At 47.1% G+C, this 550942-nt stretch overlaps 1 protein-coding gene across 1 annotated transcript; it reads left to right on the forward strand.

The window, feature by feature from the left end:
* Window positions 1-40780: 40780 nt before the first annotated feature.
* Window positions 40781-414784, forward strand: EIF4E (eukaryotic translation initiation factor 4E). The gene is made up of 7 exons (XM_069238309.1): window positions 40781-40934; window positions 110482-110579; window positions 119077-119172; window positions 172966-173029; window positions 233790-233903; window positions 365627-365766; window positions 414001-414784. Exons 1-7 carry the CDS (start codon window positions 40869-40871, stop codon window positions 414113-414115), a joined length of 693 nt encoding a protein of 230 aa, XP_069094410.1. The 5' UTR covers window positions 40781-40868; the 3' UTR covers window positions 414116-414784.
* The last annotated feature ends 136158 nt before the right edge of the window (window positions 414785-550942 follow it).

A 550942-nucleotide genomic window follows, 5' to 3' on the forward strand; every position in this document is an offset into this window, starting at 1 on the left:
TTGAAAGGCGTGTATGTGTGGCAATGCAAGGCCTAGGCCTGTGTGACGCAGTACAAATTATGCCATGTGGGCCCTTGAAATGGCGGCTGCCAGACCTGTGAAGTGGGACTATGGGATGTGAGGTCAATGCGCTGGCGTGGCACACCGTGGCGGTAGGCGGTCGAAGACCGCTATACGAAGCCGCATTGGCTAACATTGAAGCCTATGGGTTTCAGGAGCCAATAATGAGGTGCGCCGGCGGTCGCGGTACGCCCCACCGCGGTACGCACCGCCGCGGGCGTGACCGCCATTTTCTATCTGCTTAATCACTCGAGACCTGATCTTCCACAGGAGAGGACCTATACTGCAAGTGCTGCTGTGACCTCGGTCTGGAAGTGACAATGGCTGCTGCGACTGGGGAAAGGGCCCCCGCCTTCAGTTCCGAAGAGTTGGAGAAGCTCGTGGACGGGGTCCTCCCCCAGTATGCGTTACTCTACGGTCCTCCAGACCAACAGGTAAGTACTCTGGGTGCACATTGAATGGGCTATGCCTGTGTGGAGTGGGGTGGATGCTAAGTTGGTGGGGTGGGGGGCGAATGAGGAATGCAACGCACGACAGATGAGAGCATGTGCCATATGGCAAGGTTGGGGAGGGGGGGGCCAATCGCATCTAACATGCAGGAATATGATGATTTCTCCTTCCCACCCTGTACATGTCAAATAGGTCAGCGCCCATCAGAAAGTGGACATATGGCGTGCCATCGCCAAGGAAGTCCGGGCCCTGGGGGTCCACGTCAGACGGGGCACCCACTGCCACAAGAGGTGGGAGGACATCCGCCGCGGGACCAGGAAGACCGCTGAGTCACTGCTGGGGATGGCCTCCCAACCTAGGAGGGGTGCCAGTCGTACCCTGACCCCCCTGATGTCCCGGATCCTGGCGGTGGCCTACCCTGATTTGGATGGGCGCTTGAGGACATCACAGCAGACACAAGGGGGTGAGTATCAGCACATTCTGCTATCTCTCTGCGCAGTGGAGGCGTCTGGGTGGGGGAGGAGGGTTGGGGGTGACATTAGGCCAGGGCGCTTTCTGTAGTGTAGTCCTCTCCTTTAGGCATGGCCCTGTGCTCCCGGCCCCCACCTCTGTAGGGTGACAAGTACAGCTATTGATGGTCCAGCATCACACATGTGCGCCTTTGTCGTCTCTAGCCCTGTTGTCCTAGTCAGAAGTACTGAGTAGTGTACCCCGAATGCGCGGCTTAGTGCATGAGGCTCCTGTGTCTGTCCTCTCCGCCAACGGTGTTGACATTGCATGCACTCAACCTGGTCTTCGTTTTCTCCCCCCACCCTTCTTCTTCGTCTTCTTGTGCATCTGTGCATTAGCATCATCAGGCGGAGGAGAATTGGCATCGGAGCACGAGGGAGCTGCAAGTCACAAGGCCCCGGTGGGACCAGGAACAGACACCGAGGGCACCAGTGAGACGGAGGGCGAGGGGAGCACCACAACGGGGACCGGTGGTGACACCAGCGACAGCGACACGTCCTCGGGTGGGAGCTCCCTAGCGGTGGCGGCAACATCCGGGCCCCCCGCCTCTACAGGTACAGCCGCCACCCAGCGCACCAGCCCCGCCCTCCCAGCAGCCCCTCAGCCTACGCTTCGTGCCCGCTCGCCCAGGAAGGCGGGCGTCTCCTTCGCCCCAGGCACCTCAGCCCCTGCCCCTGTTACCCCTGCTGCCCTCAGTGAGGAGGTCATTGATCTCCTCAGGACACTCATTGTTGGGCAGACTACCCTTTTGAATGCCATCCAGGGGGTAGAAAGGGAGGTGCATCGGAGCAATGCCTACCTGGAGGGCATTCATTCGGGTCAGGCTGCCCATCAACGATCGTTCAATGCTCTGGCCTCAGCACTGACGGCAGCCATTGTCTCTGTTTCCAGCCTCCCTCTTCTGACTGCCTCCAGCCTGTCTCTGTCTCCTGTTCCTCAGCCTATCCCATCCACACCATCAGACCAGCCTGCACACACCTCAACACCCAAGGGCAGCTCATCCAGACACAAGCACCACAGAACCCACAAGCATTCACACAAGCAACACCCAGATGCAGACATTCCAACAGTCACTACCACCTCTGTGTCCCCCTCCTCCTCGTCTCCCTCCTCCCTCCCTGTGACGTCTACACTCACACCTGCATGCACACCACCATCAGCCAGTGCTTCCATCGCCAGCACACCCTCCAGTCCAGTCCGCACACGTGCAGTCACCACCCCCACTGCCATTTACATGTCCCCTGTGTCCTCTCCCACTGTGTCTGTCACCCCCTCTTCCAAGACACACAAACGCAGGCAGACACCCACCCAACAGCCATCCACCTCACGACAGCCTCCAGCACATGCACCTGCACCCAAAGACAGCACACCTGACTCTCCTACAACCACATCCTCTTCCTCCACTTCCATCTCCACTTCTCCTACCTTTTACCTTGGTCCTAAGAAAGTTTTCCTTGCTAATCTTGACCTCTTTCCCTCCACTGACCCACCCCCTCCATCTGCAAAGAGTCCCAAGAGCACCTCAGCCACCACCAGCCCAGCTTCGAGTGTCACTGTGGTGCATGGGTTCTGGAGCCCACCCTTTGCCAGCAGTGACACCTCAATCAGCAGCAAGGGGACAGCCAGCCCCCCACCAGGCAAGAAGACCAGGAAGCTGAAGGGCCGCCGTGAGAGGACTGACACGGCTGCCCCCAAGGAGCCAAGTTCGCCCACTTCACCAGCCACAACAGCTAGGAGAGGCAAGGGCCCGAGAGCCCCATCTAAGGAGCGAAAGGGCAGCAGGGCGGAAAAGTCAGCCAGCAGGAGCGCGGAGCAGGAGGGGCCCACAAGCCCCATCCCGGGTGTTAGGAAAGACACCAAAGGGCCCAGGACTCCGTCACCGAAGGGTCCAGCAACAGCACGGTCGGAGGGCGAGTGAGCAGGGAGTCCAGGCCAGGTCTGGCTCCCTTGACCTACTGGACGAGCACCGCTGAAGAGGGCCCCGCCGTGCAGAAGAGCACTGCTGAACGGGGCCCCGCCGTGCAGAAGAGCACCGCTGAAGAGGGCCCCGCCGTGCAGAAGAGCACCGCTGAAGAGGGCCCCGCCGTGCAGAAGAGCACCGCTGAAGAGAGCCCTGCTGTGCAGAAGAGCACCGCTGAACAGGGCCCTGCCGTGCAGAACAGCACCGCTGAAGAGGGCCCCGCCGTGCAGAAGAGCACCGCTGAACAGGGCCCCCCCGTGCAGAAGGGCACCGCTCAACATGGCCCCGCCATCTCAAGCACCGCTCCGCTGGGCACCGCCGTCTCAAGCACCGCTCCGCTGGGCAATTCATCCCAAGCACCGCTCCGCTGGGCCCTTCATCCCAAGCACCGCTCCGCTGGGCACCGCCGTCCCAAGCACCGCTCCGCTGGGCCCTTCATCCCAAGCACCGCTCCGCTGGGGACCCGCCATCTCAAGCACCGCTCTGTGGGCCCTTCATCTCAAGCACAGCTCCGCTGGGCCCTTCCTGTCAAGCACCGCTCCGCTGGGCCCCGCCATCTCAAGCACCGCTCCGCTGGGCCCTTCATCCCAAGCACCGCTCCGCTGGGCACCGCCGTCTCAAGCACCGCTCTGCTGGGCACCGCCGTCTCAAGCACCGCTTCGCTGGGCCCTTCATCCCAAGCACCGCTCCGCTGGGCCCTTCCTGTCAAGCACCGCTCCGCTGGGCCCCGCCATCTCAAGTACCGCTCCGCTGGGCCCTTCATCTGAAGCACCGCTCCGCTGGGCCCTTCCTGTCAAGCACTGTTAACGGTTCACTGTGCCCACCATGCCTCCTCCTTGACCAGTGGAGACTGTAATCCACCTGATGGACTGTGGCTTTGCACTCCCCAGGATTGATCAGTGGGCAAGCCATCCACTGTAGAGACTTGTGAGACTGTGGCTTTGCACTCCCCAGGATTGATCAGTGGGCAAGCCACCCACTGTAGAGACTTGTGAGACTGTGGCTTTGCACTCCCCAGGATTGATCAGTGGGCAAGCCACCCACTGTAGAGACTTGAGAGACTGTGGCTTTGCACTCCCCAGGATGGCCGAGTGGGCAACCCACCCACTGTAGAGACTTGAGGGACTGTGGCTTTGCACTCCCCAGGATGGCCGAGTGGGCATGGTGGCCCCTTCGTGGATCTGGCGTCGTGGAATCATGTGGCTGTGGTGCCCCCCCCCTTCTCTTCCCCCTGAGGTGCCTGTAGTTTTTTCATCAGATGCCCCTGCAGTGTTCTCTCCAAAGGACTCAGGTCTCCTGTGTGGGCTTTGCCCTTGTGTTGCTACACTTTGGCCCACGGACACTTTGAATCTCGTTAGTTGTGCAGGACTTATTGCCTCGGTTTTTCGTATGCACTGGATATTGAATTTGGATTTTTGAGTTGTTATAGCTATTTGACCGTGACTTATCAGTGTTTTTTTTTTCCCATAAATTTCGAGTCACTATTTAATTATGTCCTTGTTTTCTTTACGGGGGTTTGGGTGGTTTCACTGTGACTTGTTGCTCTGCAATGGTGTGTACATGGTTTGGGGGGGTGGGTGTATCGCGTATGTGTGTGCACGTGACCTTTCGTCCTCCCCCCTCCCGTGTGTCGTAGGTGCAGTACTCACCGTTGTCGGGTGCGCCGGCGTTCGTACTCGTGGTAGATGAGCAGGTAGACGAGAGCAGGTAGGATGTTTAATTCGGGTTCCATGCTGTCCTCCTTCCTCGTGGAGTGCGTAGAGGTGCGCATTTTCCCGTTCGTAGTCTGTTTCCGCCGTGTTTTTATCGGCGGTGCTCCCACCCCGGAAAAGGTGGCGGATTGGCCGGTCATGATAGTGTGGGCGGAACATTGTCTGCCGCCTGGCTGTTGGCGGTGACCGCCGCGCTGTTTGTCGGTCCCGTGTGTTAATGTGGCGGGCTGTGTTGGGGGTTCCCGCCAGGGTCAGAATTCCATTTTTTGGACCGCTGGCCTGTTGGCGGGTTGGCCGCCGCTTTATCACCGACTGCCAGGGTTAGAATCACCCCCATAATGTACATCTAGTAGGGGTACCGGAGAGGCCGGAGGGCCCATCATTGGACCTATACATAGAGACCTGGCTGAGTGATGTAGTACTGGGGGAATGCCCTACAAGATCTTCTCGGTGGAGCGGGGCCACAGGATCCTGGCAAACTCTCCGCCGCCGAGGGCTACTCCAAGGACAATAGTAGTGAGGCTAATGAAAATCCGAAAATCGAGATGTGACCCTTCAGACGGCACGGAAGAGGGGCCCTTGGAAGGTTGAGGGACAGGAGATCAATATGTATCCAGCTACACAAACCTGGTCCAGAGGCGAAGGGGAGACTGTGTCCCAGTTAAAAGGGCCTTGCCACAACTAACCCTAAAATACGCACTGATATACCCAGCAAAACTCAGGACTGAACGTGAGGGAAAAACGCACTTCCTAATTTCAGTGCAGAAGGCATGGGACTGGTTGGAAATGCATGGACTTCACCACGAAGGCCGGCCAGGAGAGGAGGGCAACAAATGGTGGACAAGGTAAATGATGAAAACAGTTCAGAGCTGTACAGGCGAAGACACTTACAAGATCTCAAAATGAAACATGGGACCCCGACAAGCCTGCCCCCACACGAGCGGCTATGGTAGAGAACAATCAGGATCCGAGTGGGGGGTGGAGGAGGAACAGCTCCCAAAGGTGCCCCTGATGACAGCCGACCTGCTGGCTGAGAAATGGAGGATCAATAATGTTTTAACTGAACTTGGACGCCCGGACCCGGCTTGGAGCCTGACGGGGCTCTAAATAGGATTCCACCCCTTTGAAGGGACATGGCAGAGGAACTTGACTATAGGTACCTGGGAGGTCTTTCACAGTGATGGCCTCTGTCATGCCTCCGAGATGTTTATCACATGGAGGGATGCTCTCCCTTCTGGGTTTGAGATTGATACACGCCGTGAATTGGGGGGGGGTTGGTTTGTTCGAAAATCACTACATGGTAAATAGGGATGGGGGTATCTGGGGGGCTATGTTGATTGTTTTGAATTTAACAGTTAAGTGGACAATCTAGAACGGTACAACTGACAATGGGGGTCTAAGAATGGAGAGTACTAAGCGCAAAGAGACAATTGATCTTTGAGTTACTGCAATGCCTTCTGAGAAGGTGTCCCTTCTAACATGGAATGTGAACTGGTTGGGACCAAAATTAAAAGAGGATTATTATACAAGGCCTTCTCTAGGTGTCAGCACGACATAATTTACTTACAAGAGACCAACCTCATTTACATGCAACATAGGGCCATGGAAAGGGAGAAATAAAAGGTATTGGGTCAAGCACAATACATGTCGGGCTCTAGGGAGGTCATGGTGCTTATATGAATATCCCTCCCCTTCCACACAAACCACATGTGGACCCACATGGCTGTAACATAGTGATACTGGGAGAATATGACAACATCTCCCTATTACTGTATTTATTACATACCTACCCCAGGGACTACAGGGAGAGGTGCGCCGAAAGAAAGCTGTACTCATGGAAACTCCACAAGCACATGCACTAATAGGTGAGATTTTAATCTGGTGATGGACTACGGGTTGGACAGGACTAGTAAAACGCAGAAAGGACACCCCACACTGGTAAACTGGAGGGGTTCATGCATGCAATGGGCCTCTGTGATGCGTAAAGAACCCTGCATGGGCAGAAAAGAGGATATTCATATTATTCAGCTGCCCACAATGTCCAATCGAGAATAGATTATTTTTACCACTGCAGACATGTTACCTAGAATCACAGAGGCAACCTACTTGGTATGCAGAGTCAATGACCATGTCCCACTGCAGGAAACCATGTCTTTGGGAACCTGACCACCAGGCGGGTGGAGGTGTTTAGAGGAGGAAAAATTGGCAACCAAAAATGCAAAAGTTGTGGGAGGTCTAGGGAAAGCATCCCAACAATATTTCACTGAAAGCATAGGTTCAGTGCAGAGCCCGGTGACCTTATGGAGGCGTACAAGGTCACCCTCAGAGAGATGGCTTTGGAGTGGGAGGTGGGGGAGGCGAGGGAGACGCAGAAGGGACTGCTCACCCTGGAAAGAGTATTAACAGTACTAGAGACCAGGTATGGAGTTTCACCAGATCAGGAGACAAAGAGAGAAGTGGTGCAGAAAAGGTAGGAATACAACGCAATGGCCAGAGAAAAAGTAAAATGCCAACACCTTTTGAAAAGTAAATGCCTCTATGAGGCGGGTAATAAAACAGGCAAATTATTAGTCTGGATAGGTAAAAGAGAACGAAGAAACTCATTTATTAGAGAATTAAGGACAACTGAGGGGGAGACAATTAGGGAGTCCAAAAGTATAGTGAAGGAATTGGCTACCCAACTAGCGGACTTCTACGAATCCTCATAGATATCCCAGAGGAGGAAATAGACAGCTTCATCACTGTCTGCCCCAAGGCACAGTTATTCCCTATCCGGAGTGCAGAACTAGAGCAGGATATCACTGATGAAGAATTTACGGAGGCAATGGGGCAACTGCAGGCAGGGAAAATCCCGGGACCCAATGGGTTCCCAGTAGAGTTCTTCTGAAAGCTCTGTAAGTGGACAATACCACACTTACATGCAGCTTTCCTAAAGGCTTTTAAAACCGGGAAACTCTCTAGGGATATGCGATTGAAAACTATAGTTCTGATTCCCAAACTGGGCAAGCCTAGAGACCGTAGCGATTCCTAATGCCCGATCTCACTGCTACATGTTGATATCAAAATCCTATCTAAAGCATTGGTGACCAGACTCAGAAAAGTAATGATGACCCTAGTCCATCTGGACCAGAGTGGTTTTATACCTGGCCATTCCACTGCACTGAATCTCAGGAGGCTTTATAATAACCTGGCCCTGATGACAAACTCAGCCAAAGGGAGAGCAATACTCTCCCCGGATGCTAACAAGGCCTTCGACTCCATGGTATGGAGGTACATATTTGGAGTCCTGGGAAAAATGGGCTTCGGCCTGAAATTCAGGAGGTGACTTAGGCTTCTATATGACAACCCCACCTCAAAAGTGAAGGCCAACGGATACCTCTCACGAGGATTTAGATTACATAGGGGGACTAGACAGGGCTGCCCTCTGTTGCCCAATGCTATTTGCTCTGGCGATTGAGGGCCTGGTCAACTGGATTAGGATGGACGTGCTGATCTGGGGATGGTTGACTAACAGCGGCAGCGAGGAACACATCTCTCTGTACGCCGATGATATCCTGATATATTTGACACAGGTACTCTCTTCGGTCAGACGTCTGTGAGACATCATCCGGGCGTTTGGTGAAGTCTCTCGGTTTGGGATTAACTGGGACAAGTCATTGCTGTTCCAGGTGGGCACACGGATGCCAAGTCAAACACTGAAATTACCTTTGAGGATTGAGATAGACAGGTTCAAATATTTAGGAATTTGCATTACTAGCCAACCCACCCATTACTATGATGCCAAGCTGTCCCACCTTCTAAAAAGGTTGGGAAAGGATATTAAACACTGGCGGTTTCTCCTTGTCTCTTTGATGGGAAGGGCTGCGCTATTTCCCCACTTCCTTTATGTCCTCCAGAACTTCCCTTACCCTATTCCAGATTCATTCTTCACCAGAGTCGGCGCCCTAGTTTGCACACTTATTTAGTTGGATGGACAGCCTACAGTAGCCCTTCGTACACTGCAGAAGTCAAAATATGATGGGGCATTGCCCTCCCAAATATTCTGAAATACTATGAAGCGGCACAAGTGAGTATAGTCAACCACTGGGCCTTTGCCCCATGGGAGGACCCGGCGTTTCAGGTGGACAGGGAATCTTTGCATAACAATAGCTACCTACAGGGGAAAACTGGAACCTGCATTCTGCCCGGCAACAGGGAAGGCATCCAGACATGGCGGATGCTTACCAGAGAAATTGGATGGGCTGATCGTCTGACCCCTAAAACACCTATCTAGGAGGGCACACGACTGCCCAAGGTGACTGTTATGCCTGGGTTTCGGGGCTGGGATGCCACAGGGATATCATCTCTGGCTGAGGTGTGGGACGCAAACGGGGTGGTGCCATTCTTATACCTGAAAAAAGAATACCAAATGTCAGATACACAATGGCGGAAGTACGCCCCGGTTGAGAGCGACTTTACGCCTCAGCATCCCTGCAGAGTCTGAGACACAGGAGGATGCTCCCCGAGAGCTGAGACTCTTAGAGAGCTTTACACCAGGGAAACTAATCTCTCTCCCATACAGCATTATAATGAGAAATAAGCAAACCCCCACTAAACACATTATGGGGGAGGTAGAGGAGGGCTTGTGGGGAGCTGGAGGAAGCAGACTGGGTGGAGGCGCTTATGTTTCCAGTGGAGGTAGCCATTCCTGTATTGCTCAAATTAATACAATTCATAATACTGCATCATGTGTACTACACAAGATCCTTGCTGCACAAAATAGTTAGGGCCGTGACTGCGGATTGCTTGTAGGGATGTGGGGAAATTGAAGTGTTCTATCACACCCTATTGAGCTGCCCTAAGATTGTAGGGTTTTGGAGGGAAGTGGGACAGGCCTTGGAGGATGCCATGGAACTGAAACCAGAAACCGCACTCCTGGGAATATAGGAACAAACTGATCACACCAGGTACCTGAATCTATTGATCAATCTTGGCCTCATGGTGGCTAAAAGAGACATAGCCAGAAAATGGGGATCGTGGATACCAACAGGATACAATGAATGGTGGGAAGGTATGGACAGATGCTGAATCTTGGAAAGAGAAGTCTACTGGGGTAGAGGCGAGGAAAAGAAGTATTAGAAAATATGGGGCAAATGGGAGGTGGGCAGATAAATCAGTGGATGGACTCCGGGACTTGTTGGAAGATCCCCAGATATGGAGGGAGAGATAATGGCCCACGGGGCACCCAAAGGACACTGAAGGGCCTGCGGAGGGAGCTAAATCCCCATATGTACGAAACTGCACTGACAAGGAGATGTACGGAAGAGGGAGGGAAGGGGAGGTACTGTTGTTCTTTATCAATGTTTTCAGATATTTATTTCAATTTCTCTTCACACTGCAAATATTAAAAATCAAGAAACAAAAACAAAAAAACATTTCATAGGCAGAGAGACATCTTTCGGGAGTCTTGACATAGCCCAGGGCAGGTACTACATCTGAATCCTCAGCGTGGCATTGTATGGCCCCAAAGCAAAAGCATAACCCGGTTTTATCTCCCCAGAAGCAATGAGAAGTCCACTTATCAGCCCCAAGGCAAAGTGGAAAAAAGGCCTGACTCCAACTAAAACTGCCATTTTTCTAAAGAGTCTAAATGGCACCACCCCGTTGCTACCAGGCTCGGCTAATTTCAGTGTCCCCTTGTGTAAAGAGTTATCTTGAGAGCACCCTAAGACAATTGGGCAAAGAAATTGTGGATATGTTACAATCTAAGTTAACAGGAATGTTTGACTGCTTGGGGCGCACACAGAACAAATTAGCTTATATAGCCTGTGATAGTTGTTGTAACAAGGAGGGGACGGAGGAGGGTCAGGGTCTCACATGCTTCCATGCAGGAGTCCTCTCGCCCAGCTAGTTCTGAGTCTGGTACCGCATCTCTATCTGGTTGGGTCGTACTGGCAGAGAATGGACAATTACAGGGCCACCTGTCCAATAAATCCCCATGCTCTGCTGTATCTGCCCCCCACTCAGGCAATTTGCAGGATGAAGGCCCATGCATGCCCCCAAGGAGCTCCCCTATTGCATTAGCCCTGGCTATGGGTAATATAAGCCACCACCCAGCGAGGCAACTAGGTTGCCATCTGCCCACCCCCTTCAGATGTGATCTACCCCCGGCTGCCAGCCCGTATATGGCCATATTAGTTGATGTTCCTGAAATTTCAACCTGGTGTTAGTGAGTCTACACTTGGGCTGATTAATAAAGTACCCCACTGGGTTAAGGGGACCACCACGCTACATGGTTGCCCTTCATCTCAGATACTTATGGCTAGGAGGGTAGATTGGGTGGGGAAAATGCAGGAGTTGGGGGTGATTGTATTATTATTTACTTTAGGAACCAAGGTGGGCTAGGAACCTTATTGAGTACCCAAGGAATACCTTTTTACCCAGAAGTAAGATTCTGGCTCTACCACTAGGTTATTTTTTAGGGACGTCACTAGTAGAGTGAATTCCCTCACCCATACTGTGTCACCACCCAACTTTGCTGTACCAGTTTCTAATCACTATTCTCTGTTGAGTGAATTAGATGTCACTGACTGACTCACCTCTTGCTTTGCTCAAAGTTCCTGCCCTGGTAGGGAGCCTGGGGATCCCCCAACTATTTCCCACACCCTGGCTCAGAAATCAGCTCAGTCAAGTCTAGTAGGTATTGTGGTATCAAGTGAGTCTGATTTTTGTTTAGATAAGCTCAGAAATGGTAGGGTAAAGATTATTTTCTGGAATGCGGCAGGCCTATTGGGTAAATTGGCACTTGATGATTGGGTTCTTTACATATGTAACTATGATATAGTTTTGTTCCAGGAGACATGGGCCACTGAGGAAATTGTCTTGGATGGGTATCATTCCTGTTCTGCCTCTGCTGTTCGCTCTGTCTCCGGCATGGCCTTACTATCTGGTTCAAAGTTACCTTAGACTGTAAAGATTCTCAATTTCCCTGCGATAACCCTCTCATCCGAACCTTCCCAACAATCTGGCCTTTTGTTATGTGTATAGTCATTATAATTGTTTACAATGGCTAATTTGACTCTAGCCATATTGACAATCTTAAACTACTGTCTGATTTCATCTTAGGCCTGGAAGAATTGCTAGCACCTTCATTTCAGGATTAGAACATCATTCTAGCGGGGGTTAATATTAAATTGGGGCCTATGCAGATGGCAAGTGAACAGTGTATGTTTAATTGCCTGTCTATTGGCTGTGATGTACTACCATGGGAGCAGGGGGGGCAGGCTCTTCTCCAGTTTGCCAGGCTACACCATTTAGTGAATCTGCCTGAAGTTTATGATCCCCAGTATTATCTGAAAGTCGCTTTTGAAAGGGGGGATGTGTTTCAGTAATTGATTAGGTTTTTACTAACTTAGAATGTTGTGCCTGGGTTAAAGAAGCCAAAATTGTGATGAGTGTGCACAGCGATCATGATCCCCTATGTGTTGTGCTCTGCATTCTAAGGAGTTTGGGGTGTCCATCGACATTGCCTGCACAGTCCCTCTAAACTAAGACCCAAGGTCTCTGCCTGGTGCGGAGAAACATGGATATGGCATCCATCTTAAAGAAGCTTTGTTCTAGCCATCTTCCCATGGTACTTTATTTTATTTTTTTAAACAGCTTTTTATTAGTTGGAATTATGATACATTCCAATTGAAACATCCTTTAACAATACCACAACAGTTAAATCATACTTATTAAGAAGACTCCCAATATTTGGCAGCCCTGATATATACATGCCCCCAACATATCCTAAAGCTTGTGAATAGCCCTATCCTCAGTACTCCTCCTCTTCTCACATATTCATTTTCAAATGCTAATGGCTGAAATTGTGAGCTAGGATGGTGGGGTGCTGCCTTGTGTTAGTTATGGCTGTCGTGTCCCTTATCTACATCCCCCCCCTTTTCCTCCCTGTCTTCCCCTTCCCGCGCCTGACCAAGTATAATTTGCAATCCCTCCTCTATCTTCCCCGCTGTCTCATCTGTCCCCCATGGTAGAACAATCTGGTGTATCTCTTGTTTTGATCAGTGACCCTCTCAGGGCCATTGGTGGGCCACTTCCTATCAATCAATGGGTGTGTGAACTCGTCCCGCCTCTCCTGTTGACGTGGGGTCCGGCTCCCCCCGTAGCTTGTTGAGAAGCCGATCCCACGCCTCCTTCAATTCTGGGGACCCCCCACTCCTCCTGAGGTCTATGTGTATGGCCATATTCTCACTCTCCGACCACCTCTGAAGCTCCTTCCTCCAGCTAGGAAGGCGGGGTCCAGCCCCGCTCTACCAGTTCTTTGTCAATTCCCGTTTGGCCAATATGAATGCTAGATCTTGGAACCTACTTGTTGCTCGATTTTTTTGGGGTATGGGGGAACCAGTGCAATAAGCAGTACGTGGCGTCGACGGGGATCTCACGGTCTATGACCGCTGCTACTTCGTTCACCACTGAACTCCAGTATGTCCCCAACTTGGGGCAAGACCAAAGCATATGGAAGAATTCAGCTGCCTCTGCCCCGCAGCGAGGACACCTTGCATCTAAGATCTGAAAGTGGTCTCTGAGTCTTCTCGGGTGAGGTACGCTCTGTGTATGATGTAAAATTGGATACGTTGAAATCGTGAGTTCCTAGATATCTTCGGGACCCTCCCCAGGACCCGCTCCCAATCGTCATCAGAGATCTAGGTCTCAAGGTCAGTCTCACATTTCTGCTTCAGTTCCATTAGGGGCCCCCGTGTCCCAGTGACAATCACTCTGTATAGGGTAGTAATCGCCCTTTGTGCACCATTCGATGTTATAATGTAGGTGCTCGGGCGATGGAGAGCTACCTCATTTGCTCCCATCCGCCAATACGCCTGAACCCCTTGGATGATCGCACTATGCAATAAGAACTGGCCCCGCGATAATCCGTGATCCTGACGAAAGTCCTCGAAGGGCAATAGGGTGCCCTCACTATAGAGGCCACCCATTTCCAGGGCCCCCGCCTTTTCCCATGCCAATAGTCCTCTCCAGTCCCCTGCCTTAGGCAGCCATCGAAGCCAGGTCATCGGAATCTCCGGCGCATAAGGCACCGCCAATCTGGAGCGTCCAAGACAACGTCTCCAGCATCGAGCCAACACCTCAGCCTCAGAGGAGAGTCCCAGTCCAGGATAGTGCGACCCAGAAACATCTTCGTCAGCGATGATTCAGGAGGCGCAACAATATCCTCACCTCCCTCCTCGGCCCTTCTCGCTGCTATCCATCTGGCCAGCCATTGCAGCTGGGCTGCCAGGTAATAAGATTCGAAATCGGGTACCGCCAGGCCACCTTCCTCTCAGGGTCTCTTAAGCTTAGCAAGCGCCACTCTGCGTCTCCCCTTCCCCCAGATAAATGCTGTAAGCATGTAATCCAGCTCCCTAAACATTCCCACCGGGATCCAGACCGGCAGGGACGCAAAATAATAGAGCAGGCGGGGGAGTCTTCCCATGGTACTTGCTTGTCTTTGGGATACTGATTCCCCATGTGGTGGAGTTAGGCTTAGCAGTGACTGGTCTGTTGTCTAAGACTGGCAAACAGAAACCTGACGGCCTCAAATGGTTTAACCAGACGTGTTGGGAGGCATCTACTAACTTGAAGATTGCACTTAGGTCAGCTCCTAGAGGTGTCTTAAGGGTGGGCCATTGTATGCAGGTACATAAAATGTGATCAAGGCCAGGCGGATAAAGTTACAGGACCTGTCTTGAGGTGATATTGTGAGGGCTTGCAGGTTGAACAATACTAGAGCCTTTTGGCAGGCCAGAGGAGACATCAAGACTGTTTCGGTTCTTTCAAATTCTGTTGTTACCACAATAAAACAGGAATCATGGGAAGAGCATTTTAAAGGGGTCTACTGCCCCTCTAACATTAGTGGGGTCCCTTAGGAGGAGGTTGCCATCCCTTTGTTAATAGATTTATCTGTGGAGAAAGTTAGGGAGATGATCTCCAAGAGCCCTTTGAGAAAGACCCCGAGCCCTGACAGGGTACCAATGGATTTATATATCTGCCCCTAACCTCTGGGCCCCATTGTTCTGCCGTTTGTAAGACTGGTCTTCCGCAATCAAGGTGTTCTGCTATTATTGTCCCATTTTTTTAAAAAGGGCATCCCCTAGTCTCCTGCATGCTGTCGCCCTATCTCGCTTCTGGATTCTGCTATGAAACTGGTGGGCAGAATTGTTCTGGCTTGTTTCCAGGAACAGGTGGGGCTGGTAGTATCCTGTCAGAGGTGCACTACCAGATTCCGGGAGGGGTTAGGCATGATGAAGCAATGTCTAAATTTACATGTACTGATTAGTAAATATACTATAGTTAGGCAGGGCTCTGTGTGCCCGGCATTCATAGATCTGTCTTGTGCTTTCAACAGTGTTTTGAGGTCTACACTCTGGGAGATCAAGAATAATCTGGGTATTGACCATGGCCTAGTGCAATTTTTGAGAGCCCTTCATCATGATCTCTCAGCTTCTGTATGGTATGGTCCCTTAGCCGAAAAGGACTGGGAGCTTCAGCATTTTTGGTAGTGTCCGCCAGGGGTTCATTTTAGTCCTGCTGTTATTTTTATTATATATCAATGGTCTTGGCTCAGCTTTGTCTGTGATAGCCTCTGACACCCTCATAATAGCTGAGGTAAAAGTCCCCATATTGCTCTACGCTGTTCTGATTTCTAGGCCCTCTAATGGTCCCGTAAGATGCAGTCTCCTAGCAAACTTTGTTGCACTTTGTTTTTATTTGTGAATTTTATTGGGACCTCTCTAGCTTTTATTACTTCTGATTAATAGGAAGCAAGGTATCTGCTCCTCCTCAGCTGCTTTGGAATGTCTTTGGTCTCTAGAGCCTCTATTGATTTGTGTAAAAGTATGCTCATTTTTAAAAGGTGCTGTTAAGAGAAGAAAGTTGATGACTTTTAGTGCTGCTTATTTGTACAAGTTGTTTTAACTTGTTTTAGTCATATTTTATTCTTAATATTATATGGAAATGTAATGAAATATTTTTACTGGGATATTTTGGAGATTTTGGGGGTCATTCTGACCCTGGCGGTCATGGACCGCCAGGGCCAACGACCGCGGAAGCACCGCCAACAGGCTGGCCGTGCTTCCGGGGGCATTCTGACCGCGGCGGTAAGGGCGCGGTCAGAAAAGGGAAGCCGGCGGTTTCCCGCCGGCTTCCCGCTGCCCCAGGGAATCCTCCACGGCGGCACTGCAAGCAGCGCCGCCATGGGGATTCCGACCCCCTTCCCGCCAGCCTGGTTCTGGCGGTTCTCACCGCCAGAACCTGGCTGGCGGGAACGGGTGTTGTGGGGCCCCTGGGGCACTGGCATGGGCACTGCAGGGGCCCCCTAACAGGGCCCCACATTGATTTTCAGTGTCTGCATGGCAGACACTGAAAATCGCGACGGGTGCAACTGCACCCGTCGCACACCAGCAACTCCGCCGGCTCCATTCGGAGCCGGCTTCCTCGTTGCTGGTGCTTTCCCGCTGGGTGGGCGGGCGGCCTTTTGGCGGTCGCCCGCCAGCCCAGCGGGAAAGTCAGAATGACCGCCGCGGTCTTTTGACCGCGGTACGGTCTTCTGGCGGTTCCCGCCAGGCCGCCGGCTTCCGCCGCCGGCAGGGGTCAGAATGACCCCCTTTTTCTCTTTTTATCTACATATAGTTTGTAACATGTTATTTTCCTTTTGATGTACTTTTATGGTCACTGTTGTGCCTGAAATAAAGGTTTTCAACTAAACCGAACTACCTGACAATAGTAAGGAGATAAGGAAGTTTATCTCTAACATCACACATTTGAAAAATGACCTGAAAAGACTGACAGCCACTAGTGCATGAGAAGCAATAGGTAATGTTTTTTTAACCATTGGAAAGTGGTTTTGAAATTTGGAAAAGGGAGTAGTAGGAATGATCTTGAAACATATGTTGAGTGTGGCTTTGTGTGCCTCAGTTGCACTAGCATTTTACAAACTATAAAATTTGTGGAAAGAGAAAAGAGCTAAGAGTAAACAGAGGAGGGAAGAAATTGAAATGGAGTAGATGAAGAGAGTTTATTACAAAAACTTGAAAAGATTTGACAATTACAGTAGACCAAAATGTTATCAAACTACAAGGCTTTGACTTGTGTCATTGAAATGAGAGAGTCCTTTTGTGATGGCATACATTACCGGCAGAGGAGGGACTATTGGAGCCTAAAATCTGTAATGCTTTTAGTGACCTAGGTGTCAGCTGAAAGGGTTCATGTTAAAAGCTTAATGTAGAGAAAAGCTGCACTGACACGTATTTTAAAAGTGCTCATTTTTTATTTGTGATGGACACCGTTGTGCCTACCAGGATTGACAATGTGCTAGTGAGAGAGCATATCTTATATAATCTATATTAACATGAAATGTTTATGAATTAAGGTGTGATGATGCCGCATAGAAACTGTAGTAATAGCAATTTTGTTAAACGTGCACTTGAATTGTGACCACGAAGAGTGGCCACCAATGTATACGCAAACTAATAATGATGACCAAAATGTTTATGTTACGTTTAAATGAGCTTATATTAACATTTGCGTTAATATATCTGTATTGAAAACCTCATAGGCCTTAAGTTAGCATGAGCCGGAGTTTAGCTGCCTGGCTCTCATATTAAATGCATTTTTCTATTTTTCAGTGTGCTGACTCACTAGGGGCCATGACCCCGCTCGTTCTTTTCCTTCGAACTTGGAAGATGAATGTAGCCATGTAGATCTGTTTCTCCCTGTTTCCCATCCCATCGCCTTGAAAACTAGAATGTTATAAATGAATTGAAACAGTGTAGATTAATATAATGTACAAGGTCATTCAAACCAAGGAAGACAATGTAACTGCTGACCAAAAGATGTGCAAAGAATTACAAGGGGATGAAGTCACCGGATGTGCCACCTCTGAAGACGTCAATTATGAAGACCAATCAAAAACTTGTAAATCAATATGGGGTGAAGATTAGGATTACCTAATGTCTAATTTGATAGGTTAAAGATATTGAGGTATAGTAAATGTCCAATAGAATTTTTGGGGAATGTACTACGAAAAGGGATAAAAACCCATGTCACAGAGAGGTCAGAGAGGAGGTAGGGGAATGCTATTGATTTTATCCAGAAACGTTGTCACTCTGTTTGGTGACTTGGTGGGTTACTTAAAAGCATCCTCACCCTTTTACTGCCCATTTACACATTCCTCCTTATGAAGGAAGTGCCCCTTTTGTCCCTTAGCTGAGTTCTGACTGATGGTGATTTGACTGATGTCCTGAAGACGAAGACTGAACCTGTGCTCTGACCTAATCTTTGGAGGGTAATTATGACAATGCATTTGTAATTTGTCTGTTTGCTTTTCCTTTCTAGGTACCAACTGTTTGCTTTTGACAGAGACCTTAGCTAGATGTTCCAAATTGGTGTTCTAAATTGTTTTGCATGAAGCCCAACATGCTAATGCTAATCAGTGGTTAGGACAGGTGTTCACCTAAACTGAGGCAAATAGACAAACGACCAAGACTATGCTTTGTTGAACTGACGCGATATTGATACTCTGCAAATCTTGATCTATGTTCACGCCGTGTTATATTCTGATGTTTGTGACTCTTGCTTTAATGAAATCTTATCAAAGTTGCCATATTGTGACTATGCAATAATGTTTCTTGGTTTTGAGATTAACACATTTACTGCTAGATTGTAATTAATAGGGAATAAAATTCATAAGATTCTACTAAACAAGGTGTGGTTATTCATGGCTGAAAGGTCATTGTAGCGTCATTTGAATTGATTAATGACTTTGACTAAAGTGAAATGCATTGTCGTGCTAAATATTGATGACATTATTGATGTATTAATTGATATATTGATTAGCTATCTCGTCCTACGGTGTCTCTCAACCGGGTCAAAAGATTCATTGGCCTAAAACGAGTCCTGATGTGAAATAAATTATCATAAAGGGACGCGTTAGCAGTTCTGGTAGCAGAGCGACGGTTTGGCCCTTTGGGGCCCTAGGACGGAGAATCATTGTTTAAATTGTTTTTCTGTGATAATGCAAATTGGAGGTATGATGTGTTTCTAAATTCACCATGACTTTCCCGGGATCCCGGAGCCTGCCTAAGTGAGTTGGGAATGTTCTCGGCTTCATAGTGTGTGTGGAATAGGGTTTTTGCGCTTGCTCAGCTGATGCCTTTTTGCAGGTGATTGTGAAAATTGTGTGTATTTAGGCCAGGTAAATGTTGTTTTAGTAGGAGTGGGCGTACTCCGCAGTATGAGAGTAGGGAAGTCGGCGTACTTCATGTGAGTGTGGTGCTTTTGTGCTCAAAATGATCTACGTGGTTGGTTGTTCATGTACGGACCCGTTGTGGTCTAAGATTTTGGAGTATATTGACAAGTGTAGGAGACACTTGGGTTTATTTTGTAATCTGTACGGTTTAGTAGGTCAATCGGGCGTGGTTGACAAGTCGAGTTCGAGTCAAATTGTATGTGTGAAACCTTCGATGGAGATTTGGCAAGTTCTAAAGTGCACTAGGACGAACCATTGACAAGTCGAGAGTAGGATTTGCGGGTCGAATTCTGCTTGCGTATGCGGGAACTGAGAAGGAGAGAGTAGCGGCCGAGGCTTCAAGTGAAATCTCTGTAAAGTTCTGAAGCGAATGTGTTACCCTTTCTGTAGTAAATCGGCAGATTTGTGTTGTTGTTTAAAGGTGCTTGCAGTAATTTTGCATTAGTTTAGTGTGAATCCAGTGAGGGGCGGACGAGCCGCAAGACTTTGTCAGCTGCAGTGTGGGAGTGTGACGTCAGTGGTGCCGCACTGAGATAGGTCAGTTGTTGAGAGGGGTCGCGCACGGATTGGCCACCGTCCGTGAGAGGCAATAGGTTGAGAAAGGTGGGTTAAGAGTGTCCTGGGAACTATGTCACTTTCTGATTAAATATAAATAAGAGAAAACGCAAAGATGAATTTTGTCAAGGCTTTTAAGAGTGCTCCGAAAGGAGATACATACATTATGGCAAGTGAAGGGGAGCCTACACCGCCTGAGAGTACTCCAGCTTACATAGTTATGGAAGAAAAAGGTGTCGCGCCTTGTTTATGGATGAAACAGTGGCGAAAATTAACAGAGAAAGAGGGATGTTTAGTGTTCCCAGAACATGGGACGTTCAATACAAAGGTGCTAGAGAATCTAAGGTGGATGTTAGGTACACAAAAACCACCTCCGAGGCCAGCTCAGTATGAGGCTTTAGCGATTTGAGACTTAATGGCCCTTAAACATAGACAAGAGAAATTCCAAAGAAGAATAAAAAGAGCAGAAAAGACTTATGCAGAAGCTAGGTGGGATAATGAGAACAAAATGTGGAGACGGGGAATAGTTGATGGACTGAAATTGTTCCCAGCAATGACACAGGGAGACGAGACGCAGGGAAAGAAAGCCACCTGTAAAATAGACAAAGACTCTAGTAAGCCTAAGGAAACTAAGAGACCTTGGGAAGAGGAAGACGATTCAGACGATGAAGAATTTATGGATCGTATATTACATGATCGCCCGCCACCTTATGCGGCGAGCAACAATGTCCCGAGCACTAGTACAGATCCTGGGAACCAGACGCAGGAGAAGGGAGTTACTGATACAGCACAGACTAGTGATACGGGTATGATACAAAATGGTGTCAGTGTACCCACTGTGCCAGACATACAGACACAGTTGCAACCTCCACCGCAGATACAGAGAATCTATCCAGATGTCCCAGTACTAGAGACTAATACAAATCTGATAGTGCCGCCAGACCCAATATATACAAAATCGCGGTTAGTGCAGATTGAGTCAACTCCGCAATTGCTGCCCCACCCACGGCCACAACTGATACCGGGATATAACCCAGTAGCGGGTCCTCCATTAATACCTGCCCCGGCTTCGCTAGATCAGACCTTTGGAGTCGCTGCTCCACAAAGTTTGGGACCGGGTCAGACACCTGCCGCAAAATCATTGCCGATTACTGTTGGTCCACCTATACCATTGTATGCACAAGGTAAGCCTGGTGTATGTAATCAGGGAGTAATAGCCCAAGATGTGCTAAGAGGAGGGTCCATAGGAACCCCTCCAGAGGAGAAAAAGCGATTGAAAAACCAGGGTCTTTGATAGACCTTAGCCCAGTTGAAGCACCCTTGGGGGCAATGAGACAGGCAGGGTCAGGGGTGTTAACCCCACAGACAATAAGCACGAACGCTTCACAATCGCCAATGATGCATGCAGGGAACATTTCACTGCAAGGTTTTACAGTACAACAGTTGAATGAATGGTTAGAGAAGACCTATGCTTCGCAGAAGTCTACGGTGACTGCAATAGAACCGGAAAGGATAGGGAGAGATGAGTACCTGAACTTTGTGAGACTGGGTGTGGAAGCTGCTGAACTAGTGGACGGAACAATGGGAGTAAACAGATTAGAGTCATACACAGAAGCAGAATTGAGGTATCTTTGTCCTAAGATTACTAAAGAGGTAGGCAAGGTACATCAGAGATTAGCGAACCTGGCAGACAAATATAACATTGATATTGAGAACACTAAACATTTGAAAAGAAGTTACAGGTTAGACTTTGATTCAAAAGACTTTGAGCATATGAGGTCTGCCGCAATGAAAGCACATTTAAAAGAAATACTGCAAAGTGCGCAAATCTGGGGAGCGTTAGAAATGTGGGAAGGCAGATGGGTAAAGAAAAGAGATGAGGAGAAAGGTGACAGTCCGGGGTTGAGTCAGGCTAAAGCTTCACCCGATACAGGATCGGTAAAAATACTACCAATGAGAGAAACAGCTGGTGGAGTTTTAATTCATGTGCCGTGGTCCAGAGGAGACATCCTATCTTTTACTAATGATTATCCCAGGTTGAGGGAGAAACCGATTGAGTGGTACCAACAAATAGATAGGTTTGTGAAGTTTGCAAAGTGTCTCTGGGAAAACTTGAATACTTTGTTTGAGATCATTGTTCTGCCTGATTTGTGGCTCGAGTGCAAGAGAGGGGTAGACTGGCCGATGAAGGAGCCGGCAAGGGATATGGTGACCGGAGCTCCCTCTGAGGAGGTGATGAAGTACTATCATAAGGTGATTGAGTTTTTGAAGCAGAAAGTGTTGCCGAAGGTGACTGATTGGCAGAAAATCGACCGGACCTCACAGGAGGTTAAGGAATCAATACATGCTTACTATGAGAGGTTGTTGAAGGCATTTAAACATTACAGTGGTACTGAGACCATTGAACCAAAAGACATGAACCATCTTGTGTTCAGATATGTTGAAGGACTGAGACCAGAGGTTAGCCAGATGATTAAGAATCATTTGATTTGTTGGCAAGCAAAGCCGATCGACGAGGTGTTGCAGTATGCGAAATAATGTAGTGACGAAATTGAACTGAAGCAGAAAAAGTTAAAGGAGAAAGTGATGGTGATGCAGATAAGGGCTGCACAGGCAGGAATACAGGGAAATGGAGTTCAACAGATGATACAGCAGCAACCGCAAGTGAATGGTGTGTTTCAGGCACAACCGAGAGATCGAGGTTTTGTGAGTCGTGGTCCAGACTTGAATACTGTTGTGGTTCAAAATGATGCACAAGGGATGAAAAGGATGTCACCATGTCACGCGTGCGGGGGCGTGGGTCATTTGAAGTGGGAATGCCCGAATGTGGTGCAGGATTGTGTCATTCAACAAAGTACTAATGTCGGTACATTGCAAAATGTGAGAGGTCCAAAATTGAGAAATCAAAATTCGAACTTCCAAAATAACATGATTCAGATGCAAGGGTTACAGCCCATGCAGCAAATGCAAATGCCGCGCGTTCAACCAGCGCAAATGGAGCAAGTACAACAGCAGGTTCCCATGGTACCTAGACAGCAAATGCAATTACCAATGGCTCCAATGGGACAGCAGCAGGTGATGCTTCCTCAGCAGGTCACCGGTCAGGTGATGAGTCAAAATAATACAGTACAGCAATTCCCATTGCGTGGTGAAGATTGAATGAATGAGGAGTGGTCAGATGACAGCTCAGATAGTGAAGAGTGCAGGCTTGCAGCGTCCTTAGAAGTAGATCAGAGGGGACCCTATGTAGAAGGAAAAGTAATGGGTCACAAAGTTTCATTCTTGGTTGATACCGGAGCTACACGCTCAACAGTCAGAAGTGCAGAGGTTCCAAAATTACCACTTTTGGGGCGAACCATAAGGGTGGTTGGAGTAGCAAACCAGTACCTGACAAATCCGATTACAGATCCAGTACAAGTTGGGATCTGCAACTTCCAGGGACTGCATAAGTTTGTAGTCTGTGATTCAAGTCCGGTATCCCTACTGGGAAGAGACTTACTGTGCAAGACAAAATGTTCGATTACCTGTTACAATGATGGAATCGAAGTACAAACAAACAGTGATGATGAAGGGGACGATGGTCAGTTCTCAGAGATATAAACAGGAACTGCAAATGAAGATTACCCTTTGATAACCTTGTTCCCGATGCTTACAGTGATTGACTTACCTGCGAGTTACAGGGAACGGTGACAGAGAAAGTGTGGGATTTGACAGGAAAAGAAGTGGGATTGATAAAAGGAGTAGAACCAGTTAAAGTACAAGTGAAACCAAATGCAGTGTTTTCCCAGGTGCCACAATATCATATGGCACAAGATGTTCTTATTCAAGTGTCGCAAATAATTGCAGATTTTGTGAAACAGGGAGTCCTGAAGGAAGTGTTGAGTAGCCCATGTAATTCACTGATAATGGGACTGAAGAAGTCTTGTGGGAAGGTTCAAATTGTGCAGGATTTGAGGAAAATAAATGAGATTGTGGTAAAATGTTGCACCATAGTGCCCAATCCAGCAGTGATCATGTTTCAGGTTCCATGTGATGCTAAGTGGTTCACCGTTGTAGATCTGTCACAAGCCTTCTTTTCCATACCTCTTCACGAGGACAGCCAGTTTTTATTCAGTTTCAAATTCCTGGATAAGGTGTACAGTTGGTGCAGAATTCCTCAAGGGTTTTCTGAGTCACCCAGTCTGGGCTGAGTCCATCTTTAATCAGATATTGATAAAGGACTTAGAATCCTTAGTACTGCCTTTTAATTCAACTCTAGTGCAGTACATTGACGATTTGCTGATTGCATCCAAGACTAGGGATGACTGTAAGTATGACACAATTGCATTACTGAATCATTTGGGAAAAAATGGACATAAAGTGTCACCCAAGAAGCTGCAGTACTGTCAGAAAGAAGTGAAGTATTTAGGACACTTAATTGAAAGAGGGTCTAGGAGAATATCGAAAGAAAGAATAACAGCCATTTTGCAAATGAACCCCCCAACAACAAAGAGAGATGTCAGGATGTTTTTGGGAATGGTGGGCTACTGCCGCCAGTGGATACCCAACTTCTCGATTATCTCAAAACCTTTGATAAAGCTGACAGGCAAAGAGATTAAGGATGAACCATATACCATAGCTTTATCGAAGGAAGAGCTTGAGTCATTCATGGAATTGAGAGAGTGCATGTGCAGGGCACCAGCCTTGAGTATGCCTGATTACACGAAGCATTTTCTATTGTTTTGTCATGAACGTGATGCTTGTTCTTTGTCTGTCTTGACACAGGTCCATGGAGGTGCAAATCGCCCTGTACCATATTTTTCAGCTACCTTGGACCCCGTCGCAGCAGCCTTACCGGGTTGTTTGCGCGCAGTTGCAGCAGTTGGTCAGAGCCTCACGCAGTGTGAAGGCATAGTGATGGGATATCCCCTAACAGTAATGGTTCCGCATTCAGTTGAAATTTTGTTGACTTGAACCAAAACTCAGCACATGACAAATGCTCGTCTTACGAAATATGAGACAATTATACTGGGGTCACCTAATGTTTCGCTGAAACGATGTACTGTGTTGAACCCGGCAACTCTACTTCCTGCTGAAAATTCTGAGGTTAAAAATGAAGAGGAAATCGAGCATGATTGTCTTGAGGTAACAGAACTATGTACCAAGCCACGACCTGATATTCAAGATACACAGTTAAAGGAAAATGACTGTATTATGTTTGTTGATGGATCATGGAGACTCAGTCGGAATGCTGAGAGCCGGTTACGCTGTATGTACCATAGCTGGTATCATTGAAGCTTCCTGGCTCGAGAAAGTGTATTCCGCACAAGTGGCAGAGTTAATTGCCCTTAGTAAGGCATGCCACGTAGCTGAAAATCTGAGTGTCACTATTTATACTGACAGCAGGTACGGATTTGGAATTGTACATGATTTTGGCCAATTGTGGTCGCAGAGAGGTTTCATGACCTCTTCTGGTTCTCCTGTGAAAAATGGTGAACAAATTAAGGATTTGTTACATGCGATTCAGTTACCTCTGGAAATTACCGTGGTAAAATGCAATGCTCACATTAAGTCACAAGACTTTGTGTCCATGGGAAACGGTTATGCAGATCAAGTCGCAAGGTTTTGCGCATTGAACTGTATATCGTTTAAGGATCAGTGGGAATTGATGCCACAAACTGAAAATGACACATGCTTAAACCTTGCATTAAGGGTGGTTGATACCCTAGATGAATTAAAGACACTGCAGGGTCGTGCTAGCAAAGAGGAAAAACGCTCTTGGCAAAGAATGCAATGTGTACAGAGGGCTGATGACTTGTGGGTCTCAGAGGAGGGGAAATTCGTTTTGCCCAACAGCCTTCTGTCACAATTTGCTAGGCTCTATCACGGACAGGCTCATCTTGGAAGAGATGCAATGATCAGGTCATTCAAAATCGATTGGTTTAACCCAAAGTTCAGACATGCCGCAGAGGTTACCTATCACAGGTGCATCATCTGTCAACAGATGAATGCCGTAAAAGGGACTGTGGTAACTTTGAGCCACATAGGGAGAGCTGGTGGTACATTTAGCAAGCTGCAAATGGATTTCATTGAAATGCCTGTTTGCGGAGGATTGAAGTACGTGTTGGTGATTGTGTGTGTTTTCAGTCACTGGATTGAAGCTTACCCCACACGTAGAAATGATAGTCTTACAGTTGCAAAGCTGTTGCTTAGGGAACTAATACCCAGGTTCGAGTTTCCGGTCTCTATAGAATCAGATAGGGGCAGGCACTTTGACAATGAGGTGATCAAACTCCTGTGTGCCACATTAGACATTGAACAGAAGCTGCACTGTAGCTATTGCCCTGAAGTATCAGGATTAGTAGAGCAAATGAATGGTACCCTGAAATCAAGAATGGCAAAAATGTGCGCAGCTACTAATATGAAATGGCCAGATGCATTGCCCTTAGTGCTGATGTCAATGAGGAACACCCCTGATTAGAAGACAGGACTATCACCCCATGAGATCCTCATGGACAGAGCTATGAGGTTACCCGCAGTACCTGCAAATGCTCTAGTGAATATCACGGATGATATGGTGTTGGACTACTGCAAAGGCTTGGCTGATGTGATTTGCTCTTTCGCTCACCAGATAGAAGCCAACACATTGCCACCGATCGGTGATCCAGGTCACACCCTACAAGCTGGTGACTGGGTGGTTGTCAAGAAGCACGTGAGAAAATTGTGTTTGGAGCCGCGCTGGAAGGGACCATATCAAGTAATTTTGACAACAACCACTGCTGTGAAATTTACAGGCATTCCAAATTGGATACATGCCAGTCACACAAAGAAGGTAACGTGTCCAAATGATGAGGAACTTGAAGTTTCCGGCACAACAGTTCCAGAGAGGGAAGTCTCAGGGCTAGAAAACAGCCAAGTAGGAACTGAGACTGCAGAAGAGCCCACTGAGAACAGCCTAGTCCCTCAAACAATGAATGAGTTTGAGAGAGGTGACAGTGTGCCTATCTCAGTAGAGGCAGCAGGAGAACTAAATCAAGGAGAAGTTCTCCCAGAAATAGACAGATACGGGTTAGAACTTGAACCCGTTACAGATCCAGAAGAAGAAGAAGAAGAAGGGGAAATAATAGAGAGAGACCAAAGTACTCCGGTATCCCCTGAGCCAGTTGCAGGTCCATCAGGAGAAAACGCCATATTACAAGAGGAGGGTGCTGTTCAGCGTCCTGAAAAGACAAACCGGAAGAAGACGCATAAGGGAGATAACTGGCCAGAGAAAGAGGCTGCAAAAACAAGAAGCGTACCAGGTGAAACAATAACAGAAGAGACTGATACATCCTGAGTAGAAGATCTGAGTGAAGGAGAATTGCAAGGTGAACGCAGACTGAAAAGAAAGAGAACCGCAAATAGAAGGTACGCAGGTCCTGAATAGGCATATGCAACAACATCTGAATGGCAACAAGAATTCTTAGCGTTCTGTTTTGATCGAGTAGTACCAGGTCAATACTACTGTACCTGAAGTAACTCAAAGAAAAAGACTATGTTAAAATTTGAAAACTGAAAAAAAAACTAAAGAAAAGAAACTTATAAATTACCGGATGAGACACTGATAACCTGATTTGACTTTGAGAAACCTGATTATGACAAGCTGCTAACCTGATTTGACAAAAGGGGTCCTGGAGTGAGTGAAACGCTGTAAATATACGCAGAGAGAAAGAGACTTTTGCATCAAAGAAAAAAGAAAAGAGTTTTATATCGTCCTCAAGTTGATTGCTATTCTGCTATCTGATTCTTTACAGACATGGCTTATAATAGAGGTAGTAACAAAAAGGGTAAGGTGTGTGGTTGGTTGAGTCTTATAATAGGTATTGTGTGTTCAATAATAATTGTGGGAGTGATTGTGGGAATGCCGTGGTTGGATAAGAAAGTGACTAACAATGCTTCAAAACCTGACACTACAACATTAACACCGTGGGAAAAGTTTGAGCAGGATACAAAACACCTGCATGAGGGAACTAATTCAAAGGGGGAACTTTCCACTAATGTCTTCTATCGCTTGCTGAATGAATATGTTGAGAAGATGGATGCGAGAAACTGTTATGTGTGTACAAAGATTCCTTCGTCAGTGCAAGAAGGGGTCACCTACCATAGCTTGCCGTTAACTTACGGGATAAGCTGTAGCTTGCTATTAACAAGATTCTATAATCAAGAGCATGTGCAATACTTTTATTCAAATTTGGATATTGTGTTTTCTTTTGTGCCTTTGATTGAGTTTCTGAATAGACTAGCTAAAGAGCATAGTATAAAAATAGTTAGAGGTTTCTTTGAACCAACGCTTACATTTGGGACAGCTTATGCACACTGCAACAATCTGACCTGCCTATTGACACCTGTAGAGAAAAGCTTCTTAGATCACACCGATGATAGAAGCAAAGCACTGAAGGAGAGATTAGAAAAGGGGTTAGAGAAACGCACATATGCAAATGATTATGCTTACACTGCAATAAAAACGCAAGGCAAACTAGCTATAGGTGCACTACATGTAGGGAGACTTTGTATATATAAGCCAAAATCTGAGCATGACACTTTATTTGTGGGAATGAGTGAGTGCAAACACGTGTTTTTGTTTCAGAGTAAATGGACATTTATGTTAAATGGACAGGATCCAGCGATCCCTGGGATCTATTATATTTGTGGACTTAATGCTTATTACCGTCTTCCTAAGGGATGGTATGGGACATGTTATTTGGGAATTGTTCTCCCAAAGATTTACCAGATTGATGACTTAAAGCAAATACCTAAAACGCCTGAATTACAACATGCTAGACAAAAACGAGAGACAGCGGCTGCTGTCATTGGAGACATATTTGGAGCCATAATTCCTTCAGTAGGGGTTATCTTAAACTCCATAAAGATTCAAAGGTTGTCTACTATTGTGGATAACATGCTGACAAATTTTACGGGGGCCATACTCCTGATGGATACTGAACTTACTGCAGAAAGAGCTATGACTCTTCAAAATCGGCTTGCTTTAGACATTCTTTTAGCAAAGAGTGGCGGAGTCTGCAAGATGCTCAATGAGCGTCATTGTTGCTCATTTATACCGGACAATAGCAAAAAGATTAGAGGTATGCTTACTAACCTAACTAAAGATAGTGCAGATTTGAAAGATTTGAAGGAACTTGGAGTGTGAGAGAAATTTGGAAAAGGAATTGCCAGAGGAGGGAGCTGGTTTAGCAACATTTGGAATGGGGTACTTGCAAAGATTTTAGGGGGTCTATTAATAGTTCTGGCCTGTCTATTAGGATTATGGGGAGCATCCAAAATTAATGATAAAATTAAAAGAAATTGGACAAAAAGAACCAGGAAGAATGAAGAAAGTGAAAGGGAGAAATTGTTTAATGAAATTTGGGAAAGTTCACATAAGGGACAAGATGTTGAAATGCGCATTATGCGTAAGGTGAAAAATTAAAGTGAAAGGTCAAAGGGAAAGGTTTGTGTGATGACGAACGTCATCAGAGGAGGGACTGAGAGAGCGTAGCTTATATAATCTATATTAACATGAAATGTTTATGAATTAAGGTGTGATGATGCCGCATAGAAACTGTAGTAATAGCAATTTTGCTTAAACGTGCACTTGAATTGTGACCACGAAGAGTGGCCACCAATATATACGCAAACTAATATATATATATTTTTTTTAAATATATTTTTATTAACATTTTGTTGTTTTACATTTGTATGTCTATTCAAGTTAATCTCTTGCACTCGTTATACATGATCATTAAACAAACCGCATTTGTGGTATACATTACTTGTGCTTCATTGCATATTTCTTTGGTACTCCCATTATCATTTATGCGTTCGTCGGCCCTTAACTCTCATAATCTAATCCTATTGACAAACTGTGCTGTGTTCTCCGCTGTTCTACAGTATTGATTTGTGTCATGCATATAAACAACAAGCCTAAACCCGTTCTAAGCTATAACTAGGAGGAGAAACATAAGGAAGGGAAGAACGAGAAAAAGGAAAAGAAAAGAAGAAAAAAGAAAGAAAGGGAAAGGGGGGGAAGGGTATATAAACTAAACAGAAGGTCAACTTTACAGCATTGTGTGGGTGAGATTTGTGGCTGATAACATTTAAGGAACTAAGGCATAGCAACATAAATGAAAAGGCCATGCCTGGGGCGCACCAGTACATGATGGGGACAGCAGTCCACTCACTCCACCCCCCATCCCTTGTGGTATTGTGGCAGATGGCGGCTCGTTCGTCTCTATTTCGCGTTCCTCTATGCAGACCATATATCAGTTCGGACAACTTAGGGCACCACTTGGGAAACTTCCTCCTCGGGGCTACCTCCTAGAATGTGCTAACCCTCTCCCACTCCTACATCGGTGTTTGCTGCTCTCTTGGATAGCCCATCTCAACTCGTCACTAGGTCTTCCCAGGCCGGGGCAATAGGAACCTGTCAGATGCCCTTGGCCTCCTCAGCCTTCAGAACCTGCAGTTCAGCCCTGGACCATTTCGTAACATCCCTTTTCCAGTCAGCCAGCGAGGGGTGGACTGAGGCTTTCCAGCCCTTTGAGATCAGTCTTTTATAAAGGGCCAGGGTTAGGTCCAGGAAACGCCCTGTTACTTTCCCCATCAACACCGTCGGCCTGAGACCCAATAAGCACAGGTCCGGTGTGGGCCGCATCTCTGCTCCGAATAACTGAGATAGGACAGCCAGTACCTCCTTCCAACCAACCTGGAGTACTAGGCACCCCCACACCATATGGTCAAAGTCCGCTTCTCCCCCCCAGCATCTCGGGCATGTCCTGGGGGCCCCCCCGTATATTCGGAATAGTCGTGTGGTGTGAGGTACGTCCTGTGTAGGTAAATGTATTGGATGTATCTTAACCGCGCGTTACGAGAAATCACCCGGGGGTAAGCCAATGCTTTGTTCCATTCTGGGTCAGACAGTTCCCGCCCGACCGTGCCTCCCCACCGATCCCTCAAGGATTTCAAAGGATCTAATACGGCCTGGGCCTGGGCCCGGTAAATTTTGGCTCTCAGATGAGGTTCCTCCCCCAATGACAGCAGGAGGTGCAGTACCCCGTGGGCTGTGGGCTCCGCATTTATCGTGCACCAGTGGTCCTTCAGAGTGTAAACCAGCCTCCTGAAGAGCAGGAACTGTCCCCGGGGAACACCCACTCCCGATAGGTCAGCGAATCCCCTCAGTACTCCCCCCTCAAAGAGCCCACCCACCGTCTCAATCCCTGCTCTCGTCCATGGGACAAGCCCCAGACTTCCCGATCCCTTCCCCCCAGACTCCAGAGCCAGTGCCGAAAGCGGTAAAGCCGGAGAATATGGTGGAACCACTCCTACTCTTTTCGTACACCTCTTCCAGCATGCCAATGCGACACTCGACATTATGTTGTTTCCAGGTAGGGCTATTTTCCTGTCTGTCATACGTGCCACAATCCATGCCGTATCCATTATCCCCTGGGCTGTCCATAGGTCCAGGTGTCCTCTGTCCACCAGCCAGCCGGATACCCACTGTAATTGGGATGCCAAGTAATAAGCCTCAAAGTCAGGGGCACCCAGTCCTCCCATATGGGTCGGTCTACAGAGGGTCGTAAGTGCAGTGTGTCTACGACCATCGTCCCAAATTAGTTCCCTTAGCAGCATGTTCAAGTCACGGAACCATGATGGGGGATCAGCAGTGGTAAGTTAACAAAGTAGTAGAGGAGTCGGGGAAGCATAATCATTTTGGACAGCGCCACTCTGGCCATAACTGATAACTTCAGAGAGCGCCAGAACCCAACTGAGGACCTGCCAAGATTACCCTCTCTGAGATCCCCCAACTCGTGGAATATCTGAATACCCAGGTATTTGAAGGTCCGTGGGGCCCAGTTCACGTGTAACGGGCATGTTGCTGGGCGTGCGCAACCAGGTGTCAAGGGAAACACATATGTTTTGCTGCGGTTAAGGTGCAGTCCAGAAACTTCACCGAAGTCCTCTAAAACCCTTAGGGCCCAGGGGAGACCATTAGCACCGTCCTTAAGATAAATTAGTATGTCGTCAGCGTACAGGGAGACAATGGGGGTCATTCCTCATAGACCGCCAGGGTAGGTGACGGAGGAAGCACCGCCAACAGGCTGGCGGTGCTTCCGGGGGCATTCTGACCCCAGGGAATCCTCCACCTCCTGCAAGCAGCGCCGCCATGGGGATTCCGACCCCCTTCCCGCCAGCCTGGTTCTGGCGGTTTTCACCGCCAGAACCTGGCTGGTGGGAACGGGTGTCGTGGGGCCCCTGGGGGCCCCTGCAGTGCCCATGCCAGCGGCATTGGCACTGCAGGGGTCCCCTAACAGGGCCCCACATAGATTTTCAGTGTCTGCGTGGCAGACACTGAAAATCACAACGGGTGCAACTGCACCCGTCGCACCCCCTTCGACTCCGCCGGCTCCATTCGGAGCCGGCATCCTCGTGGAAGGGGGTTTCCCGCTGGGCGGGCGGCCTTCTGGCGGTCGCCCACTAGCCCAGCGGGAAACTCAGAATGACCGCCGCGGTCTTTTGACCGCGGTACGGTCTTCTGGCGGTTCCTGCTTGGCGGGCGGCGACCGCCGCCCGCCAATCTAGGAATGAGGGCCAATATGTTCAGTTGGCCCCCATACCACCCCCCTTCCCACTCCCTCCCCCCTCAATCGGGCCGCAAGGGGCTCAATCGCCAGGGAAAACAGAAGTGGGGAAAGGGGGCACCCCTGTCTGGTTCCGCGAAACACCGGGTATGTTCTGGAGATTGTTCTACCCGTCTTCACTCTTGCCAGTGGGGACGAGTACAGTAGGTCCACCCATCTCACCCAGTTCTCCCCCAGGCCCATTTTTAACATCACCGACCTCAGGTAGTCCCACCTAATCGAATCAAAAGCCTTCTCGAAATCCACCGCCAACAGGAACCCCGCCGGCGGTTTCAATTCTTTGGGCATGTGTAAGATGGAGAAAATACGTCTAAGATTCAAGGAGGTGCTGCGACCAGGAATGAAGCCATTTTGGTCAGCATGTATCAGCATGGGCATATGGGGAAGCAGTTGGTCGGCTAAGATCCTGCTGAGGATCTTGAAGTCGCTGTTCAGCATTGATAACGGGCGGAAGTCGGCCACCGAGGCTTCCCTGTTGGTAGTCTTAGGGAGTGGCACTACCAGTGCCTCGCGCAGCGTGCCTGGCAACTCTCCACTCTGTACTGCCTCCGCGTACATCTCCGCCAAACTGGGAACTAGCAAGGATTTATATTTTTTGTAAAAATCCATAGGAAGACCGTCAGTACCAGGGGTCTTCCCGGGGGCCAGCTGTGCTATGGCATCATTAATCTCTTCCGCGGTCACCGACCCCCCTAGGTTGTCCCTGTCCTCTAGTCTCAGCACCTGGAGCGGGGTCTGCAGCAATTAATTGTCAAATATCACCGGCTCCAGGTTGCTAGGTCTCCTATACAGGTGCGTGTAATAATCTCTGAATGCGTCATTGATGAGGCCTGGGCTAAGTCTGCGATTTCCCCCTCTGTCTAATACACTTGTGATGGGTTCGCTGTCCCCACCCGGGCGCACCAGCCATGCTAGAAGCTTACCCGACCTCCCTTCCTCTGATTGTAGGGATGCCAGGTATTTTTGCGTGTTATGACATCTGAGCTTTTCTTCGGCCTGGGAGTGTTCCCTGCGGGCACGGCTATATTCTTCATCCCCTTGTGCTACAAGGCCCTGTCTTAGTTCCCCCTCGTGTATGACCTTCTCTAGGGCAGTAAGCTCCCTTTCTAGCGTTTTCCTCACCCCCGCCGACTGCCCGAGGCAGAAACCCCTTGTCACCACCTTGAGTGTCTCCCACTCCACAGCCCTGGAGGGGGTGGATCCCTTGTTAATTTCGATGTGTTCTGACAGATGGCTACGCAGCGCCTCTCTGTACGCCTGATCTTCAAACGCCGCGGAGGCCAGCCACCATGATGGTATGGGGGTCTGTCCTGTGACACCCTCAAGGTCAACAATAATGGATTATGATCCGAAATTGTGCGGGTGAGGTATTCAGAATGTGTCCCACCTCGAGCCAGACCCGGGGTGCAGGCCACCCTGTCAATTCTGGTATGCACCCGGTGGAGGCCCGAGTAATACGAGTAGTCCCTGACGGTCGGGTGCTGCACCCGCCAGACATCCACTAATCCCCATGCGTTCAGCCACTCGGCCAGGCTTTGTGCTATCTTAATTGATGTTGCTCCTAGTAGTGGCGGGGTGGACCTATCCATGTTTATATCTAGTACTGCGTTGAAGTCCCCTCCTATTAGTACCTCCCCTGTGTGTTGGTGGGTGAGGTGTCGTGATAGGCCAGTCATGAATTAAACCTGGTCTTGATTAGGGGCATAGATGCAACGCATGACTAATGGAGTCCCATGCAGCTTCCCTTCTAGTATCACAAACCTGCCCTCTTTGTCTATGTTTGAGGCTTCAATTGTCAGGGGGACTACCGCTCTGATCCATATCAGTGCGCCCCTTGCATAAGCTGAATACTCCGTAGCAAATACCTGCCCCCTCCACCTCCGCCTTAGTTTCTCTCCCTCTCCCGGAGCCAGGTGGGTCTCCTGTAACATTGCTACCTGCACCCCCCTTCTCTTTAGGAATTATGGTATTCTATGTTTTTTGGCCGGAGTGCCCATCCCCCTGACATTCCAGGTTATGAAATTGTAGTCTGCCATTTTGTTCTTAGAGCCTGACAATTGGGGGCCTGGTCCGCCCGGGATTCTAATTGACCCCCTCCTGTGCTCGTTCCTGTTTTGTGGTCAGATTTCACTACCCATGCTGTCGATTTAACTCGTAACTGTAAACCCCAACTCCCCAACCCCAGGGCACCTCCAGAACTATAGGTCGCCCAATAAACTGTGCAACAATGCAACTTTTCCAAACACATAACTGCAGTACTCGCCAGCCAAGCCAGACAGGCGAGAGATAAGGTCAGGGGGAGCGGCCAGGTCCGGAGGGGCCTCTCATTCATTCAGCGTGCCATGTCTCCGGGTGCCACCACACGGCCGGGCTATCCGAGTTCGTCAGCTGTTTGCGGGGTCACCTTCGGTGCTCGAGACGGACTCCCCGAGTCTCCGGCTGAGGACACCATTGTGTCGTCGGACTCTTCTTCTGAGCCCTCACGGGGGGACACCTCACCCCCCACTCGGGCCGCCGCCTCCAGGGCCGCCCTTCTGCCCGTTTCTCTCTGCGTTTGCGTTGGCGCCAGCCGTGGACGATCTCTGGACCTCTTCCCCCTCGGGATACGGCGGGTCCCACTCGCTCCAGTGTTCACGTGCGCAGGTCGCACCATTTGGGACCCGTGCCTCTCGAGCCAATCCCATGCCTCCTCCGGGGATTGGAAGAATGTGGTCTTTCCCTCTATGATCACTCTCAGCCTTGCTGGGTATAGGAGCGAGTACTGAATCCCTTCATCTCGTAATGCTCTTTTTACCGCTAGGAATGAGGCTCGCCTGTTCTGGACCTCCAGAGTGAAGTCCAGGAATAGTGTCACTTCCCCATTTGCTACTTTAAATGGGCCCATCTCTCTGGCTTTCTGTAGGAGAATGTCCCTGTCCTTGTAGTGCAAGAGTTTAGCGATTACAGCACGGGAGGTCTGCCAGGAGCAAGAGGTCTCGACGGTACACGGTGGGCCCGTTCCAGCGTGTAGTAGGGGGTCAGGCACCCCGGTGCAACCACCGTGCTCATCCATTTCTCCAGGAATTCCACCATGTTCGCCCCTTAGGTCACTTCGGGGAGGCCCACCACGCGCACGTTGTTCCTCCTGTTTCTCCCCTCCGCATCTTCGGCACGTTGTTCAAGTCTTGCAACTCTGTCGGCCAGGGAGGTTACTTCTGCCGCCATGTCTTTCTGCCTCGATGTGATGTCCGCCAGCGTGGTTTCGGTTTCTTTGACTCTGTCAGCCAGTTTATGATGTTCAGCTCTCAGGAGTTCCACCTCAATCGCGACTTGGTTGATGTCTCGTTGCAATGTTGACTTTGTGTCCTCTATGGCCCCCAGTATCTTGTCTAGGGTGTCTTGAACTTTGGTATGTGATTGGTTTAACGAGTCCACTTCACCATCCCCGGGCGGTGTCAGGGGGTCCATGGCTCTGCTCTTGTGTCGGCCCTTGAGGGGCATCGGTCCAACAAGGGGGTGTACCACGGGGGGGCTCCGGCAAACGACCCGTGTGTTATTGTATGAATCGCCACTGAGTCTGCCCCCTCGTTTCGGTCTCCGCAGCTTTGACTTCCGCTCACGGGCGCCACAGGCCGAGCTCCAGGCGCTCCACCGGCCGCGCCCGGTGTTCAGTTCCAGGGGCAGGGGGCTCTACTGTAGCCAATTGTGGCCGATTGCCACCTGTGGCTGTACTGGCTCCTCCGCCAGCTCCGGCTATCAGGGCTCGCCCCGCCAGCCGGAATCAGGTGTGCGCCGCAGCCGAGGTCAGGCCGTCCCCCCGCACGGGGCACCCACCCCTTCTCCAGAGGTTCTTCTGCGCCCGTGGCTGCTCTCCCGCACTTGCCCAATGCCCACACTCAGTGGCCGGTGGTGCCCCAGGAAGCCCGGGAAATCCATGGTTCCCCCATGTTGGCCACCGATCAGGAGCTCCTAGCCGACTGCGCCTCTCCTGAGGCGTGAAATAGGGGGTCTTGCACCCCCTCCCAGTGACCCAACAGGTGATCTCCTTTGGGTGGCCCGCCGGCCGCAGCGGCTCCCCGGTGCTCCACTCGGGCCCAAGTCAGCGTTCCCGGGCCGGCCCCAGTGAAGACAGGGCCGCGCCCGCTCCTCCGGTTTTAATTAAATAAAGCGCCCGCTGGGGAGAGGTACCACCAGGACCCCTAGTGCCTCACAGGCTCACTGGGTCCCACAGTCAGGCCGCTGGATCTGGCCGCTGCCGTCGCCGCACGCGGGCTGCTCTCTCTGCTCCCGCCGCGGCCTGCCTTCCCACGCGACGCTGCGGCTTTAAGGAAGAGGAGGGGCCGCAAGCCTCCTCTCGCTCCGGACGGCTCAGCGCAGCCCGCAGCACGACTCGGGTCCGCAGCGGGGGCCCAGCCGCACCGCCCGCTGGTCAGTTGCACGGCGCTCGGACTCTGTGCGTGGACGGCCCGGGCTGGCGCGTTTGTCCGGAGTTTTCCAGCTGGCCCCTCCGGAGCTGATTCTCTAGGCGTCCGCCATGATCCGGACCCTGGCCACGCCCCCATACGCAAACTAATAATGATGACCAAAATGTTTATCTTATGTTTAAATGAGCTTATATTAACATTTGCGTTATTAAATCTGTATTGAAAACCTCATAGGCCTTAAGTTAGCATGAGCCGGAGTTTAGCTGCCTGGCTCTCATATTAAATGCATTTTTCTATTTTTCAGTGTGCTGACTCACTAGGGGCCATGACCCCGCTCGTTCTTTTCCTTCGAACTTGGAAGATGAATGTAGCCATGTAGATCTGTTTCTCCCTGTTTCCCATCGCCTTGAAAACTAGAATGTTATAAATTAATTGAAACAGTGTAGATTAATGTAATGTACAAGGTCATTCAAACCGAGGACGACAATGGAGCTGCTGACCAAAAGATGTGCAAAGAATTACAAGGGGATGAAGTCACCAGATGTGCCACCTCTGAAGACGTCAATTATGAAGACCAATCAAAAACTTGTAAATCAATATGGGGTGAAGATTAGGATTACCTAATGTCTAATTTGATAGGTTAAAGATAGTGGGGTATAGTAAATGCCCAATAAAATGTTGGGGGAATGTACTATGAAAAAGGATAAAAACCCATGTCACAGAGAGGTCAGAGAGGAGGTAGGGGAATGCTATTGATTTTATCCAGAAACTCTGTCACTCTGTTTGGTGACTTGGTGGGTTACTTAAAACCATCCTCACCCTTATACTGCCCATTTACACTTTCCTCCTTATGAGGGAAGTGCCCCTTTTGTCCCTTAGCTGAGTTCTGACTGATGGTGATTTGACTGATGTCCTGAAGATGAAGACTGAACCTGTGCGCTGACCTAATCTTTGGAGGGTAATTATGACAATGCATTTGTAATTTGTCTGTTTGCTTTTCCTTTCTAGGTACCAACTGTTTGCTTTTGACAGAGACCTTAGCTAGATGTTTTTCCAAATTGGTGTTCTAAATTGTTTTGCATGAAGCCCAACATGCTAATGCTAATCAGTGGTTAGGACAGGTGTTCACCTAAACTGACGCAAATAGACAAACGACCAAGACTATGTTTTGTTGAACTGACGCGATATTGATACGCTGCAAATCTTGATCTATGTACACGCCGTGTTATATTCTGATGTTTGTGATTCTTGCTTTGATGAAATCTTAGCAAAGTTGCCATATCGTGATTATGCTATTATGTTTCTTGGTTTTGAGATTAACACATTTGCTGCTAGATTGTAATTAATAGGGACTAAAATTCATAAGATTCTACTAAACAAGGTGTGGTTATTCATGGCTGAAAGGTCATGGTAGCGTCATTTGAATTGATTAATGACTTTGACTAAAGTGAAATGCATTGTCGTGATAAATATTGATGACATTATTGATGTATTAATTGATATATTGATTAGTTATCTCGTCCTACGGTGTATCTCAACCGGGTCAAAAGATTAATTGGCCTAAAATAAGTCCTGATGTGAATAAATTATCATAAAGGGACGCGTTAGCACTAGCAAGATTTTAAAAAATGTTGAAGTATATTTTAAACATTAGAGTAACTGCTAGTAGTTAAACTAAATTACTTTTACAATGTTTAATGTGTGATTTGTGAGTATAAAGTTATGTGCACACAAAAATAAATGCACTTCTCCGCCGTACCTGATGGGATGCTTTGACAAAGATTGCAATTTGTAATTAAATGTTTCACATATTCTGATGATATATTATCAATGCTGAAATTACAAGTTTTCATATTACGTGTGTTTCATTAATAACTATATTAATGCATTACATTTCTTGTGTTAGCATAACTAGACATGAGGAGTTTGCATTTGCAGTCATGTAAAAGTAATGAATAATTATTTTTCTCTAACATGAATTTTTCCATTAGGTTGTTCTTATGAATAGTAAAGGGTCCCATTGTTTAATTCTCACAAGACTGTTTCTAAGTGACCTTGATTCCGGAACATTTAGGCCTGTAGACTAAATGTGAAATACAATTGTTTCTTTTAACATGGACTTTCACATGAGAAGAAGATGGTTCCATTGTGCACCCTGGGAAGAATTCCTTGTTGCAAAGTGCTAGAAAATTGTCATAGACTTTTGGATTCACAGGAAGGAGGAGATGACTTCAGACCAAACCTGAGAAAACTTGGCCATGTTACAAATTTGATTTGTGCCTAGACAATGATTGGATATTGCCCCTTTTGCATGATGTGGAACCACTGAACTGTTGAATCAGAGACATCCGTCAACTTTACTATAGAGATGGACTTCGTAAGTTTCAGTTAGTTGTTTTCCTCAAGTTGTCTTCTGGTTGTTTTCTGTGCAGCTTGTGTTCTGCACTTGTCCTGATGGTGCTTCTAACGGACATTGCTGATGATTTTCATGCTTTGCTGACGAAGACATCTCTTGGATGCTGTCTTTAGGAGAGGCATATCTCCTTATTAATAATTTCCTTTGACATGCCCTTTTTCTAATAGAAGTTAGCATCGTGACACCTGTCTATTTTATTTTTCTAGTTAGTTTCTTTTAACCGAAGATAGATTATTTCCAAATTATTTTTGCTTTCTTTTGTAACTTGTCAGCATATGTGAGTCTGCTCCCACACATAAATGTCCTAATTTTGTTAGTTATAGGAATAATCCATGTCCAACTATCATTCTTAATCTCTGAATTTATTTGTCAAATTTCAACGCAGTCTGATTTGAGACATGTTTCTATTGCTCAAATAATAACTTTACTGATATGTATTATTCTGCTTGAATGCTTAATGGTGCTGGTGTTAAGTAGATTAAATGTGTTTCACAGTTTAGGGCAATCAGTAGTTGTGATTTATCTTCACAATTTGATTCTGCGCACAATTTATGAAACTTTAGCTTTGTGGATGTGAAATAAAACCTTAAAACTTTTACTGATTGGAGTTTTCTTTCTGTGACCACATTGGTCATGGTGTTTAAACTTGCTGGGGTAAGTTTGAAATGATTGTGTATGGTTAACTACACTCTTCACTGGGTCCAAAGATCTGTTGACCTTGGTGAAGCGTTTCTGATTCCTGTGAAGGAGGATGAAAATGTGTTTGCAATTCCAGTGTTAACTTTGTTCACCGCAGATATTTATGTTGCATCTATTTAGCTGGGTATTAATACAGTCTAACTTTCCTGCAGCTGCTAGAAGGAATCTCATTGCTGTGTATCCGTTACATTTAGGTGAACATGACATTGTGTTGTTGACTGTAAACTTGATTTTTAATCGTGTGGTATGCAGGAGGAAGTTTTTGGGCTTCTGGCGTGACTCTGCCTTCATTTTGCACTTCCCATGGCATAGGTTTATATGACATCTAAACCTGTAACACTGATCATGCTTTGATTGCATTTTTATGAATTTAAATAAGATTTGCTTCACCTGATATATTGAAGTTAATAATAGAAAATGTTCAAATAGGGCCACTCAAATACTAATTAGGGCCTTGATTAAGTTGCAAGAAAGTGTCACACATTTAGCAGCAGAGTGTCCCTCATATGCACACTAAAACCATAGAAATGTCACACATAAGGAATCTGAAAACTTAACAGCTATGCTGACGGAGGGACTGTCTTGTCTCGGGATTCAAGATCCGTGTGCGCGGCGGCCATCTTGAAACTGTACTACAAATGAGATGGCCTTGGTACACCTTTTAGAGAGTAACCAGCCCGCTCATTGGCATCTTTCACGACATAGCATAAACTGTATCAGGGCGATGGCTATTTTCGTTTTTTTATGGTGTTGGCTTTCACTTATTACGCCACAAGTTTCCTTGGGACATGTGTTTTATTAATTTAATTGCGTGCTTTACTGCGTTGCTGAGCACGACGAATTCGTAACGTCAGCCCCTTGAGATCCCCCTCTAAATTAAACTATCTCAAGTCCATTTTTTTAAAAGATATAATGCATCCTTTCAATTCAACAGCCACACCAAAGTCCCTGACGTCTCTGCCACCCCCCCGTTCAACGTCATGGCGCAGGGATCACGCGCCAGGTCACCCTTCCCTGAGAAGCGCGTGGAAGTGGAACGCAACAGGAGGGGAAGTCGATAGCGTTGGGCACTACACTACCCAGCAGACTACGCGCTGCGCACGCGCCCCAGCCATCGGCTGCAACGGCCTTGTATGTCACGTGGGTATCTTCAAACCAACCGGGTTTGAATGCTGTGGTGTCCCGGTCCGCAGTGTGCGCGAGCAGATCGATGTAAGATGGCGGCCGTGGAACCGGTGAGTCTTCGTTAGCTGATGGGAGGAGGGGGTAGCACGCGCGATTCGGGGACGGGGCGAACTGGAATTGTCATCCAACCCCCGTCGCCCGGTATTATTACGGGGAAGCATATACTGGGAGAAGTAGGAGTGCAAGGAGTGTGGGTTTTCGTGGAACGTTTTTAAACTAAATCAGGAGTCGGGCAGTCCTACACTGACTCCGCCTTAGGCCTGTTTCTTTTACACCCTGTAGAGATGGTCCTTGTACCTGATGTAACCGAACCTCCCTCTACCGATCAGGTCTTTTCTTGCTGTTCGTGTTCATCTATTTTCTTAAAGTATTGCTGCATGCCTTCCATTACCCCGCCCCCGCTCAAGCCGGTGCCAGCGGCCCTCTTGGGTCAGAGTGAACACTGGCTTGCCTGCTGTGGCTGAGGTCACCATTTATGTCATCTCTAAATTGGGTTTCTTCCGCTGGCCCTGTTGTGGCTTCGGTTTGGGAAAGCATTTTGTTTCCTATTTGATCAAGTGAACTTTTTTTTTTTTTTTTTTTTTTATTAAGGCTGAGTGAAACACGCTTTTGAATGAAAATAATCATTTTTAACATCTACCTAAATTTGGTTTCAAGTTAAGTCCACCCGGTTTGTTTTACTCGTATGGAACTTTGTTACACACGTGGCCGTCCTTTCTCTTTCAGCATCTGGAACAGGAAACCGTAGTCTTTAAAACTTTGTCAGACTTATCTGGTGTCTTTGGATGGTGCTCCTTTATAGCCCGCTTAAGGATACAGGAATCTCGTAAACGTGCGATCACCACGTTTCCTATTGATTTTCGTTAAGTACAGAGGAAGTCTGTAGCAGGGGCCCGCAGTATCCAGTTTTGACCTTTCTGGGCAGTGCCCGGGACTTGCTTCAGCATGGCTATTTAAATCTCTTGCTGGGCCCTAGCTTATACTCCCTTGCTGCTCACCTTGGGAGCTGACATTTTGCAATTAGGAGTATGGGGTGGAGTGGAGGTGCCGGGGTCTTGATCACCACAGGCTACCTATTAGCTTACTAGTACTGTGGATACCCTTGATTCTTGAGCCGGGTGTAAAGCGCGTGGCCAGCCTTTTGTGATTTTTAATTATGGAATTCATGTTGGTGACACCATTCTCTGACTGGTCAACCACTTTACTTAATAATAGGTGGTGTTAAGTTTGCCTCAGTTGACCTAGTAGTTGTTTCCTGAAATACCTTTTTTAAGGTGTTAATTTAGTTGTCATTTAATGTAATGTAAATTTACAAATGTGCGGGAAGCGCTTTAATGCATCCCACCTCAGTCAACGTCCTGAATGGCACTGTTTCTTCTACTTAAGTTGGTATGTAGTAAAGTATAATTATAGATGGTCACATTGTAGCTGCCGTTTTCCTAAGTACCCAATTCCTGTCACATAGCAATCATTTCCAGCATATTTTTAGTAGTACCCAATTCCTGTCACATAGCAATCATTTCCAGCATATTTTTAGTGTGTGATTCATTATAAACATTTCATGTCTAGATGTCAACATCCTTTCATGGTTCTAATTTTGTTTCTTGCATGCCAGCTAATTGTTCAGTGTCTAATAATCGCTTCTATTCTGACTCATGAAATGTTGGGGTTTGAAGGGGACAGTTGGATAGATTAGTGTTAAACAGCATTTGGAACCTGTGCATTTATACTGTAGAACTACAAATATCGGATATATATATATTCTCATCTTCATTACTTTGGTGTAACAAAGATGGAATGGCGTGGTGTGAATTTTAGGCAACCAGTGGCTTCCCAGCAGATGACAGACTGTAGAGCTTGGTGTCGTCACTGCTGATGTTACCACATTTGTGTGAGGGTGCCACAACAGGCAGATAGCATAGATAATAAGATCACTTTTCCCTGTGGTCAACTGTGACTCTTGAGCATTCTGAAAGCAGTAAATAATGCAGAGTTGCATACCTCACGCTGCCCTCCATCCCTGGTAGTCTGTTAGCCACAGTGAGCAATCTGTCAGTACAAGGGTTTAAAAAAAAAATAAAAAAAAAATAACGAGTTTGTTCTGTCAGGTAATCATCAAAATAAGTCCAAAAAAGAAATGACACACACAAAGGTTATAAAGTAATGTAGCTCTTAAGTTTACTCAATGAACCATGTGCAAAAACTATACTGTTGCCATATGTATAAAAAAAAGTCGATATGAAATGTTCTCAAATAGCATTTATTAAAAAAAGTATATACTGATACTCATTCCAAGACATAAGTTAACGTAAATAAGTAAATCACAGGAAGAATTAAACATCAGACAAATTAATCTGTTTTTAAAAATATCACATCTGCTAAATTGCGTCTTTGTCCATTTATGAATCAGTTTTGTCACATGCAATTGATCCATGCATAAAGATTGTAAAATTAAAAATGAGTTGTTTTGGACGAAAGGTCTTATTGTTCACCTTCTTCTGGACATTCAATCTATTCTTCTACCTACGATTTTTACTTTGAAACCAGACGAATTGGTAACTATACTTGGAGAAGCAGAGGTTGTTGCTTGTTAATTGACTGCATTTTTATTGTCTATGTGAAGTAAATTCTTCTCTCTTTCAAATAGAGCTTCCAAAAACAGTTACAACATAGAAAATGTATGCATACGCAAAGATTTTAACATAATACGCTTATACAAAATGTGAGATACAGGTCCCATATGTATATGAATTGATAAGTATTTACAAACTCAGTCTTTAGATTTGGCTGTAAATTAGTTTTTTTTTATGAATAAAATATATAATATATATCTTCTGCAATATTCCAATAGTGAAGCACTTGGTTACAAGTGCTATAATCATTTACACATTGACAGGTAGGTATTTTTTAGGAAAACAAGTTTGTAAACATACTTTCTTTTATTTTATTCATATACACAAAATATTGCGGAAGATGAACAATATATATTAATACTGAATGGTCGTCCTGGCACATCTTCATTCTTTAACTTAGCTTAAATATGGGTGTTGTTACTTAATGTTTTCAATCTCTTATTATCCTTCCATTAATCTACCCTTTTTGGACCCAGAGAAATATTTTTATAGTGAAATGTTTCTCAAAACATCATCATATTGGAACTAGAAACCCAATCTGCAATATGTTGGCAGTAAATGCTCCTAGCCATAGATTGATGTGATTTTTGGTTTTGTGTAGTTTTGATCTTAAGCAAAGTTACAATAAAATAACATTCTGATAAATGAAACTAATTGTTAGTGTTGATTTAAATAGGTATAGTACTACATTGTCTTGCATGGAACAAATAACTAATAATTTAGTTAACAATTTTACCTATGAATAATTCACACACCAAAGGACGTGATAAATATCAGTTACACTGTTAAAAATAAACATCATTAGCCTGGGCCCAGTTATTTAAGCACGTTTCCACATGTTTCTGCCTTTAAAACTGTATTTCTGGTAAATAAGCTATATCGTACCTTGCATAAAACCGAGAGATCCAATCAACTAACCTGTTTTCTTGCTGGGTGTAACATGAAATATATTTGCTACACTGATTTTGCTTTAACCTGTGGACTAGCTCTGTCTTAAACAGCGTTCAGCCCTTAAAGACGAGGCTTTAAGTTAGATTTGTTTCACAACAAACAATATTATGTTTGCAAAATGTATGCAGGAAATAAAGTGAAATTGTTTGTAGCCTTTGTTGATTATTAGTAGCACATTTGATGGTGTGAATGTTAGTCTTCTTAAGCATTCCTTATCACTCACTTTTACCATGAATGAATCTTCACTTTAACTCCTGGGTTCACATACTACTGGGATGAACAAATTAGTTTTCTTCTGGAATCCCTTTCCAGGATGCCCTTATGACAAGCTGTTAATTATCACAATTACTTTTTCACATTATGTATCAGATCTGCCCAATTATATCACATCATTCTGTCCCTCTTTTCCAAATTGGGAGATTAGGATATATCCACCTTTAGGATGCAGATGATTTTGTTATAATCAATCTCATTTTAGTGGGGTTGCAAAGACAGGTGCATCTGGCAAATATGCAGATGCACAATTTTTTGGTAAGCGTGAATAAGATAATTGATGCTTATGATGGCTCATGGACTGTCAGCTTGGGATAATGGTATTTTTAATCATAAATGGATTAAAATTGCTAAGCATTCGTATTTATCTGGGAGTCATTATGACTACTAATATTTTTGTCCAGCCCTTGTAAATTCCAACTAGCATAAGTTAGTTGCTGGGATGAGCTTGCTACAATATTATGGTGAAATATGTTCCTTCTCCAATGAAATTTTGTACTTCTAAATTATCTGCAATCGCACTTATTGAAGCACAACCTTTTACTTAATTTTTTTTTTTTTTTTAAAAAGCTGCAGTAGTGGAAGGCATATTTTGACATTGTTTTTCGACTAAGTCAACAGTTTGGCTGGGAATGGGTTTGACCACAGTACGCTTTCAAGCATTATCTCAAGTGATCCTTATTTTAATCCCTTTTTAAAGTTCCAAGTGTAATTTTTAAAAAGCTAATATTCAAAGAAATCTGAAATGATACTGAGGGAATCTTTGTACACCAAACTCGCATCTTTGTTTGTTTAAATCTTAACTAAGACTTTAAGTCTAAATTGGTCAGTTATGGTTCAGAAAATTGCTAAACAAAACATTTAAACATTTTGTACAGTGTTAATACAAATCCTGCACTCTTACATTTGGGAGCATGGGAGGAATGCAGTTGTATTAAAAAAAAAATTGTCTCAGGTGTGAATTTAGAGTATTTTATATTAATTTTAAATTTAGAAATCTTCCTCTGTGAGGAATATTTGAGTACTTGGTAAGGACAGAAAGGTGGGTCCAGGAGCCCAGTCTTGTAGTGCTGGAAAATCAAGATTTATTTATTTTTGTTTTGGTAACGTTTAATATACGGAAGTACTAGTTGCGCTGTCTTAATTAAAATCAGTAAACATTTATTATAGATTATATACTTCGTTTTTGTTTAACCTCTTGCATTCAGTTGTAATCCGGTTTTATGAATTTATAAAATGTACGTGGAAACGTTCTAATAAGCTCAAGTAGTGTAAGAAAACTTGGGTTAATGTGTGAAACTGAAACCGGTGAATACATATTTGTTGGCTATGAAGGAAACCAATGAAGAACATGTTGAATAAATTGTGCACTATGGCTGTGAGCTGATAAAAGATACTAAATGACTGTCCTGATTCCTAAAAACGCAATGTAGTCTCTATTTAGATCTTAGTACCCATTATTGTGCCAAGCATTTGATTTGCTCTTGACTTAATCTTCTATAGCCCTAAGATGAAATATGTTGTGTGTTCATTTGTCCAATTCCATTGTGGCATCCAAAGAAATTGACAGGCAGTGAATTGCTTCTAACTGTGAAGGAAATTACTCTTTGTGGTGTTATTGAATGCTAGTGCTGGCTCCTGACTGGGTGTTCCTCAGCTGCTGCTTTAGCCAGTCAGATTTCTATTAATGCTTATAGAGCTGTTGCGAAAAACGTAAGTTTTCAAGTTGTCACTGATTGGTGCAAAATCTTATGAAAATAGGAGACAAATGTATGGGAAGAATTAGTCATAAAAAAAACAGAGTTACCTGTAACTCTCCTGGCAAGCTTACAATCTGGGATTCCAGTGTCCTAGTGGACTCGCTGTCCCGGGCTCCATCTGTGTGTTCTGATTTTCTGCAGCTGCTTACGACGGGTGCTTTATATAGTGCTCAAGCACTACACCCCCCCCCCCCCCCCCACACACACACACACTTTTTTCAGCTGAAGAAAAGCCCGTCAGACTAAAAAAGGGGGGAAAAGTTCCTGAAATATTTAGGAAAAGTGCCACAGTCCTTAAAAACACAAAACCTGCTGAACTATCTCAATTTATAAAAAAAAAACAAAAAAAAAAAAACAAATCTTCTTCTTTGGACCTACAAACGAACACTGTTCTTTCTGAACCCTTCCCCTGACCTTCCTCCACAGAAAATGTTTCTAGTTCCACATCCACTGTTCTTTCTCATTGTCCATCCTCCCACTTTTGAGGAAATGGTGGACCTGATTCATGATTTAAAGACCAAAGTTACCAATTTGAAACAATTTTTCTTGGGGGTGGTGAACACTCTCAGTAAACTATCAGGACCTCAAATTTCACCCACATGGCTGTGTGGGCCCTTCTATCTGCAATGTGTACAGTATGGAGATCCATCAGGAGTCCATCTCATGATGGAAGATACATCCAGTACTCTAATAATGGAAGCAGTACCTTACCCCTTTATTACCACTTCCGCATCAACAATTAGAGTCCCCTCCTCTTATGGCCGAGAGTCACTGCTCAACCCAGCCATCCTCAATTTGCTTGGTCGGTGAATAACAGGGGAACTCAACTACCAAATTTCTGATATTCCCCATACCAACCGTAACCTGAGGCACTCTTATCCTAGAGTTAGTTCTCAGTATTTATTGCGAAGGTTCTGAGGTTAACTTCGGGGTCCATTGAAAGCAATGATTTGTTGAAGAACAAAGTCCTGTATTGGAGAAGACATACCAGCCAGAGTTGTTCAATCATCTGCTCAGACGCTGTACATCTAAAATGCCTCACAGGGCCAAATTGGCACTCAATTTAACTGAATTTAGCCACTGCCGATTTGGTTGATGGTTTATCATCAGTGGACCAACCACCTTTCTTCTCTCAGTGGGTCCGAAATTCGTTTCAAGCTTAAACCCTTGGACCCTAGCTCATCCAAGATAAAGGTTGGGAGTGGTGGTTTGGCCACTAAGAAGAAATCAGATGGTCATTGGCTGGTTGACTATCCCCTAGATTAACCTCGCTACTCCCTATGTCTTCTTTTTCTCTTGGTGAAGATGTTAGGCAGTACAGTTTTGGCGTAGGGACATTTGTTTCAATTTCAGGTAACCAGAGTGACTACTTGTAGGAAGTTGGCTCTGTATGTGCTATTTCAAAGTAAGGAATAGCATGCACAGAGTCCAAGGGTTCCCCTTAGAGGTAAAATAGTGGTAAAAAGAGATAATACTAATGCTCTATTTTGTGGTAGTGTGGTCGAGCAGTAGGCTTATCCAAGGAGTAGTGTTAAGCATTTGTTGTACATACACATAGACAATAAATGAGGTACACACACTCCGAGACAAATCCAGCCAATAGGTTTTGTTATAGAAAAATATCTTTTCTTAGTTTATTTTAAGAACCACAGGTTCAAATTTTACATGTAATAGCTCTTTTGAAAGGTATTGCAGGTAAGTACTCTAGGAACTTTGAATCATTACTTTAGCATGTATACTTTTTACATAAAACACAATAAGCTGTTTTAAAAGTGGACACAGTGCAATTTTCACAGTTCCTGGGGGAGGTAAGTTATTGTTAGTTTTCACAGGTAAGTAAGTCACTTACAGGTTTGAGTTTTTGGTCCAAGGTAGCCCACCGTTGGGGGTTCAGAGCAACCCCAAAGTTATCACACCAGCAGCTCAGGGCCGGTCAGGTGCAAAGGTCAAAGAGGTGCCCAAAACACATAGGCTATAATGGAGAGAAGGGGGTGCCCCGGGTCCAGTCTGCCAGCAGGTAAGTACCCGCGTCTTCGGAGGGCAGACCAGGGGGGGTTTTGTAGGGCACCGGGGGGGACACAAAGTAGCACAGAAAGTACACCCTCAGAAGCGCTGGGGCGGCCGGGTGCAGTGTGCAAACACGCGTCGGGTTTCCTTCAGTTTTCAATGGGAGACCAAGGGGTCTCTTCAGCGATGCAGGCAAGGGGGGGGCTCCTCGGGGTAGCCACCACCTGGGCAAGGGAGAGGGCCTCCTGGGGGTCACTCCTGCACAGAAGTTCCGTTTCTTTAGGGGCTGGGGGCTGCGGGTGCAGGGTCTTTTCCAGCCGTCGGGAAATGGAGTTCAGACAGTCGCGGTCAGGGGGATCCTGGGGATTCCCTCTGCAGGCGTCGCTGTGGGGGCTCAGGGGGGACAACTTTGGTTACTCACAGTCGTAGAGTCGCCGGAGGGTCCTCCCTGAGTTGGTTGTTCTCCACCAGTCGAGTCGGGGTCGCCGGGTGCAGTGTTGCAAGTCTCACGCTTCTTGCGGGGAGTTGCAGGGGTCTTTAAAGCTGCTCCTTGTAACAAAGTTGCAGTTCTTTTGGAGCAGTGCCGCTGTCCTCGGGAGTTTCTTGTCTTTTTCGAAGCAGGGCAGTCCTCGGAGGATTCAGAGGTCGCTGGTCCCTTGGAAAGCGTCGCTGGAGCAGGGTTCTTTGGAAGGCAGGAGACATGCCGGTAAGTCTGGGGCCAAGGCAGTTGGTGTCTTCTGTTCTTCCTCTGCAGGGGTTTGTCAGCTCGGCAGTCCTTCTTCTTGTAGTTGCAGGAATCTAGTTTCTTAGGTTCAGGGAGAGCCCTTAAATACTAAATTTAAGGGCGTGTTTAGGTCTGGGGGGTTAGTAGCCAATGGCTACTAGCCCTGAGGGTGAGTACACCCTCTTTGTGCCTCCTCCCAAGGGGAGGGGGTCACATCCCTCATCCTATTGGGGGAATCCTCCATCTGCAAGATGGAGTATTTCTAAAAGTTAGTCACTTCAGCTCAGGACACCTTAGGGGCTGTCCTGACTGGCCAGTGACTTCTCCTTGTTGCTTTCTTTGTTTCCTCCAGCCTTGCCGCCAAAAGTGGGGGCCGTGGCCGGAGGGGGCGGGCAACTCCACTAAGCTGGAGTGTCCTGCGGTGCTGTGACAAAGGGGTGAGCCTTTGAGGCTCACCGCCAGGTGTTACAGCTCCTGCCTGGGGGAGGTGTTAGCATCTCCACCCAGTGCAGGCTTTGTTACTGGCCTCAGAGTGACAAAGGCACTCTCCCCATGGGGCCAGCAACATGTCTCTAGTGTGGCAGGCTGCTGGAACCAGTCAGCCTACACAGATAGTCGGTTAAGTTTCAGGGGGCACCTCTAAGGTGCCCTCTGTGGTGTATTTTACAATAAAATGTACACTGGCATCAGTGTGCATTTATTGTGCTGAGAAGTTTGATACCAAACTTCCCAGTTTTCAGTGTAGCCATTATGGTGCTGTGGAGTTCGTGTAAAACAGACTCCCAGACCATATAGTCTTATGGCTACCCTGCACTTACAATGTCTAAGGTATTGCTTAGACACTGTAGGGGCACAGTGCTCATGCACTGGTGCCCTCACCTATGGTATAGTGCACCCTGCCTTAGGGCTGTAAGGCCTGCTAGAGGGGTGTCTTACCTATACTGCATAGGCAGTGAGAGGCTGGCATGGCACCCTGAGGGGAGTGCCATGTCGACTTACTCATTTTGTTCTCACTAGCACACACAAGCTGGCAAGCAGTGTGTCTGTGCTGAGTGAGGGGTCTCCAGGGTGGCATAATACATGCTGCAGCCCTTAGAGACCTTCCCTGGCATCAGGGCCCTTGGTACCAGAGGTACCAGTTACAAGGGACTTATCTGGATGCCAGGGTGTGCCAATTGTGGAATCAAAAGTACAGGTTAGGGAAAGAACACTGGTGCTGGGGCCTGGTTAGCAGGCCTCAGCACACTTCCAATTCAAAACATAGCATCAGCAAAGGCAAAAAGTCAGGGGGTAACCATGCCAAGGAGGCATTTCCTTACACTACTACAATTCCTTAGTGCCAAGAGACAACAGCCCTAGCATGCCTAGATTGATGGCAGCAACAAATACCCCCTCATAATAAAACATCCCAAAAATCCTGACTTATCTTCATCCCTAGTTAGCTGAAACATAGCAGGCATTCTATCTAAACTGGAAGAGGAGGATTGAGGCTTATTTATAGACCAGTTTAATATTTTTACCTTTCAGGAGACCTGGGCTATTACAAAGATCTACTGACAGGCCTTCCTAACATAGTATAGAAGTATTGTCTTTGAAAGCAGGCAGACCCTCAGGAGTGCTAACTATACTGATAAAAGTATCTCTTGTTTGATCAAGGTAATCTATACTTATTCCCTAGATTTACTTGTGTTTAAGTCTATCCTCCAAGGCTGGGACCCTATTTTTATTATAAACATCTTCAATAGATCATCCCCCTTTACAAAAACATGACAGACCATGATAACCTTAAACTCCTTTGGTGGATCTAGCTTGAGTCACCATGTGATTATAGCAGGGAACCTTTAATGCAAGTTTTGAGCCCTATGGGGTCTTCTGCAATTGACCAAGGAAAAAGATAAACATTAGGGAGTCCCTGTATATTCTGAATTAAGGAAGACCCCAAAATGAGTTTAGCTGCTGTCCATATAGTAGATTTAATGCTGCCAAATGATTTAAGAACATGTAATGTGCGATTATCCCCCTACAGTAGGGCCAAATCCACCTTTGAAAGGGGTACTTGTAAAAGCAACATTGACAACGTATTATTGGGTTTAGAGATGTTGCATAAAATGGTAGACACGGTGGTCAGACTGCCATGGCAGTGACCACATCCCTATTACCCTGGATTAGAAGGGATCTTGAGTAAGGGATCTATCAGATCAAGAGTTCACTGCAGTTCCTAAATCTATTAAATTGACAAACGGATAATGAGGTCGGAAGTTTATATCTAAATCAGTTGAGGATATGAAAGATTTATAGAATTGTCTTAGAGGAATTTCATATCCAAAAAGAAAGTTAGTATTTGGAAAGATCAACTAACTGAAATAAAAGCAAAGGATACTAGTTGCTCAGGATAGGCTTCAAAACTATGCCTGCCCTGGATGTTATAAGGGCTTGGGAAGAGCATTTCTTAACTCTTTAAGCAGATACACCTTCCTGCGACCACAAATTAGACATTGTTTCTCCTACTAGTAAGAAACTGCATAACAGAGAATTGGTTTCCTTCACTTAAGAAGCCGCCATAGCACTAATACAGGCCCAAAAGTTAGGGAAAGTCCAAGGGTTGGACAACATTCCGGCAGACTTGTTCTGCTCTGAACCTCGGATTTGGGGGTTGTACATCAACTATTTCTAATGCCATAGCTGTAGGTTCGCATTTCCAAGTTCTTGGAAGTTTGATTCCAGTTCAAAAAGGGAGATAAATTAATTCTAGTAAATTACCGCCCCCAGATGTTTGATAGATAATCTGCAAAAAGTTTATAGTATGCAGATTTTACCAAGGCTCTGAGGCTGGATATCCACAGAGCAGGTACTAACATATTTACAGGCAGGATTTCGACCTAGTATAAGCACAATCAATAAAGTCTTAGGATTCTTGGCCATAAAATGGAAGTCAGTGGATGTAGAACGAGCATCGTTATTTGTGGACCTCTGTGCTGCTTTAGATCTTGTCTCAAGAGTCAAATTCTTGGGGGGAGGGAGGTCTCGGGAAAGCTGGGAGTCCCAGTTAGTCTCCTGTTTTTAATTCAGGCACTGTATGTGTTAACATTTTGTTGAGTTAGGTGGGAAACAGACCCATTAGAAGAGGGGTCCATCAAAGGTGCATGTTGGCCCCCTACTCTTTTACTATCATACATAAGTGGGTATATCTGTTACCTCCTAGATTGCAAAACGTAATCTCCCAAAATGTCTGGTAAAAAAAACAAACAAAAAAAAAAAAGCCCTGGTCTGCTTTTCACAGACTATATTTTGTTTCTCTCTCAAACTGACAAAGGCCACTGCTTGGAGATCCATAGCAACACTACAAATTGTATGATATGTAGTGCCTGTTAAAAAAAAAAAAAAAAAAAAAATGAATGGGAAGGTTATTCTAGAAGGAGAGGCACTAGGGAGTCCTTGAATTCATCCGTCTAGGAGTACGGCTTAACTCCACAAATAGTTATCCCCAGATAGAGAAACGCACATTGGCATTAAAGTATAGAGCAGGGACTATTGTAAGATTTCAAAGGGGGTGTCACTGTATTGGCGGATCTATGGGGTCATTGTAATCTAGCGAAATATCAGAAAATGTTATCATAAAGTCACTTCTGGAACTCCCTACGAGTGCTCCAACTTTTTCACTGAGATTTGATCGGTATCTCAGGTCGATTTCTGATATTACTGCGTTGAAAGCTTTCCTATAGTGGATTAGGCTGTTGACAACCAAAGACCTGGCCCCATGCAGGGACTGTCTTACAGAGCTATTGGTTGGGCAAGCAGGCAGGATGATCTCTTGGCTCTCATATACAAATATGGTTATCTAAGCTAGGCCTGAGTGACTATTGGTTTCACCTGGCCGGAGTAGCCAGAGGTGTCCATGGAAAAATTCAAAACACGCAACTGGAATTACATTTTTGGAGCCAAAGCATCTGTTGTAATACCAGGTAGCCTTACAGTTTTTTTTATTTATCTTTTAAATGTGCACCAGATTTTGAACCTTTTATTGTTAGTAAACTATTTGATGGATGTGTTTGTGAATGAAAGTCCATCGATTTCTGGCGGCTTGTCGGCATAGTCTTACATATTGAAATACAAATGTACAGCTAGAAATGTTGCCTTAGAAACCTTACTAACAGTTCTAAGAATGTTTTGAGAAAACTGTTGCTGTCATTCAGCTTTGGTGCCGACAGCTGAACCTCCACTTCATATTTATGTGGCTGGATTAATATTCAGTTTTTAATAAAAATGTTTTCCAATTTGATAAGCTATTATCCACAATAGTGTATCCTTCGGCATGAAGAGAAGCCCAGTCTTTAATTGAGGGTGCACATAAAAGCAACCGAGTCTTCACTGTGACTGGAAATATGTTGTCTTGTTGGAAATTAAGTGTGGGTTTGGCGACAGTGAAGAAGCTAGATGTGTAGTGTTTTTTTTTATTTTATTTTTTTAAGCCTATTTAATTATATCTAGTATCTCTTATCTACTTTATCTCTGTGCTGAGGCAATAAATTGTTTACATAGAAGTCATTACAAAATTCTTTGACCTTTTGGCTTGGTTTTTAAATGGAATTCCTCATAAGATGGTGGCAGATTAGGTTGTGATGGTGAATAATTACATAAATCAGGAGTGTAGGTTACTAGTGCAGAATAGGTCATTTTATTTTTTTTACTTGAGTTTTAAGGTAGTTAAATTGCCTAAAGGAAAATAATTGCTTGTTCTAAAAGGGCTTGTCTTTGAAACATGAATGGGATAAAACGTTATTGGACATATTAGTGATTTCCAGGTGCTGTAGTAATAATCTAGAGGAATAAGATGAAACTCTCCCCGTGCATTATGATGATCTTAGGGACCTTTTGCTGAACTCAGTTTCTTTTAGGTGGAACTGACAAATGGATATTTTATCTGAGTTTCCAAAGTAAAGTTTATAAAACATATGCTGACATGGAATAAATAAAAATCTTGATAAGTTCCTTCTCTTTTAAAAGTCCAAAGATTAAGACACCAGGCTGGTGGCCATGTTGGCAGTTGTGAGCTAGAGGAGCTCTTGATCAGCCACTTTGATGCAGCACAATCCTGACTCTCTACAGAGTCCCGACACCAAATATTTTCAGGGCTGATGGGAGTGAGAGGCTGGCAGTCCCGGGACCCCATTCTTGGTCTTTTTGAGCTGTCCTAATTGCTGTGTATGGCATTTGGGGGGGGGGAAGGTCCACGGCCTGCAAGTTTTTTTTTTTTTTTTTTTTTTTTTTTTTGATGCAGGTTTTGGCTGCCTCATGGTCTGTCGCAAGAGGTTTTGGTGTCTGAAGAGACCTTAAGAAGGCACGGTAAGGTCCTGTGATTGCTTCATCTAGGGCCCCTTCCCTTTCTCCTCACTCATTTGCCAAACTCCACCATCCTTCAACAGGGGTGTGGGATTTAATAAAATATCTACTTGTCCATGGGATGGGTTGCTTCTGAAATCTACTTGTCAGATTTTATTTAAAAAAAAAAAAAAACTCTACTTGTCCCGTTGGTGACAAATTATGTCAGCAATCTCATTATGTAAGAGCTCCGATAATAGCATCTGATTATGCCAGGGATGCTACTATACTGGGGCTTGAATGCTTGCAATTTCCTTATTTTGCCACTTTTCCGCAGATCTACACACTGAGGCTGGAGGAAGCAGTAGGCAATAGTTCCAAGGCTGGAATGCCTTTGAGTCTGCCAATCTACTAAATTGCATATTTTAAGGATTTTCACCACCTCTTCTCTCATCCTTTCCTATGAGAAAGGTTGGAAATTTACTCCTGACAAGGGCTGAAGTAGTTCTTCCAGGGTTGGGGGTGGGGGGTGGGGGGGGAGTGGTTGGAGGGAAAGTCAACTTGTAAAACACTCAGTAGATTTTCACATGAGCAAATATACACATGCAGGGGTGTGGAATTTATTAAAATATCTACTGTTCCAGGGGACAGGTTGCTTCTCAAATCTACTTGTCCTGTAAAAAGATCTACTTGTCCCTTTGGTGCCATGTAGTGTGGCGACAAATTATGGCAGCAATTAATAGCCTCTCTGATTATGCCAGGGCTACTACCATAGTAGGGCTTGAATACTTGGAGTTTCAATCGCTACTGTAGCAATTTCCTTATTTTGCCACCTTTCTGCAGATCTGCATACTGGGGCTGGAGGAAGCAGTAAGCAATAGTTTCAGGGCTGGAATGCCTTTGAGTCTGCAAACCTACTAACCTGCATGTTTTAAAGATTTTTACCAGCTTCTCTCTAACATTTTCCCATAATAAGAAAGGTTGGACATTTACTCCTGACAATGGCAGAATTAGAACTTCTTCCAGGGTTGGGAAGAAAGTGGCTGGAGGGAAAATGAACTTGCAAATGCTCAATAGATTTTCACATGAGCAAATCTACACATCGTATTTACCCATGCTAAAATACAGTTCACAAATATTTTATAGGGGTACGACATATACCATGGGTGCACTTTTGTGACTTTCTTTAAGAATTTGGGGCCACATGTAGGTAGGTTCAGATTTGTGACCTGCAAATTGCGAGTCGCAAATCCGAATGTAGGATGGTGTCCTTGACACCATCTGTGATTCGCAAGGGCTTCGCAAATGCCCACCTCATGAATAATCATGAGGTGGGTCGCAATTTGCGACCCCCTCGCGAATGGTGGCCTGCTGGAGACAGCAGACCACCATGTCTGTGACTGCTTTTCAATAAAGCAGTTTTTTTTGTTTGTTTTTGTAATGCAGCCCGTTTTCCTTAAAGGAAAACGAGATGCATAACAAAAACGAAAAATGAAACGTTTTCGTTTCATTTTTTCAGAGCAAATGTTTACAGTGACATTCACAATGGGGAAGGGGTCCCATGGGGATCCCTTCCCTTTTGCGAAAGTGTTAGCACCCATTTGAAATGGGTGCAAACTGCGATTGGTTTGCGCCCGCGGTCACAAAACAATCCTACATTGCACTGCGAGTTGCAATTAGGAAGGGAATACCCCTTACCAATTGCGAGTCGCAAACCCGTTTTGTGATTCGGTAACCAGGTTACTGAATCGCAAAACTGGGTTTGTGTATCGCAATGTGCTTTTTGCATGACGCAAACAGCGAAAGTCGCTGTTTGCGACATGCAAAAAGCTACCTACATGTGGGTCTTGGTCCCTAATTAGGTCTGGTGTTAACAAAGACATTTTGTTTTTATTAAACTTCTATTTCTCTCTCTTTCGGCTGGCTTTACTGTGAGCGATCGCATTCTGCTCTTCCACAAGGAGCATATTGCCACACAAAGTAGTTTTGTTCAGTGTCAGGAACTACAGTGGCAATCAGTGACATAACAAAACTGGAGGGTGCCCCTTTGCAAAGAACATGAAGGAGCCCCCTCTCCAGACTCACTCAGGGCAGGTGCTGTGCTGGAGGGGCCCCCTGGAGGGCGGCTGCGGGGCCTTTGTTATGCCGCTGGTGGCAACGTGTGCTTTAAGAGTTCAAAAACTTTTTGGGGGGGTTTTGCCAATGTTTTTTACAATGTTGAGGGCCTGGTAGCTCCCACAAGAATAAAGTGTTACAAAAGCCATGTCAAAACAAGACACGCATTGATGAAACTAAAAGACTTATAAAAATATGTCAGATCAGTTGGCTTTGTCAGTGTTTGTTTATTTTCATGCTTCCCATAATCGTGTTGAAAATGGTTACACTGATTTTCCATTAGAAATATTTTTGGGAAATACTAGCATGCATCAACACATTTTACTAAATGACACTTCATTTGCATATAATCAGAGAGCATTCTGGGAGCATTATACTTAGCCTCTTAGCCTAAACTTTTCAAACGTGTGTGCATGTTTTTTTTTTGTTTGTACTGGAACCAACGTCAGTAGTGAAGTGTGACCTTAAAACATTTATTTACAGCACTCACCCTAATAATGAAGGCTTTCAAATAATGAACCATATATACAAGTTCGAACAGCATTATCTTTTGGAAACACATTACCTCAACTGCAGAGAATTCCACTCTCTGTAAACAAGCAACCAAAGGGTTTGTGCTGCAGGGGGTTGGGCCTACTTGTCCCAAGGACAAAGTAAACATAAAAACTTGTTGCCCTTGACCCCAAACAAGATGTCCCGGGCGTCAGGCGATAGGAATTCCACATCCCTGACATGCATACTTGCTTGTGCTAATATACAGTTCACAAACATTTTCTAGTAGTACGAGTTCCGGGTCTGCTTCTTTAAGTTCTTGAGAATTCACAAAAGCCAATTATTCAAAGACACTTTGGTGATTTCTTTTTTTTTAATGTAATTTTTTCCCCCCCAAAGAATCAGGTCCCTAATTAGGTCTGGCGTTAACAAAGACATTTTGTTTTTATTCAACTTCTAGTTCTCTCTCCATTGGCCCACTTTACTGGGAGTGATCGCATTCTGCTCTTCCACAAGGAGCATATTGGCACACAAAGTAGTTATGTTTAGTGTCAGGAACCCCTGTGGCAATCAGTGGCATAACAAAACTGATGGAGAGCGGGGGGCCCTGCAAAGAACATGAAGCGCCTACCCTCAAGACTAACTCAGGGCAGGTGCTTTGTTGGGAGGGGCACCTGGAGGCGGATGAGGGGCCTTTGTTACGCCACTGTTGGCAATGTGTGCTTTTTGAGACCACATTTTTTTTTCTTTTTGCCAGCGTTTTAGAATGGAGAGGGCCTGGCAGCTCCAACAAAAATAAAGTATTAAAAAAGCCATATCAAAACAAGACATACATTGATGAAACCAAAGGACTCACAAAAAACGTCAGATCAGTTGGCTTTGCCAGTGCTTGTTTATTTTCATGCTTCCCGTTATCTTGTCAAAATGGTTACACTGAATTTATACTAGGAATTGAATTCTAGCATGTGTCCAGACATTTTACTAAGTGGCGCCTCAAAGAAATAGCACCTAAAATTCCATAGTAGTGAAACATTTTTTTTCTACTTGCAATTTTTAAAACTTTTTATTCTGAAAGTAAAGAATCATCACTCTTGCTTAAGAGCTTCTGCAAACATTAGCATCTAATCGGAGAGCATTACACCAAACCTCATATTAAACTTTTCAAACGTGCGCACTTTTTTTTTTTTACTGGTACCACTGTCAAGTAGTGCAGTGTGACCTTAAAATGTTTATTTACAGCACTCACCCTAATAATTAAGTTTTTTAAATTAATGATCCATAAATTCAATTTCAGACAGAATTAACATATGGACACACATTACCTCAACTGCAGACCGTTCCCTTCTCTGTGAACTGGGAGCCAAAGGGTTTGTGCTTCAGGGGTGGGCCTACTTGTCCTAAGGACAAAATAAACATCAAAACTTGTTGACCTTGATCCCCAAACATTATGTTCAGGGTGTCGGGCAATAGGAATTTCACATCCCTGCTTCCAAGGTGCCTCTCAATAGATTGGGGGTAGTCACTGGCGTTTGAAATCCTGGAGACTCCTTGATGATCACTGTTTGGAGTGGATCCAGGAGGGAATATAGGACTATCTAGAACTAAACCATCTGTAGCTTTGGCTGACACACTTTGAGAGGCCCCGAAGGTAATGGTAAGCAATACCTCACACAAGTATGTTTGTATAGAGGGAAAGAACAAAAGTGCAGAGACCTACAGATGTTGTTAGTACACCCGAAAGATCACATGATGAGAGAGGAAACTCTGAGGTGTTATGGCATCTGGAAGTGGTGTGGCTGTCACTAAAAGAGATGTTGCTTTCCATGTCTAAAAAGTCATGGGTTAAGTCACAAGATAGGCTATAGGATATGGGGTATAAGACTAGCAAAGTGTTGAATCAGTTACCTAACCGAGACATGGAGCTTTGAATAATAGCCAACATTTGTGATCTGATGAAGACAGAATGATTTATGGCCAGAGGTTTATTGCTTAGGAACGCCTACTTTACTCTTCCCTTTGGGCTAGGATCTGCATCAACAAAACAATGTCTAGGTGTTGTCCAAAAGGATGAGTGACAACACGGGTAACTTTTGTTCACCCCTGCTCTGCACCCTAGTTATAGAACCTTTGGCGAATGGGTAGGCCAGGATGCATAGATGTGGGGCCTTGACTGTGGTGAAGGACTGAGTGGCCTTGAATGCGAACCATAGGTAATTACATCTTCACAAGCCACAGATGTCTGTGCCACAATAATGAAAGTACTAAGTGTGTGGCAACACTTTGAAGCTTGGAATACATTGGCACAAGTCTGGCCTGCTACCCTTGGAGGGTGTTGAGCCAGAGACACATTTAGACACACCTTGGCTGCACATATCAGTGACTCATTTTAAATACTTGGGTACATACATCACATTTGACCAGGAGAGGTGCTGGAGAAGTATTGTTTTTTCCTATGTTGCATCAACTGGCACTTGAGACACTCTCAATCTAAAATATGTTAAGTGGGCCTTTATTTAAAATGAATTCACTGCCACAGATAGTATATTTTACAAAATGACCTGTATCATTTGCCCTTAATCATTTTTAAAATACTTCAACCAGACCTCGCTTGCCTACCTGTGGAGGTAGTCCACAATGTGTGGTGTTTAAGAAATGTCCGGTTACCATATGGTATTGGTTTGGGTGTAGCAGCTGTATTATGAGGTCAAGATGCTCCCCTTCAATAATTGTCTGTTTTTGAGAGAAAACAACCTGGATTTCAGACTATAGCCACAGTACTTGGAAGAGCTACTGCCACTGTTAAGAAGCCATCTGGATACAATTTTCCTATTTTCAGTGTATATATTATAGCTGGATAGGCTCTGGAGGATTGAGGGCATGTGTTTCCTTGGCTGCACACGATATGGCGACCCCCGTGGTATCCTTCTATCATGTTATCCGGTCCTGCCCAGCAGTAAAACTTGCTGGGTCTCAGTTCATGCACAGATTATATACATGCCTCGAGTAGTGGCGGAGCCGAACCTTAAAGTGTCACTAATTGGGACAATGGGTGGTTGGCTAAACTAAACACTATGCACCACAGGCTGTTAGCTGGCATTGGGTACCTGATAGCTAAACAAGATCGTGCTTCGCACTGACGGTCACCAAATCTGCCCCTACTGGCTACCAGAAAGAAAGGTATGTACTTCTGTAGTAATTCCCAAAAGGAGACACATAAGTGGAGAGGCTGTGCTAGGAAGCATGCAAACGTTTTGGTACATGGTCCTCATACAATGGGGACACTGCCCCCCCGCCCCCCCCACCCAGTATGTTTCTGTTCACTGGGACTGCGAAGACAGCACTTACTGAATACATGGATGTTAGAAATTGGATTTCTAGTTGGCAGAGGTAATCGCCCTATCCAAGTACGGTCTACAATCCTAGTCAGCTAGGTCAGATACACACCCTAAATTAACCTGTGCTCACTCTGTTAGCTTGGCACCGAGCAGTCAGGCTTAATTTAAGAGACACTATGTAAAGTATTTCAGCAACACACTTTAAGCATAGTATCTCAATGAAAACACCACAAAAAGACTTCACGTAAGTTTAAAAAAAATATATATATATATTTATTTATCTGATTAAAACAAGACTAAAACAACAAAAATCCAATAAAAAGTAGTAGAGATTAATTTTTGAACATTAAATGTGAAAACAGTGCTTAGAAGTCACTGGCGGTTAGGTTACTTTAGGTTGTGTGGGACCGGTGCAAAATCAAAATCCAGGCTGACTGAGCTGGAGGGAAGGTTGCTACAGAACCCATGCAGGGTCAGCTCAACAGTACCCTTGGAGAACATTTTTGTCGGCGGGAGCATGGTGTTAGATATTATGTCTGACTCGGGGCACTGCGTTATCTACAGGCTTCAGGAAAGTGAATGCGGTGTGCCATTGGCAGGCTGCGCAGAGCATAGTCGTTGGGCAGCACAGCCTGTGACTCTGCTGTCGTTAGGCAGATACTGGAATGTATTTTAAGTAATTCCCAATGCTGTCCTATGAGGGATCAGGCCTCACAGTAATGAAAAACGACTTTGGGGGGTTTTCACTGCCAGGACATGTAGATCTTACCAGTACATGTCCTGCCTTTTACTTACATGGCACTCTGCCCTAGGCTACCCAGGGCATACCTTAGGACGACTTTTATGTAAGATAAGTGGAATTTAAGGCTGGACAAGAGGTTTTGAATGGCAAGTCGAAGGTGTAGTGAAACTGCACGCATAGGCTCTGCAGTGGCAGACCTGATGCATTTTTACACGGCTACTTAAGTGGGTGGCACAATCAGTGCTGCAGGCCCACTAGTAACTTTAATTTACAGGACCTGGGTGTATAGTGTACAAATTTACATGGAACTTACAAATAAATGAATATGCCAATTGTGTGTACACCAGTATTACCATATTTAGGGGAGAAGCACATGCAGTATGGCACTGGACAGCAGTGGTAAAGTGCTTGGGGTCCTAAAGGTAAGCAAAAAGATACAGCTATAAACAGGAGGTATCTGCCCCCTACCAGCTTGTACTGTTGGTTTCTAACTGTTTTAAAAAAAGATAAAACATTTTAATTTTTTTTAATGGAGGGAGTAGGGAATAAAGTTAACAAACTGACGTTGTTCTGGACTGGAGCCCATCAGTTCAAAGTTGATGTGTTTTGTTCCTCGGAACAGGATAGGAATCTCGTACCTTGGGGATGTTTTGATGTCCCCTTACATCAAGTCTTTTGCGGTCTCACTCTTGAGACTGGCTTGCGTGGAACCCAGTTTTTTTTTTTTTTGGGGGTCAAAGCCTGCCAAACATCTGTGCTGTCTGGTTTGCTTACTGTTTCTTGTGGGCAGTGTGAAAACTTCTCTGGTAATGCATTCCTTCCATTGCGAACCATTGGTTTCATAACTCACATTTTCTGGCTTTCCTTTTGATGGCGTTATTTGTTTTAGGCTTCTAGCTTGAGTTTGTCCGTCCCGTTGCCCAAACCTTGTTTACTGTATTCTTCCTCTAACTTGCTTTCTGTAAACAGGACTTTAAATCTTGTTCTTATTTTGTCACATTGGCTGTGCGTTCACAGATGAATGAAATGTGAACCTATGTCTTCAGGGATGCTGGGATTTACTTTACTTTCTCTGACTTGAAGTGAGGGAATTAGACAATTCTGCTGAGTAGCCATGTGAGAGAAAATGGTGTAGAATGTTTTTTTTTTTCTTGCACACAAAAAAGATAAACTGTGCTGAAGTTTCATAATATATCAGAATGAGTACAAATGAAGCACACTTTTTCGTAATTTATTTGAATACAATCAAAACATATCAATACACGAAGGGCTAGATGTGTCAAGATTGGTAACCGCGAATTACTATATATAAATATATATAATTTGGTGAATCGTTATTTGGTAATTGCTACTACCACTGTATATGTGATATCTGTCCCATTAGTGATTCACAGTGGACGCAAATTGACCAACCTCATGAATATTATTACAAACAAAAATAGATTACAAACGGAGATCAGAGGAATGATCAATGAGGCCATTAGCAATTCTTGGATTTCGCAAAAAGAAGCAGACTTCCTAGATACTGCTAATCCGAGGATACCATACTTCTACGGTCTGCCTAAAATTCACAAAGGGAAAAATCCACCGCCAGGTCGCCCTATTGTGTCAGGGATAGGATCTATCCTTGAGCCGTTGTCCACATTCTGTGACCACTTTTTACAACCCCTTGTGCAGCAGTCCTCTACATATCTACGGGACACTAAAGATGTCCTTAACCTCATAGAATCTATCAATTCTGAAGGTGATGTCCAGGCATTGATCACCATGGATGTTGAAGCATTATATACTAACATCCCACAACAAGCTACCTTGACAGTAGTAGAATCAGCTCTTCTATCGACCACTCTTGATTTGACTACTCCGGTGCATTTCATTATGCATTGTGCTAATTTAGCGATGAAAGAGAATTTCTTTCAGTTCGAAGATTTGTTGTTCCACCAGACTCGAGGTACATCAATGGGAAGTACATTTGCTCCTAGTTTAGCATGTCTCTACATGTATGATTTCGAGAAACGATTCATACTACCCACCTCTAATCCATATTTTTGCAACATCAAATTGTGGCGTCGATATATTGATGACATTTTGGTCGTCTGGCAGGGTCCCATTGAGAAGGTGAAGGACTTTGACATGGGTTAACAATCTTGACCCTTTTTTTAACTTTACCTCCTCGGTCTCTACCACCACGATCACCTTCCTGGATCTGGTTATCAGTATTGATAGAGGCACACTAACGACCTGCACACATCAAAAAAACTACAGACCGCAATAGTTTATTACTCTACGACAGCTATCACCCAAAAGCACTTAGAGATAACCTGCCCCCGCCGTAATTGTAGTAATATTCACTCTTTTGACACACAAGCTACAGAATTGAAACACAAACTATATGACCGTCCCTATCCCACAAGAGTGGTCAATATCGCCTACAAATGTGCTAAATATAGTGATAGGGAGCTATTACTACAAACGGTACCTAGACATGGAGATAATAAACTAACTTGTGTCTCAACTTTCACACCACTGTCTAATACAGTCAAGAAAATCATCAACAAAAGATGGGAGATCCTCCTTAGTGGGGGTGAGCATATCCCCAAACCACTGTTTGCCTTTAGAAGACTACCAATTTGAGAAACCTTTTGATTCATACTAGACCCAGACCCCGGGAGACATCAAGCAGACAAGGCACCTTATGGGAGTTACCACCAGTGACAGGACATTTCCCATGTGGAAATTGCAATGTGTGCTCCCTAACTAAACGAACAGACTCATTGGAACTTGATCCGATTGGGCACTGGCGACTACTTAGACATACCAATTGTAACACCCGAAGCTGCGTGTATTTGATAACGTGCCCATGTGGTCTACAATATGTGGGGATGACCACAAGAGCGGTCAAATTAAGAATCAATGAACACCGCAGTAATATTCGCTGTGGACGAACTTCGACTAAACTAAGTATTCACTACATCGAAGTACAACATAGTCCGGATGACATGTGGTGGATTGTACTACAGACATGCCCACAGAGAGGCGTTGAGTCTCTCTTTGAGCTAGAACAACGGTGGGTATTTAAACTTGGGACCCACCGTAAGGGTTTAAATGATGATATCCCATGGATTAATTTTTCTCCTTGATTTAACACTATTGAGAAATCTACAAGGTAGCCGTTTTACTCATATGAGTATAGATGCCATCTTTTGGTCTCACACCCTCTAAAGAAATATACTGGATATTTAATAACTGTTTCCTGATATCCAGCGCTACCTTGGGCCCCTAGGTGACCTGAACCCATCTTTACTCGACAACAGAAGGAGTGCACTTAAACCAACTTATGCTGTTGATGAACAGCTATTAACCTAAACATTGGAATATCCAAGATTTATGACTGGATCTGCCAGCTCCACTTCATTATACTATGAAGTCAGATTTTTTGAGAACTGATACTTTACTGGACGCATCCTTTCCCCCATTAGGCATAACACAAATGTAGATGTTTCATCATGGCCACCGCGTTACTGACCGACGTTACCAATAGAGCCCGCCGCTCATGTATAATTGACGATGAGCTCACTTCCCGAGACGCGCACCCGTTGCTTAGCAACGCGCAAATGAGCCGACTTCCGGGTCTGACTCCATTTATTTTCCCGTGACCGCGTCTCCCTTGTCATTACGGGAGCGCGACCCTGGGTAGGTGGAAGTACCGTCTGCCGGTCCTGATTATGTAAGTGCTCTGAATGACTGTTTTTACCATTGTTTGACAGGGGAATAGATTTTCGAGTATCAGCCGCACTGCGAGGCCGTTTTTCTTACTTGGCTGAATGGGCATTATTTGGACTACCGCACAATAACTTTGACCTTTGGCTAACTACGAGGCAACTTAGGGTAGCCACTGGGATTGTATAAGCCAATTAATTCACCAACCAGACAGTTCTCTTTCTTTCTTTTTTCTTTTTGTCTCCTCTAATAAGGTGGATGTTTTACTTGACTATTAGGGACGTAAACTACTTGTATTAGAGCGACATCAGTTATGCTTCTGACTATTGCCCCTTAGTCTGTTATCATCCATTTCAATTGAGACACTCACTACAGAATGATGAGAGAGTACTCAAAAATGTGGAGCAACTCTTTGTTTGATTGTTGACCTATATATGCTGGGCACCGGACTTATCTGCACCAACTTTAGGGTGTTGAAGTGTGTTATGATGACTCTCATGTTTATTCTGTTATTTTGTGTTTTCCCATAAGACAATTAGTGTGTTATGGGGACCAGGTCTATAGTCCGCGTGATCCCATGAAGCCCTATCTCAAAGTGGGAGGGTAAGCACATTTTGTTTGTTATACTGGCATGTGTGTGTTACCTTTATCAGGATCACCGTGTGCCACACATATTGAATGCACATTCATTTAAATAAAATTCAAGATACATTGACTAGAGCATTAACCAATGTTGTGATTTTCATACATTTCCAGGGCGACGAATAGGAACGACGTACTGGGTCATAAAGGACTCATGTAAGTGACTGACGACACTAAACTCCCTTTCTGTTGATTGTCAGTTGGTATAGGCAAGAGCCATTTAAGTTTGTATTTGGAGAAGCGCTATTTCATTAGGTCCTGAAGAAGCGTTGTTGGATCCTTTTGGACCATATAGGCGCGAAACATGTCGACCTATTTTTGAGGTGGGTCTTGTAGTTTCTTGACCACCCCGCTACGTGCAATACAGTTTGAGAGTGGTCGAACATTACTTTGATCCCACTCTCCTGGTTACAGTTTTAATCTTGGCCTGGACCCCGCATTAATAAAGATAGCTCTTGGCAAGGGTCGCTGAGCCAATTTTATCTCTCTATTTCTTTTTGTTCTCTCCTTTCTCCCTCTCTCCCTACTTACCTGCGGGGAAAGGGTGGCATCATCAAAAAGAACTCCGGCAAAGAGCCCCCCGAAAGGGTGGTGCCCGTCAGACATTGCAGCGCCAGTCTGACGAGGAGCTGGTCCGATGATGAAGCATGACACCCATTTGGGTGTGTGAGGACTCTTGCTCCTACTAAATAGGACCCCCTAGTACTCACCGTGTCTTCCTCTTGCTCTTTAGGAACAGTGTATTATTACATTATTAGTAACTGTTATTGGAGGGTATACACTGGACCTTTAAATCCTCTGACTCCCCTTAGTTTTTGATGTTCTAATTGTGACACCCTAGGATTTGCTGCCAACAAAGGACTAGGTTTGTGATTGCTTTTAAATAAAGCAATATTTTTTTCTTTTAAATGCAGCCTGTTTTCCTTGCACATGAAAACATTTTTTTTTTAAATGAAGTTTCATTATTTATATATATATATATATTTTAAAAGTGCAGGCAGTGGACCATGGGACCCACTGCCTGCTCTTAAAAAATATTTTGGAATGTACATAAGAAAAGGCATAATTGGGCCATTTGCTGACGCAAACAATGTTGTTATATCTAGCCCTAGGTGATTACGTTTGCGTACATTATCGTGTGTCCAGTAAAACCGTATTTCAGTGCAATTATAAGGGTCATTTCAATAAAAGTGTTGTCCGTAATGGCAGTGAGCTACCACACGATGATTCTACACTACTTAACTCTGTGCGATGCAACTACGTTCTACAACACTGCAGTCCACTGTACATGTCACTTCACTCTTAACCCAAGCTCTAGTGTACCTCATTTCACTCCAATGTACCCCACTCCAATCTGCCCACTTAAACCGACCCTACTTCATTTTACCCCACTCTCCCATTCTGCTCCACTACATTCCGGTCTTCAGCACTACAACTTACCCTACTCCACTTCAGACTTAACACCCCAATCTAGCCACCCCCACCCCACCAGTTTACTCAACTCTTTGTCTCCAGTTGACCTCACTCCATCCCACTTTAATCTAACCCCGGCTCTCAGCTTCCTGGGTTGTCCAACCCCCTCCCACTTCCATGGCTCTCTGCTTACAGACTGAGCCCGGCTTCAGCTCTGCGCTTCAAGTTTGCCCCACTGTACCCCACTCCAAAACCTGGAGTATCTATCCCTCCTCCTCAAAATAAAGTCTCAGCTTCCTGTCTACACCGCAGCTCTCTGCTTCCAGTCTGCTCCCCCATCTCAGCATCCAGTCACACACCACCCCATTGCAGTTCATTCCACCCCCACTCCAGCTCACTCTACTCCCCTAACTTTTATCCATGCTAAACAGCAACCTAACTGGTGTACAGCATAGCAAAAACACATTGCCAAAGACAATATCTGTTTTTATAAGCGAGAACTATTGGCTTTGCCAAAGCTTGTTAGATTGCCAAGCTTAAGGAAGGTGTGTGGCAGCAATTGCAGTTTACTCAGACAAAGTAACTGTTATATCTAGGGCCTTGATCAGCACTCTTTGTATGTGCTGTCATGCTTGCCTAACAAATTACTTCATTGGGATATTCGGGCTAAGGTGTGTGTGTTTTTTTTTTTTTTTTTCTTTTTTTTTCCTTTCTTTTCTTTCCTTCGGGTTCTTCATTGTCCCCAAAATGACTCGCTCATAGAGCCTCTTCTAGACCTGTGTATTTTGAACCATTCCCTCACAGGTTCAATATGGTGATTATGGTACAATTTCAGTTATCTTGCACCAAGGGACTGAATCATCTGTAGACCATAAGAATTTTCCATCCATAAGCAGTATCCACAGAATCTTCTGTTCTCCATTGTAGGTTTTTATTTTCTCTTTAAGTGTCTTCTGTAGTGGCTTTTGCTTTTCATCTCAGGCTATTAAACTATACTTAACTCAACAACTGGTTGATAGTGGCTCAGTCTCTGCAGGGATCAACAAGTTGCAGTCAATGTTGAGCACCCCTTGTTGAATACCTTTCTCAGTAGCTATAAAGAAGTCTTGATTTCTTCCCTTGGCAAAGACTTAAGTTTGTAAGCAGTTAAGAGACATTTTGTATGTTTCTTTAATTATCTTCCAATGTGCAATCATGTTTTTGAGTGGGCATCAGTTTGGGCAGTGCTGTGGTGATCCACAGGGCTTCATCTTGGCCTTTGTGCTCTTCAACCTGTGTAATGAACCCCAAAGCAAAGTACGTAGTGGAAGAGGTGTTGTGATGTGTGTGTTTGCAGATGCCATGCAAATCTGTGTAAAGTCCTTCTGTACAAGATATTTTTACTTGGCACATTTATCATATACTTGAAGTCCTGTATGGTTATGTTCGTCCTCAAACTCAATGCCGAAATATTGAATTAATTCTGCTCTTCTCAATGAAGGGATTTTTCCTTATTTGTCTCAAAAGCCCGGGAAATATATTCTGACCAAATACTACAAATAAAACTAGAGATTGATCCTGTCTGGAGAATGGAAGGACTTGTAGGTAAAGTTATCAAGAATAACAGTGGTTATATATGTGATTTTTTTTCTTTTCTTTTTTCCTTTTTGGTAAAAGTAAAATCCTCATGTTTAGGAATTATTGAATAATAAAATGATTTGAAGCGCTAGCCACTTTGTGTGAAGTGAACTAAATTGCCCTTGTAAGATATATTAAACTGTTAGAGGAAAAATGTTTTATTGCTTAATTGTCTGTGAAGCTCTCGCTATACTGTTATGTATGGACTGGTTTATGTGTACATTTGGTTTAGGTTTAAGGTATAAAACATCGCTGTGATGTGTTGATGGGCAAAACTCTCAACCTGGTGATATTGTCTATGTATATTGATTTATATATCTGAAAACATGTTTTTATACTCTTTGTAAGTATTGTTTTAGATTTAAGACCACATACCTTGGACATAAATATTTTGAATAGAGAGTTCTGTATTCGAAACATAAACAGTTTTGAGCCGATTCTTTTGAGGGGGATAGAACCACAAACGCATTGTCTTCTAAGCACACACACACAGCTGATTCCCTTTATTCTGATGGATACAACTTCTTGTGGATTCCTCACCTTATGAATCCTCGCATGTGCCAGCATCCGATGTAAAATCTTCTTCCCAGCTCTCCATGTTGACGAGGACATCACAATTGCATGGCTCCATGTGCCGGCGTGCTGACGTAAGTTCCCTTTTTTCCGTGCCTTCGACGCTAACTTTTCTCCTAGGTCTCGCTACTGTTGAAGGTGTTCCATCTTGTTTCTGGTTACAATGTCTCCTCCTAGGAAGACGGAGGTAAGCCTTGTTGAGAGTTTGGGGGTCGCATGTCGGTCACTAACCCTCATGATAATTGCCTTTGGTGTTTAAGCTCCGAGCATGACGTCGAGGAGTGTGTATCCTGCCAGAGCATGAATCCAAAGGCTCTAAAGGAGAGAGAAGCCAAACTCTTTTTGGCTAAGGTGAAAAAAAAGGACATAAGACCCATCACTGGTCATCTTCTCAAATTTCGTCTAAGAAGCACAAGAGGCGACGTCGTCATGACACTCTGCGTTGTACTGCTCGGAGCCATTCACGGTCCAGGTCTCCATCTAGATGGCACAGTGGGAGGTTAGTCCGACTGACTCCACAACCTCAAAGCCCTCCGGCTTCTCTGGCAGCGTTGGTCTTCGAGGTGGTCACGCCTCCAGAGAGTCCTCGCTTTTCACCTGTGGCGCAGGATTCGGATGCTCAACTGGCGCAGTTGCAGCATGGAGACAGTGGTATCCTGCCTCCCCAGCTCCGGGAGCAGATCCGGTGCCATTTTTAAATGCCATGTTTTCTATGTTTAATGCTATGGCCCCTGCTGGTGCACCGGCTGGTCCCACGGGTCCTTTAGCATTTGTGTTGGGCTCCCCGGCACCTTACAAGGCGGCACCGTTTAAGCCCTTCTATCCGGCTGAGGGTGCCGGTTCAGCTCCGATGACATCACCTCAAAGACCGACAGGTACCCCTTTAAGGTCCTTTCAGAGGTTCAGGGGGTTTGAGCGTGGAGCCGTTTACCATGGGAGACCTCCGTCCACAGTCCAACAGCCTGCCAGCCTCCCTCATGGGTCCTTTAGAGGGTGGGGGAGGGTTTGGACAAAAGGGGCCACCCAGCAGCGCTCTGCATTATCCTCTTCCCTGGAGGACAACAACAACCTGTTTTTTTGCCTATTTTCAGCCATACTTCTCCTGTAGGGGGAAGATTGTCTTTTTCTCTGCGAGTGGGAGTTAATCACATCAGACTCCTGGGTTCTGAACATTGTGAGGAAAGGATATGCTCTTCTTTTTCAGGAGTTTTCCCCCTCCCATCCCTCCCTGTCCCTCATTTTGTTCAGAAGACCATCTCCTATTGTTGCAGCAGGAGGTTTAAATCCTGTAATCAAAAGGTGCAGTGGAGTTGGTTCCAGAGCAGGAAAGGGGTTAGGGTTGTTATTCGAGATATTTCCTGATTCCCAAGAAGAATGGGCACTTGAGACCAATCCTGTATCTGAGGATTTTGAATTGGTTCCTCAAACAGGAGAAATTCAAGATGCTGACTCTAGCGCAGGTACTTCTGGCGTTGAACAGAGAGGATTGGATGGTGTCTCACTTGCAGGATGCTTACTTTTATATACTTGTGATGGGGTCGCAACACTACCAGTTTGCGGTCTTTCCGTTTGGTCTTACTTCAGCACCTCAAGCCTTCTCAAAGGTGATGGCGGTGGTTGCAGCAAGTCTCAGAAGAAAGGGAATATCGGTATTCCCTTATCTTGATGACTTGTTGATCAAAGCCAAGTCTCCAGAGCTGCTGCTGCATCACTTGAAGATGACAACTCAGCTGTTGTTCAGTCTGGGTTTTTTGGTAAATGTGCCCAAGTCTCTCTTGGAGCCCTCTCACCGCCTCCTGTTCATAGGGGCAGTACTGGATACAATATTGAATCGGGCCTCCTCTCCGCCTCGGTGGATTCAGGACATCCAGGAGTTGATTCCAATGTTTCAAAATGGAGCGGTTGTTCCAGTCCTCACGGCCCTAAGCCTGCTCGGTCTGTTTGCTTCTTGCATACTGTTGGTCACTCATGCACGTTGGCACATGAGGACTCTCCAATGGTGCCTCCGCAAGCAGTAGTTTCAACACAAAGGGGATCTCGAGGAGTCGATAACTATCTCCAGAGACGCTGCATCAGATCTACGATGGTGGGCTGTTTTCACTGCCGCTTCCGGTGGCCACGGTCATGACGGATGCTTCCTCTCTAGGGTGGGGAACTCATCTGGGGGACCTGGAGATCAAGGATAGTCGGCCTCCAGTGGAACAGACTTTTCATATCAATATGTTGGTTGTGAGTGATATGGTTGGCTCTCAAGGCCTTCCTCTCGTCCTTTCACGGTCAGTCAGTTCAGGTCTTGACGGACAACACTACCGCGATGTGGTATATAAACAAGCAGCGAGGAGTGGGGTCGTACCCTCTGCAGAGAGGCTCAGCGGCTCTAGTCCTGGCTTCAGGACCATCAGATTTGCTTGGTAGTGAATCTTCTAGCCAGAGTGCTCAACGTACGTGCGGACACTGTCGACATTTGTCGGCCACTCACGAGTGGTGTCTCCATCCGGATCAGGTCCTTCACATCTTTCAGATGTGGGGTTCTCAAAGGATAGATCTGTTTGCCACTTGGGAGAACGCTCACTGTCTGTCATTCTGCAGTCTCCAGTATCTGGTGCAAGGAGCTTTGGGGGATGCGTTTCAGATCTCTTGGTGCAACCAGTTGCTTTACGGTCTCCCCCCACCCACCCCCCAATACCCTTGATTTCTCAGATTCTGAGGAAGATTCGCCAAGATCGGGCTCAGGTCATTTTAATAGCCCCGGATTGGCCAAGAAGGGTGTGGTACACCGACCTTCTCCAACTGTCATTGTGCCCTCCGCCTCCCTCTCCCTCTCGGGGCAGATCTCCTCGCAGTTGCAGGGGGCAGGTTCTACACCCCCAACTCCAGAGCCTGCACCTTCATGCCTGGAGATGAAACAGGGCAATCTGAGTTCTTTCTCTCTCCCACCAGAGGAGACTGTTTATGCCAGCAGGTGGACAAAATTCGTGGCTTGGTGTGGAGAGAAGCAAATTGATCCTTTCAGGGCTCATCTGTCCGATGTTCTGTTGTTTGCATTAGCTTTAGCACAGAAGGGTTGTGCAGTTGCTACTGTTAAGGGCTATTTGGGGGCACTGTCAGCCTTTCTTTGCCTTCTGGATCAGCCCTTCTTGTTTAAATCGCCTATTATTAGGTTCTTAAAGGGTTTAACTAATGCATTTCCTCCTACTCCTTTTCTTATGCCTCAGTGGGATCTGAATCTCATTTTAACTTTTTTAATGGGTTCACTGTTCGAACCTGTGCATTCTTGTCAGCTAAGATTTCTAATTCTTAAGATGGTTTTTTCTGATAGCTATACCTCTGGCTAGGCGTTTTGGTGAGCTTCAGGCTCTTTGTGTTAAACCTCCCTTTACTTTATTCTTTCCTGATAAAGTGGTGGTGAAAACCAGGGTGGCTTTCCTACCTAAAGTTGTCACTTCTTTTCATATGGGGCAGACCATTACCCCTCCATCTTTCTACCCTCCTCCTCACACCTTGAAGGAGGAAGAGAGGCTCCATCGTTTGGACCCCAGAAGGGCTCTCAGTTTTTATCTTGAAAGGGCAAAAGACTTTTGCTTGGAAGACCAGCTATTCGTGGGATATGTTAGAAAGAGGAAGGGCAGAGCAGTCCAAAAAAGAATGATATCCAGGTGGGTCATTCTTTGTATCAAGGTTTGCTACTCGTTGGCAAAGAAGGTTCCCCCCTGAGGGCATTAGAGCCCATTCCACCAGGGCCAAGTCCGCCACTTCGGCCCTGGCTAGAGGGGTTCCGTGGTGGATATTTACAAGGCAGCAACTTGGGCGTCCCTCCACACCTTCGCAAAGCATTATTGCTTGGACTCGGAGGCTAGGAGGGACGGCCATTTTCCACAATCTGTATTGCTGGATTTCTCGGTGTAAGCAGTCCGGCACCCACCTCCGAGTGCGATACTGCTTTGGTTCTCTATTCATAAGGTGAGGAATCCACAGGTATTTGTATCCATCAGAAAAACAAGCTAATTACCTTCGGTAAAGCTTTTTTCGGTGGATACATTAGTTACCTGTGGATTCCTCACAGTCCCACCCGCCTCTCTGTTGCTTATCTGGTCATACCAAGATTTTTGTTTTATAAGTGTATATAGGTTTTGATAATATGTATAAATATGTGTGTGTGTGTGTGTGTGTGTGTGTATATATATATATGTGTGTATATATGTATGTATGTGTATATATATATATATATGTTATAATTCTATTCCATCATTATGGTTTATGTATATATTTATTCGTTTGAGCTATTGTGAAGTCGGCTTTCATCTGTTCGCCTCAAAGGCACGTAAAAAATAGGTGAAATTGACATCAGATATTGTCGCGTGGAGCCGTGCAGTTGTGATATCCTCGTCGACGTGGAGAGCTGGCAAGAAGATTTTCCGTCTGATGCTGGCACATGGGAGAATTCATAAGGTGAGGAATCTACAGGTAGCTTGTGTATCCACCAGAAAAAGCGTTACGGAAGGTAAGAACCTTGTTCTGATGGATACAACTACCTGTGGATTCCTCACCTAATGAATACTCCCATTGCGCCAGCATTCGACGGAAATCTTCTTCCTAGCTTCTGCACGTCGACTAGGACGTCACATTTGCCCACGCGACGCCGTCTGACGTCATACAGGCAATAAGAGGTCCGTGCCGACGTCAGTTCCCTTTTTTCCGTGCCATTCGAAACGGTTATCTTCGAGGGAGCTACTGTTGCTGTTCGGCAGTTAGTGTGTTTTTGGCTGTGTTTTTTCTCTGAGGTTACTATGTCTCAGAGGAAATCAGGTTTTAAGCTCTGTCGAGAGTGTGGGGGCAAAATGTCGGTTACTGACCCACATTAGGACTGTTTGTGGTGTTTGAGTTCCGACCATGATGTGGCCAGGTGTGATTCATGTCAGCACATAAATCCGAAAGCCCTGAAGGAGCGAGAGGCCAAACTTTTTATGGCGAAGTCGAAGAAAAAGGAGAAGAGGCACCATAGAAAATCCTCCTCGACGAAGTCTCATCGACGTCATCGAGACTCCCGGCGCCGTCGGGAATCACGGCGCCGGTCGAGTAAGGAGAGGTCTCAGTCGAGGTCGCCATCCACTCCGCGTCGGAAGACTTGGAGGTCAGTCCCACAGTCACTCCTAATCCATCAACGCCGTCGCCTTCTCCAGCCTCGCCGGCTTCGCCCGGGTCTTCAGGCCAGCCGCCTTCAGTATTTGAGGTGCCACAGCCTCAAGTGTTCTCTCTGACGTTGCAGATGTCGAGGCCGGCGTTGGTGTCACCTTTGATCCAGGCACCCCAGTATCCAGTTTTTCCGGCCCCTGGAGCCCATAATACCGCATTTTTAAATGCAATGTTTTCCATCTTTCAGCAGATGGCTCCAGGTGGCGCACCGGCTGGGCCTTCGGGTCCTTTGGCTTTCAGTTTGGGTGCTCCGGCTCCGCTGCAACCAGCACCATTCATGCCCTTTCTCCCCCTGGGGAATGTGGGCTCGGCGCCGGTGTCGGCTCCAGAGACTTCGGCTCCGGAGGTTTCGACTCCAGCGGCTTCGGTGTTTCGGCCAGTGACGCCGTCTGGGCCTTCTGCGACTCCGAAGCAATCTTCTCTTCATCCGACTCCTGGTTCGGTGCCAAAGCTACCTGTGGCGCCTGTTGACCTGGCGTCGGATGGATCCGGTGATGGGCGTCGTTCTTCGACATCTGCTGATGCCATGCCGACGCCGAGGATCGAGGAGAGGCTGCATTCGAGGAGACGTGCTCTCCGTCTCTTGGAAGAACAAGAGTATCAGCAGGTCCTGGAGGAAGGAGAAGTTGAGGACTCTGGCGAGGGTCTTTATGTGCTGGACACCGCTAGTGGCCTTGATACTTCCCCTGAGTGGCTCTTGTCATCTCCAGGGGAGTATACTGAAGAGGCGGACACTTTTCATGCTGTGATAAAGAAGGCAGCTAACTTCCTGGAACTGCCTTTGCCGGTAACTGAGGCGAAGCAAAATCTGCTGACTGAGGTTTTACATCCGGCCTCTACATCAGCAGAACCTCTTTTGCCGTTTAATGAGGCGCTGCTGGAGCCTGTGTTGGAGGTCTGGAAGAAGCCGGTATCTTCCTCGGCTGTCACTAGGTCTGTGGCCAGGAGGTATCGGGCTGCACCAACTGACCCTGGCTTTCTTACCAGTCACCCTATGCCTGAAAGCTTGGTGGTCCAGGCTTCCTGCTCGGCAAGATCTGCGCCTGGGTCTTTTCCATCAGTGCCAGCGGCTAGGGACTCCAAAAAGATGGACATGCAATCCAAGAAAGTGTTCTCGTCTTGTAAAATGGCGTTAAAGTCCACCAGTGCTATGTGTATTTTGGGGAGGTACATTTATGCTCTGATGGACGAAATAACATCTACGGATGCAGAGGTTCCTCAAGGGCTGTTAAATCTCATGTCAGATGCTCAAGCTGCGACAACCCAGGTTTTCCAATCTGGGTTGGATACAACTGACTTGGTGGCCAGAGCGATGGGCACGGCTGTGGTTGCGACAAGACAAGCTTGGCTTCGCAACTCAGGGTTCTCTTCAGATGTGCAGTCGACCCTGTTGGACCTCCCTTTTGATGGAGACAAGCTCTTTGGTGCCAAGGCAGATTCGGCCATGAAGAGGTTTAAGGAGAGCAGGGCCACGGCCAAGTCGTTAGGATTACAAGCCACTTCTTCTGCCTCCTCCAGATTTTTTAGGAGGTTTCGAGGATTTGGTCGTGGCTCATCCTCCCCCTCCTTTCGGGGGAAATTCCAGCAGCCTACCTCTTCTCTCACCTATAGATCTTTTAGAGGGAGGGGTAGGGTCTGTACCAGGGGAGCCTCTCAGCAGCACTCTTCCTCTTCCTCTGGAGGGGTGCAGCAGGGGAAGCAGCCTTAGGCTTCCACCAATTCCCACTCACTCCTCTCCTGTAGGGGGAAGGTTACTGTATTTTCTTCACAAGTGGGAGGTCATCACATCAGACGCCTGAGTTACCAGCATTGTGAGAAAAGGCTACACCCTTCCCTTTCAGGAGTTTTCCGCCCCCACCCCGCCCCGCCCATCTTATTGTTCAGAAGATCACCTCCTGTTAAAACAGGAGGTTCAAGTCCTCCTTTTAAAGGGCGCGGTGGAGTTGGTTCCAGAGCAGGAAAAGGGTCAAGGTTGTTATTCAAGGTACTTCCTGATTCCCAAGAAGGATGGTCGGTTGAGACCAATCCTGGACCTGAGGATTTTGAATTGGTTCCTCAAACAGGAAAAGTTCAAGATGCTGACCCTAGCTCAGGTGCTTTTGGCATTGAACAAGGGAGATTGGATGGTGTCTGTCGACTTGCAGGATGCTTATTTTCAGATCCTGATACTCAAGTCGCACAGGAAGTATCTCCGGTTTGTGGTAGGGTCGCAGCACTATCAGTTTGCGGTCCTCCCGTTTGGTCTTACTTCAGCACCTCGAGTCTTCACGAAGGTGATGTCGGTGGTTGCGGCAGAGCTCAGAAGGAAGGGGATAGCAGTATTCCCTTACCTGGACGACTGGTTGATCAAAGCCAAGTCCCCGGAGCTTGTGTTGCATCATCTGCAGTGGACAACCCAGTTGTTGTTCGACCTGGGCTTTTCGGTGAACGTGCCCAAATCTCACCTAGAGCCTTCTCAACGCCTCCTGTTCATAGGGGCAGTACTGGATACAACATTGAATCGAGCCTTTCCTCCGCCTCAGCGGATTCAAGACATTCAGGCGTCGGTTCTAATGTTTCAAAGTGGAGCGGTCATTCCAGTCCTCAAGGTCCTACGTCTGCTCGGTCTGTTTGCCTCCTGCATACTGTTTGTCACGCATGCTCGCTGGCACATGAGGGCTCTTCAGTGGTGCCTCCGAAGGCAGTGGTCTCAACACTAAGGAGATCTCGAAGGTTCTGTCAAGATCTCCAGGGATGCTGCCACGGATTTGAAGTGGTGGATTGCGGACGACAATCTTTCCCGGGGAAGGCCGTTCACGCAGCCTCCACCAGTGACCACGGTCATAATGGATGCTTCCACTCTAGGGTGGGGAGCTCATCTGGGGGACCTGGAGATCAAAGGGCTTTGGTCTCCAGAGGAACAGATGTTTCATATCAATCTGTTAGTTACGGGCTGTACGTCTGGCTCGCGAGGTCTTCCTCCCATCCCTTTGCGGTCAGTCGGTTCAGGTCCTCACGGAAAATACTACCGCGATGTGGTATATAAACAAACAGGGAGGAGTGGGGTCATACCTCCTCTGCAGAGAAGCTCTTCGGCTATGGTCCTGGGCAAAGGACCGTCAGATTTGCTTGGTAGCAAATCATCTGGCTGGAGTCTTGAATGTACGTGCGGACAGTCTCCATTTCTCGGCCGACCACGAGTGGCGTCTCCATCCAGATCAAGTCCGTCTAATCTTCCAGATGTGGAGGTTTCCTTGGATAGATCTGTTTGCCACCCGGGAGAACTCGCACTGCCCGTTATTCTGCAGCCTCCAGTATCCGGTGCAAGGAGCGTTGGGGGACGCGTTTCAGAGAACCTGGTGCGACCTGTTGCTTTACGCATTTCCCCCCATACCCTTGATTCCTCGAGTGTTGAGGAAAATTCGCCAGGACCGGGCCCAAGTAATCTTAATTGCTCCGGATTCGCCAAGGTGGGTGTGGTATTCCGATCTTCTCCAACTCTCACTGTGCCCTCCGCTCCGTCTCCCTCTCAGGGCAGACCTCCTCTCGCAGTCGCAGGGGCAGGTTTTATACCCCAACCTCCAGAGCCTGCACCTTCATGGCTGAAGATTGAGCGGGGCAACCTGAGTTCCTTTTCTCTCCCGCCTGATGTAGTGGATGTTATCTTAGCGGCCAGGCGACACTCCACTAAATCTATCTATGCTAATAGGTGGTCTAAATTTGTGGTATGGTGTGGAGAGAGACAGATTGATCCCTTACGTGCTCATTTGTCAGATGTTTTATCTTTTGCTTTGTCTTTAGCACAGGGGAGTTGTGCAGTGGCTACTGTTAAGGGTTACTTTCGTTATGCCTCAATGGGATTTGTCCTTGGTCCTAACTTTCCTTATGGGGTCCCCTTTTGAGCCTATGCATTCTTGCCCCTTAAGATTGTTAGTTCTTAAAACAGTTTTCCTGGTTGCTATCACATCTGCAAGGAGAGTGAGTGAGTTGCAGGCTTTGTCGGTAAAACCCCCTTATACAACTTTTTACGGGGATAAGGTGGTGTTGAGGACCAAGGCTGCCTTCCTTCCGAAGGTTGTTTCACCCTTTCATTTGGCCCAAACAATTACTCTGTCCACGTTTTATCCTCCGCCTCATCCTTCAAAAGAAGAAGAGAGACTACACCGCTTGGACCCAAAGAGAGCGTTAAGCTTTTACATAGACAGGACAAAGCATTTCAGGCTGGAGGATCAGCTTTTCATCGGATACGTGGGAAAGAGGAGAGGAAAGGCAGTCCACAAGAGAACACTCTTCAGGTGGGTTGTTCTTTGCATTAAAATGTGTTACTATTTAGCAAAGAAGGATCCTCCTGATGGTATTAGAGCTCATTCCACAAGAGCTAAGTCGGCCACATCGGCCTTGGCCAGGGGTGTTCCGGTGGTCGACATCTGCAAGGCCGCAACTTGGTCGTCCCTTCACACTTTTGCGAAACATTACTGTTTGGACTCTGAGGTCAGAAGGGACGGCCATTTTGCATGGTCAGTGCTGCAGGATTTCTTGGTTTGACCATTCAGGCACCCACCACCGACTGCGGTATTGCTTTGGGACTCCATTCATTAGGTGAGGAATCCACAGGTAGTTGTATCCATCAGAAGAACGAGTTACTTACCTTCGGTAACGACTTTTCTGGTGGATACATTAGCTACCTGTGGATTCCTCACGGTCCCACCCGCCTCCCCGTTGCCTGTTTGGTCTAACCAAGTAATTCTTGAGTGTGCTCCTCTTGGTTTTGAGGATTGGCATAGATCATGTGTATATATGTATGTATGTGTGTGTATATATATATATATATATATATATATATATATATGGTTTTATATATTTATTTACTTGTTTAAAAAAAAAAAAAAACATTTAAATTAGTAATCCATCTTCTCACAATGATGTGTTGTTTACAATGTCATTAAATATGGCTATTGTCTTTTATCTCAATGAATCCTTGTTCTCAGGCACGTAAAAAATGTTGGTACTGACGTCGGCGAGGACCTCTTATTGCCTGCACGGCGTCGCATGGGCAAATGTGACGTCCTTGTCTACGTGCAGAAGCTAGGAAGAAGATTTCTGTCGAATTCTGGTGCAATGTGAGTATTCATTAGGTGAGGAATCCACAGGTAGCTAATGTATCCACCAGAAAAGTCGTTACCGACGGTAAGTAACTCGTTCTTTTGGCTTGATCACTTCAGTTGAACTCACATTTTGTGTCTGATTTGGAGTTTGGCAGAGGGGGTTACTCTGTCGCAAATGTGACAGAAATGCTGTCTGCTCTATTACAATTCCATTGTAGCCTACGGAACTTGTAATACGGCGGACAAGATATCTGTTTCATTTGTGACTGTGACGAAGTAACCTCTTGGCCAAACTCCCAAGTCAGGCCCTTAGTCACTTAAGCAGTTGATGTTCATTTACTGGCTCTCAAAAAGATCAGTACTGCTACAGTAGTCAAGGGGAAAAAAGGAATGTCTCAAAACTGCCACATACCTTTCTTATGTGAAGTGGATGAGCCTTAAACACCATTTTTGTATCCAAATACGGGACAAGCAGGCTACTCATTAGCATGCAAAGTCCTCACATATCTAAGGATGTTGTGATTTATCGACCTCCTCCTTCACCTGTTTTGTGACGTTTAAGCAATTTTTTTGCTCTCACCTGTAAATATGGGGGGAGCTCTTTTGTAGTCGATTTGCTTTAATGCAGTAGTAAATACAATGTTTTCTTAAGTAAGGAGCTAGCTTCAAATACTTTAAGCTAAACCCATCATGCTTGATTAGTCCTCTATAGCTAGAGAACAATTTGAGGGGAGTAATTCTACCCTACATGTGTGTCGACGTGTTTGTCTAAAACTAACACTTTGCAATGAGTTTAGGGCTTTTTCCAGGACCAATGGTCCATATGCACTGCCTACAAAGACTCCCAAGACTAATTAGAGATGTTGGTGTGACTAGAGATGTGTAAGAGATAAGTGGAAAAAGATGAGTGATAAGATACTTTCGCCTTGTCTACCTAAGCTGATGCGGCTAAAGAGCACATTAAACTAAGGGAGGGGTCCTGTGTAGGAAAGTACCTTCTTTTGGCTTAGTTAGTCCTACTTTTTTGCCTGCTGTCAGTGTTTTGACTGGGTTCAATGGGATCCTGCTAACCAGGACCCCAGTGACTGTGCTCTCTCCCCCTAAATGTAGTTACTTAGGACTTAGCACACCCCACAGTTGAAAAACTGGTACACCCCCTATGTAAGTCCTCAGTATGTGGTACTTAGACACCCAGGGCATTGATACACAAGGGGCCATGGGCTGTAGCATGTATTGTGCCACCCATGGCAGCCTATGCAAAATGTCTGCATGCCGGCAATTGCAGCCTTTGTGAAAAAGTGCATCCACACTTTCACCACAAGTCACTGCAAGTCACCCCCAGGGCAGGGCCTCCTAGGCCAGAATGCCAGTACTGGTGTGTGATGGCACCCCTAAATGAGCAGAGATGTCCCTACAAACTCCAACTCAATTGCGCTGGAAGTGCGGGGAAGCCATTTTACCCATGTACTGGACACAGGTCACCTGTGTGCAGCTGCATAATGGTAACTCCAAACCTGGGCATGTTTGGTATCAAACATGTTGGAATCGTACCCCGGTACTGTTGCCAGTATCAGTTGAATGATTCTATGCACTCTGGGGGCTCCTTAGAGGACCCCCAGCATTGCTCCTACCAGGCTTCTGTGGTTTTCTGGGCAGTTAACGCTGCTGCCTCCCCACAGACAGGTTTCTGCCTTCGTGCTGCTTAGCCTCCTCAAGCAGAGGAAGGCAGAACAAAGGATTTCCTTTGGGAGTGGAAGGCAACACTGTCTCTTTGGAAATAGGTCCTTCGTGGCTTGGGAGGGGTAGCCTCCTGAAGCCACTGGTATGCTTTGAAGGACTCATTTGGTGCCCTCCTTGCGTAAACTGTTATGCACCAGTCCAAGGACCCCCGGTCCCTGCTCTGGTGTGGAACTGGACAACGGAAAGGGAAGTGACACCCCCCTGTCTATCACCACCCCAGGGGTGGTGCCCAGAGCTCCTCCAGGTGGCCACTTGATTCTGCCATCTTGAATCCAAGGTGGCTAGAGGCCCCCTCCTGCTAGGTGGTCACTCTGCTAGGTGACCAATCCCTTTTCCTGGGCTATTTAGGGTCTTGTTCCATGGTGGGTCTCCAGATTTGACATGCAAGATTTCAGCAGGACTCCTCTGCATCGTTTACTTCATCTTCTGGCCACCAGGACTGCAACTGAAAACACTCCATTTTCCCCAGACAATCTGCAACTCCAGGTACTACTCCGCTTTGCAACATTGTTTCTCTGGCCCCTTCCAGCAGCTGCAACATTTCCCTAACTGTGCATCCTCTGAGGGCGACAGGTTTTCAGCCTGCGCAAGAAGGAATCTCCCTTGGAGTGAAGGAGACACACCCCTGCTTCCACAGGCACCAATGTGCAATGATGACTGACTGCATGAATCCTCTCGCCTCTGGAACTGCATGGATTCTGCATCACAGGTGGTGGTCTGGAGTGGTCCACTTGGTTCTTTACCAGCTGCCCAACTTGGGAGGTGGTAGGCCCTTGCATCTCTCTGCAAGATGGTACCCCTATACACTGCAACTCTCGCAGCTACCAAGGCTTGTTTGTTCCTCCTCCAAGGGATCTTTAGGCTCTGAGTAGCCCCGGCCTCCAGCACTCTTCCCTGTAAAGCAGTCTCCTGCCTTCTGCTCCAGCGACGTGATACTCCTCTCCAGGTGTGCTGAGGGGGCCTTACTACGAATCCTGTGCCTGCTGCCTGTGAGTTGCTTGTAGGGGCTGCATCCTTGTCTTCCCACTCTACTCACTCCTGAGGGTCACCTGGGACTTCCCTCCTTTTGTTGAGTCCACCTGACCTTGCTGGTCCCCAGCAGCTCTGCAACTCTTCATCTGCGAATTCTGCCTTTGCAAGGCTTTTGGTGGTTTCCCAACACCACTGACTGACTGCAGCTCTTCTTCCGTTGTGGAACATTGCCTGCATCACTTCTGTAACTCCTCTCCTGCTCCAGTGCTGCACAGCTGACTTTGTCTCCACTATCCCATCTTGCTTGGGTCTTGTCAGGATCCACCTTTGGTTTCTTCCAGTCTTGCACAGTCCTATTCAAAAGTTTACCTGTGGGTTTGGGGGAAAAACAGGTGCCTACCTCTTCTCTCTTGTTCCCTGGGGGGCACCCTATACTTACCTTTTGGGTTTCCTAGTTCCCATCCCCTCTACAGATTCCACTTCCTTGAATGGAGGACTGACTTTCGCATTCCACTTACGTAGAATGTGGTTTGGTCTCCCCCTAGGGTCTATACTATTTTCTATTGTTTTACTGTTCGTTATTGCTTTCTATGCTAATCACTGACTTCTGATGTGTATATATTAGTATGCTTACGCACATCCTAGTTGGAGTATTGCCTATACAATATTTTAGTATTTGTGTTACCATAATAAAATACTTTTTTTTTTTTTTGTAACACTGTGTGGTTCTTTCATGTGTGTAAGTGCTGTTACTGTAGTGATATTGCATATGCTTTGCATGTCTTCTAGATAAGTCTTGGCTGCTCATCCACAGCAACCTGTAGAGAGCCCTAGCTTCTTAGACACTGTCTACACCTCACTAATGGGGGATACCTGGACCTGGTATAAGGTGATAACACCGTAGTTGCTCATTACACACCAGGCCAGCTTCCTACATCCTAGATGATTGTCTGGACTGGTAAAGACCATCGCAAATAGCATCTCCACAGTGCCTCCACACTTATCACCTGAAGGTACCCTGACACAAAAAAGTGAGGTAACAGGGAATTGACACACTTGTACACTGAATGTATACCTAAGAATAGACCCTCTAAAACGTGAAAACAAAGTTCACACACAACCGTGCTGTCATATCATCAGTGTCTCTATTATCGGATTTCTTCACGAACCGCATACCAGGTAGTGCGTGGCAGTATGCCCCTTGTGGGGTACGGGTGGAATTGTAGGATTCTAAAGTTGGCAGTGAGAAGACAGATGTGAATGAGAGCACATTAAGTACATACCAACTAATATTCCAGGTTGTGAAATCATTGATGCATGGTTAAACAACTTACTTTAGCATTACAGGTTTCCAGCCTGTGTTGTTAAAACTGCACAAGACGGATAAGGAGTGGTCAGGTGATGTAGCATGAAACCTCTTGTCTTAGAGTTGTCCCTTATTAGGGGTCCATAGGTATATTGGATACCTTGTATAGCTTAGTTTGGGCATGGTATCTGTGTTTTTTATTTTAATTTTATTTTTTACAGTATGAAACAAAAAGCATCCACATTAACATAACATATGACCCATCTGCATCCCATTTAACATAGTTCACAACCCCTTCAGTGCGCTCTCTTCAGTGACAATACATCTTCGCTGCGTTAAAACATTTTCTCCCACTGTAGTGATTGTTCTGGTTAGTAATGATATTGGTGGATGATCTACTTTTGGGTTTCTCTCGCTCCTCATTTCATTAGTACTATTCTCAAAAATATCACAGTTCCAGCCCCTATTCGTTTTAAGGCTGCTCCTCATAAGTTGGTCCTGTCACGATAGGGCTCAGGAAGTGGCGTTTTGCCTGTACTGTTGCACCATGCACTACATCTTCTTAGTAACCCTTTGTTCCACTTGTAGGCTTACTTTGTCAAGGTTTTATTTATATATATCTATATATGATCATATTGTTCTTGCACTCTCAAAATTACTCTGGCTTCCAGTGAGAGGCAGAGTTAAGCTCTAATTGCGTTTTATTAAGGTATAGCTGTTTTTTTTTTTTTTTTTGGGCCAATGTTAACTCTGCGGTGATATGACGTGGATACATTTTTTTTCGTCTGAATTGAAGTTTTGGGTCCTGGGCCCACAAATTTACAAAACTGATACTGATGTAAATCTAGTTAAGTGATTTGTTTGTAAGGCCAACATTTTTTTTTGTCCTCGTTTTTTTGGCTGCTGCATGCGCCTTTGTTGTATGAAGGTGATGCCCGGTTATTGCTGCGAGACTGTACTTGACCCTGATTGCAAAAGAAACTATGTATTCAGCACTTTGACTTGAATAGCATTTCTTTGGACTGCTGTTTAAAAGGACAATCTCAGTGAATGACCAGTCATGCCTTTGGACTATGGTTTCTCTATGGGCGCTGAATAGATTCATCAAATGCCAATGGCTCCAGTGCTCTCCAGCAAAAAAAAGTTGAGTAAACTCGTGGCGCCTCTGCCACGGCCCAGTTCATGCCTGAAATGTGCAAATATTTTGTAGTGCACTACCTATTTACTACATTTAACGACTCTACCGTGCGATGCCATTCATTCTCTAATTTCGAAAGAGTAATTAATTATCTGGAGCACTTTATGTTCTTTGGAAAAAATAAATATATATATATATATATATACACACACGCACGCATTTGTTTCCTATTGAAGTTTGTCCTCTTTGCAGTGAACCCGAGAAACGAAACTTGAGCTGCTGTCGGGAAAGCGAAAGGGGCGTTCTCTCTTCAGTTTGTTTCAATCTGTCCCAATCGTTTGAATAGGCTAGTCACTTCAATACGATTTTTGTAGCATTTCAGTTTTGAGCATTTTTAGCAGGATTGGTTTTAGGAGTATGTGGCATTATCTTTGAAATCGGATCTTGTTACATGATAAACATTTGATTTATTGAAGATACATAGACAATTGTACCTGTTAATTTGCAGTTCTGAAATCCGTAGAGGCATATAAAATAAAAACGCAGAATAAGCTCCGTTTTTCTGAATCACTAGGGAGGGAAGTGAATTTACTGTTTTTGAGCAGACTACTTCCATCTCCAGTAGCATTGTTTATGTAGTTTTAGAAGGCATTTTTCGCTTTATGCGATCATTTAGCCCTAAGTGTTTGAGGTGACAATCGATAAAGCTTTCTGCAGCTCAGCAGACTATAAGGCTTTATTACTGAGTGAACTGGGTGGTTCTCCACCTCGCAGTTACACTTTTTAGGGTCTAGCTTGCATCGCATACGCTTGCGCATGCGTTTCGCTAAACGAGACGCTTTAGAAATTAAAAAGGGCTCGTAGCCCTGTCCACGTCACGTCAGTGTCTTTTATTGGCTCGTGGGCTTGCCTGTTAGAATCTGCTTGATTTCATTAGTGGAAGGCATGCATACGTCATGCCTTTTCTGGTGGATAGCCCTCCTCGAGCGCATCGACCAAGTACAGAAAAACATGCGAGGCTCGCTGTTTTCCGTCCGGCTCGTGGGCTACTTTTTCTCTATTTTCCCAGCGCGATCTCACATGGCAGAAGTCGAGCGTTTTACATAATATGGACCCTGTTACAGTTAATTGCTCCTTTTCCGGTTACGTACATAATTGCACTTTTGCCGATAGGTTTCATTACCAGTGAAAAGTCCGGTTAGGAGTTTACTACGCTATCAGCTGTAACACAAGCAAACGCAAGACCCGTTGCATTGCAAATGCTTGTTGTTTTTAGGTTTCGGCTCGATGGCTCATGTGCTGTCTCTTCAAGACTATTATGATCTTACAGTGGTCTTAGAGCCAGCCTGTTGCTTACAGTTTGTTGTCTTGAGTGGCACATAGCTCTTTACTGCCTCATAATTGATCACTACAGCCTAGCAGCATGTCCGTTCCTGTCTGTGGAGCCAATATTTGTTTTTAACTTCTAGGGCCCTGCCTGGCAAAAAAAGTACCTAGCAAGACAATCGCAAACGTTTATTTTCTATAGTTAACTTTTATTTTATTTTGCCAAGTCTTCTTTTCTCACTTTGCACTGTTATTGTTTTTTGCACATGAGCCCTCTCGAAAGCTTGACTTAATCTGTTTTAAATATTGCAAAACAACATTGTTTCCTTCTTTTTGTTATTTTCGAAATGATGCTTTAACACATAATCACGCAGTACACCCCAATCCATCCCATTCTAATCCACGCCAGTCTGTCCTTCACCAATCTGCTCTGCTCCAGTCCAGTGTAGCAGATGGGGCAAGTGTTAAGTGGGTGAGGAACACTGTCTCTTTAGTCTAAACGGCTATGATGAACACTGCTGCTCCGGGTGTACACTCCCACTTCTGGCTTGGAACAAGATGCCAAAGACCTCCGCATTGGTGACTTACTCATCCGTGCCCGATGTTTTCAACCCTAACCGTACCAGCCGCTTAAAGTGCTGATTAATACCGCTGTCTCCATGTAGTTCGTTTAGAGACTAATGTGGCTTGCCATACATGTGGCTCACAGCGAGCTTTTGTTAGAGCTGGGTTATAGCTTTGATGTTTCGGGGTATGCTTAGAGCTGGTACTGCAGGGGTACCTCTGTTTTCCTAGTTGCTGATATCTTAAATATTAAGTAAATATTGCTGTCCAACGTAATGTGATCAACCTTGAGAGTCTGCCAGGATGTCATCAACATGTGCTTTTGCAAGTTGTGAGCAAATCTCGACACCACGTGTGTGAAAACATGAATCCCTGCTTTTCTCTGACTGAAACGTGTTCCAGTTGCCTGCATACAGTCTTCATAATATATTGTGTATTTACATCTACGCCATGCAAGCCAAAATAAAGGTCGTACTAGTTAATGTACGTTCTCTAGTTAATTTCCTCGTCAGTTACACGTATTTCCATAGCACAGGCTTAATGAGGAACACTGCCTACTGCCTCAGTTTGCATGTGGAGATAACTTTACGGATGAAGATTTCTCATTAGCCTGTTTCATGATTACTTATGTTTTTTATATTCAGGCAGTTAAAATTACACAGAGTAACCCATAGATGTAGTGCTATGCCGTTGTTCACCAAGGTTCATCATGACAGACACTATTTCGTCTCTCCTACCTCCCCCACCACACCAATCAACACCGGTATTATATAGCACTTAGCCATATACATATCTGCTTATATAAGCATGTTTGTCCCTGCTCCCTGACTTTTGGAGCAAAGTATCAAGTGCTACGATTCCCTAACTCCAGACATTCATCTAAGGCAATGGTAATTTAAGTACTTGATGCTGCTAATATTTGTTTCCAGTCAGCAAGTTAGGATGCGTCTTGGCAGACTCTTTATTACAAGCATTGTGCTAGGCAATACATGCTGTTAGTGTGACACAATGCAAATGCATCAATGTTAAACTAGTCCCCTCCCCTTAAACATAAAAAGGCTGAGTTGGCTGTACAAGTCTGTCTCTGGACCAGCAGACTGCATATAACTTGAACAAGTGCATTAACGGACCAGACTGTGTTTTCCAGGGCCTTTTAAGTAAGGATGTGACCTAGAATTTGTATCCAAATCCGTGAGTTGATAGTTGCTTAGTGTCTGTTCTGCAGTTTGGAAACAAGTTCCCAGCTTGCATTTCCATTGTGAAAAATGTGTCCCTGCTGCTACATTTTTTAGGTCAAGCACAGCGGCGTGCAAGCGCTGCTTTTAGTATGTTGTAATCTATTCTGTTGGCTTTTATCAAGCCCATCTATGCCAATCACTTTCATTCGTTCCTGGGCTTGCCTTTCAAAAATCCCTTGATGTCATTGGTAAACTCTTTTCGTTTGTCCACCTTGAGTCTATTTTGTTATGCGTTGCACACAGGCCCTGTTTCATGGAATTATTGCATGATTGCCGATATACTTAAGTGTGGGCGAACTTCTTTTTTCTTTTCTCTCTCTGTCGTACTTCTTGGCTGCCATGACACTCTATTCACAAAACATTTTTGCTCGTAACTCAGCCTGTGCTGGTCTTACGACAATGGGACCACCTTCAAAATATTCAACATGCGGTGTGCTTTCTAACTACATATCTCGGGGTCCCTTACACTAGGTTAGTTGGGGTCCCTTACACTAGGTTAGTTGGGGTCCCCACATAACTCCTCCCATCATTCAGTGCCTTTTTAATCTCTCTCATGGCTGGAACTATTGTTTTACAGCTTGGAGCAGTTTGTGTTTTAAGGGCCTTGTTTGTAATATCATTGCAGTCGGTCTACTAGCCCTGAAGTTGTGGAATACACTATGGCCTCTAGGGGCTAAATACATGGTTATACTGTTACTTTCTTCCATTCTCCTCTTGGGGTTACAAATGCTACTTTTTATTGGGTTGTCCTCTAGGTGCTGTTCTGACCATTACAGTCAACATACTACAATAGTTGGGGTACTCAGAAATTCACCCCATAATGATTTGCAGGGCATTACTTTCAGCAAAATTTATTTGCTCATAACTCTGCCTGTGGTGGTCCTGGGACGATGTGACCACCTTTAAAACGTTCACCATGTAATCTTTCTTTCAATTTCATCCCTGGGTCCCTACACTAAGTTAGGCTCTCTTATGGCTGGAACTTTTGTTTTATAGCTGTGAGTAGTTTGTATTCTAAGGACCTTGTTTGAAATAATATTCCAGTAGGCCTGCTAGCCCTTAAGTTATATGCAGGGCCAATGGAATTATGTGGGAGAGAGGAACAAATTATGCCTCAGTTGACCATTTTGTGGCAAGAAAAGTCCAGTTATGTATTTACAACGCCACCAGTAAATCTGAGATCTATTGCATTGCAAATGCTTGTGTTTTTTTTTTTTTCTTCTTCTTTTTAAATCATGACCAATTGCTATATGGTTTGAGGAGTTGGCCACATTATTTACTTCTGTGCAACTCGGTCTCCTCGAGTACAGCATGTCAAGTGCATTCCAGTTCAACATTGAAACACTCATTCATGGTTAATTCCAGTAGCTTGATTTTAAAGTACCGTTTGACCAGGCGCACCTGTGTCTGCATAGAAAACAACTACAAAGGAATACGAATATCTTTGTATCTGTCAAGTAAAATATCACTTGTAAGCCTGTTTCTCTGCCAACCCAAATTGATTATAAGGGGTTAAGTGCTGATGTAGGAGTCCTGACACATATGCTAATGTATCGTCTTGGAAGTCAAAAACGGATAGTGAATTTACAGGAAATTATACATGAGTGAATACCGGTCTTAAAGTATGATGGGCAAGTGACAAAGCTCACCCAGTACTAAACCGAGCAGTTTCCAGTGAGTGAGGGCCTGTCTTTTAATGAAACGTTCAGCAGTAATGTAAGTGGCAGTCCTTACTCTCAAAATCTATATGTTGAAGATGGGCTGTGCCATTTCAGTTCTTTAACTAACATCCTGTGTTCTTTGCTGGAGCTCCAGGAAGATTCTAGCGATCCTGCTTACGTTTCCCTTGGCAAAATTGTACTTATCTACATTAGAGTGGAAAATATTTAAATATTGACTTTGACACGCTGCCTCACCCTAGCCCTGCACTTGAGGTCCTTACATAATTTATTACACACTGAGACTGCTGCATTTTTCTGTAATTTTAATGTGAAGAAAATAGCAGTTTGAGAGGAGCACGAAAGTGATGCTTTTTAGCTGTTCACTAACCAACCTGTGTAGCAACCTAGCAGGATATGCTTAGGCCAGGCTACCAAGAGTAAAGCATTTATCATCGATTTTTAATGTGTTTTTTTTAATTTGGAAAATGCAGAGACTGCTAAAGTGGTCAACACAGAGGGAGGGCTAAGCCATTTTTCTTATGTATTCGTTTGAAGCTGAGTTTTTACCTTTTGGTTGTTGTAGCAGCTTTGCAAGTGCTTGTCCAACCTTCAGAGTTTGTCGTTTCCAGAAAGTTCAGACTGGTTTCTGATATTGTTAACTGTTGTGTTCATTACCATACAGTGATCTGTGGACAGCCTTGCCAAATTTCAGAACCTGCTTCTGGGATGTTTTTCTAGTTGAGGCTATTTTGGGCGTACCCAATGTATACCATCGTCTGTATTGTTATATCTTGTTCCGATCTTCAGCTATTGGTGTCTCCAGAGATGACATCCTTTGGCCTTTTTTCACTCCATTTTCCCCAGCAAGATTGTCTCATATTTCACTTTTATTTCTCTGACTGCAAAGTGATAGGAGATTGTAAACATCACTCCCTGTGCGTTTTAAAAAAAGGCAGCAGAAGAGGCAGCATGACATTTGACCTTTGTCTTTGACGTGCACCAGATGTGACGAGATAAATACAAAATTTAAAGGCATTTTTATTGCTTGGACTTCCACAACTCACCAAAAAATCGACTTGCGACCCACAGTTTCTGAAGCACTGGTGTAGGGTACGGTCTCCATGGAAAAAAAGCATTTGCAAAGCCAAAAGATGTCACCCGTATGCAAGCTGTTGGCTTTGCCAATACCTAATAGCCATGTTGTACAGCAGCATAGCTAAAAGTTAGTAAAGTCGCATAAACGAGTGGTGTGGAGTAGCAGAGTAGTACAGCTGTGAATGGTAACTAACTAAAGATAACAGGGTGAAAGCAACATAAAAAAGCTGTATTAAAAGTAGTAAACCACATTGAACTTCTATAAATAATACTGAAACGCTTCTAAAAAAAAAAGAATAGTGTGTTGTAAAACAGACACAGAAAAACACTTTTTGTGGTCCATGCTCCAAAGAGGATCTAACACAGTAAAGCAAGGGAAGCCTATGGGTGCTAAGCAGTCTAAAGACAATGAATGACAACTGAAACTACTAATGGTATGCTGTGGGTGGATTCTAAGCCCACTGAATTGTAAACAGTATCTTGTAGCGTAGCACAGCGCATGTGCCGTGTAGGTGAGACCTATAAAGGAAGCAACTATGTCCTTTCTAGGCTTCATTGTCTTCACTGACATCTGTTAAGCTTTGAAATGGCCTAATAGCCCAGGTTTACAAAGCACGTATAGATATCAGTGCCTGACAAGATGAGGAGGTTTTGGACTAACACTACTTAAAATGTTGTTCCAGAGGTGTCGTGACATGGGTACGGCTCCAGTCAGCGCACACCATGTGATCTGCACATGCGTCAATTGGAAAAGTTAACTTCCCTGTATGAGTTTTTTGGAGCTTGTGGTGTTGATTCATATGCTCCAGCTTACTTAATCAATGTGATAGTCCAACGCTTACCAATCGTATTAATATTCTTCTACATGTACAAATTTCATTTAATTACATCTGTTTTACTTGCATTACAACCTCATCCTGGGATTCACAGCATGATTCAGCTTGGTTGCATGAGTTGAGGCATGAAACTTGGAGTCCTGTTTTTTCATAGTTGAAGTTCTGCGCTTCAGTAACGCAGTCGTATACTGCAACACTTTGACACATCTGAATTTTTTGGCAGAAAAAAAAATTGTAGATAAAGTTTGTGTCCTGGTGCAACTGGGTTTCTGGAGAGGTATTGAGTCATCTCAAAATCAAAACCTCTTTCCTAAGGTCTGAATTGAACTCGATGACAGTGTGCACAGCATATGATGTACACCACCACAAGAAGATACAAACAGGTTTTTACACGTGAGCAGCGTTTTTTTAAAATATAAAAGCTGAGGATTTGATAAACTGTGGGATGCTTAATATTTCCATTCCAGCTTACACTGTAAAAGTAGAATCATGATTCATAATGCTGAAAGACCCAATGTATGTTTCACACTATGAGAACTGTAATATTAAACAAGCATTTGCAGTGCAATGGGTCTCGTTTGCTAAAGCAATTAGCATTGTAAACTCCTAACCGGACTTCTCTTGCCACATAAATTGAAAATGAAAACTAAAACAGTTTCACTTAACTAACCGGAGTTTTCTTGCCATATAAACTGAAAAGTAAAAGTTTCACACACAAGAGCTGACAGCTCAAAGCAGACACAAAAAGGGAAATAAAAGTTCACTCACAGTGGAACGTATCGGCAAAAGTGCACTTATCCATGTAATCGGCAAAAGTGCAATTACTTAAGTAACAAGATCCATGTCATGCAAAGTGCTTGACTTCTGCCCAGCGAGATCACGCTGCGAAAAAAGAGAAAAAGTAGCCCAGACACCGAACGGAAAACATGGAGCCCCATATGTTTTTAGTACTTGGTCGGTGTGCTAAACACTGGAAAAGGCATGACATATGCTTGCCTTTCACTTATGAAAGCAAGCAGATTTTAAAAGGCAAGCCCATGAACCAGTGAAAGAGACTGACTTGACATGGGGTGGTTTGAAGCCCAAAGAGAGATTACAACATGGGACTAAGCGCTTTGTGCTTGCCCCTAAAAACGGATGTTTAAATTCATGTCAGTGGTGACAGTTTGTGAGTATGAAAATGTGTTACGTACAGATAAACATGTCCTAACAATTTCTTTCCAGGAATATGTAGCAGCATGTAAGTAGTTAGCGTACTGGAGGACAAAAATTTCAGTTTGTGAATACAGTGTTAGGCGTGTACATGGAGGGCATGGACCTGCCAAATTTGGAGCTCTCTATGCCAGACAATGCTGTCAGCAATAGATCTAACTCCCAAATAAACCTCATAACCTCGGGTAATCTCAAACTTTGGATGAGAACCACCAAATTTATGTAACAGGTATTTTGGAGAACCAACGCATGGTCCGGATTTATGTAGAGAATGACCCCTTAGTAGGCCAGCTGATTTTATGTATCATGAAGCTTAGGTGCTCAACATTGGACTCAAAACTTGACTCTCAAATAGAGCTCACCAAGATCGTATTGTCCCGCAAATCAAAAAAGGTTCCAGGTATCCTGTCTTTAACAATTGGCCAATTTCTCAGCTTGATGGTGTGGGAAAGATTTTTTTTTTTAAACTATTGATATCCTTCCTGGACCAGTGGCTGGAAGAAAAATTTGATATCCCCATTTCAAGCTGGTTTCAGGAGGGGCTGGAGTACAGTAGATCAAGTATTTAGGCAAAAGCTAATCTGCTCAAAATGTTTAATAATAAAAAAAAAAAAGTAATTGTTATCCCTGGTATTCGTTGATTTACAAACAGCTTTTGATAATGTTGACCACGCCACATTATGACAAGGTCGAAGGGAAATGGGAGTTCCAGAAAAGATTTTGAAGCAGCTAATCCAACTGCACTCTGGCAATACCACTAGGGTCAGATACAGCACTAGAGGCGAATATACAATGGAAATCCCGATCTGGTGAGGTGTCAAACAAGGTTGCGTCTTGGCAACGACCCTCTTCAACTGCTACATAAATGATGTTGTAAATACCTTAAATGATCTTGAAATGCCAAAGCTGAGCAACAAAAGTATACAAATACTCCTGTTCCCTGATGCTCATTGTTAGATTTCATCCTTACAGTGTACATGTTCAGAGCTCACAAGACATCTACAATGTGAACAGTTTATCTGATAGAGACTTCTAGCTACAGATTCTTACCTTAGAATTCCCTGGCATCTGCTTCGAATCTGGAATTTTTCTGCTGAGCAGTACCCTGTGTGCGGTGTCGTTTGGATCTGCGTGCGTTGTCCAGCTCCTCATGGCATCGCTTGGTGCTGTCCGACGTCACGGTCTTCTACATAGGCACCACCCCGGCGCATGCACGTCAGTTCTTTTCCTTCTGTGCCGGAAAGAGCTACCTATTTTTTCGACTGTTTTGAGAGAGAGGGAGATATATATATATCTCTTAAGCTTCTAACGGTCTGGAAGCTGTCTTCGGTTAGCGCAACTCTGAGGAGGTCACAGTCCCACTCTAGGAGGAGGTTGTGACACCGCTCCAGGAGCCCAAAGTCATCTTCCTTGTATTCGAGGTCTTCGAGCCCTAAGTAAGAGGCACAAGAAGAAGTCCAAGTGGACTTCGATTTCCCACGCCCGTCAGCTGACGAGGGGTCTCAGGGAACAAATGCGTTCCGAGCTCTGTTCTGCGGTGCATTCGCCAGGGCCGACTGCGTCTTCCCCCTTTTCCGGGGACCGGAGTGACCCGTGCTCAAATTAAAGAATTTTATGAGGCTATGCGCCTTGTTTTTGAGCAGGCTGCACCCTCGGGTGGGCCTTCAGGCCCCATGGGGGCAGCAGTGGCCCCATCAGATTCGACGTCTGCAGCTGCAGCCTCAACGCCGTTGAGGACACTGGGATCTGATAGTAGATCTGGACTGACGCTGGTCTCTCAGTCTACCTCTGTCGACATTCCCTCCACCACTGGTGGTAGTAGCCCTATCCTCATTCCGGATAATCCAGAGCCGGAATGACGATGTATGGCGCAGATTCTGACTTCGATGGTGCCGATTAGGCTCAGATCAGTGCCCGAGGCTTATTCAGAACAGCCAGGCACAGGGGAGGAATGGAAGGGGTGTGAGGACCATTTAGAGTATACATTGGAGCACGAACGGGACTGGTATGAAGATCTAGGGGAATCCAGTGGACTGGCTACTTCTCCAGATGCTGGCATGCTCTCCTGCCTCTGTGGCTACTGAGGAGGGTGCATCTTATGCCATGGTGGTACGTAGGGTAGCTGAGATCTTGAATCTAGATTTGCCTACGGTGCCAGTCAGGACTAATCTCCTGACGGAGGTGTTTCAGCTGGGGGTTGTTACATCGGAGCTGATGTTAACCTTCAATGAGGCCCTCACAGATGTCCTTCTGGGAACATGGTCCAAACCCAGCACGGGGGTTCCTATGAATAGGACAATTAGCCACCGCCATAGACCTGCTCCAAATGACCCTAGTTTCCTCACCCAACATCCCACCCTGGAAAGCTTAGTGGTCCAAGCCTCCACTTCCCGTGGTGCCTTTCCTTCCGCCCCTCTGGATACGGAATCCAAGAGGCTAGACCAACTTAGAAAGAAATTGTTTTGTTCCTCCAGCCTGGCTTTGAGGCCAGTAAATACCTCTTGCCCACTGGGCCGGTTTTCCAATACTTTATGGGATACTGTGGCACATGTGCTGCCCCAGGTCCCAGAGGGCGTACGGGACACTCACCCAGGCTGTCAAGGATGGGAGAGATGCAGCCAAGTTTAATATCGGGTGTGGCTTCGACACTACCAACTCGCTAGCAGGGAGATTTCTTTGGTGGCCCTCTGTTGCCACGGCTGGCTCTGTTCTGCTGGCTTTTCAGGGGATGTCCAGTAGAGTTTGATGGATATGCCCTTTGATGGCTCTCGCGCTTGAGATTTTCAAGGATTCTCGAGCAAGGGCCAGATCCTTGGGCCCTTCAGCGCCAGCTCGCCAGCAGTCTGTCTTTTGTCCCTTTTGAGGCTTTGGAAGGGATGCAATACCACGCCAGCCACAAGTTAGCCACTGTCCACCGGCTTCCCAACATCCCGTGCGAGGACGTGGTTGTGGTACCGTCCGACCCAGAGGGTCTAGCCAGAGGTCGGCCACCACACACTCCCCTCTTCTACAGCACCCAAGCCCTCCTAGTATGGTCCTGCAAGACCATGTCCGTCCAGTTGGAGGGAGGATTCAATTTCATCTCCCTCACTGGCAGTCCATCACGTCAGACAAATGGGTCTTGCAGATCGTATAGGAGGGCTATTCCCTCCCCTTCCAGTATTTCCCTCTCTCTATTCCTCTGGTAAAAGAATGGCTGACTGGGGGATCATTTGGTTTTGTTCTGCGAGGAAGTTATGGCTCTCTTGGCCAAGGGAGCCATAGAATCCCATTGTCAGAAGTAGCCAGTGGTTGTTATTCCTGCTAATTTCTGATTCCCAAAAAGAGCAAGGGCCTTTGCCCTCTCCTAGATTCAAGGAACGTCAATCTCTTCCTCAAAAAGGAGAAATGCTCACTCTTGCTCAGGTCGTGTCTGCCCTAGACTAAGAAGACTGGATGGTAGTGTTGGACTTACAGGATGCATATTTTCACATCCCCATCCTGCCCGCCCACAGGCGTTACTTGTGGTTTAAGGTAGGCCACGAGCACTTTCAGTTTACCCTTTCGGTCTCATCAGTGCCCCTTGGGTTTTCATGAAGGTGATGGTGCTGGTGGCAGCTCATCTTCGCAGGTTAGGGATCTCAGTCTTCCCCTACCTAGACAATTGGCTGTTGAAGGCTCCGACACCCGAGGCTCTTGTCACCCACCTCCACACAACGGCGAACCTCCTGCACTCGCTGGAGTTCACCATAAACGTGCCAAAGTCACACCTCACTCCATCTCAGAAGCTCACTTTCATCTGAGCTGTTCTGGACAAAGTGCAGTATCGGGCTTATCCTCCCGAGTAGCAAGTCCAAGATATTCAAGTTATGATACTGATGATTTGGTCCCTATCCTGGATTTCGGTGAGACCCACTGAGGTTGTTGGGACTCATGGCCTCCTGCATCCTGTTGGTCAAGCATGCCAGATGGCATATGAGGGCTCTGCAGTGGGACCTGAAGTTCCAATGGGCACAGCGTCAGGGAAATCTTAACGATGTGGTTCAGATCTCTGAGGGAACTGCAGGTCTCTGGCGGAATCCAGACTCTATATCAACTGTGGAGCTTCGGGTGATCCGGCTAGCATTAAAGGCATTTCTTCCTGTTGTGAAAGAGAAGGTAGTGCAGTTGTTCATGGACAACACTGCCGCAATGTGGTACTGCAACAATCAGGGCGGTGTGGGCTTGTGGGCCCTTTGTCAAGAGGCTTTACATCTCTGGACATGGCTGGAGCATCAGGGCATAACCCTGGTGCTTCAACACCTGGCAGGTTATCTGAACGCCAGAGTGTACAAACTCAGCCGGTGATGCTTAGCAGATCATGAATGGTGTCCATTCGGAGGTGGCGCAGGGACTCTTTAAGCAGTGGGGAGAGCCTTGGTAAGATCTCTTCGCCTCCGAAAAGAACATGCAATGTCAGCAGTATTGCGTGTTGGAGTTTCCAAGGTGGCTATTGCTAGGCGACTCTTCATCGTGAGTGGAATTCAGGCCTCCTGTATGCCTTTCCGCCCATACCACTTCTGCCCAGAGTTCTCAAGAAAATCAAGAATGACCGGGCCAAAGTAATCCTAGTGGCTCCGGATTGGGTACGAAGAGTCTGGTATCCAGAGCTTCTCCAAATGAGCATCAGTCCTCCAATCAGGTTGCCTTTTGGAAGGATCTTCTGCCGCAGCAGCAGGGGAAAGTTCTCCACACGAACCTGTCAACTCTGCAGCTTCGTGCATGGAGATTGAGCAGTGACATTTGATGGTTTATGACCTCCCTCCCGAGGTCTGTGATGTCATTCTGGCAGCCAGGCGTCCCTCTACTAAGTCGATTTATGCCTGCTGTTGGAAACGTTTTGTATCATATTGTACAGAGGTCTATTGATCCCATTTTTTTCTTCTTTTTCTAATAACCTTGTGTTGATTCTGTCATTAGCCCAACAGGGTTACCTTAGGGACTCTTAAGAGCGATCTTTCTGCCTTATCGGCTTTCCTTCATTTGTCTGATCAACAGTCTTTGTTTAAGTCTTGTATTGTACAGAGATTCTTAAAAGGGCTTGTAGATATGTTTACACCTACGCCTTTTGTTATGCCCCAGTGGGACCTTAATCTAGTGCTTACTTTTCTGATGTGTGCTCCTTTTTGATCCTTTACATAATTGTTCTCTCCGGCTGCTCACTATTAAAACAGCTTTCTTCTGATGTATACAACTGCCTGTGGATTCCTCACCTCATGAATTCGATCCTTGCGCCGGCATCCGACGCAAAGTCTTCTTCCTAGCTGTCTACGTCGACGAGGACGTCATAATGGTACGGCTCCACGTGACTCCGTCTGACGTCAGCGTGCCAATAAGAGGTCCCCGTCGGCATACTAATGTCAGTTTTTCCTTTTTCCGTGCATTCGACATCAACGGTTTTCTTCCTGGCCCGTTGGTTACTGTAGCGATCTTGTGAAGTTACAATGTCGCCTCCGAAGAAGTCCGGTTTTAAGCCGTGTAGGGAATGCTGGGGTCGGATGTCAGTGACCGACCCCCATTTGGATTGTATTTGGTGTTTGAGCTCTGAGCATGATGTGGAAGGCTGTTCTTCGTGCCAGAGCATGAATCCGAAAGCTCTGAAGGAACGAGAATCGAAACTCTTCTTGGCCAAGGCAAAGAAGGAACACAAGAAGGTCTCTTCCCATGCTTCTCCCAAAAAACATAAGAAGCGGCGTCATCATGACTCTCGGCGCCGTCATGACTCTCGGCGCCGTTCGGAGCGGAGCCGATCGAGAAGTCGTTTGAGGTCGAGGTCTCGTTCGTCACGGCGCCAGAAGACGTGGGAGATGAGTCCTACGGTCACGCCTCAGCCGGAAAGTCTGAGGTTGTCACCGGCGCCTTCAGTCTGAGGTCACTCAAGATAGTCCTCGTTTCTCACCAGTGCCGAGGGATCCTGAAGTTCACCAGACGTCTACACAGCAGTACCCAGCGTTCCCGACTCCAGGGACGGATCCGGCCGCATTTTTGAATGCGATGTATGCTGTGTTTCAAGCCATGGCCCCTGCTGGTGCACCGGCGGGTCCCACGGGGCCATTGGCATTCAATTTGGGCTCACCGGCGTCGTACAGGGCTGCTCCATTCATGCCCTTCAGAGCCTGGTGGTCCGGCGCCAGGGGTTTCCCCTGGCAGGAGTCCTTCGCCTGGGACTGTGGATCTGTTGGCTTCTCGTCCGACTCCTTCTCCGCGCCATCCGGCGTCTTTGGTGGCCTCATCCAGACCGGCTCCATCTCCTTCTGCGCATTCGGCGGTGAGGAGGTCATCGGCCGACTTCGGGCCGGCGCCGGTGCCGGTTGAATCCGGGGGTCTTCCGGAACCAACTCAAGGTTTGAGGTCATCGGCGTCGATGGAGTCCTTTTCGACGCCGGCTCTGGAGACCCATTTAAGATCTCGGAGGAAGGCGTTGAGGCTTTTGGAGGAAGAGGAGTACAGAAGGCTTGAGGAAGGTGAGATAGAGCCCGCTGATGATTTTCAAGGACTTGCCACTGCAAGTGGCTTGGATACTTCCCCGGAGTGGGACATTGCTTCTCCGGGGGAGTTTACTGAGGAGGCGTCCTCTTTCCATGCTGTGGTGCGGAAGGCGGCTGACTATCTAGATTTGCCTTTGTCCTCGGCAGAAGTCAAGACTAACTTGCTCACGGAGGTTCTTCATCCTTCTTCCTCCAGTGCGGACCCCTTGTTGCCTTTTAATGAGGCGTTGACTGAGCCTATTATGGACCTGTGGAGAAAGCCGGTGACATCTCCTGCAGTGAACAGGGCAGTGGCGAGAAGGCATAGGAGTGCCCCAGGAGATCAATCATTCCTATCTCGTCACCCGACTCCGGAGAGTTTGGTGGTTCAGGCATCATGTTCTGCGAAATCTGCCCCTGGTACATTCCCTGGTGTTCCAACAGACAGAGAATCCAAGAGGATGGAGCAATCCTCGAAGAAAAGTTTCTCTTCTTGTAGCATGGCCCTGAAAGCTACCAATTCCACTTGTGTGCTAGGCAGATACATTCATGCCCTGATGGACTCTGCGAAGGAGATGGCAAAAGATCTGCCACAGGAAGTGCAAAAATCTTTTGGGGCCCTTTTCTTGGACGCGCAAGCGGCTGCACAGCAGATTATTCAATCTGGCCTGGATACTACGGATTCTATAGCCAGGGCCATGGGAACATCGATGGCTACGAGAAGGCATGCCTGGCTAAGGTCTTCGGGTTTCTCGTTGGATGTACAGTCCACGTTAATAGACCTTCCATTTGATGGGGGAAAACTGTTTGGGGACGAGGCAGATTCTGCCCTTGAATGGTTTAAGGACTGTCGGGCTACAGCTAAGTCCCTGGGTTTGCAGACCCCTTCTGCTACTTTGTACAGGCCTTTTCGTAGGTTTCGAGGGTTTGCTAAAGGCTCTGCCTTTCGTAGGTCTCAATTGTATGCCCAACAACCTGCCAACCCGCCCTATCGTGCCTTCAGGGGGCGAGGTAGGGGCAAGGCTAGAGGTCCAGCCCAGCAGCTCTCTTCTTCTTCTTCATCCTCCTCGTGTGGACAGCAGCAGAAGCAGCCCTAGTTTTCCCCACTTTATCAGTCACGCCTCTCCTGTAGGAGGAAGATTGAGTCTCTTTCTGCAGCAATGGAGGTCAATTACAATAGACTTGTGGGTGCTAGGAATTGTGGAAAAGGGCTATGCTCTCCCCTTTCAGGAGTTTCCTCCTCCCTTCCCTCCCCGTCCCTCCTTTTGTTCAGAAGAACATCTTCTGTTGTTGCAACAGGAGGTTGTAGTCATGTTGGCAAAGGGTGCTATAGAGTTGGTACCGTTGCAGGAAAGGGGTCAGGGGTGTTATTCAAGGTATTTCCTGATTCCCAAGGTGGACGGTCGTCTAAGGCCGATCCTAGACTTGAGGATTTTGAATTTGTTCCTCAAGCAGGAAAAATTCAAAATGCTGACCCTAGCGCAGGTGCTATTGGCGTTGAACGAAGCAGACTGGATGGTGTCTGTCGACTTGCAGGACGCGTACTTTCATGTTCCCATAGTCAAGTCGCACAGGAAGTATCTCCGTTTTGTGGTCGGATCGCAGCATTACCAGTTCGCGGTCCTTCCGTTTGGTCTTACTTCAGCACCCCGGGTTTTCACAAAGGTGATGGCAGTTGCTGCAGCACATCTCAGAAAGAGGGAGGTAGCGGTTTTTCCCTACCTGGACGATTGGTTGGTCAAAGCCAAGTCTCCAGAGATTGTGTTCTCATCTGCGAATGACAACACAGTTGTTGTTCGATCTGGGTTTTTCAGTGAACGTACCCAAATCTCACCTGGAGCCCTCTCAACGCCTCCTGTTCATAGGGGCAGTATTGGACACGACAAGGTGTCGGGCCTACCCCCCGCCTCAGCGGGTGCGGGACATTCATGCACTGATTCCTTTGTTTCAAAGAGGAGCGGCAGTTCCAGTCCTCAAAGTCTTACGCCTGCTAGGTCTGTTTGCTTCTTGCATTCTGTTGGTCACTCATGCTCGCTGGCATATGAGGGCTCTTCAGTGGTGTCTCCGCAGACAGTGGTTCCAGCACAAAGGGGATCTCAGGGATTCAATAAAGATCTCCAGGGACGCTGTAGCGGATCTTCATTGGTGGTCAGTGGACGGCAACCTTTCCCAAGGGAAACCGTTTTCACTACCACCTCCGGTGGCCACAGTGATATCGGATGCTTCCACTCTAGGGTGGGGAGCTCATCTGGGGGACCTGGAGATCAAGGGTCGTTGGTCTCCAGTGGAACAGATGTTGCATATCAATCTGTTGAAATTGCGGGCTGTACGTTTGGCGCTCAAGGCCTTCCTCCCTTCCCTTTGCGGTCAGTCAGTTCAGATACTGACGGACAACACTACCGCGATGTGGTATATAAACCAGCAAGGAGGAGTGGGGTCGTATCTTTGCCGAGAAGCCCTACGACTCTGGTCCTGGGCTCAGGGCCATCAGATTTGCTTGATAGCAAATCATTTGGCCGGAGTGTTGAATGTATGTGCGGACGTTCTCAGTCGTCACTTATCATTAGATCACGAGTGGCGTCTCCATCCGGATGTAGTCCTCCACATCTTCGAGATGTGGGGTACTCCTCAGGTGGATTTATTTGCCACTCGGGAGAACGCGCATTGCCCGTTATTCGGCAGCCTCCAGTATCCGATGCAGGGGACGTTGGGGGATGCGTTTCAGATGTCCTGGAACGGCCAGTTGCTTTACGCGTCCCCCCCCCCCCCCCAATACCCTTGATTTCACGGGTTTTGACACAGGTTCGTCAAGACCGGGCCCAAATCATATTGGTGGCACCGGACTGGCCGAGAAGGGTATGATATACAGACCTACTTCAACTCTCTGTGCCCTCCGCTCCGTCTCCCGCTCAGGGCAGATCTCCTCTCTCAATCACAGGGGCAGGTTCTACACCCCCACCTCCAGAGCCTGCACCTTCATGCCTGGAGATTGAACGGGGCAACCCGAGTTCTTTTTCTCTCCCACCGGATGTAGTGGATGTTAAACTATCGTCCAGGCGACACTCCACTAAGTCTATTTATGCCAGAAGGTGGGAAAAATTTGTGTTGTGGTGTGGAGAGAACCAAAAAGATCCTTTAAAGGCCCATCTTTCAGATGTACTTTTGTTTGTTCTAAGTTTGGCGAAGAAAGGCTGTGCTATAGCTACAGTTAAGGGTTATTTGGCAGCTCTGTCGGCGTTTCTTTGCCTTCCGGATCAGCCATCTTTATTCAAGTCTCCCATTGTACATAGGTTCCTTAAGGGTTTGGTGAATAGATTTCCTCCTACTCCTTTTCACATGCCTCAGTGGGACTTAAATCTTGTTTTAACATTTTTAATGGGTGCGCCTTTCGAGCCCATGCATTCATGTTCATTGAGATATTTAGCCTTCAAGACTGTTTTCTTGATCGCGATTACTTCTGCTAGAAGGATTGGTGCGCTTCAGGCGCTCTCCGTTAAGCCTCCTTTCACTCTGTTTTTCCCTGATAAAGTGGTTCTAAAAACCAGGGCTGCTTTTCTGCCGAAAGTTGTCACCCCTTTTCATTTAGGGCAGAATATCACTCTTCCTGCTTTTTACCCTCCTCCCCACCCGTCTAAAGAAGAGGAGAGACTCCATAGGTTGGATCCTAGGAGGGCCCTGAGTTTTTATCTCGAAAGAACTAAAGACTTTCGTTTGGATGAGCAACTATTTGTTGGGTATGCTGGTCAACAGAAAGGCAGAGCTGTACAGAAAAGGACACTCTCCAGGTGGGTCATCTTGTGTATCAAGATCTGTTACTCTTTGGCAAAAAAGGACCCTCCTGAAGGTATCAGGGCCCACTCTACTAGAGCTAAATCTGCATCCTCTGCTCTGGCGAGGGGAGTTCCATTGGTAGACATATGTAAAGCGGCAACTTGGGCGTCCCTCCATACTTTCGTGAAACATTACTGTTTAGACTCCGAGATGAGGAGGGACGGTCACTTTGCTCGCTCGGTATTGCAGAATTTCTTAGTGTAATCAGGTGGGCACCCACCACCGAGTGCGGTACTGCTTGGGACTCTATTCATAAGGTGAGGAATCCACAGGTAGTCAGTGTATCCACCAGAAAAAGCATTACCGAAGGTAAGTAACTTGTTCTTAGTGGCAATCACATCTGCCAGAAGAGTGAGTGAGATGCAGGCTTTATCATGGAAACTGCTCTATCTGACGATATATTCTGATAAGGTAGTTCTCAGAACTCGTGCCTCTTTCCTCCCCAAGGTGGTGACCCTGTTCCATCTGGGTCAAAATATCACCCTGCCCACTTTCTTTACTCCAGCTCATCCCTCTAAAGAAGAGGAGCATCTCCATTGGCTGGATCCCAAAAAAGTGTCATCGTTCTACCTTGACCGCACAAGAGATTCCTTGGTGGACGACCAGCTCTGTGTCCGGTACATTGGTGCAAAGAAGGGACGGGCAGTCCACCAATTAACCATTTCGCGCTGGGTTGTGCTCTGCATTTAAAATATGCTGCGCTTTGGCCAAGAAGCAGCCTCCTGAGGGCTTCAGAGCTCACACTACCAGAGGGAAAGCTGCTACCACTGTTAGCTTGAGGTGTGCCAGTGCTGGACATTTGCCAGGCGGCAATGTGGGCTTCCTTGTACACATTTGCAAGACACTACTGCCTGGGTAGCCAGGTTAGAAGAGAGGGGCATTTTGCTTGCTCAGTCCTGAAGGACTTCCTTGTGTGAAGTATATCTTCGCAACCCACCACCAGGAGTTATAGCTTGGGTATCTATTATATTGGAAGGAATCTGCAACTAGAAGTCTATCAGATGAACAAGCTACTTACAAATTATCTGGTAGCAACTCTATCTAGCTGCAGATTCCTTACACCAACCCAAAAGTTGGTTTTTCCATGACTCTGCGCTTCTGGTGTAGGAAGATGTGGAAAAGAACTGACGTACGTGTGCCGGGTGGTGCCTATATAGAAGATGGTGACGTCACAGACAGCGCCAACGACGTTGATGCTGCCACGTGGAGCCGGGCGATGCCACCTGACTGCACGTGAAGGGTACTAGGCAGAAAAATTGTTTTCGAAGCTGACGCCAGGGAATTCTAATGTAGGGAATCTGCAGCTAGATAGTCTCTAGCAGATAATTTGTTACCAAAGGTAAGTAACTTGTTCATCCAGCAGCTCAAAGGCTCAGAAGAATTTCTGGAGAAACCTTCTGTGTGGATGATGAATGAACATCCGAAGAATGAACTTGTCCTTGTGAAAACCATTTAAGGCTCTAGAGATGAAAGACCTTGATGGGCAATGATGCCCCAGTGGTGTTAATCACCAAGAAAGCAGGCCTTCCAAGTTGGCAGGTCTACCTAACATGAGGCTCAAAAGAACCGAACACAATAAAGGCTGAAACTAAATTCAAGTCCTTCTGTAGCAGTGCCTGACAGCCTCCTCTCCAGGCTACATTTAAATGGGCTCCAAAGGGAGAAAGATAATGTGAAATGCTATCAGCAAAAAAGAAAAACACAGTACTAATTCAAAGCGTAATTTAAAGATGCCATGCAAGGCTTTCATCTTCTATCCAAGTACTTATGACGACATTTCATCCATTCACTCTAATAGCATTTCCTCACAGAATTTGGCTGGCTATGTATTAAGGGAATAGGAGAAGGAAGAGCCACAGAATGAAGAGCCTTTCGCAAGGTATTAACTCTGGATCAGAAGCTGGATTCAGTCAACAAAGTGTTTTTTTTTTTTCATCATGAGCACAAAACAGAAGGCAAAAAACAACTTTTCAAATTGATTCCTAACATCTAAGGCACAAGCAATGTGCTCAAGTCTGCCCATAATTTTCTTCTGCTGAAAATGGCAGACAGTTGGAAAACAATCACTTTGAGGGACCAATTACAGATATTAAGCTATAGCAGGCAGAGAATAAAATAAACCCGTCCCATGCATGTCAAGATAAAACACAGACTATAAACATGACCATGGGTCTCAACCTAGAATGATCCATCAAACATTTAAGGCAGACCCAAAGTACATTGTCATGAAAAAGTTTTGCTCTACTGTGGCCAGACCTGAAAAGGGATCTCTGTACTAATCCCTTTCCCGTTGCATCTGTCATAGTTCACCAGAGAAAACGCTTACCTATTTTATTTGTTGAATAGTTAATTAGATAAAGCCATTTCCTATGGTTTTCGTCATGGCATTCAGGTTGTAAAACCAATATCTTTTGCATCTGTCAGAGAATTCAAAACGTAGAGCTCTAATTTTTGGTGAGTGACAACAAGTTTAAGATTTAAAACTTCGCTTGTAGTGTATTTTAGAAACCTTATTAGGGGAGTTCTAGGGCAGTCAGAAGTTGCTAGGCCCAACTGTGTCAATGGTAGTTTTTCTCTTGTGGCATTATAGGGCTTACTTATCCCAGACCTTGAAAGTGAAACTTCTTTAATGCACATACAAGTAAATACTATAATCAGAACGACACATTTACAACATTTCAGATGTCATTAAAATGTTGATGCCCTTCTACAGGGGTCGTGCATGGTTTTGTCAGGTCATTCACAATGTAAAACGAGGTTCCACTGCCTTTGTTTCAATATTTTAAAATTAATTAAGGAAGCCTACTGACTTGATTATGAACATGTCCATGCAGTATTTGCATACAAAGACCATTCAGACGTTTTAGGCACACCCCAAACATAAGTGGACAAACATTTTGTACATACCCACAAAGCATTTACTGCGGTCACACTTTGAAAAAGTCTTTTGGTTTTAAAATATGCTTCTCATAAATAATTCAGGCCTACTGCCTTTCATAACTTTTCATAATAAACTGATGAGAACTACAGCATCTGGCTTAACTCTTCCCAGTAAACCAATACGACCCGCGTGGTATCATTGAACTGGTACCATAACCAATTCAAATCTCCCCTTTTGAGCATATTCTCTGGTGTACAAGCACTTATTCAACTTCGGCCGAATCAAATCCAGAAGCGGGGAACATGTACATGGAGACCTGCGCCTCTCATCTTGAAGCTGTTCTTCTGATAATCACATAAGAAAAGCAATCTCTGTGCTGTCAAACCAGATCTTAAAATAAAGCGTGACCCTACCGTGCAGGGCATTGATTGTGGGTGAAACTGCATATTCCCCCCCCCCCCCCAGGGGATACCACAAGTAGAGGGCACCAGATTTATTGAGAACTTATAACATCATGATAGTGACTGGTGTCAATAGAAAATGTAACGCACAAAAGGCAATAGGAGGAACACTTGCAAAAGTTCTAACACAATGGCAATCTCTCGGGGTAGAAGTCAAACCCATCGTTCTTTTGCCCACCATGCCACCTCAGGTTGGACTGAGCAATACGTACATCAGTCTTGACCCTTCTTCAAAAGTAACAGCCCACATTTGACCAACCTAGCTTGACATATAAAAACATTTGGGACGAATTGGGCAAATAGATCTTGGCTAATACAATCAGTTCTTATACAAATAGCCTGGCACGCAATTGAGGCTGACAAAATGTTTGGCAAGCATTAAATAACTAAAAACAATGGTTGTATGATGGAAACACGAATGCTGGAACAATGCATGCCTTAACAACACGGCCGGAACCACGACCGCGTCGTTTCCATGCATGGCTTTACAACAAATCTGCATTGTAAAAGCATGCCTAGTAAAGGCATATGTGGAAACGGCAAGCAAAAAAGGTGTGTGGTTCTGTCATACAAACCACCCACCCATCCTGAGGCCGAAAACTACCCCATCCCTTTTACCGAAACAACCCTGACCCTCCTCCCGCCCTGAGCACAAAAAACTAACCAACCCCACAGCCATTTAAAAAAATTAATAAATACCCGACCCCCTCCCCCAACAACGAAACTCCCGACACCCCTCACCTGCCCTGAGCCCTAAAACCATCCCTTTAAGTAACCTAATTACCCCAAACCTCCCATCCACCCTTGGGGGGGGGGGGGGGGGATAACTCTACTCACCGCCCCTTGCAACTACCCCAACCTGCCTGCCCTGAGCCCCCCCAAAAAACTACCAACCCCTCCACCCCTAAAAACCAAACTACCCCAACACTACTCACCCACCACACTAACTACCCACCAACCCTACTTACCTCACCACGTTCTATCCCGATCCTTCCTCCTCTTCTCTCCCCGCCCCTTTAAAAATAAACTACCCTGCCCCCCCAAAAAATAACTCACCTCTTACCCCCACACCCCCACCCGCCCCAATCCCTTAATCAACCCCCACCTCTGCACACTTACATCACCTTGTCCTCTGTGTCCTCTCCTGAACAACGCATGGCTTTTTCTGTGCCTTAACCACATATCTGTGAAATTAATTTAAAGAATTGAAGAAAATTGTATTGACTTTGCCTTAATTTGGGCGTGTGCCTTGGATTTCAGATTACAGATTGTATAGTGTTTTGTATTCCTTTTGGTTATTAAAGGTTTAGACGTGTCAGGTTCTTGGACCTCACCCCAGTGCACAGCCGAAAAGGTGCTGTCTTCATCCTAGTTCTAATGTGGGAATGTTAGGTGGGTCACATAAAGATCAAAACAACTTGGTAGGATCATGGGGGGTGGGGCAGAAGCACAGCGGGCCCCTGTTGAGGCAGTTACTCAGTAACTCACCCATTCAAAGTGTAGATCATATTTGAAAGAGCATGCAAATCTTTATCCCACAGCTGTGTCTGTGACTCCGGTTAAACTAACATTTGTCGGAATGTTCGATGACAGACATTACAACTTGATGAACCATTACAATCTACATTATAAAATGTTGACTTGAAGTAATTAATGAGCTGCCTGATTACGGCTTGTATCAAACTTTTTTGTATCTCACAAAGACGAAAGAGTTGTAAGAATGGTCAGTTAACAGGAGCACAATTTACCACCAGCTTATGATTCGGTGGAAAAAAATCAAATACAATCCTTGTTTATCCAGGTGCAGAGTATGTAGTTGCACTTGTTGTTACTGGACTAGAGATCTTGATGAAGACTGGAGAACAGGGGGTGGTTCTTTGAAGGAGGAGTTATGAGGACTTTTGCACCAGGTCACCAAGGTTTGCAATTTGATTTCCGGCGGGACTCTATTACTTTTCTTTCTTCAGTTAAATTTTCGATTTTGTGAATTCTATTTTATGAACTCTTGTGTAACAATCCAGAGATACGTTTTTGCAACATCTATGCATTTTAAGTGATATGAAGAGTAAAAAGAAGTACGGGCTTGACTATTTTCAAACTTGGTCTTCCGCAGGTTCGTTAAGCCTTCAAATCATAGATTGTCTTGGTGCTTTGGGTGAACAATATGATAAGACGAACTTAAGATCAGACCGGAAGATCTTCTGTGTCTCCCAGGGTGTTTTTGAAAAAAAAAAAAAAAAAAAACAATCCTGGTCGTGACCCGCACCAGGGAGGTATTGTGGACATCGGCCAGTGGCCGACGCCCGCACTCGAGGTTAATTTATTTTAAATGTAGTTAAATATATCAGGCCGGGGATTTGTGAGGTCCTCGGCTGGTATATAGGACGCTTGATTGGTAATCTTCTGAGTAAAGATATGAGGTAATATTTCCACTTAAACCATTTTACTTTCTTAAAGAGAAAAAATGAAAAACTGTGGCAATCAGAATGACCCTTCCATAGAGAGCAGGCTCCACTTCCCAGTTCCAGTATGTAGCAAAGTAGCAGCTATTTTACTCAAGTTTTGTGCTTTCTTTGGTTAGGATCCCTCAACACTTAACTATGCCCTTAATCTGTCATAAAATCATTAGGAACATATTTTGGGAGGCAGTGTTTGCTAATTGGAATTGTGAGCTTATTTTGTTCACAATTGGTCAAGAAAATTGGCACTCTAAACAATTCTTCATAAAAATTGAATCAAATACATGTCATCTTGCAGTGGGCAGTCTGGTCAAGTGTGAAAGTGGCCAAAGTATTATCCTTTTGTAAGAAATGAGGGAAGAGGTTGTCTTTGAGGGTTATTAACAATTTCCCCTTTTGACACCTACTCCCTGCTAGGACAAAGACTGTGTTTTACCCCAAAGACTCCCTGGAAACGCAGAGCATAATGAGTCAATTTGCTTATAGACCTGAGGGGGTTTAAGTATCTGGGCATTTGTCACGAGGAATCGAGAAGATTTCTTGGGGGGGAGGGGGGAGATGGGAGGGAGGGGGGGAAGAGAAACACCTACACTGTATTCTGACTCATGTTGCCACTTTCACGACTAGGAAGGTCGGCCTTGTTTAAAAAGTTATGGTGCTCCCCAAATATACATATGTTCTACAACAGTCCTCTTAATCTGTGGTCCGCGGACATGTGGTTGTCTGCAATGCCTACTCAAAGGGGCTGCAACTAGTTGGAGAATAGGACATAAAGTATACAATAAACAAACAAAAAGTAAAATTTACTTTTTAAAAACCTTCTGTAAACAAGAAGGAATTTGACATTGGGGTGCCATACATTAAGTTGCCATCCTCAGATTAATTTGTGGGAACAGTGCAAGTGCACCAAACAGGATACTCTATGGACAGCAGGTGACATCAGTTGAATTTTGAAGCACTCCTACCTGCTTCCCATTGAAATGTAAAAATTTGTTTGGTTACATTTGTGAATTAAATATAGAATCATTTGTGTATGTGTTATAAATGTTTGTATTTATGTGTATCGTTTAGCCGTTTGATTCTTTGAAATTGCTTAGGTTTGTGTCCCCAGATTATACTGATGATACACTTGGGGGTCCCCGGATTCCAGTATCAATTAGGATAGGGTCCACAGAAGTCAGAAGGTTAGGAACGACTGCTCGACAAAATACACCATAATTATTCCCAGAGATTTTCTCCAAGAAAACGGAAGCTGAGGCACTTTCTGTGGAATGAATGGCCTCCATGGATTCTATTTAAACTTAATGGAGGAGTCTATGCGGAGGGTATTGCCTACCAGATGTGAAGAAATAAATTTGGTAACACAGTTGGTGGTGGTTAATGTCTGAGCTTATCCTCCAAGGAGATACCCTCTATAGGATCAGATAGGTATTTATTGGGATATGGAGGATACACCGCCACTGACAGTAACTTTCCAGTATAATGAAAATGCAGTAAAGTAACCTTGGAACACCAGTGGTAAATAGTGTCCTTCCATCAATCTCCCCAGTGACCTCTGAATGAACTGATACACCCTGTAAGGACCCCTTAAACATTTCTCAACATTGACAATGCCCATATATAAATCCTTCTATGAAAGTCTTTGGAATGGAAATTGAACGTAAAAGCGAATATAGAGACAGCATTGAAGGTGCTCTTCTATTGTCTTTCTTTAACGGTTCTGGGATTTTGAATCTGTCATACTTTCACTTGACTGTCCAACTTCAACACAATTATCTTTGTTTTGATTGTCTCTGCAGGACACCACTGCCAACACCACAGCTTCAGAAGAAGAGAAGAGCGAATCTCTTGAGGTAGCCAACCCTGAAAACTACATTAAGCATCCACTACAAAACAGGTGAGATTTTGTGTACCCACTAGGTGCTTCAGTATGCACCAATGACACATGTTTAATTGTTTGCACAAGATACCCAAACAAGTTTGATGCAAGATGGCTGGAATTGATGCGGTTTGTTATGGGTCTTAATGAAGATAAAGCATTTCAGAATATGCGTCCGAACTGTCATTTTCCACAAATTTGGGCTAGAATGTTATCTGGCTTTAGAGCAATGTTTGTCTTTTGGGAGCCCTTTACATCTTATTGGATTCAATTGATGTGTAAATTGTTTGCTGGGCCCCACCACTTTGCTTCTTCAAGTCTATTGTTAAGGACTTATAAAAACTTTTCTAGTCGCTTAATTGGGGTCTGGAGGCCATGGACCATGTACACCAGCTCACACAGCTTCCTGATTATCAGGGCCTCTGCAGTTGTGTGTCAGGGCAGCACCAAATTTTGCTGAAGGGTTAACTAAATTGTGTGGCAAGAAAAACGAAATTATATTATTTTGTTGACCGTTTTACTTCATTATTTTGTCTGTTATTTTACTCATAGTAACTGTTTGGGCAAAGATTTAATCTCAGTACAACTGTTTCAACCAGTTACAGTAATATCTCGGAGGCTACTGACCTGCTCCTCGACCAGGAGCATTTGTTTTGTTTTACTTCTTTTGTTTTGATTTTCTCGCTTCTTTGCTGATTACCCCCTTTGTAGATCACTCCTGTTGAGTGATGGGATAATCTGACAAAGCACCATGAACTGAAGCGATTAGCTGAGAGTGGACTCGGAGACCACAAGAACAATGGCCTCCGCCAAACCCAAGAAGGACTCTGCTATAAAAGATTTTCTCAGAAGAGCTGGCTCACAATGAGCGGATTCACTGACCTGACTGACTTACGCAGGGTTGGGAGGGGACGAGTTGATTCCCAGAGAGAGTGGAGATCTGATGCCTCCAGTCACCTGATCCTTTATGGAGGAACTATGCAGAAGTCTCTGGGACAACATTACACACCTCTGCAAAGATGTTGCAATGACTGGCACATAATTAAACTAGATGTGCCATTCCTAGGACACACAGCGGAGTCACTTAAGAAAACCAAAGCTAAAGAAAGCAATATCCAGGCCATAGGACAAAAGATCCCAAACAACATGACACAACCTCGATTTGCAATTACATTGTGAAGACCTAGAGAACCGGTCCTGGTAAAAATATCAGGATTAGGGTTGTCAGATACGGAGGTAGCAGACATGGAATCATATTTTAAGAAACGCTTACACATCTTACCAGAACTGTCTAATAATCTTGGACTGAGCGCACAAGACTGGTCCGACAACACTCATAAATACTAACCCACCAGACAATCTTTGTACACTATCACCTGCAAATGGTTGCTGCACATGAAAGAAAGGTATTTACTTTTTAAGAGAATACAAAAAACATCTAGCAAGATTTCTCTTCAATTATCCTCCAGTAGAGTCAAATATTTCTTATGGTTACAGCCTTTCTGAGATCCAAAGGACAAAAGTACCGTGTGGGCTACCCATTCAGAATAAATCTCCTCACATTGACACCATAGACTTTAGACCCGTAGTAAACTCCCATGTGAACAATGCTGGGTCTTAAGTGGGGTCCGTAAGGAAAGCCAAAAGTATTGCAGGGCACAGTCCTCACTTGGTCTGGTGGTTCCTGTGGTAATTGGGACTTGAGGGGAATTACACTTTTAGGGCTGCATCTGTTAATGCCCCCAGTGAAAGACTGGGTAAGGTAGCAAAAACAACCATACTGTACATAAAAGAGCAAGACATGTCTAGTGTCAGAAGGAGCCTGTGCACATTTAAAAGTACTTGATACAGACTGGTGATATTCAAATTTTTGGGGGTAGTGTGACCAGGGATGGGGCAGGGACTGTGAGGTTACACATTAAACAATAGCCCAAGCAAGCTCATTAGATAAACACTTAGAAACAGCCGAAGTTATAGCTGGAAATGCCAACTTCAAACTGTACAAAGTACCTAGTCCTGATGGCTTCATTGGTTAAAAAATAAAATTCCTGCCCCATACTAGTTTCCCCTTCCCACATGCATTCCTTTTGGTATTGATGCCCAATAACCAACTCTATGAGGGAAGTACCTCCTAAACTGGGCATAGATCAGACATTGTGCTCCTCCTTTCGCCTGAATTCTCTGTTAAATATTGATGCCCGTTTTTTAGGTCTCAGCCTACCAGACAAAGCTGTCTGGTTTGCAGCCCTACTAAAGACATCTTGGGGACAGTCAAAGGTGGCCATAGGAATGCCTTCTGCCCGTTGCTGTAATTGGCTTTGTGGTTTGTAACTCAAATGTTCTTGCTTTCCATTTGCTGTCTGTATTTGTTTTAGGCTGGCCAGCTTGAGTTCGATCCTTCCCTTGCCAAAACCTTATTCACAGAATCCTTCCGAGTTGCCCTTTTCTGTAAACAGGGCTGTAAATCTTGTTCTTATCCAGTCACATTTGGTGTGTATTCAAAGACTCTGTCAAATGCCTAGTTTTCCGAGGGTGCTCTTTTACCCTTCTTTCTCTGACTTCAAAGTATTTGTGACAGTCTTGCTGGATAGTGTGGGTAGGAAAGTTTTCTTCTATTACACAGCAACATTTAAATGAACTGTGGAAATATTTCAGAATATATCAAAATTATAAAAGCACAAATGATGCACTTTATTATTTTTGAAGTGTTTTGGAAACAATTTAATATGATCGAAATGAATCTTTAAACTAGGTGATGCAAATGCAATTTGCACACATTTTCATAAACTGTATAGTTTTGTTAATCTGTAGGTCTGTACAAATGTAATGATCATTTCAATTAAAGATGTGTTGTCTGCAATGGCATTGTGTTACCACACCATGAATACTCCCCTCTACGGCACTGCACCACTCTACACCACTGCACTCTGCACCTCTCTGCTTTATGCCACTGTACTCTACTTAATGCTAATCCTCTCTGTTCTACCCTGTACCACTACTCTATTGTAGAACACTCTTCACCACTGCACTTTTCGCCACTGCGCTCCAGTCTAGGTCACACCCATCTTCTTCACAATTCCACTCTGTGCCACTGTACTCTGCGACACTCTGCAACACTGCACTCTATGCCAATACCCTTGATGCCTGTGCACTTTAATCTGTAAAACTCAGTTCTAGGCCAGTTCGTGTGCACTGTAATCTACTTTGCACCACTCAACTCTATACAACTTTACTCTGAAATAGTCTACTGTACGACACTACGGTCTACGTAACTACCCCACTCTGTACCACTCAATGCCACTGCACTCTCAGTGCACTCTCCACAGCTGCACTGTCACTGTACTCTAAGCCACTGCACTCTGCTTCCCGACCAGTATGCATGTTGTAAAGAAATGGCTCCCTGTTGCAGTTACCCCCCACTTTTTGCCTGATACTGGTGCTGACTTGACTGAGAAGTGTGCTGGGACCCTGCTAACAGGCCCCAGCACCAGTGTTCTTTCACCTAAAATGTACCATTGTCTCCACAATTGGCACAACCCTGGCACCCAGGTAAGTCCCTTGTAACTGGTACCCCTGGTACCAAGGGCCCTGATGCCAGGGAAGGTCTCTAAGGGCTGCAGCATGTCTTATGCCACCCTAGGGACCCCTCACTCAGCACAGACACACTGCTTGCCAGCTTGTGTGTGCTGATGGGAGAAAATGACTAAGTCGACATGGCACTCCCCTCAGGGTGCCATGCCAACCTCACACTGCCTGTGGCATAGGTAAGTCACCCCTCTAGCAGGCCTCACAGCCCTAAGGCAGGGTGCACTATACCACAGGTGGGGGCATAGGTGAATGAGCACTGTGCCCCTACAGTGTCTAAGCAAAACCTTAGACATTGTAAGTGTAGGGTAGCCATAAGAGTATATGGTCTGAGAGTCTGTCAAAAACGAACTCCACAGTTCCATAATGGCTACACTGAAAACTGGGAAGTTTGGTATCCAACTTCTCAGAATAATAAACCCACACTGATGCCAGTGTTGGATTTATTAAAAAATGTACACAGAGTGCATCTTAGAGATGCCCACTGTATTTTACCCAATTGTTCAGTGCAGGACTGACTGGTCTGTGCCCGCCTGCTGCTGAGAGACGAGTTTCTGACCTCATGCGGTGAGAGCCTTTGTGCTCTCTGAGGACAGAAACAAAGCCTGCTCTGGGTGGAGGTGCTTCACACCTCCCCCCTGCAGGAACTGTAACACCTAGCAGTGAGCTTCAAAGGCTCAAGCTTCGTGTTACAATGCCCCAGGGCACTCCAGCTAGTGGAGATGCCCGCCTCCTGGACCCAGCCCCCACTTTTGGCGGCAAGTCCAGGAGAGATAATGAGAAAAACAAGGAGGAGTCACTGGCCAGTCAGGACAGCCCCTAAGGTGTCCTGAGCTGAGGTGACTCTGACTTTTAGAAATCCTCCATCTTGTAGAAGGAGGATTCCCCCAATAGGATTAGGGATGTGACCCCCTCCCCTTGGGAGGGGGCACAAAGAGGGTGTACTCACCCTCAGGGCTAGTAGCCATTGGCTATTAACCCCCCAGACCTAAACACGCCCTTAAATTCTGTATTTAAGGGCTCTCCCTGAACCTAGAAACTAGATTCCTGCAACAACAAGAAGGACTGCCTAGCTGAAAACCCCTGCAGAGGAAGACCAGAAGACAAAAACTGCCTTGGCTCCAGAAACTCACTGGCCTGTCTCCTGTCTTCCAAAGAACTCTGCTCCAGCGACGCCTTCCAAAGGGACCAGCGACCTCTGAATCCTCTGAGGACTGCCCTGCTTCGACGACGACAAGGAACTCCCGAGGACAGCGGACCTGCTCCAAAAAGACTGCAACTTTATCCAAAGGAGCAGCTTTAAAGAACCCTGCAATCTCCCCGCAAGAAGCGTGAGACTTGCAACACTGCACCCGGCGACCCCGACTCGGCTGGTGGAGAACCAACACCTCAGGGAGGACCCCCGGACTACTCTACGACTGAGTACCAAAACCTGTCCCCCCTGAGCCCCCACAGCGCCGCCTGCAGAGGGAATCCCGAGGCTTCCCCTGACCGCGACTCTCTGAAACCTAAGTCCCGACGCCTGGAAAAGACTCTGCACCCGCAGCCCCCAGGACCTGAAGGACCGGACTTTCACTGCAGAAGTGACCCCCAGGAGTCCCTCTCCCTTGCCCAAGTGGAGGTTTCCCCGAGGAAGCCCCCCCTTGCCTGCCTGCAGCGCTGAAGAGATCCCTTGATCTCTCATTGACTTCCATTGCGAACCCGACGCTTGTTCTAACACTGCACCCGGCCGCCCCCGCGCCGCTGAGGGTGAAATTTCTGTGTGGGCTTGTGTCCCCCCCCCCCCCCCCCCCCCCCCCCCCCCCCCGGTGCCCTACAAAACCCCCCTGGTCTGCCCCCCGAAGACGCGGGTACTTACCTGCTGGCAGACTGGAACCGGGGCACCCCCTTCTCTCCATTGGAGCCTATGCGTTTTGGGCACCACTTTGAACTCTGCACCTGACCGGCCCTGAGCTGCTGGTGTGGTAACTTTGGGGTTGTTCTGAACCCCCAACGGTGGGCTACCTTGGACCAAGAACTGAACCCTGTAAGTGTCTTACTTACCTGGTAATACTAACAAAAACTTACCTCCCCCAGGAACTGTGAAAATTGCACGAAGTGTCCACTTTTGAAATAGCTATTTGTGAATAACTTGAAAAGTATACATGCAATTGAAATGATTCAAAGTTCCTAATGTACTTACCTGCAATACCTTTCAAACAAGATATTACATGTTAAATTTGAACCTGTGGTTCTTAAAATAAACTAAGAAAAGATATTTTTCTATAACAAAACCTATTGGCTGGATTTTTCTCTGAGTGTGTGTACCTCATTTATTGTCTGTGTATGTACAACAAATGCTTAACACTACTCCTTGGATAAGCCTACTGCTCGACCACACTACCACAAAATAGAGCATTAGTATTATCTCTTTTTACCGTTATTTTACCTCTAAGGGGAACCCTTGGACTCTGTGCATGCTATTCCTTACTTTGAAATAGCACATACAGAGCCAACTTCCTACAGTGATACTGAGACTCAAACTGGGCTTGGAGGAACCCCCCTCTGTACTGCTGGTGGTATGCATTGATTGCGATGTGAATAGATATCGGAAGCCATTTGTCAATTTGGCATTAGTAGCAGAAAAAGAGAGAATATAATGATAGGGTAGCCCCAATTCTTAGGTATTTGGGGAATGGAATTGTTCCGTACATCAGTGTATGACTGCGTTGAGTGATAAATACCTGAAAGGCTTATCACAAAAAATTGGAAAACATCTAGAGAATAGATAGATTAATTATGGATTCAAGTGAAATTTACCTGAATGCCAGATTTTATTCTGGCTTGACCACATACAAATGGCAAGTGCCAGATTTTCTATAAGACTACTTATTTTGTTATTGGTACTTATCCAGGATGTATTACTGTACACTGTGCTGCAGAGTTTTTTTGTATGTTGCTGCTGACCATGTATGGTGTGACTCAAAACCACCTACATGCCAAGCTTTTCTGGTACTGTTTGTTAGTTCTCATGAAAAACATAAAACCAATGCTTAAAAGAGATAAATAGTACTAGATTAGAATACTAGGCTTTTTACTGCAGAATTATTGGGATACTCTTACTTCTCTGACTTCTCAAGTTGGAAGAAGGACTTCTTAAAACAATTACTTCCCAGCAACCCCACAGTGCCTTTGCTCCTGGAGCTAGGAATTATGGATATTCTGTTGCCAATCTAAGGCAGATTTTTAACTTGGTCTGTCATCTGGGTTTCAGGGGACGCAGGGGTGGGCAGGGGCGGCACCCAAATTGAGCAATCCCAGGGAGGCACTGGAAGATGTTCTTGTCTCTTGGTGTGTCCTCCGGCATGTCATTGAGTTCTTAAGAAAGGCTGGCTTATCTGAGCTCTCACCCTTTCCTCAGTCTGTTGTCTCAGGCCTGGCACTATAGGTTGTGTGTTAAGTGACTCTAGGGTATAATAGACCCTTTCCTGAGTCTGTTGTCCCAGGCCTGGCGCTATAGGTCGGATGTGTTAAGTGGGTCTATGGTATTACAGTTGCAAACACGTCCAATGGAATATTTACCCAAGGACTTCCTTATTAGAAATACAAACACCTAAATATGAACATTTTATTAAAGTCGAACACACAGCACCTAAAGGTTTGATCTTAAAATGTAGGTTCTGCATTCTCTTCTTAAACGTCATTACACACAACTAGGCACTAGAACAATCCACACTTTTCCCTTCCTGCCCAGTTCCGGACCCAACCACTAGATGGCAGAATAATACACAGCATGTGAATCCAGAAAACTCTTCAGGCTGCAAAACAACTTCTAAAGGTAAGTAACCATTTCGTTGTTTGTTGCTGAACACAAGAAGTTGCTGTCTTTGTGCTGGGCCTCTGCTCCTGCTCCCAGTTATAGTCCCTTTTCCACAACCACTCTGACTCCAAGGAGGAGACAATAAGATGTAAGTTTAACTTCTATGAGGTCACTGGTCACAGAACCACTGCCTTTAGTCAGGCATAAAAAGTAGTATTTGATAATTGCTGGGAAAAGTGAAAGCAGTGTCTGTGCAAAAGGATTCTTCAGGCCGAGATTTTGTGATTGTTTTGTCAGAGGAGATCCACTTGAAAGGTGTAGGACCGGTGCATCCTTACCAGCAAAACTTGTTGGTGCTGATGCGGCCTGACACTCAAGGACATCAGCAGAAATTGGAAGTAGGAGCAGAAGACTAATGACTTCAGAACGCATTTGAGAAAAGAAGTAGTGTAATGGTGCAGGATGTTAGAAGTAACTTGTCTGACTTGAAAGTGAGCCAGTACTTTTGAATCTGACAAATGCCTAAGCAAACAAATGATTGGCAGAGAGCCAGGAAAGTGGTGCATCAGGCATTGGCAATGGTCCTTGAGAGTACTAAGATAAGGTTGACTATTAAATTAGATAAGAGGAGTGTGGCAGTGAGCAGTATGGTATTGACATGTACAAGATGAGAAGCATGAAAACGAGGATGTATTAAGAGAAATGAAGGACATGAGGAATGTGCAAAAAGTGGTACAGAAGCAAAGGATGATGGAAATATAAACTGGGATGCACAAACTAAAATAAATCAACAAGGCAAGCTTTAACAAACGGCCTGGAAATGTATATTAAAGGAACAAGCATATCTTCTGAACTAGGGCCCGTTCTCTAACGATACTGCACAGTGGTTGTAGAGAGATGCTGCACGAGCCCTGAATAGGGGACTGCAGACTGTCCGGAAGGAAGACCGAACATGAATATTAGAATTTAGGGTTTTTTTGCAGAAATTTGCATATGGTGGTAGATGTCTTCCAGGCTTCTTTCCTACATGCTTTGTTGTTATTTTTCCATCAACTGTTGAAATCTGCACAGATAAAGCATCACCTCTGGTATAACTCTTTGCCTTATTCAATGTTTTCTGTTTTTCTTTAGATGGGCACTCTGGTTCTTTAAAAATGATAAAAGCAAAACTTGGCAAGCCAATCTTCGCCTGATCTCAAAGTTCGATACAGTTGAGGATTTTTGGGCGTAAGTATGTTACATGGCTACATCAACCTACATGTAGGCATCTGCCAGCAGCAACTGCTTAAAGTTCTCTGGCAATATCAAGCTTCGGAAACTCTGCTGCTTCATGTTTATTAAGTAGTTAGATAGATTTGGAAATCTTTTTGTTGTCTTTATGTTGTAAAGTACCTTCTTTGCTGCTAGTCAATAAATATTTTTTTAAAAAGTGTGTTAAATGTGATCCGCTTCTTGAATTATAATGATAAATCAAGACATCGTATTGAGAACATAAAAACAGATACATTTTTAATGATTCCTGTCCTCGCCATCCCACTTTGCACATTACATTGGTGGTGTATGTTAGTCCTGTAGCAAAAATAAGTATTCATAATTCTCTAATTTTAGTTGTCTAAAGTGAAAGTTATTGTGAGCCGCTGCCTTCCAATTCTTTGGTTTAATTTGACATGTCTGCTAGTGATTCTGTAACTGGCACATCACACCTTTTCATATTGTTTTTTTTTTTTTTTAGTTCTCAGGACTCTTTTTATGCTTCTAGTCAGTCATTTAAAGTATTTGATGAATGCATTTGCCTTGTATATGCTTGTCATGTGTTTGTGTTGGTGTGCTTATCTCAAGGCGATCTAGCCTGAGGACAGTCAGTGAGTTTTAGCAAGTTTATTTTCCTCTTCTCTAGGTCTTCAGTAAATTTAACATCTTTTCTGATTTTTGTTTATTTAATAAATCTTTCCTGTGCTGTCGCCCGCCGTCCTGCCTTTCACCATCTGTTCATTTTATGTGGCTGTGAGTTTAACCAGCATGACTATTAAGCATTGATTCAGTTTTTTAAAGCACTAATAGCGTGTTTTTTTAAATTTATTTTTTTATTTTTATTTCTCATTACCCAGTGATCGCCATTGTCCCAGTCTGTCAGTGAAAAGTTCCTCATATCCTGTCAACAATGTAGCTTTAGCTGTTGTGGAGTGCCCCTCCTTTGTCTAGCCTAAGAGTTTTGTTTATATTTGACACTAGTCTTGTACACACTGCCAATGCCTATATTGTGGCCATAGTTTGTATAATGTTGAGAGTCTAGCAGTTTGTACAGTTTTTACATACTTCAAGAATTGGCCCACATCTATTCTCAAGCACTCTTGTGCTTAAGCAAATGCATATTTGTAGCATATGTTGGCTGCAGATACACATGCTATGCACACTCCTGGAATCTAGTGTTGGGCCTGAACTCTGCAACTTGTTTTTCTCGAGGAAGTATTTGTATGGTTGATGTTGTGCGTCGTTTCACCTCCTCCTCGAGGCATTGCGCATGTTTAACGATTCCTTTTAGATTATTGTTTCCCACTATTGGACCGTCTGAGCTCTGTAGTTTTGACACCGTACAGCCTACAAGCAGATCCAGAAGATCAGTGATGGAGAACAACGCATGGCTTCTGCAAACTTTGGAACCATGTAAATTTGGAGTGAAAGCAATCGACTTCAACATACACCTGTCGAATGTTTGTATCCATGTACTGAAGGCTAAAAAAAGTCAACTTATTTAGGAAATGTCCTCTGTGCGGGGAGAAATACACTTTCTGACACCCACGAAGTCTGTACCCTGTGTCAGTCGCTGAAGCACAGGGAGCAGGACTGTGACTCGTGTGATCTCGTTTAAAAACAAGATGCTGAGAAACCGACAAGATTGGAGACTAGCATATAATAAGCAGATGACGACGGAGGCAGAGTGCTTCCAAGAAGAACAACATGGCAAGGTCGAGCTGGACACCAGGGTAATTAGCGGAGAGAGATGTTGTTGCCAGCCCGCACTCCTTTGCCTCCAATGGTTCTAGCGAAGGGGGAAGAGTTTGAGGTGCAGGTCAAGGCTATCAAGCACACACACTGGAACCAGGGTTGGTGGTCCGAATGAAGAATCCTTCAAGGGCTGTGAGTACAGTTGACCCACCCCATGCGGTTATACACAAACCTCTCCCTCCATTCCATAGTGCACCACAGCACTCAAGGTCTGATCAACACTTGGAGTATGCCTCAAAGGTGACCCAGGACGAACATTCATGATTGGGTGGCAAAGTCTGCAGGGAGGGATGGAGCGGACGCCAGGTCGGCATCGAGTCATTAATCAGCATTGACCAAACACCCACACCAGGCCTTGGATCTGGACTAAATGTCAGATCAGAATAAATGCTTGGCGTCGAGCCATTTGGACTTGATAAGCGCTTTGACCTAAACACTCTGTGCTGAAGACGACCTTTTTGCCAACACCTCAAAAGGCAAAAACGCAGTCTGCAGTAACAACGCCATTGCCAGAGAAATAGGGAAAAAAAAACACATCACAAGCCTGTAATGCAAGAGGAAAAAAGGAAATGTATTTGAAGCCTTCATGAACTCCTGAAAAAGAAACATCAGGAAGCATCCAGAAGACAAGCACAACATAAGGATATGCCACAACCACAAAAAGGTAGCTTTTGAGCATAGGGTCACAGGCCCCATCACATTAGGTCAACAGTTATCACCATACAGAAGATTACCATTGCAGGAGGTATAGGGAGGAGGTAGCGAGAGAACATATGTCTGCTTACATCACACAGCCCTGACCCTTGGGATGACTGAGGTGATCCTCCCAAACACTGACATTGAACCGCCTGTCCCCAACTAAGACATCTCTACCAAATGATGCCTCTTTGTATCAGAGAGAGAGAGAGAGAGAGTTCCACATGGTGACATTACAGGATGTAATACCACCACTACAGGAAGGCAATTTCATGACACTAGATCTGAAGGATGCATACTTCCACATACTAATCCATCCGTTGCATTGCCGGTACCTACGGTTTGTGGTAAGTCATTATCAATTCAAAGTACTACCATTCGGTGTAACCTTGGAGCCATACTCCGTTCGATCAGAGCAAAAGCTTATCCCAATCCAGAGTCCTCAATCTCCAACTGCAATTGGCTCTTTTTCCACCACATGGTGGTATCAATGAAAATGGTGATGCTAGGGATAATGGCATCTTTCATATCAGTAGTACCATGTGGAAGACTATATATATGAAACCACCCCACCAACCCAAATGTCTATCAGGCACTACAGTGGTGAATGCACAAAACACACAGAAGGAAAGAGACTTCAAAGGCCCAGTCCCGCAGTTGACAATAATATATGCATCACTCATGGGTTGGGGTGCTCACGTGGATGACAGTGCAGGGTCACACAACAAATATTCTGTATCAGTGTGCTGGAACTAATAGCCATACAATTAGCTCTTAAAGCATTCTTACCCATCTTTAGAGGGAAAAAATGTTCTGTGCAAAGACATGACTTCAATGTACTACATTCAGAAACAAGGAGGGACCCATTCATTACAGCTATCTCATCCAGCACAAATCGTATAGAAACAGGCCATCAATCACCACATTCAACTACTGGCACAGTACATACCAGGGTGGACAATTCCTTAGCAGACCTACTGAGCAGGATTTAACAAGAAGTACACAAGTGGGAAGTTCACACACTAATCCTACAAACATACTTCCAAAAGAGGGGTACTCTGACAATAGATGTCTTTGCTACCATAGAAAACTCAAAATGCCAACACTTTGCTACCAGACACCCTCAATCCAAGGGCAATGCAGTGTTGTTGAGTTAGTTAGGGATATTAGCTTGTGCTTTCACCTCTCCTACTTACTCCCTATGTGGTCAGGAAACTCAGACTTCACTAATGATGATACTTGTAGCACCAACATGGGCATGTCAACCATGGTACACAACCCTGTTGGAACTGTCCCTGGTACATAACGAGACACTTCTTAACATTCCAGATTTACTAACTCACAGTGGCGGCAGAGTTAGGCACTCCAGTGTAGCACAACTCAATCATGTGACCTGGCTCCTGAGGTCTTAGAATTTGGGAACCTACAATTACCTCAAGAATGTATGGACATTCTAAAGGAAGCCAGGAGACCAAACACAATGGCATGTTATGCAGCCAAATGGAAGCTTCCTGTGCAATGCTGCGCTGCAAACAGCATAAACCCTTCCTCATCATCTGAACACCAACTAGTATGTTAGTTATTACATTTTCAGAAAGCACATTTGGCATACACATCTATAAGACTACATCTAGCTGCAACTGCTGCATACCTATGAAACGGGAACACCAATGTTTTTTGTATACCTGTCTTTAAGGCAATCATGAAGAGACTCCAGACATTTCACCGAGTAAACCTCTACCAGCGTGGAATTTAAACATTGTATTAACATGGTTCATATCCACAACATTTGAAGCAAAGCAAAAATGCCAAATTTATTTTCCAACGTGGAAAGTCGCATTTCACGTTGCTGTGAAATCACTTACAAGAGTCTGAGAAATATGCACTCACAATTTTCCTCTATAAAGTGGAAGACCACTCTTCTACCTGCGACTCTTAGCTCAGTTTCAGAGGCAGGTGCATGACGGGTTAATACAGCAGGTTGCTCAGCTGCATGCCTCATTAAGATGACTTATGTTATCACCTTCTCTACTATCAGCCAGGTTATTCCCTGCATTAGCTCACTAAAGCTCCATGTAATATTTTTATTTTGAATACCATTGTGCCTTTCTCCTAAGCAAACTCTGCCACACTGTAGCTTTGTAATTGTTATTGAGCAAACAATTCACTGCATTCATTCTTAAACTCCCATCCCTATTGTTAGATTTTGTCTTCCAGTATACTTCAGTTAGACTTCATGTCGAATTTGTTTCTGATGGATACAACTACCTGTGGATTCCTCACCTAATGAATACTCCCATGGCGCCAGCATTCGACGGAAATCTTCTTACTAGTCTCTGCACGTCGACGAGGACGTCACTCTTGCCCACGCGACGCCGTCTGACGTCATACAGGCCATAAGAGGTCCTCGCCGACGTGCCGATGACAGTTCCCTTTTTTCCGTGCATTCGAAACGGTTATCTTCGAGGGAGCTACTGTTACCTTCGTGGTTACAGTGTATTGTCTGCTGCGTAGTCTTCTCTGCGGTAACAATGTCTCAGAGGAAGTCGGGTTTCAAGCCCTGTCGAGAGTGTGGGGGCAAGATGTCGGTTACAGATCCTCACTCCGACTGTCTATGGTGTTTGAGCTCCGACCACGACGTTTCAACTTGCGATTCATGTCAACACATGAATCCGAAGGCCCTCAAAGAACGTGAGGCCAAGTTATTCATGGCAAAGTCAAAGAAGAAGGAGAAACATCATAAGAAGTCTTCTTCGCCAAGGTCTCATCGGCGTCATCGAGATTCCCGGCGCCGTAGAGACTCACGACGTCATTCCAGCAAGGAGTCTCGTTCGAGGTCACCTTCGGCTCGGCGTCGGAAGACTTGGGAGGTCAGCCCCACGGTCACGCCGCATCCTTCGACGCCGTTGCCCTCTCCGGCGTCACCGACTTCGCCTGGTCAGGCGTCGGTGTTTGAGGTGGTGCAGCCTCTTGTGTTTTCTCCGGCGTCGCAGACGTCGAGGCCGGCGTCGGGGTCGCCCTCTATCCAGGCACCCCAGTATCCGGCTTTTCCCACTCCTGGAGCCGATAGTACCGCGTTTCTTAATGCGATGTATACCATCTTTCAGCAGATGGCTCCAGGAGCTGCTCCGGCTGGTCCTTCGGGGCCCTTGGCCTTTTCGTTGGGTGATCCTGCGCCTCTTCGGCCGGCACCCTTTATGCCCTTTCTCCCTTTTGGGAATGTGGGCTCGGCGCCGGTGCCGGCGTCGGTGGCCGCTCCGGTGGCTTCGGATGTTTCGGCCCCGGAGGTTGCCCTTCCGTCGAAGTCAGGATTTTGCCCTGTGACTCCGGTTGGTCCATCGGCTCCAAGACCTCGTCCTCCGGCTCCTGCCTCGGCGCCGAAGCTGCCTGTGGCGCCGGACGCGGCGTCGGATGCTTCTGGAGATCGGTGCCGTTCTTCGACGTCGGCGGAGGCCATGTCGACTCCGCGTATCGAGGAGAGACTTCATTCGAGGAGGCGTGCTCTCCGTCTTTTAGAAGAGCAAGAGTACCAGCGAGTCCTAGAGGAGGGAGAGATTGAGGACTCTGGAGACGGACTGCAGGGTCTGGATACAGCCAGTGGGCTGGACACTTCCCCTGAGTGGGACCTTTCATCTCCAGGGGAATATACGGAGGAGGCTGCTTCCTTTCATGCTGTGGTGAGGAAGGCAGCGAGCTTTTTTGACCTGCCTTTGCCGGTGGCAGAGGCAAAGCAGAATTTGCTGACGGAGGTATTGCATCCGGCCTCTGCTGCAGCTGAGCCTCTCTTGCCATTTAATGAGGCTTTGCTGGATCTGGTGTTGGAGGTGTGGAAGAAGCCGGTGTCTTCCTCGGCCGTTCATAGGGCTGTGGCCAGGAGGTATCGAGCTGCACCATCTGACCCTGGCTTTCTCTCTAGACACCCTACGCCGGAGAGCTTGGTGGTGCAAGCCTCCTGTTCCTCAAAGTCAGCGCCTGGTTCCTTCCCGACGGTGCCTGGAGACAGAGACTCCAAGAAACTGGATGCGCAGTCCAAGAAAATATTTTCGTCATGCAGTTTGGCGTTGAAGGCCACCAACGCAACGTGCATTCTGGGGAGGTACATCCATGCGCTGATGGATGATGTTTCGTCTTCATTTACGGAGCTTCCCCAGGGTCTCTTGGATGTGGTCTCGGACGCCCAGGCTGCCGCGACCCAGATTATCCAGTCTGGGCTGGACACGACCGACTCGGTAGCCAGGGCGATGGGCACGGCTGTGGTGGCAAGAAGACAGGCCTGGCTCCGAAACTCAGGGTTCTCTGCGGATGTGCAGTCGACCCTGCTGGACCTCCCGTTTGATGGGGACAGACTGTTTGGAGCCAAGGCAGATTCAGCCTTGGAACGATTTAAGGAGAGCAGAGCCACAGCCAAATCGTTAGGACTGCAAGCTCCTATCTATCACAACGGACACTTGGGTTCTCGGCATTGTGGGAAAAGGCTACGCCCTTCCCTTTCGGGAGTTCCCGCCCCTCATCCCGCCCCGCCCATCTTATTGTTCAGAAGAACACCTCCTGTTGCTAGAACAGGAGGTTCAAGTCCTCCTTTTAAAGGGCGTGGTAGAGTTGGTCCCAGAGCAGGAAAAGGGTCGAGGTTGTTACTCAAGATACTTCCTGATTCCCAAAAAGGATGGTCAGTTGAGACCAATCCTGGATCTGAGGATCTTGAATTGGTTCCTCAAACAGGAAAAGTTCAAGATGCTGACCCTAGCACAGGTGCTTTTGGCGTTGAACAAGGAAGATTGGATGGTGTCTGTCGACTTGCAGGATGCTTACTTTCATATCCCGATACTCAAGTCGCACAGGAAGTATCTCCGGTTTGTGGTAGGGTCGCAGCACTATCAGTTTGCGGTCCTCCCGTTTGGTCTTACTTCAGCACCTCGAGTCTTCACAAAGGTGATGTCAGTGGTTGCGGCGGAGCTCAGAAGGAAGGGGATAGCAGTATTCCCTTACTTGGACGACTGGTTGATCAAAGCCAAGTCCCCGGAGCTTGTGTCGCATCATCTGCAGTCAACAACCCAGTTGTTGTTCGACCTGGGCTTTTCGGTGAACGTGCCCAAATCTCACCTGGAGCCCTCTCAGCGCCTCCTGTTCATAGGGGCAGTACTGGATACAACATTGAGTCGAGCCTTTCCTCCGCCTCAGCGGATTCAAGACATTCAGGAATTGGTTCCAATGTTTCGAAATGGAGCGGTAGTTCCAGTCCTCAAGGTCCTTCGTCTGCTCGGTCTGTTCGCCTCCTGCATTCTGTTGGTCACGCATGCTCGCTGGCACATGAGGGCTCTTCAGTGGTGCCTCCGAAGGCAGTGGTCTCAACACAAGGGAGATTTAGAAGGTACTGTCAAGATCTCCAGAGATGCTGCTGTGGAATTGAAGTGGTGGATTGCGGGCAACAATCTTTCACAGGGAAAGCCGTTCGCGCAGTCGCCACCAGTGGCCACGGTAATAACGGATGCCTCCACCCTAGGATGGGGAGCTCATCTGGGGGATCTGGAGATCAAAGGGCTTTGGTCTCCAGAGGAACAGGTGTTTCATATCAATCTGTTGGAGTTACGGGCTGTACGTCTGGCTCTCAAGGCCTTCCTCCCATCCCTTCGTGGTCAGTCGGTACAGGTCCTGACGGACAATACTACCACGATGTGGTACATAAACAAACAGGGAGGAGTAGGGTCGTACCTTCTCTGCAGAGAAGCTCTTCGGCTATGGTCCTGGGCAAAGGACCATCAGATTTGCTTGGTGGCAAATCATCTGGCCGGGGTCTTGAATGTACGTGCGGACAGTCTCAGTCGCCAATTCTCGGCAGACCACGAGTGGCGTCTCCATCCAGATCAAGTCTGTTTAATCTTCCAGATGTGGGGGTTTCCTCGGATAGATCTGTTTGCCACTCGGGAGAACGCGCATTGCCCGTTATTCTGCAGCCTCCAGTATCCGATGCAGGGAGCGTTGGGGGACGCGTTTCAGATAACCTGGTGCGACCAGTTGCTTTACGCGTTTCCCCCCATACCCTTGATTCCTCGAGTGTTGAGGAAAATTCGCCAAGACCGGGCCCAAGTCATCTTAATAGCTCCGGATTGGCCAAGGAGGGTATGGTACTCCGACCTTCTCCAACTCTCACTGTGCCCTCCGCTCCGTCTCCCTCTCAGGGCAGACCTCCTCTCGCAGTCGCAGGGGCAGGTTTTACACCCCAACCTCCAGAGTCTGCACCTACATGCTTGGAGATTGAACGGGGCAACCTGAGTTCCTTCTCTCTCCCGCCTGATGTAGTGGATGTTATCTTAGCGGCCAGGCGACACTCCACTAAATCTATCTACGCTAATAGGTGGTCTAAATTTGTTATGTGGTGTGGAGAGACACAGATTGATCCCTTACATGCTCATCTGTCACATGTTTTGTCTTTTACACTGTCTCTAGCGCAGAAAGGTTGTGCAGTGGCTACCATTAAGGGTTATTTGTCGGCCTTGTCAGCCTTCATTTGTCTTCCAGACCAACCGTCGTTATTTAAATCCCCTATTGTTCTCAGATTCTTGAAAGGTCTTCTGAATCAATATCCTCCAAAACCATTCATTATGCCTCAATGGGATTTGTCCTTGGTCCTGACTTTCCTTATGGGGTCCCCTTTTGAGCCTATGCATTCTTGCCCTTTAAGGTATTTGGTTATTAAAACAGTATTCCTGGTAGCTATAACATCTGCAAGGAGAGTGAGTGAGTTGCAGGCCTTATCGGTTAAACCCCCTCATATAACGTTTTATGGGGATAAGGTGGTGTTGAGGACCAAGGCTGCTTTCCTTCCGAAGGTTGTTTCACCCTTTCATTTGGCTCAGACAATCACTTTGCCCACGTTTTATCCTCCGCCTCATCCTTCAAAGGAGGAAGAAAGACTACATCGCCTGGACCCAAAAGGGGCGTTGAGCTTCTATATCGACAGAATGAAGGATATCAGGCTGGAGGATCAGCTGTTTATTGGATACGTGGGCAAGAGGAGAGGAAAGGCAGTCCACAAGAGAACACTATCCAGGTGGGTTGTTCTTTGCATTAAAATCTGTTACTCTTTGGCAATGAAGGATCCTCCTGAGGGCATTAGAGCTCATTCCACCAGAGCTAAGTCGGCCACTTCGGCCTTGGCCAGAGGTGTTCCTGTGGTCGACATCTGCAAGGCCGCAACTTGGTCGTCCCTTCACACTTTTGTGAAACATTACTGTTTGGACTCTGAAGTCAGAAGGGACGGTCATTTTGCACGGTCAGTGCTGCAGGATTTCTTGGTTTGACCATTTAGGCACCCACCGCCGGGCGTGGTACTGCTTTGGGACTCTATTCATTAGGTGAGGAATCCACAGGTAGTTGTATCCATCAGAAGAACGAGTTACTTACCTTCGGTAACGACTTTTCTGGTGGATACATTAGCTACCTGTGGATTCCTCACGGTCCCACCCGCCTCCCCGTTGCCTTTTTGGTCTCTCCAAGCAATCCTTGAGTGTGCTCCTTTTGGTTTTCAAAGTTGCAATACATTTTGCATATATGATATTTGTATATATGTGTATATTTATATATAAATCTGTATATATTGTGTATATACATGATTCGTATGTATATATATATATTTATTTGTTTAAAAAAAAAAAAAAAAAAAAAGGTTATATTAAATCTACAGCTATTTTATTGCTATGTTGTGTGATTTACAATATTAAGAGATGTTGCTTTGCTCTTTCATTACATTGGGTTATTATTATTATTCTCATGCACGTAAAAAATTTTGGTACTGTCATCGGCACGTCGGCGAGGACCTCTTATGGCCTGTATGACGTCAGACGGCGTCGCGTGGGCAAGAGTGACATCCTCGTCGACGTGCAGAGACTAGTAAGAAGATTTCCGTCGAATGCTGGCGCCATGGGAGTATTCATTAGGTGAGGAATCCACAGGTAGCTAATGTATCCACCAGAAAAGTCGTTACCGAAGGTAAGTAACTCGTTCTTCAGGGAACTCTTAATTTATAAAAATTTTTAGTGCACTTCCTGGCTCACCCTTCCTACACGATTGAGCTTGGGCTGTCCTCCAAGCTTGCTCATTGTGTTTGCCATATATTCAACTCTATTGGACTTCTTTTTTTTTCTTTTTTTCACAGTGCCGGACTGTGTGACTTGCAGCTTATTTTAACTCCTTGACTACTCCTTAGCTGTCCTGTCTAGATTTTTGTTTACTGTTGTGAAGAACGTTGAGTTTTTCAAACCACTATTGTCCTGTTTCTCACACACACACGTGTTTCAAGTTTGCCGTTTGTTCCTAATCTTGCTGGTTGAATATAACACAGCAATATTGCTTTCCTCACTTTAAAATGGGGCAAATCTCTTAAACCTTGGATCAGTATTGTGCCTGTGCAGTACAGAAGTATAATTCAAAGTCTGAGGCAGACAACTCTGCACTTACACATGGAACCATGAGTGAGACAGCTTAAACTTTTTAAATATTATATTTGATTTTGAAACAAAGAAATCAAAGAGTAGCACATCATCCTTCACATGTCTACACTGGTACTTGTCACCTTACAGAAGCCTTTAAACACCTGTTACATGAACTTCATTTCAAAGTCACATTCCCCAACGTTCTCCTTTTCTTCCCCTCACCACCCATCACATCATGGTATAGCTCACTCCTTATCTATTTATAGCCACCACCCAGTCATAATTTGGGGGCATGCACCTGCTACAACGAAACTCCCTTCTCGGGCGCAAGATTTTTTGAATTTCTGCAGGCACCTCCATGCTACATTTACAGACTTTTTGGCTCATATTTACTAGTCCATATTTATGGCCCTTTGGTCTAGTGTTAAGGGCTGAGGAGACAGCCATTGCAGTCTTCCAATACAACAGCTAGTTGTGCGTCACAGAACAACTATGTATTTTTGGTAATAATATACAGTCTCTCTATATCACGGTACCGTTAAGTGAGCATGTAGGTTAGTTTTCTCTCCACTCTGTTTTGCTGGCTAAAATCTGGCCAAAATCATTGTAGTAGTTGACATTTGTGTGAGGTATTTTACCAGCCTGTTCATACCCACACTCTGACATCTATCATCCATCGTCCTGCCCGTTTTTAGCAGCCAGGTTCTAGTATGTACTCTGTATAGTATCTTTAACTGCACTTGACGAAAGCGCACTCTAATTGCCGTCTCTGTGTGCATCTACATTCCTCATCAAGTTGTTCCCCTTCAAAATCTGTTATCCTGTTTTCATTTGTTTTTGCGGGCACCAGGTGGCCCCAGGCAGTTTCTTGCATGCTCTCTATATGAGAGATGAAACATGCTTATAAAGGGGTGGCTGCCAACACGCTGTATTAGCGTCAGTGTCTCTTTAACCTAAAGAGTGCCTTTAAATGTAATTAGTGCATGCTAGGCCTTAATTCATTTATATCCCCGAATGCCTGTTAGGTTGATCTGTCTTTGTAGCTCCTCAAATGGTAAAAGTACTTGTGCTCCCCATACACCCCTTAGCTTTGAGATGCCTTGTAGGTCCCATTTCCTGTATCCTTGAAGTCCATTTAGATCTCCAGTACCCTATAGCTCCATACTGGTGTCTCTTGAGTGAGCTTCCTGTTCCTCTGCCAGTAACAGGGATTACAATTCCCCAGTCTTCTCTTACCACTTATTACCATTGGGTTACCACCTTTGCTCTATTGACCTAGCTCTTCTCTGCATGAACCCCATGTTTATTTTGCCTGGTGTAGGAAGGTAGCCTCTTTCTAGCCCTGTTACCCCCACTTTTGGCCTGTTTGTGAGTATATCTCAGGGTGTTTTCACTGTCTCACTGGGATCCTGCTAGCCAGGACCCCAGTGCGCATATGTTTGTGGCCTATATTTGTTCCCTGTGTGGTGCCTAACTGTATCACTGAGGCTCTGCTAACCAGAACCACAGTGTTTATGCGCTCTCTGCTTTCTACATTAGTCACTGCAGGCTAGTGACTAAATTTACCAATCCTTCATTGGCACACTGGTACACCCATATAATTCCCTTGTATATGGTACTGAGGTACCCAGGGTATTGGGGTTCCAGGAGATCCCTATGGGCTGCAGCATTTCTTTTGCCACCCATACGGAGCTCAGACAATTCTTACACAGGGCTGCCACTGCAGCCTGCGTGAAATAACGTCCACGTTATTTCACAGCCATTTTCCACTGCACATACTTAACTTATAAGTCACCTGTATGTCTAACCTTCACCTAGTGAAGGCTGGGTGCCAAGTTACTTAGTGTGTGGGCACCCTGGCTCTAGTCAAGGTGCCCCCACATCGTTCAGGGCAAATTCCCCGGAGTTTGTATGTGCGGGGACACCATTACACGTGTGCACTATACATAGGTCACTACCTATGTATAGCTTAACAATGGTAATTCCGAACATGGCCATGTAACATGTCTAAGATCATGGAATTGTCACCCCAATACCATTCTGGTATTGAGGTGACAATTCCATGATCCCCTGGGTCTCTAGCACAGAACCCGGGTACTGCTAAACTGCCTTTCCGGGGTTTCCACAGCAGCTGCTGCTGCTGCCAACCCCTCAGACAGGTTTCTGACCTCCTGGGGTCCAGGCAGCCCTGGCCCAGGAAGGCAGAACCAAGGACTTCCTCAGAGAGAGGGTGTTAAACCCTCTCCCTTTGGAAATAGGTGTGAAGGGCTGGGGAGGAGTAGCCTCCCCCAGCCTCTGGAAATGCTTTGATGGGCACAGATGGTGCCCATCTCTGCATAAGCCAGTCTACACCCTACACCCAGCCCTGCTCTGGCGCGAAACTGGACAAAGGAAAGGGGAGTGACCACTCCCCTGACCAGTACCTCCCAGGGGAGGTGCCCAGAGCTCCTCCAGTGTGTCCCAGACCTCTGCCATCTTGGAAACAGAGGTGTTGGGGGCACACTGGACTGCTCTGAGTGGCCAGTGCCAGCAGGTGACGTCAGAGACCCCGGTCTCTGATAGGCTCTTACCTTTCTTGGTAGCCAGTCCTCCTTTTCTGGCTATTTAGGATCTCTGCTTTGGGGAATTCTTCAGATAACGAATGCAAGAGCTCACCAGAGTTCCTCTGCATCTCCCTCTTCGACTTCTACCACGGATTGACCGCTGACTGCTCCAGGACGCCTGCAAAACCGCAACAACGTAGCAAGACGACTGTAGGAAGTTGGCTCTGTATGTGCTATTTCAAAGTAAGGAATAGCATGCACAGAGTCCAAGGGTTCCCCTTAGAGGTAAAATAGTGGTAAAAATAGATAATACTAATGCTCTATTTTGTGGTAGTGTGGTCGAGCAGTAGGCTTATCCAAGGAGTAGTGTTAAGCATTTGTTGTACATACACATAGACAATAAATGAGGTACACACACTCAGAGACAAATCCAGCCAATAGGTTTTGTTATAGAAAAATATATTTTCTTAGTTTATTTTAAGAACCACAGGTTCAAATTTAACATGTAATATCTTGTTTGAAAGGTATTGCATGTAAGTACATTAGGAACTTTGAATCATTTCAATTGCATGTATACTTTTCAAGTTATTCACAAATAGCTATTTCAAAAGTGGACACTTAGTGCAATTTTCACAGTTCCTGGGGGAGGTAAGTTTTTGTTAGTTTTACCAGGTAAGTAAGACACTTACAGGGTTCAGTTCTTGGTCCAAGGTAGCCCACCGTTGGGGGTTCAGAGCAACCCCGAAGTCACCACACCAGCAGCTCAGGGCCGGTCAGGTGCAGAGTTCAAAGTGATGCCCAAAACGCATAGGCTAGAATGGAGAGAAGGGGGTGCCCCGGTTCCGGTCTGCTTGCAGGTAAGTACCCACGTCTTCGGAGGGCAGACCAGGGGGGTTTTGTAGGGCACCGGGGGGGACACAAGCCCACACAGAAATTTCACCCTCAGCGGCGCGGGGGCGGCCGGGTGCAGTGATAGAACAAGCGTCGGGTTCGCAATGTTAGTCAATGAGAGATCAAGGGATCTCTTCAGCGCTGCAGGCAGGCAAGGGGGGGGGTTCCTCGGGGAAACCTCCACTTGGGCAAGGGAGAGGGACTCCTGGGGGTCACTTCTGCAGTGAAAGTCCGGTCCTTCAGGTCCTGGGGGCTGCGGGTGCAGAGTCTTTTCCAGGCGTCGGGACTTAGGTTTCAAAGAGTCGCGGTCAGGGGAAGCCTCGGGATTCCCTCTGCAGGCGGCGCTGTGGGGGCTCAGGGGGGACAGGTTTTGGTACTCAGTGTCGTAGAGTAGTCCGGGGGTCCTCCCTGAGGTGTTGGTTCTCCACCAGCCGAGTCGGGGTCGCCGGGTGCAGTGTTGCAAGTCTCACGCTTCTGGCGGGGAGATTGCAGGGTCTTTAAAGCTGCTCCTTTGGATAAAGTTGCAGTCTTTTTGGAGCAGGTCCGCTGTCCTCGGGAGTTTCTTGTCTTTTTCGAAGCAGGGCAGTCCTCAGAGGATTCAGAGGTCGCTGGTCCCTTGGAAGGCGTCGCTGGAGCAGAGTTCTTTGGAAGGCAGGAGACAGGCCGGTGAGTTTCTGGAGCCAAGGCAGTTGTCGTCTTCTGGTCTTCCTCTGCAGGGGTTTTCAGCTAGGCAGTCCTTCTTCTTGTAGTTTGCAGGAATCTAATTTTCTAGGGTTCAGGGTAGCCCTTAAATACTAAATTTAAGGGCGTGTTTAGGTCTGGGGGGTTAGTAGCCAATGGCTACTAGCCCTGAGGGTGGGTACACCCTCTTTGTGCCTCCTCCCAAGGGGAGGGGGTCACATTCCTATCCCTATTGGGGGAATCCTCCTTCTACAAGATGGAGGATTTCTAAAAGTCAGAGTCACCTCAGCTCAGGACACCTTAGGGGCTGTCCTGACTGGCCAGTGACTCCTCCTTGTTTTTCTCATTATCTCTCCTGGACTTGCCGCCAAAAGTGGGGGCTGGGTCCAGGAGGCGGGCATCTCCACTAGCTGGAGTGCCCTGGGGCATTGTAACACGAAGCTTGAGCCTTTGAAGCTCACTGCTAGGTGTTACAGTTCCTGCAGGGGGGAGGTGTGAAGCACCTCCACCCAGAGCAGGCTTTGTTTCTGTCCTCAGAGAGCACAAAGGCTCTCACCGCATGAGGTCAGACACTCGTCTCTCAGCAGCAGGCTGGCACAGACCAGTCAGTCCTGCACTGAACAATTGGGTAAAATACAGGGGGTATCTCTAAGATGCCCTCTGTGTGCATTTTTTAATAAATCCAACACTGGCATCAGTGTGGGTTTATTATTCTGAGAAGTTTGATACTAAACTTCCCAGTATTCAGTGTAGCCATTATGGAGCTGTGGAGTTCGTTTTTGACAGACTCCCAGCCCATATACTCTTATGGCTACCCTGCACTTACAATGTCTAAGGTTTTGCTTAGACACTGTAGGGGCATAGTGCTCATGCACATATGCCCTCACCTGTGTTATAGTGCACCCTGCCTTAGGGCTGTAAGGCCTACTAGAGGGGTGACTTACCTATGCCACAGGCAGTGGGAGGTTGGCATGGCACCCTGAGGGGAGTGCCATGTCGACTTAGTCATTTTCTCCACATCAGCACACACAAGCTGGCAAGCAGTTTGTCTGTGCTGAGTGAGGGGTCCCTAGGGTGGCATAAGACATGCTGCAGCCCTTAGAGACCTTCCCTGGCATCAGGGCCCTTGGTACCAGGGGTACCAGTTACAAGGGACTTACCTAGGTGCCAGGGTTGTGCCAATTGTGGAAACAATGGTACATTTTAGGTGAAAGAACACTGGTGTTGGGGCCTGGTTAGCAGGGTCCCAGCACACTTCTCAGTCAAGTCAGCATCAGTATCAGGCAAAAAGTGGGGGGTAACTGCAACAGGGAGCCATTTCTTTACAACGACTACCAGCAACATTGTAGCGCCTCATCCTGCCGGCTTTCTCGACTGTTTCCTGGTGGTGCATGCTCTGGGGGTCGCCTGCCTTCACCCTGCACCAGAAGCTCAGAAGAAATCTCCCGTGGGACGATGGAATCTTCCCCCTGCTAAAGCAGGCACCAAAAGACTGCATCACCGGTCCTCTGGGTCCCCCCTCATCCCGACGAGCGTGGTCCCAGGAACACAGGAACTCTACCCAAGTGACTCCCACAGTCCAGTGGCCCTGCAGTCCAAGTTTGGTGGAGGTAAGTCCTTGCCTCCCCACGCTAGACTGCGAACCTGTGTACTGCGTGATTTGCAGCTGCTCCGGCTTCTGTGAACTCTTCCAGGATTTCCTTTGTGCACAGCCTAGCCTGGGTCCCCAGCACTCCGCCCTGCAGTGCTCAACCCACTGAGTTGGCCTCCGACATCGTGGGACCCTCTTTTGTAACTTTGCGTGGACTCCGGTTCACAAATCTTCCAAGTGCCTGTTCAGGTACTTCTGCGGGTGCTGCCTGCTTCTGTGAGGGCTCTCTGAGTTGCTGAGCACCCCCTCTGTCTCCTCCTCCTAGAGGCGACATCCTGGTCCTTCCTGGTCCTCAGCTGCACCCAAAAACCTCTACCGCGACCCTTGCAGCTAGCAAGGCTTGTTTGCGGTATTTCTGCGTGAGAACACTTCTCCAACCTTCATCGCGACGTGGGACATCTTCCTTCCAAAGTAGAAGTTCCTAGTCCTCTTTGTTCTTGCAGAATTCCAAGCTTCTTCCATCCGGAGGCAGCTTCCTTGCACCTTCATCCGGGGTTTCCTGGGCTCCTGCCCCTCCGGACACTGTCGCAACAATTTGACTTGGTCCCCTTGCAGGTCCTCAGGTCCAGAATTCCGTTGTCAGTGCACTGCTGGTGTTTGTTGTTCTTGCAGAATTCCCCCTATCACAACTATTGTGCTCTTTTGGGGTAGTAGGTGTACTTTACTCCTACTTTTCAGGGTTTTGGGGTGGGGTATCTTGGACACCCTGACTGTTTTCTTACAGTCCCAGCGACCCTCTACAAGCTCCCATAGTTCTGGGGTCCATTCGTGATTTGCATTCCATTTTTGGAGTATATGGTTTGTGTTGCCCCTAGACCTATGCCTGCCTATTGCAACCTATTGTAATTCTACACTGTTAGCATTACTTTTCTGACTCTTACTTACCTGTTTGTGTACATATAACTTGTGTATAGTACTTACCTTCTTACTGAGGGTACTCACTGAGATACTTGTGGCATATTGTCATAAAAATAAAGTACCTTTATTTTTTAGTAACTCTGTGTATTGTGTTTTCTTATGATATTGTGCATATGATATAAGTGGTATAGTAGGAGCTTTGCATGTCTCCTAGTTCAGCCTAAGCTACTTTGCCATAGCTATCTTCTATCAGCCTACGCTGCTAGAAACACCTCTATTCTACTAATAAGGGATAACTGGACCTGGCACATGGTGTAAGTACCTTTGGTACCCACTACAAGCCAGGTCAGCCTTCTATACCTGGCATACATCGTCATTAACTACCAAGAATTGGGTGGCCCAGTCATATAGTTTCAGGTCTGGAAGGGCAATTTTATCATTGTACGAGCTACTTGTCAGCATTGATAATTTTACCCTGTTGGCCCAGCCTTCCTACAAGAGCAATCTGGGCACACTGTCTAGTCTCAAAGAATATTTCTGGAACTACAATATGAAGTGTTTTGGATCATAGACATCAATTTGGGTGGTTTAATCAACGTTTACAATGCAGTTCTGTCTAGTTGGGAGTTTAATCAAGTGTTGTGCTCCTACTTTATTTCTTCAGAATTCTTTCCAAGTAATGTTTTCAGGATTTATGGTAAAGTATATCCCTAAGTATTTGACCCCATCTTGTGCCCAGTTTAGGGGACAGTTCTAGTTTGTTGGAAGCTACCAACAAGTCCAGGGAGATTCAACCAATTTGTGCAAGTTCATATATTCATAATGAGGTAGCCCTCAAACCTGATCTGTATTTCCAGAGTTCTTGGTATTGATCTTTCAGGGTCTGCTAGGAAGTCGGGCAGATCTGTATATTAGGAGATCACATCTTATCAATTTGGTTCCCAAAGAGTCTTTAGATCACTTTTCCAGCCCAGAAGGTATGCCAACATTACCAGGAGAGGGGAGATGAGACGGCCATTTCTTGTGCTGTGGCCAAGCTGAATCTACATCAGCATGATACCACTATCTCAGACCCTTGCAATTTCTTTATTATATAATAGCTTGACCTGCGACGGGAGTTCAGGGTCAAACCCCATCTTAATCAGCACCGCCTAGTGGTTTGCTCATTCTGTTGAATCGGATAACTCCTCAGCATCCATTGGCCATAACACTGCCGATTCTCGTATTCTGTCCCCTTCTCGCCGGGCATCCGTACTGGCACCAGAGAATGTGGCACATAGAATTTATACCCCACAAATCAAAGTGATCTGTGATTGTTACTTTAGCAGTTACTTTGAGAAGATAGCTGGGAAGAAGCTGTGTCTATATTTTGGTCTCTATATGGAGCATAGTGATAGGCCTATTAGTGGCACATTCTTCACAGGTTTTCCATTCTTCTGGATTAGCACTATGATGGCTGTTGTAAGGTCTCTTGGCGAACTCCCTTTTATTGTTTGTTCTAAGCTCTACTTATCTTCCAAGGATATGTAAACAGGATGTCTGTTACTAATGTTCCTATCTCTGTGAGGGAACCTCTCATTCTGGGTTGGTCCAACTCTTCAAGGTAGTCTGCAAAACCTTGTGCAATTGTCCCTGCCTTGTTTATTACCTAGCCTGAACTTTTTTGACCCAAGTGATCCATCTGACTCTCCTCATTTTGCTAACCAAATGAACAGTGTCCCTGCTTTATTTTGTGACTTCATAGCCTATGCTTCTTCACCTGAAATAGTGCTCATGCCTCTCCCTTCACTAACTGCCTTTAAACATCCTTAGCCAGCGTTATATGATAAGACAGGTTTTCCTCTGGATACGCTCCTTTCTTTACAGTTCACATGCTTCCTTTTCCTTCTCTCATATCTGCCCACGAGGGTAGATATGACCTGTCCTTTAGTGACTGATTGTAGGCATCCCACGACATGACTTATGAAGCCACCTCCCCCTCATTTTGCTTGAGGTAAAAGTCAGTCTGTTGTACCAGATGCTCGCTGGTCCCCTGATGTTTAAGAATGCAGCTTTCTGTATATTTCCCCCTTGGGTCTCAGTCAGCCATATTAGACAAGCTGGAAAGCTAGACAGTCTAGTCTCCTGACATCCTAGTGGTTGTGAGGGGGAAGTGAACCAAACACAATGAGATGAACTAGAGTCCCTACAAACTTGCAGAAGTGTAGGGAGGACAGGTGCCTACACAATTTAACAAGAGCAATGGTTCTGATGGACTTATGGAGGGAGGTTCACCTCACTACACAACAATATTCATACATTTGTAATTGTATGAAATCTCTTGCCAGACTGAATTTTATCCTTGTGCAGTTTGCACAAGGGTTGGGGGAGTGGGTGACAAAGGGATGCACACTTCCTACTGTGAGTGATCTCGGATCATTCCCTACTATACACCGTTCTGGAGACTGAGCTGGGAGACCAACAGGATGGAGACCAATTCCTTGAGTTTTCTTCTCTCCTTTCTATTCCCCCACTTACAGCAACATAACATGCTCCTTGGTATATCTGGATATGACACTTTGAGAATGGGAGTGCTTGCCTAGCCATGATCACTTCTACCCAAGAGACAAACGTAAACCTTGAATTTGCCAATATCTTCTATTTCCGCCAGGGGTCTCCTTCAGGAGCAAAATATTAGGGCTATGCCTGTTCAATAATTTAATTACACTCCCCTGACAAATACAAACCTTCCTGTGTCTACAACAGAATTACATACAGCCTTTTCATCCCCCTGGAGAAGAAAACCACTCTTGAGTGTGGCATAGTGGTGTCCCCTAGACTCCAACTTCCCACAGCATTACCTTAGCGTCATGCCAAAGAATTTCTATTCTTGGTGCAAAAGAGTTCTTTGCACTGACATGGTGCTGCTTAAATAGTGTCCTCCACGTCCCTTAGCATCATGTGATGCCCTGTTTCATTCTAGGTGCCTTCTCATACGACTTGTGCTGTCTGCGATTTCTTTCGCCATTCCTCATGTGGGCATTCTGTCTAGCCCACTCTTTTGTTGGGCTCATATCCTCCACTGTTGTAAAATAGCTGAATTTCCCCTCCATCAAGACTGTTTTGCTTGCATTTCTTGGGTGTAAATTGGGAATATCATCATTGTTTTGCTTTCAAAGGGATAGGTCCACCTTGTCTTCCGCGCTTGGATTCAGAGTGGTCTTTCACTGTCGTCCAGGGCAAGATTCAGTTTGTTGAAAAAGGAAATTCAATGCCATTGTGTAATTCCTCTGCTCCAGGGCATTTCTGAACTCTGTGACCACCAGCAGCACTTCCCTCACTGATGGTTTTTGTGCTACTTGGTCTTTGCCCGCCTCTAAGGCAGTTGTCTAGTTTACCTTGTATAAATTAGTTATTAGGTTCATGTTGACTCTGTCTGGCTGTACATTTTGAATGCTCTAGTCATATTCACTCTAAAAGTACTGCCCTGGTGCCCAGTCCCTTTCACCATACTCCTTTCGGTTTAGCTGTGTTAGCGTACAGAAAAGCATAGGTAATTTGTAAGCAGTGGAACTGCCGGACATAAAGCCAGACTGCTATGCCAGCGCAAGTCCCAGCAATTAAGGAAGTCTGTTTGCTATAATTCTAGTCAATATATTTTTCAGAAGAGACCATGGTCTGTACGAGATACAGGATTACTGAATTAGGAATTCTTAGAAAGCATTCTCCCAAGAACCTTCTAGGTCATTGGAAAAGAAAAAACAAAAAAAGTTGGCACACTATGAAATGTTGTAACCAAAACAAATTTCCCTGAAAAAACTGGGTATCAGATGACAATGACCTATTAGCCGAGGCAGTAGATGCCTAGTGACAGTGAGGTTCAGATACTGAGGCTTGTACGTCAGTAGGTTTGAGAACCAGACAAACAGCGCTAGGAAACAGATATGCTGATGCCTGTAGAAAGGACAGTTCCTCTCTAGTGTTCGACGTTGAGAGGTAAAACAGCCATAGGCTGAAAGGGCAGGATTACTGCAAGTGAAGAAAAAGCTATACAGGTCTCTAAAATCATACAAAATACCTTAAAAATAGCAGAAATGAGGCCTAGAGACAAGATATACATAAACGTTCGGGCATCTTCCCACTCATGCCCCACAACACGATTCACAGTTGGAGCAACATAAGTTTTCTCTGAGGAATAATAACTCACATGGTGAGGAAGCTATATGGCAGAAAGTAGGGAACTGGAATCCTATCCATGGCAGCCACCGCCTACAGACAGTCTTTCATTGTACAATTAATTGGTTAAACAAGCATTAAAAACCTATGGGGGTGCAGCTTGGGGGAGAACAGCCAGGGGTCTGCTTCCAACTGTCACTTTTCTGATCTCAGAAGAGGAACTGGGTCCTGCCCATGCTTCTTGGCAATCTAGATGAGGGCATAGAAGCCTCTAAAGAACAGGCTTCTTTAAAGTCACACCAAAAGTGGATAAGAAACACAGGCCTTGAAACCAAGACCCAATTGTACTTAAACACACACAAGACTCCTTATAGTGTCAACAGTTAGAGGGCTAACACAGCTGCATATACAGGACCACCTCCAGACAGGAGTAGTAAAATGCGGGAGTCAGTAGAAGAGGGAGCAGCAACCTTGATGGCCTTTTGTCAAATAAAGTCCTGCCCAGCAGATGTGGCAATCAGCAGTGGGTCTGGTTCACGGATCTATTACAATATCGGTCTGACTAATATAAAGAGGGCTAGAGCTGACATCTAGGAGGAAAATATTTGCAAACAGATGCCTAAATTACTTTCCGGCTGCCTTGTACGGGGACCAGGGGTGTTATCTACCTGTTCTTGTGGTGGATAACCCTTTTAGCAAGTGAAAAAAAGTATAATGGAGCAATTGCAGCACGGCAGGCTATTTGGGGGGGGGGGGGGGGGGGTTGTAGTGGCATTGTTGCAACAAAGTTATACCTGTCAAGAGACAACACCTCGGGGAGACCCTCCTTTGGAACCAGAGCATGTGTCAAAAGTCAGTCAGCAGAGGGTGACTGCCACCTTGAGCAAATGATTGTCTGGTTTCCCCAGCACTTAATCAGTAGGAGGCAGATTAGAATGGTCCCCACCCCCCACAACAACCAAAAATGGAGGAAAATCACCTCCGACGATTGGGTTTTATACATTATAAGACCAGGAAAGGGCATTGAATTGGATTATGTACCCTCCACCTTCACGCCAAAAAGAAGTGCCTTCAAAAAGGGTGGCGCAGGGTACTTGTTCTTGTGGTGGATAACCCTTTTAGCAAGTGAAAAAAAGTATAATGGAGCAATTGCAGCACGGCAGGCTATTTGGGGGGGGGGGGGGTTGTAGTGGCATTGTTGCAACAAAGTTATACCTGTCAAGAGACAACACCTCGGGGAGACCCTCCTTTGGAACCAGAGCATGTGTCAAAAGTCAGGGGACCAGGGGTGTTATCTACCTGTTCTTGTGGTGGATAACCCTTTTAGCAAGTGAAAAAAAGTATTGGATTATGTACCCTCCACCTTCACGCCAAAAAGAAGTGCCTTCAAAAAGGGTGGCGCAGGGTAGAGCGGCATAGGATGGTTGTTAGACGTGACAACCTGAGGGTGATCATCCCCCAACTTTTTGCCTGCCTCCCTCATCTTTTCTGACACTGTTTTTGATGGTTTTAGGACTCTGCACACTTTACCACAGCTAACCAGTGCTAAAGTGCATATGCACTCTCCCTTAAACATGGTAACATTTGTTCATCCCCATATTGGCCTATCTAATTTACTTGTAAGTCCCTAGTAAAGTGCACTACATGTGCCCAGGGCCTGTAAATTAAATGCTATTAGTGGGCCTGCAGCACTGATTGTGCCCCCCACATAACCATGTCTCAGGCCTGCCATCGCAAGGCCTGTGTGTGCAGTTTCACTGCCACTTCGACTTTGCATCTAAAAGTACTCGCCAAGCCTTAAACTGTCCTTCGTTTTAAAAATGTCACCCCTAAGATAGGCCCTAGGTAACCCATGGAGCACGGTGCTATGTAGCTAAAAAGCAGGATATGTACATATGTGTTTCATATATCCTGATAGTGGAAAACTCCTAAATTCCTTTTCTACTACTGTGAGGCCTGCTCCTTTCATAGACTAGCATTAGGACTGCCCGCATATACTTTGAGCAGTAGATTCTGATCTTAAAGGGGTAACCAGGTCATATTTCGTATGGCCAGAATGATAATAGAAAACCCTCCTTGTTGGTGAGGCTGGAATTAATATTACCATTTTTAGAAAATGCCTATTTCTCTGCACTTAAAACCCTCAGTGCCTTACAGCTTGTCTCTAATCAATGTCTGGTCTGTGCTGGTTGACAGCTTCCTTGTGCATTTCACCCAGACAACCACACACAGGACACTCAGTCACATCTGCATACTGAATGGGACTTCAGGGCTGGAAGGGTGGAGGGCATGACACTTAAATTTCAAAGGCCAGTGGCCTGCCTTAGCAGACAGGACTCGGCTGAAAGGAGAAGTTGTGCACTTCAAAGTCATTTTTAGGTATATAAACCAAGTCTCTGACCTCACCAACTCAGACACTTCTGGACCTGCACCTGAACTCAGAAGACCTGCCTGGCTGCCCAAAGGACTCTCTGGACTGCTTTGCTGAGAAGGAATGCTGCCCTGCTGGCCTCTGACTGTGCTGGAAGGGCTCTGCCTTCCCCTAAAAGTACTCTCCAAGGGCTTGGATTGAGCGTGCTTCCTGATCTGAATTCTCAGGGACATCAAAGACTTCAACTACTTGCTTATTGCTAGTACCGGACTCTAGCGACTCCGGAACGGCTTCAGCGACGGCGCACCCTGCTCTTGCTCTGTGGACCTTGCTGCTTGCAGCGCAAGTCCGCTGGTGTCTCTTAGGGAAAACGCAACACTGCGAAGTCGACACATCACGATCTGACGGACCAGCACCAGCCAACCAGCTGGGTCACAAGGAATAGACGCATTGCGGATGATGACGCATCATCTCCCACTGCATTGAAACAGAACAGATGTCTCCCGTCCACCTGCTTCGCAGCACGGAACCGACCCCTCTTTCCTCTGAAGAGATTGACTCCGCACTGACTCCAGTGACTTCTCTTTCCGACTCGGTTTTCAAAAGGTACTGTACCTGGCGGGCCGTGTGACTCTGTGATAGGCACCGGTGGTGTTGGATTGTTGGGAACGACTCCGTCAAGGACACCGTGATAGCCCCAGTCAGAGCTATTGTGTTTTTAGGCTCTTTAGTTGGAGTTAATCTTTAAAAGTTCATAACTTAGTGTAGGAAGTTGGCTCTGTATGTGCTATTTCAAAGTAAGGAATAGCATGCACAGAGTCCAAGGGTTCCCCTTAGAGGTAAAATAGTGGTAAAAATAGATAATACTAATGCTCTATTTTGTGGTAGTGTGGTCGAGCAGTAGGCTTATCCAAGGAGTAGTGTTAAGCATTTGTTGTACATACACATAGACAATAAATGAGGTACACACACTCGGAGACAAATCCAGCCAATAGGTTTTGTTATAGAAAAATATCTTTTCTTAGTTTATTTTAAGAACCACAGGTTCAAATTTAACATGTAATATCTTGTTTGAAAGGTATTGCAGGTAAGTACATTAGGAACTTTGAATAATTTCAATTGCATGTATACTTTTCAAGTTATTCACAAATAGCTATTTCAAAAGTGGACACTTAGTGCAATTTTCACAGTTCCTGGGGGAGGTAAGTTTTTGTTAGTTTTACCAGGTAAGTAAGACACTTACAGGGTTCAGTTCTTGGTCCAAGGTAGCCCACCGTTGGGGGTTCAGAGCAACCCCAAAGTTACCACACCAGCAGCTCAGGGCCGGTCAGGTGCAGAGTTCAAAGTGGTGCCCAAAACGCATAGGCTTCAATGGAGAGAAGGGGGTGCCCCGGTTCCGGTCTGCTTGCAGGTAAGTACCCGCGTCTTCGGAGGGCAGACCCCCTGGGGGGGACACAAGCCCACACAGAAATTTCACCCTCAGCGGCGCGGGGGCGGCCGGGTGCAGTGTTAGAACAAGCGTCAGGTTCGCAATGGAAGTCAATGAGAGATCAAGGGATCTCTTCAGCGCTGCAGGCAGGCAAGGGGGGGCTTCCTCGGGGAAACCTCCACTTGGGCAAGGGAGAGGGACTCCTGGGGGTCACTTCTGCAGTGAAAGTCCGGTCCTTCAGGTCCTGGGGGCTGCGGGTGCAGGGTCTTTTCCAGGCGTCGGGACTTAGGTTTCAGAGAGTCGCGGTCAGGGGAAGCCTCGGGATTCCCTCTGCAGGCGGTGCTGTGGGGGCTCAGGGGGGACAGGTTTTGGTACTCAGTCGTAGAGTAGTCCGGGGGTCCTCCCTGAGGTGTTGGTTCTCCACCAGCCGAGTCGGGGTCGCCGGGTGCAGTGTTGCAAGTCTCACGCTTCTTGCGGGGAGATTGCAGGGTTCTTTAAAGCTGCTCCTTTGGATAAAGTTGCAGTCTTTTTGGAGCAGGTCCGCTGTCCTCGGGAGTTTCTTGTCGTCGTCGAAGCAGGGCAGTCCTCAGAGGATTCAGAGGTCGCTGGTCCCTTTGGAAGGCGTCGCTGGAGCAGAGTTCTTTGGAAGGCAGGAGACAGGCCGGTGAGTTTCTGGAGCCAAGGCAGTTGTTGTCTTCTGGTCTTCCTCTGCAGGGGTTTTCAGCTAGGCAGTCCTTCTTCTTGTTGTTGCAGGAATCTAATTTTCTAGGGTTCAGGGTAGCCCTTAAATACTAAATTTAAGGGCGTGTTTAGGTCTGGGGGGTTAGTAGCCAATGGCTACTAGCCCTGAGGGTGGGTACACCCTCTTTGTGCCTCCTCCCAAGGGGAGGGGGTCACAATCCTAACCCTATTGGGGGAATCCTCCATCTGCAAGATGGAGGATTTCTAAAAGTTAGTCACCTCAGCTCAGGACACCTTAGGGGCTGTCCTGACTGGCCAGTGACTCCTCCTTTTTATTCTCATTATTTTCTCCGGCCTTGCCGCCAAAAGTGGGGGCCGGAGGGGGCGGGCAACTCCACTAGCTGGAGTGTGCTGCGGTGCTGTGACAAAGGGGTGAGCCTTTGAGGCTCACCGCCAGGTGTGACAGCTCCTGCCTGGGGGAGGTGTTAGCATCTCCACCCAGTGCAGGCTTTGTTACTGGCCTCAGAGTGACAAAGGCACTCTCCCCATGGGGCCAGCAACATGTCTCTAGTGTGGCAGGCTGCTGGAACTAGTCAGCCTACACAGACAGTCGGTTAAGTTTCAGGGGGAACCTCTAAGGTGCCCTCTGGGGTGTATTTTGCAATAAAATGTACACTGGCATCAGTGTGCATTTATTGTGCTGAGGAGTTTGATACCAAACTTCTCAGTTTTCAGTGTAGCCATTATGGTGCTGTGGAGTTCGTGCAAAACAGACTCCCAGACCATATACTCCTATGGCTACCCTGCACTTACAATGTCTAAGGTTTTGTTTAGACACTGTAGGGGTACCATGCTCATGCACTGGTACCCTCACCTATGGTATAGTGCACCCTGCCTTAGGGCTGTAAGGCCTGCTAGAGGGGTGGCTGACCTATACTTGCATAGGCAGTGAGAGGCTGGCATGGCACCCTGAGGGGAGTGCCATGTCGACTTACTCGTTTTGTTCTCACTAGCACACACAAGCTGGCAAGCAGTGTGTCTGTGCTGAGTGAGAGGTCTCCAGGGTGGCATAAGACATGCTGCAGCCCTTAGAGACCTTCCTTGGCATCAGGGCCCTTGGTACTAGAAGTACCAGTTACAAGGGACTTATCTGGATGCCAGGGTCTGCCAATTGTGGATACAAAAGTACAGGTTAGGGAAAGAACACTGGTGCTGGGGCCTGGTTAGCAGGCCTCAGCACACTTTCAATTGTAAACATAGCATCAGCAAAGGCAAAAAGTCAGGGGGCCGTGGCCGGAGGGGGCGGGCAACTCCACTAAGCTGGAGTGCCCTGCTGGGCTGTGACAAAGGGGTGAGCCTTTGAGGCTCACCGCCAGGTGTTACAGCTCCTGCCTGGGGGAGGTGTTAGCATCTCCACCCAGTGCAGGCTTTGTTACTGGCCTCAGAGTGACAAAGGCACTCTCCCCATGGGGCCAGCAACATGTCTCTGGTGTGGCAGGCTGCTGGAACCAGTCAGCCTACACAGATAGTTGGTTAAGTTTCAGGGGGCACCTCTAAGGTGCCCTCTGTGGTGTATTTTTACAATAAAATGTACACTGGCATCAGTGTGCATTTATTGTGCTGAGAAGTTTGATACCAAACTTCCCAGTTTTCAGTGTAGCCATCATGGTGCTGTGGAGTTCGTGTTTGACAGACTCCCAGACCATATACTCTTATGGCTACCCTGCACTTACAATGTCTAAGGTTTTGTTTAGACACTGTAGGGGTACCATGCTCATGCACTGGTACCCTCACCTATGGTATAGTGCACCCTGCCTTAGGGCTGTAAGGCCTGCTAGAGGGGTGTCTTACCTATACTGCATAGGCAGTGAGAGGCTGGCATGGCACCCTGAGGGGAGTGCCATGTCGACTTACTCAGTTTGTTCTCACTAGCACACACAGGCTTGTAAGCAGTGTGTCTGTGCTGAGTGAGGGGTCTCTAGGGTGGCATAAGACATGCTGCAGCCCTTAGAGACCTTCCTTGGCATCAGGGCCCTTGGTACTAGAAGTACCAGTTACAAGGGACTTATCTGAATGCCAGGGTGTGCCAATTGTGGATACAATGGTACATTTTAGGTGAAGGAACACTGGTGCTGGGGCCTGGTTAGCAGGGTCCCAGCACTCTTCTCAGTCAAGTCAGCATCAGTATCAGGCAAAAAGTGGGGGGTAACTGCAACAGGGAGCCATTTCTTTACAATACCCAACCAAGAGCTACCGGAACGAGAGGAAACACATCCAAACCAGACAGTGGGGGGAAAAAAAAATTACAGTTGCTGTAAGGAAATGCCTCCTTGGCATGGTTACCCCCTGACTTTTTGCCTTTGCTGATGCTATGTTTTGAATTGAAAGTGTGCTAAGGCCTGCTAACCAGGCCCCAGCACCAGTGTTCTTTCCCTAACCTGTACTTTTGCTTTCACAATTGGCACACCCTGGCATCCAGGTAAGTCCCTTGTAACTGGTACCCCTGGTACCAAGGGCCCTGATGCCAGGGAAGGTCTCTAAGGGCTGCAGCATATCTTATGCCACCCTGGGAGTCCCTCACTCAGCACAGACACACTGCTTGCCAGCTTGTGTGTGCTGGTGAGGACAAAACGAGTAAGTCGACATGGCACTCCCCTCAGGGTGCCATGCCAACCTCACACTGCTTATGCAGCATGGATAAGTCACCCCTCTAGCAGGCCTTAGAGCCCTAAGGCAGGGTGCACTATACCATAGGTGAGGGCACCAGTGCATGAGCACTGTGCCCTTTCAGTGTCTAAGCAAAACCTTAGACATTGTAAGTGCAGGATAGCCATAAGAGTATATGGTCTGGGAGTCTGTCAAACACGAACTCCACAGCACCATAATGGCTACACTGAAAACTGGGAAGTTTGGTATCAAACTTCTCAGCACAATAAATGCACACTGATGCCAGTGTACATTTTATTGTGAAATACACCCCAGAGGGCACCTTAGAGATGCCCCCTGAAACCTTAACCGACAATCTGTGTAGGCTGACTGGTTTTAGCAGCCTGCCACACTCGAGACATGTTGCTGGCCACATGGGGAGAGTACCTTTGTCACTCTGGCTAGTAACAAAGCCTGCACTGGGTGGAGATGCTATCACCTCCCCCAGGCAGGAGCTGTAACACCTGGCGGTGAGCCTCAAAGGCTCACCCCCTTTGTTCCAGCACCACAGGGCACTCCAGCTAGTGGAGTTGCCCGCCCCCTCCGGCCACGGCCCCACTTTTGGCGGCAAGGCTGGAGGGAACAAAGAAAGCAACAAGGAGGAGTCACTGACCAGTCAGGACAGCCCCTAAGGTGTCCTGAGCTGAGGTGACTCTGACTTTTAGAAATCCTCCATCTTGCAGATGGAGGATTCCCCCAATAGGGTTAGGATTGTGACCCCCTCCCCTTGGGAGGAGGCACAAAGAGGGTGTACCCACCCTCAGGGCTAGTAGCCATTGGCTACTAACCCCCCAGACCTAAACACGCCCTTAAATTTAGTATTTAAGGGCTACCCTGAACCCTAGAAAATTAGATTCCTGCAACTACAAGAAGAAGGACTGCCTAGCTGAAACCCCTGCAGAGGAAGACCAGAAGACGACAACTGCCTTGGCTCCAGAAACTCACCGGCCTGTCTCCTGCCTTCCAAAGATCCTGCTCCAGCGACGCCTTCCAAAGGGACCAGCGACCTCGACATCCTCTGAGGACTGCCCCTGCTTCGAAAAGACAAGAAACTCCCGAGGACAGCGGACCTGCTCCAAGAAAAGCTGCAACTTTGTTTCCAGCAGCTTTAAAGAACCCTGCAAGCTCCCCGCAAGAAGCGTGAGACTTGCAACACTGCACCCGGCGACCCCGACTCGGCTGGTGGAGATCCAACACCTCAGGAGGGACCCCAGGACTACTCTAAGACTGTGAGTACAAAAACCTGTCCCCCCTGAGCCCCCACAGCGCCGCCTGCAGAGGGAATCCCGAGGCTTCCCCTGACCGCGACTCTTTGAATCCTAAGTCCCGACACCTGGGAGAGACCCTGCACCCGCAGCCCCCAGGACCGGAAGGACCGAACTTTCACTGGAGAAGTGACCCCCAGGAGTCCCTCTCCCTTGCCCAAGTGGAGGTTTCCCCGAGGAACCCCCCCCTTGCCTGCCTGCAGCGCTGAAGAGATCCCGAGATCTCTCATAGACTAACATTGCGAACCCGACGCTTGTTTCTACACTGCACCCGGCCGCCCCCGCGGAGGGTGAAATTTCTGTGTGGGCTTGTGTCCCCCCCGGTGCCCTACAAAACCCCCCTGGTCTGCCCTCCGAAGACGCGGGTACTTACCTGCAAGCAGACCGGAGCCGGGGCACCCCCTTCTCTCCATTCTAGCCTATGCGTTTTGGGCACCACTTTGAACTCTGCACCTGACCGGCCCTGAGCTGCTGGTGTGGTGACTTTGGGGTTGCTCTGAACCCCCAACGGTGGGCTACCTTGGACCAAGAACTAAGCCCTGTAAGTGTCTTACTTACCTGGTTAACCTAACAAATACTTACCTCCCCTAGGAACTGTGAAAATTGCACTAAGTGTCCACTTTTAAAACAGCTATTTGTGAATAACTTGAAAAGTATACCTGCAATTTTGATGATTTGAAGTTCCTAAAGTACTTACCTGCAATACCTTTCGAATGAGATATTACATGTAGAATTTGAACCTGTGGTTCTTAAAAATAAACTAAGAAAAGATATGTTTCTATAACAAAACCTATTGGCTGGATTTGTCTCTGAGTGTGTGTACCTCATTTATTGTCTGTGTATGTACAACAAATGCTTAACACTACTCCTTGGATAAGCCTACTGCTCGACCACACTACCACAAAATAGAGCATTAGTATTATCTCTTTTTGCCACTATCTTACCTCTAAGGGGAACCCTTGGACTCTGTGCATGCTATTCCTTACTTTGAAATAGCACATACAGAGCCAACTTCCTACAGGTATCTTATGAACTTAACTCTAACTTTCTATGAATGTCGATATAGTTTTGATCATGTTTTCTACACTTTATAGTTTATCCGATTTTGATCTTCAGGGTTGATTTCACGCCCCTAGGGGCTACCTCACCCTTCTAGGGCCTACTTCAACACATTGTAGTCGAATGATGGAACAGACTTAGTTTCAGTTCTGTCCTCTGTGGCTTGCCAAATTTCCCTGCACCTTCCAGCATTTGGTGTGTAATCTGTCTGTCTCCGGAACACAGAGAAGAGACCTGCGACGCTTGTATAGCATTTTGATTGAAGAAGACTCCCTGGCTGAAGAGTTGGTCGAGTTGGAGAAGGTGTCCAAGTCGACAGAAGACAAAACCCACTTTGGAGAAGAGCACCCGCAGGAAGGACGACAGTGCACAGCCGTTTCCATTATAGATCCAGACTCTGATGTCAATAGTCAGTCCATACTGCCAGTGCAGTACATGAGTACATTGGCTGCATTACACCAAACAAAAACAATTAAAAAGACTCCCTCATTGGTCCTCCACTGGCCTCGGGCCATGGTTAGAGTGGAAAAAAACATGCGTATGACCAACCTTTGGGTTCGTCACCGAAACAAAAGACCAAATTGCATTTGGCATCGACCAAACAGTCTGCTATATCTGTTTTGGTTTTGAGCCGAAAATCAAACATTTCCACCTCTGAGTCAAAAAAAAGTAACACCACTTTCGGGGCTGTTATTTTCGGTCCGAGTCAAGAGTTCCGTGTCGAAACCTTCGGAATCGAAAACTGCCAGCAGTAAACATTCTGCAGCTGCAGAGTCATCTGCAATACAACCTATATTTGAGGTTCTGGAGGCTAAGTAGGGGAAAATTCCCATACAAAAAGAACAGGAAGGATCAAAGCCTCTCCTCCTGTAACAACTAAAAGAAAACTTACATTTCAGGAGACTTTGGACGCTGGACCTCCACCTAAAAAAAAGTATCGAAGGAGAAAGAAAAGGCTGCTCAACAACTTCAGCCTTTACCACATTCTCCTCTCATTCCTTCTACCCCACCACACTCACCTACACAGTTCTCTCCACAAACATCATCTGCATCACCTCATAGGGATGACTTCAGTGAGGTTCAAGAAAATGTAGACCCATCGGATCTGTATGATCCTGACCCCATTCTCCCTAATTACTCAGATTTATACCCAGCGAGGCCATCTCCCCCTTAAGGTACCACTGCTTTACAATCCGGTGATAGCTTGGGCAGCTGTGAATCGCAACATACAATTGCATACAGATCCAACTGAAGAGGATTTTCTGTTTAATACCTTGACATCTACGCACAAGGAGTACCAATGCCCTCCTATGCTTCCACGGAATGCTTAGGCATGCTACAGATATTTTTAAGGAACCTGTCAAGGCAATGATTAAAAAAAAAAAAAAAGTACAAACCCGCACCCTCTGATCCAGTTTTTATTAGAACACAATTGCCAACTCTATAGCTGTAAGTGCAGAAATAAAATGTGCCAATAGTCAGTCTACAGGAGATGCTTCTCCTCCAGACAAAGAAAGTAAAAGATTAAACGCAGCAGTTAAGAGTGGCTACTCAGGCTGCAAACCATGGCATGGTATGATAGGGCTCACTGGGATGAGATGGAAGAGATGTTGCAGTGTTGTAAAGAAATGGCTCCCTGTTGCAGTTACCCCCCACTTTTTGCCTGATACTGATGCTGACTTGACTGAGAAGTGTGCTGGGACCCTGCTAACCAGGCCCCAGCACCAGTGTTCTTTCATCTAAAATGTACCATTGTTTCCACAATTGGCACAACCCTGGCACCTAGGTAAGTCCCTTGTAACTGGTACCCCTGGTACCAAGGGCCCTGATGCCAGGGAAGGTCTCTAAGGGCTGCAGCATGTCTTATGCCACCCTAGGGACCCCTCACTCAGCACAGACACACTGCTTGCCAGCTTGTGTGTGCTGGTGGGCACCCCCTCAGGGTGCCATGCCAACCTCACACTGCCTGTGGCATAGGTAAGTCACCCCTCTAGCAGGCCTTACAGCCCTAAGGCAGGGTGCACTATACCACAGGTGAGGGCATATGTGCATGAGCACTATGCCCCTACAGTGTCTAAGCAAAACCTTAGACATTGTAAGTGCAGGGTAGCCATAAGAGCATATGGTCTGGGAGTCTGTCAAAAACGAACTCCACAGATCCATAATGGCTACACTGAATACTGGGAAGTTTAGTATCAAACTTCTCAGAATAATAAACCCACACTGATGCCAGTGTTGGATTTATTAAAAAATGCACACAGAGAGCATCTTAGAGATGCCCCCTGTATTTTACCCAATTGTTCAGTGCAGGACTGACTGGTCTCTGCCAGCCTGCTGCTGAGAGACGAGTTTCTGACCCCATGCGGTGAGAGCCTTTGTGCTCTCTGAGGACAGAAACAAAGCCTGCTCTGGGTGGAGGTGCTTCACACCTCCCCCCTGCAGGAACTGTAACACCTAGCATTGAGGCTCAAGCTTCTTGTTACAATGCCCCAGGGCACTCCAGCTAGTGGAGATGCCCGCCTCCTGGACCCAGCCCCCACTTTTGGCGGCAAGTCCAGGAGAGATCATGAGAAAAACAAGGAGGAGTCACTGGCCAGTTAGGACAGCCCCTAAGGTGTCCTGAGCTGAGGTGACTCTGACTTTTAGAAATCCTCCATCTTGCAGATGGAGGATTCCCCCAATAGGGATAGGAATGTGACCCCCCCCTCAGGGCTAGTAGCCATTGGCTACTAACCCCCCAGACCTAAACACGCCCTTAAATTTAGTATTTAAGGGCTCCCCTGAACCTAAGAATTTAGATTCCTGAAACTACAAGAAGAAGAGGACTGCTGAGCCGAAAAACCCCTGCAGAAGAAGAAAAGACACCAACTGCTTTGGCCCCAGACCTACCGGCCTGTCTCCTGCCTTCTAAAGAAACCTGCTCCAGCTACGCTTTCCAAAGGACCAGCGACCTCTGAATCCTCAGAGGACTGCCCTGCTTCAAGAAAGACAAGAAACTCCCGAGGACAGCGGCACTGCTCCAAAAGAACTGCAACTTTGTTTCAAAGGAGCAGATTTAAAGACCCCTGCAACTCCCCGCAAGAAGCGTGAGACTTGCAACACTGCACCCAGCGACCCCGACTCGACTGGTGGAGAACCAACACCTCAGGGAGGACCCTTCGGCGACTCAGAGTCCGTGATTAACCACAGTTGTCCCCCCTGAGCCCCCACAGCGACGCCTGCAGAGGGAATCCCGAGGCTCCCCCTGACCGCGACTGCCTGAACTCCATTTCCCGACGGCTGGAAAAGACCCTGCACCCGCAGCCCAGCACCTGAAGGAACGGAACTTCTGTGCAGGAGTGACCCCCCAGGAGGCCCTTTCCCTTGCCCAGGTGGTGGCTACCCCGAGGACCCCCCCCCCCCCCCTTGCCTGCCTGCACCGCTGAAGAGACCCCTTGGTCTCCCATTGAAATCTACAGAGAACCCGACGCTTGTTTGCACACTGCACCCGGCCGCCCCCGCGCTGCTGAGGGTGTACTTTCTGTGTGGACTTGTGTCCCCCCCGGTGCCCTACAAAACCCCCCTGGTCTGCCCTCCGAGGACGCGGGTACTTACCTGCTGGCAGACTGGAACCGGGGCACCCCCTTCTCTCCATTGAAGCCTATGTGTTTTGGGCACCTCTTTGACCTCAGCACCTGACCGGCCCTGAGCTGCTGGTGTGGTAACTTTGGGGTGGCTCTGAACCCCCAACGGTGGGCTACCTTGGACCCAAAACTGTGACCTGTAAGTGATTTACTTACCTGCTAAAAATAACAATACTTTACCTCCCCCAGGAACTGTGAAAATTGCACTGTGTCCACTTTTAAAACAGCTATTTGTGTTTTATGTGAAAAGTATATATGCTACTGTAATTATTCAAAGTTCCTAAAGTACTTACCTGCAATACCTTTCAAATGAGATATTACATGTAGAATTTGAATCTGTGGTTCTTAAAATAAACTAAGAAAATATATTTTTCTATAACAAAACCTATTGGCTGGATTTGTCTGAGTGTGTGTTCCTCATTTAATGCCTGTGTGTATGTACAACAAATGCTTAACACTACTTCTTTGATAAGCCTACTGCTCGACCACACTACCACAAAATAGAGCATTAGTATTATCTCTTTTTGCCACTATCTTACCTCTAAGGGGAACCCTTGGACTCTGTGCATACTATTCCTTACTTTGAAATAGTGCATACAGAGCCAACTTCCTACAAGTGTCTTCCACCAGGACATCAGAAGAGAGGGCAGCATATAGTAGCAGAGTGACAGGCTAGCTCAAATAATGCAATTAGATGTGCTACTGAAACAGCCGCAAGAGGGGTCAACACCAGCATAGTAATCCAGAGACCTGCATGGATAAGATCTTCAGTTTGAAACCAGAGATAATGAAAGCTGTATTAAACAGGTCCCTTGATAAGGATCATTTATTTAGATCAGAGGTGGATATTACCATAGGGAAGCTTAAGAAAGACTAACATCTAAAGCTATGGGTGCACTATACACCACACCCACTTGAGGCACTTTTCGTAAGCCACAATTTAGACGTGGTTTTAAACATTTAGCCACAGACCCATCCACCTTGCAACAGAAACAGGCGGTCACACTTCTATTAACAGAGGTTGATTTAGAGGCTCTTACAAAGGATCTAATAATAGAGGAAGAGGTAAAACATCTGTTTCTAGAGGTTCCATTATCTCAATAAAACAGTGACTCCTTACAAATCCCCGCAGCGCGTGCATCTCCTATGGGAGGAAGACTAGTAAACTTTTATCCACAATGGTACAACATTACCACAGATAAGTGGGTTCTATCAACTATTCAACATGGCTATTGTCTAGAACTCATCTCCATACCACCAAACGTTCCTCTTCATTGCCACAACTTTCTTAAGACCATCTCATTCTCTTGAAGGAGGAAGTACAGTCCCTTCTTCTCAAAGGTGCTATGGAACCAGTACCTACATCCCAACAAGGGTCTGGAGTATATTCACTTTTCTTCCTCATACCCAAAAAGGGCTGTTCATTAAGATAAATTTTAGATTGCAGACCTCTCGATCTGTACATACTCCCAGAGCATTTCAGGATGGTCACTCTGCAAGATGTTATTCCCCTATTAAAGCAAAACAATTACATTTGGATCTCAAATATGCTCATTTCCACATTCCCATACATTCAGCACATGGCAAATATCTCAGATTTGTCATTGCAGGAAAGTGCTACCAATTCAAAGTATTACTATTCGGGGTACCAACATCTCCAAGGGTATTCGCAAAATGCTTGGCAGTGGCGGAAGCATTTCTAAGAAGACAACAGATACATGTTTTCCCATATCTAGACCACTCATAAAAGCTAATACAATTCAAACTTGCCAGGAAAGTACTCAATACACTGTCAGTCTTCTACATAATTTGGGGTTCACAATAAATTACCCCAAATCTTATCTTCAATCATAACAAATACAACCTTATCTAGGAGCAATTCTGAACACTAAGTCAGCATAAGCATATACAAACCCACTCATCGCAATTGTCCCTTCTAGCTCAGACACTTTGGAAGTGGGCGTATTCACAATCCTATCCAAATACTGTCAGAATATCTCCCAGGAATGGACAGTTAGCAGACCTATCAAGCAGGATGCAGCAACAAATCCACGAATGGGAAATTCACACAAAGTACTTGACCAATACTTTCAATTGTGTGAAACACCATAAATAGATCTCTTTGCCACTGCAGAAAACTCAAAATTCCAAAACTTCAAGTCTAGATTCCCACACCCTCAGTCGAAGGGCAATGCTCTATGTATAAACTGGTCAGGGATATTTGCTTACGCATTTCCGCCTCTCCCACTCATACCAAACTGAAACAAACACCACTCACCATGATACTTGTAGCACCCACATGGACACGTCACCTCAGCTCAGGGCAACTTAGGGGCAGTCCTGACTGGTGGGTGACTCCTCCTTGTTTTTCTAATTATCTCCTCCAGCCTTGCCGCCAAAAGTGGGGCCAGTGGCCAGAGGGGCGGGCATCTCCACTAGCTGGGATTCCCTGGGGTGTTGTAACAAAAGGCATGAGCCTTTGAGGCTCACCGTCAGGTTTTACAGTTTTACAGTTCCTGCAGGGGGAGGGTGAGAAGCACCTCTACCCAGTGCAGGGTTTTGTTTCTGTCCTCCGAGAGCGCAAAGGCTCTCACCCCAGGGGGGGCAGACACTTGTCTCAGGGGCATGCTGAAACAAACCCATCAGTCCTGCACTGAAGGATTGGGTAAAATACAGGGGGCATCTTCTAAGATGCCCTCAGGGGTGCATTTTGTAATAAATCCACCAATGGCATCAGTGTGGGTTTATTATTCTGATGCGTTTGATACCAAGCCTCCCAGTATTCAGTGTAGCCATTAGGGAGCTGTGGAGTTCGTTTTTGACAAACTCCCAGACCATACTTAATATGGCCACACTGTACTTACAATGTCTAAGAATGGATTTAGACCATGTAGGGACATATTGCTTATGCAGCTCTGCCCTCACCTGTGGTATAGTGCACCCTGCCTTAGGGCTGTAAGGCCTGCTAGAGGGGTGACTTACCTATGCCACATGCAGTATTTTGTGTGCATGGCATCCTCAGGGGGATGCCATGTCGTTTTTGTGTGTGATGGTGGGGAGAAAAAGGCAATCTGCAATGGCAGTGTGCCTGTGTTAGGTGAGGGGTCCCTTAGGGTGGCACAACACACGCTGCAGCTCTTAGGGACCTTCCCTGGTCACAGGGCCCTTGATACCACTAGTACCTTTTACAAGGGACTTATGTGTGTGCCAATTGTGGAAACAATGGTACATTTTTAGTGAAAGAACACTAGTGCTGGGGCCTGGTTATCAGGGTCCCAGCACACTTCTCTTTCAATTCAGCATCAATATCAGGCAAAAAGTGGGCAGGTAACTGAAACAGGGAGCCATTTTTTGACAGTCCTATTTAAAATCATTATTTGAGAATAGCATAATTACAAAAAGAGAAAAATACGTGAGACAAAGGTGAAGTAATAAATCATAAACTTATGATTATCAGTCATGTTTGAATGTCCCCATGTTGCCCTTAGTCTTATATAGCCCTTTTTAGTTTAGCTTTCAAAGCTGGTGATTTCCAATTTACCAAACAGACACTTAGATGAAACCCACAGGTTCAATGAGTGGAAATTTTCACTTCCACTCATAGGCAATGTATAATCTCACGAGCAATGGGCATGTTCAACTGTGCACCTTTAAAAAGGAATACCCATTATATTATGTTATACATTTAGTTTTACCTCCACCTGTAGTCTTCTCAAAAGACAACCTGCAATTTTACACAAATAATTTAAAAGTGTGGCGTAGCCTGCAAGCATATGTACTATGTCTGTGTCCCTTGTCCTAAAGTGTGGACATAATAAAGTGTTTTCTCTTTTTCCCATAAAGCGTGCAAATTGTTTTAAATAGATCCAACTTTAGTCTGGCTAATACTAAATACACATGTGATACAGTAGAATCTTCTTCAATCACATGCACACCAACTGCTTTTGTGAGCTCATTTGTCAGGTAGTTTGTTTGGGTCATTATTCCTAGCATGCACAAAGCAAATATAATTCACCAATTGGAATTCTAATTATAAAATATTAAATCAAGTCATTGGCTTTACAAATGGAAATTTGATTCTTCATAAAGTAGTCCCCTTAAGATTTGAGTTGAGCATAAATTCATTTTATAGGTACAAAGATTAAGTATAGAAAACAGGAATGTGTTAAGTGGGAATAAGAGGAGTAGTGCATGTAAATTAAAGTAAGGCTAAAATAATGGTTCATTCTGGTGAATGATCTCAAGTGGAAAATGTGCGGTTTTGGCGGGCACGAGTGTAAATGCCAGCAAGGTTCTTTCAGCCTTTATCTGAGGTGTGTAACTTGTTTACACTTATCTACTCCGTTGGGTAATATCTTTTAAATAAACATTTGAGATGCTGCAAGTAGCTCATTGTAATGTTTTTTGTAGTAGGAATCCTCCATGGATTCTCATGCTGTGCATTATTTGTCTATCTAGTGGTTGGGCCCAGAATTTCCTTTGTAGTCACCCCCTCACACTTTCATATCCCTCCTTGGTGGCATTCCCTTCTCCTTGCAATATTAGACCTACTCCAAGGAAGCCCGTTTGTGTGGTCAGCATCTTTAGATTCTTGTGTATGCTTCTGGGTCAGGAAGCAGACTGGAGAGCTGCTGAACCGGAGGCAGAGATGTCAAGAGTATTTAGCTGCAAAACGTCGAGCAAGCTACTGAAAATCAGGAGTGAAATCACTGATGCACAGAGTATTTTGGGTAACAGATAAAAATGGAATCCTACAGGTTTACTGCCGGAAGAACCTAACTACATGGGCACAACTGGGGTTCTGGGTTTACGGAGGGAAATGGAGAACACACTTCTGGAAGAACAGAATGGAAGTGCCAAAACGGGTTTACCCAGAGTAGCACCCACAAGATCTATAGCCTCTACTTGAGAAACACCATAGCTGCAAAGGCTGCAGATAATGCAGTGACATCCAATCTGAAGTCCTCGAAGGCAACAGAAAAGCAGAGGTGAACTCACTACTCTGTTATAGTCGTAGCAGGAAGGAGTCCTCTGTCTTAACTTATCCAGTGTCAAAAAGGAAAACCCTGAAGATACCAACTTGGTACAAGTGGAGAGATCTGACACAGAGATGGCTTTTATACCTTGAATGACCAGTCCTAGTGTAGGGTGTCCAAGGATGTAGAACACATGAAACAGCCGCAGTGGGAGACTGAAGTGTTACCTGTGGTAGAGTCGGGAATCTGACTTAACTTTCTTGAAGACGCTCTCAGTGTTGAAAGCCTTGAGTGTCGAACGGATAAAAACTAAAGGAACCCAATTGGTTCAAACTGAAGGTACAAGAAGTCAAAAGATAAGGAGCTTTCTCCAAAAAAGAAAGTTAACACAAGGAAGCTCTTGTAAGTAGAGAGGAAGAAATGTTGACATGGCTAAAATGCTGGCCCTGTCTCCGAAGCACTTAGTCGCTCAGGATTACTTGTTCCAACAAGAAGTGTGAAGACAAGGGGTGGCTAAAGCTCGAAACCCTCTCCCCCAAAGAGCAAGAAGCATGCTCTGATCTTAAAGCTGCTGAAGGGCATTGGCAAGACCGCAACAACTGTGTGCTGGAGGGAGGCGTAGTCCTACCCCTCAGGGCCTTCTGCTGTTGCCTAACCAACCTTCCTAAGGCCTTACTCGTGTTTCCTCCATCTCCATTCATGCTTCCCCAATGGGATTTACATTTTGTTTTGACATTTGATGTGTGCTCCTTTCAAGCCTTTCCACAATTGTCCTCTGGGTTCTCACTCTAGAACAGCCTTCCTTGAGGCGATCAGCCTGCAGGGTGAGTGAGCGGCAGGCATTGTCATCTAAGCCCCACCGAACTTCATCTATCCTGACAAAGGCATTAGCGCCCCCTTTCTGCCAAAAGCGGTTACTCTTCCTTGTAGGCCAATTGTAGGAAGTTGGCTATGTATGCACTATTTCAAAGTAAGGAATAGTATGCACAGAGTCCAAGGGTTCCCCTTAGAGGTAAGATAGTGGCAAAAAGAGATAATACTAATGCTCTATTTTGTGGTAGTGTGGTTGAGCAGTAGGCTTATCAAAGGAGTAGTGTAAGGAAATGCCTCCTTGGCATGGTTACCCCCTGACTTTTTGCCTTTGCTGATGCTATGTTTTGAATTGAAAGTGTGCTGAGGCCTGCTAACTAGGCCCCAGCACCAGTGTTCTTTCCCTAACCTGTACTTTTGATTCCACAATTGGCACACCCTGGCACCCAGATAAGTCCCTTGTAACTGGTACCCCTGGTACCAAGGGCCCTGATGCCAGGGAAGGTCTCTAAGGGCTGCAGCATGTCTTATGCCACCCTAGAGACCCCTCACTCAGCACAGACACACTGCTTACCAGCTTGTGTGTGCTAGTGAGAACAAAATGAGTAAGTCGACATGGCACTCCCCCCAGGGTGCCATGCCAGCCTCTCACTGCCTATGAAGTATAGGTAAGACACCCCTCTAGCAGGCCTTACAGCCCTAAGGCAGGGTGCACTATACCATAGGTGAGGGCACCAGTGCATGAGCATTGTGCCCCTACAGTGTCTAAGCAAAACCTTAGACATTGTAAGTGCAAGGTAGCCATAAGAGTATATGGTCTGGGAGTCTGTCAAACACGAACTCCACAGCACCATAATGGCTACACTGAAAACTGGGAAGTTTGGTATCAAACTTCTCAGCACAAAAAATGCACACTGATGCCAGTGTACATTTTATTGTAAAATACACCACAGAGGGCACCTTAGAGGTGCCCCCTGAAACCTAACCGACTATCTGTGTAGGCTGACTGGTTCCAGCAGCCTGCCACACTAGAGACATGTTGCTGGCCCCATGGGGAGAGTGCCTTTGTCACTCTGAGGCCAGTAACAAAGCCTGGACTGGGTGGAGATGCTAACACCTCCCCCAGGCAGGAGCTGTAACACCTGGCGGTGAGCCTCAAAGGTCACCCCTTTGTCACAGCACCGCAGGACACTCCAGCTTAGTGGAGTTGCCCGCCCCCCTCTGGCCACGGCCCCCACTTTTGGCGGCAAGGCTGGAGGAAACAAAGAAAACAACAAGGAGGAGTCACTGGCCAGTCAGGACAGCCCCTAAGGTGTCCTGAGCTGAATTGACTCTAACTTTTAGAAATCCTCCATCTTGCAGATGGAGGATTCCCCCAATAGGATTAGGGATGTGACCCCCTCCCCTTGGGAGGAGGCACAAAGAGGGTGTACTCACCCTCAGGGCTAGTAGCCATTGGCTACTAACCCCCCAGACCTAAACACGCCCTTAAATTTAGTATTTAAGGGCTCCCCTGAACCTAAGAATTTAGATTCCTGCAACTTACAGAAGAAGAGGACTGCTGAGCTGAAAACCCCTGCAGAAGAAGAAAGAAGACACCAACTGCTTTGGCCCCAGTCCTACCGGCCTGTCTCCTGCCTTCCAAAGAAACCTGCTCCAGCGACGCTTTCCCTGGGACCAGCGACCTCTGAATCCTCAGAGGACTGCCCTGCTTCCAAGAGACCAAGAAACTCCTGAGAACAGCGGCCCTGTTCAACAAAGACTGCAACTTTGTATCCAGAGGAGCAGATTTAAAGACCCCTGCAATCCCCGCAAGAAGCGTGAGACTTGCAACACTGCACCCGGCGACCCCGACTCGACTGGTGGAGAAACAACACCTCAGGGAGGACCCCCCGGCGACTCCGAGACTGTGAGTAACCAAAGTTGTCCCCCCCTGAACCCCCACAGCGACGCCTGCAGAGGGAATCCCGAGGCTCCCCCTGACCGCGACTGCCTGACTCTAAAATCCCGACGGCTGGAAAAGACCCTGCACCCGCAGCCCCCAGCACCTGAAGGATCGGAACTTCAGTGCAGGAGTGACCCCCAGGAGGCCCTCTCCCTTGCCCATGTGGTGGCTACCCCGAGGAGCCCCCCCCTTGCCTGCCTGCATCGCTGAAGAGACCCCTTGGTCTCCCATTGAAAACTAAAGGAAACCCGACGCTTGTTTGCACACTGCACCCGGCCGCCCCCGCGCTGCTGAGGGTGTACTTTCTGTGTGGACTTGTGTCCCCCCCGGTGCCCTACAAAACCCCCCTGGTCTGCCCTCCGAAGACACGGGTACTTACCTGCTGGCAGACTGGAACCGGGGCACCCCCTTCTCTCCATTATAGCCTATGTGTTTTGGGCACCTCTTTGACCTTTGCACCTGACCGGCCCTGAGCTGCTGGTGTGATAACTTTGGGGTTGCTCTGAACCCCCAACGGTGGGCTACCTTGGACCATAAACTAAAACCTGTAAGTGACTTACTTACCTGTGAAAATTAACAATAACTTACCTCCCCCAGAAACTGTGAAAATTGCACTGTCCACTTTTAAAACAGCTTATTGTGTTTTATGTGAAAAGTATACATGCTAATGAAATGATTCAAAGTTCCTAGAGTACTTACCTGCAATACCTTTCAAATGAGATATTACATGTAAAATATGAACCTGTGGTTCTTAAAATAAACTAAGAAAAGATATTTTTCTATAACAAAACCTATTGTCTGGATTTCTCTCTGAGTGTGTGTACCTCATTTATTGTCTATGTGTATGTACAACAAATGCTTAACACTACTCCTTGGACAAGCCTACTGCTCGACCACACTACCACAAAATAGAGCATTAGTATTATCTCTTTTTACCACTATTTTACCTCTAAGGGGAACCCTTGGACTCTGTGCATGCTATTCCTTACTTTGAAATAGCACATACAGAGCCAACTTCCTACAAGTAGTGTTAAGCATTTGTTGTACACACACAGGCAAATGAGGAACACACACTCAGAGACAATTCCAGGCCTATAGGTTTTTGTATAGAAAAATATATTTTCTTAGTTTATTTTAAGAACCACAGGTTCAAGATTTACATGTAATACTTCAAATGGAAGGTATTGCAGGTAGGTACTTTAGGAACTTTGAATTAGCAAAATAGCATATACAGTTTTCACATAAATCACATATAGCTATTCCCTCAGGGAGGAGGCACAAAGAGGATGTAGCCACCCTCCAGGACAGTAGCCATTGGCTACTGCCCTCGTGACCTAAACACTCCCCTAAATTTATTATTTAGGGGCGAGCCAGAACCCAGGAAATCAGATTCCTGTAACCTGAAACCAGAAGGACTGCTGACCTGAAAGCCCTGCAAAGACAACTGCTTTGGCCCCAGCCCTACCGGCCTGTCTCCTGACTTGAAGAAAACTGCAACAGCGGCGCATCCGACGGGTACCAGCGACCTTTGAAGCCTCAGGACTGCCCTGAACCAAAGGACCAAGAAACTCCCGTGAGCAGCGGCTCTGCTCAACAACAACTTTGCAACTTTTAAAGACCTCACTCTTCCTGCCAGAAGCGTGAGACTTCACCCTCTGCACCCGGCGACCCCTGCTCGAGCTCCACACAACCAACACTACAGGGCGGACTCCCAGGCGACTGCGACCTCGTGGGTAGCCCTAGATGACCCCCCCTGATCCCCACAGCGACGCATACAGAGAGAATCCAGAGGCTCCCCCTGACCGCAACTGCCTGTAACAAGGGACCCGATGCCTGGAGCAAGCACTGCACCCGCAGCCCCCAGAACCTGAAGGAACCGCAGTGCAGGAGTGACCATCAGGCGACCCTCTGCCTAGCCCAGTTGGCGGCTGGCCCTAGAAGACCCCCTGTGCCCTGCCAGCACTGCTAGAGTGACGCCCCCCCCCCCCCAGTCCCTCCATTGAAACCTATACAAAACCCGACCCCTGCTTTGCACACTGCACCCTGCCGCCCCTGTGGTCGCTGAGGGTGTGTTTTGTGTGCCTACTTGTGTGTCGTCTAAATTCCCCCCCCCCCTCACCCCCCCTGCTTGTGCTCTACAAAACCCCACTGGTCTGCCCTCCGAGGATGCGGGTACTTTCCTGTTGGCAGACTGGAACCGGAGCACCCCTGTTCTTCATAGGCGCCTATGTGTTTTGGGCACCTCTTTGACCCCTGCACCTGACCGGCCCTGTGCTGCTGGTGTGGTAACTTCGGGGTTGCCTTAAACCGCCAGCGGTGGGCTGCCCATGCCCAGGAACTTAGACTTGTAAGTGTCTTACTTACCTGAAAAACTGACCCTTATTAACCTTCCCCCAGGAACTGTTGATTTTTGCAGTGTCCACTTTTAAAATAGCTTATTGCCATTTTTACTAAAACTGTGTATGCTATTGCTCTAATTCAAGTTCCTAACTTACCTGTGTGGAGCACCTTGTATTTTATGTATTTACTTCAAATCTTGAACTTGTGGATCTAAAAATAAATTAAGAAAATATATGTTCGATGGCATATGTTGCTGCAGATACACATGTTGAGCACAGTCCGCTGCCTGGTGTTGGGCTCGGAGTATTACAAGATGTTTTTCTTCGAAGAAGTCTTTTTTGGTCACGGGACCGAAGGACTCCTCCCTCTTCAGCTCCATTGCGCATGGGCGTCGACTCCATCTTAGATTGTTTTTTTCCGCTGTCGGGTTCGGACGTGTTCCTTTTCGCTCCGTGTTTCGGTTCGGAAAGTTAGTCAGAATCTCGGAAGAAAGCGTCGGTATTGTTCCGTTCGGTATCGGGATAGTTAGGTACATCGACACCGATCATCGGAAGACTTTGGGGTAGCTTCGATCCCCCATCGGGGCCTGGTCGGCCCGACCGCGTGTGACACCGAAGCCGATGGAACGGACCCCGTTCCGTTTCTGCCCAAAATGTCACAGTAAGTATCCTTATACAGATCAGCACTTGGTCTGTAACTTGTGCTTGTCCCCCGAGCACAAGGAGGATACCTGTGAGGCCTGTCGAGCCTTCCGGTCCAGAAAAACACTCCGGGACCGAAGAGCCAGGCGTCTACAAATGGCGTCCACGCAGACAAAACAACGTTTCGACGACTAAGAGGAAACCTTCTCGGTTCCGGACTCAGAATCCGGAGACTCCGACGTCGAACAACAACAACAAACAGTGAGTAAGACGTCGAAAATAAAGACCATCGAAAAAACAAGAGCCCAGGGGACGCCACTGCCAACAGGCCATGGCTCGACCCATAAAACCGGCGATCCGTCGAAGGCGCCGAAAAAGGGCACGCCCATAGCGAAGACACCCGACTCCGGTCGAGGGACCGCCATGGAGCAACCTCGGAGCCGAGATAGCGGCTCCGAGAAGCAAAAACAAGATGCCGGCACCGAAAAACATCGGCACCGAGACACACTGCCGAAAGCCACAAAAATTCAGTCGGTACCGAAGCCGAAAAAAGATTCTCTCTCGGCGCCGAAAAGTTCCACACCTCCTTCCTACACAGAGGAACAAGGAATAAGTGGCCAGATGCACAGATTTGGACAAGAGCTCCAAAGTGTAGAATCAGACTACACACAAAAGAGACTGTACATCCAACAAGACACAGGGAAGATATCAACCCTTCCCCCAATAATGAGAAAAAGAAGGATCGGATTTCTCAAGGATGACGCACAACCACAAGCCAAAGTGGTTAAAAAAGTCACGCCTCCGCCCTCTCCACCACAACAGGCATCACCGGCACAAACTCCGCCACAAATGCACTCACCAGCGCAAACTACTATAAGTCAAGATAATCAGGATCAAGACGCTTGGGACTTATACGACACCCCAGTGCCGGACAATGATCCCGATTCATACCCCACAAAGCCGTCACCGCCAGAGGACAGTACCTCATACTCTCAACTGGTGGCTAGGGCAGCAGAATTCCACAATGTCCAACTGCATTCCGATCCTATAGAGGATGATTTTTTATTTAACACCCTCTCGGCTACACATAGCCAATATCAATGTCTCCCAATGCTCCCAGGGATGTTACGGCACGCAAAACAAATTTTTGAAGACCCGTAAAATCAAGAGCCATCACCCCAAGGGTGGATAAGAAATATAAACCACCACCCACAGACCCAGTGTTTATTACTTCGCAGTTACCACCTGACTCCGTAGTAGTAGCGGCAGCTCGCAAAAGAGCAAATTCCCATACATCTGGCGACGCCCCACCTCCGGACAAGGAAAGCCGAAAATTTGATGCGGCAGGAAAAAGTCGCATCACAGGCAGCCAACCAATGGCGCATCGCAAATTCTCAAGCGCTGCTAGCCCGATATGACCGCGCACACTGGGATGAGATGCAACTTCTCATAGACCATCTTCCCCAGGAATACCAAAAAAGGGCGCAGCAAATAGTTGAAGAGGGACAAACGATCTCGAACAATCAAATCCGCTCTTCAATGGACGCAGCCGATACTGCTGCAAGAACAGTCAACACTGCTGTCACCATAAGGAGACACGCATGGCTCCGCACTTCAGGGTTCAAACCTGAAATCCAGCAGGCTGTCCTTAATATGCCCTTCAACGAAAAACAACTTTTTGGCCTTGAAGTGGACACAGCCATTGAAAAACTTAAAAAGGACACAGACACGGCCAAAGCCATGGGCGCACTCTACTCCCCGCAGAGCAGAGGCTCTTTTAGAAAAACTCCATTTAGAGGGGGGTTTCGTGGCCAACCCACAGACACCACCAGCCAACAAACAAGAACCACACCCTATCAGGGTTCCTTCCAAAGGGGAGGTTTCAGGGGATATAGAGGGGGTCAATTCCCAAGGAGTAGGGGGAAAATTCCAAACTCCAAAAACACCTCCACCTAAACAGTGACTTTCAAGTCACACAACCCCTTCACTCAACACCAGTGGGGGGAAGACTAAGCCAATTCTACCAATCTTGGCAGCAGATTACAACAGACAATTGGGTACTAGCAATAATCCAACATGGCTATTGCATAGAATTCCACAAATTCCCACCAAACATCCCTCCAAAAACACGCAAAATGTCACTACAACATTTAGAACTTTTAGGACTAGAAGTTCAAGCACTACTGCAAAAGAATGCAATAGAATTAGTACCAGTACAACAAAAAAACACAGGAGTTTACTCCCTGTACTTTCTAATTCCAAAAAAAGACAAAACATTAAGACCAATATTAGATCTCAGGACACTAAATACCTACATCATATCGGACCACTTTCACATGGTCACACTACAAGACCTCATTCCACTGCTCAAACAGCAAGATTACATGACCACATTAGACCTAAAAGATGCGTACTTTCATATACCGATACATCCTTCTCACAGAAAGTACCTAAGGTTCGTATTCAAAGGAATACATTACCAATTCAAGGTGTTGCCATTCGGAATAACAACTGCACCAAGAGTATTCACAAAATGTCTAGCAGTAGTAGCAGCACATATCAGGAGACAACAAATACATGTGTTTCCTTACCTAGACGATTGGCTAATCAAGACCAACACAGTAAGAAAGTGCACAAACAACACCACATATGTCATACAAACCCTTCACAAACTGGGTTTCTCCATCAACTATACAAAGTCACACCTCGAACCGTGTCAGACACAACAATATCTAGGGGCAACCATCAACACATCAAAAGGAATTGCCACTCCAAGTCCACAAAGAGTTCAAGCATTCCACAAGGTAATAAGTGCTATGTTTCCAAACCAAAAGATACAAGCAAAATTTGTGCTAAAACTTCTAGGCATGATGTCATCATGCATAGCCATTGTCCCAAACGCAAGACTACACATGCGACCCTTACAACAGTGCCTAGCATCACAATGGTCACAAGCACAGGGTCAACTTCTAGATCTGGTGTTGGTAGACCGCCAAACATACCTCTCGCTTCTATGGTGGAACAGCAACAATTTAAACAAAGGGCGGACATTTCAGGACCCAGTGCCTCAATACATTATAACAACAGATGCTTCCATGACAGGGTGGGGAGCACACCTCAATCACCACAGCATTCAAGGACAATGGGACGTACACCAAACAAAATTTCATATAAATTACCTAGAACTGTTAGCAGTATTTCTAGCGTTAAAAGCCTTTCAACCCATAATAACACACAAATACATTCTTGTCAAAACAGACAACATAACAACAATGTATTATTTAAACAAACAAGGAGGAACACACTCAACACAATTGTGTCTCCTAACACAAAAAATATGGCAGTGGGCGATTCACAACCACATTCGCCTAATAGCACAATTTATTCCAGGGATCCAAAACCAACTAGCAGACAACCTTTCGCGAGATCACCAACAAGTCCACGAATGGGAAATTCACCCCCATGTTCTGAACAATTACTTTCAAATTTGGGGAACACCCCAGATAGATTTGTTCGCAACAAAAGAAAACGCAAAATGCCAAAACTTCGCATCCAGGTACCCACACCGCGAATCACAAGGCAATGCTCTATGGATGAGTTGGTCAGGGATATTTGCATACACTTTTCCCCCCTCTCCCTCTCCTTCCATATCTAGTAAACAAATTGAGTCAAAACCAACTCAAACTCGTACTGATAGCACCCACATGGGCAAAACAACCTTGGTATACAACTCTACTAGACCTTTCACTAGTACCGCATGTCAAACTACCCAACAGACCAGATCTGTTAACACAACACAAACCACAGATCAGGCATCCAAACCCAGCATCATTGAATCTAGCAATTTGGCTCCTGAAATCCTAGAATTCGGACACTTAGACCTCACACAAGAATGTATGGAGGTCATAAAACAAGCTAGAAAAGCTTCCACTAGACACTGCTATGCATCTAAGTGGAAAAGATTTGTTTGCTACTGCCATACCAATCAAATCCAACCATTGCATGCCTCTACAAAGGACATAGTGGGATACTTACTACATTTGCAAAAAGCAACCCTCGCTTTTTCATCTATAAAAATACACCTCGCAGCAATATCTGCTTACCTACAAACTACTCATTCATCGTCTCTATTTAGAATACCAGTTATTAAAGCATTCATGGAAGGGCTAAAAAGAATTATACCACCAAGAACACCACCAGTTCCTTCATGGAACCTTAACATCGTCTTAACAAGACTCATGGGTCCACCTTTTGAACCCATGCATTCCTGTGAAATGCAATATTTAACGTGGAAAGTCGCATTTCTCATTGCAATCACATCCCTCAGAAGAGTAAGTGAAATACAGGCATTTACCATACAAGAACCATTTATTCAAATACACAAAAATAAAATAGTTCTAAGAACAAATCCAAAATTGCTACCAAAAGTAATCTCACCATTCCATTTAAATCAAACAGTAGAATTACCAGTGTTCTTCCCACAGCCAGATTCCGTGGCTGAAAGGGCACTACATACATTAGACATCAAAAGAGCACTAATGTACTACATTGACAGAACAAAGTTAATCAGGAAAACAAAACAACTGTTCATAGCTTTTCAAAAACCACACAGGAAATACAATCTCTAAACAAGGCATTGCTAGATGGATAGTCAGATGTATTCAAACATGCTATCTTAAAGCCAAGAGAGAATTGCCTATTACACCAAAGGCACACTCAACCAGAAAGAAAGGTGCTACAATGGCCTTTCTAGGAAACATTCCTATGAGCGAAATATGTAAGGCTGCAACCTGGTCTACGCCTCATACATTTACTAAACACTACTGTGTAGATGTACTAAATGCACAACAAGCTACAGTGGGCCAAGCTGTACTAAGAACATTATTCCAAACTACTTCAACTCCTACAGGCTAAACCACCGCTTTTAGGGGAGGTAACTGCTTTATAGTCTATGCTCAACATGTGTATCTGCAGCAACATATGCCATCGAACTGAAAATGTCACTTACCCAGTGTACATCTGTTCGTGGCATTAGTCACTGCAGATTCACATGTGCCCTCCCGCCTCCCCGGGAAGCCTGTAGCCGTTTAGAAGTAAATCTTAAATCTTAAACATTTGTACATTTGTAAATAATTATTATAAACTTTTTATGTACATACGTATTCACTCCATTGCATGGGCACTATTTATAGCAAACAACTCCAGCCTCACCCTCTGCGGGGAAAACAATCTAAGATGGAGTCGACGCCCATACGCAATGGAGCCGAAGAGGGAGGAGTCCTTCGGTCCCGTGACCAAAAAAGACTTCTTCGAAGAAAAACAACTTGTAATACTCCGAGCCCAACACCAGGCAGCGGACTGTGCTCAACATGTGAATCTGCAGCGACTAATGCCACGAACAGATGTACACTGGGTAAGTGACATTTTCATTTTCTATATAAAAACTATTGGCCTGGAGTTAAGTCTTTGAGTGTGTGTTCCTCATTTTTTTGCATGTGTGTGTACAACAAACGCTTAACACTACCCTCTTATAAGCCTACTGCTCGACCACACTACCACGATATAGAGCATTAGAATTATCTAATTTTGCCACTATCTTACCTCCAAGGATAACCCTTGGACTCTGTGCACACTATCTCTCACTTTGAGATAGTATATACAGAGCCAACTTACTACATATACTAAATCTTTCTTACCATTCCCCCTACGGAGAATCCAAAAAGATGGACTACAAGGCAAATGCATGTTTCTTTCTTCCAGTTTGGCAATGAGATCTGTAAACAGAGTCTCTCTCTGGGCTGATAGACCTATACCATTTCAACATGCCCAGCATGATGTTGCTGGCACCCCGGAGGACATTGTGGGCACTCTTGCTCAGATGATGCATGATGAGTAGGAAGCAGGCATGTATTTTATCTGTTTGTTTTTGATAGAACAAATTGCATTGTCATATCGACTGGTATCAGCATTGTCCTTCATAGACTTGCCTGGATGCGATCTGCCATGTTCTTTGGTGTTGTACAGGCTTGGCTAATAAGCATGCACTTTGATGAGTCTCACTTCAGAATGAAGGCAGTCTCCGCTTTAGAGCGCTTTTAGGATAGGAGAGATGCACTATCTTCTTTGGGCTGTTGACCCCTGCCAAGCAATTTCTTCACCAGAAATGTTTAATATTACCAAGGCACACTGCACTGGTCCACAATGTCTGTATTGTGTATATCATGTACACAAAATCTAAACATGTATTGTTGCTAGTTAAGAATTATTCTTCTCAAGACAGTTAACCGTAGAGCATATTCTACTAGGAAGAAAGTTGTTACTATGGCTTTTCTTGGAAACTCCCCTATAGCTGGCATTTGTAAGGCAGCAATATGGTATACACCACACACATTCACAAAACACTTGTGTGGATGTGCCAGCATGCCAACAAGCTAGTGTAGTTTGTGCTGTTCTACATACAATTTTCCAGTCAACTGCAACTCCTACAGGCTAGCCACTGCTTTTATGGAGGGACTGTTTTATTGTCTAAGCAGAACATATGTATCTTCTGCCACACATGCCATTGAATGGAAAATGTTACTTACCCAGTAAGCGTCTTTTCATGGCATGTAGTGATGTAGATTCACATGCACTCTACCTCTTCCCCAGACTCCTATGGCTATTGCAGTTACATTATAATTGTATATACTTGTACATATGTTTTACATTATGCATGGACATCTTTCTCTATACTTTTCTTATCTAACACACTTTTCTCACCCGCCTGTGGGAAAACTATCTAAATATGATAAAAGAGAACATTGATGTAAGTGCGCAGGGTTGGTGCTTCAATGGAGATTTTCTGTCACTTTCGAGGCAGTATGGAGTCACAAAAGCTGCATGATGCTACTTAGTGGATTGTGTGAGCTCTGCTACAAAATATTCTCCAGCCCCACTCTGGCGCCTGGTGATTATCCTGAGGTGAGGGATCCAGCAGGCATTATATTTACCTTAATGCTTATATTAAAGACCATGGGAAAGGATGTTTTAAAATAATTTCTTTGCTGCTTTTCACAACCGCTCCATATAAAGGGTATGCTGCTTCCCTGTTTTATACAGCCTAAAGTTAGAAGAGGTTTACAATACAAAAGATAAATTAAATTGCTGCATTGATGATTGTGTAGCTTGAGACTGCTTGAGTTTCACATACGACCCTTCTAACTTGCAGTGAAGGTGGTGGAGTGCTTACTATATTGCATATACTCATTACCTCATCACACTCCGTGACCATGAAAATGCCATTTTAATTTTAAATCTTTTTTGGGTTCAGCTCTAGGTTGTGCGCCTCATTCCAATAGTCCACACTAAAAATCTTCTTTTTTTATTTGTTTTTAATTACTATTATTTTTGTTTATTTTTTTCATTCTTTCTTCCTATTGTGACCTATGGAATCTACCTTCAGGGCAGAGGTCTTCAAACGGGGGCCTCAAGTGATTTCGGGGGGGGGGGGGTGGGTGGGGGGGGGGGGGGGGGGGGCTGGCGGGGGGCGGTTGCCAGACACTGGCCAAAAGAAGCATTATACAGATAACAGTTTTTTTTTTTTTTTAAGCAGAGGCATGTTATTGCATAAACAAAAATATAACCGTACTTAACTGGTGGGGGTAGGGGGGGCATTAAAAAGTTTGGAGACCACTGCTTTAGGGTGTTATGGGTGAGGGATTTGATGTATGAATAGAATAAAGTTAGATTTATGTGGATCTATTACTGCTAGTCCGAGTGATTTCCTGCCATCAATAGACTTCCATCAGCCCCTTTGGTAACATACAAAGCTTAAACACGAACACTCACCATTCACGATTAACAACCTTTGCCACAGTGTGCACATCGCTGCTAAACTATTGTAGAAGTAGTGTCTACCTCTGTCCTTTGGTGCTACAAGTAGCTGATTGAGAGAATTCCAGATATAAAAGTAACGCTCTTAATAGCTGACCTTACCATTCTATATATTGTAACAGTTCTGAATGAAGGTGAGTGATGAATAATCTTACTGACTAATGCTGGTTGTAGATCATGGATTTTCTATTCATGCCTCAAGACAACATGTTTGCACTCTCCTGTTGCTGGAAGGAGTGAGGTTCAGGGAGCAGATTTAACAGAACAGTTGAGCTTGTTGAATCCTGAATCTTGGTTGTGTTGTGAACGCTTTACTGTTTATTAATTAAAACAGTTTTTTTTTGTTTTCCTTCATGTGTCTTTACTAATCATTTTTCTTTTTTTTTCTATAGTTTATACAACCATATCCAAGTTTCTAGTAATTTAATGTCTGGCTGCGATTACTCACTCTTCAAGGTATGTTAAATGTTATTACTACAGATGTTCTATTAAAGTATGCTCCATTTACTGCACATTTCTTGGAATTATTTTATTTAAAATGTTTTTCCATTTGTGTTAAGGATATGGAGGCATAGGGATCTTTTTCCCTTGTGATGATTGCATTTGACACTGTTCCATGTATAGTTCAATTTATATTTTGTGTGTTAATGTAACTTTGGCTATGGGTTGCTTTTTGTGTTTATTGCCTCTTGCCCCAGTAATCTGCTGACAATCCTTTTAAACCTACCTACCAGGTTTACATGCTGGTATTCAGCCCATGTAGAATGTCTACTCACAGATAAATGGAGTTTCTAGCTTAGTTTGTTACTCTAATGCGGATGCGAACCTCTGAAACAACAAAGGAAGATTTGATCTCCTCAACCTTGTAAATAGGAAATGTCAAACTGACCAAAAAGATATTAAGACATTTCTTATTGTCTCTTACTGGTCTTTTAGATGCATTAGCTCCACATTCAGACTAGTATTGCTGTGTGCAGTTTGGTGTTTTTTCTGCACCATAGGAACTGGATTGCTAGTCATAAATGCAAAAAATCTTCTGGTCTACATACAGGGATCCCAGAACACAGATGAATATAAAAGTTTCCAAAAATGTACCTTCTGCATTTTCCCTTCAAAATGCCAACACAATCATCACAGCCTCTGTAATTTTTCGGTTTTGTTTTCCGATTTAATAGATTATTTAAAACAGTACTGTAGGCTAGGAACATCAATAATAAATACACATGTTGAAGGGCAATTCAGCCATTTAGGATGTCCCAGAGAGAAGCTCTGAAGCCTTAGTTTTCCTCCTTGTGTGTGCGTGCAATGACTTGATAGGTTTCTGTAAAGAAATGGCTCCCTGTTGCAGTTACCCCCCACTTTTTGCCTGATACTGATGCTGACTTGACTGAGAAGTGTGCTAGGACCCTGCTATCCAGGCCCTAGCACCAGTGTTCTTTCACCTAAAATGTACCATTGTTTCCACAATTGGCACAACCCTGGCACCTAGGTAAGTCCCTTGTAACTGGGACCCCTGGTACCAAGGGCCCTGATGCCAGGGAAGGTCTCTAAGGGCTGCAGCATGTCTTATGCCACCCTAGGGACCCCTCACTCAGCACAGAGACACTGCTTGCCAGCTTGTGTGTGCTGATGGGGAGAAAATGACTAAGTCGACATGGCACTCTCCTCAGGGTGCCATGCCAACCTCCCACTGCCTGTGGCATAGGTAAGTCACCCCTCTAGTAGGCCTTACAGCCCTAAGGCAGGGTGCACTATACCACAGGTGAGGGCATATGTGCATGAGCACTATGCCCCTACAGTGTCTAAGCAAAACCTTAGACATTGTAAGTGCAGGGTAGCCATAAGAGTATATGGGCTGGGAGTCTGTCAAAAACGAACTCCACAGCTCCATAATGGCTACACTGAATACTGGGAAGTTTAGTATCAAACTTCTCAGAATAATAAACCCACACTGATGCCAGTGTTGGATTTATTAAAAAATGCACACAGAGGGCATCTTAGAGATACCCCCTGTATTTTACCCAATTGTTCAGTGCAGGACTGACTGGTCTGTGCCAGCCTGCTGCGGAGAGACGAGTGTCTGACCTCATGCGGTGAGAGCCTTTGTGCTCTCTGAGGACAGAAACAAAGCCTGCTCTGGGTGGAGGTGCTTCACACCTCCCCCCTGCAGGAACTGTAACACCTAGCAGTGAGCTTCAAAGGCTCAAGCTTAGTGTTACAATGCCCCAGGGCACTCCAGCTAGTGGAGATGCCCGCCGCCTGGACCCAGCCCCCACTTTTGGCGGCAAGTCCAGGAGAGATAATGAGAAAAACAAGGAGGAGTCACTGGCCAGTCAGGACAGCCCCTAAGGTGTCCTGAGCTGAGGTGACTCTGACTTTTAGAAATCCTCCATCTTGTAGAAGGAGGATTCCCCCAATAGGGATAGGAATGTGACACCCTCCCCTTGGGAGGAGGCACAAAGTGGGTGTACCCACCCTCAGGGCTAGTAGCCATTGGCTACTAACCCCCCCAGACCTAAACACGCCCTTAAATTTAGTATTTAAGGGCTCCCCTGAACCTAAGAATTTAGATTCCTGAAACTACAAGAAGACTGCTGAGCTGAAAAACCCCTGCAGAGGAAGAACAGAAGACACCAACTGCTTTGGCCCCAGTCCTACCGGCCTGTCTCCTGCCTTCCAAAGAAACCTGCTCCAGCGACGCTTTCCAAGGGACCAGCGACCTCTGAATCCTCTGAGGACTGCCCTGCTTCAAGAAAGACAAGAAACTCCAGAGGACAGCGGCACTGCTCCAAAAGAACTGCAACTTTGTTTCAAGGAGCAGATTTAAAGACCCCTGCAACTCCCCGCAAGAAGCGTGAGACTTGCAACACTGCACCCGGCGACCCGACTCGACTGGTGGAGAACCAACACCTCAGGGAGGACCCTCCGGCGACTCCGAGACTGTGAGTAACCAAAGTTGTCCCCCCTGAGCCCCCACAGCGACGCCTGCAGAGGGAATCCCGAGGCTCCCCCTGACCGCGACTGCCTGAACTCCATTTCCCGACGGCTGGAAAAGACCCTGCACCCGCAGCCCCCAGCACCTAAAGGAACGGAACGCCTGTGCAGGAGTGACCCCCAGGAAGCCCTCTCCCTTGTCCAGGTGGTGGCTACCCCGAGGAGCCCCCCCCCCCCCCCCCTTGCCTGCTTGCAACGCTGAAGAGATCCCTTGGTCTCTCATTGATTTACATTGAAAACCCGACGCTTGTTTCTACACTGCACCCGGCCGCCCCAGTGCCGCTGAGGGTGTACTTTTTGTGTGAACTTGTGTCCCCCCCGGTGCCCTACAAAACCCCCCTGGTCTGCCCTCCGAAGACGCGGGTACTTAACTGCTGGCAGACTGGAACCGGGGCACCCCCTTCTCTCCATTGAAGCCTATGTGGTTTGGGCACCTCTTTGACCTTTGCACCTGACCGGCCCTGAGCTGCTGGTGTGATAACTGTGGGGTTGCTCTGAACCCCCAACGGTGGGATACCTTGGACCCAAAACTGAAACCTGTAAGTGACTTACTTACCCGTTAAAACTAACATTACTTTACCTCCCCCAGGAACTGTGAAAATTGCACTGTGTCCACTTTTAAAACAGCTTATTGTGTTTTATGTGAAAAGTATACATGCTAATGTAATGATTCAAAGTTCCTAAAGTACTTACCTGCAATACCTTTCAAATGAGATATTACATGTAGAATTTGAACCTGTGGTTCTTAAAATAAACTAAGAAAAGATATATTTCTATAACAAAACCTATTGGCTGGATTTGTCATACTATTCCTTACTTTGAAATAGTGCATACAGAGCCAACTTCCTACAGTTTCCTTGAAGCCCAGATTACGCCAGAGTGCATTCTGCACATTGCTTATTTTTCTGTCAACAAAAAGCTATGTGCTGCAGACTCCAATCTAAAGAAATAGGAACTGAAGACCAATAACATCATGGATCGATTTAAAATAATTGCAGTATTAGAATCATTTTGATATTGCGTCACTCAGCAAGACCTTTTGGGTATGGAATGCAAACTGTGTATAAGGGTCAGGCAAAGGCTCAATTGGTTTTATGGCCTCTAACAGATATGGTTATTCACTTAAAAAAAGCAAAGGATTAGAGGGATGTTCTAGTTTGGCTCATTCAAACATGCAAAATCATAGAAATTCAGATGTTCTAGTTATTTCCAGTAACTATAACTTGTTCCATAAGGTAATTATAACTCACGCCCTGCCATGCACAGTTTTCTCATGAATAATTTTACAGCTAATGTTGGAATGATAATATCAATGATGTTTAAGAATTCATGAGTGCTGTAATATATGTAGTAAGCATTAGCAGTCCTTGGTGAGGGTGTGAGTTAGTTATCTTAGGGCACGAGTTATAGTTAGTTGAAATATCTCTATAGCATCTGAATTTCTATGGTTGTGTAAGTTTAAATATGAGCCTAACTAATAACGTCCCTATAACCTTTGATTTTTTTTTTTTTTTTTTTGGTGGATTTTTTTTTTGGTGGATTTTTTTGTTTTTTTTATTTCTGTTTCCTAACTATAACATCTCTGTAACCTTTATTTGTTTTTTGTTCTCAGTGAATTTCTTTCTTTTTTATAATTTTTTTTATTTTTTAAACATTAAGTTGTTTTAATTACTGTAGGTTAATCCAGTCACTACCGCACACAACCGAAAGTGGAGGTTGGTCGCAAGACCCCTATAACCATTCCAATCCCACACCTTGCACAGCCTTTGGCCTGACCAACTTGCATGGCAAGAGCGCGAGTTATAGTTACCTTAGGGCACAAGTTCTAGTTACTTGAGTGCATGAGAGTGAATCTGCTAGTGACTGCATGCGTCTCGGAGTTTGAGTGCAACCATAAGTGTCGCGAGGGGTTCTGTGTGTGTCTGCATGAGTACCTCAGTGTTTTTGAATGAGCACTTGACTCTGACTGGGTCCTTGAGTCGGTGCACCAGTCTCTGGACCCATGAGTGCGTGCATGTAACCGAGTGGTTATGTGTGTCTGCATGAGTGCCTCAGTAGGTCTGTCAGTGGGTGTACGAGTATCTGAGTGAGTCCATGAGTGCGTATGAGTCCGAGTGGGTATTTGAGTGTCTGCATGAGTACCTCAGTGGTTGTCTAAGTGAGTGCGTCAGTATCTCACTGGGTCCTTGTAAGGAAATGCCTCCTTGGCATGGTTACCCCCTGACTTTTTGCCTTTGCTGATGCTATGTTTTTAATTGAAAGTGTGCTGAGGCCTGCTAACCAGGCCCCAGCACCAGTGTTCTTTCCCTAACCTGTACTTTTGATTCCCCAATTGGCACACCCTGGCATCCAGATAAGTCCCTTGTAAGTGGTACCCCTGGTACCAAGGGCCCTGATGCCAAGGAAGGTCTCTAAGGGCTGCAGCATGTCTTATGCCACCCTGGAGACCCCTCACTCAGCACAGACACACTGCTTGCCAGCTTGTGTGTGCTGGTGAGAACAAAACGAGTAAGTCGACATGGCACTCCCCTCAGGGTGCCATGCCAGCCTCTCACTGCCTATGCAGATATAGATAAGTCACTCCTCTAGTAGGCCTTACAGCCCTAAGGCAGGGTGCACTATACCATAGGTGAGGGCACCAGTGCTTGAGCACTGTGCCCCTATAGTGTCTAAGCAATACCTTAGACATTGTAAGTGCAGGGTAGCCATAAGAGTATATGGTCTGGGAGTCTGTTTTACACGAACTCCACAGCACCATAATGGCTACACTGAAAACTGGCAAGTTTGGTATCAAACTTCTCAGCACAATAAATGCACACTGATGCCAGTGTACATTTTATTGTAATCTACACCCCAGAGGGCACCTGAGAGGTGCCCCCTGAAACCTTAACCGACTACCTGTGTAGGCTGACTGGTTCCAGCAGCCTGCCACACTAGAGACATGTTGCTGGCCCCATGGGGAGAGTGCCTTTGTCACTCTGAGGCCAGTAACACAGCCTGCACTGGGTGGAGATGCTAACACCTCCCCCAGGCAGGAGCTGTAACACCTGGCGGTGAGCCTCAAAGGCTCACCCCTTTGTCACAGCACCGCAGGACACTCCAGCTAGTGGAGTTGCCCGCCCCCTCCGGCCACGGCCCCCACTTTTGGCGGCAAGGCCAGAGGAAACAAAGAAAACAACAAGGAGGAGTCACTGGCCAGTCAGGACAGCCCCTAAGGTGTCCTGAGCTGAGGTGACTCTAACTTTTAGAAATCCTCCATCTTGCAGATGGAGGATTCCCCCAATAGGATTAGGGATGTGACCCCCTCCCCTTGGGAGGAGGCACAAAGAGGGTGTACCCACCCTCAGGGCTAGTAGCCATTGGCTACTGACCCCCCAGACCTAAACACGCCCTTAAATTTAGTATTTAAGGGCTCCCCTGAACCTAAGAATTTGGATTCCTGCAACTTACCTGAAGAAGAAGACTGCTGAGCTGAAAAACCCCTGCAGAGGAAGAACAGAAGACACCAACTGCTTTGGCCCCAGTCCTACCGGCCTGTGTCCTGCCTTCCAAAGAAACCTGCTCCAGCGACGCTTTCCAAGGGACCAGCGACCTCTGAATCCTCTGAGGACTGCCCGACTTCGAGAAAGACCAGAAACTCCCGAGGACAGCGGCCCTGCTCCAAAAGAACTGCAACTTTGTTTCAAGTTGCAGATTTAAAGACCCCTGCAACTCCCCGCAAGAAGCATGAGACTTGCAACACTGCACCCTGCGACCCCGACTCGACTGGTGGAGAAACAACGCTTCAGGGAGGACCCTCCGTCGACTCTACGACTGTGAGTAACCAAAGTTGTTCCCCCTGAGCCCCCACAGCGATGCCTGCCGAGGGAATCCCGAGGCTCCCCCTGACCGCGACTGCCTGAACTCCATTTCCCGACGGCTGGAAAAGACTCTGCACCTGCAGCCCCCAGCACCTAAAGGAACGGAACGCCTGTGCAGACTGGAACCGGGGCACCCCCTTCTCTCCATTGAAGCCTATGCGTTTTGGGCACCTCTTTGACCTCTGCACCTGACCGGCCCTGAGCTGCTGGTGTGGTAACTTTGGGGTTGCTCTGAACCCCCAATGGTGGGCTACCTTGGACCAAAAACTGAAACCTGTAAGTGACTTACTTACCTGTTAAAACTAACATTACTTTACCTCCCCCAGGAACTGTGAAAATTGCACTGTGTCCACTTTTAAAACAGCTTATTGTGTTTTATGTAAAAAGTATACATGCTAATGTAATGATTCAAAGTTCCTAAAGTACTTACCTGCAATACCTTTCAAATGAGATATTACATGTAGGATTTGAACCTGTGGTTCTTAAAATAAACTAAGAAAATATATTTTTCTATAACAAAACCTATTGGCTGGATTTGTCTCTGAGTGTGTGTTCCTCATTTATTGCCTATGTGTATGTACAACAAATGCTTAACACTACTCCTTTGATAAGCCTACTGCTCGACCACACTACCACAAAATAGAGCATTAGTATTATCTCTTTTTTGCCACTATCTTACCTCTAAGGGGAACCCTTGGACTCTGTGCATGCTATTCCTTACTTTGAAATAGCACATACAGAGCCAACTTCCTACAGTCCTTGAGTCAGTGCATGTGTGAGTGGGTCTGTGAGTGTGTACATGAGTGCTACAGTGGGTCTTTGAGTAGGTGCATGTCTACCTGAATAGGTTTGTGAGTGACTGACAGTTCAAGACCAGCGGAAACCCATTCACCGGAGCCACCAGATTAACTATCAGGTGCTGTTAGCTGTCCATCTAGTGCTGTAGGCTTTCCTCACCCACATCGTGGCAAGGTCCGGTCGGACAACATGACAGATGTGTATTACTTAAAGAAACAGGGAGGCACTTCTCCCTAGTTTTCTCATTTAACCCAGCCCATCAGAGGTGGGCTCTCAACCACAGGATTTGTCTGCTGACGGAGTACCTTCTGGGGGTGGACAACGGTGTTAACCTACTCAGCAGGATGCAGCAACAAGTCCACAAGTGGGCACTCTGCACTCAAGTCCTCCTCCCGTATAGCCTGTAATGGGGGTTTGCCGAAGTGGACCTCATTGCCACAGCAGAAAACAGGAAAAGCCCACACTTTGCTTCCAGTTTTCCACATTCTTCACCCATGGGCAGTGTATTGTGGATGAATGGTCAGGGATATTTGCCTAGGTTTTTCTGCCCCTCCCACCATTTGTGGTTCAGAGGCTTTGGTTAACCTGTTGCACTCTTATCCTAGTGGCTCCCACCCGGACCAGACAGCTTGGCGCACTCCAAGTTCTTAGTGGTTTCCCATGATAAACTCCCCAACAGGCAGAACTTCCCATGCAGGACTACAGAGAAATCTGTTGCCTCATCCCCAGGGGTCTAAACCTTGTAATCTACCTCCTGAGGTCTTAGAGGTTGGTTACCTCAACTTACCTCTAGAATGCATGCGTATACTCAAGGAGGCACTCAGGCCTACTACTCGTGCCTGTTATGCTACCAAATGGAAAGGCTTGTCGGTTAATGCCTTTCACATAGCATTGACCCCCTCTTAGCAGCTAGCGTCCAAAACATTGTCTGCTACCTACTAAACCTACAAACCTGCCTGCGGACTAGCCTTCACCTCTATCCAGCTCCATGTGACTGCTGTGGAAGTTTATATCCAAAACAGCCAACACTTTTCTGTTTTTCAGATTCCAGTGGTCCAAGAGCTATTAAGAGGGGTTCAAGAAGGTCATTACTCCAAAGGTCACTCCATCTCTGGTGTGGAATCTCAAAACCATCCTTACAAGTCTCATGGGTCCACCATTTGTGCTCCTCCATTCATGCTTCCTTCAGTTACTTTCTAAGGTGATGTTTCGCTTCTTGTGGCAATCACTTCACTTAACGTTAGTGAGTTCCAAGCTCTAACCTTGGATAAACTTTTTTCAGATGCATAGATAGGTTTGTCCTTTGCACTAACCCTAAATTCCTTCCTAAGATGGTCACTTGTTTTCCACCTTAACCAGTCTGTAGAATTAAATTTTCCCTCCTCAACCTGACTTAAGTCCCGAAGGGCCCTTCATACCTTAGGTGACACTCAGGACAGCTGGGGAGCCGTGCTGGTACCGTTGGTAGGCTTCTCATTGAGTCGGTTGTCTGGTTCAGTGGTCACTTCAGGTGTCGGGTTTCCAGGCTGCAGCGTCCTTGTTGGATACTTTGTTACTGAGCAGATCAGCTGCTCACGGGAGTCAGTCTTTTTAGGGTCGAGCGTGTGCAGGCGCTCTGGACTATATTGTAATCTCTCTGTGGGCTTCTAGCCATGCCCATGTCACACCCGTCACTCATTAGTTTGTGGGCTTGCCTTTTAAAAATCAATTGATTCCATTTGTGAAAGGCATGCATACGTCATGCCTTTTCCGGTGTTCAGCCCTCCTCGAGCAGACTGGTAAACTACTGAAAACATATGTGGCTCTCTGTTTTCAGATGGTTTCTGGACTACTTTACCTTTCATTTTCTGCGCAGCGGGATCTTGCTGGGCAGAAGTCGAGTGCTTTGCATGACATCAACCCTGTTACATGGGTATTTGCACTTTTGCTGGTTACATGGGTATTTGCACTTTTGCTGGTTACATGGGTATTTGCACTTTTGCTGGTTACATGGGTATTTGCACTTTTGCTGGTTACATGGGTATTTGCACTTTTGCTGGTTACATGGGTATTTGCACTTTTGCTGGTTACATGGATCATTGCACTTTTGCTGGTTACATGGATCATTGCACTTTTGCTGGTTACATGGATCATTGCACTTTTGCTGGTTACATGGATCATTGCACTTTTGCTGGTTACATGGATCATTGCACTTCCGCCAATAAGTTTCACTGCGAGCGAACTACGGTTTGCTTTTCTGTGTCTCCTTCAAGCTCATGGCGACCATTGGTTTGCATATATGAAACTGTTTTACTTTTCATTATTAGCTTGTGGCAAGAGAAGTCCAGTTAGGAGTTTACAACTCTGATAGCTCTAAGGCAAATAAACGTGAGACCTGTTGCTAGCAAATACTTGTTATAGAAGGCAGACAGGCTTCTTGGGTTTTTTGAAGCTGCAGGATGAGTCTTTTTGTGCACAATGCGGTGTGGTTAATAGACCGGCCGGAAGGGCTGGTACCGGGGCAGCTGCTGCTTATTACTCTTCTTCTGCGGGAGTGACTTTTCTTTGTCCTTTGCAGGTAGTCAGGGTCTGCGTTCTAGAGTTCAGGTGTGCCACCTAAAAACTCAACTTGGGGTGTTACAGGGAGTGCCAGTCGGTGGCCAATAGACACACCACCTTTAGGGTGACCAGACCCTTCTTATGACCACTTCCTCTGGGAAGTGGGCATAACCCTAGTGACCAAATTCCTTAAAAGCAAGATGGAGGAATTTGAAAAGTAGTGTCTACTTCAGTTTGAAGTGGGCACCCCTCCTAATTTAACAAAAGTTCCCACCTGTGCTGCTGCCAAAAGTGGGGTCTGGACAGCGGTGTCGGTCACTGTAGAGACTGGTTGCATTTCAAAGGCAACAAGGCCTTTGACTCTTCCTGTCCCAGAGTGTCCATCCTGCTCTGGACGAGGTGTTATCACCTCAGACCAGAGCAGGCGTTTGTTCTGGGCCTCTGAGAGCATTGGCCCTCACCTCAAGGAGCCAGATCTCGGTCTCTGTCTAGGATGGCTGCACTGGTTTGTACCAGTTAGTGAATACACCAGTAGCTTGATACGTTTTCAGGGGGTGTTTATTAATAAATCTGTCACTCGGATCAGTGAGAATTTATTATTCGGAGGTGTTTGATACCAAACATCCTAGGATTTATAGAAGCCATCATGTAGCTGGGAAATGACCAGTGTCCAGCACATGCATTTAAATGGCTTCCTTGTGCACTTACTTTGCCTCAGAATTGACGTAGAGACAGCAGGGGCGGTTGTATGATAGAACGATGCAGCTGGAACAACGCATGCCTTAACGCGGTTGGAACTACAACTTTTTTTTTGCTGCAGTTGAAATAACATTACATAAATTAAGACTTGATCCTGTTTATATCGTGGCATATGCTATTTGTAAATCTATTCAATGTGCTACAATTCTTTCCGATACCATTATCCCAATAATATTTAGACAAGTATATCTATAGGAGGGGCCTTGTATCTTAACCTCTACTTCTGCACCCCTGACCTGATCGTTATCCAGGTTGTTAATCTTCCTCCCCATATACCCTGGTGTAGGAAGTTGGCTCTGTATATACTATCTCAAAGTAAGAGATAGTGTGCACCAAGACCAAGGGTTCCCCTTAGAGATAAGATAGTGGCAAAATTAGATAATTCTAATGCTCTATTTTGTGGTAGTGGGGTCGAGCAGTAGGCTTATCAGAGGGTAGTGTTAAGCATTTGTTGTACACACACAGGCAATAAATGAGGAACACACACTCAAACTTAACTCCAGGCCAATAGGTTTTATATAGAAAAAATATATTTTCTTAACTTATTTTAGAACCACGAGATTCAAGATTTGAAGTAAATACATAAAATGCAAGGTACTCCACACAGGTAAGTTAGGAACTTTGAATTAGAGCAGTAATGTACACAGTTTTAGTTAAAATGGCAATAAGCTATTTTAAAAGAGGACACTGTGCAAAAATCAACAGTTCCTGGTCGAGGTAAGTATTGGTTAGTTTTTCAGGTAAGTAAGGCCCTTACAAGTTAAAGTTCCTGGGCATAGGCCTCCCACCGTTGGGGGTTCAAGGCAACCCCAAAGTCACCGTACCAGCAACACAGGGCCAGTCAGGTGCAGAGGTCAAAGGAGGGCCCAAAATACATAGGTGCCTATGGAGAACAGGGGTGCTCCGGTTCCAGTCTGCCAACAGGAAAGTACCTGTGTCTTCGGAGGGCAGACCAGGGGGGTTTTGTAGAGCACTTGGGGGAGGGGGGGGGGGGGTAGAGACAAGTAGTCATGAAAAAAAAATAAACTCTGCGGCACAGGAGCAGCCAGGTGCAGTGTGCAAAATAGACTTCTGGTTTGTAATAGAAATCAATGGAGGGACCTGGGGGGGGGGGCTTCTCGGGCCAGCCACCGACTGGGCTAGGCAGAGGGTCGCCTGAGGGTCACTCCTGCACTGGAGTTCGGTTCCTTCTGGTCCTGGGGGCTGCGGGTGAAGTGCTTGGTCCAGGCGTCGGGTTCCTTATTACAGGCAGTTGCGGTCAGGGGGAGCCTCTGGATTCTCTGCATGTGTTGCTATGGGGGTCGTCTTGGGTTACTCACGAGGTTGCAGTCGCCTGGGAGTCCTCTCTATAGTGTTGGTTCTCTGGAGCTCGAGCCGGTGGTGTCAGGTGCAGAGGGTGAAGTCTCACGCTTCCGGCGGGAAGTGAGAGTTCTTTAAAAGTTGCTTCTTTGTTGCAAAGTTGTTGCAGGTTCTGAACAGTGCCGCTGTTCTCAGGAGTTTCTTGGTCCTTTAGGTTCAGGGCAGTCCTCAGAGGTCGCTGGTTCCGTCGGATGCGTTGCTGTGCAGGTTCTTTGAGTCAGGAGACAGGCTGGTAGGGCTGGGGCCAAGTCATTTGGTGTCTCCGTCTCTGTGGGAGTTTCAGGTCAGCAGTCCTCCTTTCTTCATGTTGCAGGAATCTGATTTCCTGGGTTCTGGGGTTCCCCTAAATATTGAATTTAGGGGTGTGTTTAGGTCAGGAGGGCAGTAGCCAATGGCTACTGTTCTGGACGGTGGCTAACACCCTCTTTGTGCCTCCTCCCTGAGGGGAGGGGGGGGGCACATCCCTAATCCAATTTGGCAATCCTCCAATCTCAAGGTGGACGATTTCTAAAGGCAGGGGTCACCTCAGCTCAGGACACCTTAGGGGCTGTCCTGACTGGCCAGTGACTCCTCCTTGTTTTTCTCATTATCTCCTCCGGCCTTGCCGCCAAAAGTGGGGCCGTGGCCGGAGGGGGCGGGCAACTCCACTAGCTGGAATGCCCTGTGGTGCTGGAACAAAGGGGGTGAGCCTTTGAGGCTCACCGCCAGGTGTTACAACTCCTGCAAGCGGGAGGTGATAGCATCTCCACCCAGTGCAGGCTTTGTTACTAGCCACAGAGTGACAAAGGCACTCTCCCCATGTGGCCAGCAACATGTCTCGAGTGTGGCAGGCTGCTAAAACCAGTCAGCCTACACAGGTAGTTGGTTAAGGTTTCAGGGGGCACCTCTAAGGTGCCCTCTGGGGTGTATTTCACAATAAAATGTACACTGGCATCAGTGTGCATTTATTGTGCTGAGAAGTTTGATACCAAACTTCCCAGTTTTCAGTGTAGCCATTATGGTGCTGTGGAGTTCGTGTTTGACAGACTCCCAGACCATATACTCTTATGGCTACCCTGCACTTACAATGTCTAAGGTTTTGTTTAGACACTGTAGGGGCACAGTGCTCATGCATTGGTGCCCTCACCTATGGTATAGTGCACCCTGCCTTAGGGCTGTAAGGCCTGCTAGAGGGGTGACTTATCTATACTGCATAGGCCGTGTGAGGTTGGCATGGCACCCTGAGGGGAGTGCCATGTCGACTTACTCGTTTTGTCCTCACCAGCACATACAAGCTGGCAAGCAGTGTGTCTGTGCTGAGTGAGGGATCCCCAGGGTGGCATAAGATATGCTGCAGCCCTTAGAGACCTTCCCTGGCATCAGGGCCCTTGGTACCAGGGGTACCAGTTACAAGGGACTTACCTGGATGCCAGGGTGTGCCAATTGTGAGAACAAAAGTACAGGTTAGGGAAAGAACACTGGTGCTGGGGCCTGGTTAGCAGGCCTCAGCACACTTTCAATTCAAAACATAGCATCAGCAAAGGCAAAAAGTCAGGGGGTAACCATGCCAAGGAGGCATTTCCTTACACACATGAATTGTCTAATCAATTAATCCAGCTCGTGTAAACTTTTTAGGGACTCCCAAAACTATACTATAGAATACAAATAATAACAAATGGAGGATCATTATTTTTACCAATGCGGTCCTTCCTATAATCATAATTGTGGGTTCCTGCCATCTCAAAAGTAATCCTTGAATCTTTTTAAAAACCCTTGTATAATTCAAGTGAAACAAATCTGCCAAGTTCTTGGACACATATATGCCTAAATATCTAATGGGGCTAGAAGATGAAGATAATACCCGAATATCCTTTGGTAAGACTGTTTCTGCATTATACAATAGAACCTCTGATTTGGACTGATTGATTTTATACCACCATTTCCCCCCAGTCCAAAAAGCCTTGATCTTTGAAAAAGCTCTATCGATATTACATAAATCCGCACAAAGGTACAAAATTATGTCATCAGCAAATAACTTCACCTTATATGCTAAAGGAAGCGTAGCCTGTATATGTTGATCCTGCCGAATCGCTGCAGCAGTGGGAACAAAGAACAACCCTGCTGCGTACCCCCGTGATATGTACCAGTCCTGCTGTTTGTACGTTTAGTGAAACCTTGGCTTGGGCCCCTGCTATAACCTACGTAGCGTCTGAATAAACTTCCCTGGAAAGCGGAATTTGCCTAAAACAATAAACAATGCTTCCCATTGAACTAGATCAATGCCTTTTCAGCATCAAGCATTATGATCGTTGCCGGGTGGTGATTATGGGATAGATAATCCATCGCCTGAACCAAAAAATTTGTATTGGTAGACAACAACCTCCCTAGTAAAAATCCACATTGATCCTCATGTATCAATCCTTGCGCCACCTGAGCCGTACGGACCCGCGAGTATCTTGGTCAATAATTTATAGTCCTGATTTAGCAGGCTGATTGGACGATATGAACCCGGATATTCTGTTGGTTTATTCTTTTTTACCAAACTAACCACTACAGCCCTGGAAAATGAGGAAGGGACCTCAACTTCTAATATTTTTTTGACTAGGTCTACTAATATTTTGGCGATTTGACCCTCTAATATTTTCTCTCTCTCTACCGGGAGGCCATCTTTCCCTGGGGCTTTTCCATTGGGGGCTCCCCTTATTGCCTCTAATACTTCATTGAAAGTGATAAGGGATAATAATATATTCTGTGCCCCGGTGTCTAAGCCTGGCAACTCCTCTGTCTGCAAATACTGTTTGACTTGTGAAAAATTTGCTTGCATTGTCTCAGTATACGGCTTACTATAATGTGAAAGGAATACTCTTTCTATCTCTTTAGGCTGACTAACCATTATAGCCTGCTCCTCATCAAGAATAGCTTTTATTAAGTTATAGTTGGATCTCTTTTTAACAGACCAGGCCAAGAATCTACCTGCATGCTTGCTTTCTTCATACTGCCTCTGAAAGCTTGTGTGTCTATTAAGTATCTCCTAAAACAGATAGAGATACCCTAGTTTGGCCTGAGCTCTCCACAATATTGATTCCGTCTCCGGACTGGGTATTACTTGATTCCTTGTCAATGCCTGCTCTAGCTCCCATTGAAGTAAATTACTTTTTTCGTGGGCTGTTTTCCCTAGAGAGGCCTTGAAGGAAATTGCCTCCCCCTTATATAGAAGCTTTAGTGGCTCCCCAAATGTTAAGGAGAGAGGCTGAGTTATTGTTCATCTCCAAAAATTCTGCAACCAATACTTAGAGAGTTGCTACCCAACCCTCCTCTGCTGAGAGGGATCTATCCAATCGCCATAGCGGGCGGCTCTGTTGATTTCCTAATTTGCTAATATTAGCCCAGGGAATGGAGTGGTCAGAAAAAGGATATGCAAGTATTCCTGACCCCTGCCTATTCAGTGCAAACGAAATTAAAATATAGTCAATCCTTGATATGCGGTATTGTACCTTTTCGAATAGCGTGTAAATTATTTCTCCTGGGGATGATCAGCCCGCCACATATCTACTAATGCTAGATCCGAGGTCAGTTTATGAAGAATTTGACAGGCTCTTTGTTTATTTTGTGCTTTATTCCTACATGATCCCTTTTGATATTGGGTATAATATTGAAATCCCCACCTATTATAAACTAGCCTTAAAGTGAAGATAGATGTATATATAAAGCCTGCATTGAAGCTACATCTTCCTCTATTGGGCCATAAAAACGCTAAAATAATGCATCACTATATCGGAAAGAGAGCTGGGGGGGTGGGAGGAGAGTGCCGTGGTTCTGTAAATTGATGAAGGGCGAGCCCCATCCAGTTACTGTAGTGTGAGCCGCACCACACTGCGCGCGTTAAAGTTGGCGCTTCCAGTGTTCCAGTCGATCCGGTCTTCCAGTTTATCCGGTCTGTCGTGAGCTGCATCACACTGCTTGCATTGCTCTCTGTTCCCTGCACACCGCCTGCTTCTCGGGTCTGCAGGTCCAAATTGCTGTGTCTGTCGACCAAGCCCAGCCGTTCCTATTGGGCTCTCCATCAGCCAAGCGACTTCCTAGAAAAGAGGGGGGAAGAGTGAAGAATATTAGCTCTTTGAGAGTGGTAGTGCGTTGGTCAACGTGCTCCGCCCGCCATCTTGTCGATCTCTCGTCTCTCAGTCACGGAACATGACGGGAGCTCCACGTGACTCGGCTGGAACTACAAATTCATTGTTTCCACACATATCTTTACCACTAATTTTGTTGTAAAAGCATGCCTAATAAAGGCATATGTGGAAACTGCTTGCAAAATGGCATACATGGTTCTGTCAAAATTAACCCCACCCCTAATATTTATGTATCCTGACCCTCCCCACCTGCCTTAAGTCCTAAGAAAAAAGCCAAACAAAAAAAACGATCCTAACTCCCTATCCCTCACCCTGCCCCTAAAAACTAAACTACCCGGACACCCCCACCCCCCCCTCCACTTGTCCTGAGCCCTAAAAAAATAACTATGCCGATGCCGCCACACTGCCCCTAAAAACTAAACTCCCCGCCCTGAGCCCCCAAAAAACTACCCGACCCCCCCCCCACCCGCCCCTAAAAATGAAACTACCCAGACACCTGCCACCCGCCCTGAGCCCTAAAACCTCCCCCAATAAGTAAATTACCCCGACCACCCCATCCATCCTAAGCCTTAAAAAAAAAAGAACTATCCTGACCCACCCACTCCTGCCCCTTTATAACTAAAATACCCCAACCCCCACCCGTCCTGAGCCCTAAAATAGAACTAGCCCCCACCCACACTAGGCCCTCAATCCTCCCCACCTCTAAAAACTACCTACCAACCCTGCCCCAGCCCCACTTACCTCACAGCGTCCTCTTGATCTTTCCTTCCTCTTCTCTCCTCCCGCCCTTCCTTAAACCTTCCCCCACTCCTTTAAAGAAAAACTGCCTCACCCTAAGTCCTAAATAAAAATAAAATACGACCCCCCCCCATTCTCGCCCCTAAAAATAAAATAGCCTTACCCCCCACACCAAGCACTAAAAAAACTCCCCTGCCCCCCAATCCTTTAATCCGCCCCTCCCCCTTCCATCCAAGCCTTTAAACCCCCCCCCCCCCCCCCCCCCCCACCCCCACCCCACGTCAGCCCCACTTAGCTCAACGAGTCCTCCACTGAATCACACATGGCTCTTTCTGTGCCTTAACCATGCAGATTCGTAGTTTGGCACATGCTTGGTTAAGGCACAGAAAAAGCCATGCCTTGTTCCATCAAGCGTGGTTACGTTTGCATGTGAAACACCCTCATTGTTTGCAATGCGTTGTTAATGACATTTCCTAGCAGGGGCATATCTGCTCATGAAATATGCCCTCACATGTGCCTGGATGCACCCAGCTTTAGGAGTGATTTAAATCTGGTAAATGCAGTGATAGGGTACCTGGCACTTGGATGTGTGACAGGTTGTGTTTTCAATTTAGCTTGAACCAACAAAAGCATTTTGCAGCCGCAGTACTGTGTGGTTTAGGCAAGTGGTCCCTGAGGGTGGCACAATTGGTGCTGCAGCCCTCTGAAACCTTCCTTAGTAGCCCATGCACCACGGTACCATTTGCTAGGGACTGCAGTGGTAGCTAAAGAGTTTGCCAATTGTGCAAAACAACTGTGCGGTTTTGGGAAAAGAGATCTGGCACTGAGGACCTGGTTAGCAGGGACCCAGTGCACTTAGTCAGTCACATCAGAAACCAGGCAAAACATGGTTGCAAACCATGTCAAAAAGAGTGCTTTCCTTCAGCATCTGTTCATGGCATGCAGTGCCGTAAACGTACAAGTGCCCACACTCCACACTGGAGCCCTCTGGCTGTTGCCGTTATTATTCTTTTTTAACTTCTCTTGCCCGGTCATCTCTTTTTCTCTGTTGCTTTGCTCAGCACTATCCTCACCCAGTGTGCCGAAAACAGTAACAATAGACTCAGTAATCTGCACATTATCAACAAGATGTGGAGTCGCACTACTTCGTGACTTAAAAATTGTTAGAAGAAAAACAACTTGCACACATCTGGGCCCAACACTAAACGGCATGTGTATGCACAGCATCATGAGCCTACTGTACTGCATGCCAAGAACATATGCTTACTTGGTAACATTTTTCTTTTGTGGAATCAGTGGATGAGACTTTGACCCGTGTAAGGAAATGCCTCCTTGGCATGGTTGCCCCCTGACTTTTTGCCTTTGCTGATGCTATGTTTACAATTGAAAGTGTGCTGAGGCCTGCTAACCAGGCCCCAGCACCAGTGTTCTTTCCCTAACCTGTACTTTTGTATCCACAATTGGCAGACCCTGGCATCCAGATAAGTCCCTTGTAACTGGTACTTCTAGTACCAAGGGCCCTGATGCCAAGGAAGGTCTCTAAGGGATGCAGCATGTCTTATGCCACCCTGGAGACCTCTCACTCAGCACAGACACACTGCTTGCCAGCTTGTGTGTGCTAGTGAGGACAAAACGAGTAAGTCGACATGGCACTCCCCTCAGGGTGCCAGGCCAGCCTCTCACTGCCTATGCAGTATAGGTAAGACACCCCTCTAGCAGGCCTTACAGCCCTAAGGCAGGGTGCACTATACCATAGGTGAGGGTACCAGTGCATGAGCATGGTACCCCTACAGTGTCTAAACAAAACCTTAGACATTGTAAGTGCAGGGTAGCCATAAGAGTATATGGTCTGGGAGTCTGTCAAACACGAACTCCACAGCACCATAATGGCTACACTGAAAACTGGGAAGTTTGGTATCAAACTTCTCAGCACAATAAATGCACACTGATGCCAGTGTACATTTTATTGTAAAATACACCACAGAGGGCACCTTAGAGGTGCCCCCTGAAACTTAACCGACTATCTGTGTAGGCTGACTAGTTTTAGCAGCCTGCCACAAACCGAGACATGTTGCTGGCCCCATGGGGAGAGTGCCTTTGTCACTCTGAGGCCAGTAACAAAGCCTGCACTGGGTGGAGATGCTAACACCTCTCCCAGGCAGGAATTGTCACACCTGGCGGTGAGCCTCAAAGGCTCACCTCCTTTGTGCCAACCCAGCAGGACACTCCAGCTAGTGGAGTTGCCCGCCCCCTCCGGCCAGGCCCCACTTTTGGCGGCAAGGCCGGAGAAAATAATGAGAATAACAAGGAGGAGTCACTGGCCAGTCAGGACAGCCCCTAAGGTGTCCTGAGCTGAGGTGACTCTAACTTTTAGAAATCCTCCATCTTGCAGATGGAGGATTCCCCCAATAGGGTTAGGATTGTGACCCCCTCCCCTTGGGAGGAGGCACAAAGAGGGTGTACCCACCCTCAGGGCTAGTAGCCATTGGCTACTAACCCCCCAGACCTAAACACGCCCTTAAATTTAGTATTTAAGGGCTACCCTGAACCCTAGAAAATTAGATTCCTGCAACTACAAGAAGAAGGACTGCCTAGCTGAAAAACCCCTGCAGAGGAAGACCAGAAGACGACAACTGCCTTGGCTCCAGAAACTCACCGGCCTGTCTCCTGCCTTCCAAAGATCCTGCTCCAGCGACGCCTTCCGAAGGGACCAGCGACCTCGACATCCTCTGAGGACTGCCCCTGCTTCGAAAAGACAAGAAACTCCCGAGGACAGCGGACCTGCTCCAAGAAAAGCTGCAACTTTGTTTCCAGCAGCTTTAAAGAACCCTGCAAGCTCCCCGCAAGAAGCGTGAGACTTGCAACACTGCACCCGGCGACCCCGACTCGGCTGGTGGAGATCCGACGCCTCAGGAGGGACCCCAGGACTACTCTGATACTGTGAGTACCAAAACCTGTCCCCCCTGAGCCCCCACAGCGCCGCCTGCAGAGGGAATCCCGAGGCTTCCCCTGACCGCGACTCCTTGAATCCAAAGTCCCGACACCTGGGAGAGACCCTGCACCCGCAGCCCCCAGGACCTGAAGGACCGGACTTTCACTGGAGGAGTGACCCCCAGGAGTCCCTCTCCCTTGACCAAGTGGAGGTTTCCCCGAGGAACCCCCCCCTTGCCTGCCTGCAGCGCTGAAGAGATCCCTAGATCTCCCATTGACTTCCATTACAAACCCGACGCTTGTTTCTACACTGCACCCGGCCGCCCCCGCGCCGCTGAGGGTGAAATTTCTGTGTGGACTTGTGTCCCCCCCGGTGCCCTACAAAACCCCCCTGGTCTGCCCTCCGAAGACGCGGGTACTTACCTGCAAGCAGACCGGAACCGGGGCACCCCCTTCTCTCCATTCTAGCCTATGTGTTTTGGGCACCACTTTGAACTCTGCACCTGACCGGCCCTGAGCTGCTGGTGTGGTGACTTTGGGGTTGCTCTGAACCCCCAACGGTGGGCTACCTTGGACCAAGAACTGAACCCTGTAAGTGTCTTACTTACCTGGAAAAACTAATCAAAACTTACCTCCCCTAGGAACTGTGAAAATTGCACTAAGTGTCCACTTTTAAAACAGCTATTTGTCAATAACTTGAAAAGTATACATGCAATTTTGATGATTTGAAGTTCCTAAAGTACTTACCTGCAATACCTTTCGAACGAGCTATTACATGTAGAATTTGAACCTGTGGTTCTTAAAATAAACTAAGAAAAGATATTTTTCTATATAAAAACCTATTGGCTGGATTTGTCTCTGAGTGTGTGTACCTCATTTATTGTCTATGTGTATGTACAACAAATGCTTAACACTACTCCTTGGATAAGCCTACTGCTCGACCACACTACCACAAAATAGAGCATTAGTATTATCTCTTTTTACCACTATTTTACCTCTAAGGGGAACCCTTGGACTCTGTGCATGCTATTCCTTACTTTGAAATAGCACATACAGAGCCAACTTCCTACATTGGTGGATCAGCGGTGGGGTACAAGACTTTGCATTTGCTGGACTACTCAGCCAATACCTGATCACACGACAAATTCCAAAATTGTCATTAGAAATTGATTTTTGCAATTTGAAAAGTTTTCTAAATTCTTAAAAGACCTGCTAGGGCCTTGTGTTAGATCCTGTTTAGCATTTCTTTTAGAGTTTAAAAGTTTGTTAAAAGTTTGAATTAGATTCTAGAACCAGTTTTAGTTTCTTAAAAAGTATTCCAACTTTTAGAAGCATAATGTCTAGCACAGATGTGAATGTGGTGGAACTCGACACCACACCTTACCTCCATCTACAGATGAGAGAGCTAAGGTCACTCTGTAAACTAAAGAAAATAGCAATGGGCCCCAAACCTACCAAAGTACAGCTCCAGGAGCTTTTGGCAGAGTTTGAAAAGGCCAACCCCTCTGAGGATGGCAACTCAGAGGATGAAGATAGTGACTTGGAGGGAAATTCCCCCCCTCCAGTCCTACTTAGGGAGAGCAGGGCTTCTCAAGCCCTGACTCCACAAATAATAGTCAGAGATGCTGGTTCCCTCACAGGAGGGACCAACAACTCTGAAATCACTGAGGATAACTCCAGTGAAGAGGACATCCAGTTAGCCAGGATGGCCAAAAGATTGGCTTTGGAAAGACAGATCCTAGCCATAGAGAGGGAAAGACAAGAGATGGGCCTAGGACCCATCAATGGTGGCAGCAACATAAATAGGGTCAGAGATTCTCCTGACATGTTGAAAATCCCCAAAGGGATTGTAACTAAATATGAAGATGGTGATGACATCACCAAATGGTTCACAGCTTTTGAGAGGGCTTGTGTAACCAGAAAAGTGAACAGATCTCACTGGGGTGCTCTCCTTTGGGAAATGTTCACAGGAAAGTGTAGGGATAGACTCCTCACACTCTCTGGACAAGATGCAGAATCTTATGACCTCATGAAGGGTACCCTGATTGAGGGCTTTGGATTCTCCACTGAGGAGTACAGGATTAGGTTCAGGGGGGCTCAAAAATCCTCGAGCCAGACCTGGGTTGACTTTGTTGACTACTCAGTGAAAACACTAGATGGTTGGATTCAAGGCAGTGGTGTAAGTAATTATGATGGGCTGTACAATTTATTTGTGAAAGAACACCTGTTAAGTAATTGTTTCAATGATAAACTGCATCAGCATCTGGTAGACCTAGGACCAATTTCTCCCCAAGAATTGGGAAAGAAGGCGGACCATTGGGTCAAGACAAGGGTGTCCAAGACTTCAACAGGGGGTGACCAAAAGAAAGGGGTCACAAAGACTCCCCAGCAGAAGGGTGATGAGACAACCAAAACTAAAAATAGTAAAGAGTCTTCTACAGGCCCCCAAAAACCTGCACAGGAGGGTGGGCCCAGAGCCTCTTCACAAAACAATGGGTACAAGGGTAAAAACTTTGATCCCAAAAAGGCCTGGTGTCATAGCTGTAAACAGCATGGACACCAAACTGGAGACAAGGCCTGTCCCAAGAAAGGTTCCACTCCAAACTCCCATCCAGGTAACACTGGTATGGCTAGTCTCCAAGTGGGATCAACAGTGTGCCCAGAGCAAATCAGGGTCCACACTGAAGCTACTCTAGTTTCTGAGGGTGGGGTGGATTTAGCCACACTAGCTGTCTGGCCGCCTAACATGCAAAAATACAGACAGCAACTCTTAATTAATGGGACTAGAATAGAGGGCCTGAGGGATACAGGTGCCAGTGTCACCATGGTGACAGAGAAACTGGTTTCCCCTGGCCAATACCTGACTGGAAAAACTTACACAGTCACCAACGCTGACAATCAGAGAAAAGTACATCCCATGGCAATGGTTACTTTAGAATGGGGAGGGGTCAATGGCCTGAAACAGGTGGTGGTCTCCTCAAATATCCCAGTGGACTGTCTGCTTGGAAATGACCTGGAGTCCTCAGCATGGGCTGAGGTAGAGCTAAAAACCCATGCAGCAATGCTGGGTATCCCTGAACTGGTGTGTGTGAAAACAAGAGCACAGTGCAAGGCACAGGGTGAAAAAGTAGAGCTGGAGTCTGGAAAAATGGCCCAGCCTACCAAGAGAACAGGAAAGTCAGTTGGGAAACCAACTGCAACACAGCCAAAGAAAGGGAACCTCTCTTCTCAGGAAGAAGTTCTGCCCTCTGAGGGAACTGAGCCTTTGGAGCTTGAACCTTATCAGGTTGAGCTCTTAGGCCCAGGGGGACCCTCAAGGGAAGAGCTGTGTAAGGGACAAGAAACCTGTCCCTCTCTTGAAGGCCTTAGGCAGCAAGCTGCTGAAGAGTCCAAAGGCAAGAAAAATGGAACACATAGGGTCTATTGGGAAGATGGGCTCCTGTACACTGAGGCCAGAGACCCCAAACCTGGTGCCACTAGGAGAGTGGTAGTGCCTCAGCTGTTCAGAGAGTTCATCCTAACATTGGCCCATGACATTCCCCTTGCTGGACATTTGGGACAAACCAAGACGTGGGAGAGGTTAGTCAACCACTTCTACTGGCCCAATATGTCCAACATGGTTAAGGAGTTTTGCCTCTCCTGCCCCACCTGTCAAGCCAGTGGTAAGACAGGTGGACATCCAAAGGCCCCCCTCATTCCACTTCCAGTGGTGGGGGTGCCCTTTGAAAGAGTGGGTGTGGACATAGTTGGTCCACTGGAACCTCCCACAGCCTCAGGAAATATGTATATCCTGGTAGTAGTGGATCATGCTACCAGGTATCCTGAAGCTATTCCCCTTAGGTCGACTACTGCCCCTGCAGTAGCCAAGGCCCTCATTGGTATCTTTACCAGAGTGGGTTTCCCTAAGGAGGTGGTGTCTGACAGAGGTACCAACTTCATGTCAGCATACCTAAAGCACATGTGGAATGAGTGTGGAGTGACTTATAAATTCACTACACCATACCATCCACAAACTAATGGCTTGGTTGAGAGATTCAACAAGACATTAAAGGGCATGATCATGGGGCTCCCAGAAAAACTCAAAAGGAGATGGGATGTCCTCCTGCCATGTCTGCTTTTCGCTTACAGGGAAGTACCACAGAAGGGAGTAGGGTTCTCACCCTTTGAACTTCTGTTTGGTCATCCTGTAAGGGGACCACTTGCCCTTGTTAAAGAAGGCTGGGAGAGACCTCTCCATGAGCCTAAACAGGACATAGTGGACTATGTACTTGGCCTTCGCTCTAGAATGGCAGAGTACATGGAAAAGGCAACCAAAAACCTTGAGGCCAGCCAACAGCTCCAGAAGTTTTGGTATGACCAAAAGGCTGCACTGGTTGAGTTCCAACCAGGGCAGAAAGTCTGGGTTCTGGAGCCTGTGGCTCCCAGGGCACTCCAGGACAAATGGAGTGGCCCTTACCCAGTACTAGAGAGGAAGAGTCAGGTCACCTACTTGGTGGACCTGGGCACAAGCAGGAGCCCCAAGAGGGTAATCCATGTGAACCGCCTTAAGCTCTTCCATGACAGGGCTGATGTGAATCTGTTGATGGTAACAGATGAGGATCAGGAGGCAGAGAGTGAACCTCTCCCTGATCTTCTGTCATCAGACCCAAAAGATGGTACAGTAGATGGAGTGATCTACTCAGACACCCTCTCTGGCCAACAGCAAGCTGATTGTAGGAGAGTCCTACAACAGTTTCCTGAACTCTTCTCCTTAACCCCTGGTCAGACACACCTGTGTACCCATGATGTGGACACAGGAGACAGCATGCCTGTCAAGAACAAAATCTTTAGACAGTCTGACCATGTTAAGGAAAGCATCAAGGTGGAAGTCCACAAGATGCTGGAATTGGGAGTCATTGAGCGCTCTGACAGCCCCTGGGCTAGCCCAGTGGTCTTAGTCCCCAAACCTCACACCACAGATGGAAAGAAAGAGATGAGGTTTTGTGTGGACTACAGAGGGCTCAATTCTGTCACCAAGACAGATGCTCATCCAATTCCAAGAGCTGATGAGCTCATTGATAAATTAGGTGCTGCCAAATTTCTAAGTACCTTTGACTTGACAGCAGGGTACTGGCAAATAAAAATGGCACCTGGAGCAAAAGAAAAGACAGCATTCTCCACACCTGATGGGCATTATCAGTTTACTGTTATGCCCTTTGGTTTAAAGAATGCCCCTGCCACCTTCCAAAGGTTGGTGAATCAAGTCCTTGCTGGCTTGGAGTCCTTTAGCACAGCTTATCTTGATGATATTGCTGTCTTTAGCTCCACCTGGCAGGATCACCTGGTCCACCTGAGGAAGGTTTTGAAGGCTCTGCAGTCTGCAGGCCTCTCTATCAAGGCATCCAAATGCCAGATAGGGCAGGGAACTGTGGTTTACTTGGGACACCTTGTAGGTGGAGGCCAAGTTCAGCCACTCCAACCCAAGATCCAGACTATTCTGGACTGGGTAGCTCCAAAAACCCAGACTCAAGTCAGGGCATTCCTTGGCTTGACTGGGTACTACAGGAGGTTTGTGAAGGGATATGGATCCATTGTGACAGCCCTCACTGAGCTCACCTCCAAGAAAATGCCCAAGAAAGTGAACTGGACTGTGGACTGCCAACAGGCCTTTGACACCCTGAAACAGGCAATGTGCTCAGCACCAGTTCTCAAAGCTCCAGATTATTCTAAGCAGTTCATTGTGCAGACTGATGCCTCTGAACATGGGATAGGGGCAGTTTTGTCCCAAACAAATGATGATGGCCTTGACCAGCCTGTTGCTTTCATTAGCAGGAGGTTACTCCCCAGGGAGCAGCGTTGGAGTGCCATTGAGAGGGAGGCCTTTGCTGTGGTTTGGTCCCTGAAGAAGCTGAGACCATACCTCTTTGGGACTCACTTCCTAGTTCAAACTGACCACAGACCTCTCAAATGGCTGATGCAAATGAAAGGTGAAAATCCTAAACTGTTGAGGTGGTCCATCTCCCTACAGGGAATGGACTTTATAGTGGAACACAGACCTGGGACTGCCCATGCCAATGCAGATGGCCTTTCCAGGTTCTTCCACTTAGAAAATGAAGACTCTCTTGGGAAAGGTTAGTCTCATCCTCTTTCGTTTGGGGGGGGGTTGTGTAAGGAAATGCCTCCTTGGCATGGTTGCCCCCTGACTTTTTGCCTTTGCTGATGCTATGTTTACAATTGAAAGTGTGCTGAGGCCTGCTAACCAGGCCCCAGCACCAGTGTTCTTTCCCTAACCTGTACTTTTGTATCCACAATTGGCAGACCCTGGCATCCAGATAAGTCCCTTGTAACTGGTACTTCTAGTACCAAGGGCCCTGATGCCAAGGAAGGTCTCTAAGGGATGCAGCATGTCTTATGCCACCCTGGAGACCTCTCACTCAGCACAGACACACTGCTTGCCAGCTTGTGTGTGCTAGTGAGGACAAAACGAGTAAGTCGACATGGCACTCCCCTCAGGGTGCCAGGCCAGCCTCTCACTGCCTATGCAGTATAGGTAAGACACCCCTCTAGCAGGCCTTACAGCCCTAAGGCAGGGTGCACTATACCATAGGTGAGGGTACCAGTGCATGAGCATGGTACCCCTACAGTGTCTAAACAAAACCTTAGACATTGTAAGTGCAGGGTAGCCATAAGAGTATATGGTCTGGGAGTCTGTCAAACACGAACTCCACAGCACCATAATGGCTACACTGAAAACTGGGAAGTTTGGTATCAAACTTCTCAGCACAATAAATGCACACTGATGCCAGTGTACATTTTATTGTAAAATACACCACAGAGGGCACCTTAGAGGTGCCCCCTGAAACTTAACCGACTATCTGTGTAGGCTGACTAGTTTTAGCAGCCTGCCACAAACCGAGACATGTTGCTGGCCCCATGGGGAGAGTGCCTTTGTCACTCTGAGGCCAGTAACAAAGCCTGCACTGGGTGGAGATGCTAACACCTCTCCCAGGCAGGAATTGTCACACCTGGCGGTGAGCCTCAAAGGCTCACCTCCTTTGTGCCAACCCAGCAGGACACTCCAGCTAGTGGAGTTGCCCGCCCCCTCCGGCCAGGCCCCACTTTTGGCGGCAAGGCCGGAGAAAATAATGAGAATAACAAGGAGGAGTCACTGGCCAGTCAGGACAGCCCCTAAGGTGTCCTGAGCTGAGGTGACTCTAACTTTTAGAAATCCTCCATCTTGCAGATGGAGGATTCCCCCAATAGGGTTAGGATTGTGACCCCCTCCCCTTGGGAGGAGGCACAAAGAGGGTGTACCCACCCTCAGGGCTAGTAGCCATTGGCTACTAACCCCCCAGACCTAAACACGCCCTTAAATTTAGTATTTAAGGGCTACCCTGAACCCTAGAAAATTAGATTCCTGCAACTACAAGAAGAAGGACTGCCTAGCTGAAAAACCCCTGCAGAGGAAGACCAGAAGACGACAACTGCCTTGGCTCCAGAAACTCACCGGCCTGTCTCCTGCCTTCCAAAGATCCTGCTCCAGCGACGCCTTCCGAAGGGACCAGCGACCTCGACATCCTCTGAGGACTGCCCCTGCTTCGAAAAGACAAGAAACTCCCGAGGACAGCGGACCTGCTCCAAGAAAAGCTGCAACTTTGTTTCCAGCAGCTTTAAAGAACCCTGCAAGCTCCCCGCAAGAAGCGTGAGACTTGCAACACTGCACCCGGCGACCCCGACTCGGCTGGTGGAGATCCGACGCCTCAGGAGGGACCCCAGGACTACTCTGATACTGTGAGTACCAAAACCTGTCCCCCCTGAGCCCCCACAGCGCCGCCTGCAGAGGGAATCCCGAGGCTTCCCCTGACCGCGACTCCTTGAATCCAAAGTCCCGACACCTGGGAGAGACCCTGCACCCGCAGCCCCCAGGACCTGAAGGACCGGACTTTCACTGGAGGAGTGACCCCCAGGAGTCCCTCTCCCTTGACCAAGTGGAGGTTTCCCCGAGGAACCCCCCCCTTGCCTGCCTGCAGCGCTGAAGAGATCCCTAGATCTCCCATTGACTTCCATTACAAACCCGACGCTTGTTTCTACACTGCACCCGGCCGCCCCCGCGCCGCTGAGGGTGAAATTTCTGTGTGGACTTGTGTCCCCCCCGGTGCCCTACAAAACCCCCCTGGTCTGCCCTCCGAAGACGCGGGTACTTACCTGCAAGCAGACCGGAACCGGGGCACCCCCTTCTCTCCATTCTAGCCTATGTGTTTTGGGCACCACTTTGAACTCTGCACCTGACCGGCCCTGAGCTGCTGGTGTGGTGACTTTGGGGTTGCTCTGAACCCCCAACGGTGGGCTACCTTGGACCAAGAACTGAACCCTGTAAGTGTCTTACTTACCTGGAAAAACTAATCAAAACTTACCTCCCCTAGGAACTGTGAAAATTGCACTAAGTGTCCACTTTTAAAACAGCTATTTGTCAATAACTTGAAAAGTATACATGCAATTTTGATGATTTGAAGTTCCTAAAGTACTTACCTGCAATACCTTTCGAACGAGCTATTACATGTAGAATTTGAACCTGTGGTTCTTAAAATAAACTAAGAAAAGATATTTTTCTATATAAAAACCTATTGGCTGGATTTGTCTCTGAGTGTGTGTACCTCATTTATTGTCTATGTGTATGTACAACAAATGCTTAACACTACTCCTTGGATAAGCCTACTGCTCGACCACACTACCACAAAATAGAGCATTAGTATTATCTCTTTTTACCACTATTTTACCTCTAAGGGGAACCCTTGGACTCTGTGCATGCTATTCCTTACTTTGAAATAGCACATACAGAGCCAACTTCCTACAACCCGTCAAAAGTGTTTGGGGGGGGGGGGGAGATAGGTTGTATGACACAACCATGCGTACCTGAACCATGCATGCCAAAATCATGCAGTCAAAACCAAGACCGCATCTTTACCATGCATGCCTTTACAATTAATTTCATTGAATATGCTGTGTAAATTGCTCCATGCCACCCCCGTCCTGCCTCTAACACCTGATACCCCAGCCCTACAATTCACCCTGTCCCAGCCCTTAAAATTGCACTTTCACCCCCGAGCCCTAAAACTGACTGACTGTAAAACTCCCCCCCCCCCCCCCCCCCGAGCCCTACAACTGTCCTCCCCTGCCTTTAAAACTACCTCTTCCCTTTCCCCCCGACCTGAGACCTAAGACCCTGTGCACTGCTAAAAACTAGCCGGACCCCAGTCACAGCACCCCCCCACCCCCCAACTGTAAAACAGACTATCCCTGAAAACTGCCCCTTCTCTTGTGACCATGTGAGAAAATGTGGGTATATTATATGGTGTGGTTGTGCAACCTCACCATGTAGTACACTTACCAACCCCTTTAGGACCCTTTGGTTTCATCTGTCAAACCCTCAGCTCGACCCTGCGTTTGCTGTGGCAATGAGCAGCAAGGCTTACACATAGGAACAAGTGTAAAACATTTGAAGAGCATCAAAAGAATTGAAGATGAAATCAATATGACACTCAAGACATCGGATCCCAATTTGTAAGACTTTTGATATGGGTAAAAAAAAAGAAGACACTGGACTGTTCCGGAGATATTGATTTTGCAAATAATAAATCAAAGCAGTTTCAGCCATGAACAAGCCTCGGCCAAGTCAGTGAATTTGACAAAGTTTTCTTTGAAATAGTTTCTAAGTACTTGGGATGACCAACTCCAGTAAGGCTCTAGTCAGAGGGAACCAGCAAGATCCTCAAGAACAGGTTGCTTTACAGAAGAAGCAATTCCTCCAGCTGTTCCAGCACTGTATCTGTTTTGCAATGGATCCCTATGGAGCAGTACTGATGCAAGGGATGAAGGATGCTGAAGATACTCCAAGGATGCTTTGGATGTGACGTGGGCGACAGGTTTGGGGTGTTCCTGCAGGGATTACTCATTTCATGAAGCAGGTGAGGGAGTCCTGGTTGCAGGGCTGACATCCCATGAAGACCTCTCCTATGTGCCCGAATTCCACTTGCCTGTGAATTAACAGTCGCTAAAGTCACAGTCTCAGACCAATCCTTTATTGATTGATAACTCTCCTGATGGTCCCAGCAACTCTCCAACAGCACTCCAGGACTCAGCAAGGTTCAACTCTTCATTAGGCCTTGGTACTACATGGTGGTTGTGGTAGAGGCTTGAAGACTTTGGGCTACCAACTTGCATTATCTGGCTTCGTCAGCTGTTGTATACCTGAGCTGCAAACAAGAGGCCATTCAGATGGCCCTTGGAGTTCTCTTGGATTGACTGAGCTCTTGAGGCTGCTTTCCATTGAACAGGACACGCCAGGGACAGCCCCTCTCTTCCCTAGCCAGCAGGTGCAGTCTTCGATAGTGCAGCTTCTTGTTGTTGTTCGTTTGGTGCAGCTGGCCTGACCTTATGTGGTCCTTCCAAGTCTGTTGAGAATTGAGGTCTGGGTATCAGAGATGCCCCTTTAATGCTCAGAAAATGCCCTCAGGGCAGGTTACGGTTGGTAGCCAATGTGCTACCAGGTTCCATCCTCTGACCACTTCCCTGTGAAGTGTGGAATCTGGCTATCCCAGGATGCCCCATTCTGCCCACTTCAAAGGTGGCAAGACACCTGTGTTTAGACCTCCCTAGCCCTCCCCTTGGGTGTGCCTACCTCAGACCTACACGCCCCTGGGGAAACTGGTTTGGCAGCTAATTTCCCATCTCTGCTCTCCTTGTCAGGCTGTCTGCCAGAACAATGGGACAGCCCTCCTCCTTAGTGACTCATCTGCCCTTCAAAGGCAGTTTCCTATGTGAAGCCTGCCATTTTTCTCCTTCTTGAGAGTTGTTGTCAGGTGTCTGCAGGAGGGCAAAAAGCTGTCTTGTAGTGCAGGCTCTGTGTGACCAGGAAAGCACAGGTGTTTTGAAGGCAAAGTGGCAGCTTTGTAAAATGTACACACTGTAGCACAGTACATTAGACTTGAGATAAGTCGGGCTTAATGTAACGAGTTGTTTTATACATTAGAGTGTCCCCTTTGGTTGCACCATTCATGAATTAGCAGAGCTGAGGGGGTCAGTCTATAATCCTGGACTCGCTAGTTGGGCAACCAAGTCTTTCCACAGTAAAAACTGTGTTTTGCGCGTTTACTGTCAGAACCTGTTAACTACATGTCCTGCCCGGGTCCTATGTTTTACCCTGCTTTACGATTTGATAGGCCTGCCAGAGGGATGACCAGCGCATACATGAACCAGGGAAGTAGTGGCCTTGCGACCGCTTTTAATGGCAAAGTTAGGCTAGCAGTGCACAACCGCTCTTCCAGTATGTAGTGGTAAACTGTAGGACTTACTTGGGGACCTCCAGGGCAGAATAACCAGTGCCTAAAGCTCTGGGGTACCCCTCTAATTTACATTACCTGGGTACCAGTGTACCATATACTAGGTAGCTTTAAGTAAGTTAAACATTTCATATTGGGTACAGCCTATTCAGCATTCACTTTAAGGTCAGGTCATTAGCACTGTGGTCAGGTTAGTAGACCTCAGAGTAAAAAAATAAACAACAACAAAAAAAACTGCATCAGTGAAAAAAACTTTGGGTGACCATACAAAAAGAGGAATTTCCTTATATGCCGAATTACAAAGAGTAATCAATTGTATACAGAAGGCAACTACATAGCAACCATAGACGTCCATGGTGTATACCTTTAGATACAAATAAACAGAGGACATAAATTATTAGTCATTCATAGGGGACAAGATACACTACCATTCCAAGATAATACCCAAGGGAATAAAATCTGCACCGAAAGTTTTCGCCAAGTACCTGGTTGCAGCACACCTCAGAAGAAAGGGAATGTGTTTAGCCCTACCTGGACGTCTGGACTATGAAGGCAGTGACCTTCATGCAATGCCAAAAATAAGAACACACTGTCATAAGAACACAACACAGTCTGGATTTATCCTTCAACTAAGAGAAGTTGTCACCAAAACCAGGAAAAGAAAATTCCCTGCAGGGGTGTGACCTTGAACTATCTAAGAGCCTTTACAGTGAGCACAAGTGTTTTGCTTTTCACTAATGACCGAGCTGACAAAAATCTCTGAATGCACTTAGTTCAAAGAAGACATTTTATTATTTCACCACGAGGTTCCTAAAAGGAGATTAGCATGTTGAAAGCACAAGTTTAAAAATAGTCAGAGCAATGAAAGGAAAACATACCAAAATTATTCTCCACTGCAATATACACAGCAAATATATGTATCTATATTATAATGCAAAACAAATAATGAATTAAAAATGCATCACCGTAGGGCCTGTCAGGTGCTTCATCTTTCTCATGCCAGCAAGACAATGATCCCGTTTGACTGCGAAAGAGAAAGATCTCTACCTTCACGGGAAAGTTATCAAGCATCTGACGTCTAGAATCCTGATTGAGGCCACTGACCCTCTCACAGTTGCACTGGGTCTTTTTTATATCTTTAAAAAAAAAAAACACCAAAGGAGCTTTCTAGAAAAAACCCTTGCAAGAAGTATTCAAACATACTGGCTAGTTTAGGTATGCTTTGAAAATAACACGTTTGGGTTTGGCCAGAATCCCAAAATGTCAAGTCAAAACAAGGCCGTTCCCTGCCGTCTGAGTACATCTTTATCAACCAAAGCCCTTGGTGAGAAAAAGCATGTAAAAAAACCAGACAGAATGCACAGTTTACAATGTGGAAATTTATGGGCAGTCTTTAACATGACAGTGTCTAATTCTACGATAATCAATAGGCAAAATGTAGTCTGTAACTAGTGAATACTGGACAGCTAATCCAGGTGCAGAGTGGTGCAACACAGTCCGTGGTCAAAACACATTTCACTACAACGAGTCCATGCGATACTGGACATAACTCCGATACCAGAAGGGTCAACATCTGACAGTGAGGAAAATGCTGGGCATGATGCCATCCTGCATCCCCCTTCTACCCAAATCGCCACTATACAGTTGCACATGAGGCACTACAAGAGTGGCTACAGCAACAAGGATTAGAAGCAGCATGGAGTTGAGATGCTTTAGTTTTTGTCACACTCCAAGAAGGGAAATCCAGTGGTGAAACTTGATCAACAAGTCCCTCAATGACCATTACAACAGAAGCATCCCCCACAGGGTGGGGAGCTCAAATGCAGAGCCTAAACATCAGGGGTTGTTGAACCCATAAGAAGTAAAACAGCACATAAATGTTTTGGAACCAAGGTATAAATCCAAACAGACAATACGACTATGTACTACCTCAGCAAGCAAGGATGAACAAGGTTGCACACGCTATCCAATCTAGCTCAGGAAATATGGAAATCGGTGAAACGAGAAAGGGTTTTATCACCCAAGATCTCTAGGGAATGCCCTATTGACAAAATGGTCTGGGATATTTCCTTGTACTACCCCTACCCTGCAATATCACTCAGGATACAAGGAGGCAAACGGGAGCAACTGTCAGTTATTATCATAACCCCACGGTGGGCCAGGCAAATCTGGTTTTCAGATCTACTGGAGAAGTCACAGGACAAATCATAAAACTTCATGCACGTGAAGGCCTCTTAACCATACTGGGGTGACAGGTGTGCCACCTGGGACCAGCACCCTGAACCTGGCAGCGTAGCTCCTGTGAGCTTAGTTCAAACACTTTCTCCTACTTGGCCCAATGGAAATAATTAAGGAAGGAAGGTGACCTACTGTAAGATGCTTCACTAACATGGTGCACAGTTCCATACACTGGTGCAACAGAAAAAAGACTGCAGAGAACAAATACCTTCCCTGAAGGTCCATTTAGCAGCCATTATGGCACACACAAGAGGAGTTGAAGGAATAGCTGCTTCACCATGGAAGAGTTCATATAGAGGGGGCATAAACAAATCTTCCTTTAAGAAGCACCCCCATGCCTATATATGGAATCTCGATGTGGTACTAATACAATTGATTAAAACACCGTTTAAGCTAATGGCCAACTGAGGTTTCCAGCAATCCAGTATTATCACAAGGCAGTTGTAACACTCAAAGAAAGACCACTAGAGTACTTGACAAGAAAAAAGGGGGTGAGTCCGCCTTTCCTGGGGAGGGTGGCAGTCTGATTCTGCACCGCACTCACATGTCTTCAGTAAACATGTTCACAAACCATTACTGTGTGGACATCAAAACTAAGAGGGAGTCCCAAGTGGGCCAAAATGGTAAAACACTTGTTTACAATAAACACTTGGAAGAACCCAGCCTCCCTTCAGAAAAACACTGATATTTAGTGAAAGCACAGCATGTGAATTCAGGAAATTGAAAATTTTATAGCTTTGCACCTTGAAGAATATTCTGGATTCATGGGGTGAAGTTTATTTGCATATAAGATTCTCAAGACAATATAAACAAGAAAAGAAACAAACAAATTAAAATTGTGAAGAGCGAAAAAGAATCTGAAGTTGGCAACCTCATTAAAGGATTTCCAGCGTAACCCTCAATCAGTCAAGGAGGAACATAGAAACAAATGGTTGTCAACTCAAGAAAAAGAGAAAACTACAAACCGACAATTCCAGACCCAAACACTTCTATATAGTGGAATAATGCACTGCAGGCGACTCCAGAAAAATCTTCCAGCGGCAACATGCTTCTATCATTAAATAACCTTTTTGTTGTCCTGCTTGTTAAAGTGAATGTTTATTGAATCTCTAGGAGCATTAGTTGCCTTTTTTATCATAGCTTTTCAGAATGTGTTCATACTTTTTAAAGGAATATTTAATGGTTGCATCCCATACAGATGTTTTTAAAATATCACCATACGATGATCAGCAACGCCTTGACCCTATAGTATAAAAAGAAAAATCCCTAAAATCTGATCTAATATTAAGTACTCCTTAAAACTTTCATCCCTCCATAAGGTCTGTTCGAAGGCTGCGCTGCAGTAGTTGTACAGGTGTCATCCAGTACAGTGATCCCTAACACCTTTCTAACCACACACCCCTGACAGGCAGTCAAAATGGGAAGATATACTTTGTAGGAAGTTGGCTCTGTATGTGCTATTTCAAAGTAAGGAATAGCATGCACAGAGTCCAAGGGTTCCCCTTAGAGGTAAAATAGTGGTAAAAATAGATAATACTAATGCTCTATTTTGTGGTAGTGTGGTCGAGCAGTAGGCTTATCCAAGGAGTAGTGTTAAGCATTTGTTGTACATACACAAGACAATAAATGAGGTACACACACTCAGAGACAAATCCAGCCAATAGGTTTTTATATAGAAAAATATCTTTTCTTAGTTTATTTTAAGAACCACAGGTTCAAATTCTACATGTAATATCTCATTCGAAAGGTATTGCAGGTAAGTACTTTAGGAACTTCAAATCATCAAAATTGCATGTATACTTTTCAAGTTATTGACAAATAGCTGTTTTAAAAGTGGACACTTAGTGCAATTTTCACAGTTCCTGGGGGAGGTAAGTTTTTGTTAGTTTTACCAGGTAAGTAGGACACTTACAGGGTTCAGTTCTTGGTCCAAGGTAGCCCACCGTTGGGGGTTCAGAGCAACCCCAAAGTCACCACACCAGCAGCTCAGGGCCGGTCAGGTGCAGAGTTCAAAGTGGTGCCCAAAACACATAGGCTAGAATGGAGAGAAGGGGGTGCCCCGGTTCCGGTCCACTTGCAGGTAAGTACCCGCGTCTTCGGAGGGCAGACCAGGGGGGTTTTGTAGGGCACCGGGGGGGACACAGGTCCACACAGAAATTCCACCCTCAGCAGCGCGGGGGCGGCCGGGTGCAGTGTAGGAACAGGCGTCGGGTTCGCAGTGTTAGTCTATGAGAGATCTCGGGATCTCTTCAGCGCTGCAGGCAGGCAAGGGGGGGATTCCTCGGGGAAACCTCCACTTGGGCAAGGGAGAGGGACTCCTGGGGGTCGCTTCTCCAGTGAAAGTCCGGTCCTTCAGGTCCTGGGGGCTGCGGGTGCAGGGTCTCTCCCAGGCGTCGGGACTTTAGGTTCAAAGAGTCGCGGTCAGGGGAAGCCTCGGGATTCCCCCTGCAGGCGGCGCTGTGGGGGCTCAGGGGGGACAGGTTTTGGTACTCACAGTATCAGAGTAGTCCTGGGGTCCCTCCTGAGGTGTTGGATCGCCACCAGCCGAGTCGGGGTCGCCGGGTGCAGTGTTGCAAGTCTCACGCTTCTTGCGGGGAGCTTGCAGGGTTCTTTAAAGCTGCTGGACACAAAGTTGCAGCTTTTCTTGGAGCAGGTCCGCTGTCCTCGGGAGTTTCTTGTCTTTTCGAAGCAGGGGCAGTCCTCAGAGGATGTCTAGGTCGCTGGTCCCTTTGGAAGGCGTCGCTGGAGCAGGATCTTTGGAAGGCAGGAGACAGGCCGGTGAGTTTCTGGAGCCAAGGCAGTTGTCGTCTTCTGGTCTTCCGCTGCAGGGGTTTTCAGCTAGGCAGTCCTTCTTCTTGTAGTTGCAGGAATCTAATTTTCTAGGGTTCAGGGTAGCCCTTAAATACTAAATTTAAGGGCGTGTTTAGGTCTGGGGGGGTTAGTAGCCAATGGCTACTAGCCCTGAGGGTGGGTACACCCTCTTTGTGCCTCCTCCCAAGGGGAGGGGGTCACAATCCTAACCCTATTGGGGGAATCCTCCATCTGCAAGATGGAGGATTTCTAAAAGTCAGAGTCACCTCAGCTCAGGACACCTTAGGGGCTGTCCTGACTGGCCAGTGACTCCTCCTTGTTTTTCTCATTATTTTCTCCGGCCTTGCCGCCAAAAGTGGGGCCTGGCCGGAGGGGGCGGGCAACTCCACTAGCTGGAGTGTCCTGCTGGGTTGGCACAAAGGAGGTGAGCCTTTGAGGCTCACCGCCAGGTGTGACAATTCCTGCCTGGGGGAGGTGTTAGCATCTCCACCCAGTGCAGGCTTTGTTACTGGCCTCAGAGTGACAAAGGCACTCTCCCCATGGGGCCAGCAACATGTCTCGGTTTGTGGCAGGCTGCTAAAACTAGTCAGCCTACACAGATAGTCGGTTAAGTTTCAGGGGGCACCTCTAAGGTGCCCTCTGTGGTGTATTTTACAATAAAATGTACACTGGCATCAGTGTGCATTTATTGTGCTGAGAAGTTTGATACCAAACTTCCCAGTTTTCAGTGTAGCCATTATGGTGCTGTGGAGTTCGTGTTTGACAGACTCCCAGACCATATACTCTTATGGCTACCCTGCACTTACAATGTCTAAGGTTTTATTTAGACACTGTAGGGGTACCATGCTCATGCACTGGTACCCTCACCTATGGTATAGTGCACCCTGCCTTAGGGCTGTAAGGCCTGCTAGAGGGGTGTCTTACCTATACTGCATAGGCAGTGAGAGGCTGGCATGGCACCCTGAGGGGAGCGCCATGTCGACTTACTCGTTTTGTCCTCACTAGCACACACAAGCTGGCAAGCAGTGTGTCTGTGCTGAGTGAGAGGTCTCCAGGGTGGCATAAGACATGCTGCAGCCCTTAGAGACCTTCCTTGGCATCAGGGCCCTTGGTACTAGAAGTACCAGTTACAAGGGACTTATCTGGATGCCAGGGTCTGCCAATTGTGGACACAAAAGTACAGGTTAGGGAAAGAACACTGGTGCTGGGGCCTGGTTAGCAGGCCTCAGCACACTTTCAATTGTAAACATAGCATCAGCAAAGGCAAAAAGTCAGGGGGCAACCATGCCAAGGAGGCATTTCCTTACACAACCCCCCCCCAAACGAAAGAGGATGAGACTAACCTTTCCCAAGAGAGTCTTCATTTTCTAAGTGGAAGAACCTGGAAAGGCCATCTGCATTGGCATGGGCAGTCCCAGGTCTGTGTTCCACTATAAAGTCCATTCCCTGTAGGGAGATGGACCACCTCAACAGTTTAGGATTTTCACCTTTCATTTGCATCAGCCATTTGAGAGGTCTGTGGTCAGTTTGAACTAGGAAGTGAGTCCCAAAGAGGTATGGTCTCAGCTTCTTCAGGGACCAAACCACAGCAAAGGCCTCCCTCTCAATGGCACTCCAACGCTGCTCCCTGGGGAGTAACCTCCTGCTAATGAAAGCAACAGGCTGGTCAAGGCCATCATCATTTGTTTGGGACAAAACTGCCCCTATCCCATGTTCAGAGGCATCAGTCTGCACAATGAACTGCTTAGAATAATCTGGAGCTTTTAGAACTGGTGCTGAGCACATTGCCTGTTTCAGGGTGTCAAAGGCCTGTTGGCATTCCACAGTCCAGTTTACTTTCTTGGGCATTTTCTTGGAGGTGAGTTCAGTGAGGGCTGTCACAATGGATCCATATCCCTTCACAAACCTCCTGTAATACCCAGTCAAGCCAAGGAATGCCCTGACTTGAGTCTGGGTTTTTGGAGCTACCCAGTCCAGAATAGTCTGGATCTTGGGTTGGAGTGGCTGAACTTGGCCTCCACCTACAAGGTGGCCCAAGTAAACCACAGTTCCCTGCCCTATCTGGCATTTGGATGCCTTGATAGAGAGGCCTGCAGATTGCAGAGCCTTCAAAACCTTCCTCAGGTGGACCAGGTGATCCTGCCAGGTGGAGCTAAAGACAGCAATATCATCAAGATAAGCTGTGCTAAAGGACTCCAAGCCAGCAAGGACTTGATTCACCAACCTTTGGAAGGTGGCAGGGGCATTCTTTAAACCAAAGGGCATAACAGTAAACTGATAATGCCCATCAGGTGTGGAGAATGCTGTCTTTTCTTTTGCTCCAGGTGCCATTTTTATTTGCCAGTACCCTGCTGTCAAGTCAAAGGTACTTAGAAATTTGGCAGCACCTAATTTATCAATGAGCTCATCAGCTCTTGGAATTGGATGGGCATCTGTCTTGGTGACAGAATTGAGCCCTCTGTAGTCCACACAAAACCTCATCTCTTTCTTTCCATCTTTGGTGTGAGGTTTGGGGACTAATACCACTGGGCTAGCCCAGGGGCTGTCAGAGCGCTCAATTACTCCCAATTCCAGCATCTTGTGGACTTCCACCTTGATGCTTTCCTTAACATGGTCAGACTGTCTAAAGATTTTGTTCTTGACAGGCATGCTGTCTCCTGTGTCCACATCATGGGTACACAGGTGTGTCTGACCAGGGGTTAAGGAGAAGAGTTCAGGAAACTGTTGTAGGACTCTCCTACAATCAGCTTGCTGTTGGCCAGAGAGGGTGTCTGAGTAGATCACTCCATCTACTGTACCATCTTTTGGGTCTGATGACAGAAGATCAGGGAGAGGTTCACTCTCTGCCTCCTGATCCTCATCTGTTACCATCAACAGATTGACATCAGCCCTGTCGTGGAAGAGCTTAAGGCGGTTTACATGGATCACCCTCTTGGGGCTCCTGCTTGTGCCCAGGTCCACCAAGTAGGTGACCTGACTCTTCCTCTCTAGTACTGGGTAAGGGCCACTCCATTTGTCCTGGAGTGCCCTGGGAGCCACAGGCTCCAGAACCCAGACTTTCTGCCCTGGTTGGAACTCAACCAGTGCAGCCTTTTGGTCATACCAAAACTTCTGGAGCTGTTGGCTGGCCTCAAGGTTTTTGGTTGCCTTTTCCATGTACTCTGCCATTCTAGAGCGAAGGCCAAGTACATAGTCCACTATGTCCTGTTTAGGCTCATGGAGAGGTCTCTCCCAGCCTTCTTTAACAAGGGCAAGTGGTCCCCTTACAGGATGACCAAACAGAAGTTCAAAGGGTGAGAATCCTACTCCCTTCTGTGGCACCTCTCTGTAAGCGAAAAGCAGACATGGCAAGAGGACATCCCATCTCCTTTTGAGCTTTTCTGGGAGCCCCATGATCATGCCTTTTAATGTCTTGTTGAATCTCTCAACCAAGCCATTAGTTTGTGGATGGTATGGTGTAGTGAATTTATAAGTCACTCCACACTCATTCCACATGTGCTTTAGGTATGCTGACATGAAGTTGGTACCTCTGTCAGACACCACCTCCTTAGGGAAACCCACTCTGGTAAAGATACCAATGAGGGCCTTGGCTACTGCAGGGGCAGTAGTCGACCTAAGGGGAATAGCTTCAGGATACCTGGTAGCATGATCCACTACTACCAGGATATACATATTTCCTGAGGCTGTGGGAGGTTCCAGTGGACCAACTATGTCCACACCCACTCTTTCAAAGGGAACCCCCACCACTGGAAGTGGAATGAGGGGGGCCTTTGGATGCCCACCTGTCTTACCACTGGCTTGACAGGTGGGGCAGGAGAGGCAAAACTCCTTAACCATGTTGGACATATTGGGCCAGTAGAAGTGGTTGACTAACCTCTCCCACGTCTTGGTTTGTCCCAAATGTCCAGCAAGGGGAATGTCATGGGCCAATGTTAGGATGAACTTCCTGAACAGCTGAGGCACTACCACTCTCCTAGTGGCACCAGGTTTGGGGTCTCTGGCCTCAGTGTATAGGAGTCCATCTTCCCAATAGACCCTATGTGTTCCATTTTTCTTGCCTTTGGACTCTTCAGCAGCTTGCTGCCTAAGGCCTTCAAGAGAGGGACAGGTTTCTTGTCCCTTACACAGCTCCTCCCTGGAGGGTCCCCCTGGGCCTAAGAGCTCAACCTGGTAAGGTTCAAGCTCCAAAGGCTCAGTTCCCTCAGAGGGCAGAACTTCTTCCTGAGAAGAGAGGTTCCCTTTCTTTGGCTGTGTTGCAGTTGGTTTCCCAACTGACTTTCCTGTTCTCTTGGTAGGCTGGGCCATTTTTCCAGACTCCAGCTCTACTTTTTCACCCTGTGCCTTGCATTGTGCTCTTGTTTTCACACACACCAGTTCAGGGATACCCAGCATTGCTGCATGGGTTTTTAGTTCTACCTCAGCCCATGCTGAGGACTCCAGGTCATTTCCAAGCAGACAGTCCACTGGGATATTTGAGGAGACCACCACCTGTTTCAGGCCATTGACCCCTCCCCATTCTAACGTAACCATTGCCATGGGATGTACTTTTCTCTGATTGTCAGCGTTGGTGACTGTGTACGTTTTTCCAGTCAGGTATTGGCCAGGGGAAACCAGTTTCTCTGTCACCATGGTGACACTGGCACCTGTATCCCTCAGGCCCTCTATTCTAGTCCCATTAATTAAGAGTTGCTGTCTGTATTTTTGCATGTTAGGCGGCCAGACAGCTAGTGTGGCTAAATCCACCCCACCCTCAGAAACTAGAGTAGCTTCAGTGTGGACCCTGATTTGCTCTGGGCACACTGTTGATCCCACTTGGAGACTAGCCATACCAGTGTTACCTGGATGGGAGTTTGGAGTGGAACCTTTCTTGGGACAGGCCTTGTCTCCAGTTTGGTGTCCATGCTGTTTACAGCTATGACACCAGGCCTTTTTGGGATCAAAGTTTTTACCCTTGTACCCATTGTTTTGTGAAGAGGCTCTGGGCCCACCCTCCTGTGCAGGTTTTTGGGGGCCTGTAGAAGACTCTTTACTATTTTTAGTTTTGGTTGTCTCATCACCCTTCCCCTGGGGAGTCTTTGTGACCCCTTTCTTTTGGTCACCCCCTGTTGAAGTCTTGGACACCCTTGTCTTGACCCAATGGTCCGCCTTCTTTCCCAATTCTTGGGGAGAAATTGGTCCTAGGTCTACCAGATGCTGATGCAGTTTATCATTGAAACAATTACTTAACAGGTGTTCTTTCACAAATAAATTGTACAGCCCATCATAATTACTTACACCACTGCCTTGAATCCAACCATCTAGTGTTTTCACTGAGTAGTCAACAAAGTCAACCCAGGTCTGGCTCGAGGATTTTTGAGCCCCCCTGAACCTAATCCTGTACTCCTCAGTGGAGAATCCAAAGCCCTCAATCAGGGTACCCTTCATGAGGTCATAAGATTCTGCATCTTGTCCAGAGAGTGTGAGGAGTCTATCCCTACACTTTCCTGTGAACATTTCCCAAAGGAGAGCACCCCAGTGAGATCTGTTCACTTTTCTGGTTACACAAGCCCTCTCAAAAGCTGTGAACCATTTGGTGATGTCATCACCATCTTCATATTTAGTTACAATCCCTTTAGGGATTTTCAACATGTCAGGAGAATCTCTGACCCTATTTATGTTGCTGCCACCATTGATGGGTCCTAGGCCCATCTCTTGTCTTTCCCTCTCTATGGCTAGGATCTGTCTTTCCAAAGCCAATCTTTTGGCCATCCTGGCTAACTGGATGTCCTCTTCACTGGGGCTATCCTCAGTGATTTCAGAGGTGTTGGTCTCTCCTGTGAGGGAACCCGCATCTCTGACTATTATTTTTGGAGTCAGGGTTTGAGGGACCCTGTTCTCCCTAGATAGGACTGGTAGGGGGGAATTGTCCTCCAAGTCACTATCCTCTTCCTCTGAGTTGCCACCCTCAGAGGGGTTGGCCTTTTCAAACTCTGCCAAAAGCTCCTGGAGCTGTATTTTGGTAGGTTTGGGGCCCATTGTTATTTTCTTTATTTTACAGAGTGACCTTAGCTCCCTCATCTTAAGATGGAGGTAAGGTGTGGTGTCGAGTTCCACCACAGTCACATCTGTGCTAGACATTTTGCTTCTAAAAGTTGGAATACTTTTTAAGAATCTACAACTGGTTCTAGAATCTAATTCAAACTTTTACAAACTTTTAAACTCTAAAAGAAATGCTAAACAGGATCTAACACAAGGCCCTAGCAGGTCTTTTAAGAATTTAGAAAACTTTTCAAATTGCAAAAATCAATTTCTAATGACAATTTTGGAATTTGTCGTGTGATCAGGTATTGGCTGAGTAGTCCAGCAAATGCAAAGTCTTGTACCCCACCGCTGATCCACCAATGTAGGAAGTTGGCTCTGTATGTGCTATTTCAAAGTAAGGAATAGCATGCACAGAGTCCAAGGGTTCCCCTTAGAGGTAAAATAGTGGTAAAAATAGATAATACTAATGCTCTATTTTGTGGTAGTGTGGTCGAGCAGTAGGCTTATCCAAGGAGTAGTGTTAAGCATTTGTTGTACATACACAAGACAATAAATGAGGTACACACACTCAGAGACAAATCCAGCCAATAGGTTTTTATATAGAAAAATATCTTTTCTTAGTTTATTTTAAGAACCACAGGTTCAAATTCTACATGTAATATCTCATTCGAAAGGTATTGCAGGTAAGTACTTTAGGAACTTCAAATCATCAAAATTGCATGTATACTTTTCAAGTTATTGACAAATAGCTGTTTTAAAAGTGGACACTTAGTGCAATTTTCACAGTTCCTGGGGGAGGTAAGTTTTTGTTAGTTTTACCAGGTAAGTAGGACACTTACAGGGTTCAGTTCTTGGTCCAAGGTAGCCCACCGTTGGGGGTTCAGAGCAACCCCAAAGTCACCACACCAGCAGCTCAGGGCCGGTCAGGTGCAGAGTTCAAAGTGGTGCCCAAAACACATAGGCTAGAATGGAGAGAAGGGGGTGCCCCGGTTCCGGTCCACTTGCAGGTAAGTACCCGCGTCTTCGGAGGGCAGACCAGGGGGGTTTTGTAGGGCACCGGGGGGGACACAGGTCCACACAGAAATTCCACCCTCAGCAGCGCGGGGGCGGCCGGGTGCAGTGTAGGAACAGGCGTCGGGTTCGCAGTGTTAGTCTATGAGAGATCTCGGGATCTCTTCAGCGCTGCAGGCAGGCAAGGGGGGGATTCCTCGGGGAAACCTCCACTTGGGCAAGGGAGAGGGACTCCTGGGGGTCGCTTCTCCAGTGAAAGTCCGGTCCTTCAGGTCCTGGGGGCTGCGGGTGCAGGGTCTCTCCCAGGCGTCGGGACTTTAGGTTCAAAGAGTCGCGGTCAGGGGAAGCCTCGGGATTCCCCCTGCAGGCGGCGCTGTGGGGGCTCAGGGGGGACAGGTTTTGGTACTCACAGTATCAGAGTAGTCCTGGGGTCCCTCCTGAGGTGTTGGATCGCCACCAGCCGAGTCGGGGTCGCCGGGTGCAGTGTTGCAAGTCTCACGCTTCTTGCGGGGAGCTTGCAGGGTTCTTTAAAGCTGCTGGACACAAAGTTGCAGCTTTTCTTGGAGCAGGTCCGCTGTCCTCGGGAGTTTCTTGTCTTTTCGAAGCAGGGGCAGTCCTCAGAGGATGTCGAGGTCGCTGGTCCCTTTGGAAGGCGTCGCTGGAGCAGGATCTTTGGAAGGCAGGAGACAGGCCGGTGAGTTTCTGGAGCCAAGGCAGTTGTCGTCTTCTGGTCTTCCGCTGCAGGGGTTTTCAGCTAGGCAGTCCTTGTTCTTGTAGTTGCAGGAATCTAATTTTCTAGGGTTCAGGGTAGCCCTTAAATACTAAATTTAAGGGCGTGTTTAGGTCTGGGGGGGTTAGTAGCCAATGGCTACTAGCCCTGAGGGTGGGTACACCCTCTTTGTGCCTCCTCCCAAGGGGAGGGGGTCACAATCCTAACCCTATTGGGGGAATCCTCCATCTGCAAGATGGAGGATTTCTAAAAGTCAGAGTCACCTCAGCTCAGGACACCTTAGGGGCTGTCCTGACTGGCCAGTGACTCCTCCTTGTTTTTCTCATTATTTTCTCCGGCCTTGCCGCCAAAAGTGGGGCCTGGCCGGAGGGGGCGGGCAACTCCACTAGCTGGAGTGTCCTGCTGGGTTGGCACAAAGGAGGTGAGCCTTTGAGGCTCACCGCCAGGTGTGACAATTCCTGCCTGGGGGAGGTGTTAGCATCTCCACCCAGTGCAGGCTTTGTTACTGGCCTCAGAGTGACAAAGGCACTCTCCCCATGGGGCCAGCAACATGTCTCGGTTTGTGGCAGGCTGCTAAAACTAGTCAGCCTACACAGATAGTCGGTTAAGTTTCAGGGGGCACCTCTAAGGTGCCCTCTGTGGTGTATTTTACAATAAAATGTACACTGGCATCAGTGTGCATTTATTGTGCTGAGAAGTTTGATACCAAACTTCCCAGTTTTCAGTGTAGCCATTATGGTGCTGTGGAGTTCGTGTTTGACAGACTCCCAGACCATATACTCTTATGGCTACCCTGCACTTACAATGTCTAAGGTTTTATTTAGACACTGTAGGGGTACCATGCTCATGCACTGGTACCCTCACCTATGGTATAGTGCACCCTGCCTTAGGGCTGTAAGGCCTGCTAGAGGGGTGTCTTACCTATACTGCATAGGCAGTGAGAGGCTGGCATGGCACCCTGAGGGGAGCGCCATGTCGACTTACTCGTTTTGTCCTCACTAGCACACACAAGCTGGCAAGCAGTGTGTCTGTGCTGAGTGAGAGGTCTCCAGGGTGGCATAAGACATGCTGCAGCCCTTAGAGACCTTCCTTGGCATCAGGGCCCTTGGTACTAGAAGTACCAGTTACAAGGGACTTATCTGGATGCCAGGGTCTGCCAATTGTGGACACAAAAGTACAGGTTAGGGAAAGAACACTGGTGCTGGGGCCTGGTTAGCAGGCCTCAGCACACTTTCAATTGTAAACATAGCATCAGCAAAGGCAAAAAGTCAGGGGGCAACCATGCCAAGGAGGCATTTCCTTACATACTTGTTAAGCGTAGATTTGTCTCAGCCAGCCTTGCCTTGAGGTAGCTTAATGCAAGCTGTTTACTAGGTCACTACTCCCACTCACTGTGGCTGAGATCAGTTTTGTACTTACTGGAGATATGCTCTGGGCTTGGCATGTCAACAATGTCAAGGTCCATCTGCAATGCCAACTTCTCAACCCTTTTTAGGTAACACTGTGGGCCCAACAGACACATACTTGGCCAACAGAGGCAACTCTAATCTCAGTCTTCCACCCCTTCGTCCACAACCTCCAAAACCCTTTATCACCACCTTTTTGGTGCACAGCCATCAGGTAAAAGGCAGGATCAGCCAATTCCAGCAGGGGTGGCAACACATTACATCCGATAGATGGGTCTTGCAGATTGTCCAACTGGGATACATACACCCTGCCTTTTTGACCCACTGCTGTAGGAAGTTGGGTTTTGGTTGCTGAAGCCCCGTGCACTTTTTGCCTGGTATTTGATGCAACTTTGACTGAAGTGCACTTAGTTCCTGCTAACCAGGTCCCAAGTGCCAGTGTTCCTTCCTCAAAGCAAGACACCTGTCATTTGATCCCCAGGTGGCCAGGCCCTTTAGCACCTCTCTAAATCTCTAGTAAATGGTAACTCTGGTTCGCAGGGCCTAGGTACTAAAGAGGGACCCTCAGAGCTGCAGCATAACTTGTGCTACTCTAAGGGGCCCAGCACAAAACTCAAGCAGACTTCCACTGCAGGGTGTGTGTAGGAAGTTGGCTCTGTATGTGCTATTTCAAAGTAAGGAATAGCATGCACAGAGTCCAAGGGTTCCCCTTAGAGGTAAGATAGTGGCAAAAAGAGATAATACTAATGCTCTATTTTGTGGTAGTGCGGTCGAGCAGTAGGCTTATCCAAGGAGTAGTGTTAAGCATTTGTTGTACATACACATAGACAATAAATGAGGTACACACACTCAGAGACAAATCCAGCCAATAGGTTTTTATATAGAAAAATATCTTTTCTTAGTTTATTTTAAGAACCACAGGTTCAAATTCTACATGTAATATCTCATTCGAAAGGTATTGCAGGTAAGTACTTTAGGAACTTCAAATCATCAAAATTGCATGTATACTTTTCAAGTTATTCACAAATAGCTGTTTAAAAAGTGGACACTTAGTGCAATTTTCACAGTTCCTAGGGGAGGTAAGTATTTGTTAGGTTAACCAGGTAAGTAAGACACTTACAGGGCTTAGTTCTTGGTCCAAGGTAGCCCACCGTTGGGGGTTCAGAGCAACCCCAAAGTCACCACACCAGCAGCTCAGGGCCGGTCAGGTGCAGAGTTCAAAGTGCTGCCCAAAACGCATAGGCTAGAATGGAGAGAAGGGGGTGCCCCGGTTCCGGTCTGCTTGCAGGTAAGTACCCGCGTCTTCGGAGGGCAGACCAGGGGGGTTTTGTAGGGCACCGGGGGGGACACAAGCCCACACAGAAATTTCACCCTCAGCAGCGCGGGGGCGGCCGGGTGCAGTGTAGAAACAAGCGTCGGGTTTTCAATGTTAGTCTATGAGAGATCTCGGGATCTCTTCAGCGCTGCAGGCAGGCAAGGGGGGGATTCCTCGGGGAAACCTCCACTTGGGCAAGGGAGAGGGACTCCTGGGGGTCACTTCTCCAGTGAAAGTCCGGTCCTTCAGGTCCTGGGGGCTGCGGGTGCAGGGTCTCTCCCAGGCGTCGGGACTTTAGGTTCAAAGAGTCGCGGTCAGGGGAAGCCTCGGGATTCCCTCTGCAGGCGGCGCTGTGGGGGCTCAGGGGGGACAGGTTTTGGTACTCACAGTATCAGAGTAGTCCTGGGGTCCCTCCTGAGGTGTTGGATCGCCACCAGCCGAGTCGGGGTCGCCGGGTGCAGTGTTGCAAGTCTCACGCTTCTTGCGGGGAGCTTGCAGGGTTCTTTAAAGTTGCTGGAAACAAAGTTGCAGCTTTTCTTGGAGCAGGTCCGCTGTCCTCGGGAGTTTCTTGTCTTTTCGAAGCAGGGGCAGTCCTCAGAGGATGTCGAGGTCGCTGGTCCCTTTGGAAGGCGTCGCTGAAGCAGGATCTTTGGAAGGCAGGAGACAGGCCGGTGAGTTTCTGGAGCCAAGGCAGTTGTCGTCTTCTGGTCTTCCGCTGCAGGGGTTTTCAGCTGGGCAGTCCTTCTTCTTGTAGTTGCAGGAATCTAATTTTCTAGGGTTCAGGGTAGCCCTTAAATACTAAATTTAAGGGCGTGTTTAGGTCTGGGGGGTTAGTAGCCAATGGCTACTAGCCCTGAGGGTGGGTACACCCTCTTTGTGCCTCCTCCCAAGGGGAGGGGGTCACAATCCTAACCCTATTGGGGGAATCCTCCATCTGCAAGATGGAGGATTTCTAAAAGTTAGAGTCACTTCAGCTCAGGACACCTTAGGGGCTGTCCTGACTGGCCAGTGACTCCTCCTTGTTTTTCTCATTATTTTCTCCGGCCTTGCCGCCAAAAGTGGGGCCTGGCCGGAGGGGGCGGGCAACTCCACTAGCTGGAGTGTCCTGCTGGGTTGGCACAAAGGAGGTGAGCCTTTGAGGCTCACCGCCAGGTGTGACAATTCCTGCCTGGGGAAGGTGTTAGCATCTCCACCCAGTGCAGGCTTTGTTACTGGCCTCAGAGTGACAAAGGCACTCTCCCCATGGGGCCAGCAACATGTCTCGGTTTGTGGCAGGCTGCTAAAACTAGTCAGCCTACACAGATAGTCGGTTAAGTTTCAGGGGGCACCTCTAAGGTGCCCTCTGGGGTGTATTTGACAATAAAATGTACACTGGCATCAGTGTGCATTTATTGTGCTGAGAAGTTTGATACCAAACTTCCCAGTTTTCAGTGTAGCCATTATGGTGCTGTGGAGTTCGTGTTTGACAGACTCCCAGACCATATACTCTTATGGCTACCCTGCACTTACAATGTCTAAGGTTTTGTTTAGACACTGTAGGGGTACCATGCTCATGCACTGGTACCCTCACCTATGGTATAGTGCACCCTGCCTTAGGGCTGTAAGGCCTGCTAGAGGGGTGTCTTACCTATACTGCATAGGCAGTGAGAGGCTGGCATGGCACCCTGAGGGGAGTGCCATGTCGACTTACTCGTTTTGTCCTCACTAGCACACACAAGCTGGCAAGCAGTGTGTCTGTGCTGAGTGAGAGGTCTCCAGGGTGGCATAAGACATGCTGCAGCCCTTAGAGACCTTCCTTGGCATCAGGGCCCTTGGTACTAGAAGTACCAGTTACAAGGGACTTATCTGGATGCCAGGGTCTGCCAATTGTGGATACAAAAGTACAGGTTAGGGAAAGAACACTGGTGCTGGGGCCTGGTTAGCAGGCCTCAGCACACTTTCAATTGTAAACATAGCATCAGCAAAGGCAAAAAGTCAGGGGGCAACCATGCCAAGGAGGCATTTCCTTACACAACCCCCCCCCCAAACGAAAGAGGATGAGACTAACCTTTCCCAAGAGAGTCTTCATTTTCTAAGTGGAAGAACCTGGAAAGGCCATCTGCATTGGCATGGGCAGTCCCAGGTCTGTGTTCCACTATAAAGTCCATTCCCTGTAGGGAGATGGACCACCTCAACAGTTTAGGATTTTCACCTTTCATTTGCATCAGCCATTTGAGAGGTCTGTGGTCAGTTTGAACTAGGAAGTGAGTCCCAAAGAGGTATGGTCTCAGCTTCTTCAGGGACCAAACCACAGCAAAGGCCTCCCTCTCAATGGCACTCCAACGCTGCTCCCTGGGGAGTAACCTCCTGCTAATGAAAGCAACAGGCTGGTCAAGGCCATCATCATTTGTTTGGGACAAAACTGCCCCTATCCCATGTTCAGAGGCATCAGTCTGCACAATGAACTGCTTAGAATAATCTGGAGCTTTTAGAACTGGTGCTGAGCACATTGCCTGTTTCAGGGTGTCAAAGGCCTGTTGGCATTCCACAGTCCAGTTCACTTTCTTGGGCATTTTCTTGGAGGTGAGTTCAGTGAGGGCTGTCACAATGGATCCATATCCCTTCACAAACCTCCTGTAATACCCAGTCAAGCCAAGGAATGCCCTGACTTGAGTCTGGGTTTTTGGAGCTACCCAGTCCAGAATAGTCTGGATCTTGGGTTGGAGTGGCTGGACTTGGCCTCCACCTACAAGGTGGCCCAAGTAAACCACAGTTCCCTGCCCTATCTGGCATTTGGATGCCTTGATAGAGAGGCCTGCAGATTGCAGAGCCTTCAAAACCTTCTTCAGGTGGACCAGGTGATCCTGCCAGGTGGAGCTAAAGACCGCAATATCATCAAGATAAGCTGTGCTAAAGGACTCCAAGCCAGGAAGGACTTGATTCACCAACCTTTGGAAGGTGGCAGGGGCATTCTTTAAACCAAAGGGCATAACAGTAAACTGATAATGCCCATCAGGTGTGGAGAATGCTGTCTTTTCTTTTGCTCCAGGTGCCATTTTTATTTGCCAGTACCCTGCTGTCAAGTCAAAGGTACTTAGAAATTTGGTAGCACCTAATTTATCAATGAGCTCATCAGCTCTTGGAATTGGATGGGCATCTGTCTTGGTGACAGAATTGAGCCCTCTGTAGTCCACACAAAACCTCATCTCTTTCTTTCCATCTTTGGTGTGAGGTTTGGGGACTAAGACCACTGGGCTAGCCCAGGGGCTGTCAGAGCGCTCAATTACTCCCAATTCCAGCATCTTGTGGACTTCCACCTTGATGCTTTCCTTAACATGGTCAGACTGTCTAAAGATTTTGTTCTTGACAGGCATGCTGTCTCCTGTGTCCACATCATGGGTACACAGGTGTGTCTGACCAGGGGTTAAGGAGAAGAGTTCAGGAAACTGTTGTAGGACTCTCCTACAATCAGCTTGCTGTTGGCCAGAGAGGGTGTCTGAGTAGATCACCCCATCTACTGTGCCATCTTTTGGGTCTGATGACAGAAGATCAGGGAGAGGTTCACTCTCTGCCTCCTGATCCTCATCTGTTACCATCAACAGATTCACATCAGCCCTGTCATGGAAGAGCTTAAGGCGGTTCACATGGATCACCCTCTTGGGGCTCCTGCTTGTGCCCAGGTCCACCAGGTAGGTGACCTGACTCTTCCTTTCTAGTACTGGGTAAGGGCCACTCCATTTGTCTTGAAGTGCCCTGGGAGCCACAGGCTCCAGAACCCAGACTTTCTGCCCTGGTTGGAACTCAACTAGTGCAGCCTTTTGGTCATACCAAAACTTCTGGAGCTGTTGGCTGGCCTCAAGGTTTTTGGTTGCCTTTTCCATGTACTCTGCCATTCTAGAGCGAAGGCCAAGTACATAGTCCACTATGTCCTGTTTAGGCTCATGGAGAGGTCTCTCCCAGCCTTCTTTAACAAGGGCAAGTGGTCCCCTTACCGGATGACCAAACAGAAGTTCAAAGGGTGAGAATCCTACTCCCTTCTGTGGCACCTCTCTGTAAGCGAAAAGCAGACATGGCAAGAGGACATCCCATCTCCTTTTGAGTTTTTCTGGGAGCCCCATGATCATGCCTTTTAATGTCTTGTTGAATCTCTCAACCAAGCCATTAGTTTGTGGATGGTATGGTGTAGTGAATTTATAAGTCACTCCACACTCATTCCACATGTGCTTTAGGTATGCTGACATGAAGTTGGTACCTCTGTCAGACACCACCTCCTTAGGGAAACCCACTCTGGTAAAGATACCAATGAGGGCCTTGGCTACTGCAGGGGCAGTAGTCGACCTAAGGGGAATAGCTTCAGGATACCTGGTAGCATGATCCACTACTACCAGGATATACATATTTCCTGAGGCTGTGGGAGGTTCTAGTGGACCAACTATGTCCACACCCACTCTTTCAAAGGGCACCCCCACCACTGGAAGTGGAATGAGGGGGGCCTTTGGATGCCCACCTGTCTTACCACTGGCTTGACAGGTGGGGCAGGAGAGGCAAAACTCCTTAACCATGTTGGACATATTGGGCCAGTAGAAGTGGTTGACTAACCTCTCCCACGTCTTGGTTTGTCCCAAATGTCCAGCAAGGGGAATGTCATGGGCCAATGTTAGGATGAACTTCCTGAACAGCTGAGGCACTACCACTCTCCTAGTGGCACCAGGTTTGGGGTCTCTGGCCTCAGTGTACAGGAGTCCATCTTCCCAATAGACCCTATGCGTTCCATTTTTCTTGCCTTTGGACTCTTCAGCAGCTTGCTGCCTAAGGCCTTCAAGAGAGGGACAGGTTTCTTGTCCCTTACACAGCTCCTCCCTTGAGGGTCCCCCTGGGCCTAAGAGCTCAACCTGATAAGGTTCAAGCTCCAAAGGCTCAGTTCCCTCAGAGGGCAGAACTTCTTCCTGAGAAGAGAGGTTCCCTTTCTTCTGCTGTGTTGCAGTTGGTTTCCCAACTGACTTTCCTTTCCTCTTGGTAGGCTGGGCCATTCTTCCAGACTCCAGCTCTACTTGTTCACCCTGTGCCTTGCACTGTGCTCTTGTTTTCACACACACCAGTTCAGGGATACCCAGCATTGCTGCATGGGTTTTTAGTTCTACCTCAGCCCATGCTGAGGACTCCAGGTCATTTCCAAGCAGACAGTCCACTGGGATATTTGAGGAGACCACCACCTGTTTCAGGCCATTGACCCCTCCCCATTCTAAAGTAACCATTGCCATGGGATGTACTTTTCTCTGATTGTCAGCGTTGGTGACTGTGTAAGTTTTTCCAGTCAGGTATTGGCCAGGGGAAACCAGTTTCTCTGTCACCATGGTGACACTGGCACCTGTATCCCTCAGGCCCTCTATTCTAGTCCCATTAATTAAGAGTTGCTGTCTGTATTTTTGCATGTTAGGCGGCCAGACAGCTAGTGTGGCTAAATCCACCCCACCCTCAGAAACTAGAATAGCTTCAGTGTGGACCCTGATTTGCTCTGGGCACACTGTTGATCCCACTTGGAGACTAGCCATACCAGTGTTACCTGGATGGGAGTTTGGAGTGGAACCTTTCTTGGGACAGGCCTTGTCTCCAGTTTGGTGTCCATGCTGTTTACAGCTATGACACCAGGCCTTTTTGGGATCAAAGTTTTTACCCTTGTACCCATTGTTTTGTGGAGAGGCTCTGGGCCCACCCTCCTGTGCAGGTTTTTGGGGGCCTGTAGAAGACTCTTTACTATTTTTAGTTTTGGTTGTCTCATCACCCTTCCCCTGGGGAGTCTTTGTGACCCCTTTCTTTTGGTCACCCCCTGTTGAAGTCTTGGACACCCTTGTCTTGACCCAATGGTCCGCCTTCTTTCCCAATTCTTGGGGAGAAATTGGTCCTAGGTCTACCAGATGCTGATGCAGTTTATCATTGAAACAATTACTCAATAGGTGTTCTTTCACAAATAAATTGTACAGCCCATCATAATTACTTACACCACTGCCTTGAATCCAACCATCTAGTGTTTTCACTGAGTAGTCAACAAAGTCAACCCAGGTCTGGCTCGAGGATTTTTGAGCCCCCCTGAACCTAATCCTGTACTCCTCAGTGGAGAATCCAAAGCCCTCAATCAGGGTACCCTTCATGAGGTCATAAGATTCTGCATCTTTTCCAGAGAGTGTGAGGAGTCTATCCCTACACTTTCCAGTGAACATTTCCCAAAGGAGAGCACCCCAGTGAGATCTGTTCACTTTTCTGGTTACACAAGCCCTCTCAAAAGCTGTGAACCATTTGGTGATGTCATCACCATCTTCATATTTTGTCACAATCCCTTTGGGGATTTTTAACATGTCAGGAGAATCTCTGACCCTATTTATATTGCTGCCACCATTGATGGGTCCTAGGCCCATCTCTTGTCTTTCCCTTTCTATGGCTAGGAGCTGTCTCTCTAAAGCCAATCTTTTGGCCATCCTGGCTAACAGGAGGTCATCTTCACTGAGAGCATCCTCAGTGATTTCAGAAATGTGGGACCCTCCTGTGAGGGACTCACTATTTCTGACTAACACAGTTGGAGACAGGACTTGAGGGGTCCTGTTCTCCCTATTTAGGACTGGAGGAGGGACATTGGCCTCCAAGTCACTAATTTCTTCCTCTGTGAGGTCATCATCAGAGGGGTTGGCTTTTTCAAACTCTGCCAACAGCTCCTGGAGCTGAATTTTGGTAGGTCTGGAGCCAATGGTTATTTTTTTGATATTACAGAGAGACCTTAGCTCCCTCATCTTAAGATGGAGGTAAGGTGTGGTGTCGAGTTCCACCACCTGCATCTCTGTATCAGACATTATTCTGCTAAGAGTTGGAATACTTTTTTAAGAATCTAAAACTGTTTCTAGAATCTAATTTCAAACTTTTAACAAACTTTTAACTCTAAAAGACAATGCTAAACAGGGACTTAACACACAAGGCCCTAGCAGGACTTTTAAGAATTTAGAAAAATTTCAAATTGCAAAAATGAATTTCTAATGACAATTTTGGAATTTGTCGTGTGATCAGGTATTGGCTGAGTAGTCCAGCAAATCCAAAGTCTTGTACCCCACCGCTGATCCACCAATGTAGGAAGTTGGCTCTGTATGTGCTATTTCAAAGTAAGGAATAGCATGCACAGAGTCCAAGGGTTCCCCTTAGAGGTAAGATAGTGGCAAAAAGAGATAATACTAATGCTCTATTTTGTGGTAGTGTGGTCGAGCAGTAGGCTTATCCAAGGAGTAGTGTTAAGCATTTGTTGTACATACACATAGACAATAAATGAGGTACACACACTCAGAGACAAATCCAGCCAATAGGTTTTTATATAGAAAAATATCTTTTCTTAGTTTATTTTAAGAACCACAGGTTCAAATTCTACATGTAATATCTCATTCGAAAGGTATTGCAGGTAAGTACTTTAGGAACTTCAAATCATCAAAATTGCGTGTATACTTTTCAAGTTATTCACAAATAGCTGTTTTAAAAGTGGACACTTAGTGCAATTTTCACAGTTCCTAGGGGAGGTAAGTATTTGTTAGGTTAACCAGGTAAGTAAGACACTTACAGGGCTTAGTTCTTGGTCCAAGGTAGCCCACCGTTGGGGGTTCAGAGCAACCCCAAAGTCACCACACCAGCAGCTCAGGGCCGGTCAGGTGCAGAGTTCAAAGTGGTGCCCAAAACGCATAGGCTAGAATGGAGAGAAGGGGGTGCCCCGGTTCCGGTCTGCTTGCAGGTAAGTACCCGCGTCTTCGGAGGGCAGACCAGGGGGGTTTTGTAGGGCACCGGGGGGGACACAAGCCCACACAGAAATTTCACCCTCAGCAGCACGGGGGCGGCCGGGTGCAGTGTAGAAACAAGCGTCGGGTTTTCAATGTTAGTCTATGAGAGATCTCGGGATCTCTTCAGCGCTGCAGGCAGGCAAGGGGGGGATTCCTCGGGGAAACCTCCACTTGGGCAAGGGAGAGGGACTCCTGGGGGTCACTTCTCCAGTGAAAGTCCGGTCCTTCAGGTCCTGGGGGCTGCGGGTGCAGGGTCTCTCCCAGGCGTCGGGACTTTAGGTTCAAAGAGTCGCGGTCAGGGGAAGCCTCGGGATTCCCTCTGCAGGCGGCGCTGTGGGGGCTCAGGGGGGACAGGTTTTGGTACTCACAGTATCAGAGTAGTCCTGGGGTCCCTCCTGAGGTGTTGGATCGCCACCAGCCGAGTCGGGGTCGCCGGGTGCAGTGTTGCAAGTCTCACGCTTCTTGCGGGGAGCTTGCAGGGTTCTTTAAAGTTGCTGGAAACAAAGTTGCAGCTTTTCTTGGAGCAGGTCCGCTGTCCTCGGGAGTTTCTTGTCTTTTCGAAGCAGGGGCAGTCCTCAGAGGATGTCGAGGTCGCTGGTCCCTTTGGAAGGCGTCGCTGAAGCAGGATCTTTGGAAGGCAGGAGACAGGCCGGTGAGTTTCTGGAGCCAAGGCAGTTGTCGTCTTCTGGTCTTCCGCTGCAGGGGTTTTCAGCTGGGCAGTCCTTCTTCTTGTAGTTGCAGGAATCTAATTTTCTAGGGTTCAGGGTAGCCCTTAAATACTAAATTTAAGGGCGTGTTTAGGTCTGGGGGGTTAGTAGCCTATGGCTACTAGCCCTGAGGGTGGGTACACCCTCTTTGTGCCTCCTCCCAAGGGGAGGGGGTCACAATCCTAACCCTATTGGGGGAATCCTCCATCTGCAAGATGGAGGATTTCTAAAAGTTAGAGTCACTTCAGCTCAGGACACCTTAGGGGCTGTCCTGACTGGCCAGTGACTCCTCCTTGTTTTTCTCATTATTTTCTCCGGCCTTGCCGCCAAAAGTGGGGCCTGGCCGGAGGGGGCGGGCAACTCCACTAGCTGGAGTGTCCTGCTGGGTTGGCACAAAGGAGGTGAGCCTTTGAGGCTCACCGCCAGGTGTGACAATTCCTGCCTGGGGAAGGTGTTAGCATCTCCACCCAGTGCAGGCTTTGTTACTGGCCTCAGAGTGACAAAGGCACTCTCCCCATGGGGCCAGCAACATGTCTCGGTTTGTGGCAGGCTGCTAAAACTAGTCAGCCTACACAGATAGTCGGTTAAGTTTCAGGGGGCACCTCTAAGGTGCCCTCTGGGGTGTATTTGACAATAAAATGTACACTGGCATCAGTGTGCATTTATTGTGCTGAGAAGTTTGATACCAAACTTCCCAGTTTTCAGTGTAGCCATTATGGTGCTGTGGAGTTCGTGTTTGACAAACTCCCAGACCATATACTCTTATGGCTACCCTGCACTTACAATGTCTAAGGTTTTGTTTAGACACTGTAGGGGTACCATGCTCATGCACTGGTACCCTCACCTATGGTATAGTGCACCCTGCCTTAGGGCTGTAAGGCCTGCTAGAGGGGTGTCTTACCTATACTGCATAGGCAGTGAGAGGCTGGCATGGCACCCTGAGGGGAGTGCCATGTCGACTTACTCGTTTTGTCCTCACTAGCACACACAAGCTGGCAAGCAGTGTGTCTGTGCTGAGTGAGAGGTCTCCAGGGTGGCATAAGACATGCTGCAGCCCTTAGAGACCTTCCTTGGCATCAGGGCCCTTGGTACTAGAAGTACCAGTTACAAGGGACTTATCTGGATGCCAGGGTCTGCCAATTGTGGATACAAAAGTACAGGTTAGGGAAAGAACACTGGTGCTGGGGCCTGGTTAGCAGGCCTCAGCACACTTTCAATTGTAAACATAGCATCAGCAAAGGCAAAAAGTCAGGGGGCAACCATGCCAAGGAGGCATTTCCTTACAGTGTGTGACAAGGTGCTCCAAAAAGTGAAAACACAACATGGCACACTAGTGTACCATGTCCCCTAATACTGCATGTACTATTTGTAAGTCACCCCTACAGCAGGCCTTGCAGCCCTAAGGCAGGCTGCGTTATTAAAAGTGAGGGCATATATACATGAACAAATATGCTTGTATAGTGTCTGTCGTTTCTTAGACATAGTAGGTGAACAGGGAAGCCATTATAAAACATGTGCTGGACACTGGTAAATATGAGTTCCCCAGCTACATGATGGCTTCATTGAAAATAAAGATGTTTGTACCAAATATCTTGTATTAACAAACCATCACTGATTTCAGTGATGGATTTATTGATAGTGACCCCAAGGGTAGCTAAAGCTGACTAGCCAGTGGGCCAACAGTGTCAGTGGTTCCCAGTTCCTTTAGACAAAGCACACCTTTAGTTCGCCCACTGTGGACTTCCCAACGGTGTCCGCAGCCTCTTTCTGCAGACCCCACCTTCACTGTGACAGTCTCCAGTGATGGAGGCTAGATGGCCCACTGCACCTCTCACCTTGGATGCCCTGTACCGAGGAGAAGAGGACCATTGGTGTCCACTCCCTGAAGACCCAAGCCCACTTGTTAGTTTGGCCAGACTAGACCCCTCAGTTCTCGCCTGCAACATATTTCTGCAGGCCCTCAACAGTGACTGCTCTTGGTGACGGAAATCCAATGGTCCAAGTCACCTCTGCACCCAGATGTCCTGGACCGAGGAGAATGGCATCACTGGATTCCCTATATCTCTGATCATCACAAGAACTGAACCCCTTTGGTGGCTATGAAGTATTGGTTTGCTTGTATGTTTTCTCTCCCATAGAGTAACATTGTAGTTACTGAAAAATGCATTGACATCTTTTGCCAACTCTAAAACTTCCTTTGTCAAAGTACTCACCTGATTCTAGTCCTATTTGTATCTAAATTTACATTAAAGTACATGTAATTTTTATAAATTGGTGTTGGATTTCTTTATTGAATGCGTCTCAATTACAGTGTGTGCCTTACATGCTTAGCACTATCCTCTGAGATGCCTAACTGCTCCCCCACACTACCACAAAAGAGGATTTGGGGTCTTTTTTGCCTCTAATTCATACTTCAACATTGAAACTTTCATAGATTCACATGCTTGAATCATTCCCCGTCGTTGAGATGGGAGTCCCCGGTACATTATAATAGCAATGTAGTAGCAACTATAATGGAAAAAAAGGCCCAGAGGCTTCCACCTTAGTAGCCTATCCTTGTCTCTAAGAAAAAAGGACCAAACCCAAGTTTCAGCCAATCAGGCTTCCCCCTCCCTCTACAACCCTCCGCTGAGAAGCTCCAGTCCCTCAGATTTTCTACCGCACATCATGCTAGGGAGTCTCCACTGAGCTCTACTCAGTTAAATCTTCAAGGATCCATTTCTAGTGCTTTTCTACCATAGACAAGATTTCTTCGACAAGACCACTTCTTGGAGGACCATAAGGCTCCTTTATGCAAGGAAGTGTTGGACATAGAAGCCATAGAGAGGTCCTAGCCTCATAAGTTGGGACTGCGTGTTAATCCTGCTACTTCCTTGTATTGAATCAGAATGGAGGTCTCCGTCAGAGCGTCATCCTCTCAGTGCCTTTCCGCACATGGACAAATTTAATGCTTACCATGATTGTGCTTTCTGCCCTACATCCTGGAGACTGGATAGGGTCATGGTTCCTGCAGGACACTTACATTCACACCCCTATCCTGCAAGCCCCTAGACCCTACCTTTGTTTCAAGGTGGGGCGTAAGCACTGTTCGGTGTTAATTTTAGCCCCTCTAGGGTGTCAAATGTGATGGTGGTGGTTGCTGCCCATCTTAGGGGTTTGGAGGTACCAGTCGATCTACTACTTTGACTGGGTATTGAATATTGGTCCACCAGAGTTAGTCATGAACTACCTCCCGATGACAATGAACCTCTTGACACCATTGGGCTTCTCGGTCAGCCTGCCAAAGTTGCACCTGACTCCCTCGCAGAAGGCTACCCCCTCCTCTGGACTTGGAGCCTTTTCTCCAAACCCAAAAACCCCGCAACATTCAGGCTATTTTCTGGATATTTCAGCCTCTCTCCTGGGTCTCATTGAGAATGGTTCTGAGGCTTCTTGGCATACTAAACTTCTGTATCCTGCTCCATGTTAATACAAAATGGCACATTTGAGCTCTGCAGTGGGACCCAAAGTGTCAGCCAGCATGAAGGGAACCTGTTGCATTCCTTCCAGAGGATGGAGAAGACTATAAGACTTCCAGTGGTGCGTGCCCAGTCTCAGTTGGACCATTGGCTATGTCCTCCCATTTTCTTCTACACTGTTGCACCTTCCACAACCATCGGGATGATTGACTGAGGATTGCACGTCTGTCTTAAAGCAGGAAGTACAGGCACAAGTAGGAACGGGGTGTTACTCTTGCTAGTTCCTAGAGGGGAGTGGCTTTTGTCCCATTTTAGATAGTCGCCCCTTCATGCGGAAGGACAAATTAATGCTCAAGCTAGCCCAGGAGACTGGATGGTGGTGTTCGACCAGCAGGGCTCTTATTTCCATATTCCCCACCTGCAGGCCCACAGATGCTACCTGAGGTTCATGGTATGTGAGGCACATTTTTAATTCAAAGTGCTCCTTATTTGCCTCATCGGTGGCTCTTGGATGTTCAAGAAAGTTGTTTTTGGGAGTTTGGGGGGGGGGGAGGAGGAGGAGGAAGAAGAAGAAGAAGAAGAAGAGGAAGAGGAGGAGGAGGAGGAGGAGGAGGAGGAGGAGGAGGAGGAGGAGGAGGAGGAGGAAAGGAAGGAGCCCCGGAGTGGAAAGTCCAGGATGTTCAGGCAATGATCCCAATGTTTCAGCTTCTGTCCTGGATGCAGTTGTGGTAGTAAGTCCTGTGCCAGGAGGATGTGTACCTCCATAAGTGGCTGGACTGCTAGGGAATTTCTCTGGTGGTGAACCACCGGCTGGTGACACCTAGCAGACCACGAAGGGCAGTTAAACCTGGAGGTAGCACAGGACATTTTCCATCAATGGTGAGAACCCTGGCTCAATCTTTTTGCAACTGCCGAACGCAAAATATCAGCAGTCTTGCGCATTGGAATTCCCAAGGAGGCTTGCTCTTTGTGATTCATTTTTCCTAAAGTGGAACTTGGGACTTGTGTATATCTTCCTGCGGCTGCTTCTCCTTCAGAGTTCTAAAAATCAGAAACGACTGGGACCAAATCATCCTAGTGTCAGTGGATTTAGCAAAGAGTCTGTGGTACCAGTAACCATGAGCATTGGTCTTTGATTAAGCTGCTGCTTTAAGAGGATGTTCTGTCGCAGTAGTGGGCTTGGTGGTGCATCCAGGTCTGCACAATCTTATCTCCATGCCTTGAGACTGAGCAGTGGCAGTTGTCCTCATTTGACCTTCCTCCTGAAGTCATTTCTATCCTCTTGGATGTGAGGCATCCCTCTCCAAAATCTCTGCACGCTGATCTTTCGGAGAAATTTGTGGTTTGGTGTGGCACTCTTCAGCGTGACCCAATGCAGGCAAAGACTTGCTTTGTGCACTTGTAAAGGCTATTTGTCAGCTCTGTCAACTTTTTTGAGGTTTCTGCATCAGCCTTAATAGTTTAATTCGCCTGTTATGATGAGATTTTGGATAGGTTTGCAACATTTTTTCAATTAAATAAGTTTATTGTGCCATAGTGTGCATTTAAATTTGGTTCTTTTTCAATGTGTACTTTGAGCTAATGCACGGTTGTCCTTTACTTATCAGGACCACATGTGGGATAAAGACTTCTACAACACCTGTTTACTAACATTTAGCATTTCATCCCAGCAGACCCATTGGGAGGGGATACTGCTAGATAATCTAATGCACAGCATGTGAATCCAGAAAGTATTAATTTCCTAATTTTTGCCATTTGTGGAAAGACTGTGGGGTATGCAGTACTACCACAGAGTGATAGGTGAACAGTTGCAATATCCATGATGCTTAGTTCTAATTGCTGTAATAGACGGGAAGGTGGGTTTCGGGTGTCAACTTTTTTTTTTTTTTTTGCTGTGTAGGCAACCAGTGTTTTCCTTGTGTGTTTACTTCCTTACTTTAGGAATCCATGATTTATCCTGTTTTGAAGCCAAATGTCTGTGCAAAAATAATCTGTCACGACTAGAACAATTTATTCTATGTTGTTCTAACCATTGTACTAATCTTGGGGAAACCTTTTATAATCAAGTTTCCAAAGTGAAAATGTAGTGGTGAAATTGTGTAGATGTTTGAAACAAGTGATAAAAGAACCTAGGAAAATAGCACTAATAACCAGAAAAGGCAGCTCTGCTCCATTCACAGTAGCCATATAAGTACAAAAAAGTTAAACCAATATCTAAATGTTGAAATGTAAATGCATGACATTTGTCAAATGGTGAAAATTAACACGAAATATAAACAAATCTAAAATGAAAAGTAAAAACTGCCTAACTCGTATAACATTGTTTTCAAGGATGGGATAGAGCCCATGTGGGAAGATGAAAAGAACAAGAAGGGAGGACGATGGCTCATCACGTTAAACAAACAACAAAGACGGAATGACCTAGATCGCTTCTGGCTGGAGACAGTGAGTTCTGTAGTTAGTGAGCAGAAACTGCTCTCATGATAGTATGTTGTATTCTGTGACTATATTTACATTTGATACATTCATAGTTTTCCTTGTAACCTTTGACTGGCTGTGACAGAACAAGGCATTCTGTTGGAGGAGGCAGTCTGTCATTTTCTGAAAAGCATGTCTCATCAGATGTTCCGGCAATGAGATAATCTACAGTAATTTAATTTCATTAAAAGTCAACCTTTTGGGAAGTTCAAGGCAAGGTCTCATCTTTCTCCCTTAACAAATTTGTCTTCAGATGTCAAGAAGTAATGTGAAGATATAATGATTTTACATTTACTAGGGCAGCACTAGTTTTTGAAAGAGCCTAATCTTTTACCCTGGGTTCTATATTTGTTTTTTCAAACAAAACTAACATTTGTTATCTGCTAATTAGTGTTCTGCAATTTGTAAAGGAGACGCTGCAGTACCCAGGCAATGTCCTGCCACTGACCATTTTCGATGTTTCTGATTGACTATACAATCCTCATAAACAGATCTCTGTAATGTTAATAGTGAAACTCAAAACTCAGGAAGGGAAAGCGGGAGAGGGAAGAAGACTCAAGCCTATATTTCTAGAAAAGTTTGCTTTGTTGTTTTTTTTATTTTTTATTATCTGTGGAAGTTCTGGAGCACTATTGTTGAAGAGTACTGCTATTAACATTTACTCCCATTTGTTCTCATGTGGAAACAGATGTCTTATCCCTGGGTCATTTTCAGCTGCTATTCCCTAAACCACTTAGAAAGGGGGTTCTTTGAGATAATTGAAGTCATGGAGTCTTTATTACTACGCATAAGCAGAGACTATTGCTGCTTTTTTCAGTGACCTAGAACATATTGCATAGCACTTGTTTTTTTTCGTTTTTTTTTTTTTAAAGAACGTTTTGTTTTCCATATAAAAAAAATCCAGAGAGAGCATAGCAGTTCCATTACAGTGGTTTCTCCGCTTCTTTGTTTCTTTGGAGTTCAGTATGTTGGCAGATAGATAACTGATTTGGCCCAGTTTATTTGAAATCACTATACTTCCCAAAGATCTGTACCATTTGCATTAATCTGTCGGGATTTTACATGTACAACTGTAGATAGAGTAATATTCTTTCTGACCAGTAAGAGGCAACAGCTACTCCTTCCACCAAGGGAACCTATCTGACCCTACATGCAAACCGTTTCATTGCCAAGGCAAAAAATGAGCTGGTGAAGGGGCACTCCTGTCTCGTTCTTCAAAGGAGGGGAACTGATTGTGAGAGCTCTCCCTTTACTCTTACATAAATACTTGGTTTATTTTAGAGCAGTTTGACACACTTCATGTATTCTGGGCCAGTGTTAATCTTTTTGAGCATCTGGAACATAAACTGGCACTCCAGGAAACCAAAAGCATGTGAACCGCCGGCTATTTCAGTGACTTCAAACATGCTATACAACTGTACAATCGGCAAAAAATTGAGTGTCGTACAGCAGCCTCGGATGAATCCAGAACAGAATGGACTGGGTGCACCAATTCCCCAGTAACACTGGCCAGCCTAATTGCCAGGATCTTAGCCAAAACATTTTTTCTACTTTTAAAGGAGGTATAGGTCTGTATAAGGAGCGTAACCCTGAAGGTTTCTGTAGCACCAAAACCATGGCTAGGCAGAGCTTCCTAGACAGAAAATCCTCCTCACTGCTAATCTGCTCATAGTTAAGATGTGGTCTGATCCAGGATTTTTTTCCAGATTGTGGTCTTTTATTGGCTAACGTGTGGAAGGAAGTCCCAAATCGTGCTCTGCAACAAGAATTCACCTACACATATAGTAATCTATGGTGCTTGGCAAATGCTTCAGCAATTTCTTCGCTTCTCATAACTGTTGCGACCGGTTTCCTGAATCTCGTTCCCCCACCAGAATTCCTCTGTCCTCCCAAGCCAAACCAGTAGTTCATTTGCCTAGTTATTCACATATAACCTCTTCAGATTTGCTAGGAAATGATTGCAGACAGAATTAGATGTCCTCACTTGGTATTCGTGTTTCTCAAAATCTATACGACAGAGTAATTCACTTTATGGCTGAGTGGTAAATTGTTAATTTAGTTGTCGCTTCTCGACCAGCCTTAAATCTGCCCACTTTTCTTTTTCTTTAGCCTCTACTAGCAACACCAGCTTCCCTTGGAGCACCACCTTTCGGGACTCTACCATGGACTTGTTTTAACAAAAGTATTGATTTGTAACCCTTCGCAGTTTTTTGTTGTTTTTTTTCACCTCACTGTTTAAGTAACTAGATAAGTATTACATCTCCAACTCTGAAACTTTCTTATTTTTCGCTAATCCAACTAATCTGTAAGTGGCGAATGGCCCGGGATTACCCTCTCAAGGTTTCTTTCTGGGATTTAGAAATCTGTGCATGTGGGTCCCATGCTTACAGAGAATACAACCAGGACCCATGGGCCCTGGAGTAAATGGAGAACTGACACCCTCTGATTGTCGTCTCATATGTTTAATTGACGGAGTGTTGAAACTTTTCAAAAACTCACCCCCAGTCACAGATCTGGGTTTAATTAATCCTTGTTTTGATTGCCACATGTTTGGACCGAGCCATATACAAATCAGTCTTGACTCTGCTCCCGGTGTTCACTGTGCCATTGGTTTCAAGCTAGCCTGGTGGCTGAGGGGTGATGCCCCGAAACCGCTTCCATGATGCTTATTTTCTAGTGCGTGGAGGCCTGGCAGTTCGGGCTGGACTGTTCCCATGGTGAGCAGGGTCAAGACTAATTTACATATGGCTGGCTCCTATCTGGGGTAGCGTAGTGAGCAAAAAAACAATTAACTTAACCCAGATCTATGAGTGGGGGTGAATGTTTAACAATGTTAATCATTCCGTCCATCTCTTTGTGTTGCTGTAGCTTCATATGTTAACCAGGCCACAGCCTCTGAATTCCCTTTATTGTGACTAAGCTGTCTTCTCCCCCATCTCTCTGTCCAAGACTCCATCCATCACCAAGTTGAAACCCTGTCCCTTAACACCCCATCAGGTAGCAAGAGTGCCCTTGCCTCTTCTAACACACCTGCTTGCAGCCTGGAAGTAGGTAAATAGAGGCAACCATCAGTGGGATCCTCTGCCAATGCCCAATAACAATGGTGAAATTACCCAGTTGGTCCACCATCATAGTATGGAAAGTGTTTTTTCTTTTTTTTTCTACTTTTTTTCCCTTCCCTCATCCCCTTTTGATCCTCTAGAGTACCCAGCATAATCAACCACTTTATCCCCTACTTTTGTCAGCATTGCCCAGTTATCCTCCTTGATATGGGTCTCTGGAGAAGCACCAGATCTGGTGCATGTTGTCTAATGTATTGGTGTACTATTCCCCTTTTTATTTTACTCCCCATCCTATAGCTCATTGATCTTCCACAGTAGTTTATCTATTCATTGATTCATTTGGGTGTCTGTCCAAATTCTTATATTATCGATCTCCAGAGAAAAGAGTGGCAGTATCAAACACCATTTCAGACACCACCATGCCTCAAATAAACAGTGGCAAGTACAACCATTAAAGAACAAACCATCCCTCATCCTCACTTTTGAATTCTCCCCAAGAGTCAGACTGGATCTGGAAGATTTTTCATGAGCATTACCCCTGCGTGCCGGTAAGTGGCATTGATCAGTCTGCGTCAGGCATGCAGTAATTTTTTCTTTCCCTACCAGCATGCGCAGATCCAAGAGAAGAGCTACCCCTCAGTCATTTTTTGACTGTACTTTTTTGGCTCTTTGTTGACCATTTGTGAGGTTTGCTTCTTGGTGAGTTGAGGATGTCATCTGCAAGGCAGGTTTTAAGCCCTGCTGAGCCTATCACCGGCCAGTATCTGGTAGAGCTATAGCTCGTCTGTCTTGTGGTGTTTTAAACACATCCATTTTTTTATTTTTTATTTTTATTCTTTTATCTGTATTATTGTTTTCAACACAGAGCCTTAATTTGCAAATACAGAAACTGGGTCAGTACATTACACATTCCAGAAACTAGCAGAGCATTAGTGCGCATATTTACTTATCAAGGTACAGGGAGTGCAGAATTATTAGGCAAGTTGTATTTTTGAGGATTAATTTTATTATTGAACAACAACCATGTTCTCAATGAACCCAAAAAACTCATTAATATCAAAGCTGAATATTTTTGGAAGTAGTTTTTAGTTTCTTTTTAGTTTTAGCTATGTTAGGGGGATATCTGTGTGTGCAGGTGACTATTACTGTGCATAATTATTAGGCAACTTAACAAAAAACAAATATATACCCATTTCAATTATTTATTATTACCAGTGAAACCAATATAACATCTCAACATTCACAAATATACATGTCTGACATTCAAAAACAAAAACAAATCAGTGACCAATATAGCCACCTTTCTTTGCAAGGACACTCAAAAGCCTGCCATCCATGGATTCTGTCAGTGTTTTGATCTGTTCACCATCAACATTGCGTGCAGCAGCAACCACAGCCTCCCAGACACTGTTCAGAGAGGTGTACTGTTTTCCCTCCTTGTAAATCTCACATTTGATGATGGACCACAGGTTCTCAATGGGGTTCAGATCAGGTGAACAAGGAGGCCATGTCATTAGATTTCCTTCTTTTATACCCTTTCTTGCCAGCCACGCTGTGGAGTACTTGGACGCGTGTGATGGAGCATTGTCCTGCATGAAAATCATGTGTTCGATGGCATCTGTCGCTGTAGATACACATGGTATGCATGAGCTCGCCATCTGGTGTTGGGTCGGAGTGTTACAAGTTGTTTTTCTTCGAAGAAGTGTTTTCGAGTCACGGGACCGAGTGACTCCTCCTTCTGTGCTCATTGCGCATGGGCGTCGACTCCATCTTCGATTGTTTTCTTTCCGCCATCGGGTTCGGACGTGTTCCTGTCGCTCCGAGTTTCGGAACGGAAAGATAGCTGAAAACTGAAGATTTTCGACGGTATCGTTGCGATCCGGTTAGAGATAGACACATACGACGACGCGTTGAACATCGAAGCGCTTCGGTGCCCTTCGGGGTAGATTTCGGCACCCCGTCGGGGCCTAGTCGGCCCGACCGCGTGGAGAACAACGCCGATGGAACGGACCCCGTTTCGATTCTGCCCCGAATGCCACAACAAATATCCTTATACGGACCTACACTCGGTCTGTAATCTGTGCCTGTCACCCGAGCACAGCGAAGAATCCTGTGAGGCCTGTCGGGCGTTCCGGTCCCGAAAAACTCTGCGCGACCGTCGAGCGAGAAGACTGCAGATGGCGTCCACGCCAAAAGAGCGTCGACAGTTCGAGACAGAAGAGGAACAGGAGGAATCCTTTTCCATCCAGGATTCAGACTCCGACGAGCTAGACTCTACAAGAACTGTGAGTAAGACGTCGAGATCAGACCTTAAAAAAGGAAAGAAGGCCCAGGGGACGCCACTGCCAACCGGCCATGGCTCCACCCAAATTCTCGGTGACCAACAATCGGCACCGAAAAAGGCCCATTCAGTGTCGAGATCGTCCGACTCCGGTCGAGACACCGGCACGCAGCCTCCTCGGGACCGAGAGAGTGCTAAACAGAAGCATCGACACCGAGAGTTCGGTGTCGACACGGATCGACGCCGAGACAGTGGCGCCGAAGACCATAGAGGCCAAGAATTTTCGGCACAGAAAAAGAGGAAGGTTACCTCGGAGCCGAAAAAACAATCGACAGGGTTTTCGGAGCCGAAAAAAGCCACATCAGACCCTGTTTCTGGCTCCTATACTGAAGAGCATTCTATGTCTTCTCAAATGAAGAAACATAGATTTGAACAAGAACTGCAATCCACTGACGTGGATCACACGCAAAAGCGTATCTTTATTCAGCAGGGGACTGGGAAGATCAGTACCCTTCCACCTGTCAAACGAAAGAGAACGCTTCTGTTTACTTCTCAGCAACAAACAGCACAAAAGGTAATACCTCCTCCCTCACCTCCACCTGTAACTCCGGCTTCGCCAACTTACACCCCGTCACATTCGCCAGCTCACACCGCCATGAGCCACGATGACCAAGATCAGGATGCGTGGGACTTGTACGACGCACCAGTGTCTGATAACAGCCCAGACACATACCCAACTAGGCCATCACCACCGGAAGACAGCACAGCCTACTCACAAGTGGTGGCTAGAGCAGCACTATTCCATAATGTGGAACTCCATTCGGAACAAGTAGAGGATGATTTTTTATTTAACACCCTCTCTTCAACCCACAGCTCCTACCAAAGCCTGCCGATGCTCCCAGGCATGCTACGCCATGCAAAGGACATTTTCAAGGAGCCAGTTAAAAGTAGGGCAGTGACGCCTAGGGTGGACAAAAAGTATAAGGCGCCTCCTACGGACCCTGTATTCATCACCTCTCAGCTGCCACCAGATTCTGTGGTGGTAGGGGCTGCCAGAAAACGGGCAAATTCACACACTTCTGGGGATGCACCTCCTCCAGATAAAGAAAGTAGGAAGTTCGATGCAGCCGGGAAGAGGGTTGCTGTCCAAGCAGCAAACCAGTGGTGCATCGCAAATTCACAAGCGCTGCTAGCGCGATACGACAGAGCCCACTGGGATGAGATGCAGCATCTCATTGAACATCTCCCAAAAGATCTGCAAAAAAGAGCAAAACAGGTTGTTGAGGAGGGTCAAAACATTTCCAACAATCAAATACGCTCCTCCATGGATGCAGCAGACACGGCCGCAAGGACCATTAATACGTCGGTTACCATCCGTAGGCACGCATGGCTCAGAACGTCTGGATTCAAGCCAGAAATTCAGCAGGCAGTGCTTAACATGCCAGTAAACGAAAAACTTCTGTTCGGTCCGGAGGTCGACACAGCCATAGAAAAGCTCAAGAAGGACACTGACACTGCCAAGGCCATGGGCGCACTCTACTCCCCGCAGAGCAGAGGATCTTATAACACCTTCCGCAAAACACCTTTTAGAGGAGGGTTTCGGGGTCAGGCCACACAAGCTAGCACCTCACAGTCGGCACCGCCCACCTACCAGGGACAGTACAGGGGAGGTTTTCGGGGCCAGTATAGAGGGGGGCAATTCCCTAGGAATAGGGGAAGATTTCAAAGCCCCAAAACCACTACCAACAAGCAGTGACTCACATGTCACACACCCCTCCCACACAACACCAGTGGGGGGGAGGATACGTCAATATTACGAAGCATGGGACAAAATAACTACAGACACATGGGTCCTAGCAATTATCCAGCATGGTTATTGCATAGAATTCCTGCAATTCCCTCCAGACATACCACCAAAATCACAAAATTTATCAAAATACCATTCACAGCTTCTAGAGATAGAAGTTCAAGCACTACTGCAAAAAAATGCAATAGAATTAGTACCAAGCACACAAATAAACACAGGAGTTTATTCACTGTACTTCTTGATACCAAAAAAGGACGAAACACTGAGACCAATTCTAGACCTCAGAGTAGTAAACACATTCATCAAATCAGACCACTTTCACATGGTCACACTACAAGAAGTGTTACCATTGCTCAAAAAACACAACTACATGACAACCCTAGACCTCAAGGACGCATATTTCCATATACCAATACATCAATCACACAGGAAATATCTAAGGTTTGTATTCAAAGGAATACATTACCAATTCAAAGTATTGCCTTTTGGTTTAACCACCGCTCCAAGAGTATTCACAAAATGCCTAGCAGTAGTCGCTGCACACATCAGAAGGCAGCAAATACATGTGTTCCCGTATCTAGACGACTGGCTAATCAAAACCAGTTCGCTCACACAATGCTCAAACCACACAAATCAAGTCATACAAACCCTCTACAAACTAGGGTTCACCGTCAACTTTGCAAAATCAAACATTCTGCCAAGCAAAGTACAGCAATATCTAGGAGCCATAATAGACACGACAAAAGGAGTAGCAACGCCAACTCCACAAAGGATCCACAATTTCAACAGGGTCATTCAACACATGTCTCCAAACCAAACAATACAAGCAAGAACAATACTACAGCTCCTAGGCATGATGTCCTCATGCATAGCCATTGTCCCAAACGCAAGACTGCACATGAGGCCCTTACAACAGTGCCTAGCCTCACAGTGGTCTCAAGCACAGGGTCACCTTCTAGATCTGGTGTTGCTAGACCGCCAAACTTACCTCTTGCTTCTATGGTGGAACAGTATAAATTTAAACATAGGGCGGCCTTTCCAAGACCCAGTGCCAGAGTACGTAATAACAACAGATGCTTCCATGACAGGGTGGGGAGCACATCTCAATCAACACAACATAAGAGGACAATGGAACATACATCAAACAAAACTGCATATAAATCATCTAGAATTATTAGCAGTTTTTCAAGCACTAAAAGCTTTCCAACCAATCATAACCCACAAATACATCCTTGTCAAAACAGACAACATGACAACGATGTATTATCTAAACAAACAAGGAGGAACACATTCAACGCAGTTAAGCTTGTTAGCTCAAAAAATATGGAAGTGGGCAATCCACCATCAGATTGGTCTAATAGCACAGTTTATTCCGGGGGATCCAGAATCAGCTGGCAGACAATCTCTCTCGAGATCACCAGCAAGTCCACGAATGGGAAATCCACCCACAGATTCTGAACACCTACTTCACACTCTGGGGAACACCACAAATAGACTTATTTGCAACAAAAGAGAACGCAAAATGCCAAAACTTCGCGTCCAGATACCCACACAAGCAATCCCAAGGCAATGCCCTATGGATGAACTGGTCAGGAATATTTGCTTACGCTTTTCCTCCTCTCCCTCTCCTTCCTTACCTAGTAAACAAATTGAGTCAAAACAAACTCAAACTCATTTTAATAGCACCAACTTGGGCAAGACAACCCTGGTACACAACACTGCTAGATCTGTCTGTAGTACCACACATCAAACTGCCCAACAAACCAGATCTGTTAACGCAACACAACCAACAGATCAGACACCCGGACCCAGCATCGCTGAATCTAGCAATCTGGCTCCTGAAATCCTAGAATTCGGACACTTACAACTTAGCCAAGAGTGTATGGAAGTCATAAAGCAGGCCAGAAGGCCATCCACTAGACACTGCTACGCAAGTAAGTGGAAAAGATTTGTTTGGTACTGCCATCATAATCAGATACAACCGCTAGATGCAACTCCAAAACATATAGTAAATTACTTGCTCCATTTACAAAAAGCAAAGCTAGCCTTCTCTTCTATTAAAATACACCTTGCAGCAATATCTGCATACCTGCAAACTACCTATTCAACTTCCTTGTATAGGATACCAGTTATCAAAGCATTTATAGAAGGGCTTAAAAGAATTATACCACCAAGAACACCACCTGTTCCTTCATGGAACCTAAACGTGGTTCTAACAAGACTCATGGGCCCACCTTTCGAACCCATGCACTCTTGCGGAATACAATTCCTAACCTGGAAAGTTGCCTTTCTCATCGCCATTACATCTCTAAGAAGAGTAAGTGAAATTCAAGCGTTCACAACACAAGAGCCTTTTATACAAATACATAAAAATAAGGTCGTCCTACGACCTAATCCAAAATTTTTACCAAAAGTTATTTCACCATTCCATCTAAATCAAACGGTAGAACTACCAGTATTTTTCCCACAGCCAGATTCTGTGGCTGAAAGAGCACTACATACATTAGATGTCAAAAGAGCATTAATGTACTACATTGACAGAACAAAGAACATCAGAAAAACTAAACAGCTATTTATTGCATTCCAAAAACCTCATGCAGGTAACCCAATATCAAAACAAGGTATAGCCAGATGGATAGTTAAATGCATCCAAATCTGCTACCTTAAAGCAAAAAGACAACTGCCCATTACTCCCAGGGCACATTCAACAAGGAAAAAAGGTGCTTTAATGGCCTTTTTAGGAAACATCCCAATGCAGGAAATATGTAAGGCAGCCACTTGGTCTACGCCTCACACATTCACCAAACACTACTGTATAGATGTGCTATCCGCACAACAAGCTACAGTAGGTCAAGCTGTATTAAGAACTCTATTTCAGACAACTTCTACTCCTACAGGCTAAACCACCGCTTATGGGGAACTAACTGCTTACTAGTCTATGCATACCATGTGTATCTACAGCGACAGATGCCATCGAACTGAAAATGTCACTTACCCAGTGTAAGGAAATGCCTCCTTGGCATGGTTGCCCCCTGACTTTTTGCCTTTGCTGATGCTATGTTTACAATTGAAAGTGTGCTGAGGCCTGCTAACCAGGCCCCAGCACCAGTGTTCTTTCCCTAACCTGTACTTTTGTATCCACAATTGGCAGACCCTGGCATCCAGATAAGTCCCTTGTAACTGGTACTTCTAGTACCAAGGGCCCTGATGCCAAGGAAGGTCTCTAAGGGCTGCAGCATGTCTTATGCCACCCTGGAGACCTCTCACTCAGCACAGACACACTGCTTACCAGCTTGTGTGTGCTAGTGAGGACAAAACGAGTAAGTCGACATGGCACTCCCCTCAGGGTGCCATGCCAGCCTCTCACTGCCTATGCAGTATAGGTAAGACACCCCTCTAGCAGGCCTTACAGCCCTAAGGCAGGGTGCACTATACCATAGGTGAGGGTACCAGTGCATGAGCATGGTACCCCTACAGTGTCTAAACAAAACCTTAGACATTGTAAGTGCAGGGTAGCCATAAGAGTATATGGTCTGGGAGTCTGTCAAACACGAACTCCACAGCACCATAATGGCTACACTGAAAACTGGGAAGTTTGGTATCAAACTTCTCAGCACAATAAATGCACACTGATGCCAGTGTACATTTTATTGTAAAATACACCACAGAGGGCACCTTAGAGGTGCCCCCTGAAACTTAACCGACTATCTGTGTAGGCTGACTAGTTTTAGCAGCCTGCCACAAACCGAGACATGTTGCTGGCCCCATGGGGAGAGTGCCTTTGTCACTCTGAGGCCAGTAACAAAGCCTGCACTGGGTGGAGATGCTAACACCTCTCCCAGGCAGGAATTGTCACACCTGGCGGTGAGCCTCAAAGGCTCACCCCCTTTGTGCCAACCCAGCAGGACACTCCAGCTAGTGGAGTTGCCCGCCCCCTCCGGCCAGGCCCCACTTTTGGCGGCAAGGCCGGAGAAAATAATGAGAATAACAAGGAGGAGTCACTGGCCAGTCAGGACAGCCCCTAAGGTGTCCTGAGCTGAGGTGACTCTAACTTTTAGAAATCCTCCATCTTGCAGATGGAGGATTCCCCCAATAGGGTTAGGATTGTGACCCCCTCCCCTTGGGAGGAGGCACAAAGAGGGTGTACCCACCCTCAGGGCTAGTAGCCATTGGCTACTAACCCCCCAGACCTAAACACGCCCTTAAATTTAGTATTTAAGGGCTACCCTGAACCCTAGAAAATTAGATTCCTGCAACTACAAGAAGAAGGACTGCCCAGCTGAAAACCCCTGCAGCGGAAGACCAGAAGACGACAACTGCCTTGGCTCCAGAAACTCACCGGCCTGTCTCCTGCCTTCCAAAGATCCTGCTCCAGCGACGCCTTCCAAAGGGACCAGCGACCTCGACATCCTCTGAGGACTGCCCCTGCTTCGAAAAGACAAGAAACTCCCGAGGACAGCGGACCTGCTCCAAGAAAAGCTGCAACTTTGTTTCCAGCAACTTTAAAGATCCCTGCAAGCTCCCCGCAAGAAGCGTGAGACTTGCAACACTGCACCCGGCGACCCCGACTCGGCTGGTGGAGATCCGACGCCTCAGGAGGGACCCCAGGACTACTCTGATACTGTGAGTACCAAAACCTGTCCCCCCTGAGCCCCCCACAGCGCCGCCTGCAGAGGGAATCCCGAGGCTTCCCCTGACCGCGACTCTTTGAACCTAAAGTCCCGACGCCTGGGAGAGACCCTGCATCCGCAGCCCCCAGGACCTGAAGGACCGGACTTTCACTGGAGAAGTGACCCCCAGGAGTCCCTCTCCCTTGCCCAAGTGGAGGTTTCCCCGAGGAACCCCCCCCTTGCCTGCCTGCAGCGCTGAAGAGATCCCGAGATCTCTCATAGACTAACATTGCGAACCCGACGCTTGTTTCTACACTGCACCCGGCCGCCCCCGCGCCGCTGAGGGTGAAATTTCTGTGTGGACTTGTGTCCCCCCCGGTGCCCTACAAAACCCCCCTGGTCTGCCCTCCGAAGACGCGGGTACTTACCTGCAAACAGACCGGAACCGGGGCACCCCCTTCTCTCCATTCTAGCCTATGTGTTTCGGGCACCACTTTGAACTCTGCACCTGACCGGCCCTGAGCTGCTGGTGTGGTGACTTTGGGGTTGCTCTGAACCCCCAACGGTGGGCTACCTTGGACCAAGAACTGAACCCTGTAAGTGTCTTACTTACCTGGTAAAACTAACAAATACTTACCTCCCCCAGGAACTGTGAAAATTGCACTAAGTGTCCACTTTTAAAACAGCTATTTGTGAATAACTTGAAAAGTATACATGCAATTTTGATGATTTGAAGTTCCTAAAGTACTTACCTGCAATACCTTTCGAATGAGCTATTACATGTAGAATTTGAACCTGTGGTTCTTAAAATAAACTAAGAAAAGATATTTTTCTATATAAAAACCTATTGGCTGGATTTGTCTCTGAGTGTGTGTACCTCATTTATTGTCTATGTGTATGTACAACAAATGCTTAACACTACTCCTTGGATAAGCCTACTGCTCGACCACACTACCACAAAATAGAGCATTAGTATTATCTCTTTTTACCACTATTTTACCTCTAAGGGGAACCCTTGGACTCTGTGCATGCTATTCCTTACTTTGAAATAGCACATACAGAGCCAACTTCCTACATTGGTGGATCAGCGGTGGGGTACAAGACTTTGCATTTGCTGGACTACTCAGCCAATACCTGATCACACGACAAATTCCAAAATTGTCATTAGAAATTGATTTTTGCAATTTGAAAAGTTTTCTAAATTCTTAAAAGACCTGCTAGGGCCTTGTGTTAGATCCTGTTTAGCATTTCTTTTAGAGTTTAAAAGTTTGTAAAAGTTTGAATTAGATTCTAGAACCAGTTTTAGTTTCTTAAAAAGTATTCCAACTTTTAGAAGCATAATGTCTAGCACAGATGTGAATGTGGTGGAACTCGACACCACACCTTACCTCCATCTACAGATGAGAGAGCTAAGGTCACTCTGGTAGGTTTGGGGCCCATTGCTATTTTCTTTAGTTTACAAAGTACAGCTCCAGGAGCTTTTGGCAGAGTTTGAAAAGGCCAACCCCTCTGAGGATGGCAACTCAGAGGATGAAGATAGTGACTTGGAGGGAAATTCCCCCCCTCCAGTCCTACTTAGGGAGAGCAGGGCTTCTCAAGCCCTGACTCCACAAATAATAGTCAGAGATGCTGGTTCCCTCACAGGAGGGACCAACAACTCTGAAATCACTGAGGATAACTCCAGTGAAGAGGACATCCAGTTAGCCAGGATGGCCAAAAGATTGGCTTTGGAAAGACAGATCCTAGCCATAGAGAGGGAAAGACAAGAGATGGGCCTAGGACCCATCAATGGTGGCAGCAACATAAATAGGGTCAGAGATTCTCCTGACATGTTGAAAATCCCCAAAGGGATTGTAACTAAATATGAAGATGGTGATGACATCACCAAATGGTTCACAGCTTTTGAGAGGGCTTGTGTAACCAGAAAAGTGAACAGATCTCACTGGGGTGCTCTCCTTTGGGAAATGTTCACAGGAAAGTGTAGGGATAGACTCCTCACACTCTCTGGACAAGATGCAGAATCTTATGACCTCATGAAGGGTACCCTGATTGAGGGCTTTGGATTCTCCACTGAGGAGTACAGGATTAGGTTCAGGGGGGCTCAAAAATCCTCGAGCCAGACCTGGGTTGACTTTGTTGACTACTCAGTGAAAACACTAGATGGTTGGATTCAAGGCAGTGGTGTAAGTAATTATGATGGGCTGTACAATTTATTTGTGAAAGAACACCTGTTAAGTAATTGTTTCAATGATAAACTGCATCAGCATCTGGTAGACCTAGGACCAATTTCTCCCCAAGAATTGGGAAAGAAGGCGGACCATTGGGTCAAGACAAGGGTGTCCAAGACTTCAACAGGGGGTGACCAAAAGAAAGGGGTCACAAAGACTCCCCAGGGGAAGAGTGATGAGACAGCCAAAACTAAAAATAGTAAAGAGTCTTCTACAGGCCCCCAAAAACCTGCACAGGAGGGTGGGCCCAGAGCCTCTTCACAAAACAATGGGTACAAGGGTAAAAACTTTGATCCCAAAAAGGCCTGGTGTCATAGCTGTAAACAGCATGGACACCAAACTGGAGACAAGGCCTGTCCCAAGAAAGGTTCCACTCCAAACTCCCATCCAGGTAACACTGGTATGGCTAGTCTCCAAGTGGGATCAACAGTGTGCCCAGAGCAAATCAGGGTCCACACTGAAGCTACTCTAGTTTCTGAGGGTGGGGTGGATTTAGCCACACTAGCTGTCTGGCCGCCTAACATGCAAAAATACAGACAGCAACTCTTAATTAATGGGACTAGAATAGAGGGCCTGAGGGATACAGGTGCCAGTGTCACCATGGTGACAGAGAAACTGGTTTCCCCTGGCCAATACCTGACTGGAAAAACTTACACAGTCACCAACGCTGACAATCAGAGAAAAGTACATCCCATGGCAATGGTTACTTTAGAATGGGGAGGGGTCAATGGCCTGAAACAGGTGGTGGTCTCCTCAAATATCCCAGTGGACTGTCTGCTTGGAAATGACCTGGAGTCCTCAGCATGGGCTGAGGTAGAGCTAAAAACCCATGCAGCAATGCTGGGTATCCCTGAACTGGTGTGTGTGAAAACAAGAGCACAGTGCAAGGCAAAGGGTGAAAAAGTAGAGCTGGAGTCTGGAAAAATGGCCCAGCCTACCAAGAGAACAGGAAAGTCAGTTGGGAAACCAACTGCAACACAGCAAAAGAAAGGGAACCTCTCTTCTCAGGAAGAAGTTCTGCCCTCTGAGGGAACTGAGCCTTTGGAGCTTGAACCTTATCAGGTTGAGCTCTTAGGCCCAGGGGGACCCTCAAGGGAAGAGCTGTGTAAGGGACAAGAAACCTGTCCCTCTCTTGAAGGCCTTAGGCAGCAAGCTGCTGAAGAGTCCAAAGGCAAGAAAAATGGAACACATAGGGTCTATTGGGAAGATGGGCTCCTATACACTGAGGCCAGAGACCCCAAACCTGGTGCCACTAGGAGAGTGGTAGTGCCTCAGCTGTTCAGAGAGTTCATCCTAACATTGGCCCATGACATTCCCCTTGCTGGACATTTGGGACAAACCAAGACGTGGGAGAGGTTAGTCAACCACTTCTACTGGCCCAATATGTCCAACATGGTTAAGGAGTTTTGCCTCTCCTGCCCCACCTGTCAAGCCAGTGGTAAGACAGGTGGTGTAAAGAAATGGCTCCCTGTTGCAGTTACCCCCCACTTTTTGCCTAATACTGATGCTGACTTGACTGAGAAGAGTGCTGGGACCCTGCTAACCAGGCCCCAGCACCAGTGTTCCTTCACCTAAAATGTACCATTGTATCCACAATTGGCACACCCTGGCATTCAGATAAGTCCCTTGTAACTGGTACTTCTAGTACCAAGGGCCCTGATGCCAAGGAAGGTCTCTAAGGGCTGCAGCATGTCTTATGCCACCCTAGAGACCCCTCACTCAGCACAGACACACTGCTTACAAGCCTGTGTGTGCTAGTGAGAACAAAATGAGTAAGTCGACATGGCACTCCCCTCAGGGTGCCATGCCAGCCTCTCACTGCCTATGCAGTATAGGTAAAACACCCCTCTAGCAGGCCTTACAGCCCTAAGGCAGGGTGCACTATACCATAGGTGAGGGTACCAGTGCATGAGCACTGTGCCCCTACAGTGTCTAAACAAAACCTTAGACATTGTAAGTGCAGGGTAGCCATAAGAGTATATGGTCTGGGAGTCTGTTTTACACGAACTCCACAGCACCATAATGGCTACACTGAAAACTGGGAAGTTTGGTATCAAACTTCTCAGCACAATAAATGCACACTGATGCCAGTGTACATTTTATTGCAAAACACACCCCAGAGGGCACCTTAGAGGTGCCCCCTGAAACTTAACCGACTGTCTGTGTAGGCTGACTAGTTCCAGCAGCCTGCCACACCAGAGACATGTTGCTGGCCCCATGGGGAGAGTGCCTTTGTCACTCTGAGGCCAGTAACAAAGCCTGCACTGGGTGGAGATGCTAACACCTCCCCCAGGCAGGAGCTGTGACACCTGGCGGTGAGCCTCAAAGGCTCACCCCTTTGTCCCAGCCCAGCAGGGCACTCCAGCTTAGTGGAGTTGCCCGCCCCCTCCGGCCACGGCCCCCACTTTTGGCGGCAAGGCTGGAGGGAACAAAGAAAGCAACAAGGAGGAGTCACTGGCCAGTCAGGACAGCCCCTAAGGTGTCCTGAGCTGAAGTGACTCTAACTTTTAGAAATCCTCCATCTTGCAGATGGAGGATTCCCCCAATAGGGTTAGGATTGTGACCCCCTCCCCTTGGGAGGAGGCACAAAGAGGGTGTACCCACCCTCAGGGCTAGTAGCCATTGGCTACTAACCCCCCAGACCTAAAACACGCCCTTAAATTTAGTATTTAAGGGCTACCCTGAACCCTAGAAAATTAGATTCCTGTAACTACAAGAAGGACTGCCCAGCTGAAAACCCCTGCAGCGGAAGACCAGAAGACGACAACTGCCTTGGCTCCAGAAACTCACCGGCCTGTCTCCTGCCTTCCAAAGATCCTGCTCCAGCGACGCCTTCCAAAGGGACCAGCGACCTCGACATCCTCTGAGGACTGCCCCTGCTTCGAAAAGACAAGAAACTCCCGAGGACAGCGGACCTGCTCCAAGAAAAGCTGCAACTTTGTTTCCAGCAACTTTAAAGAACCCTGCAAGCTCCCCGCAAGAAGCGTGAGACTTGCAACACTGCACCCGGCGACCCCGACTCGGCTGGTGGCGATCCAACACCTCAGGAGGGACCCCAGGACTACTCTGATACTGTGAGTACCAAAACCTGTCCCCCCTGAGCCCCCACAGCGCCGCCTGCAGAGGGAATCCCGAGGCTTCCCCTGACCGCGACTCTTTGAACCTAAAGTCCCGACGCCTGGGAGAGACCCTGCACCCGCAGCCCCCAGGACCTGAAGGACCGGACTTTCACTGGAGAAGTGACCCCCAGGAGTCCCTCTCCCTTGCCCAAGTGGAGGTTTCCCCGAGGAACCCCCCCCTTGCCTGCCTGCAGCGCTGAAGAGATCCCGAGATCTCTCATAGACTAACATTGCGAACCCGACGCTTGTTTCTACACTGCACCCGGCCGCCCCCGCGCCGCTGAGGGTGAAATTTCTGTGTGGACTTGTGTCCCCCCCGGTGCCCTACAAAACCCCCCTGGTCTGCCCTCCGAAGACGCGGGTACTTACCTGCAAGCAGACCGGAACCGGGGCACCCCCTTCTCTCCATTCTAGCCTATGTGTTTTGGGCACCACTTTGAACTCTGCACCTGACCGGCCCTGAGCTGCTGGTGTGGTGACTTTGGGGTTGCTCTGAACCCCCAACGGTGGGCTACCTTGGACCAAGAACTGAACCCTGTAAGTGTCTTACTTACCTGGTAAAACTAACAAATACTTACCTCCCCTAGGAACTGTGAAAATTGCACTAAGTGTCCACTTTTAAAACAGCTATTTGTGAATAACTTGAAAAGTATACATGCAATTTTGATGATTTGAAGTTCCTAAAGTACTTACCTGCAATACCTTTCGAATGAGCTATTACATGTAGAATTTGAACCTGTGGTTCTTAAAATAAACTAAGAAAAGATATTTTTCTATATAAAAACCTATTGGCTGGATTTGTCTCTGAGTGTGTGTACCTCAATTATTGTCTATGTGTATGTACAACAAATGCTTAACACTACTCCTTGGATAAGCCTACTGCTCGACCACACTACAACAAAATAGAGCATTAGTATTATCTCTTTTTACCACTATTTTACCTCTAAGGGGAACCCTTGGACTCTGTGCATGCTATTCCTTACTTTGAAATAGCACATACAGAGCCAACTTCCTACATTGGTGGATCAGCGGTGGGGTACAAGACTTTGCATTTGCTGGACTACTCAGCCAATACCTGATCACACGACAAATTCCAAAATTGTCATTAGAAATTCATTTTTGCAATTTGAAATTTTTCTAAAATTCTTAAAAGTCCTGCTAGGGCCTTGTGTGTTAAGTCCCTGTTTAGCATTGTCTTTTAGAGTTTAAAAGTTTGTTAAAAGTTTGAAATTAGATTCTAGAACCAGTTGTAGATTCTTAAAAAGTATTCCAACTTTTAGAAGCAAAATGTCTAGCACAGATGTGACTGTGGTGGAACTCGACACCACACCTTACCTCCATCTTAAGATGAGGGAGCTAAGGTCACTCTGTAAAATAAAGAAAATAACAATGGGCCCCAAACCTACCAAAATACAGCTCCAGGAGCTTTTGGCAGAGTTTGAAAAGGCCAACCCCTCTGAGGGTGGCAACTCAGAGGAAGAGGATAGTGACTTGGAGGAAAATTCCCCCCTACCAGTCCTATCTAGGGAGGACAGGGTCCCTCAAACCCTGACTCCTAAAATAATAGTCAGAGATGCTGGTTCCCTCACAGGAGAGACCAACACCTCTGAAATCACTGAGGATAGCCCCAGTGAAGAGGACATCCAGTTAGCCAGGATGGCCAAAAGATTGGCTTTGGAAAGACAGATCCTAGCCATAGAAAGGGAAAGAAAAGAGATGGGCCTAGGTCCCATCAATGGTGGCAGCAACTTAAATAGGGTCAGAGATTCTCCTGACATCCTAAAAATCCCCAAAGGGATTGTAACAAAATATGAAGATGGTGATGACATCACCAAATGGTTCACAGCTTTTGAGAGGGCTTGTGTAACCAGAAAAGTGAACAGATCTCACTGGGGTGCTCTCCTTTGGGAAATGTTCACTGGAAAGTGTAGGGATAGACTCCTCACACTCTCTGGAAAAGATGCAGAATCTTATGACCTCATGAAGGGTACCCTGATTGAGGGCTTTGGATTCTCCACTGAGGAGTATAGAATTAGATTCAGGGGGGCTCAAAAATCCTCGAGCCAGACCTGGGTTGATTTTGTAGACTACTCAGTAAAAACACTAGATGGTTGGTTAACTGGAAATGAAGTGTGTGACTATGTTGGGCTTTATAATTTGTTTATGAAAGAACACATTTTAAGTAACTGCTTCAATGAAAAGTTGCATCAGTATCTGGTAGACCTAGGTCCAATTTCTCCCCAAGAATTGGGAAAGAAGGCAGACCACTGGGTCAAGACTAGAGTAACCAAAACTTCCACTGGGGGTGACCAAAAGAAAGGGGTTACAAAAACTCCCCAGGAGAAAGTGGGTAACACTAGAAACAAAGAAAAAGAGTCCTCTGTAGGCCCCCAAAAACCAGAACAGGTGGGTGGGCCCCAAGACACAACCCAAAACAAAGGTGGGTACCAGGGTAAGAACTGGGATGCCACTAAGGCCTGGTGCCACAACTGTAAACAGTCTGGGCACCACACCAAGGACACTTCTTGTCCCAAAAACAAACCCCAGAACAAAATTCCTGGGGTAACCAGTGTAGCCATGGGAGATGACTCCTCAGATGAGGAGGTCTTCCTAGCCTTCAACTGGAAACAGGGCCCAACAGGTGAGTTGGAGATTCCAGAGGGAAGTAGACACTTCCACCACCTACTGGTGAATGGAATCCCAACCACTGCCCTGAGAGACACTTGTGCCAGTCACACTATTGTGCATGACAGGCTGGTGCTCTCAAACCAGTACATCCCAGGTGAGACTGCCAGGGTAAGAGTTAGCCTAGACAGGGTCACTAAGAGGCCTGTGGCTTTAGTGCCCATAGAAGTGGGTGGCACTCTTAGCTGGAGAAGGGTAGTAGTCAGTACAGACCTCCCCCTTGATTGTCTCCTTGGAAATGACTACCCAGAGGTTAGTCAGAGCTCAAGAGAGGAACTGGTCCAGTGCCAGTCCTCTCCCAAGGATTCTGGAAGTCCTGCCTCTGCAGTAAATGCAAGCAGGCCCCAGAAGAAGAAGAAAAGAAAACAGAGTAGGAGGGGTGGACAACCTTTAGCCAAGGTTACAGCAAGCCAAGGAGATTCTGCTCCAGTAGGGGAGAACTCCAAAAATGGCCCTGATAAAGTCCAACCTGACCCACAAGAAGCCCTGGCTAGTCAGGCAACTGTTAAACCTGAGTGGGTGGCTCCTCAGCTAACAGAAGAAAGAGTGGAAGAAGGGTGTTTACTACAAGATGTGGTAACCCCCCACTCCAATACAGCAGACAGGCAACCTGAACCCAAAGAAGCCTGTAACTTAGCCCCTTCCCTTTTAGGTGAAGAGCTAAAGGTGTGGTTCTGGGCACTGACAGCTGTCAGTGGCCTCTGCTGGGTGTTAGCCTTTATGGCTGCACTATCCTTAGCATGGTGGTCTGACCCCATGCCAAATAGCAAGTTAGGCCCCCTGACCCTATTGGTCATGGTGGGGTTACTCCAGCTCTGGGTAACCTCTATGGGTAAGCTAGGGGTAACCCTGGCCAAGATAAGGTTAGCAGAGGTGGATACCTCTAAAACCAAAATAGAAAGAATGGGTGGAGACATTGAAGAGGCAGACAAGAGGCAATTCAGACTAGGTCCTATCACTGTGGAGGTGGGTCAGTTCCCCAAAGGGAATGACCTGAACAGAAGGATGTAAGGCAGAGTAGGCCCTGCAACTAACCAGCCTATTTCTCCTACTCTTCCTCGCCTGACAGACTAGGAAGACTCTCCCAGCTTGGGCTGAGTCTCCTGGCCTGTAGGCTGGGGGGGGCTTGTGTAAAGAAATGGCTCCCTGTTGCAGTTACCCCCCACTTTTTGCCTAATACTGATGCTGACTTGACTGAGAAGAGTGCTGGGACCCTGCTAACCAGGCCCCAGCACCAGTGTTCCTTCACCTAAAATGTACCATTGTATCCACAATTGGCACACCCTGGCATTCAGATAAGTCCCTTGTAACTGGTACTTCTAGTACCAAGGGCCCTGATGCCAAGGAAGGTCTCTAAGGGCTGCAGCATGTCTTATGCCACCCTAGAGACCCCTCACTCAGCACAGACACACTGCTTACAAGCCTGTGTGTGCTAGTGAGAACAAAATGAGTAAGTCGACATGGCACTCCCCTCAGGGTGCCATGCCAGCCTCTCACTGCCTATGCAGTATAGGTAAAACACCCCTCTAGCAGGCCTTACAGCCCTAAGGCAGGGTGCACTATACCATAGGTGAGGGTACCAGTGCATGAGCACTGTGCCCCTACAGTGTCTAAACAAAACCTTAGACATTGTAAGTGCAGGGTAGCCATAAGAGTATATGGTCTGGGAGTCTGTTTTACACGAACTCCACAGCACCATAATGGCTACACTGAAAACTGGGAAGTTTGGTATCAAACTTCTCAGCACAATAAATGCACACTGATGCCAGTGTACATTTTATTGCAAAACACACCCCAGAGGGCACCTTAGAGGTGCCCCCTGAAACTTAACCGACTGTCTGTGTAGGCTGACTAGTTCCAGCAGCCTGCCACACCAGAGACATGTTGCTGGCCCCATGGGGAGAGTGCCTTTGTCACTCTGAGGCCAGTAACAAAGCCTGCACTGGGTGGAGATGCTAACACCTCCCCCAGGCAGGAGCTGTGACACCTGGCGGTGAGCCTCAAAGGCTCACCCCTTTGTCCCAGCCCAGCAGGGCACTCCAGCTTAGTGGAGTTGCCCGCCCCCTCCGGCCACGGCCCCCACTTTTGGCGGCAAGGCTGGAGGGAACAAAGAAAGCAACAAGGAGGAGTCACTGGCCAGTCAGGACAGCCCCTAAGGTGTCCTGAGCTGAAGTGACTCTAACTTTTAGAAATCCTCCATCTTGCAGATGGAGGATTCCCCCAATAGGGTTAGGATTGTGACCCCCTCCCCTTGGGAGGAGGCACAAAGAGGGTGTACCCACCCTCAGGGCTAGTAGCCATTGGCTACTAACCCCCCAGACCTAAAACACGCCCTTAAATTTAGTATTTAAGGGCTACCCTGAACCCTAGAAAATTAGATTCCTGTAACTACAAGAAGAAGGACTGCCCAGCTGAAAACCCCTGCAGCGGAAGACCAGAAGACGACAACTGCCTTGGCTCCAGAAACTCACCGGCCTGTCTCCTGCCTTCCAAAGATCCTGCTCCAGCGACGCCTTCCAAAGGGACCAGCGACCTCGACATCCTCTGAGGACTGCCCCTGCTTCGAAAAGACAAGAAACTCCCGAGGACAGCGGACCTGCTCCAAGAAAAGCTGCAACTTTGTTTCCAGCAACTTTAAAGAACCCTGCAAGCTCCCCGCAAGAAGCGTGAGACTTGCAACACTGCACCCGGCGACCCCGACTCGGCTGGTGGCGATCCAACACCTCAGGAGGGACCCCAGGACTACTCTGATACTGTGAGTACCAAAACCTGTCCCCCCTGAGCCCCCACAGCGCCGCCTGCAGAGGGAATCCCGAGGCTTCCCCTGACCGCGACTCTTTGAACCTAAAGTCCCGACGCCTGGGAGAGACCCTGCACCCGCAGCCCCCAGGACCTGAAGGACCGGACTTTCACTGGAGAAGTGACCCCCAGGAGTCCCTCTCCCTTGCCCAAGTGGAGGTTTCCCCGAGGAACCCCCCCCTTGCCTGCCTGCAGCGCTGAAGAGATCCCGAGATCTCTCATAGACTAACATTGCGAACCCGACGCTTGTTTCTACACTGCACCCGGCCGCCCCCGCGCCGCTGAGGGTGAAATTTCTGTGTGGACTTGTGTCCCCCCCGGTGCCCTACAAAACCCCCCTGGTCTGCCCTCCGAAGACGCGGGTACTTACCTGCAAGCAGACCGGAACCGGGGCACCCCCTTCTCTCCATTCTAGCCTATGTGTTTTGGGCACCACTTTGAACTCTGCACCTGACCGGCCCTGAGCTGCTGGTGTGGTGACTTTGGGGTTGCTCTGAACCCCCAACGGTGGGCTACCTTGGACCAAGAACTGAACCCTGTAAGTGTCTTACTTACCTGGTAAAACTAACAAATACTTACCTCCCCTAGGAACTGTGAAAATTGCACTAAGTGTCCACTTTTAAAACAGCTATTTGTGAATAACTTGAAAAGTATACATGCAATTTTGATGATTTGAAGTTCCTAAAGTACTTACCTGCAATACCTTTCGAATGAGCTATTACATGTAGAATTTGAACCTGTGGTTCTTAAAATAAACTAAGAAAAGATATTTTTCTATATAAAAACCTATTGGCTGGATTTGTCTCTGAGTGTGTGTACCTCAATTATTGTCTATGTGTATGTACAACAAATGCTTAACACTACTCCTTGGATAAGCCTACTGCTCGACCACACTACAACAAAATAGAGCATTAGTATTATCTCTTTTTACCACTATTTTACCTCTAAGGGGAACCCTTGGACTCTGTGCATGCTATTCCTTACTTTGAAATAGCACATACAGAGCCAACTTCCTACAGGTGGGCATCCAAAGGCCCCCCTCATTCCACTTCCAGTGGTGGGGGTGCCCTTTGAAAGAGTGGGTGTGGACATAGTTGGTCCACTAGAACCTCCCACAGCCTCAGGAAATATGTATATCCTGGTAGTAGTGGATCATGCTTCCAGGTATCCTGAAGCTATTCCCCTTAGGTCGACTACTGCCCCTGCAGTAGCCAAGGCCCTCATTGGTATCTTTACCAGAGTGGGTTTCCCTAAGGAGGTGGTGTCTGACAGAGGTACCAACTTCATGTCAGCATACCTAAAGCACATGTGGAATGAGTGTGGAGTGACTTATAAATTCACTACACCATACCATCCACAAACTAATGGCTTGGTTGAGAGATTCAACAAGACATTAAAGGGCATGATCATGGGGCTCCCAGAAAAACTCAAAAGGAGATGGGATGTCCTCCTGCCATGTCTGCTTTTCGCTTACAGGGAGGTACCACAGAAGGGAGTAGGGTTCTCACCCTTTGAACTTCTGTTTGGTCATCCTGTAAGGGGACCACTTGCCCTTGTTAAAGAAGGCTGGGAGAGACCTCTCCATGAGCCTAAACAGGACATAGTGGACTATGTACTTGGCCTTCGCTCTAGAATGGCAGAGTACATGGAAAAGGCAACCAAAAACCTTGAGGCCAGCCAACAGCTCCAGAAGTTTTGGTATGACCAAAAGGCTGCACTGGTTGAGTTCCAACCAGGGCAGAAAGTCTGGGTTCTGGAGCCTGTGGCTCCCAGGGCACTCCAGGACAAATGGAGTGGCCCTTACCCAGTACTAGAGAGGAAGAGTCAGGTCACCTACTTGGTGGACCTGGGCACAAGCAGGAGCCCCAAAAGGGTGATCTATGTAAACCGCCTTAAGCTCTTCCACGACAGGGCTGATGTCAATCTGTTGATGGTAACAGATGAGGATCAGGAGGCAGAGAGTGAACCTCTCCCTGATCTTCTGTCATCAGACCCAAAAGATGGTACAGTAGATGGAGTGATCTACTCAGACACCCTCTCTGGCCAACAGCAAGCTGATTGTAGGAGAGTCCTACAACAGTTTCCTGAACTCTTCTCCTTAACCCCTGGTCAGACACACCTGTGTACCCATGATGTGGACACAGGAGACAGCATGCCTGTCAAGAACAAAATCTTTAGACAATCTGACCATGTTAAAGAAAGCATCAAGGTGGAAGTCCACAAGATGCTGGAATTGGGAGTCATTGAGCGCTCTGACAGCCCCTGGGCTAGCCCAGTGGTCTTAGTCCCCAAACCTCACACCAAAGATGGAAAGAAAGAGATGAGGTTTTGTGTGGACTACAGAGGGCTCAATTCTGTCACCAAGACAGATGCTCATCCAATTCCAAGAGCTGATGAGCTCATTGATAAATTAGGTGCTGCCAAATTTCTAAGTACCTTTGACTTGACAGCAGGGTACTGGCAAATAAAAATGGCACCTGGAGCAAAAGAAAAGACAGCATTCTCCACACCTGATGGGCATTATCAGTTTACTGTTATGCCCTTTGGTTTAAAGAATGCCCCTGCCACCTTCCAAAGGTTGGTGAATCAAGTCCTTGCTGGCTTGGAGTCCTTTAGCACAGCTTATCTTGATGATATTGCTGTCTTTAGCTCCACCTGGCAGGATCACCTGGTCCACCTGAGGAAGGTTTTGAAGGCTCTGCAATCTGCAGGCCTCTCTATCAAGGCATCCAAATGCCAGATAGGGCAGGGAACTGTGGTTTACTTGGGACACCTTGTAGGTGGAGGCCAAGTTCAGCCACTCCAACCCAAGATCCAGACTATTCTGGACTGGGTAGCTCCAAAAACCCAGACTCAAGTCAGGGCATTCCTTGGCTTGACTGGGTACTACAGGAGGTTTGTGAAGGGATATGGATCCATTGTGACAGCCCTCACTGAGCTCACCTCCAAGAAAATGCCCAAGAAAGTGAACTGGACTGTGGACTGCCAACAGGCCTTTGACACCCTGAAACAAGCAATGTGCTCAGCACCAGTTCTCAAGGCTCCAGATTATTCTAAGCAGTTCATTGTGCAGACTGATGCCTCTGAACATGGGATAGGGGCAGTTTTGTCCCAAACAAATGATGATGGCCTTGACCAGCCTGTTGCTTTCATTAGCAGGAGGTTACTCCCCAGGGAGCAGCGTTGGAGTGCCATTGAGAGGGAGGCCTTTGCTGTGGTTTGGTCCCTGAAGAAGCTGAGACCATACCTCTTTGGGACTCACTTCCTAGTTCAAACTGACCACAGACCTCTCAAATGGCTGATGCAAATGAAAGGTGAAAATCCTAAACTGTTGAGGTGGTCCATCTCCCTACAGGGAATGGACTTTATAGTGGAACACAGACCTGGGACTGCCCATGCCAATGCAGATGGCCTTTCCAGGTTCTTCCACTTAGAAAATGAAGACTCTCTTGGGAAAGGTTAGTCTCATCCTCTTTCGTTTGGGGGGGGGTTGTGTAAGGAAATGCCTCCTTGGCATGGTTGCCCCCTGACTTTTTGCCTTTGCTGATGCTATGTTTACAATTGAAAGTGTGCTGAGGCCTGCTAACCAGGCCCCAGCACCAGTGTTCTTTCCCTAACCTGTACTTTTGTATCCACAATTGGCAGACCCTGGCATCCAGATAAGTCCCTTGTAACTGGTACTTCTAGTACCAAGGGCCCTGATGCCAAGGAAGGTCTCTAAGGGCTGCAGCATGTCTTATGCCACCCTGGAGACCTCTCACTCAGCACAGACACACTGCTTACCAGCTTGTGTGTGCTAGTGAGGACAAAACGAGTAAGTCGACATGGCACTCCCCTCAGGGTGCCATGCCAGCCTCTCACTGCCTATGCAGTATAGGTAAGACACCCCTCTAGCAGGCCTTACAGCCCTAAGGCAGGGTGCACTATACCATAGGTGAGGGTACCAGTGCATGAGCATGGTACCCCTACAGTGTCTAAACAAAACCTTAGACATTGTAAGTGCAGGGTAGCCATAAGCGTATATGGTCTGGGAGTCTGTCAAACACGAACTCCACAGCACCATAATGGCTACACTGAAAACTGGGAAGTTTGGTATCAAACTTCTCAGCACAATAAATGCACACTGATGCCAGTGTACATTTTATTGTAAAATACACCACAGAGGGCACCTTAGAGGTGCCCCCTGAAACTTAACCGACTATCTGTGTAGGCTGACTAGTTTTAGCAGCCTGCCACAAACCGAGACATGTTGCTGGCCCCATGGGGAGAGTGCCTTTGTCACTCTGAGGCCAGTAACAAAGCCTGCACTGGGTGGAGATGCTAACACCTCTCCCAGGCAGGAATTGTCACACCTGGCGGTGAGCCTCAAAGGCTCACCCCCTTTGTGCCAACCCAGCAGGACACTCCAGCTAGTGGAGTTGCCCGCCCCCTCCGGCCAGGCCCCACTTTTGGCGGCAAGGCCGGAGAAAATAATGAGAATAACAAGGAGGAGTCACTGGCCAGTCAGGACAGCCCCTAAGGTGTCCTGAGCTGAGGTGACTCTAACTTTTAGAAATCCTCCATCTTGCAGATGGAGGATTCCCCCAATAGGGTTAGGATTGTGACCCCCTCCCCTTGGGAGGAGGCACAAAGAGGGTGTACCCACCCTCAGGGCTAGTAGCCATTGGCTACTAACCCCCCAGACCTAAACACGCCCTTAAATTTAGTATTTAAGGGCTACCCTGAACCCTAGAAAATTAGATTCCTGCAACTACAAGAAGAAGGACTGCCCAGCTGAAAACCCCTGCAGCGGAAGACCAGAAGACGACAACTGCCTTGGCTCCAGAAACTCACCGGCCTGTCTCCTGCCTTCCAAAGATCCTGCTCCAGCGACGCCTTCCAAAGGGACCAGCGACCTCGACATCCTCTGAGGACTGCCCCTGCTTCGAAAAGACAAGAAACTCCCGAGGACAGCGGACCTGCTCCAAGAAAAGCTGCAACTTTGTTTCCAGCAACTTTAAAGATCCCTGCAAGCTCCCCGCAAGAAGCGTGAGACTTGCAACACTGCACCCGGCGACCCCGACTCGGCTGGTGGAGATCCGACGCCTCAGGAGGGACCCCAGGACTACTCTGATACTGTGAGTACCAAAACCTGTCCCCCCTGAGCCCCCCACAGCGCCGCCTGCAGAGGGAATCCCGAGGCTTCCCCTGACCGCGACTCTTTGAACCTAAAGTCCCGACGCCTGGGAGAGACCCTGCATCCGCAGCCCCCAGGACCTGAAGGACCGGACTTTCACTGGAGAGGTGACCCCCAGGAGTCCCTCTCCCTTGCCCAAGTGGAGGTTTCCCCGAGGAACCCCCCCCTTGCCTGCCTGCAGCGCTGAAGAGATCCCGAGATCTCTCATAGACTAACATTGCGAACCCGACGCTTGTTTCTACACTGCACCCGGCCGCCCCCGCGCCGCTGAGGGTGAAATTTCTGTGTGGACTTGTGTCCCCCCCGGTGCCCTACAAAACCCCCCTGGTCTGCCCTCCGAAGACGCGGGTACTTACCTGCAAACAGACCGGAACCGGGGCACCCCCTTCTCTCCATTCTAGCCTATGTGTTTCGGGCACCACTTTGAACTCTGCACCTGACCGGCCCTGAGCTGCTGGTGTGGTGACTTTGGGGTTGCTCTGAACCCCCAACGGTGGGCTACCTTGGACCAAGAACTGAACCCTGTAAGTGTCTTACTTACCTGGTAAAACTAACAAATACTTACCTCCCCTAGGAACTGTGAAAATTGCACTAAGTGTCCACTTTTAAAACAGCTATTTGTGAATAACTTGAAAAGTATACATGCAATTTTGATGATTTGAAGTTCCTAAAGTACTTACCTGCAATACCTTTCGAATGAGCTATTACATGTAGAATTTGAACCTGTGGTTCTTAAAATAAACTAAGAAAAGATATTTTTCTATATAAAAACCTATTGGCTGGATTTGTCTCTGAGTGTGTGTACCTCATTTATTGTCTATGTGTATGTACAACAAATGCTTAACACTACTCCTTGGATAAGCCTACTGCTCGACCACACTACCACAAAATAGAGCATTAGTATTATCTCTTTTTACCACTATTTTACCTCTAAGGGGAACCCTTGGACTCTGTGCATGCTATTCCTTACTTTGAAATAGCACATACAGAGCCAACTTCCTACACCCAGTGTACATCTGTTCGTGGCATCAGTCGCTGAGATTCACATGGACCCACCCACCTCCCCGGAAGCCTGTAGCAGTTCAGAAGTTACCTTCAATTTTGTACATTTGTATATATATTACTTAATCCTTTAATAGGTACATACTTACATTTTTCATTGCGCGGGCACTATTACTATAGTACAACTCCTACCTCACCCTCTGCGGGGAAAACAATCGAAGATGGAGTCGACGCCCATGCGCAATGAGCACAGAAGGAGGAGTCACTCGGTCCCGTGACTCGAAAACACTTCTTCGAAGAAAAACAACTTGTAACACTCCGACCCAACACCAGATGGCGAGCTCATGCATACCATGTGAATCTCAGCGACTGATGCCACGAACAGATGTACACTGGGTAAGTGACATTTTCATTTTCTTGAAGGATGCAGACTTCTTCCTGTACCACTGCTTGAAGAAGGTGTCTACCAGGAACTGGCAGTAGGACTGGGAGTTGAGCTTGACTCCATCCTCAACCCGAAACGGCCCCACAAGCTCATCTTTGATGATACCAGCCCAAACCAGTACTCCACCTCCACCTTGCTGGCGTCTGAGTCGGACTGGAGCTCTCTGCCCTTTACCAATCCAGCCACGGGCCCATCCATCTGGCCCATCAAGACTCACTCTCATTTCATCAGTCCATAAAACCTTAGAAAATCAGTCTTGAGATATTTCTTGGCCCAGTCTTGACGTTTCAGCTTGTGTGTCTTGTTCAGTGGTGGTCGTCTTTCAGCCTTTCTTACCTTGGCCATGTCTCTGAGTATTGCACACCTTGTGCTTTTGGGCACTCCAGTGATGTTGCAGCTCTGAAATATGGCCAAACTGGTGGCAAGTGGCATCGTGGCAGCTGCACGCTTGACTTTTCTCAGTTCATGGGCAGTTATTTTGCGCCTTGGTTTTTCCACACGCTTCTTGCGACCCTGTTGACTATTTTGAATGAAACGCTTGATTGTTCGATGATCACGCTTCAGAAGCTTTGCAATTTTAAGAGTGCTGCATCCCTCTGCAAGATATCTCACTATTTTTTACTTTTCTGAGCCTGTCAAGTCCTTCTTTTGACCCATTTTGCCAAAGGAAAGGAAGTTGCCTAATAATTATGCACACCTGATATAGGGTGTTGATGTCATTAGACCACACCCCTTCTCATTACAGAGATGCACATCACCTAATATGCTTAATTGGTAGTAGGCTTTCGAGCCTATACAGCTTGGAGTAAGACAACATGCATAAAGAGGATGATGTGGTCAAAATACTCATGTTCGATGGCATCTGTCGCTGTAGATACGCATGTTTTGCATAGCTCGCCATCTGGTGTTGGGCCGGAGTGTTACAAGTTGTTTTTCTTCGAAGAAGTCTTTCGAGTCACGGGACCGAGTGACTCCTCCTTTTGTCTCCATTGCGCATGGGCGTCGACTCCATCTTCGATTGTTTTTTTTCCGCCATCGGGTTCGGACGTGTTCCTGTCGCTCCGAGTTTCGGAACGGAAAGATAGCTAATTTCGGAAGATTTTCGTCGGTGTTGTTGCGTTCGGGATCGGCGTAGCAACACCGCGTCTAAGATCGAAGAGCTCCGGTGCCCTTCGGGGTAATTTTTTCGATCCCCCGTCGGGGCCTGGTCGGCCCAACCGCGTGCAGAAGAACGCCGATGGAACGGACCCCGTTCCGTTTCTGTCCCAAATGCCACAATAAATACCCCTATACAGACCAACACTTGGTCTGCAACCTGTGCCTGTCACCTGAGCACAGTGAAGACACCTGCGAGGCCTGTCGTGCGTTCCGGTCCCGAAAAACACTCCGAGACCGTCGAGCCAGAAGACTTCAGATGGCGTCCGCGCCGACAGCCCACCGGGAGTTCGAGGAACAAGAAGAGGAGGGAACCTTTTCGATCCAAGAATCGGACTCCGAAGGATTCGACGATACACAAACCGTGAGTAAGACGTCGAAAACCACTCAGAAGAAGATTTACAAGGCCCAGGGGACGCCACTGCCACCAGGCCATGGCTCGACCCATAAATTCGGTGACTGACCGTCGGCAACGAAAAAGGCCCAAACAGTGCCGAGATCGTCCGACTCCGGTCGAGACACCGGCACGCAGCCTTCTCGGGACCGAGAAAGTGCTGGAGACAAGCATCGACACCGAGATACCGGTGTAGACACGGCTCGACGCCGAGACAGCGGCACCGAAGAAGATCGACGCCGAGAGGTTTCGGCCCCGAAAAAGAAAAAAGTCACCTCAGAGCCGAAAAAAGATGCAGACAGGGTTTCGGTGCCAAAACAAACTGCAACCGACCCAGTTTCAGGCTCTTATACAGAAGAGCACTCGCTAACCTCCCAAATGCAAAAGCATAGGTTTGAGGAAGAGCTACACTCAACTGATGTAGACCATACGCAAAAGCGTATTTTCATACAGCAGGGGACAGGAAAAATAAGCACCCTTCCCCCTATTAGAAGAAAGAGAAGATTGGAGTTCCAAACTGAACAAACACCACAAACAAAAGTGGTGAAAAAAGTTACCCTCTCCTCCACCTGTGATTAACGTCTCACCAGCACAAACTCCATCACATTCCCCAGCTCACACCACCATGAGCCAGGGTGACCAAGATCAAGACGCATGGGACTTATACGACGCCCCAGTGTCAGATAACAGTCCGGAGGCATACCCTACGAAGCCATCTCCACCAGAGGACAGCACTGCGTATTCTCAAGTGGTGGCTAGAGCAGCACAATTTCACAATGTAAGCCTCCACTCAGAACAGGTCGAGGATGACTTTTTATTCAACACACTCTCCTCCACCCACAGCTCCTACCAAAGCCTGCCTATGCTCCCTGGTATGCTCCGGCACGCAAAAGAAATCTTTAAGGAGCCGGTCAAAAGTAGGGCAATCACACCAAGAGTGGAAAAAAAGTATAAGGCGCCTCCTACAGACCCGGCTTTCATCACTACACAGCTGCCACCAGACTCTGTCGTTGTAGGAGCAGCTAGGAAAAGGGCCAACTCCCACACATCTGGAGACGCACCACCCCCAGATAAAGAAAGCCGCAAGTTCGATGCAGCTGGTAAGAGAGTCGCAGCACAAGCTGCAAACCAGTGGCGCATCGCTAACTCCCAGGCACTACTTGCGCGCTATGACAGAGCCCATTGGGATGAGATGCAACATCTCATTGACCATCTGCCGAAGGACCTACAAAATAGGGCAAAACAAGTGGTTGAGGAGGGACAGACCATTTCCAACAACCAAATCCGCTCCTCCATGGACGCTGCAGATACAGCTGCACGGACAATTAATACATCTGTAACTATCAGAAGGCATGCATGGCTCCGAACGTCTGGATTTAAACCAGAGATTCAGCAAGCAGTTCTCAATATGCCTTTTAACGAAAAAGAACTGTTCGGTCCAGAAGTGGAAACAGCGATTGAGAAACTCAAAAAAGACACGGACACTGCTAAAGCCATGGGCGCACTCTACTCCCCGCAGAGCAGAGGGAATTACAGCACATTCCGTAAAACACCCTTTAGAGGGGGGTTTCGGGGTCAGAGCACACAAGCCAGCACCTCACAGGCAACACCGTCCAGTTACCAGGGACAGTACAGAGGAGGTTTTCGGGGACAATATAGAGGAGGGCAATTCCCTAGGAATAGAGGAAAATTTCAAAGCCCCAAAACCCCTACTACTAAGCAGTGACTCACATGTCACTCACCCCCTCCACACAACACCAGTGGGGGGAAGAATAAGTCATTATTACAAAGCATGGGAGGAAATCACTACAGACACTTGGGTTCTAGCAATTATCCAACATAGTTATTGCATAGAATTTCTACAATTCCCTCCAAACATACCACCAAAAGCACAAAATTTGACAAAACATCATTCCAATCTCCTGGAGATAGAAGTGCAGGCACTATTGCAAAAGAATGCAATCGAATTAGTGCCAAACACACAAATAAACACAGGAGTTTACTCACTGTACTTTCTGATACCAAAGAAGGACAAAACGCTGAGACCAATCCTAGACCTCAGAATAGTGAACACATTCATCAAATCAGACCACTTTCACATGGTCACACTACAAGAAGTATTACCATTGCTAAAACTACACGACTACATGACAACTTTAGACCTCAAGGACGCGTATTTCCATATACCAATACACCCATCGCACAGGAAATACCTAAGGTTTGTATTCAAAGGAATACATTACCAATTCAAGGTACTGCCTTTCGGATTAACAACCGCACCAAGAGTCTTTACCAAATGTCTAGCGGTAGTCGCTGCACACATCAGAAGGCAGCAAATACATGTGTTCCCATATCTAGACGACTGGCTAATCAAGGCCCATTCGTTAATAGAGTGCTCAAATCACACAAAACAGATCATACAAACCCTCTTCAAACTAGGGTTCACCGTCAACTTCACGAAATCCAACATTCTGCCGTGCAAGGTACAACAATACCTAGGAGCCATAATAGACCCAACAAAAGGAGTAGCCACTCCAAGTCCCCAAAGAATCCAAAATTTCAACACCATCATACAACGCATGTATCCAACACAAAAGATACAAGCAAAGATGGTATTACAACTCCTAGGCATGATGTCTTCATGCATAGCCATTGTCCCAAACGCAAGACTGCACATGAGGCCCTTACAACAGTGCCTAGCATCACAGTGGTCTCAAGCACAGGGTCATCTTCTAGATCTGGTGTTAATAGACCGCCAAACTTACCTCTCGCTTCTGTGGTGGAACAACATAAATTTAAACAAAGGGCGGCCTTTCCAAGACCCAGTGCCACAATACGTAATAACAGATGTGTAAAGAAATGGCTCCCTGTTGCAGTTACCCCCCACTTTTTGCCTGATACTGATGCTGACTTGACTGAGAAGTGTGCTGGGACCCTGCTAACCAGGCCCCAGCACCGGTGTTCTTTCACCTAAAATGTACCATTGATCCCACAATTGGCACACCCTGGCATCCAGATAAGTCCCTTGTAACTGGTACCTCTGGTACCAAGGGCCCTGATGCCAGGGAAGGTCTCTAAGGGCTGCAGCATGCATTATGCCACCCTAGAGACCCCTCACTCAGCACAGCCACACTGCTTACAAGCCTGTGTGTGCTAGTGAGAACAAAATTAGTAAGTCGACATGGCACTCCCCTCAGGGTGCCATGCCAGCCTCTCACTGCCTATGCAGTATAGATAAGACACCCCTCTAGCAGGCCTTACAGCCCTAAGGCAGGGTGCACTATACCATAGGTGAGGGTACCAGTGCATGAGCACTGTGCCCCTACAGTGTCTAAGCAAAACCTTAGACGTTGTAAGTGCAGGGTAGCCATAAGAGTATATGGTCTGGGAGTCTGTTTTACACGAACTCCACAGCACCATAATGGCTACACTGAAAACTGGTAAGTTTGGTATCAAACTTCTCAGCACAATAAATGCACACTGATGCCAGTGTACATTTGATTGTAAAATACACCACAGAGGGCACCTTAGAGGTGCCCCCTGAAACTTAACCAACTATCTGTGTAGGCTGACTAGTTCCAGCAGCCTGCCACACTAGAGACATGTTGCTGGCCCCATGGGGAGAGTGCCTTTGTCACTCTGAGGCCAGTAACAAAGCCTGCACTGGGTGGAGATGCTAACACCTCCCCCAGGTAGGAGCTGTGACACCTGGCGGTGAGCCTCAAAGGCTCACCCCTTTGTCACAGCCCAGCAGGGCACTCCAGCTTAGTGGAGTTGCCCGCCCCCTCCGGCCACGGCCCCCACTTTTGGCGGCAAGGCTGGAGGGAACAAAGAAAGCAACAAGGAGGAGTCACTGGCCAGTCAGGACAGCCCCTAAGGTGTCCTGAGCTGAAGTGACTCTAACTTTTAGAAATCCTCCATCTTGCAGATGGAGGATTCCCCCAATAGGGTTAGGATTGTGACCCCCTCCCCTTGGGAGGAGGCACAAAGAGGGTGTACCCACCCTCAGGGCTAGTAGCCATTGGCTACTAACCCCCCAGACCTAAACACGCCCTTAAATTTAGTATTTAAGGGCTACCCTGAACCCTAGAAAATTAGATTCCTGCAACAAGAAGAAGGACTGCCCAGCTGAAAACCCCTGCAGCGGAAGACCAGAAGACGACAACTGCCTTGGCTCCAGAAACTCACCGGCCTGTCTCCTGCCTTCCAAAGATCCTGCTCCAGCGACGCCTTCCGAAGGGACCAGCGACCTCGACATCCTCTGAGGACTGCCCCTGCTTCGAAAAGACAAGAAACTCCCGAGGACAGCGGACCTGCTCCAAGAAAAGCTGCAACTTTGTTTCCAGCAACTTTAAAGAACCCTGCAAGCTCCCCGCAAGAAGCGTGAGACTTGCAACACTGCACCCGGCGACCCCGACTCGGCTGGTGGCGATCCGACACCTCAGGAGGGACCCCAGGACTACTCTGATTCTGTGAGTACCAAAACCTGTCCCCCCTGAGCCCCCACAGCGCCGCCTGCAGAGGGAATCCCGAGGCTTCCCCTGACCGCGACTCTTTGAACCTAAAGTCCCGACGCCTGGGAGAGACCCTGCACCCGCAGCCCCCAGGACCTGAAGGACCGGACTTTCACTGGAGAAGTGACCCCCAGGAGTCCCTCTCCCTTGCCCAAGTGGAGGTTTCCCCGAGGAACCCCCCCCTTGCCTGCCTGCAGCGCTGAAGAGATCCCGAGATCTCTCATAGACTAACATTGCGAACCCGACGCTTGTTTCTACACTGCACCCGGCCGCCCCCGCGCCGCTGAGGGTGAAATTTCTGTGTGGACTCGTGTCCCCCCCGGTGCCCTACAAAACCCCCCTGGTCTGCCCTCCGAAGACGCGGGTACTTACCTGCAAGCAGACCGGAACCGGGGCACCCCCTTCTCTCCATTCTAGCCTATGTGTTTTGGGCACCACTTTGAACTCTGCACCTGACCGGCCCTGAGCTGCTGGTGTGGTGACTTTGGGGTTGCTCTGAACCCCCAACGGTGGGCTACCTTGGACCAAGAACTGAACCCTGTAAGTGTCTTACTTACCTGGTAAAACTAATCAAAACTTACCTCCCCTAGGAACTGTGAAAATTGCACTAAGTGTCCACTTTTAAAACAGCTATTTGTGAATAACTTGAAAAGTATACATGCAATTTTGATGATCTGAAGTTCCTAAAGTACTTACCTGCAATACCTTTCGAATGAGATATTACATGTAGAATTTGAACCTGTGGTTCTTAAAATAAACTAAGAAAAGATATTTTTCTATAACAAAACCTATTGGCTGGATTTGTCTCTGAGTGTGTGTACCTCATTTATTGTCTATGTGTATGTACAACAAATGCTTAACACTACTCCTTGGATAAGCCTACTGCTCGACCACACTACCACAAAATAGAGCATTAGTATTATCTATTTTTACCACTATTTTACCTCTAAGGGGAACCCTTGGACTCTGTGCATGCTATTCCTTACTTTGAAATAGCACATACAGAGCCAACTTCCTACATTGGTGGATCAGCGGTGGGGTACAAGACTTTGCATTTGCTGGACTACTCAGCCAATACCTGATCACACGACAAATTCCAAAATTGTCATTAGAAATTGATTTTTGCAATTTGAAAAGTTTTCTAAATTCTTAAAAGACCTGCTAGGGCCTTGTGTTAGATCCTGTTTAGCATTTCTTTTAGAGTTTAAAAGTTTGTAAAAGTTTGAATTAGATTCTAGAACCAGTTGTAGATTCTTAAAAAGTATTCCAACTTTTAGAAGCAAAATGTCTAGCACAGATGTGACTGTGGTGGAACTCGACACCACACCTTACCTCCATCTTAAGATGAGGGAGCTAAGGTCACTCTGTAAAATAAAGAAAATAACAATGGGCCCCAAACCTACCAAAATACAGCTCCAGGAGCTTTTGGCAGAGTTTGAAAAGGCCAACCCCTCTGAGGGTGGCAACTCAGAGGAAGAGGATAGTGACCAGGAGGAAAATTCCCCCCTACCAGTCCTATCTAGGGAGAACAGGGTCCCTCAAACCCTGACTCCAAAAATAATAGTCAGAGATGCTGGTTCCCTCACAGGAGAGACCAACACCTCTGAAATCACTGAGGATAACTCCAGTGAAGATGACCCCCTGTTAGCCAGGATGGTCAAAAGATTGGCTTTGGAAAAGCAGCTCCTAGCCATAGAAAGGGAAAGAAAAGAGATGGGCCTAGGTCCCATCGATGGTGGCAGCAACTTAAATAGGGTCAGAGATTCTCCTGACATCCTAAAAATCCCCAAAGGGATTGTAACAAAATATGAAGATGGTGATGACATCACCAAATGGTTCACAGCTTTTGAGAGGGCTTGTGTAACCAGAAAAGTAAACAGATCTCACTGGGGTGCTCTCCTTTGGGAAATGTTCACTGGAAAGTGTAGGGATAGACTCCTCACACTCTCTGGAAAAGATGCAGAATCTTATGACCTCATGAAGGGTACCCTGATTGAGGGCTTTGGATTCTCCACTGAGGAGTATAGAATTAGATTCAGGGGGGCTCAAAAATCCTCGAGCCAGACCTGGGTTGATTTTGTAGACTACTCAGTAAAAACACTAGATGGTTGGTTAACTGGAAATGAAGTGTGTGACTATGTTGGGCTTTATAATTTGTTTATGAAAGAGCACATTTTAAGTAACTGCTTCAATGAAAAGTTGCATCAGTATCTGGTAGATCTAGGTCCAATTTCTCCCCAAGAATTGGGAAAGAAGGCAGACCACTGGGTCAAGACTAGGGTAACCAAAACTTCCACTGGGGGTGACCAAAAGAAAGGGGTTACAAAAACTCCCCAGGAGAAAGTGGGTGACCCTAGAAACAAAGAAAAAGAGTCCTCTGTAGGCCCCCAAAAACCAGAACAGGTGGGTGGGCCCCAAGACACAACCCAAAACAAAGGTGGGTACCAGGGTAAGAACTGGGATGCCACTAAGGCATGGTGCCACAACTGTAAACAGTCTGGGCACCACACCAAGGACACTTCTTGTCCCAAAAACAAACCCCAGAACAAAATTCCAGGGGTAACCAGTGTAGCCATGGGAGATGACTCCTCAGATGAGGAGGTCTTCATAGCCTTCAACTGGAAACAGGGCCCAACAGGTGAGTTGGAGATTCCAGAGGGAAGTAGACACTTCCACCACCTACTGGTGAATGGAATCCCAACCACTGCCCTGAGAGACACTTGTGCCAGTCACACTATTGTGCATGACAGGCTGGTACTCTCAAACCAGTACATCCCAGGTGAGATGGCCAGAGTAAGAGTTAGCCCAGACAGGGTCACTAATAGGCTTGTGGCTCTTGTGCCCATAGAAGTGGGTGGAACTTTTAGCTGGAGAAGGGTGGTAGTCAGTACAGACCTCCCCCTTGATTGTCTCCTTGGAAATGACTACCCAGAGGTTAGTCAGAGCCTAAGAGAAGAACTGGTCCAGGGCCAGTCCTCTCCCAAGGATTCTGGAGTGCCTGCCTCTGCAGTAAATGCAAGTAGGCCCCAGAAGAAAAAGAAAAGGAAACAGAGTAGGAAAGGTGGACAACCTTTAGCCAAGGTTCCAGCAAGCCAAGGAGATTCTGCTCCAGTAGGGGAGAACTCCAAAAATGGCTCTGATAAAGTCCAACCTGACCCACAAGAAGTCCTGGCTAGTCAGGCAACTGTTAAGCCTGAGTGGGTGGCTCCTCAGCTAACAGAAGAAAGAGTGGAAGAAGGGTGTTTACTACAAGATGTGGTAACCCCCCACTCTAATACAGCAGACAGGCACCCTGAACCCAAAGAAGCCTGTAACTTAGCCCCTTCCCTTGTAGGTGAAGAGCTAAAGGTGTGGTTCTGGGCACTGACAGCTGTCAGTGGCCTCTGCTGGGTGTTAGCCTTTATGGCTGCACTATCCTTGGCATGGTGGTCTGACCCCATGCCAAATAACAAGTTAGGCCCCCTGACCCTGTTGGTCATGGTGGGGTTACTCCAGCTCTGGGTAACCTCTTTGGGTAAGCTAGGGGTGACCCTGGCTAAGATAAGATTAGCAGAGGTGGATACCTCTGACCTCAAAATAGAGAGAATGGGTAAAGACATAAAAAGCACAGACAAGAGGCAGTTCAGACTAGGTCCTATCACTGTGGAAGTGGGTCAGTTCCCCAGAGGGAATGACCTGAACAGGAGGATGTAAGGCAGAGTAGGCCCTGCAACAAACCAGCCATTTCCTCTACTCTTCCTCGCCTGACAGACTAGGAAGACTCTTCCAGCGTTGGCTGAGTCTCCTGGCCTGTGGGCTGGGGGGGGCTTGTGTAAAGAAATGGCTCCCTGTTGCAGTTACCCCCCACTTTTTGCCTGATACTGATGCTGACTTGACTGAGAAGTGTGCTGGGACCCTGCTAACCAGGCCCCAGCACCGGTGTTCTTTCACCTAAAATGTACCATTGATCCCACAATTGGCACACCCTGGCATCCAGATAAGTCCCTTGTAACTGGTACCTCTGGTACCAAGGGCCCTGATGCCAGGGAAGGTCTCTAAGGGCTGCAGCATGCATTATGCCACCCTAGAGACCCCTCACTCAGCACAGCCACACTGCTTACAAGCCTGTGTGTGCTAGTGAGAACAAAATTAGTAAGTCGACATGGCACTCCCCTCAGGGTGCCATGCCAGCCTCTCACTGCCTATGCAGTATAGATAAGACACCCCTCTAGCAGGCCTTACAGCCCTAAGGCAGGGTGCACTATACCATAGGTGAGGGTACCAGTGCATGAGCACTGTGCCCCTACAGTGTCTAAGCAAAACCTTAGACGTTGTAAGTGCAGGGTAGCCATAAGAGTATATGGTCTGGGAGTCTGTTTTACACGAACTCCACAGCACCATAATGGCTACACTGAAAACTGGGAAGTTTGGTATCAAACTTCTCAGCACAATAAATGCACACTGATGCCAGTGTACATTTGATTGTAAAATACACCACAGAGGGCACCTTAGAGGTGCCCCCTGAAACTTAACCAACTATCTGTGTAGGCTGACTAGTTCCAGCAGCCTGCCACACTAGAGACATGTTGCTGGCCCCATGGGGAGAGTGCCTTTGTCACTCTGAGGCCAGTAACAAAGCCTGCACTGGGTGGAGATGCTAACACCTCCCCCAGGTAGGAGCTGTGACACCTGGCGGTGAGCCTCAAAGGCTCACCCCTTTGTCACAGCCCAGCAGGGCACTCCAGCTTAGTGGAGTTGCCCGCCCCCTCCGGCCACGGCCCCCACTTTTGGCGGCAAGGCTGGAGGGAACAAAGAAAGCAACAAGGAGGAGTCACTGGCCAGTCAGGACAGCCCCTAAGGTGTCCTGAGCTGAAGTGACTCTAACTTTTAGAAATCCTCCATCTTGCAGATGGAGGATTCCCCCAATAGGGTTAGGATTGTGACCCCCTCCCCTTGGGAGGAGGCACAAAGAGGGTGTACCCACCCTCAGGGCTAGTAGCCATTGGCTACTAACCCCCCCGACCTAAACACGCCCTTAAATTTAGTATTTAAGGGCTACCCTGAACCCTAGAAAATTAGATTCCTGCAACAAGAAGAAGGACTGCCCAGCTGAAAACCCCTGCAGCGGAAGACCAGAAGACGACAACTGCCTTGGCTCCAGAAACTCACCGGCCTGTCTCCTGCCTTCCAAAGATCCTGCTCCAGCGACGCCTTCCGAAGGGACCAGCGACCTCGACATCCTCTGAGGACTGCCCCTGCTTCGAAAAGACAAGAAACTCCCGAGGACAGCGGACCTGCTCCAAGAAAAGCTGCAACTTTGTTTCCAGCAACTTTAAAGAACCCTGCAAGCTCCCCGCAAGAAGCGTGAGACTTGCAACACTGCACCCGGCGACCCCGACTCGGCTGGTGGCGATCCGACACCTCAGGAGGGACCCCAGGACTACTCTGATTCTGTGAGTACCAAAACCTGTCCCCCCTGAGCCCCCACAGCGCCGCCTGCAGAGGGAATCCCGAGGCTTCCCCTGACCGCGACTCTTTGAACCTAAAGTCCCGACGCCTGGGAGAGACCCTGCACCCGCAGCCCCCAGGACCTGAAGGACCGGACTTTCACTGGAGAAGTGACCCCCAGGAGTCCCTCTCCCTTGCCCAAGTGGAGGTTTCCCCGAGGAACCCCCCCCTTGCCTGCCTGCAGCGCTGAAGAGATCCCGAGATCTCTCATAGACTAACATTGCGAACCCGACGCTTGTTTCTACACTGCACCCGGCCGCCCCCGCGCCGCTGAGGGTGAAATTTCTGTGTGGACTCGTGTCCCCCCCGGTGCCCTACAAAACCCCCCTGGTCTGCCCTCCGAAGACGCGGGTACTTACCTGCAAGCAGACCGGAACCGGGGCACCCCCTTCTCTCCATTCTAGCCTATGTGTTTTGGGCACCACTTTGAACTCTGCACCTGACCGGCCCTGAGCTGCTGGTGTGGTGACTTTGGGGTTGCTCTGAACCCCCAACGGTGGGCTACCTTGGACCAAGAACTGAACCCTGTAAGTGTCTTACTTACCTGGTAAAACTAATCAAAACTTACCTCCCCTAGGAACTGTGAAAATTGCACTAAGTGTCCACTTTTAAAACAGCTATTTGTGAATAACTTGAAAAGTATACATGCAATTTTGATGATCTGAAGTTCCTAAAGTACTTACCTGCAATACCTTTCGAATGAGATATTACATGTAGAATTTGAACCTGTGGTTCTTAAAATAAACTAAGAAAAGATATTTTTCTATAACAAAACCTATTGGCTGGATTTGTCTCTGAGTGTGTGTACCTCATTTATTGTCTATGTGTATGTACAACAAATGCTTAACACTACTCCTTGGATAAGCCTACTGCTCGACCACACTACCACAAAATAGAGCATTAGTATTATCTATTTTTACCACTATTTTACCTCTAAGGGGAACCCTTGGACTCTGTGCATGCTATTCCTTACTTTGAAATAGCACATACAGAGCCAACTTCCTACAAGATGCTTCCATGACCGGGTGGGGAGCACACCTCGATCAACACAGCATACAAGGACAATGGAACGTACATCAAACAAAACTGCATATAAATCACCTAGAACTTCTAGCAGTTTTTCATGCACTAAAAGCTTTCCAACCAATAATAGTTCACAAATACATTCTCGTCAAGACAGACAACATGACAACAATGTATTATCTAAACAAGCAAGGGGGGACGCACTCCACGCAGTTAAGCCTGCTAGCACAAAAAATTTGGCGTTGGGCAATTCACAACCAAATTCGCCTAATAGCACAATTTATACCAGGGATCCAAAATCAACTCGCAGACAATCTCTCTCGAGATCACCAACAGGTCCACGAATGGGAAATTCACCCCCAAATTCTGAACACCTATTTCAAACTCTGGGGAACACCTCAAATAGACTTGTTTGCGACGAAGGAGAACGCAAAATGCCAAAACTTCGCATCCAGATACCCACACAAACAGTCCCAAGGCAATGCCCTATGGATGAACTGGTCAGGGATATTTGCTTACGCTTTTCCTCCTCTCCCTCTCCTTCCTTACCTGGTAAACTCAGTCAAAACAAACTCAAACTCATATTAATAGCACCAACTTGGGCAAGGCAACCCTGGTACACAACGCTGCTAGACCTATCAGTAGTACCCTACATCAAATTGCCCAACAGGCCAGATCTGTTGACACAACACAACCAAAAGATCAGACACCCAGATCCAGCATCGCTGAATCTAGCAATCTGGCTCCTGAAATCCTAGAATTCGGGCACTTACAACTTACCCAAGAATGTATGGAAGTCATAAAGCAAGCCAGAAGGCCATCCACCAGGCACTGCTATGCAAGTAAATGGAAGAGGTTTGTTTGCTTCTGCCATATTAATCAAATACAACCATTACACACAACTCCAGAACATGTAGTGGGTTACTTGCTTCACTTACAAAAATCTAACCTGGCTTTCTCTTCCATTAAAATACACCTTCCAGCAATATCTGCATACCTGCAGACTACCTATTCAACTTCCCTATATAAGATACCAGTCATTAAAGCATTCATGGAGGGCCTTAGGAGAATTATACCACCAAGAACACCACCTGTTCCTTCATGGAACCTAAATGTTGTCCTAACTAGACTTATGGGTCCACCTTTTGAACCCATGCACTCCTGCGAAATACAGTTCCTAACCTGGAAGGTTGCATTTCTCATCGCCATTACTTCCCTAAGAAGAGTAAGCGAGATTCAGGCGTTTACAATACAAGAACCTTTTATACAACTACACAAGAATAAGGTCGTCCTAAGGACTAATCCTAAATTTTTGCCAAAGGTTATTTCACCGTTCCATCTAAATCAAACAGTGGAACTTCCAGTGTTCTTTCCACAACCAGATACCGTAGCTGAAAGGGCACTACATACATTAGATGTCAAAAGAGCATTAATGTATTACATTGACAGAACAAAGAACATCAGAAAGACTAAACAACTATTTATTGCATTTCAAAAACCTCATGCAGGAAACCCAATATCAAAACAAGGTATAGCCAGATGGATAGTTAAATGCATCCAAATCTGCTACCTTAAAGCTAAACGACAGCTGCCCATTACACCAAGGGCACACTCAACCAGAAAGAAAGGTGCTACCATGGCCTTTCTAGGAAACATCCCAATGCAAGAAATATGTAAGGCAGCCACATGGTCTACGCCTCACACATTCACCAAGCACTACTGTGTAGACGTGTTGTAGGAAGTTGGCTCTGTATGTGCTATTTCAAAGTAAGGAATAGCATGCACAGAGTCCAAGGGTTCCCCTTAGAGGTAAAATAGTGGTAAAAAGAGATAATACTAATGCTCTATTTTGTGGTAGTGTGGTCGAGCAGTAGGCTTATCCAAGGAGTAGTGTTAAGCATTTGTTGTACATACACATAGACAATAAATGAGGTACACACACTCAGAGACAAATCCAGCCAATAGGTTTTGTTATAGAAAAATATCTTTTCTTAGTTTATTTTAAGAACCACAGGTTCAAATTTAACATGTAATATCTTGTTTGAAAGGTATTGCAGGTAAGTACATTAGGAACTTTGAATCATTTCAATTGCATGTATACTTTTCAAGTTATTGACAAATAGCTACTTTAAAAGTGGACACTTAGTGCAATTTTCACAGTTCCTGGGGGAGGTAAGTTTTTGTTAGATTTACCAGGTAAGTACGACACTTACAGGGTTCAGTTCTTGGTCCAAGGTAGCCCACCGTTGGGGGTTCAGAGCAACCCCAAAGTCACCACACCAGCAGCTCAGGGCCGGTCAGGTGCAGAGTTCAAAGTGGTGCCCAAAACGCATAGGCTAGAATGGAGAGAAGGGGGTGCCCCGGTTCCGGTCTGCTTGCAGGTAAGTACCCGCTTCTTCGGAGGGCAGACCAGGGGGGTTTTGTAGGGCACCGGGGGGGACACAAGCCCACACAGAAATTTCACCCTCAGCAGCGCGGGGGCGGCCGGGTGCAGTGTAGAAACAAGCGTCGGGTTTGTAGTGTTAGTCTATGGGAGATCAAGGGATCTCTTCAGCGCTGCAGGCAGGCAAGGGGGGGGGGTTCCTCGGGGAAACCTCCACTTGGGCAAGGGAGGGGGACTCCTGGGGGTCACTTCTCCAGTGAAAGTCCGGTCCTTCAGATCCTGGGGGCTGCGGGTGCAGGGTCTCTCCCAGGCGTCGGGTTTTGGATTCACGGAGTCGCGGTCAGGGGAAGCCTCAGGATTCCCTCTGCAGGCGGCGCTGTGGGGGCTCAGGGGGGACAGGTTTTTGTACTCACAGTATCAGAGTAGTCCTGGGGTCCCTCCTGAGGTGTTGGATCTCCACCAGCCGAGTCGGGGTCGCCGGGTGCAGTGTTGCAAGTCTCACGCTTCTTGCGGGGAGCTTGCAGGGTTCTTTCAAGGCTGCTGGAAACAAAGTTGCAGCCTTTCTTGGAGCAGGTCCGCTGTCCTCAGGAGTTTCTTGTCTTTTCGAAGCAGGGGCAGTCCTCAGAGGATGTCGAGGTCGCTGGTCCCTTTGGAAGGCGTCGCTGGAGCAGGATCTTTGGAAGGCAGGAGACAGGCCGGTGAGTTTCTGGAGCCAAGGCAGTTGTCGTCTTCTGGTCTTCCTCTGCAGGGGTTTTCAGCTAGGCAGTCCTTCTTCTTGTAGTTGCAGGAATCTAATTTTCTAGGGTTCAGGGTAGCCCTTAAATACTAAATTTAAGGGCGTGTTTAGGTCTGGGGGGTTAGTAGCCAATGGCTACTAGCCCTGAGGGTGGGTACACCCTCTTTGTGCCTCCTCCCAAGGGGAGGGGGTCACAATCCTAACCCTATTGGGGGAATCCTCCATCTGCAAGATGGAGGATTTCTAAAAGTCAGAGTCACCTCAGCTCAGGGCACCTTAGGGGCTGTCCTGACTGGCCAGTGACTCCTCCTTGTTGCTTTCTTTGTTCCCTCCAGCCTTGCCGCCAAAAGTGGGGGCCGTGGCCGGAGGGGGCGGGCAACTCCACTAAGCTGGAGTGCCCTGCTGGGCTGTGACAAAGGGGGGAGCCTTTGAGGCTCACCGCCAGGTGTCACAGTTCCTGCCTGGGGGAGGTGTTAGCATCTCCACCCAGTGCAGGCTTTGTTACTGGCCTCAGAGTGACAAAGGCACTCTCCCCATGGGGCCAGCAACATGTCTCTGGTGTGGCAGGCTGCTGGAACTAGTCAGCCTACACAGACAGTCGGTTAAGTTTCAGGGGGCACCTCTAAGGTGCCCTCTGGGGTGTATTTTGCAATAAAATGTACACTGGCATCAGTGTGCATTTATTGTGCTGAGAAGTTTGATACCAAACTTCCCAGTTTTCAGTGTAGCCATTATGGTGCTGTGGAGTTCGTGTTTGACAGACTCCCAGACCATATACTCTTATGGCTACCCTGCACTTACAATGTCTAAGGTTTTGTTTAGACACTGTAGGGGTACTATGCTCATGCACTGGTACCCTCACCTATGGTATAGTGCACCCTGCCTTAGGGCTGTAAGGCCTGCTAGAGGGGTGTCTTACCTATACTGCATAGGCAGTGAGAGGCTGGCATGGCACCCTGAGGGGAGTGCCATGTCGACTTACTCGTTTTGTCCTCACTAGCACACACAAGCTGGCAAGCAGTGTGTCTGTGCTGAGTGAGAGGTCTCCAGGGTGGCATAAGACATGCTGCAGCCCTTAGAGACCTTCCTTGGCATCAGGGCCCTTGGTACTAGAGGTACCAGTTACAAGGGACTTATCTGGATGCCAGGGTCTGCCAATTGTGGATACAAAAGTACAGGTTAGGGAAAGAACACTGGTGCTGGGGCCTGGTTAGCAGGCCTCAGCACACTTTCAATTGTAAACATAGCATCAGCAAAGGCAAAAAGTCAGGGGGGAAACCATGCCAAGGAGGCATTTCCTTACACGTGTTATCCGCACAACAAGCCACAGTAGGTCAAGCCGTATTAAGAACATTATTTCAAACTACTTCCACTCCTACAGGCTGAGCCACCGCTTTTGGGGAGATAACTGCTTACTAGTCTATGCAAAACATGCGTATCTACAGCGACAGATGCCATCGAACTGAAAATGTCACTTACCCAGTGTACATCTGTTCGTGGCATCAGTCGCTGTAGATTCGCATGTGCCCACCCGCCTCCCCGGGAGCCTGTAGCAGTTTGGAAGTTACCTTCAACTATTTGTATATGTATCATCTCAACCTTAAATAGGTACATACTTAGTCACTCCATTGCATGGGCACTATTACTACAATTTAACTCCTACCTCACCCTCTGCGGGGAAAAACAATCGAAGATGGAGTCGACGCCCATGCGCAATGGAGACAAAAGGAGGAGTCACTCGGTCCCGTGACTCGAAAGACTTCTTCGAAGAAAAACAACTTGTAACACTCCGGCCCAACACCAGATGGCGAGCTATGCAAAACATGCGAATCTACAGCGACTGATGCCACGAACAGATGTACACTGGGTAAGTGACATTTTCATTGTCTAATAATTCTGCACTCCCTGTATTTCCTAAGCAACGGACAGTACAATCCATATTTAACGACATGGTGTATTGCCATAACACGTGATACTGTTAGTTGGTGCGTACCAAGTCTATTCCACATGCCCCCAGTCATGTTAACTACTGCTGCACACTACAAGCATGTATTCTGCTGTAGCTAATCTGTCCTCTTTCGTGTTCACAATCCGCTGATGAAATATGTCAGCCGGTCAGTTTTGACTTCAGTAAGGTATGCGCAATGATAGTGTAACCTCCTCCCCCCAACAATGTTAAGCCCTTCTCTTATCTCTGGGAAACTTAACAAATGTAAGCCCTACAAGTGTTACGTTCGCATTGTAATGAATCATGGTGGGCACTCGTCATTTCGTTTCCACTTTAGTCACCAGCATTTGAAGCACATCCATGAACCAAAGGCTTGCTCTGATTGCAGAGCCATGCATCCAAAGGCTTTCAGGGAGCGGTCTCTAAAGCTGGATACTGTCTGGCATGTGACTCTGTCATTACTGTTGACTCTGACTGTGAGGTCCCGGTCAAGGGGAAGGACCCAGGACCCATTGTCTGGGCCTGCTCCACACACTCCTGATTTTCTGGGAGCTGGAATGACCCCTGCCTAACTTAGTTCTACGAGGCCCTGTGCCTTATTTTTGGACAGTCTGACCACATCAATGTTCCTTCGGGCCCCACAAGGTCAGAGGGGGCCCCATCAGGTTCTGCGCCAGCAGTTTCGGCCTCAGTGGTAATGGGCCCCCAAGGATCCAGTTCTGGAACTGGACCAGTGCCAGTCGTAACATCTTGACCTTCCCCGACACCAGTCCCAATTCCAATGCTGGCAGCAGGAGCCTCGACTCCTAGATCAAAGCATGAGCCGTATTCTGTTGGGCTAGGTGTTGGAAGACTGGGAGGGGGTCGCTGGACCCATTAGAATACCAGCCCTATGAAGAAGAAATGGACTGGTGTGAGGATTTGGGTGAAGACAGTGGACTGGACACCTCTCCGAATGCTGGTATGCTTTCTCCCTCTACTGTGGCTACAGAGGGGGGACCTTCCTAAGCAATGGTGGTGAGGAGACAGCTGAGGTCCTAGACCTTCAGCTACCCTCAGTGGCAGTCCATACATCTCTCTTCATTGGCGTCCTTTTGGGTACCTAGTCCAAATCCAGCACAGGGGCTCCTGTGAATAGGATGATTGCTCAACACCCCGCACCTGGGAGTCCAACCTTCCGCACACAACACCCTGCCCCTGAGAGCTTGGTTGTCCAAGCCTCAACTTCCCATTGCTCTTTCCATACCGCTCCCCCGGATAGAGAACCCAAGTGGCTAGACTTGTTTGGGAAAATGTTTTCTTCGGCAAGCTTGGCATTGTGGTCTGCTAACACCTCATACCTTTTGAGCTGTTATGCGCACACTCTGTGGGAGATGGTTGTGCAAGTGCTGCAGCAGGTTCCAGAGGAGGTAAGGACTGTGTACTCAGGCTGTTGCCGATGGCGGAGCGCAACAAAGTTCACATTTCGTTGCAGACTTTGTGACCGACTCGCTAGGCAAAGTAGTTTTCACAATAGCGGCCCTAATGCGCCATGTCTGGCTGAGGACTTCCAAGCTTCCCTTATGGCACGTCCTGCGATGGCACCCACCTTTTTCCAGAGATAAGTTAGTTTTGGTGCTCAGGCACTTCAGGGACTGTCGGGCTACGGGCAGGTCTTGGGGCCCCTGATTAACACCGCCTCCCCAACCCCACCCACTTTCACACACACATCTTTTGCTCATTTCATGGCTAGGGCAAGGCTTTCCAGCTGCGCCAATTTCCACCCAGCCACCAGGCCGCTCATGCTTCCCAGCTTCTGCCTAGATAAGGGCGTGGTACCTGCCGGCCTTGCAGGTCAGGTGGCCAGCAGTCTGGTCAGTTCACATCTCCAAACGCACACAACTTCAGCAGCCTCTAAACTCTACTAGTCTGCCCCATTACCACCATGGGCACCCAGTTGCCATCACCTGCCCCACTGTCAGTCCACAACTTCGCACAGGTGGGTTTTGCTGAATGTCCAAAGGGACTACTTCCTTACCTTTTATTCTACCTTCTCCATTCCCTGACCGGATGACAGAGAATCATCTGTCCCTTCTCCGCTAGGAAGGTGCAGCTGTCTTGGACAGGGGAGCCATAGAGATGTCTCCGGTACCAGAAGCAGGCCGTGGTTGTTATTCCTGCCAATTTATGGTTCCCAGAAAGAACAAAGGCCCTGGTTTCAATCTATGAGCCCTCTACCTCTTCCTCAAGAAGGAGAGATTGAAAATGCTCTTTTTTTTGCTCAGCTCTTGTCTGCCCTAGACCCAGGTGTCTGGATGGGAGCTTTGGACTTGAGGGACGCTTATTTCCACATCGCTGTCCTGCTGGCTGGCCCATGAACGTTACTTGCAGTTTACTGTAGGCTACGAGCACTTTCATTTCACCCTGCTTCCCTTTGACCTTACCAGTGCCCATCAGGTGGTCACCAAGGTGATGGTGGTTGTAGGAAGTTGGCTCTGTATGCACTATTTCAAAGTAAGGAATAGTATGCACAGAGTCCAAGGGTTGCCTTTAGAGGTAAGATAGTGGCAAAAAGAGATAATACTAATGCTCTATTTTGTGGTAGTGTGGTCGAGCAGTAGGCTTATGTAAGGAAATGCCTCCTTGGCATGGTTACCCCCTGACTTTTTGCCTTTGCTGATGCTATGTTTTGAATTGAAAGTCTGCTGAGGCCTGCTAACCAGGCCCCAGCACCAGTGTTCTTTCCCTAGCCTGTACTTTTGTTTTAACAATTGGCACACCCTGGCATCCAGGTAAGTCCCTTGTAACTGGTACCCCTGGTACCAAGGGCCCTGATGCCAGGGAAGGTCTCTAAGGGCTGCAGCATATCTTATGCCACCATGGGGACCCCTCACTCAGCACAGACACACTGCTTGCCAGCTTGTGTGTGCTGGTGAGGACAAAAGGAGTAAGTCGACATGACACTCCCCTCAGGGTGCCATGCCAACCTCACACTGCCTATGCAGTATAGATAAGTCACCCCTCTAGCAGGCCTTACAGCCCTAAGGCAGGGTGCACTATACCATAGGTGAGGGCACCAGTGCATGAGCACTGGGCCCCTACAGTGTCTAAGCAAAACCTTAGACATTGTAAGTGCAGGGTAGCCATAAGAGTATATGGTCTGGGAGTCTGCCAAACACTAACTCCACAGCACCATAATGGCTACACTGAAAACTGGGAAGTTTGGTATCAAACTTCTCAGCACAATAAATGCACACTGATGCCAGTGTACATTTTATTGCAAAATACAACCCAGAGGGCACCTTAGAGGTTCCCCCTGAAACCTTAACCAACTACCCGTGTAGGCTGACTGGTTTTAGCAGCCTGCCACACTCGAGACATGTTGCTGGCCACATGGGGAGAGTGCCTTTGTCACTCTGTGGCTAGTAACAAAGCCTGCACTGGGTGGAGATGCTATCACCTCCCCCAGGCAGGAGCTGTAACACCTGGCGGTGAGCCTCAAAGGCTCACCCCCTTTGTTCCAGCACCATAGGGCACTCCAGCTAGTGGATTTGCCCGCCCCCTCCGGCCACGGCCCCACTTTTGGCGGCAAGGCCGGAGGAAATAATGAGAATAACAAGGAGGAGTCACTGGCCAGTCAGGACAGCCCCTAAGGTGTCCCGAGCTGAGGTGACTCTAACTTTTAGAAATCCTCCATCTTGCAGATGGAGGATTCCCCCAATAGGGATAGGAATGTGACCCCCTCCCCTTGGGAGGAGGCACAAAGAGGGTGTAGCCACCCTCAGGGCTAGTAGCCATTGGCTACTAACCCCCCAGACCTTAACACGCCCTTAAATTTTGTATTTAAGGGCTCCCCTGAACCTAGGAACGCAGATTCCTGCAACCTAAGAAGAGGACTGCTGAGCTGAAAAACCCTGCAGAGAAGACGGAGACATTAACTGCCTTGGCCCCAGCTTACCGGCCTGTCTCCCCCCTTCGGAAGAAAACTGCTCCAGTGACGCTTTCCCCAGGACCAGCGACCTCTGAATCCTCAGAGGACTGCCCTGCCCTATAAGGACCAAGAAACTCCAGAGAACAGCGGCCCTGTTCAACAAAGACTGCAACTTTGTTTCCAGAGGAGCAACTTTAAAGACCCCTGCAATTCCCGCCAGAAGCGTGAGACTTGCAACACTGCACCCGGCGACCCCGACTCGACTGGTGAAGAAACAACGCTACAGGGAGGACCCCCAGGCGACTCCAAGACTGTGAGTAACCAAAGTTGTCCCCCCTGATCCCCCACAGCGACGCCTGCAGAGGGAATCCCGAGGCTCCCCCTGACCGCGACTGTCTGATTCCCAGATCCCGATGCCTGGAAAAGACCCTGCACCCGCAGCCCCCAGGACCTGAAGGATCGGAACTCCAGTGCAGGAGTGACCCCCCAGGAGGCCCTCTCCCTTGCCCAGGTGGTGGCTACCCCGAGGAGCCCCCCCCCCCTTGCCTGCACCGCTGAAGAGACCCCTTGGTCTCCCATTGATTCCTATTACAAACCCGACGCTTGTTTGCACACTGCACCCGGCCGCCCCCGCGCTGCTGAGGGTGTACTTTCTGTGTGGACTGCCCCATCTCTCTTCCCCCCCCCCCCCCCCCCCCCCCCCCTCCCGTGCTCTACAAAACCCCCCTGGTCTGCCCTCCGAAGACGCGGGTACTTACCTGCTGGCAGACTGGAACCGGGGCACCCCCTTCTCCATTGAAGCCTATGTGTTTTGGGCGCCACTTTGAACTCTGCACCTGACAGGCCCTGAGCTGCTGGTGTGGTAGCTTTGGGGTTGCTCTGAACCCCCAACAGTGGGCTACCTTGGACCCCAATTTGAACCCCGTAGGTGGTTTACTTACCTGCAAGAACTAACCTTAACTTACCTCCCCCAGGAACTGTGAAAATTGCACTGTGTCCACTTTTAAAATAGCTATATGTGTTTTATGTAAAAAGTATATATGCTATTGTGATTATTCAAAGTTCCTAAAGTACTTACCTGCAATACCTTTCAAATGAGATATTACATGCAGAATTTGAACCTGTGGTTCTTAAAATAAACTAAGAAAAGATATTTTTCTATACAAAAACCTATTGGCCTGGAATTGTCTCTGAGTGTGTGTTCCTCATTTATTGCCTGTGTGTATGTACAACAAATGCTTAACACTACTCCTTTGATAAGCCTACTGCTCGACCACACTACCACAAAATAGAGCATTAGTATTATCTCTTTTTGCCACTATCTTACCTCTAAGGGGAACCCTTGGACTCTGTGCATACTATTCCTTACTTTGAAATAGTGCATACAGAGCCAACTTCCTACAGCTTATCAAAGGAGTAGTGTTAAGCATTTGTTGTACACACACAGGCAATAAATGAGGAACACACACTCAGAGACAATTCCAGGCCAATAGGTTTTTGTATAGAAAAATATATTTTCTTAGTTTATTTTAAGAACCACAGGTTCAAGATTTACATGTAATACTTTAAATGAAAGGTATTGCAGGTAGGTACTTTAGGAACTTTGAATAATCACAATAGCATATATACTTTTCAAATAAATCACATACAGCTATTTTAAAAGTGGACACAGTGCAATTTTCACAGTTCCTAGCGGGAGTAAGAGTTTGTTAGTTCTTGCAGGTAAGTAAACCACCTACGGGGTTCAAGTTTGGGTCCAAGGTAGCCCACCGTTGGGGGTTCAGAGCAACCCCAAAGTTACCACACCAGCAGCTCAGGGCCTGTAAGGAAATGCCTCCTTGGCATGGTTACCCCCTGACTTTTTGCCTTTGCTGATGCTATGTTTTGAATTGAAAGTGTGCTGAGGCCTGCTAACCAGGCCCCAGCACCAGTGTTCTTTCCCTAACCTGTACTTTTGTATCCACAATTGGCACACCCTGGCATCCAGATAAGTCCCTTGTAAATGGTACCCCTGGTACCAAGGGCCCTGATGCCAAGGAAGGTCTCTAAGGGCTGCAGCATGTCTTATGCCACCCTGGAGACCCCTCACTCAGCACAGACACACTGCTTGCCAGCTTGTGTGTGCTGGTGAGAACAAAACGAGTACGTCGACATGGCATTCCCCTCAGGGTGCCATGCCAGCCTCCCACTGCCTATGCAGGTATAGATAAGTCACCCCTCTAGCAGGCCTTACAGCCCTAAGGCAGGGTGCACTATACCATAGGTGAGGGCACCAGTGCATGAGCACTGTGCCCCTACAGTGTCTAAGCAAAACCTTAGACATTGTAAGTGCAGGGTAGCCATAAGAGTATATGGTCTGGGAGTCTGTCATGCACGAACTCCACAGCACCATAATGGCTACACTGAAAACTGGGAAGTTTGGTATCAAACTTCTCAGCACAATAAATGCACACTGATGCCAGTGTACATTTTATTGTAAAATACACCCCAGAGGGCACCTTAGAGGTGCCCCCTGAAACCTTAACCGACTATCTGTGTAGGCTGACTGGTTCCAGCAGCCTGCCACATCCGAGACATGTTGCTGGCCCCATCGGGAGAGTGCCTTTGTCACTCTGAGGCCAGTAACAAAGCCTGCACTGGGTGGAGATGCTAACACCTCCCCCAGGCAGGAGCTGTAACACCTGGCGGTGAGCCTCAGCCTCACCCCCTTTGTTCCAGCACCACAGGGCACTCCAGCTAGTGGAGTTGCCTGCCCCCTCTGGCCACGGCCCCACTTTTGGCGGCAAGGCCGGGGGAAATAATGAGAATAACCAGGAGGAGTCACTGGCCAGTCAGGACAGCCCCTAAGGTGTCCTGAGCTGAAGTGACTCTAACTTTTAGAAATCTTGCAGATGGAGGATTCCCCAATAGGATTAGGGATGTGATCCCCTCCCCTTGGGAGGAGGCACAAAGAGTGTGTACCCACCCTCAGGGCTAGTAGCCATTGGCTACTAACCCCCCAGACCTAAACACGCCCTTAAATTTAGTATTTAAGGGCTCCCCTGAACCTAAGAATTTAGATTCCTGCAACTTACAAGAAGAAGAGGACTGCTGAGCTGAAAGACCCCTGCAGAGGAAGAAAAGAAGACACCAACTGCTTTGGCCCCAGACCTACCGGGGCCTGTCTCCTGCCTTCCAAAGAAACCTGCTCCAGCGACGCTTTCCCAAGGACCAGCGAACTCTGAATCCTCAGAGGACTGCCCTGCTTCAAGAAAGACAAGAAACTCCCGAGGACAGCGGCACTGCTCCAAAAGAACTGCAACTTTGTTACAGAGGAGCAGATTTGAAGACCCCTGCAAATCCCCGCAAGAAGCGTGAGACTTGCAACACTGCACCTGGCGACCCCCGACTCGACTGGTGGAGAACCAACACCTCAGGGAGGACCCTCCGGCGACTCCGAGACCGTGAGTAACCAAAGTTGTCCCCCCTGATCCCCCACAGCGACGCCTGCAGAGGGAATCCCGAGGCTCCCCCTGACCGCGACTGCCTGAACCTAAAGTCCCGACGGCTGGAAAAGACCCTGCACCCGCAGCCCCCAGCACCGGAAGGATCGGAACTTCAGTGCAGGAGTGACCCCCAGGAGGCCCTCTCCCTTGCCCAGGTGGTGGCTACCCCGAGGAGCCCCCCCCTTGCCTGCCTGCACCGCTGAAGAGACCCCTTCGTCTCCCATTGAAACCTATTGAAAACCCGACGCGTGTTTGCACACTGCACCCGGCTGCCCCCGCGCTGCTGAGGGTGTACTTTCTGTGTCGACTTGTGTCCCCCCCTGGTGCCCTACAAAACCCCCCTGGTCTGCCCTCCGAAGACGCGGGTACTTACCTGCTGGCAGACTGGAACCGGGGCACCCCCTTCTCTCCATTGAAGCCTGTGTGTTTGGGCACCTCTTTGACCTCTGCACCTGACCGGCCCTGAGCTGCTGGTGTGGTAACTTTGGGGTTGCTCTGAACCCCCAACGGTGGGCTACCTTGGACCCAAAACTGAACCCTGTAGGTAATTTACTTACCTGCTAAAACTAACAATAAGTTACCTCCCCCAGGAACTGTGAAAATTGCACTAAGTGTCCACTTTTAAAACAGCTAAATGTGTTTTATATAAAAAGTATATATAATATTGTGATTATTCAAAGTTCCTAAAGTACTTACCTGCAATACCTTTCAAATGAGATATTACATGTAGAATTTGAACCTGTGGTTCTTAAAATAAACTAAGAAAATATATTTTTCTATACAAAAACCTATTGGCCTGGAATTGTCTGAGTGTGTGTTCCTCATTTATTGCCTGTGTGTATGTACAACAAATGCTTAACACTACTCCTTTGATAAGCCTACTGCTCGACCACACTACCACAAAATAGAGCATTAGTATTATTTCTTTTTGCCACTATCTTACCTCTAAGGGGAACCCTTGGACTCTGTGCATACTATTCCTTACTTTGAAATAGTACATACAGAGCCAACTTCCTACAGGGCCGGTCAGGTGCAGAGTTCAAAGTGGTGCCCAAAACGCATAGGCTTCAATGGAGAAGGGGGTGCCCCGGTTCCAGTCTGCCAGCAGGTAAGTATCCGCGTCTTCGGAGGGCAGACCAGGGGGGGTTTTGTAGGGCACCGGGGGGGAACACAAGTTAGCACAGAAACTACACCCTCAGCAGCGCGGGGGCGGGCGGGTGCAGTGTGCAAACACACTTCGGGTTTCCAATGTAAATCAATGGGAGACAAAGGGGTCTCTTCAGCGATGCAGGCAAGGGGGGGGGGCTCCTCGGGGTAGCCACCACCTGGGCAAGGGAGAGGGCCTCCTGGGGGTCACTCCTGCACTGGAGTTCCGATCTTTCAGGTCCTGGGGGCTGCGGGTGCAGAGTCTTTTCCAGGCGTCGGGATCTGGGAGTCAGGCAGTCGGGGTCAGGGGGAGCCTCGGGATTCCCCCTGAGCTGTGGGGGCTCAGGGGGGGCAACTCTGGCTACTCAGTCTCGTAGTCACCGGGGAGTCCTCCCTGAAGTGTTTGTTCTCCACAAGTCGAGCCGGGGGCGTCGGGTTCAGAGTAGCAAGTCTCACGCTTCCGGCGGGAAACGCAGTTGTTTTAAAGTTGCTCCTTTGGAAACAAAGTTGCAGTCTTGGGTGAACAGAGCCATTGTCCTCGGGAGTTTCTTAGTCCTTCTAGAGCAGGGCAGTTCTCTGAGGATTCGGAGGTCGCTGGTCCTGGGGAAAGCGTCGCTGGAGCAGTGTCTTTTCGAAGTGGGGAGACAGGCCGGTAGAGCTGGTGCCAAAGCAGTTGGTGTCTCCGTCTTCTTCTGCAGGGTTTTTCAGCTTAGCAGTTCTCTTCTTCTTAGGTTGCAGGAATCTGAGTTCCTAGGTTCTGGGGAGCCCCTAAATACAGAATTTAGGGGTGTGTTTAGGTCAGGGAGGGCAGTAGCCAATGGCTACTAGCCCTGAGGGTGGCTACACCCTCTTTGTGCCTCCTCCCAAGGGGAGGGGGTCACATTCCTATCCCTATTGGGGGGATCCTCCATCTGCAAGATGGAGGATTCCTAAAAGTCAGTCACTTCAGCTCAGGTTGCCTTAGGGGCTGTCCTGACTGGTCAGTGACTCCTCCTTGTTTTTCTCATTATCTTCTCCGGCCTTGCCGCCAAAAGTGGGGCCGTGGCCGGAGGGGGCGGGCAACTCCACTAGCTGGAATGCCCTGTTGTGGTGTAACAAAGGGGGTGAGCCTTTGAGGCTCACCGCCAGGTGTTAGTTCCTGCAAGGGGGAGGTGATAAGCATCTCCACCCAGTGCAGGCTTTGTTACTAGCCACAGAGTGACAAAGGCACTCTCCCCATGTGGCCAGCAACATGTCTAGAGTGTGGCAGGCTGCTAAAACCAGTCAGCCTACACGGGTAGTTGGTTAAAGTTTCAGGGGGCACCTCTAAGGTGCCCTCTGGGATGTATTTTACAATAAAATGTACAATGGCATCAGTGTGCATTTATTGTGCTGAGAAGTTTGATACCAAACTTCCCAGTTTTCAGTGTAGCCATTATGGTGCTGTGGAGTTCGTGTTTGACAGACTCCCAGACCATATACTCTTATGGCTACCCTGCACTTACAATGTCTAAGGTTTTGCTTAGACACTGTAGGGGCCCAGTGCTCATGCCCAGGCCTCACCTATGGTATAGTGCACCCTGCCTTAGGACTGTAAGGCCTGCTAGAGGGGTGACTTATCTATACTGCATAGGCAGTGTGAGGTTGGCATGGCAGCCTGAGGGGAGTGCCATGTCGACTTACTTGGTTTGTCCTCACCAGCACACACAAGCTGGCAAGCAGTGTGTCTGTGCTGAGTGAGGGGTCCCCAAGGTGGCATAAGATATGCTGCAGCCCTTAGAGACCTTCCCTGGCATCAGGGCCCTTGGTACCAGGGGTACCAGTTACAAGGGACTTACCTGGATGCCAGGGTGTGCCAATTGTGAATACAAAAGTACAGGTTAGGGAAAGAACACTGGTGCTGGGGCCTGGTTAGCAGGCCTCAGCACACTTTCAAATCAAAACATAGCATCAGCAAAGGCAAAAAGTCAGGGGGTAACCATGCCAAGGAGGCATTTCCTTACAGTGGTTGCAACTCATTTGCAGAGATCAGGGATTCCAGTCTTCAACCTATCGCGACAACTGGCTGTTGAAGGCGGACTTGCCCCAGGCAGTCCTCCCCCCACCACCAGTGTAAGGAAATGCCTCCTTGGCATGGTTGCCCCCTGACTTTTTGCCTTTGCTGATGCTATGTTTACAATTGAAAGTGTGCTGAGGCCTGCTAACCAGGCCCCAGCACCAGTGTTCTTTCCCTAACCTGTACTTTTGTATCCACAATTGGCAGACCCTGGCATCCAGATAAGTCCCTTGTAACTGGTACTTCTAGTACCAAGGGCCCTGATGCCAAGGAAGGTCTCTAAGGGCTGCAGCATGTCTTATGCCACCCTGGAGACCCCTCACTCAGCACAGACACACTGCTTGCCAGCTTGTGTGTGCTAGTGAGGACAAAACGAGTAAGTCGACATGGCACTCCCCTCAGGGTGCCATGCCAGCCTCTCACTGCCTATGCAGTATAGGTAAGACACCCCTCTAGCAGGCCTTACAGCCCTAAGGCAGGGTGCACTATACCATAGGTGAGGGTACCAGTGCATGAGCATGGTACCCCTACAGTGTCTAAACAAAACCTTAGACATTGTAAGTGCAGGGTAGCCATAAGAGTATATGGTCTGGGAGTCTGTCAAACACGAACTCCACAGCACCATAATGGCTACACTGAAAACTGGGAAGTTTGGTATCAAACTTCTCAGCACAATAAATGCACACTGATGCCAGTGTACATTTTATTGTAAAATACACCACAGAGGGCACCTTAGAGGTGCCCCCTGAAACTTAACCGACTATCTGTGTAGGCTGACTAGTTTTAGCAGCCTGCCACAAACCGAGACATGTTGCTGGCCCCATGGGGAGAGTGCCTTTGTCACTCTGAGGCCAGTAACAAAGCCTGCACTGGGTGGAGATGCTAACACCTCTCCCAGGCAGGAATTGTCACACCTGGCGGTGAGCCTCAAAGGCTCACCTCCTTTGTGCCAACCCAGCAGGACACTCCAGCTAGTGGAGTTGCCCGCCCCCTCCGGCCAGGCCCCACTTTTGGCGGCAAGGCCGGAGAAAATAATGAGAATAACAAGGAGGAGTCACTGGCCAGTCAGGACAGCCCCTAAGGTGTCCTGAGCTGAGGTGACTCTAACTTTTAGAAATCCTCCATCTTGCAGATGGAGGATTCCCCCAATAGGATTAGGGATGTGACCCCCTCCCCTTGGGAGGAGGCACAAAGAGGGTGTACCCACCCTCAGGGCTAGTGGCCATTGGCTACTAACCCCCCAGACCTAAACACGCCCTTAAATTTAGTATTTAAGGGCTACCCTGAACCCTAGAAAATTAGATTCCTGCAACTACAAGAAGAAGGACTGCCTAGCTGAAAACCCCTGCAGAGGAAGACCAGAAGACGACAACTGCCTTGGCTCCAGAAACTCACCGGCCTGTCTCCTGCCTTCCAAAGATCCTGCTCCAGCGACGCCTTCCAAAGGGACCAGCGACCTCGACATCCTCTGAGGACTGCCCCTGCTTCGAAAAGACAAGAAACTCCCGAGGACAGCGGACCTGCTCCAAGAAAAGCTGCAACTTTGTTTCCAGCAGCTTTAAAGAACCCTGCAAGCTCCCCGCAAGAAGCGTGAGACTTGCAACACTGCACCCGGCGACCCCGACTCGGCTGGTGGCGATCCAACACCTCAGGAGGGACCCCAGGACTACTCTGATACTGTGAGTACCAAAACCTGTCCCCCCTGAGCCCCCACAGCGCCGCCTGCAGAGGGAATCCCGAGGCTTCCCCTGACCGCGACTCTTTGAACCTAAAGTCCCGACGCCTGGGAGAGACCCTGCACCCGCAGCCCCCAGGACCTGAAGGACCGGACTTTCACTGGAGAAGTGACCCCCAGGAGTCCCTCTCCCTTGCCCAAGTGGAGGTTTCCCCGAGGAATCCCCCCCTTGCCTGCCTGCAGCGCTGAAGCGATCCCGAGATCTCTCATAGACTAACATTGCGAACCCGACGCTTGTTTCTACACTGCACCCGGCCGCCCCCGCGCCGCTGAGGGTGAAATTTCTGTGTGGACCTGTGTCCCCCCCGGTGCCCTACAAAACCCCCCTGGTCTGCCCTCCGAAGACGCGGGTACTTACCTGCAAGCAGACCGGAACCGGGGCACCCCCTTCTCTCCATTCTAGCCTATGTGTTTTGGGCACCACTTGGAACTCTGCACCTGACCGGCCCTGAGCTGCTGGTGTGGTGACTTTGGGGTTGCTCTGAACCCCCAACGGTGGGCTACCTTGGACCAAGAACTGAACCCTGTAAGTGTCCTACTTACCTGGTAAAACTAACAAAAACTTACCTCCCCCAGGAACTGTGAAAATTGCACTAAGTGTCCACTTTTAAAACAGCTATTTGTCAATAACTTGAAAAGTATACATGCAATTTTGATGATTTGAAGTTCCTAAAGTACTTACCTGCAATACCTTTCGAATGAGCTATTACATGTAGAATTTGAACCTGTGGTTCTTAAAATAAACTAAGAAAAGATATTTTTCTATATAAAAACCTATTGGCTGGATTTGTCTCTGAGTGTGTGTACCTCATTTATTGTCTATGTGTATGTACAACAAATGCTTAACACTACTCCTTGGATAAGCCTACTGCTCGACCACACTACCACAAAATAGAGCATTAGTATTATCTATTTTTACCACTATTTTACCTCTAAGGGGAACCCTTGGACTCTGTGCATGCTATTCCTTACTTTGAAATAGCACATACAGAGCCAACTTCCTACATTGGTGGATCAGCGGTGGGGTACAAGACTTTGCATTTGCTGGGCTACTCGGCCAATACCTGATCACACGACAAATTCCAAAATTGTCATTAGAAATTGATTTTTGCAATTTGAAAAGTTTTCTAAATTCTTAAAAGACCTGCTAGGGCCTTGTGTTAGATCCTGTTTAGCATTTCTTTTAGAGTTTAAAAGTTTGTTAAAAGTTTGAATTAGATTCTAGAATCAGTTTTAGTTTCTTAAAAAGTATTCCAACTTTTAGAAGCATAATGTCTAGCACAGATGTGAATGTGGTGGAACTCGACACCACACCTTACCTCCATCTACAGATGAGAGAGCTAAGGTCACTCTGTAAACTAAAGAAAATAACAATGGGCCCCAAACCTACCAAAATACAGCTCCAGGAGCTTTTGGCAGAGTTTGAAAAGGCCAACCCCTCTGAGGGTGGCAACTCAGAGGAAGAGGATAGTGACTTGGAGGACAATTCCCCCCTACCAGTCCTATCTAGGGAGAACAGGGTCCCTCAAACCCGGACTCCTAAAATAATAGTCAGAGATGCGGGTTCCCTCACAGGAGAGACCAACACCTCTGAAATCACTGAGGATAGCCCCAGTGAAGAGGACATCCAGTTAGCCAGGATGGCCAAAAGATTGGCTTTGGAAAGACAGATCCTAGCCATAGAGAGGGAAAGACAAGAGATGGGCCTAGGACCCATCAATGGTGGCAGCAACATAAATAGGGTCAGAGATTCTCCTGACATGTTGAAAATCCCCAAAGGGATTGTAACTAAATATGAAGATGGTGATGACATCACCAAATGGTTCACAGCTTTTGAGAGGGCTTGTGTAACCAGAAAAGTGAACAGATCTCACTGGGGTGCTCTCCTTTGGGAAATGTTCACAGGAAAGTGTAGGGATAGACTCCTCACACTCTCTGGACAAGATGCAGAATCTTATGACCTCATGAAGGGTACCCTGATTGAGGGCTTTGGATTCTCCACTGAGGAGTACAGGATTAGGTTCAGGGGGGCTCAAAAATCCTCGAGCCAGACCTGGGTTGACTTTGTCGACTACTCAGTGAAAACACTAGATGGTTGGATTCAAGGCAGTGGTGTAAGTAATTATGATGGGCTGTACAATTTATTTGTGAAAGAACACCTGTTAAGTAATTGTTTCAATGATAAACTGCATCAGCATCTGGTAGACCTAGGACCAATTTCTCCCCAAGAATTGGGAAAGAAGGCGGACCATTGGGTCAAGACAAGGGTGTCCAAGACTTCAACAGGGGGTGACCAAAAGAAAGGGGTCACAAAGACTCCCCAGCAGAAGGGTGATGAGACAACCAAAACTAAAAATAGTAAAGAGTCTTCTACAGGCCCCCAAAAACCTGCACAGGAGGGTGGGCCCAGAGCCTCTTCACAAAACAATGGGTACAAGGGTAAAAACTTTGATCCCAAAAAGGCCTGGTGTCATAGCTGTAAACAGCATGGACACCAAACTGGAGACAAGGCCTGTCCCAAGAAAGGTTCCACTCCAAACTCCCATCCAGGTAACACTGGTATGGCTAGTCTCCAAGTGGGATCAACAGTGTGCCCAGAGCAAATCAGGGTTCACACTGAAGCTACTCTAGTTTCTGAGGGTGGGGTGGATTTAGCCACACTAGCTGTCTGGCCGCCTAACATGCAAAAATACAGACAACAACTCTTAATTAATGGGACTAGAATAGAGGGCCTGAGGGATACAGGTGCCAGTGTCACCATGGTGACAGAGAAACTGGTTTCCCCTGGCCAATACCTGACTGGAAAAACTTACACAGTCACCAACGCTGACAATCAGAGAAAAGTACATCCCATGGCAATGGTTACTTTAGAATGGGGAGGGGTCAATGGCCTGAAACAGGTGGTGGTCTCCTCAAATATCCCAGTGGACTGTCTGCTTGGAAATGACCTGGAGTCCTCAGCATGGGCTGAGGTAGAGCTAAAAACCCATGCAGCAATGCTGGGTATCCCTGAACTGGTGTGTGTGAAAACAAGAGCACAATGCAAGGCACAGGGTGAAAAAGTAGAGCTGGAGTCTGGAAAAATGGCCCAGCCTACCAAGAGAACAGGAAAGTCAGTTGGGAAACCAACTGCAACACAGCAAAAGAAAGGGAACCTCTCTTCTCAGGAAGAAGTTCTGCCCTCTGAGGGAACTGAGCCTTTGGAGCTTGAACCTTATCAGGTTGAGCTCTTAAGCCCAGGGGGACCCTCAAGGGAAGAGCTGTGTAAGGGACAAGAAACCTGTCCCTCTCTTGAAGGCCTTAGGCAGCAAGCTGCTGAAGAGTCCAAAGGCAAGAAAAATGGAACACATAGGGTCTATTGGGAAGATGGGCTCCTGTACACTGAGGCCAGAGACCCCAAACCTGGTGCCACTAGGAGAGTGGTAGTGCCTCAACTGTTCAGAGAGTTCATCCTAACATTGGCCCATGACATTCCCCTTGCTGGACATTTGGGACAAACCAAGACGTGGGAGAGGTTAGTCAACCACTTCTACTGGCCCAATATGTCCAACATGGTTAAGGAGTTTTGCCTCTCCTGCCCCACCTGTCAAGCCAGTGGTAAGACAGGTGGGCATCCAAAGGCCCCCCTCATTCCACTTCCAGTGGTGGGGGTGCCCTTTGAAAGAGTGGGTGTGGACATAGTTGGTCCACTGGAACCTCCCACAGCCTCAGGAAATATGTATATCCTGGTAGTAGTGGATCATGCTACCAGGTATCCTGAAGCTATTCCCCTTAGGTCGACTACTGCCCCTGCAGTAGCCAAGGCCCTCATTGGTATCTTTACCAGAGTGGGTTTCCCTAAGGAGGTGGTGTCTGACAGAGGTACCAACTTCATGTCAGCATACCTAAAGCACATGTGGAATGAGTGTGGAGTGACTTATAAATTCACTACACCATACCATCCACAAACTAATGGCTTGGTTGAGAGATTCAACAAGACATTAAAAGGCATGATCATGGGGCTCCCAGAAAAGCTCAAAAGGAGATGGGATGTCCTCTTGCCATGTCTGCTTTTCGCTTACAGAGAGGTGCCACAGAAGGGAGTAGGATTCTCACCCTTTGAACTTCTGTTTGGTCATCCTGTAAGGGGACCACTTGCCCTTGTTAAAGAAGGCTGGGAGAGACCTCTCCACGAGCCTAAACAGGACATAGTGGACTATGTACTTGGCCTTCGCTCTAGAATGGCAGAGTACATGGAAAAGGCAACCAAAAACCTTGAGGCCAGCCAACAGCTCCAGAAGTTTTGGTATGACCAAAAGGCTGCACTGGTTGAGTTCCAACCAGGGCAGAAAGTCTGGGTTCTGGAGCCTGTGGCTCCCAGGGCACTCCAGGACAAATGGAGTGGCCCTTACCCAGTACTAGAAAGGAAGAGTCAGGTCACCTACTTGGTGGACCTGGGCACAAGCAGGAGCCCCAAGAGGGTGATCCATGTAAACCGCCTTAAGCTCTTCCACGACAGGGCTGATGTCAATCTGTTGATGGTAACAGATGAGGATCAGGAGGCAGAGAGTGAACCTCTCCCTGATCTTCTGTCATCAGACCCAAAAGATGGTACAGTAGATGGAGTGATCTACTCAGACGCCCTCTCTGGCCAACAGCAAGCTGATTGTAGGAGAGTCCTACAACAGTTTCCTGAGCTTTTCTCCCTAACCCCTGGTCAGACACCCCTGTGTACCCATGATGTGGACACAGGAGACAGCATGCCTGTCAAAAACAAAATCTTCAGACAGTCTGACCATGTTAAGGAAAGCATCAAGGTGGAAGTCCACAAGATGCTGGAATTGGGAGTAATTGAGCGCTCTGACAGCCCCTGGGCCAGCCCAGTGGTCTTAGTCCCCAAACCTCACACCAAAGATGGAAAGAAAGAGATGAGGTTTTGTGTGGACTACAGAGGGCTCAATTCTGTCACCAAGACAGATGCCCATCCAATTCCAAGAGCTGATGAGCTCATTGATAAATTAGGTGCTGCCAAATTTCTAAGTACCTTTGACTTGACAGCAGGGTACTGGCAAATAAAAATGGCACCTGGAGCAAAAGAAAAGACAGCATTCTCCACACCTGATGGGCATTATCAGTTTACTGTTATGCCCTTTGGTTTAAAGAATGCCCCTGCCACCTTCCAAAGGTTGGTGAATCAAGTCCTTGCTGGCTTGGAGTCCTTTAGCACAGCTTATCTTGATGATATTGCTGTCTTTAGCTCCACCTGGCAGGATCACCTGGTCCACCTGAGGAAGGTTTTGAAGGCTCTGCAATCTGCAGGCCTCTCTATCAAGGCATCCAAATGCCAGATAGGGCAGGGAACTGTGGTTTACTTGGGCCACCTTGTAGGTGGAGGCCAAGTTCAGCCACTCCAACCCAAGATCCAGACCATTCTGGACTGGGTAGCTCCAAAAACCCAGACTCAAGTCAGGGCATTCCTTGGCTTGACTGGGTACTACAGGAGGTTTGTGAAGGGATATGGATCCATTGTGACAGCCCTCACTGAGCTCACCTCCAAGAAAATGCCCAAGAAAGTGAACTGGACTGTGGACTGCCAACAGGCCTTTGACACCCTGAAACAAGCAATGTGCTCAGCACCAGTTCTCAAAGCTCCAGATTATTCTAAGCAGTTCATTGTGCAGACTGATGCCTCTGAACATGGGATAGGGGCAGTTTTGTCCCAAACAAATGATGATGGCCTTGACCAGCCTGTTGCTTTCATTAGCAGGAGGTTACTCCCCAGGGAGCAGCGTTGGAGTGCCATTGAGAGGGAGGCCTTTGCTGTGGTTTGGTCCCTGAAGAAGCTGAGACCATACCTCTTTGGGACTCACTTCCTAGTTCAAACTGACCACAGACCTCTCAAATGGCTGATGCAAATGAAAGGTGAAAATCCTAAACTGTTGAGGTGGTCCATCTCCCTACAGGGAATGGACTTTATAGTGGAACACAGACCTGGGACTGCCCATGCCAATGCAGATGGCCTTTCCAGGTTCTTCCACTTAGAAAATGAAGACTCTCTTGGGAAAGGTTAGTCTCATCCTCTTTCGTTTGGGGGGGGGTTGTGTAAGGAAATGCCTCCTTGGCATGGTTGCCCCCTGACTTTTTGCCTTTGCTGATGCTATGTTTACAATTGAAAGTGTGCTGAGGCCTGCTAACCAGGCCCCAGCACCAGTGTTCTTTCCCTAACCTGTACTTTTGTATCCACAATTGGCAGACCCTGGCATCCAGATAAGTCCCTTGTAACTGGTACTTCTAGTACCAAGGGCCCTGATGCCAAGGAAGGTCTCTAAGGGCTGCAGCATGTCTTATGCCACCCTGGAGACCCCTCACTCAGCACAGACACACTGCTTGCCAGCTTGTGTGTGCTAGTGAGGACAAAACGAGTAAGTCGACATGGCACTCCCCTCAGGGTGCCATGCCAGCCTCTCACTGCCTATGCAGTATAGGTAAGACACCCCTCTAGCAGGCCTTACAGCCCTAAGGCAGGGTGCACTATACCATAGGTGAGGGTACCAGTGCATGAGCATGGTACCCCTACAGTGTCTAAACAAAACCTTAGACATTGTAAGTGCAGGGTAGCCATAAGAGTATATGGTCTGGGAGTCTGTCAAACACGAACTCCACAGCACCATAATGGCTACACTGAAAACTGGGAAGTTTGGTATCAAACTTCTCAGCACAATAAATGCACACTGATGCCAGTGTACATTTTATTGTAAAATACACCACAGAGGGCACCTTAGAGGTGCCCCCTGAAACTTAACCGACTATCTGTGTAGGCTGACTAGTTTTAGCAGCCTGCCACAAACCGAGACATGTTGCTGGCCCCATGGGGAGAGTGCCTTTGTCACTCTGAGGCCAGTAACAAAGCCTGCACTGGGTGGAGATGCTAACACCTCTCCCAGGCAGGAATTGTCACACCTGGCGGTGAGCCTCAAAGGCTCACCTCCTTTGTGCCAACCCAGCAGGACACTCCAGCTAGTGGAGTTGCCCGCCCCCTCCGGCCAGGCCCCACTTTTGGCGGCAAGGCCGGAGAAAATAATGAGAATAACAAGGAGGAGTCACTGGCCAGTCAGGACAGCCCCTAAGGTGTCCTGAGCTGAGGTGACTCTAACTTTTAGAAATCCTCCATCTTGCAGATGGAGGATTCCCCCAATAGGATTAGGGATGTGACCCCCTCCCCTTGGGAGGAGGCACAAAGAGGGTGTACCCACCCTCAGGGCTAGTGGCCATTGGCTACTAACCCCCCAGACCTAAACACGCCCTTAAATTTAGTATTTAAGGGCTACCCTGAACCCTAGAAAATTAGATTCCTGCAACTACAAGAAGAAGGACTGCCTAGCTGAAAACCCCTGCAGAGGAAGACCAGAAGACGACAACTGCCTTGGCTCCAGAAACTCACCGGCCTGTCTCCTGCCTTCCAAAGATCCTGCTCCAGCGACGCCTTCCAAAGGGACCAGCGACCTCGACATCCTCTGAGGACTGCCCCTGCTTCGAAAAGACAAGAAACTCCCGAGGACAGCGGACCTGCTCCAAGAAAAGCTGCAACTTTGTTTCCAGCAGCTTTAAAGAACCCTGCAAGCTCCCCGCAAGAAGCGTGAGACTTGCAACACTGCACCCGGCGACCCCGACTCGGCTGGTGGCGATCCAACACCTCAGGAGGGACCCCAGGACTACTCTGATACTGTGAGTACCAAAACCTGTCCCCCCTGAGCCCCCACAGCGCCGCCTGCAGAGGGAATCCCGAGGCTTCCCCTGACCGCGACTCTTTGAACCTAAAGTCCCGACGCCTGGGAGAGACCCTGCACCCGCAGCCCCCAGGACCTGAAGGACCGGACTTTCACTGGAGAAGTGACCCCCAGGAGTCCCTCTCCCTTGCCCAAGTGGAGGTTTCCCCGAGGAATCCCCCCCTTGCCTGCCTGCAGCGCTGAAGCGATCCCGAGATCTCTCATAGACTAACATTGCGAACCCGACGCTTGTTTCTACACTGCACCCGGCCGCCCCCGCGCCGCTGAGGGTGAAATTTCTGTGTGGACCTGTGTCCCCCCCGGTGCCCTACAAAACCCCCCTGGTCTGCCCTCCGAAGACGCGGGTACTTACCTGCAAGCAGACCGGAACCGGGGCACCCCCTTCTCTCCATTCTAGCCTATGTGTTTTGGGCACCACTTGGAACTCTGCACCTGACCGGCCCTGAGCTGCTGGTGTGGTGACTTTGGGGTTGCTCTGAACCCCCAACGGTGGGCTACCTTGGACCAAGAACTGAACCCTGTAAGTGTCCTACTTACCTGGTAAAACTAACAAAAACTTACCTCCCCCAGGAACTGTGAAAATTGCACTAAGTGTCCACTTTTAAAACAGCTATTTGTCAATAACTTGAAAAGTATACATGCAATTTTGATGATTTGAAGTTCCTAAAGTACTTACCTGCAATACCTTTCGAATGAGCTATTACATGTAGAATTTGAACCTGTGGTTCTTAAAATAAACTAAGAAAAGATATTTTTCTATATAAAAACCTATTGGCTGGATTTGTCTCTGAGTGTGTGTACCTCATTTATTGTCTATGTGTATGTACAACAAATGCTTAACACTACTCCTTGGATAAGCCTACTGCTCGACCACACTACCACAAAATAGAGCATTAGTATTATCTATTTTTACCACTATTTTACCTCTAAGGGGAACCCTTGGACTCTGTGCATGCTATTCCTTACTTTGAAATAGCACATACAGAGCCAACTTCCTACAACCAGGCTATGGCGAACCTCCTGCATTTGCTGGGGTCCACTATAAACATGCCGAAGCCACACCTGATTCCCTTTCAGATGCTCCCTTTCATCGGAGCTGTTCTGGACACAGTGCAGTTTTGGGCTTATTCTCCCAAACGGCGAGCACAGGATATTGAGGCTATGATACTGATGTTTCAGCCTCTATCCTGGATTCTGGTGAGGCTGACTCTGAGGATGTTGGGACTTATGGCCTTCTGCACCCTTCTGATGACAGATGCCAGATGACATATGCCGGCTCTGCAGTGGGACCTGAAGTTTCAGTGTGCGCAGCATCAGAGGAATCTCTTACATGGTCTAGATCTCTGAGGGAACTGCAGATGAAATGCAGTGGTGGTTAACAAACTGCAGTTAGGTCATTGTAGGAAGTTGGCTCTGTATGTGGTAAAAAGAGATAATACTAATGCTCTATTTTGTGGTAGTGTGGTCGAGCAGTAGGCTTATCCAAGGAGTAGTGTTAAGCATTTGTTGTACATACACATAGACAATAAATGAGGTACACACACTCAGAGACAAATCCAGCCAATAGGTTTTGTATAGAAAAATATCTTTTCTTAGTTTATTTTAAGAACCACAGGTTCAAATTTAACATGTAATATCTTGTTTGAAAGGTATTGCAGGTAAGTACATTAGGAACTTTGAATCATTTCAATTGCATGTATACTTTTCAAGTTATTCACAAATAGCTATTTTAAAAGTGGACACTTAGTGCAATTTTCACAGTTCCTGGGGGAGGTAAGTATTTGTTAGTTTTACCAGGTAAGTAAGACACTTACAGGGTTCAGTTCTTGGTCCAAGGTAGCCCACCGTTGGGGGTTCAGAGCAACCCCAAAGTTACCACACCAGCAGCTCAGGGCCGGTCAGGTGCAGAGTTCAAAGTGGTGCCCAAAACGCATAGGCTTCAATGGAGAGAAGGGGGTGCCCCGGTTCCAGTCTGCCAGCAGGTAAGTACCCGCGTCTTCGGAGGGCAGACAAGGGGGGTTGGGTAGGGCACCGGGGGGGACACAAGCCCACACAGAAATTTCACCCTCAGCGGCGCGGGGGCGGCCGGGTGCAGTGTTAGAACAAGCGTCGGGTTCGCAATGGAAGTCAATTAGAGATCAAGGGATCTCTTCAGCGCTGCAGGCAGGCAAGGGGGGGCTTCCTCGGGGAAACCTCCACTTGGGCAAGGGAGAGGGACTCCTGGGGGTCACTTCTGCAGTGAAAGTCCGGTCCTTCAGGTCCTGGGGGCTGCGGGTGCAGGGTCTTTTCCAGGCGTCGGGACTTAGGTTTCAGAGAGTCGCGGTCAGGGGAAGCCTCGGGATTCCCTCTGCAGGCGGCGCTGTGGGGGCTCAGGGGGGACAGGTTTTGGTACTAACAGTTGTAGAGTAGTCGGGGTCGCCGGGTGCAGTGTTGCAAGTCTCACGCTTCTTGCGGGGAGATTGCAGGGTTCTTTAAAGCTGCTCCTTTGGATAAAGTTGCAGTCTTTTTGGAGCAGGTCCGCTGTCCTCTGGAGTTTCTTGTCGTCGTCGAAGCAGGGCAGTCCTCAGAGGATTCAGAGGTCGCTGGTCCCTTTGGAAGGCGTCGCTGGAGCAGAGTTCTTTGGAAGGCAGGAGACAGGCCGGTGAGTTTCTGGAGCCAAGGCAGTTGTCGTCTTCTGGTCTTCCTCTGCAGGGGTTTTCAGCTAGGCAGTCCTTCTTCTTGTTGTTGCAGGAATCTAATTTCTAGGTTCAGGGAGAGCCCTTAAATACTAAATTTAAGGGCGTGTTTAGGTCTGGGAGGTTAGTAGCCAATGGCTACTAGCCCTGAGGGTGAGTACACCCTCTTTGTGCCTCCTCCCAAGGGGAGGGGGTCACATCCCTAATCCTATTGGGGGAATCCTCCATCTGCAAGATGGAGGATTTCTAAAAGTTAGAGTCACCTCAGCTCAGGACACCTTAGGGGCTGTCCTGACTGGCCAGTGACTCCTCCTTGTTATTCTCATTATTTTCTCCGGCCTTGCCGCCAAAAGTGGGGGCCGGGGCCGGAGGGGGCGGGCAACTCCACTAGCTGGAGTGTCCTGCGGTGCTGTGACAAAGGGGTGAGCCTTTGAGGCTCACCGCCAGGTGTTACAGCTCCTGCCTGGGGGAGGTGTTAGCATCTCCACCCAGTGCAGGCTTTGTTACTGGCCTCAGAGTGACAAAGGCACTCTCCCCATGAGGCCAGCAACATGTCTCTAGTGTGGCAGGCTGCTGGAACCAGTCAGCCTACACAGATAGTCGGTTAAGTTTCAAGGGGCACCTCTAAGGTGCCCTCTGTGGTGTACTTTACAATAAAATGCACACTGGCATCAGTGTGCATTTATTGTGCTGAGAAGTTTGATACCAAACTTCCCAGTTTTCAGTGTAGCCATTATGGTGCTGTGGAGTTCGTGTTTGACAAACTCCCAGACCATATACTCTTATGGCTACCCTGCACTTACTATGTCTAAGGTTTTGCTTAGACACTGTAGGGGCACAGGGCTCATGCACTGGTACCCTCACCCATGGTATAGTGCACCCTGCCTTAGGGCTGTAAGGCCTGCTAGAGGGGTGTCTTACCTATACTGCATAGGCAGTGAGAGGCTGGCATGGCACCCTGAGGGGAGTGCCATGTCGACTTACTCATTTTGTTCTCACTAGCACACACAAGCTGGTAAGCAGTGTGTCTGTGCTGGGTGAGGGGTCTCTAGGGTGGCATAATACATGCTGCAGCCCTTAGAGACCTTCCCTGGCATCAGGGCCCTTGGTACCAGAGGTACCAGTTACAAGGGACTTATCTGGGTGCCAGGGTGTGCCAATTGTGGAATCAAAAGTACAGGTTAGGGAAAGAACACTGGTGCTGGGGCCTGGTTAGCAGGCCTCAGCACACTTTCAATTCAAAACATAGCATCAGCAAAGGCAAAAAGTCAGGGGGTAACCATGCCAAGGAGGCATTTCCTTACAGTCATCCCTTTGCCTTTCCCCACCCACATCTGTCTAATGACAGATGCATCACTCCTGGGATGGGGTTGCCATTTGGGAGAAGTGGAGATCTGAGGACTCTGGTCTCTGGCAGATTCTGGACTCCACATAAATTTGCTGGAGCGCTGAGCGATCCAACTGGCATTGAAAGCCTTTTTACCCTCCAACAAGGGAAGGCTGGAGCAGGTGTTCAGACAACACCACTGCCATGTGATATTACAGCAAACAAGGGTGGGAGGGGGATGTAGACTGTCAAGAGGCCCTGTGCCTCTGTAAATGACTGGAACAGCAGGGCATATCCCTGGGGGGCTCTCTGGATGCCATAGCACACAAACTCAGCCAAAGATGCCTAGTGGATCACGAATGGCATCTCCACCCAGAGGTGGCACAAGGTCTGTTTCCGTAGTGGGAAGAGCCTTTTCTAGGTCAGTTTTCCTCACTGGAGTTATCGGATAGAGACTTCCAGCTGCAGATTCCTTACCTTAGAATTTCTTGGTGTCAGCTTAGAATCTGGATTTTTTTGCTGAGCAGTACCCTGCTTGTGCCGTCGGGTGGCGTTGTTCGGATCCACATGGCGTCGGAGCAGTATGTGATATCACGATCGCCTATTAAGGCACCACCCCGGTGCGCGTATGTCAGTTCTTTTCCTTCTGTGCCGGTTAAGCGCAGTTCCGGATTCAAGCTACCCTCTGCCTTTTTTGGCAGGCCTTTTTTGACCTTTTTGTCTAAGCTTTTTCAAGTCTGTGTGAGGATTACATTGAGGAAGACTGGGTTCAAGCCTTGTGGTGCATGCATCGCACCATGTTGGTGACGGAACCCCATCAGCTATGTCTCTGGTGCCTCAACAGAGACCACAACTCAGTCGTGTTCAGACTGCCGTGCCATGGTCCTGAAAGCTTTGAGAGAGCGGTCAGGCAGGGAACTTAAGCCAGCGTGACTGCTATGAGCTTGTGGTCCTGATCGAGGAAGTCGTGGGACAACTCCAGGAGCCCCAAGTCATCTTCTTCGCACTTGAGGTCCTTCAGGCACTCTGGGAAGAGTCACATAAAGTCCAAGTGGACTTTGACTTTGCAACGCCTGTTGGCTGACGCAGCGTCTCGGGAATGTCAGTGCCAGGCAGGGTTCCGCAGAACCAATGTCAGGGCTGCCTTGGAGCCTCCTTCCAGCCCTCCAGCTCAGAGTTTTAAGACGCCATGCACCTTGTATTTGAGCAGACTGGTGCACCTTCTGGCCCGAAGCGGTCAACAGGGGCCCCATTGTGTTCCACACCAGTGGCTTTGGCCTCAGTGCCGTTAGACTCCTGGATCTGATTCCGTAACGACGCCGAGTGCACACAGTCTGCCTCCTCTGGCATAGATTGCGACTTCGACTCTCCGCCTGCGCCCACCAGTGGTGCGAGAACCATCCTCATTCCAGCTGATCTAGAGCTGGAACGACGCCAATTCGGACTTTGACAGTGCCGACAGGGGCCAGATCAGTACCCAAGGCTTATGATCAGTCGGGTACAAGTGAGGAATGGAAGGGGTCTCGGGACCCTTTAGAGTTTTGGAGCATATAGACTGGAATCAGGAACTAAGGGACTGGATACTTGTCCAGATACTGGCATGCTCTCACCTTCTACCTGGCTACGGAGGAGTGAGCTTCTTGTGCTATGGTGGTACGTTGGGTAGCTGACGTATTGGACCTAGATTTGCCTACGGTGCCAGTCAGGAGTAACTTCCTCATAACCTCCTGACTGTGGTGATTCCGGGGGGGAGGGGTTTGCTTTCCCCCATCGGAACCGATGTTACCTTTTTAACAAAGCCCTCAATGATGTCCTGCTGGGGACGCAAACCCAGCACATCGGCTCCTCTAAATAGGAGAATTGGTTGGTGCCAAAGACCAGCTCCTAATGATCTTGGTTCCCTCACCCAACACCCCAACCTGGAGAGCTTGGTGGTCCAGGCCTCAATTTCCCATGGTGCCTTCCCTTCTGCTCCCCCGGATAGGGAATCCAAGAGGCTGGATCAGCTTGGTAAGAAAAGTTTTCTACCTCCAGCCTGGCATTGAGGTTTGTAACCACCTCATTCCTATTGTGCCGTTTTTCCCATACTTTATGGAATACTGTGGCACAGGTGCTGCCCCAGGTCCTGGAGGGCGTGAAGGACACTCGCTCACAAGCTGTTAAAGATGGGAGAGATGGAGCAGAGTTTACAATATGATGTAGTTTGGACACAACTGACACGCTGGGTAGGGTGATTTCTTTGGTGGCCCTCCGTCGCCACGCCTGGCTCCGTACGCCTGGCTTTTCGGGGGATGTCATGGCGGCAAACCTTATGGACATGCCGTTGGTGCCAGTATGCCAGCAGTCTGCTTTTCGAGGCTTTGGAAGGGGTGTATGGTACCACATCACCCACCAATCAGCCTCTGTCAACTCAACATCCAGTGTGAGGAGGAGGTTGTGGTACCTTCAGACCCAGAGGGTTTTGCCAGAGGTTGCCACCCCTCCTCCACAGCACCTAGGTCCTCCTAGTATGAGTCTGCAAGACCACTTGTGTCCAATTAGAGGGAGGAGTCAATTTCATCTCCCTCACTGGCGGTCCATAACATTGGACAAATGTATCTTGCAGATCACACAAAGGCTATTCCCTCCCCTTCCAGTGTTTCCCTCCGTCTATGCCTCCATTAAAAGAACGACCGATGGAGGATCATTTAATCTTGCTCCATGGAGAAGTGGTAGAAGCTCATCTGCATGGGTTAGGGATTTGTCTTCTCCTACCTGAATGACCCCAGTCTCTCGTCACCCACCTTCAGACTATGGCGAACCTCCTGCATTCGCTGGGGTTCACTATAAATGTGCCAAAGTCACACCTAACTCACTCTCAGAAGCTCCATTTCTTCTGAGCTGTTCTGGACACAGTAGTTTTGGGCTTATCCTTCCGAGCAGCGAGTCCAGGATATTCAGGCTATGATACTGATGTTTTGGCCTCTATTCTGCATTTTGGTGAGACACTCTGAGGCTGCTGGGCCCCATGGCGTCCTGCATCCTGTTAGTCAAACATGCCAGAAGGCATTGGAGGGTTCTGCAGTGGGACCTGAAGCTCCAGTGAGTACAGCATCAGGGGAATCTCACCAGCATGGTTCAGATCTGAGGGAACTGCAAAAGACCTGCAGAGGTGGTTAGTGAACTGCGATTGGGTCAGAGGCAGACTTCTCTCCCTTCCCCAACCAGATCTTACACTAGTGGCAGATGAGTCTGGGAGAGGTAGAGCTCTCTCTGGTCTGTAACAGAATCCGGACTCCATATCAACTTACTGGAGCTCCGGGCGATCCGACTGGCATTGAAAGCATTTCTTCTTATTGTACAAGGGAGGATGGTGCAGGTGTTCAGACAACACTACCGCAATGTGGTACTGCAACAAGCAGGGTGGTGTTGGGTCATAGACCCTTTGTCAAGAGGCCCTGCGTCCCTGGAAATGGCTGGAACAGCATGGCATATCCCTGATGATTCAACGCCCGACGGGTTCTTTGAATGCCAGGGTAGACAAACTCCGCTGTCGATGCCTAGCGGATCATGAATGGTGTCTCCACCTGGAGATGGCGCAAGGACTCTTTCAGCAGTAGTGGAGAGCCTTGATTAGATCTGTTCGTCTACACAGAGAACATGCAATTACAGCAGTTTTGTGTGTTGGAGTATCCAAGGCTGCAATCGCTCGGCGACACTTCATCACGAGTGGAGTTCAGGCCTCTTGTACGCTTTTCCGCCCATACCACTTCTGACAAGAGTTCTCAAGAAGATAAAGAACGACTGTGCCCAAGTAATCCTGATGGCTCAGTACTGGGCATGGAGATTCTGGTATCCTGAACTTCTGAAAATGAGCATCGATCCTCCGATCAGGCGGCCTCTTCAGGAGGATCTTCTGTTGCAGCAGCAAGGGAGGATCTCCACCCGAACCCGTCAACTCTGTGCCTTCATGTGTGGAGATTGAGCGATGGCAGTTGAAGACTTTTAACCCTCTTCCCGAAGTCTGTAAAGTTATTTGGCAGGCAGGCATCCCTCCAATAAAACAGTATACGCCTGCTGTTGGAAACGTTTTGTATATTATTGTGCAGAAAGTTATCGATATTTTTTCTGCTTCTCTTTCTGATATCCTTCTCTTTCTGATATCCTTCTCTTTATACTATTTCTTGCCGAGCAGGGTTGTGCCTTGGGTACACTCAAGGGCTATCTTTCTGACTTATCAGCGTTTCCTCCGCCGCCTGATCAGCCTTCACTTTTCAAGTCTCCTGTTGTACTTAAATTTCTTAAAGGGCTTGTACATATGTTTCCCTCTAAGCCCTTTGTTATGCCTCAATGGTACTTAAATCTTGTCCTCACATTTCTCATGTGTGCTCCCTTTGAGCCCTTACACAACTGTTCCCTCCGGCTGCTCACCATCTTAGTGGCAATAACATCTGCCAGGAGGGTGAGTGAGATGCAAGCTCTTTCATCTAAGCCACTGTATCTCACTGTGTGTAGGAACATGCCCTCTTTTTTGGCATGGGTACCCCCGTTTTCTGCCTGTTGTCAATGTGTTTGACTCTGTCTGCTGGGATCTTGCTACACAGGACCCCAGTAGTTTTGCTCTCTCCTCTAAATTGTACCACCTTCTTCCCACAATTGGCATACAGGTCCTCCATGTAAGTCCCTAGTATATTGTACCTAGGTACCCAGGGCATTGGGGTTCCGGGGGATCCCTATTGGCTGCAGTAGTTATTCTGCCACCCATAGGGAGCCCATGCAAAGGGTTCTGCAGGCCTGCCATTGCAGCCCTTGTGAAACGGGTGCATGCACCAGTTTTCACTACAGGTCACTACACCAGGTAACTATGTCACCCCTATGATAGGCGCCCTCAGCCCAAATGGCAGGGGTGCATGTACCTGTGTGTGAGGGCAACCCTGCACTAGCAGAGGTGCCCCCCACAAACTCCAGACCCATTTTACGCGTTGTAAGGAAATGCCTCCTTGGCATGGTTGCCCCCTGACTTTTTGCCTTTGCTGATGCTATGTTTACAATTGAAAGTGTGCTGAGGCCTGCTAACCAGGCCCCAGCACCAGTGTTCTTTCCCTAACCTGTACTTTTGTATCCACAATTGGCAGACCCTGGCATCCAGATAAGTCCCTTGTAACTGGTACTTCTAGTACCAAGGGCCCTGATGCCAAGGAAGGTCTCTAAGGGCTGCAGCATGTCTTATGCCACCCTGGAGACCTCTCACTCAGCACAGACACACTGCTTGCCAGCTTGTGTGTGCTAGTGAGAACAAAACGAGTAAGTCGACATGGCACTCCCCTCAGGGTGCCATGCCAGCCTCTCACTGCCTATGCAAGTATAGGTCAGTCACCCCTCTAGCAGGCCTTACAGCCCTAAGGCAGGGTGCACTATACCATAGGTGAGGGTACCAGTGCATGAGCATGGTACCCCTACAGTGTCTAAACAAAACCTTAGACATTGTAAGTGCAGGGTAGCCATAAGAGTATATGGTCTGGGAGTTTGTCAAACACGAACTCCACAGCACCATAATGGCTACACTGAAAACTGGGAAGTTTGGTATCAAACTTCTCAGCACAATAAATGCACACTGATGCCAGTGTACATTTTATTGCAAAATACACCCCAGAGGGCACCTTAGAGGTGCCCCCTGAAACTTAACCGACTATCTGTGTAGGCTGACTAGTTCCAGCAGCCTGCCACACTAGAGACATGTTGCTGGCCCCATGGGGAGAGTGCCTTTGTCACTCTGAGGCCAGTAACAAAGCCTGCACTGGGTGGAGATGCTAACACCTCCCCCAGGCAGGAGCTGTAACACCTGGCGGTGAGCCTCAAAGGCTCACCCCTTTGTCACAGCACCGCAGGACACTCCAGCTAGTGGAGTTGCCCGCCCCCTCCGGCCCGGCCCCCACTTTTGGCGGCAAGGCCGGAGAAAATAATGAGAAAAACAAGGAGGAGTCACTGGCCAGTCAGGACAGCCCCTAAGGTGTCCTGAGCTGAGGTGACTCTAACTTTTAGAAATCCTCCATCTTGCAGATGGAGGATTCCCCCAATAGGGTTAGGATTGTGACCCCCTCCCCTTGGGAGGAGGCACAAAGAGGGTGTACCCACCCTCAGGGCTAGTAGCCATTGGCTACTAACCCCCCAGACCTAAACACGCCCTTAAATTTAGTATTTAAGGGCTACCCTGAACCCTAGAAAATTAGATTCCTGCAACAACAACAAGAAGGACTGCCTAGCTGAAAACCCCTGCAGAGGGAAGACCAGAAGACAACAACTGCCTTGGCTCCAGAAACTCACCGGCCTGTCTCCTGCCTTCCAAAGAACTCTGCTCCAGCGACGCCTTCCAAAGGGACCAGCGACCTCTGAATCCTCTGAGGACTGCCCTGCTTCGACGACGACAAGAAACTCCCGAGGACAGCGGACCTGCTCCAAAAAGACTGCAACTTTATCCAAAGGAGCAGCTTTAAAGAACCCTGCAATCTCCCCGCAAGAAGCGTGAGACTTGCAACACTGCACCCGGCGACCCTGACTCGGCTGGTGGAGAACCAACACCTCAGGGAGGACCCCCGGACTACTCTACGACTGTGAGTACCAAAACCTGTCCCCCCTGAGCCCCCACAGCGCCGCCTGCAGAGGGAATCCCGAGGCTTCCCCTGACCGCGACTCTCTGAAATCTAAGTCCCGACGCCTGGAAAAGACCCTGCACCCGCAGCCCCCAGGACCTGAAGGACCGGACTTTCACTGCAGAAGTGACCCCCAGGAGTCCCTCTCCCTTGCCCAAGTGGAGGTTTCCCCGAGGAAGCCCCCCCTTGCCTGCCTGCAGCGCTGAAGAGATCCCTTGATCTCTCATAGACTAACATTGAAAACCCGACGCTTGTTTCTACACTGCACCCGGCCGCCCCCGCGCTGCTGAGGGTGAAATTTCTGTGTGGGCTTGTGTCCCCCCCCGGTGCCCTACAAAACCCCCCTGGTCTGCCCTCCGAAGACGCGGGTACTTACCTGCAAGCAGACGGGAACCGGGGCACCCCCTTCTCCCCATTCTTGCCTATGCGTTTTGGGCACCACTTTGAACTCTGCACCTGACCGGCCCTGAGCTGCTGGTGTGGTGACTTTGGGGTTGCCCTGAACCCCCAACGGTGGGCTACCTTGGACCAAGAACTGAACCCTGTAAGTGTCTTACTTACCTGGTAAAACTAACAAAAACTTACCTCCCCCAGGAACTGTGAAAATTGCACTGTGTCCACTTTTGAAATAGCTATTTGTGAATAACTTGAAAAGTATACATGCAATTGAAATGCTTCAAAGTTCCTAATGTACTTACCTGCAATACCTTTCAAACAAGATATTACATGTTAAATTTGAACCTGTGGTTCTTAAAATAAACTAAGAAAATATATTTTTCTATACAAAAACCTATTGGCTGGATTTGTCTCTGAGTGTGTGTACCTCATTTATTGTCTATGTGTATGTACAACAAATGCTTAACACTACTCCTTGGATAAGCCTACTGCTTGACCACACTACCACAAAATAGAGCATTAGTATTATCTCTTTTTACCACTATTTTACCTCTAAGGGGAACCCTTGGACTCTGTGCATGCTATTCCTTACTTTGAAATAGCACATACAGAGCCAACTTCCTACATTGGTGGATCAGCGGTGGGGTACAAGACTTTGCATTTGCTGGACTACTCAGCCAATACCTGATCACACGACAAATTCCAAAATTGTCATTAGAAATTGATTTTTGCAATTTGAAAAGTTTTCTAAATTCTTAAAAGACCTGCTAGGGCCTTGTGTTAGATCCTGTTTAGCATTTCTTTTAGAGTTTAAAAGTTTGTAAAAGTTTGAATTAGATTCTAGAACCAGTTGTAGATTCTTAAAAAGTATTCCAACTTTTAGAAGCAAAATGTCTAGCACAGATGTGACTGTGGTGGAACTCGACACCACACCTTACCTCCATCTTAAGATGAGGGAGCTAAGGTCACTCTGTAAAATAAAGAAAATAACAATGGGCCCCAAACCTACCAAAATACAGCTCCAGGAGCTTTTGGCAGAGTTTGAAAAGGCCAACCCCTCTGAGGGTGGCAACTCAGAGGAAGAGGATAGTGACTTGGAGGAAAATTCCCCCCTACCAGTCCTATCTAGGGAGAACAGGGTCTCTCAAACCCTAACTCCAAAAATAATAGTCAGAGATGCTGGTTCCCTCACAGGAGAGACCAACACCTCTGAAATCACTGAGGATAAGTCCAGTGAAGAGGACATCCAGTTAGCCAGGATGGCCAAAAGATTGGCTTTGGAAAGACAGATCCTAGCCATAGAGAGGGAAAGACAAGAGATGGGCCTAGGACCCATCAATGGTGGCAGCAACATAAATAGGGTCAGAGATTCTCCTGACATGTTGAAAATCCCTAAAGGGATTGTAACTAAATATGAAGATGGTGATGACATCACCAAATGGTTCACAGCTTTTGAGAGGGCTTGTGTAACCAGAAAAGTGAACAGATCTCACTGGGGTGCTCTCCTTTGGGAAATGTTCACAGGAAAGTGTAGGGATAGACTCCTCACACTCTCTGGAAAAGATGCAGAATCTTATGACCTCATGAAGGGTACCCTGATTGAGGGCTTTGGATTCTCCACTGAGGAGTATAGGATTAGATTCAGGGGGGCTCAAAAATCCTCGAGCCAGACCTGGGTTGACTTTGTAGACTACTCAGTAAAAACACTAGATGGTTGGATTCAAGGCAGTGGTGTAAGTAATTATGATGGGCTGTACAATTTATTTGTGAAAGAACACCTGTTAAGTAATTGTTTCAATGATAAACTGCATCAGCATCTGGTAGACCTAGGACCAATTTCTCCCCAAGAATTGGGAAAGAAGGCGGACCATTGGGTCAAGACTAGGGTGTCCAAAACTTCCACAGGGGGTGACCAAAAGAAAGGGGTCACAAAACCTCCCCAGGGGAAAGGTGGTGAGACAGCCAAAAATAAAAATAGTAAAGAGTCTTCTACAGGCCCCCAAAAACCTGCACAGGAGGGTGGGCCCAGAGCCTCTTCACAAAACAATCCTGGGTACAAGGGTAAAAACTTTGATCCCAAAAAGGCCTGGTGTCGAAACTGTAGTCAGTCTGGACACCAAACTGGAGACAAGGCCTGTCCCAAGAAAAGTTCCACTCCAAACTCCAATCCAGGTAACACTGGAATGGCTAGTCTCCAAGTGGGATCAACAGTGTGCCCAGAGCAAATCAGGGTCCACACTGAAGCTACTCTAGTCTCTGAGGGTGGGGTGGATTTAGCCACACTAGCTGCCTGGCCGCCTAACATGCAAAAATACAGGCAGCAGCTCTTTATTAATGGGGCAAGTGTAGAGGGCCTGAGGGATACAGGTGCCAGTGTCACCATGGTGACAGAGAAACTGGTTTCCCTTGGCCAATACCTGACTGGAAAAACTTATACAGTCACCAACGCTGACAATCAGACTAAAGCACATCCCATGGCAATGGTAACTTTAGAATGGGGAGGGGTCAATGGCCTGAAACAGGTGGTGGTCTCCTCAAACATCCCAGTAGACTGTCTGCTTGGAAATGACCTGGAGTCCTCAGCATGGGCTGAGGTAGAACTAAAAACCCATGCAGCCATGCTGGGTATCCCTGAACTGGTGTGTGTAAAAACAAGAGCACAATGCAAGGCACAGGGTGAAAAAGTAGAGCTGGAGTCTGGAAGAAAGGCCCAGCCTACCAAGAGAAAAGTAAAGTCAGTTGGGAAACCAACTGCAACACAGTCAGAAAAAGAGAACCTCTCTTCTCAGGAAGAAGTTCTGCCCTCTGAGGGAACTGAGCCTTTGGAGCTTGAACCTTATCAGGTTGAGCTCTTAGGCCCAGGGGGACCCTCAAGGGAGGAGCTGTGTAAGGGACAAGAAACCTGTCCCTCTCTTGAAGGCCTTAGGCAGCAAGCTGCTGAAGAGCCCAAGGGCAAGAAAAATGGAACACATAGGGTCTATTGGGAAGATGGACTCCTGTACACTGAGGCCAGAGACCCCAAACCTGGTGCCACTAGGAGAGTGGTAGTGCCTCAGTCGTTCAGAGAGTTTATTCTGACCTTAGCCCATGATATTCCCCTTGCTGGGCATTTGGGACAAACCAAGACGTGGGAGAGGTTAGTCAACCACTTCTACTGGCCCAAAATGTCCCAGAAGGTTAAGGAGTTTTGCCTCTCCTGCCCCACCTGTCAATCCAGTGGTAAGACAGGTGGGCACCCAAAGGCCCCCCTCATTCCACTTCCAGTGGTGGGGGTCCCCTTTGAAAGAGTGGGTGTGGACATAGTTGGTCCACTGGAACCTCCCACAGCCTCAGGAAATATGTACATCCTAGTAGTAGTGGATCATGCTACTAGGTATCCTGAAGCTATTCCCCTTAGGTCGACTACTGCCCCTGCAGTAGCCAAGGCCCTCATTGGTATCTTTACCAGAGTGGGTTTCCCTAAGGAGGTGGTGTCTGACAGAGGTACCAACTTCATGTCAGCATACCTAAAACACATGTGGAATGAGTGTGGAGTGACTTACAAATTCACTACACCATACCATCCACAAACTAATGGCTTAGTTGAGAGATTCAATAAGACATTAAAAGGCATGATCATGGGGCTCCCAGAAAAACTCAAAAGGAGATGGGATGTCCTCTTGCCATGTCTGCTTTTTGCTTACAGAGAGGTGCCACAGAAGGGAGTAGGATTCTCACCCTTTGAACTTCTGTTTGGTCATCCTGTAAGGGGACCACTTGCTCTTGTTAAAGAAGGCTGGGAGAGACCTCTTCATGAGCCTAAACAAGACATAGTGGACTATGTACTTGGCCTTCGCTCTAGAATGGCAGAGTACATGGAAAAGGCAACCAAAAACCTTGAGGCCAGCCAACAGCTCCAGAAGTTTTGGTATGACCAAAAGGCTGCACTGGTTGAGTTCCAACCAGGGCAGAAAGTCTGGGTTCTGGAGCCTGTGGCTCCCAGGGCACTCCAGGACAAATGGAGTGGCCCTTACCCAGTGCTAGAAAGGAAGAGTCAGGTCACCTACCTGGTGGACCTGGGCACAAGCAGGAGCCCCAAGAGGGTGATCCATGTGAACCGTCTTAAGCTCTTCCATGACAGGGCTGATGTGAATCTGTTGATGGTAACAGATGAGGATCAGGAGGCAGAGAGTGAACCTCTCCCTGATCTTCTGTCATCAGACCCAAAAGATGGCTCAGTAGATGGAGTGATCTACTCAGACACCCTCTCTGGCCAACAGCAAGCTGATTGTAGGAGAGTCCTACAACAGTTTCCTGAACTCTTCTCCTTAACCCCTGGTCAGACACACCTGTGTACCCATAATGTGGACACAGGAGACAGCATGCCTGTCAAAAACAAAATCTTTAGACAGTCTGACCATGTTAAGGAAAGCATTAAGGTGGAAGTCCACAAGATGCTGGAATTGGGAGTAATTGAGCGCTCTGACAGCCCCTGGGCTAGCCCAGTGGTCTTAGTCCCCAAACCTCACACCAAAGATGGAAAGAAAGAGATGAGGTTTTGTGTGGACTACAGAGGGCTCAATTCTGTCACCAAGACAGATGCTCATCCAATTCCTAGAGCTGATGAGCTCATAGATAAATTAGGTGCTGCCAAATTCTTAAGTACCTTTGACTTGACAACAGGGTACTGGCAAATAAAAATGGCACCTGGAGCAAAAGAGAAAACAGCATTCTCCACACCTGATGGGCATTATCAGTTTACTGTTATGCCCTTTGGTTTAAAGAATGCCCCTGCCACCTTCCAAAGGTTGGTGAATCAAGTCCTTGCTGGCTTGGAGTCCTTTAGCACAGCTTATCTTGATGATATTGCTGTCTTTAGCTCCACCTGGCAGGATCACCTGGTCCACCTGAAGAAGGTTTTGAAGGCTCTGCAATCTGCAGGCCTCTCTATCAAGGCATCCAAATGCCAGATAGGGCAGGGAACTGTGGTTTACTTGGGACACCTTGTAGGTGGAGGCCAAGTTCAGCCACTCCAACCCAAGATCCAGACTATTCTGGACTGGGTAGCTCCAAAAACCCAGACTCAAGTCAGGGCATTCCTTGGCTTGACTGGGTACTACAGGAGGTTTGTGAAGGGATATGGATCCATTGTGACAGCCCTCACTGAACTCACCTCCAAGAAAATGCCCAAGAAAGTGAACTGGACTGTGGAATGCCAACAGGCTTTTGACACCCTGAAACAAGCAATGTGCTCAGCACCAGTTCTAAAAGCTCCAGATTATTCTAAGCAGTTCATTGTGCAGACAGATGCCTCTGAACATGGGATAGGGGCAGTTTTGTCCCAAACAAATGATGATGGCCTTGACCAGCCTGTTGCTTTCATTAGCAGGAGGTTACTCCCCAGGGAGCAGCGTTGGAGTGCCATTGAGAAGGAGGCCTTTGCTGTGGTTTGGTCCCTGAAGAAGCTGAGACCATACCTCTTTGGGACTCACATCCTAGTTCAAACTGACCACAGACCTCTCAAATGGCTGATGCAAATGAAAGGTGAAAATCCTAAACTGTTGAGGTGGTCCATCTCCCTACAGGGAATGGACTTTATAGTGGAACACAGACCTGGGACTGCCCATGCCAATGCAGATGGCCTTTCCAGGTTCTTCCACTTAGAAAATGAAGACTCTCTTGGGAAAGGTTAGTCTCGTCCTCTTTCGTTTGGGGGGGGGGTTGTGTAAGGAAATGCCTCCTTGGCATGGTTGCCCCCTGACTTTTTGCCTTTGCTGATGCTATGTTTACAATTGAAAGTGTGCTGAGGCCTGCTAACCAGGCCCCAGCACCAGTGTTCTTTCCCTAACCTGTACTTTTGTATCCACAATTGGCAGACCCTGGCATCCAGATAAGTCCCTTGTAACTGGTACTTCTAGTACCAAGGGCCCTGATGCCAAGAAAGGTCTCTAAGGGCTGCAGCATGTCTTATGCCACCCTGGAGACCTCTCACTCAGCACAGCCACACTGCTTACAAGCCTGTGTGTGCTAGTGAGAACAAAATTAGTAAGTCGACATGGCACTCCCCTCAGGGTGCCATGCCAGCCTCTCACTGCCTATGCAAGTATAGGTCAGTCACCCCTCTAGCAGGCCTTACAGCCCTAAGGCAGGGTGCACTATACCATAGGTGAGGGTACCAGTGCATGAGCATGGTACCCCTACAGTGTCTAAACAAAACCTTAGACATTGTAAGTGCAGGGTAGCCATAAGAGTATATGGTCTGGGAGTTTGTCAAACACGAACTCCACAGCACCATAATGGCTACACTGAAAACTGGGAAGTTTGGTATCAAACTTCTCAGCACAATAAATGCACACTGATGCCAGTGTACATTTTATTGCAAAATACACCCCAGAGGGCACCTTAGAGGTGCCCCCTGAAACTTAACCGACTATCTGTGTAGGCTGACTAGTTCCAGCAGCCTGCCACACTAGAGACATGTTGCTGGCCCCATGGGGAGAGTGCCTTTGTCACTCTGAGGCCAGTAACAAAGCCTGCACTGGGTGGAGATGCTAACACCTCCCCCAGGCAGGAGCTGTAACACCTGGCGGTGAGCCTCAAAGGCTCACCCCTTTGTCACAGCACCGCAGGACACTCCAGCTAGTGGAGTTGCCCGCCCCCTCCGGCCCGGCCCCCACTTTTGGCGGCAAGGCCGGAGAAAATAATGAGAAAAACAAGGAGGAGTCACTGGCCAGTCAGGACAGCCCCTAAGGTGTCCTGAGCTGAGGTGACTCTAACTTTTAGAAATCCTCCATCTTGCAGATGGAGGATTCCCCCAATAGGGTTAGGATTGTGACCCCCTCCCCTTGGGAGGAGGCACAAAGAGGGTGTACCCACCCTCAGGGCTAGTAGCCATTGGCTACTAACCCCCCAGACCTAAACACGACCTTAAATTTAGTATTTAAGGGCTACCCTGAACCCTAGAAAATTAGATTCCTGCAACAACAAGAAGAAGGACTGCCTAGCTGAAAACCCCTGCAGAGGAAACCAGAAGACAACAACTGCCTTGGCTCCAGAAACTCACCGGCCTGTCTCCTGCCTTCCAAAGAACTCTGCTCCAGCGACGCCTTCCAAAGGGACCAGCGACCTCTGAATCCTCTGAGGACTGCCCTGCTTCGACGACGACAAGAAACTCCCGAGGACAGCGGACCTGCTCCAAAAAGACTGCAACTTTATCCAAAGGAGCAGCTTTAAAGAACCCTGCAATCTCCCCGCAAGAAGCGTGAGACTTGCAACACTGCACCCGGCGACCCCGACTCGGCTGGTGGAGAACCAACACCTCAGGGAGGACCCCCGGACTACTCTACGACTGTGAGTACCAAAACCTGTCCCCCCTGAGCCCCCACAGCGCCGCCTGCAGAGGGAATCCCGAGGCTTCCCCTGACCGCGACTCTCTGAAACCTAAGTCCCGACGCCTGGAAAAGACCCTGCACCCGCAGCCCCCAGGACCTGAAGGACCGGACTTTCACTGCAGAAGTGACCCCCAGGAGTCCCTCTCCCTTGCCCAAGTGGAGGTTTCCCCGAGGAAGCCCCCCCCTTGCCTGCCTGCAGCGCTGAAGAGATCCCTTGATCTCTCATAGACTAACATTGAAAACCCGACGCTTGTTTCTACACTGCACCCGGCCGCCCCCGCGCTGCTGAGGGTGAAATTTCTGTGTGGGCTTGTGTCCCCCCCGGTGCCCTACAAAACCCCCCTGGTCTGCCCTCCGAAGACGCGGGTACTTACCTGCAAGCAGACGGGAACCGGGGCACCCCCTTCTCCCCATTCTAGCCTATGCGTTTTGGGCACCACTTTGAACTCTGCACCTGACCGGCCCTGAGCTGCTGGTGTGGTGACTTTGGGGTTGCCCTGAACCCCCAACGGTGGGCTACCTTGGACCAAGAACTGAACCCTGTAAGTGTCTTACTTGCCTGGTAAAACTAACAAAAACTTACCTCCCCCAGGAACTGTGAAAATTGCACTGTCCACTTTTGAAATAGCTATTTGTGAATAACTTGAAAAGTATACATGCAATTGAAATGCTTCAAAGTTCCTAATGTACTTACCTGCAATACCTTTCAAACAAGATATTACATGTTAAATTTGAACCTGTGGTTCTTAAAATAAACTAAGAAAAGATATTTTTCTATAACAAAACCTATTGGCTGGATTTGTCTCTGAGTGTGTGTGTACCTCATTTATTGTCTATGTGTATGTACAACAAATGCTTAACACTACTCCTTGGATAAGCCTACTGCTCGACCACACTACCACAAAATAGAGCATTAGTATTATCTCTTTTTACCACTATTTTACCTCTAAGGGGAACCCTTGGACTCTGTGCATGCTATTCCTTACTTTGAAATAGCACATACAGAGCCAACTTCCTACACGCGTGTACTGGACATAGGTCACTATCTATGTCCAGCTACACAATAACTGAACCTGGCATGTTTGGTATCAAACATGTCGGAATCATACCCCAATACCGGGAGGTCCCTGCCAACCTTGGATTCAGGATGGCAGGACCCAGGGACCTTCTGGAGGAGCTCTGTGAACCACCCTTGGTGTGGTGATGGACAGTGGAGTTGTCACTCCCCTTTCCATTGTCCAGTTTCGCGCCAGAGCAGGGACTGTTGGTCCCTGAACCAGTGTAGACTGGTTTATGCACAGAGGGCACCAAATGTGCCCTAAGCATACCAGTGGCTTGGGAAGGCCACCCCTGCCAAACCATCTAATACCCATTTCTAAAGGGAGATGGTGTTACCCCTTTCTCCCCCCACCCACCCCAAAAGGAAAGCCTTTGTTCTGCCTTCTGGGCTAGAGCTGTTCAAGCAGCAGGATGGCAGAAACATGTCTGAGGGGTGGCAGCACCTTGGGCTGCCCAGAAAACCGTAAAAGGCTGGTAGGAGCAATGTTGGGGTCCTTTAAGGAGCCCCCGGAGTGCATGGAATAATATTTCCAATACTGGCAACAGTATTGGGGCATGATTCAGACATGTTTGATACCAAACAAGCCTAGGCTCGGAGTTACCATTATGTAGCTGGACATAGGTAGTGACCTATGTCCAGTACACACACAAAATGGTGTCCCTGCGCTCATGAAGTCTATGAAAATGGCATTGGAGTACGTGAGGGCACTGGTGCAGGGGTGGCCTCACCACAGCATAGACTTGCCAAGAGCTGTGCAGAATATGGTTGGGTAGAGAAAGGTGTGGTGTGGTGTGCAGCACCATTAGAAAACCTCATTGCCCTTGTCCTCATCTGCTTCTTACCACCATGAAATCCACTGTATATGAGCACAATACATCAAAGCAGGGACTGCAGAGAAACCACAAAGTTGAACTCTTCAGCTCAGTAACAGTGTTCCCAAATGGAGCATCAACTCTTTCTCCCCATCACAGATGCAAAAAGCAAAGGAAGAAACCCTTCATTCTGTGGCTCCCTGTGTTAGAGAGTGGCAGGTACAAGGTGCTAACCCTGTGTCAAAGATAGTGGGCATGGGTTTGGGCATATAATAACCCTCAGTTAAATATATGTAGGATGCTTTGCAATTATGGATTCTGACATTGACACCCTCTCATTGTTGCATGTGTCTGTGCAAAGCAAACCCATCTCACTGTATTAATTTTGGAATCTAGCATTGGTTGTGTCCCCTTGAATGACAGCATCAAATCACGTATGGTGGGCACCTAATCTGCAGCACTGGATTGTTGTCTTAGCTCTCCACCAGGGCTCAAATCATTTCAAATGCACAAAAAGCTACATTTGTCCATACTGTTCGGGGTAGGAGTTACTATCTGCTGCCTGCTCCAGAGAGCCAGTGAGATCCGCTCTTCAGTGGCCTGTCAGTTATGGATCTTCTTTACTCACCTACATGTTTGAGGCTTCAAGGGGCCCAGTTGGGTTCAGCAGCCATCAACAGGGCTTCCCCTCCCTTGTGTCTTCAGAGACTCGCACAGCAAGCACACATCATCGCTCCGCTCCAGGGCGTTCCCTTTTCCGCCTGGGATTGCAGCAGTCAGCTCTAGGTGCCCCTCACTCTGTAACCCCTGCAGGGCTTCATCCATGCACTTTTCAAAAAGTCCTTGGCTTCATTATCCCTTGGGGCCATACAATTTCAATTCCTGTTGCGCTCTTTCAGGCTCCTTAGGATCTCTACTGCCCTGGCTTTCAGGAGCAGTGACTGCCGCAGCCTGCCATCTGCCCAAAGCGGGTGCGATCACTTCTGTTGCAGTTCGCTACACAGCAGCACCTGTTTTGTTTCCAGCCTCGGGGTCGGTCACCACCATGGTCTCTCGATTGCTCTAGCAGATGAGAGATTCACCTTTCTTCCTCTTGCGCAGAGAGCAGTCAGCTTATTCAAAAGCAGCCGGCCATTTTTGTCGTCCTGGCTCTCCTCTTGGATTGGGCCTGTCAGCATCCATCGCACATCCTCCACTGAGGTTCCGCCCTGATCATTAGTGTATACTCCAACCCAGTATCTCTTGGCATGCCGAATTCTAGAACAGGATATTTGATGTTTAGTCACTGCTGCTTAACGGGAGCTCCCTCGGTATGCCACCATCTTGGTCGGAATTCAGCTGCATCCCCTGCTGCATAGCAGACTTGTACAGCTGTATTTTAATTATTGCTAATCAGATTGGTGTATTTTGCTAGAGCTTAAAACTATGAGCTTTTTTATGTTTATAAAAAAAAAATGAAAACAATTTGACACATGGCTGCTCAGTCTCGCAGGAAACAAACTAAGAGTTAAGGGGAAAGTACAACTTTACTCTGTTAGAGGAGTGTACAAACATTCTAGGCTTGTTTTTGGTCCCATTACTATGCCATACATATTTTTTCAGTGAGGTTCTGCCTCCACTTCAACACTAACTGGGACCCGATCAGTCACTTCTCTTTCCCATGGCAACATTTTCATCATGCCCGCTATTTCCATTTGACACTGAAATTAATTTTAAAACCAAACCACTTCGAGTCAGACTTTGAAGCGCGAACTTCTTCTATCTGGTCACTGTTGTCATCACCCAAAATCATTGCATTCAGTCTGTGGATTTACCATCAACACCTGTGGATCCTAACGATCTTTTATGCTTCAGGATGAGTTGGAAGCTTTCTTACTAACAGGATGACAATCTAGTATACTACAACAAAAAACATTATTGCAAACTTCAGATTTGTGGCCACTCCTGAATAGATCAGCCTACGCAGGGAGGAAAGAAATGTATGTATTGTATCCTGTTTGGGATAAAGAAGTAGCTGTCTCTCACTCCTCTCTAACTATTGATTCTCCTTTAGGCAGGGCAACCCTCTCAGGGTCTCAACTGCAGGAGTTGAAAGCCTGACTCCACACTGGCTCCCTAAAATAACAGAACACACACACAATAATTAATATTTCACAATGAGTGGTTGTTTGTGCCCAAATGATCTAGAAAACCTGTTACTGAATTATGATAATTAATACTAACATCCCCTTATTAATCACTATTAGTCTAAAATCCCTATCTATTTTCAAAATTCTGTTCCACATATAATTACGTAGCTTTATCCTCTAACAAATTTACAGCATGCAAAGTCAAGTTAGTTTCCCCACATACCTTACTTTGCTGCTGGGCCTCCTTTTGGAATGATTGTTGTGCATTCCTCCCTCATCACGAGGTGTGTCTAGCCCTTCCCTTTTCTGGCTTCTTTATATACCTTAGTTTAAATTGATTTCTGATGGAGGTTTTGGGGGTTGAGCACTGCTGCTCTGCATTCTTGTTTGTTCTGTGTGCAAACAGAGGTCTCTTGTGGGAGTGTACCAAAAGCAGCGATGTAACACCTGTTTCTTTACCAGCTAATACTGTAACTACTAGGCAAGATGTTATAGTAGCTGACTCATTGTACACAGCTTAGAGAGGCAGAACATCCTTTCTGTCTTGTTCATCTGAGTACTGTCAAAATGGAGTTTGAAAGATAAAAACTTGGCAATGGTACACACATTCATTTGCATTACAATCCAAAGCAGTTCAGTTTTCAAGGCCCTAAGCATGATATTTACTGTCTAATAATGCACTAGTGTGCCCACGTTGGTATACAATCTGGCCTGGCTTGTGTGTAACATGTATGTATTACTAGGTAGGCCTCAGTTTATTTGCACTGTGGCGAAAGAGCTGCATCTGGAAAAGAACAGTTGTTGTGTTCATTTAGAAAGTGAATGAGATGTTAGTGTGTGTATATGTGTGTATTTATCTAATATATATATTCACTTAAAAACACAGGTTACCGGGACGTTATAGTTACGCTCTGAATTTACTCTCACACAATCATAGAAATTTAGCAGTTAGTTATTTTTAAAAAACTGTAATTTGTGGCCTATCTATAACTCGCACCCCCGCCATCCATAGTTTTTTCTTCAACAATTGGACTGCTAATGTTTCATTGATATTTGTATTGATGTAATAAAAGTTGACATGACTGCTGTAATATCTGGTTTAATTAGCAGTGCATGGAAAGGCTTGCGTTATAGTTACTTGAACTAACTATAACAGGTGAATGTCCCTGTAACCTTTGTTTTTTTTTAAAGTGAATTTCTAAGTATTTTTAAATCTATTTCCTAACCATAACGTCCCTGTAACCTTTTTTTCTTCAGTGAGTTTCTATGGTTTATTTAAGGTAAAGTAATCTTTATAACTGTACGTTAATCCAACCACTGCCGTGAACCTCCTTTGACCGTGTGCGGTGGGGGTTGGCCGCAGGGACTGGCTTGTGGCCAGTCCCTGCGGCCAACCCACTAACCATCGAATTATGCACGACCTTTAGTGCATAGTGGGAGTTGGCCGCAGGGCCTGTGTCTCTGTGTTTTCCTTTAACTAATGACCGAGCTGACAAAAATCTCTGGAATGCACTTCTCAGTTCAAAGAAGACATTTATTATTTCTTCACCACAAGGCTCCTAAAAAATGAAGGAGATTAGTAGGTCGAAAGCACATGTTTAAAATAGTCACAGCATTGAAAGGAAAATATATAAAAAATAATTCGCAACTGCAATGTACACAGCAAATATGTGATTATATTATAGCATAACTGCAAAGCAAAGAATAAAGTAAAATGTCATCACTGTGGGGCTTGCCAAGCTCTTCATCTTTCTCATGCCAGCAAGAAGATGACCCCTGTTCAACTGCGAGAAAGAGAGTTCCACCCTCATGGGACAAGTGTGTGTGTCAGGCATTCGACGTCTAATCCTGACCGAGGTCTTGGAAATTCCCTCGCTACTGAGCAGGGCCACCTTTTTTATACCTTTTTTAAAGAACCAAAAAAGCTTTCTGGAAAAACCCTCTCATTAAAGAGAAATATTCAAACATGCTGGCTTCTGGAGGTCAGAGTTGGAAGAAAAATGTTGAAAACTGGCCAGATTCTAAAGGCTCTCCTCCCAAGGCCGCACCGTTTCCTGCACTGTACTTATGTTTACTGACTAACTGTTGGGTGAGAAAGAAATACGAAAAACAAGCTCAGTTTACCATGTGGAAAAACACAGCTCAACTGCAATGTCGAACGCCACGATAGTCAATAGGCAGCTAAACTGAATACAAAATGTAATCTGCAACTGTTTAACACTGAACATCTAATATGCAAAGTGGTGTAACACAAAGTCAGTGGTCAAACATATATATATATATATATTTCCCTACACTCTGGATGAGAGAATAGGTGTGAAGGTGTGCTCTTTTGCATTCTTGGCTTTGGGGCTGCCATTCCCCAGGGCCTGGCCTTTTAATTAATATCTAGCTATATATATTATTATTTTTATAGAGGGGAAGGCCACGTGGCCCCACTCCCTCACCTGCTTTCAGCCCTGAGGATCCATCCCCCGGGGCCAGGCCATCAATCCTAGATGCCCCGCTTTGGGTAGCCTGAAGGCCGCCCCTGCGATCCCAGCTGGCTCCCCATCTCTTGCGGAACTCGGCCTTGCTTTTGCGCCCAGGGAGCTGCTAACGATGCAGCTCCCTGTCTGCAAAAGCGATTATCTCTGCCCGCCCCCCCCCCCCCCCCCCCCCCCCCCCCCCCCCACTCAGAGACACAATTTAATATGTGGCTGGGCAGGGGGCAGTCCTGTGGGCTGGCATTAGGCCTCCCCCACATTAAATTAGTATTTTGCCCTGGGGAAGTGGCGGTTTCGCAGAGCGCCGCGTGCAGACACCCTCATCCGTATTTAACATACTGATTGCCCGAGGAAGTGGGTTTCCCTGGGGCTGTCTTATAGAAGGTGGGGGTGCGTGCCCCCATCTCCTTTCTAATGCTCCAGTGACCTAATTAAAAGAAAAGGTTGGGAGACCACAGTGTTTTTGTTTTTAACCTCAGGAAAAATCTGCGGCTCCAAATCTGCTGATGGGGAAAACAAAAACAAAAAATTGCCGTGGCTGGGTCCTTCAGGGACCCAGCACCAGATCTTAAGGGTTCATGGTGTGTCCCTACCTTGGCTTCTCTTACCTTTTTTTTTTTTTTTTTTTTTTTGGCACTCTGCTGAAGCGGAGTCCCATGATGGCTGCCAACACTACCTTGTTGAAGTGTTGGCAGCCAATCAGATCTCAGCACCGGGACAGTTGGATCCACGGAGGATACGCATCCCTAGATAGCTATAGTTTTTGCCCTTGAATATGTCCAAAACTACTGAACTGAATGAATGGAGAAAACGTTTTTTAGGACCCCCTTTTTCTCTGCCCCCACTTGACGGATCATTCTGAAACTTTCAAGACAGCAGCTGAACTGACCAAAGTATGTTTTGAAAGCTTCATGAAGATTTGTTACGTGGCAAAACAAAAAACGCTCTTCCTGTGGAAACTAGGTCCTAACTACCTACTGGTGACCAGTTTTTTTGTTGTTGTTGTGTGTGCGCACTTCTTTGATGTGTAAGTGTTCTGTATGTACACAGGAAGGAAACTGCTGGCAACCTACTACAAGGAACTAAGGGGAACAAAAGATGTGGTTAAGCAAAAAAGTAGGGAGAGCCTCCTTTTTAAGAGGGAAGAGAAAGAGTAAATCTCAAATCAGACTTATTACGACATAGTGCACAGGATAGTGTTCTACAAGCCTTGGTACGTAAAAACTGGCACATAAGAAAATAAGATCCAGTAGTAGGCACATTGGTACCGAAGTCCTCATCAAAGAACTTCTTCCATGAGGTATGCACTGGTCCTGAACTGTCTGAAGGTAGTATCAATAAAGTGGTGGATATGCAGTGGGGATGGCTTCCACAAGTATTCAAGGTGTAAGGTATGTACTATTGGAATGAGCTACAGGGGGTATAAAACACCCTTCCAAGATAAACCTGTCAGCATAAAGGGTAGTTTTAATTGTAAAACAGACTATGCAGTATATGTCCTGACGTGAGTGTGGGTTGAGGTATGTAGGAAGTAGGTTCTTACAAGTGCACAAACGTATACTTCAGCATATGCGGTCTATAGTTTACAAGGATCTCATGTATCCAGTAGCAGATACTGCTTTCAGTACCACAATAGCGTTACAGCAAGCATATGTTATTTTGTAATAGCCACAATACCAAGACATGGACGTAAGGGGGATAGGGAGGCCCAACTAAGGAAATTAGAAACTAAGTATATTCTTGCATTGAACTCAAAGACACTGAAAGGGTTAAACATGGATGAGTTGTACCCATGCCTATTATAATATGGGTAATGGATTTGAGGTGTACTTAAACTTGTTTAATTTGTGTTTGATAATGATTAGGAAATTATGCTGCAAAAAGCGGTCCCTACCACACAGGCAGTGTACTACCAAACGGAGTATACATTGGGTGGACGTTACACATCCATTGTTGGGTATATTGAAAATATGATCATAAAAATACTGCGATAGTCAGATGATGTATTTGCCTACTTGGCCACAATTTTCTTTCCCTGATTTTCTGATACGTTTGTCTTGTATTGACCAATCAGTTGGAATTGAGGACGTCACGTATGATGTGAAGTTATAAGTATATTGTGGATGAACCACCCTTGATTTATGGGAGAGAGGGATATGTACATGTGCCCTGGATGTGTAGCAGTGAGAAATCATGGAAGAGGGTACATTGTAAGGGAGAGGAGAGGGAAAAAATGTTCAATGGCATATGTGGCTGTAGATACACATGCTTTGCATAATTTCGCCATTTAGTGTTGGGCTTGGAGTGTTGCAAGTTTTTTGTTCAAATAATCTTTTTGAGTCATGAGATCTAGTGACTCCTCCTCTCTGTGATAGTGTGCATGGGCAGAGAGTCCTTTGTTAGATTGTTTTATCTCTGCTGTCAGGTTCTGATGCATTTCCTCTTTCAGATCTCAGTTCGGTCTCTCTTGAACTTGCCTTTCTGTCATTCTTTCAACAACAGTATAGCATGTTGATTGCATATTTCCAGTCTTAAACTTATTGATCCAATTGTCTGGGTCGGTTCGATGCCCTTAGAGGCATCCACGCCCTTTAAAGGCCTGATCCGTCAAGAGCTATCAGAAAATGCAGGGCTAGTGGAACAAACTCCATTTTGGGTCATGTCCTTAATGCCAACACTTGGTGTCCAACTTGTGCTTGCCCCCCGGAACATAAAGAGAGAAAACTGCGAGGCTTGTACATCTTTTTGCTCAATAAAGACTCTATGTGACCAAAGAGCACTTCGGTTAGAAAAGGCATTGAATACACTCGCGGCATCTTCGCAGAGGAACATGCAGAAGAGGAAATTGGACATCAGGCAGCCTTCCCAAAACGAGACTTCGAGCCGGATGAAGATTCTGACATAGAGAGACAATTGGTTCCAGCAGCACAATACGTGAGTACACCAACCCCATCTTCGCACATAAAGACTTCCAAGCTGGTCATCAGTGCACCGCTGCCTTTGGGTCATGGTAGGATCTGAAAATTACATTTGGATGCCCCACTCTCCGGTTGGGCATAGAAATTTGCTAAGACCAAGATGTTTTAGGTGCCGACCAAGGACTCAACAACCTCCCACCCAATCTCTGGATTGAGTCGAGCTTTTGAATCGAGTACTTTGGCACTGAAAAAGAAGCCTTCATCGTCTGCTTTGGAGCCAATACCTTTGGTCGAAAAAAAGCTTCAATTCTGACAACTTTGGAAGCGAGGATAATGGTTTCCAAATACTCCACTATCTCATCTGTAGGGAGTTCACCAGTGGAGCCCATTTTAGAAGTAAAAGACACTTGTCAGTGCAAAATCCATATACAAGAGGTAAGAGGGAAAATAATTGCATCTCCTCCTGTTTAAATGCAAAGGAGACTTACCTTTCAAGAAACATTGGACCCTGCAACTCCTTCTAAAAAAACATCTCCAAGGATAAAGACAAGGCTCCTGATCAACCTCAGCCTTCTCCACCTCAACCTGTTGTACTTCCTCCTATTCCACCACAATCTCCTACATTTTTTCATACAACCACAATTCTTGCCACAAGGGTGGTTATCACGTTATGGAGATTTAAGTGATGTTCCACAGGATGTAGAGCCATGGGATTTATATAATCCACATCCCCCACGCCTATTGACCCTGATATATATCTAGCAAAGCCTTAATCCCCTGACAATGCAACAGCATACAATCAGCTTATTGCAAGGGCAGTGGCATACCAGAATGTACATAGGCACACAGACCCTATCGAAGAGAATTTCCTCTGATACATTGACCAACACTCATAAAGAGTCCGTTCCTACCCATGCTGCCAGGTATGCTTAGACATGCCGCAGAGATCTTCAAGGAAACTGTTAGGGCAAGAGTGATTACACCAAGGGTCGATTAAAAAGTACAAACCAGCACCCTCAGATCCAATATTTATAAAATCACAACTACCTCCTGATTCTATAGTAGTAAGTGCAGCACAGAAGTGTGATAATAGTCCACAGGAGATTCTCCTCCTCCTGATAGCGAGCAAAATACTGGATGCAGCAGGCAAAAGGGTAGCTGTGCAAGCTGCCAATCAGTGGAAAATTGCAAATTCTCAAACACTCCTGGCAAGGTATGATGGGGCCCACTGAGTGGAAATGGAGGAACTGCTCCAGTATCTTCCACAGGAACCTTAAAAAAAGGGGTCAGGAGATAGACCTGTTTGAGATGGCCTGCCCTTCTGAGACGTTTAGATGTGCCATTGATGCAGCAGATACAGCAGCACGTGGTGTAAACACCAGTGTTATTATAAGAAGGCATGCTCGGCTGAGGTGGTCAGGCTTCAAGCCAGAAATACAACAGGCAGTTCTCAACATGCCTTTCGATTTAAAAAAAAAAAAAAAAAAAAAAACACTAATTTGGCCCCGAGGTTGAAATCACCATTGACAAGATAAAGCTATGGGGGCCTGTAGGAAGTTGGCTCTGTAAATACTATCTGAAAGTGAGAGATAATGTGCACACAGTCCAAGGGTTCCCCTTAGAGGTTGTTAGTGGCAAAATTAGATAATACTAATGCTCTATTTTGTGGTAGTGTGGTCGAGCAGTAGGCTTATCAGAGGGTAATGTTAAGCATTAGTTGTACACACACAGGCAATAAATGAGGAACACACACACTCAAAGACTTAACTCCAGGCCAATAGGTTTTTATATAGAAGAATATCCTTTCCTTATTTTTAGAACCACAAGATTCAAACTTGAGTTAAGTACATAAAATGCAAGGTACTTCACACAGTTAAGTATAGAACTTTGATTTAAAAGAGTGGTATACACAGTTTTGGTTAAAATGACACATAGCTATTTTAAAAGTGGACACAGTGCAAAAATCAACAGTTCCTGGGGGAGGTAAGTATTGGTTAGTTTCTCATGCAAGTAAAGCACTTACAATGTCAGTCTCCTGGGCATAGGCAGCCCACTGTTGGGGGGGTTCAAGGCAACCCCAAAGCCACCGCACCAGCAACACAGGGCCAGTCAGGTGCAGAGGTCAAAGGAGGGCCCAAAACGGATAGGCGCCTATGGAGAACAGGGGTGCTCCGGTTTCGGGTAAGTACCTGTGTCCTTGGGAAGCAGACCAGGGTTTTTTTGTAGAGCACTGGGGGGGGACACACAGGAGCACGAAAGACGCACCCTCTGAGGGGCCGGGTGAAGTGTGCAAAGTAGATGTCAGGTTTGCTGTAGAAAGCAATGGAGGGACCCAGGGGTCACTCTGGCGATGCAGGCAGGGCACAGGGGGACTTCTCAGGCCAGCTACCGAATGGGCTAGGATGAGGGCCGCCTGCTGATAACTCCTGCACTGGTAAGGTGGTTCCTCTCGGTCCTGGGGGCTGCGGGTGCAGTGCTTGGTCCAGGCGGTGGGTTCCTTTGTCACCAGGCAGTCACGGTCAGGGGGAGCCTCTGGATCCTCTATGCAGGCGTCGCTGTGGGGGTGCCGGGAGGTCGACTCAGGGTGTCCACGTTGTTGGAGTCGCCTGGCAGTCCTCTCTGCTGTGTTTGTTGTCCTGGGCTCGAGCTGGGTGTATTGTGTGAAGACTCACGCTTCTAGCTGGAAGTGAGAGTCTCCATAAAGTTGCTTCTTTGTTGCAATTTTGTTGCTTTCTTATGGACAGAGCAGCTGTCCTCGGGAGGTTCTTGGTCCTTTAGGTGCAGGTCAGTCCTCCGAGGTCGCTGGTCCCGCTGGATGCGTCGCTGTGCAGGTTCTTTGAGTCAGTGAGGGGTCCCCAGGGTGGCATAATACATGCTGCAGCCCTTAGAAACCTTCCCTGGCCACAGTGCCCTTGATACCAGTTACAAGTGACTTATCTGTGTGCCAGGGCTGTGCCAATTGTGGAAACAAAAGTACAGTGTAGGGAAAGAACACTGGTGCTGGGGCCTGGTTAGCAGGATCCCAGCACACCTTTAATCATAACTAGCATCAACTAAAGGCAAAAAGTTAGGGGGTAATCATACCAAGGGAGGCATTTCCCTACAGGGCCTTACTACCTACACCAAGTAGGGGTATTTTTCGTAGGCCACAATTTAGGAGAGGTTTCAAGACATCTACCAAGCCATCCACCTCCCAAAGCAAACAAGGGACACATTTTAACAATATAGGTTCCTTCAGAGGCTCTTACAGGGTGCAAATAACAAAGGCAGAGGTAAGGAATCCAACTTTAGAGGGTCTTCCTCAAATACAAGACAGTGACTTCTTGTAAATCCCCACAGCACACACCTCTCTAGTGAGGGAAAGACATGCACATTTCTGACTCCAATGGTCCAGTATCACCTCAGATCGATGGGTTATATCATTTATCCAAGATGCTTATCGTCTAGAACTAATTTCTACTCCATCAAATATTCCCCCTCGTGTTAAACTTTCACACAATCATCTTTCTCTTGAAAGAGGTACAATCCCTTCTTCTCAAAGGAGCTAATAAGCAGTTCCCCTATCTTAACGGTTAGTATATTCTCCAAACTTCCTTATACCAAAGAAACGGGTCATTAAGACCAATTCTTCTGGATCTCAGACCTTTAAACCTATACATACTTTGAAAGTATTTTCATATGGTCATTCTGCAAGATGTTATTCCCCTATTATAATAAGGAGATTTCATGACCGCATTAGATCTCAAAGATGGTTATTTCAACATTCCCATACATCCAGCACATCGCAAATAACTCTGATTTATTATTGCAGGAAGACATCAATTCAAGGTTCTACCATTCAGGGTATGCTTAGCGTTAGTGGCTGAATTTCTTACAAGACAACATATTCACATTTTCCCATACTTGGACGATTGACTCATCAAAGCCAATACCATCTAACAATGTGAGAATGGTTAAAATGAGATACAAGGAACCCAGTGCACTTTGACTAAAGTGCACTGGGGTCCTTTTAACCAGGTTGCCAGAGTTCCTTCTCCAAAACAAAACCCCTGGTCACTTGATCCCCAATGGCCAGATTCTTTAGCGCCTCTTTAGTAAATGGTACCCATGGTACCTAGGGCGTGGGTACTGAAGAGGGCCTCTAAGAGCTGCAGCACAACTTATGCCACTCTAAGGAACCCAGCACCAACCTCTTGCAGACTACCATTGCAGAATGTGTGACAAGGTGCTCCCTTAAAGTAAAAAACAAAATACTGCACAGCCTGTGTGCCATGCCCCCTACCACTGTATGCAATATATGTAATTCACCCCTACAGCAGGCCTTCTAGCCCTAAGGCAGGATGCGTTACATATGAGGGCATACCTGCAAGAGCAGATATGCCCCTGCTATGTCTTTGATGATTTGTAGGCATAGTGAGTGAACAGGGAAGTCATTTTAAATACATTTGCCGGACACTGATCAGTACGAGTTCTCCAGCTACAAGATGGCTTCACTAAAAATAAGGATGTTTGGTACCAAACATCTCCTATTTATAAACCCTCGCTGATTCTAGTGTTGGAGTTACTAATACTTGCACCCAGAGGGCATCTAAAAGATGCCCCCTGAAAACCTACCAGTGTGCTGATTGACTACTTTTAGCCAGCTTGCCACCACCAGACATGCGTTTGACCCCCAAGGGTGAGAACCTTTGCTCTTGAGCGGTCATAAAGCCTGCTCTGAGAAAGGTGTTTACACACCCACCTAACATGATGGCCTGTGAATCTGCACTACAAGGCAGGAGGCTTCAATGAAACCCACTGCCCTTGGTATGCAGATGTGGCTTCACTCAAAGGAGAGATTCCGACTCCTCCTGTTTAGGGGACCATTTGGCACCTGGGCAGGTGGGAAATTTAGTATTAGGGGAGGTGTCCACCCCTGAGGACAGTCCCACCTCTAAGGTGAGCCGCCTGATATGGTCACAACTTTTAGAAATCTGCCATCTTGTTGGCAGAATTAGAAACTCTGGGGCAGGGTTATGCCCACTTCCCACAGGAAGTGGTCAATTAGGAGGTGTAGTGACCCCAGGGGTAAGTAGCCCATTGGTTTCTACCCTGTACTCCTGTAAATGCCCCCTAAATTCAGTATTTAGGGGAGCCCCTAGCACCAGGAAACGGTTTCCTGCTGACCTACGAAGGACACTCAAGAGCCACAAAACCAAAGACTGAGGAAAAAGCAACTGACTAGGCCCTTTCTCTGCTGGCCTGCTTGCTGTTCCTGCCTATTTGCACCTGAGTAGACTTGTCCTGCAAGGTGCTGGTCCTCCAAACGCCTGGGAGGACTTCCTGCCTTCAACAAAGACCCAGGCACTAGAGTGGAGCAGCAGAGCTGCTTCCTTGCATCTTGCAGTCGCCACAAGAGACATGAGAGGACCCTTGTAAGGAAATGCCTCCTTGGCATGGTTACCCCCTGACTTTTTGCCTTTGCTGATGCTGTTTTTAATTGAAAGTGTGCTGAGGCCTGCTAACCATGCCCCAGCACCAGTGTTCTTTCCCTAACCTGTACTTTTGTATCCACAATTGGCACACCCTGGCATCCAGATAAGTCCCTTGTAAATGGTACCCCTGGTACCAAGGGCCCTGATGCCAAGGAAGGTCTCTAAGGGCTGCAGCATGTCTTATGCCACCCTGGAGACCCCTCACTCAGCACAGACACACTGCTTGCCAGCTTGTGTGTGCTGGTGAGAACAAAACGAGTAAGTCGACATGGCACTCCCCTCAGGGTGCCATGCCAGCCTCTCACTGCCTATGCAGGTATAGATAAGTCACCCTTCTAGCAGGCCTTACAGCCCTAAGGCAGGGTGCACTATACCATAGGTGAGGGCACCAGTGCATGAGCACTGTGCCCCTACAGTGTCTAAGCAAAACCTTAGACATTGTAAGTGCAGGGTAGCCATAAGAGTATATGGTCTGGGAGTCTGTTTTACACGAACTCCACAGCACCATAATGGCTACACTGAAAACTGGGAAGTATGGTATCAAACTTCTCAGCACAATAAATGCACACTGATGCCAGTGTACATTTTATTGTAAAATACACACCAGAGGGCACCTTAGAGGTGCCCCCTGAAACCTTAACCGACTATCTGTGTAGGCTGACTGGTTCCAGCAGCCTGCCGCAACCGAGACATGTTGCTGGCCCCATGGGCAGAGTGCCTTTGTCACTCTGAGGCCAGTAACAAAGCCTGCACTGGGTGGAGATGCTAACACCTCCTGTAGGAAGTTGGCTCTGTATGTGCTATTTCAAAGTAAGGAATAGCATGCACAGAGTCCAAGGGTTCCCCTTAGAGGTAAAATAGTGGTAAAAATAGATAATACTAATGCTCTATTTTGTGGTAGTGTGGTCGAGCAGTAGGCTTATCCAAGGAGTAGTGTTAAGCATTTGTTGTACATACACATAGACAATAAATGAGGTACACACACTCAGAGACAAATCCAGCCAATAGGTTTTTATATAGAAAAATATCTTTTCTTAGTTTATTTTAAGAACCACAGGTTCAAATTCTACATGTAATATCTCATTCGAAAGGTATTGCAGGTAAGTACTTTAGGAACTTCAAATCATCAAAATTGCATGTATACTTTTCAAGTTATTGACAAATAGCTGTTTTAAAAGTGGACACTTAGTGCAATTTTCACAGTTCCTGGGGGAGGTAAGTTTTTGTTAGTTTTACCAGGTAAGTAAGTCACTTACAGGGTTCAGTTCTTGGTCCAAGGTAGCCCACCGTTGGGGGTTCAGAGCAACCCCAAAGTCACCACACCAGCAGCGCAGGGCCGGTCAGGTGCAGAGTTCAAAGTGGTGCCCAAAACACATAGGCTAGAATGGAGAGAAGGGGGTGCCCCGGTTCCGGTCTGCTTGCAGGTAAGTACCCGCGTCTTCGGAGGGCAGACCAGGGGGGTTTTGTAGGGCACCGGGGGGGACACAAGTCCACACAGAAATTTCACCCTCAGCGGCGCGGGGGCGGCCGGGTGCAGTGTAGAAACAAGCGTCGGGTTCGCAATGTTAGTCTATGAGAGATCTCGGGATCTCTTCAGCGCTGCAGGCAGGCAAGGGGGGGGTTCCTCGGGGAAACCTCCACTTGGGCAAGGGAGAGGGACTCCTGGGGGTCACTTCTCCAGTGAAAGTCCGGTCCTTCAGGTCCTGGGGGCTGCGGGTGCAGGGTCTCTCCCAGGCGTCGGGACTTTAGGTTCAAAGAGTCGCGGTCAGGGGAAGCCTCGGGATTCCCTCTGCAGGCGGCGCTGTGGGGGCTCAGGGGGGACAGGTTTTGGTACTCACAGTATCAGAGTAGTCCTGGGGTCCCTCCTGAGGTGTTGGATCGCCACCAGCCGAGTCGGGGTCGCCGGGTGCAGTGTTGCAAGTCTCACGCTTCTTGCGGGGAGCTTGCAGGGTTCTTTAAAGTTGCTGGAAACAAAGTTGCAGCTTTTCTTGGAGCAGGTCCGCTGTCCTCGGGAGTTTCTTGTCTTTTCGAAGCAGGGGCAGTCCTCAGAGGATGTCGAGGTCGCTGGTCCCTTTGGAAGGCGTCGCTGAAGCAGGATCTTTGGAAGGCAGGAGACAGGCCGGTGAGTTTCTGGAGCCAAGGCAGTTGTCGTCTTCTGGTCTTCCGCTGCAGGGGTTTTCAGCTGGGCAGTCCTTCTTCTTGTAGTTGCAGGAATCTAATTTTCTAGGGTTCAGGGTAGCCCTTAAATACTAAATTTAAGGGCGTGTTTAGGTCTGGGGGGTTAGTAGCCAATGGCTACTAGCCCTGAGGGTGGGTACACCCTCTTTGTGCCTCCTCCCAAGGGGAGGGGGTCACAATCCTAACCCTATTGGGGGAATCCTCCATCTGCAAGATGGAGGATTTCTAAAAGTTAGTCACTTCAGCTCAGGACACCTTAGGGGCTGTCCTGACTGGCCAGTGACTCCTCCTTGTTTTTCTCATTATTTTCTCCGGCCTTGCCGCCAAAAGTGGGGCCTGGCCGGAGGGGGCGGGCAACTCCACTAGCTGGAGTGTCCTGCTGGGTTGGCACAAAGGAGGTGAGCCTTTGAGGCTCACCGCCAGGTGTGACAATTCCTGCCTGGGGGAGGTGTTAGCATCTCCACCCAGTGCAGGCTTTGTTACTGGCCTCAGAGTGACAAAGGCACTCTCCCCATGGGGCCAGCAACATGTCTCGGTTTGTGGCAGGCTGCTAAAACTAGTCAGCCTACACAGATAGTCGGTTAAGTTTCAGGGGGCACCTCTAAGGTGCCCTCTGTGGTGTATTTTACAATAAAATGTACACTGGCATCAGTGTGCATTTATTGTGCTGAGAAGTTTGATACCAAACTTCCCAGTTTTCAGTGTAGCCATTATGGTGCTGTGGAGTTCGTGTTTGACAGACTCCCAGACCATATACTCTTATGGCTACCCTGCACTTACAATGTCTAAGGTTTTGTTTAGACACTGTAGGGGTACCATGCTCATGCACTGGTACCCTCACCTATGGTATAGTGCACCCTGCCTTAGGGCTGTAAGGCCTGCTAGAGGGGTGTCTTACCTATACTGCATAGGCAGTGAGAGGCTGGCATGGCACCCTGAGGGGAGTGCCATGTCGACTTACTCGTTTTGTCCTCACTAGCACACACAAGCTGGCAAGCAGTGTCTGTGCTGAGTGAGAGGTCTCCAGGGTGGCATAAGACATGCTGCAGCCCTTAGAGACCTTCCTTGGCATCAGGGCCCTTGGTACTAGAAGTACCAGTTACAAGGGACTTATCTGGATGCCAGGGTCTGCCAATTGTGGATACAAAAGTACAGGTTAGGGAAAGAACACTGGTGCTGGGGCCTGGTTAGCAGGCCTCAGCACACTTTCAATTGTAAACATAGCATCAGCAAAGGCAAAAAGTCAGGGGGCAACCATGCCAAGGAGGCATTTCCTTACACCTCCCCCAGGCAAGAGCTGTAACACCTGGCGGTGAGCCTCAAAGGCTCACCCCCTTTGTTCCAGCACCACAGGGCACTCCAGCTAGTCGAGTTGCCCGCCCCCTCCGGCCACGGCCCCACTTTTGGCGGCAAGGCCGGGGGAAATAATGAGAATAACCAGGAGGAGTCACTGGCCAGTCAGGACAGCCCCTAAGGTGTCCTGAGCTGAGGTGACTCTGACTTTTAGAAATCCTCCATCTTGTAGAAAGAGGATTCCCCCAATAGGAATAGGGATGTGCCCCCCTTCCCTCAGGGAGGATGCACAAAGAGGGTGTACCCACCCTCAAGGACAGTAGCCATTAGCTGCTGCCCTCCCAGACCTAAACACACCCCTAAATTCAGTATGTAGGGGCTCCCCAGAACCTAAGAAATCAGATTCCTGCAACTTACAGAAGAAGAGGACTGCTGAGCTGAAAAACCCCTGCAGAAGAAGAAAGACACCAACTGCTTTGGCCCCAGTCCTACCGGCCTGTCTCCTGCCTTCTAAAGAAACCTGCTCCAGCGACGCTTTCCCCAGGACCAGCGACCTCTGAATCCTCCGAGGACTGCCCTGCTTCAAGAGGAACCAGGAACTCCCGAGGACAGTGGCCCTGTTCAACAAAGACTGCAACTTTGTTTCCAGAGGAGCAGATTTAAAGACCCCTGCAATCCCCGCAGGAAGCATGAGACTTGCAACACTGCACCCGGCGACCCCGACTCGACTGGTGGAGAACCAACACCTCAGGGAGGACCCTCCGGCGACTCCGAGACTGTGAGTAACCAAAGTTGTCCCCCCTGAGCCACCACAGCGACGCCTGCAGAGGGAATCCCGAGGCTCCCCCTGACCGCGACTGCCTGACTCTAAAATCCCGACGGCTGGAAAAGACCCTGCACCCGCAGCCCCCAGCACCTGAAGGATCGGAACTTCAGTGCAGGAGTGACCCCCAGGAGGCCCTCTCCCTTGCCCAGGTGGTGGCTACCCTGAGGAGCCCCCCCCCTTGCCTGCCTGCACCGCTGAAGAGACCCCTTGGTCTCCCATTGAATTCTATTGAGAACCCGACGCTTGTTTGCACACTGCACCCGGCCGCCCCCGCGCTGCTGAGGGTGTACTTTCTGTGTGGACTTGTGCGCCGCCGCCGCCCCCCCCCCCCCCCCCCCCCCCCCCCCCGGTGCCCTACAAAACCCCCCTGGTCTGCCCTCCGAAGACGCGGGTACTTACCTGCTGGCAGATTGGAACCGGGGCACCCCCTTCTCTCATTGAAGCCTATGTGTTTTGGGCACCACTTTGAACTCTGCACCTGACCGGCCCTGAGCTGCTGGTGTGGTAACTTTGGGGTTGCTCTGAACCCCCAACGGTGGGCTACCTTGGACCCCAATTTGAACCCCGTAGGTGGTTTACTTACCTGCAAGAACTAACATTACTTTACCTCCCCTAGGAACTGTGAAAATTGCACCAAGTGTCCACTTTTAAAACAGCTAAATGTGTTTTATGTAAAAGGTATATATGCTGTTGTGATTATTCAAAGTTCCTAAAGTACTTACCTGCAATACCTTTCAAATGAGATATTACATGTAGAATTTGAACCTGTGGTTCTTAAAATAAACTAAGAAAATATATTTTTCTATAACAAAACCTATTGGCCTGGAATTGTCTCGGAGTGTGTGTTCCTCATTTATTGCCTGTGTGTATGTACAACAAATGCTTAACACTACTCCTTTGATAAGCCTACTGCTCGACCACACTACCACAAAATAGAGCATTAGTATTATCTTTTTGCCACTATCTTATCTCTAAGGGGAAACCTTGGACTCTGTGCATACTATTACTTACTTTGAAATAGTGCATACAGAGCCAACTTCCTACATTGGTGGATCAGCGGTGGGGTACAAGACTTTGCATTTGCTGGACTACTCAGCCAATACCTGATCACAAGACAAATTCCAAAAATTGTCATTAGAAATTGATTTTTGCAATTTGAGCTATTTTTCTAAATTCTTAAAAGTCCTGCTAGGGCCTTGTGTTAGTCCCTGTTTAGCATTTCCTTTTAGAGTTTAAAAGTTTTGTGAAAGTTTGAATTAGAACCTAGAACTAGTTTTAGATTCTTAAAGTATTCCAACTTTTCGAAGCATAATGTCTCGTACAGAGATGAATGTGGTGGAACTCGACACCACCCCTTACCTCCATCTTAAGATGAGGGAGCTAAGGTCACTCTGTAAAATAAAGAAAATAACAATGGGCCCCAGACCTTCCAAACTACAGCTACAGGAGCTTTTGGCAGAGTTTGAAAAAGCCAACCCCTCTGAGGATGGCAACACAGAGGATGAAGATAGTGACTTGGAGGAAAATTCCCACCTACCAGTCCTAACTAGGGAGAACAGGGCTACTCCAGCCCTGTCTCCAAATATAGTAGTCAGAGATGCTGCTTCCCTCACAGGAGGGACCAACATCTCTGAAATCACTGAGGATAACTCCAGTGAAGAGGGCATCCAGCTAGCCAGGATGGCCAAAAGATTGGCTTTGGAAAGACAGATCCTAGCCATATAAAGGGAAAGACAAGAGATGGGCCTAGGACTCATCAATGGTGGCAGCAACATAACTAGGGTGAGAGATTCTCCTGACATGTTGAAAATCCCTAAAGGGATTGTAACTAAATATGAAGATGGTGATGACATCACCAAATGGTTCACAGCTTTTGAGAGGGCTTGTGTAACCAGAAAAGTGAACAAATCTCACTGGGGTGCTCTCCTTTGGGAAATGTTCACTGGAAAGTGTAGGGATAGGCTCCTCACACTCTCTGGAAAAGATGCAGAATCTTATGACCTCATGAAGGGTACCCTGATTGAGGGCTTTGGATTCTCCACTGAGGAGTATAGAATTAGGTTCAGGGGGGCTCAAAAATCCTCGAGCCAGACCTGGGTTGATTTTGTAGACTACTCAGTGAAAACACTGGATGGTTGGGTAACTGGAAATGAAGTGCATGACTATGTTGAGCTTTATAATTTGTTTATGAAAGAACACATTTTAAGTAACTGCTTCAATGAAAAGTTGCATCAGTATCTGGTAGACCTAGGACCAATTTCTCCCCAAGAATTGGGAAAGAAGGCGGACCATTGGGTCAAGACTAGGGTAACCAAAACTTCCACTGGGGGTGACCAAAAGAAAGGGGTTACAAAGACTCCCCAGGAGAAAGTGGGTGACACTAGAAACAAAGAAAAAGAGTCCTATGTAGGCCCCCAAAAACCAGAACAGGTGGGTGGGCCCCAAGAGACAACCCAAAACAAAAGTGGGTACCAGGGTAAGAACTGGGATGCCACTAAGGCATGGTGCCATAACTGTAGACAGACAGGGCACCACACCAAGGACACTTCTTGTCCCAAAAACAAACCCCATAGCAAAATCCCAGGGGTGACCAGTGTAGCCATTGGGGATGACTCCTCAGATGAGGAGGTCTTCATAGCCTTCAACTGGAAAAATGGCCCAACAGGTGAGTTGGAGATTCCAGAGGGAAGTAGACACTTCCACCACCTACTGGTGAATGGAATCCCAGCCACTGCCCTGAGAGACACTTGTGCCAGTCACACTATTGTGCATGACAGGCTGGTGTTCTCAAACCAGTACATCCAAGGTGAGACTGCCAGAGTAAGAGTTAGCCCAGACAGGGTCACTGATAGGCCTGTGGCTTTTGTGCCCATAGAAGTGGGTGGGACTTTTAGCTGGAGAAGGGTGGTAGTCAGTACAAACCTCCCCCTTGATTGCCTCCTTGGAAATGACTACCCAGAGGTTAGTCAGAGCCCAAGAGAGGAACTGGTCCAGTGCCAGTTCTCTCCCAAGGATTCTGGAGGTGCTGCCTCTGCAGTAACTGCAAGTAGGCCCCAGAAGAAAAAGAAAACAGAAGGGTGGACAACCTTTAGCCAAGGTTCCAGCAAGCCAAGGAGATTCTGCTCCAGTAGGGGAGAACTCCAAAAATGGCTCTGATAAAGTCCAACCTGACCCACAAGAAGTCCTGGCTAGTCAGGCAACTGTTAAGCCTGAGTGGGTGGCTCCTCAGCTAACAGAAGAAAGAGTGGAAGAAGGGTGTTTACTACAAGATGTGGTAACCCCCCACTCTAATACAGCAGGCAGGCACCCTGAACCCAAAGAAGCCTGTAACTTAGCCCCTTCCCTTGTAGGTGAAGAGCTAAAGGTGTGGTTCTGGGCACTGACAGCTGTCAGTGGCCTCTGCTGGGTGTTAGCCTTTATGGCTGCACTATCCTTGGCATGGTGGTCAGACCCCATGCCAAATAGCAAGTTAGGCCCCCTGACCCTGTTGGTCATGGTGGGGTTACTCCAGCTCTGGGTAACCTCTTTGGGTAAGCTAGGGGTGACCCTGGCTAAGATAAGATTAGCAGAGGTGGATACCTCTATCCCCAAAATAGAGAGAATGGGTGAAGACATTAAAAGCACAGACAAGAGGCAGTTCAGATTAGGTCCTATCACTGTGGAAGTGGGTCAGTTCCCCAGAGGGAATGACCTGAACAGGAGGATGTAAGGCAGAGTAGGCCCTGCAACAAACCAGCCTATTTCCTCTACTCTTCCTCGCCTGACAGACTAGGAAGACTCTCCCAGCTTTGGCTGAGTCTCCTGGCCTGTGGGCTGGGGGGGCCTTGTGTAAAGAAATGGCTCCCTGTTGCAGTTACCCCCCACATTTTGCCTGATACTGATGCTGACTTGACTGAGAAGTGTGCTGGGACCCTGCTAACCAGGCCCCAGCACCAGTGTTCTTTCACCTAAAATGTACCATTGTTTCCACAATTGGCACAACCCTGGCACCTAGGTAAGTCCCTTGTAACTGGTACCCCTGGTACCAAGGGCCCTGATGCCAGGGAAGGTCTCTAAGGGCTGCAGCATTTCTTATGCCACCCTAGGGACCCCTCACTCAGCACAGACACACTGCTTGCCAGCTTGTGTGTGCTGGTGGGGAGAAAATGACTAAGTCGACATGGCACTCCCCTCAGGGTGCCATGCCAACCTCACACTGCCTATGGCATAGGTAAGTCACCCCTCTAACAGGCCTTACAGCCCTAAGGCAGGGTGCACTATACCACAGGTGAGGGCATAGGTGCATGAGCACTATGCCCCTACAGTGTCTAAGCAAACCCTCAGACATTGTAAGTGCAGGGTAGCCATAAGAGTATATGGCCTGGGAGTCTGTCAAAAACTAACTCCACAGCTCCATAATGGCTACACTGAATACTGGGAAGTTTAGTATCTAACTTCTCAGAATAATAAACCCACACTGATGCCAGTGTTGGATTTATTAAAACATGCACACAGAGGGCATCTTAGAGATACCCCCTGTATTTTACCCAATTGTTCAGTGCAGGACTGACTGATCTCTGCCAGCCTGCTGCTGAGAGACGAGTTTCTGACCCCATTTGGTGAGGGCCTTTGTGCTCTCTGAGGACAGAAACAAAATCCTGCTCTGGGTGGAGGTGCTTCACACCTCCCCCTGCAGGAACTGTAACACCTAGCAGTGAGCCTCAAAGGCTCAGGCTTCGTGTTACAATGCCCCAGGGCACTCCAGCTAGTGGAGATGCCTGCCCCCTGGACACAGCCCCCACTTTTGGCGGCAAGTCCAGGAGAGATAATGAGAAAAACAAGGAGTCGTCACTGGCCAGTCAGGACAGCCCCTAAGGTGTCCTGAGCTGAGGTGACTGACTTTTAGAAATCCTCCATCTTGTAGAAAAAGGATTTCCCCAATAGGAATAGGGATGTGCCCCCTCCCCTCAGGGAGGTGGCACAAAGAGGGTGTACCCACCCTCAAGGACAGTAGCCATTGGCTGCTGCCCTCCCAGACCTAAACACACCCCTAAATTCAGTATTTAGGGGCTCCCCAGAACCTAGGAAATCAGATTCCTGCAACTTACAGAAGAAGAGGACTGCTGAGCTGAAAAACCCCTGCAGAAGAAGAAAGAAGACACCAACTGCTTTGGCCCCAGTCCTACCGGCCTGTCTCCTGCCTTCTAAAGAAACCTGCTCCAGCGACGCTTTCCCCAGGACCAGCGACCTCTGAATCCTCACAGGACTGCCCTGCTTCAAGAGGAACCAGGAACTCCCGAGGACAGCGGACCTGTTCCAAAAAGACTGCAACTTTGTTTCAGAGGAGCAGATTTAAAGACCCCTGCAAATCCCCGCAAGAAGCGTGAGACTTGCAACACTGCACCCGGCGACCCCGACTCGACTGGTGGAGAACAAACACCTCAGGGAGGACCCTCCGGCGACTCCGAGACTGTGAGTAACCAAAGTTGTCCCCCCCTGAGCCCCCACAGCGACGCCTGCAGAGGTAATCCCGAGGCTCCCCCTGACCGTGACTGCCTGACTCTGAAATCCCGACGGCTGGAAAAGACCCTGCACCCGCAGCCCCCAGCATCTGAAGGATCGGAACTTCAGTGCAGGAGTGACCCCCAGGAGGCACTCTCCCTTGCCCAGGTGGTGGCTACCCCGAGGAGCCCCCCCCCTTGCCTGCCTGCCTGCACCGCTGAAGAGACCCCTTGGTCTCCCATTGAATTCTATTGAGAACCCGACGCTTGTTTGCACACTGCACCCGGCCGCCCCCGCGCTGCTGAGGGTGTACTTTCTGTGTGGACTTGTGTGTCCCCCGGTGCCCTACAAAACCCCCCTGGTCTGCCCTCCGAAGACGCGGGTACTTACCTGCTGGCAGATTGGAACCGGGGCACCCCCTTCTCTCCATTGAAGCCTATGCGTTTTGGGCACCACTTTGAACTCTGCACCTGACCGGCCCTGAGCTGCTGGTGTGGTAACTTTGGGGTTGCTCTGAACCCCCAACGGTGGGCTACCTTGGACCCCAATTTGAACCCCATAGGTGGTTTACTTACCTGCAAGAACTAACATTACTTTACCTCCCCTAGGAACTGTGAAAATTGCACTAAAAGTGTCCACTTTTAAAACAGCTAAATGTGTTTTATGTAAAAGGTATATATGCTATTGTGATTATTCAAAGTTCCTAAAGTATTTACCTGCAATACCTTTCAAATGAGATATTACATGTAGAATTTGAACCGGTGGTTCTTAAAATAAACTAAGAAAATATATTTTTCTATAACAAAACCTATTGGCTGGATTTGTCTCTGAGTGTGTGTTCCTCATTTATTGCCTGTGTGTATGTACAACAAATGCTTAACACTACTCCTTTGATAAGCCTACTGCTCGACCACACTACCACAAAATAGAGCATTAGTATTATCTCTTTTTGCCACTATCTTACCTCTAAGGGGAACCCTTGGACTCTGTGCATACTATTCCTTACTTTGAAATAGTGCATACAGAGCCAACTTCCTACAACCCTGGACTACAAAAACCTGACACTGGAAAGCACCACTGCATCCATGTCGCCTAACCCGAGCTGAAGTGGGTCCCAGGCACTGAAGAGACAGACCCCACCTTGGACTTGCCCACCTTGGACTCCCCAACACCACCTGCAGCCTTTGCCCGCTCAACCGCGAGTGAGCCTGGTGGGGAAAACCTGATGCCGTAGGACACCCCTGCACCTGTCTCACCTGGCCCGTGGAGAAGACGACCATAGGTGTCCACGTACCCGAGCATCTCAAGACTTGAACGCACCTGTTGGTTCTCCTTGACTGGACTCTGTCCAAACCTGCAGCCTCTTTTCAACGGGACCGATCCCATTGACTCATATTGGGCACCTGATGCTGTACTGCACTTCTTCACCAGGCAGCCCCTGTGCCACCTGATGTGACCTGTTAATGTGGCCCTGGAACTTGCCCCCATACTCACCTCAGGTCCAGGAGATTGGTCCTGTAAGTCGCTGTACCTGAATGCAGTACTTGTTTTTTTCTCCATAGGATAACATTGCCGCTTCTGAAATAAATGCAATAAGTGTTGACTTTTGAAATCAGAAAGTATTTTTCTTGCGAAAGGTATTTATCTGATCATATTGATTCTGATGCCTATATATATATATATATATATATATATATATATATATATATATATATATATATATTTGATGGCATTAGTCGCTGCAGATTCACATGCTGTGCACATCCCGCCATCTGGTGTTGGGCTCGGAGTGTTACAAGTTGTTTTTATTCCAAGAAGTCTTTTCGAGTCACGAGATCGAGGGACTCCTCCCATTTCGGCTCCATTGCGCATGGGCGTCGACTCCATCTTAGATTGATTTTTTTCCGCCATCGGGTTCGGACGTGTTCCTTTTCGCTCCGGGTTTCGGTTCGGAAAGTTAGTTAGAATCTCGGAAAAATCGTCGGTATTGTTTGCGTTCGGTATCGGGTTAGTTATAACAGATCAACATCTCTGGTGGCCCTTCGGGGTTTTTTCGATCCCCGGTCGGGGCCTGGTCGGCCCAGCCACGTGTCTCTTCAAGGCTGATGGAACGGACCCCATTCCGCTTCTGCCCAAAATGCCATAACAAGTATCAATATACAGATCAGCATCTGGTCTGTAACTTTTGTTTGTCGCCAGAACACAAGGAAGATACTTGTGAAGCCTGTCGAGCGTTTCGGTCCAGGAAGACACTAAGAGACCGAAGAGCAAGAAGACTGCAAATGGCGTCGGCGCCGACAGGACAAGGGCGTTTCGAGGAGGAAGAAGAAACCTTCTCCATCCAGGAATCGGACTCTGATGAGATTGATCCCTAAGAAACGGCAAAAACAGTGAGTAAGACGTCGAAACATAAAACTCACGAGAAAACCACAAAAGCCCAGGGGATGCCACAGCCAACAGGCCATGGCTTAACCCGAAAAATAGGTGACCGATCATCTGCACCGAAAAAGGGCACGCTTGTGTCGAAGTCATCCGACTCCGGTCGAGATACCGCCACACAGCAATCTCGGGCCCGAGATAGTGGCTCCAAGCAAGTTCGGCACCGAGACAGCGGCACCGAAATGAATCAGCACCGAGAGACAATGACGCCGAAAATAAAAAAGGTTTCGTCGGAACCGAAAAAAGTAGCTGAAAAGGTTTCGATACCGAAACATCCGGCCTCTGAACCGAAATCAAGTTCCTACACCGAGGAACAAGGACTGTCCTCACAAATGAAAATACATAGATTTGGACAGGAATTGGAGACAATGGAATCAGACTACACCCAAAGAAGGCTCCACATCCAAAAAGAAACAGGGAAGATCAGCACTCTCCCTCCTATTAGAATGAAACGCAAACTTGCCTTCCAGGAGAAAGACAAGCAGCCACAGGCAAAGGTGGCTAAACAAGTAAGCCCGCCACCGTCTCCACAACGATCGCCGCAAACATCACCGGTAGCCACTCCACCTATGATACAATCCCCAACTCATACAGGGATGAGTCAAGATGACCCTGACGCGTGGGACCTTTATGATGCGCCAGTGTCAGATAATAGTCCTGACTGTTATCCAGCTACACCGTCGCCACCAGAAGATAGTACAGCCTACGCACAGGTGGTGTCGAGGGCAGCGGCATTTCATAATGTCAGCCTGCATGCAGAGCCCATTGAAGACGACTTTCTATTTAATACATTGTCATCCACACACAGCCAGTACCAGAGTCTTCCCATGCTACCCGGAATGCTAAAACACTCCAAACAGGTGTTAGAGGAGCCTGTAAAAGGAAGGGCCATTACCCCAAGAGTGGAGAAAAAAATATAAACCGCCACCAACAGACCCCGTGTACATCACACAACAGCTAACACCGGACTCAGTTGTAGTAGGGGCAGCTCGCAAGAGAGCGAACTAACATACATACTTCAGGAGATGCACCACCTCCAGATAAAGAAAGTCGAAAATTCAACGCAGCAGGCAAAAGGGTGGCGGCACAGACAGCAAACCAGTGGCGTATTGCAAACTCACAGGCTTTGTTGGCCAGATACGATAGGGTTCATTGGGACGAAATGCAACACTTTATAGAACATTTGCCCAAGGAGTTCCAGAAGAGAGCACAGCAAGTAGTAGAAGGACAGAGTATCTCCAACAATCAGATACGGGCAGCAATGGATGCAGCAGACACAGCTGCTAGAACTGTCAACACAGCAGTGACAATAAGGAGACATGCATGGCTGCGTACATCAGGATTTAAACCAGAAATACAGCAAGCTCTGCTGAATATGCCATTTAACGGACAGCAGTTGTTTGGGCTGGAGGTGGACACTGCTATCGAAAAACTTGAGAAAGACACTGATACGGCCAAAGCCATGGGCGCACTCTACTCCCCACAGAGCAGAGGCACATTTCGAAAAACACAGTTTTGAGGGGGGTTTCGAGGGCAAAGCACAGAACCCACGACCTCACAAACAAGGCCCACTTATCAGAGCCAATATCTGCGGGGAAGTTTTCGGGGACAATATACAGGGGGAAAGTTCCCAAAAAATAGAGGGAAGTTCCAAAGCCCCAAAACTCCTCAAAACAAGCAGTGACTTCCAAGTCACACATCCCCAACACATAACACCTGTGGGGGGGAGACTAAGCAAATTTTACAAACATTGGGAGGAGATAACAACAGACACATGGGTACTGGCAATTATCCAGCATGGTTATTGCATAGAATTTCTCAAATTCCCTCCAAACGTCCCACCGAAAACACACAATATGTCAAAACAACATATAGATCTTCTAGGACTAGAAGTTCAGGCATTGCTACAGAAAGAAGCAATAGAATTAGTACCAAACCAACAGAAAGGAACAGGAGTTTACTCTCTGTACTTTCTCATACCAAAAAAAGACAAGAGTCTGAGACCTATATTAGATCTCAGAACATTAAATACCTACATCAAATCAGATCACTTTCACATGTTGACAATACAGGACGTAATCCCACTGCTCAAACAACAAGACTACATGACAACACTAGACCTAAAGGATGCATATTTCCATATACAGGGAGTGCAGAATTATTAGGCAAATGAGTATTTTGACCACATCATCCTCTTTATGCATGTTGTCTTACTCCAAGCTGTATAGGCTCGAAAGCCTACTACCAATTAAGCATATTAGGTGATGTGCATCTCTGTAATGAGAAGGGGTGTGGTCTAATGACATCAACACCCTATATCAGGTGTGCATAATTATTAGGCAACTTCCTTTCCTTTGGCAAAATGGGTCAAAAGAAGGACTTGACAGGCTCAGAAAAGTAAAAAATAGTGAGATATCTTGCAGAGGGATGCAGCACTCTTAAAATTGCAAAGCTTCTGAAGCGTGATCATCGAACAATCAAGCGTTTCATTCAAAATAGTCAACAGGGTCGCAAGAAGCGTGTGGAAAAACCAAGGCGCAAAATAACTGCCCATGAACTGAGAAAAGTCAAGCGTGCAGCTGCCACGATGCCACTTGCCACCAGTTTGGCCATATTTCAGAGCTGCAACATCACTGGAGTGCCCAAAAGCACAAGGTGTGCAATACTCAGAGACATGGCCAAGGTAAGAAAGGCTGAAAGACGACCACCACTGCACAAGACACACAAGCTGAAACGTCAAGACTGGGCCAAGAAATATCTCAAGACTGATTTTTCTAAGGTTTTATGGACTGATGAAATGAGAGTGAGTCTTGATGGGCCAGATGGATGGGCCCGTGGCTGGATTGGTAAAGGGCAGAGAGCTCCAGTCCGACTCAGACGCCAGCAAGGTGGAGGTGGAGTACTGGTTTGGGCTGGTATCATCAAAGATGAGCTTGTGGGGCCTTTTCGGGTTGAGGATGGAGTCAAGCTCAACTCCCAGTCCTACTGCCAGTTCCTGGAAGACACCTTCTTCAAGCAGTGGTACAGGAAGAAGTCTGCATCCTTCAAGAAAAACATGAGTTCGATGGCATCTGTCGCTGTAGATACGCATGTTCTGCAATAGCTCGCCATCTGGTGTTGGGCCGGAGTGTTACAAGTTGTTTTTCTTCGAAGAAGTCTTTCGAGTCACGGGACCGAGTGACTCCTCCTTTTGTCTCCATTGCGCATGGGCGTCGACTCCATCTTCGATTGTTTTTTTTCCGCCATCGGGTTCGGACGTGTTCCTGTCGCTCCGAGTTTCGGAACAGAAAAAATAGTTAATTTCGGAAGATTTTCGTCGGTATTGTTGCGTTCGGGATCGGCGTACTTAGATTCAACACCGCATCGAAGATCGAAGAGCTCCGGTGCCCTTCGGGGTAGTTTTTCGATCCTCCGTCGGGGCCTGGTCGGCCCGACCGCGTGCTGAAGAACGCCGATGGAACGGACCCCGTTCCGTTTCTGCCCCAAATGCCACAATAAATACCCCTACACAGACCAACACTTGGTCTGCAACCTGTGCCTGTCACCTGAGCACAGCGAAGACACCTGCGAGGCCTGTCGTGCGTTCCGGTCCCGAAAAACACTCCGAGACCGTCGAGCCAGAAGACTTCAAATGGCGTCCGCACCGACAGCCCGACGGGAGTTCGAGGAACAGGAAGAGGAAGGTACCTTCTCGATCCAAGACTCAGACTCCGAAGGATTCGACGATACACAAACCGTGAGTAAGACGTCGAAAACCACACAAAGAAACATTTACAAGGCCCAGGGGACGCCACTGCCACCAGGCCATGGCTCAACCCATAAAATCGGTGACCGACCGTCGGCACCGAAAAAGGCCCAAACAGTGCCGAGATCGTCCGACTCCGGTCGAGACACCGGCACGCAGCCTTCTCGGGACCGAGAAAGTGCTGGAGACAAGCCTCGACACCGAGATGCCGGTGTGGACACGGCTCGACGCCGAGACAGCGGCACCGAAACAGATCGACGCCGAGAGGTTTCGGCCCCGAAAAGGAAAAAAGTCACCTCGGAGCCGAAAAAACACGCAGACAAAGTTTCGATGCCGAAACAAACTGCAAGCGACCCAGCTTCAGGCTCTTATACAGAAGAGCACTCGCTAACCTCCCAAATGCAGAAGCATAGGTTTGAGGAAGAGCTACAAGCAACTGATGCGGACCATACGCAAAAGCGTATCTTCATTCAGCAGGGGACAGGAAAAATAAGCACCCTTCCCCCCATTAGGAGAAAGAGAAGGTTGGAGTTCCAGACGGAACAAGCACCACAACCAAAAGTGGTGAAAAGAGTTACACCACCACCCTCTCCTCCGCCCGTGATTAACGTTTCACCAGCACAAACGCCATCACACTCCCCAGCTCACACCACCATGAGCCAGGGTGACCAAGACCAGGACGCATGGGACCTATACGACGCCCCAGTGTCAGATAACAGCCCAGAGGCATACCCTACAAAACCATCTCCACCAGAAGACAGCACCGCGTACTCTCAGGTGGTGGCTAGAGCAGCACAATTTCACAACGTAAGCCTCCACTCAGAACAGGTCGAGGATGATTTCTTGTTCAACACACTCTTCTCCACCCACAGCTCCTACCAAAGCCTGCCTATGCTCCCTGGTATGCTCCGGCACGCAAAAGACATATTTAAGGACCCGGTCAAAAGTAGGGCAATCACACCAAGGGTGGAAAAAAAGTATAAGCCGCCTCCTACGGACCCGGCTTTCATCACAACACAGCTGCCACCAGACTCTGTTGTTGTAGGAGCAGCTAGGAAAAGGGCCAACTCTCACACATCTGGAGATGCACCACCCCCAGATAAAGAAAGCCGCAAGTTTGATGCAGCTGGTAAGAGAGTCGCAGCACAAGCTGCAAACCAGTGGCGCATCGCGAACTCCCAGGCACTACTTGCGCGCTATGACAGAGCCCACTGGGACGAGATGCAACATCTCATTGAACATCTGCCCAAAGACTTCCAAAATAGGGCAAAACAAGTGGTTGAGGAGGGACAGGCCATCTCCAACAACCTGATCCGCTCCTCCATGGACGCTGCAGATACAGCTGCACGGACAATTAATACATCTGTAACTATCAGAAGGCATGCATGGCTCCGAACGTCTGGATTTAAACCAGAGATTCAACAAGCAGTTCTCTATATGCCTTTTAATGAAAAAGAACTGTTCGGTCCAGAAGTGGACACAGCGATTGAGAAACTCAAAAAAGATACGGACACTGCCAAAGCCATGGGCGCACTCTACTCCCCGCAGAGCAGAGGGAATTACAGCTCATTCCGTAAAACGCCCTTTCGAGGGGGGTTTCGGGGTCAAAGCACACAAGCCAGCACCTCACAAGCCACACCGTCCAGTTACCAAGGACAGTATAGAGGAGGTTTTCGGGGACAATATAGAGGAGGGCAATTCCCTAGAAATAGAGGAAGATTCCAAAGCCCCAAAACCCCTACTACTAAACAGTGACTCACATGTCACTCACCCCCTCCACACAACACCAGTGGGGGGACGAATAGGTCATTATTACAGAGCATGGGAGAAAATCACTACAGACACTTGGGTTCTAGCAATTATCCAACATGGTTACTGCATAGAATTTCTACAGTTCCCTCCAAACATACCACCAAAAGCACAAAATTTAACAACACACCATTCCAATCTCCTAGAGATAGAAGTGCAGGCACTATTGCAAAAGAATGCAATCGAATTAGTGCCAAACACACAAATAAACACAGGAGTTTACTCACTGTACTTTCTGATACCAAAGAAGGACAAAACACTGAGACCAATCCTAGACCTCAGAGTAGTCAACACTTTCATCAAATCAGACCACTTCCACATGGTCACACTACAAGAAGTATTGCCATTGCTAAAGCTGCACGACTACATGGCAACTTTAGACCTCAAGGATGCTTATTTCCATATACCAATACACCCATCGCACAGGAAATACCTAAGGTTTGTATTCAAAGGAATACATTACCAATTCAAGGTACTGCCTTTCGGAATAACAACCGCACCAAGAGTCTTTACCAAATGTCTAGCGGTAGTCGCTGCACACATCAGAAGACAGCAAATACATGTGTTCCCATATCTAGACGACTGGCTAATCAAGGCCCATTCGTTAATAGAGTGCTCAAATCACACAAATCATATCATACAAACCCTCTTCAAACTAGGGTTCACCGTCAATTTCACAAAATCCAAAATTCTGCCACGCAAGGTACAACAATACCTGGGAGCCATAATAGACACATCAAAAGGAGTAGCCACTCCAAGTCCACAAAGAATTCAAAATTTCAACACCATCATACAACGCATGTATCCAACACAAAAGATACAAGCAAAGATGGTATTACAACTCCTAGGCATGATGTCATCATGCATAGCCATTGTCCCAAACGCAAGACTGCACATGAGGCCCTTACAACAATGCCTAGCATCACAGTGGTCTCAAGCACAGGGTCACCTTCTAGATCTGGTGTTAATAGACCGCCAAACTTACCTCTCGCTTCTGTGGTGGAACAACATAAATTTAAACAAGGGGCGGCCTTTCCAAGACCCAGTGCCACAATACGTAATAACAACAGATGCTTCCATGACCGGGTGGGGAGCACACCTCGATCAACACAGCATACAAGGACAATGGAACGTACATCAAACAAAACTGCATATCAATCACCTAGAACTTCTTGCAGTTTTTCAAGCACTAAAAGCTTTCCAACCAATAATAGTTCACAAATACATTCTCGTCAAAACAGACAACATGACAACAATGTATTATCTAAACAAGCAGGGAGGGACGCACTCCACGCAGTTAAGCCTGTTAGCACAAAAAATTTGGCATTGGGCAATTCACAACCAAATTCGCCTAATTGCACAGTTTATACCAGGGATACAAAATCAACTCGCAGACAATCTCTCTCGAGATCACCAACAGGTCCACGAATGGGAAATTCACCCCCAAATACTGAACACTTATTTCAAACTCTGGGGAACACCTCAGATAGACTTGTTTGCGACAAGGGAGAACGCAAAATGCCAAAACTTCGCATCCAGATACCCACACAAACAATCCCAAGGCAATGCCCTATGGATGAACTGGTCAGGGATATTTGCTTACGCTTTTCCTCCTCTCCCTCTCCTTCCTTACCTGGTAAACAAACTCAGTCAAAGCAAACTCAAACTCATATTGATAGCACCAACTTGGGCAAGGCAACCCTGGTACACAACGCTGCTAGACCTATCAGTGGTACCCTGCATCAAATTGCCCAACAGGCCAGATCTGTTGACACAGCACAACCAAAAGATCAGACACCCAGACCCAGCATCGCTGAATCTAGCAATCTGGCTCCTGAAATCCTAGAATTCGGGCACTTACAACTTACCCAAGAATGTATGGAAGTCATAAAACAAGCAAGAAGGCCATCCACCAGGCACTGCTATGCAAGTAAATGGAAGAGGTTTGTTTGCTACTGCCATATTAATCAAATACAACCATTACACACAACTCCAGAACATGTAGTGGGTTACTTGCTTCACTTACAAAAATCTAACCTAGCTTTCTCTTCCATTAAGATTCACCTTGCAGCAATATCTGCATACCTGCAGACTACCTATTCAACTTCCCTATATAAAATACCAGTCATTAAAGCATTCATGGAGGGCCTTAGGAGAATTATACCACCAAGAACACTACCTGTTCCTTCATGGAACCTAAATGTTGTCCTAACTAGACTTATGGGTCCACCTTTTGAACCCATGCACTCCTGCGACATACAGTTCCTAACCTGGAAGGTGGCATTTCTCATCGCCATTACTTCCCTGAGAAGAGTAAGCGAGATTCAGGCGTTTACTATACAGGAACCTTTTATACAACTACACAAAAATAAAGTCGTCCTAAGGACCAATCCTAAATTTTTGCCAAAGGTTATTTCACCGTTCCATCTAAATCAAACAGTGGAACTTCCGGTGTTCTTTCCACAGCCAGATACCGTAGCTGAAAGGGCACTACATACATTAGATGTCAAAAGAGCATTAATGTATTACATTGACAGAACAAAGAACATCAGAAAGACTAAACAACTCTTTATTGCATTTCAAAAACCTCATGCAGGAAACCCAATTTCAAAACAAGGTATAGCCAGATGGATAGTTAAATGCATCCAAATCTGCTACCTTAAAGCTAAACGACAGCTGCCCATTACACCAAGGGCACACTCAACCAGAAAGAAAGGTGCTACCATGGCCTTTCTAGGAAACATCCCAATGCAAGAAATATGTAAGGCAGCCACATGGTCTACGCCTCACACATTCACCAAGCACTACTGTGTAGACGTGTTATCCGCACAACAAGCCACAGTAGGTCAAGCTGTATTAAGGACATTATTTCAGACTACTTCCACTCCTACAGGCTGATCCACCGCTTTTGGGGAAATAACTGCTTACTAGTCTATTGCAGAACATGCGTATCTACAGCGACAGATGCCATCGAACTGAAAATGTCACTTACCCAGTGTACATCTGTTCGTGGCATCAGTCGCAGTAGATTCGCATGTGCCCACCCGCCTCCCCGGGAGCCTGTAGCAGTTTGGAAGTTACCTTCAATTATTTATATATGTATCATCTCAACCTTAAATAAGTGCATACTTAGTCACTCCATTGCATGGGCACTATTACTACAATTCAACTCCTACCTCACCCTCTGCGGGGAAAAACAATCGAAGATGGAGTCGACGCCCATGCGCAATGGAGACAAAAGGAGGAGTCACTCGGTCCCGTGACTCGAAAGACTTCTTCGAAGAAAAACAACTTGTAACACTCCGGCCCAACACCAGATGGCGAGCTATTGCAGAACATGCGAATCTACTGCGACTGATGCCACGAACAGATGTACACTGGGTAAGTGACATTTTCATTATCATGCAGGACAATGCTCCATCACACGCGTCCAAGTACTCCACAGAGTGGCTGGCAAGAAAGGGTATAAAAGAAGGAAATCTAATGACATGACCTCCTTGTTCACCTGATCTGAACCCCATTGAGAACCTGTGGTCCATCATCAAATGTGAGATTTACAAGGAGGGAAAACAGTACACCTCTCTGAACAGTGTCTGGGAGGCTGTGGTTGCTGCTGCACGCAATGTTGATGGTGAACAGATCAAAACACTGACAGAATCCATGGATGGCAGGCTTTTGAGTGTCCTTGCAAAGAAAGGTGGCTATATTGGTCACTGATTTGTTTTTGTTTTGTTTTTGAATGTCAGAAATGTATATTTGTGAATGTTGAGATGTTATATTGGTTTCACTGGTAATAATAAATAATTGAAATGGGTATATATTTTTTTTTTGTTAAGTTGCCTAATAATTATGCACAGTAATAGTCACCTGCACACACAGATATCCCCCTAACATAGCTAAAACTAAAAACAAACTAAAAACTACTTCCAAAAATATTCAGCTTTGATATTAATGAGTTTTTTGGGTTCATTGAGAACATGGTTGTTGTTCAATAATAAAATTAATCCTCAAAAATACAACTTGCCTAATAATTCTGCACTCCCTGTACCGATACATCCTTCACACAGAAAGTACCTAAGGTTTGTATTCCAAGGGGTACATTACCAATTCAAGGTGTTGCCATTCGGAATAACAACTGCGCCAAGAGTTTTTACAAAGTGCCTGGCAGTCGTAGCTGCACATATCAGAAGGAAGCAAATACATGTGTTCCCGTACCTAGACGATTGGTTAATCAAAACCAACACGCTAGAACGGTGTTCACAACACACAAAGTATGTCATAGAAACCCTCCACAAACTAGGTTTCTCAATCAACTACACAAAGTCACACCTTCAGCCGTGTCAAACACAGCAATACTTAGGGGCGACAATCAACACAGCAAAAGGGATTGCCACTCCAAGTCCACAAAGGGTTCAGGCATTTCACAATGTAAACAGGCCATATATCCAAAACAAAAAATACAAGTCAAAACGGTGATGAAACTCCTAGGCATGATGTCCTCATGCATAGCCATTGTCCCAAACGCAAGGTTGCACATGCGGCCCTTACAACAGTGCCTAGCATCACAATGGTCACAAGCACAGGGTCAGCTTCTAGATCTGGTGTTGATAGACCGCCAAACATACATCTCGCTTCAATGGTGGAACAGTATAAATTTAAACCAAGGGCGGCCTTTCCAAGACCCAGTGCCACAATACGTAATAACAGATGCTTCCATGATAGGGTGGGGAGCACATCTCAATCAACACAGCATCCAAGGACAATGGGACATACAGCAAAAACAGTTTCACATAAATCACTTAGAACTGTTAGCGGTATTTCTAGCGCTCAAAGCATTTCAACCCATAATAAGCCACAAACCCATTCTTGTCAAAACAGACAACATGACAACAATGTATTACCTAAACAAACAGGGAGGCACACACTCGACACAGTTGTGTCTCCTAACACAGAAAATATGGCATTGGGCGATTCACAACATTCGCCTAATAGCACAATTTATTCCAGGAATTCAGAACCAGTTAGCAGACAATCTCTCTCGGGATCACCAACAGATCCACGAATGGGAGATTCACCCCCAAATACTAAACACTTACTTCCAAATGTGGGGAACACCACAAATAGATCTATTTGCAACAAAAGAAAACTCAAAATGCCAAAACTTCGCATCCAGGTACCCACAAGATCAGTCTCAGGGCAATGCGTTATGGATGAGCTGGTCAGGGATATTTGCTTACGCTTTTCCCCCTCTCCCACTCCTTCCATATCTAGTAAACAAATTGAGTCAAAACAAACTCAAACTCATACTAATAGCACCGACATGGGCAAGACAACCTTGGTACACAACACTACTAGACCTCTCAGTAGTACCTCGTGTCAAACTACCAAACAGACCAGATCTGTTAACACAACACAAACAACAGATCAGACATCCAAATCCAGCATCGCTGAATCTAGCAATTTGGCTCCTGAAATCCTAGAATTCAGACACTTAGACCTCAACATTGTCTTAACACGACTCATGGGTCCACCTTTTGAGCCCATGCACTCTTGTGAAATGCAATACTTAACATGGAAAGTTGCTTTTTTAATTGCCATCACATCTCTAAGAAGAGTGAGTGAAATTCAAGCATTTACCATACAAGAACCATTTATTCAAATACACAAGCATAAAGTAGTTCTACGGACAAATCCAAAATTTTTACCAAAAGTGATCTCACCGTTCCACTTGAATCAAACGGTAGAATTACCAGTGTTCTTCCCCCTGCAGATTCTGTTGCTGAAAGAGCACTGCATACATTAGACATCAAAAGAGCACTAATGTACTACATTGACAGAACAAAACTAATTCGAAAAACAAAACAACTATTTATTGCTTTCCAAAAACCTCATACAGGGAATCCAATTTCTAAACAAGGCATTGCTAGATGGATAGTTAAGTGTATTCAAACCTGCTATCTTAAAGCAAAGAGAGAGCTGCCTATTACACCAAAGGCACACTCAACCAGAAAAAAAGGTGCTATCATGGCCTTTCTAGGAAATATTCCAATGAACGAAATATGTAAGGCAGCAACATGGTCTACGCCTCATACATTTACCAAACACTACTGTGTAGATGTGCTAACGGCACAACAAGCCACAGTAGGTCAAGCTGTACTATGAACATTATTTCAAACAACTTCAACTCCTACAGGCTGAACCACCGCTTTTAGGGAGATAACTGCTTACTAGTCTATGCACAGCATGTGTATCTGCAGCTACACATGCCATCGAACGGAAAATGTCACTTACCCAGTGTACATCTGTTCGTGGCATTAGTCGCTGCAGATTCACATGCGCCCACCCGCCTCCCTGGGAGCCTGTAGCCGTTTAGAAGTTGATCTTGAACATTTGTAAATTTGTAAATATATTACTTTAAACTTCATTATGTACATACGTATTCACTCCATTGCATGGGCACTATTACTAGCATACACAACTCATACCTCACCCTCTGCGGGGAAAACAATCTAAGATGGAGTCGACGCCCATGCGCAATGGAGTCGAAATGGAAGGAGTCCCTCGGTCTCGTGACTCGAAAAAAGACTTCTTCGAAGAAAAACAACTTGTAACACTCCGAGCCCAACACCAGATGGCGGGATGTGCACAGCATGTGAATCTGCAGCGACTAATGCCATGATCAGATGTTCACTGGGTAAGTGACATTTTCCATATATATATATATATATATATATATATATATATATTTGTGTATATATATGTGTGTGGTTATATTTATATATATATATATATGTATATGTACCCACACTTAGTTTTGTAAATTGGTGTGGTTCTCCTCATTGACTGTATCTGCAGATGCCTAACACTCCTCTCTGATACGCCTAAGGCTGCTCAACCACACTACCCCCTAAAAGAGCACCTTGGGAATGCTAGAGTAAGCCCCTGGACTCTTTGCATGATATATCTCATTTTGATATAACATATAAAGAGCCAGCTTCCTACATTGGCCCATTAGTCTATAGAGAACTAGCTACATTGCAACATTTGTCTTTGAAGTTGCATTCTTGGTAGAAATACTCATTAAGAGAGACTAAGTGAAGTTCAAGCTGCACAAGAGCCTTGGATAATAGTTCATACAGACAGTGTAATCATGAGGATGCCTCCCTTATTCCTTCCTAGTGTAGTTTGAGTTTCACATCAAGCAATCTCTTTGCCACTGTATTTTTCCAATCCTTCCACCCCATCAGAAAGATCCCTACATTATTCAGCTGTTAGGCATGTTCTGCAGTTGTACCTGGACAAGACAAGGTTACTTGGACAATCCAACCAACTTTTTATTAATTGTGGACGCATTAATCTGTAATTTACCACATTCAAACAATCTATATCTAGAAGGTTTTACTTTGGTAAACAAACTAGCAAACAAGCCTCTAACAGGCTGAGAGCCCACTCATCCAAAGGCAAATCTGTACCTACAGTGTAGCTTAGAAGTGACCCATTAGCAGATATGTGAAGAGCGCCTACCTGGGGTGGTATTATAGAACAGGCCCGGGGGCGCAACAGGCATTTGTGCCCACTCTGTGCACCTCAGGGGCACTTTGGTATTTCAACAAGGGCTGCAGACATTTGTGCGGTCCTTTCTGTAATACATAGTCCTGGCGCACATATAGCGTCAGGGTTATCACCAAAGGGTGTTTCCTCATTTGCATAGGGGCATGGCCCATGAGGAAATCCCTTTGCCTCTGCGCCCACAACCTACTGTAGACGGAGGCAAAGAAGTTGTCACTCACTGCACTCGGGAGATTTGGATTTCTAATCCCCCTTAAAATTGCAGGCAGATTGCTACCTACACAGTGGAACACAGTGGCTGCTTCAAAGCCACTGTTGCTCACTTTAATGAGCTACTTCAGGGTAGGGCTACCTCGCAACTGCCCTGGGGCACCGCATTCATGCTAATACAGCACATTCTTCTTATCTGCGCAGAAAGGTGCTCCCAGCGCAAACCCGAAAAATGCACCACGTGTAACACAGCCCTTGGTGATCTGTGAATGCTTTCACAAGACATTGCTGCCTAGAGTCTGATACTCAAACTGATGCTAGAGTTGGTTAGGTCACTCTGAAGAATCAATATGCTTAAAAGCAGAACTCCACAGACCCTTTACATGATGCTATTTATTTTCTTTACTATGCCCAAGGTCAGGATATGAAACAACGCTTCTTTTAACCTGCTACTCTATTCCAGAGTTTTATTACTGAAGAAGAGCCTACACTGCAGAAGAAATGGTTACTTGTAGTTCTCATTTGGCCTCGTAGTAATCTTCATTGAAGTTTTCTAGCACCATAGGAAAGCTCTGAAGAGCCAATCAAGTATGTGGACTCATTCTCTTCCCCAAGGCCTCTTCTGAGATACTTTCATCCCACTCCAAGTCTTCAGGTAAGTCAAAAATAGATTAAACGGAAGAGGTCAATACAGGTCTTCCCGCCACTTAAGTCAGAAGACGTTGCGTGGCCATGAGGCTACCTCATGATCTGTCACCCGCCATGGAACCTACTCCTCCATTAGTACTCATCCAGCCTCAATTCTGTGGGCCATCAGTGATATCACAGCAAATTCAGGCCTTCAAAGTGCGATGCTGCAAATGTTCTGCATCCTTCTGGACCTGCTGACGTGCATTTGGGACCCATGGATCTCAGGAAGTTTCCAGTCTGGTTACTGTGGCCGATGTCACTGAGCAAACTGTAATTTCAGATTCTGAAAAAAATGGCCACATTTTCAATTGAAATCGCACCCATAGAAATCTATCCTACAGCAGTCTGATTCTGAAACGATTCCTTTGCCCCATAGATTTTCAGGCCCTGCATCACAGAACAAAGACAATGGTAATAATGAATGACAAGTATATGATGATCGATTGCTGGACTTTCAGGAGGAATGTGGGGCTGACTCCTCTACAGACACTGGGCTTTGTTCACCACCTGGCCCAGCTTCAGAGGCATCAGCTGCTTTTGCCATGGTGTTAAAAGAACAGCATAAGTTCTTGATCTGCAGCTTGCTTTCCTCAGTGGATTTTAAAACAAATGTGATCACTGCAATCCTGCACTTAAGACAGACCTCTTCAGAACCATTAATCCTAGTCAGTGAAGCTCTCACAGACACCCCCTTGGGCACCTGGGCGAAGCAAGGATCCTGCCCCTTCTCAGTAGACAAATAGCCTGAGGGCACTAATTAGCTCCATGGGACCTGTCATTCCTCCTGTAGCACCCAATTCCAGAGAGCCTTGTGATTCAGGCTTACACAAACCGTCTCATTCTGAATGCATTCCCACCACTCCAGCACTTAATTTGTAAATAAAAATGTGCCAGTACCCAAAACTCTTCTCTGAAACACGCGGCTGCTGGAATTAAATGTATGGGCACTGTATACTGAGGCAGAGTAGTCCTGAAGCCATCTCTGACCTCTTTAATCCATTTACAACCACTCCCTGCCCCTTCAGCTCACTCTTTCAGCTTTCTGCTTTCTTAATTTTGGCATGTTTTCAGTCTTTCTCTTGCTCCATTCCCATGTGTTTTGCTCGCAGCAAATGCTTGAGGCAGAAAATAAGTGCAGGTCCTCAAAAATAGGTGCTGCTGTCCCCCACCGGAAACCACTGGCTCAAAATAAGCACTGAACCACTCCACTGTAGAGTAGAAACCTATGGAGGCATCAGGGAAAGAAATCTTTTCCTCTGCAAGTCTTGCCCTTCAATCTGTCAACGCAAGCTGCTTCTTGAGGTGCAACTCGCACATGTTGCAGGACATTTTGGGGGAGATCTTGCTCAGTCTGACACCCTTCTTTCAACCTCCAACAAATTCAGGACAGTTAAGACACGGCAAAGTAGGTCTTTAGATTGGGCCTGGACACTGACTTGATTAGGTAGGGCAGTTGGTACCAGCGTGGTGCTTCTCCAGCAGTGCCCAACAGTTTCTCATGGTCACGTCATTTGATGGAACTTTTCTCTTTGGAGACCAGGCAGACTTTAAACCAGAGTGCTTCAAAGAAAGCAAAGCATACTCTACACTACAGCGATTCAAACAAAGCAAACCAACACAACACTGTCTTAGACCTTGCACTGCCCGTACAAGTTTTCACTGAACGATATCGACCTTTGTACTGCTTAGTAAGAGGGTTGCAGCAGAGTCATGACAAACTTTACCTGGACAGCAACAGTCCTCCCTGACATTTGATGTAGATGTTTGAGATCACCTGCCAGCATCCAGGACTGTAGGGGCATCAAACTACCCCGTCCCCTGCCCTGCTGCTATTAAACCACCTTAGCTTGCACTTAGTGGTGCATTGTTTCCTGATTGGAAGCCAGATTTTCTTCACCTCCATGTGTGGCAAAGAATCACAACAGGTATATGGGTGCTTCAAATCACTTTGTCTCTGGAACTGGAATCTGGAATAGGGTATCTCCCTGGTTATATTGCAGGTGGAAGAAACTTTGAACACCAGGGTGGACAAACTTCAGCTGGAACTGCCTTGCATTTGACAAATGGCTGCTACACTCTGAGGTGGCACAGGGTGTTTTCCAAAACTAGAACCCAAGGCAATTTCCCCTCGGACATGCTTTTAGTTTGGACTGGAGTGCAAGACTCCTGTATGCCTTGCAGTATCACCTGACCAAAGGTCTGAAGATGATCAGGAACTACTTGGGTCCAAGTCATCATCCCAGTGGCTCCAGATTGGGCCACAAGAGTGTGGGGCCCAGAACTTCTAGCCATGAACATCTGTCTTCCAATCTAGCTGCCTCTTTGCAAGAATGTCCTGTCACAGCAGTAGGACAGGGTCTTGCATCCCCTAACATATCCAAGTTAAACTTCTATGCTTGATGTTTATGTGACAAATGTTGACTGCTTTTACCCTTCCTCCCGACGTAGTGTTGTTCTGGCAGCCACGCGTCCTCCACAAAAACGTATGCAGGAAATTGGGAGAAGTTTGATTCTGTGTGTTTGTCTAGGTATTTCTAACCCTCATAGGCCTGGTTGCTTAATGATGATCGTTTTTCTTTGTCTTTAGCACAGCCAGGCCCTGCTGTGGCAACAGATAAAGTTTGACAGTCTTGATCGTTTTTCAACAGTTTCCTGATCATCTCTAAGGCACCAGTTGTGATGTGATTTTTGAAAGAGCTGGTTCATATGTGCATGTTAAAATCCCATGTGATGCTGCAATGGTGGGACTGTATTGGATTCATCCATTCCAAATGTGCATTCCATTTATGCCTATGCACAGCTGCTCCCTGAGGTTCCTCACATCAAAGACTGTGTTCCTCATCCTGACCAAGCCAACTCATTGCGTTGGTGAACTGCAAGCGCTTTGCTTTCTGTAACCCAGCACACACCTCTTTATTCATGTACAAATTGATACTAAGGACTAAACCACATTCTTCCTAAAGGTTGCAACACCTTTCCACGTTGGTTAGCTCGTTACTTTGCTGACGTTCTTTGCTCCTCCTATTCAGTCCAAGAAGGAAAAGAATGCCTTAGAAAGAATGCCTTAGACCCTAAGGGAACTTTGTGTTTCTACATTGCTCATACCAAGGATCACCTGTGGACGATCAGCTGTTTGTAGCTTTCTTTTGGTTGATAAAAGGAAGAGCAGTGCATAAACAGATAATCTCCAAATAGATTGTTCACTGTATAAGGATTTGCTATGATCTGGCCCTCGGGTGGGCCTGCAAGCTCATTCTGTCCGAGCCAAAGTTGAGAGCATGCAGCATGCCTGTTTTCAACATCTGGCAGGCTACGATGTGGGTAACAGTCAGTACACTTTCACAAAGCACTACAGGCTCAATAGCCATATCTGGTAGGTAGGGTGTTTTGCTTGTTCCGTCCTCCCGGACTTTCTGGTCAGAGCCATTCCACAGACCCACCACATGGGGAGGTACTGCTTTGGTATCGATTCACAAGGTGATTCCTCACAACCCACCCTCCTCCCCTTTCTGTGGAATGGACTCCTCTGTTCCTCACTAAAAATATTACAACTTAAATGTGCTTAGTGACAATCTGGTTCCTATGGGCTCTAGTTGCACAGACAGACATCAGAAAGAAAACGACCTCTCTGTGCAGAGTTAGTAGTTGAACTTTGGCCCTTATATCACTTCCAGGGCGGGACAGAGTGGAGACTGAGCAATATGATGCCACCTACATGAACGTGAGGAAATTGTTGAGAAATTTCTTGAAGTAGTCTGGCACCTGTTTGGCATTCACAAGGTGAGGAATCTGTGGTTGGAGTATCCACCAAAAAGAGCATTACCAAAGACAATTAACTTGTTCAACCTGTCAAGTTTTTTTCACCTTTGTATTTAAGCGTCTTAAAAGTTGAAAATGTGTAAATTATGAATCTACTTCTCTGAAACAGTGGTCCTTAACCTACGGTGCAAGGACACCTGGAGGTCCTCAACCTACGGTGCAAGGACACCTGGAGGTCCTCGAGGCCTACTCAGGGAGTCCTTGACTGTTCTACAAAATTAAATATTAAAGTTAATGAATTAAAATCAGTTAAGTATTTATAAATAAAGTAAAATTGAACATTTGAAAAAGTTTGCTATATTTGATTGTGAATTAAACAAAATATTTCAATATTTGAGCTGTTAGTGTTGTATACTTGGTTTTGTATATTTTGTGAGGTTCAGATCATAGAAAATCCTTAGCCTGGGAGACCCCAGCTTCTAATAATTTGATGAGGGTCCCCGGATTGCAGTAATGATTCATTTGGTAGTCCACAGAAATCAGTCAAATAAAAACCCCTGCTCTAAAAGTGTTGCCATTTTTTGCAAAGGGGTTGTGAAATTCATTTTAGGATACTGTGGTTCTGGATATTTTGTAGAGGTAAGTAATTATTTCATGTTACATGTGCTATCACCAATCATATGACCAAACATGGTTTTCCCTGCTACAAAGAGAAGTGTTAACTTATGTGACTGAATTCAGGTAATATTCATCTTAAGACAGAATCAGTTTGTCATTTTCTATGTGTGCTTTGCTTCTGCTTCCTTCTCTTCTGCCCATCTTTACCCTGCCACCTTCTTCCCACAAAGTCCTCCGTTTACAAACTTGTTCAACCCGCTAACCCACACTAGGGTTTGTGGGTGTGGATCCGATGATGGTGCAGGCCACAGGTTGTTCCTGTGGGTGAGGACCCAATAAATATATCCTTGATGTGTGGCAGGGACACAGATTTACTAGGGTGTTACCCGCACATTGTCCTGCAATATATTTTTGATGGGCATGCATCTCATGTATTCCAAAGAGGGGTGACTCGTGTAATGAGACCACAATATTCACCGTGCGAGTGGAGGTACATTTTATCATGGATTTTCATGTACAAATGCTTGTCCTTAATGTGTAATAGAAAATGAATAATTGGAGCCATTTTAAATCTGATTCGTTTAACCATAATCTTTTTGTCCCCCACTCAGTCAAAAAAAAAAGATATTTTTCTGAGCTGGTTCCCATCGTTTCAAAGAGGCAGCAGAGTATTAATTCCCAAACACGTCTTTCAATTTTACTTTTCAGATTTTTTTTTTAATGAAAATTCCTCTTGTACAGTTTTGGTGGCTATCACTTAATTTCATGTTAGGGTCACATAACGAGTCGAAGGGGCATAGCTTGTTTATATGGTCCAGGTATATTTCAAATTCATGAAGTGTTTCTTGTTTTTCTTTCTCTTGAAGCTGTTGTGCCTTATTGGGGAGGCTTTTGATGTCCACAGTGATGATGTCTGTGGAGCTGTTGTTAATGTCCGAGCAAAGGGAGATAAGATAGCAATATGGACTACTGAATGTGAAAACAGGGAAGCTGTTACACATATAGGGTAAGTGTGCTGTCAGTCTTTTTTTTATTAACTATTCAGCATATTATACCACATAATTGTAGTTTTAATATTGAATTTATTTCTTTGTTTAAAATGGTTAGTGTTGAGAAATTGTAATGCATGTTTGTATTGGAAACAGTTATTAAAACATTCATAGAACAGAAAGGGAGGCAACTCTGTTGAGTTGCACATTGAGCACTGGCTAAAGAAATGAAGTCCGCTTGTTTCTTTGCAATGCGTGGAATTAAACAGGTAGACAAGACTGTCATTTTTTCACAGAAGAAAGCCTCCACCCCCCCTCCAGTTTATATGCTTCAGTGTCCACATAGTTTTAAATGTCCGCTTGTCTGAAGTGTAGACCATCAAGAACTATTTATCGGATCTTCTGCCGACCAGGTGGTGGTCAGAAGAAATAATTCTGTCATTGTGAAATTAAAAACCTTTTAATTGTTATTCAATTATGTAATCTCTCTTGAAGGATGTATATTCTCAGATGCTTTTAAAGTTATCTAGCTACTCTAATTTTGGCCTCTTCCCCCGCCACCAGAAACAGCGTGTAGGAATGTTAAAAGTTTTGCCAAAATATGAGCAATTTGTTGAGCAGGTTTATAGTGAAGTCATATGAGCTAGATTCAAAAGCGTAAAGAAGTTGCTCATCCAAATCTCAGAAGATTTCCTTGGGTTTCAGATTTAAAAATGCTGCCTCCTGATTAATTGAAGGTACGATTTTTTTTTTTTTTTTTTCAGCATGGAAATCTCTAGAGATTTATAACCATGGAATTGTTTCGTGGTTGCCAAGCAGGACCGGCGGAACATCAAATTATTTTCTTTAAATAAGTGTTCCTAGTCACAGGACCTTCATTGATAGCATAGATATTAGAATAATGTCCTGTTGTGAGTGGGGACCCTGGAACACTTCATATTGGAAAATTAACTTCATAGTAGAAGATTCAATTCCTTGTAACCTATGTGGACACTAGCGACAACACTTTCATTTGAAAGAATAGTAATCCCCAACTATTCAGGCTATCCAAGCATGACTGAGGCGATTCAGATATCCATGTTGTCTCAGCTCAGATGCCATGCTGCCAAAGTCAGAGTGTAGGAAGTTGGCTCTGTATGTACTATTTCAAAGTAAGGAATAGTATGCACAGAGTCCAAGGGTTCCCCTTAGAGGTAAGATAGTGGCAAAAAGAGAATACTAATGCTCTATTTTGTGGTAGTGTGGTCGAGCAGTAGGCTTATCAAAGGAGTAGTGTTAAGCATTTGTTGTACACACACAGGCAATAAATGAGGAACACACACTCAGAGGCAATTCCAGGCCAATAGGTTTTTGTATAGAAAAATCTATTTTCTTAGTTTATTTTAAGAACCACAGGTTCAAGATTTACATGTAATACTTCAAATGAAAGGTATTGCAGGTAGGTACTTTAGGAACTTTGAATTAGCAAAATAGCATACACAGTTTTCACATAAATGACCTATAGCTATTTTAAAACTAGACACTTAGTGCAATTTTCACAGTTCCTGGGGGGAGTAAGAGTTTGTTAGTTTTTGCAGGTAAGTAAACCACCTACGGGGTTCAAGCTTCGGTCCAAGGTAGCCCACCGTTGGGGGTTCAGAGCAACCCCAAAGTTACCACACCAGCAGCTCGGGGCCGGTCAGGTGCAGAGGTCGAAGTGGTGCCCAAAACGCATAGGCTTCAATGGAGAAGGGGGTGCCCTGGTTCCAGTCTGCCAGCAGGTAAGTACCTGCGTCTTCGGAGGGCAGACCAGGGGGGTTTTGTAGGGCACCGTGGGGGGGGGGGGGGGGGGGGAGAGAGACACAAGTCCACACAGAAAGTACACCCTCAGCGGCACGGGGGCAGCCGGGTGCAGTGTGCAAACAAGCGTCGGGTTTGTAATAGAAAGCAATGGTAGACCAAGGGGTCTCTTCAGCGATGCAGGCAAGGGCGGGGGGGGGGGGGGCTCCTCGGGGTAGCCACCACCTGGGCAAGGGAGAGGGCCACCTGGGGGTCGCTCCTGCACTGGAGGTCGGATCCTTCAGGTCCTGGGGGCTGCGGATGCAGTGCCTTTACCAGGCGTTGGGTTCTTAGAAGCAGGCAGTCACGGTCAAGGGGAGCCTCGGTATTCCCTCTGCAGGCGTCGCTGTGGGGGCTCAGGTGGGGTCAACTCTGGCTACTCACGGTCTCGCAGTCGCCGGGGAGTCCTCCCTGAAGTGATTGTTCTCCACAAGTCGAGCTGGGGGTGTCGGGTGCAGAGTGGCGAGTCTCACGCTTCCGGCGGGAAACGCGTGTTTCAAAGTTGCTTCTTTGTTGCAAAGTTGCAGTCTTTGGTGAACAGAGCCGCTGTCCTCAGGAGTTCTTGGTCCTTCTAGATGCAGTGCAGTCCTCTGAGGCTTTAGAGGTCGCTGGTCCCTGTGGAAAGCGTCGCTGGAGCAGTGTCTTTAGAAGTGGGGAGACAGGCCGGTAGAGCTGGGGCCAAAGCAGTTGGTGTCTCCGTCTTCTCTGCAGGGTTTTTCAGCTTGGCAGTCCCCTTCTTCTTAGGTTGCAGGAATCTGAGTTCCTAGGTTCTGGGGAGCCCCTAAATACTGAATTTAGGGGTGTGTTTAGGTCTGGGGGGTTAGTAGCCAATGGCTACTAGCCCTGAGGGTGGCTACACCCTCTTTGTGCCTCCTCCCTGAGGGGAGGGGGGCACATTCCTATCCCTATTGGGGGAATCCTCCATCTGCAAGATGGAGGATTTCTAAAAGTCAGAGTCACCTCAGGACACCTTAGGGGCTGTCCTGACTGGCCAGTGACTCCTCCTAGTTTTTCTCATTATCTCTCCTGGACTTGCTGCCAAAAGTGGGGGCTGTGTCCAGGGGGCGGGCATCTCCACTAGCTTGAGTGCCCTGGGCATTGTAACACGAAGCCTGAGCCTTTGAGGCTCACTGCTAGGTGTTACAGTTCCTGCAGGGGGAGGTGTGAAGCACCTCCACCCAGAGTAGGCTTTTGTTTCTGTCCTCAGAGAGCACAAAGGCCCTCACCACATGGGGTCAGAAACTCATCTCTCAGCAGCAGGCTGGCACAGACCAGTCAGTCCTGCACTGAACAATTGGGTAAAATACAGGGGGCATCTCTAAGATGCCCTCTGTGTGCATTTCTTTTAATAAATCCAACACTGGCATCAGTGTGGGTTTATTATTCTGAGAAGTTTGATACCAAACTTCCCAGTATTCAGTGTAGCCATTATGGAGCTGTGGAGTTTGTTTTTGACAGACTCCCACACCATATACTCTTATGGCTACCCTGAAGCTTACAATGTCTAAGGTTTTGCTTAGACACTTTAGGGGCATAGTTCTCATGCACGTATGCCCTCACCTGTGGTATAGTGCACCCTGTCGTAGGGCTGTAAGGCCTGTTAGAGGGGTGACTTACATATGCCATAGGCAGTTTGAGGTTGGCATGGCACCCTGAGGGGAGTGCCATGCCGACTTAGTCATTTTCTCCCCACCAGCACACACAAGCTGGCAAGCAGTGTGTCTGTGCTGAGTGAGGGGTCCCTAGGGTGGCATAAGACATGCTGCAGCCCTTAGAGACCTTCCCTGGCATCGGGGCCCTTGGTACCAGGGGTACCAGTTACAAGGGACTTACCTGGGTGCCAGGGTTGTGCCAATTGTGGAGACAATGGTACATTTTAGGTGAAAGAACCCTGGTGCTGGGGCCTGGTTAGCAGGGTCCCGGCACACTTCTCAGACAAGTCAGCATCAGTACCAGGCAAAAAAGTGGGGGGTAACTGCAACAGGGAGCCATTTCCTTACACAGAGGATATCCAGTTCAGGTGGAATAGCTGACCCTGCAATCTGGGTAGCAGTTCAGTCTGCGTGACAACTGACTGTTTGGCTTGACATAAATTTGTAACAGGGCTGGGTATCACTAGTGCCGTGGTCTTTGTAGAGCAATTGAGGAGCATAGTCACTTTGCAGTTTTGGAATGCGGTTAAGAGATCTATCATTGGATTGCCCCAACCTGCAAAAAAAAGATCAAAGCCATTGTCAAGAACTCAGTTGTGATTGTCTTCATAAAATCAGTTTAACAAATCCACCTGTTAGTGCAGGCTTAATCAGCTATAGCTTTAAATTAAAATAAACCACAGTTGAGAGCAATGTGCATGTACAGTACTCATTCACTCTAAGCCCCCCAAATTCTCCTTACCACCCAAAAATCCATACCCTCCCTAAACGCTAAAATTGCCATTGCCACCCAAAAACCTATACCCTCCCTAAATGCTAAAATTGCCCTTGCCACCCATTAACCAATGCCCACCCTAAACCCTAAAAATACCATTACCATGCTGTAAGGAAATGCCTCCTTGGCATGGTTGCCCCCTGACTTTTTGCCTTTGCTGATGCTATGTGTAAGGAAATGCCTCCTTGGCATGGTTGCCCCCTGACTTTTTGCCTTTGCTGATGCTATGTTTACAATTGAAAGTGTGCTGAGGCCTGCTAACCAGGCCCCAGCACCAGTGTTCTTTCCCTAACCTGTACTTTTGTATCCACAATTGGCAGACCCTGGCATCCAGATAAGTCCCCTGTAACTGGTACTTCTAGTACCAAGGGCCCTGATGCCAAGGAAGGTCTCTAAGGGCTGCAGCATGTCTTATGCCACCCTGGAGGCCTCTCACTCAGCACAGACGCACTGCTTGCCAGCCTGTGTGTGCGCTAGTGAGAACAAAACGAGTAAGTCGACATGGCACTCCCCTCAGGGTGCCATGCCAGCCTCTCACTGCCTATGCAAGTATAGGTCAGTCACCCCTCTAGCAGGCCTTACAGCCCTAAGGCAGGGTGCACTATACCATAGGTGAGGGTACCAGTGCATGAGCATGGTACCCCTACAGTGTCTAAACAAAACCTTAGACATTGTAAGTGCAGGGTAGCCATAAGAGTATATGGTCTGGGAGTTTGTCAAACACGAACTCCACAGCACCATAATGGCTACACTGAAAACTGGGAAGTTTGGTATCAAACTTCTCAGCACAATAAATGCACACTGATGCCAGTGTACATTTTATTGCAAAATACACCCCAGAGGGCACCTTAGAGGTGCCCCCTGAAACTTAACCGACTGTCTGTGTAGGCTGACTAGTTCCAGCAGCCTGCCACACCAGAGACATGTTGCTGGCCCCATGGGGAGAGTGCCTTTGTCACTCTGAGGCCAGTAACAAAGCCTGCACTGGGTGGAGATGCTAACACCTCCCCCAGGCAGGAGCTGTGACACCTGGCGGTGAGCCTCAAAGGCTCACCCCTTTGTCCCAGCCCAGCAGGGCACTCCAGCTTAGTGGAGTTGCCCGCCCCCTCCGGCCACGGCCCCCACTTTTGGCGGCAAGGCTGGAGGGAACAAAGAAAGCAACAAGGAGTCGTCACTGGCCAGTCAGGACAGCCCCTAAGGTGTCCTGAGCTGAAGTGACTCTAACTTTTAGAAATCCTCCATCTTGCAGATGGAGGATTCCCCCAATAGGGTTAGGATTGTGACCCCCTCCCCTTGGGAGGAGGCACAAAGAGGGTGTACCCACCCTCAGGGCTAGTAGCCATTGGCTACTAACCCCCCAGACCTAAACACGCCCTTAAATTTAGTATTTAAGGGCTACCCTGAACCCTAGAAAATTAGATTCCTGCAACGACAAGAAGGACTGCCTAGCTGAAAACCCCTGCAGAGGAAGACCAGAAGACGACAACTGCCTTGGCTCCAGAAACTCACCGGCCTGTCTCCTGCCTTCCAAAGAACTCTGCTCCAGCGACGCCTTCCAAGGGACCAGCGACCTCTGAATCCTCTGAGGACTGCCCTGCTTCGAAAAAGACAAGAAACTCCCGAGGACAGCGGACCTGCTCCAAAAAGACTGCAACTTTGTTTCAAGGAGCAGCTTTAAAGACCCTGCAATCTCCCCGCAAGAAGCGTGAGACTTGCAACACTGCACCCGGCGACCCCGACTCGGCTGGTGGAGAGCCAACACCTCAGGGAGGACCCCCGGACTACTCTACGACTGTGAGTACCAAAACCTGTCCCCCCTGAGCCCCCACAGCGCCGCCTGCAGAGGGAATCCCGAGGCTTCCCCTGACCGCGACTCTCTGAAACCTAAGTCCCGACGCCTGGAAAAGACCCTGCACCCGCAGCCCCCAGGACCTGAAGGACCGGACTTTCACTGCAGAAGTGACCCCCAGGAGTCCCTCTCCCTTGCCCAAGTGGAGGTTTCCCCGAGGAAGCCCCCCCCCTTGCCTGCCTGCAGCGCTGAAGAGATCCCTTGATCTCGCATTGACTAACATTGCGAACCCGACGCTTGTTCTAACACTGCACCCGGCCGCCCCCGCGCCGCTGAGGGTGACATTTCTGTGTGGGCTTGTGTCCCCCCCCGGTGCCCTACAAAACCCCCCTGGTCGGCCCTCCGAAGACGCGGGTACTTACCTGCAAGCAGACCGGAACCGGGGCACCCCCTTCTCTCCATTGCAGCCTATGCGTTTTGGGCACCACTTTGAACTCTGCACCTGACCGGCCCTGAGCTGCTGGTGTGGTGACTTTGGGGTTGCTCTGAACCCCCAACGGTGGGCTACCTTGGACCAAGAACTGAACCCTGTAAGCGTCTTACTTACCTGGTAAAACTAACAAAAACTTACCTCCCCCAGGAACTGTGAAAATTGCACTGTGTCCACTTTTAAAATAGCTATTTGTCAATAACTTGAAAAGTATACATGCAATTGAAATGATTCAAAGTTCCTACAGTACTTACCTGCAATACCTTTCAAACAAGATATTACATGTTAAATTTGAACCTGTGGTTCTTAAAATAAACTAAGAAAATATATTTTTCTATAACAAAACCTATTGGCTGGATTTGTCTCTGAGTGTGTGTACCTCATTTATTGTCTATGTGTATGTACAACAAATGCTTAACACTACTCCTTGGATAAGCCTACTGCTCGACCACACTACCACAAAATAGAGCATTAGTATTATCTCTTTTTACCACTATTTTACCTCTAAGGGGAACCCTTGGACTCTGTGCATGCTATTCCTTACTTTGAAATAGCACATACAGAGCCAACTTCCTACACATGCCAAAACCTATACTGACTATAAACAGTCAAATTAACATTATCACCTAAAACCTGTACATCCACTGGCCTAACCTAGCAGAAAAAGCAAAAGAATCAGTTTACTTTACTGGGGCCTATATCTTAACAAGTGCGAGAACTGAGAAGTCCCTTTAAAACAGTTGTTTAGATAACTGCCTCAGTTACTAGTCGTTCAGACACTGAGTCAGAACATGAAGCTATAAGCACAAGTGTGGAAAAACAAAACATTCCCAGAATAAGTACAGTATTGATCACAATGATGGATCCTTGCTCCGCAATCGTCTCACACCAAATGAAGTTGTCCTACCATTCAGTCATACAAAGAAATGTCATGCATCTTGGTGTGACCTCCAGCATTTAGTGTCTAAGAGGAGGATTACCTTTTTTGTATAGGCATGTTGCCTAGCAAGGAGAAAGCAAATCTGTACCATTTCACTTTACTGATCTGAATTCATTTCAGGAGAGTTTCAAAATTTCAGTTAACAGTAATATTACACCAGGCTCAGATATAAAGTTTAAGGGTGACCCTACTGTACTCAATGTGTACTTCAAGGGTCGTGTTCTACCAGACTCACGGATAGTGCACTTGACTTGCAAAAAAAAAAAAATACAGGGTGAAAGCAACTAACCTTTTACTGCCAAGGAGTGTAAAAAGATTGATGCAGCTTGACAAAAAGGCAGCAGTGGTGCTTGCCATTAACTAATAAATTGTGAACTGATAAACATTGCTGAGACACTACAGTAAGCATCATTAATGGTAGTAACTGCCCAGCTTATCCTCAAGCCACATTGAAAAAGTAAAGGAAATCATAGTGGAAGCTAAAATAATGTTCATAGTCCGTCTTGCTGTAGGTACCCATGCTCTGTATACTCCTACAATCTAGTATGTGGTTTGGACGTTTGAGGTTGTTTTTCTTCTAGGAAGTCCTTTTGTGTCACAAGGTATGCTGTGACTCCTCCCTTAGTATCGAATGGGCACCGACTCAGTCATTAGATTGTTTTTCTCCACCATCGCATTCAGATGTGTACCAACAAGGCTCCGACTCAGTTTCACCAATGTGCTTTAGGCTCCTGCGGTAAAACCTTGGATCACATCGCTGAGAGAAGCGCTACATCGCTGATGGCTAACGGTTCATCAAAACACCACTGGACATTAGTCGTTGATCCCCTGACATTGAGAGCATCACACCCTGTCAGGGCTTAGTTGCCATGCTTACCATAGACTAAGAATGAGAGCTAGGAAGGCCGATGGAACGGGAGCCCTTTAAAAAGTATTCCCAGTGTCACTCTGAATAGCCCTGGGCAGATGTCTGAGGTGTGCAACCTATGCCTCTCTGGAGCACAGTGATACAGAGTGCAGTTTCTGTCAGGTGTTTTGCTGCAAAAAGTATGTCAGACAACAAAGGGAATGGCACCAAGTGAACCTTACCACGCAGCGATAATCCACAGACACCATGCCCAATTACTGGGAAATGGGCCCCTTGGAACTGTGGAGCAGGAAGATGAATAGTAGCAGGGTTGACCTGCACGAATGCATGACTGAATGGTGGCATTCATGGTGAATGCCTTTACAACGGAATTGGAACAACAGCATTTACAGCACAAGTCTTTACAGCTACTTTTTTTTTTCTTTTTTTTTTTTTTTTAAACCGAGTATGCCTTTACTATGAAAATGTATTTTACAGGTAAGTATAAACTTTTTTTAATTTTTTATTAAAGGTGTGTGTATAATGGATTTAAACTTATAATACTTAAATCTCAGTTGTAAAAGCATACATGGTAAAGGCATATTCGTTGTAAAAAATAATAAAAATAACAAATATATAACCGGTGTGTGTAAAACAATCTTTTAGGTTTGCCTACGCTGCGCTGTGCCTGTGTAGTCTTGTTAATTTAAAAAAACACAATAAAATAAAAACCGCCCCTATTTCGAATTGTTGTTCTCTCAGTGACTTAATACCAGGCAGTTGCAAGTGCAGTTACTTTGCAGGTATTAAGGTCATGATTTGAATGGTGCAGCAGCAGGTGCATTGGCACCTGGGCCAAAAGTTGTCAGAACTCCTCTATACACAGAATGCCAAATTGTACTACTAAACAGGCAGTCACAAGTGCAGTTATCTTGCAGTCATTAGGGTTGATATTTGAATGGTGCAGCAAGTGCAGTGCCACTGGGGCCAAAATATGTCAGAGTTCCTCTAAATAACAAACGTTGCTATATTTTGCTACTAAACAGGCAGTCACAACTGTGGTTACCTTGCAGTTTTTTTTTTGTTTTTTTTAAAGTAAGTAATGACTTTATTCGACTTTCAACCAGTCATAAAAGTATCAAATATAAGACATCTAAATATAGTAACGCAATAAATAGAATAAAATAATAAAAAGATAAATAACAAGAATAAAACACATCATTAAATTTCCCATTAGCAGATATTTAAATAAGCTGATTAAAATTACACCACTACCCCCATAGACTTTCTTGTAGTTAATACAGAACATAAAAAGTCAGCTAAAATTCCACACATCGCAATAGAAGATAAAACCGGAAGGCTAACATACGCAGTACGACACTGGGGCAAGTTAATTGATCTCAAAAGGGGCACTAATAAGCATTTTCTCTGCTCAGCGTAGAATTTGCAAAATAAGACCACATGGAACGTAGTTTGAGATGTCTTTGCGTCACAGGGACATACCCTTAAAATGGTACTCCAGTCACTCATAGTTGGGAAGGTTACTAAGCGGTAAAGTGTCTAACCTTAGTCTTGTAAGAACAAAGCGTTGTTGGTGGTTTACCACGTTTACCAAATAGGGCTGCATTCCCTCCGCCGACTGAATTAATTGGTTAGACATAACACTGACCTTTTTTGATTCTGCCTCCCATCGCAGATCTTATAAACACTTTAATGTCAAGGCCCTCCGTTCCTTCCTGGTGATTTTACTCAGCGAAGCTGGGTTTGTGTAATCTTTCCTACCTATATTTTCAAAAAAGATCATAATATATCTCAACCAGGGGACCCTCGATGAGTATGTTGACGCCATGCAGTCAGAGAAAAGAGCCTTATTTAGTCTGGTGTGCTCAGACGTCCAGACTTTATGCTATAACAATAATGGCTGGATCTTTATCAAATCGGCTAAAAAAAGGGACCCTCCAACTCTGAATGACTGATATACGATGATGTACCATTTGGTACCATTAGCAGGTATCTGAGAGAGTCATTTTCCACTGTCTGTACCGGGTTACCATTGATATACCCCCAAATTCCTGACCCATACATAGCAGCCGGAATACACTTGGCTTTATAGATTTTTATCATATTCAGCGGGGTAATCCCCCCGAGCCTTTTTGAAAAAAAACCTTAGAGCCGCCATTGTCTTGATGATCTGGTCTCTTTGTTTTCATACAGTGTGCCCAAGAACCCTGTTTGTCAAACATTATGCCCAAATATGAGAATGTTCGAGCTATTTCGACCCTCCCGTCCTGGGTGGTGGTGGTGTAAGTCTTACCGCATTTCCTACTGCAGTTCATGATAAACGTTTTGGATTGATTAACGGTGAGACCCAGGTCTGACATAAAAGTAATACAAGTAGTTAAAAGTTTTTGAAGAACTAATGGTGTCCTGGCCATGAGTACTGCATCGTCTGCATAGAGTAATGCCGGGACAGCACGATTACCTATTTGAGGTAGGTCTTTGCATTTACTTATCAATTCACTTTCTAGGTTATTTATATACATTGAAAACAGGAATGGAGCAAGAACACAACCTTGACGCACTCCTCTATGTATGCCAAAGGGGCGAGTGCATTCCCCTCTTAGCCCGTACCTTACTCTAGCTCTACACCCTGTGTACATGTCCCGTATTATTAGAATTATAGTTGGTTCTACCCCCATGTTGCTTAAGATGTCCCATAGCTTATCATGTAATACACAGTCAAATGCTGATAAGTCTATAAAGGCCAAATACAAATTACCTGCTCTAATCCTTGTATACTTTCCGATAATAATGTTTAAATTCAGACTCTGTTCCACCGTACCTATTCCTGTGCGGAAGCCATACTGTACTGGAGATAAAACGCCCTTTCTTCCACCCATATTTGCAGTCTGTTCAGAATAATTCTCTCTGCTAGTTTAGCTGATGTATCAAGCAGGGAGATTGGCCTGTAACAGGCTGGATTGAGGCGATCACTTTTTTATATATAGGGACAATGATAGTCTCGCCACGATGGTAGGGGTCCTTGAATACAAATGGCCCTTAGTGTCTGCATTAGTAGGGGACCCCATAACTGTATATTGGCCCTATACAAACTTATCGGCGTTAAAAGGGGCATGGCCTGAATGGTGCAGCAGGTACAGTGGCACTTCACTAACTACACATTACTATACTCTTATACAATATCACATTAAATAAGGAACAAATTATGAGTAGAACCCTGGGATATTAATTCAGCATACATCACAACAGAAACAACTATTAAGGGTTTATCAAATTTAAAACAAACATAACTTTTTTCTAATATTTAAAATCCAGTTAAGATTCTGTAAAAGAAGAAACAAAGGCGAAACCTATTGGCTTTGCCAATGCTTGCTTTATTTGTGTGTGTCCTATTTATCGACATCCCCTAAACTCTAAAAGTACAATCACCTTCCCAAAACACATACCCACCCTAAAAGTACCCTTGCCATCCCAAAACCTATACCCACCCTAAACCCAAAAACCCATAGCCACCGTAAACGCTAAAAATACCTTTGCCCCCAAAAATCCATACCCGCCCTAAAATTACACTTGCCACCCAAAAACCTATATCCTCCGTAAACACTAAAATTGCCCATTAACCAATGCCCACCCTAAAACCTAAAAACACCATTGCCATGCCAAAACCTATACTGACTGTAAACAGTAAAATTACCATTATCACCCAAAAACCTGTACCCACCCTAAACCCTAATAATATATATGTTAGGTGACGTGTAGCTTCAGATGCTAATGGTGTGAATGAATCACCATCTTGTGTTGGGCTTGGAGTGTTCCAAGTTTTTTTTTTTCTCGTTTTTTCTTTCAAGAGGCTTTTTTCAAGTCACAAAATCGAGTGACTCTTCTTGGTGATATTGCGCATGAGCATAAACTCCTTTGTTACATTGTTTTCTTTCCGCTGTGTGATTCGGACGTGTTCCCTCTTGCTCCATTACTTTTGGTGCAGTACTATCAACGTCTATCGTTTTCAAATGTGTTTCTCACTACACTATCCGATTGTAGCTTCAGGATTGATTAAATGCCCTTTCGGGTTCCTGCACCCTTCTCAGGCCTACTGCGTCATAGGCTCATGGATCGGACTCCATTTCGATTCTGTCCTCTGTGCCACACCAAGTTCCCCTACAAAAGTGGTCTCCAAACTTTTTAATCTTCAGAATTGGAGGCAGATGGAACAGACGTTAGATCCATTCTTGAGGTCCTGGACCAAAAACAAAGGAGGATTCAAATCCAAAGAGACTGGAAAGATTATTACCTCTCCTCCTCCAATTACAAAGAGGAAATTAGCATTTAAAGAGTTTGGATATTGGCCCTTCACTGGCAAAAATCTTTAAACATAGACTGTACAGCTTTCTCCACCGCATTTACCTGATCTTCCCTCTTCACCACCACCACCAACTTCACCCACACAATCTCATGCTTATTCACATAGAGACTGTGGGTGATAGTATTTACAACATATGTATGTTGGATATGTATGACTCTGACCCAATCCCACCCAATGATCCTGATTTGTATCCCACAAGACCGCCTCTACCTGAGGATACCACAGCCTATAATCAGGTAATTTCCAGAGTAGCCACCTATCACAATGTACAGATGCACTCTGAGCCAATAGAAGAGGATTTTCTATTTAACACTCTTTCCTCAACAATATCGGTGTTTGCCAATGTTGCTTGGTATGTTAGAACATGCCGATGACATTTTCAGAGAACTATATAAAGCGGCACCAACTGATCCACTCTTTATTTGACAGCAGTTACCACCAGATTCCATCGCAGTCAGTGCAGCCATAAAACAGGCAAATAGCCAGTCCACAGGGGATGCTCCTACCGCTAATAAAGCTGCAAATTCGATGCAGCAGGGCGTCCCAGCTAGTGGAGATGCCCGCCCCTCTGGCCACTGCCCCCACTTATGGCAGCAAGGCTGGAGGAGATAATTAGAAAAACAAGCATTTACAATGCAACGGGTCTCGCGTTTGCTCATGTTAGAGCTGATCGCGTTGTAAACTCTTAACCCGACTTTTCACCTATTGGGCAAAAGTGCATTTATGTACATAACCCGAAAAAGTGAAATAAGGTATGTAAAGCGCTCCACTTCTGCCAAGCGAGATCGCGCTAGTAAATTAGAGGAAAAAAAAGTCCACAAGCCCGATGGAAAACAGCGAGCCTCGCATGTTTTCTGTACTTGGTCGCTGCGCTCGAGGAGGGCTAGCCACCGGAAAAGGCATGACGTATGCGTGCCTTCGACTAATGAAAGCAAGCAGATTTTATTAGGGAAGCCAACAAACCAATAAAAAACACTGACGCGATGTTGACAGGGCTCCGAGCCCTTTTATAAATGCAAAAGTCTCGCTGCGATACGCATGCGCGAGTGCATGCAACGCAGGCTCGACCCTAACAAGGAGTCACCAACCAGTCAGGACAGCCCCTAAGTTGCCCTGAGCTGAGGTGACCCTGCCTTTAGAAATCCTCCATCTTAGTTTTAGAGGATTCTCCTTGGGCTTGAATTGTACCGGCTTGAATTGTACCATGTTGGAGATATGTTTATACCTATGAGGAGCGAATATGTAAAGCATTAAATGGACTTTTTGAACTTGTATTAAAAGTTGATACTCGAAATTGTAGAATTTTCTACGGACTAAAAAAAAAAACAAAAAAAAAAAAAACATTTTTAGGTGTGCCACACCATGTAATCCTTTTTGTTGGGTTGTTTCTAACCTATAAGGGAAGGGGGTGTTCCCTTGTGTAGGCACCCAGGTTTTTCTTTGTTTTCATGTCTACTTGATTTATAATTGATGCTATTTGTTGATCCTGAGCGCCTATTTAACCCCAGTTTTTCACCCCACTAGCAATTTTGTATTGGTTGCTGCAAGAGTCCTGGTGCCCAAGGGTAATCTCCTGTTGGTAGAAGATCCCAGCAGCCAGTTCTCATTGCCTTAGGTGCCTGCAGATGCATAGGAGTGACTCCTTCACTCCAAGGGAGATTCCTTCTTGCTTCTTTGGTGCACCTGAAGTCCTGCTGACCCCAGAGGATGTACAGCCGTGGAAATGTTGCATTTGCTGGAAAGAGCCGGAAAAACAGTGTTGCAAGGCAATGTCTCAGGAGTTGCAGGCTTGTTTGGTTCCTGAAGAGTCCAGTTGCAGTTCCGGTCGCCAGGAGCTGAAGAGATTGATGCAGAGGAGTCCTAATGGAGTCTTGTGGGTCTCTATGCAAAAAGGGTGGGGGGGGGGGGGGGGGTGCTGTCCTTAAATAGTCCCACCATGGGGATTGGCCAATCTGCAGGGTGACCACCTAGTAGAGGTTGGTCACTGAAGTCATTCACCCCCTTTCCTGATGAACCAGATGCTCCCAGGGGCCTTTGTACATCTTGTTTTCAAGGTGGCAGAGTTAAGTGGCCACCTGGAGCAGCTCTGGGCACCACCCCCGGGGTGATGATGGACAGGGAAGTGGTCACTCCCCTTTCCTTTGTCTGCTTTCGCGCCAGAGCAGGGGTCCCTGGACTAGTGCAAATCGGATTATGCAAGGAGGGCACCAAATTTGCCCTTGAAAGCAAGCTTGTGGCGTGGGGAGGCTAACCCTCCCTAGCCATGTAACACCTATTTCCGAGGGAGAGGGTGTTGCCTCCCTTTCCCACAGGAAATCCTTTGTTCTGCCTTCTCCTCCTTGAGCTGGTCAAGCAGCAGGAGGGCAGAAACCTGTCTGAGGGGCTACAGCAGCTTGGACCGCACGCAAACACTGGTAGGAGAAATACTGGGGGGGGTCCTCTAAGGGCCCCCAGAGTCCATGGAATCATGCCACCAATACTGGCATTCATATTGGGGTAGGATTCCTACATGTTTGATACCAAAGGTGTTAGTTTCGGAGTTACCATTATGTAGCTGGACCATGCTGTGGCCAGTACACGGATAAAATGTCTCCCCGCACTTACGAAATCCAGTGCATTGGAACTGGAGTTCGTAGGGCCACCTCTGCTCATGCAGGGGTGCCCTCACACACCGGCACCTGCACCCTACCCTTTGCGCTAGGAGTGCCTACCATAGGGGTGACTTACAGTGACCTAGTGCAGTGACGGGGTGCATGCACCTTTTCACGCAGGCTGCAATAGCAGGCTTGCAGACCTAGTTTGCATGGGCTCCCGTGGGTGGCATAATACATGCTGCTGCCCACCGGGGACCCCTGGTGTTACAATGCCCTGGCTACCTAAATAGCGTATACTCGGTACTTGCAGGGGTACACCATTGTGCCAATTGTGGGAAGCAACAGGTGCCAAAGTAACCAGATTTGAAGGTGAGAGTACAATCACTAGGGTCCTGGTTAGCAGGATTCCAGTGTAGACAGTCTAATCACACTAATAAACAGGCAAAAAGTGGGGGTAACCATGCCAAAAAGATTGACTTTACTAAACTGAGGAGGGGGGTGTGGATGTTGCTGCTTATCAATCTTTGGAAGCACGTAGAAATATGGAGATTTGGGGTGTTCTGTTACCACAAAAATCAGCTCCATTCAATGTAATTCACATCTCCTTCCTCTGCTCTTTCAGTGTAATCCACATCTCTTCATCTGCTCTTGAAACCAAACTTCCAGTGGCTTTCTGTAGCCTGGGTGTAGGATCCTTCTGTAATTGTTATTATAACATTCGAACGTTGGCAGCTCCATTGAAAACAATGGAGTGCTGCGGGCTTTTACTGGCCGGTAAAAGCCTGCAGCACCAACATTCCAATGTTCGCTTTGTTCACAGCAGCAGCCGTGAACAAAGCCTCACGGAGCCCCAGGGGATTTTAATCCCCTCGGGCTCCGTGAGCAATTGTTTTTTTTTTAATAGAATATTCTGCCACTCAGGGCAGAATGTTCTAATAGCCTTAGAACCCTCCGTAGCGTGCTCTACCGGCTATTAAAGGCCCTTTCCCTTGTTAAATGCCTGAGGCGAGGGCATTTAACAAGGGAGCAGGCCTTTAATAGCCGGTAGAGCCCACTACGCCGGGTTCTAAGGCTATAGTAGAACCTAGCATTACTAAGTTGTTTCAGGCATTCAGTGTTATAGGTCTCTGTATCAAGCAGTACAATTGTCTCGCCTCTATCTGCTGGTTTGATGTGATGTTAGTATCAGATCACAACTGATGAGCTGTCTCCCTCTCTGTATGGATAAATTAATAAATGTTTTTTTAAATTGACCTTTTAATCTATGAAGATCTTTCGTGACTTCTTTTCAAGAGTAGCAACTTCTGGCAGTATTGTGTGGGGTGGAGGATTAAATTTGGACTTCTTGCTAACACTTGTGGGTGCAGTCGCAAAAGAAGTTCCTTGGGTTCTGACTCTTTGGATGTAATCGTCTGCGGTCTGAGTTGACCAGACGTCTTCCTGCTCCTTGGTTCCAGGTGGGCCCATTTCAATGAAGTTGTCGGATGTGTCTTGGGTGGATCATCACGGCATGGTAAGGTGCGCCAGGTGACAATTCTGTTGTTGTCTGACAACCTTTTTGCAGCAAACCACCAGACAGAAGGCACTCTCTGTATCCCTGTACTCCAGAGTGAGGCACAGGGGATCAAATATTGATTTTCTGTGGTGTTTTGATGAACCATTAGGCATCAGCAATGAAAAGCTTTTCTCTGCAAAAAGGTGCGATTCATTTTATTTTAAGCACAGGTGTAAGGAAATGCCTCCTTGGCATGGTTACCCCCTGACTTTTTGCCTTTGCTGATGCTAAGTTTTGATTTGAAAGTGTTCTGAGGCCTGCTAACCAGGCCCCAGCACCAGTGTTATTTCCCTAACCTGTACTTCTGTTTCCACAATTGGCACACCCTGGCATCCAGGTAAGTCCCTTTTAACTGGTACCCCTGGTACCAAGGGCCCTGATGCCAGGGAAGGTCTCTAAGGGCTGCAGCATGTCTTATGCCACCCTGGGGACCCCTCACTAAGCACAGACACACTGCTTGCCAGCTTGTGTGTGCTAGTGGGGAGAAAACGACTAAGTCGACATGGCACTCCCATCAGGGTGCCATGCCAACCTCACACTGCCTATGTAGTATAGGTAAGTCACCCCTCTAGCAGGCCTTACAGCCCTAAGGCAGGATGCACTATACCATAGGTGAGAGCACAAGTGCATGAGCACTATGCCCCTACAGTGTCTAAGCAAAACCTTAGGCATTGTAAGTGCAGGGTAGCCATAAGAGTATATGGTCTGGGAGTCTGTCATGCACGAACTCCACAGCACCATAATGGCTACACCGAAAACTGTGAAGTTTGGTATCAAACTTCTCAGCACAATAAATGCACACTGATGCCAGTGTACATTTTATTGTAACATACACCCCAGAGGGCACCTTAGAGGTGCCCCCTGAAGCCTTAACCGACTACCTGTGTAGGCTGAGTGGTTTTAGCAGCCTGCCACACACCAGACATGTTGCTGGCCACATGGTGAGAGTGCCTTTGTCACTTTGTGGCTAGTAACCAAGCCTGTACTGGGTGGAGATGCTTATCACCTCCCCCTGCAGGAACTGTAACACCTGGCGGTGAGCCTCAAAGGCTCACCCCCTTTGTTATAGCACCCCAGGGCACTCCAGCTAGTGGAGTTGCCCGCCCCCTCCGGCCGCGGCCCCACTTTTTGGCGGCAAGGCCGGAGGAGATAATGAGAAAAACAAGGAGGAGTCACTGGCCAGTCAGGACAGCCCCTAAGGTGTCCTGAGCTGAAGTGACTCACTTTTAGAAATCCTCCATCTTGCAGATGGAGGATTCCCCCAATAGGATTAGGGCTGTGACCCCCTCCTCTCAGGGAGGAGGCACAAAGAGGGTGTACCCACCCTCAGGGCTAGTAGCCATTGGCTACTAACCCCCCAGACCTAAACACGCCCTTAAATTTAGTATTTAAGGGCTCCCCAGAACCTAGGAACTCAGATTCCTGCAACCTAAGAAGACAGCTAAGCTGAAAAACCCTGCAGATAAGACGGAGACACCAACTGCTTTGGCCCCAGCTCTACCAGCCTGTCTTCCCACTTCTAAAGACACTGCTCCAGCAACGCTTTCCACAGGGACCAGCGACCTCTGAAGCCTCAGAGGACTGCCCTGCATCTAGAAGGACCAAGAACTCCCGAGGACAGCGGCTCTGTTCACCAAAGACTGCAACTTTGCAACAAAGAAGCAACTTTGAAACAACTTGTGTTTCCCGCCGGAAGCGTGAGACTTGGCACTCTGCACCAGATGCCCCCGGCTCGACTTGTGGAGAACAATCACTTCAGGGAGGACTCCCCGGCGACTGCGAGACCGTGAGTAGCCAGAGTTGACCCCCCTGAGCCCACACAGCGACGCCTGCAGAGGGAATCCCGAGGCTCCCCCTGACCGTGACTGCCTGCTTATAAGAGCCTGGTAGGGACACTGCACCCGCAGCCCCCAGGACCTGAAGGATCCGACCTCCAGTGCAGGAGCGACCCCCAGGTGGCCCTCTCCCTTGCCCAGGTGGTGGCTAGCCCGAGGAGCTCCCGCTTGCCTGCCTGCATCACTGAAGAGACCCCTTGGTCTCCCATTGCTTTCTATTGAAAACCCGACGCTTGTTTGCACACTGCACCCGGCCGCCCCGTGCCGCTGAGGGTGTACTTTCTGTGTGGACTAGTGTTCCCCTCACCCCCCCCCCCCCCGGTGCCCTAAAAAAAAAAATACCTGGTCTGCCCTCCGAAGACTCGGGTACTTACCTGCTGGCAGACTGGAACCGGGGCACCCCCTTCTCCATTGAAGCCTATGTGTTTTGGGCACCTCTTTGACCTCTGCACCTGACCGTCCCTGAGCTGCTGGTGTGGTAACTTTGGGGTTGCTCGGAACCCCCAACGGTGGGCTACCTTGGACCCAAACTTGAACCCCGTAGGTGGTTTACTTACCTGCAAAAACTAACAAACTCTTACTCCCCCCAGGAACTGTTGAAAATTGCACTGTCTAGTTTTAAAATAGCTAGATGTGATTTATGTGAAAACTGTATATGCTATTTTGCTAATTCAAAGTTCCTAAAGTACCTACCTGCAGTACCTTTCATTTGAAGTATTACATGTAAATCTTGAACTTGTGGTTCTTAAAAATAAACTAAGAAAATATATTTTTCTATACAAAAACCTATTGGCCTGGAATTGTCTGAGTGTGTGTTCCTCATTTATTGCGTGTGTGTGTACAACAAATGCTTAACACTACTCCTTTGATAAGCCTACTGCTCGACCAAACTACCACAAAATAGAGCATTTTTATTATCTCTTTTTGACACTATCTTACCTCTAAGGGGAACCCTTGGACTGTGTGCATACTTTTTCTTACTTTGAAATAGTGCATACAGAGCCAACTTCCTACAACAGGTGACTAAGTGATCTGCCCAGTGCTGCCAATGCTGGGACTTGAACCTGGTTCCAAAGTCTGCAGCTCTGGCCATATCCATATTTCTCAATTTGTGTGAAAATCATACAAACACAAGTGGGATGATTGGTTATGATCATGTATACTGAATACATTCTCTTGAAATGGCTTTATGAAATAAAAGAACAGCAGCAAAAATACTGGAATGTTCTCCTGGGGGCCGGATTGGGAATACTTGTATCCATCGCACTTCAGAAATGCAAAAAAGAATGCTTTATTTCTGCAGTCAGAGAAAGAAAAGTAAACGCCAGTCCCCTTGTTAAAAGAATAAGCAGCAAATTTGTCAAAGACCTAGCCTGACATCTGACTTTGAAGCACTACAAATGTGACCAGATGTAAAGGCATCTCTACACAGGTCTATGCAGTTCTTTGCCGCGCTTATCGGACCAGCACCAGACATCTTCAAAGATCCGGTTATGGCCTGATTGGACACCCCTAGATAGAAAGAAAAAAAAATACAAGTCTTGTCCCTCAGACCCTATATACATTTGAGGTAATGTATCTCTTAATTCCCTTGTGGTGCACACTTGCTCTTGAACAGACTGCCCTTGATTGGGCAGTGGCCAAACTGTGCAGTTCACGTGATGGAGGTGGCCTGATTTACAAGCCGATCACATGTCCTCCTTGACTTAGTGGCGGCACCATTTAGGCACAGGATGTCTATGGTGTACTGTCATCACTTGTATGTATCACTTGTTGCGCTGATCTCACAACACATGGGTGTAGACGCTTCCATTGCCCACCTCTCAGGATACACGAGCAGAAAGCAAAGATGAGGAGACAGCTGATCAGCACCTGTAGAGAAGAAGCTCTGATGTGCTAATATTGGCTTCTACGTTCTCTGTCCCAGTGTGGATACTAGCAGAGTGTCCATGCTGATAAGATGTGTTCCTTTAAGTATTAATCACTAAGACAGTGCACAATCCACCAAGAAGAAAATAGGATGGAACTCAACATGAAACAGATTCAGAAATATAGATTTGCCTGTTTTCCTCATGTCAAGCGTGAGTAACACAGCCAGTTGTTTCACCTTCCATTGCATTCCGGTACTCGTTCTTTCGATTATAAAGGGGATACTACTACGTCTAGCGTTAGGTTCATTTGGATGTCCCTCATGAAGCCTGCAAACTTCACACATTGAAAGCATACGTATGTTTACTGACATCTTTGCAGCTACGCTCCTGACAGATATACCTCAGCCAGTGAACTCTTCATATAGCATGCAGTGCGATTTCCAAAAACGGATCCAGATGCCGCTTAAGGCTCATGCATGGTCTCACAAAAGGTTACAGGCTTCCTTATCAGTTATCCAACCCAGTTGATTGGCTCAGCTCAGTCCCTTCAGTCTGCTGGTTGTGCTCGCATTAAGGGGCTCACAGGAGTTGTAGTTCACGAAGGGTTTGTGGACGATGGTTAGGTTGTGCATCAGGAAAATGGAAGTAGAAATAAAAATAAGTGGGACCCATTAGTAGAGTACATTGCCTGGGTAGGGAGACAGCGGTCCTTTTGAAATGGGACTCGCTCCACAGACACCAAAAAGGTGTGATACCAGTTTGTACGTTGTTTGAGTAGTTCACAATAAAACATTCCAGTTTCATTTAGTAATTTAAATTTTAAAAAAATATTTCATTTTCAGTAATTCAAAATGACGCATGCTGATTCTCTATTCTTTTATGTTGAAAGGCTAAGTATTTTTAGAACTTATGATTTGTTACGAAATGTATGGTGTCTGCTGCTGTTAAAAGGAGCAGTTGTGTGACCTTTGAATATGCATTCAGTCAAAAGCAAAGCTTCCACTTCAAAACCCATGACTCATCAGGAAATACAAATTCTAAAAAAGTATTCCCAGGCAAAGAGCGATAAGTACCAAAGGGGAAAGGAAGGAGTAGTTACCCTAGTACTCATTAGGCTCATTAGTCCCTCATGCAAGCGGTTGTATTCCTGTCCTTTGCTGTTTCTTTTCTGAAAAGTAGCTTTCCTTATAGATCTCACTTCATTAAGGCGAGCTGCACGCCCTCCTTTTGCAGGAAACCTTTATCCAGGTCCATCAAGATAGGATTGTTCTTTGAACTGACATAAAAATCCTTCCAAAGGAACATTAATCCGTGCCACATTAATAAAATAATTGAGCTACTTGTCTCTCTTAGCTCTGTCAGACTGTAGCTGAGAGGGCTCTTCACACCCTAGATGTTAAAGGGTACTACAATAGACTAAGTCTTTTTGCAAAACTTAGTGACGTTTTTGTCTCCTTTGCTAAACCTCGTATAGGCCCCCATTATCAAAAGCTGGCTTAGCTAGATGAATCTTTTAATGTAGCCAGACATGTTCCTTTAAAGCAAATACATAATTTGCCATCTCCCCCCCCCCCAGCCCCTCCCACGTCCTTCCACAAGGGAGCTACCACAGCATTTCTAGGGAGTATTGCCACAGCTGACATTCGCAAAGCAGCTACAAGGTCAGCTCCTGACACCTTTTATCAAACATTACTTTGACGAGCCACACTCATCAACAGGTTGAGTTGGCCAAGCATTTTTAAAATTTCTGTTTAAGAAAACTGCATCATCCACTGATTAGCCACCACTTAGAGCAGTACTGCTTACAGCCTTTGTGGATCATGTGTATCTATAGCCACACATGCAACGAAAGGAAAGTTACCCTGTAAGCATCTACTCGTAGCTTGTAGTGCTGTAGATTTACATGCACCAACATTCCTCCATGTGTTTTGTCTTGCTTGCACAGCTCTAACGTTAATTTTATACTTTAGCTTTACCCATCATTGGCATTGTCACTACTTTCTTGCTACTAACTATTCCATACTTGCTACCCCACTGTGCAGAAAACAGTCAAACAATGGGGTTAGTGCCCATCCGCATTCCCTACTAAGGGGGAAGTCACAGCATACATACCCTGTGGCTCTAAAGGTGTTTCAAGTAATGTCCAGCCCAACACTGATGGCAGAAGTATGCAGAGTATGTTATACTATAGCGTAAGCTTCAAACAAATGCTTAAAGGGTAAGTAACATTCCTTTTAATGCAGGAATGCTCTGCACCCTCGATGCTACAGTTATGTGCCTTGGGCAATGAAATGAATTAGTTCATGTGGCTTAAGATTTCAGCATTTAGGCGAGTAACCTTTTTGATGGCAAGCATTTATTCTGATCAAAGGATGATAAAGTACTCAAAATAATTATCTGATTGAGACTTCTACCTGCAGATTCCCTCCTTAGAATTATCCCCAGGTGTCAGACTGGACCTGGAAATTTGTCGAGCAGTACCCCTTCTTGCAGGTAGTTGGTGGTGTTTTACTACGCTTGACGTTTTCCACATTGGAAGTCTGTGCGCTATACCTATATTGGTGCCACCTTGGCTCCCTGATGTCAGTTCTTTCTTTTTCCTGCCAGATAGCGCCGATCCAGTCTGAGCTACCTCTCAGTCACTTTGACTGGCTTTTTGCGACTTGTTGTCAAATTTGTTTTTAGATCATTCCTGGTGTGTTGGTAACCAACTGGGTACAAACCATGGGGGGGCTTCTCACAGGCAGATATCAGTGACAGACCCCCACTTGGTGTGTATGTGGTGCTTGGAGCAGGACAACTCAAAAGGTCTGCCACGTCATCCACTCCAAGGCTAGCATCGATTGAGTTTGTGAAACTCGGGGTCCCTTTGTGTAGAAGGTCCTGGGACCATTCGTGGAGCCAAACCTAATATTCATAATAGCACTCATATTCATTTGTTAAGTCCCACAAACACAAGAAGGCCAAGAAGTTGACAGTTCTTCGCCACGTTTGTTAAACCCTGGGTCGAGATGCAGGAGTATCAGCTCTTCAGGCCCCATGAGCTGTTGGAAACTGAATCTGGGTCCGCTCCATGCTTTGCCAATTTTGCCAGTGACGCCTGCCCAGCTGAAAGAGTTCTTTGAGGACATGCATCTCATATTTCGGTGGCCTGGCCCATCTCAAGGTGCCACGGTTTGGAAGGGACCCCTATTGGATCTATTTCGACAGGTTAACCGTCAGCACCAACCGAGCTCCTTGTTTCTTTGCTGGATCCAAAGCAGTGCTATCGGGTGAAACCTTCCTCGATGCCTGCTCCAATGGCAACGGTGTTGTTCCTGACTAACACAGAGCAGGAGTGGTATTGTCCGACGTGGACTCCAGAGCCAATTGGATCCATGCTTCACCGAGTGCATACTCACACCCCCACTGACTCACACACACCCCCCACTGACTCTCACACACCCCCCACTGACTCTCACACCCCCCCCACTGACTCTCACACCCCCCCACTGACTCTCACACACCCCCCCACTGACTCTCACACACCCCCCCACTGACTCTCACACACCCCCCCACTGACTCTCACACACCCCCCCACTGACTCTCACACACCCCCCCACTGACTCTCACACACCCCCCCACTGACTCTCACACACCCCCCCACTGACTCTCACACACCCCCCCACTGACTCTCACACACCCCCCCACTGACTCTCACACACCCCCCCCACTGACTCTCACACACCCCCCCCACTGACTCTCACACACCCCCCCCCCACTGACTCTCACACACCCCCCCCCCACTGACTCTCACACACCCCCCCCCACTGACTCTCACACACCCCCCCCCACTGACTCTCACACACACCCCCCCCACTGACTCTCACACACACCCCCCCCACTGACTCACACACACACCCCCCACTGACTCTCACACACACACCCCCCACTGACTCTCACACACACCCCCCCCCACTGACTCTCACACACACCCCCCCCACTGACTCTCACACACACCCCCCCCCACTGACTCTCACACCCCCCCCCCCACTGACTCTCACACCCCCCCCCCCCCACTGACTCTCACACCCCCCCCCCCCACTGACTCTCACACCCCCCCCACTGACTCTCACACCCCCCCCCCGACTCTCACACCCCCCCACTGACTCTCACACCCCCCCACTGACTCTCACACCCCCCCCACTGACTCACACCCCCCCACTGACTCTCACACCCCCCCACTGACTCTCACACCCCCCCACTGACTCTCACACCCCCCCACTGACTCTCACACCCCCCCACTGACTCTCACACCCCCCCACTGACTCTCACACCCCCCCACTGACTCTCTCACCCCCCCACTGACTCTCTCACCCCCCCACTGACACCCCCCCACTGACTCTCTCACCCCCCCACTGACTCTCTCACCCCCCCACTGACTCTCTCACCCCCCCACTGACTCTCTCACCCCCCCACTGACTCTCTCACCCCCCCACTGACTCTCTCACCCCCCCACTGACTCTCACACCCCCCCACTGACTCTCACACCCCCCCACTGACTCTCACACCCCCCCACTGACTCTCACACCCCCCCACTGACTCTCACACCCCCCCACTGACTCTCACACCCCCCCACTGACTCTCACACCCCCCCACTGACTCTCACACCCCCCCACTGACTCTCACACCCCCCCACTGACTCTCACACCCCCCCACTGACTCTCACACCCCCCCACTGACTCTCACACCCCCCCACTGACTCTCACACCCCCCCACTGACTCTCACACCCCCCCACTGACTCTCACACCCCCCCACTGACTCTCACACCCCCCCACTGACTCTCACACCCCCCCACTGACTCTCACACCCCCCCACTGACTCTCACACCCCCCCACTGACTCTCACACCCCCCCACTGACTCTCACACCCCCCCACTGACTCTCACACCCCCCCACTGACTCTCACACCCCCCCACTGACTCTCACACCCCCCCCACTGACTCTCACACCCCCCCCACTGACTCTCACACCCCCCCCACTGACTCTCACACCCCCCCCACTGACTCTCACACCCCCCCCACTGACTCTCACACCCCCCCCACTGACTCTCACACCCCCCCCACTGACTCTCACACCCCCCCCACTGACTCTCACACCCCCCCCACTGACTCTCACACCCCCCCCACTGACTCTCACACCCCCCCCACTGACTCTCACACCCCCCCCACTGACTCTCACACCCCCCCCACTGACTCTCACACCCCCCCCACTGACTCTCACACCCCCCCCACTGACTCTCACACCCCCCCCACTGACTCTCACACCCCCCCCACTGACTCTCACACCCCCCCCACTGACTCTCACACCCCCCCCACTGACTCTCACACCCCCCCCACTGACTCTCACACCCCCCCCACTGACTCTCACACCCCCCCCACTGACTCTCACACCCCCCCCACTGACTCTCACACCCCCCCCACTGACTCTCACACCCCCCCCACTGACTCTCACACCCCCCCCACTGACTCTCACACCCCCCCCACTGACTCTCACACCCCCCCCACTGACTCTCACACCCCCCCCACTGACTCTCACACCCCCCCCACTGACTCTCACACCCCCCCACTGACTCTCACACCCCCCCACTGACTCTCACACCCCCCCACTGACTCTCACACCCCCCCCACTGACTCTCACACCCCCCCCACTGACTCTCACACCCCCCCCACTGACTCTCACACCCCCCCACTGACTCTCACACCCCCCCCACTGACTCTCACACCCCCCCCACTGACTCTCACACCCCCCCCACTGACTCTCACACCCCCCCCACTGACTCTCACACCCCCCCCACTGACTCTCACCCCCCCCCACTGACTCTCACCCCCCCCCCCACTGACTCTCACACCCCCCCCCACCCACCCTATGCACCTACTCACAGACCTGCACAGACACGCACCCACTAAGACACTGATGCCCCCAGTCTCACACCCAGACACTCACAGCCACTCACCCCCAAATACACCCTCCTACACCTATTCTCCCACCCAGATAGACCGACTGTGATCAACTTCTGCCATGCCGGACCAAAAGGCCATGCGCAGAGTAAGTTTGGCTGATGAGGGAGGTTGGGCGCAGCGACTGATTGCAGGCCAGCCCTTGCGGGCAACCCCTGCCACTTGGCTAAGGACGTGCTCGGGTCAAGGTTGGGTGCTTATAGGGTGTTGACCCCAGGGAATGGCCGCAGGCCAGGCCCTGTGGCCCACCACCACGCCTCGGCCTAAGACCATGCATGCCGATGATTGGATTCACGTATAGTAATTAAAATTACTATTGATTAAAACATTTTTTAAAAAGTGACGGAAGTTATAGTTAGGCTCACATTTTAAATGTACCAACCCATAGAATTTCACCTGTAGTAGTTAGTTATCTTAACTTGTGCCATAAGGTAACTATTACTCAAGCCTTTCCCATGCACTGATAATTACTCCACAAATTACTGCACTCATGACATCTTTGATGACCTAATTGATAATATTAATCTAATATTTGCAGTAACATTTTGGATGAAGAAAACTGTGCATGGCGTGGGCTAGTTACCTTACGGCATGTGATATAGTTGTGATATAACTGTAACTGGTGAATTTCTATGGTTTGTTGCGTTTAAAATATGAGCCTAACTATAACAAGCCTGTAACATTTCTTTTTTTAAGAGAAGATATATATATATATATATATATATATATATATATATATATATATTTATATATATATGTTCAGTGGCATGTGTAGCTGCAGATACACATGCTGTGCACATCCCGCCATCTGGTGTTGGGCTCGGAGTGTTACAAGTTGTTTTTCTTCGAAGAAGTCTTTTCGAGTCACGAGACCAAGGGAATCCTCCCATTTCGGCTCCATTGCGCATGGGCGTCGACTCCATCTTAGATTGTTTTTTTTCCGCCATCGGGTTCGGACGTGTTCCTTTTCGCTCCGTGTTTCGGGTCGGAAAGTTAGTTAGAATCTCGGAAAAATCATCGGTATTGTTTGCGTTCGGTATCGGGTTAGTTACAACAGATCGACACCGACTTTTGAAGAGCTCCGGTGGCCCTTCGGGGTTTTTTCGATCCCCTGTCGGGGCCTGGTCGGCCCAGCCACGTGTCTCTTCAAGGCTGATGGAACGAACCCCATTCCGCTTCTGTCCAAAATGCCATAACAAGTATCCATATACAGATCAGCATCTGGTCTGTAACTTGTGTTTGTTGCCGGAACACAAGGAAGATACTTGTGAAGCCTGTCGAGCGTTTCGGTCCAGGAAGACACTAAGAGACCAAAGAGCAAGGAGACTGCAAATGGCGTCGGCGTCGACAGGACAAGAGCGTTTCGAGGAGGAGGAAGAAACATTCTCCACCCATGAATCGGACTCGGATGAGATCGATCCCGAAGAAACGCCGAAAACCGTGAGTAAGACGTCGAAACACAAAACTCACGAAAAAAACACTAAAGCCCAGGGGACGCCACCGCCAACAGGCCATGGCTTAACCCGAAAAATAGGTGACCGATCATCGACACCAAAAAAGGGCACGCTGGGGGCGAAGTCAGCCGACTCCGGTCGAGATACCGTCACACAGCAATCTCGGGCTCCAGATAGTGGCTCCGAGCAGGTTCGGCACCGAAATGGGTCGGCACCGAGAGACCACGACGCCAAAAGTAATGAAAATGTCACTTACCCAGTGTACATCTGTTCGTGGCATCAGTCGCAGTAGATTCGCATGTTCTGCAATAGCTCGCCATCTGGTGTTGGGCCGGAGTGTTACAAGTTGTTTTTCTTCGAAGAAGTCTTTCGAGTCACGGGACCGAGTGACTCCTCCTTTTGTCTCCATTGCGCATGGGCGTCGACTCCATCCTCGATTGTTTTTCCCCGCAGAGGGTGAGGTAGGAGTTGAATTGTAGTAATAGTGCCCATGCAATGGAGTGACTAAGTATGCACTTATTTAAGGTTGAGATGATACATATATAAATAATTGAAGGTAACTTCCAAACTGCTACAGGCTCCCGGGGAGGCGGGTGGGCACATGCGAATCTACTGCGACTGATGCCACGAACAGATGTACACTGGGTAAGTGACATTTTCAGTTCGATGGCATCTGTCGCTGTAGATACGCATGTTCTGCAATAGACTAGTAAGCAGTTATTTCCCCAAAAGCGGTGGATCAGCCTGTAGGAGTGGAAGTAGTCTGAAATAATGTCCTTAATACAGCTTGACCTACTGTGGCTTGTTGTGCGGATAACACGTCTACACAGTAGTGCTTGGTGAATGTGTGAGGCGTAGACCATGTGGCTGCCTTACATATTTTTTGCATTGGGATGTTTCCTAGAAAGGCCATGGTAGCACCTTTTTTTCTGGTTGAGTGTGCCCTTGGTGTAATGGGCAGCTGTCGTTTAGCTTTAAGGTAGCAGATTTGGATGCATTTAACTATCCATCTGGCTATACCTTGTTTTGAAATTGGGTTTCCTGCATGAGGTTTTTGAAATGCAATAAAGAGTTGTTTAGTCTTTCTGATGTTCTTTGTTCTGTCAATGTAATACATTAATGCTCTTTTGACATCTAATGTATGTAGTGCCCTTTCAGCTACGGTATCTGGCTGTGGAAAGAACACCGGAAGTTCCACTGTTTGATTTAGATGGAACGGTGAAATAACCTTTGGCAAAAATTTAGGATTGGTCCTTAGGACGACTTTATTTTTGTGTAGTTGTATAAAAGGTTCCTGTATAGTAAACGCCTGAATCTCGCTTACTCTTCTCAGGGAAGTAATGGCGATGAGAAATGCCACCTTCCAGGTTAGGAACTGTATGTCGCAGGAGTGCATGGGTTCAAAAGGTGGACCCATAAGTCTAGTTAGGACAACATTTAGGTTCCATGAAGGAACAGGTAGTGTTCTTGGTGGTATAATTCTCTTAAGGCCCTCCATGAATGCTTTAATGACTGGTATTTTATATAGGGAAGTTGAATAGGTAGTCTGCAGGTATGCAGATATTGCTGCAAGGTGAATCTTAATGGAAGAGAAAGCTAGGTTAGATTTTTGTAAGTGAAGCAAGTAACCCACTACATGTTCTGGAGTTGTGTGTAATGGTTGTATTTGATTAATATGGCAGTAGCAAACAAACCTCTTCCATTTACTTGCATAGCAGTGCCTGGTGGATGGCCTTCTTGCTTGTTTTATGACTTCCATACATTCTTGGGTAAGTTGTAAGTGCCCGAATTCTAGGATTTCAGGAGCCAGATTGCTAGATTCAGCGATGCTGGATCTGGGTGTCTGATCTTTTGGTTGTGCTGTGTCAACAGATCTGGCCTGTTGGGCAATTTGATGCAGGGTACCACTGATAGGTCTAGCAGCGTTGTGTACCAGGGTTGCCTTGCCCAAGTTGGTGCTATCAATATGAGTTTGAGTTTGCTTTGACTGAGTTTGTTTACCAGGTAAGGAAGGAGAGGGAGAGGAGGAAAAGCGTAAGCAAATATCCCTGACCAGTTCATCCATAGGGCATTGCCTTGGGATTGTTTGTGTGGGTATCTGGATGCGAAGTTTTGGCATTTTGCGTTCTCCCTTGTCGCAAACAAGTCTATCTGAGGTGTTCCCCAGAGTTTGAAATAAGTGTTCAGTATTTGGGGGTGAATTTCCCATTCGTGGACCTGTTGGTGATCTCGAGAGAGATTGTCTGCGAGTTGATTTTGTATCCCTGGTATAAACTGTGCAATTAGGCGAATTTGGTTGTGAATTGCCCAATGCCAAATTTTTTGTGCTAACATGCTTAACTGCGTGGAGTGCGTCCCTCCCTGCTTGTTTAGATAATACATTGTTGTCATGTTGTCTGTTTTGACGAGAATGTATTTGTGAACTATTATTGGTTGGAAAGCTTTTAGTGCTTGAAAAACTGCAAGAAGTTCTAGGTGATTGATATGCAGTTTTGTTTGATGTACGTTCCATTGTCCTTGTATGCTGTGTTGATCGAGGTGTGCTCCCCACCCTGTCATGGAAGCATCTGTTGTTATTACGTATTGTGGCACTGGGTCTTGAAAAGGCCGCCCCTTGTTTAAATTTATGTTGTTCCACCACAGAAGCGAGAGGTAAGTTTGGCGGTCTATTAACACCAGATCTAGAAGGTGACCCTGTGCTTGAGACCACTGTGATGCTAGGCATTGTTGTAAGGGCCTCATGTGCAGTCTTGCGTTTGGGACAATGGCTATGCATGATGACATCATGCCTAGGAGTTGTAATACCATCTTTGCTTGTATCTTTTGTGTTGGATACATGCGTTGTATGATGGTGTTGAAATTTTGAATTCTTTGTGGACTTGGAGTGGCTACTCCCTTTGATGTGTCTATTATGGCTCCCAGGTATTGTTGTACCTTGCGTGGCCGAATCTTGGATTTTGTGAAATTGACGGTGAACCCTAGTTTGAAGAGGGTTTGTATGATATGATTTGTGTGATTTGAGCACTCTATTAACGAATGGGCCTTGATTAGCCAGTCGTCTAGATATGGGAACACATGTATTTGCTGCCTTCTGATGTGTGCAGCGACTACCGCTAGACATTTGGTAAAGACTCTTGGTGCGGTTGTTAATCCGAAAGGCAGTACCTTGAATTGGTAATGTATTCCTTTGAATACAAACCTTAGGTATTTCCTGTGCGATGGGTGAATTGGTATATGGAAATAAGCATCCTTGAGGTCTAAAGTTGCCATGTAGTCGTGCAGCTTTAGCAATGGCAATACTTCTTGTAGTGTGACCATGTGGAAGTGGTCTGATTTGATGAAAGTGTTGACTACTCTGAGGTCTAGGATTGGTCTCAGTGTTTTGTCCTTCTTTGGTATCAGAAAGTACAGTGAGTAAACTCCTGTGTTTATTTGTGTGTTTGGCACTAATTCGATTGCATTCTTTTGCAATAGTGCCTGCACTTCTATCTCTAGGAGATTGGAATGGTGTGTTGTTAAATTTTGTGCTTTTGGTGGTATGTTTGGAGGGAACTGTAGAAATTCTATGCAGTAACCATGTTGGATAATTGCTAGAACCCAAGTGTCTGTAGTGATTTTCTCCCATGCTCTGTAATAATGACCTATTCGTCCCCCCACTGGTGTTGTGTGGAGGGGGTGAGTGACATGTGAGTCACTGTTTAGTAGTAGGGGTTTTGGGGCTTTGGAATCTTCCTCTATTTCTAGGGAATTGCCCTCCTCTATATTGTCCCCGAAAACCTCCTCTATACTGTCCTTGGTAACTGGACGGTGTGGCTTGTGAGGTGCTGGCTTGTGTGCTTTGACCCCGAAACCCCCCTCGAAAGGGCGGTTTACGGAATGAGCTGTAATTCCCTCTGCTCTGCGGGGAGTAGAGTGCGCCCATGGCTTTGGCAGTGTCCGTATCTTTTTTGAGTTTCTCAATCGCTGTGTCCACTTCTGGACCGAACAGTTCTTTTTCATTAAAAGGCATATTGAGAACTGCTTGTTGAATCTCTGGTTTAAATCCAGACGTTCGGAGCCATGCATGCCTTCTGATAGTTACAGATGTATTAATTGTCCGTGCAGCTGTATCTGCAGCGTCCATGGAGGAGCGGATCTGGTTGTTGGAGATGGCCTGTCCCTCCTCAACCACTTGTTTTGCCCTATTTTGGAAGTCTTTGGGCAGATGTTCAATGAGATGTTGCATCTCGTCCCAGTGGGCTCTGTCATAGCGCGCAAGTAGTGCCTGGGAGTTCGCGATGCGCCACTGGTTTGCAGCTTGTGCTGCGACTCTTTTACCAGCTGCATCAAACTTGCGGCTTTCTTTATCTGGGGGTGGTGCATCTCCAGATGTGTGAGAGTTGGCCCTTTTCCTAGCTGCTCCTACAACAACAGAGTCTGGTGGCAGCTGTGTTGTGATGAAAGCCGGGTCTGTAGGAGGCGGCTTATACTTTTTTTCCACCCTTGGTGTGATTGCCCTACTTTTGACCGGGTCCTTAAATATGTCTTTTGCGTGCCGGAGCATACCAGGGAGCATAGGCAGGCTTTGGTAGGAGCTGTGGGTGGAGGAGAGTGTGTTGAACAGGAAATCATCCTCGACCTGTTCTGAGTGGAGGCTTACGTTGTGAAATTGTGCTGCTCTAGCCACCACCTGAGAGTACGCGGTGCTGTCTTCTGGTGGAGATGGTTTTGTAGGGTATGCCTCTGGGCTGTTATCTGACACTGGGGCGTCGTATAGGTCCCATGCGTCCTGGTCTTGGTCACCCTGGCTCATGGTGGTGTGAGCTGGGGAGTGTGATGGCGTTTGTGCTGGTGAAACGTTAATCACGGGCGGAGGAGAGGGTGGTGGTGTAACTCTTTTCACCACTTTTGGTTGTGGTGCTTGTTCCGTCTGGAACTCCAACCTTCTCTTTCTCCTAATGGGGGGAAGGGTGCTTATTTTTCCTGTCCCCTGCTGAATGAAGATACGCTTTTGCGTATGGTCCGCATCCGTTGCTTGTAGCTCTTCCTCAAACCTATGCTTCTGCATTTGGGAGGTTAGCGAGTGCTCTTCTGTATAAGAGCCTGAAGCTGGGTCGCTTGCAGTTTGTTTCGGCGTCGAAACTGTGTCTGCGTGTTTTTTCGGCTCCGAGGTGACTTTTTTCCTTTTCGGGGCCGAAACCTCTCGGCGTCGATCTGTTTCGGTGCCGCTGTCTCGGCGTCGAGCCGTGTCCACACCGGCATCTCGGTGTCGAGGCTTGTCTCCAGCACTTTCTCGGTCCCGAGAAGGCTGCGTGCCGGTGTCTCGACCGGAGTCGGACGATCTCGGCACTGTTTGGGCCTTTTTCGGTGCTGACGGTCGGTCACCGATTTTATGGGTTGAGCCATGGCCTGATGGCAGTGGCGTCCCCTGGGCCTTGTAAATGTTTCTTTGTGTGGTTTTCGACGTCTTACTCACGGTTTGTGTATCGTCGAATCCTTCGGAGTCTGAGTCTTGGATCGAGAAGGTACCTTCCTCTTCCTGTTCCTCGAACTCCCGTCGGGCTGTCGGTGCGGACGCCATTTGAAGTCTTCTGGCTCGACGGTCTCGGAGTGTTTTTCTGGACCGGAACGCACGACAGGCCTCGCAGGTGTCTTCGCTGTGCTCAGGTGACAGGCACAGGTTGCAGACCAAGTGTTGGTCTGTGTAGGGGTATTTATTGTGGCATTTGGGGCAGAAACGGAACGGGGTCCGTTCCATCGGCGTTCTTCAGCACGCGGTCGGGCCGACCAGGCCCCGACGGAGGATCGAAAAATTACCCCGAAGGGCACCGGAGCTCTTCGATCTTCGATGCGGTGTTGAATGTAAGTATGCCGATCCCGAACGCAACAATACCGACGAAAATCTTCCGAAATTAACTATTTTTTCTGTTCCGAAACTCGGAGCGACAGGAACACGTCCGAACCCGATGGCGGAAAAAAAACAATCGAGGATGGAGTCGACGCCCATGCGCAATGGAGACAAAAGGAGGAGTCACTCGGTCCCGTGACTCGAAAGACTTCTTCGAAGAAAAACAACTTGTAACACTCCGGCCCAACACCAGATGGCGAGCTATTGCAGAACATGCGTATCTACAGCGACAGATGCCATCGAACAGAAGGTTTCGTCGGAACCGAAAAAAGCAGCCGATAAGATTTCGATACCGAAACATCCGGCCTCTGAACCGAAAACAAGTTCCTACACTGAGGAACAATGACTGTCCACACAAATGAAGACACATAGATTTGGACAGGAATTGGAAACAATAGAGCCAGACTATACACAAAGAAGGCTCCATATCCAAAAAGAAACAGGGAAGATCAGTACTCTCCCTCCGATTAAAATGAAACGCAAACTTGCCTTTCAGGAAAAAGACAAGCAGCCACAGGCAAAGGTGGCTAAACAAGTAACCCCACCACCATCTCCACAATGCTCTCCGCAACCATCACCGGTAGCCACTTCCCCAATGATGCAATCCCCGACTCATACAGGGATGAGTCAAGATGACCCTGACGCGTGGGACCTTTATGATGCACCAGTGTCAGATAGTAGTCCTGAATGTTATCCAGCTAGACCGTCGCCACCAGAGGATAGTACAGCCTACGCACAGGTGGTGTCGAGAGCAGCGGCATTTCATGTCAGCCTGCATGCTGAGCCCATTGAAGACGACTTTCTTTTTAACACACTGTCGTCCACACACAGCCAGTATCAGTCTTCCTATGCTACCCGGAATGCTAAAACACTCCAAACAAGTGTTTGAAGAGCCTGTAAAAGGAAGGGCCATTACTCCAAGAGTGGAGAAAAAATATAAACCGCCACCAACAGACACATCACACAACAGCTAACACCGGACTCAGTTGTAGTAGGGGCTGCGCGTAAAAGAGCGAACTCACATACTTCAGGAGATGCACCACCTCCAGATAAAGAAAGTAGAAAATTCGATGCAGCAGGCAAAAGGGTGGCGGCACAGGCAGCAAACCAGTGGCGTATTGCCAATTCACAGGCTTTGTTGGCCAGATACGATAGGGCCCATTGGGACGAAATGCAACACTTTATAGAACATTTGCCCAAGGAGTTCCAAAAGAGAGCGCAGCAAGTAGTAGTAGAAGAAGGACAGAGTATCTCCAACAATCAGATACGGTCAGCAATGGATGCTGCAGACACAGCTGCTAGAACTGTCAACACAGCAGTAACAATAAGGAGACATGCATGGCTGCGTACATCAGGATTTAAACCAGAAATACATCAAGCTGTGCTGAATATGCCATTCAACGGACAGCAGTTGTTTGGGCCGGAGGTGGACACTGCGATCGAAAAACTTAAAAAAGACACTGACACGCCCAAAGCCATGGGCGCACTCTACTCCCCACAGGGCAGAGGCACATTTCGAAAAACACAGTTTAGAGGGGGGTTTCGAGGACAAAGCACAGAACCCACAACCTCACAGACAAGACCCACTTACCAGAGGCAGTATCAGCGGGGAAGTTTTCGGGGACAATATAGAGGGGGACAATTCCAAACGAATAGAGGAAAGTTCCAAAGTCCCAAAACTCCTCAAAACAAACAGTGACTTCCAAGTCACACATCCCCAACACATAACATCTGTGGGGGGGAGACTAACCAAATTTTACAAACATTGGGAGGAAATAACAACAGACACTTGGGTCCTAGCAATTATCCAGCATGGTTATTGCATAGAATTTCTCAAATTCCCTCCAAACGTCCCACCGAAAACACACATTGTCAAAACAACATATAGATCTTCTAGGACTAGAGGTTCAGACATTGCTACTAAAAGAAGCAATAGAATTAGTACCAAAACACCAGAAAGGAACAGGAGTTTACTCTCTGTACTTTCTCATACCCCAAAAATACAAAACTCTGAGACCTATTGTAAAGAAATGGCTCCCTGTTGCAGTTACCCCCCACTTTTTGCCTGATACTGATGCTGACTTGACTGAGAAGTGTGCTGGGACCCTGCTAACCAGGCCCCAGCACCAGTGTTCTTTCACCTAAAATGTACCATTGTTTCCACAATTGGCACAACCCTGGCACCTAGGTAAGTCCCTTGTAACTGGTACCCCTGGTTCCAAGGGCCCTGATGCCAGGGAAGGTCTCTAAGGGCTGCAGCATGTCTTATGCCACCCTAGGGACCCCTCACTTTGGATAAAGTTGCAGTCTTTTTGGAGCAGGTCCGCTGTCCTCGGGAGTTTCTTGTCGTCGTCGAAGCAGGGCAGTCCTCAGAGGATGCAGAGGTCACTGGTCCCTTTGGAAGGCGTCGCTGGAGCAGAGTTCTTTGGAAGGCAGGAGACAGGCCGGTGAGTTTCTGGAGCCAAGGCAGTTGTTGTCTTCTGGTCTTCCTCTGCAGGGGTTTTCAGCTAGGCAGTCCTTCTTCTTCTTGTTGCAGGAATCTAGTTTCTAGGTTCAGGGAGAGCCCTTAAATACTAAATTTAAGGGCGTGTTTAGGTCTGGGGGGTTAGTAGCCAATGGCTACTAGCCCTGAGGGTGAGTACACCCTCTTTGTGCCTCCTCCCAAGGGGAGGGGGTCACATCCCTAATCCTATTGGGGGAATCCTCCATCTGCAAGATGGAGGATTTCTAAGAGTTAGTCACTTCAGCTCAGGACACCTTAGGGGCTGTCCTGACTGGCCAGTGACTCCTCCTCCTTGTTGTTTTCTTTGTTTCCTCCAGCCTTGCCGCCAAAAGTGGGGGCCGTGGCCGGAGGGGGCGGGCAACTCCACTAAGCTGGAGTGTCCTGCGGTGCTGTGACAAAGGGGTGAGCCTTTGAGGCTCACCGCCAGGTGTCACAGCTCCTGCCTGGGGGAGGTGTTAGCATCTCCACCCAGTGCAGGCTTTGTTACTGGCCTCAGAGTGACAAAGGCACTCTCCCCATGGGGCCAGCAACATGTCTCTAGTGTGGCAGGCTGCTGGAACCAGTCAGCCTACACAGATAGTCGGTTAGGTTTCAGGGGGCACCTCTAAGGTGCCCTCTGGGGTGTATTTTACAATAAAATGTACACTGGCATCAGTGTGCATTTATTGTGCTGAGAAGGTTGATACCAAACTTCCCAGTTTTCAGTGTAGCCATTATGGTGCTGTGGAGTTCGTGTAAAACAGACTCCCAGACCATATACTCTTATGGCTACCCTGCACTTACAATGTCTAAGGTTTTGCTTAGACACTGTAGGGGCACAGTGCCCATGCACTGGTGCCCTCACCTCTGGTATAGTGCACCCTGCCTTAGGGCTGTAAGGCCTGCTAGAGGGGTGTCTTACCTATACTGCATAGGCAGTGAGAGGCTGGCATGGCACCCTGAGGGGAGTGCCATGTCGACTTACTCATTTTGTTCTCACTAGCACACACAAGCTGGTAAGCAGTGTGTCTGTGCTGAGTGAGGGGTCTCTAGGGTGGCATAAGACATGCTGCAGCCCTTAGAGACCTTCCCTGGCATCAGGGCCCTTGGTACCAGAGGTACCAGTTACAAGGGACTTATCTGGATGCCAGGGTGTGCCAATTGTGGAATCAAAAGTACAGGTTAGGGAAAGAACACTGGTGCTGGGGCCTGGTTAGCAGGCCTCAGCACACTTTCAATTCAAAACATAGCATCAGCAAAGGCAAAAAGTCAGGGGGTAACCATGCCAAGGAGGCATTTCCTTACAAAAACAAATTCGAAAAACAAAACAATTATTTATTGCTTTCCAAAAACCTCATAAAGGAAATCCAATTTCTAAACAAGGCATTGCTAGATGGATAGTTAAGTGCATTCAAAACTGTTATCTTAAAGCAAAAAGAGATCTGCCTATTACACCAAAGGCACACTCAACTAGAAAGAAAGGTGCTACCATGGCCTTTCTAGGAAATATTCCAATGACCGAAATATGTAAGGCAGCTACATGGTCTACGCCTCATACATTTACCAAACACTACTGTGTAGATGTGCTAACAGCACAACAAGCCACAGTAGGCCAAGCAGTACTACGAACATTGTTTCAAACAACTTCAACTCCTACAGGCTGAACCACCGCTTTTGGGGAGATAACTGCTTACTAGTCTATGCACAGCATGTGTATCTGCAGCTACACATGCCATCGAACGGAAAATGTCACTTACCCAGTGTACATCTGTTCGTGGCATTAGTCGCTGCAGATTCACATGCGCCCACCCGCCTCCCTGGGAGCCTGTAGCCGTTTAGAAGTTGATCTTGAACATCTGTATATTTGTAAATATATTACTTTAAACTACATTATGTACATTACTCCATTGCATGGGCACTATTACTAGCATACACAACTCCTACCTCACCCTCTGCGGGGGAAAACAATCTAAGATGGAGTCGACGCCCATGCGCAATGGAGCCGAAATGGGAGGAGTCCCTCGGTCTCGTGACTCCAAAAGACTTCTTCGAAGAAAAACAACTTGTAACACTCCGAGCCCAACACCAGATGGCGGGATGTGCACAGCATGTGAATCTGCAGCGACTAATGCCACGAACAGATGTACACTGGGTAAGATACATTTTCCTTATATATGTGTGTGTGTGTGTGTGTGTGTGTGTGTGTGTGTGTGTGTGTGTGTATATATACACTCCATCCATCCAATCGAGTCAGAAGGTGTTTTTTTTTTTGTCCTAGGAGGCTGCAACCAAATTAGAAATGGAATTTCGTGTTTAAGCTAGATCGTGAAAAAATGTTTACTGGCACTGCTTGCATGGGATAAATACTGTTTGATCCACATAGATAAGGTCCACTACTTCATCACATGAGAATTAACTCTTGCAAACGACTTGGAAAAATGCAGAAAAAAGGGGGTCCTTAGCATGAGCGCTATACTGGTCTTGCTTATTGACCTTAGCAGTAAGCCTGTTCAGAATGTTTAATTAGACAAGGCAAGGCTCTTTGGAGGTGTCTTGTATTAGGGTACAGTGGTATGCTGATTTCTAGCATGAAAATGGTATAAAATTATAGGCTGATCCTAGATACTGTGCTCACAATCCGCTTAAGGCAGCAGTTTCCCCCTCCACTGCATGTCACCTGAATGGTCAGCCCTGAAACACGACGTCATATCAAATTAAAAAAAAAAACTTATTACCTTACGTCCTATGATCTGTGTCTCCTTTCCTCAGCAAAATACTCTAAGATAAGTCCTATTCTCTCGTAGGGGATTTCCATGATAGTCATAAGCACTGAATAGTTCAGCGCGTCTGCGGGGACCCTGGAGCACTGATGTGAAGTATATTCTTTAGTGTAAATACCAATCCTTTGAAAAAAGGTCTGTCAAAAATCACTTAAGAATAACACTGTGCAGCCTATGTGAACAGCTACACAGGCCAAATTGTTGAAAAGAAAACAGCTGTAGTGTAAATTCACCTTCAAATACCTATTTATTCTAGAAATGTAATAAAAAATACATTCTCATACTTTATTTACACCTCTCATGAGAATTAAACAATGCAGGTCAGTGTAACCCATAGGCTGCCATTATACAGAATGTAAATAGAGCTGTGCCTTTTAGAAAGTAAAGTCTTCCTGTATCCCATCATGCACAGCAAAAGGCAGTTGCCTCAGTTCTTTTTTCCGGCTCCTTCTGACAGGACCCTGAAGCATTGAGCTCTACCTCACAAAGCTGTTTTTGACAGAAATTCAATTAAAATCTTTAGAATTTCAATTTCACTCGACGTTTTTAATATTGAGTGAACATTACACCGGGTCTGTATAATTTGCCTTCCATCCAGCCACAAACCTGATTCCTGTGACATCTGTAGAACTTTCTCCAGAAGGACTCTTCGTGATAGGGAGAAAATTCGACTTCAAGCAAGAGAGGACAGGAGAAGTGGTCAATCTGCCACAGAGCGAGGAGAAGGTCAGTCTTCTACCAGGGCTCACCCTGTTTCCTCTGCAACTTCGGCCAGACCTGCTCAGAAACGGCATAGGTCTCAGACGTCGAGGGCATCGACGTCGAGACCAGGAACGGCGCCAACATGCTCGCCGTCGAGGACCGGTTCACCGGCGAGAAAGAAACATCGTTCGACGTCTGCAGCCGTTTCGCCGTCGAGACGGCGTGAACGCTCGCCGTCAAGAAGGCCGTCGACGCGAGAGAGTGCTTGCCGTCGAAGACGGTCGCCGGCGAGGAAGGTCGTCGTCGAGAGGATCTCAGGGACGAGGGGAATTGATGTCAAGAGGCACCCGACGTCACCGTACTTCGACGTCGAGGAGTGTGTCGACGTTGAGGCGGCAGTCAGAGACCTAGAAGGGTTTATACCACTTCAGAATCCTCGGCCTCACTCATCCTGCTTCCAGCTTCGCTGCAGCTCTCTCCTCAACAGCCACTGTTGCCGCGGACACCAGTAACACCTACGGCGCCTCTTCCGCCCCCCCCTTCAGAGTCTGTTCCGAGGACTCCAGAGGAATCCATAAGACATTCCAGACATTCTTCTAGACGTTCATCGTCTTCTTGCCACCATCGTAGGTCTCCACATTCACGTCATAGGCATTCTTCTTCGTCTACACGGGACTACTCTCCAACCCTATCGGACTCACCGTCCCCGAGAGTGTCCCCCATAGATGACGTGAATACATTCCAAGAGGTCCTAGTGCGCGGGGCGACCAAACTGAATATCCCGCTGGCAGTACCCGCCCCATCAACCTCAGTGATTTTTGAGACTTTACGCCAGAGGACAACTTCAAGACCTTTACTTCCACTGGTCCCAGGTCTTATTGAACCAGCAATGGATATTTTTCTAACACCGGCCACAACGAAACCTGCTCCTTTCAGACTTATTAAAAAGTATCGCCCACCGGAGCAAGATCCTCTATTTTTAAGGTCGGACCCGGTGCCGGATTCGGTGGTGATAGTAGCTGCAAAGAAACTACACTCTACATCACAGTCTTCCTCCGGACAAGGAGAGCAGAAAGATCAATGCTGCAGGCCGAATAGTATGCTCTACCACAGCCTTCACAATGAAAGCAGCCAGTGCCACTTCTTTATTAGGAAGATATGATCGGGCCCTTTGGGACTCTATACTGCAGTTTGCGGAACACCTACCTACCCAAGGACAAAAGGGAAGATTTCTTGGAGGTCGTGGGTGAGGGATCCATGGTTTCCAACTAGGTAATAAGCGCTGCTGCTGATTCTTCGGTACTTGCTGCACATAACTACGCTCATGGAGTAGCGCTAAGACGACACGCATTGTTGCGATTGACATCTCTCAAACCAGAGGCTCAACAGAGAATTCAGAATTTACCATTCTCAGGCTCTACTTTGTTCGGCTCTCATGCCGATGACGAGATGTCAAGAATGAAGTCTGAGCTAGACACTTTAAAAGCGGTAGGCATCGAACGCCCAAAAGAACAGCGAAAAGTATTCCGTCCCTACCAGCGAAGGCTTTTCACCCACAGATATCAGACACCACACTGGATGTCCTCCGCAACAACAGCAACATCAAAGGCCCTTCTCGACGCAGCGAAAGTCGACAAGAGGTTGATCCACGCCGCAAACTCCGGCAACTCGCCAGGCTCCCGCGTCTAAGCCCTGAATCTTCGCTTCCCCCTCCTCCGTTATCCACTCCGGTAGGGGGAAGTATCGCAAATCATCTGGACGAGTGGCTACGCATCACATCAGACGCCTGGGTATTGAATATTGTGCGACATGGTTACGCTCTCAGATTCACCAGTCCTCCTCCATCTGTTCCACCCAAACCAGCCAGCCACCACCTCAAAGCTCTTTAGTTAGAAGTCGCTATTCTATTACAAAAAAGAGCTATAGAACCCGTCCCGATCAATCAACGCGGGAAAGGGATTTATTTGAGGTATTTTCTAGTGCCAAAGAAGGACAAACAAGAGCTTCGTCCCATTCTAGACCTAAGGACAGCAAACAAGTGGATTTGCAAAGAGAAATTCAGAATGCTATCCTTGCACCAAATTTATCCGCATCTTTGTCAGGGCGATTGGCTCTGCGCGATAGACCTTTGCTACGCTTATTTTCACATTCCAGTGAGCAAGAAACATCGAAAATTCCTAAGGTTCACAGTCTGCAAAAGTCATTACCAATTTGCGATTCTACCCTTCGGCCTCAAATCAGCGCCGAGAACTTTTTCCAAATGCATGGCGGTGGTAGCCGCCCATCTAAGGAAGCATTGAATATTTGTCTACCCCTATCTAGACGATTGGCTCATAAAGGCCTCCAACTATCTAGAGGCCCAACAACATTTCAAATGGGCGCAACAGCTGCTACAGAATCTCGGTCTTCAAGTCAATCTTCTGAAATCCACAGCAACGCCTGTTCAGAGGCTGCATTACTTAGGGGCCATTATAGATACCAATCAAGGAAAGGTGTTTCCTTCGGAGGAATATCGATTCTCCAAAAAGTGCAAACACCTAGAGAGAATTCCACAGACCACTACAAGAGTAATAGCCTCTCTACTGGGCTCGGTGGCATCTTGTATCCACCTCGTTCCCAATGCTCGCTGTCAATGGTGTCAACTGATGGACGATTGGGAGAGCAGAGTCCTTCTTGCTCCCCACGCCCTACAGTCCCTCAAGTGGTGGTGTTCACCCAACAATCTCTTGGTGGGGATTCCTTTCCAGCAACAGCCTCCAGCCCAAACCATCGTAACAGATGCATCACTACTCTGATGGGGAGCGCACATGGATCATCTTCGAGTCCAAGGCAAGTGGTCAGAGAGAGAGTCTCTATCATATCAACCTGCTGGAGCTTCGCGCAGTCCATCTTGCGCTCAAGGCCTTCCTACCTTCTCTGAAAACGGGAACTCTCCTCCTCCAAACGGACAACGTGGCCTCCATGTATTACGTAAACAAACAAGGAGGCACCAGGTCCAGGATATTATCCAGAGAGGCTCAGACAATCTGGCATTGGCTTCTAGCCAGGAACCTGTCGCTAGTAGCAACTCACCTGCCGGGCAGCCAGAATGTTCAAGCAGATGCTCTCAGCCGCGTAATGGACGAGAACCACGAATGGGTATTACACGACGACGTCGTTCGTTCCATTTTCGCACTATGGGGTACCCCCTCTATAGACCTTTTTGCAACCCCAGAAAACAAAAAATGCCAAAATTTCGCCTCCAGATATTACCATCCAGGGACAATGGGGAATGCAATGTGGATAAACTGGTCAGGAGCATTTCTTTACGCCTTTCCACCGCTTCCCCTGATACCGGCAGTCCTTCAGAAGCTATCCAATGCCCAGTCCAAAATGATTCTAATTGCTCCAGAAAGGCCACGCCATTGGTGGTTTCCAGACCTTCGTCACCGGTCACTCAAGCCACACATCAGACTGCCTCATCGTCCGGACCTGCTCACGAAGTTCAGAGGGCAGATATCTCATCCCAACCTCTCATCATTGAGTTTGGCAGCATGGCTCCTGAGCTAGTGCAATATGGACACTTGAACCTACCTCAGGACTGTATGGAAATCCTAAGAGAGGCAAAGCGCCCTTCCACACGATCGGCTTACGCATGCAAGTGGAAAAGATTCTGTGTGTGGTGTTTGGACAACAACGTTGACCCGATATCCTGTGGAGAGGAAACTATCCTGCCATACTTGCTAAGTTTGGCAAAATCGGGTTTACAATTGTCATCAATAAAAGTGCACTTGGCGGCTCTAACCGCATATAGAAAGAGCCCCTCTCAAACCTCCTTTTTTAGGATCCCAGTTATCAAGGACTTCCTGGAGGGCTTAAAAAAGGTCTTTCCTCCCATTAGGAGGCCATCTCATCCATGGGAACTGAATGTTGTCCTATCATGTCTGATGCTACTTCCATTCTAGCCAATACATAAAGCATCACTTCAACATCTCACGTGGAAAACTGCCTTTCTGGTTGCAATCACATCAGCGCGTAGGGTCAGCGAAATCCAGGCCCTTTGTGCTCAAGAACCCTACACGGTCTTTCATTCTGCAAAAGTAGTGATGAGGACCCATCCAAAATTTTTACCAAATGTCGTTTCCGACTTTCATGTGAACCAAACCATTTCATTACCAACTTTCTTTCAAAATCCAACTACCCCTGCAGAGAGAACTCTGCATTCTCTGGATGTAAAGAGTGTCTTGAAATTTTACTTGGACAGGACAACATGCTTACGTAGATCGCAGTAACTTTGTTAACTATGGCCCAGTTAGAACCGGGTTGGGCACGTCTAAGCAATCATTATCCAGGTGGATTGTTTCATGTATACTGTTATGTTATCAGTTAGCGAACAAATCTCTTGGTGGCAGGCCAAAAGCCCATTCTACTAGAGGGAAGGCAGCTACTGCGGCCTTAATGAGAAATATCCCTTTGGCAGAGATATGCAAGGCAGCCACTTGGAAATCGGTCCATACCTTTACACAGCATTACTGCCTTGATACAGACGCAAGGGCAGGTGCGCAGGTTGGACAGGCCTAGCTTAAGAATTTATTTGCATGACTTGTTTTTTTGGTCAGTATTATTCTGTCTACTCCACCGCGGTTATGGGGATGGGCTTGCTAGTCTATTCAGTGCTTATGACTATACATGGAAATCCCCTACGAGAGAAGGAATGGTTTCTTACCTGTAACTCCAGTTCTCTCGTAGGGGTATTTCCATGATAGTCATAAGCAATCCTCCCTCCTCCCCGGTGGAGTTGACATAGAAAAGGTTGCCATAATAGTATCGATGTTGGTACTCCAACAAATGTTTTGTTCCTTCATGTCCGGTTACAAGCCTTCAAAAAGAACTGAGGCAACTGCCTTTTGCTGTGCATGATGGGATACAGGAAGACTTTACTTTCTTAAAGGCACAGCTCTATTTACATTCTGTATAATGGCAGCCTATGGGCTACACTGACCTGCATTGTTTTATTCTCATGAGAGGTGTAAATAAACTATGAGAATGTATTTTTTATTAAATTTCTAGAATAAATAGGTATTTGAACGTGAATTTACACTACAGCTGTTTTCTATTCAACAATTTGGCCTGTGTAGCTGTTCACATAGGCTGCACAGTGTTATTCTTAAGTGATTTTTGACAGACCTTTTTTCAAAGGACTGGTATTTACACTTAAGAATATACTTCACATCAGTGCTCCGGGGTCCCTGCAGACACGCAGAACTATTCAGTGCTTATGACTATCATGGAAATACCCCTATGAGAGAACTGGAGTTACAGGTAAGAAACCATTCTTTCTCTCACCCATCCCCCCAAACAACAAAAAAAAACACCCCCCTCCCCCAGGAATTTAACTGATAGGTGCTATTATTGTAACTTCAATGCTCGACCAGGCAGAAATACGGCAGCACCAAACTCACTATAACCAACACATTTACCTCACATGTGGATTCAAGATTGTAGGAAGTTGGCTCTGTATGTGCTATTTCAAAGTAAGGAATAGCATGCACAGAGTCCAAGGGTTCCCCTTAGAGGTAAAATAGTGGTAAAAATAGATAATACTAATGCTCTATTTTGTGGTAGTGTGGTCGAGCAGTAGGCTTATCCAAGGAGTAGTGTTAAGCATTTGTTGTACATACACATAGACAATAAATGAGGTACACACACTCAGAGACAAATCCAGCCAATAGGTTTTGTTATAGAAAAATATCTTTTCTTAGTTTATTTTAAGAACCACAGGTTCAAATTTTACATGTAATATCTTGTTGGAAAGGTATTGCAGGTAAGTACATTAGGAACTTTGAATCATTTCAATTGCATGTATACTTTTCAAGTTATTCACAAATAGCTACTTTAAAAGTGGACACTTAGTGCAATTTTCACAGTTCCTGGGGGAGGTAAGTTTTTGTTAGTTTTACCAGGTAAGTAAGAGACTTACAGGGTTCAGTTCTTGGTCCAAGGTAGCCCACCGTTGGGGGTTCAGAGCAACCCCAAAGTCACCACACCAGCAGCTCAGGGCCGGTCAGGTGCAGAGTTCAAAGTGGTGCCCAAAACGCATAGGCTAGAATGGAGAGAAGGGGGTGCCCCGGTTCCGGTCTGCTTGCAGGTAAGTACCCGCGTCTTCGGAGGGCAGACCAGGGGGGGGTTTTGTAGGGCACCGGGGGGGACACAAGCCCACACAGAAATTTCACCCTCAGCAGCGCGGGGGCGGCCGGGTGCAGTGTAGAAACAAGCGTCGGGTTTGCAATGTTAGTCTATGAGAGATCAACGGATCTCTTCAGCGCTGCAGGCAGGCAAGGGGGGGCTTCCTCTGGGAAACTTCCACTTGGGCAAGGGAGAGGGACTCCTGGGGGTCACTTCTCCAGTGAAAGTCCGGTCCTTCAGGTCCTGGGGGCTGCGGGTGCAGGGTCTTTTCCAGGCGTCGGGACTTAGGTTTCAGAGAGTCGCGGTCAGGGGAAGCCTCGGGATTCCCTCTGCAGGCGGCGCTGTGGGGGCTCAGGGGGGACAGGTTTTGGTACTCACAGTCGGAGAGTAGTCCGGGGGTCCTCCCTGAGGTGTTGGTTCTCAACCAGCCGAGTCGGGGTCGCCGGGTGCAGTGTTGCAAGTCTCACGCTTCTTGCGGGGAGTTGCAGGGTTCTTTAAAGCTGCTTCTTGAAACAAAGTTGCAGTCTTTTTGGAGCAGGTCCGCTGTCCTCGGGAGTTTCTTGTCTTTTTCGAAGCAGGGCAGTCCTCAGAGGATTCAGAGGTCGCTGGTCCCTTGGAAGGCGTCGCTGGAGCAGAGGCAGTTGTCGTCTTCTGGTCTTCCTCTGCAGGGGTTTTCAGCTAGGCAGTCCTTCTTCTTGTAGTTTGCAGGAATCTAATTTTCTAGGGTTCAGGGTAGCCCTTAAATACTAAATTTAAGGGCGTGTTTAGGTCTGGGGGGTTAGTAGCCAATGGCTACTAGCCCTGAGGGTGGGTACACCCTCTTTGTGCCTCCTCCCAAGGGGAGGGGGACACAATCCTAACCCTATTGGGGGAATCCTCCATCTGCAAGATGGAGGATTTCTAAAAGTTAGTCACCTCAGCTCAGGACACCTTAGGGGCTGTCCTGACTGGCCAGTGACTCCTCCTTGTTGCTTTCTTTGTTCCCTCCAGCCTTGCCGCCAAAAGTGGGGGCCGTGGCCGGAGGGGGCGGGCAACTCCACTAAGCTGGAGTGCCCTGCTGGGCTGTGACAAAGGGGTGAGCCTTTGAGGCTCACCGCCAGGTGTTACAGCTCCTGCCTGGGGGAGGTGTTAGCATCTCCACCCAGTGCAGGCTTTGTTACTGGCCTCCGAGTGACAAAGGCACTCTCCCCATGGGGCCAGCAACATGTCTCTAGTGTGGCAGGCTGCTGGAACTAGTCAGCCTACACAGACAGTCGGTTAAGTTTCAGGGGGCACCTCTAAGGTGCCCTCTGGGGTGTATTTTGCAATAAAATGTACACTGGCATCAGTGTGCATTTATTGTGCTGAGAAGTTTGATACCAAACTTCCCAGTTTTCAGTGTAGCCATTATGGTGCTGTGGAGTTCGTGTTTGACAAACTCCCAGACCATATACTCTTATGGCTACCCTGCACTTACAATGTCTAAGGTTTTGTTTAGACACTGTAGGGGTACCATGCTCATGCACTGGTACCCTCACCTATGGTATAGTGCACCCTGCCTTAGGGCTGTAAGGCCTGCTAGAGGGGTGTCTTACCTATACTGCATAGGCAGTGAGAGGCTGGCATGGCACCCTGAGGGGAGTGCCATGTCGACTTACTCGTTTTGTCCTCACTAGCACACACAAGCTGGCAAGCAGTGTGTCTGTGCTGAGTGAGAGGTCTCCAGGGTGGCACAAGACATGCTGCAGCCCTTAGAGACCTTCCTTGGCATCAGGGCCCTTGGTACTAGAAGTACCAGTTACAAGGGACTTATCTGGATGCCAGGGTCTGCCAATTGTGGATACAAAAGTACAGGTTAGGGAAAGAACACTGGTGCTGGGGCCTGGTTAGCAGGCCTCAGCACACTTTCAATTGTAAACATAGCATCAGCAAAGGCAAAAAGTCAGGGGGCAACCATGCCAAGGAGGCATTTCCTTACAAAGATGTGCTGCGTTGCTTGCATTCATATACTCCGCTCCAAAGTTTACCCATGACCTCTCGGTGAAGCGCTGATCTTCAGCCAAAAATCCTAGATTAATCATTGAGTATATAAAAAAAGAAAATCTGAATGAACTGCTATGTAGGACCTTTAATTTCAGCAGTGGGAGTCAAATATGATTTTTGTTTTTAATTTGTAACACATGGTTTGCATACCTATGAATCTTTGTTCCCTGTGTTTCTGAATGAATGACTTTTTTGTCTCCCATTTCTTAGGAAGGTTTACAAGGAAAGATTAGGACTTGCTCCAAAGATGGTTCTTGGTTATCAGTCTCATGCAGATACAGCTACAAAGAGCGGCTCCACCACTAAGAATAGGTTTGTTGTTTGAGAAGACGCCATCCAAGTTTTCTTTCATAGGAGACTGCGTCAAGCAATCGAGATTTGGGAGCTGAACCAAAGCCTCTTCAAAAGCAGAGTGGACTGCGTTTAAATTTGATTTCCATCTAAGTGTTGCTAAGATTTGTGACAAGTCTTTTTCGCATTTGTCTCGTACTTCTGTGTTCAGAATTCATTTGCCCCCTTTGGTAGAGTAACCATTTTCCAAACAAAACATTTCAGCACTAAACCATCTTCTGCCCTCCCAGAATCCTTGGCCAAGGTAATGCCCTGGCGAGAATCATGCATAGCTCTCGCAGACCACTTATTTATCCAAAGTATTCAGAAAAGAATTTGCATTTCCATCCCCCACAAGAACATGGCGAATGTTGTGCATTTCCATTGTATGCCGTAGTATATTTTGCTGATTTCGTAGGCGGAGGATTAAAATGCATTTAAACTTTTCTAGCGATTCATGTTTTTTGTTTTTACTTACAACAGCATTGTTTTTGCTGTAATCTGTGCTGATGTTGGCTGCTAGGTTTAATTTATTTGTTCCCTTTTGATAAACATTAGTGATATACTGATTTGTGTTTTTTAAAATAAAAAAGCTCTTGTAACATTGGTGAAGGATCTGGGAATAACATAAATGGGTTAAATAAACATTTTATTTTGTGCGTTACCTAGTAATTTTTCCTTTTTTTGTAAATTCTTACAACAAAGCTTTGCTACAAGTTTATGCATTTTAGTAAAATCAGTGATCTGTTTTTCCGTGTGATTCCTTAAACATTTGATTTTTGTTAATGTTAACACAACATTCCTTACTAGAAATAGTATGTTTCTGTATCTTATGCCGTATTTCAACACATTGTATACTTAGAAAATAATTTGCTTTGGTTAAAAGATGGCTGAAGTAGAGAAGCAGTCCAATTCATATTAAGACAGTGTATAAAACTGTAAATAAAATGTGTACAGTGAATTGTCTTTTAGACAACTAGAATTGTCCTTTTATTTCTCTAGCCTCAAACAGGTGTTTGTAATTTCTGTGGCAAAGGGAGTCTATATACGGACTTCTTTCCACTGTTTAAAATAGGCATTCTAGTTTTAATTTTGAACAATTCAGTTAACCTAATCGGTTTTAATACTGTCCAGTATAAAGACATGTAGAATGAATTTAATAACTTTAATGTTTTGCTTCTGTAGCCAGTTTATATTCTTAGAAGTGAATAGATTTATTAGTACTCCTGTGGGTTTCATTGTTTTTTTTTCACTGTCCTATGCAGAGGCTCTACATGGATTATATGGTGGAGTTGCCACTCCTTGACATTCTGCATGCTTGAAATAAATACACAAAACTAAAAGTAAATTCTATGAAAAAAATGAGCAGTTAAAGAATTAGAAGTTGTAAAATTATACCGTTTTTATTTATTTAAATGCCTGCAGCTATTACCTGCAGTATTTGTATACGTTTATTCCACAAGACTGAGTACTACTACATTTTATGTGATTTGCCAAATGATTGCCAAATTATAAAGTTTGTTACATATATTTGCACTACTGTGGTGAAAACATTGACTTTTTCTGGCTCTGGATTGAGAAATTGTCACGTCGAAGTATGCAAGTGTGTCTATATAGATTTAGTTTAAGAAATCCAGGCTCCGCTGCAAGGTCAGTAGATAAATATTTTAGTGCTCACACTGTCAAATTTAAACCTAGGTTTGAAACATTTTATTAAATATTCTTTAATGATTAAAAGCTTCAAACTGGTTACATCCAAGGTTACTCCATGTATGCGTTTGGGGTACTGTTCACTTGTGTAGTTGGGATAAAAAGCTTGTCTTGCAGCTCATGATCCCATGTGGACTTTTCCGATGGTTCTGAAAGTTATCAGGATATCTCAGTAGCATGTGCAGCAAAACATATTCGAATTATCATTGTTTAGTTTGCCATATCTGCATAGTCTACTTTATATATCCTTATATGGAAAAACCCATGACAGGTTGGGGGTCATGGTGTAACAAAAAATTTAAGAATGCGCTTTCGCACCAAAACCGTTCTCTAGTTTGAGACTGCAGTTCAGCATCCATCTGTGCTACTCTAAAAGCAGAGGTTATACGCCAATACAGGGCGTAGTTGGCACGTGTTACATAACTCAGCAGACGTGTTTGGGTTCAGAATCTGTGCGATTAAAATCTACAGTTCTTTAGTGACCAACCCCTTCAGTACAAGTCTTAGTTCATTGCTCGTAATACATCTCGTGGGACTGAAATTGGATTGTGAAATATATATATTGTGTGCAACAAAAAAAAGGTAACTGGTTATTAAAGTAGCAATTTCTCATGAAAACCGAGGGCTTCAGATTTTATCTGCAATAAGTTAAACACTTCCTGGATGAACGACTTTTTAGGTCTCGCCTACAGACCGACTTTAGCTGTTTCTATAGACTTCTTGTGAACAATACCAATATTTACAGTGGCTGGCGTTTGCCACTAACTTGCTTGCAGTTTACTTGGTGGCTTCTAATCTCTTCCGTTTTTTTTCCTGTTTCAGCACTCCATGGCAGTGCACATGTTTTTCCTGCTTTCCCCCTCGTGCGTGCCCCCCTCCCAAAATTCCTGCCCCACACTTTCCATTTTGCGCCCCAATATGTATTTGTTGCACCCACTGCTCCATACTTTCTTTGTATCCCCTAGGTTTGATCTGATTTCCCTTCTAGTTGTTTAAATAACAAAGTTGTTTTTGTTTTTGGAGGGTCTAGTAGCTGCAAATTGCTGACATACAGCCCCCTTCTGTAATGATTAAAAAAAAAAGGAACATCCTTCATCTTGGAACAGGAAATTAAATCAAATTGCAGCTTCGATATGCATGTGCCTCCTGCAGGATGACACTGGTGCTGCTGTCATCACAATGCTTGTGCGTATGCATTATTTAGATTTTTTGTATTTTTGCTGATGCTATTCAGCATCAGCCATTAACATTGTTTATATTTTGTTGAAGCTGATTGACAAAAATCATTACTAAAGCAAGGAATCTACATTAGCAAATATTGTTTAAGCTGATGGCTTTGCCAGTGCTGCTTGTGTTCTGGTTTTGCACTGATTTCCGAGATCTTTCAGACTGGCCCCTCTCCCCATGGTCACTCACATACTTGTCTATGAATGTAAATATCCATGCATTTGATGTTCTCAATGTCATGAATAACTCCTCAGGTTCTTGGGTACCAGTTGCTTTCATCCCCAGTCAAGTGAATACCTTAACTGTCCTACCTTTCACCCAGGCCTGTTCATTTCTTTCGCTACTATTTTTTCTTTACCTCTTTAGCATAACGCTGACCTAGCCTTTTCCCTTTGTGAATTCTCTTCTCCAACACACCCTCCCACTACCCCCAATGTTTGCAATTGCTGTTTTTCTAAAAACATTTAAAAAAAATGTTTTTTCATAGTAGACATTGGAACAACCCCTGACAAAGCACATAGATCAAGCCTCTAACTATTGCAGTGTTTTTTTATTTATTTATTTTTTATTGCAAGCCTATGCATAAAAAATAGAAAATGTTGCAAGCCTATGCATAGAAAATGTTCCACCACTAAACATGACTGCATTTGCTCTCCTGCTTCCACGGTTCCTGCCATACGTTTTTGAAGGAAGGCCTGACTGTAAAACATTTTGTTGGAGTCGAGAAAAAGAGTTTGAAGACCTCCCCCCCAAGAGTGAATGAAATTGCTAAACTTTTTCAGAAATTTGACTTAATAACATATTTCATGAACTGATGCCTTCAAAGGTAAATTAGGTTTTATGCTGTTTTGTGACGTTCTTATGCCGTTGTGCACGTAATGTAAAAATGAAGTATTGTGACATACTAGACGACTAGTTTATGGAGACAGTTTCTCACCCAGGCGTTTCCACTGCGTACCAGTCTTCCACTAATATCTTGCGAGGTCTAATTTTGTGTGCTGTGGACACTCTTAAAAAAGAGGTAAGCAAAATGTTGCACATCAGAGTTTTGTGAGTGTTATTAAAATTCCTCCCAGGTCTAGTCTAACGAGAGAACAAAAAAAGCAGCTGATAAAATGTTTTTTTTTTTAACCTTAACACGAACAGACATTGTACTTAATCATTGTTGCACTGAAACTATCCAAAGCTAGGCCAACCTCTTGTACCTAGTTGTACAAATAAGCAATATAAAAATCTTCACCAGGAAACTTTCGAGTCGTTCTGGAAAATGGAGGGAAAAGTCAATTTTCTGATGTGCATTCTACAGTCTTTACACCGGATACCTTCTTGGGATATCTTCATTTTGGGCATGCAGTGTATTCTGCCTTGCGTAGCATACTCAGAGGCAGCACAAACGACTAGTTACAGGTTAATCAGAAGAGGGGAGTGGGTGGTCAGGCATCCATTCGCATTGTGTCAACTGCAAGAAGAATGACTGCTCTGCATGTGACAATGGATCTTCAGAACAAGAAAGACTAATGACCACATAGGATGACATTTTCCATTTATATTTACAATAGCTGGTAAACTGAAATGCCATAATTTGTTGCACGACATTAAGACTAGGTTTACTTTTGAATAGTGTCTTTGGGGTACGAGGGAGAAAAGTCAGGCCTTTTTTTTTTGTTTTTTTTTTTAAACTAATTTAATGAGCAGCTGTTGGTTGAACGGTTTTAAGTTTTAGAAACGTTGTTTTTGACTATAGAAAGCACTGTCCCAAAGGTCAGTAAAATAAATACTCCATCTTACTTTTCAAGCCAAATTATATTTTTATCCAATTAATCATTCTCCTTACTATTTGCCAAGGACCCTACCGGATTTGTCATCGCTACTCAACATTTTTTCTCTGTGTGTTTCCCAGGCATTTTTTAGGAGTATGTATTTTGTTTACAGAAATTTCAGTGTGTGAATCACGAACTGTCTTTGCAATTCTTTTGACGAAAAGGCAATCTGCTGGGTAAAGTCGGTGTTCCTTATAGTTTGAAGAACAGAAGCTGTCATCAGGATGTCTTACCATGTCTTCTGTCAGGGACTCTAACATTATTATTTATTATTTTTTTATGTTATCCTACCACACAGCTTAGGTGTCTAGCTGAAAAAGGCCCACTGTCAGCTTTCGAAGAATTTACAGTGGGCTTAAAGTCCGCCTGTTGCTTATCTTTGGTTTGCTTTATTGTCATAATCATTTGCTTGCAGCTTATTCAGTGGCTTGCCCTGTGCATCATGTATTTACCTCTCCACTGGTGCCATCCCTCTTTACTTGTGTTCTTCCATTGCACACTTTAAGGGAACTACTTATTTCTTTTTGGTTAAGCCCTCCATGTTTTCCAATTGTCTCCTTGTGTGTTTCCCCCTGAGCTCCTTTTGCTCTCTCAAAATTGTCCTTCTCTCCCTCATCTGTTGCCTCACTCACTTGCATGCTTCTCCTCATCCTCAGTTTTGCTGTCCCTTATCTGCTGCTTTTAGTCTCCCACTCATCGTTGCTTCCCTCCTCAACCGTTTCTCTGTTACCCCACCGTCCTATTTTTTAAATTAAATAAAACATTATTTTTTTTTTAAAAGCGCTTTCTTACTAGTTTTATTTTTCGAACCGTTTTGGATCGGTAAACAGAAAAAAAGTCATTCATGTCCTTTTGGAAGCATGCATAAATGGTAGTTTGCAGTTGTGAAATGGTGTATGCATGTTCATAAATCATGCATGCTCAGAATGGCGATCGTGCTTTTTTCTTTTGTTCATGTTGTACAGTGTACATGCATCAATTTAGTAACTTCTCTCCTAGAACCGGAAACTAAGGACTTCCTGTTTATATTAAAGCTTCCTGAAGAGTCAGTAAAACTGCCAATAGGGTAGTGTGAAAAATATTAACTGGAGAGATTTTCTGTTGAGTGTCTTGCTAAAAATGTTTGTATTCTGTTTGATCCATGATTAGTTACTGATATCACCCAGGCCCTGTTGCAGTATGCTTCACTTGCCTGGTCGTGGCGCACCTGTTGTAGAAGATCCTTGTCCATGGGTCTCCCTTTTCCCTGTAGTATTTTCTCATATTCCTATTGTGTTTCTTATAATGATCTAGACCCAGCCTCTTGCATCTTGATTTCTTGTTGTAGGAAACTAGCCCTTGTTGCAGTTACAACGTCTCTCTCTTTTTTTTTTTTTTATATATATATGTTCGGTGGCATGTGTAGCTGCAGATACACATGCTGTGCACATCCCGCCATCTGGTGTTGGGCTCGGAGTGTTATAAGTTGTTTTTCTTCGAAGAAGTCTTTTCGAGTCACGAGATCGAGGGACTCCTCCCATTTCGGCTCCATTGCGCATGGGCGTCGACTCCATCTTAGATTGTTTTTTTTTCCGCCATCGGGTTCGGACATGTTCCTTTTCGCTCCGTGTTTCGGGTCGGAAAGTTAGTTAGAATCTCGGAAAAATCGGCGATATTGTTTGCGTTCGGTATCGGGTTAGTTACAACAGATCGACACCGACTTGTAAAGAGCTCCGGTGGCCAGTCGGGGTTTTTTCGATTCCCCCCGTCGGGGCCTGGTCGGCCCGGCCACGTGTCTCTTCAAGGCTGATGGAACGGACCCCATTCCGCTTCTGCCCAAAATGCCATAACAAGTATCCATATACAGATCAGCATCTGGTCTGTAACTTGTGTCTGTCACCAGAACACAAGGAGGATACCTGTGAAGCCTGTCGAGCGTTTCAGTCGAGGAAGACATTAAGAGACCGAAGAGCAAGAAGACTGCAGATGGCGTCGGCGCCGACAGGACAAGGGCGTTTCCAGGAGGAAGAAGAAAGCTTTTCCAGGAGGAAGAAGAAAGCTTTTCCATCCATGAATTGGACTCGTACGAGCTCGATCCCGAAGAAACGCCGAAAACCGTGAGTAAGACATCGAAACATAAAACTCACGAGAAGACAACAAAAGCCTAGGGGACGCCACCGCCAACAGGCCATGGCTTAACCCGAAAAATAGGTGACCGATCATCGGCACCGAAAAAGGGCACGCTGGTGGCGAAGTCATCCGACTCCGGTCGAGATACCGCCACACAGCAATATCGGGCTCGAGATAGTGGCTCCGAGCAGGTTCGGCACAGAGACAGCGGCACCGAAATGAGTCGGCACCGAGAGACCACGACGCCGAAAACAAAAAAGGTTTCATCGGAACCGAAAAAAGTAGCCGAAAACGTTTCGATACAGAAACATCCGGCTTCGGAACCGAAATCAAGTTCCTACACAGAGGAACAAGGACTGTCCTCACAAATGAAAAAACATACATTTGGACAGGAATTAGAGGCAATGGAGCCGGACTGTACCCAAAGATGGCTCCACATCCAAAAAGAAACGGGAAAGATCAGCACTCTCCCTCCTATTAGGATGAAACGCAAACTTGCCTTCCAAGAGAAAGACAAGCAGCCACAGGCAAAGGTGGCTAAACAAGTAACCCCGCCACCATCTCCACAATGCTCTCCGCAACCATCACCGGTAGCCACTCCACCTATGATGCAATCCCTGACCCACACAGGGATGAGTCAAGATGACCCTGACGCATGGGACCTTTATGATGCACCAGTGTCAGATAATAGTCCTGACTGTTAACCAGCTAGACCGTCGCCACCAGAAGATAGTACAGCCTACGCACAAGTGGTGTCGAGGGCAGCGGCATTTCATAATGTCAGCCTACATGCAGAGCCCATTGAAGACGACTTCCTATTTAATAAACTGTCGTCCACACACAGCCAGTACCAGAGTCTTCCCATGCTACCTGGGATGCTCAAACACTCCAAACAAGTGTTTCAGGAGCCTGTAAAAGGAAGGACCATTACTCCAAGAGTGGAGAAAAAATATAAACCGCCAGCAACCGACCCCGTGTACATCACACAACAGCTAACACCAGACTCAGTTGTGGTAGGGGCAGCTCGCAAAAGAGCAAACTCACATACTTCAGGAGATGCACCACCTCCAGATAAAGAAAGTCGCAAATTCGACACAGCAGGCAAAAGGGTGGAGGCACAGGCAGCAAACCAGTGGCGTATTGCAAATTCACAAGCTTTGTTGGCCAGATATGATAGGGCTCATTGGGACGAAATGCAACATTTAATAGAACATTTGCCCAAGGAGTTCCACAAAAGAGCACAGCAAGTAGTTGAAGAAGGACAGAGTATCTCCAACAATCAGATACGGTCAGCTATGGATGCTGCAGACACAGCTGCTAGAACTGTCAACACAGCAGTGACAATAAGGAGACATGCATGGCTGCGTACATCAGGATTTAAACCAGAAATACAGCAAGCTGTGCTCACTATGCCATTTAACGGACAGCAGTTGTTTGGGCCGGAGGTGGACACTGCTATCGAATAACTTAAGAAGGACACTGACACGGCCAAAGCCATGGGCGCACTCTACTCCCCACAGAGCAGAGGCACATTTCGAAAAACACAGTTTCAAGGGGGGTTTCGAGGGCAAAGCACAGAACCCACAACCTCACAAACAAGGCCCACTTATCAGAGCCAATATCTGCGTGGAAGTTTTCGGGGACAATATAGAGGGGGACAGTTCCCAAAAAATAGAGGAAAGTTCCAAAGTCCCAAAACTCCTCAAAATAAGCAGTGACTTCCAAGTCACACATCCCCAACACATAACACCTGTGGGGGGGAGACTAAGCACGTTTTACAAACATTGGGAGGAAATAACAACAGATACTTGGGTCCTGGCAATTATCCAGCATGGTTATTGCATAGAATTTCTCAAATTCCCTCCAAACGTCCCACCGAAAACACACATTGTCAAAACAACATATAGATCTTCTAGGACTAGAGGTTCAGACATTGCTACTAAAAGAAGCAATAGAATTAGTACCAAAACACCAGAAAGGAACAGGAGTTTACTCTCTTGTCTTTTTTGGGTATGAGAAAGTACAGAGTCTGAGACCTATATTAGATCTCAGAACATTAAATACCTACATCAAATCAGATCACTTTCACATGGTGACATTACAAGATGTAATCCCACTGCTCAAACAACAAGACTACATGACAACACTAGACCTAAAGGATGCATATTTCCATATACCGATACATCCTTCACACAGAAAGTACTTAAGGTTTGTATTCCAGGGGGTACACTACCAATTCAAGGTGTTGCCGTTCGGAATAACAACTGCGCCAAGAGTTTTTACAAAATGCCTAGCAGTCGTAGCTCACATATCAGAAGGCAGCAAATACATGTGTTCCCGTACCTAGACGATTGGTTAATCAAAACAAACACGCTAGAACGGTGTTCACAACACACAAAGTATGTCACAGAAACCCTCCACAAACTAGGTTTCTCAATCAACTACACAGTCACACCTTCTGTCGTGTCAAACACAGCAATACTTAGGGGCGACAATCAACACAGCAAAAGGGATTGCCACGCCAAGCCCACAAAGGGTTCAGGCATTTCACAATGTAATACAGGCCATGTATCCAAATCAAAAAATACAAGTCAAAACAGTAATGAAACTCCTAGGCATGATGTCTTCATGCATAGCCATTGTCCCAAACGCAAGGTTGCACATGCGGCCCTTACAACAGTGCCTAGCATCACAGTGGTCACAGGCACAGGGTCAAATTCTAGATCTGGTGTTGGTAGACCGCCAAACATACATCTCGCTTCAATGGTGGAACAGTATAAATTTAAACCAGGGGCGGCCTTTCCAAGACCCAGTGCCACAATACGTAATAACAGATGCCTCCATGATAGGGTGGGGAGCACACCTCAATCAGTACAGCATCCAAGGACAATGGGACACTCACCAAAAACACTTTCACATAAATCACTTAGAACTATTGGCAGTATTTCTAGCGCTGAAAGCATTTCAACCCATAATAAGCTACAAACACATTCTTGTCAAAACAGACAACATGACAACGATGTATTACCTAAACAAACAGGGAGGCACACACTCAACACAGTTGTGTCTCCTGGCACAGAAAATATGGCATTGGGCGATTCACAACCACATTCGCCTAATAGCACAATTTATTCCAGGAATTCAGAACCAGCTAGCGGACAGTCTTTCTCGGGATCACCAACAGATCCACGAATGGGAGATTCACCCCCAAATACTGAATACTTACTTCCAAAGTTGGGGAACGCCACAAATAGATCTATTTGCAACAAAGGAAAACGCAAAATGCCAAAACTTCGCATCCAGGTACCCACAAGATCAGTCTCGGGGCAATGCGTTATGGATGAGTTGGTCAGGGATATTTGCTTACGCTTTTCCCCCTCTCCCACTCCTTCCATGTCTAGTAAACAAGCTGAGTCAAAACAAACTCATTCTAATAGCACCAACATGGGCAAGGCAACCTTGGTACACAACACTACTAGACCTCTCAGTAGTGCTTCATGTCAAGCTACCAAACATACCAGATCTGTTAACGCAACACAAACAACAGATCAGGCACCCAAATCCAGCATCGCTGAATCTAGCAATCTGGCTCCTGAAGTCCTAGTGTTCGGACATTTAGACCTTACACAGGAATGTATGGAGGTCATAAAACAAGCTAGGAAACCTACCACTAGACATTGCTATGCAAATAAGTGGAAAAGATTTGTATATTACTGCCACAACAATCAAATTCAACCCTTACACGCAGCTGCCAAAGACATCGTAGGATACTTACTACATTTGCAAAAATCAAAGCTAGCTTTCTCTTCCATTAAAATACATTTTACAGCAATTTCAGCTTACCTGCAAATTACGCACTCAACTTCTCTATTTAGAATACCAGTCATAAAAGCATTTATGGAAGGTCTAAAGAGAATTATACCACCAAGAACACCACCAGTTTCTTCATGGAACCTTAACATTGTCTTAACACGACTCATGGGTCCACCTTTTGAGCCCATGCACTCTTGTGAAATGCAATACTTAACATGGAAAGTTGCATTTTTAATTGCCATCACATCTTTAAGAGTAAGTGAGATTCAAGCATTTACCATACAAGAACCATTTATTCAGATACACAAGCATAAAGTAGTTCTACAAACAAATCCTAAATTTTTACCAAAAGTCATATCACCGTTCCACTTAAATCAAACTGTAGAATTACCAGTGTTCTTCCCATAGCCAGACTCTGTAGCGGAAAGAGCACTACATACATTGGACATCAAAAGAGCGTTAATGTACTACATTGACAGAACAAAACTAATTCGCAAAACAAAACAATTATTTATTGCTTTCCAAAAACCTCATACAGGAAATCCAATTTCTAAGCAAGGCATTGCTAGATGGATAGTTAAGTGCATTCAAACCTGTTATCTTAAAGCGAAAAGAGAACTGCCTATTACACCAAGGGCACACTCAACTAGAAAGAAAGGTGCTACCATGGCCTTTCTAGGAAATATTCCAATGACAGAAATATGTAAGGCAGCTACATGGTCTACGCCGCATACATTTACCAAACACTACTGTGTAGACGTGCTAACAACACAGCAAGCCACAGTAGGCCAAGCAGTACTACGAACATTGTGCCAGACAACTTCAACTCCTACAGGCTGAACCACTGCTTTTGGGGAGATAACTGCTTACTAGTCTATGCACAGCATGTGTATCTGCAGCTACACATGCCATCGAACGGAAAATGTCACTTACCCAGTGTACATCTGTTCGTGGCATTAGTCGCTGCAGATTCGCATGCGCCCACCCGCCTCCCTGGGAGCCTGTAGCCGTTTAGAAGTTGATCTTGAACGTCTGTATATTTGTAAATATATATATTACTTTAAACTACATTATGTACATACGTATTCACTCCATTGCGTGGGCACTATTACTAGCATATACAACTCCTACCTCACCCTCTGCGGGGGAAAACATTCTAAGATGGAGTCGACGCCCATGCGCAATGGAGCCTAAATGGGAGGAGTCCCTCGATCTCGTGACTCAAAAAGACTTCTTCGAAGAAAAACAACTTGTAACACTCCGAGCCCAACACCAGATGGCGGGATGTGCACAGCATGTGAATCTGCAGCGACTAATGCCACGAACAGATGTACACTGGGTAAGTGACATTTTCCATATATATATGTTCGGTGGCATGTGTAGCTGCAGATACACATGCTGTGCATTATCCTGCCATCTAGTGTTTGGCTCGGAGTGTTACAAGTTGTTTTTCTTCGAAGAAGTCTTTTCGAGTCACGAAACTGAGGGACTTCCGTTCTTTAGCAGGGCCTTGTCGTCCCGACCACATCCATCATCGAAGACTAATGGACCGGACCCCCCCTTCCGCTTCTGTCCGAAGTGCCACTCGAAGTATCCCTATACAGACCAACACCTGGTCTTTAATCTGTGTTTGTCACCAGAACACAGGGAGGATACTTGTGAGGCTTGTCAAGTGTTTTGATCTAAAAAAAACCCTACGTGATCGACGAGCGAGAAGACCGCAAATGGCGTAGACACCGAGAGAACAACTCTACGTCAGAGAGGAGGAACTAATTTCCATCCAGGGGACGGACTCTGACGAATCCGAAAGTGAGCGACCCTCGACGGTGCAGCGAACAGTGAGTAAAATTGCCCCGTCCAAAACTCACACCAAGATCGTTAATGCCAAGGGGACGCCACCTCGAGCAGGCCATGGCTTAACCCATCGAAAAGAAGGTAACCAAACATCGGCACCGAAAAAGGGCAAAGATTTGCTGAAGACTTCTGACTCCGGTCAAGATTCCGGCACCGAACGATCTCGACACCGAGAGTTCGACTCACCCCAGGTGAGAAAAATGTCGTCGGAACCGAAAAAGACAGTTTCGGTACCGAAAAAAGTGGCTTCGGAGCCGAAAAGAGGCTCTTACACAGAAGAGCAAGGACTTTCCAGCCAAATGCATGAAAAACACAGGTTTGAGCAGGAAATAAGTATGGATGAACCAGACCATACGCAAAGGAGGTTGCATATCCAAAAACAGACTGGGAAAATACAAACTCTTCCTCCAATTAAGACCAAAAGAAAACTGGCATTTCAGGAGACAGAAATGCAGGCAAAGGTGGCCAGAGAAAAATCCCCACCACCAAGGTTTTCACCACAACCTTTCCCACTACACTCATAATTGTCTCCAGTGGGAACACCTCCAATGCAGTCACCTACACATACAGGGATGACACAGGATGATCCTGATGCATGGGACTTATATGATGCACCAGTATCAGATAACAGTCCGGATTGTTACCCAACAAAGCAGTCACCTCCAGAGGACAGTACTGCATATACGCAGGTACTATCCAGGGCAGCTACGTTCCACAACGTATTCCAGGAGCCAGTTAAAGGAAGGGTTATCACGCCTAGGGTGGAGAAGAAGTACAAGCCTCCCCCAACGGACCCTGTGTTTATAACACAACAACTTACACCAGACTCGTGGTTGTAGGAGCAGCAAGAAAGAGGGCAAACTCTCAATCGCCAACTTACTACACTCTGTATGCACTATTTCAAAGTAAGGAATAGTATGCACAGAGTCCAAGGGTTCCCCTTAGAGATAAGATAGTGGCAAAAAGAGATAATACTAATGCTCTATTTTGTGGTAGTGTGGTCGAGCAGTAGGCTTATCAAAGGAGTAGTGTTAAGCATTTGTTGTACATACACACAGGCAATAAATGAGGAACACACACTCCGAGACAATTCCAGGCCAATAGGTTTTGTTATAGAAAAATATATTTTCTTAGTTTATTTTAAGAACCACAGGTTCAAATTCTACATGTAATATCTCATTTGAAAGGTATTGCAGGTAAGTACTTTAGGAACTTTGAATAATCACAACAGCATATATACCTTTTACATAAAACACATTTAGCTGTTTTAAAAGTGGACACTTGGTGCAATTTTCACAGTTCCTAGGGGAGGTAAAGTAATGTTAGTTCTTGCAGGTAAGTAAACCACCTACGGGGTTCAAATTGGGGTTCAAGGTAGCCCACCGTTGGGGGTTCAGAGCAACCCCAAAGTTACCACACCAGCAGCTCAGGGCCGGTCAGGTGCAGAGTTCAAAGTGGTGCCCAAAACGCATAGGCTTCAATGGAGAGAAGGGGGTGCCCTGGTTCCAATCTGCCAGCAGGTAAGTACCCGCGTCTTCGGAGGGCAGACCAGGGGGGTTTTGTAGGGCACGGGGGGGGGGCACAAGTCCACACACAAAGTACACCCTCAGCAGCGCGGGGGCGGCCGGGTGCAGTGTGCAAACAAGCGTCGGGTTCTCAATAGAATTCAATGGGAGACCAAGGGGTCTCTTCAGCGGTGCAGGCAGGCAAGGGGGGGGCTCCTCGGGGTAGCCACCACCTGGGCAAGGGAGAGGGCCTCCTGGGGGTCACTCCTGCACTGAAGTTCCGATCCTTCAGGTGCTGGGGGCTGCGGGTGCAGGGTCTTTTCCAGCCGTTGGGATTTTAGAGTCAGGCAGTCGCGGTCAGGGGGAGCCTCGGGATTCCCTCTGCAGGCGTCGCTGTGGTGGCTCAGGGGGGACAACTTTGGTTACTCACAGTCTCTGAGTCGCCGGAGGGTCCTCCCTGAGGTGTTGGTTCTCCACCAGTCGAGTCGGGGTCGCCGGGTGCAGTGTTGCAAGTCTCATGCTTCCTGCGGGGATTGCAGGGGTCTTTAAATCTGCTCCTCTGGAAACAAAGTTGCAGTCTTTGTTGAACAGGGCCACTGTCCTCGGGAGTTCCTGCTTCCTCTTGAAGCAGGGCAGTCCTCTGAGGATTCAGAGGTCGCTGGTCCTGGGGAAAGCGTCGCTGGAGCAGGTTTCTTTAGAAGGCAGGAGACAGGCCGGTAGGACTGGGGCCAAAGCAGTTGGTGTCTTTCTTCTTCTGCAGGGGTTTTTCAGCTCAGCAGTCCTCTTCTTCTGTAAGTTGCAGGAATCTGATTTCTTAGGTTCTGGGGAGCCCCTAAATACTGAATTTAGGGGTGTGTTTAGGTCTGGGAGGGCAGCAGCTAATGGCTACTGTCCTTGAGGGTGGGTACACCCTCTTTGTGCCCCCTCCCTGAGGGGAGGGGGGCACATCCCTATTCCTATTGGGGGAATCCTCTTTCTACAAGAAGGAGGATTTCTAAAAGTCAGAGTCACCTCAGCTCAGGACACCTTAGGGGCTGTCCTGACTGGCCAGTGACTCCTCCTTGTTTTTCTCATTATCTCTCCTGGACTTGCTGCCAAAAGTGGGGGCTGTGTCCAGGGGGCGGGCATCTCCACTAGCTGGAGTGCCCTGGGGCATTGTAACACGAAGCCTGAGCCTTTGAGGCTGACTGCTAGGTGTTACAGTTTCTGCAGGGGGGAGGTGTGAAGCACCTCCACCCAGAGCAGGCTTTTGTTTCTGTCCTCAGAGAGCACAAAGGCCCTCACCACATGGGGGTCAGAAACTCATCTCTCAGCAGCAGGCTGGCAGAGATCAGTCAGTCCTGCACTGAACAATTGGGTAAAATACAGGAGGTATCTTTAAGATGCCCTCTGTGTGCATTTTTTAATAAATCCAACACTGGCATCAGTGTGGGTTTATTATTCTGAGAAGTTAGATACTAAACTTCCCAGTATTCAGTGTAGCCATTATGGAGCTGTGGAGTTCGTTTTTGACAGACTCCCAGGCCATATACTCTTATGGCTACCCTGCACTTACAATGTCTGAGGGTTTGCTTAGACACTGTAGGGGCATAGTGCTCATGCACCTATCCCTTCACCTGTGGTATAGTGCACCCTGCCTTAGGGCTGTAAGGCCTGTTAGAGGGGTGACTTACCTATGCCATAGGCAGTGTGAGGTTGGCATGGCACCCTGAGGGGAGTGCCATGTCGACTTAGTCTTTTTCTCCCCACCAGCACACACAAGCTGGCAAGCAGTGTCTCTGTGCTGAGTGAGGGGTCCCTAGGGTGGCATAAGAAATGCTGCAGCCCTTAGAGACCTTCCCTGGCATCAGGGCCCTTGGTACCAGGGGTACCAGTTACAAGGGACTTACCTAGGTGCCAGGGTTGTGCCAATTGTGGAAACAATGGTACATTTTAGGTGAAGGAACACTGGTGCTGTGGCCTGGTTAGCAGGGTCCCAGCACACTTCTCAGTCAAGTCAGCATCAGTATCAGGCAAAAAGTGGGGGGTAACTGCAACAGGGAGCCATTTCTTTACAGTAACACTTCAAGACGTGGTTTCCTTACTAAAAAAGGAGGACTACATGTCCACATTGGATCTCAAGGATGCGTACTTCCACATACCCATCCATCCTTCTCACAGAAAATACTTAAGGTTTGTAATACACGGCGTACACTATCAATTAAAAGTGTTACCGTTCGGGATAACAACAGCCCCAAGGGTATTCACAAAATGCCTAGCAGTAGTAGCCGCTCACATAAGGAGACAGCACATGCACGTATTCCCATACTTAGACGACTGGCTAATAAAAGCCAACACTCAAAAACAGTGTCTTCTTCACACGCAGTACGTTATAGAAACTACACAAACTAGGGTTCTCTATAAATTACCAGAAATCACATCTACAACCATCCCAAATACAACAATACTTGGGAGCAACACTCAACACACAAAAAGCAATTGCCACTCCAAGTCCACAAAGGGTCCAAGCGTTCCAAAATATAACATCAAGCATACAGTCAAACCAACACTACCCAGTAAGGTTTGTAATGAAACTTCTAGGCATGATGTCTTCATGCATAGCCATTGTCCCAAACGCAAGATTACACATGCGGCCCTTACAACAGTGCCTAGCAAAACAATGGACACAAGCACAGGGTCAACTTCAAGATCTAGTGTTGATAGACCGCCAAACACACTCCTCGATTCAATGGTGGAACCCTATAAATTTAAACCAAGGGCGGCCATTCCAAGACCTAGTGCCTCAAGCCGTGATCACAACAGATGCTTCCATGATGGGGTGGGGAGCACACCTCAACAAGCACAGCATACAGGGTCAAAGGGACAATCAACAAAAACTTCTTCACATAAATCATTTGGAACTGCTAGCAGTGTTTCTAGCATTAAAAGCATTTCAACCAGTGGTAGCCCACAAACACATTCTTGTCAAAACCGACAACATGACAACAATGTATTATCTCAACAAACAAGGAGAGACACACTCGTCACAACTGTGTCTCTTAGCACAAAAAAATTGGCATTGGGCAATTCACAATCACATTCGCCTGATAGCACAATATATCCCAGGTATTCAGAACCAGTTAGCCAACAATCTCAGTCGAGATCACCAGCAAACTCACAAATGGGAAATTCATCCCCAGATCCTACAGGACCACTTCCTCCGCTGCGGAACACCAAACATAGACCTATTCGCAACAAAAGAAAATGCAAAATGCCAAAACTTTGCGTCCAGGTACCCACACCCTCAATCCAAGGGCAATGCACTATGGATCAGTTGGTCAGGGATATTTGCTTACGCTTTTCCCCCTCTCCCACTCAGTCCTTATCTGGTCAACAAACTCAAACTAATACTCATAGCACCAACCTGGGCTCGCCAACCGTGGTACACAACACTGCTGGACTTATCAGTAGTACCTCACATCAAATTACCAAACATACCAGATCTGTTAGCACAACATAAACAACAGATCAGACACCCAAATCCAGCATAGCTCAATCTAGCAATCTGGCTCCTGAAGTCTTAGAATTCGCACATTTAAACCTTACACAAGAATGTATGGAGGTCATTAAACAAGCTAGAAAACCTACCACAAGACCTTGCTACGCAAACAAATGGAAAAGATTTGTTTACTACTGCCACACTAATCAGATTCAACCACTACATGCCTCCACAAAAGATATTGTAAGCTACTTATTACACTTACAAAAGTCTAATCTAGCATTCTCTTCCATTAAAATACATCTCACAGCAATATCTGCCTATCTGCAGATTACACATACAACATCGCTTTTTAGAATCCCAGTCATCAAAGCATTTATGGAGGGTCTAAAAATAATCATACCCCCAAGGACACCACCAGTACCTTCGTGGAACCTTAATATTGTATTAACACGACTCGTGGGACCACCATTCGAACCCATGCACCCTTGTGAGTTGCAATACTTAACTTGGAAAGTACCCTTCCTAATAGCTATCACATCACTTAGAAGAGTAAATGAAATACAAGCATTTAAGAACCCTTTATACAAATACATAAACATAAAGTGGTTCTCCGTACAAATACCTTTCAAAGGTCATATCACCATTCCACCTAAACCAAACAATTGAACTCCCAGTATTCTTTCCGCAACCAGAATCAGTAGCCGAAAGAGCCTTACATACATTAGACATAAAGAGAGCACTAATGTATTACATTGACAGAACAAAACAATTTCGTAAAACAAAACAATTGTTTGTAGCCTTCCAAAAACCTCATGCAGGTAATCCTATATCCAAACAAGGCATCGCCAGATGGATAGTTAAATGTATTCAAACTTGCTATATTAAAGCAAAAAGAGATCTACCTATTACACCAAGAGCACATTCCACTAGGAAGAAAGGCGCCACAATGGCTTTTCTTGGGAATATACCTATGACGGAAATTTGTAAGGCAGCCACCTGGTCTACGCCTAAGCATTACTGTGTAGATGTGTTAGCAACGCAACAAGCCACAGGAGGACAGGCTGTATTAAGAACATTATTTCAGAAACTTCAACCCCTACAGGCTAAGCCACCGCATTTTGGGGAGATTACTGCTTATTAGTCTATGCACAGCATGTGTATCTGCAGCTACACATGCCACCGAACGGAAAATATCACTTACCCAGTGTACATCTGTTCGTGGCATGAGACGCTGCAGATTCACATGCGCCCTCCCACCTCCCCGGGAGCCTGTTGCCGTTATTAGTTGAATGAAAATTATAAATTTGTAAATAAATATTATTTTAATACACATTATGTACATACATACCTACTCCATTGCATGGGCACTTCTTGTATACTCGCAACTCCTACCTCACCCTCTGCGGGGAAAACAATCTAAGATGGAGTCGAAAGGGAGGAGTCCCTCGGTCTCGTGACTCAAAGACTTCTTCGAAGAAAAACAACTTGTAACACTCCGAGCCCAACACTAGATGGCAGTATAATGCACAGCATGTGAATCTGCAGCGTCTCATAATAGATGGTGACTTGACTGAGTGTGCTGGGATCCTACTAACCAGGTCCCAGCACCGGTGTTCGTTACCTAAAGCTGTACCATTGTTGGCACACAGCTCAGTCCCTTGTAAAGGGTACCAGTGGTACCAAGGGCCCTGTGGCCAGGGAGGGTCCCTAGGGGCTGCAGCATGTGTTGCACCACCCTAAGGGACCCCTCACCAAAACATGCACACTGCCATTGCAGACTGTTTGTTGGTGGGGAGAAAAAGGCAAAATCGACACTGCATCCCTCTCATGGTGCCATGCCCCCAAAACACTGCCTGTGGCATAGGTAAGACACCCCACTAGCAGGCCCCTAAAGCAGGGTGCACTATACCACAGGTGAGGGCATAGCTGCATGAGCAATATGCCCCTACAGTGTCAAGTCCATTCTACATTGTAAGTGCAGTGTGGCCATATTAAGTATATGGTCTGGGAGTTTGTCATTACGAACTCCACTGCTCCATAATGGCTTCACTGAATACTTGGAAGTTTGGCATCAAACCTTTCAGCACAATAAACCAACATTGATACCAGTGTTGGATTCATCCTAAAAAGCACACAGAGAGCATCTTACAGATGCCCCCTGTATTTTTCCTCAATTCTCTAGTGTAGGGCTGACTGGTCTGTGACAGCCTGCCCCTAGCAGACAAGTTTCTGACCCCATGGGGGGGAGGGCCTTTGTGCTCTGAGGCCGGAAACAAAGCCTGTTCTGGGTGGATGTTCTTCACACCTCCCACCTGCAGAAAATGTAACACCTGGTGGTGAGCCCCAAAGGCTCACGCCTCCTGTTACAGTGCCTCAGAGCACTCCAGCTAGTGGAGATGCCCACACCCCAGCAGACAAAGCCACACTTTTGGCGGCAAGTTCGGCAGGAAACTTACGAAAAACAAGGGGTGACCACCCCTGAGGTGTCCAGAGCTGAAGTGACTCCCTCCATGCAGAATCCTCCATCTAGGTTTGAAGGACCGGGACTAATGTGGTTAGGAATGTGCCCCCTTCCTCAAAGGGAGTGGGCACAGGAAGGGTGTAACCACCCTCAGGGACAGCAGCCATTGGTTACTGCCCTCTGACCCCTGTAACGACCCTAAATCCAGGATTGAAGGGCTCCCCTGAACCCATTTCATCAGATTCCTGGTGATTTCACAAGAAAGAATGACTGCTAAGCCGAAACTCCTGCAGAGAAGGAAGACTAAAACTGACTTGGTCCCAGCCTTACCGGCCTGTCTCCTGCTGCAAAGAACTCTGCAAAAGAAAGCGATGCATCCCGTGGGTCCAGTGACCTCTGCCAAGCCTCCAGAGGACTGCCTCCATCACAGAGGACCAAGAACGCCCGTAGACACCAGCACTGTCCAAGAAGAAGCTACATCTAAGGACTCCAGAGCCTCCCAGGATTCGTGAGTCCTGACCACTCTGTGCCCACAGCCTGTGTCCAGGTGGCCCAACTAACTAGAGAGGATCCCCAGGCAATTCTGAGCAAGTGCCCCCCTACACCCCCAGGTTGACCTCTCCTGTCCTCCACGATGATGCAGGCAATGTGAAGACAGAGCACAGGGCCCCCCGTTACGACAGCACTGGACAGCAATACCCATTGCCAAAAGGTACACTACCCCCCCCCCCCGACCTTGAGGAACCCAACCTCCGGTGCAGCAATGTTCAGTAGACAGTCCTACTTGTCCAGCCTGTGGTTTTCTGGAACGGCCCCCTGGGCCAGGCCTGCAGCATCTAAGTGACCCCCGGGGTCCCCTCATACAAAACAATTTGGAGCCTGATTCTGTGTTTGCACCCAGCCGCCCCTGTGCTTCGGAGGGAGTGTGCTAAATAGAGTGTAGGGTTTGGGCAAATAATTTCATTAAAGATCGAGTGGGAAGAGGGAGATGTTGGAGTGCTGTAAGGAAATGCCTCCTTGGCATGGTTGCCCCCTGACTTTTTGCCTTTGCTGATGCTATGTTTACAATTGAAAGTGTGCTGAGGCCTGCTAACCAGGCCCCAGCACCAGTGTTCTTTCCCTAACCTGTACTTTTGTATCCACAATTGGCAGACCCTGGCATCCAGATAAGTCCCTTGTAACTGGTACTTCTAGTACCAAGGGCCCTGATGCCAAGGAAGGTCTCTAAGGGCTGCAGCATGTCTTATGCCACCCTGGAGACCTCTCACTCAGCACAGACACACTGCTTACCAGCTTGTGTGTGCTAGTGAGGACAAAACGAGTAAGTCGACATGGCACTCCCCTCAGGGTGCCATGCCAGCCTCTCACTGCCTATGCAGTATAGGTAAGACACCCCTCTAGCAGGCCTTACAGCCCTAAGGCAGGGTGCACTATACCATAGGTGAGGGTACCAGTGCATGAGCATGGTACCCCTACAGTGTCTAAACAAAACCTTAGACATTGTAAGTGCAGGGTAGCCATAAGAGTATATGGTCTGGGAGTCTGTCAAACACGAACTCCACAGCACCATAATGGCTACACTGAAAACTGGGAAGTTTGGTATCAAACTTCTCAGCACAATAAATGCACACTGATGCCAGTGTACATTTTATTGTAAAATACACCACAGAGGGCACCTTAGAGGTGCCCCCTGAAACTTAACCGACTATCTGTGTAGGCTGACTAGTTTTAGCAGCCTGCCACAAACCGAGACATGTTGCTGGCCCCATGGGGAGAGTGCCTTTGTCACTCTGAGGCCAGTAACAAAGCCTGCACTGGGTGGAGATGCTAACACCTCCCCCAGGCAGGAATTGTCACACCTGGCGGTGAGCCTCAAAGGCTCACCTCCTTTGTGCCAACCCAGCAGGACACTCCAGCTAGTGGAGTTGCCCGCCCCCTCCGGCCAGGCCCCACTTTTGGCGGCAAGGCCGGAGAAAATAATGAGAAAAACAAGAAGGAGTCACTGGCCAGTCAGGACAGCCCCTAAGGTGTCCTGAGCTGAGGTGACTCTAACTTTTAGAAATCCTCCATCTTGCAGATGGAGGATTCCCCCAATAGGGTTAGGATTGTGACCCCCTCCCCTTGGGAGGAGGCACAAAGAGGGTGTACCCACCCTCAGGGCTAGTAGCCATTGGCTACTAACCCCCCAGACCTAAACACGCCCTTAAATTTAGTATTTAAGGGCTACCCTGAACCCTAGAAAATTAGATTCCTGCAACTACAAGAAGAAGAACTGCCCAGCTGAAAACCCCTGCAGAGGAAGACCAGAAGACGACAACTGCCTTGGCTCCAGAAACTCACCGGCCTGTCTCCTGCCTTCCAAAGATCCTGCTCCAGCGACGCCTTCCAAAGGGACCAGCGACCTCGACATCCTCTGAGGACTGCCCCTGCTTCGAAAAGACAAGAAACTCCCGAGGACAGCGGACCTGCTCCAAGAAAAGCTGCAACTTTGTTTCCAGCAGCTTTAAAGAACCCTGCAAGCTCCCCGCAAGAAGCGTGAGACTTGCAACACTGCACCCGGCGACCCCGACTCGGCTGGTGGCGATCCAACACCTCAGGAGGGACCCCAGGACTACTCTGATACTGTGAGTACCAAAACCTGTCCCCCCTGAGCCCCCACAGCGCCGCCTGCAGAGGGAATCCCGAGGCTTCCCCTGACCGCGACTCTTTGAACCTAAAGTCCCGACGCCTGGGAGAGACCCTGCACCCGCAGCCCCCAGGACCTGAAGGACCGGACTTTCACTGGAGAAGTGACCCCCAGGAGTCCCTCTCCCTTGCCCAAGTGGAGGTTTCCCCGAGGAACCCCCCCCTTGCCTGCCTGCAGCGCTGAAGAGATCCCGAGATCTCTCATAGACTAACATTGCGAACCCGACGCTTGTTTCTACACTGCACCCGGCCGCCCCCGCGCCGCTGAGGGTGAAATTTCTGTGTGGACTTGTGTCCCCCCCGGTGCCCTACAAAACCCCCCTGGTCTGCCCTCCGAAGACGCGGGTACTTACCTGCAAGCAGACCGGAACCAGGGCACCCCCTTCTCTCCATTCTAGCCTATGCGTTTTGGGCACCACTTTGAACTCTGCACCTGACCGGCCCTGAGCTGCTGGTGTGGTGACTTTGGGGTTGCTCTGAACCCCCAACGGTGGGCTACCTTGGACCATGAACTAAGCCCTGTAAGTGTCTTACTGACCTGGTTAACCTAACAAATACTTACCTCCCCTAGGAACTGTGAAAATTGCACTAAGTGTCCACTTTTAAAACAGCTATTTGTGAATAACTTGAAAAGTATACATGCAATTTTGATGATTTGAAGTTCCTAAAGTACTTACCTGCAATACCTTTCGAATGAGATATTACATGTAGAATTTGAACCTGTGGTTCTTAAAATAAACTAAGAAAAGATATTTTTCTATATAAAAACCTATTGGCTGGATTTGTCTCTGAGTGTGTGTACCTCATTTATTGTCTATGTGTATGTACAACAAATGCTTAACACTACTCCTTGGATAAGCCTACTGCTCGACCACACTACCATAAAATAGAGCATTAGTATTATCTATTTTTGCCACTATCTTACCTCTAAGGGGAACCCTTGGACTCTGTGCATACTATTCCTTACTTTGAAATAGTGCATACAGAGCCAACTTCCTACAAGTGCCATTTGGATCTTTTCACTGTTTCACATTGGAATGGTTTTAAATTGTTGTTTATTGCAGCGTGTACATTTATTTGTGTGTAAGCTGCTGCTGGTAAAATGGCTTGTAGTGCATAATCCAGTTATATTGTGTGATATGGAGGTTTGTGTGTAGGGCAGTGTTATCTGTGGTGGAGGTTTGCTGCCACTGGCGATTGTTTGGATGTGAGATCATGGTGATTGTGTGTAGTGTCTTGGTGAAGAGGCAACCAATTTTGTATTGAGGCATATGGAGATATATCGCGGTGTTGTGCCTTGATCTGTTGCTTGTGAATATTTCGTTTTTTTATTTTATTATAGATTTGCCATATGTTTTTGGTTATTTGATGGATTTTCTGTGCATCTGGGGAGCAAGTGGTCTCTAGTCGCAGATGTGTATTGGTAAGATATTAAGGGCTCGGTTTAGAAGGCAGGTTACTCGGAGGAGTCGTGCAGACCACCATGTTAATGACTGAGTAAAATTTGCTCCGATTTAAATCTTCCTCTGACGGCTCTACGGAGTACAGGCCATCTGAGGCAAGCTATCCGACTGTCCGCCCTCTTTAGTGTGGGCGGCCCGTGGCTTTTTTTTTTTTTTTTCCTTCCTGTCCGTCACTGCAAAGAATATCCTGGTAGTGTGAGACAGTAAAAATAGAAATATGACCCCAAAACATGGGAGAAAACTTTCATGGTATTGGGGTCCATCAGGGTCACCCCCCCCCCCCCCCCCAAAAACAAAACCTAAAAGGTTTTGTGTAAGCATCCGTGACTAGTGACCAACGCACACCAAACTTTTAAATGGCTTTCTATGCACCACCTGGACTGATTATTACAGACTCATAGTTCACCGTACGGCCGGCAGTGGACTCTAAATTTGGCGGGTGGAGTAAAGGCAGGGTGGTAAATGTAAAATTCTCCATCATGCTGATGGCTTTTACTTTTCCTGCCTAACTCTAAATCAGGCCCCAAGTTGTTTAGAATACTGCAAAATCACATAAGGTTCCATATTTGTTTAACCCCTTCTGTGCCGCGGACGTAATGGTTACGTCCTGCTGCACAGTGCTGCTGTGTCCAGGACGTAACTATTACATCCTGGGCACACAGCCCAGAGGGGCTTCCCCCCCACCCCCATTTATTTTAGGCCATTTCTGCCCCCCCTGGGGCCGGCTGAGCTAGAGGCCAAAATCCACAGGTAGGCACTTTGCAAAAAACACCTCTGTTTTCTGTGAAAAAATGTGATGTGTCCACGTTGTGTTTTGTGCCATTTCCTTTCGTGGGCGCTGGGTGGAAGGACATTTGTGGCTCCTCTCAGATTCCAGAACTTTCTGTCACTGAAATGAGGAATAAGTGTTTTTTTGGCCAAAGTTGGAGGTTTGCAAAGGATTCTGGGTAAAAGAACCTGGTCAGAGCCCCACAAGTCACCCCATCTTGGATTCCCCTAGGTCTCTAGTTTTAAAAAAATGCACAGGTTTGGTAGGTTTCCCTAGGTGCCGGCTGAGCTAGAGGCCAAAATCTACAGGTAGGCACTTTGCAAAAAACACCTCTGTTTTCTGTCAAAAAATGGGATGTGTCCACGTTGTGTTTTGGGGCATTTCCTGTCACGGGCACTAGGCCTACCCACACAAGTGAGGTATCATTTTTATCGGGAGACTTGGGGGAACATAGAATAGCGAAAACAAGTGTTATTGCCCCTTGTCTTTCTCTACATTTTTTCCTTCCAAATATAAGAGAGTGTGTAAAAAAGACGTCTATTTGAGAAATGCCCTGTAATTCACATGCTAGTATGGGCACCCCGGAATTCAGAGATGTGCAGATAACCACTGCTCCTCTTGTGCCCATTTTGGAAATACAAAGGTTTTCTTGATGCTATTTTTTTACTCTTTATATTTCAGCAAATGAATTGCTGTATACCCGGTATAGAATGAAAACTCAAGGCAGGGTGCAGGTCATTTATTGCCTCTGGGTACCTAGAGTTCTTGATGAACCTACAAGCCCTATATGTCCCCGCAACCAGAAGAGTCCAGCAAACGTAACGGTATATTGCTTTAAAAAATCTGACATTGCAGGAAAAAGTTAGAGTAAAACGTAGAGAAAAATTGCAGATTTTTTCACCTCAATTTCAATATTTTTTTTTTCAGTTGTTTTCTGTAGGAAACCCTTGTAGGATCTACACAAATTACCCCTTGCTGAATTCAGAATTTTGTCTACTTTTCAGAAATGTTTCGGTTTCTGGGATCCAGCATTGGTTTCATGCCCATTTCTGTCACTGACTGGAAGGAGGCTGAAAGCACAAAAAATCGTAAAAATGGGGTATGTCCCAGTAAAATGGCAAAATTGTGTTGAAAAATTGGGTTTTCTGATTCAAGTCTGCCTGTTCCTGAAAGCTGGGAAGCTGGTGATTTTAGCACCGCAAACCCTTTGTTGATGCCATTTTCAGGGAAAAAAACACAAGCCTTCTTCTGCAGCCCCTTTTTCTTTTCTTTTTTAAAAAAACGAAATTTTCACTGTATTTTGGCTAATTAGTTGGCCGCCTCCTGGGGAACCCACAAAGTCTGGGTACCTCTAGAATCCCTAGGATGTTGGAAAAAAAAAAAAAAAAAAAGGACGCAAATTTGGCGTGGGTAGCTTATGTGAACAAAAAGTTATGAGGGCCTAAGCGCGAACTGCCCCAAATAGCCAAAAAAAGGCTCGGCACAGGAGGGGGAAAAGGCCTGGCAGCGAAGGGGTTAAAGGCACAGGTCGTGTTACATGTGAAAAACTAGGTTTAAAAGTATCAACTGTAAACCACGGTGCCTTTGAACACCCTACTGGGACAAGACGGGAGTTACAAAATTTAGTTGAGGTCAATTCTGCTATGGGTGGAAAGCGAGTTTTGCTTTTATTGGGAATATCAAAAGGATTAAAATGATAGATTTATGTCCGCATGGTAATTGGTAACTCCGTATTTACATGGAACCAGATTTGTTACGGTCTGTGTTTTTCTTTTTTTTTTTTTTTTTAAATACTAGTCACTTGGCCGTCCTTACGGTTTCCCAGAAGCCTTACATTTTCTCAGAATTGTTTAGGTGCGTAGGTACTAGCTATAGTCACACCAACTTGGCAGTTGTGTGCTGTTGTCCCTAGGAGAAGCAAATAATGCATTGGTCTGCTCAAACCTTGCCGGCTGCTAGACAGAAAAAAACAGTCAAATAGACAACCAAAGGGCCACTGTGACCGCCCCCACACCTAGAAAGAGCTCTGGAGTTTGCCCAGATTCTGTATGTGCTTCTGGCCCACATGAAGGATAGAAGTATGCTGTTCAGAGGCACATAACATACGCTAGTTAAGCAATGATTATTTGTCTTCATCCAATGTGTTCTGTGACTTTAAACAGGGCCAAAAAAGCAGAAGCGATTGTTCTTTTATCGAGGTGTACACATCCCTGCCTGAGACAGGAACTTTTGCATGTTTGCAGAGCAAATTAAAATGAATACTTCAGAAAGGTGTCTCCTGTTCAAAGCAAAATGGAACATAATTGCTTATGCAAACCTGTTAAAAACCAGAGCTCTGATTGGTACTGTGCATAGGTTCTGTGTTTTGCCATTTAGTTTAAAACATGGCCAGCCTCTGCCCCTGCTTTGACTGGCTTTTTTTTTTTTTTAAATGGTACTACACTTGACGCTTCAAATCGTCGCCTGCACTCAGTTTTACGTGATCTGTCACAAAAATGCTGTTACCTGCCTCCTTGTCGCTGTGTGTAATGATCGCTCTTTCAACATGAATACGATCAGAGCACAGCGCCCATACCATAGCCGAGAAAGTAAAACCATGCCAGACAGTTGTGGTTAATTAATAGACGTGATCACTGCTTAATCACAAGTGTAAAAGAGTCTGCAAGAGTTGACCACTCTGTCAATAGAAAATGAAAAGTGTTTTTTTTTAAACTCCACCTTCGTGCACCATAAAAACCAAAGACTGCTTGATACCAGCTCCCTTCTAAAGAAAGTGAGTTTCTTCCTTAAAGTGACTTCAGAAGTGCTGTTCAAGCCTTCAAATCTGGAAGGTGGTGATGCCTCACTCTATGGCATCTCAGCCTCTATACTGGTACCCCGGAAGAACAAGCTACATCCAGGGCTTGGAGAAATACGATCACATCACCCCTTCCTAATGGAACACTGTTGGCTCCCCTTGCCAGCTACGCACCATGTTCAAACCCAGCTGAATCATTTACAAAGCCATCATGAGTCTTCCACACAACCTATCTTGCAGATGAGCTCTCCCTCTCTGGTGATTCTCTGCACACCCAGGGCACCATCAAACTGAAGATTAAGAAGTGTGTTAAAAAACAAATCTCAATCTTTGCACCCAGGATTTGGAACATCCCTGTATCAATCAGGACCACCCTAATGATTTCAGTTTATGAAATTAGAAGATTTCCCTTGTTAAAGAAAAACATTTTAATGTATTAAATGTCCACAACCCAGCTGTCTCTGGAATTGGGTCAAGTCGAATATATATACATACATACATATATATGGGCCGATCATTGACTGACTGTGACTGGCCTAGTGTACTGTCATCTACTCCCCAGGTTTCCTGGAACACTCATTTTAAGTAGATTTAATACTATTATTTGCATAGTGTACATGACCCCAAACACATGAATCTAATTCTATGGGCCCATGCCACCTGCCCTCATTGTCAGTTCAAACGCAACCTTCTACCACATGGTGTGGGACTGTCCAATGCTTACACCCTAATGGGATAATGTCCTGCACTTGCTCAGCACTGACAGCTCTCTGGAGGTAGCCCTAACAGTTAGCCTACTGGGTCTGTTCCCTAGTCCCACAAGAAAGTTAATGTCCACTAGGTTCACAGACCTGGCATTGATACTTGCTGAAAGACTATAGGACAACTGACCATAGCCTAGTGGATAAATATCTTGCCCTCTGCAGCCCCATCTACCCAGCCCGAGTGCACTATCAATATTTACTGCTTAGATGTAATGAATACCCAGTGACCACTTATGATTTTATATTTTTGGTTTCTTGTTTTTTTTTTTTTTTCCTCCCCTCCCCCCCTCTTTTACTCCCCCTCTAGTGTTAATTTTCTCCCCAGATGTCTTTCTTTTTATCCTTGCTTGTTTTACATATGGATATTTTTGTAGCTGGTGTTCCTGCCTTGCTTACCACATGTTCATGTTTGCCAGCTGTCCACTTGCCATTACATCAGTAGTTTTGACAGCTATAATTGATACAAACTATATAATATATGCATCCTTTGTAGTACTGGTCAGTGCCATGCCCGCTGTGATTCCGACAAGACTGAAGTCCTCATCTTCGGCTCCACCCCCTCCGCATGGGATGACTCCTGGTGACCTGCCACTCGGAGCCGCTCAGACTCCCACTGACCACGCACACAACCTAGGATTCATCTTGGACTCCTCATTATCCATGACCCAGCAAGTCAATGCCATCTTTTTCTCCTGCAACCCCTCCGCATGCTCTGAAAGATCTACAAATGGATACCCACCGAAACCAGAAGAACAGTCACCCAAGCCCTCGTAGGCAGCAAACTGGACTACAGTAATGCCTTCTACACAGGAACCACGGCCAAACTCCAGAAGAGGCTGCAACGCATCCAGAACGCCTCCGCACGCCTCATCCTGGACATCCCCCTCCACTGCCACATCACAGACCACCTGAGAAACCTGCACTGGCTCCCAGTCAACAAGAAAATCACCTTCAAACTTCTCACCCATGCTCACAAAGCACTGCACAACACCGGACCAGAATACGTCAACAGACTGCTCTCCTTCTATACCCTGACCCCCGCATCTCAGCTCTGCCGACCTCACCCTCGCAACTGTCCCACGTGTCCGCAGAACTACAACCGGCGGGATATCGTTCTCGCACCTCGCTGCCAAAACGTGGAACACTCTTCCCACCCACCTGCGCCAGACCAAAGACGACCTTACCTTCAGGAAACTTCTCAAGACCTGGCTGTTCGAGCAATAGCAGCGCCTCGGCCCCCCATCCCCCTTCCTCCTCAGTGCCTTGAGACCCTCACATGTGAGTAGCGCGCTTTACAAATTCCTGATTGATTCCCTTTTTAAAAAAAATGTAAATCTTGTGTTCAGTTAATATACTCTTCAATGGACTTTGCTAGTCTTTGACCTTGTACAGCACTCCAATGCCATAGGCTAGATTTCTCTATACAAATACCATGTACGTGCAAGAAGGGATCTACGAAAAAGCCAGGTTGACAGAAGCCCTCCTTAAATTTGGTTTGCTTAAGCAAGGTGTTTTTGGGCACAGAATACTTGAAGCCTTCTCTTGCCAAAATATATTGCTGTTATATTCCAAATTATTTTGTGTATTGCTCTGTATAGATGTAACTGGAGTGGAACCTGCCTCATTTGATAACTGGCAAATCACTGGTGGCAGAAACCCTTAAAACTCAAATCTGACCTGGAACTCCGAAATTCTTTTGTTTCTGCAAGTATTTCTTGTCTGCAAATGGGAACAATTAAAATACACATCTAGATTAGTTTCTGGGAAAACCTGGTTGGAGGCTCCAGAACTGTCATACAATAATGGATACCACTGTGGCGAAGCACACAGATGCCCCTCAGATGTTAATTGGAACCTAGATACATATGGGAGGCAGTGCTTTTCTTGTGGGCACAAAGATTGCATTGATGTTACAGAAAGCTGGACCATTCAGTGAGGTGGAAGCTGCAGACATGTACTAACATTTTCCCTTCAGCTGGAGAATCACTGTAGCCACCCACAGCACCATTACAGCTTTAGGAGGTATTCAGGGAATTGCAGGTAAACGGGCTTAAAGAAACCGGCATTGGCAGGATGAGCTGGAATACTGACAATTACTTGATACTCAACCCAAATCAAGACGAGTGGTTGCCCAAAAACCCATCCCGAGTATAATTAATGTATTTGAAACAATATGTGTGGTCAAACACTAAACCTGGGACCTAAAAAAAAAAAAATTGCTTATCTTTGAGGATTTTGTATCTATGCTCATCCCCATTCCATTCACAAGGCCCTCAATGTTTGCTGTAATATCCACAAAATTGATCACCTCTACTAGTAATTAGCCTTCGACAGTGAGCCAAACTCATCCCAATTCAAGTTATTTATTTATGATACAGAACTGACATGGAGATCCACATAAAACACAATATAAATAAAATAGGAAAACCCTAGAATATATGGCCTATATACCAACTGTATACTGACCCCAATTCTAACCAGTTAATTTAAATAATGTAATTAATACAATTAAAAAGACAAACTTAAATTCTGTAGCAAACCCATTCATTTGGTGGGACATAAAGGGTCTGCAATACTTCTGATACAGAGTAGGCGGCAGATTGGGCATAAACATTTCCAATGATATAACAAGAAAGAGGGGCAAATAAAAAGAACATGCTTCAGAGGACCCATACCATCTTGCCATAATACATTGAGCCGTAGCAGCCCCTGCCGTAACAGGAGCAAGAATCGTCTAATCCTGCGTGGCAGGTTCCAAATAGGATAGGGCTGCATTTCCTTCAATGACAAGTAATCTAATGCAGGTTGTGTGAACAGGCCTTTCTATCCAAGCAAAAGCTTAAAGACTAAGGGGGTCATTCTGACCCCGGCCGGCGGCGGTAGCCGCCGGCCTGGCTGGGACCGCCAGAAGACCGTCCCGCGGTCAAAAGACCGCGGCGGTCATTCTGGGTTTCCCACTGGGCTGGCGGGCGACCGCCAAAAGGCCACCCGCCAGCCCAGTGGGAAACACCCTTCCACGAGGAAGCCGGCTCCGAATGGAGCCGGCGGAGTGGAAGGTGTGCGACGGGTGCAGTAGCACCCGTCGCAAATTTCAGTGTCTGCTAAGCAGACACTGAAATTCAAAGTGGGGCCCCCAGGGGCCCCACGACACCCCTCACCGCCATCCTGTTCCTGGCGGTCAAAACCGCCAGGAACAGGATGGCGGTGAGGGGGTCGGAATCCCCCATGGCGGCGCAGCAAGCTGCGCCGCCATGGGGGATTCCTCAGGGCAGCGGAAAACCGGCGGGGCAGCGGAAAACCGGCGGGACACCGCCGGTTTTCCGGTTCTGACCGCGGCCCTACCGCCGCGGTCAGAATGCCCTCAGGAGCACCGCCAGCCTGTTGGCGGTGCTCCCGCCGACCCCGGCCCCGGCGGTCAAGGACTGCCGGGGTCGGAATGACCCCCTAAGTTGCTTGCCCAAGACTGGCTTTTAACTGCAACAGAGAAAGTTTAAAAACAAGATGAGAATCTAAATGTAACCAGGACATAAATAAAATTCCCTCCCATACTATACCTTGCTCTACCGTTAGCCAAAATGTTTTTTTTTTTTTTTTAGCAGAGACCTTAAAGAAGCATTGTCACTCTTTTCCAAACTAACCACCCAGCATACCACCCCAGACAGACCTTGCACAAATGTGCTTCTTAGACCCATCTCCAGCCTTATACCAGCTGCTGAGGAAGCCAAATTAACAGATGATCATTTTTCTAAGAACCTGGCCTTCTAGCTTGTCTAAAAAAAAAAAAAAAAAAATCCCATTTAGAGACTGACTTGCTCCACACCATACAGCAAAGAAGGTGGAATCTTTGCCCGAAATATGTCTAAAAGGTATTTAAAGTGTGTCCTGCCAGTTGCCCCGTAAAGGGCGTCCAGGCCATTAGCTTGGGATTGCGACTTGCTTGAATTATGTTCTATGTGCGTCCTATCACTAAGGTTCCCTCAGACTATTTTCCCTAAAAAAGGTACGATTTTACTACTACTTACATCTGTGTTCCCAAGGACCAACAGAATTGATCATTTTTTAGTTTCTTCTTACTGTGAAAGCACAAAATCTTACTTTTGGAGCAATTTATCTTTAAAAAGTGGGCCTCTGTAAACTCATCCCAACCTCAACCCAGGACACATACCATCCAACTGGAGGTGCAGCCATCCGACAAACCTTCTGTTTCAGATGCCTTGCCTTTACCTCGCAGCAAAGCCCAGGTATTACACAAACGTTTTGACAAGGACTCTCACACTGACAATTTAGATGGGAGGATTTTGTCCCCCCAAGATAATGGTATGATGAGTTACAGGGCACCATTGGCCTAGACATGTCCCCAGATATTGGCTTGGTTTCTCTCCTCCCACGGAGGAAAATGCCATCTTGGCTGCAGTGCGGTGGAGGGTAATAGAGGTGAACACTAGTGTTCTTATGGAGGTTCTCCAAAAAAGTCCAACATCTACAGAATCTCTTTTAATCTTCAACGGAGTTCTCACTAATATTCTTTTGGGTGCTTGGGCAAAGCCATGCTCTTGACCTCCAGTGAACAGACAAATTGCTCTTCCAAATAGAACAGCACCAGGCAACCTGAACTTTGACACATTACTTTAAACCTGAGAGTTCAGTGGAATATATCATTAAATGGGTATTGCTGTTTTTAGCAAAAAAGCAAATTAAGCTCTGGCGAGGTTTAAGGAATGCAAGGCCACAGCACATTACTTAGGCCCGTCTACCCCTACCAGGCAATTCCACCAGCAAATCTGCTACCTCTGTGGCAATAGCAGGAGTTTTCAGTTTCACCAAATCCAGACCCCCTCCTTCATTCCAGCAGGAGTTGTAGCTTTTTGTGGCTGAGGCCACGGTTCACCAAGAAAATGCCCAGGGACAACTTGAAGCTTAGTCTCCCACACCTCTAGCAAACGCAAAACTTTTCCACCACATAGCTACCCTCTTGGAGACATTTCCTCCAGGGGGGCAAGCCACCACTTAAGGCAAGTGGGCCCTCCAAGATGTTCATCGGGGCTACACCCTCCCATTTCTTTCTGTCACGCCACGCCTCCCACCAAAATGAGGCTGACCAACAAAGGACCACCTGTTAGTCTTGCAGCAGAAAGTGTAGGCCCTTTTGGCCAAGGGGAAGGGGCCATAGAGAGGGTTTCAGCATCAACTGTAGGGTCTGGGTGTTACTCCTGGTACTTCCTGGTGCTGAAGGAGGACAGAGGCCTTCATCCAATTTTACATTTCTGCCCTCTCATTGCCTTCCTGCGGAAGGACAAATTCAAGATTCCTACTCTAGCCCTGACCTTGTCTGCCGTAGACCCGGGAGACTGGAATGTGGCGTTGGACTTTCAGGATGCTTATTTCCTTATTCCCGTCCTGCAGGCCCACAGGTGCTAGCTGTGGTTCACAGTGGGCCAGGAGCATTTTCAGTTTTCCTTTTTTGACCTCACCAATGCCCCTCTGGTTTTCATGAATATGATGAGTTTTTGGAGCATGCTTTTGCCGGTCTGGATACCCATCTTCTCCTACCTTGACTACTAATTGTTTATTGCGGGCGCACCCCAGGCAGTTGTCAACCACCTCCTGATGACAGTAAACCTATAAACATTACAGTTGACTATCAACATGATAAAGTCCCACCTGTCTCCTCTGAAGATGCTCCCTTTCATCTGAGCCATTCTGGATTACAGTACTGTTTCGTGCCTTTCATCCAGAGCAGAGGGTCCAGGACATTTGGGCTATGGTCCTGGTGGTTCAGCCTCTGTCCTGGGTCTCTGTGGACGACTGAGGCTGCTGGGGTTGTTGTCTTCCTGCATCCTGCTGGCAAAAACATGCCAGACTGCATATGCGGGCTCTGCAGTGGGATCTAAACTCTGAGGGCTCAGCACTGTCTGATTGTATCAAGATTTCAAAGGAGACAAAAAACGTACCTGTAGGTACTGGACTGGGATTTGGGGCAGTGGCAGTCACCTCTCCTTACCACACCCAGATTTGAAAGTGATAAAGGATGCATCACTTCTAGGTTGGGGAAACCACAGGCAAGAGGTAAAGATGAAAGACCTTGGGTGTCTGGCAGAGGCTTGACTCCTAATCCGTGCTACTGCAACAATCAGGGCACGGTGGGGAATTGGGTCCTGTCCCAGGCGACTCTATACCCCTGGAATTGGCTGGATTGCCAGGGAACTTTTCTAGTGATGAACCACTTTGTGGGATCTCTAAATGCCAGATAGGAAGAACTCGGTTGCAGACACTTCAGTCATCATGAATGACAGTTAAACCTAGAGGTAGCACTTGGCGGTCTTCCATTAATGGGGAGAACCCTGGTTCAATCATTTCACCACTGCCAAGAATGCACACTGTCAGCACTTTTGCACATTTGAGTTCCCAAAGAGGCTATCTTGGACATAGGGACTGCCTAGATTAGAGCTTAGGACTTGTTTATGCCTTCCTGCATTGCCTCTCCTACCCTAGTTCTGGAGATCAGGAATGACCGGCCTCAAGTCATTCTAGTGGCACCCAAATGGACCAGGAGAATGTGGTGCCAAGAACTTCTCAACATAAGTATCTGTCCTCTGATCAAAGCTACCCCTCCTGGAGAATCTTCCTTCCCTAGAGCAGGACAGGGTGCTTCACCTGGGCTCACGCAATCTGCATCTCCATGTGTGGAGATTGAGTTGTGGCAGTTGACTGAGTTTGACCTTTCTCTTGTTACTGATGTCATCTTGGCAGTGAGGTATTCCTCTACGTAATCTGCGTACACAAGTCGTGTGGACAAATTTGTGGCTTGGTGTGGCCCCTGCCATATTGATTTACTGCAGCCCAAGTTGTTTGAAGTTTTGTTGTTTTTGTCCTTGACCCAGTATTTACTTGCTTTGGGCACTTAAAGGCTATTTGTTGCCTCTTTTGGATTTTTTGTGCTTGCTGGATCAACCTTCTTTATTTAAATCACCTGTTTTAATGAGATTTTTGAAAGGTTTGCCACACTTGAAATTAGTTTAACTTTTTTGATGTTTTCCCTTTTTTGAGCTGCTGCACAGCTGTCTATTAAGACATCTGATGTTAACGTACCTTAAACAACATCTTTCCAGAGAAGTTTGTGTTTAGGACCAGAGCTTCCTTTCTGCCTACAATGGTTACTCTATTTCATGTGAGGCAGGCCATCACTCTGATAACATTCTTTGCTGTACCTCACCTCTCAAAGGAGGAAGAAAGACTCCATCGTTAGGACTCTGAGAGGGTGTTCAGTTTTTATATAGGTCACACCAAGGAACATCAGGTGGACGATCAACTCTTCGTATGGCTCTCTGGGGCAAAGAAGAGCAAGGCAGTACAGAAGCAGACCATCTCCCATTGATTGTTCAGTATATAAAGATCTGCTACTTCCTGGCTAAAAACAACCTCCAGAAAGCTGCTACCACTGCACTGGCAAACAGAGTGTTTGCCTGAAAATGTGTCAGGTGGCTACATGGGCGTTGGTACCTATGCTCACGAAGCATTACTGAGTCAGTTTGGTATGTAGAGAAGGGCATTTTTCGCACTCAGTCCTTCAGGACATTTTATACTAGGAGAAGGTGTACTGTATGGCCCTGGGAGATTGGGGGTAAAGGAAAATATTAAAATATAGAGCACATTATTTACTTCCAAAGTTTGGTAATAAAAAAAATAGAGGTTCGATTGGAAAAAAATGCGTTTTCCTGTATTGTATGGCTGTAAATTTCAAAGTGGTGGGTGGAGACTGCAGGGGGTTTCCTCTGCACTTAATATAAGGGGTTGCATTTTAAAATAATGCTTTTGGTAAACTTTATTTTTGATGGTCGTTTAGCTAGGCATGTTAAAATCTCTAGCTTTACGCCTTGGTTTTAACAATTCATAGGTTTGTTTATCAGCAATCCAGGAAATTGGGCTACTGGAAACCACTTTAAAAAAACAAATACAAAAAAAATCAAGGTTTTGCATGTAGAATGTGGGTAATGCTATAAACGGGAGGTAACAAGTTCCCGTCCAATCACACTCTCCTTTCCTTTTTGGAGGTTAGTCTGGCTCATCGCACCAAAATGGTGCACGTAATCCCTGACAAGATGGAAGGACTGGGTACTGCTATGAACTGGCAAGGTAGAGAGGTCCCCTTCTATCTGAAGGTCACTCTGTGAGCCCACCAAAGTGGTGTGAGTAATTCCTGACAGGTTGAAAGGACTGTCTCCCTTAATCTTTTCTCTAGTACAAGACAACCGTTTTAATTCAGTCCTGGTTTTTAAGGCCAAGGAAGGAGTACCATGTACTTGGAAGCTGCAGACTTTTACAGGAATCATGTATGCTTTCGCAGCCTTGTCAACAAAAACAGCCCCGTTTTAGAAATCCAAATATCTCTGAGAAGTGCAGGCTTTAACAGCTTCCCAGTATCAACCTGGAAATCAGGTGCACTGTAATCCACAATCCTCTTACAAATTGCTTAAGGATGGTGTGTTGGGTATCAATTAGTCCTGTGAGACTCCAGGTATTATTTTCTCATAGACGAACACGTGCAAGAAATCCACACTATATATTTAAAAAGCTTTCCTAGAAATAATGCCACAGTCTAGTTCAGATTATATGAATGTGTATAACTATGACAAACATAAGTGGTCATTAAACAAAAATATATTTAAAAAAAAAAAAAAAAAAGCAATATTCTGATGGATCCTTCTAATCACAGATGCCCCACCTTAGGCTATCTCTTATATGCCAGACAGTAGCCAGATCGTTTTTGTGGCTGTGCTCCTGCGCACTGCCAGGTGGCATTATGCACGTCTGCACTGATTCTATACTGTCTTGGAGGTGATGGAGCAGAGCTGTTACATTCACCACCCTACGTCCATTCTTTATTTCTGTGCCTTCCAGTGTAGATCCAGAGCTTTGCTCCGAACTTTATTGGTTTTCTGATGACTCCAATATTTTTGCAGAATGTCCCCACCAGAAATGACAGGATTCAAGCCATGTTGCGACTACAGGAAGCAGATATCAGTCACACATCCACACAAGATGTGCCTGGGCTAAGGACACCACTTGAAGTCTTGTTGCAAGTGTGCCCTCTTGCATCGCGAGGTGATTTGAGATCGGGATGTGAAGTTGTATTTCACTGAACACAAGAAGACGTATCTGCCTTCTCATAGATCCTGCTCCAAAGTGGTGGGCCTGTCTCGGGTCCTGGGACCGAACCAGTGATCTTTCCACTTCCGGCTCTAAATCCTCCGCTAGGTCCGAGTACCAATGCAAGCATACAAAAAAATCACGCTCCTTCCAGTCGGACTCCAAACAGAAGTCGTAAGTGTGGGCAAGATGTCAGGGGCACCACGTCAAAGTCACCGGCCGCTGAGTTGATCCTTCAGTTGATTCCAGTATGCCATGAGTTTCCCAGGTGGTTGTTGAGCAGGCAGTAGATTGAGGCCCTCAGAGGCCATGCTGCATTGTCAGTGTCCTTCCAGCTCCCTCTGGTGCTCTTTCAGATGCCAAAGAACTGCAGGGGCCTCCATATTGGTTATTGCCTGCAGGTCCCTCCCTAGGACCATCTGCCCACTCTGAACCTGTTATTGGGCCTTAATCACTCCGTATAGACTTCCATCCTGGTCTCTATTTCCTCAACAGTTTCTCCTGGGCCGCGGCAGATCCCACTGATACCCTTACGAGATCCCAAACCAGTGTTCCCACTCGAAGTCCTAGTAAGTTAAAGTCCAAATGCAAGCAGTAAAAAAAAAAAAAAGCATTTCCAATGCAGTGGGTCTCGCGTTTGCTAGAGTTAGAACTTTAAATTCCTAACTGGACTTTTCTTACCACACAAACTGAAAATAAAAGGTAAGACAGTTGACATAAGTGAGCGGATTCAAACCACTGCCATGCACAGGAAGGAGCGAGATAAAAGGAAAAAGAAGTTCGCTCACAGTCAAAGTTATCGGCAAAAGTGCAATTATCCATGTAACGGGGTCGATGTCCAATGCAGTAACAAAACCGCCATAAGGAGGGACAAACGTAAAGCAGTTACCAACGAAAACAAAGGATTTTTGAAAGGCAAGCCCATGAACGAGTGATAGTGATGGATGTGGTTAAAAGCCCAGATACATACCAACACGTCGGAAAAACAGCGCTTGCACACTGCTGTGCTCAACCTAAAAAGTGGGACTCGACCCCATTCTGAAACTCTGACTCCAAAGAGGAGGTGCAAGGACGTCAAGATGCCGTTGTTCTTTTTTCCTTGTAAGGGAAGGGTGGAGAGCTGATGCATTCTGGATGTTTACAAACATAACGAGTTACTGCATCTGCAGAATTTCGATATTCATATTGGCACAAGTTCTGACAGCTGTCTCAAATGACCACTTGTTGAGTTTGTTAATTCTGTTGACCCTTAATTCAATGTGCTCCTTCTGCAGCAACACAGTACATCATGGTAGAATATGAACTTTCCCAATATAGAATGCTGTTTGGTCTCAGCACAGTCTTCAAGGTCCTGGATAAGTTTCTGAAAACCTTGGATTGCCTGTATATGGGTTCTGTGCTTACCTTGATAACTGACTTTGGTGTAGCAGCTCCAAACTACATACAATCCTAGAAGCCCTACACAATTTCGATGTTATCCAGACCTTCTGCTTTTAGATTGGTAGAATCAGAGGCCCTTCCAAGGGTAGTCAGTTGATTTGAGAAATCTTGTACTACAACCTGGCAAATGCTTTCTTCCTTTAAAGAGGATAATGACTTTTCAGTTCCTGCAGCTCCATCTGTACCATGGGACAGATAGAGCTGCAGGGAGTGATACCGCATTGGCGTAGACCTACCTTCTGACTTTTCTGATCCTGGGGTCTGACATCAGATAAGAGATATCCCACAATGTTTGGTCATTCTACTAGCTCCAATTTGGATGCACCAAGCTTGGTTTTTTGACCTGCTTCTTCAACTCTACAATAACACCCATCTTCCCCAAATGGGAGTGTTTCTGTCACTGATGGAAATTGCTGCTGCCCTCCCTAGCTTAACTCAACTTGAGTGTGTGGCGTCTCATGAGTTCACCTTTGCTCACTTTACCTTATCCACAAAAAAACTGAAAATCCTTGCAGCTGTCAGGAAGTCTTCTCTTTGAACTCACTTTAAGAGTAAATGATTGCATTCTTGTTTTTGTCCTTGCTAAAAGTCAGTGAGCCCGCTCATAAAATTATGCCTTCGTCTTGTCATCTGTTTCATTTGGTAATGCAGAGAGAGACTTACACAACCTTTATAACTGCCTATCAGAACAGGTTTGGAGAGGAATCTTCCGTTGCCTAGGGGATCCTAAAATAAAAAAAATAAAAAATAAAAAAGTGATTGGCCTGATGCTCGGGCCTTTTGATCAGGTACCTGACAACCATCTAGAACTTCAACCTGACCCTATGCAACCTGATGTCGAACTGTTGGCCTTCTGTGACATGCCACTTTCCAAATGGAGGACTTCCTTTTAACGGCCATAACATTGACCAGAGCATAAGCAAACTTAAAACCCTATGCATTTGTTAGCATTTGCTGTGCTCCGCCCAGATAAAGTGGTGCTGAATACTCATTCTACATCTATCAAAATATCTGCCAAAAGTTCATATGAATAACATTGTCCACCCCAAATTATTTCCACAACCACATGCCTCCATGGTAGAGGAAGCCCTACACAACTTTACTGTCATGCAGATCTCCCACTTTTGGATTGATAGAACCAGGTTCTGCTGACCAGCTTTTTTTGTGGATTTTGGAGAGATTGATGCTGGATAAGATATCTTATACTACCTGTTACTACACCTGACTAGCCTCCATTATGTGACTGGGCAGTCCATCTTACCAGGGCTAAAGTTGCATTCTTCAGGCATGTAGTTGTCAGATACATATTCTTTGTAGTTATGTGGGCTTCTGCCCGTCCTTTCTCCCAATATTATGCTCTCAAGTTTTCCTCAAAGACTGATGGTAAATTCGGTCAGGGCGTTCTGTATACCTTGTTCATAAAGACTTACATACCCAATGCTAAAACAGATTCTTCTTGATGAATACTTGTAACTCTGCACCTTTTGAATTCCCCTTAAAAGGCAGACTGGATTCAAAGCTTTTCCTGGCAATTTGCTCCTAAGTTGTCAGCAAGTGGTGCATTGTCTTCTGCGACAGCTTTATTCTACCTCCGGAAGTAAGACCTGTATACACACCACCAGTGCACATAGAAGCCTGTCTCTTTTCATTCATGCCCTTCTAAACAGATTTATGTTGCATTACCGACTCCCTAAATGTTTTTCTTCGACAGTATGCTAGGGAAATGACTCCTCAAAGACCACAGGTTTCAAACTGTGCCACAAACAAATACAGCAATAGGGGAGCACTCAAAAGGTAGTTGAACACCAAAGAAATCACAAATGTAAAATCGAACACTGCAGTGTCCACAATCTGAAAAAAAATCTGCATTCAGCCCACTGATTCCAAGAAACTAGTATATATTCCAAATCACTTTATTCTTGCATCTTCCACAATAAATGTCCAGCCCAGGCAATAGGTTTCATTCTTACAATAGGACTTCACCAGGGATCCAAATTCTCATGATTCTTCTAAGGACCTCTACACTAATGATATTAACTTTCCATTTCTTAAGTAATCTTAAGTATTGTAGTTCTCACGTACGTGGTGCACCGCAAGCATACCTGCAGTGACAGTGTTGGTTTAAAATGGTTATTGTTTATACTGTTTCTTTTTATTACACTAGGTTATATGCCTGATATCCTGTTTAGTGCTCCTCTTATGCTTTTACCTACAGGGAATAATAAAAATATTTAAAAAAAGAAAAAAACGTTTGGCTAGATCTCAGTGGATGTGTCTGTACCTCTGCCTCGACAACACTATTACAGACGGTTTGGGAATGTTTGTGGTTCATAAGCAATTCAAGGCCTTCAGAATGCTCCAGATGATGATGATGATGATGACGACGATGATAAGGAGTAGACAGGCAACTTGCTACCTCCTGACTATACTGATGCTAGTCTTTATTGCGACCTCCAGAATAACAGTGGCCTTGACAGCTCTCCCAAAATGGAATTGGATGCAGAAGAAGGTGTCTTCTGGATAAGGCTTACTCAGTAGTGGAGCAGTTCAAAAATAGCCAAGCTACAGCTCACATTTTGGAAACTTGCTATCTGCAGCTTGCCAGTTTCATCAACACTACAGAGATTCCAAGCCTACTCCTGGGGCCTTTTGTTTTTACTGCCAGTGATGGCCCTCCCATCTGCTTCAAGAGCCCACTTCGCCTCTCAATTTGTCCTCTCAGTCCTGCAGGATTCCCTAACATGAGGTCCACGCCTCACACTCTCCTCCCTTTCGGAGGTACTGCTATGGTACCTATTGAAAAGGTGAAGAATCTGCAGTTAGAAGTGACCATCTGAAGAACTAGTTACTTGCCTTTTGTAAAACACTTTCTTTTGGATACTTTGTCTAACTTCAGATTCCTCACTGCCCTCCCTCCCACTATTCTGTGGCATGGACTTCCTGGAGTTAATAAGGTTCCATGTTAGGGAGTGTACACTGTTGCAGTTTTAAGTGTGTTTCTGATGCTCTGGGTCTAAGCGCGAAGAACAGTTCAAATTAAAACTGCTGTCAGTATGCAGGAGTGGAGCCTATACGTGGCTCTGATCCCTCACTTCCTAAAAAATGTGATGAAGCCACCACAGAGTCTGTTGACGGCAACTGTCAGCATGCATTAACAGTTGCTAGCAAAAGTTCCATATTCACTCTGGAACCTGGGAGAATTCAAAATCTACAGAATAAGCAGTTGAATAGTGTTAATCAGAAAATGGTGTTGACAAAGGTAAGTGACTTTCTTATACTTAATTGCTGTGGAATTTACCCACAAAGATGCAAATGAGAAAGTGTTGGATTAGGTTATCTTGATTGTGATTCCTTTAGTCTTAGGCCATAGGTAGTTTCATAACTGCTCCTGCAGTTTCCCTAAAGAAAATGACAATGGTATATTGTTAGACCTGTCATCCTTAGGGTGGTCTTCCCCCAAACATTTAGCCTTAGAAATGGGGCCTCCGTTGGCAGTGGCTTGTACCCTGTCCAAGTAGGGACCATCACTCTAGTCAGGGTAAGGGAGTCACACAGCTAATGTAACCCTTGCTCACCAACTTGGTAGCTTGGCACAACCAGTTTGTCTTATCTCAGAGGCAATGTGTAAAGTATTTGTACACAGCCAGAGTAATGCAGTGAAAACACTTCAAATGGACATCACACCAGTTTAGGGAAATAGCCAATATATATCTGACAAAACAAGGCACAACTAAAATCCAACATACACAAGTCTGAATATCTCTTTTTTTTAATGTTTAAGCAAATCTTAATCCATAGGACTCAATGGATGTATCTCTTTTAGCACAAAGTACCTGGGATCCATCAAACACAAAGACAATGCAGGCCACAGGAGAGGTGAGGCGCTGGAAAAGCAAACCAAAGCATCAGTGCCTTACTGCTCATGGGAGGTGTAAGGAAATGCCTCCTTGGCATGGTTGCCCCCTGACTTTTTGCCTTTGCTGATGCTATGTTTACAATTGAAAGTGTGCTGAGGCCTGCTAACCAGGCCCCAGCACCAGCGTTCTTTCCCTAACCTGTACTTTTGTATCCACAATTGGCAGACCCTGGCATCCAGATAAGTCCCTTGTAACTGGTACTTCTAGTACCAAGGGCCCTGATGCCAAGGAAGGTCTCTAAGGGCTGCAGCATGTCTTATGCCACCCTGGAGACCTCTCACTCAGCACAGACACACTGCTTGCCAGCTTGTGTGTGCTAGTGAGGACAAAACGAGTAAGTCGACATGGCACTCCCCTCAGGGTGCCATGCCAGCCTCTCACTGCCTATGCAGTATAGGTAAGACACCCCTCTAGCAGGCCTTACAGCCCTAAGGCAGGGTGCACTATACCCTAGGTGAGGGTACCAGTGCATGAGCATGGTACCCCTACAGTGTCTAAACAAAACCTTAGACATTGTAAGTGCAGGGTAGCCATAAGAGTATATGGTCTGGGAGTCTGTCAAACACGAACTCCACAGCACCATAATGGCTACACTGAAAACTGGGAAGTTTGGTATCAAACTTCTCAGCACAATAAATGCACACTGATGCCAGTGTACATTTTATTGTAAAATACACCACAGAGGGCACCTTAGAGGTGCCCCCTGAAACTTAACCGACTGTCTGTGTAGGCTGACTAGTTCCAGCAGCCTGCCACACTAGAGACATGTTGCTGGCCCCATGGGGAGAGTGCCTTTGTCACTCTGAGGCCAGTAACAAAGCCTGCACTGGGTGGGGATGCTAACACCTCCCCCAGGCAGGAGCTGTGACACCTGGCGGTGAGCCTCAAAGGCTCGCCCCTTTGTCACAGCCCAGCAGGGCACTCCAGCTTAGTGGAGTTGCCCGCCCCCTCGGCCACGGCCCCCACTTTTGGCGGCAAGGCTGGAGGGAACAAAGAAAGCCACAAGGAGGAGTCACTGGCCAGTCAGGACAGCCCCTAAGGTGTCCTGAGCTGAGGTGACTCTGACTTTTAGAAATCCTCCATCTTGCAGATGGAGGATTCCCCCAATAGGGTTAGGATTGTGACCCCCTCCCCTTGGGAGGAGGCACAAAGAGGGTGTACCCACCCTCAGGGCTAGTAGCCATTGGCTACTAACCCCCCAGACCTAAACACGCCCTTAAATTTAGTATTTAAGGGCTACCCTGAACCCTAGAAAATTAGATTCCTGCAACTACAAGAAGAAGGACTGCCTAGCTGAAAACCCCTGCAGAGGAAGACCAGAAGACGACAACTGCCTTGGCTCCAGAAACTCACCGGCCTGTCTCCTGCCTTCCAAAGATCCTGCTCCAGCGACGCCTTCCAAAGGGACCAGCGACCTCGACATCCTCTGAGGACTGCCCCTGCTTCGAAAAGACAAGAAACTCCCGAGGACAGCGGACCTGCTCCAAGAAAGGCTGCAACTTTGTTTCCAGCAGCCTTGAAAGAACCCTGCAAGCTCCCCGCAAGAAGCGTGAGACTTGCAACACTGCACCCGGCGACCCCGACTCGGCTGGTGGAGATCCAACACCTCAGGAGGGACCCCAGGACTACTCTGATACTGTGAGTACCAAAGCCTGTCCCCCCTGAGCCCCCACAGCGCCGCCTGCAGAGGGAATCCCGAGGCTTCCCCTGACCGCGACTCTCTGAATCCTAAGTCCCGACGCCTGGGAGAGACCCTGCACCCGCAGCCCCCAGGACCTGAAGGACCGGACTTTCACTGGAGAAGTGACCCCCAGGAGTCCCTCTCTGTAGGAAGTTGGCTCTGTATGTGCTATTTCAAAGTAAGGAATAGCATGCACAGAGTCCAAGGGTTCCCCTTAGAGGTAAAATAGTGGTAAAAATAGATAATACTAATGCTCTATTTTGTGGTAGTGTGGTCGAGCAGTAGGCTTATCCAAGGAGTAGTGTTAAGCATTTGTTGTACATACACATAGACAATAAATGAGGTACACACACTCAGAGACAAATCCAGCCAAAAGGTTTTTATATAGAAAAATATCTTTTATTAGTTTATTTTAAGAACCACAGGTTCAAATTCTACATGTAATATCTCATTCGAAAGGTATTGCAGGTAAGTACTTTAGGAACTTCAAATCATAAAAATTGCATGTATACTTTTCAAGTTATTCACAAATAGCTGTTTTAAAAGTGGACACTTAGTGCAATTTTCACAGTTCCTGGGGGAGGTAAGTTTTGGTTAGTTTTACCAGGTAAGTAGGACACTTACAGGGTTCAGTTCTTGGTCCAAGGTAGCCCACCGTTGGGGGTTCAGAGCAACCCCAAAGTCACCACACCAGCAGCTCAGGGCCGGTCAGGTGCAGAGTTCAAAGTGGTGCCCAAAACGCATAGGCTAGAATGGAGAGAAGGGGGTGCCCCGGTTCCGGTCTGCTTGCAGGTAAGTACCCGCGTCTTCGGAGGGCAGACCAGGGGGATTTTGTAGGGCACCGGGGGGGACACAGGTCCACACAGAAATTTCACCCTCAGCGGCGCGGGGGCGGCCGGGTGCAGTGTAGAAACAAGCGTCGGGTTCGCAATGTTAGTCTATGAGAGATCTCGGGATCTCTTCAGCGCTGCAGGCAGGCAAGGGGGGGATTCCTCGGGGAAACCTCCACTTGGGCAAGGGAGAGGGACTCCTGGGGGTCACTTCTCCAGTGAAAGTCCGGTCCTTCAGGTCCTGGGGGCTGCGGGTGCAGGGTCTCTCCCAGGCGTCGGGACTTTAGGTTCAAAGAATCGCGGTCAGGGGAAGCCTCGGGATTCCCTCTGCAGGCGGCGCTGTGGGGGCTCAGGGGGGACAGGTTTTGGTACTCACAGTATCAGAGTAGTCCTGGGGTCCCTCCTGAGGTGTCGGATCTCCACCAGCCGAGTCGGGGTCGCCGGGTGCAGTGTTGCAAGTCTCACGCTTCTTGCGGGGAGCTTGCAGGGTTCTTTAAAGCTGCTGGAAACAAAGTTGCAGCTTTTCTTGGAGCAGGTCCGCTGTCCTCGGGAGTTTCTTGTCTTTTCGAAGCAGGGGCAGTCCTCAGAGGATGTCGAGGTCGCTGGTCCCTTTGGAAGGCGTCGCTGGAGCAGGATCTTTGGAAGGCAGGAGACAGGCCGGTGACTTTCTGGAGCCAAGGCAGTTGTCGTCTTCTGGTCTTCCGCTGCAGGGGTTTTCAGCTAGGCAGTCCTTCTTCTTGTAGTTGCAGGAATCTAATTTTCTAGGGTTCAGGGTAGCCCTTAAATACTAAATTTAAGGGCGTGTTTAGGTCTGGGGGGTTAGTAGCCAATGGCTACTAGCCCTGAGGGTGGGTACACCCTCTTTGTGCCTCCTCCCAAGGGGAGGGGGTCACAATCCTAACCCTATTGGGGGAATCCTCCATCTGCAAGATGGAGGATTTCTAAAAGTTAGAGTCACCTCAGCTCAGGACACCTTAGGGGCTGTCCTGACTGGCCAGTGACTCCTCCTTGTTTTTCTCATTATTTTCTCCGGCCTTGCCACCAAAAGTGGGGCCTGGCCGGAGGGGGCGGGCAACTCCACTAGCTGGAGTGTCCTGCTGGGTTGGCACAAAGGAGGTGAGCCTTTGAGGCTCACCGCCAGGTGTGACAATTCCTGCCTGGGGGAGGTGTTAGCATCTCCACCCAGTGCAGGCTTTGTTACTGGCCTCAGAGTGACAAAGGCACTCTCCCCATGGGGCCAGCAACATGTCTCGGTTTGCGGCAGGCTGCTAAAACTAGTCAGCCTACACAGATAGTCGGTTAAGTTTCAGGGGGCACCTCTAAGGTGCCCTCTGGGGTGTATTTTACAATAAAATGTACACTGGCATCAGTGTGCATTTATTGTGCTGAGAAGTTTGATACCAAACTTCCCAGTTTTCAGTGTAGCCATTATGGTGCTGTGGAGTTCGTGTAAAACAGACTCCCAGACCATATACTCTTATGGCTACCCTGTACTTACAATGTCTAAGGTTTTGCTTAGACACTGTAGGGGCACAGTGCTCATGCACTGGTACCCTCACCTATGGTATAGTGCACCCTGCCTTAGGGCTGTAAGGCCTGCTAGAGGGGTGTCTTACCTATACTGCATAGGCAGTGAGAGGCTGGCATGGCACCCTGAGGGGAGTGCCATGTCGACTTACTCATTTTGTTCTCACCAGCACACACAGGCTTGCAAGCAGTGTATCTGTGCTGAGTGAGGGGTCTCTAGGGTGGCATAATACATGCTACAGCCCTTAGAGACCTTCCTTGGCATCAGGGCCCTTGGTACTAGAAGTACCAGTTACAAGGGACTTATCTGAATGCCAGGGTGTGCCAATTGTGGATACAATGGTACTTTTTAGGTGAAGGAACACTGGTGCTGGGGCCTGGTTAGCAGGGTCCCAGCACTCTTCTTAGTCAAGTCAGCATCAGTATCAGGCAAAAAGTGGGGGGTAACTGCAACAGGGAGCCATTTCTTTACACAAGCCCCCCCCAGCCCACAGGCCAGGAGACTCAGCCCAAGCTGGGAGAGTCTTCCTAGTCTGTCAGGCGAGGAAGAGTAGGAGAAATAGGCTGGTTAGTTGCAGGGCCTACTCTGCCTTACATCCTTCTGTTCAGGTCATTCCCTTTGGGGAACTGACCTACTTCCACAGTGATAGGACCTAGTCTGAATTGCCTCTTGTCTGCCTCTTCAATGTCTCCACCCATTCTTTCTATTTTGGTCTTAGAGGTATCCACCTCTGCTAACCTTATCTTGGCCAGGGTTACCCCTAGCTTACCCAGAGAGGTTACCCAGAGCTGGAGTAACCCCACCATGACCAATAGGGTCAGGGGGCCTAACTTGCTATTTGGCATGGGGTCAGACCACCATGCTAAGGATAGTGCAGCCATAAAGGCTAACACCCAGCAGAGGCCACTGACAGCTGTCAGTGCCCAGAACCACACCTTTAGCTCTTCACCTAAAAGGGAAGGGGCTAAGTTACAGGCTTCTTTGGGTTCAGGTTGCCTGTCTGCTGTATTGGAGTGGGGGGTTACCACATCTTGTAGTAAACACCCTTCTTCCACTCTTTCTTCTGTTAGCTGAGGAGCCACCCACTCAGGTTTAACAGTTGCCTGACTAGCCAGGACTTCTTGTGGGTCAGGTTGGACTTTATCAGGGCCATTTTTGGAGTTCTCCCCTACTGGAGCAGAATCTCCTTGGCTTGCTGTAACCTTGGCTAAAGGTTGTCCACCCCTCCTACTCTGTTTTCTTTTCTTCTTCTTCTGGGGCCTGCTTGCATTTACTGCAGAGGCAGGACTTCCAGAATCCTTGGGAGAGGACTGGCACTGGACCAGTTCCTCTCTTGAGCTCTGACTAACCTCTGGGTAGTCATTTCCAAGGAGACAATCAAGGGGGAGGTCTGTACTGACTACTACCCTTCTCCAGCTAAGAGTGCCACCCACTTCTATGGGCACTAAAGCCACAGGCCTCTTAGTGACCCTGTCTAGGCTAACTCTTACCCTGGCAGTCTCACCTGGGATGTACTGGTTTGAGAGCACCAGCCTGTCATGCACAATAGTGTGACTGGCACAAGTGTCTCTCAGGGCAGTGGTTGGGATTCCATTCACCAGTAGGTGGTGGAAGTGTCTACTTCCCTCTGGAATCTCCAACTCACCTGTTGGGCCCTGTTTCCAGTTGAAGGCTAGGAAGACCTCCTCATCTGAGGAGTCATCTCCCATGGCTACACTGGTTACCCCAGGAATTTTGTTCTGGGGTTTGTTTTTGGGACAAGAAGTGTCCTTGGTGTGGTGCCCAGACTGTTTACAGTTGTGGCACCATGCCTTAGTGGCATCCCAGTTCTTACCCTGGTACCCACCTTTGTTTTGGGTTGTGTCTTGGGGCCCACCCACCTGTTCTGGTTTTTGGGGGCCTACAGAGGACTCTTTTTCTTTGTTTCTAGTGTCACCCACTTTCTCCTGGGGAGTTTTTGTAACCCCTTTCTTTTGGTCACCCCCAGTGGAAGTTTTGGTTACCCTAGTCTTGACCCAGTGGTCTGCCTTCTTTCCCAATTCTTGGGGAGAAATTGGACCTAGGTCTACCAGATACTGATGCAACTTTTCATTGAAGCAGTTACTTAAAATGTGTTCTTTCATAAACAAATTATAAAGCCCAACATAGTCACACACTTCATTTCCAGTTAACCAACCATCTAGTGTTTTTACTGAGTAGTCTACAAAATCAACCCAGGTCTGACTCGAGGATTTTTGAGCCCCCCTGAATCTAATTCTATACTCCTCAGTGGAGAATCCAAAGCCCTCAATCAGGGTACCCTTCATGAGGTCATAAGATTCTGCATCTTTTCCAGAGAGTGTGAGGAGTCTATCCCTACACTTTCCAGTGAACATTTCCCAAAGGAGAGCACCCCAGTGAGATCTGTTTACTTTTCTGGTTACACAAGCCCTCTCAAAAGCTGTGAACCATTTGGTGATGTCATCACCATCTTCATATTTTGTTACAATCCCTTTTGGGATTTTTAGGATGTCAGGAGAATCTCTGACCCTATTTAAGTTGCTGCCACCATTGATGGGACCTAGGCCCATCTCTTTTCTTTCCCTTTCTATGGCTAGGAGCTGCTTTTCCAAAGCCAATCTTTTGACCATCCTGGCTAACAGGGGGTCATCTTCACTGGAGTTATCCTCAGTGATTTCAGAGGTGTTGGTCTCTCCTGTGAGGGAACCAGCATCTCTGACTATTATTTTTGGAGTCAGGGTTTGAGGGACCCTGTTCTCCCTAGATAGGACTGGTAGGGGGGAATTTTCCTCCAAGTCACTATCCTCTTCCTCTGAGTTGCTACCCTCAGAGGGGTTGGCCTTTTCAAACTCTGCCAAAAGCTCCTGGAGCTGTATTTTGGTAGGTTTGGGGCCCATTGTTATTTTCTTTATTTTACAGAGTGACCTTAGCTCCCTCATCTTAAGATGGAGGTAAGGTGTGGTGTCGAGTTCCACCACAGTCACATCTGTGCTAGACATTTTGCTTCTAAAAGTTGGAATACTTTTTAAGAATCTACAACTGGTTCTAGAATCTAATTCAAACTTTTACAAACTTTTAAACTCTAAAAGAAATGCTAAACAGGATCTAACACAAGGCCCTAGCAGGTCTTTTAAGAATTTAGAAAACTTTTCAAATTGCAAAAATCAATTTCTAATGACAATTTTGGAATTTGTCGTGTGATCAGGTATTGGCTGAGTAGTCCAGCAAATGCAAAGTCTTGTACCCCACCGCTGATCCACCAATGTAGGAAGTTGGCTCTGTATGTGCTATTTCAAAGTAAGGAATAGCATGCACAGAGTCCAAGGGTTCCCCTTAGAGGTAAAATAGTGGTAAAAATAGATAATACTAATGCTCTATTTTGTGGTAGTGTGGTCGAGCAGTAGGCTTATCCAAGGAGTAGTGTTAAGCATTTGTTGTACATACACATAGACAATAAATGAGGTACACACACTCAGAGACAAATCCAGCCAATAGGTTTTTATATAGAAAAATATCTTTTCTTAGTTTATTTTAAGAACCACAGGTTCAAATTCTACATGTAATATCTCATTCGAAAGGTATTGCAGGTAAGTACTTTAGGAACTTCAAATCATAAAAATTGCATGTATACTTTTCAAGTTATTCACAAATAGCTGTTTTAAAAGTGGACACTTAGTGCAATTTTCACAGTTCCTGGGGGAGGTAAGTTTTGGTTAGTTTTACCAGGTAAGTAGGACACTTACAGGGTTCAGTTCTTGGTCCAAGGTAGCCCACCGTTGGGGGTTCAGAGCAACCCCAAAGTCACCACACCAGCAGCTCAGGGCCGGTCAGGTGCAGAGTTCAAAGTGGTGCCCAAAACGCATAGGCTAGAATGGAGAGAAGGGGGTGCCCCGGTTCCGGTCTGCTTGCAGGTAAGTACCCGCGTCTTCGGAGGGCAGACCAGGGGGATTTTGTAGGGCACCGGGGGGGACACAGGTCCACACAGAAATTTCACCCTCAGCGGCGCGGGGGCGGCCGGGTGCAGTGTAGAAACAAGCGTCGGGTTCGCAATGTTAGTCTATGAGAGATCTCGGGATCTCTTCAGCGCTGCAGGCAGGCAAGGGGGGGATTCCTCGGGGAAACCTCCACTTGGGCAAGGGAGAGGGACTCCTGGGGGTCACTTCTCCAGTGAAAGTCCGGTCCTTCAGGTCCTGGGGGCTGCGGGTGCAGGGTCTCTCCCAGGCGTCGGGACTTTAGGTTCAAAGAATCGCGGTCAGGGGAAGCCTCGGGATTCCCTCTGCAGGCGGCGCTGTGGGGGCTCAGGGGGGACAGGTTTTGGTACTCACAGTATCAGAGTAGTCCTGGGGTCCCTCCTGAGGTGTCGGATCTCCACCAGCCGAGTCGGGGTCGCCGGGTGCAGTGTTGCAAGTCTCACGCTTCTTGCGGGGAGCTTGCAGGGTTCTTTAAAGCTGCTGGAAACAAAGTTGCAGCTTTTCTTGGAGCAGGTCCGCTGTCCTCGGGAGTTTCTTGTCTTTTCGAAGCAGGGGCAGTCCTCAGAGGATGTCGAGGTCGCTGGTCCCTTTGGAAGGCGTCGCTGGAGCAGGATCTTTGGAAGGCAGGAGACAGGCCGGTGAGTTTCTGGAGCCAAGGCAGTTGTCGTCTTCTGGTCTTCCGCTGCAGGGGTTTTCAGCTAGGCAGTCCTTCTTCTTGTAGTTGCAGGAATCTAATTTTCTAGGGTTCAGGGTAGCCCTTAAATACTAAATTTAAGGGCGTGTTTAGGTCTGGGGGGTTAGTAGCCAATGGCTACTAGCCCTGAGGGTGGGTACACCCTCTTTGTGCCTCCTCCCAAGGGGAGGGGGTCACAATCCTAACCCTATTGGGGGAATCCTCCATCTGCAAGATGGAGGATTTCTAAAAGTTAGAGTCACCTCAGCTCAGGACACCTTAGGGGCTGTCCTGACTGGCCAGTGACTCCTCCTTGTTTTTCTCATTATTTTCTCCGGCCTTGCCGCCAAAAGTGGGGCCTGGCCGGAGGGGGCGGGCAACTCCACTAGCTGGAGTGTCCTGCTGGGTTGGCACAAAGGAGGTGAGCCTTTGAGGCTCACCGCCAGGTGTGACAATTCCTGCCTGGGGGAGGTGTTAGCATCTCCACCCAGTGCAGGCTTTGTTACTGGCCTCAGAGTGACAAAGGCACTCTCCCCATGGGGCCAGCAACATGTCTCGGTTTGCGGCAGGCTGCTAAAACTAGTCAGCCTACACAGATAGTCGGTTAAGTTTCAGGGGGCACCTCTAAGGTGCCCTCTGGGGTGTATTTTACAATAAAATGTACACTGGCATCAGTGTGCATTTATTGTGCTGAGAAGTTTGATACCAAACTTCCCAGTTTTCAGTGTAGCCATTATGGTGCTGTGGAGTTCGTGTAAAACAGACTCCCAGACCATATACTCTTATGGCTACCCTGTACTTACAATGTCTAAGGTTTTGCTTAGACACTGTAGGGGCACAGTGCTCATGCACTGGTACCCTCACCTATGGTATAGTGCACCCTGCCTTAGGGCTGTAAGGCCTGCTAGAGGGGTGTCTTACCTATACTGCATAGGCAGTGAGAGGCTGGCATGGCACCCTGAGGGGAGTGCCATGTCGACTTACTCATTTTGTTCTCACCAGCACACACAGGCTTGCAAGCAGTGTATCTGTGCTGAGTGAGGGGTCTCTAGGGTGGCATAATACATGCTACAGCCCTTAGAGACCTTCCTTGGCATCAGGGCCCTTGGTACTAGAAGTACCAGTTACAAGGGACTTATCTGAATGCCAGGGTGTGCCAATTGTGGATACAATGGTACTTTTTAGGTGAAGGAACACTGGTGCTGGGGCCTGGTTAGCAGGGTCCCAGCACTCTTCTTAGTCAAGTCAGCATCAGTATCAGGCAAAAAGTGGGGGGTAACTGCAACAGGGAGCCATTTCTTTACACTCTCCCTCGCCCAAGTGGAGGTTTCCCCGAGGAACCCCCCCCTTGCCTGCCTGCAGCGCTGAAGAGATCCCGAGATCTCTCATAGACTAACATTGCGAACCCGACGCTTGTTTCTACACTGCACCCGGCCGCCCCCGCGCTGCTGAGGGTGAAATTTCTGTGTGGGCTTGTGTCCCCCCCGGTGCCCTACCAAACCCCCCTGGTCTGCCCTCCGAAGACGCGGGTACTTACCTGCAAGCAGACCGGAACCGGGGCACCCCCTTCTCTCCATTCTAGCCTATGTGTTTTGGGCACCACTTTGAACTCTGCACCTGACCGGCCCTGAGCTGCTGGTGTGGTGACTTTGGGGTTGCTCTGAACCCCCAACGGTGGGCTACCTTGGACCAAGAACTGAACCCTGTAAGTGTCGTACTTACCTGGTAAAACTAACAAAAACTTACCTCCCCCAGGAACTGTGAAAATTGCACTGTGTCCACTTTTAAAGTAGCTATTTGTCAATAACTTGAAAAGTATACGTGCAATTGAGATGATTCAAAGTTCCTAATGTACTTACCTGCAATACCTTTCAAACAAGATATTACATGTTAAATTTGAACCTGTGGTTCTTAAAATAAACTAAGAAAAGATATTTTTCTATACAAAAACCTATTGGCTGGATTTGTCTCTGAGTGTGTGTACCTCATTTATTGTCTATGTGTATGTACAACAAATGCTTAACACTACTCCTTGGATAAGCCTACTGCTCGACCACACTACCACAAAATAGAGCATTAGTATTATCTCTTTTTACCACTATTTTACCTCTAAGGGGAACCCTTGGACTCTGTGCATGCTATTCCTTACTTTGAAATAGCACATACAGAGCCAACTTCCTACATTGGTGGATCAGCGGTGGGGTACAAGACTTTGCATTTGCTGGACTACTCAGCCAATACCTGATCACACGACAAATTCCAAAATTGTCATTAGAAATTGATTTGTGCAATTTGAAAAGTTTTCTAAATTCTTAAAAGACCTGCTAGGGCCTTGTGTTAGATCCTGTTTAGCATTTCTTTTAGAGTTTAAAAGTTTGTAAAAGTTTGAATTAGATTCTAGAACCAGTTGTAGATTCTTAAAAAGTATTCCAACTTTTAGAAGCAAAATGTCTAGCACAGATGTGACTGTGGTGGAACTCGACACCACACCTTACCTCCATCTTAAGATGAGGGAGCTAAGGTCACTCTGTAAAATAAAGAAAATAACAATGGGCCCCAAACCTACCAAAATACAGCTCCAGGAGCTTTTGGCAGAGTTTGAAAAGGCCAACCCCTCAGAGGGTGGCAACTCAGAGGAAGAGGATAGTGACTTGGAGGAAAATTCCCCCCTACCAGTCATATCTAGGGAGAACAGGGTCCCTCAAACCCTGACTCCAAAAATACTAGTCAGAGATGCTGGTTCCCTCACAGGAGAGACCAACACCTCTGAAATCACTGAGGATAACCCCATTGAAGAGGACATCCAGTTAGCCAGGATGGCCAAAAGATTGGCTTTGGAAAGACAGATCCTAGCCATAGAGAGGGAAAGACAAGAGATGGGCCTAGGACCCATCAATGGTGGCAGCAACATAAATAGGGTCAGAGATTCTCCTGACATGTTGAAAATCCCTAAAGGGATTGTAACTAAATATGAAGATGGTGATGACATCACCAAATGGTTCACAGCTTTTGAGAGGGCTTGTGTAACCAGAAAAGTGAACAGATCTCACTGGGGTGCTCTCCTTTGGGAAATGTTCACAGGAAAGTGTAGGGATAGACTCCTCACACTCTCTGGACAAGATGCAGAATCTTATGACCTCATGAAGGGTACCCTGATTGAGGGCTTTGGATTCTCCACTGAGGAGTATAGGATTAGATTCAGGGGGGCTCAAAAATCCTCGAGCCAGACCTGGGTTGACTTTGTAGACTACTCAGTGAAAACACTAGATGGTTGGATTCAAGGCAGTGGTGTAAGTAATTATGATGGGCTGTACAATTTATTTGTGAAAGAACACCTGTTAAGTAATTGTTTCAATGATAAACTGCATCAGCATCTGGTAGACCTAGGACCAATTTCTCCCCAAGAATTGGGAAAGAAGGCGGACCATTGGGTCAAGACAAGGGTGTCCAAGACTTCAACAGGGGGTGACCAAAAGAAAGGGGTCACAAAGACTCCCCAGGGGAAGAGTGATGAGACAACCAAAACTAAAAATAGTAAAGAGTCTTCTACAGGCCCCCAAAAACCTGCACAGGAGGGTGGGCCCAGAGCCTCTTCACAAAACAATGGGTACAAGGGTAAAAACTTTGATCCCAAAAAGGCCTGGTGTCATAGCTGTAAACAGCATGGACACCAAACTGGAGACAAGGCCTGTCCCAAGAAAGGTTCCACTCCAAACTCCCATCCAGGTAACACTGGTATGGCTAGTCTCCAAGTGGGATCAACAGTGTGCCCAGAGCAAATCAGGGTCCACACTGAAGCTACTCTAGTTTCTGAGGGTGGGGTGGATTTAGCCACACTAGCTGTCTGGCCGCCTAACATGCAAAAATACAGACAGCAACTCTTAATTAATGGGACTAGAATAGAGGGCCTGAGGGATACAGGTGCCAGTGTCACCATGGTGACAGAGAAACTGGTTTCCCCTGGCCAATACCTGACTGGAAAAACTTACACAGTCACCAACGCTGACAATCAGAGAAAAGTACATCCCATGGCAATGGTTACTTTAGAATGGGGAGGGGTCAATGGCCTGAAACAGGTGGTGGTCTCCTCAAATATCCCAGTGGACTGTCTGCTTGGAAATGACCTGGAGTCCTCAGCATGGGCTGAGGTAGAACTAAAAACCCATGCAGCAATGCTGGGTATCCCTGAACTGGTGTGTGTGAAAACAAGAGCACAGTGCAAGGCACAGGGTGAAAAAGTAGAGCTGGAGTCTGGAAAAATGGCCCAGCCTACCAAGAGAACAGGAAAGTCAGTTGGGAAACCAACTGCAACACAGCAAAAGAAAGGGAACCTCTCTTCTCAGGAAGAAGTTCTGCCCTCTGAGGGAACTGAGCCTTTGGAGCTTGAACCTTATCAGGTTGAGCTCTTAGGCCCAGGGGGACCCTCAAGGGAGGAGCTGTGTAAGGGACAAGAAACCTGTCCCTCTCTTGAAGGCCTTAGGCAGCAAGCTGCTGAAGAGTCCAAGGGCAAGAAAAATGGAACACATAGTGTCTATTGGGAAGATGGACTCCTGTACACTGAGGCCAGAGACCCCAAACCTGGTGCCACTAGGAGAGTGGTAGTGCCTCAGCTGTTCAGAGAGTTCATCCTAACATTGGCCCATGACATTCCCCTTGCTGGACATTTGGGACAAACCAAGACGTGGGAGAGGCTAGTCAACCACTTCTACTGGCCCAATATGTCCAACATGGTTAAGGAGTTTTGCCTCTCCTGCCCCACCTGTCAAGCCAGTGGTAAGACAGGTGGGCACCCAAAGGCCCCCCTCATTCCACTTCCAGTGGTGGGGGTCCCCTTTGAAAGAGTGGGTGTGGACATAGTTGGTCCACTAGAACCTCCCACAGCCTCAGGAAATATGTATATCCTGGTAGTAGTGGATCATGCTACCAGGTATCCTGAAGGTATTCCCCTTAGGTCGACTACTGCCCCTGCAGTAGCCAAGGCCCTCATTGGTATCTTTACCAGAGTGGGTTTCCCTAAGGAGGTGGTGTCTGACAGAGGTACCAACTTCATGTCAGCATACCTGAAACATATGTGGAATGAGTGTGGAGTGACTTATAAATTCACTACACCTTACCATCCACAAACTAATGGCTTAGTTGAGAGATTCAACAAGACATTAAAGGGCATGATCATGGGGCTCCCAGAAAAACTCAAAAGGAGATGGGATGTCCTCTTGCCATGTCTGCTTTTCGCTTACAGAGAGGTGCCACAGAAGGGAGTAGGATTCTCACCCTTTGAACTTCTGTTTGGTCATCCTGTAAGAGAACCACTTGCTCTTGTTAAAGAAGGCTGGGAGAGACCTCCCCATGAGCCTAAACCAGACATAGTGGACTATGTACTTGGCCTTCGCTCTAGAATGGCAGAGTACATGGAAAAGGCAACCAAAAACCTTGAGGCCAGCCAACAGCTCCAGAAGTTTTGGTATGACCAAAAGGCTGCACTGGTTGAGTTCCAACCAGGGCAGAAAGTCTGGGTTCTGGAGCCTGTGGCTCCCAGGGCACTCCAGGACAAATGGAGTGGCCCTTACCCAGTACTAGAAAGGAAGAGTCAGGTCACCTACCTGGTGGACCTGGGCACAAGCAGGAGCCCCAAGAGGGTGATCCATGTGAACCGCCTTAAGCTCTTCCATGACAGGGCTGATGTGAATCTGTTGATGGTAACAGATGAGGATCAGGAGGCAGAGAGTGAACCTCTCCCTGATCTTCTGTCATCAGACCCAAAAGATGGCACAGTAGATGGAGTGATCTACTCAGACACCCTCTCTGGCCAACAGCAAGCTGATTGTAGGAGAGTCCTACAACAGTTTCCTGAACTCTTCTCCTTAACCCCTGGTCAGACACACCTATGTACCCATGATGTGGACACAGGAGACAGCATGCCTGTCAAGAACAAAATCTTTAGACAATCTGACCATGTTAAGGAAAGCATCAAGGTGGAAGTCCACAAGATGCTGGAATTGGGAGTAATTGAGCGCTCTGACAGCCCCTGGGCTAGCCCAGTGGTCTTAGTCCCCAAACCTCACACCAAAGATGGAAAGAAAGAGATGAGGTTTTGTGTGGACTACAGAGGGCTCAATTCTGTCACCAAGACAGATGCTCATCCAATTCCAAGAGCTGATGAGCTCATAGATAAATTAGGTGCTGCCAAATTCTTAAGTACCTTTGACTTGACAGCAGGGTACTGGCAAATAAAAATGGCACCTGGAGCAAAAGAGAAAACAGCATTCTCCACACCTGATGGGCATTATCAGTTTACTGTTATGCCCTTTGGTTTAAAGAATGCCCCTGCCACCTTCCAAAGGTTGGTGAATCAAGTCCTTGCTGGCTTGGAGTCCTTTAGCACAGCTTATCTTGATGATATTGCTGTCTTTAGCTCCACCTGGCAGGATTACCTGGTCCACCTGAAGAAGGTTTTGAAGGCTCTGCAATCTGCAGGCCTCTCTATCAAGGCATCCAAATGCCAGATAGGGCAGGGAACTGTGGTTTACTTGGGCCACCTTGTAGGTGGAGGCCAAGTTCAGCCACTCCAACCCAAGATCCAGACTATTCTGGACTGGGTAGCTCCAAAAACCCAGACTCAAGTCAGGGCATTCCTTGGCTTGACTGGGTATTACAGGAGGTTTGTGAAGGGATATGGATCCATTGTGACAGCCCTCACTGAACTCACCTCCAAGAAAATGCCCAAGAAAGTGAACTGGACTGTGGAATGCCAACAGGCCTTTGACACCCTGAAACAAGCAATGTGCTCAGCACCAGTTCTAAAAGCTCCAGATTATTCTAAGCAGTTCATTGTGCAGACTGATGCCTCTGAACATGGGATAGGGGCAGTTTTGTCCCAAACAAATGATGATGGCCTTGACCAGCCTGTTGCTTTCATTAGCAGGAGGTTACTCCCCAGGGAGCAGCGTTGGAGTGCCATTGAGAGGGAGGCCTTTGCTGTGGTTTGGTCCCTGAAGAAGCTGAGACCATACCTCTTTGGGACTCACTTCCTAGTTCAAACTGACCACAGACCTCTCAAATGGCTGATGCAAATGAAAGGTGAAAATCCTAAACTGTTGAGGTGGTCCATCTCCCTACAGGGAATGGACTTTATAGTGGAACACAGACCTGGGACTGCCCATGCCAATGCAGATGGCCTTTCCAGGTTCTTCCACTTAGAAAATGAAGACTCTCTTGGGAAAGGTTAGTCTCATCCTCTTTCGTTTGGGGGGGGGTTGTGTAAGGAAATGCCTCCTTGGCATGGTTGCCCCCTGACTTTTTGCCTTTGCTGATGCTATGTTTACAATTGAAAGTGTGCTGAGGCCTGCTAACCAGGCCCCAGCACCAGCGTTCTTTCCCTAACCTGTACTTTTGTATCCATAATTGGCAGACCCTGGCATCCAGATAAGTCCCTTGTAACTGGTACTTCTAGTACCAAGGGCCCTGATGCCAAGGAAGGTCTCTAAGGGCTGCAGCATGTCTTATGCCACCCTGGAGACCTCTCACTCAGCACAGACACACTGCTTGCCAGCTTGTGTGTGCTAGTGAGGACAAAACGAGTAAGTCGACATGGCACTCCCCTCAGGGTGCCATGCCAGCCTCTCACTGCCTATGCAGTATAGGTAAGACACCCCTCTAGCAGGCCTTACAGCCCTAAGGCAGGGTGCACTATACCCTAGGTGAGGGTACCAGTGCATGAGCATGGTACCCCTACAGTGTCTAAACAAAACCTTAGACATTGTAAGTGCAGGGTAGCCATAAGAGTATATGGTCTGGGAGTCTGTCAAACACGAACTCCACAGCACCATAATGGCTACACTGAAAACTGGGAAGTTTGGTATCAAACTTCTCAGCACAATAAATGCACACTGATGCCAGTGTACATTTTATTGTAAAATACACCACAGAGGGCACCTTAGCGGTGCCCCCTGAAACTTAACCGACTGTCTGTGTAGGCTGACTAGTTCCAGCAGCCTGCCACACTAGAGACATGTTGCTGGCCCCATGGGGAGAGTGCCTTTGTCACTCTGAGGCCAGTAACAAAGCCTGCACTGGGTGGGGATGCTAACACCTCCCCCAGGCAGGAGCTGTGACACCTGGCGGTGAGCCTCAAAGGCTCGCCCCTTTGTCACAGCCCAGCAGGGCACTCCAGCTTAGTGGAGTTGCCCGCCCCCTCCGGCCACGGCCCCCACTTTTGGCGGCAAGGCTGGAGGGAACAAAGAAAGCCACAAGGAGGAGTCACTGGCCAGTCAGGACAGCCCCTAAGGTGTCCTGAGCTGAGGTGACTCTGACTTTTAGAAATCCTCCATCTTGCAGATGGAGGATTCCCCCAATAGGGTTAGGATTGTGACCCCCTCCCCTTGGGAGGAGGCACAAAGAGGGTGTACCCACCCTCAGGGCTAGTAGCCATTGGCTACTAACCCCCCAGACCTAAACACGCCCTTAAATTTAGTATTTAAGGGCTACCCTGAACCCTAGAAAATTAGATTCGTGCAACTACAAGAAGAAGGACTGCCTAGCTGAAAACCCCTGCAGAGGAAGACCAGAAGACGACAACTGCCTTGGCTCCAGAAACTCACCGGCCTGTCTCCTGCCTTCCAAAGATCCTGCTCCAGCGACGCCTTCCAAAGGGACCAGCGACCTCGACATCCTCTGAGGACTGCCCCTCCTTCGAAAAGACAAGAAACTCCCGAGGACAGCGGACCTGCTCCAAGAAAGGCTGCAACTTTGTTTCCAGCAGCCTTGAAAGAACCCTGCAAGCTCCCCGCAAGAAGCGTGAGACTTGCAACACTGCACCCGGCGACCCCGACTCGGCTGGTGGAGATCCAACACCTCAGGAGGGACCCCAGGACTACTCTGATACTGTGAGTACCAAAGCCTGTCCCCCCTGAGCCCCCACAGCGCCGCCTGCAGAGGGAATCCCGAGGCTTCCCCTGACCGCGACTCTCTGAATCCTAAGTCCCGACGCCTGGGAGAGACCCTGCACCCGCAGCCCCCAGGACCTGAAGGACCGGACTTTCACTGGAGAAGTGACCCCCAGGAGTCCCTCTCCCTCGCCCAAGTGGAGGTTTCCCCGAGGAACGCCCCCCTTGCCTGCCTGCAGCGCTGAAGAGATCCCGAGATCTCTCATAGACTAACATTGCGAACCCGACGCTTGTTTCTACACTGCACCCGGCCGCCCCCGCGCTGCTGAGGGTGAAATTTCTGTGTGGGCTTGTGTCCCCCCCGGTGCCCTACCAAACCCCCCTGGTCTGCCCTCCGAAGACACGGGTACTTACCTGCAAGCAGACCGGAACCGGGGCACCCCCTTCTCTCCATTCTAGCCTATGTGTTTTGGGCACCACTTTGAACTCTGCACCTGACCGGCCCTGAGCTGCTGGTGTGGTGACTTTGGGGTTGCTCTGAACCCCCAACGGTGGGCTACCTTGGACCAAGAACTGAACCCTGTAAGTGTCGTACTTACCTGGTAAAACTAACAAAAACTTACCTCCCCCAGGAACTGTGAAAATTGCACTGTGTCCACTTTTAAAGTAGCTATTTGTCAATAACTTGAAAAGTATACATGCAATTGAGATGATTCAAAGTTCCTAATGTACTTACCTGCAATACCTTTCAAACAAGATATTACATGTTAAATTTGAACCTGTGGTTCTTAAAATAAACTAAGAAAAGATATTTTTCTATACAAAAACCTATTGGCTGGATTTATCTCTGAGTGTGTGTACCTCATTTATTGTCTATGTGTATGTACAACAAATGCTTAACACTACTCCTTGGATAAGCCTACTGCTCGACCACACTACCACAAAATAGAGCATTAGTATTATCTCTTTTTACCACTATTTTACCTCTAAGGGGAGCCCTTGGACTCTGTGCATGCTATTCCTTACTTTGAAATAGCACATACAGAGCCAACTTCCTACAGGAGGTGATACGTCAGTTCTTTCCTCACAAGTGAGACGATGTTTTGGTTCCTTACTGGCAGAGGGGATGATCTGTCATTTTTTTCCTCGCAGTAAAGGTGATGTGTTGATTTCTGGACATGCAGCCTCAGTGCCTTGCTGCTGTGCGGGGTCGATGGAAAAACTGGCACCCAGGGATGATGCATGCAAAATCTAGACACGCTGCGTTGATGAAACTGCGGTGAAACAGGCGCTGCTTTGATTCTGCAGCAGCAAGACAGATGCTGTGTCGATTTTTATTTTATTTTATTTTTTAGCCCTGAGACAGGTGCTGCATAGATACTTCCAGTGCAGCACGTTGATGCATGGATTTTCTCCTTCAGTTCACCAACTTGCACTTCCAAGGGCCCAAAGACTGGAGTTGGCACCACTGCGCAAGTTCGTACTCTCAGCAGAAGAGCACAGGCACTGGCAGGTGAAGTCTTTGATGACCCTGAGACTTCTTAACAGGGGTCAAGCTCAGTCCAAGCTATTGGAGAACCTTTGTAAGCAAGAGGTTGAAATCCAAGCCCAGTCCTTTCACTTCCAGGAGAGAAGCAGCAGGCAGGCACAACAATGCAACAGGCAAAGTGGTAATCCCTCCTACAGCATCCCGCTCTTCTTCCTGGCAGAATTTCCTCAGTCCAGAAGGATTCTAAGCATATGGTGTCAGAAGCCCAGTACTTATACCCATTTCTGTCTTTGAAGTAGGCAAACTTCAAAGAGAAGTCTTTGTAGTGCACACAACCCTGCCTTTCCCTTCCCTGGCCCCAGACACACACCAGGGGGTTGGAGACTGTTTTGTGCAAGGGTAGGCAGAGCCCTATTCAGGTGCAAGTGTCAGCTCCTCCCACCACACTAGCTCAGGAAGACCTATCATGATATGCAGGGCACACCTCAGCTCCCTTTTTTTGATTGTCTAGAGTGAATGCACAAACAGCCCAACTATCATCCTGACCAAGACATGAATTCAGCAGACAGGCAGAGGCACAGAATGGTTACGCAAGAAAATGCCCACTTTCTATAAGTGGCATTTTCAAACTCACAATTCAAAAACCAACTTAACCAAAGGATGTATTTTTAAACTGCGAGTTCAGAGACCCAACTTTCCATATCTCTATCTGCTCCCAATGGGAAATTTAAAAGATATTTCAAGGCAATCCCCATGTTACTCTATGTGAGAGTTAGGTCTTACAATAATGAAAACTGAATTCAACAGTATTTCACTATCAGGACATGTAAAACACACCAGTACATGTCCTACCTTTTAAATACACTGCAACCTGCCCATGGGGCTGCCTTGGGCCTACTTTAGGGGTGACTTATGTGAAGTAAAAGGTAAGGTTTGGATAATATGGCAGTTTAAGAACTGCACACAGAGACGCTGGCAGGTCTGAGACATATTTGCAGGGCTACTCGTGGGTGGCACAGTCAATGCTGCAGGCCCACTAGTAACATTTGATTTACAGGCCCTGGGCCCACACTGTGCACTGTACTAGAGTCTTACTAGTGAATCAAATATGCCAGTCATGGCAAAACCATTCATTAATAGATTTTAGACAGAGAGCATATGCACTTTAGCACTGGTTAGCAGTGGTAAAGTGCCCAGAGTCCTAAAGCCAACAAAGACAGGTCAGAAAAAAATAGGGGGAAGAAGGCAAAAGGTTTGGGTATAACCGGTGAAAAAAGGGCCAGGTCCAACACCTAATGTAGGCAAAAACAGCCCATAGAGCAGGGTGCAGTGTATTTAAAATGTTGGACATGTAGTTTTAACTCTTTATATGTCCATGTAGGGAAAAACTCTTAAATTTGTTTTTCACTACTGCAAGGCCTACTTCTCCCATAGGATAACACTGGGTTAATTTAATCAAGTGATACCTTTCAATTGGAAGCAGGTCGGAATGTTAAGTGTGCCATTAAAGAACCCTCTTTAATGGTAAAGTCAGATTTTAAATCAAAATTCTGAAAATGCTACTTTTAGAAATTTGGCATTTTCTTGTCCCAACCATTTTGGCGCCTGTAACCTGTGAGACAAAGGGGAATAGTAGATGACAGGATGGGCCACCTCTGACTAGATGAGGGGGAGCAGATGTCATCTACCACCCTTACTCTTCACAAAGGCTCTGCCCAGCACACTCACAAAGGGCTTTGTCCACTAATCTTTTATGACCACAGGCAAGCTGGGTCCAGGGCAGGGAGGCAGGAAATTACAAACGCATCTTGTGGTGGAAACCTTTAGAATCTTCTCCGACTTCAAAGTAAGCACCAAGTATAAATAATGGATCTTCAGACTCAGCTATCAGTACATCTCTGGGCATGTGGAAGTCTTAAAAGAACTGCTACTCTGTTGCCTGAGTGAAAAGGACTGGATTTGCATCTTGATCTCAGGACCACCAGAGTGACTCCAAGGGCTATGTGGCTGGCCTCCTGATCAGAGCCTCAGAGACAGAAAAGGCTCCAACCATCTTGAACCTAACACTTGGACTCTACTTACTATGAGTCTTGACCACCAAGTGGTGCCACCCCAATCCTGTATCCTTGTAAGTTGTCAGGGAGGTGCTCTGCCAGCTCAGCTGGGGTCCTGTGAGCAGAATCGATGCAGCAAGACATATCTGCTCACAGCCGCTTCAGAACCTTCGCTTCACGACCCATCCTCTATGCAGGACTCTGCCCCACAGTTTCCTCAGGACTGCCATGGTGTGACATCCTCAAAGCAGGCCTTTGCATCACAAGCACTTCATGAATGGCATCCTCCATGATAATGCAGGACTGTGCATCTCATTCTCGCAGCATCTTCGGAACCGCTACTGCAAGACGTATCCGCAATCCTGGATCTCGCAACGTTCCACAACCAGGATTTAATGTACTTTGTTCACTGGGCCTCACTTGGCCCCTGTATCCGGCCTGTGCTTCATCACGATCGTCCTGAAGTGTGACTTTGACCCAGTCCAACATGACCAGATAACCACAGTTGGCACTTTGTGCTTCTAGGCACTATTTTCACTTATATCTTATAAATTTGCATGTCTCTGGTTCAACTCATTGGATTTTGTTGCTTTGGCATCAAATAATTCATTAAATTATACTATTTTTCTAAATCGGGGTGGGATTTTTCTTGAGTTGTGTTTTCACTTTATTTCTGTTTGAAGCACTGTATGAATACTCTACACATTACCTTTAAGGTTGCTTGTGACCTCACCCTAACAGAAATTGTGATGGCTGCTTGAGTAGGGTCTCACCCCCCTCAACCAGTAACCCAATTTCCAACACATATACATGTACACTTTTTTCTGGTATTGGTACTAGGTTACTCGTGTTGACAATGGGCTAAAGGTAACAGGAATTCATATTATTGAGCATACAAATTATAATAGCTTATATTTGAAATACCTTAAATAAATAGAAACAGCATACCTACCTACAGATTGTAGACCAATTGCAACACCCAATCTAAGCCTATCCTAACTGCCATACATACACCAATCAAAATCAGCAGCAGACTTTCCAAAAACCACTTATGCCAAACCTATCTGAAACTGACAGTTCACAAGCACAGAATCCCAAGCAGATTGATCTTCAAACATATAATCATTATTACAGTTTTAGTCCCACTTAAACTTGGTTATTAAAACCCTCGCCTGCTGTATTCACTCAGTCCCCCATGACTGTGATACACCTCAGTCCTAGACCCTCCAAATCTGAGTAATCAATTAAGATCCTCACACTCACAGCACACTGCCTAATCCATACAGCTGTCATCTAAGATTTAACAATCTATTCCCCACATCATTACCTCCATTTGTCCCCTCTCACCACCGGAACCCTCTACATTTAAGTCCAAACACAAACAGGGCCCCCTCTAAAGCCGTTACCTTTCAAGTACACCTACAATTTTCAAAAATCTCACCCAGCACCCCCACATACATGTGTGGGACCTCAATTTGACTGCACATTACCTCAACTCAAAAGTCAGCATTGTGAGATTAGACTGCATAACTCAAGAGTTGCCTCTGATCCATATTAGCAGGACCTTGAAATGAGGCTCGTGATACTCTCTACGATTGGTACTTCTGACATATACTTTGTTCTGCAGATTCCTCACCTCATGAATCTCCTCCAGGGGCCAGACTGGACCCAGAAAAGTGAAATAGCTCTAGACGGGCCACTGCTCCAGATCAACTTCGGTACCTCCCCAGATATGACATCACAGAACTATATATAGTGCTACCCTCGTCCTCTGAAGTCAGTTTTTTTTTTTTTTTTTTCATCTCCTTCAGCGCTGACCTGGAGTTGTCCCCCTAGTCCTACATTTTTCAAATAAAAGATTGTTTTGTAGTGTTTTTGCAATGACGGTATCTAAGAAGTTCTCAGATTGCCATATGGGTCACTCCTTCCATTCTGAAGTCACACGATGCCTGTCCTTTAAGGGTGAACTCATTGGGCACCCTCAAGCGTTCTGATGGAGGTGACCGTTTGCATCTGATGTCTGTCACGGACCAGCTGTAGCGTCAGCAATTTTTCAGATCCTGTTCCCTGGATGTGTATGGTAATGTGACCTCTCTCCTAAGAAAGTCTTCTAGTTCCAAGGTTAGTACTTGCCATGCAGAGGACTCTTCTTCATCTTCATGTCTGTCACAATCATGGGGCAAATCTTAACATTGGCAGAGCCATTCTCCAACTACAACCTTAACATTGGTGAGAGACAATTACAAATCGCAGTGGTGGTCGGACCGCCGCGGTCGTACCGTCATATTATGACTGTGGTGGACCCGCCACGGTCTGACCGCCGACACTGCCAGCCGCCATCCTTGCGGTCTCAATCTGCCAGGGCAGCACTGCCCTGGAGATTACAAGTTCCCCTTTCGCCAGCCTTTGCATGGGCAGTGACGGGGCCCCCAAGGGCAGCTCCGTCACGCTTTCCACTGCACTGCTGCACCAGCCGCACCGCCACATTGCCACCAGCTCGATTACAAGCCGGCGTCAATGTTAAGACCCTGTTCACCACAGGGCTGGTGGGTGGAAACAATGTTTCCGCCTGCCGGCCCTGAGGTGAACTCGTAACAGGGCCGGCGGTGTTCTGGCCGCACTGGCCGTCAGGTGGTGGTACTAGTCCGCCCCCCAAACTCATAATGAGGGCAAATGTCTCTTCCTGGATCTATTCTAACTGTGTATTTGGTGTTATCAATTCTGCTCTTGGCCTTTCCTGCTCCTGGTGTTCAATCTTCTTAAGTGGCTGATTTCACCGAAGCTTAACTGCCTATGTTCCCTCCTCCTTCGGCTCCCACTAGTGTGACTTTGTGCTCCAAGGTGCCTGTGGGTCCCTCAACTGTGCCTCTTCCCTGTCACCGGTCGACCCCACCCATAAGTCTGATAGCACTTCAATATCCGCAGCATTTCTTTAGGGCCAAAGGGCTCACTGTCTGTTTCAATGTCGATATCTGAAGGATGCTTGTATACTGCACCGGCTCTGGGTCCTCCTTTGGGATCTACAGGGCAGTATTCTGAATTTTGATCAGGCCTTGGTCAAGGGCTTTAGTGTTGAAAAACTCGATGATGCTCTGCTCCCACTGGGACTCTGAAGAGGTTTTTCTGTTAAGGTTTCTTAACCTAAATGGCTTCACCGCTTCTGATTAAAATATTCCTGATTGTCCCTTGGCAGTTAATTTAGAGGACTCCATGTCACATTAAAATGGTGTTGGGCAAGGCAGTTCAGATCCTGGATTTCCTTTTACCCTTTACAGAGATTAAGACTAACATTTTGACTAAAATTCAGCAGACTGGTCACTCAATGTCTGAACCCTTATTGCTTCTTAATGAGATGTTGTAAGAATCAGTTGTCTATTTAGAGTAGGCCAGTTCTGCGCAGGTCATTTACTGTGAGGTTGCTCGCTGTCATGAATGAGGCCCAGACAATGTAACAATTTTTATCTCTATTCTATCAGTGAACTGCCCAGGATTAGAGGGTCCTGGTTTTACGGGTGTTAGGGCTGCACTTGCTTCTTCATCCTCTTCTGAAAGATAACTCCTATTACATAGTTGATAGGAAAGAAGTTATTTTCCTCACAGTGTCTGGCTTTTCCTTTCTGTAATAGCATATGTATATCGGCATTATAGGCAATAGCAAAGTTGGTGGTTTCTCAGACCAAAGGAGAGGCCAATTGCTGAAGGGTCTAGGATGCATTTGGGGCCACTAGGCAACTTCTTTTATCCAGTCTTGACACTGTGGATTCGGCAGCCATGCCTATGAGTTCTGTGGTGTTCCTTGTAACCATACTTGGACTCCTCGTTCTTCCACAAGGAAAATCTGCTGAATGCAGCCTTTGATAATTCTCACATAGATTCCACTTCTACAGAACATACCAGTGCCCAATATTGAGAGTTGACAAGCTTATCAAAAGGTTTACATGACTGCAGCCTTACAAGCATAATCATTCTTATCATAAGCTGTTTCAACTTAACGTTGACTATGGTGGGTGTGGTGTCTTTTATGGGTACAGACACAAGAAATGGCAGTTTTAATGGAGTTTTAAATGTTTCCTTGTGAAAACTGGATGCCAGAGGAAACTTGTTTCTCTTTTGATAATGTTGTTTGGGCCACTGAAGGTTTTGGCCAATACACAGGTGTGGTCTCTACTTCAGGCCTGTTTTTTTTTTTTTAGCTTTTTTCTCTCCTGCCATCTACACAGTTTCCAGGCAGGGGATGTGACACTTATTGTTCCTCTACAGTGGGAGCCACTTCCCTATCGGAGGATCTCAAGTGGTTCCTAACTGTGTTCTTGCCCTGTTTGTGTATATCTGATAGAGACTTCTAGTTGCAGATTCCCTACCTTTGACTTTCCCCAGGCGTCAGACTGGATCCGGAGAATTTGTCTTCGAGCAGTACCTCTGCGTGCCGTCAGGTGGTGTCGGTCAACTCCGCTGGCGCTGTTGGCATCATGATTGTATATAGGCACCCCCCTGGCGTGCTGACGTCAGTTCTTTTCTGTCTGCGCCAGCCTACGCGCAGATCCGGAGAAGAGCTACCTCAGTCATTTTTTGACTACGTCGACATTTTTGACGAATTCGTAGATGCGTCGAGGGTTGTCCTGCAAAACCGGATTCAAGCCCTGCGACTCCTGTCACCGAACTATGTCGGTGACGGATCCGCACCTCGTTTGCTTATGGTGTTTGAAGCGCAATCACGACCCGAAGTCGTGCTCCGAGTGTCGGGCCATGAATCCGAAGGCTTTGAGGGACACTCGAATCCGCGGCGCTCACGGTCCCGTTCGATAGGAAGGTCTCGAGATCAGCTGCAGAGTCACCACCACTCTTCGTCCTCCAAGTCATTGGGACATTCGGGTCACAAAAAGAAGTCGAAGAAAGACAAGCGTTCTTCAACTTCACCCTGTCGATCAGATGATACGACGCAGGAAGAGCGTCGATGCTCTAGGCCTCCGTCAACGGAACCTTCTTCTGGGTCGGCTCCGCACTTCACCGACTTCCCGGGAGTCGGAGCCACCCCCGCCCAACTCAAAGAGTTTTACGAGGCCATGTGCCTCATTTTTGGGCGGTCTGACCCACCTTCGGAGCCTTCGGGCCCAGGTGAGTCGGTTGGGGTCCCTTCGGTTTCAAAGTCATCGGCTCAGGCCTCTGCTCTGGAGGGCCCCTCCAGATCCAATCGCGGATCCATCCCGACTCCGGTCGTGCCACGGTGACCTTCCCCGGCGTCTGGTCAGAAGTCAACGCTCCCGACGTCGGTTGGGCCTACAATCGACATCGATCCCATACTCATACCCGACGACCGAGAGCCGGAACAACGTCAATCAACGCTGATTCCGTTCTCTGTGGGCTCTCCTGGGCCCAGGGTTGATACAGACCATTATTCTTGTGGGTATGGATACGGGGAAAGTACGCGCAGGTCACTGGACCCTTTAGAATACCAGCTTGACCCACAAATGGACTGGGTGAAGGATTTGGGTGATGCCAGTGGACTAGACACCTCCCCTGACACTGGTACGCTCTGTCCTCCTAGCGTGGCTACAGAGGAGGGTGCTTCTTACTCTATGGTGGTGAGAAGGGCAGCTGAGGTCTTGGACCTCGAACTTCCTTCTGTGGAGGTTTGGCCTAACATTCTAACCAACAAGCTTCAACCGGGTCTTCCTCTTCAGAGCCCCTTTTACCCTTCAATGAAGCACTGACAGACGTCCTTTTCGGTACTTGGTTCAGACCCAGCACAGGGGCTTCTGTGTATAGGACGATTGCCCGCCACCATTGGCCTGCGCAGCCAGACCCGAAATTCCTGACCAAACACTTGACGCCTGAGAGCCTTGTAATACAGGCTTCTTCTTCATCTGGCGCATTCCCTGCCGCACCCCCGGATAGGGAATCAAAAAGACTGGATAATTTGGGGAAGAAGTTGTTTTCTTCCAACAGTCTAGTGCTGTGGTCCTTGAACACCGCATTCCTTTTGGGCCGCTATTCCCATACTCTCTGGGATATGGTTGTGCAAGTGCTGCCTGCAGTTCCGGAGGAGGCCCGGACTGTCCTGTCCCAAGCCGTAACAGTTGGGAGGGATGCAGCTAAGTTCATGATTCGTTGTGGACTGGATACGGCCGACTTTCTGGGCAGATCGGTTGCATCGACGGTGGCATAGAGACGCCACTCCTGGCTGAGAACGTCTGGCTTTTCGGAGGATGTCCAGCAATCCTTGATGGACATGCCCTTTGATGGCACACGTCTCTTCGGAGACAAGGCAGATTTGGCGCTTGAGCGCTTTAAGGATTCCTGAGCCACGGCCCGGCCCCTTGGCCTCACGCCCGCACCTAGGCCCTAGCAGTCTGCCTTTCGCCCCTTTCGTGGCAACGGAAGGGGCACCCAAACCACGTCCTTTTCCATCTGGTCACAGACCTATGCATGCTGTACAGCCCCTGCGTTGATTTGGAATCCCATGTTCCTGGGGATCAGGGAGCCAGCAGGTCGCCCAGTCCACCCCGCCCCCTCCTCAGCCTCCAGGCCTTCCTAGTCCACAGGTACATCAGGAGCCAGTAGGTGGCAGGATATGCCATCACCTGCCCCAATGGCAAGCCATTACCTCGGACAGGTGGCTACTCCAAATTATCCAAAGGGGCTACTCCCTCCCCTTCAAGACATCTCCTCCAGCCATGCCACCTTCATACAGTCAGTTATTGGAGGATCATATGGCGCTTCTCTGTGAGGAAGTCAAGCGCTTTTGGCCAATGGAGTTATAGAGAGGGTTTTGTTGCCAGAAGTAGGTTGTGGTTGCTATTCCCACTACTTTCTGGTTCCGAAAAAGGACAAAGGTCTTCAACCTATATTAGATCCTTGGTCCCTCAATCTCTTCCTTAAAAAGGGGTCCTATCTGCCCTGGATCCCGGAGACTGGATGGTAGCGTTGGACTTACAAGACACATACTTCCACATTCCCATCTTGCCGGCTCACCGGCGTTACCTACGATTCGTGGTAGGTCACGAGCATTTTCAGTTTACCGTGCTCCCCTTTGGCCTTACCAGTGCCCCTCGGATGTTCACGAAAGTGATGATAGTGGTGGCAGCTCATCTGCGCAGGTTAGAGGTCTCAGGCTTCCCCTACCTCGACGATTGGCTTTTGAAGGCGAAATTGCCCCAGGCAGTCATCCCCCACCTCCAGACTACGGTGAACCTTTTGCATTCGCTGGGGTTCACTATCAACGTGCTGAAGTCACACCTGACTCCTTCTCAGACGATCCCTATCATAGGAGCTGTTCTGGATACAGTGCAGTTTTGGCCATATCCTCCCTAAAAGCGAGTCCAGGATATTCTGGCTATGATACCGATGTTTCAGCCTCTGTCCTAGATTTCGGTGAGAATGACTCTGAGGCTGCTGGGCCTCATGGCCTCCTGCATCCTGCTGGTTCAAAATGCCAACTGGCATATGCGGGCTCTGCAGTGGGACCTGAAGTTCCAGTGGGTGCAGCATCAGGGGAATCTCTCCGACAAGATACAGATCTCAGAAGGGACTGCGAAAGACCTGCAGTGGTGGTTAACGAATCACGATTGGGTCAAGGGCAGATCTCTCTCCTTTCCCCAACCAGATCTTACGGTCGTGACAGATGCATCACTTCTGGGATGGGGTGGCCACATGGGAGAGGCATAGATCAGAGGTATCTGGTCTCCGGAGGAAACCAGACTCCATATCAATTATCTGGAGCTTCGAGCGATTCGACTATCATTGAAAGCATTTCTTCCCTCCCTCAAGGGGAAAGCAGTGCAGGTGTTCTCAGACAACACCACCGCCATGTGGTATTGCAACAAACAAGGCAGAGTGGGGTCATGGACTCTTTGTCAAGAGGCTTTGTCTCTGGACTTGGCTGGAACATTAGGGCATTTCCCTGGTGGTTCAACACCTGTCAGGCTCCTTGAATGCCAGAGCAGACAAACTCAGCTGACGATGCATGGTCGATCAGGAATGGCGTCTCCGTCCCGAGGTGGCACACGGGCTCTTTTCCTGTAATGAGATGAACCTCGGTTAGACTTGTTGGCCTACGTACAGAACACGCAATGTCAGCTGTTTTGCGCATTGGAGTTTCCAAGGCGGCACTCGCTCGGCTACGCTTTTCGTCGCTAGTGGAACTCAGGCCTCCTGTACGCCTTCCTGCCAATACCACTTCTGCCCAGAGTTCTGAAGAAGATCAGGCAAGACCGGGCCAAAGTAATACTGGTGGCTCCGGACGGGGCATGGAGAGTCTGGTATCCCGAGCTCTTGAACATGGCCATAGCTCATCCGATCAGTCTGCCTCTTCAGGAGGATCTTCTGTCGCAGCAGCAGGGGAAGGTCCTCCACCCGAACCTGTCATCTCTGCGACTTCTTGCGTCGAGATTGAGCGGCGTCAGTTGACATCTTTCGACTTGCCACCCGAAGTCTGTGACGTTATCTTGGCAGCTAGGCGTCCCTCAACCAAAATTGTATATGCCTGTCGTTGGAAGAAAATTGTGGCATGGTGCATCGACAATTCTGTCGATCCTCTATCTGCTCCTCTCTCTCAAGTTCTTCTCTTCATTCTTTCCCTTCCAAGCAGGGTTCCACCTTGGGCTCTCTTAAGGGTTATCTCTCTGCTATCTCTGCTTTCTTGAGGTTACCTGATCAGCCTTCCTTATTTAAAACTCCCATAGTTGGGAGGTTTCTTAAAGACCTCACACATCTCTTTCCTCCTATCCCGTTCATCATGCCCCAATGGGATCCTAACCTGGTCTTAACTTACCTTATGTGTACCCCGTATGAACTGCTTCACAACTGCCCTCGAAGGCTCTTAACTATAAAAACTGTCTTTCTAGTTGCCATTACTTCTGCCCGCAGAGTTAGTGAACTCCAGGCTCTGTCATCTAAGCCACCTTTTCTTGCCATACATCCTGACAAAGTGGTGCTTCGCACAAGGGCCTCTTTTCTACCTAAGGTAGTGACACCCTTCCATGTCGGACAGTCCATCACCTTGCCTGCCTTTTATGCACCCCCACATCCCTCTCATGAAGAGGAGACTCCACCGCCTGGACCCAAAAAGAGTGTTGGTGTTCTATCTTGATCGTACCAAAGACTTCTGGGTGGACGATCAACTCTTTGTGGGATATGTGGGTGCAAAGAAGGGGAAGGCGGTGCAGAAGAGGACCATTTCAAGATGGGTACTCTTATGCATCAAAATATGCTACGCTCTTGCTAAAAAGCAACCCCCTGAAGGTTTGCGAGCTCACTCCACCAGAGCTACTGCTGCTACCACAGAGCTAGCACGGGGCGTTCCAGTCTTGGATATTTGTCAAGCAGCAATGTGGGCATCTCTGCACACTTTTACCAAGCACTACTGCCTGGACAGTCAGGTCCGAAGAGACGGCTACTTTGGCCGTTCGGTCCTGCAGGACTTTGTAGTGTGATCTTAGTTCGCAGGCCCACCAGGGTATGGTATTGCTTGGGTATCTATTCAAAGGTAAGGAATCTGCAACTAGAAGTCTCTATCAGATGTACAAGTTACTTACCTTTGGTAATAAAATATCTGGTAGAGACATATTCTAGTTGCAGATTCCTTACTGACACGCCCATCCTCCCCGCACTGCCAACTGATTTCTAGGGACAAGAACTTTCCCTTGAGGGCCCTAGTTTTGGTGCGCCACTCTGTGTTCTTCATGGCTCTGTGCTACTGGCGTGGAAAGTCGTGAAAAGAAACTGACGTCAGCGTGCTGGTGTGGCACTTATCTACGACCGCGACGTCATCACAGCGAGCACGATGTCAACAACGCCTGCGAAGTCGACCGACGCCACCTGACAACGCGCAGAGGTACTGCTCGATAAAACATTCTCTGGATCCAGTCTGACGCCTGGGGAAATTCAAAGGTAAGGAATCTGCAACCAGAATATGTCTCTACCAGATATTTCATTACCGAAGGTAAATAACTTGTACTTTTGGGCTTGCTGATCCATTTCGTCTTCATTTTCTATTTTTTTCCCCAGTCAGGAGATGGTATTGGTATTCTGCTCTAAGTTCTAAGTTCACTTTCCAATTTGGCCACATGCTGTACTGTTGAGGCCTCCTGTCTTCAGACCTTCTTTGTTGTTGTTGGCCAACAAATGCTGTATCCATAGTTTGGATCACAATGCCATGTTGGCCGGCCTGCATTGCTTCATCAGCCATGTTAGTTTATGAACCTTGGAATATATTTCCTTGGACTATCTTCTTCCAGCTTACTAGTTATCTCTTGCATTGAAAGACAGTGACCAAGTGATGGGACAGAAATGCCACATGCCCTGAAAGCCCGAACTGTGAGTATCTGGTATCATATTTGTTCTTTACTTTCGGCCCCAGCCTCATGCTTATTTAGCAAGTGCTCGAAGGCCTAGGCCTGCCTTTGACGAGATTCTGGTTGTGGACCTGGAGAAACACTCTAATTGAGCCCTCGACAGGGAAAAAGAACTACTGTCCTTGTCACAGCTTTTCTCTTGTATCATGGTGATTGCAGAATGCCAGTTTTGTGGTGATCTTAGCGTGACCACATCTTTTAACATGCATAACAAGAGTGAGCAGCTACTGGCCCACTCGTACATTTCTGCTGTTAAAAACAGACCTGGAATCCTAGAGCCTGAGACCCAGAGCACATGTGTGTAGTACACATGTTACACAGTGTATGAGTTTATGAGTGAACCAGAGTTGCATAGGGCTCCAGGTTCCATTTTGGAAGCCCTGCTCCTATGCACAAAATAGAAATGAGTTTGCTTCTCCACACAAAGGAAATGGATTGCTGACATTTCTGAGACTGGCAGGAGGAAACAGACATTAAGGTAGAGAAAGAGGAGTCAGACACCTTAGAAATTTGATTAGATTATTTGATGCAGAAGGCCTGCTGATTAGTCATCTTTCAAACTGGCATTTGGTGGATGGAAGGAGATAAGGGTGGGTCTGCAGTTCCTGTTGTCAGTGATAAGGATCTTTAACAGGGCCAGCTTTTTGTGTCCGTTCCTTATCACTATTAGGTGTGGCTGTGACAGTCATGTGAAGACTGCTCTTTGTGCTTCTGTTGTGGGTGCTCCTGCATGGAACTGAGCCTATGTGAAGAGTATCATTCAAGAAAAAGCATGGAAGACAGCTTGAGATGATGGACATATTAAAGGAGAACTGACCCACACTATTAAGAGGATAAAGGGTCACACAGCAAGAACGAGCCCACAATGCAGATGCTCCAGTTGTTTATTCCTAAGTAAAATGTTACAAGTTCCGCTGCGAGTTCATAAATGCCATTCACAGTTCTATCCCCACTATTTATGCCCTGAGGATGTTCTCTAGTTCGCACAACCATAATTCATATGACAATAATCAACCCCCCACCAGCAGTTCAAACAGCAACATGTAATGTGTTATATATACAACTCCGAACAGTTCAAATAGCAACATATGTAACTTATCTTCTCCCCAAAATTAAAATAATAAAACTGACAATGAAAAATAGTTCCAGTGCATAATCACTAAATGCAGACAAGTACTTATGAGTAATAACAGAAGATAGTCCTTGAACCTTACAGGTAATCTGCATACTCTGCTACTTTAGTTATTTTTTATTTGAGCTCATGCAGCCAAAGGAAAAACATTAATCAAAGACAAATACATTGTGGCAATACATATAAATCATTACAAGTTACTGATGTAAAAGTGTTGCTAAAGGGCAGGACCACAACATAAACTACAATTTCGAACATACTAGATTTACCTCCTCAAAAAAATAAAAAAAACAGTACATAAAATTCAATTTGAGCACCCAAAGACAATATGATGATTCAGGAGAATCTTGGCCCACCTATAGATCTGCCACAGTGGTGCCGTCTATGCTTAACCAACCTAAATAGCCAGATAAAATACAAATTTTGTAATTTAGAGAAAACAGTAAGAACAAAAACAGGGAATATTATACAGTAGAAGCAGCTAATGGAGACCTGCTATAAAGTGCTAATAGTATGTCTCAACATCCTTAAATGTAATAAAATACAATAGAGTACTACAGCCCGTACTAACTACAGTGCTAAAAGATGCTTCTAGCAGTCCTAACTGTAATTAAAGTGCAATAGAGCAAAGTGCCATGTGCAACTGAATCCCCTGGAGACTACTGGAGTAAAGTGTTAAATGTACTGAAACAAATTATTGAAACAACCGAAGTAACATTCAACACCGTGTACCCACTAAAGTGCTAAGAAATGCAGCTGGAATTCCCAATCACAAAGAAAGTACAATAAGACAAAGTGCCATGTCACAGCATCGGCCTGTAATAAATTACAATAAGGTGCTTTAGCCTAGTAGTCACTAAAGAGCTGAGAAATGCAGCTAATAAAAGTGCAATAAGACAAAAGTGCCATGTGCGGCTGCACCTCCCCGAAACTACTGTAGTAAAGTGTTGCATTCATTGAAACCAAACTATTGAAGCAACCTGAATCACTTTCATGTCCAATGTACTCAATAGTGAAGGGCCGGATAGACTTGCATACTATCATCCTTAACAGGACCTCCTAATGAAGCTGGCCCACAACCGAGCTCATAACGATCCAGTATCGTGAAGTGTAACGTGCTTTAAAAAACAAATTCAGAGCAACATCAACAATATTCTGGTACACTATACAAAGTGGGAAATAGAACCAGGAAGTTTTACTTAAAAAATACTTAGTTGGAATTCCCGATGGAGCCAACCAGTCCTGAAATACCTTAAAAGGGCTCGGAATTACACCAAAAGGCTGAAAATCTGTCATAGCCCACTCGCTTTGCATAAACTTCTTCAATTTGTTTTGTCCTTAACATTTTCTCCCACCATTTTTGCAATGCAGGGACCTGATTTGTCCTCCAATTTTGAAGGATCAGGGACTGAGCTATAGTTAATGCAATTGAGATAAAAACTGTCCTGCCTTCCTAATTCTCCGGCTCTCCTTTGACACCCCAAAGTGTACCAGGCTAGCATTGGGGACAACAGTGATTCTAACTCCTTTACTAATCGCGGAGAATAGCCCCTCCCAGAAATATCTTAGTTTTGGACATGTATAGAATATATGGAGCCAATCCCCGCATTGTCCCGTTGACAGCAAAAACCTTGGTCGTGGACCTCCGGATACATTCTATGCAGTGCATCTGGAGTGTAGTATGCCAACCATTGAAAGAAAAAGGATATTCTCTTAAAGCTGGTAATTTATTTTAATATTGTTTTTGTTTCAGGTTTTCTGTTGATTCAAATGTGTAAACATGAGCGAAGGAGGTGGCGGTATGGGATCTTTACCTCCTGACAGAGCGTTGCTAAGTACAAAATCTGTGGACTCCTTCTACAAAGAAAAGTATGTGAATAATGAGTCATATGCCCACACTAACCTGAAAGAAAAGCTAACATTAACTGCGGCTGGACAGAAGAGAGTTTGAGATATTGCAGAAATGCTGCAAGACAAAGTTCACAAAAGACTGAAGCTGATGGGTGAAGAGGATCAAATTTTTATCATTGTAACACAAAGTTATATATAATGGAAAAAAGCCTGGAAAGAAATTGTCAAAAAATAGCAAAAACAAATGAATCACATTAGGAATCCGAGTCTTCTGAGAGAGTGACGACAACCAAACCCAAACCCCATCTACTTAGAAGATCGATGGCTACCCCTCATCCACCTCCAACAACTGATCAGGAAGCATAGGATCTTCAATGTGTTATCTGTGGTTTAGCCAGAACATGGGCCAAATGGACTGACGAACAAACAAAGTATAGAGTATGTGAGTTTCATAGGGCAAACATGTTTTAATCTGGAGCTAGTTTCTTCCAAGATTAAATTTACTGCCGAGTAGCTGATATAAACAACAAGGTGAATGTATATGCAGCAGATTTGCATGGCCACCTGAACCGCATGTGTGCAAACATTCACAAATATGAATGTACAATGAGCTCCCAGCAGCAACGTAACCACCAGACTTCAGTTAAATTTGCACTCTTTGAAAAACCAAATTAAGTTTTAAAGCAACCCCTAAGTGCAGGCTACAGGTTCACACTCAGTGAGATCAGAGAAATAATGGTCGACATTGATGGAATTGTATTGATCCATAATAATGAAATTAAGGTTTTTCTGGTGAGAATGTACATTGACAGAATTCACTTCTGTCCGTCAACCAAAATAATGAGCCACTGATGGTGTTCTCAGCTGATTTGACTCCTGAAGTTCTTGCTGCCAAACTAAGATCACAGGGTGCAGTAAAATCAGCAGGAACCATTTTATGAAACATCCTGAAAGACTCAGATTTTGGACCTAAAACCTTGCCTGCATCAAAACTTCAACACCTATACCTGTGCAACTTGATAAATTCTGGTCATCAACATCGAACAAGCTGAACTTGGAGATGTTAACTCTCCAAAACATTGCTGATGCTTCAGTGAACACCGAATTTCCAATTATTGCAAGTGAAATGATTGCCAATGAGGAGATGGTTCCTGAAGAGATGTATTTAAAAGGGACGGTCCATATTGTTCAAGAACTTAACAGCAATTTGGAGGAAGCTGACCTTCTTGTTGTGCCACATGTTGAGTGAGCTGTTCGAAACGGTTCCAATAGAGTCATTGTACTGTCAAATGACACAGATGTTATTAATGTGCTACTTAGATTTGTTGCAAAGTTCATAAGTGAAGGATTGTCAGATTATTGATATGTATTGAACAGGCGAGAAAAGAAACTTAATCCTTCTTCATATTCTGTACAAGAACCTTGACCCAGAGATGCCCAGAGCTCTTATAAAGGCACATATTCTTACGGGTGATGACACTATGGGCAAAACTGGAACACCACTTAGAGCTTTAAATGCTACAACTGTAAAGTTTCTAAATTGATTTGCTGAAACAGAAGAAGAATGTGACTTTGAAGACGTAGAAAAATAGCTTGTGTGTGTGTGCAAGATAAGTTCTGCGTGTCACACATTTGACAATCTTCAGTACAGTGAGTTCAAGAGATCAGTCCCGCTAAGTGACCTTCCACCAACATCATATTCTGTGTGTGGACACATTAAAAGCACGTTCTACTTGATTAGAAGATGTGTAAATGTTTTGGATCATGCATATGTGGAGAAAGATCCTTGTGAATTTGGTTGGGAAGATATTGATAGGGTGCTAAAACCTATGACATTTCTAAAGCCTCTACCCACAGAACTTACACATACATGTACTTGCAAAACCTGTGCTACAAATAGATGTCCCTATTGATAGGCTCTTCTCAAATGTTCAACATTCTGCAAATGTACCACAAGCGATTGCTGAAACAATTAAACGAAGCAAACTATGAAAATGTGTCTAAAACAGGAGTGATAAACAAAATTTTTTCATATTCAGATTATAAACATTGTTTGGTGAATACATAAAAGGATTACAAAACATTATCATTTGTTTCATTTCTATATATGTCTCTTCTTCCTCTATTTTAGCTGCTGTTTTGGAAAATGGCAGAAGGGTTGCTCTGAGGAGTTCATTTCGGACTCTATAAGACAACTTGACACCCAAAACCTATGTTTTCACACTAAAATGAAGAATATAGGTCTCATGGTTCTTGAACTATTACATCATCACTGCAACACATCAATTTTTTTAAATGTCAACCATAAACAAATCGGCCCAGATCAGCAATTTCTACCCAAGCTTAATTGCTTTTCTATTGATCCAAAAACACAAATCAAAAATGAAAATCTCTGGACAACAATTGTTTTACAGAGGTATATCAGGGGGCCAGGATTACTTTTTGGGGATCCCGTCCTAAGGGGAAGCTTAGTGGACAGACTGAGGAATCCCTTGTTCAAAATGACACCTGGGAGGCTGGCCCGACAGGCCTTTGGGGCCCCTGAAGGCCGTAGTGAGAGACAAGTGTATTTCCCTCATGGCCCATTTGCACAAACTACGTAAGCAGGAAGGTAAGAAGTTAGAGAAAGACATTAAGGTTAAGGAAGTGCAATATAAGGACTCTCCCTCAATAGCCATCTTAAAACCGCTTAATACTCAATGGATGCAACTCAGGGCATTATATATAAAGAGTGGAGCTCTTCATGCTTCAATTTAAATAGCCTTATACGCGCCAGAAAATAAGATTGGTCCTTACTTGGTTAGGCAACTGAGAGAGAAAATGAAAAAGGAATAACATAAAAGAAATCTTCAAAGACACAGATGAATTAGTGCAGGCTGAGAAAGACAAGCTTTAAGTCTTTTGGACATTTTATTCTAAGCTTTAAGCCAACGATGACCACAGGGTAGACAGTTAGCAACGTTATTTATGGGAGCTAATACTGCCCCACTTGACTGAAGGCTAAAGGGAGATGTTTGAGGCGGACATCTCCCAGGAGATGGGCAGCAATAACATCTCTTTAAACACAATAAGGGAAAGCCACCCCCTGCCCAGAGGCCCATTTGGTCCCTGAGCAGACAGGAAATTAGTTATTCAGGAGGCGTGCTTCATTCCTAGGCTAGTCACACCCCAATGTGGGCTACCTGAAGTGGACACTTGAGGAAAGCTTCCACCATCTTGTTTTTGGTGGAACTAGGAACTGTAGGTCAGAAAATGCCCACTCTCCACAGGAAGTGGTCATCTAGCGGATGTAGTCACCCGAGGGTTAAGTAGCTCATTGGCCACTACCCTGCACTCCCCTACACTCCACTAAATTCAGTATTTGGTGGGTCCCCCTGACGCCAGGAGATGAGATGTGTCTCTCAGGGAACAGAAGAAGGACAAAGAAGAGCCATCACACCCTAGAACTAAGGACTTTCACCGGACTTGGTGCCAAACTCTGACTTTTCCCCAAGTTCTCCCTTGCAGCCTTTCTTTTGCAGGTTCCCCCTTCCATAGACATCAACGCATAGCACTCAAGGCTACCGATGCGAACAGCACCTCTGCACCCGGGCACACCAAGGCTGTAAAACCGGACTAGTAGTGGTTTCTTTGATCTTGGCCCCAAGCACCTTAAGTCCTGGAAGACACCCCCCAAAAGCATTTGCAAGCATACCTTTGCAGTGTATGTTTCTTCCATAGGATAACATTACCGCATTCAAGGCTTATACCTCAAATCAGAAAGCTGTGCTATTTATACTGTTTTTCTTGAAAACTATAATGTCTAAGTACTTACCCAATATCAATTAATTTGGTGTCTAATTATATATAAAAACCTGTGTTATTTTTCTAAATTGATCTTGGATTTCTTTTTGAGTGTGTGTCTCATTTATTGACCCTGTGTATACAACAAATGTTCAACATTCCCCTCTGATAATCCTAAACTACTCGACCACTGCCACAAATAGAGCACTTGGGATTATTAAAGTAAGCCCCTGTAAACCAATAAGGGTTGTCTGGACTTTTTGCATGGTGTACGCCTACATTGGTACAACACATAAAAAGCTATCTTCCTACAGGCACCCATGCAAGAATATTGCCCTGGCAGAGGAGGGTGCTTGGATTATTCTCCTAGGTAAGATATAGGGGCAAAGAATAAACAAGTGGGATGATGGTGGAGACATGAAGAGCTCAACAAAGTGATATAGGATGCCATCTGCCTGACCTAGTGTAAATGTCATGTACTGTATCGTCGCTGAAGAGGGTGGTGGGTCGAGCAGGGATGTAGGCTAGTCAATAAAATTTGGGGGAAGTGAATCTCAAATTTTCCAACTAAAAAGCATTAGACTAAGATGACCAAGATTCGGGATGTGCTTTTTCCATGAGGAACAAAGTCAGTATTGGGTTGCATTAGGTCGGCCTCTGTCTGCAGTGGCACAGTGGGCAAAAACCGATGGGTTGTAATGCTACCATAAATGATTGCGACTGGTTAGTCTATCTGCAAGCAGTCATTCCATGTTTAATTGCCAGTAGTATGCCTGGAAACTTGAGACTGGCACAGCTTTTCAAGCCTACTACTGCCAATGTATGTGAATTCCAAAATGAGGTAAATTTGCACCAATTCAAGGAGTACGTCTATGGATGCTGATTTACTACTTTTTTGGTAAACCGGTCACTATATATTTTTGGGATCCTGAGCCAGAAAATAAACATTTGAACCCCTTCGCTGCCAGGCCCTATTCCCCTCAGGTGGCAGGCCTTTTTTTGGCTACTTGGGGCAGTTTGCTCATAGGCCCTCATAACTTTTTGTCCACATAAGCTACCCACGCCAAATTTGCGTCCTTTTTTTCCAACATCCTATTGATTCTACAGGTAACCAGACTTTGTGGGTTCCCCTGAAGGAGACCAATAAATTAGCCAAAATACAGTGAAAATTTCGTTTTTTTAAAAACAAATGGGAAAAAAGGGCTGAAAAAGAAGGCTTGTGGTTTTATCCATGAAAATGGCATCAACAAAGGGTTTATGGTGCTAAAATCACCAGCTTCCCAGCTTTCAGGAACAGGCAGACTTGAATCATAAAACCCCACTTTTCAACACAATTTTGGCATTTTACCGGGACATACCCCATTTTTACTATTTTTTGTGCTTTCAGCCTCCTTCCAGTTAGTGACAGAAATGGGTGTGAAACCAATGCTGGATCCCAGAAAGCTAAACATTTCTGTAAAGTAGACAACATTCTGCATTCAGCAAGGGGTAATTTGTGTAGATCCTACAAGGTTTTCCTACAGAAAACAAAAGCTGAAATAAAATAAATATTGAAATTGAGGTGAAAAAACGTTTCTCAACGTTTTACTCTGTAACCTTTTCCTGCAATGTCAGATGTTTGAAAGCAATATACCGTTACGTCTGCTGGACTCTTCTGGTAGCGGTGATATATAGGGCTTGTAGGTTCATCAAGAACCCTAGGTAACCAGAGCCAATAAGTGAGCTGCACCTTGCAATGGGTTTTAATTCTATACCGGGTATACAGCAATTCATTTGCTGAAATATAAAGAGTGAAAAATAGGTATAAAAAAAAACCTTTGTATTTCCAAAACGGGCATAAGATAAGGTGTTGAGAAGCAGTGGTTATTTGCACATCTCTGAATTCCGGGTTGCCCATACTAGCGTGTGAATTACAGGGCATTTCTCAAATAGACTTCTTTTTTACACAATGTCTTACATTTGGAAGGAAAATCTAGTGAAAGACAAGTGGCAATAACACTTGGTTTGCTATTCTGTGTTCCCCCAAGTCTTCCCGATAAAAATGGTACCTCACTTGCGTGGGTAGGCCTAATGCTCGCGGCAGGAAACACAACATGGGCACATCACATTTTTACACTGAAATCTGAGGTGTTTTTTGCAAAGTGACTAGCTGTAGATTTTGGCCTCTAGCTCAGCCGGCACCTAGGGAAACCTAACAAACCTGCGCACTTTTGAAAACTAGACACCTACGGGAATCCAAGATGGGGTGACTTGTGGGGCTCTCACCAGGTTCTGTTATCCAGAATCTTTTACAAACCTCAAAATATGGCAAATAAAACACTTTTTCCTCACATTTCGGTGACACAAAGTTCTGGAATCTGAGAGGAGCCACAAATTTCCTTCCACCCAGCGTTTTCCCAAGTCGCCCGATAAAAATGATACCTCACTTGTGTGGGTAGGCTTAGTGCCCACGAAAGGAAATGCCCCAAAACTCTATCTGGACACATCAAAATTATCGAATATAAAACTACCTGTTTTTGCGGGGGCCATCTGCGTTTTTGGTCCTGGGCTCAGCAGCCATCTAGGGAAACCTACCGAACCCAGACATTTCTAAAAACTAGACACCTGAAGAGGTCCAGGGAGGTGTGAGTTGTGTGGATCCTCCAAAGTTTTCTTACACTGAATCCTCAGCAAACCTCAAATTTAGCTGAAAATCAAATTTTTTGCACATTTCTGTGTGGGATCACAGCACCCAGACAAATTTCCTACCACCCAACGTTCCCCTCAGTCTCCTGGTAAAATTGATACCTCACTTGTGTAGGAGGGCCAAATGCCTGTGACAGGGAAGAGTCAAAAACATGTCGAAATTGAGGGGGAACCAAAGCGGGTCCAAAAGGGAAGTTTGAAAAAAAATATTTTTAGGCTGGCAAGTGCAGCAGAATCTTTATCGGTATAGATCAGACAATGCTGGGTGGTAGGAATTGTGTGGATTCCTGCAGATTCCGGAAGCTTCCATCACAAAAATGTGGGAAAAATGTGTGATTTCCAGCAAAGTTGGAGGTTTGCAGGGCATTGTGGGTAAGAAAATGGTGCGAGGTGCATGTGAAGCACACCACCCTGGAATCACCCAGATGTTTAGTTTTCAGATGTGTCTAGGTCTTGTGGATTTTTCTAGATGGCAGCATCCCAAAGTCCAAAAAGTGCAGCCCTCACCATTCCAAGTGGGACGATTTTGAGAGTTAGCCAAGCTCTCATGGCCCAAATGTAATACCAAAACCCAAAATAACCAAATGTCCTCTTGCTTGCTGTGGTATAAGATGTTTTAGTGTGCAGGGGAGAGCTGAAGGACTGTTACCCCTTTCAGTTGGGGTGGGGTCATAACCAGGACCATACTGGTTGGTAGCCACCACCCCACTATTTTATATTTTATTTAAATTCCCTGGCATCTAGTAGACTTTTTGCCCCCCCTGGGGAGTGGATCCGGGGTAATTGCCCCATCTGCCCACCGTGGAGCAGAAGAACTTTGTCCCCATTTATTTGGGGTGGTGTATGGCCATACCCCCACCCTCTTATTTTGGAAAAATAATCTTCACTGGTCTCTGGTGGGTATATGGCCAACAGTAATGTGCCCCCCATGGGGAGTGACCCATGCCTAAGGGGCTGCCCCTCCCAAACAAAACATACACATACACACACACTAATCCCTGGTGCCTATGTGGTTTCAACCCCCCCCCCCCCCCCCCCCAGGGGCAGATCGGCCTAATAGAAATAGGCAGATCTGCCCCCAAGGGGAGCAGAAATGGCCTAAAATAAATTTGCTCCCCCCTCCCCCCCCAGGGGAGCGTCCCTTGCCTAAGGGGTCGCTCCCCTTGCGTGAAATTGGGACAACAAAAAAATCCCTGGTGCCTAGTGGTTTCTGCCCCCCTTGGGGGCAGATCGGCCTAATAAAAATAGGTCTATCTGCCCCCAAGGGGGGCAGAAATGGCTAAAATAAATTTGTCCCCATGGGGAAAGACCCTTGCCTAAGGGGTCACCCCCCTTGCGTGAAATTGACGCAAAAAAAAAATCCTTGGTGTCTAGCGGTTTCTACCCTCCTTTGGGGCAGACTGGCCTAACAATAATAGGCTGATCTGCCCCCAAGGGGGGCAGAAATGGCCTAAAGACAATTTGCCCCCAAGGGGAGCGAACCTTGCCAAAGGGGTCCCTCCCCATATATAAAAAAAAGTAAACATATAAAAATATGTATCCCTGGTGTCTAGGGGTTTCTGAACCCCCCTCCCCCCTGGGGGCAGAAAAGGCCTAAAAATATTTTGACCCAGTGGGGAGCGGCCCTTGCCCAAGGGGCCGCTCCCTTTAGGTATAAACATAAATAAAAAACAAAACTTCCTGGTGTGGTGTCTAGTGGTTTCTGCCCCCCTTGGGGGCGGATTGGCCTAATAAAAATAGTCCAATGTGCCCCCAAGGGGGGCAGAAATGGCCTAAAAAGTAATTGCCCCCTGGGGAACGGCCCTTGCCCAAGGGGCCCCTCCCCTTATGCCATAAACAAAAACATTCCCTGGTGTCTAGTGGCATTTCTGCTGCCCAATCGCATCGCGATCATGCAACAGAAATGCTGAGAGAGACATGAAAGGAGAAGGAGAGGAAAGGCCTTTCCTCTCCTTTCATGCCTCTCTCGCCCCCTCCACATGATTGGAGGAGAAATGCTTTTGCATTTCTCCTCCGATCCGTGGGGGCAGCCTCTATGAGGTCAGCGCGCAATCGCGTGCTGATGTCATCAGATGCCACAGAGGGTGTCCAGGAGGGTAGGTGGGGGCGGAAGGGGCAGCGATTCTCCTTCCATCCCTGCTAAGAGGAAGGGATGCCAGGCCCCTGGGGGGAGCGCTAGCGCTTCCCCCGTGGGCCCCTAGCTGGACGTAACGATTACGTCCTGGGCACTCGAGCGGTGCTGCCCAGGACGTAACCGTTACGTCCAGGGCACAACACAATGGTGTGGAGTCCCTCCCCTGGGATCACTTATTTTAGATGTATTTTCACCGCACACACTCTTTTTTGTCTCTTCTACAAGAAATCTTGATAGTAGAATTGTTAGCGCGGTGCATGTGGACCGGGCTCCATGTTTCTAGTCCTCGCCTTTTACAAATCATTTTATAAGGTGACTGAGGACCTCATGTACTAAACCAGATTCATAAATTGAAGAGGGGGTGCAGGCAAATTAAATAGGACAGGCCGAGTCAGAACCATGCCATGGCTCTGGCTTGGTTCTAAGAGTCCATGCACAAGCCGAGCCGAGCCATGAAAATGTTTGGCATGTATATTGTGCAACAAAAATAAGGCAAAAATATGATGAACTCTCTTCAGAATTCAAAAATGAGTATTTCTTTAATATGCTGAAGAGTTTCATTTTGGGACAGACTTTGGGGGTCATTATGACCCCGGTGGCCGACGTTAATATGGAGGAAAGTACTGCCAACAGGCTGGCAGTACTTTTCTCCATATTAAGACATTGTCGGTTTGGCTAAAGACAAACCGCCAATGCACCACACCGACAGCCACAGGGATAATGACTGCCGGGCTGGAGGCTTAAGTCACCAGCCCAGCGGCCGTCACTTGGCCGCCTGCGGGATTATGACCCCACCTACTGCCATGGTTTTTGTGGCAACCTTACCGCCACGAAAACCATGTCAGTAGGCACTATCAGTGACAGGGAATCCCTTCCCTGTCACTGATAGAGGTCTTCCCCGCCCCCCTCCACCTCCCCAGATTCTCCCTCCACCCCCTTCCTCCCCAGACCCCCCCACTACATACACGCACCTTCATTCACACACGAACACACGCATACACACACTCATTCCCACATTCATCTGCGCATGCATACATCCATTTACACACACATCCACACACACTTACATACATACAAGCACACACGCATTCACACCACACAGCATACACACACTCACCCATGCATACATGCACACACATACATGCAACACACACCCGCATACACGCACGCACAGACATACACACACCGCCTCTCCCACACACACACACAACACCCCCCACTCCTGTCGGAGCACCTGACTTACCTGTTGTCAGGGGGTCCTCTGGCAGGAGAAGGGACGGGGCGCTGCTGCCAGCAGCAGCGCCATGCGAGCAGAACACCTCCAGGCCGTATTATGGGTCATGATACGGTCTGCGGCGGTCTACTGGCATGGCACTGCTGCTGGCAGCTACGCAACCTTACTGCCATCTGCCGGCATGGCCGCAGTCAGATTTCCACCATCCTTCTGGCGGAAATCTGGCTGTGGTCATATTAGAGCGGACGACTGGTAGCCGCGGTGACTGTCTTTTGGCGGCCGTCGCCACGGAGGTAGACGGTTTTTACCGCCGGGGTCGTAATGTGCCCCTTAATGTATAGACAGACATTTATTAAAGGTGATAGTTTTTAGAAACATTCATGGCTCGCCCCCCTGAAAAAATTACCAATAGTGAACTAAGAAGCAAAGGCATTAGCCATGTAAACCCTACACGCAGCCTGCATAGATGGTGCAACATTACATTTTACTAACTAAACATAAGAGGTGCTTGTGCAGTGAACATTCTGAAATGAACTCAATAATTTAAATCTGCCCTCATATGTGATAATAAATAACAAGCGATGGCAAAGCCATTAGGTCTTGTCCATGAAAGCTGTTTGCTTTGGCAATGTTTTGTAGCCATGTTGTACAACAGCGCAGATGCTTTACAGTGCCTCTAAAAAACTTTCTTAAATTAGTTTTAGCCACACTGCAAAGCATCCACGCTGCTGTACAAGATGACCACAAAACACTGCCACAGCCACTAGTTCTCTATGTGAGAACTATTTGCTCCCACTATTTCCAGCATAATTAGTCATAATATTAATATTTTAAAAAGTGTAATTCAAAAATTGCTCTCCTCCTGGTCTCCTCTTCATTTATCATGGTGGAGACGACTGGATATCCTCAAAATGATGATTGTAGCTTATGTCCTTTCTACACTTTCAATTACACCTTTTAAAATACCAAATTATTACTTTTCTCAGATCAACTCTATTTGTACCACATTCCTATGGAATAGCAAACACGCTCACATAGCTTTGTCTAAACTTAAACGTCCTAAGAATAAAGGCGGCGTATGTTTTACTGATTTTAAACTATACCATTCTGCATTTTTAATCAGAAAATGTTATGGCTTAGTCAATACCTCTCATGCTTTCCCTGTACCATGTTGGATTATACTTGAAAGATTACTACTCAAAGATTTGTTTTAAGGATGTAATTTCCATGTCTAATTGTGCTTACATTTCTAAATATCTAATTTTAAAGTGTTCCCAACATTTACTACATACAATAGTTTTAGAAGGTTTAGATTTTCATCAACAGTTCCTTTCGTCATTTATTGTCAGGAATTCAGTAGCAGGAACAAAGACTTACTTGTGCAAAAGACCAAAACGCCAGAGGCTGACAAGAGCCCGGCGATATCCACATTGACGGCATGGTAAGCCATCTTCAGAACTGTTGTTGAAGGCCATCTTTCACGTGTTTGCTACACGCACTGACTTCGAGATCTCCAAAATGGCGGACGTTCCTGGAAGGATAGCGGTCTAGTATTTGCACGCAAGCTGAAATCTCAGCTCGACATGCAAGCGCCCGTCAAGGAAGGTGGCACACTTCAACTGAACTTCTGAGGTGCTGGTAGCATCTCTTCAGTGCACATATTTACCTCACAGAAGATTCCTTGTCAGAAAAGATACTACTCGGCCTAGTCATGGAAAGCATCTCACGCATCTTGTAGTCTCTTTTTCGTCGTACAGCAAGTATTTCTGTTCTCTCCAGCACTCATAGTTCAAAGGGTGTTTGAGTGCTAGCTCCACATTAAACTTCTTTGCACTTTTCTTATTTTTTCTTCTTCCTTGCTATTCCCCACTTGTCTTGTTTCTCCTTTTTATATACAAAATGATGTGATTTTGGTTATCTTTAATATGTTTCTATCTTTGGAGTTTAATATTCCTAGTTATCTGTACATTTACACATATTTGTTACCAATATTACATCACTCCAAATAAGCATTTTATTATTCATTGTTGAATCTTCCAATAAAAATTATTTATCAAAAAAATGAATGTAATGTTGTGCAATGTGATGTTCCCATGCCTAAATGAAAAACTAAAACATGAATGTAATGTAACTGGTGCTCTAGCAAAGCGCTCAAGTTCACGCTATATAACATTGCGAAAAAAGGAATAAATAAAATAGAGAAGACGTTTGGTGGGAGGGGAAAGAAGTACCAGGCACAAGTGGGAGTGATAAGGAAGAAAAATAAATAGTACCTCAATCACAGTGTGAGCAGTGGATGGCCACTAACTAAGCAGTCAGTCTGTGCTTGGTCCGTGCTCCAGGAAGGGAGCGGAAGTGATAGCTTAGCCTGTGCTGGTCAATGAAAAGGCACCAAAGAAGATTGACTAAGAAGCCCACAAATGGCAAGCCCCTTGTTATATACAATAGCCTCGCAAGTGAGAGTGCATGCACAATTAGTGCATGCTCTGTTACAGGTTCGACCTAAAAAGGAGGCTCTTAATTCCTATATTAGCTATTATCGGTTTCAGATATTCAGATATTATCCGTTGTTTTCTCCAAAGGTTTTCATTTTTTTCTAGTACATTTTTACAACTCGGTATGTGACTTGGATTGCCAGATCAAGACCCTTTTTCAAGTACTTTCTATTTTGGAGGGCAGGTCAGGCTTAAGCTTGGGTTGTTTTAATGTCTTTTTGGCTGGAAATTTTAATCCTAAATTGGACACCACTTCTACCTTTGTTGATCCTTTTCTACCCAGGGACATTGCCATGGCACATGAGGGCCTGGATACCAGAAGAAGGCTGTAGCTGAACATGCTTGGGCAGGATGGCCCCTGAAATCTAATGGAGTTGGTGGGGACTCTCTCAGTAGCCGGCCCACATTTGTAGGGTGAGGCAAGGGAACTATTATATATTATATATTTACTTCTAAATTCCTTTGTCAAAATTTTAACGGGGGAGATACACTATTCTCCGCACAGCGACCACAACAAAATTGAAGTGGGGTTGGTTATGCCAACCGTTGCTCACCCAGTTAGTACCACCAGTGTGACAGGTTTGTTCCCAAAAGATCAGGGACTGATCCCCAAGTTGCAGGAAACTTTGATAAAGACAATTTTGACTATGATTTTAAATTCCTTGCTATCGTACAAAGCCCCAGCTGAGGCGGTTTTGACCAATTTCCAGATCTTAAATTGTACTATCAGATCCATTATGCCACAACAGTAGGTTGGTTTGATAAAAACTTTACAATGGCAAGTAAGCAATTGCATAATGCCCTCAAGATGAAGTGCAGGAACCAGCAACTTGTTAAGTCAGCCAGGGCTGCCTACAAAGTACCAGTGGGAAACAGAAAGCTAGTCCTTAAGGAAGAAATGTGGGAGAAGTTATTGAGCACCTGTCATTTGGGGGACGTGAGGGGCTTTTGGAGTGTTGTCAATGGGAAGCTAGCCAATCAAAGTTCCCCCGACAGAATAGCGACTAGCATTCCCGAAACGAAGTGGGTGGCGCATTTCAAAAAGGTGTACTCACTGGGCAATGACGTTTTATCGACCACGGCTGAAGTATCGCCACCATTTCCACTGGGCGTTGATTTTGCAGTAGAGGAGGTCAAGCGGGCCCTTATGGGTAGCCCTTCTAATAAAGCCCCATGGCCTGACGGGGTCCCTATGGACCTCTACAAGGGGAATACTGGTTTTTGGGCTCCACTTTTGATGATTGTTTTGAACGCTGCTGTCCAAACTCAAATCCAGATATCTTGAAAGTCAATGGTCATAGTTCCGGTCTTTAAAAAGGGGTGCAGACAGAAAGCAGACTGTTATCGCCAAATCTATTTACTGAATTCATCTTAAGCCGCATAGAGGATGGGCTGGGGCTAATAATGTCCTCTGTCCAGCCCAGTATGGGTTTAGCGAGGGTAGGGGGACGAAGGAGCAGTGCCTGAACTTAAACCTGGTGGTGGGTAAATATGTAGTGGCGAGGAAGGGAGTGATTTACCTTGCCTTTGCGGACCTGCGTTGTGCGTTTGACAGGAGAAATCGCTCCAAGCTTTGGAGTATACTAGAGAACTTGGGATTGCCCCAACCTCTGGTTAATTTTACCAGAGTCCTACACACAGGGGTAAATGCTTCAGTTTCTTGAGGTTGAGTGCTCTGACTCCTTTAGTCTCCCAAGAGCAGGGCTCGAAAAATCCACTTGACCACTCGCATTGGCGAGTCTTATTTGATCAGGTCGGGCTATTTTTTACTACTTACTCATCCCTTCTGGGGAGATGACACTGAGCAGGTGTTCTGTTCAGTTGAAAAGTGGAGGGGCAATAAAAGATGCCTTTAAATCTTGTTTTTATGTCACATTTGCTCTGTGTTCACAGACAGAGGTCAAAAGTCAGTTTTTCTTACAATTAATTTTCCTTCTGACTGCAGAGTTCCAGGACTTTGTAAGGTGAACTGTGTGACCTGCTGCTTAGAATGTAAAATAAAAGGGTGTCAGGTTTTTCCTAACACACACCATTTAAATGACTAAGTCAACTGTGCAAACATTTCAAAATATATTTCAGTAGTTGTAAAAGCCCTTTTTTATATTTCTGTGTGGTGAAAAAATATTTTAATAGGATGAAAACAAATCAGAATACTTTACATGTTGATGTGCAAAGGATATGTTTTTTGAAACTCAATTTTCACAGATTGTTAATACACTATATAGTTTTATCAGTAAAGCTGCAGGTTAGTAGAGAGGTTTTTGTTTCTTGGAAAGTTATTGTGTGTAGATGGCAATATGTTACCACGTCATGGTTTAGTAATATATTTATTAAAATTGAGTGTTTAAACAAACTGAGAAACACTCCTGACCTGATGGCAATGTTGTTAGTAGACTAAAAGAAGTCCTAGGTTATGTGGGCTAGACCTCATGGGTATGTGGGCTAGATTCTGGTGATGCATGCAGCAAACTTTAGTCTACTTAATCAAACAAAAGTGTTTTTTTTGTGCGGCAGAAATGCTGAGCTCACATATTTGAAGGTGCAATCATATGTGAGAATTAAGAAAAAGGCGACTGTCAACTATTTGCCTAGGATCACACAATTTGAGACCCGTTTACGGGTCAAGTATATTACAGTTAGATCGAGTAGATTTTTTAAGTTACTCAACCTGCAGGTCTAGTAACATTTTTATGATTTTTCGAGCCCTGAAGAGGGGTCGGGTAAGGGTGTGTTTTGGCACCTCTACTATTTCTGTTGTATATAAACGGGCTGAACCCCTTCCTGGCTATCAATGGCAAAGATATACTGCGGGTAAAGTCCACCTTAGTCCCCTCGCTATTGTACGCCGATGATGCAGTGTTACTTTCGCGCACATTAAATAGCTTTAAGGGCTTGGTTGATCTTTTTGTTCAATTCATGGGGGAACTGGAGCTTGATGTCAACATTGCGAAGACACACTATATGGTCTGAGGGAAGTGTCCTTCTAAACTCAGACCAATCATTATTAAGGAGCAGGTTGTCAGTAGGGTTGCCTCATTTCCCTATCTAGGGGTTACCTTCGATCAGCAGCGTACGTGGACCTCTTGTCTTGTGAATCGTTGTTCTTGTTTTAATCAAACTTGTGGGTGCTTGTTCAGATTCTCTTGTATGGTGGGGAGCAAACCGATTTTACCACTCCTCCAGATCCATAAGCTTAAATGTCTTCCGGTTCTCTTATGTGGGGCGGCTATCTGGGGATATTGACATTTTCAGTCCATGCAGCAGGAAAAAAATCGATTTTGTAAAAGGCTTCTGGGCCTGGGTCCATCAAGCTCTAGCTTCTTAGTATACAATGAGATGGAACTTGACAATGCAGAAGTCCTTGAGAAAATTGCTCTGCTTCTCTTATGGAATACCGTAAGGAGCGGCAAGCACACTGCATTCAGTAGAGAGATCATTGAAGACTGCTTTAGCTGTGAACAATGTCACAAAATCCCATGGGTAAATTATAATAAAGGGATTGCTTCCCAAATAGGGTGCCCAGATTTGTTCCCTACCCCACTGCGGATAACCAGGAGTGATAGAAGGTTGGTCAAGGAGCAATTCCTTCAGCAGGCCAGAGAACATAAAGAGATTCTAGTTCTGGGCAATCCATCTCTAAGAAGTCTCCTCCTGAAAACTACAGTTGGCCCAGAAGTGTATCTTTCCTTTGTCAGAAATCCATGGGAGCGATCGCTTCTTACCAAATTTAGGTTGGGTATTATCATGGTCAATCTTTCCTTTCCCCAGGACAATACGACTTGTCCTCTATCAAGTGTTTCCCTGCGATCCTTCCGTGCTCCAGCCTCTTGAGCATTATGTACTGTTTTGCAGGCATTATGAACCCTGCAGGAGGAGATTTTTACTGCCAGTCCTTAAAGCGAAGGGCTTCATACAATTTAGACCCTCATTCCTTTATTTTCAGTTGCTAAATGACCACACTGTGGCTTGGGCGGTTTCCTCTTTTCTGAAAAGTGCCCTGTTTTGGAATAAACTGATGAATTATGGTTTTTAGTACAATGATCTGTTGCTCTATCTTATGTGTCTAGTAATGAAGAACGGTGCATTCTTTTTAGTCTCCTATTTAGCAGTCTTCTCATGATGTATATAGATTTTATGAAATGGTTTTAACTGTATCATGTGTGTTCTTTTTTAGGTGGTTATAGGGCTTTCCATTAAATGGTTTTAACTGAATTACTCATGTTTTCTTTTTATGTGTTTATGCTTTTATGATTATATTTATAATCAAAATAAATATAATTCATTTCAATGAGGCTCTGTGAAATAAAATATTTGAGTAGGATCACACATTTTAGAAAATCAGTGAAGCTGGGATTGATTCCAAGTTATATGGTTTCACATTTAGAAATTCAGCCACATGGGTCTGTCTCTCTCCCGATTACATCAAAGGTCACTCATTGTTTTATAGTTCATTCTTTGCTCAGAGAAAGAAAATTCAATACAGAGATAGTAGACCATACCCATGACACCAAATACCAAGTCAAGAATGCATTTATTAGGGTGGTGTTACACTTCAAACATCCCCCTGAAGCTATGCTCCTGGGATTGGTAGAAGTTAAAGGTAAGTAGTGGAGTGAGATAAAGGAAGCAGCTACTTGTTTTTTAAAATAGCTCACAAATAGCATTATGTATTCTCTCCCCTTTTTTAGGTTGAGCATTCAAGCGCTTTGACCTTGTAGGAAGTTGGCTCTGTATGTGCTATTTCAAAGTAAGGAATAGCATGCACAGAGTCCAAGGGTTCCCCTTAGAGGTAAGATAGTGGCAAAAAGAGATAATACTAATGCTCTATTTTGTGGTAGTGTGGTCGAGCAGTAGGCTTATCCAAGGAGTAGTGTTAAGCATTTGTTGTACATACACAGAGGCAATAAATGAGGAACACACACTCAGAGACAAATCCAGCCAATAGGTTTTGTTATAGAAAAATATATTTTCTTAGTTTATTTTAAGAACCACAGGTTCAAATTCTACATGAAATATCTCATTTGAAAGGTATTGCAGGTAAGTACTTTAGGAACTTTGAATCATTACATTAGCATGTATACTTTTTACATAAAACACAATAAGCTGTTTTAAAAGTGGACACAGTGCAATTTTCACAGTTCCTGGGGGAGGTAAAGTATTGTTAGGTTTCACAGGTAAGTAAGTCACTTACAGGTTTCAGTTCTTGGTCCAAGGTAGCCCACCGTTGGGGGTTCATAGCAACCCCAAAGTCACCACACCAGCAGCTCAGGGCCGGTCAGGTGCAGAGGTCAAAGAGGTGCCCAAAACACATAGGCTATAATGGAGAGAAGGGGGTGCCCCGGTTCCGGTCTGCCAGCAGGTAAGTACCCGTGTCTTAGGAGGGCAGACCAGGGGGGTTTTTGTAGGGCACCGGGGGGGACACAAGTCAGCACAAAAAGTACACCCTCAGCAGCGCGGGGGCGGCCGGGTGCAGTGTGCAAACACGCGTCGGGTTTTCAATGGTTTCCTATGAGAGATCAAGGGATCTCTTCAGCGTTGCAGGCAGGCAAGGGGGGGCTCCTCGGGGTAGCCACCACCTGGGCAAGGGAGAGGGCCTCCTGGGGGTCACTCCTGCACTGGAGTTCCGTTTCTTTAGGTGCTGGGGGCTGCGGGTGCAGGGTCTTTTCCAGCCGTCGGGAAATGGAGTTCAGGCAGTCGCGGTCAGGGGGAGCCTCGGGATTCCCTCTGCAGGCGTCGCTGTGGGGGCTCAGGGGGGACAACTTCGGTTACTCACAGTTTTGGAGTCGCCGGAGGGTCCTCCCTGAAGTGTTGGTTCTCCACCAGTCGAGTCGGGGTCGCCGGGTGCAGTGTTGCAAGTCTCACGCTTCTTGCGGGGAGTTGCAGGGGTCTTTAAATCTGCTACTTGAAACAAAGTTGCAGTTCTTTTGGAGCAGGGCCGCTGTCCTCTGGAGTTTCTTGTCTTTCTCGAAGCAGGGCAGTCCTCAGAGGATTCAGAGGTCGCTGGTCCCTTGGAAAAGTGTCGCTGGAGCAGGTTTCTTTGGAAGGCAGGAGACAGGCCGGTAAGTCTGGGGCCAAAGCAGTTGGTGTCTTCTATTCTTCCTCTGCAGGGGTTTTTCAGCTCAGCAGTCCTCTTCTTCTTGTAGTTTCAGGAATCTAAATTCTTAGGTTCAGGGGAGCCCGTAAATACTAAATTTAAGGGCGTGTTTAGGTCTGGGGGGTTAGTAGCCAATGGCTACTAGCCCTGAGGGTGAGTACACCCTCTTTGTGCCTCCTCCCAAGGGGAGGGGGTCACATCGCTAATCCTATTGGGGGAATCCTCCATCTGCAAGATGGAGGATTTCTAAAAGTTAGAGTCACTTCAGCTCAGGACACCTTAGGGGCTGTCCTGACTGGCCAGTGACTCCTCCTTGTTATTCTCATTATTTTCTCCGGCCTTGCCGCCAAAAGTGGGGGCCGTGGCCGGAGGGGGTGGGCAACTCCACTAGCTGGAGTGTCCTGCTGTGCTGGCACAAAGGGGTGAGCCTTTGAGGCTCACCGCCAGGTGTTACAGCTCCTGCCTGGGGGAGGTGTTAGCATCTCCACCCAGTGCAGGCTTTGTTACTGGCCTCAGAGTGACAAAGGCACTCTCCCCATGGGGCCAGCAACATGTCTCTAGTGTGGCAGGCTGCTGGAACCAGTCAGCCTACACAGGTAGTCGGTTAAGGTTTCAGGGGGCACCTCTAAGGTGCCCTCTGGGGTGTAGTTTACAATAAAATGTACACTGGCATCAGTGTGCATATATTGTGCTGAGAAGTTTGATACCAAACTTCCCAGTTTTCAGTGTAGCCATTATGGTGCTGTGGAGTTCGTGTAAAACAGACTCCCAGACCATATACTCTTATGGCTACCCTGCACTTACAATGTCTAAGGTATTGCTTAGACACTGTAGGGGCACAGTGCTCATGCACTGGTGCCCTCACCTATGGTATAGTGCACCCTGCCTTAGGGCTGTAAGGCCTACTAGAGGGGTGACTTATCTATACCTGCATAGGCAGTGAGAGGCTGGCATGGCACCCTGAGGGGAGTGCCATGTCGACTTACTCGTTTTGTTCTCACCAGCACACACAAGCTGGCAAGCAGTGTGTCTGTGCTGAGTGAGGGGTCTCCAGGGTGGCATAAGACATGCTGCAGCCCTTAGAGACCTTCCTTGGCATCAGGGCCCTTGGTACCAGGGGTACCACTTACAAGGGACTTATCTGGATGCCAGGGTGTGCCAATTGTGGATACAAAAGTACAGGTTAGGGAAAGAACACTGGTGCTGGGGCCTGGTTAGCAGGCCTCAGCACACTTTCAATTCAAAACATAGCATCAGCAAAGGCAAAAAGTCAGGGGGTCACCATGCCAAGGAGGCATTTCCTTACAGACCTGTTGTAAGTCTTGTGGGCTTGCCTTTCAAAATTCCTTTGCTATCATTGGTAAACGCTTGTCCGTCCTTGGGGCAGTTTGGTTACCGCCTTGGACACCGACCCAGTTACATGTATAATTGCACGTTTACTGAAACGTTTGACTGCGAGCGAACTTCTTTTTCCTTTTGTGCCTCTCCTTCATGCTCAAGGAAGCCGTGGCGCTTTGAATTGGCTCGCTTATGTCAACTGTTTTACTTTTCATTTTCAATTTATATGGCAAGAAACATCCAGTTAGGAATTTGCAACACCGATAGCTCTAACTCTAGCAAACCTAGAACCATTGCATTGCAAATGCTTGTTCTTTTTTTGCTCTTAAATATGCCTGCATTGTTCTCACATGGAAAATATTAATAGAAAGTTCTTGCACAAAAAAAAAAATGGAATGTACATTTCTTGCTTCATTAAAGTAAAGCTGAAAAATAATACATACGTGGGTGCAAAACCTGTCGTAAGACTTCTGTTTGTTAGTTGCATAAGGCGTTTTTTCCCATTTTTGAAGCTCAAGACTAAAAGCAGCTGCAGCTATGACATATAACTTTCCAGCAGAAAAACACTGCAAAATACTCCCATCTCTGCACTAATTGGATCATAAATGTAACATACATTAATTCTTCTGAATGCTTCAAATTAAAGTACCAGCTTCAGTTGGATGCGGCAAACACAGGTTTACGAGTGAGAGTGCCCCACCAGCTTCCTAGAAATGCTACGGGGAAAAAGGTACATAGGCTCTCACTACTTTGAGAAGAGTCAAATGCTGTGGGACATGCTATCAGGACTTTTAATTAGAGATCCTGTGGTCTGCTGCAGCTATGCAGGGTATTGCATAATAATCCCTAATTTATTAGGGATGTATGATTAATAATATTTGGGGTCTATATCATATTCACTTTAATAATAGTCATAATTGCTGAGACATACTTATTAATGATTCTGATTAATTGATTCATATTACATTATCAGAAAATATGACAACTATTATAAAATAAGAGTTTAGGTGTTTACTCTTTATATGAGTGCAGGACGGGTGCCTCCTAAATACCCTGCAAGAGAAAGAACTAGTAGGTTTGTGGAATACAAAACAATGCTCTGTTTTTGTAGCATTGGTCTTCTTTAAGCCAGATAAATATCATCTATTTTAAATATGTGTGGAGACTCTTTTGTGGTGCTTTTACTGTGTTATTATATATGAGTTGCACAAATACTTTACACAGTGCCTTATAAGTTAAGCCTGCCTGCTCTGAGCCAAGCTACCAGTGGGTGAGCACAGGTTAATTTAGCTTGTGCAATTGAGTTGCTCTGACTAAGATTGTGGTCCCTACTTGGACATGGTGCATACCTCTACCAACTAGAGACCCAGTTTATAACAACAAGTTATGTATAATGGTGGCTGAGGTAACAAGGATTGAGCCACTGTTGCTTGGAGCACTGGTCCAGACAAAAACCATGAGCCAGAGAAGGGAAATGTGGGCCAGAATTGTGGACACCAGATGCTCACAGGAGGACATTAGCAAGCTGTGGATCCACTTATGGGGGAAAGTCTGTTTCCTCACTTCTAGAGCACACCAAGACACCCTAGCAACTGGTGGTCAGTGGAGCTAAAAGAAATAATTAGGATCTCAGTGTCAGAAGCCACCAGAACCTTATATAAGGATGTAACTGTGGAGGATTAGATAGCGAGAAACAGAATTTACCTGGGATGGAGAAGAATGATTCTCGGACGCTGGTCCCGAATGCCAGAAAGACTACAGAAAGGAAAAAAGAACAAGTCAGTCAAGCAGTGAAGGAGAAAGGGTGTAGGCAGCAAAAGCAGGCAAAACTTAGAAAGGACTTGTTGTGGTGAGAAGGGGGCAGAGAAACAGTGGAGAAAAGACAGAAGAGGAGAGAGTCAGAGGGAAGGAGGTGACAATAGGATAAGAGTAGAGAAGGTTGGCAAAGGAGCGGACAGATAGGGAATCAGTGGAGAAGCAGGAGGAGTGCAACATTGAGCAAAAGAAGGCGATGGATGGCAGTGAGGAAAGGCAAAGCAGAGGTGTGACCCATGGACCAAGACTGACATGGACAAGGAGAACAAGAAGTGAAAAGCATGGACGGAAGAGTAGTGGATGCCACCGACACACGCCCCACTGACCGCCATAACACAGGAGGGTTTTGGCTACCTGGGTGAGTCCAAGTACCCTCAATATCCCTGTGTATGCGGAAAAGCATGCATGTTTAAAGTGGGCACTAAGTGGTGAACTTGCACATGTGTAGATTTACACCTTGATGGGTAAAGCCTGGTGACTAAAGCAGTGATTGCATAATTTTCTTTTTGTTTTGTGTAGGAAGTTGGCTCTGTATGCACTATTTCAAAGTAAGGAATAGTATGCACAGAGTCCAAGGGTTCCCCTTAGAGGTAAGATAGTGGCAAAAAGAGATAATACTAATGCTCTATTTTGTGGTAGTGTGGTCGAGCAGTAGGCTTATCAAAGGAGTAGTGTTAAGCATTTGTTGTACATACACACAGGCAATAAATGAGGAACACACACTCAGAGACAATTCCAGGCCAATAGGTTTTTGTATAGAAAAATATATTTTCTTAGTTTATTTTAAGAACCACAGGTTCAAATTCTACATGTAATATCTCATTTGAAAGGTACTGCAGGTAAGTACTGTAGGAACTTTGAATAATCACAATAGCATATATACTTTTTACATAAAACACATATAGCTACTTTAAAAGTGGACACAGTGCAATTTTCACAGTTCCTAGGGGAGGTAAGTTATAGTTAGTTCTTGCAGGTAAGTAAACCACCTACGGGGTTCAAATTGGGGTCCAAGGTAGCCCACCGTTGGGGGTTCAGAGCAACCCCAAAGTCACCACACCAGCAGCTCAGGGCCGGTCAGGTGCAGAGTTCAAGGTGGTGCCCAAAACACATAGGATTTAATGGAGAAGGGGGTGCCCCGGTTCCAGTCTGCCAGCAGGTAAGTACCCGCGTCTTCGGAGGGCAGACCAGGGGGGTTTTGTAGGGCACCGGGGGGGACACAAGTTCACACAGAAAGTACACCCTCAGCAGCGCGGGGGCGGCCGGGTGCAGTGTGCAAACAAGCGTCGGGTTTGTAATAGGAATCAATGGGAGACCAAGGGGTCTCTTCAGCGGTGCAGGCAGGCAAGGGGGGGCTCCTCGGGGTAGCCACCACCTGGGCAAGGGAAAGGGCCTCCTGGGGGTCACTCCTGCACTGGAGTTCCGATCCTTCAGGTCCTGGGGGCTGCGGGTGCAGGGTCTTTTCCAGGCGTCGGGATCTTAGAGTCAGGCAGTCGCGGTCAGGGGGAGCCTCGGGATTCCCTCTGCAGGCGTCGCTGTGGGGGCTCAGGGGGGACAACTTTGGTTACTCACAGTCTCGGAGTCGCCGGAGGGTCCTCCCTGAGGTGTTGTTTCTTCACCAGTCGAGTCGGGGTCGCCGGGTGCAGTGTTGCAAGTCTCACGCTTCTTGCGGGGATTGCAGGGGTCTTTAAATCTGCTCCTCTGGATACAAAGTTGCAGTCTTTGTTGAACAGGGCCGCTGTTCTCGGGAGTTTCTTGGTCTTTTGGAAGCAGGGCAGTCCTCTGAGGATTCAGAGGTCGCTGGTCCCGGGGAAAGCGTCGCTGGAGCAGTTTCCTTCTGAAGGAGGGAAACGGGCCGGTAGGGCTGGGGCCAAAACAGTGAGTGTCTTCTTCTTCTCTGCAGGGTTTTTCAGCTCAGCAGTCCTCTTCTTCTTTAAGTTGCAGGAATCTGATTTCCTAGGTTCAGGGGAGCCCCTAAATACAAGATTTAGGGGTGTGTTTAGGTCAGGGAGGGCAGTAGCCAATGGCTACTAGCCCTGAGGGTGGCTACACCCTCTTTGTGCCTCCTTCCAAGGGGAGGGGATCACATTCCTATCCCTATTGGGGGGATCCTCCATCTGCAAGATGGAGGATTCCTAAAAGTCAGAGTCACTTCAGCTCAGGTTGCCTTAGGGGCTGTCCTGACTGGCCAGTGACTCCTCCTTGTTTTTCTCATTATCTCCTCCGGCCTTGCCGCCAAAAGTGGGGCCGTGGCCGGAGGGGGCGGTCAACTTCACTAGCTGGAATGCCCTGTGGCGCTGGAACAAAGGGGGTGAGCCTTTGAGGATCACCGCCAGGTGTTACAGCTCCTGCAAGGGGGAGGTGATAGCACCGCCACCCAGTGCAGGCTTTGTTACTAGCCACAGAGTGACAAAGGCACTCTCCCCATGTGGCCAGCAACATGTCTTGAGTGTGGCAGGCTGCTAAAACCAGTCAGCCTACACAGGTAGTTGGTTAAGATTTCAGGGGGCACCTCTAAGGTGCCCTCTGGGGTGTATCTCAAAATAAAATGTACACTGGCATCAGTGTGCATTTATTGTGCTGAGAGGTTTGATACCAAACTTCCCAGTTTTCAGTGTAGCCATTATGGTGCTGTGGAGTTCGTGTTTGACAGACTCCCAGACCATATACTCTTATAGCTACCCTGCACTTACAATGTCTACGGTCTGGCTTAGACACTGTAGGGGCACAGTGCTCATGCACTGGTGCCCTCACCTATGGTATAGTGCACCCTGCCTTAGGGCTGTAAGGCCTGCTAGAGGGGTGACTTATCTATACTGCATAGGCAGTGTGAGGTTGGCAGAAACCTTCCCTGTGCCAATTGTGTGAACAAAAGTACAGGTTAGGGAAAGAACACTGGTGCTGGGGCCTGGTGTAAGGAAATGCCTCCTTGGCATGGTTACCCCCTGACTTTTTGCCTTTGCTGATGCTATGTTTTGAATTGAAAGTGTGCTGAGGCCTGCTAACCAGGCCCCAGCACCAGTGTTCTTTCCCTAACCTGTACTTTTGATTCCACAATTGGCACACCCTGGCATCCAGATAAGTCCCTTGTAAGTGGTACCCCTGGTACCAAGGGCCCTGATGCCAAGGAAGGTCTCTAAGGGCTGCAGCATGTCTTATGCCACCCTGGAGACCCCTCACTCAGCACAGACACACTGCTTGCCAGTTTGTGTGTGCTGGTGAGAACAAAACGAGTAAGTCGACATGGCACTCCCCTCAGGGTGCCATGCCAGCCTCTCACTGCCTATGCAGGTATAGATAAGTCACCCCTCTAGTAGGCCTTACAGCCCTAAGGCAGGGTGCACTATACCATAGGTGAGGGCACCAGTGCATGAGCACTGTGCCCCTACAGTGTCTAAGCAATACCTTAGACATTGTAAGTGCAGGGTAGCCATAAGAGTATATGGTCTGGGAGTCTGTTTTACACGAACTCCACAGCACCATAATGGCTACACTGAAAACTGGGAAGTTTGGTATCAAACTTCTCAGCACAATAAATGCACACCGATGCCAGTGTACATTTTATTGTAAACTACACCCCAGAGGGCACCTTAGAGGTGCCCCCTGAAACCTTAACCGACTATCTGTGTAGGCTGACTGGTTCCAGCAGCCTGCCACAACCGAGACATGTTGCTGGCCCCATGGGGAGAGTGCCTTTGTCACTCTGAGGCCAGTAACAAAGCCTGCACTGGGTGGAGATGCTAACACCTCCCCCAGGCAGGAGCTGTCACACCTGGCGGTGAGCCTCAAAGGCTCACCCCTTTGTGCCAGCACCGCAGGACACTCCAGCTAGTGGAGTTGCCCGCCCCCTCCTGCCACGGCCCCCACTTTTGGCGGCAAGGCCAGAGAAAATAATGAGAATAACAAGGAGGAGTCACTGGCCAGTCAGGACAGCCCCTAAGGTGTCCTGAGCTGAAGTGACTCTAACTTTTAGAAATCCTCCATCTTGCAGATGGAGGATTCCCCAATAGGATTAGGGATGTGACCCCTCCCCTTGGGAGGAGGCACAAAGAGGGTGTACCCACCCTCAGGGCTAGTAGCCATTGGCTACTAACCCCCCAGACCTAAACACGCCCTTAAATTTAGTATTTAAGGGCTTCCCTGAACCTAAAACTGGAGATTCCTGAAACTACAAGAAGAAGAAGCCTGCTGAGCTGAAAAACCCCTGCAGAGGAAGAACAGAAGACACCAACTGCTTTGGCCCCAGACTTACCGGCCTGTCTCCTGCCTTCCAAAGAAACCTGCTCCAGCGACGCTTTCCAAGGGACCAGCGACCTCTGAATCCTCTGAGGACTGCCCTGCTTCAAGAAAGACAAGAAACTCCAGAGGACAGCGGCACTGCTCCAAAAGAACTGCAACTTTGTTTCAAGGAGCAGATTTAAAGACCCCTGCAACTCCCCGCAAGAAGCGTGAGACTTGCAACACTGCACCCGGCGACCCCGACTCGACTGGTGGAGAACCAACACTTCAGGGAGGACCCTCCGGCGACTCCAAGACTGTGAGTAACCAAAGTTGTCCCCCCTGAACCCCCACAGCGACGCCTGCAGAGGGAATCCCGAGGCTCCCCCTGACCGTGACTGCCTGAACTCCATTTCCTGACGGCTGGAAAAGACCCTGCACCCGCAGCCCCCAGCACCTAAAGGAACGGAACTCCTGTGCAGGAGTGACCCCCAGGAGGCCCTCTCCCTTGCCCAGGTGGTGGCTACCCCGAGGAGCCCCCCCCCCTTGCCTGCCTGCAACGCTGAAGAGATCCCTTGACCTCTCATAGGGAACCATTGAAAACCCGACGCGTGTTTGCACACTGCACCCGGCCGCCCCTGCGCTGCTGAGGGTGTACTTTTTGTGCTGACTTGTCCCCCCCCCCGGGTGCCCTACAAAACCCCCCTGGTCTGCCCTCCGAAGACGCGGGTACTTACCTGCTGGCAGACTGGAACCGGGGCACCCCCTTCTCTCCATTGAAGCCTATGTGTTTTGGGCACCTCTTTGACCTCTGAACCTGACCGGCCCTGAGCTGCTGGTGTGGTAACTTTGGGGTTGCTCTGAACCCCCAACGGTGGGCTACCTTGGACCAAGAACTGAAACCTGTAAGTGACTTACTTACCTGTGAAACCTAACAATACTTTACCTCCCCCAGGAACTGTGAAAATTGCACTGTGTCCACTTTTAAAACAGCTTATTGTGTTTTATGTAAAAAGTATACATGCTAATGTAATGATTCAAAGTTCCTAAAGTACTTACCTGCAATACCGTTCAAATGAGATATTACATGTAGAATTTGAACCTGTGGTTCTTAAAATAAACTAAGAAAATATATTTTTCTATAACAAAACCTATTAGCTGGATTTGTCTCTGAGTGTGTGTTCCTCATTTATTGCCTGTGTGTATGTACAACAAATGCTTAACACTACTCCTTTGATAAGCCTACTGCTCGACCATACTACCACAAAATAGAGCATTAGTATTATCTCTTTTTGCCACTATCTTACCTCTAAGGGGAACCCTTGGACTCTGTGCATGCTATTCCTTACTTTGAAATAGCACATACAGAGCCAACTTCCTACATTGGTGGATCAGTGGTGGGGTACAAGACTTTGCATTTGCTGGACTACTCAGCCAATACCTGATCACACGACAAATTCCAAAAATTGTCATTAGAAATTGATTTTTGCAATTTGAAATTTTTCTAAATTCTTTAAGGTCCTGCTAGGGCCTTGTGTTAGTCCCTGTTTAGCATTTCCTTTTAGAGTTTAAAAGTTTGGTAAAAGTTTGAATTAGATTCTAGGACTAGTTTTTAGATTCTTAAAAAGTATTCCAACTTTTAGAAGCATAATGTCTAATACAGATGTGAATGTGGTGGAACTCGACACCACACCTTACCTCCATCTACAGATGAGAGAGCTAAGGTCACTCTGTAAACTAAAGAAAATAGCAATGGGCTCCAGACCTTCAAACTACAGCTCCAGGAGCTGTTGGCAGAGTTTGAAAGAGCCAACCCCTCTGAGGATGGCAACACAGAGGATGAGTATAGTGACTTGGAGGGTGATTCCCCCCCACCAGTCCTATCTAGGGAGAACAGGGCCTCTCAAGCCCTGACTCCACAAATCATAGTCAGAGATGCTGGTTCCCTCACAGGAGGGACCAACCTCTCTGAAATCACTGAGGATAACTCCAGTGAAGAGGACATCCAGTTAGCCAGGATGGCCAAAAGATTGGCTTTGGAAAGACAGATCCTAGCCATAGAAAGGGAAAAACAAGAGATGGGCCTAGGACCAATCAATGGTGGCAGCAACATAAATAGGGTCAGAGATTCTCCTGACATGTTGAAAATCCCTAAAGGGATTGTAACTAAATATGAAGATGGTGATGACATCACCAAATGGTTCACAGCTTTTGAGAGGGCTTGTGTAACCAGAAAAGTGAACAAATCTCACTGGGGTGCTCTCCTTTGGGAAATGTTCACAGGAAAGTGTAGGGATAGACTCCTCACACTCTCTGGAAAAGATGCAGAATCTTATGACCTCATGAAGGGTACTGTAAGGAAATGCCTCCTTGGCATGGTTGCCCCCTGACTTTTTGCCTTTGCTGATGCTATGTTTACAATTGAAAGTGTGCTGAGGCCTGCTAACCAGGCCCCAGCACCAGTGTTCTTTCCCTAACCTGTACTTTTGTATCCACAATTGGCAGACCCTGGCATCCAGATAAGTCCCTTGTAACTGGTACTTCTAGTACCAAGGGCCCTGATGCCAAGGAAGGTCTCTAAGGGCTGCAGCATGTCTTATGCCACCCTGGAGACCTCTCACTCAGCACAGACACACTGCTTGCCAGCTTGTGTGTGCTAGTGAGGACAAAACGAGTAAGTCGACATGGCACTCCCCTCAGGGTGCCATGCCAGCCTCTCACTGCCTATGCAGTATAGGTAAGACACCCCTCTAGCAGGCCTTACAGCCCTAAGGCAGAGTGCACTATACCATAGGTGAGGGTACCAGTGCATGAGCATGGTACCCCTACAGTGTCTAAACAAAACCTTAGACATTGTAAGTGCAGGGTAACCATAAGAGTATATGGTCTGGGAGTCTGTCAAACACGAACTCCACAGCACCATAATGGCTACACTGAAAACTGGGAAGTTTGGTATCAAACTTCTCAGCACAATAAATGCACACTGATGCCAGTGTACATTTTATTGTAAAATACACCACAGAGGGCACCTTAGAGGTGCCCCCTGAAACTTAACCGACTGTCTGTGTAGGCTGACTAGTTCCAGCAGCCTGCCACACCAGAGACATGTTGCTGGCCCCATGGGGAGAGTGCCTTTGTCACTCTGAGGCCAGTAACAAAGCCTGCACTGGGTGGAGATGCTAACACCTCCCCCAGGCAGGAGCTGTGACACCTGGCGGTGAGCCTCAAAGGCTCACCCCTTTGTCACAGCCCAGCAGGGCACTCCAGCTTAGTGGAGTTGCCCGCCCCCTCCGGCCACGGCCCCCACTTTTGGCGGCAAGGCTGGAGGGAACAAAGAAAGCAACAAGGAGGAGTCACTGGCCAGTCAGGACAGCCCCTAAGGTGTCCTGAGCTGAGGTGACTCTGACTTTTAGAAATCCTCCATCTTGCAGATGGAGGATTCCCCCAATAGGGTTAGGATTGTGACCCCCTCCCCTTGGGAGGAGGCACAAAGAGGGTGTACCCACCCTCAGGGCTAGTAGCCATTGGCTACTAACCCCCCAGACCTAAACACGCCCTTAAATTTAGTATTTAAGGGCTACCCTGAACCCTAGAAAATTAGATTCCTGCAACTACAAGAAGAAGGACTGCCCAGCTGAAAACCCCTGCAGCGGAAGACCAGAAGACGACAACTGCCTTGGCTCCAGAAACTCACCGGCCTGTCTCCTGCCTTCCAAAGATCCTGCTTCAGCTACGCCTTCCAAAGGGACCAGCGACCTCGACATCCTCTGAGGACTGCCCCTGCTTCGAAAAGACAAGAAACTCCCGAGGACAGCGGACCTGCTCCAAGAAAAGCTGCAACTTTGTTTCCAGCAACTTTAAAGAACCCTGCAAGCTCCCCGCAAGAAGCGTGAGACTTGCAACACTGCACCCGGCGACCCCGACTCGGCTGGTGGCGATCCAACACCTCAGGAGGGACCCCAGGACTACTCTGATACTGTGAGTACCAAAACCTGTCCCCCCTGAGCTCCCACAGCGCCGCCTGCAGAGGGAATCCCGAGGCTTCCCCTGACCGCGACTCTTTGAACCTAAAGTCCCGACGCCTGGGAGAGACCCTGCACCCGCAGCCCCCAGGACCTGAAGGACCGGACTTTCACTGGAGGAGTGACCCCCAGGAGTCCCTCTCCCTCGCCCAAGTGGAGGTTTCCCCGAGGAATCCCCCCCTTGCCTGCCTGCAGCGCTGAAGAGATCCCGAGATCTCTCATAGACTAACATTGCGAACCCGACGCCTGTTTCTACACTGCACCCGGCCGCCCCCGCGCTGCTGAGGGTGAAATTTCTGTGTGGACTTGTGTCCCCCCCGGTGCCCTACAAAACCCCCCTGGTCTGCCCTCCGAAGACGCGGGTACTTACCTGCAAGCAGACCGGAACCGGGGCACCCCCTTCTCTCCATTCTAGCCTATGTGTTCTGGGCACCACTTTGAACTCTGCACCTGACCGGCCCTGAGCTGCTGGTGTGGTGACTTTGGGGTTGCTCTGAACCCCCAACGGTGGGCTACCTTGGACCAAGAACTAAGCCCTGTAAGTGTCTTACTTACCTGGTTAACCTAACAAAAACTTACCTCCCCTAGGAACTGTGAAAATTGCACTAAGTGTCCACTTTTAAAACAGCTATTTGTGAATAACTTGAAAAGTATACATGCAATTTTGATGATTTGAAGTTCCTAAAGTACTTACCTGCAATACCTTTCGAATGAGATATTACATGTAGAATTTGAACCTGTGGTTCTTAAAATAAACTAAGAAAAGATATTTTTCTATATAAAAACCTATTGGCTGGATTTGTCTCTGAGTGTGTGTACCTCATTTATTGTCTATGTGTATGTACAACAAATGCTTAACACTACTCCTTGGATAAGCCTACTGCTCGACCACACTACCACAAAATAGAGCATTAGTATTATCTCTTTTTGCCACTATCTTACCTCTAAGGGGAACCCTTGGACTCTGTGCATGCTATTCCTTACTTTGAAATAGCACATACAGAGCCAACTTCCTACATTGGTGGATCAGCGGTGGGGTACAAGACTTTGCATTTGCTGGACTACTCAGCCAATACCTGATCACACGACAAATTCCAAAATTGTCATTAGAAATTCATTTTTGCAATTTGAAATTTTTCTAAATTCTTAAAAGTCCTGCTAGGGCCTTGTGTGTTAAGTCCCTGTTTAGCATTGTCTTTTAGAGTTTAAAAGTTTGTTAAAAGTTTGAAATTAGATTCTAGAAACAGTTTTAGATTCTTTAAAAAGTATTCCAACTCTTAGCAGAATAATGTCTGATACAGAGATGCAGGTGGTGGAACTCGACACCACACCTTACCTCCATCTTAAGATGAGGGAGCTAAGGTCTCTCTGTAATATAAAGAAAATAACCATTGGCTCCAGACCTACCAAAATTCAGCTCCAGGAGCTGTTGGCAGAGTTTGAAAAAGCCAACCCCTCTGATGATGACCTCACAGAGGAAGGAATTAGTGACTTGGAGGCCAATGTCCCTCCTCCAGTCCTAAATAGGGAGAACAGGACCCCTCAAGTCCTGTCTCCAACTGTGTTAGTCAGAAATAGTGAGTCCCTCACAGGAGGGTCCCACATTTCTGAAATCACTGAGGATGCTCTCAGTGAAGATGACCTCCTGTTAGCCAGGATGGCCAAAAGATTGGCTTTAGAGAGACAGCTCCTAGCCATAGAAAGGGAAAGACAAGAGATGGGCCTAGGACCCATCAATGGTGGCAGCAATATAAATAGGGTCAGAGATCCTCCTGACATGTTAAAAATCCCCAAAGGGATTGTGACAAAATATGAAGATGGTGATGACATCACCAAATGGTTCACAGCTTTTGAGAGGGCTTGTGTAACCAGAAAAGTGAACAGATCTCACTGGGGTGCTCTCCTTTGGGAAATGTTCACTGGAAAGTGTAGGGATAGACTCCTCACACTCTCTGGAAAAGATGCAGAATCTTATGACCTCATGAAGGGTACCCTGATTGAGGGCTTTGGATTCTCCACTGAGGAGTACAGGATTAGGTTCAGGGGGGCTCAAAAATCCTCGAGCCAGACCTGGGTTGACTTTGTTGACTACTCAGTGAAAACACTAGATGGTTGGATTCAAGGCAGTGGTGTAAGTAATTATGATGGGCTGTACAATTTATTTGTGAAGGAACACCTGTTAAGTAATTGTTTCAATGATAAACTGCATCAGCATCTGGTAGACCTAGGACCAATTTCTCCCCAAGAATTGGGAAAGAAGGCGGACCATTGGGTCAAGACAAGGGTGTCCAAGACTTCAACAGGGGGTGACCAAAAGAAAGGGGTCACAAAGACTCCCCAGGGGAAGGGTGATGAGACAACCAAAACTAAAAATAGTAAAGAGTCTTCTACAGGCCCCCAAAAACCTGCACAGGAGGGTGGGCCCAGAGCCTCTTCACAAAACAATGGGTACAAGGGTAAAAACTTTGATCCCAAAAAAGCCTGGTGTCATAGCTGTAAACAGCATGGACACCAAACTGGAGACAAGGCCTGTCCCAAGAAAGGTTCCACTCCAAACTCCCATCCAGGTAACACTGGTATGGCTAGTCTCCAAGTGGGATCAACAGTGTGCCCAGAGCAAATCAGGGTCCACACTGAAGCTACTCTAGTTTCTGAGGGTGGGGTGGATTTAGCCACACTAGCTGTCTGGCCGCCTAACATGCAAAAATACAGACAGCAACTCTTAATTAATGGGACTAGAATAGAGGGCCTGAGGGATACAGGTGCCAGTGTCACCATGGTGACAGAGAAACTGGTTTCCCCTGGCCAATACCTGACTGGAAAAACTTACACAGTCACCAACGCTGACAATCAGAGAAAAGTACATCCCATGGCAATGGTTACTTTAGAATGGGGAGGGGTCAATGGCCTGAAACAGGTGGTGGTCTCCTCAAATATCCCAGTGGACTGTCTGCTTGGAAATGACCTGGAGTCCTCAGCATGGGCTGAGGTAGAACTAAAAACCCATGCAGCAATGCTGGGTATCCCTGAACTGGTGTGTGTGAAAACAAGAGCACAATGCAAGGCACAGGGTGAACAAGTAGAGCTGGAGTCTGGAAGAATGGCCCAGCCTACCAAGAGAACAGGAAAGTCAGTTGGGAAACCAACTACAACACAGCAGAAGAAAGGGAACCTCTCTTCTCAGGAAGAAGTTCTGCCCTCTGAGGGAACTGAGCCTTTGGAGCTTGAACCTTATCAGGTTGAGCTCTTAGGCCCAGGGGGACCCTCAAGGGAGGAGCTGTGTAAGGGACAAGAAACCTGTCCCTCTCTTGAAGGCCTTAGGCAGCAAGCTGCTGAAGAGTCCAAAGGCAAGAAAAATGGAACGCATAGGGTCTATTGGGAAGATGGACTCCTGTACACTGAGGCCAGAGACCCCAAACCTGGTGCCACTAGGAGAGTGGTAGTGCCTCAGCTATTCAGGAGGTTCATCCTAACATTGGCCCATGACATTCCCCTTGCTGGACATTTGGGACAAACCAAGACGTGGGAGAGGTTAGTCAACCACTTCTACTGGCCCAATATGTCCAACATGGTTAAGGAGTTTTGCCTCTCCTGCCCCACCTGTCAAGCCAGTGGTAAGACAGGTGGACATCCAAAGGCCCCCCTCATTCCACTTCCAGTGGTGGGGGTTCCCTTTGAAAGAGTGGGTGTGGACATAGTTGGTCCACTGGACCCTCCCACAGCCTCAGGAAATATGTATATCCTGGTAGTAGTGGATCATGCTACCAGGTATCCTGAAGCTATTCCCCTTAGGTCGACTACTGCCCCTGCAGTAGCCAAGGCCCTCATTGGTATCTTTACCAGAGTGGGTTTCCCTAAGGAGGTGGTGTCTGACAGAGGTACCAACTTCATGTCAGCATACCTAAAGCACATGTGGAATGAGTGTGGAGTGACCTATAAATTCACTACACCATACCATCCACAAACTAATGGCTTGGTTGAGAGATTCAACAAGACATTAAAAGGCATGATCATGGGGCTCCCGGAAAAACTCAAAAGGAGATGGGATGTCCTCTTGCCATGTCTGCTTTTCGCTTACAGAGAGGTGCCACAGAAGGGAGTAGGATTCTCACCCTTTGAACTTCTGTTTGGTCATCCTGTAAGAGGACCACTTGCCCTTGTTAAAGAAGGCTGGGAGAGAGCTCTCCATGAGCCTAAACAGGACATAGTGGACTATGTACTTGGCCTTCGCTCTAGAATGGCAGAGTACATGGAAAAGGCAACCAAAAACCTTGAGGCCAGCCAACAGCTCCAGAAGTTTTGGTATGACCAAAAGGCTGCACTGGTTGAGTTCCAACCAGGGCAGAAAGTCTGGGTTCTGGAGCCTGTGGCTCCCAGGGCACTCCAGGACAAATGGAGTGGCCCTTACCCAGTACTAGAAAGGAAGAGTCAGGTCACCTACCTGGTGGACCTGGGCACAAGCAGGAGCCCCAAGAGGGTGATCCATGTGAACCGCCTTAAGCTCTTCCATGACCGGGCTGATGTCAATCTGTTGATGGTAACAGATGAGGATCAGGAGGCAGAGAGTGAACCTCTCCCTGATCTTCTGTCATCAGACCCAAAAGATGGCACAGTAGATGGAGTGATCTACTCAGACACCCTCTCTGGCCAACAGCAAGCTGATTGTAGGAGAGTCCTACAACAGTTTCCTGAACTCTTCTCCTTAACCCCTGGTCAGACACACCTGTGTACCCATGATGTGGACACAGGAGACAGCATGCCTGTCAAGAACAACATCTTTAGACAATCTGACCATGTTAAAGAAAGCCTCAAGGTGGAAGTCCACAAGATGCTGGAATTGGGAGTAATTGAGCGCTCTGACAGCCCCTGGGCTAGCCCAGTGGTCTTAGTCCCCAAACCTCACACCAAAGATGGAAAGAAAGAGATGAGGTTTTGTGTGGACTACAGAGGGCTCAATTCTGTCACCAAGACAGATGCCCATCCAATTCCAAGAGCTGATGAGCTCATTGATAAATTAGGTGCTGCCAAATTTCTAAGTACCTTTGACTTGACAGCAGGGTACTGGCAAATAAAAATGGCACCTGGAGCAAAAGAAAAGACAGCATTCTCCACACCTGATGGGCATTATCAGTTTACTGTTATGCCCTTTGGTTTAAAGAATGCCCCTGCCACCTTCCAAAGGTTGGTGAATCAAGTCCTTGCTGGCTTGGAGTCCTTTAGCACAGCTTATCTTGATGATATTGCTGTCTTTAGCTCCACCTGGCAGGATCACCTGGTCCACCTGAGGAAGGTTTTGAAGGCTCTGCAATCTGCAGGCCTCTCTATCAAGGCATCCAAATGCCAGATAGGGCAGGGAACTGTGGTTTACTTGGGCCACCTTGTAGGTGGAGGCCAAGTTCAGCCACTCCAACCCAAGATCCAGACTATTCTGGACTGGGTAGCTCCAAAAACCCAGACTCAAGTCAGGGCATTCCTTGGCTTGACTGGGTATTACAGGAGGTTTGTGAAGGGATATGGATCCATTGTGACAGCCCTCACTGAACTCACCTCCAAGAAAATGCCCAAGAAAGTGAACTGGACTGTGGAATGCCAACAGGCCTTTGACACCCTGAAACAAGCAATGTGCTCAGCACCAGTTCTAAAAGCTCCAGATTATTCTAAGCAGTTCATTGTGCAGACTGATGCCTCTGAACATGGGATAGGGGCAGTTTTGTCCCAAACAAATGATGATGGCCTTGACCAGCCTGTTGCTTTCATTAGCAGGAGGTTACTCCCCAGGGAGCAGCGTTGGAGTGCCATTGAGAGGGAGGCCTTTGCTGTGGTTTGGTCCCTGAAGAAGCTGAGACCATACCTCTTTGGGACTCACTTCCTAGTTCAAACTGACCACAGACCTCTCAAATGGCTGATGCAAATGAAAGGTGAAAATCCTAAACTGTTGAGGTGGTCCATCTCCCTACAGGGAATGGACTTTATAGTGGAACACAGACCTGGGACTGCCCATGCCAATGCAGATGGCCTTTCCAGGTTCTTCCACTTAGAAAATGAAGACTCTCTTGGGAAAGGTTAGTCTCATCCTCTTTCGTTTGGGGGGGGGTTGTGTAAGGAAATGCCTCCTTGGCATGGTTGCCCCCTGACTTTTTGCCTTTGCTGATGCTATGTTTACAATTGAAAGTGTGCTGAGGCCTGCTAACCAGGCCCCAGCACCAGTGTTCTTTCCCTAACCTGTACTTTTGTATCCACAATTGGCAGACCCTGGCATCCAGATAAGTCCCTTGTAACTGGTACTTCTAGTACCAAGGGCCCTGATGCCAAGGAAGGTCTCTAAGGGCTGCAGCATGTCTTATGCCACCCTGGAGACCTCTCACTCAGCACAGACACACTGCTTGCCAGCTTGTGTGTGCTAGTGAGGACAAAACGAGTAAGTCGACATGGCACTCCCCTCAGGGTGCCATGCCAGCCTCTCACTGCCTATGCAGTATAGGTAAGACACCCCTCTAGCAGGCCTTACAGCCCTAAGGCAGGGTGCACTATACCATAGGTGAGGGTACCAGTGCATGAGCATGGTACCCCTACAGTGTCTAAACAAAACCTTAGACATTGTAAGTGCAGGGTAACCATAAGAGTATATGGTCTGGGAGTCTGTCAAACACGAACTCCACAGCACCATAATGGCTACACTGAAAACTGGGAAGTTTGGTATCAAACTTCTCAGCACAATAAATGCACACTGATGCCAGTGTACATTTTATTGTAAAATACACCACAGAGGGCACCTTAGAGGTGCCCCCTGAAACTTAACCGACTGTCTGTGTAGGCTGACTAGTTCCAGCAGCCTGCCACACCAGAGACATGTTGCTGGCCCCATGGGGAGAGTGCCTTTGTCACTCTGAGGCCAGTAACAAAGCCTGCACTGGGTGGAGATGCTAACACCTCCCCCAGGCAGGAGCTGTGACACCTGGCGGTGAGCCTCAAAGGCTCACCCCTTTGTCACAGCCCAGCAGGGCACTCCAGCTTAGTGGAGTTGCCCGCCCCCTCCGGCCACGGACCCCACTTTTGGCGGCAAGGCTGGAGGGAACAAAGAAAGCAACAAGGAGGAGTCACTGGCCAGTCAGGACAGCCCCTAAGGTGTCCTGAGCTGAGGTGACTCTGACTTTTAGAAATCCTCCATCTTGCAGATGGAGGATTCCCCCAATAGGGTTAGGATTGTGACCCCCTCCCCTTGGGAGGAGGCACAAAGAGGGTGTACCCACCCTCAGGGCTAGTAGCCATTGGCTACTAACCCCCCAGACCTAAACACGCCCTTAAATTTAGTATTTAAGGGCTACCCTGAACCCTAGAAAATTAGATTCCTGCAACTACAAGAAGAAGGACTGCCCAGCTGAAAACCCCTGCAGCGGAAGACCAGAAGACGACAACTGCCTTGGCTCCAGAAACTCACCGGCCTGTCTCCTGCCTTCCAAAGATCCTGCTTCAGCGACGCCTTCCAAAGGGACCAGCGACCTCGACATCCTCTGAGGACTGCCCCTGCTTCGAAAAGACAAGAAACTCCCGAGGACAGCGGACCTGCTCCAAGAAAAGCTGCAACTTTGTTTCCAGCAACTTTAAAGAACCCTGCAAGCTCCCCGCAAGAAGCGTGAGACTTGCAACACTGCACCCGGCGACCCCGACTCGGCTGGTGGCGATCCAACACCTCAGGAGGGACCCCAGGACTACTCTGATACTGTGAGTACCAAAACCTGTCCCCCCTGAGCCCCCACAGCGCCGCCTGCAGAGTGAATCCCGAGGCTTCCCCTGACCGCGACTCTTTGAACCTAAAGTCCCGACGCCTGGGAGAGACCCTGCACCCGCAGCCCCCAGGACCTGAAGGACCGGACTTTCACTGGAGGAGTGACCCCCAGGAGTCCCTCTCCCTCGCCCAAGTGGAGGTTTCCCCGAGGAATCCCCCCCTTGCCTGCCTGCAGCGCTGAAGAGATCCCGAGATCTCTCATAGACTAACATTGCGAACCCGACGCCTGTGTCTACACTGCACCCGGCCGCCCCCGCGCTGCTGAGGGTGAAATTTCTGTGTGGACTTGTGTCCCCCCCGGTGCCCTACAAAACCCCCCTGGTCTGCCCTCCGAAGACGCGGGTACTTACCTGCAAGCAGACCGGAACCGGGGCACCCCCTTCTCTCCATTCTAGCCTATGTGTTCTGGGCACCACTTTGAACTCTGCACCTGACCGGCCCTGAGCTGCTGGTGTGGTGACTTTGGGGTTGCTCTGAACCCCCAACGGTGGGCTACCTTGGACCAAGAACTAAGCCCTGTAAGTGTCTTACTTACCTGGTTAACCTAACAAAAACTTACCTCCCCTAGGAACTGTGAAAATTGCACTAAGTGTCCACTTTTAAAACAGCTATTTGTGAATAACTTGAAAAGTATACATGCAATTTTGATGATTTGAAGTTCCTAAAGTACTTACCTGCAATACCTTTCGAATGAGATATTACATGTAGAATTTGAACCTGTGGTTCTTAAAATAAACTAAGAAAAGATATTTTTCTATATAAAAACCTATTGGCTGGATTTGTCTCTGAGTGTGTGTACCTCATTTATTGTCTATGTGTATGTACAACAAATGCTTAACACTACTCCTTGGATAAGCCTACTGCTCGACCACACTACCACAAAATAGAGCATTAGTATTATCTCTTTTTGCCACTATCTTACCTCTAAGGGGAACCCTTGGACTCTGTGCATGCTATTCCTTACTTTGAAATAGCACATACAGAGCCAACTTCCTACAGGTACCCTGATTGAGGGCTTTGGATTCTCCACTGAGGAGTATAGGATTAGATTCAGGGGGGCTCAAAAATCCTCAAGCCAGACCTGGGTTGACTTTGTAGACTACTCAGTAAAAACACTAGATGGTTGGATTCAAGGCAGTGGTGTAAGTAATTATGATGGGCTGTACAATTTATTTGTGAAAGAACACCTATTAAGTAATTGTTTCAATGATAAACTGCATCAGCATCTGGTAGACCTAGGACCAATTTCTCCCCAAGAATTGGGAAAGAAGGCGGACCATTGGGTCAAGACTAGGGTGTCCAAAACTTCCACAGGGGGTGACCAAAAGAAAGGGGTCACAAAACCTCCCCAGGGGAAAGGTGGTGAGACAGCCAAAAACAAAAATAGTAAAGAGTCTTCTACAGGCCCCCAAAAACCTGCACAGGAGGGTGGGCCCAGAGCCTCTTCACAAAACAATCCTGGGTACAAGGGTAAAAACTTTGATCCCAAAAAGGCCTGGTGTCGTAGCTGTAGTCAGTCTGGACACCAAACTGGAGACAAGGCCTGTCCCAAGAAAAATACCACTTCAAACTCCACTCCAGCTAACACTGGAATGGCTAGTCTCCAAGTGGGATCAACAGTGTGCCAAGAGCAAATCAGGTGTCACACTGAAGCTACATTAGTCTCTGAGGGTGGGGTGGATTTAGCCACACTGGCTGCCTGGCCCCCTAACATGCAAAAATACAGGCAGCAGCTCTTAATCAATGGGACAAGTGTAGAGGGCCTGTGGGATACAGGTGCCAGTGTCACTATGGTGACAGAGAAACTGGTTTCCCCTGGCCAATACCTGGCTGGACAAACTTATCCAGTCACCAACGCTGAAAATCAGACTAAAGTACATCCCATGGCTATGGTAACTTTAGAGTGGGGAGGGGTCAATGGCCTGAAACAGGTGGTGGTCTACTCAAATATCCCAGTAGACTGTTTGCTTGGAAATGACCTGGAGTCCTCAGCATGGGCTGAGGTAGAACTGAAAACCCATGCAGCCATGCTGGGTATCCCTGAACTGGTGTGTGTCAAGACAAGGGCACAGTGCAAGGCACAGGGTGAAAAAGTAGAGCTGGAGTCTGGAAGAAAGGCCCAACCTACCAAGAGAAAAGCAAAAAGTCAGCTGGGAAACCAGCTGCAACACAACAAGAAAAAGAGAACCTCTCTTCTCAGGAAGAAGTTCTGCCCTCTGAGGGAACTGAGCCTATGGAGCTGGAACCTTATCAGGTTGAGCTCTTAGGCCCAGGGGGACCCTCAAGGGAAGAGTTGTGTAAGGGACAAGAAACCTGTCCCTCTCTTGAAGGCCTTAGGCAGCAAGCTGCTGAAGAGTCCAAAGGCAAGAAAAATGGATCACATAGGGTCTATTGAGAAGATGGACTCCTGTACACTGAGGCAAGAGATCCCAAACCTGGTGCCACTAGGAGAGTGGTAGTGCCTCAGGGTTTCAGAGAGTTTATTCTGACCCTAGCCCATGATATTCCCCTTGCTGGGCATTTGGGACAAACCAAGACGTGGGAGAGGTTAGTCAACCACTTCTACTGGCCCAATATGTCCCAGAAGGTTAAGGAGTTTTGCCTCTCCTGTCCCACCTGTCAAGCCAGTGGTAAGACAGGTGGACATCCAAAGGCCCCCCTCATTCCACTTCCAGTGGTGGGGGTCCCCTTTGAAAGAGTGGGTGTGGACATAGTTGGTCCACTGGAACCTCCCACAGCCTCAGGAAATATGTACATCCTAGTAGTAGTGGATCATGCTACTAGGTATCCTGAAGCTATTCCCCTTAGGTCGACTACTGCCCCTGCAGTAGCCAAGGCCCTCATTGGTATCTTTACCAGAGTGGGCTTCCCTAAGGAGGTGGTGTCTGACAGAGGTACCAACTTCATGTCAGCATACCTGAAACACATGTGGAATGAGTGTGGAGTGACTTATAAGTTCACTACACCATATCATCCACAAACTAATGGCCTTGTTGAGAGATTCAAGAAGACATTAAAGGGCATGATCATGGGGCTCCCAGAAAAACTCAAAAGGAGATGGGATGTCCTCCTGCCATGTCTGCTTTTCGCTTACAGGGAGGTGCCTCAGAAGGGAGTAGGGTTCTCACCCTTTGAACTTCTGTTTGGCCACCCTGTAAGGGGACCACTTGCTCTTGTTAAAGAAGGCTGGGAGAGACCTCTTCATGAGCCTAAACAAGACATAGTGGACTATGTCCTTGGCCTTCGCTCAAGGATGGCAGAGTACATGGAAAAGGCAAGTAAAAACCTTGAGGCCAGCCAACAACTCCAGAAGTTTTGGTATGACCAAAAGGCTGCACTGGTTGAATTTCAACCAGGGCAGAAAGTCTGGGTTCTGGAGCCTGTGGCTCCCAGGGCACTTCAAGACAAATGGAGTGGCCCTTACCCAGTGCTAGTGAGGAAGAGCCAGGTCACCTACCTGGTGGACCTGGGCACTAGCAGGAGCCCCAAGAGGGTGATCCATGTGAACCGCCTTAAGCTCTTCCATGACAGGGCTGATGTAAATCTGTTGATGGTAACAGATGAGGACCAGGAAGCTGAGAGTGAGCCTCTCCCTGATCTCCTCTCATCAGACCCTAAAGATGGCTCAGTGGATGGAGTGATCTATTCAGACACCCTCTCTGGCACACAGCAAGCTGACTGTAGGAAGGTCCTACAACAGTTTGCTGAGCTCTTTTCCCTAACCCCTGGTCGGACACACCTGTGTACCCATGATGTGGACACAGGAGACAGCATGCCTGTCAAAAACAAAATATTCAGACAGTCTGACCAAGTTAAGGAAAGCATCAAGGTGGAAGTCCACAAGATGCTGGAATTGGGAGTAATTGAGTACTCTGACAGCCCCTGGGCTAGCCCAGTGGTCTTAGTCCCCAAACCTCACACCAAAGACGGAAAGAGAGAGATGAGGTTTTGTGTGGACTACAGAGGTCTTAATTCTGTCACCAAGACAGATGCCCATCCCATTCCTAGAGCTGATGAGCTGATAGACAAATTAGGGGCTTCCAAATTCTTAAGTACCTTTGACTTAACAGCAGGGTACTGGCAAATCAAAATGGCCCCTGGAGCAAAAGAAAAGACAGCATTCTCCACACCTGATGGGCATTATCAGTTCACTCTTATGCCCTTTGGTTTAAAGAATGCCCCTGCCACCTTCCAAAGGTTGGTGAATCAAGTCCTTGCTGGATTCGAATCCTTTAGTGCAGCTTATCTTGATGATATTGCTGTCTTCAGCTCCACCTGGCAGGATCACCTGGTCCACCTGAAGAAGGTTTTGAAGGCTCTGCAATCTGCAGGCCTTTCTATCAAGGCATCCAAATGCCAGATAGTGCAGGGAACTGTGGTTTACTTGGGACACCTTGTAGGTGGAGGCCAAGTTCAGCCACTCCAGCCTAAGATCCAGACTATTCTGGACTGGGCAGCTCCAAAAACCCAGACTCAAGTCAGGGCATTCCTTGGCTTGACTGGGTACTATAGGAGGTTTGTGAAGGGATATGGATCCATTGGGACAGCCCTCACAGAACTCACCTCCAAGAAAATGCCCAAGAAAGTAAACTGGACTGTAGAATGCCAACAGGCCTTTGACACCCTGAAACAAGCTATGTGCACAGCACCAGTTCTAAAAGCTCCAGATTACTCCAAGCAATTCATTGTGCAAACAGATGCCTCTGAACATGGGATAGGGGCAGTTTTGTCCCAAACAAATGATGATGGCCTTGACCAGCCTGTTGTTTTTATTAGCAGGAGGTTACTCCCCAGGGAGCAGCGTTGGAGTGCCATTGAGAGGGAGGCCTTTGCTGTGGTTTGGTCCCTGAAGAAGTTGAGACCATACCTTTTTGGTACTCACTTCCTAGTTCAAACTGACCACAGACCTCTCAGATGGCTGATGCAAATGAAAGGTGAAAATCCAAAACTGTTGAGGTGGTCCATCTCCCTACAGGGAATGGACTTTATAGTGGAACACAGACCTGGGACTGCCCATGCCAATGCAGATGGCCTTTCCAGGTTCTTCCACTTAGAAAATGAAGACTCTCTTGGGAAAGGTTAGTCTCATCCTCTTTCGTTTGGGGGGGGGGGGTTGTGTAAGGAAATGCCTCCTTGGCATGGTTACCCCCTGACTTTTTGCCTTTGCTGATGCTATGTTTTGAATTGAAAGTGTGCTGAGGCCTGCTAACCAGGCCCCAGCACCAGTGTTCTTTCCCTAACCTGTACTTTTGATTCCACAATTGGCACACCCTGGCATCCAGATAAGTCCCTTGTAAGTGGTACCCCTGGTACCAAGGGCCCTGATGCCAAGGAAGGTCTCTAAGGGCTGCAGCATGTCTTATGCCACCCTGGAGACCCCTCACTCAGCACAGACACACTGCTTGCCAGCTTGTGTGTGCTGGTGAGAACAAAACGAGTAAGTCGACATGGCACTCCCCTCAGGGTGCCATGCCAGCCTCTCACTGCCTATGCAGGTATAGATAAGTCACCCCTCTAGTAGGCCTTACAGCCCTAAGGCAGGGTGCACTATACCATAGGTGAGGGCACCAGTGCATGAGCACTGTGCCCCTACAGTGTCTAAGCAATACCTTAGACATTGTAAGTGCAGGGTAGCCATAAGAGTATATGGTCTGGGAGTCTGTTTTACACGAACTCCACAGCACCATAATGGCTACACTGAAAACTGGGAAGTTTGGTATCAAACTTCGCAGCACAATAAATGCACACCGATGCCAGTGTACATTTTATTGTAAACTACACCCCAGAGGGCACCTTAGAGGTGCCCCCTGAAACCTTAACCGACTATCTGTGTAGGCTGACTGGTTCCAGCAGCCTGCCACAACCGAGACATGTTGCTGGCCCCATGGGGAGAGTGCTTTTGTCACTCTGAGGCCAGTAACAAAGCCTGCACTGGGTGGAGATGCTAACACCTCCCCCAGGCAGGAGCTGTCACACCTGGCGGTGAGCCTCAAAGGCTCACCCCTTTGTGCCAGCACCGCAGGACACTCCAGCTAGTGGAGTTGCCCGCCCCCTCCTGCCACGACCCCCACTTTTGGCGGCAAGGCCGGAGAAAATAATGAGAATAACAAGGAGGAGTCACTGGCCAGTCAGGACAGCCCCTAAGGTGTCCTGAGCTGAAGTGACTAACTTTTAGAAATCCTCCATCTTGCAGACGGAGGATTCCCCAATAGGATTAGGGATGTGAACCCTTCCCCTTGGGAGGAGGCACAAAGAGGGTGTACCCACCCTCAGGGCTAGTAGCCATTGGCTACTAACCCCCCAGACCTAAACACGCCCTTAAATTTAGTATTGAAGGGCTTCCCTGAACCTAAAACTGGAGATTCCTGAAACTACAAGAAGAAGAAGACTGCTGAGCTGAAAAACCCCTGCAGAGGAAGAACAGAAGACACCAACTGCTTTGGCCCCAGACTTACCGGCCTGTCTCCTGCCTTCCAAAGAAACCTGCTCCAGCGACGCTTTCCAAGGGACCAGCGACCTCTGAATCCTCTGAGGACTGCCCTGCTTCAAGAAAGACAAGAAACTCCCGAGGACAGCGGCACTGCTCCAAAAGAACTGCAACTTTGTTTCAAGGAGCAGATTTAAAGACCCCTGCAACTCCCCGCAAGAAGCGTGAGACTTGCAACACTGCACCCGGCGACCCCGACTCGACTGGTGGAGAACCAACACTTCAGGGAGGACCCTCCGGCGACTCCAAGACTGTGAGTAACCAAAGTTGTCCCCCCTGAACCCCCACAGCGACGCCTGCAGAGGGAATCCCGAGGCTCCCCCTGACCGTGACTGCCTGAACTCCATTTCCCGACGGCTGGAAAAGACCCTGCACCCGCAGCCCCCAGCACCTAAAGGAACGGAACTCCTGTGCAGGAGTGACCCCCAGGAGGCCCTCTCCCTTGCCCAGGTGGTGGCTACCCCGAGGAGCCCCCCCCCCTGCCTGCCTGCAACGCTGAAGAGATCCCTTGACCTCTCATAGGGAACCATTGAAAACCCGACGCGTGTTTGCACACTGCACCCGGCCGCCCCTGCGCTGCTGAGGGTGTACTTTTTGTGCTGACTTGTCCCCCCCCCCGGGTGCCCTACAAAACCCCCCTGGTCTGCCCTCCGAAGACGCGGGTACTTACCTGCTGGCAGACTGGAATCGGGGCACCCCCTTCTCTCCATTGAAGCCTATGTGTTTTGGGCACCTCTTTGACCTCTGCACCTGACCGGCCCTGAGCTGCTGGTGTGGTAACTTTGGGGTTGCTCTGAACCCCCAACGGTGGGCTACCTTGGACCAAGAACTGAAACCTGTAAGTGACTTACTTACCTGTGAAACCTAACAATACTTTACCTCCCCCAGGAACTGTGAAAATTGCACTGTGTCCACTTTTAAAACAGCTTATTGTGTTTTATGTAAAAAGTATACATGCTAATTTAATGATTCAAAATTCCTAAAGTACTTACCTGCAATACCTTTCAAATGAGATATTACATGTAGAATTTGAACCTGTGGTTCTTAAAATAAACTAAGAAAATATATTTTTCTATAACAAAACCTATTGGCTGGATTTGTCTGTGAGTGTGTGTTCCTCATTTATTGCCTGTGTGTATGTACAACAAATGCTTAACACTACTCCTTTGATAAGCCTACTGCTCGACCACACTACCACAAAATAGAGCATTAGTATTATCTCTTTTTGCCACTATCTTACCTCTAAGGGGAACCCTTGGACTCTGTGCATGCTATTCCTTACTTTGAAATAGCACATACAGAGCCAACTTCCTACACCTGGTTAGCAGGCCTCAGCACACTTTCAAATCAAAACATAGCATCAGCAAAGGCAAAATGTCAGGGGGTAACCATGCCAAAGAGGCATTTTCTTACACAACCCCCCCCCCCAAACGAAAGAGGATGAGACTAACCTTTCCCAAGAAAGTCTTCATTTTCTAAGTGGAAGAACCTGGAAAGGCCATCTGCATTGGCATGGGCAGTCCCAGGTCTGTGTTCCACTATAAAGTCCATTCCCTGTAGGGAGATGGACCACCTCAACAGTTTTGGATTTTCACCTTTCATTTGCATCAGCCATCTGAGAGGTCTGTGGTCAGTTTGAACTACAAAGTGAGTACCAAAGAGGTATGGTCTCAGCTTCTTCAGGGACCAAACCACAGCAAAGGCCTCCCTCTCAATGGCACTCCAACGCTGCTCCCTGGGGAGTAACCTCCTGCTAATGAAAGCAACAGGCTGGTCAAGGCCATCATCATTTGTTTGGGACAAAACTGCCCCTATCCTATGTTCAGAGGCATCTGTCTGCACAATGAACTGGTTGGAGTAATCTGGAGCTTTTAGAACTGGTGCTGTGCACATTGCTTGTTTCAGGGTGTCAAAGGCCTGTTGGCATTCTACAGTCCAGTTTACTTTCTTGGGCATTTTCTTGGAGGTGAGTTCTGTGAGGGCTGTCACTATGGATCCATATCCCTTCACAAACCTCCTATAGTACCCAGTCAAGCCAAGGAATGCCCTGACTTGAGTCTGGGTTTTTGGAGTTGCCCAGTCCAGAATAGTCTGGATCTTGGGCTGGAGTGGCTGAACTTGGCCTCCACCTACAAGGTGTCCCAAGTAAACCACAGTTCCCTGCCCTATCTGGCATTTGGATGCCTTGATAGAGAGGCCTGCTGATTGCAGAGCCTTCAAAACCTTCTTCAGGTGGACCAGGTGATCCTGCCAGCTGAAGCTAAAGACAGCAATATCATGAAGATAAGCTGCACTAAAGGACTTCAAACCAGCAAGGACTTGATTCACCAACCTTTGGAAGGTGGAAGGGGCATTCTTTAAACCAAAGGGCATAACAGTAAACTGATAATGCCCATCAGGTGTGGAAAATGCTGTCTTTTCTTTTGCTCCAGGTGCCATTTTGATTTGCCAGTACCCTGCTGTTAAGTCAAAGGTACTTAAGAATTTGGCAGCACCTAATTTGTCTATCAGTTCATCAGCTCTAGGAATGGGATGGGCATCTGTCTTGGTGACAGAATTGAGTCCTCTGTAGTCCACACAAAACCTCATCTCTCTCTTTCCATCTTTGGTGTGAGGTTTGGGGACTAAGACCACTGGGCTAGCCCAGGGGCTGTCAGAGTGCTCAATTACTCCCAATTCCAGCATCTCGTGGACTTCCACCTTGATGCTTTCCTTAACTTGGTCAGACTGTCTGAACATTTTGTTTTTGACAGGCATGCTGTCTCCTGTGTCCACATCATGGGTACACAGGTGTGTCTGACCAGGGGTTAGGGAAAAGAGCTCAGCAAACTGCTGCAGGACCTTCCTACAGTCAGATTGCTGTTGACTAGAGAGGGTGTCTGAATAGATCACTCCATCCACTGAGCCATCTTTAGGGTTTGATGAGAGGAGATCAGGGAGAGGTTCACTCTCAGCTTCCTGATCATCATCTGTTACCATCAACAGATTCACATCAGCCCTGTCATGGAAGAGCTTAAGGCGGTTCACATGGATCACCCTCTTGGGGGTCCTGCTAGTGCCTAGGTCCACCAGGTAGGTGACCTGACTCTTCTTCTCTAGCACTGGGTAAGGGCCACTCCATCTGTCCTGAAGTGCCCTGGGAGCCACAGGCTCCAGAACCCAGACTTTCTGCCCTGGTTGAAATTCAACCATTGCAGCCTTTTGGTCATACCAAAACTTCTGGAGCTGTTGGCTGGCCTCAAGGTTTTTACTTGCCTTTTCCATGTATTCTGACATCCTTGAGCGAAGGCCAAGTACATAGTCCACTATGTCTTGTTTAGGCTCATGAAGAGGTCTCTCCCAGCCTTCTTTCACAAGAGCTAGTGGTCCCCTTACAGGGTGGCCAAACAGAAGTTCAAAGGGTGAGAACCCTACTCCCTTCTGAGGCACCTCTCTGTAAGCGAAAAGCAGACATGGCAAGAGGACATCCCATCTCCTTTTGAGTTTTTCTGGGAGCCCCATGATCATGCCCTTTAATGTCTTGTTGAATCTCTCAACAAGGCCATTAGTTTGTGGATGATAGGGTGTAGTGAATTTATAAGTCACTCCACACTCATTCCACATGTGTTTCAGGTATGCTGACATGAAGTTGGTACCTCTGTCAGACACCACCTCCTTAGGGAAGCCCACTCTGGTAAAGATACCAATGAGGGCCTTGGCTACTGCAGGGGCAGTAGTCGACCTAAGGGGAATAGCTTCAGGATACCTAGTAGCATGATCCACTACTACTAGTATGTACATATTTCCTGAGGCTGTGGGAGGTTCAAGTGGACCCACTATGTCCACACCCACTCTTTCAAAGGGGACCCCCACCACTGGAAGTGGAATGAGGGGGGCTTTTGGATGTCCACCTGTCTTACCACTGGCTTGACAGGTGGTACAGGAGACACAAAACTCCTTAACTTTCTGGGACATGTTGGGCCCGTAGAAGTGGTTGACTAGTCTCTCCCACCTCTTGGTTTGTCCCAAATGCCCAGCAAGGGGAATATCATGGGCTAAGGTCAGTATGAACTTTCTGAACGCCTGAGGCACTACCACTCTCCTGGTGGCACCAGGTTTGGGATCTCTTGCCTCAGTGTACAGGAGCCCATCTTCCCAATAGACCCTATGTGTTCCAGTTTTCTTGCCATTGGACTCTTCAGCAGCTTGCTGCCTAAGGCCTTCAAGAGAGGGACAGGTTTCTTGCCCCTTACACAACTGCTCCCTTGAGGGTCCCCCTGGGCCTAAGAGCTCAACCTGATAAGGTTCCAACTCCATAGGCTCAGTTCCATCAGAGGGCAGAACTTCTTCCTGAGAAGAGAGGTTCTCTTTTTGTTGTTGTGTTGCAGCTGGTTTCCCAGCTGTCTTTCCTTTCCTCTTGGTAGGCTGGGCCCTTTTTCCAGACTCCAGCTCTACTTTTTCACCCTGAGCCTTGCACTGTGCCCTTGTCTTGACACACACCAGTTCAGGGATACCCAGCATGGCTGCATGGGTTTTCAGTTCTACCTCAGCCCATGCTGAGGACTCCAGGTCATTTCCAAGCAAACAGTCTACTGGGATATTTGAGGAGACCACCGCCTGTTTCAGGCCGTTGACCCCTCCCCACTCTAAAGTTACCATAGCCATGGGATGTACTTTAGTTTGATTGTCAGCATTGGTGACTGGATAAGTTTGTCCAGCCAGGTATTGACCAGGAGAAACCAGTTTCTCTGTCACCATGGTGACACTGGCACCTGTATCCCTCAGGCCTTCTACACTTGTCCCATTAATTAAGAGCTTCTGCCTGTATTTTTGCATGTTAGGAGGCCAGGCAGCCAGTGTGGCTAAATCCACCCCACCCTCAGAGACTAATGTAGCTTCAGTGTGACACCTGATTTGCACTTGGCACACTGTTGATCCCACTTGGAGACTAGCCATTCCAGTGTTAGCTGGAGTGGAGTTAGAAGTGGTAGTTTTCTTGGGACAGGCCTTGTCTCCAGTTTGGTGTTCAGGCTGACTACAGCTACGACACCAGGCCTTTTTGGGATCAAAGTTTTTACCCTTGTACCCAAAACATTTTGTGAAGAGGCTCTGGGCCCACCCTCCTGTGCAGGTTTTTGGGGGCCTGAAGAAGACTCTTTACTATTTTTGTTTTTGGATGTCTCAACACTCTTCCCCTGGGGAGGCTTTGTGACCCCTTTCTTTTGGTCACCCCCTGTGGAAGTCTTGGTCACCCTAGTCTTGACCCAATGGTCCGCCTTCTTTCCCAATTCTTGGGGAGAAATTGATCCTAGGTCTACCAGATGCTGATGCAGTTTATCATTTGAACAATTACTTAACACAAATAAATTGTACAGCCCATCATAATTATTAACACCACTGCCTTGAATCCAACCATCCAGTGTTTTCACTGAGTAGTCCACAAAATCAACCCAGGTCTGGCTCGAGGTTTTTTGAGCCCCCCTGAATCTAATTCTATACTCCTCAGTGGAGAATCCAAAGCCCTCAATCAGGGTTCCCTTCATGAGGTCATAAGATTCTGCATCTTTTCCAGAGAGTGTGAGGAGTCTATCCCTACACTTTCCAGTGAACATTTCCCAAAGGAGAGCACCCCAGTGAGATTTGTTCACTTTTCTGGTTACACAAGCCCTCTCAAAAGCTGTGAACCATTTGGTGATGTCATCACCATCTTCATATTTAGTTACAATCCCTTTAGGGATTTTCAACATGTCAGGAGAATCTCTGACCCTAGTTATGTTGCTGCCACCATTGATGGGTCCTAGGCCCATCTCTTGTCTTTCCCTTTCTATGGCTAGGATCTGTCTTTCCAAAGCCAATCTTTTGGCCATCCTGGCTAACTGGATGTCCTCTTCACTGGAGTTATCCTCAGTGATTTCAGAGATGTTGGTCCCTCCTGTGAGGGAAGCAGCATCTCTGACTACTATATTTGGAGACAGGGCTGGAGTGGCCCTGTTCTCCCTAGTTAGGACTGGTAGGTGGGAATTTTCCTCCAAGTCACTATCTTCATCCTCTGTGTTGCCATCCTCAGAGTGGTTGGCCTTTTCAAACTCTGCCAAAAGCTCCTGGAGCTGTAGTTTGGAAGGTCTGGGGCCCATTGTTATTTTCTTTATTTTGCAGAGTGACCTTAGCTCCCTTAGCTCCCTCATCTTAAGATGGAGGTAAGGTGTGAGGTCGAGTTCCTCCACATTCATCTCTGCACTAGACATTATGCTTCTAAAAGTTGGAATACGTTTTAAGAATCTAAAACTAGTTCTAAGTTCTAATTCAAACTTTCACAAAACTTTTAAACTCTAAAAGGAATGCTAAACAGGGACTAACACAAGGCCCTAGCAGGACTTTTAAGAATTTAGAAAAATAGTTCAAATTGCAAATTGCAAAAATCAATTTCTAATGAAAATTTTTGGAATTTGTCGTGTGATCAGGTATTGGCTGAGTAGTCCAGCAAATGCAAAGTCTTGTACCCCACCGCTGATCCACCAATGTAGGAAGTTGGCTCTGTATGCACTATTTCAAAGTAAGGAATAGTATGCACAGAGTCCAAGGGTTCCCCTTAGAGGTAAGATAGTGGCAAAAAGAGATAATACTAATGCTCTATTTTGTGGTAGTGTGGTCGAGCAGTAGGCTTATCAAAGGAGTAGTGTTAAGCATTTGTTGTACATACACACAGGCAATAAATGAGGAACACACACTCAGAGACAATTGCAGGCCAATAGGTTTTCGTATAGAAAAATATCTTTTCTTAGTTTATTTTAAGAACCACAGGTTCAAATTCTACATGTAATATCTCATTTGAAAGGTATTGCAGGTAAGTACTGTAGGAGCTTTGAATAATCACAATAGCATATATACTTTTTACATAAAACACATATAGCTACTTTAAAAGTGGACACAGTGCAATTTTCACAGTTCCTAGGGGAGGTAAGTTATAGTTAGTTCTTGCAGGTAAGTAAACCACCTACGGGGTTCTAATTGGGGTCCAAGGTAGCCCACCGTTGGGGGTTCAGAGCAACCCCAAAGTCACCACACCAGCAGCTCAGGGCCAGTCAGGTGCAGAGTTCAAAGTGGTGCCCAAAACACATAGGCTTCAATGGAGAAGGGGGTGCCCCGGTTCCAGTCTGCCAGCAGGTAAGTACCCGCGTCTTCGGAGGGCAGACCAGGGGGGTTTTGTAGGGCACCGGGGGGGACACAAGTCCACACAGAAAGTACACCCTCAGCAGCGCGGGGGCGGCCGGGTGCAGTGTGCAAACAAGCGTCGGGTTTGTAATAGGAATCAATGGGATACCAAGGGGTCTCTTCAGCGGTGCAGGCAGGCAAGGGGGGGGCTCCTCGGGGTAGCTACCACCTGGGCAAGGGAGAGGGCCTCCTGGGGGTCACTCCTGCACTGGAGTTCCGATCCTTCAGGTCCTGGGGGCTGCGGGTGCAGGGTCTTTTCCAGGCGTCGGGATCTTAGAGTCAGGCAGTCGCGGTCAGGGGGAGCCTCGGGATTCCCTCTGCAGGCGTCGCTGTGGGGGCTCAGGGGGGACAACTTTGGTTACTCACAGTCTCGGAGTCGCTGGAGGGCCCTCCCTGACGTGTTGTTTCTTCACCAGTCAAGTCGGGGTCGCCGGGTGCAGTGTTGCAAGTCTCACGCTTCTTGCGGGGATTGCAGGGGTCTTTAAATCTGCTCCTCTGGATACAAAGTTGCAGTCTTTGTTGAACAGGGCCGCTGTTCTCTGGAGTTTCTTGGTCTTTTGGAAGCAGGGCAGTCCTCTGAGGATTCAGAGGTCGCTGGTCCCGGGGAAAGCGTCGCTGGAGCAGTTTTCTTCTGAAGGAGGGAGACAGGCCGGTAGGGCTGGGGCCAAAGCAGTTGGTGTCTTCTTCTTCTCTGCAGGGTTTTTCAGCTCAGCAGTCCTCTTCTTCTTTAAGTTGCAGGAATCTGATTTCCTAGATTCAGGGGAGCCCCTAAATACAAGATTTAGGGGTGTGTTTAGGTCAGGGAGGGCAGTAGCCAATGGCTACTAGCCCTGAGGGTGGCTACACCCTCTTTGTGCCTCCTCCCAAGGGGAGGGGGTCACATTCCTATCCCTATTGGGGGGATCCTCCATCTGCAAGATGGAGGATTCCTAAAAGTCAGAGTCACTTCAGCTCAGGTTGTCTTAGGAGCTGTCCTGACTGGCCAGTGACTCCTCCTTGTTTTTCTCATTATCTCCTCTGGCCTTGCCGCCAAAAGTGGGGCCGTGGCCGGAGGGGGCGGGCAACTCCACTAGCTGGAATGCCCTGTTGCGCTGGAACAAAGGGGGTGAGCCTTTGAGGCTCACCGCCAGGTGTTACAGCTCCTGCAAGGGGGAGGTGATAGCACCTCCACCCAGTGCAGGCTTTGTTACTAGCCACAGAGTGACAAAGGCACTCTCCCCATGTGGCCAGCAACATGTCTCGAGTGTGGCAGGCTGCTAAAACCAGTCAGCCTACACAGGTAGTTGGTTAAGGTTTCAGGGGGCACCTCTAAGGTGCCCTCTGGGGTGTATTTCACAATAAAATGTACACTGGCATCAGTGTGCATTTATTGTGCTGAGAAGTTTGTTACCAAACTTCCCAGTTTTCAGTGTAGCCATTATGGTGCTGTGGAGTTCGTGTTTGACAGACTCCCAGACCATATACTCTTATGGCTACCCTGCACTTACAATGTCTAAGGTCTGGCTTAGACACTGTAGGGGCACAGTGCTCATGCACTGGTGCCCTCACCCATAGTATAGTGCACCCTGCCTTAGGGCTGTAAGGCCTGCTAGAGGGGTGACATATCTATACTGCATAGGCAGTGTGAGGTTGGCATGGCACCCTGAGGGGAGTGCCATGTTGACTTACTCGTTTTGTCCTCACCAGCACACACAAGCTGGCAAGCAGTGTGTCTGTGCTGAGTGAGGGATCCCCAGGGTGGAATAAGATATGCTGCAGTCCTTAGAGACCTTCCCTGGCATCAGGGCCCTTGGTATCAGGGGTACCAGTTACAAGGGACTTACCTGGATGCCAGGGTGTGCCAATTGTGTGAACAAAAGTACAGGTTAGGGAAAGAACACTGGTGCTGGGGCCTGGTTAGCAGGCCTCAGCACACTTTCAAATCAAAACATAGCATCAGCAAAGGCAAAAAGTCAGGGGGTAACCATGCCAAGGAGGCATTTCCTTACATTTTGTTTTTTGTGTGTGCGTAGTTGGCTTTTCTTTCTTTGTTTGTTTACATGTCCATTGATGGTGGGACGGTTTCCCTTGTATAATAGGAAGACATGGACCTCAACTTAGGCAAGTGAGGAGACACATGATTGAAGAAGGAAACTTCTTTCTGTCTTTTTCTTTCCCTTAGAAATCCTTTCTGCTTCCATCACTATAACATGGGTGTATGCTCCGATAAGTGTTAAGGAAAAAAGTCACAAACAAATACTTTCCCTATGGTGCAAGGGACACCTCTTATTTCAAAGGTATTTATGCTAGTTCACGGTGGTAAGAAAGAATAGAAAAGTAAGAAGACAGTATATACACCTAAGCATAATACCAGTAAAAAGTATGGTTATTTACTTGGGTCTCTCCCTCTTTCCAAGGGTGTCACCACTATGGAAACCCTGAAGTGGAAGAACAGAACAGAAAGCGTCATGGGATGACACCACTGACGGAAGGAAAAGAAAACAAAGTGGAAACAAATCTACATTAAGATTTTTTTTGCTTTCTTCCCTCTTTTTTGTGTGCATACAATATTCGCAAAATCTTAACAGACAAACCTCCCAAGCATAATTTCCGCCCATCCCTCCACAGTGACTTTGGGTTGCGTGAGCCTTGAGTGAAGTGGAGATTTGAACATAATGGAATTCAGCTGAAACAACATTAGTCACACTTATAGAATTGTGTATAATCTTACAAATTTTGATATAATTCTGAAGTTCAAGAAGGTTTTGTAAGAGAAAAATGCTTAGATATAGCTAATAGGTTTGAATTGGCTGTTGTCCACAATCTGGTTCACTGCATGGGGGTTATTGTCCATGCAGATGGTCACTTTTTAGGTCTTGCCTATTTGACACAACAATCTGTCGTCTAGTTGCTAAAGACCTATTTTGAACTTACAGTGGGCATACATCCCACCCATTGCTTACCATTGGTTGGTTCTGTTTATTTTTACTGTTAATTTGCTTGCTTCCTGTTTGATGCCTTGCCTTCCACTTACTGTGCCGTTTGTCCCTCTACTAGAACATAGCCTCTATTTGATCCCTTTGATTGGCTGACATATCTTTTCACTGCTCACATTTAAGGAAGTACTTTATTTTTATTTTTCATTCAGCACTCCATTAGAGTGCATGTGTTTTCCTGCTTTCTCTCTCATGTGCTGCTTCCCTTTCTCGAATTTTGCTCCTCATCCCTCCCAGCTTTTCTGTATAAGAACAGGGACACGCTTATTTTTGCTGGGGTATAGCTGAAAAACAGACTTTAAGGGTTGTTTTGTTTTATCATCTCCATTACACGTATTGCGCAAAAGCACAAGCTTTGGCACATAAAGGCTTTTAAGACACTGGAGAAGGGCCATCTGTTCCACTCAGCTGTTGTCCGAGTCAGAATGTGACACATTTCTGGAGGCCCATAAATCTGTTCCCTGGGTTAGCACAAAAGATTAAATGGCTGAATCTTCTGTTAAGTAAATTATTCCTTTGCAGGTGTTCCCTTTGTATTTTAACACTTTATTTTTAAATTCTGTTCAGTTTCTTGAGTGACAAATATTTGAAAAATAAACTGTGTCGTTTATAAAGATTAAAAACACTAAATTTAACATACTCTTTTGCGATGACATAACATATGTTTGCTTCTCTCTAGTATTTGAGATTTTTTTTTTCATATACTTTGTTTAAAAAATACTTTTCAGACTAACATTGTCAAAGCCAACAGCTCGACACATGCATTATAAAGGTGAGACCTACTGGCTTTACCAATGATTGCTTATTGTCTAAATTCAGTTTGAAATTTTTAGAATACAATATGGCCCCTTTGAGCCAATCATCTTTATAGATTTGAAGTTATTTGAAGTTATTTCAACATCTGAAAAGGAGTACTTCTCTGGTGTGCGCAGGTATACTAGCTGAGAGCATCTTGTTGGGATTCATTGTGGTAGAGACTGTCGAAAAGTAATGATGGGTATGCTTGGACTTAATATTAACAGAGAATAGCATGACAGTATCAGATGAATTAGAGCACAAAGGGGTAGTCTTTTATAGCCCATATACCATCTATTGCAGAGCTGCTTCATAACCTTTTGACTACTGTAGACCCCCGCCCCTCGCGTAAACATTACTGAAACCCGGGGACCCTCAAAGAAACCTTAGAATCTGGGAATCCCCACTGTGTCATTACTGGGAGTCGGGGATCCTGGCCTAAACATTTTCAATTATTTGAACAGCAAAAAAATGCCAAAACAAGCATTCATTACACAAATTGCAGGAAATTGCCATTTTGCCTGGTTATACCCAAACGTTTAGCATCTGACCTCCTGTTTTTGACTGTGTGGTACATTTAGTTGTTGTTGGCTTTAGGACTCTGGGCACTTTACCACTGCTGACCAGTGCTAAAGTGCGAGTGTTCTCTGTCTAAATGGTATTGGTAATTGTTTATCCATGATTGACATATTTGCTTTACTAGTATGCCCCTAGTATAGTGCACCATGTGTACCCAGGCTCTGTGAATGAAATACTACTAGTGGGTCTGCAGCACTAATTGTGCCACCCAACAGAGTAGCCCTGTTAACATGTCTCAGACCTGCCACTGCAGTGCCTGTGTGGACAGTTTTAAACTGCCATTTCGACCTGGCAAGTGCACCCACTTGCCAAGCCCAAACCTTCCCTTTTACTACGTGTCACCCCTAAGGTAGGACCAAGGCAGCCCATGGGCAGCGTGCATTGTATTTAAAAGGTAGGACATGTACTGGTGTGGCTTACATATCCTGGTAGTGAAATACTGCTAAATTCATTTTCACTATTGCAAGGACTCTCTCTCCGATAGTGTAACATAGGGATTGCCTTGAAATATATTTTAAGTGTAATTTCCCATTAAGAGCACATAGAGATATGGAGTTTGGGAACTCAACTCACAATTTAAAAATATATCTTTTGGTAAAGTTGGTTTTTAAATTGTAAGTTGGAAAATGTCACTTTTAGAAAGTGGGCATTTTCTTAACCACTCTGTGCCTCTGCATGTCTGCGGAACACACGTCTGGATCAGGATGACAGTTAGACTGTTTGTGTATTCACTACACACAGTCACACATAGGGAGCTGGGATGTGCCTCCATATCCTGATGAGTCTTCCTGAACTAGAGTGGTGGGAGGAGCTGACACTTGCACTTGAATAGGGATGTGCCTGTCCTTACACAAATTAGTATCCAATGCCCTGGGGTTTGTCTGGGGCCAGGTCAAGGAAAGGCTGGGTCTTGTGCACTACAAAAACTTTTCTTTGAAGTTTGCCTAGTTCAAAGGCAGAAATGGGTATAAGTATTGGACCTCTGAACCAAACCAAGGTTAGAATCCTTCTAGACTGAGGATATTCTGCCAGGAAGAAAAGCTGAATGCTGTAGGAGGGACTGCCACTCTGCCTGTTGCTTTGCTGTGCTGGCCTGCTGCTTGCTGCTTCTGTCCTCTGAGTGAAAGGACTGGACTTTGCTTTCTACATCCTGCTTCCAAAGGTTCTTCAATTGCTTGACCTGAGCTTGTCTCCTGTTAAGAAGTCTCAGGAACATCAAAGACTTCATCTGCCAGCATCTGGGTTCTCTTGCTGAGAGTCCTGACTTGCCAAGTGGTGCCAAATCCAGTCCCTGAGCCCTTGGATGTGAGTTCTGGTGCCACCAAGAAGTACACCAACTCCAGAACGACTTTAGAACTGGCACTGCTGTCCGACTTTGCGCTGCTGCCTGCACCAGAGCGTGGTCCCCACAGAGTGCAACGACCATGACTGACACCGCAGGCCCGACGCCACAGCGTGAGTCCTGAGTGCCATGTCATCGACATCCGTGACACCCGATTCCGCTGCAGCACCTGTTGCCCCGTGGTGTGACTGCGACACCGCAAAGTCAATGCCTCGCATCTTGACCTGCTGGATTCATCGACCGGGCCTTGTTGTAAGGAACCTACGCATCGCCACCGACACTGCATCACCTCCCCTGCAACCATATGGAACCGACACCTCACCTCCCAGCCTAGCAGGAAGGAACTGACTCCTCACCTCCCCGGCAGCAGTAAGGAGCCGATGCTGCATCGGCTCCAGTGACGCATCACCTTCCCTACTCCGTGCAACGTCTATTTTCTCATTTTCAAAGGTACCTTGCCTGGTGTCTGTGTGATTCCGTGACCGCCCGCACTCCCTTGTGAGTGGCGTCGGACTGATGGAAACGACTCATCATAATAGCCCCAGTTGGAGTTATTGTGTTTCTAAGCGCTTTACTAAGTTTTAATCTTTGAGAATATGTATATTTACTCGTCTCTGATGGATTTTTGTTGTTTTGGTCTTGTTTTAATCAGATAAATATGGGCTATATTTCTAATTTGTCCTTTTGTAGAGTTTTCACTGTGTTCCTGTGAGTGTGTGCACAAATACTTTACATATTGCCTCTGAGATAAACCTGTCTGCTTGTGCCAAGCTACCAATGGGGTGAGCAGGGGTTATCTTAGCTGTGTGACTCCCTTCCCTGACTAGAGTGAGGGTACCTACTTGGAAAGGGTTCAAACCACTGCCAACTAGATACCCCATTTCTAACACAAATTATGAAATATTTTATGTAATTAACAAACAAAAATAAAAAAAATCTAGATTTTAATATAAATGGTAATGTTGGAGCTTTTCTAAATTAAAGACCACTCTCGTCTACATTATATTCTGTTTGATGTACTTGGACTGCTCCTACTAATCAATCTGAAGACAGCAAACTTCACTTTTAGCCTCTAATTTCAAATTCCTTGACATTTAGCGAATATATTAAAATGTTAAGTTATACATTTTGCTTCTTTATTTATATATATTTTATAAATCTGTTACTATTATTTATTTTTCTAAGCTGACATGTACTGCCTAAGTAGGCTTCACAGGCCCCCAGGGGTCTCCTGACCACAGGTTAAGAACATCTGATCTAGTGGGAGTGAATATGCTGAAAGTTACGTGCCCAAAAATATGCTGACAATATCTCCTTCTTGCCTTTGGAGAACTTAGATGGGAACAGCAGGGGGAATAGCAATGGGACAAAGAATTATTAGAGCAATCATCATTTTAATAGTGTTCAGTAGGTCTCATTAGAGGGTAAAGGAGGAGGTGTGTGTCTAGATTACAATAAACTACCTAATAGATCTCTAATAGGAATAAATGGTTAACAGTCTAGGTTGACTTTAGGTGTTTGGAGAAGTATTCTCCAAGTTTTTATAGGGTGATTTTTAGCAGAAAGTTTTGTTTCTTGTAATTTGGACTGTACTGTAAGATATACACAATTAGAGTTCAAAGATGAGAAAGTCACTGTGAGTGCTTCTGCGTAAATAAAAGTATTTAGAGATGGTCTGTTTGCATAAATTGGAGCTTTAGGACTGTAAAACAGGCATTTGATCAGTTCCATAAAGGCCTCCGAGAGGCCATACCATTGTAATGTAAGAAACACCTACGACCTTTCTAAAAGGGCAAAGACCTTCTCTACGCCTCAGGCCACTTGACAGATGGGGTAATAAGAGAAGCTCCTTTTTGCAATTAGGTGTCTCAGGAGTCTTGCCTTCGAGCGTGCAAGTCTTGCCATTAAGAAGCAATTTGGATTAAATTTAATTCATACATTGATTTGAACATTTTTGAGTATTTAGACTCCTATTTGTTTAGTTGACCGTTTCAGTAATATAATTATGGTATTGTTGCACTGGTTTAAATATCTTGTGCTATGCTTTTTATTAAAGGAACGGACCAACTGTCTAATATATAAAAATAATTTACAAGTCCTTCATATTATGTATGGCTTACATATATAGTTATGTATGGCTTACATATATAATTTTGCACTCTGCTCTCACTATTCTGGAGTATATATATTTTTTACTAATACCTTTCCAGTGCCATTTTCTTTCTGATGTGGTTCATTAGTGGCATCCTGCTTCTACTAAACTGATGTTTCCAAAATAACCTGTACTTTCCTCCAATGTCAATGTATTTTATTTGTTGATAAATAGCAAAGTGTAAATTAACAAATCAATACTTTTCTGCAACAATTTTGACTTTCAAGCAAATTGTTTCAATGTTTTAGACTGATATTACCACATCATTTTTCGTTACATTTTTATACTTTTC

This window comes from Pleurodeles waltl, chromosome 1_2 (genome assembly GCF_031143425.1).
Source record: "Pleurodeles waltl isolate 20211129_DDA chromosome 1_2, aPleWal1.hap1.20221129, whole genome shotgun sequence".
NCBI classification, from domain to species: domain Eukaryota; kingdom Metazoa; phylum Chordata; class Amphibia; order Caudata; family Salamandridae; genus Pleurodeles; species Pleurodeles waltl.

Bases quoted from the DNA above. Each gene is read 5' to 3' on its own strand.
- EIF4E (XM_069238309.1), top strand. From the start codon at position 40,869: ATGCTGTGGTGTCCCGGTCCGCAGTGTGCGCGAGCAGATCGATGTAAG. The intron at 110,580-119,076 runs GTGAGATTTTGT...GTTTTTCTTTAG, and splicing joins AAGCATCCACTACAAAACAG to ATGGGCACTCTGGTTCTTTA. The intron at 365,767-414,000 runs GTAAGTGTGCTG...CCCATTTCTTAG, and splicing joins GAAGCTGTTACACATATAGG to GAAGGTTTACAAGGAAAGAT.